Source organism: Mobula birostris, chromosome 8 (genome assembly GCF_030028105.1).
Source record: "Mobula birostris isolate sMobBir1 chromosome 8, sMobBir1.hap1, whole genome shotgun sequence".
Lineage (NCBI taxonomy): Eukaryota > Metazoa > Chordata > Chondrichthyes > Myliobatiformes > Myliobatidae > Mobula > Mobula birostris.
Window position 1 is genome coordinate 40,982,251 of NC_092377.1, and position 562,395 is coordinate 41,544,645.

General features: G+C 40.4%; 6 protein-coding genes and 1 long non-coding RNA gene across 18 annotated transcripts; 6 read left to right on the top strand and 1 right to left on the bottom strand.

The window, feature by feature from the left end:
- The first annotated feature begins 11,879 nt into the window (after window positions 1-11,879).
- On the top strand, window positions 11,880-19,093 carry tbcc (tubulin folding cofactor C). Its single transcript, XM_072265034.1, has 2 exons — window positions 11,880-14,674; window positions 19,034-19,093. Exon 1 carries the CDS (start codon window positions 11,926-11,928, stop codon window positions 12,967-12,969), a length of 1,044 nt encoding a protein of 347 aa, XP_072121135.1. The 5' UTR covers window positions 11,880-11,925; the 3' UTR covers window positions 12,970-14,674; window positions 19,034-19,093.
- prph2a (peripherin 2a (retinal degeneration, slow)) lies at window positions 18,272-29,022 on the top strand. Its single transcript, XM_072265035.1, has 3 exons — window positions 18,272-18,852; window positions 19,034-19,280; window positions 28,473-29,022. The coding sequence occupies exons 1-3, from the start codon at window positions 18,272-18,274 to the stop codon at window positions 28,698-28,700; spliced, it is 1,056 nt and encodes a 351-aa protein (XP_072121136.1). The 3' UTR covers window positions 28,701-29,022.
- Window positions 29,023-35,327: 6,305 nt separating this feature from the next.
- Window positions 35,328-212,251, bottom strand: ubr2 (ubiquitin protein ligase E3 component n-recognin 2). 8 transcript variants are annotated; one of them, XM_072265038.1, is made up of 47 exons: window positions 212,154-212,251; window positions 202,277-202,536; window positions 200,722-200,800; window positions 199,280-199,390; window positions 196,576-196,706; window positions 194,064-194,202; window positions 193,024-193,086; window positions 192,801-192,921; window positions 188,755-188,862; window positions 184,841-184,929; window positions 174,955-175,053; window positions 169,156-169,322; window positions 167,849-167,948; window positions 144,647-144,775; window positions 143,600-143,783; window positions 127,868-127,929; window positions 123,246-123,356; window positions 113,660-113,725; window positions 112,918-113,040; window positions 112,671-112,734; window positions 112,243-112,367; window positions 111,310-111,362; window positions 111,119-111,221; window positions 110,672-110,720; window positions 103,469-103,623; window positions 99,916-100,018; window positions 99,083-99,192; window positions 98,116-98,196; window positions 97,136-97,317; window positions 83,795-83,994; window positions 83,391-83,484; window positions 82,389-82,550; window positions 76,616-76,725; window positions 74,905-74,974; window positions 70,060-70,208; window positions 69,616-69,671; window positions 67,876-67,972; window positions 65,543-65,616; window positions 64,598-64,733; window positions 64,283-64,373; window positions 52,882-53,012; window positions 43,959-44,067; window positions 43,440-43,496; window positions 43,225-43,302; window positions 40,601-40,771; window positions 40,186-40,287; window positions 35,328-39,748 (listed from the first exon to the last, which is right to left on the bottom strand). In XM_072265038.1, exons 1-47 carry the CDS (start codon window positions 212,229-212,231, stop codon window positions 39,607-39,609), a joined length of 5,274 nt encoding a protein of 1,757 aa, XP_072121139.1. In that variant the 5' UTR covers window positions 212,232-212,251; the 3' UTR covers window positions 35,328-39,606. The 8 variants fall into 8 exon arrangements, with proteins under 8 accessions (XP_072121139.1, XP_072121137.1, XP_072121138.1 ...); XM_072265036.1 differs by having other exon boundaries at window positions 74,905-74,977; XM_072265037.1 differs by lacking the exon at window positions 174,955-175,053 and adding an exon at window positions 175,124-175,222 and having other exon boundaries at window positions 74,905-74,977.
- A 59-nt stretch (window positions 212,252-212,310) lies between these two features.
- Window positions 212,311-226,356, top strand: LOC140202179 (uncharacterized). Its single transcript, XR_011887021.1, has 3 exons — window positions 212,311-212,391; window positions 214,376-214,467; window positions 226,280-226,356. It is a non-coding gene; the product is annotated as an uncharacterized lncRNA (long non-coding RNA).
- Window positions 226,357-232,921: 6,565 nt separating this feature from the next.
- On the top strand, window positions 232,922-474,527 carry LOC140201255 (transcriptional-regulating factor 1-like). 5 transcript variants are annotated; one of them, XM_072265045.1, is made up of 16 exons: window positions 232,922-233,037; window positions 386,852-386,970; window positions 389,465-391,178; window positions 394,486-394,532; window positions 395,562-395,706; window positions 402,360-402,620; window positions 408,103-408,463; window positions 409,708-409,768; window positions 413,154-413,293; window positions 414,822-414,925; window positions 416,214-416,289; window positions 433,735-433,823; window positions 452,288-452,401; window positions 463,972-464,148; window positions 472,779-472,981; window positions 473,157-474,527. In XM_072265045.1, exons 3-16 carry the CDS (start codon window positions 389,760-389,762, stop codon window positions 473,464-473,466), a joined length of 3,507 nt encoding a protein of 1,168 aa, XP_072121146.1. In that variant the 5' UTR covers window positions 232,922-233,037; window positions 386,852-386,970; window positions 389,465-389,759; the 3' UTR covers window positions 473,467-474,527. The 5 variants fall into 5 exon arrangements, with proteins under 5 accessions (XP_072121146.1, XP_072121145.1, XP_072121149.1 ...); XM_072265044.1 differs by lacking the exon at window positions 232,922-233,037 and adding an exon at window positions 260,475-260,635; XM_072265048.1 differs by lacking the exon at window positions 232,922-233,037 and adding an exon at window positions 260,475-260,635 and having other exon boundaries at window positions 402,405-402,620.
- A 10,124-nt stretch (window positions 474,528-484,651) lies between these two features.
- On the top strand, window positions 484,652-499,161 carry mrps10 (mitochondrial ribosomal protein S10). Its single transcript, XM_072267052.1, has 7 exons — window positions 484,652-484,739; window positions 485,530-485,588; window positions 485,966-486,038; window positions 487,490-487,629; window positions 495,229-495,337; window positions 498,109-498,198; window positions 498,289-499,161. The coding sequence occupies exons 1-7, from the start codon at window positions 484,692-484,694 to the stop codon at window positions 498,370-498,372; spliced, it is 603 nt and encodes a 200-aa protein (XP_072123153.1). The 5' UTR covers window positions 484,652-484,691; the 3' UTR covers window positions 498,373-499,161.
- Window positions 499,162-505,932: 6,771 nt separating this feature from the next.
- On the top strand, window positions 505,933-536,100 carry utp25 (UTP25 small subunit processor component). The gene is made up of 12 exons (XM_072265050.1): window positions 505,933-506,105; window positions 507,724-507,763; window positions 508,841-509,078; window positions 509,258-509,452; window positions 517,574-517,659; window positions 519,760-520,164; window positions 524,873-525,086; window positions 527,698-527,900; window positions 528,706-528,888; window positions 529,279-529,391; window positions 531,936-532,181; window positions 534,021-536,100. Exons 1-12 carry the CDS (start codon window positions 505,999-506,001, stop codon window positions 534,265-534,267), a joined length of 2,277 nt encoding a protein of 758 aa, XP_072121151.1. The 5' UTR covers window positions 505,933-505,998; the 3' UTR covers window positions 534,268-536,100.
- Window positions 536,101-562,395: the final 26,295 nt, after the last annotated feature.

The following is a 562,395-nucleotide window of genomic DNA, read 5'->3' on the forward strand; positions in this document are numbered from 1 at the left end:
CCGGAAGGGAGGGGTTCTCGGGGTGGTTGCAGTGAGGAAGTTGAGAGTTTTTCTATGTTAAATTCTGTCTGCGAGTGAGTTCGCCCTTTAATGGACTACTTCTTTAGAGGCTTAACTTTTTATATTGTATCCACTCCTTCAGTAGGAGGAACGTATCTGAGCTTCACGATCTTCACTCTGCGGTGTTGGAATTCTGCTTCGTTACAGTAGAAGTTGGGAGAAGAAGAAAAGTGTTCAACTTTCTGTAACTCATTGAGATTACAATGTGGTGTTATTTTTTGTTGCAGTGCGGACTGCGAATGACCTTTGCTTAATTTTGCATCTTGTTATATTAACGGTAGTACTTTGCCGTTTCGTAAAACGAAATTACACTTTCTAACTAAGATACTGTTGTGAAAAGTCAAAAAACGAGTTTGGGGGATCTCATTCAGTTCGATTTTTATTCGTCATAATTAAATTAAAATGGACTGCAACAGTCTGTGATCTTACTTTACCATTGATATTTTTACATGAATCAAAATAACCACTGGATATCGTATTTAAAGTATGTAATAATTTTATTTATATAGCACCTTTCATACATTAAGGTGAAGACTCAAAGTACTTTACATGGATTGTAAAGATAAATCAATATACTGTAGTCATAAAAATGGGACAAAATAAAAAATCATAAGTAGAGACAAACATATAAAATGTAATCGTATACCATATAATATAAGTAGGCCAATTTTTTTTTTAAAAAGTAGGTTTTAGAAGTGTTTTGAAACCTTCTACAGTGCTGATCTGTTGTAGAGTATTCTGGACTTTTGATACATAAAAGCAGGAGGCCCCCTCACTAGTTAGAGTCATAGAAAAGTACAGCACAGAAACAAACCCTTTTGCCTGTCTGGTTCATGCCAAATCATTTAAGCTGCCTACTCCCAGAGATCTACACCAGGACCATAGCCCTCGGTACCCATAGTGTCCATGGTACTATGTAATACTTCTCTTAAACGTTGAAATCAAGCTTGCAAGCACCACTTGCTCTGCCAGCTCATTCCACACACTTATCGCCCTCAGTTTCCGCTCATATTCCCCTTAAACTTTTCACCTTTCACCCTTAATCCATGACCTCTAGTTGTAGTCTCTCAAAACTTCAGTGGAAAGAGCCAGCTTGCATTTAACCAATCTATACCACTCATAATTTTGTATCCTCTGTCAAATCTTCCTTCAATCTTCTACATTCCAAGGAATAAAGTCTTAACCTGTTTAATCTTTCCTTATAACTCAGGTCCTCCAGACCCAGAAACATCCTTGTTTTTGTAAGCTTGGCTCTTGGAACAATAAGCAAACCAATGTTTCCCGATCTAAGATTACAATTAGGGATGTAAGAGGATAGACACTCCAAAATATATGAAGGAGCTAGATCATTTACAATGGAATGTAAAAAAATGTATGGCTGCTTAAAGTACCGTGCTGATTCTAAACTATTTTCTTCCTGTTGCAAGTGAAAAAGGTACAATAATGGAAGGAATGTCAAGTTCATTATTATCAAATTCTGAAAAAGCACACTTGCTACATTTGCTAAATCAAAGACATATATTTGTAACAAACAGGTCTGTAACAAATCAAAGTAATAAAAAGGTGGGAAATAATGACAGGTAACTGCAATGTTAAACAGTTTGCTCACTGAATACTGTAAAACAAAACAAGTTTGTATTTAATATTAGGAAAATAAATATTGTAAAGACCTTTCAATTTTTAATATTGACTAAGATCCATAGTTTATTTAAAAGTCTAACATTGATACACTATGAAACTTTGTAACAAATAGAACCCTTTGGCTCACCTAGTCTTTGCTGACCGTGATGCCAAATTAAACTAATCCCATCTGCTGCACATGGTAAATATTATTCTGTTCCTGTCTACTCAAATGCCTGTATAAATGCCTCTGAAATATTTGCTATCATGTCTGCTGCCACTACCTCTTTTGGCAGTATATTACAGGCACCTACCACTCTGTTAAAAAAAAGAACTTGCCTTTTAAGCTACCTACCACTTTAAAGATGTGTCTTTTAGTACTTGACATCTTGACTCTGGGAAAGATCCTCCTATCAACCTCATCTATATCTCTCAAAAATTTAAATACTTCTTTCAGTTTGCCCCTCAGCCTCAGGCACTCCAGAGAAAACAATATAAGTTGTCCGGTCTCTTCTTATAACCATAAATTCAGGTCATGTCTAGGTGAACCTCTTTTGCTTTGGCTCCAGAGCTTCAATGTGCTTCCTGGAATACATAAAGTGTGGCCTAACCACAGCTTTATACAATGTAAGGTGGCTTCCTGACTTCTATACTCCGTGACCTGATCAATGAAGAGAAATATGCTGTATGCCTTCTTTACCACCTTATTGAATTGAATTGACTTTATTACGTACATCCTTCACATACATGAGGAGTAAAAATCTTTGTTACATCTCTATCTAAATGTGCAATTTAAAATAATTTGTTATAAATAGTATGTACAACAGGACAGTCAATATAGCATAGAAATACAATTGCATCAGCATGAATTAATCAGTCTGATGGCCTGGTGGAAGAAGCTGTCTGGGATCCTGTTGGTCCTGCCTTTAATGCTGCGGTACCATTTCCTGGATGGTAGCAGCTGAAATGTTTTGTGGTTGGGGTGACTTGGGTCCCCAATGATCCTTCAGGCCCTTTTTACACACCTGTCTCTGTAAATGTCCTGAATAATGGGAAGTTCGCATTTATAGACGCGCTGGGCTGTCTGCACCACTCTCTGCATAGTCCTGCAGTTGAGGGGAGTTCAGTTCCCATACCAGGCAGAGATGCGGCCAGTCAGAATGCTGTCAATCATGCCCCTGTAGAAAGTCCTTAGTATTTGGGGACCCATACCAAACTTCTTCAACCATCTGAGATGAAAAAAGCTATTTTCACCAAACAGCCGGTATGTATAAACCACGTAAGATCCACGGTGATGTGGATGCCGAGGAACTTAAAGCTGTTCACCCTCTCAACCCCAGATCCATTGATGTCAATAGGGGTTAGCCTAACTCCATTATCTACTTCTGTTGCCATTTTCAAGGAGTTTTGCACCCAAAATCCTTCTGTACATTAATGCCGCTAAATGTCCTGCCGATTATCATATATTTAGCCTCTTGCATTTGACCTCACACCTGTCTAGATTATACTCCATCTGCCATTTCTGTGCCCATTTTTCCAACTGATCTATTTTTTCTGTATCCTTTGACGATCCTCACAAGCCATAACTCTGCCAATTTTTGTGACTTTTGCAAATTCACACCTGTTGGAAAGATTTAAATTTGATTCCTCCTTGGTATATGCTCAGATGTGTAAGACAAAATGGTGTCAGCTTGATGTGTGTAATCCTTGAGATTAGATATTAGAGTCATAAAGCACTCCAGCACTGAAATAGGCCCTTCAGCCCATCTAGTCCATGCTGAACTGTTTTGCCTAGTCACATCAACCTGCACCTGGACTGTAGCCCTCCATACCACTCCTGTCTATGTACTTTTCCATAGTTCTCTTAAATGTTGAAATCAAACCGATATCCACCACCTCTTTTGGCAGCCCATTCCGCACTCTCACCATCCTCTGAGTGAAGAACTTTTCTGTCATGTTCGTGTAAACATTTCACCTTTCACTCTGAACCCATGACTCCTTGTTCAAGAGTCACCCAACCTCAGTAGAAATAAAAGCCTTGTCTATACTACTCATAAATTGTATATAGCTCTATTAAATCTTCCCTCAGTATTCCATGTTCTAAGGAAAAAAGTCTCAACATATTCAACCTTTCCTTCTAGTTCAGGGTCCTCAAGTCCTTGTAAATTTTCTGTATGTTCTTTCAATGTTATTTACATCTTTCCTGCAGGCAGGTGACCAAAACTGGGCACGATACTCCAAACTATGCCTCATCAATATCTTATATGACTTTGACATAGCATCCCAACTCTTGTACTCAATACATTGATTTATGAAGGCCAAAATGCCAATAGCTTTCTTTACAACCCTACCTACCTGTGACACCACTTTCAAGGAATTATTGATCTGTATTCCCAGATCCCTCTTCTACCACACTCCTCAGTGGCCTACCATTCCCTGTGTTAAATCCTACCCTGGTTTGTCCTCCCAAAGTGCAACACCTTGTCTGCATTAAATTACATCTGCCATTTTTTCAGCCCATTTTTCCAGCTAGTCCAGATCCTACTGTAAGCTTTGATAGCCTTCCTCACTGTCCACTATGCCCCGAATATTGAAGAATGTTTTCCTCCTTTCAGACCCGTTGTTTCAGTTTCTAAGTTATGGGACTAGGCCAAGGTCATGGTCAGCACAATCCATCACAATGTTTCACCAACAACAGGACATAGAATTCTAGAGGTAACATTTGCAAGTATTCTGAAGGTATTATCAGTCAGCATTTGTGCCCAATGATTGAGTAGCATCAGCTGAGGACGGCCACAGTAAGATCACAGTTCTGTGAGACCATTCCAATGTGAATATTGGTGAATATCGATCAGGGTGGTTACACAAAGTGTTTTCCAAAAATTGCTTCAATCATTATGAACTGACAGAAAATAGGGAAGTACAATGAAAATAGCATTAAAAGACATGGGAAGGAGTTTCTACTAGGGGCTAGAACCCTTCCAGATTTTCAAAACTACTTGAAAACCCATTACTCCATGCCCTCAGGTGACTGAAACCACAGCAGAACCTGAGTGTAGTGAAACCCATCACAATACAAAGGGGGGGTGGGACTAGTGTTGGAAAATATGTAGGAATCTATCACTTTTGTACCAGGATATCAAGATTGATTTATTTAGAAATACAGCGTGGAACAGGCTCTTCTGGCCCAACGGGTTGCACGGCCCAGCAACCTACTTATTTAACCCTACCCTAATCACATCGAGTGTGACAGTGTAATGGGTGGTGCTTGACACTCTTGTGTTCAGCTTCCACCGCTAACTAGCAGTGTCACAAAAAGGAGAGCTGAATGCGTAAGTCTCTCTGGTAGTGCATAGCCTCCCCAACAGCAAGCCTCAGGTAGTGCTTCTTCACTAAAGACAGACAGAAACTGTACTCCTTTCAGACTCAGGTTGAACTACAGAGGACGGGGAGGAGGTTTGGCCCCTGCACACGTAGCAAGCAGGCCCACCGGCATGTGGACACGCCCTGGTGCTCATGAACCAGATCCCCAGCTCTGGGTAAATAGCCCCACTGCCTTGTGGGGGCAGCCTTGGGAGAGATGAAGGCTACAGGAGTAAACCCAGACAGAAAGTCTAGAGTGGAACCCATAAGATGGCTGTGCCTCACTGAACGTTTTTCCAGCAGCTCCTGCAGCTAAGCTGGTGCCAAACATATTCCTTCGCTTTCCTTTGGACTACACCGCCGAAGCCGAGAGGCAGATCTTCACGACTGGGCATCCCAGGATCTCCATACCTTTCACCCAGGCTTGTGCCCTGGAGAGATCAGTCCATTGTCCTTGGAGACAGGTAGATGCCATCATCATCAATCACAGGAGAATTTACAACAACCAATTAACTTACTTCAGCCGGTCGGTGGTGCAGTGGCATCAGTACCGGCCTTCAAGGCAAATGGTCCCGAGTTTGAATCCGGCTGGCTCTTTGCACACTTTCCATTGGCCGCATAAAAAAGTCAAATGCTATGGAAATGGCAAAAATGATGCCCGATGTGCCACAAACCACGAAAAGCAACAACAAATTAACCTACTAACCACCATGTCCTTGGGAGGAAATCAGAATGCCGGGAGAAAACCCACGCGTTCATGGGAAGGACTTATTACAGAGGACGAACTCCGAACTCGGACCCCGAGTCGTAATAGTGTCACACTATCTGCTTGGCCCCAGTGCACATACACTAAGCGAAATAGTGGTGCTTGCCTACAAAGCAGCTATTCACCCATCTCAGAAGGGTGAACAAAACAGGAATGAAACAGGAATCAGTCAAAAACAGAAAGAAGAGAGGACTATTGGAATTGGTAGGAGTAGATTATGCATCGGGGTAGTAACAGTCAGTACCCTAAATATAGCAGAATTAGATAACCTGATAGTCTCTCTCCAACAGAAAATGTGGGATATTATGGGAGAAAGTTGTCAGGATCAGATATGAACTAACTCACTGGGTCAGGATGCATTCTGGGTGCAGTTAAATTTCTGAAGCCCCTTCAAGATACAACAAACTTGATTATTGAACGTTTAGACATCACTTCTAGAACAGCACTTGGTGTTGAGGCATGTGTTACCTGTACTAATTGTCACTGACATGAATCGGCAATTGTGAAGGTGTGTTGCCCTGACTTGCCACCCATTATTCACTGATATAGACTGGATATAAGATGTGGAGGTGGCAAGGAGATAATCTATCAATGGGCCAAACACACTAAGGTAATTTAAACACAAGCTCATAAGGCAATTGAAGTGTTGCATACCCAGATTTTTTGGTTCAGTCTTTGGAATTGGGGAGCATACATCAGATACATCCCTGGCTTGGGATCCTGTCGTACTTATATTAGTTGTACTTTGCAATGCAACTTCCATCTGGAGAGACCATTGAACCTGAAGCTACTGTGGGAAGGTATTTCCAATACTGTATACCACTCTCCCTTGGATCACATAGGCTCTTTTCTGACCAGTGTGCCATGGAAAGACTCGTCAAAAGCTTTGCTAAAATCAGTGTAAAATGTATCAAGAGCACTTTCTTCATTTTACTTCCTTGTTACCTTTACATAATTCAGTTAGGTCAGTCAGACAAAAACTTCCTTTAGCAAACCCCGATGCAGACGCAAATTATTCTATGCTTTACTAAATGAAGATTTAAACTGATGCTGCGATTCGATTTGAATAATTTGTCCATCACCAAGAGTAAACAAGTTGCTAATAATTATTAGTTATTCCCTCTTTTTAAAACAAAACAATAGCAGTCATGTAAATCTCCAGCACCACTTCTGTAACCGTGGAGGACTTTAAAATGATAGTATTCTTTTAACATAGCCTCCAGTGTTATATATTGCATCTGGTGCTTTTCTTGTGCTCCCCGACCCCACTCCCCAGGATTGATGAGACCAGATGCAAACAGAGACCACGTTGTCAAGCACTGCACTCGACCCACCATGCCCATCTACCTCTCCAGGTTGCCAGCCATGTTAACTCTTCTTAACTTTCCCTCAGCAATATGTCTGTCCTTGACCCCTTGACTGCCAAGTTGAAGCTCTATGCAAACAAGTGCCTCATGTTCTTCTTGGACATCCTATTATCTGGCAGAATGGATATTGAGTTCTCCAAGATCTAGTAACTCCTTTCCCTTTGTCCCTTTACTCTCTTCTCCTGATCTATCTGAGCCCATCACTATGTCTCTTACCCCTCCTCCATCACTATCTCTTATCCCTCCTCCATCTCCCATCACTATCTCTTACCCTTCCTCCATCTTCCATCACTATCTCTTACCCCTCCTCCATCTCCCATCACTATCTCTTACCCCTCCTCCATCTCCCATCACTATCTCTTACCCCTCCTCCATCTCCCATCACTATGTCTCTTACCCCTCCTCCATCTCCCATCACTATCTCTTACCCCTCCTCCATCTCCCATCACTATCTCTTACCCCTCCTCCATTTCCCATCACTATCTCTTATCCCTCCTCCATCTCCCATCACTATCTCTTACCTCTCCTCCATCTCCCATCACTATCTCTTACCCCTCCTCCATCTTCCCATCACTGTCTCTTACCCCTCCTCCATCTCCCATCACTAATGAACTCCTTTCACTGGTTCCCTTCACTTTCTATACCCCTCTGACCTCCCCATCTCCCTCCCTCCTATGCTCCATCTTCCTCTCCTATCAGATTCCATGGTATTAAGACCTTTGTCACTTCTACCTGTCACCTCCCAGCTTTCAGTGCCTTTCCTTCTCTCCTCCCCCCTCCCCTATCTGCCAGTCACCCCTTCCTCACTCCTGGAACCACATATCACCTACCAACTCTTGCTTTATCCCTCCTCTCCACCATTTTACACTGGCTATCCACCTCACCTTTCAATCCAGGTGAAGAGCCTCGACCCGAGATGTTGACTGCCCATTTCCCTGTATAGAAGTTGCCACTCACTGAGTTTCCCAAGTGTTTTGTGTGTTGCTCTGGGATTTCTTTTAGTTGGTGTTGACAATCTGTCCATTTTCAAAAATGAAAAGCCCTTAATGCTACTTATTCTAATGTAGTTAGCCCGCCATTCGCTGTGCCCACAACATAGATCCTAGTCACACCTTTGTCCATCTTTTAGTTATCTTACTCCTTGTGTACCAGTAAAATACTTTTGGCGTCCTATTGATATCATACATTCTCTTTTGCCTTTCCAATTTTCCTTTTAATTGAGTTCCGATACCTATACCTTTCCAGACTTTGTACTGTATTAACCTCTTAGTGTCTGGGAAAATATTTCCCTTCTTGTCTGATCCAACCCTCTGCTCATTTTGTCATCTGGTGCTCCAGGTTTAATCATTTTATTTGTGGTAACCTTCATATGCTGAATCCCTTGACTTTCCTGAGAATGAATTACTGTCAAAAAGTTGTTTCTCATCCATTCCTGCCAGATCACTTTAGTCTAGTGAAATTGGCCTTGGTTCAATCTAGAACTTGTGGTACTGTCTTTGTTCTTTTCTAAAACTATACTAAACTTAACTATGTTATGGAAATATCATGAGTTTTATTCTATCTACTCAGCCTCATTTCCTAGAATAAACTAAAATTGCCCCGGCCCCCTCTTTTTGGTTGGGCTTGCAACATATTGGTTAAAAAATACCTGTCAATACAATTTAGGAATTCTTATTCCTCTGAATCTTTTTTACTGATTTATTGGTCATGTATTATTACCGTACACACTGTTTACTCTGTGAGCCTCATGCAAACAAGGAATTTCAATGCACCCTGGTGTAAATGACAATAAACTAAGCCCAGGCCATGACAACAGGAGCCACTGTCAGTCGTATCTGCAGGAGGCGTTGCCTCAAAAAGCAACTGGCGTCATCGAAGATCCCCATCGTCCAGGCCATGCCATCTCTTCAGCTCCCACTGGGCAGGAATTACATGAGCCTGAAGTTCCACACCACCAGGTTCAAGAACAGATAGTTCAATTATTTGGTTATTGAACCAACTCGCACAGGCTTAGTCACTACATATAGCAACACTATGTCCACTTTGCACCAAAATTGACTTTATTTTGTTCTACCTGTGTTTTCTTGTTTTTAAAAAAGGGTATAATTTAGATTTATGTCTTCCTTACGAATGCCACTGCAAATTCTTTTAATTGTACCTAGTGCATACATATACTTGAGCATCTGACAATAAACTCGGCTTTGATGGAATCTGAATCTATTATCTATTATTTCCCCTCCCTCAGCTACTTACTCTGGTTTCTGCTCTCTTCCTTTCCTGTCACAGTGAAGGGTCTCGGCCCAGAACGACTGTTGATTCACCCCCACAGATGTCCCCTGACTTGCTGAGTTCCTCCAGCATTTTTATTTTATTTATATACAGAGCAGAACAGACCCTTTTGGCCCACCAAGGCACCGGCAACCCTCCGATTTAAACCTAGCCAAACCACAGGACAATTTACAATGACCAGTTAATAACTTAACCAATATGTCTTTGGCCTGTGGGAAGAAACCCACACCATTTGCTATTCGACAGCCTTTTCGACCCATGATAATCTTGTGATTTTTTTCATTAATGATTCTATATAAGTGGAATGCTGTCAAAACCTATGTGACCCTGAGGAGGTTTGTGAAAGGAGATATTGCTTCTTCTGGTTGGTATTCCATGAGGGTGGACTGTAATCTACCCTGTAAGTCATGACGTTTCACTGTCCTGTCAAACAACACCCTTATCCCATGCAACACACACACACACACACACACACACACACACAAAATGCTTGGAGGAACTCAACAAGTCAGGCAGCATCTGTGGAAATAAATAAACAGTTTTCTTTCAGGCCCAGACCCTTCCTCAGGGCTGGAGAGGAAGGGAGAAGACTCCGGAATAAATAGGTTGGGGGGGGGTGAAGAGGAGGAGGATAGCTAGAAATGTATCAAGCGAAGCCAGGGGAGTGGGAAAGGTAAAGGGCTGGAGAGGAAGGAATCTAATGGGAGAAGCGTGGACCATAGGAGAAACGGAAGGAGGAGGGGTCCCCAGAGAGAGGTGATAGGCAGATGAGAAGAGGTAAGAGGGTAGAGTGGGGAATAGGAGAAAAAGCGAGAGGAAAATGTCTTTTACCGTAAGGGGAAATCGATATTCATGCCATCAAGTTGGATGCTATCCAGACGGAATATAAGGTGTTTGTTGCTCCTCCACTCTGAGGGTGTCCACATCTGGCACAAGGAGAGGCCATGGACCGATATTTCGGAACGGGAATGGAATTCGGATTTAAATTGTTTGGCCAGCGGGAAGTTAAGCTTTAGCGGTTGCAGCGAAGCTGCTGGACGAAGCAGTCCGCCAATTTACGATGCGTCTCGCTAACATGGAAGAGGCTACATCGGGAGCACCGGATACAGTAGACGACCCCAGCAGATTCGCAGGCGAAGTGTTACCTCACCTGGAAGGACTGTTTGGGGCCCTGATGGAGCTTAGGGAGGAGGTGAATGAGCACTTCGACCGCTTGCGAGGAAGAAGATTAGTGCGAGGTACGAATGTACAAGGGAATCACGGAAGGAGAGATCCATGCGGAAAGCGGAGTATTGGGGGGGGGGTAAAGTTGGTGGTAGGATCCCTTTGGAAATGGCAATGGTTGCGGAGGACAACGTGTTGGATGCGAAAGCTCGTGGGCAGTAAGGACGGGCAAGAGGAACTCTTATATCGCGGTTAAGTGCGGATGTTCGGGAAATTAAGATGACGGGGTAACCCGTTCTTTGAAGTAGAGTGGCACCTCTGATGTCCTGAAAAGGAAAATCGTATCCTGGGAACAGATGCAGCGGTACGAAGGAACTGAGAAAAGGGAATAGCATTTTTACAAGAAACAAGGTGGGAAGAGGTATCGTCAAGGTAACAGTGGGAACCGGTAGGTTTATGAAAGATGTCGGTGGACAGTTTGTCTCCGGAGATGGAGACAGAGAGATCGAGAAAAGGAAAGGGAGATGTCAGAAATTGACCGGTGAATTTAAGGACAGGGTGGAAGTTGATGAAATTGACGAACTCGGCATTGGTGCATGAAGCAGCAGCAATGCAGTCGGCAATTTAGCGAAGGGAGAGCTGGGGAGCGTTAACCGGGAAAGGCTTGGTACATGGTCTGTTCTACACAGCCAATGAAGAGGCAGGCAAAGCTGGGGCTCGTACGGATGCCCATGGCTACCCCTCGAGTTTGGAGAAAGTGTGAGGAGCAGCAGGAAAAATTGTTGAGGGTAAGGCCCAGTTCTACCAGATGGAGAACAGTGGTGGTAGTGGGGGAACTGACTGGTTCTTTTTTTGAGAAAGAAACAGGAAGCTTTAAGGCCTTCATGATGGAGGATAGAAGTGTAGAGAGACTGGACATCCATGGTGAAAATGAGGCGGCCAGGGACAGGGAATTAAAAGTTACCGTGGAGATCGAGTGCATGTGAATTGTCCAGGACGTAGCTGGGATTGGACTGAACGAAACCAAGGGCAATAGAGTGGAGTCGAGGTACGAGGACACAAGTTGAGTGGGGCAGGCGGAGACAACAGACCCACCCGGACAGTCAGGACAGGTTTGTGGATCTTGGGCAGGAGGGAGAAGTAAAGGGCATAGGAATTTGTCGACAGCGGACGGGAGCTCTCCACCCACATCCCTTTGAACCCGAGAGGCAGTCCAATCAGAATTACCAATACGAGGAGGCGCCGGCTGACAATCGGACCAATAAACGTTGCTGCAGCGGGAGTCAAGGAACCGAAATGGCGCTGGTGGGGGAGAGTGAGAAGCCGGAGCAGTTAGCGGAAGAAATCCCCGAGTATGACCGGCGGAAGGAGAGGATGGTGGAGACCCTGCAGCGACGGGACCAGGAGCGGCAGCAGGGCATGGAGCGGAGGAAGCTGGCCAAAGACGTGATGGCGGTGAAGGAGGAGAAGTCCAACTTCTTCAGCGCGGCCTTCTCGGAGGAGAGGTCGTCAATAGAGGCGCTGCTGGCGGGCTGCGAGGGCGCCGACAACGCGGCACTCGCCCACAGCTTCGAGGAAATCGCCCAGAAGATACAGCGGCTGCAGAAGTTCGTCAACGACAGCATGATGTTCCTGTCGGCCTACGAGCTGCGCCAGGCCCAGACCGCCTTGCAGAAGTTGCAGGCGGCGGTGGCGGAGAAGCGGGAGGAGTGCCTGCCCAAGAAGAAGTTCGCATTCAAATCGCGCAAAAAAGAAAACATCGGCCCCAGGGAGGCCAAACCCTCCTCCCCTTGTGACGGGAGCACCAGCCAGCCCAGGTTGATCGAGCAAAACCTCTGCGGCTTCTCGGACGCTGACTCGCAGGTACTGGTCCGCTTGGCAGACGAGATCAGCGGCAAGGACGTGCTTTTAACCAGGCTGTCCAACTGCGTAGTTAAGCTCCTCGGCTCGCCCAACACCCTGCACATCAAGAATGTCACCAATTCCAAGGTGTTGTGCGGACCTGTCTCGACCTCTGTGTTTATTGACCAATCTGCCGGCTGTACATTCGCTTTCGCATGCCAGCAACTGCGAACCCACAACACTAAGGATGCAAAGGTGTATCTGCATGTAACCAGCAGAGCCATCGTAGAAGATTGCACTGGAGTTTCTTTTGCACCGTTTAACTGGACGTATGAAGGCATCGACAGAGATTTTGAACAGGCAGGGTTAGACAGAACAAAAAACAATTGGAACGCTATTGACGATTTCAACTGGCTTGCGTCTGATCATTCTCCTAACTGGAGTATTTTGCCGGAGGAATCTCGAATAACTGATTGGGATGAAATCTTAGCTCCTTGATTGTGCCTATTATGCCCAAAGTTGGTGTTCATTGACCAATCGCAGGAATTGATACTTGATTTCTGCCGTGTACTTGAATAAATGCAAAATAAGCCTTGTGACGGAAAATCCGCTATTTAATTTTTTTGGCCAATTTTATTTAAAAAATGGTGTGGGTTAAATGTGATCTTGAATAGTTGGCATGCTATTTTCTGTATTTGAGGATGTTTCATCCACTGTACCTTTGTCAGTGTTTGCACTTCAATTTGAAAATGTTTTATTGTTGAAGTAGATTTCAATTGAAACCAAGTTAAAACATATTTCAGAATGCATAAGATTAATGGATAAAATAAAAAAAGAACAATCTTGAACTGGCTTGGTTTGTTTTTAAATAACAACTAATAAAATCCATAGGCTTGAAATTGAACTTCCATTGGCCTTTAATTGTAAACAGTATACTACTAATTTTGTGCTTTAACATTGGGAAGACATCCAAAATAATGGTGGTCTACTGCCCTATTAAACTGGGGAATGTTAACAGCATTTGAAATGTATTTTTAAAGTAGTAGTTATCTTTAGCTATGATGGCAGTAATGGTGTGGTAGCTGACAGGCCATGCTCAGTTCAAATTCCCTGCTTTCCAGATAGAATTCATAATGGAATTACAGTTGTCTTAAGTCAATTTATTGTTTGTTTCATTTTCAAGTTTATTGTCACTTAGCCATATACAACCAAATGAAACTGTGTGCCTCCAGACCAAGGTGCACAACACCGTAAATATAACTCAAACACAAGCAATATTGTCACAAATTAGCAAATAACAAGGTGCGTTTATGACGCAAGTTTAAAAAGTTAACAGTACTGGCGCTTCATATGTGATGAGACTTGTATGCTGGCAGGGAGTTCAGTAGTCTCACAGCCTGGGGGAAGAAGCTGTTTCCCAACTTAACAGTCCTTGTTCTAATGCTGCAGTACCTCCTGCCAGATGGATCATTGACAATGCTAAGGGCCCTGCATACGGAGCACTCCTCATAACTAACACTATTTGGTGAAAGAGAGACTGTGATGTTCCCCTCAGCAGTTCTCTCAATCCTTTGTAGGGACTTGCGGTCAGATGCCTTGTAATTCCCATACCGGACAGTGATACAATGGTCAGCACACTTAACGTGCTCTATTGAACAAAGTAAAGTGTGGTCTATATTGAACCTATCTAGCCAGGTTGTAAGCCACAGTAAGTGCAAGTTGGAGGAGAGGAACATTAAACTTAGCCCAAGAAGATTTCTACACTGTCAATGGTATAAATACATAATATAAACCTGAAGCACCAATGTCAAAACAATTTTGCATCAAAATTAATTAGTGGTAATTTAATTGTACAAAATATTATCTTCAATCTTTTATCTGTCTTGGTCTCGTATGCTGACAGGAACATAAATATCCATACAATGCATTTCTTTAAATCAGTCACAGTGGAGGTGTGGATAGTTTAACTTTCTTTAGTGACTTGGGATCAAAACAGGAGCGATGTCCCATCTGGGCAACAGCATCTTTTTTTCCGTTAAAAGTATTTCAGATACTGGTTGGAAGAATTACTTGTTATGAATATGAGTGTAAGGAATGCCTCTTTACTGTCTGTTAAACTCATGCAACTTTGTTGTCTTGATATAGATTTATTCCAAGCTCACAGTCCACAATGCAATGATTGGAGGAGTTGATATGAGTAAATGTAAGTGCTGTAAGTATTTTGGTTTTATATTTCATATAGAAGCTGCTAGATTTTCTATAGACCTTGTAGAGTAAATAAGAACAAGTGAAAGAATTTCTCATGTCATTTGAGCTGGCCTTGAACAAAAATGTTCCTGTCAACACAGTGTTACATGGAGTAAGCCTTGTTTAATAAAAATGCAACATGTACTGTCTGTTTTGAAAATAGCCATTTGCTATGATGGTTAATGAAATAATAAAACATCGTTTCATTCATTTGAAGACCTAGACAGTTCATTTACTTGTCCTCCAGAATAATTTTTAATAGTTGACAATCAAATAAAGGTACTGTAGCCATAAAGAAAGCAATACACTTCCCATTGAATCACATCAAGAATTTCACCACAATCAGTGGTACTTATTTACAAAGTGACATAATGTTCAATCAAATTTGGAACATATTGTTCAGAACTTCAATGATAATTCACAAGTTGACAAAGTTGGTCTGCCAGACTGAGAAGTAGTTGATTTATTCAATGTGTATATTACAGGCAAGAGCAGCACTTAACACCTATCCATAATTACTCTTGACAAGTTGATCTGAACTGCCTTCTGGAACCAGGTTGTATCTTCACTGTGCCGTCTCTGAGGTGAAGTTGTTCCCACATGTTGTTAAATATGGGTTCCATAAATTTTACTCATTAATGAGTTTTGAGGTTATTTCAAGGTGGCTTATTAATATGAAGGGTCTCCAGCTGAATATGGGCCCCACTGTGGAGTAGTTTTATGTGATTGTAAATCTTCCGTAGGTTAATTTCAACATCTCAGTGCTAATAGTTGGAGAGTATTATGCAGAAGGGGTGCACGTTTTTAGCACAAATAACCTGTGTAATTCCTTGTGGTCTGGATTCACAGAGCGGCTGCAACAACACAGGGTTACGTTCTACCTCGGTAGCCCACAACAGTCCCACAAAAATAATTCAGCCAGTTCTAATTTCCAGGTATCTCCCTGCAGATTCTTTCAGTCTGAGCTAGAGCACGTTAAAACAAATTTCTGGGGAAATTAAAATCAGGCAGCATCTACAGAGGCAAAAGGATTATCAACATTTTGAGTTGAAACCCAACATTTGAATCACCACCTTTGAAAGAAAACAAGTTGGAAATAATTTCAGATGAAGTCTCTGAGAATTTAGAATCTGCCCAATGTACAATTTCTGTAAATAAAACATGCAATTAAATACATTTTAAATCACATTCGACAGAGTTCAAGCACTTTTTCCTCCCTCTATAAATACTCCTCAGATCTATAAAATGATCACATTGTCATCATTCCTTCCATCCCAATTACAGCTAGGATGATTTCTGATCTCTTGATTGCCAGCGCCTTTCCTTCCCACCCAAATCTTTCCTGTGTCAACCTGTGGGACAAGCTTCATCTCAAGTTACTTGCATTTGCAAGTTTTAAGCTATCCAGTCTTTCCTCTCCAAATACTGTGCCTCAAACTTTGCTAATACAGTTCTCACTCAGAGCTGCTGTTTCATGACAGCAATTGACGCAATCGGAAATTAATACAATAACATTTTAATGGGAAGTGAATGCAGAGTGTTAAAAAATATCTATTTGTAGGCGAGTCGGGTTGCGAACTCTCCTTAGCCAACAGCCTGTAAAATAAATAAAAGCTCCAGACACAGCAATGAAACCAACTGTTACCTCCCTGTCCTGCAAGTACCAGCGCTTGCGATCCACCGGGAAGCTGAAGAGAGTGGAAGAGGACAGGAAACGGGAAGGGTAGCATGAAATTTGAAGATGTATTCAGGAGGTGCAATAATTAACTGTAGCTGTTTTTTTTAATCGACTAACAGTCCGATCTGTTTCCAGTACCGGCCTCATCTCTATACGTTTACATCCAAGGGGCTGAGACTTGAACATCATCTGGTTTAACCACTGACTGTCATTTGTTTAGTGAATCTTCCTCTCCTCCTACCGAATCTACTCACCGTCCAAAATCAATACCTGGCTCCTCTTTCTGATGTGTAACATATCTTTATGGTTTTACTCTCACACCTGTTCTGTTCTCGAGTGTTCTCCAGTGGTCTATCCATTCCTGGCCCATGGGAAGATTTATTTCCAAGCAACATCAATGTCCTCAAGTACACTGACAATATCCGGTGCACCTTTCTCTTTTCCTCTCTGCTCTCTAGTATAGTTCTTCCAAGTAACCATTAAGCTGGCTAAAATGGTTTCAAGTATCCCCACAGATTATGTTCTGTGGACTGCTGATGACCTATTCCATATCTTAACGTGCACTGAACAGTACATAACCTTAGGATCACCCTCGACCACAACTTGAGCTTTGGACCATTTATAAAAATAAGATAGGGTCACAACTGCTTATTTCCACCCCCCCCCCCCCGTGACATTGTTAATTTATTTTCCAGATCGTCCCTCCTAGTTCTGAAATCCTAATCTGTGCTTGTTTTCACCCCTAGATGTGATTATTCTAACACATTTTCTGATGACTTTGTCCACTCAAGATCAGCCCAAAATCCAGTGCTCTTGTCCCAGTTCACTACCCATTTCCGTATGGTTGTTTTCCTACGTTGATGTCCCACTTAGCAATTTCTTTAAAATGTGTGCCTTAATATTCAAATCTTCCCATGCTCCTGCCCTTCCCTTTCCGTGGCATATTTTCCAGACCTGAAGCCTTCTGCATCAGTATTTTTGGATTTACGAGCACCAGCAAAATTTGTAATCCCACTATTGACATCGTTTCTAGTTGCCAAGGTCCCAAACACCAGAACTTACAGCAGTTCTTCATTTAAAATGCCCACCTCCATGGCCAAACCTTTGGCATTGCCCTACTCTCTGCGTGACTCGGTTTTGCAGTATATTGTATTTCCTTACGCAGCTCCTTTTATCCCAATGCTCGTTCCAGGCTTTGACCTACATTGAAGCTTACTTAGTTTATTAAGTCGAACCTGCTTTGTGTTCGTGCTATTTTACCAGTAAACATGCTGCAGAAAACACGGCACAGCGCGGCGGTGATTAGATACAGATTTGGCAAAGAGATAACGGCAAACAAATCAAATACAGCCATCGCCTCCTTGAGTGAAGTTTTACTGAATACTCTTACTCGACTTTTTAAATGCACGGAAACTTTCCGAGGTAAGGTGCAATCGCTGACAACTTGAGGGCAAAGTAATTACTCCCTAAAAGGGCGGATTACTCTCGTAGCTGATCTGGGGCAAGGCTTTCTCTAAATGATTAGTGATAATACCTATTACTGGCATTAAGGTGACGTCTTGCAGCTTCAGATTTTCTCAGATAGATTCTGGAAGAACCACCTCCTTTGCTGGGGGAAGCTCTGGCAACGTTAGCTGCAGTCGCGGACAATTACTTATTTTCAAAAAAAATCTGGCTTGGTAAATTGGAAAACCCTTCGACTTCAGAGTGTCCTGGAATCAGCTGCAGCTTTGCTTTTCGGCTGGTCGGGATGGAGGGACCTACAGCAGAGTCAATTTCAGTCGCACTGTTTCCCGCTCTTTCTGTACCCGTGCGCAAATCTTTCTAATTCGTTGAAAGCTCAACCTTAACATTGGAACTCAGCGGAAAAGAAAAATGGCCATTCTGAAAATCAAGTTCAACGTGCAGAAAAGGGTGAAATTGGCCCAGGGTCTGTGGCTGCTGAACTGGTTCTGTGTCATAGTGGGAATCGTCATCTTTGGAATGGGCTTGTTCCTCAAGATCGAGCTCAGGAAACGGAGCGAGCTAATGGACAACGAGGAGAGCCATTTGGTGCCCAACTCCCTGATACTGGTGGGTCTTACGGCCTGCGCCATCAACTGCTTTGGCGGCAAGTTTTGCTACGACTCACTCGATCCGGCTAAATACGCCCGATGGAAATCGGTGCTCAAGTTCTACCTGGCGTTCTTTTTGTTTTTCGCTTTTTTGACCTTCATCACCGTGTTGTTGTGCTTCCTGATGAGGATTTACCTGGAAGACACTCTAGCCAAAGGGCTGAAGAACGGCATGAAATTCTACAGGGATACCGACACCCCGGGCAGGTGCTTCATGAAGAAAACCATCGACCAGCTGCAGATAGATTTCCGCTGCTGCGGAAGCAACGGCTTCCGTGACTGGTTTGAAATCCAGTGGATCAGCAACAGATACCTGGACTTCAGCTCCAAGGAGGTGAAAGAGTAAGTAAAAGTAGCGCATACATAGGAAATTGGGACGAGCGCATTTGAACCTTGCACAGTAGCTATGTTAGATCTAACTCCAAACCCTGGCCCGTGGTCCATCACTTACGAGGAATGCCTCACCGCGTAATTTGAGCTTTCAGCCCCAAAATCCTCAATTACTTGCCTTCTCTTCCTGCAGCCGTATAAAGAGCAACGTTGAAGGGAAGTATCTGGTGGACGGGGTCCCATTCAGTTGCTGCAATCCGGCTTCCCCTCGACCCTGTATCCAGCAGCAGATCACCAATAATTCAGCCCATTACAGCTACGAATTCCGGTCAGAAGAGCTGAACTTGTGGACACGAGGATGCAAGCAAGCACTGCTCAATTACTATGCCAATATGATGCACTCAGTTGGAGCTCTCGTCGTATTTGGTTGGGTACTGGAGGTAAGAGGGCTATAGGAGTTTACTTATTGTAAATCTGGAGGAAAATTCTTTATCAAAGGAACTTTTCATTAAGCTTGGTTGCTACAGTGGCTATTTGTTTTACACCAAAGTGAGTTTCCACCAAGAGGGGCAAACATGTTAGAATTTAGAGTATACTTGTTACACTCTAAATGTTGGTATCTTCAGGAAATCAATTGACTTTGGGTCTGTGTAAAATATAATACACAAGGACACTGACTGCATGAATACAGTACTTAAATATTTATCGCAGCACTACAATCTTCTGCCGGTCAGATCTTGAGTATACCCTAGAGATTCGTCGTGAATGAAAATATTTTACGCTCTGTACTTTCACTCTCCACATAAACGACGACCTTAACCACCCCTTCGTGAAGTTTAATAATCACTTCCTCGGCAAGATGTCTAAAAGAGACAGGGAAAACATATTTGCTGAAAGGTCGAGTCGGACAACTTGGGGTGGGGAGGGGGGAAGAGAAAGAACTACAGAGTTGATATTTCAGGCTAATAACCTCTCACTAGTAAATTGAGTTTTACTTTAGACTAGGTAGTGATTTTGCAACATATAGTACATTTCTACTGTCACACCGGAGAAAGAAATTTGCTTTCCTAAATAAATATTCCATCTTAAAGCCTGATCAATTTTAAACCATAAAGTAATACAAACGTTTAATGAATTAACACATCGTCATTAATCCAAAACACTTAATTCAGATTTTCTCTCCACCTGTTTTCTAGCTTGCTGGGTACTTCCAGCATTTTCAATTTTTATGAAGTTTTACAGGTTAATTTAAATGAATAGGACAGACAGAATCTCTTTAGTAATAACCAAAGGATAACAGGGCGCTGCAGATTTGAAGAGAGATCACTTGGGTCTCGTACCTGTGATGATGGCTGTTGTTGTGACAATGAAGTTACCAGAGAAAATTACTGGTAGATACAAAACACCTTCTTTATTCGACAAAACAAGGCACAGCAGGCATCATATGGAGATGCTTTCCGTGGAAAGGTCTGCTGGCCCAACATTTTATCAAAGGACATCTCCATAGTAACCATGTATGGATAATGCTTTCTTTGAAACCACATACAACCTTCACACCTCCTGATTCACATCCACACAACAGACATCCAAATGAATTTTAATCAGCATTGTCTGGACTGGGATTCACAGCTATTAGGAGCCCAAATTAAATGCAATAACTATGAAGTTATTGTTGGACCCCTTTTCATCAATTTCTGACCTAATTTTGGCCTCTCATGTAGCTTTAGATTTTATGGCAAAAATGCATCCCAAGTATTAATTTGATAAATCTGCAACATCACCAATTAAAGTCTTATAGACATCTATCTCTAATGAAATTATTGATCTTCTCGTTTAATGATGGGTTGGAGCACTTGCTAAATTGTCCATAATCATGAGTGTTTTAGTAAACATGAAACCATTTGCAGTGATAAGACCCGGGTACTAGATTAGGAAATCGGCAGAAAACTAGAAACAATGGGAATTTCTTTTTGCAGTAAGTTCTTATCCAGAATGTATTTGTAAATATCGCATCCCTAGACCTATACTAGATATCCACAAATAAGACTGGTTTTAGTGTAATGCAGACTGAGGGCCATGCAGTATCTTTTTACAAGTTCAGATTCACGCTTATTTGCAGTAAAACACAAACTAGTCTTTTATGTAAAATTGTTGTTTTTTTTTCAGCTTTTGTTTCACACCAAAGTGTATTTCCACTTGAGGGGCAAACAAGTTAGAAGTTAAACCTGTGTACTAATGCAGTGGTGATGTGTGGTGGAGAGAGTTGTGAAGGTTATGCTCATCTGTCTCCTTAACTATGAAATTTAATTACATGTGTTGTAGAATTTCAGATCTTCCCAAAGTCCCCAGGCATTCTTTATTTTAGTGACCCCTTATCTGGGCGACCCAGCTGGTGGTGTAGTGGCATCAGCATCGGACTTCGGGATGAAAGGTCCCGAGTTCCAGCCGGCTCCCCTGTACGCTTTCCATCTGTGCTGGGTTACAAACTGGTGATCTCTTTGGAAACTCACCCAGCAGAAGGCAATGGCAAACCACTGCTGTAACTTGCCTCGTACGCAGTTCCCCACTACGTCAGAGAGGTGCGGAGGGAAATTGTCAGCTAACCGGAGAAAATCCGGGTGCAACGTACCTTTCCTTTCCTTATCCAGGCAAAATCTAAAACAATGACTTATTTTTAATTTAATCAAAAATGTTATGAATATATCCCCTACTATTTAAGAACACACAAGTTCACAAGTTGACAGAGGTATCTTAAAACAGGGAGATTATTCTACTATACTTAATATGAGCAAGTGGTATGAGGCAGCACTAAAATAAATAGCGATCCACCATTTTTTGGCCTACATTTGTGGGCTTAGATGGATCACTTAATTTACAGTTGCTTTAAAGATTCAGGCTGTGGTAAAATGTTTGCAGTGCTTTCTGTTCAAGTGTTGCCTCAGAGTAAGATTAGATTGATTTCTATATTAAAGCATATAATCTAGCAATACTTCAATGCAGCATTAAGAAAGCTTCACTGGTACAGAGGAGATGTCAGGGGTAGGTTTTTTTTACGCAGAGAGTGGTGAGTGCATGGAATGGGCTGCTGGGGGCAGTGGTGGAGGCAGAAACGATAGGGTCTTTGAAGAGACTCCTGGATGGGTACATGGAGCTTAGAAAAATAGAGGGCAATGGGTAAGCTTAGGTAGTTCTAAGGTAAGGATGTGTTCAGCAGAGCTTTGTGGGCCAAAGGGCCTGTATTATGCTGTTGGTTTTCTGTGTTTGTATGTTTCTAATGGTAACCCAAAAATACTAACTCAGCCACAGATGTCTGCGGGTCCTCTTTTGGAGCTGTTCTGAGCCCCAGCAGGATCCATGGGAGATGATCATGCCAACACTCATCCATCAGGGAAGCCCTCAGAGCAGCTCAGAGGTCTGATATTAATTGGGGGTTGCGGTCAGAGAAAATATCAGATGGGGTGCCAAACTGAGTAACCCAGCTGAGCCATGTCTGTGGCTGTTGTCGATGCTAGAGGGACAACCTTTGGACATCGTGGTGGCACGGTCCACCGTGGTAAGGAGATGCGTGAAACTGTGGGAGGGGGGGAAGAGGACCAACCAGATCTACATTGACATGGTCAAACTGTCGCTCAGAGATCTCAAAAAGGCGCCAATGGCGGCCAAACATGAGAGTTAATTTTCACCCACGGGCACTCAGCAAAGACTGCACTCCAATTATGCACGTCCATTCTCAGGCTATGCCACACAAACTCAAAGCTGCATAGCTCAAAGCTGCTACACAGGCTGAGAGTGTTGTTAAGAAGGCATATGCTGTGTTGGTCTTCATCAGCCATGGGACTGAGTACAAGGGCCGTGAGGTAATGTTACAGCTATATAAGACCTTAGTTCAGAGAAGCACTTGGAGTACTGTGTTCAGTTCTGGTCACCTCATTACAGGAAGGATGTGGATGCTATAGAGAGAGTGCTGAGGAGATTTACAAGAATGTTGTCTGGATTGGAAAGCATGCCTTATGAGAATAGGTTGAGTGAATTTCGCTTTCTCTCCTTGGAGCAATGGAGGATGAGAGATGACCTGATAGAGGCGTCCAAGATTATGAGAGGCATGGATCGTGTGGATAGCTGGAGGGTTTTTCCAAGGGCTGAAATGGCTAACATGAGGTGGCATAGTTTTAAGGTGCTTGGAAGTAGGTAAAAGGGAAACGTCAGAGGTAAGTTTTTCCACACAGAGAGTGGTGGGTGCGTGGAATGCACTGCCAGTGAAGGTGGTAGAGGCGGATACAATAGGGTCTTTTAAGAGACTCTTAGATAGGTACATGGAGCTTAGAAAAATATATGGCTATGCGGTAGGGAAATTCTAGGCAGCTTCTAGAGTAGGTTACATGGTCAGCACAACATTGTGGGCCCAAGGGCCTGTAATGAGCAACAGAGTTTCTATGTTCTAATTGTCAGTCCACAAAATTGAGCATAAAACAGAGACTGGTAAAATCCAGAAGAATTGAGAAAATATTGCACATTTGGCAATGCCTACATTTAGATGTGCGGTTTGACTAAATCTTCTCCTTCCCCATCGCCTTCACAAATCCAATGCCATGTGAATATTTTCACTCAGGTCCTAGTTAAAATCTGGCCCTCAACTTGAACTACTGAAGGAGATTTGGCTAGATTGTCCAACATATTGTCTGGTTGTAATAGCCGTAATAACTTACCATAATCATTCTGGTTTCCATTTGGAAGGTGGCAGAGCAAAGGTGGTCTCCCAGTTACAGAGCTACCCACCTTCACCCATGAAACCCATGCTTCACCATGCTGCCCCTCTCACTTGAAACCTAGTTTGATTAAGATTTTTCTGCAGTACTGGACAGCTGAGTGGTAAGAGGTCTCTATCTGTTTAGGGTCAGGACCTCTGTCTCCATCTACGATCATGGGTTGGGTGCCCATTATGGCAGTGATGAGGCCAGTTCTCTTCAATAAAGGAATGAGCCACAAATTGTCACCTGATCTGTGAAACACCATTACCCACAGTTTCATGACCTCCCCAATCTCAAATGATTAAATAACATAGAACCAGCTATGGGATTAGCCTGTTGAGCTCAGGGGAAGTCGCGGGGGCGGGGGGGAGGGAGGGGTTGCACTCAGGTGTCGCCATTTTTTGGTAACTCATCTCATGGCAGAACTAAACAGTGACCAGTGGGTGGTGGTTGGGTTGTCAGCCTAGTTCATTACCTGGCCATTAAATCAATGCTGTTTCTGGGACTTTGTTGGGAGCAAAACAGGCTACCAAGCTTCTAACAATACCAGAGGGTTTGCATAGGTCAGCAAAAGGACTTATATAATTGTATGCTGCAGACATATCCACTCAGGGGCCATATTATTGGGAACCACCTGTACCTAATAAAGTGGCCACCATCATGGTCTTCTGCTGCTGTACCCCATCCATAAGTGTTAGGAGCAGTATTAGGCCTTTTGACCCATCTAGTCTGCTCCACCATTTCATCATGGCCGATTTATTATCCCTTTCAACCCATTCTCTTGCTTTCTCCCCATAACTTTTCATGACTTGATTAATCAAGAACTTAACCACCGCTTTAAATATACCCAATGGCTTGGCCTGCACAGACATCTGTGGCAATGGATGCCCTTTTATTCTATTCTGAGGCTGTGCCCTCTGGTACTAGACTCCCCCACTACAGGAAGCATCCTCTCCATATCCACTCTATCTAGGCCTTTCCATATTCAATAGGTTTCAATGAGATCCCTGTTCATTCTTTTAAACTCCAGCGGGTACAGGCCCAGAGCCATCAAATGCTTATCATATGTTAACCCTTTCATTTCTGGGATCATTTTTGTGAACCATTCCAGAAACTAGTGATTCTTGAAAGATCATTACTAATGCTTCCACATTCTCTTCCGCTAGGTTTTTCAGAATCCTGGGGTGCTGTCCATCTGATGCAGGTGACTTACCTATTTCAGACTTTTCATCTTCCAAAGCACCTTATCCTTAGTAAGAGCAGTAAAACTCACTTCTTTCCCCCGATACTCAAGCATTTCTGGCATACTGCTACTGTCTTCCTCAGTGAAGACTGATGCAAAATACTTATTACATTTGTTTGCCATTTCTTTGTCCCCATTACTACATCTCCAGAGTCATTTTCCAGTGGTCCTATATCCACTCTTACCACTTTTACCCTTTATATATCTGAAAATATTTTTTGTATCCTCATTTATATTATTGGCTAGCTTACCTGCATATTTCATCTTTTCGTTCCTTATAGATTATTTTAGTTGGTTTTTTAAAACTTCCCAATCCTCTACCTTCCCATTTAGCTTTACTGTATTATATGCCCTCTGTGTTGCATTTATACCGTCTTTGACTTCACTTGTCAGTCATGGTTGCCTCATCCTCCCTTTAGAATACTTCTTCATCTTTGGGATATACCTTTCCTGCACCTTCCAAATTGCACACTGAAAATCCAGCCATTCCTCTTAGTATCCCCTTCCAATCAACTTTGGACATCTCCTCTCTCATGCCTGCAGTTCTATTTTCTGCACTGTTATACTGATACATCCGATTTTAGTTTCTACTTCTCAAACTGCAGTGTGAATTCTATCACATTAAAGGGTTCCTTTACCTTAAGCTCTCTAATCAAATCTGGGTCATTACATAACACCCAACCCAGATTTGCCATTCTTCTACTGGACTCAACCACAAGCTGCTCTAAAAAGCTTTATCTCAGGCATTCTATGAATTCCCTCTCTTAGAATCCAGCAACAACCTAATTTTCGCAATCTACCTGCATGTTGAAACTCCCCCATAATTATCACAACATTGCCCTTTTTACCTGTCTTTTCTATATCCTGTAGTAACTTGTAGCCCATACTTTGGCTACTGTTCAGAGGCCTGTATATAACTTCCATCAGGAAGTTTTATGCTTGCAGTTTCTTAACTCTACCCACAAGGATTCTACATTTTCTGATTTTAAATCACTACTTTCTAAGGATTTGATTTCACTTTTTTTTAAACCATCAGAGGCACCCCGCCCCTCTGCCTACTTGGCTTTTGTATATCACTGTAATAATGCATGATTATTGGAGTTATTGTTACCTTCCTGTCACTTAAACCAGTTTGGCCTTTCTCCTCTGACCGCTCTCATTAACAAGGCATTTTTGCCCACAGAACTGCCATTTGCTGGATGCTTTTTTTTTGTTGTTGGTTTTTGCATTGTTCCCTAGAGACTGCTTGCTGTGTATGAAAATCCCAGAAGGTCAGCACTTTCTGAGATACTCCAACTGTCTGGCAGCAATGATCATTCCATGGTCGAAGTCACTTAGATCACATTCCTTCCCCATTCTGATGTTTGGTCTGAACAACAACTGAACCTCTTGACCATGTCTGCACGCTTTTCTGCATTGAGTTGCTGTCACAGGATGGCTGATTATATAATTGTATTAACAAACAGGTGTACCCGATAAAGTGGCCATTGAGTGTAACACTTGGATAGTCCACTATAGTGGTTGTCCCAAAATACGGACGCCTGCATTTAAAAGAGTTTCTGTTTTGCAGTCCAATGGCAGATTTTGTTGTTCTGATATGCGGGTAGCTCATAATAAAACAGGTCTATGTGACCATGTAAAAGTCGGATTGAAACTGCAATCAATACAAATAACAGTTAGTGAACAGTACAAGTTAAAGTCTCAAATTCAGTTAGTTAAAAAAATTCTTGGTCAGCTGAGATATCAACAAAGAGAAAACCATTAATCTTAAAATCCTAAATATGGCAAAGGAGTCAACCATTTTGCCCGTCAACCTTGCTAATTCATATAGCCATTTAGATGGAACCTATGTTACGTTTCTCAGTCCACACCCAAATCAAGAGCACACCCAGATACTTTTAGAATGGGCAAAGAATTGAATTACAACTGTGAATTTCAGATCACCACCATCATTTTAAAAATATTTTCTTAAAACATCTCCACTGCTATTATCTCAGACCAATAGGAAGAATCCACCTCAGTTTCTTAGTTTTAATTCCTTTGATTAAATTTCACCTCCATCTATCACAATTTCCTCCTTTTTCTCCCCCTGAAGAAGGATTTGTTTTCTTGCAGGCAGACTCAGCAAATCCAAAAAAACATAATAGAAATAATGAAAGGTCACACCCAATAGTACAAACAACCAATATGCAAAGGACAAAAAACTGTGCAAATACAAAAGAAAATTAATAATAATGAATAAGCAATAAATATCAAGAACATGAGATGAAGTGTCCTTGAGACCGAGTCCAAAGGTTGTGAGAGCAGTTCATTGTTGGGTCAAGTGAAGTTATGCACCCTGGTTCAAGAGCCTGATGGTTGAGGAGTAATATATATTCCTGAACCTGCTGGTGTGGGTCCTGAGGCTTCTGCACCTTCTTCCTGATGGCAGTAGTGTGAAGGGAACATGGCCTGGGTTATGGGGGTCCCTAATGATGGATGCTGCATCAAGAAGGCTAGAACCCAGTCAGTGAGAAAATCATTAGGGCATGCTTCTTTTGTACACCAAGAATAAACATTTCCACATTTAGTTTAATCCAGAGTAGAGAGACTCGCTTGTGCTCAGGACATCTGTTGGTGAGATTGGCACTAGCATAGAGTATTTGTATGTTTGTCATTATTTGTCCAGCCAAAACTGAAAATTTAGAGTAAAGGTTTAAAGAGCCAGGTGAGCCTTCCAACATCATGTAAATGTTCACCTAATAAGCTGTCCTATTAATCATAATAATGTCCAGAATAACTAGAGGCTTGGCTGACTCGATATGAGGTTGTCGTATTCTGCTAACACACCAGCTAGCAAGTCTTCTTGACCGAACAGAGCCATTCAATCCATGAGGGTGGTCTTACCCAAGGAAAATAATCTCTCATAAGAATGGTATATCTGTGAAGTTTTGAACCCTGGAGAGTTGTGGAGATTGGATTACTGCAGCTACTTAAACAGGGATATTTTTGAAAGATCATAGAACTGAAGGTTTATGGGAACTACTAGTGCAGTCTTGGGGCAGATCATCTTGAATGGTGGGATAGGCTTGGACATCAGGTAGCTTATTTCTGCTCCTACTTTCTTGTGATTTGCCATTGTATAACCAATGATGAGGCAAGAGGATCATCAGGTCATTCAGTTTTCTCCACCTGATGATCAGATCTTGACCTCCACTTCCTTGCTTCTTCTCATCATCCTCAACAGCCCTAGTCTATCCGTTCAACACCTTAGCCTCCACAGCTTTCTAGAAAGGAGGATTCAAGAAGTTCACAATCCTCAAGAAATTCTGCCCCATCTCCACTTGCAATAGCCAATCATTTAATTGTTAAAGTTATGCCCTCAAGTTCCAGATTTTCCCCCTCATCTTACAATGAGGAAAAAAAATCCTCACAGTAGCTACCATCTCAGAGCCAGCTCAGAATACCTCTGTAAGATCACACTCTCGATTTCGGATAAGGTGGTCAGTTTCAGTTTGCAATGATCACTATTTGGAGTCTGCTGTGGCAGTTCATTTCCTATTGTTAAACATTTACATGCTTGAGTAATATCTTCATTTTGAATGACTGTAAAGGGATTGAGTTTATTTACAGGTGAACCTATTCTATATTCTTTACTTTAGGTAACAGGGATGGTTGGGATGCAGTATTTGCACACAGCCCTAGACAGCATTGCAAACCCTGAAGATCCTGACTGTGAAAGTGAGGGTTGGTTAATGGAGAAAGGCCTGAAGGAAACAATTAAATCTATGCTGGAAAGCATTAAAGAGCTGGGTAAGTTTAATCAAGTAGCCACAACAGCTGAAGAGGAGAAAAAGCAAGAGGATACGACTGTCGCCACAGTCAGCTGAAGAGATGGCAAAACAATATGTTCGGGAGAAGGCATGGGTATAGAAACAAGCTGGAATGAGAAGTAAATGAAAATTGAATAAAGGTATAATACAAGATCAGATAAATAATTCCCTTCACTGTATAAAATGTAAAGCATTGTGTTAACAACTTATTCTTCTGTATTTTGCATTGAAAGATAAACCAGACCTGTCAAATTGTGTTAAACTCTTTTTTCACAATTGATTATACTATGCAGTCAGCAGGAATCTTTTTCAATGCTTTACACTATATTAAATGTTAACTACAAACAGTGTATTGCCTCTGAATCTGGAAATAAGGATGTGATAAAGGCATGTTTTAAATATCCCAGACATCTTTAATATTGCTCATTTGCTGTGTGAAATTATATAGAATATAAACTGCTATAAAATAGGGCTAAACATTAAAAAGCATATTTGAAAAAAAGATTAACTTATTAGAGTCATGAAGTAATACAGCATGGACACAGGCCTTTGGCCCAACTGGCTCATGCTAACCACAGCATCCTCCTTGCTAGTCCGGGCTGCCTGTGTTCAGCCCATTACTACCCTTCCCTTCCAAGTACCTATCCAAATGCCTCTAAAAATGTTGCAATTGTACCCACTTCCACCACTTCTTCTGGCAGCTCATTCCAGAAACTTGCTATGCTCTTTCAGTTACAGAATATTGTCCATTAATGTAATTTCAACAACCATTCTTTAGAAACTTAGAACAAAATCAAATGAGAAAAGTGAATGTATGGATGGCACTGCAATGTTGCTTCAAGCAGAACGGTTATCAAGGGCCAGAAACTCTCAAAGATACTGGCTGCAATTTCAGAAGACACAACTAAAGCCAATTCAAAATGCCTTCTGCTAAAACATTCAAGACACTCCCATTTTCAGATCCTCAATGGGTTTGGCCAGTCAATTTGAAACAAAAGTAAAGTCTTTTGTGATTTTGTACAAGAAATAGTAGTCATAGTCATACTTTATTGATCCCGGGGGAAATTGGATAAATATACATATTCACATCCAGCTAAGTCTAAACCATGGTATGGTTTGCGAATTAGATATGAGATTATGATAGCTATAAGTATTGCTGCCAACATTAGGGTTGTATTTAGGTCAGAGTCCAAATGTAGTTAAATTTTCTACAAGATACAAGTTTAAATATTTCTGCGAAGTATTTCCATACAGACAATGTAACAACTCTTAGCAGAGATACAGAAATTTGGAATGTCTTCTAAAGGAAGTTTCATTAAGCAAACTTTCATGATCACTTTAAATATATGTTAGCAGTTTTAGATGTAACTGTCTACAGTGGCTTCAAGGATAAAATCCTAAGTACGTTTAATGCCAGTTTATAGGATTAACTTTTGTAATTCTTTTCCAAAGGAGACGAACTAATTCATCATGACATCTAAATTGTCACGCAAATCTGTGATAAATATAAGAGGAAAGAAAGGATTTTATCCTTTCATTGTCCCATATTCTACCAGATTAAATGCCCTCAAATATTCTGTAGAATTGTTATGGATACAAGTATATTAAAAATATAAATTGTCTATTTTTCATTTTACCATTTTCTACAATTCACTTCTGAACTAACCAATTCCACTTCAAACTGTTTGAAGATAATAAATCTTAAAAAATATGATGTAAGAATTGACTCGTACCTTATAAAGAAATATATCAAAGTTGGCGTCCAAAGCAAAATAGTGAAGCAAATAGGCAAAGCAACAGAGTTGGAGTTGGGCACCAAGATGCCGGAAAGTTCTATCATCAACTGACAAATATTAGGCAGGAAAGAAATATGTGCACATTAAATTAGAAAGACTGTTAAGCTGAAAATTGTTGTAGAATAATGTAGGTCTAGCTGATCATGTGATTAATAATTGGAATAATGAAATCACATTCGATGGTTTTGTATCTCTAGGAATATAGTTTTCTTCACATTTCATGGGATAATTCTCCATTCCAGGAAACAGTCCATGATCCTCCTTTACACATTGCTCAGGTTATGGTTTCCATAAACCTCTACCTAAGTGCAGTAAAGCTGCATTATTTTTGTACTCCAATTACTTTGTAATAAAGGCTAACACTATTTTTTTTTTGGACCTGCATGTTAATTTCTGCATTTAGTATGCAAGGAAACACAGGTACCACTGGAGTACCAACCCCTTTCACAATTTAAAAACTGTTGTCCTTTTCTGTTTGTCAACACAAAGTGGCTAACTTCACATTTCCTCACATTCTGTCCCATTTGCTATGTCTTAGCCACTCACCTTACTACACATATCCCTATTCTCTATCTCACTCTCATGACTCATTTTACCAGTAACCTGAGGCACAGTACAATTTTTCTCTCCCTCAACCAAATCATAAATAGGAAAATCTAGTGGCACGTTATCAAAAGCATTTTGAAAATCTGATTTAGTTACCTTGTCCATTTACCTTGTTATTTACACTCTCAGGAAATCATGAACTTCCTTTGAATTTGTGTATGTTCTGCCCGGTCCTATAATAATATAAAGTGCTTCAGAAAATAGCAAATTACAGGGAGATAGGCTCACAGAGTTCAGTGTTAAAATAGAATTCTTTATTGATAAAATTGCTAATGTCTCATTTTTAATTGAACAATCCTTGTGCACTACAATAACTTAAAATCCATCAACTGGCTGTTCTCTAAATTAGATGTATTCATTAGAGAAGCTTAATCTTTGTTCTTTAACACAACACTATAAATGTTTGTTTCTTGTTAAACTTAAGTACTGCTTTGTTATGAGCTGTTAATATAAGCCATTGATATGACAGCAAAGTGAGTTGGGCATCATTGAACAAAGCTGTGGGGATAAAAGACAAGAAAGTTCCATGGTTCTATTTGGTCAGTGGATCTTTTTATGTAGTATCTAATAATATTATCAAACATCTCAAAAAACTAATGCAAAGAATTACATTTTTAAAATACATTAAGTGGGAAAACATGTTTCGTACCACAAAAATATGAATTAAATGAATAAACAGGATTAAATGAGAAAGGTTTAGGTATAAGTATGGCATAAGCACCTCCTGTTTTTCCGGATTAAAAACTGCTGCCTAATACATTTGAAAACTTCATTAAATGTAGAGGAGCAGATTAATTTGCGCATCCAATTTGCAGCAAACATTTTAAAAATTGAATCAGTATACGTTTATGTGTATACTTGCAGCTTACAAAATACTCTTGTAGGGTAATTTTTAATCTGTATCATGATAGTCCAGCCATTGTATTTCTGGATGAGCAGGCAAAGTTCTGGACTAATGATCCAGAGAAATGTTCAAATTCCACCATGGCATCAGGAACAGTCACCTTAAGCTACCAGTTGTTATGTGAACCCACCTGGTTTACTTACATCCTTTAAGGAATAATTCTTCCATCTCCAGCCTAGCAGACCTCACAATATTGTTGACTTTTAACTGCCAATTTAATTTAGGAACCATTAAAAATGGGCAATGCTGGAATTGTGAGCAACAGTAACATGGAAAAATAACAGTTAATGGTACCACATTTCATTGTTTGTCAATTTTTCCATATAGCTTTTTATTAAAAAATACATAAATGACATTTTTTGTATCTATGAGCAGCAAACAAATGGCTTGGCATTTTGTACATTGAGATATCCAACATTAATTCTTTGTTTCAAGGTGGCTAGGTTTTTTCACAGAACTATGCTGTATCTGAAAGAATATAAAGGTTGGCATTCATCCATGATCAACCTTCAAAATAGTAACTGGTTATTAAACTTTATATTCCATGCTAACCCTATACGTTATGTTTAACTCAGAAAAAAAATCACTCATCTTAAATCAGCTCTCTTTTCCACATATGTATTTTTATTCTGAAACTAGTAGCCAAAGAATAATGTATTTGAGTACTGTACTATAAGTGAATAGAAGATATGATGAATCTAATAAAAACTTGTGGTTATTTCATCGCTTAAAAGGAACACGCAAGAAAAATGCACAGAAAAGGAGGGAACAGGGAAGTTTTGCAAAAAAAAACCTGTTAATTATTTAAAAATTTGCTTCATGAATTTTCCTCTTCTTAGGGGAACTCATAGAAGAAATTCCATGGAAGCTGTGCTGTTTGAGGTTGCCTAAATGGAGCTATTTTTAATATGAGCCCGATCCTGAGCATTTGTAGGTTAACTAATCTGTGGCAAAACCAGAGTCAAACTTTATCCCCTCACAACTGGAAACCCCACACACATCCAGCAGATATAGATCACAAAAAAATGCCCTGATTACTTTTCCCCTCTAACCTTCCCCAGAAAAGTTAATTGCAGCACTCATCTAGCTTCAGTTAAGGTCACTTATATTATCATAACCTCTCAAAACAAATGTGTGAAGAAAAATTCAATGCCATACACAACTCTTATATAGTTAAGGGACTGTTCAAAATTATAGTGGATAAACTTGTAAAATTGTTATAAAAAGTGCAAATTTGTGTTCAGTTGAAGAAAAAACACATTTGGAAAGATGGTTATATGGTTATATCTAAAAAAATCAAAATACAATGTCAAAATGGAGATCATTACCAGTAAAAGTTAATCCAGAGGATAGAGGAAATGGTCTTCTGATTTTTATCGATGCTGGGTGATAAACTTCGCGTTCTCACAAGACGTTTCATGAATAACAAAGTACAACATCAGTTTTAATGGCTGAAATTAATGGACTCGAAAATATCTATAATGACTGATTAATGTTACTGTGTTAATTTCCTGTTTGCAATGTCCTCAAATGTTACTTCAAGGATGAGTACAGAAGATTAAGGCTAATATAATAATCATCTTAAATTTCAATACTCTATTAAAAACTGCAGATGCACACTAGGCAGGAATAATAGAAGTGCTATAGTTCATTTTGACATATCTGGGCCATTAAGACTGTATTCCTGTCAGACATATTCACAATTATGCAAATAACAAGCTGTTTTCTTTAGGAGGATTGGGACAGATTTAAACTAATTGTTAAAAGTTAGTTAAAGTCTGTCCCGAGCCATCAGGCCGGTGCTTATGCCAGTTTCTGTGGCGTGAAGTGACTGAAAGTATGAGACTCCCCCCCAGATAGGACACCAGTCTATCGCGAGACTGACGCCCCAGCATTTTTGCCAGTACCCATTTTTAGCTGGGTGGACTGGAGCAGTGTGTGGTTAAGTGCCTTGCTCAAAGACACAACACACTGCCTTGGCTGAGACTCGAACCCACAACCTTCAGATCGTGAGCCCAACGCCCTAACCACTTGGCCATGCGCCACACAATTGTTAAAAGGACCAGCCCAATAAAGAGACTAAGCGGTAACTATCAAAAGGTATTTAGATATAGACTCAAAATTGCATCATTTGCAGTACAACATCCAAGTTCTATCAAAGAACTGTCACAAAAACAAATAATGTCATATTTCTATTTCAAGTTTTATTCAAAAGATAATTCAGAAAGTTATAAACCAGAAATGTATTGTTAATTGATACCACTACATGAAGTTAATTTAAGATAGTAATTAACTTATTAATGAGTCTTTATTCAAAGTTGATGATGTCCATTAACCTCAGTGGCCATATAATTGGACAGGGAAAAACAGGAACCACCTTCACATAGTTGTGCAGTGTGCCTCTGATGTGACAGAGTCAGGTTCTGTTCCTATTTCCTCTCACCCCCGACATTTGCACACCAATGTGCAAAATGTTTGGACAGTTTCAGTCAGTGCCTCTCAAAAGTAAAATAATAGAATCTGATGTTTGTGGAGATGTGTTGTTGAAACTAAGATGAATAAATTAATTTGGGAAATTTTGCAAATAAAGCTCCTTAGAAAGAAACATTTCAAACCATTCAAATAAGAAGGAGAATCACATTTTAAAGATTCCATTTTAAGAATATTTGAAGCAAATGCTATTCAAATACATGATAATGTGATTTGCAGATCAGGTACTTCACTGCCAGTTTTAGATCCCCTGCTTTCAAAGAACTTGTTTACTTGAAACAACTAAGTATATCATGTTAATATGATATTCTTTCTGAAGTATATTTCTGTATATTTAACAGTTGGCACATAGACTTTATTTTCATAATATTTGAAAACATATATTATGAGTTAAATGATCAAATGCCCTGCAATTAAATATTATAGAACCAATGTCAAGGAGTGAAGAGAAAATGAGGCCAATCTGGCTTCTAACTTAATAACTGTCCCTTGGAAAAAAAAACATCAAGCCATGGCAAATGACTTGAAAATTTACTTAGATAGGAAAACAGATACAAACCACACTAGTTTGCCATCTTAACACCATTCTCTTCCCTAAAATTGTTGGTTGACTCATGTTCACATTTCCATGGATACCAGCCAGTGTTTGTTTAAATTGCCATTGCAAACACTTTACATTAAAGGAAGCCTAACTTTAATTCATTTTTTAAAATTCAATTTCATGGGTTATCAAAATTGGTCTGATTTTTCTTTACTGCTAAAGTTATAACCCAGTAGAGAATAGCTTTACCTGAATAAAGTCTATGAAGATAAAAATGATCAAAAATGTGAGACAAATACTCATTTGGAAGGTTTATCCATTATGAAGAGAGACGAAGATTTTCAACACCTAAAGCATTTATTTGAATCTTCAGCTTTTTACATATAGTACATAGTACCAATTATACATGAATTCAACATATATTAACAGCCCATTTATTACAAGAATTCTCCCAAATATCTAAAGTATTTGTTTTTATAAACATTTCTACAGTGAATGTAAATGCATGCTAAATGTTTCCATGAGCAAAAATTGCACAATACGTGAGAATGTGGTCAATTTAAGGTATTAACAGGACAAGTGAAAGGGAGAAATGGGTGTGCTTTCTGTTTCAGCAAATTATGTACATTACTTTAAAATTAAAACATTTAAATTTACTATATCAGGCTTTTGTTAGGCTTTTTGTCTACAGTATATCCACATCAGCATCAGCCAAGATTATGCAAACGAAAATGATCTCACTTTCACAGTAAACTGCATTTAAGTCAAATGAAGACAAATTTTCTGGAAGACCAGGTACATCCTTTCAGGAGTGGTGAACCTTTTTGAGAACGTGTGCCCAAATTGGTGATAATCTTCTAAAAACTTCATGTGATATAGTAATTTGGAGCAGAGATTATCATTGATTAATGAATTAGGAACAATAATTATGGACTTAAAGGGAAAAAACGATGATTCAGGTTACCTATTTACATGTATTCATTGTTCTACTGTTAATAAAATTATAACAGAGACAGATTGAAATAAATGAAGCATTTTAGAAAACCTGTTAAAATTATTAGTATTTTAAAAAGACAATTGAAAAATAACAATTTTAAATAGTTGAAATCATTTACTATTCAAATACTGATGCATACTGAGTTCAAAACGTATCATCCAATGTCACGTGTCTTCACAACTGTCTAGCTGGCACTCAGCTGGTGGGAGACATTTCCTGTGAAAACATCTCACTACTCTCAGACCGTAAAAAAAATTGTTGCTTCATACAGCAGTAAAGATAATTATTATGTATCCTTTTATTATGGGTGGGCTTTAAAGAATTAAGGGCTGGCACTGCATGCGGAGTGCCAAAAAAATTTTATTTGCGTGCTATCTCAGGCACACCTGTCATAGGTTCGTCACCCTGTATGTTATATTCAAATTGCAGCACCTGTGAAATTTCATGTTTATTCAGAAACTAAAATTTTTATTCTTTGATGCCATTCAAAATAGGAATATGTCCATTTGCAAAAGATATAATATTGCAAGTTAGATTGCATTTACTGCTTCATACACAGAGTTTGTTTACTTCACATACTAATGAAGTCACTGTTAAATCTTTTTTCTGCACCCTGTAACTGACTACATGGAATCAAATATTTTTCCAGTCGGTATAGACTTAGCGAAGCTGGAATACTTAGCAGCATGAGATCAACTTCAACAAGAGAAAAAGCATTACTTGAAGGGCAATCAGCTCTGGATGAAGCAATGATGATACAAGAAGAAAAAAGGCCAAAATATCCTCAAAGCTTAATACAGTAAATCTCAAAATGCACCAAATTAATGTGGCATTCCTCAGGTTTAAGGAGTTTAATATTTTAAATCACATTTTCATTTCAAGCACTGTAAAATATTCCAACTTCATCAACGCAGCCATAAAAACCCTTGCCTGATAAATGCCTCCATTTTCCGGTAGGCAATAATCAAAACAATAAATGAAAAAAGGTTCCTTCTTTAAAATTATACGGTAAGGCAAAAAAAAAATAATGGCAACAACACTTTAGAAATTGACCCTTCTTCAGGACTTAAAAACAAGGGGGAAGACTGAAAATTAAAAGGAAGGAAGCACTCATAGACTGATTTCTCAGCAATGACTGGAGATACTTGAGATCTTCAAGCTTGAATAAGATTGACAATGTATATTAGATGATTGGTATTAATAAATGAGAAAACCAAACTGCAAATCCAGGACTTTAGATTACATGATCAAACCAACAGGAAATACATCCGATGTCAGAGCAACAAGAAATTAAATGGAGTCTTAGGAAGAAAATGGAAAAAAAATCTTCAGAAGCAATTGCTGTTATTCTAACAGTATCTTTTGAGGTGCAGGAACTAAATGGATTTTCTCATCCATTTCCATCTGCTGAAAGAATGATAGCCAGGATGGAAAGATCAAGGATAATGAAAGGTACACAATCAAGGCATCATGCCTGAAGTTTACTGCATTAAATAAATAAGAACTTACTTGAGATATGATGGAAAACAAATTATCTTTCTGGAACGAATTTTCTGAATTTTGGCAAACCTTAGTTTGGGTGCCACGGTAGTGTAGCAGTTAGCCATTACAGCTTGGGGCGTTCCAGAGTTAGGAGTTCGATTTCACTGCCATTCTGTAAGGAGTCTCTGTATTTTCTCCCAAGGAATGCTTGGGCTTTCTCTGGGTCTCCCAGTTTCCTCCCACAGACCAAAGACGTATCGGGGAGGTTAAATTGCCATTGTAAATTATCCCATGATGAGGTTAGGGTTAATTGGGGATTGCTGGGACGATGTGGCCCAAAGGGCTAGGAGGACTTACTCTGCACTGCATCACGAAATAAATCAAATAGTTGAGATTCTATGTTTCTGTAACCTTTCTGAATCTCTATTCATTAAAACAAAATTACTTATTATTGCACTGTATTTCAGTCAAGAATGGATTTTTGTCTTCTTTATTTTAAGATGGTTCAAAGCAGTGTTGTTGAAGAGTAATCACATATTTTGTGCTGAAACATGATCATCAGGCATTACCTATTAAAAGACAATACTGATTTTTCCTCCTTCCCATTTTACTACATCTCAGGAATTCCACTTAATTCAGCAAAATTATGAAATATCACTCTGGGTTAGACAAATTTGTCAGGTTCCTCATCACCTTAAGTACTGATAAACACTTAAGATGTGGTTATGAACATGAAGGTTTTCCTCTGTTTGATAATGGCTTATCTTTTAACCATTTAACTCTACAATTATGAAGTTAGATTAAAATGTCACATGGCATATTTGCATGCTAAATCATTTATCCTAGTATACAAAGGCATAGAAGTGCAAATTAGAAGTTAAATTTTTTATCACATGCATGGTCTGCTGTAGTCTGCTTGAATGAGTATTTAAAAAAGGTATAACACAATCCATTTCCTCATTTTACTAAACCATCTTAACAGGTAATAAAATCTTGTACTCGTGATACCGATGGGATAAAATGCTTAAAGGTATGCTGAATGTTCCGCCACTTTCCACCCGCACCCCCCCCCGGCCAGGAAAATACCATTTATATGACCCATTTTCAGTTTATTTCATTCTGATAGTTTTCTAGAAAGCAATACCTGAAATAATTCATTATCTTCTCCAACAAAAGAACAAAGGAATTAGAGTCTTACATGGTAGTTGTTGCTAGTTGTCTCTAACTGGTAAACCAGACTTCATCCATTCCTTATAAGCAAATACTCATTAATGGAATGCTTTACATACACAAAGTTAAAAAGAATTAAAAATGGAACCATTTTCTCTTCACCTACCATCATTCCTAATAATTGTATCTTAAGATGATTAATTGTTAATTTTCTATCAACTACCCTGATTTCAGTGACCTCTTCAATAATGAGGCTATTTTTAAAATAATTATAAAATGCAAGTTATAAAATAGCTCTATAGATCCTTCAAATGCATTTAGAACATTTTCCATAAACTATTAAATAGTAAGATTCTTAAACTGAAGTGACAACTAACTTTTTTCCAATGGAGGGAACTTTTACATATACTCAATTTTAGATAAGTTGACTGAAAGCAGATGCACACCTTAAAATGCATATTCACAAATTGGTGCAAATTGATTTATCCTACTAAAGAAAACAGGATAAAGAGGGAAAGAAAGAACTAAAAAAAAAGTTCCATTTGAAGTCCAGCAACCTATTTCTCACTTGACCCGACATTGTTCATTAAACATCACTGACTATATAGAGCACAGAAACACACTTTGGATGTCAATATTGTATTAGTCCAAAACCTGATAAATAATTTGGATTCAAAAAAAATTCAGCTATTTTGAAAATGTGGGCTTTATTACCCAAAAACGCTTCACTGTTGAGGAGACTTTAAGTGCAAATAAAGCAAATGACATCTAAAATAATGCACTTCACATGCGATCCACATTTTCTTAATGACAGGTGAAAAATTACGCAACATTTGAAGTTACTGTAATTCAGGAACAAGTATTCCAAAAAAGGGTAGCCTGAGGTGTATTTCATCTAACCTGATCCTCCGACTTCCCTCAAAAGTTTTTTTTTTGCTTCAGATGTGCCAAGTGTCTACAGTTCTATTGAAAACAAATCACAAGTGCTGCCAGTCAATGCCAACTAGTGTTTGATTTGCTTCCTGTGCACGACCAATCTCTTCTGTAATGCTATGCTGTTGCCATAGTTTTTGTAGTTTTCTGTATCGTTCTTTGCACAGATGAAGGGGGTTTCCTCGTCTGTAAAATATAGTTCATATAAGTATTCACTTTCAACATCAACTTTTCCTACAACACTAGTCTACCAAGAACCTGTCTACGGAACAAACAATTGTATTGTGTGGAACGTTCATTCACATTGAAGCTGGTGTGGAAAATATATATAAATTATTCTAAATAATGCTTTCTCATTCTGTATATGTTCACCATATTCAAAAAAACTCAAATTTCATCAACCATTACAAATACATCTTTGCACTAATTAGTAAGAACAAGCACCCCAAAAATTCAGATAGGTTTAGAATCTGATATTTTTCTGCCATTACAATAAAAGCAAACAACATGGAATTAACATTTCTATATGTCACTGGATTGAATATAAAATCTCAACTAATTTGTACTCTTTCACTGAAATGCATTTCCTGTTTTTGGAAGAATAAATATTTTATACTTTTTACCTCAGTCCTTGATCTGTCTCTCCATAATCATCAAGGTAGGGTGGTGGATAAAAGCATCCTTTTGTTTTTCCAGCTAGAAAGAGGACCTGACTTTCTCGAACTCTGTAAATACACAAGAGTACATTTTGTCTTGACTCAGGGAAAAAGAAATCAGGTGACCATTTTAATCTAGTTTCTTGATCAAGAATCAAATGATCTTACTCAGGATAAGTGCTGAAAGTCAGCTAAGGATGAAAATCCAATGCAACAGGAAATATTTCCAGAACTCATTCTCTATCGTCACTCAGGCATGTTCAGTTTCGGGTTTACTGATGAACACATCAACTATGATTTATATAATGGTCACAAGTGCCATTTGTGGACCTAGCTAAGACTCTAGTTCTAAAGGTTTATGGCAATAAGATTTCAAACTCACCGCAAAAAAATTCCAACTCCACAACCGCAAGTATAGGTGTGAGCAGTGCAAGCACCAACATCTTCACCTTCTAGCTCCGTCTGACAGCAATAGCTCTGAGAACAAAGCATTCCTCCACACACCAAGCAAAGAGTTGGGGCACGACTTTTATCGCCACCAGATTTTGGACATCTGTTTATTATCGCAAAGAAAAAAGAAAACCTTGCATTGTAATCATGAGCAAAACAAAATTCTCACAATATAACAATTCTGATTAGGGTGAATAACTATTTGTTTTTGGTGAAGGAAAATGTCAATATTTTAGTGTCATCTTACAATTCTTCATGACATCACCTCTGTTCACAGTTGATGAGTGCAACTAAATCTGCTCAAAGCTTTGAATGGTCTTTCAAAGAGAGGAAGGGAGAAAAAAGCTCACAAAATGCAAATCAGTACCAGAGCAATGAAATTTGATATTGCGTAACATTTTAATGAAGACATTCAAACAGGAAACTATTTTCAAACAACAAATTCACCCAAATAAAAAAAAGCATTCCGTTAGTCTTGTGAGACCATGGATCTGCACCTGGAAAATCTTCACTCTCCAGGGCGCAGGCCTGGGCAAGATTGTATGGAAGACCGGCAGTTGCCCATGCTGCAAGTCTCCCCTCTCCACGACACCGATGTGTCCAAGGGAAGGGCATTAGGACCGATACAGCTTGGCACCAGTGTCGTCGCAGAGCACTGTGTGATTAAGTGCCTCGCTCAAGGACACAACACGCTGCCTCGGCTGCGGCTCCAACTCACGACCTTCAGATCGCTAGTCAAATGCCTTAACCACTTGGCCACGTGCCCACTCACCCAAATATTTAAAAGCAAATATATTAGTTAGGAAATATAGCACCCCTCCAAAATCAACAGGCTTGTAAATCCAGATACACTGGAAAGACAAGGTGTCGGGATCGGAGGTGAGAGCCGATTTTGCTCACTCTCCCACGAAGTTCATTCCTCTCTCCATGGCGCTGGGGCAATGAAGACTGCCCCCAGTTAATGTGCTCCGCGTCCACTTTGATGGACTGATACCGAGGCTTTGTGTCTACTCCAGGGTTCGGAACTCAGGACTCTTTGAGGTTCAGAATGTTGTTGCTCGCTTTTACTGTTTGCACGATGTGTTTTTTTTACCCCCTTCTCTCTGAGGATTGGGTGTTGGTTTTTTTAAAAATTATAATCTTTCGGGTTTCTTGCTTTGTGGCTGCCTGTAGCAAACAACCCTCAAGGTCGTACAATTTAAACATTCTTTGATAGTAAATCTATTTTAAAATTTCAGTAAGATGGATAATTCAGCAGTAAAGCACAGCTGGGAAACAGCCTGCAGTCCTTAATATGTGTGGTTATCCTGAAAAATGTGTGGTTTTCTAAAAGGAGCTGGTGACATTCCCTATGAAATTGGTGTTTCACTTTTCTTCATCACCACTGCCCCCCCCCCCCCCCCCGCTTCCTTTCTGTTCAACATTAGGAACTATTTTCAAGTTCACATATATTGGGAAGGTTCTTTCAAGTTGTCATAGTCAGGGAGAGAGAAGGGGCTTAGCTACTAAGTGTGGTAGAACCATTAGAAGCAGCAAAGGTGGGTTACTAACACCTTAAAACCAGCCACTTTGGGCAGATGGAGCTCATCAGCCGTGGTTGACAGCTTATTTAGGGGAAGGAAAACTCTGATCTCAAACCATCACCGTCTTGTGGCTGTACCCACTCATGGGGAAGGCTTCAGGACTAACCCCTGCGATGCCACTGGTGTCAAATGGTATTGCTGTTACTTTGGATTCATCAGCTGCACAGAGAGATGGAATTTGCCACACGGGCGACAGCTTGCTCTCCAGATCGTACTGCCCGAGAGCTAGCACATAATATCCATGGTTGTCCCTAACTAACAGAGGGACTCAACCCTCATATATTGGAAAATTTCAAGCGTTGGCTAACTTTTCACATTGTTTACTTCTGGCACGTTATACAACTCCATGAATTCTACCCCCCCCCCCCCCCACCACGTCTTTGGGATGCAGGAGCAAAACAGAGCACCCCAACAAAATCCCCGTGGTTACAGCAAGAATGTGCAAACTCCATACAGACAGGACCAGAAGCAATGATTCACCCTGGTCGCTGGTACTGTAAGGCAGCAGTTCTATGAGCTACACCAGAGTTATTGCAATCAGTGGATTTAGCACATGATACCTTTCTACCATTTTTATCACCTTTTCAGTGACAACTGAAAATGAGGATGTGAATACCAGCACTTATTGGCGACCCTTAAATCACTGGTATTGTACATGCATTAGAACTACAAAAATAAGCAATGGATTAGCATTCTAAAGAAGAAAGACAAATCATGGCTGAAAATAGTTTTGAGAAACTACATGGAGTCAATAACATCCTTTTGTCATACATTCCCCTGATCACAAGTGTTCACCCAATTGATTATAAGATTTAAAAATTGAAATATGTACACAATTCTTGTCCTTTAATCTTTGCAAGCATTAAATCAAAGATGGATGTTTTTACGTTGAATAAACTGCTATTCATTAATTAAAAATTAGATCAATGTTAAATGCAAATAATAGAATTTGGAAAATATTTTATTTACTCACATAAAACAAGAGGCCTGGTTTATAAGGCAGCTGTAATCATCAGGAAGGTCTATCAATTTATTTGACTCTCTAGGATAACTAGAAATAGGAGAGTGGAAGGGATGGCGTAGTGGAGAAGGGAATTGAAACTGTTAATATTTTGCAAAGTAAATTTGAAGAATTAATAAGTCAATGTAGAAAATGAATTATCACGAAATCACAAAGTATGCACCTACCTAACAGCTGTTCTCTCCCCTTTCACAAAGCTCTGCACTTCTGCAGCTCCACACCACCTACAAATTCAAAGTTATATTGAGATGTTAGCCTCCAACAAGATATTAATGGAATCAATGGAACCCCACTAAATATTTGCAATTAGGCTAATGAATGAGCTAAACAGCCCCTAGGCCTGTTCCACTATTTAATAATAGCAAAGCGGACCTGATTGCAACGTCAGCTCCTTTCTCTTGTTTACCATGGTAACTACTCACTCTTTTGCATGAAGTTACTTATTTTATTAAATTTCATAACTGTTGATATCAAGAGACAGCTGATCAAATCATCCTTTGAAAAAATGAATTGATCAGTTCATTAAAAACAGCAGACTTCAGAAGTAATACACCGTATAGAGAATGTGTTTCCTTAATCAAAGCATTTGCAATGGCAACACCAGCACCATTTGATTTATGCAATGCAGAAGCAAATATTTCTTGCATATCCTCACAGTATGGAAAGTTCAGGTTTTTGAACCTTACCTTTGCATCAATGGCTCAATAGTATCACTGTTTGTCTGGAAAAGACTCATTAGGTTTATTGGCAGAGAAAGATAACGACATAATAGTTCAAAGTGGTGTGGTCCATTCTCTGTTAATTAAGAGAGATTGTATTAATTTAGCTAGTAGACATTACAAAATTTCAATTATTTCAAAATATTTTTCCACTCAGATTCAAACGTCAAACATTTTTTTTGTTCTACGAAATGCTATACCTAACAGTATTGGTAAAGTAGTTGAAATAAAATAAATGCAATGAAAAAGAAAAACTACCAAGAATTAAACAACATATACAAAGTAAGAGAAAATTTAAGTTAATCTGAATTTGGTATGGATGCAATTGTAGGATTTTTTGAAAAGAAGCTCATTCGAGATTTATTGCTGGAAAAGATTTTTCAAAATATCATGCATAAGCAAGGAGAACCAACCCACAAGCACTAAAATATGCAAATCTATATAGGTGCTTCAGAGATGTCTTCCTTGGTCCTTAGCCCTAGTTTCCTCTCCAACATAGTGGATAGAGGCCTTGACTGCAGCTCATTTATTTTCTGCACCTCTGCTTTCAGCCTTTCCTGGATAGAAAAAGGAGAGAGCTCAATTATACTTACCTTCCAGACCACCAGTACCTGGATGCAATGGATCAATTATCCCTTGCAACTTCTGACAGCTCCAGGAAGAACCCACCACCAGACACATACTCCAGTGGCTTCACTGATTTTGTGGACATACAGATCTTCTGACTGTATAACAGGACTGAAGTTTCAGAATGTATAATGCCTTGAAAATGTATTCATCGCCCACAAATATTTGCACATCTTACTGTCTTATTTTCTAATTTAAAATATATTTAAGTAGGATATTTGAGCTAATCTACAAAACATGTCTTTTATATGTCAAATCAAAAGAAAAATTTCAAAACCTGGCATCAATTTACAAAACATTAAAAATCAAAATTGTGAGGCTGAAAAAGTATTCATCCCCCTTTGCTTACCTTCCTCAGGTACAATACTGTACATTACCTTACCAACTCACCCAATTTGTTGATGTGGAGAATTGGAGATAGCCTGTTTCCAATTAATTCATAAGAATAAATACACCCTCTCTCGAAGGTCCAACAGTATGGCAGACTTTCAACAGACCAAACCAAGATGAAGACAAAAGAACATTCAAGACAAGTCAGGGAAATGATAATAGAGAAGCACAGATCTGGGGAAAGGTACAAGACTATCTCAAAGGCACTGAACATACTTCGGAGGTCAGTACAGTACTTCATGTGGAAAAAAGTGGAAACAACAGCCACACTGCCTAGGTCAACCCACCCCTCTAAACTTAGTCACCGGAGAAGAATGGCACTTATAAGAGGCTACTGTGATGCCAACAGTTACTCACAGTGAGCTGCAGAAGTCAGTGGCTGCAACTGGAGATGAAGTTCATAGCTCGACAATATTTAAGGCCTTGCACAAAATGGGTATTATGCAAGAGTGGCAAAGAAACAGCCTGGCTTTAAAAAAAAAGCATACCTTTGCCCGCAAAAACGTTGCAAAGTGACACGAAGAAGATATTGTAGATATGTGACAGCAAGTGAAAAGCTGTAGGTATATTTTTAACCCACAGTTTATTGTATTTTTCTTCTTTATATTTGCTCAGAACAGTAGGGAGGGCAGTCAGGATAGTTGAATGCTCCTCTTGCAGAACGTAGGAAGGCAGGGAGACCTCCAGTGTCCCTGACAACCTCACCTGCAAGAAGTGCATCCAGCTGCAGCTTCTGACACTCCACTTTAAGGAGTTGGAGCTGGAGCTGGATGAACTCCCAATCATCTGAGAGGCGAGGAGATGATAAATAGGATGTACAGAGAGGTTGTTACATGCAAGGTGCAGGACACAGGATACTGGGTGACAGTCAGGAAGAGGAAAGGGATTAAACAGCCATTGCAGAGTACTCTGTGGTCATTTCTCTCAACAATAGGTATACTACTATTGGTGGATGACAGAGCAGAGGAAGGTCACAGCAGTTAGGTCACAGGCACTGGGTCTGGCTCTGTGACTCAGAAGGGAAGGGGGGGGAAGAGGCGAGCTGTGGTGGTAGGGGATTCATTAGTTAGGGGAACAGAAAAAAGGTTCTGTGTCCGAGAATGAGATTCCTGGATGGTATTTTGCCAGGGTCCAGACATCCTGGATTGAGTCCTCAGCATTCTTAAGAGGGAAGGTGAGCATTCTTAAGTGGGTCATGGTCCATGTAGGTACCAATGACATGGGAAGGAAGAGTGACGAGGTTCTACGAAGTGATTCAGGTAATTAGATGCTAAGTTAAAGGACAAGATGTCCAGGCTTGTGATCTCAGGATTGCTACTCATGCCATGTGAAAGTGAGGCCAGAACTAGGATGATTATACAGTTTAACACTTGGCTAAGGAGTTGGAGTTGGAGTAGGAGGGAGGGCATAAGATTTTTGGATCATTAGGCTCTCTTCCAGGGAAGGTGGGATATGTACAGAAGGGACAGCTTGCACCTGAACTGGAAGGAGAGTAATATCCTAGCAAGAAGGTTTGCTAGTACTGCATGGGGAGGGGTTAAAATTAGAGTTGCAGGGGGATGGGAACCACGATGTCAGAACAGACAGTGGAGAGGTTGTGGAGACAGATGTTGTTAAGACCTCAGACAAAGTCAGGAGTCAAAAGGTTGAGCATGTTGCAACTAATGCCCGGAGCTGCATATATTTCAATGCAAGTAGTACTGTAGGAAAGGCAGATGAGTTCATGGAACTATGATATTGTAGCCATTAGTGAAACTTGGTGGCTGGAGTGGCAGAACTGGCAGGCAGCTCAGTATTCTGGGGTTTTGTTGTTTTACACGTGACAGAGTGGGAGGGATTAAAGGAGGAGGGGTGGTGTTACGAATCAGGGAAAATGTCACAGTAGTGCTGAGTCAGTACAGACAGGAGAACTTGTTTAGTAAAGTGTTATGGGTGGAACTGTGGAATAAGAAAGGCACATACACGCTAATGGGGCTATATTACGGACCACCCAACAATCTGAGGGATTGGGATGAACACATTTGTGCAGAGAAAGCAGACAGTTGCAAGAAACAAAGTTATTATAGTAGGTGATTTTAACTTCCCACCTATTGACCAGGACTCCCATACTATAAAAGAACTAGATGCGGTACAGTTTGTCAAATGTGTTCAGGAGAGTTTACTTAATCGGTACATTGAAGTCCCAACAAGAAAATGTATTACACTTGATCTGCTATTAGGGAATGAGGCAGGGCAGGTAACAGATGTTTGTGTAGAACACTTTGCATCTAGTGATCATAATGCCATTAATTTCAAAGTAAATATGCAAAAAATAGGGAGAAAAGCCAATTTTGATAGTATCAGAAAGGATTTGGCAAGTGTGGATTGGGACAGGCTGTTTTCTGGAAAAGGTGTACTTGAAAAGTGGGAGGCCTTCAAAAGTGAAATTTTGAGCGAACAAGGTTTGTATGTGCCTGTCAGAGTAAAAGGTGAAGATAACAGGTTTAGGGAACCTTGGTTTTCAAGTTTATTGAGGCCCAGGTTAAGAAAGAAAAAGGAGGTATATTGCAGGTACAGACAAGTAGGAATAAATAAGGTGCTAATGGAGTAAAAAAAAATGTAAGAGAAAGAAATGAGGAAGGCTTAAAGAAGGCATGAGGTTGCCCCAGCAGACAAGGTGAAGGGGAATCCTAATGGATTCTACAGATATGTTAAGACCAAAAGGACGACAAGGATAAAATTGGTCCTCTGGAAGATCAGAATGGTAATCCACACATGGGAGATCTTCAGTGAAATTTTTGCATCTGTATTTACTCAGGAGAGGGACACAAAGTCTACAGAAGTGAGGTAAAGTGGCATCAATTTCATGGACTCTGTACAGATTACACAGGAGGAGGTGTTTGCTGTCCTGAGGCAAAATAGGTGGATAAATCCCCAGGGCCTGACAAGGTGTTCTCTCAGACCCTGTGGTAGGCAAGTGCAGAAATTGCCTGGGCTCTGGCTGAGATTGTTAAATCATCCTCAGTGACAGGTGAGGTTCCGGAGGATTGGAGGATAGCCAATGTTGTCCTGTTCACGAAAGGTTCTAAAAATAAACTAGGTAATTATAGGCCAGTGAGCATGATATCAGTTGTGGGAAAATTATTGTGAGTTATTCAAAGGGACCAAATATATGAATAGTCATGGACTGATTAAGGATAGTCAGTATGGCTTCGTGCATGGTAGGTTGTGTCTAACCAATCTTATAGAGTTTTTCAAGGAAGTTACCAGGAAAGTTGATGGATGCAAGGTAGTGAATGTTGTCTACATGAACTTTAGGAAGGCAGTGACAAGGTCCCACATAGGAGATTGGTCAATGAGGCTCAGTTGCTCAGCATTCAAGATGAGGTAGTAAATTGGATTAGACATTGACTTTGTGGGAGAAGCCAGAGAGTGGCAGTAGATGGTTATCTCTCTGAGTAGTGGAATGCTGCAGAGATCGGTGCTGGATCTGTTGTGTTTGTCATCTATATTGACATCTTGATGATAATGTGGTTAACTAGATCAGCTAATTTGCAGACGACACCAAGACCGGGGGTGTAGCACACAATAAGGAAGACTACTCATATCATGGCTTGCAGCAGAATCTGGACTAGCTAGAAAAATGGGATTTAAAAAAAAAGGGCAGATGGAATTTAATGCAGACAAGTGCGAGGTGTAAGAGTAAGTCTTACACAGGGAACGGCAGGACATTGAGGAATGCTGTAGAACAAAGTGATCTGAGAATAGAGGTCCAGAATTCACTGAAAGTGGAGTCACAAGAAGATTAGGTTGTAAAGAAAGCTTTTGGTAAGTTGGTCTTCATAAATTAAAGTATTGAGTACAGGATGTTATGTTGAAGTTGTACAAGACGTTGGTGAGGACTAATTTGGAGTATTGAATGCAGGTTTGGTCACCTACCTACTGAAAAGATGTAAATAAGGTTGAAAGGGTACAGAGAAAGTTTACAAGGATGTTGTCGGGACTGGAGGACCAGAATTATCAGGAAAGACTGAATCGGTTGGACTTTATCCTTGGAACGTAGAAGATTGAAGGGAGAATTGACTGAGGTGTACAAAATATTATGAGGGATATAGGTAGGGTAAATGAAAGCAAGGGGTATATGGGGTGTCAGGGAGGGGTAGCACCTCTGGTGGGGGAACATGTCGCGTCCTTTTTAGGGCGGTTAGTCCACCTTTGGTCCCCACCTGGCACTCAGCTCTCACCTGTGGCTCCCCGTAGCTGTTTGCGTGCGACAGCGGCCACACCCCGGGTAATGGCTTTGACAAGCCGGCTAAACCAGGTGAGGGTAGCCGACGGGTCTCAAACCCTCGGTGAGATAGGGAGTTGTCTATCCCAGCATGTGAAGACAGACGCCGGCGGATTGAGCAGACAAAACCAATGGAAGGTCCAACGGTCAAGGAGGTGGTCTCTGCAAGCGTCGTGGAACGTGTAGAGCAGGACAAGACACAGAAGACGTCCTGGTCATCCACTGCGCCTAGTCTCATCTCCAGCTGTCTAGACTCTGTCTTGCCATTGGACCCAGATGGGAATTGGGAAGACAGAGTGAGGCTGACGCTGCGCAACTCTCCCTCACTTAAATCCAAATCATGCGCAAGTCTCGACATCATCATTATGGTGTCGAGGTCCTCATCGACGTCAACGATGGACGAACAACAACAACAAATGAAAGCAAGCTTTTCCCACTGAGGTTGGGTGGGACTACAAATAAACATCATGGGTTAAGAGTGAAAGGTGTAAGGTTTAAAGGGAACCTTCTTCACTCAGAGGGCCATGAGTGTGTGGAACGAGATGCCAGTGTAATTGGTGCATGCAAGCTCTATTTCAAAGTTTAAGAGGAGGTTACATAAGTACGTGGATAGCAGGGGTATGGAGGGCTATGATCCTGGTGCAGTTCGATGGGAGTAGGCAGTTTAATTGGTTTGGCATGGACTAGATGGGCCAAAGTGCCTGCTTCTGTGCTGTACTATTCTTAAACTCTATGCAGAAGAAGGTCTAGTGGTTGGACAACTAACGTAAAACTTTTTGGCCTGAATACTAGACAGTACATGTGGCGTAAAAATATAATACTGTGCATCAGCCAGGTAACACCATCCCTACTATAAAGTATGCTATGGGGATGCTTTTCAGCAGCAGGGACTGGAATTCTGGTCAGAATTGATGAGAGAAAGAATGCTGTCAAGTACAGAGAGATCCTGGATAAAAACCTGTTAAGACTGCCAGACAGCTTAAACTGGAGAGGAAGTTAGTCTTTACTCAGGACAACAACCCAAAGCACACTTCCAGAGCAACCTTGAAGTGGCTTCAAGTGAAGAAAACTGATGGCATTGAGTAGCCCGGTTAGGGTCCTGTCCTTAACCCAATCGACCATCTCTGGCAAGTGCTCAAAGCTGCTGCCCACTGCCACTCCCCAAGTAATTTGGCACAGCTTGAGCAATTTTGCAAGGAGAAATGGGCAAATCCTGCTCCATCACATTGTGCAAAGCTAATAGAACCTCATCCAAAAAGACTACTGACTGTAATAGCTGTGAGAGGTAGTTTAACTAAGTACTGAGCAAAGGGGGAATGAATATATTTGAACTACTGACATTTCAGTTTCTAAATTTTTAATTTTTTATCCTTTACAACCATCCCTGTTCTTGGGCTCTATTGTGACAGAAGGAGTATGTGATTCACAAACAAAAGTTGTCAGTTAAATTGATCAAAATCCCTGGTTGTAATACTCATTTAAGGGAACAAAGCGGTGGGGACTGAATACATTTACAAGGCACTGTAACAAGTAATAGGTTGCACTCAAGACAGCTATCCCATTGGGCTAAAAAGACCAGAAGACGATAAAACAAAGGAGTAGAATTAGGCCATTTGGCCCACAGATTCTGCTCCGCCATTCCATCACGGCTGATTTATTATTCCTCTGAACCCTATTCTCTTGCTTTCTCCCTGCAACCTTGATGTGTCAACTAATCAAGAACATATCAACCTCTGCTTTAAATATACTCAGTGACTTGGCCTCTACAGCTATTCGTGGCAATGAATTCCTCAGATTCACCATCCTCTGGCTACAGAAATTCCTCTCTTCTCCGTTTAAATGGTTGTCCCTCTATTCTGAGGCTATGCCCTCTGGTCATTAGACTCACCCACTATAGGAAACAGCCTCTCCACAACCATTCTATCTAGACCTATCAATATTCAATAGGTTTCAATGAGATTCCCTGTCATTCTTCTAAACTCCATCGAGTCCAGGCCCAGAGCCATCAAATGATCATGGAATCATTTTCATGAACATCCTTTGGATCCTTTCAAATGCCAGCACAACTTTTCTTAGATAAGGGACCAAAAATAGTTCATAATACTTGAAGTACAGTCTGACCAATACCTTATATCCTTGCTCCTATATTCTAGTCCTCTTGAAATAAAATGCAAACATTGCATCTGTCTTCCTTATCACCGACTGAACCTGCAATGTTAACCTTTATGGAATCCTGCACAAGAACTCCCAAGACCCTTTGTACCTCTAACTTTTGAATTTTCTCCCTGTTTAGAAAATAGTTTATTCCTTTATTCCTTCTACCAAAGTGCATGACCACACACTACCCTGAACCATATTCCATCTAGCACTTCTTTTCCCATTCTCTTAATGTGTCTAAGTCCTCCTGCACTTCCACATTTCTTCATATCATCTGCAAACTTGGCCAAAAAGCCATCAATTCTGTCATCCAGGTCACTTTGGCTTTCTTTATTCTCACATCTTTGCCTCCTGCCATTCCTGTAATACCATGGCACTTATCTTGTTAAGCAGCTTAATGTACAGCACCTTGTTAAGGGCCTTCTGAAAATCCAAACAACATCCACTGACTCTCCTTTGACCATTCTGCTTGTTCCAACAGATTTCACAGGCAAGATTTCCACTTAAGGAAACTATGCTGACTTTGGTCTATTTTATCATGTGTTTTCAAGTACCCTGAAACCTTATCCTAAATAATGGGCTCCAAAATCTTCCCAAACACTGAAGACAGGCTAACTGGCCTATAATTTCATTTCTTATGCATACTTCTCGCCTTAAAGAGTGGAGTAACATTTGCAATTTTCCAGTCCTCCAGAACCATTCCAGAATCTAGTGATTTTTGAAAGATCATTACTAATCTCCACAATCTCTTCAGCTAGCTCTTTCAGAAGCCTGATGTGTAGTCTATCTCGGTCAGGAGACATGTACCTTCAGAACTTTCAACTTCCCCCTAATAATTGCAACTACACTCACTTCTGCTCTCTGATACTCTCACATTTCTGGCATACTGCTAGTGTCTTCCACAATGAAGACTGATGCAAAGTACTTAGTAAGATCGTCTGCCATTTCTTTGTCCTCCGTTACTACCTCTCCAGCATAATTTCCCAAAGGTCTGATATCCACTCTTGCCTCGTTTCATCTCCATATATCTGAAAAAACTTTTGATATCCTCTTTTATATTACTGGCTAGCTTACCTTCATATTTCATCTCTCTCCTTATGGCTTTTTTAATTGCTTGTGCTGGTTTTAAAAAAACTTCCCAATCCTCTAACTTCCCATTAATTTATGTTAAATTTTATGCCCTATCTTGCTTTTATGCTGTTTTTGACTTCCCCTGTCAGCTACGATTGCCTCATCTTCCCTTTAAATATGAATACCAATAAATCCACATTTGTCTTTTTGGTTAAATCTACTTCATTCAGAGCACAAAACCGAAAGCTTGGAGAAAATGTTAATAGTACATACTTCAGCTTAATATGCAAAATAATTTAGTAATGTTTATCCATAATAACCAAGTGAAAAACTTGGTTTTCAAACCTAACACCAACAAAATAAAACTCCAAAAATTACCTTGCAATTCAACTGGTACTGGGACACCATTAAGATAGTGAAAGAACAAAGCAGAACATCGTAGATAGGGCATAATTCCAGTCTTGATATATTGCCAAAGGTGCCAACCCGAGGCCAAGAAATTCAAGGCACTATTGGAAATAAAACGCAAAAGCAATGATTCTTTAAGATGATGATGCGCACTTAAAAAAACAATATAGTAATCTGTAGCATTTCATCATGTACCAACAGCGCAGAATTTGAAATCTTATTTTATATCAATGTTCTCACAGCCATTCTGCTGTTGTCTTAAACTAATTTCACTATCAGACAGCTTCTCCCAGGCTACCTTATACTGATTCTTTGTAAGAACATCTGTTCCCCAAGTGTTTAAAGATCAACTTAATTTCAAGCCACTGAAGGCAGATTTCTGTTTATCAACTTTATGATGCCAATTGTCATGACTTGGATGAAAGACTGGATTAATTTATTGCCAGGATCTCACCATAAAGTCTTCTCCCATTTCATGTTATATTCCACAGAAAATATAATCCCTCAAGTAACTAGTCCAAGTGATGAGTCTTCAAGAGTCTAGATGGCGAATAATAGTACAATACTGGAATGGCCTTGAGGAGGATAACAAGGGGTCACCTAGTCATGAGAACCTATGTCGGGTGGTTTCCTTCTTTTCACCCCAGAAAAAATCTGCAGGACAATTTTAGCCAATTAGGTTAACACAGTATTCGGAACACTGAGCTGTCAAGGATCTTCCCTGAAACTACAGTCTTAATTGTAATGAAATTAAAAACCAATGAACAGCCAATAAATAACTTGCAATTGACTTTGTGATGACATTGAATAGATGTTGTACCTGGCTGAATACTAAAGATCTGTGTAAACCAACTGTCCGGAGTACTTATGAGCATATTTAAGCTCTTGTTTCTGCAGTTTGAGGTTCTGTTTGCTTCAAAAATGCACATAATGTTTTGGCACCGAAGAAGAGCTGGATGATCTGGCTCAATGTCTACCGTTTGGTAGTATTTACATCAACTGTAATGAAGTGCTTCAAAAGGTAGGTTATGGGACGAATCAACTCTTGTCTCAGAAATAGCCTGGATCTGCTCCAATTTGCCTACTGCCACAACAGGTGAACAGCAGATGTGATTTCTATGGCTCTTTACTCCGCTCTAGACCATCTGGAAACCAGGAACTTGTACATCAGGCTGCTGTTCACCGATGATGCTTGGTGTACAACACAATCAGCCCACCCAAATTCATCATCAAGCTTCAGGCTTCCATATTTCCTTCTGCAACTATACACTCAACTTTGTTACTGGCAAGTCTCAGTTACTGAGGATTTGTAACAACGACTCACCTTCACTGATCATCAACATAATTTATCCCCCTGTTCACATCTCTATACATGGATCTGTGTGGCTAAGCACAGCACTAATGCCACCTTCAAATTTGTCAACACACAGATGACAATGAATCACCTTACTGGAGCAAGATCCACTAATGGTGGAATGGTGGCACAACAACATCTTGCTCAACATCAGCAAAACTGAAGAGTTGATTGTTGACTTCAGGAAGGCGAAGAAGGGCCAACATGCACCAGTCTACATTGGGGGATTTGCAGGGGAGAGTCGGCAGCTTTACATTTCTGGGCATTAACCAATTGGATGACCTGTCCTGGGTCCAGCATATAGATACAATGATAAGGAAAGTGTGCCAGCATCTTTACTTTCTCACGAGGATAAGTAGGTTTGGCTTGTCACTGAACCCTAACAAACTTCTACAATGGTCAGGAATGTAATAAGTTACATGACTTAACTTAATGCATCATGAGCACATCCCATTCTACAATCAATATTATCTACAGAAGGCACTGCTTCAAGGCATCATCATCCAAAAGTCCCTACCATCTGGGCCATGCCATCTTTTTGAAGCTACCAATGAGAAAGAGTGACAGAAGCTCCATGCTATCAGGTTCAAGAACAGTTATTTCCCTTCAATCATTTGGTCTTCGAACCAACCAGAAAAACCATAATCGCCATTGCAGTCTAGCAACACTAAGACAACACTTATCGCTTTGTATGACAATGGACTTTGATTTTTGTTGTTTTTTTTTCTTGTGAAGTTGTGAAAACTTAAGTTTATTTTTTTCTTGTGAATGCTGCTTATATAGTGCTATGTTCCTGTGATGCTGCTGCAAGTTTTTCACTGCACTGGTACATACAGTGCCTTGTGAAAGTATTCAGCCTCAACCCTTTTTTCACATAAATAAGTATTACAACCAGGGATTTTGATTAATTTAACTGACAATTTTTATTTCTGACTCACATTATCCTTTTTTCACAGTAGAGCCCAAAAAACAGGGTAAATTGCAAAACATGAAAAACTAAGAACTCAAAACCTGAAGTGCCAGCAATTCAGAAGTATTTATTCCCGCTATGCTCAGTAATTCAGAAGTATTTATTCCCACTATGCTCAGTAATTCAGAAGTATTTATTCCCGCTATGCTCAGTACTTAGTCGAACCACCTCTCACAGTTATTACAGACAGTGGTCTTTATCAATGTCTCTATTAACTTTGCACAATGTGATGGAGCGAGATTTGCCAATTTCTTCTTGCAAAATTGCCCAAGCTGTGCCAGGTTATTTGGGGAGTGGCGGTGGACAGCAATTTTGAGGTCTGCCCAGGGATGTTTGATCAGGTTAAGGTCAGGACTCCGACTTGCCAATAAAGGACATCAATTTTCTTCATTTGAAGGCACCAAGGTTGCTACGGCAGTGTGCTTTGGGTCGATGTCCTACTGAAAGACAAATTTCCTCCCCAGTTTAAGCTTTCTGGCAGAGGCTAGCAGGTTTTTATCCCTGTATTTAGCAGTATTCATGATCCTATCAACCCTGACCAGATTTCCAGTCCCTATTGCTGAAAAGCATTACTGTAGCATGATGCTACCTCCACATGCTTTAATAGTAGGGATGGTATTACCTGGCTGATGCGCAGTATTACATTTATGCCACATGTGCCGTTTAGTGTTGAGACCAAAAAGTTCCACTTATAACACCTTCTTCCACATCTTTACAGTATCTTTGCTTTGCAAAGTCTTTACAAGCAAGGATATGCTATTCATTAGCCAGGGCTTCTTCCTTGCCACTTTTCCATAAATAACCTTTTTTGTGCAAGGCCTTTGAGATTGTGGAGCCATGAACTTCATTTCCAGTTGCAGCCACTGACTTCTGCAGCTCACTCTGAGTAAGTGTTGGCATCACAGTAGCCTCTCTTACAAGTGCCGTTCTTCTCCAGTGACTAAGTTTAGACGGGTGGCCTGATCAAAGCAGTGTGGCTGTTGTTTCATATTTCTCCATTTTGACACGATGGACTTCACCGAGCTCTGAGGTATGTTCAGTGCCTTTGAGATGGTCTTGTACCATTCCCAGATTTGTGCTTCTCTATTATCATTTCCCTAACTTGTCTTGAATGCTCTTCTGTCTTCAATTTGGTTTGGTCTGTTGAAAATCTATCATACTAAAGGACCTTACAGAGAAAGAATGTATTTATTCTTACGAGTTCATTGAAAGCAGTTTATCCTCCAATTTTCTACATGAACAATTTGGGTGAGATGGTAAGGTGATATGCAGTATTGCACCTGAGGATAGTTAGCATAGTAATTACAAAGGAATGAATACTTTATCCAGAATCAGATTTAATATCACCTGTATATGTCGGGAAATTTGTTATCTTTATGGTAGCAGTACAATGAAATACATGACAAGGAAATATAGAGAAAAAAAACTCAGTTACATTAAGTATATGTATGTCTATTAAATACTTAATTTAAAATAAATAGTGCAAAATAACAGAAATAAAAACATAACGAGGTAGTGTTCACGGGTTCAATGCCCATTTCAAAAAACGGATGGCAGAGGTGAAGAAGCTGTTCCTGAGTTGCTGAGTGTGTGCCTTCAGGCTTCTGTACCTCCTTCCCAACAGTAAAAGTTTGAAGAGGGCATGTCCTGGGTGGTGGGGATCTTTAATGATGGATAAGGCACCGCTCCTTAAAGATGTTTTAGCTACTACGCTGCCTTCCTAAGGCACCGCTCCTTAAAGATGTCTTGGCTACTACAGAGGCTGGACCCATGATAGAGCTGACTAATTTTACAATTTTCTGCAACTTATTTCGATCTTGTGCAGTAGCCCCCACGTACCAAATGGTGATGCAGCCAGTCAAAATGCTCTGGTCATAATTTTGGTTTTTAATTTTTAGTAAATTGATGGCAAGTTTTTCTTTTGATTTGACACGATGCACAATGTTTAGTAGATTAGCTCAAAAAATCTTATTTAATATATTTTAAAATTAGAAAAATGAAATAGTAAAAAGTGAAAATAGTTATGGGAGCTGAATACTTTTTCAAAGCAATACACATGCACTTGTGCATAGGACAATAAAAGACTTGAATGCACAACATTGTATTCAAACAAAAGACTTTAATTCAAACCTTATAATCGCTTATTTTTGTATTTCAAATTTGCTGACCTAAATTAACATACATATTTTCACGTCTGCCTCCAATCACTAATTGTATTATGCTTCCACATGAAATATATGTTACGTTATCTTAACCTTCAGACCTCTCAGCAAGCAAGCAACATTACTTCTTACTTCAATATTATTATAGTAGGGAGCGGAAGTTAATTGAATGAAACAGAAAGTGCAAATGGGAAATACAATTAGGATGTCACAAAGTTTTAAAACCTACATTTTCAGCATGATGAACCCTGGTTTTACAGAAAGCATTGCATTTGGTTTGGAGATGCAAACTTTAGAGATCTGTTAATAAGTATGGGATCCAAGGGGAAATTGCTTTGTGGATCCAGAACTAGCTTGCTCACAGAAGGCAAAGAGTGGTTGTAGACGGGTCATATTCTGCATGGACGTCAGTGACCAGTGGTGTGCCTCAGGGATCCGTTCTGGGACCCTTACTCTTCGTGCTTTTTATAAGTGACCTGGTTGAAGAAGTGGAGGGATGGGTTAGTAAATTTGTTGATGACACAAAGGTTGGAGGTGTGGTGGATAGTGTAGAGGGCTGTTAAAGGTTACAGTGGGATATTGATAGGATGCAAAATTGGGCCGAGAAGTGGTAGATGGAGTTTAACAGATAAGTGTGAGGTGGTTCATTTTGGTAGGTCAAATATGATGACAGAATATAGTATTAATGGTAAGACTCTTGGCAGAGTGGAGGATCAGAAGGATCTTGAAGTCCGAGTCCATAGGACACTCAAGGCTGCTGCGCAGGTTGACTCTGTGGTTAAGAAAGCATACTGTGCATTATCCTTCATTAATTGTGGGATTGAGTTTAGGAGCCAAGAGGTAATGTTGCAGCTATACAGGACCCTGGTCAGACCCCACTTGAAGTACTGTGCTCAGTTCTAGTTGCCTCACTACAGGAAGGATATGGAAACCATAGAAAAGGTGCAGAGGAGATTTACAAGGATGTTGCCTGGACTGGGGAGCATGCTTTATGAGAATAGTTGAGTGAACTCGGCCTTTTTTCCTTGGAGCGACGGAAGATGAGAGGTGACCTGACAGAGGTGTATAAGATGATAAGAGGCACTGATCGTGTGGATAGTCAGAGGCTTTTTCCCAGGATGGAAATGGCTAGCACAAGAGGGCACAGTTAAGGTGCTCGGAAGTAGGTACAGAGGAGATATTAGGGGTAATTTTTTATACGCAGAGAGTGGAGAGTGTGTGGAATGGGCTGCTGGCGGCGGTGGTGGAGGCGGATACGATAGGGTCTTTTAAGAGACTCCTGGACAGGTACATGGAGCTTAGAAAAATAGAGGGCTATGGGTAACCCTTGGTAATTTCTCAGGCAGGTGTTGCTTTACCAGAGACCATACCCTGAGCATGTGTATACATGTTCAAAGACAAGTCTAACACTACCCAAACGGCAGAGCCTGATCTCTTTATCCCCCCTTGTCACTGGATCAAGATTTTCCATTCCACAATATGAAGTTCTGGACTTAAAATATCAAGATCCTCATGGACTATTCCAAAAGTGGAAGACCACAATGCTGCACTGCCTTGAATATGTTGAGAGGATGGCCGATTAAAATAACAATGTGGTGGATACACCTTCCTCTGGAGGAGCGTACAGGAAGGGAAACACTCACTTTATTGAGTGGGCCATCCAGAATGATCTAGTCCGGCATCTTAGAGACGCCCTTCCAACAGCCCCCCCCCCACCGGTAGGGGGACTCCAATGCAATATGCTAGTGGACACAGGGGCCTTGCTATCAATAACAGACCTACCGTTGCCAACAAACGGACAGGCTATTTATATTCGGGGTGTAGGAGGGAAAATAGTGAAGGCAGAAAGAAGTGAGTCGCCAATACTCAAAGTCCAGGGAGTGCAGCTTTCAGTGTATTTCTGGGTATGTCCAAATAATGAGGGCACTATCCTTGGAATAGACATCCTAAGGGAAGCAGGGGCCGTTATAGATTCGGGAAAGGGAGAAATAATATGGACAAGCCAGGGGTAGTGAACATGTATAACCAGTAGAATACACAACCTGGCTAGCATTGTCGCCGCTGCCCCAATCATTAAAAACTGGAGCCAGCAGTTCCCAGCAGTGTGGGGTAGACACAAGCAAAATTGTGGTCAAGTAAAGATAAACCCAGTTAAAATAGAGGAGGGTCTGTATAAACCCCATAAGCAGTACCCTATTAAAACTGATGCACTGACCGCTGTTCAGGGTAAAGTTGAAGAACTAAAACACCCAGGGATACCCAGGGAGAGTCTGTGGCAACTACTAACTTGGCTATAAAGAAGCCCAGTGGATCATATAGTCATAGTCATACTTTATTGATCCCAGGGGGAAATTGGTTTTTGTTATAGTTGCACCATAATAATAAATAGTAATAGAACCATAAATAGTTAAATAGTAATAGGTAAATTATGAAATAAGTCCAAGACCAGCCTATTGGCTCAGGGTGTCTGACCCTCCAAGGGAGTTGTAGTAAAGTTTGATAGCCACAGGCAGGAATGACTTCCTATGACGCTCTGCGCTGCATCTTGGAAGAATGAGTCTTAGGCTATACCGCCCTTAAGACCATGCCGAGATTGCATTTCATAGTGGTGGGGCCCTGCAACAATCATGAATGGCCTGTCCCTAGAACATAAAGTTTTTCCAGTCCCTCCGAGGGCAGACATTACTGCGAATAAGGTAGCAGAGGGATAAGAGACAATTGAAATTGCAAGTGTGCAGGAAAAATGACGGAAGCCAGTTTAGTAAAATTATATGAAGAGGTGGAGGCAGAAGAGAAGGAGAAATGGCGAAGAAAAGAGGGACCAGATGGGAGCTAGACACTTGGGGTGGAAGGAATTGTGGCACCACTTTGTATTAGGCTGATACTGCTGAAGTTATATCATGGGTGATGTATCAGGGAGGGCAGAATATATTCATGATCCTCCAGCAGGACTGGTGGTGGCCAGGGATGGGTGGGGAAGTTGAGAAATTCTGCTGCTGTTGTATCATTTGTGCCCAGCATAACCCTGGTAAGGGCAGAAAGTTACAGCTGACAGATCAACCACAGTCAAGGGGACCCTGGGAAGATATCCAGATGGATTTCACAGGGCCCCTACCTAAAGTTGAGGGGGGGGGGGGAGCTATTGTCAAGTAATTATGGATCACTTCACTGGGTGGGTAGAGGCTTTCTCAGCAAGGGACTACACCGACAGCGCTGCTGAACGGATTCTAGTTCAGGAATTCCTCCCAAGGTGGGGAACCATGGTTCAGGTGGACTCAGATCAGGGAGCATGTTTCACAGGGGAAGTAATGAAGGAAATGTGCCGACTGTTAGGGATTCAACAACTGTATCAAGTATCCTACCACCCTCAGAGTTCAGGAATGGTAGAAAGGATCAACCGAACAAAAAAGAACACCTTAGGCAAAACTATAGCTGAGACGGGAAAGACATGGGTTGATGTATTACCAGGAATCCTGATGAGATTATGAGCAACCCCAAACTGCATACTGGGTTTCAGCCCCTACGAATTATTGATGGGATGAGCAATGCGACTCCCTTATGGGGTAATTATGGGTTGTTGTGAGTCCAGGGCTTACAGGGATAGAATGACACAGTATGTGAAAGACCTTTGCAACCAACTTAAAGTATTGAAGGACCGAGCAAAACAACAGCAGCGAATCACTGATCAGAGAGAGCCAGAGGCCAAGTCATGATAAGGGTGCTGCTGGAAAGGCCAGGGTTTGCCCCCAGGTGGATAGGACCACAGATGGAACTCTTAACCAGTGAGACTTGTGTCTGTGTGCAGACTTGGCGAGGCAGCCAGTAGAAACACTGGACTCAGATTAAAGCATAGGACTCACCCTCTTGTTGCTCCCACAGACAGAGCAGGGGATCAAGTGTACCCAGTAACCATGTAATTACAGAGAACCTACGAGAGGAACACCAGCCGGCCAAGCCAGACCTGACCACAGCTGATGAAAACATACCCGGAGGAAATGCAAAGGCAGAAAACCCCGAGAGTGTGGCAAAAGACACAGAGAGCGTGACAGAAAACCGTGGATAGCATGCTAAAATGTGATGATGATGGTACTCTGTAATGAAGGCTGGTTGCTGAAGGTAGATGATGAATTTAATAGCATAGAATAAAAAAGATATTAGAAAATAGATGGGGAGGGATTTTAAATTAAAGCAGAGACAACAAGTTCCACAACTTCGATGGCATCTCAGACAGCACATGGCATCTGAAGGCAGTCAGCCGCAGTCTGAATGAGGAGCTGGGCCCTTTCAGCTGTCGGGCTAGTGTTCAACTGGACAATTCAGAAGGGGGTGCCACTGGGGAGAGGTCTTTGCAGACATTGACATAGAGATCACCACAACCCCTTCCTGTACATTGATGAGAGGGCCTGTGGGTGCTCCTGGAAAGAAAGAGTTTCAGCAATCAGAGAATGAAGGGGTAAAGGCAAGGAATGTGATAAAGCTGCAATCGGTCTGCAGGGAAAGAGCTGACAGCCACACAAAAGAAGCCGCATTTCTAAGACTTGTTCAAACTTCTGGAACAACCTCTCTGCTTAACATTTGGTAGGCAGTGATTAGGGAATGCTAGGGTAGATACTGGCACACAAAATTGGGGGGGGGGGGAATTTCGAGGCAGGTGTTTTTGCTGCCATATTTGAGTAGATCCTCTTAGGCTGGCCTTTCCTGATACAAATTTATTTTTGTCCAAGAGGACCAAGAGGAGGAACTGTTAAGAGTGATTTTTGGGTTTAGGTCATTTACATTTAGCAAATGACTTTGGCTACCAGTCTTCTGTTTCTTGATAATGTACCATGGATTCAGTTTGGGACAATGCATTCCTGAAAGCTGTGGATCCCAGTCCAGACGCTGCTGGCGTCTGTGGGATGGATGCGAATCAGAAGGTGTGAAGTTTGCATGTAGTTTCAAAAGGAAGCATTTTCTATACTTTGTAAATATGGAATTGTCCTTTGTGTTTAGCAAATAAATATCAAGCCTCACGTTGGGCCAGCAGATCTTTCCACCGAAAGAGTCTCCACATGACGCCTGCTGTACCTTGTTTTGTCGAATAAAGAAGCTGCTTTGTACCTACCAGTAATTCTCTTTGGCAATTTCATTCACGCAACAACACTCCCCACCACTTCCAAGAATTAGCAAAACCCTTATGCTAATGCTTCATGTTGAAGTGACTCATTTCAACATGGAACCAAAATGCTATGATCATCAGTGCATATGCCCCAACACTAATAGTTTTGGTGAACCCGAAGAGGATTTCTACTCCAACCTTGAAAAACATTGCTTTGCATCCCAAAATGAGACAAACTATTCTCCTGGGTAATTTCAATGCCAAGGCGAGCAGAGACCCAATTCTCTGACACAATTGGTAGGGGAAGAATATGGAAAACCAATTATACTAAGGATCCTTTCACAAGATGAGCATGGTCATTCTGATGAAACAGTGCTCATCATGAAATGACAAGCACAAGATGTCATGGCATCACTCCAGCCCGAACACAGACATCTGTTAGATTATAGCAAAGACAGACAATCTGTACATCACCTACACAGACAGGTAACAATGACCATTTCCAAGCATCCAATCCATTCTAAAACACCACCAAGCTGGCCCTAAAACATCAATATCAACAGGAGTGCTGCTGTAAAATTCAACATCAAAGTTTTTAAGGACCTGTAGACCCCACAAGAACAAGTCCTCTTATACAGAGCCTGCCTCACCATTTAAAAGTTATGGGCTACCCTGACAAGTGGTTTGTGGGAATGATAGGGAGATCATCTATAGGGATAAGGCATTCTAGATTGGAAGTCCGACTTTTACTCAAGTGAAAAGAAGCAGACCTACAAACACCTAAACACTGACACCCAGCTAAAAGATCTGTGACCTCATGATGGGAAAGTAAGCATGCAGCAGGCTCAGCAACTTGCTGACAATCATAACTGAAGGTTGAATCTGACCAGCGTTATTAAATAGGCATTGCTTGCAGCAAAAACATCATCTGCAACACTCAATCACTTTTAACAATGGAAAAACTCCTTTCATACAAATGCTTAACTTCCATCAACCTTTCATTGCTCGATGTAGAATGACTTCAGAACTCTAATATGATATGCTAGGTTGGAAGATTGCTGAGATATACAACATGCTACTTTTGACAATTAATATGAAGATACCTTAGCCAGCATGAACAAGTTGAGCTGAAGGACCTGCTTCTATGCTGTACAACTCTATGTCTAGTTGACCTCAAATGTTTTCATGTTACTGTTCTTGACATGCTCTTCAACATTCTTTATTGAGGAGAAGTGAGGGCATTCCTAGTCCATAAGGTTTACAAATTATACTGGCAAACTATTCTTCTGTGATATTTGATACAATTGCTAGTCACTTAAAAGAGAACTATATTGACTGTGATTGATATTAGTTGTAGACCAGATAGATGACTGCCTTCCACATTGGATATTAATAAGCCAGCTGGATGTTTACAACAGCTGCCAAGACCTCATGATAAACTTTCAATGATAAGATTTTGTTTTAGAAATTATTTTTAAAATTGATTGCAAATCTTTGAACTACCATGATGGAATTTTAAGTAGTTCTCTGGATCATCAACAGTCCAAGAAAATATTAGCAGGTACGAAGTTCAAGAAAAATAAATACAGAAAATTAACATAAAACATGAATTAACATTTAAAATTAAAATTAACATAAACATAAATATTAACACGTTGAACAAAGCAAATAACACCGAAAGTCCCTTTATTTACCAAAATCCAATACCTCCTCATGCATTTCAAATTTCAGTTTTTCCAGATGATTTTAACCCCAAAAGAATACTTATTGTATCAATTGCATCTTACCTTCCTGAGTATTGCCTGAGTTTGTCATACAAAGTAACGGCAGCAGCTTCTTCTTCCCCATCAGTACTTTCTTGGTCCATATTATTTTCCTCTAATGCAGTGAATAATGAAGTTAATACTTTTATTTCAGCATACCAAAGGGAAGCTTTTCAAGTACAGTCAATGTAACTCATTTATTAAACTAGACATAAGTTGCTCCCAAAGATATATAATACTAAAATGTGATACCCCCATGTTAGATATAACCATCATGCATACAACATTTTCCCAGTGTTATTCATTCTTTTAAAAAAATTGGAATATTTCATAAAGTACCTGTTGAAGATGTAAGCAGAATCTGTACAATATGTGCCATGGTAACTAAATGAAAAAGATGAAGAACACCAACAGCTAAGCTGACTCCTGTGAAATCATGACAGTGCACAGTTGGGAATGAAAGCACCAAGCTCACCTGCAGGCAGAATGAAAGAACTGTCACTCAGATAAGGCCATTTAGAAAAGCAGTGGAAATACTCTATTTAATATGCAAACTTGAAAAATTGCAGACAGAAATTTAACCGATCAAGTAATATGGTGTATTGGATAAATATTAGGATGTTATCAATCAATACTTGAACTTGCCACACTAGTAAAAAAATTAAACGCTTGAGTAAACAATCAAAATAAAGCTAATTTATTAATTCAATGGAGATCTGAAGTCCTTTATACTTATTGCCAATAGTCTGTCATTTTAAACATAAAGTGGATAACAAAGCCAATGTTCATGACAAGGGTTAACTAGATTTGCAGTAGAATAACATTGCAAAGGGGATACATTCAACAACTGCAAACCCTGGCAATGGTTAATTTTGTTACGTTATTCTACTTTCTGGGTATATAAAAGGTCTGCCATTTATAATTTAGGATATGATTTTACTTGAACATATATTAATATTACAGTGATATTCCACAAGCTTTAATATTTTTCTGAATTCACAATATCAAAGCATTTTCTGTCAAAGGGAAAAATTTAAATGAGCTGTATTTTTAAGTTGAAATGATCCCTGAAATATAATGCAATCACTCAAATTATAGCTTATTATCTTTAATTAAAGACTCTCTTGGAGACATGGAAGCAAATTAAAGTGGCAGCTCAACATTCATTTTTACTAACTTCAAATCCAACATTCTTCACTTACCTAGACTTATCTCAGTGAACAAATAGAAACTATGTGAAAAATAAGAGAATGTTAGAAGAATAAAAATAGATTGGTCACGTACCAACAAATGGAACATATCAACATCAAGAATAGAAGGAGGAACCTGCGTCTTATCATCATCATCAGGTATCAGAACTGAGAAGAGTAAAGGAGAAAAATGATAGGTTTCATTACATATCTAAATGAAAGTGGGACAGGAGAGTGAGACCTTCTAACAAAAATCTGAGTTTTGATTTTACAACCTTTTATTGATGTCATTATTTTAATGATGCTCTTACTATGCACAAGTTGATGTTTACTTTATCTGAAATGTCATTATCTATTGTACTATCTGGAACTGAAAATGTCATAGAAAAGTACAATTGTTGCAGTAGAAGGTTACTTGGCTCTCCATCAGAACTATTCTTTAGTACTACACACACTACCTTGCTCTCAACCCTTCCATTACATTTCCCTCTTCAAGGTTACAATGAAATCTGCCTCCACCATATCCTCAGGCAATGCATTCCAAATTCCATACACATGCTGTGTATAAATGTTTTTAAATCATATCACCTTTAATTCCTTGTGCCTTTATTCTATACCTGTCGCCTCATCCACCAACGGGAATAGCCTCCCACTGTACTATGTCTAGATATTATGCTGTATTGAATCTTCCCTTCTAATCTATCCTTGTAACTCTAATCTCTCAAGAGCTGTTCTTGGAAATTTTTTCTGGACCCTCTGTAACACCTTTTCATCCTTCCTGTAATGTGGCAACCACAAGTGAACACACTATACCAGCTGAGGCCAGACCAGTATGTTACACAGTTCCTACATTAACTCCTTGCTTTTATATTCTATGCCTTCTACTGAATTATTTAAGTTTTTGCACTCTTTTTAATCTATTCAATATACATATATATACTTACTGATTTACTCATTTTTTTTTTCTTTCTATATTATCACATATTTCATGGAACTGCTGCTGCTAAGTTAACAAATTGCATGACACATGCTGGTGATAATAAATCTGATTCTGATAAAAGCCAAACATGTGCATTCCGTATTAACAACTTTTTCAGTCTGCCTTGTCACTTTCGATAATTTGTGCACACATGCCTCTAAGGTCCTGTTCTTGCATCCTTTTAAAAATATATCTTTTAAAGCAAGGAAATTTCAAAGTGGACTACCTAATTGCATTGAAATGCATCTGCCAATCTCCTGCCCATACCACCAGCCTTATTATATCTACCTCCAATCTAATAGCATCTTTGTAGTTTACAAAAGTGCCAAGTTTTGTGTCATCTGCAATTTTAGAAATTGTGACTAGTATGTTACGGTTATTAGATTAACTTATTGTCACTGAAAGCAGCCAGAAGGCAGGAGGGACTCCCAAAAAAATTAACTACCTTTCATTCATTTGTTCTCTAAGGTAAATATGACAGAATAAATTATCCATATTACAATTTTGGTCTACAGTAGTGTATCTAATATAAAACCTGAATTAAAAATGTAAAATAAAATTTACAACAAAGAAGTCTCAAATAATTATAAACAGTCTCTTGGTGAGACTGCACCAGAAATGTAGCATACAGCTGATCATAGTGGGATTGAGAATGTAAATGAAGCTCAGAAACACATTAGCAAATGAAACAGAGGTGTGATGCAAATATTGGATGACTGTTTCGTATACCACTCTCATCATTCTGACTTTGGCCTCCAGCACTGTTCCAGTGAAGCCCAACATAAGCTCACACAACAGCATCTCATCTTCTGGCTATGCATGTTGCATCTCTTATTGAATTTAACAACTTCAGATAATCAGCCTTTCTGATTTATGTCAGGACGATCAGTTCTGCGGCAAGTCATCCAGCTGTAACATTTATTCAGTTTTTCTCTCTCCACAAATGCCACCTGATCTGCTAAGTATTTCCAGTATCTGTTTTGCATTTTAGTACCCAACTTTTTGTGTGAGTGCCTTTAGTTATTTCTTTCTGTTTGCACTCCTGAAGACTAATCAACTTTAATAAACAACCATTCATCTTTGGAGAGTAGGTCCAGAAATATTAGCTGTTCATCTTTCCTTACTCACTTCTGCACCTGCTGAGTGTATCCAGCATTTTCTGGTTTTATTTCAAATTGCCAACTTGGATTTCTACCCGATCACAGACATTCCCTTTGTTCTTTCACCTATCTTTTCCATGTTCCAATTCTGATGTAAGGTCATCAATCCAAAACATTAATCAGTCATCAACTTGAAATATTTGTTTCCCTCTCTACAGTTGGTGCTTGGCCTGCTGAATATCTCCAGCATTTTTTGTTTATTTTTCGGCAGCATCTGAAAAATTTTTGCTTCTTCAACAAGAGTTTCTCCAGTTAAAATTAAGTACTCAACAACTATAATATACAAACCTGCTAACAGTCGGGCATAGTGTTGCTGAACCACAGACAGAAAACTCACAGTCCAGTGTGATGCAGCAAATCGGGTTAATGCCTTCAGACAGTCATCCTACAATAAAGTATAGCTAGTTAAAACAAGTGAAAATAAATGCCAACAAGAGTGAAATAACTTGTATCTGATTAGAGCCTTTCAAAGACATAGAATTTTATGACACTAGAGGCCATATGGCCTGCTGTGCTCATGTCAGCCAAACAACTTGATCCCACTTTGTTGCTGAGTCAACAGCCTTGCAGGTTGGAGCATATAAATAGCTTATTCAAGAAATTAAACACATTTTTCTCAATTCTAGCACCTTTCAGAATCACTTTTTTGACACCCAGTATTTTGTGGCTGAAAGATCTTATGTGCCTTTTATTTTTCTTTTAAACATAACTCAATTCATAATCCCCTGTTCTACAACAAACCCAGCATGGTCTTTCCAACATTCTCCGCTCCATTATTTCTCAAGTACTAACACTTTGCTGAAATAATATATCCGCTATGGGATAGCTACTGTTTTTATAACATTCGAGCTTGGCCTCTCTGCTTTTACATCCTCTACTTTGGTGAGTAAAGTGCCCAGCTAACTTGCTTAATCACTTAGTCCAATAGTCCTATTACTTCAGGCATCAACAGACCTGTGCCAAATTCCCTTTCATTGAAGTACATCAGTCACATAAAACTGCTTTTCCTCAGTTGAGAACCCCTCCCATTGCTTTTAAAGAATTCTATTTAAATAAAACCTTTTAGTCCAGTTGAAATATGCAACTGCAATCTGAACATGCCATTTCTAGAAATGCAGGCAAACCCAGCATTATTGGCGTGGCGGGCTGCATTCCTAGGAAATGAGCAAAAGTCATAAAGAGTTTTACAGTACAGATGAAACAATATTAGCCACTCTCCAGATTTCTGGAACTTCACCAGTGGCTAACAACAAAGCAAATATCTCTACATTGCCTCTGCGTTTTCTTCCCTAACCTCCAATCTGGTTCGGTCTGCACGTGGTCATGCTCTGGGGATCTGCCCCATTAATGAGCTTCAAGACTCCAAATACCTCCTTCCTTGTAATACGTATAGAATCCAAGACCTCACCACTTATCACTCTCATGCCTCCTTAGTAAACACTAAGGAGAAATAAACATTAAGAATCTCAGCCATTTCCTGTAGCTCCACACATAGGCAGCCCTGATGGTCTCTCCCTAGTCACCCTTTTAAAGAGCTCTTTGGGTTATCTTAAAACAGGCTTGCCAAATCAATCCTGTACCATTTTTCTGTATTGCAATTACCATAACACAAAGGCACATCACCTACAGCAAGTTGAAAGACAACTTGCACTGATTTATTTTTAATCCCCCACAGAAACAACAAGAGTACAAATTTTATTTCATATCTCAAATTTTTATCAACTTCTGAATTCTGTAAAGGAAAATGTCAATATCCCAAATGGTCACAATGTGAAGGTGACCAACAGTAAGAAAAAAAATGCCATAAATACTCAGCAGGTCAGCCAGAGAGGAAGAATTTTAGAATTTTAGATCAATGACCATTCAACCCATTAACTGTTTTTCTCTCCACAGAAATTGCTTGAATTGCTAAACATCGAGTATTTTCTACTACTAGCATCTAGCTTTTGACTTTTCAAATACCATTTTCAGATTCATATTTTTACTTTGTAATTGTGCATAGAGTCTGTACATTTTTACAATACCTACCTGCCTACATGGCAGATGACCAAACAGTGGCTTTTCTTCATCTGCCAGGAAACGCTCTGGAAATAAATGGAAGTTTACACGTTACTATGGTCTTAAAGTGAATTTCAGTTGTCTAAGTAATACTAACATTATCAAATAAATTTAACCATGTTTTAAGACTACTACCCAGACAATGATTTATTCAGCAAATACAATTTCACAGACTGTGCTTCTAGTTCTTTCAATTACCTTTTGTCTTTTTAGGTAACATAACCTTTTTCCTATCTAATTCTTCCCGATTCTAATGAAATGTACCTTGTTCCTCTCTCAAAAGAAGTTGCCTGGAATGCTGTCTATTTTCAGCACTTTCTGCTCTGAACACATGTTCAAAAACATTTTATTTCACTTCCTGCAAAATCTGCATATAAGTAATAAGTCTCTCTGCTGGCATTCACCATGACTAACCTGTTGCTTGAATCGTGTATGCACAGCTTCCCCAGCACATTATAGGGACGCGTGGGTCCTGATCATTAGGATGAACCTTCAGTCCCACTTTGTATGCTGCTGTAGCCAAGGTTGTCAGCATCTCCTTGATGCTATCTGAATAAGGATTCCTAACAAAAATAAGGCACCATTGCAAGAAATATCTAAACAACAAGTACGTATCAACCAGCTACCACAGGTTACAGGTAATATAAGGAAACAACAAACTAGGATATAAATCTGGCTAAGTGAGTTTTAACCTAGCACTAATCTTAATAAACATTGCAGTAAGTGGTGAAATTAAAGGGAGGATTGCATGCAATACTTTATTTATACATTTCTTCAGTATTCAAGTTCTTCTTGCCTTCAGCACCTTACTAGGAGATGTTGCATTGTGTGTAATTAGGCACTTGACATGGGCCAATAAAAAGAATTCAGGTTTAAGTGGAATGTCCATTGTGTGAGTAGGCCAGTGTTTTAGAGTGGGGTGTTGATCTTTGGCTCATAGAGGCATTGGTGAGGAGAGCAAAGGCAGTAGAGAGACTTTTTGTTTAATATCCTTTCTTTCTTGTTGCACAGTTGAAGCTGTGGGGACCAGACAGGATACTGAAATGCTCCTCTTGCGGGATGTGGGAAAGCAAGGAGGAGCTTCAGTGTTCCTGATGATCACATCTGCAAAAAGTGCAACCAGCTTCAGCATCTTATAGACCGTGTTAAGGAATTGGAGCTGGAGCAACTCTGGATCATTTAGGAGGCTGAGGGATTGATAGATACGTGATACAGAGAGGTAGTTATACCCAAGGTGCAGGACACAGATAACTGGACGACTGTCAGGAGGAGGAAAGGAGATGGGCAGGCAGTGCAGAATACCCCCGTGGCTATTTGTATCACATGATAGTATGGCTGGGAATAGGAAGATAATATAGTGTAACACATGGCAAGGGAGGTGGTGCAGGAGGGACCCGTAGAGGCAGATGGTTTGCACCTGAACTGGAGGGGGACTAATACCCTTGCAGGAACATTTGCTAGGGTTGCATAAAATTGAATTGCAGAGGATGTAAACAAGAGCGCCAGAGCAGATACTAGAGTGATTCTGGGAAAAGTTGATGTTAAGCATACATACAAAGTCAGGAACTGGAAGGCTGAGCATGGTGGGATGAATGTTCTGCATTGTGTATATTTCAATGCGAGGAATATTGTAGGAAAGGTAGATCAGCTTAGGCCATGGATCAGCACATGGTGTTATGACATTGTAGTCATGGGTGACAGATGTGATAGAGCAGGAGGGGTTAAAGGGGGAGGGGTGGCATTGAGGAATGAGAAACGTATGGCTATGTCCTTGGGTTGAGATTCTAAATTGGAGAAAGGCCAATTTTGATAGTAATCCAAAGATTTGGCAAGTGTGGTTGGAACACATTATTTTCTGGCAAATATATGGTTGGTAAGTGGGAAGCCTACAAAAGTGAAATTTTGAGAGTACTGTTGCTGTCATAAAAAGACAAGGATAAAAGGCTTAGGGAACTTTGGCTTTTGAGAGATGTTGAGGCACTGATTAAGGAGGTGATGCATAGTAGGTGTAAGGCAGGTAAAACAAATGAGGTACTTGAGTATAAGAAATGCAAGAGACCACTTAACAAGGAATCAGATGGGATAAAATAGGGCATGAGGTAAGTTGAAGGAGAATTCCAAGGGCATTTACAGATATATTAAGGCAAGAGTATAGGAAGGGACAAAATTGGTTCTCTTGAAGATCAGAGTGGTTATCTATGCATAGAGCCAAAAGCAATGGGGGAGATCTTAAATGGATTTTTTACATCTGTATTTACCCTGGAGCTAGACAAAGTCTATAGAAATGAGGCAAAACAGCAGTTAGGTCATGGACCATATAAAGATTAGAGGAGGATGTTTTGCTCTGTTGAGGCAAATTAGAGTAGATAAATACACAAGGTCCGACAAGGTGTTCACTTTGACCCTATGGGAGGCTAGTGCAGAGATATTTAAATCATCCTTAGCAACAGGTGAGGTGCCAAAGGATTGAAGGATAGCTAATGTTGTTCCGTTGTTTAAGAAAGGCTCTAAAAATAAGCAGGGAAATTATAGCCAGGTGAGCCTGATATCAGTAGCGGTAAAGTAATTGGAAGATATTCTAAGGGGCTGAATGTATAAGTACTTGGATAGACAAGAATTGATTAGGGATAGCCAAGATGATTTTCTGTGTGGTAGGTCATGTCTAACCAATCATAAACAAGAGAAAAATCTGCAGATGCTGGAAATCCAAGCAACATACACAAAATGCTGGAGGGACTCAGCAGCCAAGGCAGCATCTAAGGAGAAAACAGTCGACATTTCAAACCGGGACCCCTCATCAGGAAGTCAGTGTAAGAAGGTGGGGGAAGAGGTGGAAGAAATACAAGGTAGCAGGTGATAGGTGAAACCAGCAGGAGGGAGGGGTGAAGTCGATTGCTGAAAGAGATAAAGGGCTGGAGAAGGAGGCATCTGTTAGGAGAGGACAGAAGGCCATGGAAGAAAGGGAAGGGGGAGGAGCACCAGAGGGAGGTGATGGGCAGGTAAGGAGATAAGGCACGAGAGACAAATGGGAATAGGAAATGGGGAAGGGCAGGGGGTAGCCTTTACAGTAAGTTTGAGAAATCTATGTTCTTGCCATTAGGTTGGAGGCTACCCAGGCGGAATATAAAGTATTGCTCCTCCACCCATAGTGTGGCTTCATCACGGCAGTAGAGGAGGCTATGGACTGACACGTAGGAATTGAAATGGGTGGCCACTGGGAGATCCCCCTTCTCTGGTGGACAAGAGCGTAGGTGCGCAGCAAAGCTGTCTCCCAATCTAGGTCGAGTCTCATCAATATACAGGAGGCCTCATCAGAAGCACTGAATACTCTGTTGGGGGGGTCATCTACCCCCAACAGATTCACTGTTTTGGGTCCTGAATGGTGGTGAGGGAGGAGGTGTAGGGGCAGGTGTAGCACTTGTTCCACTTGCAAGGGTAAGTACCAGGAGGGAGAACTATGGGGAGAGACGAATGGGCAAGGGAATCGGATAGGGAGCGATCCTTGCAGAAAGTAGAAAGCGTAAGGGGCAGGGAAAGATGTGCTTGGTAGTGGGATACATTGGAGATAGAGGAAATTGCAGAGAATTATCTGCTGGACTCAGAGGACAGTGGGGTGGTAGGTGAGGACAAGAGGAACCCTATCCCTGGTGGGGTGGCAGGAGGACACGGTGACTGCAGATGTGTGTGAAATGGAAGAGATGGGGGTGAGGTCAGCATTGATGGTGGAGAAAGGGAAGTCCCTTTCTTTGAATGATTAGGACGTCTCATTAGTTCTGGAATAAAAAGCTTCATTCTGAGAGCAAATGTGGCAGATACGGAGGAATTGAGAGAAGGAGATGGCATTTTTACAAGTGACGAGTGAGGTGAGGTATCGTCCATGTAGCTGTGAGAATCAGTAGGCTTATATGATATATCAGTAGATAAACTGTCTCTATCCAGAGATAGAGACCGAGAGATTACGAAAGGCGGGGGAAGGTGTCAGAAATGGACCAGATAAATTTGACGGCAGGGTGATTCCTGTGCTCCTGGTTTGGCCTCCTGTATATCACTGAGACCCAAAGTAGATTGGGAGACCGCTTCGCCAAGCAACTATGCTCCGTCTGCCAGAAAAAGTGGGAAACCCACTGGCCGCCCATTTTAATTCTACTTCCCATTCCCACATGCGAGTCCACGCCTCCTCTACTGCCACGATGAGGCCACTCCCATATTAGAGGAGCAACACCTTATATTCCATCTGGGTTGCTTCCAACCTGGTGATATGCACATCAATTTCTCCAACTTCTGGTGACGGACCCATCCTCTCACCATTCCCCATTCCGGTTTCCCTCTCTCACATTTTTCCTTAGCTGCCCGTCACCTCCTTTTGGTGCTCCTCCTCCATCCCTTTCTTCCATGTCCTTCTGTCTTCTCCTATCAGATTCACCCTTCTCCAGTCCTTTATCCCTTTCACCAATCGACCTCCCAGCTCTTTACTTCACCCCTCCCCCTCTCCTGGTCTTACCTATCACCCACTACCTTGTATTGCTTCCTCTCCCCTCCCTCCCACTATCTTCTTACACTGACTTCTCAAATTTTTTCTCCAGTCTTGATGAGAAGTCTCAGCCCAAAATGCCAACTGTTTATTCTTTTCCATAGATGCTACCTGGCCTGCCGAATCCCTCCAGTATTTTGCCATGTCTTACCAATCTTACAGTTTTTCTTACCAGGGAAGTTAATGAAGGCAAGGCTGTGTATGTTGGCTACATGGACTTTAGCAAGGCCTTTGACAAGGTCCTGAATGGGAGGTTGGTTAAGAAGATTTAGTAGCTTGGCATTCAGGTTGAGGTGTTAATTGGATTACGCATTGGCTTCATGGGAGAAGCTAGAGAGTGAAGTAGATGGTTGACTGGAGGCCTCTGACAATTAGTGTGCCACAGGATCTGCTGTTCTTTGTCATCTATATCAATGATCTGGATAATAATGTAAACTGGATCAGCAAATTTACTGATGACACCAACATTGGGGGGGGGGGGGCAGGGGCTGTGGTGGACAGTGAAGAAGTTCTCACAGGATCTGGACCAGCTGGAAAAATGGGCTGAAAAATGTCAGACGGAATTTAATGCAGACAAGTGTAACTGCCATTCCCAATAAATGCTGTCAATTAATTTCAATTTACATTTTCATTTATCTAAACTGTTTATTGTGGAATAAATCTTCTACAAGAGCACCGAAGAAAAATAATGATATTTTTGAGAAAACCATAATTCTCGAAATACATACTTCGGCTTTATGTCAGGTCTAAATCCCTCAGGGGCTTCAATTCCTTCTAGACTGGCACTGGAGGGGTTATCTGCTAAATCAGGAAATGATACATGGTTGTCATACTTTTAACTTAATTTCATACATCTATTTTTTTAAACTTTAAACAAAGGCATCCATGAATGTGCAGAGAGCTGCCAGCAATATACATTCAAAATGCCACTTAGCTAGAAAGATGGAGCAGACTTTTTAAGTCATATTTATGGCAATCACCTTGACTATATCCCTTGATTTGGTTTTAATATATTTACTCCTTAAAAGCAGTATTCAAAGTTATTTATCATGTAACAATTGCTAACTGTTCAGATTTGAGAATTAAGGTGAACATGCATGAATCAGCCCAGATTTTTCTCATTCAGGGAACAAATTTTTATTGTATATATTTTGTCCCACTCATGATAATCAAGAAAAACTAATTTAACCTGGATGTGGATATAATGTGGTACAAGTTTTAACAACTAGTAAAAAAGCAACATCAGTATAGAAACCAATGAATCAATGATTGTTTGAAAAAGAGACTTAACATGTATCTCACCCAATTAGTATTTCTAACATGCCCTGTTATTAGTTTTTGGAGAGATTTATATAATGTAACTGGACAGATATTACATCTTGCAAATGCTATGGGTTGAAGTCAACCGAAATAAAATTGGAATAATGCATTATAAATAAAAAATAACAATAAGGGTCCCCACTTTGATTTTTATTTTATTCAATCACAAGTTGTGGTTATTGTGTACCAGCATTTATTTCCCATTCCTGTTTGCTCTCCAGAGGTAAGTTATGAGCTTCCTCACATTGCTGCTGGCTTTCAGTTGAAGGTGCAATCAAAATATTATTAGGTTGCAAATTTCAAGATTCAGTCTCAAAGACAATGGAACATGAGGATATTTTGGGAGTTGCTATCAGAATAAAACAGGCAAGTAAATACAGTGAACTTTGCAGATGGATCATGCTGTAGTGTCAGAGAGCAAATGCTTGGGAAAACAGAGAACCAATCAAATGGGCTGTTTTCTCCTGCCTGGTTTTGCACTGCAAGTGCTCCTTGACATCACGACTTATATAAAATTACTTTGGAGCATAGTATTTTAAAATACACCATTCAACTTAAAGTTGCTTGCATTTATGGGACAAAACTAAACAATGTGCTCATGCATCATACAAACTCGCTTGATATACTTTATCTGAATATTAAACACATAGCTTAACTGAAAATTATTGGATTAAAGAGAGATTGGATAAACATCCTATAATTCTAACTGTAACTCAGCAGTAAAAGGATAAATAATGGTTCCTTTCAAAAGCAGTGCAAGATTGCATTTGCAAGCTGCCTCTTATGCTGAATATGGGGTAGTTAAGAAGAGCTTTTTAAGTTTGCTTCCGTTAAATATATTCGATAACAATGCCATTATATGGCCATTAATAGTTAGTCTAACTAAATAGAACAGAACAATAATAATTAGTCTGTATGGATTGAATACTTTTTACTCTCAGTAAATTTCAGTAACCTTTGCCTGTAATCTTGGCCTGTATCGTATCATAGACATACAAATTATCTTGATCATGAAAGATTTGAAAAAATAAATCACAGGTAGGCAATTTTCATTTCCATTATCATAATTCTGTTTATCCAAAAAATACATGCATTAATTAAAATTCTTTAAGAGCTTACCAGATACTGGCTGCTTATCCTGGATTTTTCTCAGTACATTCAAATGTTGCAAAGTACACTTCAGCCATTGAGATAAAACAGGAATGCCCGAAAAGCTTTTTGAATTGTTACTGAAAACACAAAAATACAGGTCTGTTTGCTTCAGTAATGCTATTCCAATGGATTCATTATGTAGAATTCCATAATGCTTTCAGTGAAACTAACATTTTTATCACTTTTCCTGGTCCTTAATAGATTTAGTATAGAATACTAAATCAAACAAATTTTAACAGGATGGCATAATTCTAAACTTTTCTTCTTGACTAAGAACCTTGGGATTTCCCACCTGAAAAACTCAACAGCTGCTTTAAAACAAATTTGTAGTACTATGTCTTCCTTAATATAATTGTGCTGAAAGAGACGACAATTATATCCAGGAGGACCACAACCTTATTGTGGTTTGGAGGTTTGCAGGCCTCAGTGACCCGGGGAGCTGTGCTTGCTGGAGTCAGGGCCTTGTGCTTTGGCACCTAGTGTGGTAACCCCATGCCAAACAGGTTAAAGGATAGCGGCCAGACTGAGAGTGGTCCAGTAGCTCTCCAGATTCAGATTCAGAGTAGGGCTAACAACTCTGACTGGTCAAACAAAACTGTTACAGAAACACGATGAAGAATCCTTCTACATCTGTGTGTGATGGCACTCCTGAGTCTTCAAATAGGCTCTGCATAGCTGAGAGTAGTGAAAATCAAGAGGGCACTACTGGCATGATTAAGCAAGCTCTGAACACCATCACAACCAAATAGCCAAGGACAGACAGAGATGAAGGAACTTCACTGCTGCCCTAAACGCCTTTCATTTAGAAAGGTTCAAAGTTCAAAGTAAATTTATTATCAATGTATGTATATAATACCATATACATCCTTGAGATTCATTTTCTTGCAGGCATTCACAGTAGGATAAAGAAATAAAATAGAATCAATGAGGAATTATACACAAACAAAAATTGACAAATAACCAATGTGTAAAAGGAGACAAACCAAATACAAAAAAGACAAATAAATAAGACAGACAAATAAGTAAATAAATAAATATTGAGAACATGAATTGTAGAGTCATTGAAACAGTCCATAATTTGTGGAATCAGTTCAAATTAAAGTGAATGAAGTTAGACACTCTGGTTCAGGAGTCTGATGGTTGAAGAGTTAATACTATTCCTGAACTTTGTCAAATTTAGTGTCATTTACAAGCATATCGTCAAACAAGACAACATTTCTCCAGACCAGGGTATAAAGCACAGTCGTACACAACACATTTACAGCACACAATAACTTGGGAAAGTAAGAATTAAATCTACAAATGAATTACACATAAACAAAGTAAAGTGCATAAATTAAATATTGCAGGGTACAAAATAAATTAACCAAAGACACTTAGCGGTGTGCAACTTATAGCTCCTGCATCTTCTTCCAAACAGCAGCAGCAAGAAGAGAGCACGGCCTGAATGGTGCAGGTCCTTGATGATGGATGCTGCTTTCATGTGCCAGCACTCCTTGCGCTCGATGGTGGTGAGGGCTTTGCCTGTGATGGATTGGGCTGTATCCACCACTTTTCGAAGGAAAAACTGAGGGGAGTTCCAAACAATTGGAAGATTATATTGTATTAGGTAGGGCAAAGAAAGTGACCACAAAAAGCCAGTGTCAGAAGATTCATGTATTGAATACAGCGGCAAGAGAAAGTTTCAACTCCCTGCAATTACCTAGTTATCTGCATTAATTACTCGTAAAATGTGATCTGATCTTCATTCAAGTCACAATAATATACAAACACAATCTCCCTAAAATGACACACAAACAGTTGTACTTTTCATGTGTTTATTGAACACAGTTTAATCTTTCACACCCCAGGCTGGAAAAAGTATGTGAGCTATTGTATGGAATAACTGGTAAAAAATCCTTTAGCAACAATAACCTCCACCAAACATTTCCTGTAGTTGCTGATCAGACTTGCACAATGGCAAAGAGGAACTTTAGACCATTCCTCCATACAAAACTGTTTTAGTTCATCAATATTTCTGGGATACCTTGCATGAGCAGTTCTCTTCAGGTCATGCCACAGCACCTCAATTGAGTTAAGGTCAGGACTCTGACTTGGCCATTCCAAAACATGAATGTTCTTTTTAAACCATTCTGTTGATTTACTCTTGGGTTTTGGATCACTGTCTTGTTGCATTATCCAACTCCTATTAAGCTTCAGGTGATGGACAACTACCCTGATATTCTCCTGTAAAATATCTTGGTACAATCTTCAATTCATGGTTCCCTCAAAAATTGCAAGCTGTCCAAACCCTGATGTGGCAAAGCAGCTCCAAACCATGATGCTCCTTCCACCATGCTTCACAGTTGGGATGAGGTTTTGGTGTTGGTGTGTAGTGCCCTTTTTCCTCCAGAAATAGTGATATGCATTTCTGCCAAAAAGTTCAACTTTTGTCTCATCTGTCCATAGAACTTTGTTCCAGAAGCATTGTGGAACATCCAGGTGGTCTTTTGCAAACTTAAGATGTGCAGCAATGCTATTTCTGGAGATAAATGGTTTCCTCCATGATGCCCATCCATGAACACCATTCTTGTTCAGTACATATCTTATAGTGGACATATGAACAGAGACCTTAGCAAGTTCTAGAGATTTCGGCAGGTCTTTTGCATTTACCTTTGAGTTCTTTTTCACTTTCAGCATTGATGAAAGTGAAAAAGAACTTGGTATGATCTTTGCAGGACATCTACGAGAGTAGCAAAAGTATCGAATCTATTTGAAGACAATTTCTCTTACTGTGGACTGAGAACACTAGTGTTTAAAAGTGCTTTTGTAGCCTTTTCCAGCTTCATGCATCTCTACAATTCTTCCTCTAAGGTCCTCTGAAAGATGTTTTGATTGAAGCATGTTGCACATAAACAGATATCTCTTGAGAAGAACAGGATCTGATTTTGTGTGTCTTTTTTTATAGGGCAGGGCACCTCTACAACCTGCACCTCCATTTTCATCTCACTGATTTGAACACCTGACTCCAAATAGCTTTTGCAGAAGGCATCGCATCGAAGGTCCTATATGAATTACATAGGACCATAAGTTTAGTGAGTCATATCACCAAGCTACTTCTAACAATTTTGATGACAAGAGCTAAAAGTAAGATACAAGTTGAAATAGGTAAGGAACAATGTGGTTTTGTGAAAGACAAAGGTAAAAGAAACATGATATTGGTGTTAAAGATACTATCAGAACGAGCTATTCAGGTGTAAAAAGATTTGTTTGTTCGTTTTATCCACTACACAAAAACATTTGATAAAGTGAAGCACAATAAGTTATTTGAAATATTACAGGAAACTCTAGATCTAGTTTTGAAGGACCTCCGCCTAATCAGAAATCTGTACTGGGAACAAACTGCCGCTGTAAGAATAGATGGAGAAGTGATTCAGTTTACGAAAATCAAGAGAGGTGTTAGACAAGGGTGTGCTTTCTCTTCTGATTTGTTTAGTGTGTATAGTGAAACAATATTACGAAAAATAAGAGACATCTTGGAATCAAAGTTGGCGGTGAAAACATCAATAATTTCAGATGTGCGGATGACACCATGTTAATTTGCAAGTACGGAGGAAGAACTACAAAACTTAATTGATATGGTTGTCGAAGAAAGTGCAAAAATGGGTCTAACTTTCAATTGCAAAAAGACAGAATGTATGGTGATATCCAAAAGAAAGAGAATCCTATCTGCAGGCTGAGAATAAATAGGGAAGACATAAAACAAGTACAGAACTTTTGCTACTTAGGAAGCTGGGTGACATCAGATGGCAGCTGTGACTTGGACATCAAAAGAAGAATAGGGATGGCAAAAGACACCTTTACGAGAATGAGGAGTATACTGACCAACACTAAACTAGGCATAACAAGCCGCCTCAGAGTACTGAAATGTTACGTTTATCCAGTTATGTTATATGGCTCAGAATGTTGGACAATATCTGGTAATATGAGGAAACAAATTGAAGCAGCAGAGATGTGGTTTTTGAGGAGGATGCAAAGAATATCATGGACGAAACGAATATCTAACGAGGATGTCATGAACAGAACAAATAAAAAAAGACAATTAATGTATGAGATCATGAAAAGGCAACGTAACTTCATTGGACATGTGATTAGGAAAGAGGAGTTAGAATGCATGGTAATTATGGGAAAGATTGAAGGGAAGAAAGCAAGAGGAAGACAAAGACAAATGATGATGGAGACAGCAGCCAGAGAACTGGAAATGAATACCAATGAATTGATCCACTTGACCCAAAACAGGAGTGTGTGGGCCATGGCAGTCAAAGCTCATACTGGGCACGGCACCTGATGATGATGAGAAGGCATCACCCCAGAGGTTCACATACTTTTTTTGAACTTAGACTGTGATTGTTTAAATAGCCTACTCAGAATTGACGAGAAGTACAATTGTTAGTGTTCTTAGTTTAGGCAGATTGTGTTTGTCTATTATTGTGACTTAGATGAAGATTCCATCACATTTTATGAGTAATTAATGCAGAAAACCAAGTAATTGCGAAGGTTTCACGAACTTTTTCTTGCAACTGTATATATGGCAAAGCTGGTGATTATTTCAGAAAATCATCTACAGCTTTGAGAGTTTGTGGAGGAATCTGCAAAAGTAGCATATTTTCGTGCTGCATTACAGGAGTCAACTTTTGTTTGCGAGGAAATGTAGTGAATGAGATAAAAGTACATGACAAACAGATTTTAGAAACAAAATAGGTGTTGCATAGGCAAGGAGGGGACTGGTACGTAATTGCTAGACTGAATGGGCACCTTCTGTTGTCAATGCTACATGTGTGGAATAAAATAGGCCAGCTGTTGCTTATAGATAAGTGACTATCAGCCACAAGTAACTGTTCAAAATAACAGGAAAGATCAATGCTGGAGATATATTAACAATATTCACCCAGTAGGTATGGAACCACAAATATGTCAATTTCAAACAACAGAGAGGCAGTAGCAAAGATCAGTGTAGCTGACTGAATTTATTAGCATACATCAATGGCCCAATGTGCTACTGTTAAAAGACAGGATGTCATTCATATTATTGTTACAGTTAAAATTATCAAACCTCAAGCACACTTGAAAGTTTCTATTCCACTTATTTAAAATAATCTGGAAATAAGAGGCAGAATTGTTACTAGATGCTGCTGTTTGCAGGAATTTTAAGTTCAACAACTCACGATAAGTAAATGGCAGAGGCACAAGAGACTGCAGATGCTGGAACTCGAGCAAAAGATAAACTGCTGGAAGAAGTAGTGGGTCAAGCTACATTTTCGAAGGCAAAGGGATGGTCATAGTTTTGGGTCAAGACCTATAACCATGGTAGAAAATCGCTGCACTTGGCCCAACGTACCAATATTCTGAAATTACTGTGGAGCATATCACTTCAGGATTCACATCATTAGTTGCACTGTACTACTTTTTGAAAACATTTGGTCAAGGAATAAGATAAAAGATAGTGGTGTGCCAAGTGCAATAATACCAGAGTGGACCCTTCAAATTTGCCCATCAACAATAAGGCTCTTGGAATCTAAGATTTTGCACAAGACATCAAAGTTTTCAAAAGGCATATGAATTTATTTGCTCATATTCAGACTTCAAAGTATACTTGCAACTGCTGTTCATTGTCTGTGCTTGCTAATTAGTGGTATAATTGCTATATGGGGAATAGAGTTACTCAACACGCATAATACTGGACACAATAATACAATCTAACCTGTTCTGTGGGCTCCAAGATGAAGGAAGCAAAGGAATTACTGTATTGCTCAAACATTCACAGAGAGGACAAAGAAACTCTCCATTCTCCACATCATAGCTAGTGTGCACCCTTAATCTCTGTTGTCTACGCTGTTCTTTTGCTTGAACTGCATCAAAGTAGCTGCAAAAAGAATATTTAATTAGATTTTTTTAAACTTACTTAAAAATAATTGTTAGCTCAAGAGAAATAATAATTGTATTTTTAGCTCAATGCGTGCATCCGTGTATATAAAAATACTACTTTAAGAATTAAAAATTCAATTTGGTCTATCATTTGAAGAGCTGAGTAGAATATAGGATAGAATTGTAAAGGCACTTAATCTTTGACCCGAGATCCTGCTGGGCACACAAAGAGCTAAAGGGTTCCCAACCCGGGGTCCGTGGACCCCTCAGTTAATGGTAAGAATCTATGGCATGGAAAAGGTTGAACACCACTGAGTTAAAGGGACAGTAGATATAACTAAATAGAATGCTATTAGTCCTGAGTATTTAAATATCTTGACAAAATAGGAGGAATATTTGTTTCTAATTGGTAGTAACGTGGCTTAAAATTACAGTAAACTAAGCTACAGGACAGAAAATTAAATAGCCTACAGTGAAATGTTACATAATCACATGGCTTTAGCAGATTATGTGAAATACGTCATAACTAATCACTAGCTAATTAATTTATACAGCTAAAGTATTTTTCTGGGCAACAATAATAGATAGTGACCAGTGATAACAAGAGGACCTGCTCGAAATACTCAATAGGCCACATTGCATTTGTGAAAAGAGAAGCAGATCCAATTTTTCAGGATGATAACTCATCAGATTTTAGCCGTGGGGGAAAAGAACTTGTTTCAGAATTGAAAAATTCACTGATCACCATTTGTGAAGATCAGTGGAATGTTTCAGACACCAGCCTAAACTCTTTGAATGGTGAAGGGAACTACATTTGTTATGAAGATTTTGTACTAACCTCTGCCAGCAGTGGGCATGCATGATGTGTCCACAGCTACCTATATGGGTGCCACAGGTCAAATCTGGCTGCATGATCAATGGGTCATAGTTTTCTAATGAAGAGAAATAAAAGCACATTGAAAATGAACCTAACACTTAATAAATGGTGAATTTGAAAAAGCATGTTTCCCGATAAACATGATTTTAAAATGATGCTGACTTCAAGAAAACAAAATACACCCATATTAAATATTTTAGGCCAACAAGGTATATTTTGCAATCAAATTTAAAGACTCTCCTAATACAGCTAAAATCTGCCATTTTCCTGACTACACATTGGAGTGAAAACAAATAAAACTGTTGAAATCCCAGTAAAGAATTTTTTCCTTTGATGATAACTCAGTTTCAAAAATGTGAAATCACCTGGATCCTGAATGGTTCTTGTCCTGTTCTTTGATAAGACAGTTGACCTTTGAACAAATGATGCCAAAACCATTGCTTTGTTATTAACTTTGATCTCTTGTTCCTCCTGACACAAGATGCATGTCACAACTTGCTTCTTTTCAAAAACCTTTGTTTGTCTGGGACCCAAAGCAATCAATGCAGCATCAGGAACTATTGGGCTACAGGGAAAAACAAAATGACAGTATTAGTTTACTTGGGTTTAAAGAAAATTCATTCAATTAGGTGCCACATGAGAGATTATTGCACGTTTAGAGTCATATGATTGTGGTTAAGGTGTCAGCAGAAATTAATTAAAAGAAATAAAATGGAATAAGCAAAACATTTTTATTTTGGTGTCACTGGTAGGAGCATTTATAAACCATACTGAAATGTCCTAAGGATCTGATAATGAACCAACCTCTTGAACTGCTGCAATCATCCAGAAGGTGAAGACACTTCTACAGAAATGTTGTGTTGTGAAGTTGGAAAGTAGATAGTAATTTTTGTGCTGCTGAAGGATCAGTGCTTGGTCCTCAACTAGTAGGAATCCATATCAATTTATGGGAGGAGGCTGAGAGCAACAAGTTCACTGACAGGATAGGGAAATGGGATCATAAACTGAGAAGAAGGCACAAAGAGACTGCAAGTGGAGAAAGAAGTCAAATAAATGGACAAGATGGTGGCAGATTAAAATCTTCTTCTTCACGTGCCTTGCACATTACACGTGGGCGATCATGGCTCTCCACATTGAATGATCCCTCACAGCGTCATTGATATCTCACACACTTCGATCTGTTAGTTCTTTCACAGTGTCCATATATTTTGTTCTTTGCCTTCCTCTTCCGCGTTTCCCAGGCATACGGCCTTGTAATGTAAGGCATTCTATTTCTCTCTTTCTGATGACATGGCCCAGGAATTTAAGTTTCCTCTCATTTAATGTTCTCATTAAAGATCTTTTTGTATGGGCATGTTGGAGTACTGTCTCATTAGATACCCTATCTCAATATGATATTTTCAGCATTCTTCTGAGAAACCACATTTCTGTTGCTTCTAAGTTTCTTTGGAGTTCTGGTGTTATAGTCCGTGTTTCAGAAGCATACAGCAGGATTGACCAGATATAACATTTTAGTAGCCTAAGCCTTGTTGTCATAGAAATGTGTCTGTTGGTAAAAATGGGTATCATTTTTTGCAAGTTGGTTTCCGCAATGGCAATTCTTCTTTTTATTTCTACTTTACTTCTAGCATCTTGTGATATAAAGCTACCAAGGTAATTAAAGCTGGTCTTTTGTTCAATTTCTTTGGTTACCAATGTACAATTGGCAGTTGGGAGTATCCTGTTGTTTTGATATTACCATACATTTGCTTTTTTTACAGTTGATGGTTAGACCAAAATCTGCACTCATTTGTAGTACTTTGTCTAGGAGGATTTGTAGGTCTTCTGCAGCACTTGCTATTAGGGTGGTATCCACTGCATATCTTATATTGTTGATGTTAACACTTCCAATTTTTATCCCATCTAGGTCTTCTATTTCTCTGAGAATCATTTTACTACAGATATTAAATAATTCCGGTGAGGCAACACATCCCTGTCTAACTCCTCTTAGAATTTTAGTCCAACTGCTTATATTATCATCAATTTTTACCGCCGCCGTTTGATTCCAATATAAATTTTGAAGCAGTTGTTGGTCCCTTCCGTCAATGTTTAGTTTAGCGAGAATTTGAAATAATTTTTCATGTTGCACTTTGTCGAATGCGTTAGTGAAATCAATAAAACATAAAAAGACGCAAAAAACAGGAATTCTGCAGGTGCTGGAAATTCAAGCAACACACATCAAAGTTGCTGGTGAACGCAGCAGGCCAGGCAGCATCTCTGGGAAGAGGTACAGTCGACGTTTCAGGCCGAGACCCTAAAAAGACATCATTTTGATATTCAATTGCCCTTTCTGAAAACATTCATAGCATGAAAATTGTGTTCCTAGTTCCTCTATCCTCAATAAACCCATATTGCAGTTGAGAAGTTTCTGGTCTTAACTTGTTTTTAATTTGACTCAGAACAATTCTCAACAAAATCTTTATTATGTGACTCATAAGACTGATTGTTCTATAATTTTTGCAGTCAATAGTTCCAGGAATTTTTGGCAGAGTTATAAACACTGATTTCAAGAGATTGACAGGAAAATAATGAAAATAATGTAGGGAAATATAAAATTAGCCATATTAGGAAAAATGGCAAGCCAAATTTTATTTTTAAAAGGAGAGATGCAAGTAAATGTAGAGTTTAATGTCTTTACACAGAAGTCACAGTAACAATAATGTAGAAGTAAATGGTACATTAACCTTTATTACACAAGGATTAGAGTGCAAGAGTAAATAATTCTTGCTACAATCACATAAACCACTGATAATTGATATTTAGAGCTTTGATTTTGTCATCTATTAAGGGATACATTTAACTGAGCAAGGGTTAAAATGTAGTGGATTTCTTTTCTGGGAAGAGAGACAAATCCCTATTAAGTTATGTTCCCTAAACTGAGAGGTGTAAGAATGATCAAATCTTTGAAGGATTTGACAAGACAGATATTGAGAAACTTTTTTCTTTAATCTGTATTTCTAATATCTGCAAAATTACACAACATTGGGCTGGTTATTTACTACTGAAATGGGCTGTCGAGCCACTCTTATTGTACAGTCTTAACAGTAGAGACTTTACAGTCACTTAGTATTTCTATTCCTCAAGCTCTTAAAACATAACATAATGAAAGGCAGGAGGAGGCAACTTGTTCCCTTGCTTTCACTTCACCATTAAGGTCATTGTCAGTTGAGGATGACACTCTACCGCCAGCATATTTGCAAAGAACCTTCCTGAGACAGAGTGGGATTTGTCAAGTTACACTACCATCAGTATGATCTTCTGAGTTTGTCAGATTCAGAAAAGTGTATTGCTCATAACCTACACCTGAACACTGCCTTCGTAGGTCTAACTAAGGCACTTGATACTGTGAACAGAAGGGTGCTCTGGACAATCCTGTCAAAATTGGCTGTCCAAGCAAATTTGTCAATCTCATCCACCTTTTTCAGAACAACGTGTAATGCCCTGGTTCATATTTTCACTATTATGCTGTATGTATTTCACTTAGCAGTTCTGTAAGAGCAATCTGTTCTGCTGTCAGCTGTTTGGGTTATTGTTGAAGATAAGGGACGATGAGGAATTAGGATGGTAGAATTAGAGGGAGGCTTTCTTGGTGAGGGACACTAAAGTTGGACTTGGGGTTTATTTTGGTTCAGCAGGAGATGAAGAGAAGATGCCGGGGAGAACCAGTCATAGCATACAATTTGGCGGGAGACCCGTTTGATTGCGAGTGACGTTCAGAAGGTGGGGTGTGCTTTCTGCCAACCGAGGGTCCAGCGCGTGAGTGACAGAAGTTCAAGATGAGCTCCAACTTGTGCACATCTGACTGTTTAATTAAAATAGGCCCTTTTCTTTTTGTTTGCTAATCCTTTAGTTAAGATTCCTTTAAACATATGCAGAGTACTGTCTGTTATTTCATGGCACTAATTAGTAACAGCATAGCAAATTACACAGAATCCACACAAACCAAGGTTTGGGGTGGGAAAGCCTTCTCAGTCTCAGGAGTTTGGCAGGACCAGAGAGTATTTTCCCTAGACTTACACAGCCAAGGAAACCAGGGGGTTTCAAATGTGACTGGCAAAGTCCTCTCAAACAGAGATACCTCAGAATTATTCAGTATTTCAAATGGAGAGTGGCAAGGGTTTGTGCTGGCTTCTGTGCAGTTTAACCTGTTCTTCAAATATGTGCTGAACCACGCAGTCAGAGATTTTGAATGTGGTGTCTATCTGAAGTTCAGGTTTGATGGATCACTCTTTGACCTGAGTTGTCTGAATGCCAGAACAAAGATAGTTAAGAAACTCATTGATGGCTCACATTGAGTTTGAACTTCAGCTAACTGTCGACAACATTGCCAAAGCTTCGCGCTTCTTTAGTCTTACCATCGGCCTTGGCAAGACAACCTGCTCCTGGATATACTGCTGTTGCCTCCTCTATCACTATTCAAAGGGACAAGCTCGAAGATGGTGGAAGAATGCAAGTACCTCAGTAGCGTCATTTATAGGGATAGCTCATTAGACAGAGATATCAGTGCCAGGATTTAAGACCAGCCAGAACTTTGGTCAATACAACGTCAACATGTCTACAAAACTAAAGGCATACAAAGCTTTTGTCCTCAGCAATCTCCTGTGTGGATGTGAAACCTGAACCGCTTACAGAAGACACCTCAAAATGCCGGAGGGCTTTCACATGCATAGTCTGAGGTCAATTCTTGGCATCCTATAGCAGGACCGAGTTACAAACATGGAGGTCCTCAACAGGGCAGGGATCACAAGATTCGAGGCCAGGATTGCAAAGCACAACTTTGGTAGATAGGGAATGTCACATGTATGAAGAATTCCCAAATCCCCAAACAGCTACAGTATGGTGAGTGTTCACTGAGCAAGAGAAATTGGGGTAGGTCTTGTAAAAGGTTCAAAGACTGCGTGTAGAGTAATACTGCACATGTTAAACTTGCTCCCTGACAGCTGGAGCAGAGACCAGGGTGGTTGGTAAGCCTTGGCTGGAATTGCTCACAACCACCTAGAGAGGCACCAAGCAGAACAAGTCACTGCACGACAAAGGAGCAAAGCAAATGTAGTTGCTCCACTACCAGAACTAGTACAGTTTCCACGTCCTTATTGTGGACATACATGTCACTTACAACTTGGATTCAACAGCCACCTTTGACTGCACAACAGAAGAACTGCACAAATCAGTCATCGTCGAATCAATCAAGATCATAGCTTCTCTTTTACAAGCAAAATTGTTCAGCACGAATCCATATTCTTGATGTTTTTAATATACAGGTACCTATCCATAAATCATAGGAGAAGATTTAGGCTATTCGGCCCATTGCTCGCTCCACCATTCAAGTGTAATTGATTTCCCTCCCGATCACATTCACTTGCCTTCTCCCCATAACCTACACCCTTACTAATCAATAATCTATCAACCTCCAATCTAAAAACCTCCAACCCAATGACTTGACCTTCACAGCTGTCAGTGTGAATTCTAGAAATTCACCACCCTCTGGCTAAAGAAATTCCTCCCCATCTTTGTTCTAAGGGATGTCCTTCTATTCAGAGAATATGCCCTCTGGTCCCAGACTCCCAAACTAGAGGAAACATCCTCTCACACTTTTCAATATTCAGTAGAGTTCAATGAGATTCTAGGCTCTAAACTTATTCTAGAGCTTCTCCACTCTAAATATACCCAGCAAATCCTTTCTAACATAATGGGATCCAAATATTCTAAATGTTGTCTGACCAGTGCCTTATAAGGCCTTAGCATTACATCTTTGCTTTTATATTCTAGCCCTCTTGAAATGAATACTAACATTATACTTGCCTTCCTTTCTATCAACTCAACCTGCAGGCTAACCTTCAGGGAATTCTGCACATGGACTTACAAATCCCTTTACACCTCTGATTCTGAAGTTGCTCCCTGCTTAGAAAGTAGTTGAGACCTTTATTCCTTCTACCAAAGTGCTTGGCAATACACTTCTCTACACTGCATTCTATCTGCCACTTTTTTGCCCATTCTCCAAATCTGTTTAAGATTTTGCAAACACCCTGCTCCTACACCTACCTTTTCATCATCTGCAAACCTGGCCACAAAGGCATTGATTCTGTCCTGACGAAGGGTCTCGGCCTGAAACGTCGACTGCACCTCTTCCTACAGATGCTGCCTGGCCTGCTGCGTTCACCAGCAACTTTGATGCGTGTTCATTGATTCTGTCATCCACATTATTAACATATGAAAAATAGTAGACCCAACACTGACCCCTCTGGAACACCATTAGCCACCGGCAGCAAACAAGAAAAGCCCTCCCTTTATTCCCACTTTTTGCCTTCTGTCAGTCAGCCAATCTTCTGTCCATGTTAGTATATTTCCTGTAATACAACAGGGTTTTATTTTGTTTAGCAGCCCTCATCAAAGGCTTTCTGAAAATTCCAAGTAAAAAGCAAGATAGCACAGCAGCTAGCATAATGCGATGGGTTCAGTTCCACTGCTGTCTGCAAGGTGTTTGTACATTCCCCCTATGACTGTGTGGGTTTCTCCTGAGTGCTCTGGTTTCCTTCCTCATGCCAAAGACGTACCGTAATTGGTCACATTGGTTGGCACAGGCGCTTTGAGCCAGAAGGGCCTGTTACTGTGCTGAATTGCTCAATAAAAACATCCACGGACTCTCTTTCGTCTATCCCACCTGTTATTACCTCAAGAAGTGCAATAGACTGTCAGGGTAGATTTCTGCTTAAGGAAGCGACAATCATTTCTGCCTATTTTATCGTGTGCCTCCACATACTTCAAAATCTCATCCTTAAGAGTAGACTTTTGCCAACCATTGAAGTCGGGCAAACCTCCCTGTAATTTTCTGTCTTGCCTCTCCCTGTTGAATTGAATTGACTTTATTACTTACATCTTTCAAATACAGGAGTAAAAATCTTTACGCTACGTCTCCATTCAAATGTGCCATGTGCAATTATTGTAATTTTATAATTCAATATAACATAGAAATACAGTAGCGTCAGCATGAATTAAGCAGTCTGATGGACTGGTGGAAGACGCTGTCCCAGAGCCTGTTGGTCCTGGCTTTTATGCTGCGGTACCATTTCCCGGATGGTAGCAGCTGGAACAGTTTGTGGTTGGGGTGACTTGCTTCTTCAGGCCCTTTTTACACAGTTGTCTTTGTAAATATCCTGAATAGTGGTAAGTTCACATCTACAGATGTGCTGGTCTGTCCGCACCACCTTCTGCAGAGTCCTGCAATTGAGGGATGTACAGTTCCCATACCAGGCAGTGATGCAGTCAGTCAGGACACTGTTAAACCCATATGGATTTCAGCAGAGTGAAGTTTATACAAGTTGATCAGCAATGATGAACGGAAGTCAATTGTTTAAATCCATGTGAGCTTTGAGAAATAAATCAGGCTTAGCAAAAATCCAAAGTAACACTGAACCTTTTTGCAATCATTTTTTTAAAGAAATTACAGAAGTGCTCAGAGCTGTTCATTTACTTTGGATGAAGAAGTTAATTCAATTCTGTTCATCTTCCAATTTTTACCTAGAATGAACTCATATTACTTGAAAAAAGTTGTCCAATTTTCTTTTAGTTCTATATTTATCATCATTTAGTTATCTGCTCATTCCAAACAGGGTTGGGGGCTGGCCTTGCCCATCGGTGCTGCCATCCAGTGTTCGCACAGTGGAAGATAAGCTGTATAGTGCTCATCTGCCTTCCGGTGTCTGCACTGTGGACGATAAGCTGTATAGTGCTCATCTGCCTTCTAGTGTTCACACAGTGGACGATAAGCTGTATAGTGCTCATCTGCCTTCTAGTGTTCACACAGTGGACGATAAGCTATATAGTATTCATCTGCCTTCCGGTGTTCGTACAGTGGACGATAAGCTGTATAGTGCTCATCTGCCTTCCAGTGTTCGCACAGTGGACGATAAGTTGTATAGTGCTCATCTGCCTTCTGGTGTCCGCACTGTGGATGATAAGTTGTATAGTATTCATCTGCCTTCTGGTGTCCGCACAGTGGACGATAAGCTGCATTGTGTTCATCTGCCTTCCGGTGATCACACAGTGGACGATAAGCTGTATAGTGCTCATCTGCCTTCTGGTGTTCGCACAGTGGAAGATAAGCTGTATAGTGCTCATCTGCCTTCCAGTGTTGGCACTGTGGACGATAAGCTATATAGTATTCATCTGCCTTCCGGTGTTCGCACAGTGGACGATAAGTTGTATAGTATTCATCTGCCTTCCGGTGTTCGCACAATGGACGATAAGCTGTATAGTGCTCATCTGCCTTCTAGTGTTCACACAGTGGACGATAAGCTATATAGTATTCATCTGCCTTCCGGTGTTCGCACAGTGGACGATAAGCTGTATAGTGCTCATCTGCCTTCCAGTGTTCGCACTGTGGACGATAAGTTGTATAGTATTCATCTGCCTTCCGGTGTTCGCACAGTGGACGATAAGCTGTATAGTGCTCATCTGCCTTCTGGTGTTCGCACTGTGGACGATAAGTTGTATAGTATTCATCTGCCTTCCAGTGTTCGCACAGTGGAAGATAAGCTGTATAGTATTCATCCGCCTTCCGGTGTCCGCACAGTGGAAGATAAGCTGTATAGTATTCATCTGCCTTCCGGTGTCCGCACTGTGGACAATAAGCTGTATAGTATTCATCTGCCTTCCGGTGTTCGCACAGTGGACGATAAGCTGTATAGTGCTCATCTGCCTTCTGGTGTTCGCACTGTGGACGATAAGGTGTATAGTATTCATCTGCCTTCCGGTGTTCGCACAGTGGACGATAAGCTGTATAGTGCTCATCTGCCTTCCGGTGTTCGCACAGTGGAAGATAAGCTGTAAAGTATTCATCCGCCTTCCGGTGTCCGCACTGTGGACGATAAGCTGTATAGTGCTCATCTGCCTTCCGGTGTTCGCACAGTGGACGATAAGCTGTATAGTGCTCATCTGCCTTCCGGTGTTCGCACAGTGGAAGATAAGCTGTAAAGTATTCATCCGCCTTCCGGTGTCCGCACTGTGGACGATAAGCTGTATAGTGCTCATCTGCCTTCTGGTGTTCGCACTGTGGACGATAAGTTGTATAGTATTCATCTGCCTTCCAGTGTTCGCACAGTGGAAGATAAGCTGTATAGTATTCATCCGCCTTCCGGTGTCCGCACAGTGGAAGATAAGCTGTATAGTATTCATCCGCCTTCCGGTGTCCGCACTGTGGACGATAAGCTGTATAGTATTCATCTGCCTTCCGGTGTCCACACAGTGGAAGATAAGCTGTATAGTATTCATCTGCCTTCCGGTGTTTGCACAGTGGACGATAAGCTGTATAGTATTCATCTGCCTTCCGGTGTCCGCACAGTGGAAGATAAGCTGTATAGTATTCATCTGCCTTCTAGTGTTCGCACTGTGGACGATAAGTTGTATAGTATTCATCTGCCTTCCAGTGTTCGCACTGTGGACGATAAGCTGTATAGTATTCATCTGCCTTCCGGTGTTCACACTGTGGACGATAAGCTGTATAGTGTTTATCTGCCTTCCGGTGTTCACACTGTGGAAAATAAGCTGCATAGTGTTCATCTGCCTTCCGGTGTTCACACTGTGGACGATAAGTTGTATAGTATTCATCTGCCTTCCGGTGTTCACACAGTGGAAGATAAGCTGTATAGTATTCATCTGCCTTCCGGTGTCCGCACAGTGGAAGATAAGCTGTATAGTGCTCATCTGCCTTCCGGTGTCCGCACTGTGGACGATAAGCTGTATAGTGTTTATCTGCCTTCCGGTGTCCGCACAGTGGAAGATAAGCTGTATAGTGTTCATCTGCCTTCCGGTGTCCGCACTGTGGACGATAAGCTGTATAGTATTCATCTGCCTTCCGGTGTCCGCACTGTGGAAAATAAGCTGTATAGTATTCATCTGCCTTCCGGTGTTTGTAATGTGGACGATAAACTGTATTATGTTCATCTGCCGCTGCACCTGCACGAGATGAATACTGCTGCAGGCAGGCTTGTTCTTGCAGAAACATGGCTCCAGGACAACATCCATGCACACCATTAATAAAGAGGCCATGATACTCAAGGATTTGGCCTATGTTAGTATTTTTTAAATATTATTTTTCAAAGTTCAAGATCAATTTATTATCGATGTATACTACAGACAACCATGAGATGTGACTCCTTATCATCATCATCATCATCATCAGGTACCATGCCCAGTTTGAGCCATGGCCCACACACTCCTGTTTTGGGTCAAGTGGATCAATTCATTGGTATTCATTTCCAGTTCTCTGGCTGCTGTCTCCATCATCATTTCTCTTTGTCTTCCTCTTGCTTTCTTCCCTTCAATCTTTCCCATAATTACCGTGCATTCTAACTCCTCTTTTCTAATCACATGTCCAATGAATTTACGTTGCCTTTTCATGATCTCATACATTATTTCTCTTTTTGTGTTTGCTCTGCTCATGACATTAGACTATGAGGACACGCAGTCCTCTTTTACTGTCATTTAGAAATGCATGCATTAAGAAATGACACAATATTCCTCCGGTGTGATATCACAAAAACACAGGACAGACCAAAACTGAAAAACTAACAAAAACCACATAATTATAACATAGTTACAACAGTGCAACAATACCATAACTTGATGAAAAACAGGCCACGGCACAGTAAAAAAGTTCAAAGTCTCTCGAATGTCCCACACCTCACGCAGACGGGAGAAGGAAGCAAACTCTCCCTGCCATGCCCGACCACAGTCCAACTCTGAGTCGTCCGAAAACTTTGAGCCTTCGATCAGCCCTCCGACACCAAGTACCGAGCACCATCTCTATCCTAACGATTCGACCTCAGCCTCGGTTGCCAGCAACAGGCAAAGCCAGGGATTTTGGGGCCTTCCCTCTGGAAGATTCTCGATCGCCCAGTAACAGCGGCAACGAACCGACGTTTCAGAAATTTCTCCAGATGTTCCTCTGTGCTTTCACGTCTGTCTCCATCAAATCAGAATTGTCCACAGCCCCAGAGACGATATAATTTCACCGGACAGCTGCGCGCGCTGCGTCACGCCACTATCTTCTCCTCCCGCCTAGACATCCTCGTTAGATATTCGTTTCGTCCATGGTATTCTTTGCATCCTCCTCAAAAACCACATCTCTGCTGCTTCAATTCATTTCCTCATGTTACTAGATATTGTCCAACATTCTGAGCCATATAACATAACTGGATAAACGTAACATTTCAGTACTCTGTGGCGGGTTGTCATGCCTAGTTTAGTATTTGTCAGTATACTCTTCACTCTCGTAAAGGTGCCTTTTGCCATCCCTATTCTTCTTTTGATGTCCAAGTCGCACCTGCCACCTGATGTCACCCAGCTTCGTAAGTAGCAAAAGTTCTGTACTTGTTCTATGTCTTCCCTATTTATTCTCAGCCTACAGATAGGATTCTCCTTCTTTCTGGATATCACCATACATTCTGTCTTTATACTCCTTATACCAGTACAAGAAAAAGAAATCCAATAGAACCAATTAAAAAAGACACCTAAAATGACAAAAAGTTATGCAAACAATAGAAATAAGTAAATACAATCAGAACTAAAGTTCACAAAAGTGAGTCCACAGCCACAAAGTCAGTCACAGTCAGTCCAGGAGCCCTTTAGATGCCTCATGTCAGTGCACAGATGAGTAAACCTCACGAGAAGCGAGCCGAACACTAGTCATCCCTCTCTTCTGGCCCCGACACCCTTACCTTTTCAATCTGGCCTGGTGCTTAAATCAGCCAAACAGCAGGTCATTCCTCACTCTTGGACCCACCCAGGCCCTGCCGCTTTAATACACCCTTGGGTCCAGGACCCGTCATCTCGATTCAGCCCATACCTGACTTTTCCAATTCAGCCTGGCACTTAATTCAGTCAAACCTTGGCTTATTCCTTGCTTTGGGCTCGGGCCCCACTGCCTCGATTTGGCCCATGCATATTACGCTGCAACTCCCCTGCATCTTTGAGACTTCAATTCATACCATAAAAATGCCAGGTTGTACAGGCAGTTCAAAAGCTTGACTCTGACAAGAAAGTTAACCCTTTTTAAGAAAAAGTATGATTAATAAAGTAGTTCACAGTTATTTTTGCGAACAAGGTTGTCGCTGTGCTTCATCAATGCCATCTTAGTCCTTTGTAAGTGTTTTTCTATCATAATTATATGCGCTATATGTGCTGTGTGTGAGGCTGTTGGTATTGGGCTTTGCACTTTGGCCCCAAAGGAAGGCTGTTTCATTTGGCTGTATTCATGTACATGGCTGAATGACAATTAAATCTGAACTTGAATTCATGGCTCCTCAAGATTTCCTTTGGCTTAAGCACTTCACAAATCAATTGTAAAGTATGGGAGATTTCCCACTTACTTGGAGAAATAAATTTTGCCTCAAATTGTTAATTCAAGGATACTGCTACATCAGAAAACAATTCCTTTGAACATGCACAATAACCTTTCAAAACAGACCCTCTTAAAACAGTATCAGCAATAAATGAAGACAAAATAAATCCAAAAAGTCAATAACCAAAGTAATGCTGGTCTCTTACCTCCTAATTTAGAACAGCAATATTTAAAGATTGGGACAGAGGTTTAACATTGATAATATTGAAAATCTGAAAAATTCCCTAAGATGCCTTTATGATGCAAACTTAAAACTTTTGCAAAAAAATCAAAACATAATCCATTTGTACAATCAACTTCATAGGAGCATACTTAAGCAAGACTCGACACCAAGACCTTTGAAAACTTTTAAGATATGAAAACATTGGCATGCTATTCCAGAAACAAAACTGAGTGAAAGGAAGAGCAATGACTACAGTTTAATGTACAAAGAAGGAACCATATAAGGGGAATCCCTTTCAGCTTTGGATGAGGATAATATAGTCATCTGAAGTTGGTCATGTCAAAAAAACAAATAGGTAGAACAGGATATCGGGTAAACATAGAAAATAGGTGCAGGAGTAAGCCATTTGGCCCTTCGAGCCTGCACCGCCATTCAGTATGATCATGGCTGATCATCCAACTCAGAACCCTGTACCAGCCTTCCCTCCATACCCCCGATCCCTTTAGCCACAAGGGCCATATCTAACTCCCTCACAGTTTACACTGATCACAGATGCAGAGTTTTCAGTGTTTCATCATGGCCCAAACCACAATGGAAAGCATTAAATAAAGAGTTGCTTTAAAGATGTAAACTGATTTGGAAATTTGCAAGAAATTCAAGATGCATGGAGTTCTATGTTTAAATGTTCAAATCCACGTTCCAGCAATGTGATGAATGATGATTTGAAGTACCCTTCACAAACATTTATTTTTTATATCTTGGACATGAGACTGGCCTGGGAACTACTTGAGTGATTTGAAGTGAACATAGGTAAAATACAAGGGAATAATCAAGTTGATAGTGACTACTGTATCGAAAGGGGTGATGAAAGCATTACGATATCGCAGTAATGACATTGTGAAATGGAAAATGTTGAAAATTGTTCATGATGCATCAGTAGAAGCAACTATATCAGACTAGCAAATTGTTTACAGCTGAGCAAGGTTAATGTGGTTTACTTCAGATCATTCCAAAATAATTCTAATGCATTAACTGATAAACAGGACGTTTTGCTTCAAATACAAAATTTACCCAGCCAAACATGATAAAAATCTGTCTTTTTACCTATTGTCGGGTGTAGTAGAAGATGAAGCTTCTAGTTCTTCTAGAGTCTGTTGAAATAATTCCCTATTTTCATTTATAAAATGCCTCTGCATTTCTGACATCTGGGCCATTATCTTCTCTCTACGCAGACGAGCAATTTCAGCTTTCCGCTTTCGATCTGCTTTGTCTTTATCTCGTAAACACTATGAAAAGGACAGTTGAATTATTAACTTTTTCACTTAATTCGTTATCTTACACAGCAACAACCTTATTTCCAATCTTTTTAAAAATATTAATGCAAGTTGAAAATTTATAATTTTAACCTTTAAACTACATGAAAAATATTTATCAATAATTTTTATATTATTATATAATAATAACTTATTCAACTATTCTAAAAAAAAGGTTAACAATGTTAGTCCACTAACACTAGTCAAGTCTGTCATTTTCAGGGCTTTTACTCAATTAGCTACAATCAATGATGAAATATTATTTTCATAATCTTGGATTCCAGAGGAAGGACGTCCAGAGGGCTGTCCCTGAAAGATGTCTGTGAATGGAGCTCTAGGACATTATATAAATGCCACAAATTCAATTCAGTTGACACTGCTCACAAGGTTTTCCATAAAATTTAATGAATATTAAGATTTTGAGGAGGTGGAGAGGGAAAAGGTGGCTAGAGGAAGTGAAAAAACTACTGAAATAGATTCAACTGAGTAGTTGAAAATGAAGAGAACAAAAAGTGAAGTCATTTTAAACAAATAAAGATATATATTTACTGTTTGGACAAATGGACAACTTGAACAAGAATGACTAAAACATTACTGTGAAACATCTAAAATCTCAATTATTTAAATAAAGTTGAAAAGCGAGAATATTTTGATAAAATGCACTTATTTTAGAAACGTTATCCATGTTCCTAAAAGTTAACTATATTATATTGTGCAATCACATTTTGTATCAGGAAGCTAGATCTTAAAATGACTGGCATTCATTCTTACCTCCTCCACACTGTGCCCTTCCATCTCTACGACAGGGTTTGAATTGCTCCGTTCTCTCATCTTTTGAATAACTCCAAAAAGCTTCAGAAGAAAATTCATTAGAAGTTAAATTTTAATCACTAATGAATTATGTTATTACACTAATAAATTTACTTATGGATTTCATAAAGATGTGCAAGAAAACATGACCATCAGATTCAGCTTTGGAAGCTCAATAAACAGGCATGATTTATAAAATTTAAAAAGGATATAGTTTTCGAGAGTATATAATACCATTCACGAATTAAATTAATCTTTTCATGCCAGTGTCACCAGCAATTTAACAGAAGTGATTTATGATGCTCAAGTCTGAAAGATGGCAAAATGAGCAGCTTCAAAGTCTTTGTAATATAATACTTCAGACACATGGTTTACAGCATCACTTGTTGGTGCGCAATTGGCAACATCATTAAAATCACTTATACAGCTCCAGTAAATATTCAGGGAAGATCTTCTAGTCACATTATGCCAATTTGATTACCTGGCAAAACTGATAAATACTGATAACAAAGTTACGGCAGTATGTAATTGTGAGACAGCAGAACAATGATCACCGGCTTCTTTCACAATTGCTGCTGTCAGCAGTATCAGGACAGAGCAAACAAGTTAATATGGGGCTATAAATCCACAGACACAGAGAAAACTTTCATCCTACTATCCTAGGTTAATCTGAATAAAAACTTCCAAGGGTGAATGACCACTATCTAACCCATTGGCAGCAATATTTGAAATACCACTTTACTACTTCATAATGAATTGATTTTACATTATAAGCAGCAGGGCAGAAACCGCATTTCAGGCAATAGTACAGTTTACTTAACTGTTAACACATCATCTGCTAAAGTAGTTGTGTTCAAATATGCTTTCGATTAACTGTAAACAAATCACCATGAAACAAATTGAATAGATTAATGTCACTAGAACATACCTTAAGTACCCACTTGATCATGTCCTTATAAACCTCTAAATGGGGAGCATTTTGCAAGGTTTCCAGCATTGCCAAAATACTAGGTGAGTTGTCTGGAGCCTCCCCAGGACCTGCCAAATATTGCCAAAGTAAGCTATATGATAATATGCAAATTTCATAAGTTTAGGCAATACTTAGTCATAGCTAGAATCTCTTAAAATATTGATAAATTTACTGATAAGTCCAAGTCCAGCCACTTTAGAAACATTTAGTTAGCTAGCATCTCCTTAGGCTACTACAAATCATACCTGGACAAAAAAGTTATGTAAAAGGAACAGAAAAGGACAAAATGGTGGACTTGGACGTATGCATGAATGTGCTCTGGTGGATGGAGGCAGGCATGTTGCATCACATAGTGTAGGGAAAATCAAGTTTGCATGATTTGTGAACAAAAAGTAGGAAAATGTATTACTGCATTCACAACACAACATACATAGAACATAGAATAGTACAGCACAGTACAGGCCCCCACAAGGTGCAAAGATTATAATCCAGGTTTTGAAAATAACAATATGATGCAAGCAAATGCAGAAAAAGGGACAACTAAAAGTACATGTAATTTTTGGAATAAAGACCAAAAGTTTTAGTCCTGGACAAATCCATTTACACAAGTGGACAATCAAACAATTTACACAGGAACAAAGTAAAACCTGAGGTTACTTTTTTTTATTATCTGCAACAGAAAGGTGAAAAAACTTGAATGAGAGGATAAATGAGTAAAATGGTACCTTTCCTCCATCAATAGTTAAATCCTCACAAAGCTGCACAAATTTTACCACACAGTGGATACATACGTGAGACTTTTGAAGTGAAGTTAAAAGTAAAATCGCTGTCTTCACTCGCACTTTCTAATTGTTGTTTCTCTTCAAGTAAAGCCATTCCAATCAGGTGCAAAACCTACATGAACAGGTTATGACACAATGATAAAACATCTGTGCAAACACAATCTAAATTAATTGTAAGTCATAGAAAACTACAGCACAGAAACAAGCCCTTGGGCCCATCTAGTTTGTGCTGAACCATAAATCCGCCTACTCCCATCGACCTGCACCTGGACCACATCTCTCTGCACCTCTCATCCATGTACAAATCCAAATTTCTCTTGAATGCTGAAACTGAACCTATTTCCATCACTTGCATTGTCAGCTCATTCCACACTCTCACCAGCTGGGAATGAGAAAGTTTCTCCCTTATGTCTCCCTTAAATATTTAACCTTTCGTCCTCAATCCATGACCTCTAGTTGTAGTCTCACCCAACTTCAGTGGCAAAGGCCAGCTTGCATTTACCTCATCTACTCCCTTCATAATTTTGTATACCTTTATTACACCCCTCTCAATCTTCCACATTGCAAGGAATAAAGTCCTGAACTATTCAATCTTTCTGTATAATTCCCGGCAACATCCTTAAAAATATACCCTGCACGCTTTCAATCTTAATTACATCTTTCCTGTAGATAGGTGACCAAAACTGGACATAATACTCCAAATTAGGACTCACAACATCTTATACAATTGCAACATAACATCCCAACTCAATTGATCTACAAACGCCAATGTGCCAAAAGCTCTCTTTATTAACCTATCCACCTGTGACACCACTTTCAAGGAATTATGGATCTATATTCCCAGATCCCTCTGTTCTACCACATTCTTGTGCCTTACAGCTCATCATGTAAGACCTACCCTAGCTGGTCCTCTCGAAGTGCAAAGCCTCACACTTGTTTGCATTAAATTCTACCTGCAATTTTTCAGCCCATTTTTCCAGTTCATCGAGATCCCACTGCAAACTTTGAGTCTTTCTCACTGTACGGTATACCCCCAGTCCTGGTGTCATCCGTAAATTTGCTGATCCAGTTTACCATATTATCATACAGATCATTGCTATAGATGACAAACACAAATGGACCCGGCATCGATTCCTGTGGCACACCACTAGCCACAGGCCTGCAGTAAGAGACAGCCACTTACAACCACTCTCTGGCTTCTTCCACAAAGCCAATGTCTAATCCAATTTACTACCTCAAATTGAATGCTAAACTACTGAACTTTGTTGACCAATCTTGTAACGCGGGGGGCTATTTTAATTGTTGCTCAAAAGCTGATCCTACTGTGTCGGTATCGATTGGCCTGCTTTAAGTATGCAGCAGCTCTTTCCCATTGGTTGCCTTCTGTGTTACGGCACTGGTGCCTGATTTCAAGCACCTAAGGGGTATAAGAATAGCACATGCAGGAGGCCTCTTTCCTTTTGTCCCCAGGCTCAGTTTCACACAGAGGTCCCAACTAGTGCCGAAGAACCATTGGGAAAGTATGCTCCAGATTTAAGGAACCCACGCATACTCTTAACTAAGTGTCCGTTTGCTGAATTTTAGTTTTGTAGATGTTTAACTTGGGGGACTTGGATGTTTGGCTGAATATTTTACTGTTTGTTAACGAATGATTAATGTGCTTATTTGCAATCAGTGTCTTCTATCGCACTCACCAGGCCCGTGAACTTGCTTCCATGTCACAAACTTCCAATGCAGGACCTTGTCAAGGGCCTCTTGCTAAAATCCACGTAGACAACATCCACTGCCTTGCCCTCATCAACCTTCCTGCTAACTTCCTTGAAAAACTCTATTCGATTAGAATGACTTAACATGCACAAAGCCACGTTGACTAATCACTCCATGTCTGTCCAAATACTTCCCATTACTGATGTCAGGCTCACCTTTTTACAGTATGGGAGTCCCAGTCATTTTTAAAACTTACTGAAGAACCATCTGTCTAGTGCTAGTGTGATCTATGTGCCAGACCTAATGGATATCCTTTCATGCACAAACTTATCCATAGGTCAAACAGTGATACCAAGTGGCAAACACTTTTCCACAGGACTGGAAGAATGCACTTTCAGGTACCTACAAATAGCAGACAGCCGGTAGCATTAACTGAATTCCATAACAAATTACCTGCTGAATTCCTGAAAAAAATAAACAATTATAAATATACTTTTAAGAAATTCTGAAACAATTATATCACAAATAATCTGGTACAACATTTAAAACTATCCTGTAAACCAAGAGTGTCAAGTATTACCTTTCTTTTCAGTCTACCTTGTATTTTGTCCCTATATGTATGTTGAAAATTTAATTCAACATACTTTGCTATCTTTTGCAGATTCTCAAGAGACTTGGTGTGAACAAAGTTTTATTTTCCTCTTAAAACCTTCTACCAAATTTCAATGAAATCTAGTTGTTGGCTTTAAAAGTATACCCTTAGCCATGCATTTGTTATTTTGAGGCTTGACTGGTCTGAACCACTCCAGCTTGGCTCAGTCTACCCTACAGAAATTTCAGATCATCCAATATCTTGCTGCTGCACTCAAGACCTGCCCACCTATCACCCAGTGCATCAGAACAACTTACTAGAAAAATTCTCACCCCATTTTCAAGTCTGTCCATGATAGGGGGAAATGAAGTTGCAAGTGTCTATGAGCTGAAATGAATGTTAAAGGATGAAATTATATTTCCAACTAAAAGTTCTAAAGATCAAATCTAAGTCTGAATAATAATAAATCGGTGCAGTCTAATATGGAGAAGTTTGCCAAGCAAAATTAAGAGAGAATATTAATAATTTAACATATTATCCTTTTCCATAATTTTCATTGCTTCAAAAAGGTCCAAACCTTCTGTTTCCCAATTTCTGGATTGTCAATGATTTTTTTGAATTTGATTGTTCAACCACTGGCATCCATATCTTGTGCAACTGAGATCCTAAGCTATAGAATTTCCTCCTTTCCTCTTTCAAATGTTCCTTAAAATCTCCCATTGATAAAACTTTGAATTTATCTGAGTATTTCCTGAATTGCAGTGACCTCCAAAAACACACTTAATGAACTAAATTTAAATACATACACAAGGTCTTGCTTCAAAGATGCAGTAGACAGATTTGTCCTTAGGTGGCAAAATTCCTTCAAGGTTTTTAGTAACATCAATTGCCTAACTTTGCCCCCACTTTAAATAGGCAGAGTAAATGGATTCTAGAAAAAGCAAAAAACTGCTGCACTGAAAAACAGGTAATAAGTTGTTATACAACAAAACCTTTCAGAGACGTGCAGAGGCAGACAAAAATAAAAATTTCAAGAACTAATTTTTCATAATGGTATCAGTGATTTAAAAGGAATGTCCTTAATTATGATCATATTATGCAGCTGCACATATATGCCTGCCTACATATCTATTTCAAAGTGCCAGGTGGAAAAATACCAAAGATTTTCTGACTTTGAGGCAGGAAAACAAAGGTGTAGTGATCATATGATAACAATTCAAAAATAAATGCATGTAATTTCAGAAAAAAATTTGCAGAGCTTACCCTCTGTAACATGCTCTCAGTCCAAGCATATCCATTTGGCTCCACGACCCACTGCAACACTGTTCTCAGAATGTGTAGGTACACATCTGATTGAAGGATATTTACCAGACTGGCAAACAGAGGGCAGAAATGTGGAAATACAGGAGGTGGAAGAGCTAAAATAAAGAACAATTTCATGAATTATTTTATCATTTGAACTACCACTCAAATTAGCATAGGCCATTGAAGTGATGTAGCAATTATTCTTTTAGAAACATAATTCACGATTTCCATAATTATGCCGCAAAGGTTCACATATCAATCAAATGACTCCTTGATGCTTCACCTGGAGTGAGCACCTGGACCGTTAGCCAACAGGAAGACAGCTGGTAAAAGAGCACACGTTATATCTCATGAAGTTGCATTTCTCAGTTAGCATAAGGGGAACCCATCACAGAATTCAGTTGTTCAATGCTGAGGCCTGAGGTTGAATTCATTCTGGTACACCTAATTGTGTTATAGAATAATACACTACAGAAACAGACCCTTCACCTTAACTCATCCACACTGACCAACGTGCCCAGCTGATGATATTGGCCTGAAGAAACTAAAAATATACAAAACAGCAAGCAGGAGCAAGGACAGAAGACAAGTAAACAAAACAAATAACTATGTTCTTGCCATATGGTGGAGAGAATGGAAGATGCCGTTTTATGAAACTTCTTGTGAACAATATTTTGTGAATTGGTTTTCTGAACTATGTCTAACTGGATTAAAGTAATTGAAATTGGACATAACAAAGGCCCTACTGATAAACTGCTAGATCAGAAATAATTTACAAATAGCAATTTATTTGTCAGATACTCTCTATTAAGGTAGAAGAGTCAATGGAGGCTTATAAGAGGAATAAATTTGTGTCTGCTAACTGACAAAACCAGTGTCTGATTGAACTGGCTGTAAGTGGTCTGATATTGCTTGATTCAGGGGTGAAATCAAAGGCAAATTTTTATGCAGGAGAAGAGCAATAAACTAATGCTACCTACAGCCTCGGGCCACAGTAAATGAAAAGTAGACACAGGGTAGCTTACGAAGTCAGAACCAACCTATCCCCACTATTTTTTAATTCATTTTTCCTAGGGAACAGAGAAGCATACAGTGTCTATAAAAAATATTCACCCCCCCCCCACCCCGGAAGTTTTCATTTTTTGTTGCTTTACAACATTGAATCACAGTGAATGTAATTTGGCTTTTTTGACACTGATCAATAGAAAAAGACCCTTTTGTGTCAAAGTGAAAATAGATCCCTAGAAAAATGATCTAAATTAATTACAAATATAAAGCACAAAATAATTGATTGCATAAGTATTCACCTCCCTTTAATAAGACTCACCAAATCATCACTGGTGAAGCCAATTGGTTTTAGAAGTTACATAATTAGTTCAAAGGAGATCCATATTTGGAGACGAGTGCAGTCAGGTGTTTCAACTGACTGTAGTAAAAATACACCTGTATCTGGAAGGTCCAGCTGCTGGTGAGTCAGTATCTTGGCCTCCAACTTGATGGCATGAACATCGATTTCTCAAACTTCTGGTAAACCCCACCCACTCTTCTCCATTCCACATCTCTTTCCCCTCTCTTACCTCATCGTCTTGCCTGCCCGTCTCTGGTGCTCCTCCTCCTTTTTCTTTCTTCAGGGCCTTCTGTCCTCGATTAGATTCCCCCTTCTCCAGTTCTGTATCTCTTTCACCAATTAACTTCTCAGTTCTTTACTTCTCCCCTCCCACTCCCGGTTTCACCTATCGCCTTGTATTTCTCCCTCTCCTCCCCCCCGCCCACCTTTTTAACTGTACTCATCTTTTTTTTTTTCTCCAGTCCTGCTGAGTTCCTCCAGTATTTTGTGTGTTGCCCAAATTAAACCCACTGTGATTCAACGTTGTGAAACAATAAAACATGAAAACTTCTGGGGGTAGGGGGCAGAATTCACTCTATGCTTGAGAGTTGGCATGGACCTAACAGGCCTCTACTGTGTAATAATTAAGTAATTTCAGAGTACTTGAAATCCTCATGAATAGGTTTCAATATTTTTACTTATTTCCTTAGGTTTTCCTGTTTCTTCTTCTACTCCCTTTCTGAAATTAAGCAATTTTCAGACTACTTTTATTGGTCTGATAGATCAAGTGTGCTTACTTCTATCAAAAAAGGTAGTAGGGATAGTCCGGGTAATTATAGACCAGTGAGCCTTACGTCTGTGGTGGGAAAGCTGTTGGAAAAGATTCTTAGTGATAAGATCTATAGGCATTTAGAGAATCATGGTCTGATCAGGGACAGTCAGCATGGCTTTGTGAAGGGCAGATCGTGTCTAACAAGCCTGATAGAGTTCTTTGAGGAGGTGACCAGGCATATAGATGAGGGTAGTGCAGTGGATGTGACCTATATGGATTTTAGTAAGGCATTTGACAAGGTTCCACACGGTAGACTTATTCAGAAAGTTAGAAGGCATGGGATCCAGGGAAGTTTGGCCAGGTGGATTCAGAATTGGCTTGCCTGCAGAAGGCAGAGGGTGGTGGTGGAGGGAGTACATTCAGATTGGAGGATTGTGACTAGTGGTGTCCCACAAGGATCTGTTCTGGGGCCTCTACTTTTCGTGATTTTTACTAACGACCTGGATGTGGGGGTAGAAGGGTGGGTTGGCAAGTTTGCAGACAACACAAACGTTGGTGGTGTTGTAGATAGTGTAGAGGATTGTCAAAGATTGCAGAGAGACATTGATAGGATGCAGAAGTGGGCTGAGAAGTGGCAGATGGAGTTCAACCCAGAGAAGTGTGAGGTGGTACACTTTGGAAGGACAAACTCCAAGGCAGAGTACAAAGTAAATGGCAGGATACTTGGTAGTGTGGAGGAGCAAAGGGATCTCGGGGTACATGTCCACAGATCCCTGAAAGTTGCCTCACAGGTGGATAGGGTAGTTAAGAAAGCTTATGGGGTGTTAGCTTTCATAAGTCGAGGGATAGAGTTTAAGAGTCGCGATGTAATGATACAGCTCTGTAAAACTCTGGTTAGGCCACACTTGGGAGTATTGTGTCCAGTTCTGGTCACCTCACTATAGGAAGGATGTGGAAGCATTGGAAAGGGTACAGAGGAGATTTACCAGGATGCTGCCTGGTTTAGATAGTGTGCATTATGATCAGAGATTAAGGGAGCTAGGGCTTTACTCTTTGGAGAGAAGAAGGATGAGAGGAGACATGATAGAGGTGTACAAGATAATAACAGGAATAGATAGAGTGGATAGCCAGCGCCTCTTCCCCAGGGCACCACTGCTCAATACAAGAGGACATGGCTTTAAGGTAAGGGGTGGGAAGTTCAAGGGGGATATTAGAGAAAGGTTTTTTACTCAGAGAGTGGTTGGTGCGTGGAATGCACTGCCTGAGTCAGTGGTGGAGGCAGATACACTAGTGAAGTTTAAGAGACTACTAGACAGGTACATGGAGGAATCTAAGGTGGGGGCTTATATGGGAGGCAGGGTTTGAGGGTCGGCACAACATTGTGGGCCAAAGGGCCTGTACTGTGCTGCACTATTCTATGTTCTATGTTCATACAGATTCTTTCCTTGCCAGTGTTATCCCGAATGGGTATCATGACTTAATACACTCTTTTCTCCTCTATCTTTCTAGGTACATTTAAAATTTTGTCCTGGGTATGACTCTAAACTGCAACCGGTGATGAGGCTGACTGGGGACTTTCAGGGCTTTGGGGAAAGTAGAGTTACCCTTTAGTCATTCATTGCTCCCAGGGCCGCTCTGACCCGGAACAGTAGCACCTGCAAGGGTTCCTGCTCAGGATATGAGCGAAGGCCAACGGCAAATCCGGCAGGTTCAGTAACTGAACTTATGACGGAGAATGCAGATGAGCTACGACCTCAAGTGACAATGGCTATAATACAGGCAGATGAACAATTGGGAAGAGAAATGGCGATTTCTTCAGTTCGCCCAATGGAAGGCAATAGTAAACTAAAAATAGAATCTGTTGAAGATGATAGCAATCATGTAGAAATGAAGTTTAACTCTCTGAAGGATGTCTTGGTAGAATCAGCAAAGTTAGTGATTCCTAAAAAAGAAAGAATAAATGGATGACAGATGAAATCAAAAATCTAATGGAAGAAAGGATACTGAAGAAAGCAAATCCTATGGAATATAAGTCCTGAGATAGAAAAGTTAAAAGCTTATGTCAAAAAGCCAAAGAAGAATGGTTAAACCAGGAATGTGAGCAAATAGAAAAAATTCCTATTATTGATCTAAAAAGGGTACATCAACAAATCAAGAATATCACTGGTAAAAAGCTCCTCAGTTCTTCAGGTGGATGTTTGAAAGCAAAGGACGGTACCATTATCATGGAAAAAGATGAGATTATGAACAGATGGACTGAGTATATTCAAGCACGAGGAATTCTGCAGATGCTGGAAGTTCAAGCAACACACACCAAAGTTGCTGGTGATGTGTGTTGAGTATATTCAGGAATTGTTTGAAGACGATCGAGGTGAAAAACCAGAAATTAAGAACATTGAAGGTCCAAGTATTTTAAAATCTGAAGTTCGTAATGCAATAAATAAGATGAAGAAAGGAAAGGCAGCAGGTCCTGATGAATTAGTAATAGAACAAATTATCACCCTTGAAAATTATGGAATTGAAAAACTTACTGATTTAATCAATGACATTTATGAGACTGGAATAATACCAGAAGAAATGAAAAAAATCAGTATTTATCACTCTTCCTCAGAGACCTGGAGCAATAGAATGTGAGTTACATAGGACCATAAGCTTAATGAGTCATATCACCAAGATACTTCTAAAAACTTTGATGACAAGAGCTAAAAGTAAGATACAAGCTGAAATAGGTAAAGAACAATGTGGTTTTGTGAAAGACAAAGGTACAAGAATCATGATATTGATGTTACGGATACTATCAGAATGAGCTATTCAAATGCAAAACGATTTGTTTGTATGTTTTATCGACTACATAAAAGCATTTGATAAAGTGAAGCACAATAAGTTATTTGAAATATTACAGAAAACTATAGATCTAGATTCGAAAGACGTCCGCCTAATCAGAAATCTGTACTGGGAACAAACTGCCACTGTAAGAAAAGATGGAGAAGAGAGTCAGTTTACAAAAATCAACAGAGGCGTTAGACAAGGGTGTGTTTTCTCCCGATTTGTTTAATGTGTACAGTGAAACAATATTACAAAAAATAAGAGACATCTTGGGAATCAAAGTTGGCGGTGAAAACATCAATAATTTCAGATATGCGGATGACACTGTGTTAATTTGCAAGTACGGAGGAAGAACTACAAAACTTAATTGACATAGTTATTGAAGAAAGTGCAAAATCTATCAATTGCAAAAAGACAGAATGCATGGTGATATCCAAAAGAAAAAGAATCCTATCTGCAGGCTGAAAATAAATGAAGACATAAAACAAGTACAGAACTTTTGCTACTTACAAAGCTGGGTGACATCAGATGGCAGGTGCGACTTGGACATCAAAAGAAGAATAGGGATGGCAAAAGACACCTTCACGAGAATGAAGAGTATACGGACCAACACTAAACTAGGCATAACAAGCCGCCTCAGAGTACTGAAATGTTACGTTTATCCAGTTATGTTATATGGCTCAGAATGTTGGACAATATCTAGTAATATGAGGAAATGAATTGAAGCAGCAGAGATGTAGTTTTTGAGGAGGATGCAAAGAATATCATGGACGAAACGAATATCTAACAAGGATGTCATGAACAGAGCAAGCACAAAAAGAGAAATAATGTATGAGATCATGAAAAGGCAACATGACTTCATTGGACATGTGATTAGGAAAGAGGAGTTAGAATGCACGGTAATTATGGGAAAGATTGAAGGGAAGAAAGCAAGAGGAAGACAAAGACAAATGATGATGGAGACAGCAGCCAGAGAACTGGAAATGAATACCAATGAATTGATCCACCTGACCCGAAACAGGAGTGTGTGGGCCATGGCAGTCAGAGCTCAAACTGGGCACGGTACCTGATGACGATGACATTTAGCATCATTGATTTTCATGTTTGGGTCTTAATTCTTTTATTAATGTCTTAGTAAACTCTTCTATTGTTTAGTGAGGAAATAATATGATTGATTATGTTGTGTTTTATTGCAGACATGGTGGAATTGGTGGACAGAAGTTTAACTCTTTCTTGACTGAATTTCTTTCAATTAAATATCAACCATTTGTTTGACTCCTGTTTTCAGGGCCATTTCTTTCTTCTGTCAGAGAAACTCTTAGGTTTCTCTGCCCTTCAATTCCTGTTTTGTTTCTATTCAAGTTGTTCCATGCTCCTTAGTCTATCACAATCCAACCATTACTTCCTTGCTGCTTTATAAAAATTTTTTTTCGGTTAAATATGAACCTTGAAAAGTTCTTGACTCTTCCATCTGCTACCTCCTAACTCCAAAAAACAAGCAACAGAACCCTCTATGGCCAAAGTACCTTCTGTATCCAAAGCAAAAAGATTTGCAACATTTGACTGGGCCAACAGAACAAAAACAAATGTCCAACGTTATCTGGTAAAGATACCCCTGAAATAAGCAATGGTACTTCAGCAAGCTCATGCCTGCCAAAGTAACAAAAAATATTCCGTCCTCCACATGAACACTGCAATGCAAACTGCTACTGCATAAATTGCAGTATGAAATTAATTCAGAAGATGAACAAATATACCAATCTACATTTCTCTTGATCCTAATATGATCCTCATGATTATTATTTAATTTGGCAATGCATCTAAAGCTCTTACTATTTATCTGTAACATTAAAATAAAACGCAGGAGAAAAATTTATTGCAAAGAGCTTCTTTTAAAGCCTCACAAAATATATTCTTATAAATCTGACACGGATACAAAACCTCAACATTCATATGGATATCAAAAAATTATCCTAACCAGCTTTGAGAAAGAAATTTTCAGTTAAAACATAATGTCATTACACATAGGGAATGTATGAGTTATTTATTTAAGCCATACACATCATATTAAAAAATGTGATTATTAGGTACCTAGTTTGGAAGCTTAGGCAGAATCAAAGCAGAATACATGATAAAATCATGGTCATTTCAGCACTAGTGAAGCCATCTCCAGACTGAAGATTTGATTCAAAATAGGAGAAACGCTTTGCAGGAATGGAAAATATCTTTACTATACCTGTGTCTTCTCCATTCAGCTTCTTTAACTTTCTCTGAGCTTCTTCAGCCTAATCAAAGTGAAACATTAAAATAAAATGCAGGAGAAAAATTTATTGCAAAGAGCTTCTTTTAAAGCCTCACAAAATATATTCTTATTAATCTGACAGAGATACAAAACCTCAACATTCACATGGATATCAAAAAATTATCCTAACCAGCTTTGAGAAAGAAATTTTTAGTTAAAACATAATGTCATTACATATAGGGAATGTATGAGTTATTTATTTAAGCCATACACATCATATTTAAAAAATGTGATTATTAGGTACAGAGCACAAGATAGAAAAATATAGGAAAAAGAAAAAAGGGAGAAGACACAACTCGCAAAAGATTATACTTAGGCCTGACGCATCAATGTTGAAACTCAGATCCAAATAGACTCTGTATTCATCTAATTAAGGCTTACCTTAGATTGATCAGCCCTTGAATAATGGTAAAAGAAAACGTTAAATTCCTTGGCGCATTCACGTTTTAGCTCATAAAGGCCTCTTCCTGTTAAACCTGGCTTCCTATGATGGAAAAAGAAATTAATTTACATGCTAGAAATCCAAACTCCATGTAACTATTGCAATCTTTCACATTAAGATCAATGCTTACTTGAAATAAGCTACAGATTCAATAACTTTTTCCATTCCAGTTTCTCTGTTCTCCTAAGAGGAAAATAAAACAATTAAGGTAAAATCCATTTAGGAACTGGAATTAACAAAAATAAGTTGAATAAAAATGGTCAAAAATAGGCAGGAAATTTAAGAGCGTTGGTTTAGGCTGCAAGAAGTACTGCAGTTCTGCTCGCACATTATAGGAAGGACAGAGGCTTTGGAGATGGTGCAGAACAGGTTTACCAGAATGCTGTCTGGATCAGACCATATTAACTACTAGGAGAGGTTGGACATACTTGGAGGGTTGGAGGCTGAGGGACAACTGATAGTTTATAAGATTATGAAAGAAATAGATTGGGTAAACTAATTTTTGCCCTAGCATATAAATGTCAAATATAAGAGGGAATTTGAGACAGTAAAAGTTTAAAGGAGATATATGAGGCAAGTTTTTGTTTTTTTTATATATACACACACACACACACACACACACACACACACACACACACACACACATATACAGAATGGTTGGTATCTAGAATGAACTTCCAGGGATGGTGGTGAAAGCTGATAGAAATAGTGGTATTTAGGAGGTTTTTAGATAGGTGTATGAATCTGTAGAGAATGAAGGGATATGAATCATGTGCAGGTTAAGTTAACATCAACTTCAACCAGACATTGGGGATGAAGGGGCTATTCCTGCATTTTCTGCGATAGGAGGCAGAAAAGGTAGATGATGCTGCCAGGAAAGAACACTATTTCTAGTTCATCAAGGTTATATTGAGCTTAACTTGAGGTGTGCAAAAGAGCTGAAAGGATAGACAGCTCCATCTCTGCATTCCACTTCCACATTAACTGACAATGAAAATACAATTGCAGTATCTTGCTATATTCATGGGCCATATTTTAACTTCTGTATCCATAGTGCACTCACGTCTTCAGGCAGAGCTTTGACCAGCTCACTATGTGACATTGGTCTTATACATAGTTGATGTATAATTTCACGTTTGATTTCATCGTCAGGTGACACTTGGCCAACTCCTGCAGTATATCGCTCTCCTGCGTCCAAAAAACATGTACATTAAAATGGCAAAATACCAAATAAGCAGATAGAATTCAAAACAGTACTCCACATAATCTTACAATTTCAAGCTAAATACTATTATTCCCCAAAAGAGAAAGCATGCAGGCATTCTGTTCTGCTTCTACAATTGCTATTTTATCTAACAGTATATACACAGTGAATGGTCATTTCCACATTATTCCTCCTGCCACTGACATTGTAACATTAATTCGTAAATGATAAATTGATAGACTATCTGGAGAAGTAATTCAAAAACTTAACAATTGACAATGGCTTACCAACTACCATCATGATCAGGTGAAGCATTTCCTCTATTAGAATGTTGTTTTGCTGCAAGATATCCTGAAAAAGTAACATTATTACAGGAACAATTAAGAGCCTCATTTATAAATTTACATAATTAAATTTAATATAAGATCTGAAAGAGAAATTGCATTTTTACAGTTTGCACTATATGAACAATTTTACAACAAAAGTGGAAAAAAATAGACAATTCTTTCCAAAAACATGCATTTCCTACTTCACCTTGTTGGTGTGTTCAGAGCTAAATCTTTTTCCATAGTCAGGATTACTAAATATGTGGAAGAGCTCAAATCGACAAAGCATGATCATTAGAAAATGATTGGGATCCATCATGGATGCTCCTGCCTGCAAAATACAAGATGATTAAACAGTTGTTTTACATTATTTCTGCTCTCAGGCAACAGTTATTCATGAAAAGTAATAATGACATGTATAAATATGATCAGTACCACTGAAAAAATGTGAAATTATACTGCATTAGTATTGTTAATTTAGCTATTGCCAACCTCTTGCAACAGTTGCAGCACGTTTTGGCTAAATTTTTCAGAGGGGAGTTAACAGGTGGAGGGAGAGAACAACCTCTGGTTGGTGTGTCCAGGACTTGGAACATAACAAGGTTTCTCAGGAGTGAAATTAGGAAGCCCTTCAACAGGAAAAAATATGATAGAAACTTGAATTGCTGTTCTAAAAATCAACATACATTTTAAATGAGATGATTTTTGTTTTTATTAATCAATGGTTCTTCAGATTTCTGAAAAGTTATCATCAGATATGTGAAAGACAATTCAGACATGACATCAATAAGTAGCAGTAAGGCACAAAGAGCCAATTAGAACAACTCTTCTGCAGTTTATTAATTTAAAATTATATTCTATTTCAAGCTACAAGAAACAGAAAACTTAACAAAAATTTTGCAATACCTTTCTGTGATGTATGTAGATATTCAGGCAAAATGGACACTTACCTGAAGCATTATTAAATCTTTATCATACATTTCAACTCTGCATTTTACATTGTGATAATAGTAGATCTGAGGAGTAAAGAAAATTAAATATTGTGAAATTCACTAAACTTTGAGAACAACCACCATACATTTATATCTACATCAAAATTAAACTTACTAGGAAAAAATATATTTTACTTCATACAATAATATTGATAATTTTCCTTAAGAAATATTGCCAACTTTTTCTGTTACATACTTCATATATTGTCATGTCCATATTATAGTTCAATTACAAATTAATGTCACCACATTGTAATAGCACTATCCAATTAGACACATTACAGAAAATGAAAATGAGAAAACCTAGAGAAAGAATAAGATACAATGGGAAGACTACAAGGTTCAGTGGAGTAAGATTACTGCAGTGCAAGGAATACTAATGGCTGAAGTAGCAAGTCTAAGCAAGTATTTAATCTTTAAAGTTCAAAGTAGATTTAGGATCACTGTACATACAGTATACGTCACCATATACAAGCCTGAGATTCATTTTTTTGCGGACGTTCAGTGTAAATACAAGAAACACAACAGATCAGTAAAAGACCACACCCTACAGGGTGGACAGGCAACTAATGTGCAAAAGACAACAAAAATAAATAAATAAGCTACTAATGCCAAGACATGAGATGAAGAGTCCTTGAAAGTGAGGTTGTGGGTACAGTTCAGTGATAGGCTAAGTGAAGTTGAGTAAAGTTATTCCCTCTGGTTCAAGAGACTGATGACCAAGGGGTAATAAATATTCCTGAACCTGGTGTTGTGAGTCCTGAGGCTCCAGTACCTTCTTTCCAACGGCAGCAGTGAGAAGACAGCATGGTGTGGATAGTGGGGGTCCTTGATGGTGGATGCTGCTTTCCTGCGACAGAACTCTATGTAGATATGCTCAATGATGGGGAGGACTTTATCATGGATGGACGAGGCTGTATCTACTAATTTTTGTCGGTTTTTCTGCTTAAGGGCTCAGGTGTTTCCATACCAGGCTGTGATGCAACCAGCGAATACACTTTTCATCACACATCGATAGAAGTTTGTCAAAATTTTAGTCGACATGCCGAATCTTCGAAAACTTCTAAGAAAGAAGAGACACTGCCATGCTTTCTTTGTAATGGCACTTATGTGCTAAACAGATCCTCTGAAATAACTACACTTAAGAATTTAAAGTTGCTAACCCTCTTCACCTCTGATCGCCCAAGACTGGCTCATGGATCTCCAGTTTACTCCTCCTGAAGTCAATAATCACCTCCTTGGTCTTGCTGACATCGAGTGAGAGGTTGTTGCTGTGGCACCACCTAGCCAGGTGTTTGATTTTTTTCCTATCTGCTGATTCATCATCACCTTTGATTCCGTCAATGACAGTGGTGTCATCAGCAAACTTAAATAGGGCATCAGAGCTGCGCTCAGTCTCACAGTCATAAATATAAAGAGAATAGAGCATTAGGGATAAGAATACAGCCTTGTGGTGCACATGTGCTGATGGTGATTGTGGAGGAGATGTTGTTGCCAATCCGAAATGACTTGGGTCTGCAAATGAGGAAATCGAGGATTCAATTCCACAAGGAGGTACTGAAGCCAAGGTCTTGAAGCTTAGTGATTAGTTTTGAGGGGATAATTGTACGGAATGTAGTAATGAAGAACATACGGATGCATATATCTTCACTGTCCAGATGTTCCAGGATTGAGTGAAGAGTCAATGAAATGGCATATACTGTTTACCTGTTATGGTGGTAGGCAAATTGGAGCGAATCCAAATTGCTTCTCAGGCAGGACTTAGTATGCTTCATCACCAACCTCCTACAGCACTTCATCATAGTGGATGTACAGTGCCTATAAAAGGTATTCACCCTCGCTCACCCCCCACCCCCCCACAAAACAATAATGTCTTATTGTTTTACAACATTGAATCACAGTGGATTTCACTTGGCATTTTTTTTGACACTGATCAACAGAAAAAAGACTCTTTCATGTCAAACAACAGGAATTCTGCAGATGCTGGAAATTCAAGTAACACACATAAACGTTGCTGGTGAACGCAGCAGGCCAGGCAGCATCTCTAGGAAGAGGTGCAGTCGACGTTTCAGGCCGAGACCCTTCGTCAGGTCAGACCTTTACAAAGTGAGCTAAATTAATTACAAATATAATACACAAAATAATTGATTTTTTGGTATTCACCTCCTTTAATATGACACATCAAATCATCACTGGTGCAGCCAACTGATTTTAAAAGTCACATAATTAGTTAAAAGGAGATCTGTATTCGGAGACCTGTGTGCAGTCAAGGTGTTTCAATTGATGTTAATAAAAATACACCTGTACTTGGAGGGCCCAATTGCTGGCGAGACAGTACCCTGGCAAAAACTACACCATGAAGACAAAAGAACACTCCAAACAACTCCTTGAAAAGGTTATTGAAAAGCTTAAGTCAGGACATGGATACAAAAAAATTTCCAAGTCACTGAACATCCCTTGGAGGATAGTTAAGTCAATCATGAAGAAATGGAAAGAATATGGCACAGCTGTAAATCTGCCTAGAGCAGACTGCCTTCAAAAACTGACTGACTGTGCAAGAAGGGGACTAGCGAGGAAGGCCACCAAGATTCCTATGAGAACTCTGGAGGAGCTATAAGCTTCAGTTGTTGAGATGGGAAAGAACACGCAGGCAACTGTTGCCCAGGTGCTTCACCAGTCACAGCTTTATGGGAGAGTGGCACAGAGAATGCCACTGTTGAAAAAAACTCACAAGAAATCTCGGCGAGAGTTTGCCAGAAGACATGTGGGAGACTCTGAAGTCAGCTGGAAGAAGGTTCTATGGTTTGATGAAACCCAAATTGAGCTTTTTGGCTATTAGACTAAACACTATATTTGGTGTAAGGCAAACAACACATCAAAAATACACCATCCCAACCATGAAGCATGGTGGTGGCTTCATCATGCTATGGGGATGCTTCACTGCAGCAGGCCCTGGAAGGCTGGTGAAGGTAGAAGGTAAAATGAATGCAACAAAATACAGGGAAAACCTGATGCTGTCTGCAAGAGAAATGCAACTTGGGAGATGATTTGTTTTCCAGCAAGACAACGACTTCAAGCATAAAGCCAAAGCTACACGGGAATGGCTTAAAAACAACAATGTTCATGTTCTGGAGAGGCCAAGTCAGAGACCAGACCTCAATCCAACTGAGGATTTGTGGCTGCACTTGAAAAGGGCTATTCACTCACGATCGCCATGCAATCTGACATAGCTTGAGCAGTTTTGTAAAAAACAATGGAGAAAAATTGCAGTGTCCAGATGTGGAAACCTGATAAGAGAACTATACACACAGACTCAAGGCTGTAATTGCTGCCAAAGATGCATCTACTAAATACTGACTTGAAGGGGGTGAGCAATTATGCAATCAATTATTTTATGTTTAATATTTGTAATAAATTAGACCAACTTGTAGAAATTTGGTTTCATCTTGATACCAAAGATGTTAATCAGCGTCAAAAAGGCAAATTAAACTCACTGTGATTCAATATTGTAAAACAATAAAACATGAAAACTTCCGGGTTGGGAGGGGTGGGGGGAGAGAGAATAACTTTTCAGGTTACCGCAGTCTTCTTAGGTACGGGTATACAGACAGACCCCGCTTAACACTGAGGATGCGTTCCTCGGACATGGAGCGCTATGTAAATCAGTGCCACGCGGGGTCATAATAACATTATGTAAATAGACATGTGCCTGATAAAAAAAATCAAACCAAAGATATAGGATGCTATGTTATGTAAACACAGTAATTTGTGAAGTCACAAACACGCAAATAGGCCTAACCTGTACATCCGTGGACCAACACCAGTGGAGGGAAGCGAGTGCTGGTTTACATCATAGAGGAGGGACCAGGCTGTGGGTCCTCCAGTAGGCTTCTTCTTCAAGTAGGCATCGAGATTTGACTGCGTTTTCTTAAGTTTCCTCTCATGAAGCAGGTCTCAGTAGCAGGAAATCATGTAAAGAACACCTCTCTTTGCCTTATTGCTTTGCTCCCAGTCACGGTCATGACTGATGAACATTCAAGTCAAGTCAAGTTTATTGTCATTTCGACCATAAGCTGCTGGTACAGCACACAGTAAAAACGAAACAATGTTCCTCCAAGACCCTGGTGCTACATGAAACAACACAAAACTACACTAGACTATGTGAGATAGCACAAGGATACACTAGACTACGTAAAACAACACAAAAACTGCACAGGACTATATAAAATGCACAAAGTGCAGGGCAGTACAATAATTAATAAACAAGACTATAGGCACAGTAGAGGCCAAATTACAATATAATAATAAATGATGTAGATGTCAGTCTCGACTCTGAGTATTGAGAAATCTGATGGCTTGGGGGAAGAACCTGTTGCAGAGTCTGGTCATGACAGCCTGAATGCTTTGGTACCTTTTGCCAGATGGCAGGAGGGGGAAGAGTTTGTGTGAGAGGTGCGTGGGGTGCTTCACAATACTGTTAGCTTTGCGGGTGCAACGTGTGCTGTAAATGTCTGTAATAGCGGGAAGAGAGACCGCGATGATCTTCTCAGCTGACCTCACTATCCGCTGCAGGGTCTTGCAATCCGAGATGGTGCAATTCTCGAACCAAGCAGTGATGCAGCTGCTCAGGATGCTCTTGATACATCCTCTGTAGAATATGGTGAGGATGGGGGGTGGGAGATGGACTTTTCTCAGCCTTCACAGAAAGTAGAGATGCTGCTGGGCTTTCTTAGCTATGGAGCTGGTGTTGACGGACCAAGTGAGATTCTCCGCCAGCTGAACACCAAGAAATTTGGTGCTCTTAACGATCTCAACGGAGGAGCCGTCAATGTTTAGTGGGTAGGGGTCGCTCCGTGTCCTCCTGAAGACAACAACTATCTCTTTTGTTCACACTCAGAGACAGATTGTTGGCTCTGCACCAGTCTGTTAGCTGCTGCACCTCCTCTCTGTATGCTGACTCGTTGTTCTTGCTGATGAGACCCACCACGGTCGTGTCATCGGCAAACTTGATGATGTGATTCGAGCTGTGTATTTCTGCACAGTTGTGGGTCAGCAGAGTGAACAGCAGTGGACTGAGCATACAGCCCTGGGGGGGCCCCGTGCTCAGTGTGATGGTGTTGGAGATGCTGCTTCCAATCCGGACTGACTGAGGTCTCCCAGTCAGGAAGTCTAGGATCCAGTTGCAGAGGGAGGTGTTCAGGCCCAGCAGTTTCAGCTTTCCAATCAGGTGCTGAGGAATGATTGTGTTGAATGCTGAACTGAAGTCTATGAACAGCATTCGAACATATGTGTCTTTTTTGTCCAGGTGGGTGAGGGCCAGGTAGAGGGTGGTGGCGATGGCGTCGTCTGTTGAACGGTTGGGATGGTACACGAACTGCAGGGGGCCCAGTGAGGGGGGCAGCAGGGTCTTGATGTGCCTCACGACGAGCCTCTTGAAACATTTCATGATGATGGATGTGAGAGCAACGGGACTGTAGTCGTTCAGGCAGGACACTGAAGACTTCTTTGGCACGGGGACGATGGCGGCAGCCTTGAAGCATGTAGGAACGACGGTGCTGCTCAGGGAGATGTTGAAGATGTCAGTGAGAATCTCTGCTAGCTGGTCTGCACATCCTCTGAGGACTCTGCCAGGAATATTATCTAGTCCACCAGCCTTCTGTGGGTTGACCCCGCATAGAGTTTTCCTCACATCCGACATGGTAAGACACAGCACCTGGTCATTGGGAGCAGGAGTCACCACATCATTCACTGCCTTGAAACGAGCGTAGAGGTTGTTCAACGCATCTGGGAGGGAGGCATCACCAGCACAGGCAGGTGACATTGTCCTATAGTTGGTGATGTCCTGAATGCCCTTCCACATGCACCGTGTGTCGCCCCTGTCCTGGAAGTGGCTGTGGATTCGCTGGGCGTGTGCATGCTTTGCCTCTCTGATGGCCCGGGACAGCTTGGTCCTCGCTGTTGTTAGGGCTGCCTTGTCGCCTGCTCTCATTGCAAAGTCCACATACTGATGGAATTTGGGGGGGCACTGACTTGAGGTTCGCATGGTTACAATCTCCAGCGACAATAAACAGTCCATCAGGGTGTGTGTTCTGCAGTTCGCTAACAGCCCCATACAGTTCATAGAGCGCCTCCTTAGCATTAGCCTGGGGGGAATGTACACACTGACGATAAAGGCAGTGGTGAATTCCCGTGGTAAATAAAATGGTTTGCAGCTAACAGTCACAAACTCCACTATCGATGAACAATAACTAGAGAAAAGCATAGAGGTCTTGCACCATTCCGTGTTGATGTAAATACACACGCCCCCATCGCGAGTCTTACTGCACAGAATTGCATCTCTGTCAGCCCGAAACAAAGTGAGCCTGTCTAGCTGAATGGCGGCATCCGGAACTCTGTCGCTAAGCCATGTTTCTGTGAAAACGAAAGTGCAGCAGATTCTGTAATCCCACCGAGTAGTCTGCTGGAGTCGGATGTAGTCCAATTTGCTGTCCAGGGAGCGGACATTGGCAAGCATAATGGACAGGAGAGCCAGCTGGCTAGGGTTTGTTTTTAGCCTAGCACGAACCCCTGCCCGCTTGCCACGCTTCCACTTCCTCACACACCGCTTCCGACATCCCCACTTCCGGCCACCGGCATCAGGCGACACCGAGGACTGTAGGCTTGGTCCCCGAAGCAGGCCGAGGTCACGTAGCTTCTCCAGCAGATCCTCGTGAAGGTTTGTTATCGGGCAATTTCTGTACTGTTGCAATGTTGGCACCTCTTTGAAATTACAAATTTCAAAGAGGTGCCAACATCAAACTGACGCTCACCAGCTTCCAAAAGCTGTATCGCTTGCAGTTTCACATCCATGCTAATGCTTTTCCCAGACATCATAGTTATACTACCCTCACTGGAAGTTGCAGGCCGTTTTAAAGACATTATGGGTGGAAAAAAATGCAATGTATTAGCGAGGGAGTAAGAATGTTTAAACAAGCCAGGGAGGCAGAGCATGAACTAAAACGTGATTAGCCGTGAGTGGCTTGGAGCGTATGTAAAGCACTCTCATTGGCTGATTGAATGTTTACTATAATGGCGACTGCTCGAGTGTTGTTTAAGTTTTAAGTGTTGTTTAGAATGAATTTTTGCCATTTAAAAAAATTTCAATAAAGTATTGAATAACCGCGTTGTAACGAATCAGTGCCATGCGGGGTAGCATTATGTGGAGTCTGACCGTATTTGAAACTTGCTTGAAGCAGGTGGGTACCTCAGACTGCTGAAGCGAGAGGTTAGACGTATCGGTGAATACTCCAACCAGTTCATCAGCACAGTCAGGTACCCTCTCTGTGCCAGAACCTTTCTGTGGATTCTCTCACTTCAGCCTCAGAGGCTGAAATCACAGGGTCATTGAGAGCTGTGGGAATTTGTGAAGGTACCTCCACGTTTTGAGCTCACCTAGGAGCAAAACCTTGTTGTCACCAATGTCACTTGGTTACTCTTTGTAGGAGGTGATAGGATTCAAGCCCCCGCCCCCCCGCCCCCCACAGCTGTTGAGTATCCTTCAGTAAAGTCAAGTTTGGTCCAGAAGTGCCACATCGCATGGGAAAGGGTCACATGTGAGATGCTTTCTGGAGATTGTACCCAGGTCTCTTATATTTTACTTGGGTGCTAGACCTGAATGCCACTGATCTAGCCCTCAGCAAATTGCGGATCTCTTAGCTCATCCAGAGCTTCTAGTTGGGGAAAACTCTGAATGATTTTGTGGAGACACTCGCCTATGACTGTTTTTATGAAGTCCAAGACAACTGCGTTCTATTTGATCAGATCTTCTCATGAGTCCTTGAACACAGACCAATCCACTGATTCGAAGCAATCTCGCAGCTGCTCCTCTGCCTCCTACGATGACCTCTTTGTAGTCCTGACTTCCTGACCCTTGCTCTTTAGTCTCCGACTAAATGTAGGTAGGAGGAGGACAGCAAATGATCAAATTTCCCAAAATATAATCTACGGATTGAACGGTAGGCATTCCTTATGGAAGTACAGCAATAGTTGAGTGTGTTGGGACGCTTGGTGCTGCAGTTGATATATAAATAATAATTGGGCAGAGATTTATTCAAACAAGCCTTATTATAAGTCCCCAAAAATGAGTTGAAAGGTGTCAATATTTATGAGGGCAACGCAGTAAATCTATTCTACTACGACTTGGAAGTTGCCTTTCCGGAGGTCCAATATAGGACACTGGTCCAAAGTACAGTACTGTGCAAAAGTCTTATGCGCATATATACAGAAAGACTTTTGGAATTCCAGCTTAAGACTTTCGTACAGTATTGCAATGACAATACACAGTAAGAATAGTATTGAGAGCAAGTTTGTAAACCTGGCGGGAGCAAAGAATGTTTAGAATGATGAGGTTGGAGCGCCAAGGGACTGGTGCGGGACAGGTGGCAGAGAAGGAGTGCCGGGGTGGGGGTGGTGCGCGTGCAGACACACCCAGCCCTGATACTCCAGGCAAGGTTATTTGATTCCAAACAATTGGTTTATTGAGCATTACAGAATGTCTTTCTGGTGCTTCCCACTTCCTCCCTGCTCCCTTCCCCGTTTCCCAACCGTGACTTCCCTCTCCCTGTCCCCTTCCCACACTCAGGTCACAATAGAGACCCATATCAGAATCAGGTTTATCATCCCTTACTTATATCATGAAAATTGTTTTTTTTTGCAGCAGCTGTAAAGTGCACAAAATTACTACAGTACTGTACCCATGCAATTCAGGGCAATTTTGCTTGATGACAGAAAGCAGAGCATGGTAATTTTACAACTGGAAGTCTGTGACTAATAGGGCTCTTGCTGCTTGTATATATACAACAATGATCTGCAAGTGAATGTAGGAGGGATAATTAGCAAGTTCATCAACAATATGTAAACTGGAAATGTTGTTGATATTGAGGAGAGCAGACCTTGTACTAAGGAAAAGAAGAACATCTGTGTTCAAGTCAAAAATCTCTGAAGGGAGCACCAGGATTAATTACATCAGGCCATCGAACACTAGGGGCGATGGTACAATTACAGAAAACATCAGGCTACAGCTAGAGTACCAAATGCATTGCAGGGCGGCAGTTAATAGGAAGTATATGATTGCATAGGAGAGTTTGTAGAGGGGAATCACCAGAACACTGCCTGGACTGGAATGTTTCAGCCATGTTGAAAGAGATTGTCTTTGCAATGGTCACACAGCCAAATGTGAAAGAATGGTTAACAAATACAATACTTCAGATTATACAAATTTCTTTCCTCCTAAAGAAAGAGTGTGGTTTATTAAACATCTCAGAAAAATTGGTTCCTATGCAAGCCCTGGAATGAATCTGAAATATTAAACAAAACTTCATCCACAATGGCCAGTCTAAAGTGATATTCATACTTGCAACCCAAGTATAAATGCATCTGAACAGGTGACTAAGATACTGGTGTTGGCTTAAGTATGAACAAGATAATCACAAGTTTTCATAACGGCTTTGTTGTTAAATATTATATATGTTGTTAACTAAAATAATATTGTAGTACTAATATTTACCTGATTGACTAAGGAAAATCCATTTCTCCTCCACATTCCAGCATGAACTTGCGCACAAAGCACCATACAGTGAAGTGGATGTTCTATCAATATTGGTGGGCTCAACTCACTCTGTGGACAATTCATTAAAAAAAAAATATATACATCAGCGCTGAAGTATACATAACTGACAGTTGTAAAGAGTGCCTTTATAACTTTTTGCTGATTAAAATGAACTAAAACAAATAGAATAACCACAGACATTAGGAGAAAAAGTTGAGTAAGAGGGGGCAGGGGTAGGAGAGAAACAGAGAGAATCAGTTTTTAGTTTCAAGCAAGATCTATGCATCTGTGAACGAAGGAAAAGCATGCAAAATGAACAAAAAAAACTCAGCTCGAAGGTAGCAAAGCTACGTGGAAGTCCATGCAATTCTCTGCCACTAAAAGTAAGCATTTTAAACATGTTATCATCTGTGTAATAGGACTAAGGGCATCGCTTCTTAAGCGAAGAACCTGAAGTAGATGGGAGGGAAATTGTGTTCATTGACAGGTGGTAAAATACACAAACAAAATCTGTAATGAAGCTTCTCCAAGAGACTTTGAGCAGGTACTGTTGGTGTCAAAATGCAGAATGTCACAGATAATAACAATCCGAGTCTAATGTATTCAAGTTCATTGGCAATATCAGGCTGAGTGGAAAACCAAGCTCCAAGATGTCAGAAATAAAGTGAAAAGGAACACTGCTGGTTTCAGAAGGTGAGTAATCAATTGAAGAGAACAAAATGCATATTATTGAAAAAATGACATCTAATTTGGTAGTAAAATGAGTATGTGAATGTTATTTATTAATAGTGAGAACTGACAAAGACTCATTCAGTGGGTCTTGCATTCTTATATACAAATAATAGATACAGTGGATTCTGGTTAATTGGTCCATTGGTTAATTTGGGCATCTGCTTATTTGGGACAACTCTTAAAGAACAAAAACAAATTGAAAAAATACCTGAGATTCCCTTCATGTATTTGGATACCCTGCTGCTTAAATGGGACAAGAGACCATTGAGGAACAGTTTCTAACTAGTGTCAAACCACAAACAAGAGAAAATCTGCAGATAATGGAAACCCGAGAAACACACACAAAATGCTGGAGAAAGTCAGCAGGCCAGGCAGCATTTATGGAAAAAAGTACAGTTGATGTTTTGGGCCGAAACTCTTCTGCAGAACTGGAGAAAAATTGCTGAGGGGTAGATTTTCTCTTCTATTTCATGTACATCTGTTCTTCCCTCCTCCTCCCACCACCCTACCAGGGATAGGATTCCTCTTGGCCTCACTGACCCCACCCCACCAGCCTCCTCATCCAGCACATTTCTCTGAACCTTCTGCCACCTCCAATGGAATCTCACCACTAAGCCTCCCCCCCCCTTCTGCTTTTTCAAGAATCACTCCTTTGCAACTCCCTTGTCCATTCATCCCTCCCCACATCTCCCTCCTGGCACTTAGCCTTGCAAACAGAACAAGTGCCACACCTGCTCCCTCACTACCATCCAGAGCCCTAAACAGTCACTTCACCTGTGAGCCTGTTAGGGCCATTTACTGTGTTCAGTGCTCCCGGTGGGACATCCTGTACATCAGTGAGACCCGACGTAGACTGGGAGACTGCTTCACTAAGCATCTACACTCCGTCTGCCAGAATAAGTGGGGTCTCCCAGTGGCCACCCATTTTAATTCCACTTCCCATTCCGATATGTCCATCGATGGCTTCCTCCGCTGTTGTGATGAGGCCACACTTGGGTTGGAGCAACAACACCTTATATTCTACTTGGATAGCCTCCAACTTGATGGCATGAACATCGATTTCTCAAACTTCTGGTAATGCCCCCAATCCTCCCCCACTGTTCCCTCTCTCACCTCATCTCACCAATCAACTTCCCAGCTCTTTACTTCATCCATCCCCCTCCAGGTTTCACCTATCACCTGGTGGCTCTCCCCTCCTCCCTCCACCTTTTAAATCTACTCCTCAGCTTTTTTTTCTCCAGTCCTGCCGAAGAGTTTCGGCCCAAAACGTCGACTGTACTCCTTTTCCATAGACGCTGCCTGGCCTGCTGAGCTTGCCAGGCATTTTGTATGTGTTGTTCCAACTAGTGTCAGTTGGGTTGAACTCCATCTGCCACTTCTCAGCCCAGTTTTGCATCCTATCAATGTCCCACTGCAACCTCTGAAAGCGTCCACGACACCCTCAACCTTTGTGACATCAGCAAATTTACTAACTCATCCCTCCACTTCCTCATCCAGGTCATTTATAAAAATTACGAAGAGAAGGGGTCTCAGAACAGATCCCTGAGGTACACCACTGGTCACCAACCTCCATGCAGAATATCACCAGTCTACAACCACTCTTTGCCTTCTGTGAGCAAGCCAGTAATTCATTACTCAGTTAAATGGTAGATTGCCCTTTTTATACCTTTTTAACTATTTCCATGAAACTTTGGTAATTAGGATAGCTGCTGAATTGGGCCAAAATAAACTGGTTCCCATGTGTTCTAATTAACTGGAATGCACTGTATTTAACATTGAGATTCAATGACTAATCTGGAAAGTAAATGGCATACCTTTATTATAAAGCAATTGGGGAGTTTAAGAATAATGAAGTCTTATGGCACTTATGAACAGCCTTTGAGAAAGCACATTTGTAGAACAATGCACTTTTAGTCTCCTTATCCAAAGATTTTGCATTTGACAGAGTGCAAAGAAACAGATTATTTTTCAGATTGGTGGGGTTGATGGGAAGAGAGTGGAGATTAAATCAGGAGGAATTATTGACGGTTCAAATTCATAGCTGAGGAAATGGAATATTTCACAGTTCTTAAAATGGTGGAGTTATCTCACCAAAAGTTAAATTATTTACAGTTTGAAAGAACTGATGCAGTGATGATGTTTCCCTTGTGGTGAAGCCTAGAATGACAGATTATGGCCAGGAAATAAAGGGTCATTCATGTAATGCACCTGCAAAAAGAAATTCAAAAATTCAAGGTGGTGTGAACTTTTGGAATTCACAGTTGTACAGTCACAAAGTTTAGAAAAGAATCATATCAACAGACTTTTGGATACTGAGCACATCCTGAAAAATAAGGATGATACCAAAGATGGAATGATGTTGAGAAACAGTTGATGCAAAATTTAGTAAAGATCTTATTGGACGGTAAGGTGACTAACTCTTCTTGCCATTTCTCTACTTGGAAGAATTTTATTTTGTTTCTGAATTATCTACTGAACTTCTACACAATTCACTTGCAAGTCAAACTTGCAAGTTGTTAATGAATACAGGCAGTTTCACAATTCAATACCCAGTTTGGGAAAAAAATGCTTAATCTCAACAACAGCAGTAACATAACATTACGAATGGCCTGGCACACTTGCATATTGAAGTGGAGGCCGAGAAAGGAAAAGGTTTGATGTCCTGGTCTTGACTGCTTTTCAAAAAAAGTAAACAAAAATATTCAGTAGGTGAGACAGCCTCTATAGAAAGAGAAGCAGAATTAATATTTATTGAGTTGTGACCTTTTAAGAGCACTTAAGATCAATTGCCAAAAACCAGTCCTGATCAACAAATTTGTTTGCAGTAGTAGGTTAATCCCACAGATTAACCACCCTCTGGTTGAAGAAATCCCTCCTCCTCTGGGTTTGAAAAGGACGTCCCTTCATTCGGAGGAGAATGTAACAATCCCAGCTTCTTGCCCATCCTGGGATGACCGTTCCCAGTGAACAGCAATCAGTGTGCGAGGAAATATGTCCAACTGTACTTCTGACTCAGGAATTATTCCCCCCCAAAAAATCCTTTTTGAGTGGAATTCTGATAGTTCAGCAGGAAGTAGTTTTGAATGTGAAAAAGTTAAGATGGGCAATGCCAGAGCAATAATTTGCTATGACACTGCACGAAAGGACAAGAGGGCAGAGAAAGGGATTCAAGTGCATTAAGGATTTTGAAAGAAAGAGAAAACAAAATACTGTTTGGGATTAGGAAAGCTAGCCAAAGAAATAACACACAGGCAAAACTAGTGGAAAAGATCTTAACAAAAGATCAAAATCAGAATTAATTGTGATGGGAGGGTTTGCCAAAAACGAATAGTTTGGGATCAGAGTGGAAGGTCATTAAAAGACACTTTTGGCAAGTCTCACCCCAAAATAATGAACTTCTCTTTCAACAAGTGCTGCCTGGCTTGCTGAGTATTATCAACATTTTCTGCTTTAACTCTCCCAATGAATTTTTTGCACAATATTTAACAGAAAAACATTAAATAATTATACATTATCTACTCAGTTTCAAACCTCTCTCTCTGGTGACATGGCAAAATATAGAAGGGTCACTTAAGAATTGAAATTTAATCAAACTCTACACACTTATTTTTAATGTTGAAGAATCTGAAATTATTACATTAAGTATCCATTTCATTTTAACCCAAGTGAAATGTTATATTTGAAAGAACTTCATGTCCAAACATTATACTCTTGCACTGAAATACACACAACATGGAACATCAGTCCCAGAATGCTTAACCTTTGGGTGCTGATTAAGTACTTAAGTCTTTAACCCGGTAATTTAAAATATGTTTAATGTAAGAAAATATTAAAATAATTGTACTCACCAGAGGCAACAATTCTGGAAACCTGTATGCTACTTCTGTTTTGCTTAAGAGCACGTGCAAACCTGAAATGAAAAATTGAAACAAGCTTGAAGCATTGTATTCTTAAAAATGACATGTTCTCTTTGCTCGGAATGAAATCCAGTCTTTCTAAATTCACTAAGTGATTTAAAAACCTTATCCCAATTTTCTTAACCATATTAATTCGCTACACAAATTCCCTCTCACAAATATTTCAAATACAGGTGTCCCTTGCTTTCCAAACGTTTGCTTTATGACATTTCGCTTTTATGAAAGACTTACATTAGTACCTGTTTTCGCTAACCGAAAGAGGATTTTTGCTTTTATGAAAAAGACGCCAGCTTTAAACTTGTGTTTACCCTGAGAAAGACTACCATGATCATGAAGCCTTGCATGGGCAGGTGTGTGTGCATGCGTGTACGTGCTGATTTTTTTCTACAAATCGGTTTTGGTTCAATCTTCCCGATTGTGGTAAGTGAAACTACACTGTACATACATTATTTCTACTTTATAGGCTGTGTATTTATCATATCATTCCTGCTTTTACTATATGTTAGTGTTATTTTAGGTTTTATGTGCAATTTGGTATGATTTGATATGTTATTTTTTGGGGCTGGGAACGCTCAAAAATTTTTCCCATATAAATTAATAGTAATTGCTTCTTCACTTTACGCCATTTCGGCTTACGAACAGTTTCATAGGAATGCTCTACCTTCGGATAGCGGGGGAAACCTGTACAGCAATGGTCATGTATCATTCTACCACAAATCAACAAATCTGAAGACTTTTTCTACCACTCAGTTTTCTTTTTCCCACCTGAAGCTGCTCACTCTTTCCACTGTTGACTCCTTTGCAAAGTCCACAATCAATTCCTTGGTCTCACTGACATTGATTCTAAGGTTGCTGTTGCAACATCACTCAAGCAGTCTAGGAGGAGAAGATGGCAGCGTGTGCGGCCTCTCCGGTGAATGATATCTGTAATCTGTCAAGTAGGGGACCGTGCATAATTCTGATTTAATGGAGATGGACGTGAGAGCACGGAGGAACATCTGGTGAAACTTCTGAAATGCCTGCTTCACTGCTGCTGCTACTGTGTGGTCCAGAATCTCCGGAGGGGAAAGCCCCGAGTGCTCGGCTCTGCTTGTTGCTCGGCAGCCGGGGTGCGATCGAAGCATTCGGCAGAGGATGGTGCTCAGAGAGGCTGCGTCGGAGGGACTGGTCGGAGGCTCGAAGTTTTTGGACGGATTCAGAGTCTGCTGCGGTCGGATGCTTCCAATGGTGCTGCATCAGCAAGTTTACAGCGCTTGGAGGTTCATGGCAGGGAGAGTTTCTCCCTTCTGCCGCCGGTGTAAGATGATGAGGCTATCGGGACCTTGAGACTTTCTTTTTACCGTGCCCATGGTCTGCTCTTTATCAAATTATGGTATTGCCTTGCACTGTTGTAACTATATGTTATAATTATGAGGTTTTGTAAGTTTTCGTCTTGGTTTCTCCTTTTTTTTTGTGATATCATTTTGGAGGAACGTTGTATCATTTTTTAATGCATGCATTTCTAAACGACAATAAACAAGGACTGAGTGTCCTCATAATCTAAACTAACCTAAATCTTGTACCCCACAATCAGGTCACCTCTCATCCTCCGTTGCTGTAAGGAGAAAAGGCCGAGTTCACTCAGCCTATTCTCATAAGGCATGCTCCCCAATCCAGGCAACATCCTTGTAAATCTCCTCTGCACCCTTTCTATGGTTAATGCCAGGGGCTGTTCACCTTGGATACCTGCTGCGGATATGGGTACGGCCCGGCGCAAGACTTACACCATCTCCCCCAGATTTTCAAGGGCCAGCAAGAGTTCACTGGACACCGCTGGAACCGCGATGCTTTCCCAAATATTGACTAGCCTCTCCCTAGAGTGAGGGGTTTAGATGGGGTGGTATTTTTTTAGGTGTGTTCAGGAAGGTTTCCTGACACAATATGTAAATAAGCCTAGAAGAGGAGAGGCTGCACTTTGATCTGGTACTGGGAAATGAATCTGGTCAGCTGTCAGGTCTCTCAGTGGGAGTGCATTTTGGAGATAGTGATCACAGTTCCATCTCCTTTACCACAACATTGAAGAGGGATAGGTACAGACAAGTTAGGAAAGTGTTTAATTGGGGTAAAGGGAAATATCAAGCGATCAGGCAGGAACTTGGAAGCATAAATTGGGAGCAAATGTTCTCAGGGAAATGTACAGCAGAAATGTGGCAAACGTTCAGGGGATAATTGCATGGCATTTGCATAGGTAAGTTTCAATGAGACAGGGAAAGGATGGTAGGGTACAGGAACCGTGGTGTACAAAGACTGTTGTAAATCTAGTCAAGAAGAAAAGAAAAGCTTATGAAAGGTTCAAAAAACTAGGTAATGATAGAGATCTAGAAGATTATAAGGCTAGCAGGAAGGAGCTTAAGAATGAAATTAGGGGAGCCAGAAGGGGCCATGAGAAGGCACTGGCAAGCAGGAATAAGGAAAACCTCATGGCATTCTATAAGTATGTGAAGAGCAAGAGGATAAGACATGAGAAAATAGGACCAAAAAAGTGTGACAGTGCAAAAGTGTGTATGGAACCGGAGGAGATAGCAGAGATACTTAATGAATACTTTGCTTCAGTATTCACTACGGAAAAGGATCTTGGCGATTGTAGGGATGACTTGCAGTGTATTGAAAAGCTTTAGCATATTGACATTAAGAAAGAGGATGTGCTGGAGCTTCTGGAAAGCATCAAGTTGGATAAGTCTCCGGGGCCAGATGAGATGTACCCCTGACTACTGTGGGAGGTGAGGGAGGAGATTGCTGAGCCTCTGGCAATGATCTTTGCATCATCAATGGAGACGGGACAAGTTCCAGAGGATTGGAGGGTTGCAGATGTTGTTCCCTTATTTAAGAAAGGGAGTAGAGATAGCCCAGGAAATTATCAACCAGTGAGTCTTACTTCAGTGGTTGGTAACTTGATGGAAAAGATCCTGAGAGGCAGAATTTATGAACATTTGGAGAGGCATAATACGATTAGGAATAGTCAGCATGGCTTTGTCAAAGGCAGGTCTTGCCTTATGAGCCTGATTGAATTTTTTGAGGATGTGACTAAACACATTGATGAAGGTAGAGTGGTAGATGCAAGTGTATATGGATTTCAGCAAGGCATTTGATAAGGTACCCCATGCAAGGCTTATTGAGAAAGTAAGGATGCATGGATTCCAAGGGGACCTTGCTTTGTGGATCCAGAATTGGCTTGCTCACAGAAGGCAAAGAGTGGTTGTAGACGGGTCATATTTTGCATGGCAGTCAGTGACCAGTGGTGTGCCTCAGGGATCTGTTCTGCAACCCCTTCTCTTTGTGATTTTCACAAATGACCTGGATGAGGAAGTGCAGAGATGGGTCAGTAAATTTGTTGATGACATAAAGGTTGGGGGTGTTGTGGATGGTGTGGAGGGCTGTCAGAGGTTACAGAGGGACATTGATAGGATGCAACTGGGCTGAGAATTGGCAGATGGAGTTCAACCCAGATAAGTGTGAGGTGGTTCATTTTGGTTGGTCAAATATGATGGCAGAATATAGTATTAGTGGTAGGACTCTTGGGCAGAGTGGAGGATCAGAGGGATCTTGGGGACCGAGTCCATAGGACGCTCAAAGCTGCTGTGCAGGTTGACTCTGTGGTTAAAATGGCATACGGTGCACTGGCCTTCATCAACTATGAGATTGAGATCAAGAGCCAAGAGGTAATGTTACAGCTATACAGGACTCTGATTAGACCCCACAGAGTACTGTGCTCAGTTCTGGTCACCTCACTACAGGAAGGATGTAGAAACTATAGAAAGGGTGTAGAGGAGATTTATAAGGATGTTGCCTGGTTTGGGGAGCATGCCTTACGAGAATAGGTTGTGAACTCGGCCTTTTCTCCTTGGAGTGTCGGAGGATGAGAGGTGACCTGATGCAGGTGGATAAGATGATGAGAGGCATTGATTGTGTGGATCGTCAGAAGCTTTTTTCCCCAGTCTGAAATGGCTAACACGAGAGGGCACAGTTTTAAGGTGCTTCGAAGTAGGTATAGATTTTTTTTATACAGAGTGATGAGTGCATGGAATGGGGTTCCGGCAATGGTGGTGGAGGTAGATACAATCAGGTCTTTTAAGAGGCTTCTGGATAGGTACATGGAGCTTAGAAAAATAGTGGGCTATGGGTAACCCCAGGTAATTTCTAAAGTAAGTACATGTTCGGCACAGAATTGTGGGCCAAAAGGCCTATATTCTGCTGCAGGTTTTGTATGCTAGCTGTCTCAAAATGACACCATTATTAGAAAGGATTATAAAGAATGTGTAGGGATGCTTGGCTTCCATCCTTTGGGATATTCAGAATAAAAGTTGACAAGTCATCTTGCAGCTGTATTCAACTTTGGTTTGGTTGCATTTGGAGTATTATATGCCACTTTGGTCACAATACTACAGGAAGTATGTGGAGGCTTTGGAGAGTATGCAGAAGAGAATGCCTGTATTAGACCACAAGATCGTAGGAAAAAGGAATAGAATTAGGCCCATTGAGTCTGCTCCGCCACTTGATCATGTCTGATCCATTTCCCTCTCAAGTTCATTCTCTGCCTTCTCTCTGTAACCTTTCATGTCCTGTCTAATCAAGAACCTATCAACTTCTGCCTTAAATACACCCAATGACCTGGCCTCCCGAGCCATCAATGGCAATAAATTCTACAGATTCACCACCCTCTGGCTAAAGAAATTCCTCATCTCTATTTTAAATGGGCGTCCTTCTAAGCAGAGCTTGTGCCCACTAGTCCAAGACTCCCCCACTATGGGAAACATTCTCTCCACTTCCATTCTATCTAGGCCTAGAGCCATCAAATGGTCCTCATACATTCATGCATTCATTCCCAAAATCTTTCTCATGAACCTGCTCTGGACCCTCTACAATGGCAGCACTTGTCTCTTTGATGAGGGGCCCAAAACTGCTCATAATACTCCAAGTGCAGTTTGACCACTGCCTTATAAAGCCTCATATCTTTGCTCTTATATTTTATTCCTTTCAAAATGAATGCTAGCACTACAATTATCTTCCTTACCACCGACTCAACCTGCAAGTTAACCTTGAGGGAATCCTGCACGAGAAGTCCCAAGACTCTTCGCAACTTGGATTTTTAAATTTTCTCTCCATTTAGAAAATAGTCTTCAGCTTTATTCCATCTACCAAAGTGCATGACCATACGCTTCCCTACACTCTAAGAGGGGTGATTGATAAGTTCATGGCTTAAGGTAGTAGGAGCCAATTTTAGAAAACCTAGCACATTTATTTTTCAACATGGTCCCCTCCTACATATACACACTTAGTCCAGTGGTCGTGAAGCATACGGATCCCTTCTTTGGAGAAGTGGTCCACAGCAGGGGTGATTGATAAGTTCGTGGCCTAAGGTAGAAGGAGGTGAGTTATTCAGCTCTCATTACATGCATGTGCAGTGCAATTGAGTGAAAATGCAGAAAGTTTGAAAATAACTCATCTCGTTCTATCTTAGGCCACAAACTTATCAATCACCCATGCTGTGGACCGCCTCTGGAGGTCCAAGACACCGACTTCTACAAAGAAGGGATCTGTATGCTCCACAACCACTGGACTAAGTGTGTAAACGCAGGAAAAATAAATGTGCTAGGATTTCTAAAATTGACTCCTTCTACTTTAGGCCACGAACTTATCAATCACCCCTCGTATTTTATCTGCTACTTTTTTGCCTATTCTCTCAATCTGTCTAAGTCCTTCTGCAGAATCCCTGCTTCCTCAACACTAACTACTCGTCCATCTATTTTTATAACATCTGCAAACTTGACCATAAAGCTATCAATTCCATCAACCAAATCATTGACATACTATATAATGTGAAAAGAAACAGTCCCAATACTGATCCCTGCAGAACACCACTAGTCACCGGCAGAACCATGATCATCTTTCAGCCACGACTCACTGATGCCCACAATGTCATACCTGCCAATTCCTAACTGCACTACAGGATCATCTACCTTATTCTGTATACTGCATGTATTCAAATATAACACCTTCAGTTCTTTATCCATCACCTTTTTCAATTTTGTTCCATGTTACACTTCAACTCATTCTACTGCCTGCAATTTTGCCCTATCATCTGTCTGTACTCCTTCAGTATCACTACACAATGCATCAACTTGTATATGGAAAATGTGTAAGTAATGGAATAGTTTGGAAAATTTGCCAGTCCAACATCACCAAAGTCAAGGGGAGCCAGACTATTTGGGTTTTATTCTAACTTGTTTCCTCTCTTTTCCAGTTCTGGGGAGACCTTTGGCATGACACATGAACAATATTTTTTTCTATTGATGCTGCTTTGCCTGCCTGGTGGCTACAGCATCTCAGGTTTTCATCATATCATCCTTGATTTTATAAGGTACCAGAGATCACTGGTTATGGACAACTCTTGGCATTGGAAGACTAAGAAAGTGCACAGGTTCCAACTCTGCTCTAAATGAACTGAAAACAAAAAGTGTTGCACAAATTTTGAATGTTTTCTCTGAAATGTCAGACGCTGAGGAAGACTTGATAGATGTATATAAAATTCTAAGAGGAATGGACAAAGACAATAGTTAGAATCTTTTTACTAGGGTGCAAATGTCATTAGAGCACATAGGTTTAAGGCAAGGGAGGGGCAATGTTCAAAGGAGATGCGTAAGGTAAGTTTTTGTTTAAACACAAATTAGTAGATGCCTGTTTAAATCTAGATCAAGGAGGATCAAAGATCAGCTAAGGAATTTGCTGTGGTATGTTGGTGCTATGCAACAAAAAATAATATCCAACAATTATAATTTAAAAATTATATAAAATGTTATCAGTACATATATGGAATAAAATATGCATTATTACTAGCATGTATTTGCAATGTACACAACGTTATAAAAAGTCGTTTAAAGTGTTAACAGTGCAGTGACTGAGGTAACAGATAGAGGCGGGTGGGTGAGGGCAAACAAGAATGTCTGATCCAATTCACAAGAGAAAATCTGCAGATGCTGGAAAACAAAGTAATACACACAAAATACAACTCAGCAGGGCAGGTAAGTATCAATGGAAAAGAGTGAAGGTTGATGTTTCAGGCCAAGACCCTTCATCAGGGCACCTGATCAGGACATCCTGATGAAGGGTCTCGGCCAGAAATGTCGACTGTTTACCCTTTTCTATAGATGCTGCCTGGCCTGCTGAGTTCCTCTAGCATTTTGTGTGCATTGGCTGATCAGACTAACTGCCTGAGTGAAGAAACTTTAGAGATGGCATAAAGTTTTGTTTTAATAGCCCCATAGCACTTACCAGAAGAAAGCTTTTGGAAAAGGCAGTTTGCTGGATGGGTGGTGCCTACAATGATTTTTTTTCTGCCTGCTTCTTTGTCATAGAAACATAGAAAATAGGTGCAGGAGTAGGCCATTCGGCCCTTTGAGCCTGCACCGCCATTTATTATGATCATGGCTGATCATCCAACTCAGAACCCCGCCCCAGCCTTCCCTCCATACCCCCTGACCCCCGTAGCCACAAGGGCCATATCTAACTCCCTCTTAAATATAGCCAATGAACTGGCCTCAACTGTTTCCTGTGGCAGAGAATTCTACAGATTCACCACTCTCTGTGTGAAGAAGTTTTTCCTAATCTCGGTCCTAAAAGGCTTCCCCTCTATCCTCAAACTGTGACCCCTCGTTCTGGACTTCCCCAACATCGGAAACAATCTTCCTGCATCTAGCCTGTCCAATCCCTTTAGGATCTTATACGTTTCAATCAGATCCCCCCTCAATCTTCTAAATTCCAACGAGTACAAACCCAGTTCATCCAGTCTTTCTTCATATGAAAGTCCTGCCATCCCAGGAATCAATCTGGTGAACCTTCTTTGTACTCCCTCTATGGCAAGGATGTCTTTCCTCAGATTAGGGGACCAAAACTGCACACAATACTCCAGGTGTGGTCTCACCAAGGCCTTGTACAACCGCAGTAGTACCTCCCTGCTCCTGTACTCCAATCCTCTTGCTATAAATGCCAGCATACCATTCGCCTTTTTCACCGCCTGCTGTACCTGCATGCCCACTTTCAATGACTGGTGTATAATGACACCCAGGTCTCGTTGCACCTCCCCTTTTCCTAATCGGCCACCATTCAGATAATAATCTGTTTTCCTATTTTTGCCACCAAAGTCGATAACTTCACATTTATCCACATTAAATTGCATCTGCCATGAATTTGCCCACTCACCCAACCTATCCAAGTCACCCTGCATCCTCTTAGCATCCTCCTCACAGCTAACACTGCCACCCAGCTTCGTTTCATCCGCAAACTTGGAGATGCTGCATTTAATTCCCTCATCCAAGTCATTAATATATATTGTAAACAACTGGGGTCCCAGCACTGAGCCTTGCAGTACCCCACTAGTCACCGCCTGCCATTCTGAAAAGGTCCCGTTTATTCCCACTCTTTGCTTCCTGTCTGCTAACCAACTCTCCACCCACACCAATACCTTACCCCCAATACCGTGTGCTTTAAGTTTGCACACTAATCTCCTGTGTGGGACCTTGTCAAAAGCCTTCTGAAAATCCAAATATACCACATCCACTGGTTCTCCCCTATCCACTCCACTAGTTACATCCTCAAAAAATTCGATGAGATTCGTCAGACATGATTTTCCTTTCACAAATCCATGCTGACTTTGTCCGATCATTTCACCGCTTTCCAAATGTGCTGTTATCACATCCTTGATAATTGACTCCAGCAGTTTCCCCACCACCGACGTTAGGCTAACCGGTCTATAATTCCCCGGTTTCTCTCTCCCACCTTTTTTAAAAAGTGGAGTTACTAGCCATCCTCCAATCCTCAGGAACTAGTCCAGAATCTAACGAGTTTTGAAAAATTATCACTAATGCATCCACTATTTCTTGGGCTACTTCCTTAAGCACCCTGGGATGCAGACCATCTGGCCCTGGGGATTTATCTGCCTTCAATCCCTTCAATTTACCTAACACCACTTCCCTACTAACATGTATTTCGCTCAGTTCCTCCATCTCACTGGACCCTCTGTCCCCTACTATTTCTGGAAGATTATTTATGTCCTCCTTAGTGAAGACAGAACCAAAGTAATTATTCAATTAACTGCTGGACACATACAAGTCATGCAGTGACAGTAGACTGCAAATAATGACCTTTTCTACTGTGCTGACAGTTCACTGTACCTTTTGTTTATTGTGAGAGGATGCTGCACCAAACCAGACAGTAATGGCTGATACGAGGATACTCACTATGGTGCCAGTGTAGAATTGCCCAGTATGTTCTGGGGAAGATGGAATTTTACCAACTGCACAAATACACCCTCTGTCGAGTCTGTGTAGTAACGAAGGAGATAGGGTTCTCCTCTGTGAGGTCCTGGAAATAATGATGGCCAAGAACATGAATGTTGAAATAGTGCTAACTGGAGAGCTGTTGATGATGAGGTGGAGCGGAGACACATTTCCCCTGAATTCGACTTCCATCTCCACAACATCTGTCTCTCACTGATAAACAACATGTGTACCCCAAGGGTGTGTGCTTAGCTCACTGATCCACTCTCATGGCTGTATTGCTAGGCACAGCTCAAATGTCATTTACAAATTCACCGATGACACATCTGTTGTTAGCAGAATCTCAGATAGTGACAAAGTTATACAGGAATGAGATAGATTGACTGGTTGAGTAGTGTCACATTAACAACCTTGCACCCAACATCAGTAAAACAAAGGAAGTGACAGTGGACTTTAGGAAGGGGAAGTCAGGAGAACACACACCTGCCCTCAGTGAGGGGTCAGCAGTGGAAAAGGTGAGCAGTTTTAAGTTCCTGAGTGTCAACATCTCAGAGGATCTATTCTGGGCCCAACACACTGACGTGACTATACTTCATTAGGAGCTTGAGGAGATTTGGTATGTCACCAAAGACTAGCAAATTTCCACGACGTGATGTGGAGAGCATTCCAACTAGTTGCATCACCACCTGGTATGGACGTTACCACGCACAGAATAGAGAAAAGCTAGCGAGGGTTGCAGACTCAGCCAGTTCCATTATAGGCATTAGTCTCCCCACCATTGAGGACATATTCAAAAGCTGTAGACTCAAGACAGGCAGCATCCACCATCAAACATCACCATCGAGGACATGACCTCTTCTTCTTATCACCATTGGAGAGGAGGAACAGGAGTGTGAAGATGCACGCTCAACATTTAGAAACAGCTTCTTCCCCTCTGTCTTCAGATTTCTCAATGGTCCACGAACCCATGAATATTGTTGTTCCTCTCCGTACAACAAGCAAGGCGCATTAAGTGGCAACCTTGCCATTTCTTTAGCATTTGTCTGTTATATACAAAGCTGAGTTGCTTGCTCGACACTCAACCCAGCACGATGGTAAGTGTGGAAGGAGCCAGCCTGATTCAAACCGGGGACCACTTGCTTCGAAGTCCGGTGCAAATGCTGTTACACCACCAGCCATGCCCATGAATATTACCTCCATATTTTGCTCATTTTTTTGAACTACTTATTTTTAAATTTCCTAATGTAAATTATAGTAATTTTTAATATTTTGCACTGCACTGCAAAGCAACAAATTTTATGACATATGTCAGTGATAATAAACCCGATTCTGATTCTGAAGAAAAAAACCAATTTGGCAGTTTCAAGGCTTTCAAAAGAGTGTGCTAATTTATCAAAAGGAAGGAGAAGGGGCAGAAGTTTGGACTGTAGTGTGTTTGGCTAGCTGTTATTAAATTTAATTGGCTCCAGAATTAACAACTGAAGACTTCCTGGACCACCCTACCACAATGCTTTCAACTCCAATCTGCTGGCCTTTTGAAAGTCAAAGAAGGTATTCAAGGAAAATGATGGCTATTGTGTATGTGGCTGTTTACACAACAATATCATTAATAAAAACGCTAGAGACTGGAGCTAAGTTAACGGGGCTTTTACTTACAGAACTTGAACTGAACACATATATATAGATCAATACGTGCCTGATAGCGCATGCTCAAAAACGTGTTACTACGACATAAAATAGTCCCATATTATACAGTAGGCTATATGGTACACTCTTCCCCCTTTTTTTTAAAGCATATCACCTGTTTTTCTTTTGCAGCACTACGCTAAATGAATACTGTATGTGTAACCTTAATATATAAACGCCTACCAACTGTTTAATTAGTAATTTAATAATATGAAATTATAACAAAGTAACGTAATAATAATAATAATAATTATTATTATTATAACAGGTCTCTGGGGGGGGAGGGGGTCTTCTCTGCCTCTCCAGGTAACGTCTGCCCTGCAACGTTTGATTTGGGGAATTAGTCTCCACAGGTACATCAAGCAGGTCCTCAGCACTGATAACAGGCTTATCTGTGGGCGAGGCTGATGTGGTCACATCAGGAGTGTTTGCTTCTATGTCTGGGGAGTCAGGGCAAGATGTTGTTGTGTTTTGCACTTGAGCATTCAGGATTTGATCCACATGTTTTGCACTTGAGCATTCAGGATTTGATCCACATTCGGAACAGCCACGCGCGCTGCATTGCGCTGCCATCTTCTCATCCCTCCTAGGGGCATTTGTGGGTGAATGGTAAGGAGCCGATGTAAAGTGCTTCGTTCCATTGTTCTTCACAAAACTTTGGAATTCTTCAGAGACAAATTGTCGTCCATTGTCTGTGCAGATTTGTTCTGGTATACCATTCCTGGCGAACATGGTCCTCAGCACTGTAATGATCTTTTCCAATATGGTTGTCTTCATTTTGATGACCTCTGGCCATTTGGAATGTGCATCAACTGTGATTAAAAAGACAGAATCCATGAATGGCCCAGCAAAGTCGATGTGCACTCGCTGCCATGGTGATGAGGGCCATTCCCACAGATGGAGAGGGGCTTGTGGTGGTGTGTTCTGGATCTTTTGACATCCAGAGCAGTTCTTGGTCACGTCCTCAATCTGTTCATCGATTCCTGGCCACCACACATAAGCATGGGCAAGACCTTTCATCTTCAGGGTACCCAGGTGCTCCTCGTGCAGTTCCTCCAGCACTCTGGTACGTAACTTCGGAGGAATCACAACTCCTGAGCCACACATTAGTGTTCCCCGACACACTGACAACTGCTCCTTCCTCGCTGAGAAAGCTACAAACAGTGTGTTACCCCACAGTGGCCATCCCTTTACTGTGATGTCATACTCTTTTGACAACATAGGGTCATTGTGTGTTTCCCTTTCAATGAGGCTGTTTGTTACTGGTAATAGTTCAACTATTGTTCTGTGAAAGATCTCTGCTGAATCCGTTTGCGTAGTTACCTCGGAAGTGGGCAGTGGCAAGCGTCACAAACCATCTGCGTTGCCATGTTGCCTGGTCCCCTTGTGTTTGATGTTGTACCTGTGACCTCCTAAGAAAAGGGATCATCGCTGTAGCCTTGTGCTGTCATCACTGGAACGCTTTTTCTTGGATTGAAGATTGACACGAGTGGCTGATGGTCAGTCAACAGAGTAAACTTCTGGCCATACAGGTAGTAACTAGGTTTCTTGACTCCCTACACGAGGCTTAGGGTCTCTCTGTCAATCTGTGCGTAGTTGCACTCAGCTGAAGTTAGCATATTTGAGGAAAAAGGCTATTGGTCTTTCGGAGCCATCTGGAAACTTGTGCGATAACACAGCTCCTATCCCATGGGGCAAGGCATCACAAGCTCGTCGGATTGGAAAGGAGGGGTCAAAGTGCATGAGCACCCCGCCTGAGGTTATGGGTCTTTTAGTTTCTTGAAACGCCTTCTCACAGCTCTCAGTCCACTTCCATTGTGTCCCTGCCTGTAACAGTGCATTTAGTGGGTGTAGGACTGTGGATAGGTTAGGCAAGAACTTGTGGTAGTAGTTCACTAGTCCAAGATATGCTCTCAGCTGAGACATATTTTCAGGTGGTGATGCTTTAAGCACCGCTTCTGTCTTGTCTTGAGACATGTGTAAGCCATCCTTGTTGATCACATGCCCACAGCATGAAATTTCCTTTCTGAAAAACTCACATTTCTGTCGATTAGCTCTGAGCCTATATTCTCGTAACCTGGTGAGCACTTGTTTTAGGTGAGAAAGATGTTCATCGTCATCTTTGCTAGTGACAAGGATGTCATCCAGGTAACACTGAGTCCCTGGAATTCCCTGCAGGACCTGGTCCATTGCCCTTTACCAGATTGCAGGCACTGATGCTATCCCAAACACCAACCTGTTGTACTGATAAAGTCCTTTGTGTGTATTTATTATCAGGTATTTCTTGGATGCTTCCTCAACTTCCATTTAGAGGTAAGCCTGGCTCAAATCAATTTTTGTGAAATGTTCCCCTCCTGACAGGGAAGCAAAGATGTCCTCAATACAAGGTAGAGGATACTGTACTGCATGGAGAACTGGGTTAACAGTCACTTTAAAGTCACCACATATGCGCACCTTGTTTGGTTTTCCTGGTTTTGTGCTGGAGGTCTTCTTCATCACTGGAACAATAGGCGTGGCCCATTCACTCCAATCCACCTTTGACAGGACCCCAGTCTGCCCAGAATTTTCAGCTCTGCCTCTACTGTAGGATGGATTGCATATGGCACTGGCCTGGCTTTGTGAAATTTTGGACATGCATTTTCCTCAATCTCAATCTTTGCTTTCATGCCCTGAAGCGTTCCTATTCCTTTCATGAACACTTCCTCAGAGTCAGCAAGTATTTGCGACAGTCTCTTAGATGTAGCCTTGCTGCCCTCCTTTGCTGACACATTTAGTGCCTTGATGGTGTGCCAATCCAACTGAATTTTCCTGAGCCATTCACGTCCCAGCAACGGTGGTCCTCCATTTTTCAAGACATAGAGGTTCAGTTGCTGCGTTTTACCTCCGTGGGTCACTGTCACTTTAATTTTGCCTTCAGGATGCACTTTCAGTCCTGTGTTATCCTTTAGCAGTAGTTTAGTTCGTTTCAAAGGTATGTGTGAAAGCAGTTGTTTGTAGTCGCGTACAGAGATCACTGTTAAGGCTGAGCCTGTATCCAACTCCATTTTCAGTATCACACCTGCCACCTGTGGAGTGATCGATATTACTCTTCGATCATCTGCCTCTTCCATGCTGTGAAGTGGCAGACAAGACAATTCACTGTCGTCTGAGTCATTTTCATCAGAATTGCTTTTTTTTATTTTGTGCACGTTGTTATATTTTCCTTTCTGGGGTTTCTTGTTTCTCTGTATTTTGCCCTTTTCCTGCTTTTACTAGCTTTGCATACTCTGCCAGTGTAGCCCTGTTTGCCACAGTTTCGGCATTCTTTATCTTTAAACCAATAACCATCAGGGTCATGTGACCTGATCCCACAAAGGTAACATTTTTTTCCTTCATTTCCGCGTAGTGTAATTTTATTCTTAACATATTCCAGAGATTTTTGTTGTATCTCTGAAGCACCTCATGCAGCTGCTTCTAATGATATTGAGATGTTTAGCGCTTTCTCGAATGTAAGGTCTTTTTCACACAGGAGCTTCTTCTGTGTGGTTTCACAGTACATGCCACACACTAACCTATCCCTCAATGCGTCTGATAGCCCAGCTCCAAATTGACAACGTTCTGATAATTTGCACAATTCAGCACAATATTCACAGAAATGCTTTCATTTTTGCTCTGATTCCATTTATGGAATTTAAATCTTTCAGCAATGACCAGCAGTTTGGGGTTTAAATGCTGTTGGAGAGTATTCTACTATTTGCTTGAAAGTTTTATCAGCTGGCTTTTCAGGGGTTAACAAGCTCCGTAGTAGGCTATATGTTTTCGCGCCCATTACAGTAAGTAAGACACTGGCTTTAATATCGTTAGTATCACAATATAACTCTATTCTTTCAATATAAGTTGCCCAGTCTTCAATGCCACTGTAATGGTTCCAATTAATGCCATCCTTGTTGTGTTAATTTATTGTTGTTATGTAAATTTAGCCTCGGTCCCTTGTTTTCTTTTTGACACTCGTGACCTTTTTTTTGCTAGCATCGTGAGCGTACTCTGGCTGGATGCATGTGTCGCTCCTTTTTTTTTTATCTCCCTTCTGAGGCAAGCAGACCTTCAGCCCTGGGGTTCAGCGCCGGCTGTGGTCTCACCTGGACTTGCTGCGGCCCTGACTGTGTCCTTCAGTCTCCCGACGTTCCCGACTCCGGCTGAACTCCCGCTTCTTTTCAGACTCGCGGCCTCATTATGCCTCTTCTGAGTGCCGTTATCAATTAAAGCACGTCATTCTGATACGATGCAGTTTCATTAACCTCGTTGCCAATTAGTTGTGTATGTGGCCGTTTACACAACAATATCATTAATAAAAACGCTAGAGACTGGAGCTAAGTTAACAGGGGCTTTTACTTAAGGAACCCGAACTGAACACATATATACAGATCAATACGTGCCTAATAGTGCATGCTCAATAATGTGTTATGACGACATAAAAATAGTCCCATATTATACAGGAGGCTACATGGTACAATGGCTTTAATTTTTGAACAGGATATTGTCACCAGATTTTTTTTTCTAATTTCTTTCCCAACAGTTCTGTTCTCATTCTGCCCCGTCTTCATCAAATATGCTAAGCAGTAATAAAACAGCCAACAGTCAGCAGTAACTACCTTCCCAAAGATGCTGTGTGAAAATGCATTATTACCTGAAAACAAACGTGAAACTGGTAAATGGATGCTGACTTGATGCTGAGACACACGATACTGTATCGTATCCACAGAATGCCCACACATATTCAATGTGATAGGCTGTTCACCATCACAAGGCCCATTCTGACACTGCAATAAAACAATCAAACACTTCCTGTATGCTTCAATGAGGACCCTTTCCTGGAAAAATAGAAGTAGAAGTTACTTTTAGTGGAACAAAGACCAAAGGCAGACTGATGAAACAAATCATAATGTTCTAGTTTCATTAGTACAGTAAATAACAATCCCAAGCAGAAACAAAAATAATTTGGCAAGGAATATTTTAAAAAATCTAATCAAAAATTAACTTCAAGAATGATAAACCAGAAAAATCAAATAGATTACAAAATGGTTGTGAACCTGCAGCCAAGAAACTCCAAGATGTTGAAGAACACTATACGTTAACCTTGAGCAGACTAGCAATAATTACAAGAAGTCATTTATGCAGATGCACTCCATCCTAATTTGGGACAAAGATTCATGAGATTGTTTACTAACACCAAAAATTCCAGCTTCTAAAACTTCCAGAAACAAAAAATAGCAAATATTTTCTGGGAGAGAGCATGTTTCAGAGGAAGGATTTCCTTAATTGCAGCATCAGCTTTGTGAGATTTGAAACCTGGGACATTAATTTAGACAGAATAATATATCTGATAGCTAGCCTGAAGAAAACAAGAGACACAGAGGAAACTAATCAGTTCACGTGGAGTAATGAATCAATGCTTCCACAGCTGAATATTGCATATTGCTTTTGAGTTAAATATTTACAAGATGTACATTGGACTAATTAAGACTAACAAAAAATCCACAGTAATCTAAACTGGTGAGATTAAGCTGATTGAACTAGTTAGTTGCCCAATAGAAACTTTAAAGCAAATTTTAGTTTGAACAAGTTGACTAATTTTTTCTGTTGCATAACTTATAGTAAAAAGCAAAGTACTTATTTTCTACCTCAATATAAGCACTGCTCACATGCTAAAAAGTGAATAAAAATGTATTCTTACGTCTGAGGCGCACCAATCCTGAATCATAGAAATAATGTGTGTGAGTTTCATCTGTAAGGTAAATGCTGCCTCCCACTCGGGTTCCATCTCTATGTGTTGACCAACTTGCCTTGTTACTGGATCCATTCCCTGTAAAGGAAGTGCAAATGTTCAAATCAGCTAAATATTATATTTAAAAAATTATTCAACACTAGACTATAAGACATAGAAGCAGAATTAGGCCATTCAGCCCATTGAGTCTGCTCCGCCACTCCATCATGGCTGATCCCAAATTCCACTCAACCTCATACACCTGCCTTCTTGCCATATCCTTTGATGTCCTGACCAATCAGGAAATCATTAACTTCTGCCTTAAATATACCCACTAATTTGGCCTCCATCCCAGTCTGTGACAGAGCATTCCATAGATTTTCTACTCTCTGGCACAGATTTACCACTCTCTGGCTATAAAAAGAACTCTTTCTTACCTCTGTTCTAAAGGGTCACCACTTGATTTTAAGGCTATGCCCTCTGGTTCTGGATACCCCTACCAGAGGAAACATCCTCTCCACAGCCATCCTATGTAGTCCTTTCAACATTCGGTACGTTTAAATGAGATCCCCCCCACATTATTCTAAATTCCAGTGAGTACAGGCTCAAAGCTGCCAAATGCTCCTCACATGTTAATCCCTTCATTCACTGAATCATCCTCATGAACCTCCTCTGGACTGTTTCCATTGACAACACATCCTTTCTGAGGTATGGGGCCCAAAACTGTTGACAACACTCCAAGTGCGGCCTGACTAGTGTCTTATAAAGGCTCAGCATTATCTCCTAGCTTTTACCTTCTATTCGCCTTGAAATACATACAGACAGACATACATACTTTATTGATCCAGAGGGAAATTGAGTTTCGCTACAGCTGCACCAACCAAGAATAGAGCATAAATATAGCAATACAAAAAGCACAAACAATCGAACAACAATATGCAAACTATGCCAGATGAAAATAAGTCCAGGACCAGCCTATTGGCTCAGGGTGTCTGACCCTCCATGGGAGGAGCTGCAAAGTTGGATGGCCACAGGCAGGAACAACCTCCCATGACGCCCAGTGCTGTATCTTGGTGGAATATGGCCAGAGTCCAACAGCAAAAAGTTCAATATCCGGGCTACAAACACGTCCCTCCATCGTAATATGCCCAGGATTGCACCATCCGTTGTTAACCAGAACAGCAAGCTCCCAACTCCTTCACGCTTACCGCTCTCAGTGCACTTCCGGACAGTCCGAACAGTCTGAAAGCCCTCCATGGAAATGTTTTGGTCGGGTATGTCCTCGTGCAGCCACGTTTCAGTAAAGCGCATAACACTGCTCTCCCGAAATGTTCTCTGACTCCTGGCTAGCGCCGTCAACTCGTCCATTTTATTACCCACCAAACTCCTCTTCTCCATAAGTCTCTGTTGTCTCGACCCGGTACTCCTTCCTCGCCTTTGTGATTCCCTTCTGCATCCTCTATGTGTTTTCCTACAGATTTCAGCCAGGGTGTCCGCCGCTCTGTTCGCTAAACAGGCCAGCATAAATGCAATCAGTTGGTCCCTGGAATAAACAATACGACCATACTGCTGCCCCGCTAATGAGATGTGTCCGAGTGTAACTATTTCCAGCGCTAAAAACCCAAATAAAACTCTCTCCACCAGCATGTTACAGAGGGTGCAGCTTCAACGTGTTACCATGAAAAAAAAACAACAAATAACGTTAAGTTAAAAAAGCAAGAAAACTAGTCGTAACGGTTGTAACAGGCTGCATGCACAACCAGTGCATGCGCACTGAATGTGCACAAATGAATGCTAACACTGCATTTGCCTTCTTTACTACAGACTCAACCTGTAAATTAACCTTCTGGGAGTTTTGCACAAGGACTCCTAAGTCCCCCTACACCTCTGATATTTGAACCTACTCCCCACTTAGATAATAGTCTGTACTATTGCTCCTTTACCAAAATGCATTATCATACATTTCTCAACACTGTATTCCATCTACCATTTTTTACCTATTCTTCCAATTTGTCCAAGTTCTACTGCAATCACATTGCTTCCTCAGCACTACCTACCCCTCCACCCACCTTTGTATCATCTGCAAACTTTGCCACAAAGCCTTCAATTCCAGTATCAAAATCATTGACAAACAATGTGAAAAATAGTGGTCCCAATACTGACCCCTGAAGCACACCACTAGTCTCCGGTAGCCAACCAGAAAATGTTCCTTTTATTCCCACTCACTGTCTCCTGCCTGTAAGCCATTCCACTATCCATGCCAGTATCTTTCCTGGAACACCACAGAATTTTATATTGTTAAGCAGCCTTATAGAAACACTGAAAAACTACAGCACAATACAATTTGACCCACAATGCTGTGCCGAACATGTACTTACTTTAGAAATTACCTAGGGTTACCCAAAGCCGTCTATTTTTCTCAGCTGATGTAACTATCCAGGAGTCTCTTAAGAGACCCTATTGTATCGGCCTCCACCACCATCGCCGCAGTCCATTCCACACACTCACCACTCTCTGTGTAAAAAACCTACCCGTGACATCTCCTCTGTACCTACTTCCAAGCACCTTAAAACTGTGCTCTCTCATGATAGCTATTTCAGCCCTGGGAAAAAGCCTCTGACTAACCACACGACCAATGCCTCTCGTCATCTTCTCCACCTCTATCAGGTTACGTCTCATTCTCCATCGCACCAAGGAAAAAAGGACCAGTTCACTCAACCTATTCTCATAAGGCATGCTCCCCAAGCCAGGCAACATCCTTGTAAATCTCCTCTGCACCCTTTCTATAGTTTCCACATTCTTCCTGTAGTGAGGTGACCAGAACTGAGCATAGTACTCCAGGTCGGGGTCTGACCAGGGTCCTATATAGTTGAAACATTACCTCTCAGCTCTTAAACTCAATCACACAGTTGATGATGGCCAATGCACCGTAGGCCTTCTTAACCACAGAGTCAACCTGTGCAGCAGCTTTGAGTGTCCTATGGACTCGGTCCCCAAGATCCCGCTGATCTTCCACACTGTCAAGAGTCTTACGATTAATAATATATATCATATTTGACCTACCAAAATGAACCACCTCACACTTACCTGGGTTGAACTCCATCTGCCACTTCCCATCCCAGTTTTGCATCCTATCAATGTCCCGCTGTAAACTCAGACAGTCCTCCACACCATCCACAACACCCCCAACCTTCATGTCATCAGCAAATTTACTGACCCGTCCCTCCGCTTCCTCATCCAGGTCATTTATCAAAATCATGAAGGGGTCCCAGAACAGATCCCTGAGGCACACCACTGGTCACTGACTGCCATGCAAAATATGATCCGTCTACAACCACTCTTTGCCTTCTGTGAGCAAGCCAATTCTGGATCCACAAAGCAAGGTCTCTTTGGATCCCATACCTCCTTACTTTCTCAATAAGCCTTGCATGGGGTACCTTATCAAATGTCTTGCTGAAATCTATATACACTTGCATCTACTGCTCTACCTTCATCAATGTGTTTAGTCACATCCTCAAAAAAATTCAATCAGGCTCGTAAGGCACGACCTACCTTTAACAAAGCCATGCTGACTATTCCTAATCATATTATGCCTCTCCAAATATTCATAAATCCTGCATCTCAGGACCTTTTCCATCAATTTACCAGCCACTGAAGCAAGAGTCACTGGTCGATAATTTCCTGGGCTACCTCTATTTCCTTTCTTGAATAAGGGAACAACATCTGCAACCCTCCAATCCTCTGGAACTTCTCCTGTCTCCATTGATGATGTAAAGATCATCGCCAGAGGCTCAGCAATCTCCTCCTTCGCCTCCCACAGTGGTCTGGGGTACATCTCATCTGGTCCCGTAGACTTATCCAACTTGATGCTTTCCAAAAGCTCCACCACATCCTCTTTCTTAATGTCAATATGCTCAAGCTTTTCAATGCACTACAAGTGATTGCTACAATTGCCAAGATCCTTTTCCGTAGTGAATACTAAAGCAAAGTATTCATTAAGTACTTCAGCTATCTCCATACACACTTTTCCACTGTCAAACTTGATTGGTCTTATTATCTCACGTCTTATCCTCTTGCTCTTCACATACTTGTAGAATGCCTTGGGATTTTCCTTTAATCCTGCTCACCAAGGCCTACTCATGGCCCCTTCTGGCTCTCCTTATTTCATTCTTAGGCTCCTTACTGCTAGCCTTATAATCTTCTAGTTCTCTATCATTACATAGTTTTTTGAACCTTTCGTAAGCTTTTCTTTTTTTCTTGACTAGATTTTCAATAGCCTTTGTACACCACGGTTCCTGTACCCGACCATCCTTTCCCCATCTCATTGGAACATACCTATGCAGAACACCATCCAAATATCCCCTGAACATCTGACACTTTCTGCCATACACTTCCCCGAGAACACCTGTTCCCAATTTATTCTTCCAAGTTCCTGCCTGATAGCTTCATATTTCCCCTTACTCAAATTAAATGCTTTCCTAACTTGCCTGTTCCTATCCCTCTCCAATGCTATGGTAAAGGAGATGGAATTGTGATCACTATCTCCAAAATGCTCTCTCACTGAGAGACTTGACACCTGACCAGGTTCATTTCCCAATACCAGATCAAGTACAACCTCTCCTCTTGTAGGCTTATATACATACTGTGTCAGGAAACCTTCCTGAACACACCTAACAAACTCCACCCCATCTAAACCCCTCGCTTGTGGGAGATGCCAATCAATATTTGGGAAATTAAAATCTCCCATCACGACAACCCTGTTATTATTACCTTCCAGAATCTGTCTCTCTATCAGCTCCTCGATGTCCCTGTTACTTTTGGGTGGTCTATTAAAAACAAACCAGTAGAGTTATTGACTCCTTCCTGTTTCTAATTTCCACCCACAGAGGCTCCGTAGACAATCCCTCCATGACTTCCTCCTTTTCTGAAGCTGTGACACTATCTCTGATCAGCAATGCCACATCCCACCTCTTTTGCCTCCCTCCCTGTCCTTTCTGAAACATTTGAAGCCTGGCACTCATTCCAGGAAAGTAACCATTCCTGCCCCTGAACCATGCAGGCTTCTGTAATAGCCACAACATCATAGCTCCAAGTACTGATCCATGCTTTAAACTCATCCGCTTTGTTCATGATGCTTCTTACATTAAAATAGACACATCTCAAAATATCAGTCTGAGCGTATCCCTTCTCTATCACCTGCCTATCCTCCCCCTCACACTGTCTCCTAGCTTTCTCTTTATGTGAGCCAACACCCCTTCCTCTGTCTCTTCACTTCCGTTCCCACCCCCCAGCAATTCTGGTCTCGGATGCAGCCTCCTGTGGCACCTTATCAAACTCCTGATGAAAATCCAAGTAAATGACATCCACTGCCTCCTTTGTCCACCCTGCTTGTTACTTCCTCAAAAGAACTCTAACATATTTGTAGGCACGATTTCACTTTACAGAAACCATGCTGACTTTGACTTATTTCCTCCTTAGTCTCCAAGAACCTTGAAACATCATCCTGAATAATAGATTCCACCACTTTCCCAACCACTGAGGTTAGGCTAACTGGCTGATAATCTCCTTTCTTTTGTCTTCCTCCTTTCTTAAAGAGTGGAGTGACATTTGCAATCTTCCAGTCCTCAGGGACCATGCCAGAATCAAGTGATTCTTGAAAGTTCATGACCAATGAATTTGTTATCTCTTCAGCAACCTCTCTCAGGACTCTGGGATGTAGTCCACCTGGTCCAAGTGACTTATCCATCTTAAGATCTTTGAATTTGGCTAGTACTTTTTCCTTTGTAATAGCAATGGCACTCACTCCTGCTCCCTGACACTCATGGACCTCTGGCACACTGCTCATGCCTTCGACAGTGAAGACAGATGGAAAGCACCCTTTAAGGTCATCTGCCATTTCTTTGTCCCCCATTATTAACTCACCAGCATTATTTTCCAGTGGTCCAATATCAACTCTCACTTCCCTTTTACTCTTTATATAACTGAACAAAAATCTTTTGGCATCTCGCTTTACAATATTGGCCTTTCTTTCAGCTTTTTAGTTGTCTATTGTTAGATTTTAAACGCTTCCCAATCATTCAATTTCCTACTAACTTTTGCCACCTTTTATGCCCTTTCCTTGGCTTTTATGCAGTCCTTAGCTTCCTTTGTCAGCCACGGTTGCCTACATCTGCCATTTAACACTTCTTCCTCCGTAGGATATATCTATCCTGCACCTTGTGAACTATTCCCAGAAATTTCAGCCATCTGTACTCTGCCATCATCCCCGCCAGTATCCTCCTCCATCTGGGCAGGCTCCTCCCTCAGGCCTCTGTCATTCCCTTCATTTGCGATACTGATATATGTGACTTATGCTTCTCCCTCTCAATTTGCAGAATGAACTCAATCATATTATGATCACTGCCTCCTAAGGAATCCTTTATGTTAGCTCCTTAATAAGACACACGTTATTACACAACACCCAACCTAAGGTAGCCCTTCCCCAAGTAGGCTCAAGAACAAGCTGCTCTAAAAAGATATCTTGTAGGCATTCAACAAAGTCCCTCCCTTGCCATCCAACACCAACCTGATTTTCCCAATCCCCTTGTATATTGAAGTCCCCATTATAATTGTGATGTTACCCTTATTACATGCCTTTTCCAGCTGCCTTTCCAATCTCAACCCCCCCATCTTGGTTACTATTTGGAGGCCTGTCTAATGGTCATTTTCACCTTTGTAATTTTTTAATTCCACCCACAAAGATGCAACATTCTCTGACCCTATGTCACCTTTCTAAAGATGTAATTCCTACTCTTAACAACAGAGCCACACCACTGCCTATGCCTTCCTGCCTGTTCTTTCAATACAAAGTATATTCTTTTGATGTTAAGCTGCCAACTATGGCCTTCTTTCAGCCATGACTCAGTGATGCCCACAATGTCATACCAACCAATCTCCAATTGCATCATGAGTTCATCCACCTTATTCTGAACGTTACGTGCATTTAAATACAACACCTTCAGTCCTTCATTTCTCGCCTTTTTGAATTTTGCCTGTGTGGTACAATTTAACTCTTTGCTCTGTCTGTATTTGTACCCAATCATTGTCTTGTCCTTCCTTACATTCATGTTATACCTATCATCTACTTGTAAATTATCATCTACTTGTAAACCTGCTGGCTCATCCTCAGCTCTATCATTCTCCTGTCACATTAGTTTAAACCACAAAAATAGGTAAAATCTTGTTTTTCAAAAATATTTTTAAAAAAACATGAAATGGGTTTAGAAGTTGAAGTTCACTTATTATTTAAGTAGATGGTGTAGGAGTGTCGACAAAAACCCATACGAGAGTTCTACTTCTAACGTACACTTTATTTGCCCCGCAACATACAGCAACGTTGTATATATACACCAGAAAAAAAACGCCCCAAAATGTAATCATGTACAACGTAACACATAACATACATAGTTAACTTAACCCTTAACAGTCTGGGTGAATTCTGCCTTATGAAATTAACAAGTCCCTGCAATGGAAGCTTTCTTTAAAATCTTAAGTAAAAATCTTAAACAATAAACTTCCCAATTTTACTGCTATAATTACAGAATATTGGTTAAATTCACCACACACACACAGTACATTTTTGAAATATCAGTCGTAACTGACATCAGGATTTGTCTCTTTATTACAAAAACAGCAATTCCTTTTATCCATATGCTCTACAAAATTCATCGTTTACATGAAACCAATGCAAAGACAGTGACAGTGTTGCAACATTTCATAAGTTATAACCTGAAGCACTACAAGGATTCACATTTATGAAATCAAGAGCAAGTTTACTTTCATGGTTCCAACAGAATTGGCCTCCTCCAATGATCGAAGCCAGTTTTCAATGAAAAATTAGCTTTGTTCAGCAGCCAATCCAACATTGGAAGTTTCGAGAAAAGGGGACTTCAATCAGGTCCAATGCCCGAGGATATAAGGCAACAGTGGGTTACTATAGCGAAAAACAGCTTTGACCAATGACCAACTGGCGTTTGGGATTGATTGGCAAGAGCAAATCAAAGGAAGGCAGGGGCAAGCACAGCAGCCATTGTCTGAGTGGGCATCATCAGTGTGGTGATCTTGAGGCTTTAGCTCTTTGAGGTTTCAATGAAGAGACATTTCAGTCACAGGAAGTAAAGGAAGAAAAGCTCAACCTTTTCCCTTCTCTTCTTTATAACTGCTCAGCTAGGACAGTAGAGATATGAGGCAAGACAGTGAAATGCTCCTTTTATGGGATGTGGGAAGGCAGGGACACCTCCTTTGTCCCTGATGACTTCAACTTTGGGAGGTGCATCCAGCTGCAGTTTCTAAGAAACTGCGTCAAGGATTTGGAGCTGGAACTGGTAAATACCAGATCATTCAGGAAGCTGAGGAGATGATAGATAGGACATATAGAGAAGCTGTGACACCCAAGCTGCAGGTTACAGGAAACTGGGTGAGTTAGGAAGGGGAAAAGGGTTAAGGAGCCAGTGCAGAGTACCCCTGCGGCCATCCCTCTCAACAACAGGTATATCACTTTGGATACTGTCAGGTGGTGGGAGGCAGGGGTGACTGAACAGAGGAAAGTTACAGTGGTCGGGTTTCTGGCACTGAGTCTCCCTCTGTGACTCAGAAGGGAAGTGGGGGAGAGAAGAAGCACATTGTGGTGAGAGGAGATTCGTTAGATAGGGGAATGAACAGGAGGTTCTGTGGGAGAGAATGAGATTCACAATGGTATGTTGTTGCCTGGATGCCAGGGTCTGGAATATCTTGGATTGAGTCCTCAGCGTTCTTAAGTGGGAGGGTGGACAGCTAGAAGTCATGGTCCATGTTGATACCAATGACATGGGTAGGATGAGTGACAAGGTTCTGCATAGGGAGTTAGGTGCTAAGTTAAAGGGCAGGACCTCCAGGGTTGTACAAGTAAGGCCAGAACTAGGAAGATTATAGAGTTTAATATGTGGCTATGGTGTTAGTGTAGGAGGGAGAGCATCAGATTTTTGGATATTTGGGCTCTCTTCCAGAGAAGGTGGGACCTGTACAGAAGGGATGGTTTGCACCTGAACTGGAGGGGGACTGATATCCTAGTAGGAAGGTTTGTCAATACTGCACAGTGAGGTTTAACTGGAGTTGCAGGAGGATGGGAACCAGAGTGCCAGAACAGTTAGTGATGAGGCTGTGGAGGCAGATGTTGGTAAGACCTCAGACAAAATTAGGAATCAGAAGGTTGACCATGGTGCGACTAGCGTCCTGAGCTGCAAATGTTTCAATGCAACAAGCATCATAGAAAAGGTGGATAATAGTGCTGAAGATAAGGTAGCTTGTTTACAAACAGAGGCAATGTGTAGTGAGGAGAGGCTGCTGACAGGGCAAAATTGCAATCAACAGGAAGAGTTGCAAAGTAAAAGGCGGACAAAATCAAAAAAAGGTGAATACAGCTATATTTGAATTCGCGCAGTAAACAGAATAAGGTAGATGAACTTGTAGCCCAGTTGCAGTTTGGCAGGTCTGATGTTGTAGGCATTACTGAATCATAGCTGAAAGATTATAGCTGGGAACTTAATTTCCAAGGATACACGTTATATCGAAGGACAGGCAAAAAGGCAGAGGGGGCGGCATTGCTCTGTTGATAAAAATGAAATCAAATCATTAGAAAAAGATGACACAGACTCAGAAGCTGTGGAATTGTTGTTTGTAGAACTAAGGAACTGGAAGGGTCAAAAGACCCTGATGAGAATTGTACACAGACCCCCAAACAGTAGTAAGAATGTGGCCTGCAAATTACAATGGGAGATAGAAAATACATGCCAAAAGTGCAATGTTACAATAGTCATGGGGGACTTCAATGTGCAGGTAGATTAGGAAAATCAGATTGATGCTGGATTCCAGGAGGGGAAATTCCTAGATTTCCGACGAGATAGCTTTTTAGAGCAGCTTATGGTGAGCCCACTAGAGGATCAGAATTCTGGATTGGGTGTTATGCAATGAAGCAGAACTGATTAGAGATTAGGGTAAAAGAACCCTAAGGGCAAAGTGATCACAATCTGATATTCAACCTGAAATTTGACAAGAAGTTAAAGGCAGATGTATCAGTATTATAGTGGGGTAAAGGAAATTACCCCAGGCATGAGAGAGGAGTTAGCCAGACTTTATTCGAAAAGAACACTGGTAAGGATGACAGCAGAGTAGCAACGGCTAGAATTTCTAGAAGCAAATTGGAAGGCACAGAATATATACAACCCAAAGGGAAGAAGTATTCAAAATGAAAGATGACACAACCGTGGCTAACAAGAAGTCAAAGCCAACATAAAGGACAAATAAAGGACTTATCATGGAGGAAAAATTAGTGGGAGTTAGAGGATTCAGAGCTTTTAAAAACCACCAGAAGGCAACTAAAAAGGTCATTAAGAAAAAGATAGAACATGAAAGTAAGCTAGCCAATAATATTAAAGGATACCAAAAGTTTCTTCAAATACATTAAGTGTAAAGAGAGGTGCGAGTGGACATTGGACAACTGAAAAACGATGCTGGAGAGGTTGCAATGGGGGACAAGAACATGGTGGACGAACTAAATAAGTATTTTGCATTAATCTTCACTGTGGAAGACACTAGCAGAATGCTGGAAGTTCCAGGTGTTAGAGGTCATGAAGTGTGTGAAGTTACCAAAACTAGAGAAAAGGTGCTTGGGAAACTGAAAGGTCTGAGGGATATAAATTACCTGGACCAGATGGCGACAACTCAGAGTCATGAAAGAGGTGGCTGATGAGATTGTGGAGGGATTAGTAATGATCTTTCAAGAATACCTATATTCTGGAATGGTTCCGGAAGACCCGAAAATTGCAAATGTCACTCCACTCTTCAAGAAGAGAGGGAGGCAAAAGAAAGGAAATTATAGGCCAGTTAGTCTGACCTCAGTGGTTGGGAAGATGTTGGAGTCGATCATTAAGAATGCGGTCTCTGAGTACTTGGAAACACATGATAAAATAGGTCATAGTCAGCATTGTTTCCTCAAGGGAAAATCTTGCCTGAGAAATCTGTTGGAATTCTTTGAAGAAATAACAAGCAGGATAGACATAGGAGAATCAGTGGCTTGGAATTTCAGAAGGCCTTTGGCAAGATGCCATGTATGAGGCTGCTTAACAAGCTACAAGCCCATGGCATTGCAGGAAAGATTTCTTTAGCATAGAAAAAGCAGTGGCTGAATGGCAGGAGGGAAAGAATGGGAAAACAAGGGAGTCTTTTCTGGCTGGCACCTGATGACAAGTGGTATTCCACAGAAGTCTGTGTTGGGACCAATTCTTTTTTATTTCGTATGTTAGTGATTTAGATGATGGAATTGATTGATGGCTTTGTTGCAAAGTTTGCAGACGATATGAAGATAGGTGGAGGGGCAGGTAGTTTTGAGGAAGTAGAGAGGCTACAGAAGGACTTAGACAGATTGGGAGAATGGGCTGATTGAATACAGTGTCAAGAAGTGTATGGTCATGCACTTTGGCTGAAGAAGTGAAAGGGTTGACTATTTTCTAAATGAAGTGAAAATACAAAAAACTGAGGTGCAAAGGGACTTGGGAGTCCTTGTGCAGGATTTCCTCAAGGTTAATTTGCAGGTTGAGGCTGTGCTGAGGAAGGCAAATGCAATGTTAGCATTCATTTTGAGTGGACTAGAATATAAAAGCAAGGATGTAATGTTCAGGCTTTATAAGGACTGGTGAGGCCTCACTTGGAGTATTGTGAGCAGTTTTAGGCCCCTTATCTTAAAAAGGATGTGCTAAAACTGGAGAGGATTCAAAAAAGGTTCACAAAAATGATTCCAGGATTGAATGGCTTGTCATTTGAAGAGTATTTGATGACTCTGGGCCTGGATTCACTAGAATTCAGAAGAAAGAGGTGTGATCTCTTTGAAACCGATAAATGGTGAAAAGCCTTGATAGAGTGGAGGTGGGGAAGATGTTACCTGTGGTGCAAGAGTCTAAGACCAGAGGACACAGCCTTAGAATAGAGAGGCGTCCTTTTAGAACAGAGATGAGGAGGGATTTCTTTAGCCAGAGGGTGGTGAATCTGTGGAATTCTTTGCCACAGGCATCTGAGGAGGCCAAGTCCTTATGTATAGTTAAGACAGAAGTTGATTGATTCTTGATTGGTCAGGGTATGAAGGGGTATGGGGAGAAGGCATGAAACTGGGGCTGAGAGGAAAAATGGATCAACCATGATGAAATGGCAAAGCAGACATGATGGGCAAAATGGCCTGATTCTGCTCCTATATCTTATGGTCTTATGTTGGATACAGCAAAATCGATGAACCCTGAAGGCTTGTGCTCCAGAACCTGCTGCCTTCTTATCCTAACTATTCTGGTACAACTACAACACTAGCATTGAGCCAAAAATTGCACAAAACTATGCAGGTATGTCCTGTCTATGTGAAGCAGAACTTATCCAACACAATCAATTACTAGTCCAAAAGTTTACTCCCAATGAGTAGCAAAGTAATAGAAAGAATAACCAACAGTGCTTGCTTACTAACGACTGGCTTGCTGAAGTTCAATTTGTATTTTGCCAGAGTCACTTGGCTGTTAACCGCTTTACAAATTTAGCCCAAGTATAGACAAAGAACCTTCAAAGGTGAAGTGAGTTTTACTGTCCTTGGCAGCAAGAGAACACTTGATTGAGTATGGCATCAAAGAACCCAAGCTGAACAAGCCAAATGGCAATTAGCTAGCACAGAGGAAGATGGATGTGGTCGGAGGAGGTCAATTATCTCAGCTATAAAAATTTTATGCTCAATTTCTTCAGAGGAATCTCCTCAGCCCACCTTCAACTGCTTCATAATTATCCTTTCTTCAATTGTAAGGTGAGAAGTAGGGATGTCCACTGATGATTACAAAATGTTCAACACGATTTGTGACTCAAAAAAGCAGACCACAAACAAATTTAACAAAACCTGGTCAATATCCAGGTAGGATAGGATACATTTGACAAGTGTCAAGCAATGATGAAGAACCAGAAAATCCAGCTATCACACCCTGACATTCAATGGCATTAACATTTCTGAAGACCCCCACTATCAACATCCTGGAGAAACTAAACTAGAGTAGCCATATACACAATATGACTACAAAAGCAGGTCAGGTGCAAGGAATCCTGCAGCAAGTAACTCGCCTTCAAATGCCCAAAGCCTTTCCACCATCTACAAATCCCAACTCAAGAGAGCACATCAGCAATGATAGGTACTACAGCAACTGACCAAGATTCCTTAGACAGCACCATTTAAACATACAATTTCCCTAAGCTTTAAGGATGAAGACAATAAAAGCATGGGGATATCACCACCAATAAGTTTCCCCCCAAGCCACATTCTATTTTGAGATACATTGCTGTTCGTTATTCATCGCTGGGTCACCATCCTTCAAGTCTCTCCTAAACACTGCTGTGAGTATACTCACATCTGAAGGAATGCAGTATTTCAAAGACAGCTGACCACCACCTAATCAGGGTAATTAGGGATGGGCAATTAAATGCTGAATCAGCCTGCAAAACCTGCATCCCTTCAATGAATAACACAAACTTCCACAGGATTGGAATAAAGCAATGCACCAAAGATTTAAAAACAAAACACCTTTTACAAAATTTTGGATTTTATCAGGTAAAAATGAAAAAGCCACCTTTCCCATGAATCAACCATTGTATCAACCACAGAGCACCCTTGTGGCCATTCCCATCAACAATAAGTATACTGTTTTGGATACTGTTGGTGGGGACGACCTACCAGGGACAAGCTTTAGTGGTTGCGTCTCTGGCACCAAGACTGGACCCTCAGCTCAGAAAGGAAGGAATGAAACGAGGAGAGCAGTAGTAATAGGGGATTCGATAGTTAGGGGGACAGATAAGAGGTTCTGTGGGAAAGATGGTCTGTTGCCTCCCTGGTGCCAGGGTCCGCGATATCTCGGATCGAGTTCTCGGTATTCTCAGGAGAGAGGGTGAGCAGCCAGATGTCGTGGTCCACGTGAGGACCAATGACACAGATAGGACTAGGGATGAGGTCCTTAAGAAGGAATATAGGGAGTTAGGAAAGAAGTTAAAAAGCAGGACCTCAAGGGTGGTAATCTCGGGATTGCTGCCTATGCCATGAGACAGAGAGGGTAGGAACAGGAAGTTATGGCAGATGAATGCATGGCTGAAGAGTTGGTGCAGGGGGCAGGGGTTCAGATTTCTGGATCATTGGGATCTCTTCTGGGGAAGGTCTGACCTGTACAAAAGGACAGGCTGCACCTGAACTGGAAAGGGACTAATATCCTGGCGGGCAGGTTTGCTAGAGCTGTTGGGGAGGGTTTAAACTAGTTTGGCGGGGGGGGGGGTGGGAATCAGAATGTGAGTGCAGAGGATTAGGGTAGAAGGACAAAGGCATGATGCTATGTGTTCTGAGTTGGTGAGGAAGGACAGGCAGGGGACAAGACATAAATGTAGCCAGTTAGAAGGGTTGAAATGTGTCTATTTCAACACTAGGAGTATTAGAAATAAAGGGGATGAACTCAGAGCGTGGATCAGTACGTGGAACTACGACGTTGTGGCCGTTACTGAAACTTCGCTGGAGGAAGAGCAGAATTGGCTGATGCAGGTACCGGGGTTTAGGTGTTTTAAAAGGAATAGGATGGGAGGTAGAAAAGGCAGGGGGGAGTCGCATTACTGGTCAGGGATAGTATCACAGCTATAGCAAGGGAGGACGCTGCAGAGGGATTGTCCACTGAGTCGGTGTGGTGAAAGTCAGAAATAGGAAGGGATCAATCACTGTGCTCGAAGTAGTCTACAGGCCCCCAAGTAGCCCTTGGGACACCGAGGAGCAGATAAGCAGGCAGATTTTAGAATGGTGCAGAAAATACAGGGTTGTAGTTATGGATGATTTCAACTTCCCTCATATTGACTGGCACCTCCTGACTGCAAGGGGGATAGATGGGGCTGAATTTGTCAGGTGTGTTCAAGGATTCCTGACACAGTATGTGGACCAGCCAATGAGAGGAGAGGCCATACTGGATCTAGTTCTGGGTAATGAACCTGGTCAGGTGTCAGATCTCTTGGTGGGGGAGCATTTTGGTGAGAGTGACCACAACTCCCTTAGCTTCAGCATAGCTATGGAAAAGAATAAAAACAGACAAAATGAGAAAGTGCTTAACTGGGGAAGGGCTAACTATGAAGGGATGAGGCAGGAACTAGTGAGAGTAAATCAGAAACAGATGTTCAAGGGTGAAAGCACAGAAATAATGTGGAGGAAGTTTAGGGACCACTTGTACGAGGTTCAGGATAGGTTTGTCCCACTGAGACAAGGAAAAAATGGTAGGAAAAGGGAACAGTGGCTGACGAAACATGTGAGGCAACTCGTCAAGAAGAAGGAAGCATATGTTAGATATAAGAAGCAGGAAGCAGGAGGGGCTCATGAGAAATATAGGGTAGCCAAGAAGGAGCTTAAGAAAGGACTTAGGAGAACTCGAAAGGGGCATGTAGGATTAAGGAAAACCCCAAGGCGTTCTATGTGTATGTGAAGAACAGAAGGATGACAAGAATGAAGGTGGGGCTGCTAAAGAATAAAGAGGGCAACATGAGCCTGGAGGCGGAGGAGGTTGGGGAGATACTAAATGAATACTTTGCTTCAGTATTCCTAAGTGAAAAGGATCTTGAAAAGGGTGAAGTCAAAATAGAACAGGACTGTGTGCTGGACAATGTGGAGATTAAGGAAGAAGTAGTGTTGGATCTTCCTAAATACATCAAGATTGATAAATCCCCAGGGCCGGATATGATATACCCCAGGTTGCTGTGGGAAGTGAGAGAAGAGATCACCGGAGCAGCAGCTATGATCTTTGAATCCTCTTTCGCTGCAGGGGAGGTGCCGGAGGATTGGAGAATGGCAAATGTAGTTCCCTTGTTTAAAAAAGGTAATAGGGAGAAACCTGGGAACTATAGACCAGTGAGTCTTATGTTGGTGGTCTGCAAACTATTGGAAAGGATTCTTAAGCATAGGATCTACGAGCATTTGGAGAAGTACAGCCTACTCAAGGATAGCCAACATGGCTTTGTGAAGGGAAGATCGTGCCTCACGAGCCTGATTGAGTTTTTTGAAGAGGTAACAAAAGAAATTGATGAGAGTAGGGCGGTAGATGTGGTCTACATGGATTTTAGCAAAGCATTTGACAAGGTCCCTCACGTGAGACTCATCCAGAAAGTCATGAGGCATGGGATCAGTGAAACTTTGGCTGTTTGGATAAAAAATTGACTTAAAGGAAGAAAGCAGAGGGTCGTTGTGGAAGGAAAGTATTCTGCCTGGAGGTCGATGACTAGTACTAGTGGAGTGCCACAGGGATCTGTCCTGGGATCCCTGCTTTTCGTGATATTTATAAATGACCTGGATGAAGAGGCGGAAGGATGGGTGAGTTAGTTTGCATATGACATGAAGACTGGAAGAGTTGTGGATGGAGCTGTAGGTTGTTGAAGGTTACAAGAAGATATAGACAGGATGCAGAGTTGGGCAGAAAAGTAGCAGGTGGAGTTCAATCCAGATAATTGTGAGGTGATGCATTTTGGAAGGACAAACCAAAAGGCTGAGTACAGGGTTAATGGTCAGTTACTTAAGAGTGTGGATGAACAAAGGGACCTTGGGGTTCAAATCCATACATCCCTCAAGGTCGCTGCACAGGTTGATAGGGTAGCTAAGAAGGCTTATAGGATGCTAGGCTTCATTAATAGGAGGATTGAGTTCAAGAGTAGAGAGGTCATGTTGCAACTCTACAAATCTCTGGTGAGACCACACTTAGGGAGTATTCAATTCTGGTCACCTCATTATAGAAAGGATGTGGAAGCTATGGAGAGGGTGCAGAGGATATTTACCAGGATGTTGCCTGGATTGGAAAACAAGTCTTATGAGGCAAGGTTAGCAGAGCTGGGACTTTTCTCTTTGGAGCACAGAAGAATGAGAGGGGATTTGATGGAGGTCTATAAGATTATGAGAGGCATAGATAAGGTGGATAGCCAGTACCTATTTCCCAGGGCATGAATAGCAAATACCAGAAGGCATATGTACAAAGTTAAGGGAGGGAAGTTTAGGGGAGACATCAGGGGTAAGTTTTTTTACACAGAGGGCTGTGGGTGCCTGGAATGACTTGCCAGGGATGGTGGTGGAGGCTAAAACATTAGGGGTATTTAAGAGCCTCTTGGACAGGTACATGGATGAAAGAAAAATAGAGGGTTACTGGGTAGTGTGGGTTTAGTACATTTTTTTAAGGATTATATGGGTCGGCACAACATTGAGGGCCGAAGAGCCTGTACTGTGCTGTGGTGTTCTATAGTTCTGTGGTATGTAGAATAAAAAGGGATCAACCAATTAATGCATGTGTTACAGAAAATATTTTTTCTATCTTTCTTCATTTGCAACATCCATAAAAAAATTACCATTGCTTAAACTGAAACTAGAGAGAAAATGATCAGTTCTCCTGAGACAGCAAATCCAAAATGGACATGAAATGTCACCACACACTACAATTTACTTGACAAACAGAGTTTGAAAAAGGCTTTGCTCCAGAGAAGGTGGTGAATTCATGTGCTAACCCTTAGTACTGAGTACAACATAGCAACTGATATTCAGAAGCATATTGTGGGAGAACTGTATAGTTAGAAATATCTTCCTCTGTGTAAAAAAAGACTGGAAACTAAATAAAACAGCAGATGCAGGAATCTTAACTTGAAGGCCTGTATGACTGTCTTTCAACAGATGCAGCTTAACTAGTTGACTTCTTTCAGAATTTCTGTTTTTGTTGCACCAAAAAAGATTAAACTATATTTTATGGAATTTGATTGGAAATTGGATTGGCTTATTATTTTCACAAGGGAGAACAGGAGGATGAATACAGGGCTCTAGTGAAGGATTTTGTCAAATGGTGCAAGCTGAATCATCTGCAGTTCAATAATAGTAAGACAAAGAAAATGGTGATGGACTTTAGGAAGACTAAAAGCCGATTTATACTTCTGTGCCAAATGGATGCCGTAACTTACGCAAGTAGCCGGCGCGCGTCATAAGCATTTATGCTTGTGCGTTGGTGTGTCTGCATTGCTCTGCAATTCGGGCACGTTGCGCATGCGCACACACCTGCTCGTGCAAGGCTTCATGGTCATGGTAGTCTTTCTCAGGGTAAACAAGTTTAAAGCGAGCACCTTTTCTCGTAAAAGCGAAATGTGTCCTCCATAATTTCGGAGGTCTGTAAAGCTTTATGGAAAGCTTTGCAGCCAGAGTTCCTGCAGGCTACGGCGTAGGGATCCGCGTAGGGTTCGTGGTGACACCATGCCTACGGCGTTGATTTGATGCAGAAGTATAAATCAGCCTTAAGCCTGCATTACACCCTGTTACTATTGGTGGTGAGGACATGGATATGGATGTGGTGTGGACCAACAAGTACCTAGGGGTGAACCTAGATGACAGACTTGAGTGGAGCATCAACAAAGACACTGAATGGCCAGAGTCGCTACTTCTTGAGGAGACTGAGGGTTTTGGAGTAAGCAAGCCTCTCCTTCACATGTTCTATCAGTCTGTTGTCGCCAGTACAATCTTCTATGCGGTGGTGTGCTAGGGCAATGGCATCAAATCGGGTGATGCCAACAGGCTCAATAAACTGATTGGAAGGCTGGCTCTGGTATAGGAGTTAAACTAGACACACTGGAGGCTATGGACGAACAAAGGACCCTAAGGGAAATCCTAGAAATTTTGGCCAATGTTTCTCACTCTCTGTTTGCTACCTTGGCTGAACAGAGGAACATTTTTTGTATTAGACTCAGACAATTGTGCTTCTCCAAAGAGCACAATACAAGGTCAGTCTTACCCTCAGCCATTTGGCTCTAAAATAAGTCAAACTATAGCTGGGGAAGTGATGACCCCCTCCTATTAGACTATTTGAGGTAACTTTTTTTTATTCTTTCTTACTTCTCTTCTAATATTTTTATATCTGTGCACTTGTAATGCTACTGTGACACTGTAATTTCCTTTGGGATCCATAAAGTATCTATCTATACAGTGAAAAGCTCATCTTGCATACAGTTCACACAAGTCAAATCATTATACTTTAAGGGTGAAGAAAGTAAAACAGTAACAAAACAAAATGAGGTGGAACAACTACAGAGAAAGTTCAGTCTAGGTAAACAGTAAGATGTAATTTCATATCGAGGGAGATTATGAGGTTAAGAGTCTACTTTATCACACCAGGGAACCATTACATAGTTTTATATTTAACAGTGAGTTGAGGGCGTGGATTGACACGTGGAATTATGACGTTATAGCAATTAGTGAAACTTGGCAACAGGAGGGGCAGGACTGGCAGCTTAATATTTCAGGGTTTCAATGTTTCAGATGTGATTGAGGCAGAGGAATGAAAGGTGGGGGAGTAGCATTGCTTGTTAGGGAAAATATTACAGCAGTGCTCAGGCAGAACAGATTAGAGGGCTTGTCTACTGAGTCCTTATGGGTGGAGCTGAGAAACAGGAAAGGTATGGCCACATTAGTGGGATTGTATTACAGACCACCCAATAGTCAACGAGACTTGGAAGAGCAAATCTGCAGAGAGATAGCAGGCAACTGCAGGAAACAAAGTTGTGGTGGTAGGGGATTTTAATTTTCCATACATTGATTGGGGCTCCCATACTGTTAGGGGTCTAGATGGTTTAGAGTTTGTAAAATGTGTTCAGAAAAGTTTCCTAAATCAATATATAGCGGGACCAACTAGAGGGGATGCAATATTGGATCTCCTGTTAGGAAACGAATTAGGACAAGTGACGTAAGTCTGTGTAGGGGTGCACTTTGGTTCCAGTGATCATAACACCATTAGTTTCAATTTGATCATGGACAAGGATAGATCTGGTCCTAGGGTTGAGGTTCTGAACTGGAAGAAGGCCAAATTTGAAGAAATGAGAAAGGATCTAAAAAAACAACAGGAATTCTGCAGATGCTGGAAATTCAAGCAACACACACAAAAGTTGCTGGTCCTGACGAAGGGTCTCGGCCTGAAACATCGACTGCACCTCTTCCTAGAGATGCTGCCTGGCCTGCTGCATTCACCAGCAACTTTTGTGTGTGTTGCAAGGATCTAAAAAGCGTGGATCGGGACAGGTTGTTCTCTGGCAAAGATGTGATTGGTAGGTAGGAAGCCTTCAAAGGGGAAATTTTGAGAGTGCAGAGTTTGTAGGTTCCCGTCAGGATTAAAGACAAATTGAATAGGAATAAGGAACCTTGGTTCTCAAGGGATATTGCAAATCTGATAAAGAAGAAGAGGGAGTTGTATGAAATGTATAGGAAACAGGGAGTAAATAAGGTGCTTGAGGAGTATAAGAAGTGCAAGAAAATACTTAAGAAAGTAATCAGGAAGGCTAAAAGAAGACATGAGGTTGCCTTGGCAGTCAAAGTGAAGGATAATGCAAAGAGCTTTTACAGGTATATTAAGAGCAAAAGGAGTGTAAGGGATAAAATTGGTCCTCTTGAAGATCAGAGTGGTCGGCTATGTGCGGAACCAAACGAAATGGGGGAGATCTTAAATAGGTTTTTTGCGTCTGTATTTACTAAGGAAACTGGCATGAAGTCTTTGGAGTTGAGGGAAGCAAGTAGTGAGATCATGGAAACTGTACAGATTGAAAAGGAGGAGGTGCTTGCTGTCTTGAGGAAAATTAAAGTGGATAAATCCCCGGGACCTGACAGAGCGTTCCCTCGGACCTTGAAGGAGACTAGTGTTGAAATTGCGGGGGCCCTGGCAGAAATATTTAAAATGTCGCTGTCTACAGGTGAGGTGCCGGAGGATTGGAGAGTGGCTCATGTTGTTCCGTTGTTTAAAAAAGGATCGAAAAGTAATCCGGGAAATTATAGGCCGGTGAGTTTAACGTCAGTAGTAGGTAAGTTATTGGAGGGAGTACTAAGAGATAGAATCTACAAGCATTTGGATAGACAGGGACTTATTAGGCAGAGTCAACATGGCTTTGTGCGTGGTAGGTCATGTTTGACCAATCTATTGGAGTTTTTCGAGGAGGTTACCAAGAAAATGGATGAAGGGAAGGCAGTGGATATTGTCTACACGGATTTCAGTAAGGCCTTTGACAAGGTCCCGCATGGGAGGTTAGTTAGGAAAATTCAGTCACTAGGTATACATGGAGAGCTGGTAAATTGGATTAGACATTGGCTCAATGGAAGAAGCCAAAGAGTGGTGGTAGAGAATTGCTTCTCTGAGTGGAGGCCTGTGACTAGTGGTGTGCCACAGGGATCAGTGCTGGGTCCATTGTTATTTGTCATCTATATCAATGATCTGGATGATGATGTGGTAAATTGGATCAGCAAATTTGCTGATGATACAAAGATTGGAGGTGTAGTAGACAGTGAGGAAGGTTTTCAGAGCCTGCAGAGGGACTTGGATCAGCTGGAAAAATGGGCTGAAAAATGGCAGATGGAGCTTAATACAGACAAGTGTGAGGTATTGCACGTTGGAAGGACAAACCAAGGTAGAACATACAGGGTTAATGGTAAGGCACTGAGGAGTGCAGTAGAACAGAGGGATCTGGGAATACAGATACAAAATACCCTAAAAGTGGCGTCACAAGTAGATAGGGTCGTAAAGAGAGCTTTTGGTACATTGGCCTTTATTAATCAAAGTATTGAGTATAAGAGCTGGAATGTTATGATGAGGTTGTGTAAGGCATTGGTGAGGCCGAATCTGGAGTATTGTGTTCAGTTTTGGTCACCAAATTACAGGAAGGATATAAGTAAGGTTGAAAGAATGCAGAGAAGGTTTACAAGGATGTTGTCGGGACTTGAGAAACTCAGTTACAGAGAAAGGTTGAATAGGTTAGGACTTTATTCCCTGGAGTGTAGAAGAATGAGGGGAGATTTGATAGAGGTATATAAAATTATGATGGGTATAGATAGAGTGAATGCAAGCAGGCTTTTTCCACTGAGGCAAGGAGAGAAAAAAACCAAAGGACATGGGTTAAGGATGAGGGGGGAAAAGTTTAAAAGGAACATTAGGGGGGGGCTTCTTCACACAGAGAGTGGTGGGAGTATGGAATGAGCTGCCAGATGAGGTGGTAAATGCGGGTTCTTTATTAACATTTAAGAATAAATTGGACAGATACATGGATGAGAGGTGTATGGAAGGATATGGTCCGTGTGCAGGTCAGTGGGACTAGGCAGAAAATGGTTCGGCACAGCCAAGAAGGGCCAAAAGGCCTGTTTCTATGCTGTGGTTTCTATGGTTTAGTAGGGTAGAAGCTGTCCTTAAGCCTGATGGTACATACTTTCAGTCTTTTGTATCTTCTGCCTGATGGAAGAAGGGAGAAGAATAAATGTGCAGAATGGGCGTGGTTTTGGAATGGCTGTCCTCCAGAAAGTGAGTGGTAAGCAAGCACAGACCGAGTACATTGAGGGGAGACTGTGCTCAAAATTCTCTGCAGTGTTGTGCAGTTACATCTGCAGAGCAGTGTCAAACCAAGCCACAATGCATCAAAAAGGATGCTTTGTATGGTGCATCAATAAAAATTAGTAAGGGTTGACAAAACATGGCAAATTGTTCACAAATCAACTGACATTTTCTAAAGACATCATCATCATTTGTCATGTCATATGATGTAGGTGATCATTGTCTTGACCCTGATTGTTCTTGGCAAATTTTTCTATTGAAATGATTTGCCATTGCCTTCCTTTCGGCAATATCTTTACAAGAATGGTGACACCAGTCATTATCAATACACTTCAGAGATGGTTGCATAACCAGGATTTGTGATATACACCAGCTGCTCATACGACCATCCACCACTTGCTCCCATGGCTTCATGTGACCCTGATCGAGGGACGAATCAGGTGCAACATATTGCCCAAGTGACCTCAAGGTAGCAGAGGGAAAAAGTGCCTTATACCTCCTTTGGTGGAGACACATGTCCAGCCCACCACCTTTATATTACATTTAAATGGTTACTAAATCCTGTGCAATATCATGCAGTTATGACAGGTGTTGCTTATATCACAGCACTTCCCCAAACAATGTGCTGATTGATGAGTTCCATGACAACCAAATATCTGCTTTCTCCCTACCCTATGTTTGCAAATAATGTGAACAATTTTACATTTTTATATTCAAATCTATAATTATATGGATGTAACAACTCTAAACCAACCTGCATGCTTTTTAAAAGCTGCAAAAAGACCTCAAAGCCTTCCAGAAATTTTTCTCTTAGTTTGTCTGTCCACTCTGTTGGTTTGCTAACCAGTACATACCTGTGAAGAGGAGAGAACTGCATTTTACATTTGTAAATAAAAACTGACCTTAGAATATTTCAAAAGGACCTATATTACATTACAATGCTAACTATACAAACAAGATTTTTCAAGTATCAGCACACAATTTAGCATTGCTATCTTTAGCAAAAATAGCACTTTTTAAACATTTCAAATGAAAAAACTGACAAACATTTCTGTGAATTCAAAAGTAAAATAGAGTTGAGTGGAAATTTGAATAGGATGCTGCAAACAGATCAGGGAGCAGTTGTGGAAAGAGTTCAAGTGTTGGATTAATGTCTAATTCCACAGATAATGCCTGATATTGTGAGTGCTTTTAACATTTTGTCTTGACAGATAAAATCTGAAAAAATGTTTTTAAAGTCACAAATTAAATACTTCTATCAATTTGACCACAGATTATTGTTTGTTCAGAGGATTATTTAAAGTTCCTCTACTTAACCAAATTTAGGCAAAGGAAAATACTAGGTAAATTAAGGTTAACCAATTAAATAAATGGTGAATTTGAGAAATGGAGCTAAAATCAGTCCACCTCTGTGTAACAAAAGGTGGAGAATTCCTCAACAATCATGTACTGAAAAGTAACAATTGCATTTATATGGTAATTTATAAAGAAATATCAAAAGAAACATCAATCAACTATTAAATGCTCTAGGTCCAATTGCCAAGAGGGAGACAGACATGGAGATGAACTGATGTAAAATTGGATCTTAAAAGCTCAAGTTACACAGTGCAACAAGAAAAGTAAATTAACATTACGACAAAAAGCCGTACCATTCTAGGACAATCAGATATTAATTCCTAAGATGCAAAGTTGGTATTGATAATTACTTTGCATTAATGCAGCATTAATGGCATCAATAACTTTAGTAGAAAAATCTGAGCAAAATCAGTGCATTGTTTTTCATTATACTTGTCCCTTTTTTAATTCTATTCAAACAGCAGAAATTTATCAATGAAATTATAATTAAAGCATCAAAATTTTATGCAGGCATTTTTATTGAAATATCTTCTGACAAATCAAAAAAGATCTAGTGCTTTCTTCGCATATATAACGAATAAATTTTTCTTGGGCTTTCAGCCGGGTATAGGTATCGATTTTAACTGACATTTTGATACTTGTACCTGGCTGGAAGCCTGAGGAGAGCTTATTCATTTTCTGGTAAGATTACATTGCCATACTTACTTCAAATCACCAATGAGGCTTTGCACCCTCTTGAATTTGAAGGCTTGCATGGTTGTATATCTTTCAAACTGAAATCTACCATGAGAATCTCGCTGTCTCATCAAGTGGTCCATGAAGGTTTGAATTATGGTTGTCATAAGGTTTTCTTCTGTTATCAGCATGCGAGCCTGAAATGCAACAGACTTATTAATTATAATGGTAAAGTTTTATAATAGCAATGATAAACCATGACAAAAGCACAGCAAACTAGGGGAACTTGTACATCAAAATGTGATGTGAAATGGAAATGCTATGGTAACTCCTGACATTTTTCAGTTTCTACTTACTTCAATACACTGTCTAAAAGAATGATAATTTCAGATTCCTCAATTAAAAGAAATGAAATGCTTAGGGTAAATGCTGAGGAAAGAACAATACTTAGGGTATGATGAATTTGAAGATTTGTTGTGCATTGATGTAAATGGTCAAGATTTGGAAACAATCTCGATTACATGACATTACTGAGAATCATTGAGAAAGCAAGATGCAAGGCAAAGGCCTCCCATCACACCAACCAGACCTAAACACACACATCACTTCAGGACATCTACTGCTGATTTTGTGCGTTTTGTAACTGAAAGTTCAACCTAACTTACGTCACGACAGTGAAACATTTTTTGAAATTTAAGACTGATAATTCAAAATTAAGGATCAAGGAAATTACAAGTTGGAAGAAAATATTCAGACAAGAAAGTGCACGTGCTGGAAATTTGAAGCAACTCTCAAAATCTGGGAGAACTTAGACCAGGTAGTATCTATGTGGGGAAATGAACAGTCAAAGTTTTGGGTCAACACCCTTCATGAGAAGTGGAAAGAAAGAGGGCAGAAGCCAGAATTTCTTTCCACTCATTTCCCTAATGCGTGGGTGATAGTTGACGTGCTTAGTTCCTCCAGCATTTTGTGAGTGTTACTCCAAATTTTAAAGAAACTCTGTTGATGGCCAAAATGAGGAATTCAGTTATTTAAGTAACTGTAATGAAAATACAAACATGGGCATAAAAATGTGGCAATAAAATTCTCAATTTTCCAAATTCCCCAAATTATTACAAAGTAATCTACTCAAAAAAATGAAAGTTCTTTGTACATATGTAAACAAAGATTTAAAAATAAATATTAGATTAGCATCTACAGCTCTCATTTTTAATTCAGAATCAGAATCAGATTTGATATCACCGGCATGTGGCGTGAAATTTGTTAACTTAGCAGCAGCAGTTCAATGCAATACATAATCTAGTAGAGAAAAATGAATAATAATAATAATAAATAAAATTTAAAAAATAATAAATACACAAGTAAATCAATTACGTAAACTGAAATATTGAACAGATTAAAATAAACGTGCAAAAACAGAAATATTGTATATTTTTTAAGAAGTGAGATAGTCTCCAAAGCTTCAATGTCCATTTAGGAATCGGATGGCTGAGTGTGTGCCTTCAGGCTTCTGTACCTCCTACCTGATGGTAACAGTGAGGAAAGGGCATGCCCTGGGTGCTGGAGCTCTTTCTGAGACACCGCTCCCTAAAGATGTCCTGGGTACTTTGTAGGCTAGTGCCCAAGACGGAGCTGACTAGATTTACAACCTTCTGCAACTTCTTTAGGTCCTGTGCAGTAGCCCCTCCATACCAGACAGTGATGCAGCCTGTCAGAATGCTCTCCACGGTACAACTATAGAGGTTTCTGAGTGTATTTCTTGACATGCCAAATCTCTTCAAACTCCTAATAAAGTATACTCACTGTCATGCCTTCTTTATGACTACATGGATATGTTGGGACCAGGTTAGATGCTCAGAGACCTTGACACCCAGGAAATTCCTTTTTGAGGATAAGGGCATTGTTGACATGACCAACATTTATTGCAAAATCCTAACTGCCAAGCTGCAGTGCTTTGCCAGGTTATGAACTGCTACAGCCTTTTTGATGAAGGCACTCCTACAATGCAGTCGGGCAAGTAGTTCCAGGACTTAGAACCAGAAGTGATTAAGAAATACAAACGTTGTAGATATATTTTACCAAGTCAGATGTTGTGCAACACAGAGAACATGAAGGTGATATTGCTTTATGCCAAAATCCTTTTTTCATATTTGTTGACAGAGGACACAGCTTTGGTGAGCTATTGAAATTTGTCCAGTGAGTAACAGCAGTGCATCTTGCAGATGATACACAATGCTGGTGGTGGTGAAAAATAACATGCAAGATGACAGGTGTTTTGTCTGAATTGGTTTCAGCTCCTTGAGCATTATTGAAGCGGCACTAATCCAGGCAAGTGGAAAACATTCCATTGGATTCCAGATTTATAACTTGTAAATGGTGAAAAAGCTTTGGGATGTCTGGAGGCAAGTCACTCTTAATAAGATAACCAGATTCCAACCTCCTTCTGTAGTGTCTGTTTTACACAGTTGGTACAGCTGGGCTTCTGGTCAATGATGAATACCAGGATATTGATGGTGGTGAATTTGACCACATTATTGCCACTGAATATCAAGGATAGATGGTTCAACTCTTTACAGTGGGGAGCATAATAACTGGAATTAGTGCAACAAGGTGTTTGACAATCAGCGTGGGCTTGATGGGCCAAAAAACTTGTTCCTGTGTTGCAGGACTCTTGAACATTGCTATGGATGGTCACCGGCTCACACTCTAGTTACATGAATGTTAATTACCACTTATCAAATCATTCTGGAACATTATTCTAATCTTGAATGCAGGCCTGGACTACTTTATTTGAACGGAATGGACATTGTGCAAACTTTAGCAAACATTCCTATTTCTGGACTTGTGATGGAAGGAAGGACGTTGGTTTAGAAATTAAAGATAATTCTGCCTTGTACAGTGCTCTTGATTTCAAGAACTTTCTTACATCAGTAGAAACCACCTAACCATAAAACAAGTAGAAGAATACTCTCAAAGATTTGGCATTAAGGTCCACAGCAAGTAAACTGCTTTACTAGAATTGCACAAGCCAAGTACACCCACTCATATCATTACTCCAAATAAAGTGAATAATCCAGAGATCTATTCAGCAGGGTCAGGCAGCATCTGAGAAAAGATTATCTTTCATAAGCAGTTCTGAATAAATGTCAGAAAAAATAAAATGCTAATTCTGTTCTTTCTCCAATAGATAATTCATTTTTCAGGACATGAGCTTCATCAGCAAAGTCTGTATTTATTATCTGTGACCTATATCTGGGAAGGTGACAGCATGTCACATTTTCAACTTTTGCAGTTCTTCTAGGATTTGGACCCAGTGGCAATAATAGATGGATATATTCCTTAAGTTAGGGAAGTATGCAACCTAGGAAGGAATCTGCAGTTGATGGCAGCCCCATGTAAACAACAGCCCTTTGTTGGGATGTAATATTGGAATAACTTGTCTAAGCAAGTGAAGTGAATTTTGCTGCAGGCAAACACACTGCAGCTATGTTGCAACAGTGGGAATAAATGTTTAAGGTAGTGAACATGATGTCAATCAAGGTTGCTTTCCTGGGCATTGCTGGAATTGCATTCATTCAGAAAACTGAAGTTTGTTGTTGGAAATGGAGAAGACATTGGGAGGGCAACAATTTCTATTTAAAGTAATTGAGCATGCATTCATGTTAAATTGATTCTGCCTTTAGTTTTCTATGCTCTGCTCAATGATTTGCAATAGTTGCAATAATTTGCAATAGTTCTTAAGTATCTCTGTATGCCAAAGGCAAAGTCGGAGCAACACCAGAAACTAAAGGCTTGTAAACCATTTCTTGGAAGTAGACTCAGTGCAGACCTCCCACATAAGAGCAACACTACACAAAACCTTGGCACTATGCAACAAATTAACATTCTGAATCACGGTGATTTTATGCAGCAAATCAAAACATGATCGAATTAGAAAAAAGCTTCATTTTAAATGTACACTGATGATAAGAGTAAGGTATTCACCATTATTAATGCATTATGTTTTTCAGTTTCTTTTTTTTAAATTCCCAATTGAACTTTTTGATAAATAAAATACTTAAATAGCCTGGTAATGACACTGCCTTTACAAGTCCATATTCAACTATAATATTGTTAACTTTCCATGTTTTCATCCCTTTTTGTCAGACAGCCAAATTCATAAAATAACTGCAAAGTTCTAGAATATGGACTGCGGAGAACTTCTGGAAGACCATCCCAATGGAAGCATCTTTACATATTGCCCTGTAGTTCTCTTCAGTGATTCTGGCTGTTACAAGCAAGGAGACTTTAAAAGTCTTGAGGTATAAAATATATTTTTTGAGAGGAAACACAAGTTAGTCTCACTAAAAGCTTTCGATACTATCAAGGTACCATCAATACATTACAACCCTCACAAGGTAAAGAAGCAGCGATAAATCAGGGGATCAGATGCACAGCCTACCTTTGGCGAAAAGCATATTTTTAAAAGATATGCTATCAAGAAATCAGAGATAAAAGTGCAAGATGCCATTTATTTGCAATTTGTTATTATTCCTATGGCAGAAGATTCTTTATCACATGACTGAATATTCTTCCACTTCCTACATTATTGCCATTAAGAAGATCCAGAACTAAATCCATAACAAGGCAGTTTTGTGCAGTGAGACAATCTTTAAAAAAATCTTGGTCAACTTTATTTTCAAAGTACACTCACAGGCAACATTGATTTGCCTGTTTCAATATTCCAGTGCACATAGTACAATTAACCCACCGCTACAGCATCCAGTTGAGAAAGGTCAAGTAATCCACCTGCTGCAGCATTCAGACTTCCTAAATCATCTTCTTCAACAATTTTGTATCACTGATTTTCAAATCTTCTGTGGATCTACAAAAAGAATGCATTTTCTCCTCCCACCATATGCAAAATAGTCATGGATAAGTAATGCACAATGTACATTTCAAGAAAAGCACAAGACACCATTGAAGAATAGAACAAGAAGCTTACACAAACATCCTCAAGAAAACAGATGGGTTGAGAAGAATAAAGAGCTGTCAGAAAATGAGTGTACTGATGGATCTTTCTCATTCTGTGCACTCTGTTACATTTATAGTTGGCCTGACATTACAATGGATCAATAATTATAAAACACACCACAACGTAACAATTACTATTCAGTCCATGATAAACTAATACCAAGCTCCTGTTCATTAAGGCATTGTTTTCCAGCCCTCAGAGTACCGGTGCATTGCACTTGGTTCATAAATAGCATACATGCTGCAAAACACTGCATCGTGAAAATGTCTCCAATATAAAAAAAGTCCTTTAATATTTCAGAGGAAGAAGATGGTTGTAAATCTTACCAGTGTTTGGCAAAATTTGATAGAGCTTGTTGTAGCTATATTAAGTGAACAACATACAAGGCAACTTGTTTTCTCTTCCACATTTCTTCTTCTTGAAGTATTGAAATGCAAGTGAACGGCTTGACACCTACTACTACTTGTTTTATTTTAAAAAGAGGTGTGAACACAATGACTAGAAAACTGTAGTTGTATAATAAATGACATTGATCCTCTCCTCACTCAAAAACTCAACATGCAGATCGCCATGCATAACTATCAAGACATCCTCATCACTTTCCATCCATCACCATCCACTTCCACCCATCAAACCCTTCAAGCTGCAGTTTCCTGACTAGTCTGCCACATCAAATGGTAGAACTGTAAAAAAATAAATATTCTGATCTATAAAGTCAGAACTTAAACGACAACCACAAACATAAACAAAGTTTTACGTACAAAGAGCCACAAATACATCTTTATTTGCTTAATCAGACTGGAATTATTACTTACCAAAGAAGGCACTGTGAAAATTTGCACTGAAAGATCGGTAACCGAGAACTCTCTCTCGTGGTCATCATTCACATAGTCAGTCTGCAACCTCTCATAGTTCTAATGAAAAGGCAGAGAAGAGGCAAGGAGGGGGACAAAAATGAGTCGAATGAAAATACATGGTACTCACCAATGTTGGGACAGTGAAGAGCTGGACAGACAGAGCGGTCACTGACATTACCCGCTCATGATCATCTTCCATAAAATCTCTCTGCAACTGTTGGTAATTCTAAACAACAAGATAAATTCACGTCCAGGTCACGTCCAAACTGGCCTCTAAATTAAATGCTGATTTCATTTCTATTTATTAAGATTCAAATGGCAACAGGTGTGGATAACAAACATTTACAGATTTAATGAGAAATGGCTGAAATAAATTTTCAATGCAAGAACAAATTTCAGTGGAAGGTCAAACATGGTAAACTTGAAAAAATACTTCCTTGTATTAATTTCACACAGTGTTTTAATGCCACAGGTACTCCTTTTCAAATGTCTTAATTTCAACTTTAAAATATCAATTTAACGCATTGCCATCCAGGATACATGTTACAGTATTGGATGGGTTTGAAGGCACAGGACAAATATTGCATGTTCAATTATCAGGGCTGAATGATATCCTTGCCATCTTTTAAACCACCTGCTTCCAGCTAATCTCCTTGAATGTTTAAAAAAAAATCTTTGATCAAACCTGCTGACCTAGCTAAGAGCATCTGTAGGAAAGCCACATTTAAAACAGTATGACCCAAAAACCAAATCACATATTACGTTACACAAGCCTAACTGTGTGTACCACAAAAAATGAGGTTCTTTACTCCTTACTCAACATATTTCCATATAACAATGATCTAGTGACGTCAAAGTGCATTTGTAATCGTAGTCGACAATGATCAAACTTTGTACTACAAAATGAAGAATTAATGAGACTGCAAGTTTGAGTATAACAATTATTTCATTCTGTCTCACTGTCTAGTATCAATCTTAAATTGTAAAGATCATTGAGCAGGGTGTTATACTACTGCAACATGTAGTTTTTCTACAGATTAATTCTGAGATATTTCTAAGTACAAGTCAAAAGCAAACTACATCAATGTTTTCTCAAATCAATTCCATATAAAAACTGTAATCATCAAGTTTAGTATCCATAAAGCAAATGAGGCAGTTCTAAATCAGCAATTCACAACACATTTGAACCATCAGCTTTTATGCATCCTCGTACAAAACTATTCTTCACGTGGAATAACATACAGAGTAAATAACAAAGCAATATATTTTTCTCACTACATTCCTTAAAATGTCTGTAATTTCAGAGTAAAGGGATCATGCAAATAATTCACATTACAAATACTATATGACATATAGTTGCAAGAAAAAGTTAGTGAGTCCTTTGCAATTACCTGATTTTCTGCATTAGGCACAATCTGCCGAATAACACAAACTATTGTACTTCTTCTCATCAACACTGAGTACACCATTTAAACAATCACAGTCTAGGTTCAACGAAATATCTGAAACTCTGGGGTAATGCCTTCTACAAAAGCTATTTGGAGTCAGATGTTCCAATCATTGAGATGAGGTTGGAGGTGTGGGTTATAAAGACGCCCTTTTGGATCAGGGCTACAGAGTGTTGTGGGAACTGAATTCTGAAGGAAGGTAGTTTTTTTAAAAGCTTCTTTGAGTACAAGAAGGATGAGACTGCGCAGGTGCATGACGTCAACAGGACAGCGCAGATAGTTTAAAAAGGAGACCACCTTATACAGTGGGCAGTTGTCGGAGCAGGCAGTGGAGTGAGTGGGAGCAGAGTGTAGGGCTTTGGCTTCAATGGGCTTCAGCGGTAAACGGGAAGAGGCGAGAGCGAAGCACCAACTCTTTTTTTCTCCCCCTTTCGTGAATCGCTCCGGACAGACAAGAACAGCAGGGCTATCACAGCTAACAGTACGAGCTAACGGTTTAAAGTTCCTCTGTTTGGCGAGGTAAGTGGGTGAGTAGACTTATTTTTCCTGTTTCATTCCTGTAGAATTAGAAAGCATGCCTGCAGGGTTAGTGCTTTGTTCAGGGTGTCAGATGTGGGAATCCTGGGAAACCTCCAGCCTCCCTGATGGCCACATCTGCGCCAGGTGCACTGAGATGCAACTCCTCAGAGACCGTGTTAGGGATCTGGAGCTGCAGCTTGATGACCTACTGCTTATCAGAGAAAGTGAAAAGGTGATAGACAGGAGCTACAGGGAGGTAGTTATCCCTAGGCTACAAGGGTCAGAAAACTGGGTGACTATCAGGAGAGGGAAGGGAAATGCCCGGATAGTGGAGAGCACACCTGTGGCTGTCCCCCTCAGCAACAAATATCTTGTTCTGGATGCTGTTGAGGGGGATGACCTGACAGGGGATGCCAACGGTGACCGGGTCTCTGGCACTGAGCCTGGCGCTGTTGTGCAGGAGAGAAGGAGGGAGAAGAGGAATGCGGTAGTCGTAGGGGATTCCATAGTCAGGGGAACGGACAGGAGATTCTGTGAACCTGATAGAGATACCCGCATGGTGTGTTGCCTCCCAGGTGCCAGGGTACGGGATGTCTCGGATCGGGTCCTGAATATTCTGAAGGGGGAGGGTGAGCAGCCAGTTGCTTTGGTACATGTTGGTACCAATGACATAGATAGGACAAAGGAGGTCCTGAAGAGAGATTTCCAGGAGTTAGGAAGGAAGCTGAGAAGCAGGACCTCCAGGATTGCTACCTGTGCCACATGCTAGCGAGGACAAGAATAGTAGGATCAGGCAGATGAATGCTTGGCTGAGAGACTGGTGCAGGGGGCAGGGCTTCAGATTCTTGGATAATTGGGATCTCTTCTGGGGGAAGTATGACCTTTTCAAAAAGGACAGGTTATACCTGAACCCGAAGGGGACCAATATCCTGGCGGGAAAGTTTAATAGAGCTGTTAGGGAGGGTTTAAATTAATTTGGCAGGGGGATGGGAACCAGAATGACAGAGTGGAGGAAAGGGAAAACAGAAATAAATCTAAGATAGTGAGCAGTAAAGATGTCAGGAAAGACAGGCAGGTGATAGGGCAAATTTGTAGCCATTGGGATGAGTTGCAGTGTAATCAAAGTGAAAAGTACCAAATACTGGTCTTAAGGTGTTATACTTAAATGCATGCAGCATAAGGAATAAGGTGGATGGTCTTGTCGTACAGCTACAGATTGGCAGGTATGATATCGTGGCCATCACTGAGACGTGGCTAAAGGATGCATGTCTCTGGGAGCTGAACGTCCAAGGATACATGGTGTATTGGAAGGAAGGTAGGCAGAGGGGGAGGCATGGCTTTATTGGTAAGAAATGATATTAAATCATTAGAAAGAGGTGATATAGGATCGGAAGGTGCAGAATCTTTATGGGTTGAGCTAAGAAATTGCAGGGGTAAAAGAACCCTGATGGCAGTTATTTATAGGCCTCCAAACAGCTGCAGGGATGTGGACTACAAATTACAACAGGAAATAGAAAAGGCTTGTCAGAAGGGCAGTGTTATGATAATTGTGGGGGATTTTAACATGCGAGTGGGTTGGGAAAATCAGGTCGGCACTGGATCTCAAGAGAGAGAATTTGTAGAATGTCTGCGAGATGGCTTTTTAGAACAGCTTTTTGTTGAGCCCACTAGAGGATCGGCTGTACTGGATTGGGTATTGTGTAATGAACCGGAGGTGATTAGGGAGATTGAGGCGAAGGAACCCTTAAGAGGCAGTGATCATAACATGATTGAGTTCACTGTGAAATTTGAAAAAGAGAAGCCGAAATCTGATGTGTCGGTATTTCAGTAGAGTAAAGGAAATTACAGTGGCATGAAAGAGGAACTGGCCAAAGTTGACTGGAAAGGGTAACTGGCGGGAAAGACGGCAGAGCAGCAGTGGCTGGAGTTTATGCGAGAAGTGAGGAAGGTGCAAGACAGGTATATTCCAAAAAAGAAGAAATTTTCGAATGGAAAAAGGATGCAACCGTGGTTGACAAGAGAAGTCAAAGCCAAAGTTAAAGCAAAGGAGAGGGTATACAAGGAAGCAAAAATTAGTGGGAAGACAGAGGATTGGGAAGTTTTTAAAACCTTACGAAAAGAAACTAAGAAGATCATTAAGAGGGAAAAGATTAACTATGAAAGGAAGCTAGCAAATAATATCAAAGAGGATACTAAAAGCTTTTTCAAGTATATAAAGAGTAAAAGACAGGTGAGAGTAGATATAGGACCGATAGAAAATGATGCTAGAGAAATTGTAATGGGAGATAAGGAGATGGCGGAGGAACTGAATGAGTATTTTAGAAACATACATAGAAACATACATAGAAAATAGGTGCAGGAGTAGGCCATTCGGCCCTTCGAGCCTGCACCGCCATTTATTATGATCATGGCTGATCATCCAACTCAGAACCCCGCCCCAGCCTTCCCTCCATACCCCCTGACCCCCGTAGCCACAAGGGCCATATCTAACTCCCTCTTAAATATAGCCAATGAACTGGCCTCAACTGTTTCCTGTGGCAGAGAATTCCACAGATTCACCACTCTCTGTGTGAAGAAGTTTTTCCTAATCTCGGTCCTAAAAGGCTTCCCCCCTATCCTCAAACTGTGCCCCCTCATTCTGGACTTCCTCAACATCGGGAACAATCTTCCTGCATCTAGCCTGTCCAATCCCTTTAAGATCTTATACGTTTCAATCAGATCCCCCCTCAATCTTCTAAATTCCAACGAGTACAAGCCCAGTTCATCCAGCCTTTCTTCATGTGAAAGTCCTGCCATCCCAGGAATCAATCTGGTGAACCTTCTTTGTACTCCCTCTATGGCAAGGATGTCTTTCCTCAGATTAGGGGACCAAAACTGCACACAATACTCCAGGTGTGGTCTCACCAAGGCCTTGTACAACTGCAGTAGTACCTCCCTGCTCCTGTACTCGAATCCTCTTGCTATAAATGCCAGCATACCATTCGCCTTTTTCACCGACTGCTGTACTTGCATGCTCACTTTCAATGACTGGTGTATAATGACACCCAGGTCTCGTTGCACCTCCCCTTTTCCTAATCAGCCACCATTCAGATAATAATCTGTTTTCCTATTTTTGCCACCAAAGTCGATAACTTCACATTTATCCACATTAAATTGCATCTGCCATGAATTTGCCCACTCACCCAACCTATCCAAGTCACCCTGCATCCTCTTAGCATCCTCCTCACAGCTAACACTGCCACCCAGCTTCGTGTCATCCGCAAACTTGGAGATGCTGCATTTAATTCCCTCATCCAAGTCATTAATATATATTGTAAACAACTGGGGTCCCAGCACTGAGCCTCCCCACTAGTCACCGCCTGCCATTCTGAAAAGGTCCCGTTTATTCCCACTCTTTGCTTCCTGCCTGCTAACCAACTCTCCACCCACACCAATACCTTACCCGCAATACCGTGTGCTTTAAGTTTGCACACTAATCTCCTGTGTGGGACCTTATCAAAAGCCTTCTGAAAATCCAAATATACCACATCCACTGGTTCTCCCCTATCCACTCTACTAGTTACATCCTCAAAAAATTCTATGAGATTCGTCAGACATGATTTTCCTTTCACAAATCCATGCTGACTTTGTCCGATCATTTCACCGCTTTCCAAATGTGCTGTTATCACATCCTTGATAACTGACTCCAGCAGTTTCCCCACCACCGACGTTAGGCTAACCGGTCTATAATTCCCCGGTTTCTCTCTCCCTCCTTTTTCAAAAAGTGGAGTTACATTAGCCACCCTCCAATCCTCAGGAACTAGTCCAGAATCTAACGAGTTTTGAAAAATTATCACTAATGCATCCACTATTTCTTGGGCTACTTCCTTAAGCACCCTGGGATGCAGACCATCTGGCCCTGGGGATTTATCTGCCTTCAATCCCTTCAATTTACCTAACACCACTTCCCTACTAACATGTATTTCGCTCAGTTCCTCCATCTCACTGGACCCTCTGTCCCCTACTATTTCTGGAAGATTATTTATGTCCTCCTTAGTGAAGACAGAACCAAAGTAATTATTCAATTGGTCTGCCATGTCCTTGCTCCCCATAATCAATTCACCTGTTTCTGTCTGCAGGGGACCTACATTTGTCTTTATCAGTCTTTTCCTTTTCACATATCTATAAAAGCTTTTACAGTCCGTTTTTATGTTTCTTGCCAGTTTTCTCTCATAATCTTTTTTCCCCTTCCTAATTAAGCCCTTTGTCCTCCTCTGCTGAACTCTGAATTTCTCCCAGTCCTCAGGTGAGCCACTTTCTCTGGCTAATTTGTATGCTTCTTCTTTGGAATTGATACTATCCCTAATTTCTCTTGTCAGCCACGGGTGCACTACCTTCCTTGATTTATTCTTTTGCCAAACTGGGATGAACAATTGTTGTAGTTCATCCATGCAACCTTTAAATGCTTGCCATTGCATATCCACCATCAATTCTTTAAGTGTCATTTGCCAGTCTATCTTAGCTAATTCACGTCTCATACCTTCAAAGTTACCCCTCTTTAAGTTCAGAACCTTTGTTTCTGAATTAACTATGTCACTCTCCATCTTAATGAAGAATTCCACCATATTATGGTCACTCTTACCCAAGGGGCCTCTCACGACAAGATCGCTAATTAACCCTTCCTCATTGCTCAAAACCCAGTCCAGAATAGCCTGCTCTCTAGTTGGTTCCTCGACATGTTGGTTCAAAAAACCATCCCGCATACATTCCAAGAAATCCTCTTCCTCAGCACCTTTACCAATTTGGTTCACCCAATCTACATGTATCAGTCTTCACTGAGGAAGACATCAGCAGTATACCGGACACTCAAAGGTGTCAGGGAAGAGAAGTGTGTGCAGTCACAATTACGACAGAGAAAGTACTCAGGAAGCTGAATAGTAGATAAATCTCCCGGACCAGATGGAATGCCCCCATGTGTTCTGAAGGAAGTAGCTGTGGAGATTGCGGAGGCATTAGCCATGATCTTTCAAAAGTCAACAGATTCTGGCATGGTTCCGGAGGACTGGAAGGTTGCAAATGTCACTCCGCTATTTAAGAAGGGGGCAAGGAAGCAAAAAGGAAATTATAGACCTGTTAGCTTGACATCGGTGGTTGGGAAGTTGTTGGAGTCGATTGTCAAGGATGAGGTTACAGAGTACCTGGAGGCATATGACAAGCTAGGCAGAACTCAGCATGGATTCCTTAAAGGAAAATCCTGCCTGACAAACCTATTACAATTTTTTGAGGAAATTACAAGTAGGCTGGACAAGGGAGATGCAGTGGATGTTGTATATTTGGATTTTCAGAAGGCCTTTGACAAGGTGCCACACATGAGACAAGATAAGAGCCCATGGAATTACGGGAAAGTTACATACGTGGATAGAGTGATGGCTGATTGGCAGGAAACAGAGTGTGAATAAAGGGATCCTATTCTGACTGGCTGCTGGTTATCAGTGGTGTTCCACAGGGGTCCGTGTTGGGGCCGCTTATTTTTACATTGTACATCAAAGATTTGGATTGTGGAATAGATGGCTTTGTGGCTAAGTTTGCTGACGATACAAAGATAGGCGGAGGGGCCGGTAGTGCTGAGGAAACAGAGAGTCTGCAGAGAGACTTGGATAGATTGGAAGAATGGGCAAGGAAGTGGCAAATGAAGTACAATGTTGGAAAGTGTATGGTTAAGCACTTTGGCAGAAGGAATAAACGGGCAGACTATTATTTAAATAGGGAAAAAATTCAAAGTTCTGAGATGCAATGGGACTTGGGAGTCCTCGTATGGAATACCCTTAAGGTTCACCGCCAGGTTGAGTCGGTGGTGAAGAAGGTGAATGCAATGTTGGCATTCATCTCTAGAGGAATAGAGTATAGGAGCAGGGATGTGATGTTGAGGCTCTATAAGGCGCTGGTGAGACCTCACTTGGAGTACTGTGGGCAGTTTTGGTCTCCTTATTTAAGAAAGGATGTGCTGACGTTGGAGAGGGTACAGAGAAGATTCACTAGAATGATTCCAGGAATAAGAGGGTTAACATATGAGGAACGTTTCTCCGCTCTTGGACTGTATTGCTTGGAGTTTAGGAGAATGATGGGAGGCCTTATAGAAACATTTCGAATGTTGAAAGGCATGGACAGAGTGGATGTGGCAAAGTTGTTACCCATGATGGGGGAGTCTAGTACGAGAGGGCATGACTTAAGGATTGAAGGGCGCCCATTCAGAACAGAAATGCGAAGAAATTTTTTAGCCAAAGGGTGGTGAATCTATGGAATTTGTTGTCATGGGCAGCAGTGGAGGCCAAGTCATTGGGTGTATTTAAGGCAGAGATTGATAGGTACCTGAGTAGCCAGGGCATCAAAGGTTATGGTGAGAAGGCAGGGGAGTGGGACTAAATGGGAGAATGGATCAGCTCATGATAATATGGCGGAGCAGACTCGATGGGCCGAATGGCCGACTTCTGCTCCTTTGTCTTATGGTCTTATAAAAAAAGACACACAATGTCAGGTTACTGACAGAGCCTGCCCTTCTCAAGAAAGATCTGTTTATGTGCACCATGCCTCGATCAAAACAACGTTCAGGGACCACAGAAGAAAAATTGTAGAGATGAAGATGGAAAAGGCTACAAAAGCATTTCTAAAGAGTGGAGTGTTCATCTTTCCACAGGAGGAGAAAATTTCTACAAATGGAGGAAATCCAGTATGTTACTACTCTCCCAAAGAATGGATGCCCTGCACAGATCACACCAAGTTCTTATTCACTTTCACCAATGATGGAAGTGAAAAAGAATCCAAGGGTAACAGCAGAAGACCTGTAGAAATCTCTAGAACTTGCTAAAATCTCTGTTCATGAGTCCACTATAAGAAAAATACTGAACAACAATGGTATTTATGGAAGGACACCACGGAGGAAACCACTACTCTCCAAAAATAACATTGCTGCATTTCTCAAGTTTGCAAAAGACCACCTGGGTATTTCACAATGCTTCTGGGACAATGTTCTGTGGACAGATGAGACAAAAGTTGAACTTTCTGGCAGAAGTGCATACCACTGTGCTTGGAGAAAAAAAGGGCACTGCACTGCACACCAACACCAAAACCTCATCCCAACTCTGAATGAAGCATGGTAGAAGGAGCATCATGGATTGGGGCTGCTTTGCTGCCTTAGGGTCTGGACAGCTTGAAGGAACAATGAATTCAAAACTGTATCAAGACATTTTCAGGAGAATGTCAGGGTAGTGGCCCATCACCTGAAGCTTAATAGAAGCTGGAGACAAGACAATGATCCAAAACACAAAGAGTAATTCAACAACAGAATGGTTTAAAAAGAAGAAAATTTGTGTTTTGGGATAGCCAAGTTGGAAGCCTAACCATATCCTAATGGAGATGCTGTGGCGTGACTTGAAGAGGGCTGTTCATGTAAGCTATCCCAGAAATTTTGATGAACCAAAACAGTTTTGTACGGAGGAACGGTCTAAAATTCTTCCTCGCCGTTGTGCAAGTCCGATCAGCAGCTACAGGAAACGACTGGTTACTATTGCTAAAGGAGGTTCTACCAGCTATTACATAGAAGGGTTCATATACTTTTTCCAGCTGGACTGTGAATGATTAAGTGTGTTCAATAAAGACATGAAAAGTGCAATTGTTTGTGTGTCATTAGTTTAGGCAGATTGTGTTTGTCTATTATTATGACTTAGATGAGGTTCAGACCATACTTTATGAGTAATTAATGCAGAAAACCTGCAAAGAGTTCACAAAATTTTTCATGCAACTGTACTAAATTTTCAAATTGGAAACTATTTAGCCTTGTCAGAGAACAAATGAAAATGGATAACTTGTTCAATATTTAAGACATTCCATATTTCACTTACTTTTGCAAATCGAACTGCAAATAGCTTCTTGTACTTCAGATCCATTAGAAGACTGCTCATAAATAACTGGTGATAAATATTTCGTGCTCCTGTTGAATAAAATTAAATAGTTATTAAGGAACGAGCATCCAGAGGAAAGGGTGAAACAGAATAAAAACAGGGAAACGTATTCACCTAAAATAGCAGACACATGACGACAACTACTTTGACCAAAGTTACTGATGCAACTTCAAAGAATTCAAAGTACATTTATTATCAAAGTATGTAAGTTTGCAGTACACAATCCTCAGATTCGTCTTCTCCACAGACAGCAACAAAACAAAGAAAACCATGAAACCCATTCAAAGAAAAATAGTATCAACCTCCCTCACCCACACGCAAATGGCAACAAGATCAACCCTTCCCTCACCCAAAAAAATCATGCAAATGGCAATGAGAACATCAACCCCCCTCCCACTGAAAAAACAAACTGCACAAATGGCAACAAGAAAGAATGAGCAAGAACACAGACAATAAAACATAAAATCGAAAGTGTACATATTCAGTTCAGCCCTGTGTTCATTATCTGCAGGTAGCCCTGATTCAAAGTCAACCAAAACAGCAACGGAAAAAGGAGCAACAGGAACTACAAGCCAATCTACAAACTGCAGACCAGAATTAGGGTACCATCCTCCGACAGCAATGAGTGAGATAGAGACCATTTGAAAGCAGGCGCCTGCCCTCGGGATCAGCTAGCGAGATGGGAAAAGGGAGAGTCTGGCAGAAGCCAGTGATAGGCTGGTAACGGCGCTGAACACTCGCTCGCCTTCCGCTCTTGCCTCGATGTTTTCAATCTTCCATGACACTTTATAATCTGTGAGATCTAATGTTGATAATGGGCTAGCGCCCTGTCTCCAAGCTTCTTGATCTAAAGGTCACTCGCCTCCTAGAGCCTTCTTGGAGACAGCAAAGCACCAGATTGCTCAATCAGCTCAAAAACACACTATCAAACTGTAGATCACAGGCTCCAACAGTACCAGAACCACATTGAAAAGAAAAAGTAGTAAAAGAAACAGTTTTGCGGATCATCTGGAGAATGTCACCGTGGTAGCATTGTTTGCTGGTGCCATCTTCTTATACCAACACTGAGAATTAATTAGATCCATTCATCCTTTTCATACCTCCCACAGATAAAAATAGAATCAATGGGTACAGTCTTTCATTGATTCTATTATGGTTCTTGGATGTATTTAGTATGCCCACAAGAAAACAGGATGGCAAATGGTGACATATATATACTTTGATAATATCTTTACCTTAAACTTTGAAAATACATTCTTTTCATATCTCCTACAAATAATAATGTTCAGTGAGAAGTCTGTCTTTGCTGGGCTAAGCTTCTAAGAGCATAATTCCAACTGTATTTCAACCTTCAGCTATATGTAAAGAATAAAATTTGACATGGAATGTTTGCAAATAAGAGCTGAGGATTCATTGACAAGAAAAATCCCGTCTTTCATTCATGTACACACATTCTTAATTAGATCATGGTTCAGTAGATGAACATCAGAATTCTGAATTATGTCCACTGTCTCTAAAAGCAGTGCCCTCAGTTGGTCCACAAGATTTTATTTTTGAGGATTCAGATTGGTCAAATTAATTCAAACTGGGAATTAAGTGCAGAACTTGTTGGATTCGTGGCTTAGATATCCCACAAGTAAACAATTATCTAACCTAAGTACAAAAATATCTTTGAGATCGCGGAACTTGTATAGAAATAAAAGCTGAGAATATCATTGCTTTGAGAAATTTATAGTTGTATACTTACTGTGAAATATTTGGAAAGGATTTTTATAAAAGGTATTGTCATCAATGCTGTAACCAATCACAGTAAATCTTAGTACCAATTTTAGTAAATTAAATTACAGGATATTAATGGTGATCCTGTTGATTACATAGCTGTGCACTAATTGGCATAAGCACATCAGGAAAAGTAACTGTGTGGTTTTAATACTGTTGTGTGAAGTAGGAATTACTACTTTGCGATATTAGCAAGAGTACTGGGAAAGGAAACAGCAATATTATTAGATAGTTGCACCTAAACTTAGGATGGAACGAAGATTCCAAGAAAAACGACAAAATGACTGCCACAAAGTCATTGAACTCACAAACAAGGAAGCAGAATGAACAGACACAAGACTGATAAAGGGTAAAGTTCAGAAAACATAAAACAATAAAGATAATTTTAATATTCCAGGGACAAAAAAAACCTTATAAAATAGACAACAATAAAATTCTAATAATAAGTGATGAAAAGGGAGGAAGTATTACATTTGGATATTTAGCAATTTACAGGCAACAGATGCACAAAATCCTTTCGTCAAAGGTAACAGAATATTGGACAGATGGATAAGACCACCCATATATCATTTTCATAGACCAATGCCCGTAATGTAAGCAATTTGTTTTTTTTAAAAATTCAGCTTAAAAGCCATAACAGCATAAAAGACCTTTATAGTGGACATCACTGGGAATAAAATATTCAAAGCTATAATACCTTCATGTTGGACCAGGAACTGAGAAAAGGGAATCAATATACTTACAATGGGTATATTCACTGCAATTGAAAGAAAGGATTTGAGGATGGTGTCATCAGGCAATGAATACAACAAGATGTGGAAGAACAACAAATGATGGAAGATTCCAAGCTCATAAGGCAGACAGAAGTGATTCTAAAATTTAATTTTAAGAAGAATGGAGGTAATGAAAAAAAGGTAAAAAGAAAAGCTGCAATGGGAGCTTTTGCTTTTGGAACCAGATCAGCTCGAATGGTATAGGCAATGAATTTCTAAAAAAGTACTCAGCAAATTATTTCAGAACCTCCACGAGACCACACAACAGATTTATTTAATAATGAACAAAGATTCATTAATGTCACAGAAAAGGTATATCCTGAAAACTGGGATCTTCCTCTGGGCACATTGTAGCCTTTGCTACTCAATATTGAATGTAACAATATTAGGTAGCTTGTTTTCTGTCTGTATGTTCTGTAGTTAGTTATCCATATGTAATATTAGCTTCATTTGCCTCACTCCTTATACCGCTTGAGCTGCTGGACATTTCTTACAGCTCTGACCTGCATTTCCCAACTTCTAAGAGGGGTGATTGATAAGTTCATGGCCCAAGGTAGAAGGAGATGAGTTATACAGCTCTTGTTACATGCACGTGCAGTTCAACTCTTTGAGTGATTATGCAGAAAGTTTGAAGTTAATAACTCATCTCCGTCTACCTTAGGCCACAAACTTATCAATTACCCCTGCTGTGGCCCACTCTCTGGAGGTCCAAGACACTGACTTCTACGAAGAAGGGGATCCGTATGCTCCACGACCGCTGGACTAAGTGTGTAAATGTAGGAGGGGACTATGTTGAAAAATAAATGTGCTGGGTTTTCTAAACTTGACTCCTTCTACCTTAGGCCACGAACTTATCAATCACCCCTCCTACATGCCTATGTTTTCTGTACAACTGCTCTCATTAATTTATTAACTCAATGGCTTTATCAACAGCTTATCACCATAGTAATCTTAGCCTGAAATCTCTCCTACGTCCCATCAGATGCTCCTCAATCCTCTCTGCTACATTAAACTAATTAGAAAACAGAGAAACGAAGTTAACTGTTTCTATTTCTGCAAATTTTGCTTGATCTGCTGGGCATATACAGCAACACATTAATTCCGGTTTTTCAGTAACTCGCATTACATTAGAAAGCATCTGATACAAATTACAGGAATAGAGCATCATATGATTAAGGGATAAACCAGTTTGCCATTCAAGAAGTCATGGTTACCTTATACTCAGAAACATCTTCCTGGACAAACCCCATATTTCTTGATTTAACATTGGAAAAAAATTGTTAATGACATAAGTAGTATTACCTTTCCATAGTTTTGAGTCACACAGCATCAATTTATCAATGAGAGAAGAGTGATCATCATCTGGTCTTTGCTGTAGTCCCACTTGGCACAATATTCGCCTTAATCCACCTTCATTAGACAGTAATATTTTTTAAATAAATGAACCATTTCTATAAAGAACCTACTGTGCTATCTATTGTGATAGAGATCAATACATATTAATCAATAACTTCATTGAAAGTATTTCCCCTGAATAATTTTGCCATTCAAATTCAATGCACAAATTCAAACTAATGAATTTAAATAAAAAACCCAGTTAAATACAAAAGTAAATTTCCTGATAGCTTGGATAAAACAAATGAACAATTGATTAACAGTTTACAGTGGTCTTCTAAGAGCTTTCATGACCAAAGGAAAAAATTCTAAAGCATACACAATTCAGCATTTTTACACATCACCCAAAATTTTAACTTGGTGGGATAAGCATACCCTCTTAATAAATTGTTTAAACATGTATTGTCCATCTAGAATTTTAAAAACTCCCCTTATCCTACAGAATAAGAACAACCTTTAAGATAATTTTATTTGTATTTCTTCCTCTGAATGAGTCAAGTTTTACTGGGAGCATTGTTTACCTCCTTGCCAAAAGAGTGGCCTGAAGCCTGAATGAGCTAAGACAATGAGCATTAGCTGGTTATTACACAACAGAAAAAAAGATGCAACTAATCCTAGCATTAGCATTCTCAAATATCCAGCCATATTGCTCTTTCATCAGGAGACAGCTTTGAATAATAATTTGCAATGGATTTATACAAACCCCATTTCCAGAAAAGTTGGGATATTTTCCAAAATGCAATAAAAACAAAAATCTGTGATATGTTAATTCATGTGAACCTTTATTTAACTGACAAAAGTACAAAGAAAAGATTTTCAATAGTTTTACTGACCAACTTAATTGTATTTTGTAAACATACACAAATTTAGAATTTGATGGCTGCAACACACTCAACAAAAGTTGGGACAGAGGCATGTTTATCATTGTATTACATCACCTTTCCTTTTAATAACACTTTTTAATCGTTTTGGAACTGAGGATACTAATTGTAGTAGATTTGCAATTGGAAATTTTGTCCATTCTTGCTTAAGACTTCAGCTGCTCAACAGTCCGTGGTCTCTGTCATCTGATTTTCCTCTTCATGATGCGCCATACATTTTCAATAGGGGATAGATCTGGACTGGCAGCAGGCCAGTCAAGCACATGCACTCTGTGTCTACAAAGCCACACTGTTGTAGCCCGTGCAGAATGTAGTCTGGCATTGTCCTACTGAAATAAGCATGGACGTCCCAGGAAGAGACGTCACCTTGATGGCAACATATGTCTCTCTAAAATCCTAGTATACACCTCAGAGTCAATGGTACCTTCACATACATGCAACTCACCAATGCTGTGGGCACTGATGCACCCCCATACCATCACAGATGCTGGCTTTTGCACCTTTCGCTGATAACAATCTGGATGGTCTTCATCTTTGGCACGGAGAACTCGACGCCCATTTTTTCCGAAAACTAGCTGAAATGTGGACTCATCTGACCACAGCACACGGTTCCACAATCTTTTGGTCCATCTGAGATGAGCTTGGGCCCAGGGAACTTGCCGGCATTTCTACATAGAGTTGATGTATGGCTTCCTCCTTGCATAATAGTTTCAAGTTGCATTTCTGGATGCAGCCACGGACTGTGTTGAGTGACAATGGTTTTCCGAAGTACTCCCGAGCCCAGGTGGCTATAATTGTCACAGTAGCATGACGGTTTCTTAGGCAGTGCCACCTGAGGGCTCCAAGATCACGCACATTCAACAGTGGTTTCTGACCTTGCCCTTTATGCACTGTCTCTGAATTCTCTGAATCTTTTCACGATATTATGTACTGTAGATGTTGAAAGAACTAAATTCCATATAACATATAACCATATAACAACTTCAGCATGGAAACAGGCCGTCTCAGCCCTTCCAGCCCGTGCCGAACTCTTACTCTCACCTAGTCCCACCGACCTGCACCGAACTGCACTTGGTCCATAACCCTCCATTCCCTTCCTGTCCACATATATCTACCCAATTTAACTTTAAACGACAACATCGAACCTGCCTCAACCACTTCTGCTGGAAGCTCGTTCCACACAGCTACCACCCTCTGAGTAAAAAAGTTCCCCCTCATGTTACTCCTCAACTTTTGCCCTTTAACTCTCAACTCATGTCCTCTTGTTTGAATCTCCCCCACTCTCAACGGAAAAAGCCTATCCATATCAACTCTATCAATCCCCCTTCATAATCTTAAACACCTCTATCAAGTCCCCTCTCGACCTTCTACGCTCCAAAGAATAAAGACCTAACTTGTTCAACCTTTCTCTGTAACGTAGGAGATGAAACCCAGGCAACATTTTAGTAACCTCTTTTGTACTCTCTCAATTTTATTGACATCTTTCCTATAATTCGGCGACCAGAACTGTACACAATACTCCAAATTTGCCCTTACCAATGCCTTATACAATTTCAACATTACATCCCAACTCTTATACTCAATGCTCTGATTAATAATGGCCAGCATAACAAAAGCTTCTTCACCACCCTATCCACATGAGACTCCACCTTCAGGGAACTATGCACCATTATTCCTAGATCCCTCTGTTCTACAGCATTCTTCACTGCCCTACCATTTACCATGTATGTCCTATTTTGATTAGTCCTACCAAAATGTAGCATCTCACATTTTTCAGCATTAAACTCCATCTGCCATCTTTCAGCCCACTCTTCTAACTGGCCTAAATCTCTCTGCAAGCCTTGAAAACCTACTTTGTTATCCACAACGCCACCTATCTTAGTATCATCAGCATACTTACTAATCCAATTTACCACCCCATCATCCAGATCATTAATATATATGAGAAACAACACTGGACCCAGTACAGATCCCTGAGGCACACCGCTACACACTGTCCTCCAATCTGACACACAGTTATCCACCACTACTCTCTGGAATCTCCCATCTAGCCACTGCTGAATCCATTTTACTACTTCAATATTAATGCCTAATGATTGAACCTTCCTAACTAACCTTCCGTGTGGAACCTTGTCAAAGGCCTTACTGAAGTCCATATAGACAACATCCACCGCTTTACCCTTGTCAACTTTCCTAGTAACCTCATCAAAAAATTCAATAAGATTTGTCAAACAGGACCTTCTCCGCAATCTTGCGTTGAGAAATGTTCCTTTCGAACTAACAATTCTCTCACGAATTTTGGCACAAAGGGGTGAGCCACAACCCATCCTTGCTTGCAAAGACTGAGCCTTTGATGGACACTACTTTTATACCCAGTCATGATACTTCACCTGCTACCAATTAGCCTGCTTAATGTGGAGTCTTCCAAACCGGTGTTACTTGAATATTCTGTGCACTTTTCAATCTTATTTTAACTCTGTCCCAACTTTTGTTAAGTGTGTTGCAGCCATCAAATTCTAAATTTGTGTATATTTACAAAATATAATTAAGTTGGTCAGTAAAACTATTGAAAATCTTCTCTTTGTACTTTTGTCAGCTAAATAAAGGTTCACGTGAATTAACATTATCACAGATTTTTGTTTTTATTGCATTTTGGAAAATATCCCAACTTTTCTGGAAATGGGGTTTGTAAAATAAACTAGTTGGATCTTATTTACGAATATGGTGCTTCACAACTAAAATCCAAATAGTTTGTAATTTTCCATAACTAACACCTTGTGGATTTCAGTAGTAAAGATCAAGCCAAATCTTAGCATTCTTCGTTTATGAGTTGAAATATTTTTAAAACAGTCCACGAACATAAGAACCAGTCTTTCCTTCCATGTGAAAGAATTACGAACTTTGGTAAGTACATTGTAGAAAAAGGCATTGCCAACAGATGTAATACTTGTAATACTTTTAGCAAATTACACAGTAATCTTATTAATGTTCAGAAATTTCAGTGTGAGAAATGTCTTCTCAGGAAGAAATGTATTCCAGTGTCAAAAATAACAATTCGGTTATAATTCCTACCTGAGTAGCCAATCACCTGACTCAGCCAAAGTAACAACTTTATGGCAAATGCCTGATGTGCAACAACAGATGAATGCATTACTTGCACCTTTAGTGGCTTGGTTTGTCGACTTGTATTCCTCTAAAGTAGATTAAACATTGGAAGTATGTCAGTCAGAAGAATTTATATGTGATACTTCAATATATACGGATATTTTGTAAGGAAAGATATATTCTTACTCACCACTATTACTGTTTTAGCTTGCTCACAATATTGGAAGTCACCATATCGAACCGATCTACGACCCTGAAAACACCAAAAAAAAAATTCCAATTACTTGTGAAACTTTCACAACTAGAACTCCAAAAGAATCACTGGAATAAACAAAGATTTTAACTTAGATTTTATTTTGGATTTATCAAGAAATTGAACTTCCAATAGACATTAAAACTTTAGTGCCTTTCTAGAGAGTATTGGATTCTGTAGTACTGCACCTGAAGATATAAATGGTGTACTGCTATCTAATGTTAGAATGTCGCTTGTATTTGAAATTTCCCATTTGATGAGCTGCAAACTTCAATTAAAATATCAAGACTGTTGGACAGACAGAAAAAAAGATAACATGTATCTTGGACTTATAAGTACTTTCTGTTGATTTGGTATTTTGAAAAGTCCATGATAAAAGTACATATAGAGTAGGAAGTAAAAGGTAGATAAAATAAACTCCAGTGGAGCTCATCATTCCCTCCGAATAAGGTCCCATGAGTGAACACAAGACAGTCAACTAGATCAAATTAATCTGGAACTTTGGTAGTGCTGGATTGCACATTTGAGATTCTAAGATGTAATTTCCATTAGTAAGTCAATACTTTTAAATTTACTTTCTCTTTAAATTGCACAGCAGTGCAAAAACTTTCTAATAAATCCAATGAGTTTAAAGATATTGGGGAAAACAAGAACCAGATGAATTTAAAGAGAGCACAGGGAATAGCCACCAGTGAGCCATACTAAACTATGAGGATGCCAAGCAATGGGAGAATGGATTATTGCTATTTTACTACACCTCATTGAATCACAGTAGTCATTTTAATTTATTCTATCATCTGTGGAAGCATTCCATGCTTTGGCTCCAAAAGATTTAACACATAATATTTATTTTGAATGCTCAGCTTTATTATTGAACCTTCTGCATCGAATTGCAGTTCAACATTTTTAACACTTTCCAATTGCAACTGCTTACATGCAACTCAGAGATAACAAATAGCACCAAAACCTAAACTCACATCTCTATCCACGGTGGTGGCAAAACTGACAGCTTCTTTCTGTGTACAGTTCACAGCCTTCTGCAGGGTGTAAATCACTTGTTCGTAAGTATGAACTTCATCATTAAATAACATGCAATAATAAGTATCTTCCTTTTCCCTAAAGAGAAGATAATATTTGTGTTTAAAGTTGTCTTTTGGCCTATTTGATGAAAACAAACAAGTATTTCAAAATTTACACAAAAAGCAAACTACTCACTAAGCAAAAACAATCCTCCGTAAGGAAAATACAGTGGATTCCAGTTAACTGGGACACATTGGGACCAGTCCATTTTGGCCCAACTAAGGGACTGCCCCAATTATCCAAAGTTAATTAAAAAGGTATAGAAAGGACAAACTACCATTTGAGTAACAAATTATGTATTTACAGAACAAATTAGAACACTGACAATATGACAACAGTGCTATAAAGTGAGTATTAGTTAGTTACAGTTATTGATGGAGGATTTCATTCAGTGAACACTGCTGTGTTCTTCAGATTGACTGTAAATGAACAGAATCAGTGCAGGCACTTAGGGTAACTTTTTTCAGCTAGTGTCAAATCTTTTTGTAGCATCCTGATAAGGGCCTGAAAATTTTTGAAAGTCAAAAATTAAAAACATCACAGCTTTTTGAATCAGTGTCCATTGGCCCAAATAGATAATATAACACAAGCACACACAACTGACGCTATTTAAAACTTCGATCTAAGCATGGCATAGTGTCTAACAGCCACACAAGTACACATGACTGACACTAGTCAGAAACTGTTCTGCAACAGTCTCCTGCCCCAATTAAGCGATGCAGCGTCCCAAATAAACAAAGGAAATCCAGGCTATTTTCTTGATTAGTTTTTGTTCTTTAAGAATTGTCCCAAATAAGTGGCTGCCCCGATTAACTGATGGCCCAATTAACCGGAATCATTTACAGATTTACTATTTTCTTCTCTGTTCCAGCAACTTTTGAGAGGTTCTATTTAGTCTTTAAAGGGATTCTCTATAGTTGAATTGCCCAGTTTTAAACCATATATCCATGAACAAAAATACAGAGCAATCAAAAAGTGATTCTTCCTGTGCCTTTTGTGGTAAGAATACAAGATTTCACATAGTGGTTCATCTTGAAAACCTGTGCTGGAATTCAGTCGATCAATCATTTGAAGAACATTTGAAGCACCATTGTCATAAACCCACAGCTACTCTGAATGCATAAGCAATAACTAATCAGGCACAAAAGCAAATACACAATACATTGATGATTTACCTAAAGATTACTAAAGCTGCCAATGGTCCAGCTAAGTTCATAACTTCAGTAAACATCTGGAGTGAAATTAAGAAAGAAGGGCATGGAGAGTGTGGGCTGCAAAGAAACTGAGTGAGTCACATTTTCAGCCCTCACTCATGAGCATTGAGGAAGGAAAAAAAATCAGCAGAGTTGCAATGCTGTTTTCAACTCAGCTAACTTGTGTTTGGTATGGTGCTTAGCAAACTGTTGGTAACAGTAAAGAAACCAGACACAGTAACTGATGTCATGAATTTTCTGAAGATGGTAAGGTGAAAAAAACGAGATGAGATGTTTGCATTATTAGCCCACCAGCAGATTTCAATTACAATATGGTGCCCATTAAAAACTGAAATTTAGTTTTAATCAGCATTCAAACAGATGAATTGTAACTTGCTTCAGTCCAATTGTCTTACAAGGATAAATAACTAGTCAAGAGTAGAGGGTCTGGATGTTTGTTGCAGTTGGGCAAATACCTTTCAGTCCTGTGACAACATGTGAGCCAGCAGCACTGAAATACATAAAGGTTGGCTTATAATGGGTAAATTAGTCAAATAGCTCATTATTCTCACGTACATGATATCCGTAGCAGTCATCAATTACAGGTCACTACAACCGTACACTGTGGTAGTATAACAACAGAGTGCAAACCTGAAGTGTTACAGTGCAGTGCAGGTAAACAGTAAGGTGCAAGGTCACAATGAGGTAAACTGGGAGATCAAGAATTCATCTTTTCATACGAGGAAAACATGCAATATTCCTCTGACATCAGGAATGAACCTTCCTCGAGATTGGTGGTATGTGTTTTCAGGCTTTTTTATCTTCTGCCCGATTGGAGGGGATGGAAGAGAGGATGTTCAGGGTGGCTGGATTTTGTAATATGCTGAGCTCTGTCCATAACTTGCAGTCACCTGCAGTGCAGTGACCATGATGCACTCAGAAAGGATGCTTTCCGTGGTGTATTGCTAGAAATTGGTGAGGGTTAAAGGGAACATGCCAAATTGCTTCTCGCCTTCTAAGGAAGGAGAAGTGCTGTTGAGCTTTCTTGGCTGCATCAAACAAAATAGGGGAATACAGGCAAATAGAAGAAAGTAATCTTAAGGTGGCACACAGAAGAAAAGCAAAAATACAAAAAGCAATAATTTTCAAACCAGCTTTTCACTACAATTCTACATCAACTCATCTTAACGCATTTACATTTATTATTAATACTTACAGGGGTTCTAATCCAGAAGGCAGACTATCTTCCTCTACCCATGTTAGCATATCTACTGCATATTTGAATACAATTGCAAAAATATTATAGGCACGTCCAATCATGTCCTCAGATAAATGTGCCAGAGGATCCTAAGAACAGAAGAGTGAATTAAAGTTTAACTCAATCCAAATGCATTATCAAAGCATAAGAATTACGAGGAAAACAAAAATGTATTCTAAGTGTTAAGAATTTTAACAGGGGATGAAAAAGTTGTTTTACGACTGGTTTTTGATTCCAAGAAAAACCCTTCTATTTGTCACATAAGCTTGCAAGTGAAAACATAGAGACCAACAGATGCTGGATGGTTTAGGCGACAGAGGACGAAGTTAGGAGTCAGCTTGGGGTTTAGAGATAGGGATGTGGAGGAGTTAGAGGTCAGGCTACACCACCACTCCGCACTCTAAGGCCAGTGACATGGACGTGTGAATGTTGGGTTGACCCAGGTTGGTGGGTAATGGGATCAGATGTCTGTGTGCACAGGTGGTACATGGCCTGTGAGTCAGTGAGCTTGGAGTTAAAGGCCTGGAGTCCCAACATTGGCCTGTCTGGGAGAAAAGACCAAAGGACAAAGGTTGATCACAAGTCTGAAAGTCAAATCCTGATGGCCAAAGCCTGGTATCTGCAGACTGGAGGATCGGAGAATTATCCCAGCACTGAAGGACTAGGTGTGTGCGTGTCTGTAGGTTTCTTGCTTGTGCCCTGTGTTGTTCAGCCAAGCAGTATGAGCACACTACTTTGGCACCGGAATGTGCCAACATTTACAGGCAGTCCCAGCACATCCTTAGGTTGTGTTGGTTGTTACTTCAAATAACACATTTCACTGTATGTTTCAATGTTTAAATAAAAGTGAATCCGAAATCTGGAGTAAATACTAACTCAGTGGGGCCCTGTAGCACCTAATGAGAGAAAACTGACGCTGCATCGGGACAGAGTGGAATGGGAAGGAAGCCACTAAAAAAATGAAATTAGGAGGGATTGACTGAGAAGAGGTTGAGGACAATAGACAGAGGACCCATGTGGAGAAAGTGGAGGATGAAGATGGCCAAAATTGACAGCAGTCAAGGAAAAAAAAATCAGACAGGACCACGCTAGAGGAAGGGAGAGTGTAACGTGGAGACAGCTACTGAATAGTGATAAGCTGGGACACAAAAACCACAGGTATGGTATCTGAAAAATAAGAAAGTTGCTAATGGAAACAACCATACTAGGAGAGAAGGAGTTAAAGATAGATAGAACCAAATGGGGGAAAGAGGAGTTAGATGTGCCTATGAAAAAAAGAACAAAACTGAGGACTAAAGGTGAATTGTAAGGCAAGGGTGACCTGAAATTGGAAATCTCAACCTTCAGGACAGGTGGTTTGAAACAGGGGTTAAAGAAGCCATCTTTGTCAAACTGGAAAACCCATCCCTGAACAAAGGGTGTGGGGTATGACACCACCTACCAGCGACTTACAATGCAGTCCTAACATCTCCACCACAGCATCTCCATGCAAAGATAAGACTAATGACCCTCTCATTACCTCTACTACTCTTAACGACCCTCATGTGATTGCTGTACCTTTAAACAACTCAGAGTTTATAAACTGGAGAACACCCATCATGGATCAGAACTAAAGGAGCCTCTCGGATGAGTGGCAAAACATCTTCTAGACAACACAGCAAGTCCAATTGCCTTGATTTACTACTGCTCGATATTCAACCTTCATACCAATGGATTACAAATTACTTAGTTGGAAGGTGTTCTTCAAACAACAGCTTACTAGCTTAGTTGGTAACCACACCATCTTTTCAAGTCCTTTTCAGCATCAGAGCAATGGCATCAGTTAATGGCAGAGCTGAAGGGAAAAGCCCTTTGATTGTTTCTTCATTGATTTCCCTTAAATTGCAAATCTCTAATCCCACATCCATTTATAATAAAACCTTTAAAATACTGAAAATATGGCTTTGTTAAGTCATACAATCAGAGCACGGAAATGGGCTCTTTGGGCCACTAAGTCTGTGGAAACTAGGAACCACCCATCTTCATTGAAGTGCACCAATAGCAAGATCTAGTTATGTGATAGCTAATATTTTCGAAGAAGTCTGTTTACACTTGAATTTCAAATAACATCTGGAAAGATATTTTACAGGATCTTAATTGAAACAACCCAATCAAATAGAATGGTCTTGGTAGAGAAGAAAGAACCCAGATTATCTGTTGTAAGTAGTTCCTTATTGCATTCAGTGAAACTTATTGTAACTAAAAAAGGGCAATTTGCAAGAAGAAAGCTGAAGAAAGATACAGATCAGTTAATAAGTAGACAGGTGCGAGGTGCATGCAAATGTAAATAAACCTGAGTAAGTGACTTTTGGGAAAAGTGACAGAATTAAATAATAAATACATCACTAAGACTGCAGGACTGCACAATTTGATCTTCTGAGTTGTCAATGTCAGTTGTAAACAACAAACATAACTACTTTTAAAAACACACAAAACTTCTGAATTTAAACAAGAACTTGATTCAGCAACAACTGGGAGTATAATATACAATTTAGTTGTAAATAAAATAGGTTGCAAAAATGGGATACTTGCACAGAATGAACCAAGAATGATTTAACAAAACATGAGAATGATGATCTAACAGGTTGCAAATTTATGAAAGGTTCTGAGGCAAAACATATACCTCCTCCAGTGCCTCAGAGCCAGAAGGTTCATGGTTTCGACAATATGGACCTTGCTTCCAAGCTTCAGTGTCTCCGCAGTCACAGAAACCTCCTCCACCTGATGTTGTCATCTAGATCAAATAGTTAGGAAACAGGAAAACTAATTCAAGGAAATGGAAGGCAAATAGAAATTCCTACCACCACTTCTGACCAATTTTAAATAGCTCAATTGTTTTTCTGATCTCATTAACATCATCAATTATAAGCCCTCAATTTGGCAGAAAAAAGAAATACAATCTAACTTCATACCGTACTTTGTAAAAATATTTATGTTGCCACTTTTAACAAAATCTCCCAAATTCCTTGATTATTTTGATTAATCTACCTCTCTATAAACCTCACGAGAGAAAATTCGAAGGGAAAGCAAAAAAACCTACATCTCTAAAACGATCTTCAGGGCTTTTAAAGGTGGTGAGAAAAGCAACAAACCTTGAGCAGTTAATGGGGGAAATGAAAGCCAAACATGGAGAAAACAGATACAGATGGATTTGTGGAGAGAGAATGTCTCTATGTTTCAGGTCATTAAAATCCCATTTTATAAATGCTGACAAAATGATTTTTTAAATTATCATTACAAAATATGTTTATGATGATTCAAGGTCATCTTGAAACATCATGAACATATATTGGTACATCATTATTAATAATTAATTCTGAGAAAGGTTCATGGCATGAAATATTAGCTCAGTTGTCTTGCTGCAGCTGCTGCCTGATTTGCTTAAAATTTTCAGCAATTTCTGTTGTAATGATATATTTCAACTGTAGTTTTCAACTTATAAAAAAAGTCAAAACTTGGATTACTGGTAACAAAGCTTGGGAACTCCAAGCAAACCACCAGAGCAGATGAGTCACAGAAGAATGTACACAAGGAGAACATAAGGAATTGGAACACATGCACTGAGCCGTGGCTTCAACATAAACAATGTGTTAACAGTTTGCAGAGTTCTGGATTTTCTGGGAATTATAAAATGAAGACTGTGAGGGAAAATAGCAGTGGGATAGAAATATGGGGAAAGCAATAAAGAGAACAGCAATGAGATATGCTCTTGAAATCATAACCCTTTCAATACTTAATCCCAAATTCAATCTTTGCAATCTACCTAGCTGTTCAATACCTGATCATGAAGAAATGGAACTCCAGCATCTCTCTCTGTGATCCATTCCAAAAAACACATTGGCTGCATTACATAAGCTACTATGAGGTCACACAATTCAGTAATCAAATGCAAATTTTTTTCAATTAACACATCCACATTGTGGAATAGTTCAACAGATTTTCAATGCATTAAATAGCTGATATACAATGTCTATATGTTGTCAAGCAAACCTGAAGCTTCATGTTATGCTTCAATTAAGGTTACAATTGTACAAAATATAGTGAAATGAAAATAGAACAGCCTACCCTATATCTATGTTCTCTATGCACGCTGTTCAAGAAGCATTCCATGCACAGCACACAGGTTGGGTCTACTGCACAGTCCCTTCAATAATAAGATAATAACAGTTGAGTTAGGCTTGGACATCATGGACTTTTTATAAAAAAATATCTTCTTCCAGAATAAGGCTCAGAATAATGTTAACAGGAGGAGGATTATCAAGTCCTTACCACTATTTAACACCTCGTTTTGAAATAAATTACAGATCACATACAATTGAATATATCATTCTCCTAATTAAGTGGAAAACCATATCTTAAAAAATTCCAAAAGGTTCCAATGTTTGCAACATGAAAATCAATTTTCTTGCAGCCACACCACATAGATTCTTACTGAGTATATTTTGCATCTTCTTGACTCTCTCTCTTAGAGGCCATTAACCACCCGAATGTTGTGCAGTTTCAATGTGAATTGCCCCTTTTTTATTTTGTTGTAATTGACACTTCAATATCAAGCAAAATTTATTCAATCGTGCTCTGGCAGAACCAATTTAACAAATCCTCCAGAAGACTGCATGACCTTGGACGGCATAAGAGCAGCATACTATGACATACAAGCCATTGTGGCTATATGGACTACGGTGGCTAGACAGACTAACTGTCAAACTGCAATTAGTTGAAGCCCTCTGGAAAAATGCTCCTTACATGTTGATCCAAGGATATGAACCCTTGATACCAATTCATCAGTTGGAAAATTGAATAGGTCAAAAGTCAAATTGCAGAGCGTCTTAAGATCTTTCACGCAAGCAGAGAATGATTTGAATGCAATAAAAATGCGTCTCTCAAGCCCCGCTTGAGTTCAGATCGACTGAATTTTTGCATTGTTGTTGACACAGTATATTAACATTTATTAAGTGAGACTTGACTAGTTCTCATTTCACAAAAAAATTGTAATTGTCAGGAAGGTCAGAAAAAGATCACAGAAAATTTACATGAAATGGCTCCTCAGCAATACCCATCCCCCCACTTTTCTACTCTATAGAATGCAAGTCAAATGTGTTTCAAAAAGATAAAGACAATTTTTCTTCAGTAATGCTTTTATTTTTTCTCTTCAATTCATAACATGTACTGTAGGTTGCAGAAAACTTAAGGAAAAACTTAGCGTTGTTTATCAGAACTTGCATATCTTTGGAATTAGGATAACTACATTTGAGCATACTTTTCATTGCAGATTTAGCCTCAGCATACCAGGTAAGGGAACTATGCAGCAAAACAAAATTGTCCATAAAGGGAAAAAGCATACACAAAAATGCTAAAAGTATCACAGCAAATAACGAAATATGCTTCAACAAAAAAAAAACTCTGAAAATATTCAGGTTCCCATTCCTTCTCAGTTGACTTAAAGTACAGAAAAAAAATTAATGAAATTAAACATTCCTGAGAGTGTGATTCCTGTTCAAACAATTCCCATAACACCACATGGTAGCACATACTAAATAGATCAAAAGGTATAATTCTACTCATGTCTTATGGTCCAAGTGGGTATAAGATATTTAGAATTTAATTGTTGCAATTTTGATACCTGCAAGAATAGGTAGGCTCCCCGATTTTGAAAACACGTCCACAAAGCTGTAATGACTTATTTGCCTTTTCAAGTTTAATCATTCCCACAGCTGGATCCTCTCCACACAGGTACCATTCCATTGGTCCCAAAAGAATATGCTGAGCTAACATTTCTTCATTCAGTGGATTAGGGTTAGAGTCTCTACAATAAATCTTTGGTACGAAATAGGCAAGATGATGGTACACATCCTTAGTCAAATCTGTTGCTTGAAGCCAGTTCTAAGAAGAAAAATATCAAATATATTTGATTTTTGCAAAAAAACATTTAAAACTATTTAACTACAATATCATTTTGTAAAATAATACTATCAATAATGAAAAAGCATACATTTATAATTTTCAGTACAAATGCACTAACTATACACCCTCAATAAATTTGAGATCAGCTCTGGTGAAAAGGTTATTGTTTGCCTGCAATAAGAATAACTGCCCAATCCTCAAACCAATTTATCTAATTACACCTTTATGAATAAATTTCTCTGAGGTGAAGGCATTCAGTTAAATCATAGAATTGCTGAACATTTATCATACAAGTCTATTTAGCCACTGAGCATGTATTACTACTTCTGGATAACAATCCAGATTACTCCACTACCCTGCTCACTTCTCCAAATCCCTGCAACTTTTCTACTTCAATTATTTGGCCAATTACCTTTTTAAAACTATTTTGCATGTATCTGTCTTACTAAGGAAGTACATTTCAAATTGTAGCTCTTTTCTCACGTCCAGCATAAACTCTGACAATGAAAAATCTCTTCCAAATGTCATGTCACACTCAGGCTCGGCCAATTATCAAATCTGTGAAGAACTAAATGCTTTTGTCATCAATGCTCAAATATTATAAGAAATGAATTATTAAACAAAAATAACAAAAATGTAACCATGATTGAACAATTTAAAATATTTAAACAAGCTTACCTAGTCTATCTGCTCAAGGAGTGAATGGGAACAATTGGAGAGTGAAAACAGGCAAAAATAACAAAAAAAGACTCAATTCTATAACTTCAGGTAAAGTGATTCATTTGTCTGTATCAGTCATCCATTTTTGATATTAGCTCAGTTTTTGTTAGCTTCCTTCCTCTTTTATCATCTTTGGGAGTGTAGGATATACCTAGCCAACCAACTGGGCATATCCTTTAGCTCTGCATTTTCCAGTTCCCATATTGTATGTTTTTTCTAGATTCTTTTGACTATTATCTCACTCGCTTACTGCTCCCATTCATATCATCCGCATAATCTTTACAGCTTAGCTCCATGACACTCCTGTTTGACCCAGACATCTCCATCCCCAAATCCCTGCAGCTTAACAAGCTTCTCTATCACCCTTTCAATTCTGAAATGTTACCTAAAACATTGATAATGTCTCTCTTCCCACAGCTGTTACCATGATCTGCTGAGTATACATGGTATGCTTCGTTCTTGTTTAAAACTTCCAGCTTCTGCAGTTTTGTTTTTAAAATGTTTACTCTCTGGCATTCAATGCCTTATAAACACAAATATATTATCCAGGATGAAAACAAGACCATGGGTATCAGAAGAATAAACATAAATTATTAAATTCTGATTTTATGGCAACAGATATGTGCATCACTTGTACACTGACTAATAATGAGACCCCTAATTAAATGTTCCCTTCTCTCAAGCTTAGGAAGTCATCCAAACACAAAAAACCTTCTGTAAGTATGCTTACTACTGCAACCAAAGGACCAACCTGGAAATGTCATTCCCTTACTATTACATAAAAGTGTAAAAGATGAGAATAGATATTGGACTGCTGGAAAACTCTGCTGGAGTAGTAGTAGTGGAAGATAAGGAAATGATGGATGAACTGAATAAGTATCTTGCATCAATCTTCACTATGGAAGACACTAACAGTATGCTGGAAGTTCAAGAGTGTCAGAGGGCAGAAGTATGTGAAATTACCATTACAAGGGAGAAAGTTTTTGGGAAACTGAAATGTCTGAATATAGATAAGTCACTTGGATTAATTGGTATACAATCCACGGTTCTGAAAGAGGTGGCTGAAAAGATTGTGGAAGCATTGGTAATGATCTTTCAGTGATTCTGGCATGGCTCCAGAGGAATGAAAAATTGCAAATGTCACTCCACTCTTCAAGAAGCGAGAGAGGCATCAGAAAGAAAATTATAGCCTTGTAGTCTATCTCAGTGGTTGGGATGATGTTGAAGTCAATTGTTAAGGATGTGGTTTCAGGGCACTTGGAGGTACATGATTAAATAGACCATAGTCAGCATGGTTTAACTTGAGGGAAAATCTTGCCTGACAAATCCGTTAAATTCTTTGAAGAAATAACAAGCAGGATAGACAAAGGAGAATCACTGGATTCTCAGAAGGCCTTTGGCAAGGTGTCACAAGATAAGAGCCCATGGATAGATACTAGCATGGATAAAGCAATGGCTTACTGGCAAGAGGCAAAGAATGGGAATAAAGGGAGCCTTTTCTAGTTGGTTGCCAGTGACTTGTGGTGTTCCACAAGGTTCTGTGTTAGGACCATTTCTTCTTCTGTTATATGTCAATGACTTGGATGATGGAATTGATGGCTTTGTGGAAAAGTTTGCAGATGATACAAAGAGATGCAGAGGGGCAGGTAATTTTGAGGAAGTAGAGGGGCTACAGGATTTAGACAGATTAGGAGAATGGGCAAAGAAGTGGCAGATGGAATACACTGTCCGGAAGTGTATAGTCATGCACTTTGATAAAAGAAAGAAAAAATGTACACTCTTTTCTAAATGGAGAGAAAATTCAAAAATCTGTGGTGCAAAGGGACTTGGGAGTCCTTGAGTATGATTCGCTAAAGATTAATTTGCAGGTTGAGTTGGTGGTGAGAAAGGCTAATGTAATGTTAGCATTCATTTCAAGAGGACTAGAAAACAAAAGCAAGGTTGAGGGATTGAAGCTGGGGCAGGGATTCAGATTTCTGGATCATTGGGACCTCTTATGGGGTAGGTGTGACCTGTACAAAAAGGACGGTTTGCACTTGAGTCCGAGGGGGACTAATGTCCTGGCGGGAAAGTTTGCTAAAGCTATTGGGGAGAGTTTAAACGAGAATTGCTGGGGGGGTGGGAACCAAACTGAAGTGACAGAGGAAAGGGAGGTTGGCTCACAAATAGAGAAATGTTGGAGACAGTGCGAAAGGGAGGATAGGCAGGTGATAGAGAAGGAACACGCTCCGTCCAATGGTTTGAGATGTGTCTATTTTAATGCGAGGAGTATCATGAATAAAGCAGATGAGCTTACAGCGTGGATCAGCACTTGGAGCCATGATGTTGTGGCCATCACAGAGACTTGGATAGTACAGTGGCAGGAATGGCTACATCAAGTGCCAGGCTTTAGATGTTTCAGAAAGGATAGGAAGGGAGGCAAAAGAGGTGGGGGCGTGGCACTGTTGATCAGAGATAGTGTCACGGCTGCAGAAAAGGAGGAAGTCATGGATGGGTTGTCTACGGAGTCTCTGTGGGTGCAAGTTAGGAATAGGAAGGGGTCAATAACTCTACTGGGTGTTTTTTATAGACCACCCAATAGTAACAGGGACATCAAGGAGCAGATAGGGAGACAGATTCTGAAAAGAAGTAATAATAATAGGGTTGTTGTGGTGGGAGATTTTAATTTCCCAAATATTGATTGGCTCCTCCCTGGAGTGAGGGGTTTTGATGGGGTGGAGTTTGTTAGGTGTGTTCAGGAAGGTTTCTTGACACAATATGTAGATAAGCCTACAAGAGGAGAGGCTGCACTTGATCTGGTATTGGGAAATTGACCTGGTCTGGTGTCAGGTCTCTCAGTGGGAGAGAATTCTGGAGATAGTGATCACAATTCTACCTCCTTTACCATAGCACTGGATAGGGATAGGAACAGACAAGTTAGGGAAACGTTTAATTGGAGTAAGGGGAACTATGAGACTATCAGGCAGGAACTTGAAAGCATAAATTGGAAACAGATGTCCTCAGGGAAACGTTCTGAAGAAATGTGGCAAATGTTCAGGGGATATTTGTGTGGGGTTCTGAGTAGGTACGTTCCAATGAGACATGGAAAGGATGGTAGGGTACAAGATCCATGGTGCACAAAGGCTGTTGTAAATCTAGTCAAGAAAAGAAGAGCTTACAAAAAGTTCAAAATACTAGGTAATGATAGAGATCTAGAAGATTATAAGGAAGGAGCTTAACAATGAAATTAGGAGAGCCAGAAGGGGCAACGAGAAGACCTTGGTAGACAGGATTACTGAAAACCCCTAAAGCATTCTACAAATATGTGAAGAGCAAGAGGATAAGACATGAGCGGATAGGACCAATCAAGTGTGACAATGGTATGGAATGGTGTGTATAGAACCGGAGGAAATAGCAGAGGTACTTTATGAATAACTTTTTTTTGGGTTACCAATGAGAGAGTCAAGTCATTTAACCTCTTCAGCTCGTCAGATGATTGCATTTCTTACATTAATGGCTAGAAGATCCATTTTGCTGAATTGGAAAGAGATTAATCCTCCCACCACATTTCATTGGTTCGCTCAAACTATGTTGTGTTTAAACTTAGAAAAAATTAGAAGTGTTATTTTTGATACCTCTGTTAAATTCGGAAACACTTGGAGGCCATTTATTCAACATTTTCATATGATGTAATTTGACCTTTTCCAAACTTATTCTATTCCATTTTAATATACGTTGAGAGGAGCGGAGTCGACGACACTAATGGTTCCTTTTTCTTTGATGTTATATAACAGCCCATGTCTTTTTTTTCTCTTAGTTTAGTTGATTAACACTGTTTAGGTTAGTTTTTCTTTTGGGGTATATTTTTATTTTCTTCCCTTTTTCATGATTTTTTTCCTATATTTTTTTTGTTTATTACATTTGCATCCTGTATGATTGGGAGATTTAATACCCATTTGTTAACTGAGTTTATATTTAACTATGTTAATCATAACAATGTAATCCCAACAACTTTGTATCAATATTATGGTATGTTTATCATTATGAAACTAATAAAAAGATTGAAAAGAAAAGAAGAAATGAATAACCAGCTGGTGACGTAGTGGCATCAGCACTGGACTTCGGGGCAAGAGGTCCCGAGTTCGAATCCAGCCCGCCCCCTTGCATGCTCTCCATCCGTGCCTGGGTTGAGTGTCGAGCTAACAACTCAACCTCGTAAAAAAAAATCCTGGAGAGGGATGGGCTCCGCCAGGTTTCAGATGCCCAAGACACGCCGTACGATGAGCATACAAAAAAAAAACTTGTCATGACAGCGCCCCAACAACTCCATTAGGAGTTAAGGGCGCGCACGCATACACACAAACAAACACACAAACAAACACACACACTTAATGAATACTTTGCTTCAGTATTCACTACAGAAAAGGACCTTGGTGATTATAGGGATGACTTGAAGTGGACAGAAAAGCTTGAATGTAGATACTAAGAAAGAGGATGTGCTGGAGCTTTTGGAAAGCATCAATTTGGATAAGTCACCGGGACCGGACGGAATGTACACCAGGCTACTGAGGGAAGCGAGGGAGGAGATTGCTGAGCCTCTGGCGATGATCTTTACATCATCAATGACAACGGGAGAGGTTCCGGAGGATTGGAGGGTTGCGGATGTTGTTCCCTTATTCAAGAAAGGGAGTAGGGATAGCCCAGGAAATTATACACCAGTGAGTCTAACCTCAGTGGTTGGTAAGTTGATGGAGAAGATCCTGAGTGGCAGGATTTATGAACATTTGGAGAGGCATAATGTGATTAGGAATAGTTAGCAGAGCTTTATCAAAGGCAGGTCGTGCCTTACGAGCCTGATTGAATTTTTTGAGGATGTGATTAAGCACATTGATGAAGTGTCATATGGATTTTAGCAAGGCATTTGATAAGGTACACCATGCAAGGCTTATTGAGAAAGTAAGGAGGCATGAGATTCAAGGGGCATTGCTTTGTGGATCCAGAACTGGTTTGCCCACAAAAGGCAAAGAGTGGTTGTCGACGGGTCATATTCTGCATGGAAGCTGGTGACCAGTGGTGTGCCTCAGGGATCTGTTCTGGGACCCCAACTCTTTGTGATTTTTATAAATGACCTGGATGAGGAAGTGGAGGGATGGGTTAGTAAATTTGCTGATGACACAAAGGTTGGGTGTGTTGTGGATAGTGTGGAGGGCTGTCAGAGGTTACAACGGGACATTGATAGGATGGAAAACTGGCTGAGAAGTGGCAGATGGAGTTCAACGCAGATAAGCGTGAGGTGGTTCGTTTTGGTTGGTCAAATATGAAATATAGTATTAATCGTAAGACTCTTGACAGTGTGGAGGATCAGAGGGATCTTGGGGACCGAGTCCATAGGATACTCAAAGCTGCTACGCAGGTTGACTCTGTGGTTAAGAAGGCATAACTCTGTGGTTAATTGGCCTTCATCAATCGTGGGATTGAGTTTAAGAGCTGAGAGGTAATGTTGCAGCTATATAGGACCCTGGTCAGACCCCACTTGGAGTACTGTGCTCAGTTCTGGTCGCCTCACTATAGGAAGGACGTGGAATCCATAGAAAGGGTGCAGAGGAGATTTACAAGGATGTTGCATGAATTGGGGATCATGCCTTATGCGAAAAGGTTGACTGAACTCGGCCTTTTCTCCTTGGAGCGACGGAGTATGAGAGGTGACTTGATAGAGGTGAACAAGATACTGAGAGGCACTGATCGTGCAGATAGAGGCTTTTCCCCAGGGCTGAAATATCTAGCAAGAGAGGGCACAGTTTTAAAGTACTTGGAAGCAGGTACAGAGGAGATATCAGGAGTAAAGTTTTTCTGCAGTGGTAAGTGCATGGAATGGGCTGCCAGCAGAGGTGGTGGAGGTGGAAATGATAAGGTCTTTTAAGAGACTTCTGGATGGCTACATGGAGCTTAGAAAAATAGAGGGCTATGGGTAAAGCCTAGGAAGTTCTAAGGTAGGGACATGTTCGGCACAGCTTTGTGGGCTGGAGGGCCTGTATTGTGTTGTATGTTTTCTATGTTTCTATGATGTAATGTTCAGATTTTATAAAACACTAGTGAGCCTCACTGAGTACTGAGAGGAGTTTTGGGCTCCTTATCTAAGAAAGGATGTGCTGACATTGGAGAGGGTTCAAATGAGGTTTATGAAAATGATTCTGGGATTCAAAGGCTTGTCATATGAAGAACGTTTGATGGGTCTGGGCCTGTACTCACTGGAATTCAGAAGAATGAGGGGTGACCTCATTAAAACCTATTGATGCTGAAAAGCTTCGAAGGAGTGGATATGGAAAGGATGTTTGCTGCAGTGGAGGAGTCTAAGATCAGAGGGCACAGCCTCAGAATAGAGGGATGTCCTTTTATAATGGGGATGAGGAAGAGTTTCCTTTGCCAGAGGTGGCTGTGGAAGCCAAATCATTTGGTATATTCAAGGCAGAGGCTAATACATTCTCGATTAGTCAATGCATGAAGGGATATGGGGTGAAGGCAGAAGATTGAGGCTGTGAGGGAAAATGGATCAGCCATGATGAAATTGCGGAACAAACTCGACAGCCCAAATGGGACTAATTCTTCTCCTATATCTAATTATCTTATGATAGAAATCCAAAAGCATTTTTCTGCAACAATTTCCAGGAGATTGTTTATTACATCTGATTGGCTTGTTGCTCAGAGAACAAATTTAATGGCCATTAATAAAATCAGATAGCTTTGACTAACACAGTTTCAAAGGAACCATATTCTATAAGGTAGCTTTTAAGACAATAATTGATCTGTCTTACAATATCCTGGCTATTGACCACTGATACAGGAAATTCGCCTTAAATTCTGACTGGAATCATAATAGAACAAACACATCAATCATGCCAATCCTGTACACATTCACTATAAATCTCAAGATCAAATGTTTTCTCCTCCAAGCACAACTGGTAGTCTATCACCTCACCACAAATCCCATCTCACTTGCTTAACATTTCCAACATTTTCTAATTTTATTCAGGGATAGTCACGTAGCATTTTTCAAGTCTCAGTAATCCTTAGCATAACAAGTGACAGTTCAAAAGTAATTGTTCCAGTAATGAAACTTCTGACAAGTTTGACTGTCAGAACTATTCTCAAGGAATCATTTCGAGTAATCAGAGTTATGTTTTGAGTGAGTACACAAACCCAGTCCATTCACCCTGCTTCAGAAACAGTTTTACATCTGAACATGCAAGATACAAATCCCATCATCAAGGACACTTTCAAAAGTCAGTTCCTCAAGAAGTTGGGCTCTATTTTGAAGGATCCTCACCATCCAAGACATGCCCTCCTCATTACTACCAACAGAAAGGTGGTACAGAAGCCTGATGATGAACAATCAACATTTTAGGACAGCTTCTTCCCTTCAGTCATCAGATTTCCGAAAGGTCCATGAACTGATGAACAGCACCTTACTACTTTTAAAATATATTTCTTATTCTAACTTGCTGTATTTTTTTTATGTACTGCATTGTACTACTGCAGCAAAACAAGAAATTTCACAACATATATCAATGATAATAAACCTGATTCTGATTCACACCAAAGCTAAGCACTAAACCACTATCAGAGTCATGAGGCATCAGGGACTAAACCATAAACTCCTTTGGGCAATTCACTGCAATATTTTCTGTTTTGGAAAGTATATCATTAACCTTCTTACAGCACCAGTGACCTGGGTTCAATCCTGACCTCGGATGCTGAATGAGTGGAGTTAACACATCTCCTGTGGCCATATGGGTTTCACTGGATCCTTCAGTTTTCTCCCATATCCCAAAGATGTGCATGTTGATAGGCAAATGGTCTCCTAGCGTGTAAATGTATGGTTGAATCTAGGGGGAGTCGATGGACAAGTGGGGAGAATAGTTTGGAGAGGTAATGAGAGCACTGCAAGTCACCACCAGGTTAAAGGACCAAATGGCCTTCTTAAAGGACACAAAGAAAATATAGAAAGTGACATATAGAAAATTAACACTTGCTTTAAACATATAGTTTTTGTCCAACACTTATCCATCAGTCAACTACAGTAAACTATATTTTTTCCTTTAGAGTGAAAATTTAGGAAATAAATAAAATGAAATTAATTAATCCATCAAATTCCCTCTCCCTTCCCACCCATTTCCTTTTAAATATTTTTATGTGATTTAGATATCTGACAAAATTTTACAGCAGGCCTGAGATATTAAATCTATTTTAATCTTAATAATATGCTGTGCCCCAAAAATAAACTTCATCACTGAAGCTTATAGTTATCAGAAAGGGGAAAAGATTCATGTTGTACACCAGCAAGCTACCATAACTTATGTCACCCTCAATCCCAAGTAACTGTCTTAAAACGATCACAACTTAAGGATATTTGGAGTGCAGCCAACTGACACAAAATGTGTAGGATGATAGCTCTTCCTTGACATTTTGACCTCAAGCTAAGTAACCTCTTCTCTACCAGCAAGATTCGTAAACTAATTATATTTAATAAGACTGGTATTATAAATTAATTGTAACTTGATGTCAACAGCAGGAAGTGTTATTCCGACAATTTAACGTGAAAACTCTTCCGTTAAAAAAAAAGTTAAAATTAGTAATGATCATCCTTGGTTTTATACGGGTACACGCACGAAAGCGATGAAGTGTTCCCCATATTTTCACCACCCGGTGAGTTGGCCCGCAGCGGACAGCATCTCCCAGCAAATCCGAGAACAAGGCTGCAGGCCTGGGAACGGTCTGAACTTAGCAACCTTACCCAGTCTGACGAATACCGCTGACGAGGATTTTTTAAAAAGAGAGAACACTGCATTCAGGGATATCGGAGAGAGACAGATAAATAGATGGCATATTATGTTTCGTACCAAGGCGATGTCCTTCGGCGAACAGTCCATTAAAAACTTCGAGATAGACGGAACCTCTTCTGACTCAGTAGCGGCCATCTTCACTCGTAGGCCCAAGGCCGGCAGCACCGGAAATGATCATCACCAAGGCCAAACATCCGCTCCAGCGGCCCCGGCACGTTACTCAGCGTTTGCTCCACGCTCAATGTCAAGAGCACACTCATGCTATCGCCCTGCAAGGATCTTTCATGCTTTGCACGTAATTTACTTACTAAACTTTTTTGTTCGATGATATGTTTTGTTGAATTTATCAGATTGCTTTTTCAGTTGATCGCACAGTTAGAAATAGATCAATCTCCAAATTAGTGAGTTCTTGTTTATTTGAGGAGTGAATTTTGCTTTCATCTCCACAGACGCTGCCTGGCATGCTGAATGGTCTTAAAACTTTTACTTTTGGCTAAATATTCCTTATATGATATCATCTCAGTTATTAGCACAGTGATGGAAAGTGTCATCAACGGTGCAGTTGTGGCATTTCCTCACCAATAAACGCTAAATTTATGAGATCTCAAATCTCAATCTCATTATAGCGTTTGTATAAGCACAGGCAAGAGGGTAATCTGCATGTGTGAAGCAAGAGTGTCTATTCATATCATTAAAGAAACATGCTTCATTTAGGGGGACTAACAAAATTAAATTTATGGGAAACAAGAGGGAGACTGATGAAATAATTCTCTAAATGGGTACCTGACACAGAAGAAACCATGGAGAGATCAAAAAACAAACTTCAACAAACTTTATTGAGTTCAGCTGCTGCATCAGTCACAGATTCCATATCAATTGGGCCTCAGCTCGAATATTTCATTCAATTTTTGACACAATACTTTCAGAGGCCTGTGGGTGTTCCAAAGAAAGTGCAAAGAAATTTACTTGAATGTTCCCAGAGATGAAGAATTTCATAAAAAGATAAGGTTGGGGAAGATCAGGTTAGGTCGTTGTCTAAAAAAAGAAATTTGAGATAAGATTTCACAGGGTCATAATAGATTGAATCATGATAGACAGAACAAAACTCTTCCTATTAGCAGGGACCAGTGGCAAGAATTAATATTTTTTGCAAAGTGTAAAAGAGAGTTGTGAATTATCATTTGGAATTTAACTTCTGCCCAGATAGTATAAATATAATTATCAATACTTTCAAAAGTGATTTGGATAGGCCCCTGAATAATTTGCAGGGCTATGGGGAAAGCAGAGAAATGAGTCCTATGGGAGCAGACATCAACTCCATGGGCTAAATCATAACAATTTATTGATTTTATTATCCGCACAGTAGAGACTAGGGAACTATATTACCTACATCCCCTCTAAGTTACAAAACAGCCTCACTAGGAAATATGTTTCTATTAGAATGTAGGATATTTTGGCCCCAAAATGTATGTACTGAATATGTCAAATTAAACTAATCCCATCCCATCATGATCATAACTCTCCATATTCATGAGCCTGTCTAAATGTCTCATAAGCACCAGTACATTCCAAGCACCTACCATGCTCTGTGTTTAAAAAAAACTAGCCCACTCTTCTTCTTTAAACTTACCCTCCTCTGCTTAAAGTTATGTCATCTAGTATTTGATATTTCTAACTGGAGAAAAAGAACTCTGACTATTTACCTATCTATGCTTCTTATAATTTTATATAATTTGATGAGATGTCTTGTGATCTTGTGATTTCCCCGTCTCTACTTATCAGGACATTCTTATCAACAGTGCTATTTTAATATCTTGATCACAAGAATAACAGCAGCTCAATAAAGTGGCTCAACATGACTGTCTCTCCACTAGAACCGGCAATAAATCTAGCCTTGCCAATAAAACCTACATTCTATAAATGAATTTAAGTCTCACTACCAAAACAAATGTCATTGTTAAAACCAGAAACCATTCATCCTGAAACCCTTCATTGCTGTTGTAAATGCCAGCGGCCTAACGGGCAGTAATTAACTGATACTAGTCAGGTATTTTCTCAGTTGGACTTACACTGCTTAGACAGGCATTTCAAGCTCATTCCGATTTAAATTGTTGAAAAGCTGCTTATTTGGTTATGATCTTTTGTTCTTACATTCTTTTATGCATTTTCCATTGATGTGTTCAGAACAAAACTTTAGGGGCAAATTATTCAGCTAAGCTAGAAATCTTAAAATGATGAAATAATTTACAGCTTATAGCTCCTTTATCTTAATTTAATAGGATAGAAACAATGTTTTTATACAGAAAGACTGTATGGACTGTAGTTAATTAAATTGGACACGCTCCATAAACCACGAAGAACTTCAGCAAAGGTGAGTAACATTCATAATTATGTATTAATATTCATTATATAAGGTGATTAAATGTTTCAGCACACCGCCCTGCACCTGGGACAGTCTCCCTTTAATTTTTTTTTTAAAAGGCATTGCAGGATTGTGGGTGTAGTTGCATATCATATGTTAACCGAGTAACGCCAGTACAGTATATGAAAAAAGGTAAGAAGTGTTTGGCGCACAGAATGACCTCATGTAATCTTTCGCAAAATTATGCATGCATAATTTTTCCGAAAAATCGCGCAGATTGGAGGGCGTTGCAAAAGAGTGTTTCGGCAACAAAGCCCAGTCATTGTCTGATTTATTATTCTTTTATGCGTGCCGGTCTTGGAATGGATTTGTAGGCCTGCAGCGTGGATGGAAGTGCCAGGAACTGCGGCATTGCCGAAAAGAGCTAGTTGCAGAGTTTGTGATCCGCTAGAGCCGCCTTTTTATTTACAGCGTGGATGTTTAGAATCATACTTTGTGTTGAGGACTGTTGGAGGAATAATAATCTTTCCCCAGTAGTAGCAGCAACTGTGTCGCGGGCAGTCTGTAAAAATGCAACGTTTGCATTCATTTGGGGAGTTGCCGGGACGTAACCTCTAATTATTTTAACTTCGTTTATCCTTGGTAGAGTTTTCAGAGCAGATAAATTGCAGGATGGTCCACACGACAGATTGACGGTGCATGTGCAGGTAGAATTGCCTGCTTAGTTATTTTTGCCGAAGGCGGTGGGGGGGGGGGCGTTGCGTGGGAATAATTCTCGAAGGAATTTTCGTTCTGTTCGCAGTCTGTTAAATTTTGCAGTGCCCGACACTGGTTTCACGCTCCTAATCCTTACAAAATATAACTGATAATTGCTAACCTTTTCACTCCATTTCCAGCTATTGTAAAGAAGCCCAGTATATAGTGTGGAATGAGAGGAAGTATGTTACCAAAGTTTAGGCAGCCTCGTTACCTTGTTTTACGGACTTCTGGTCACTAATAGCTACCAGTTGTGTTTGAATTGTTCTTTCAAAGAAGGCAATGAATTCGTTGCTCTTGTCATTTTCCTTTCTTTATCGTGGATTATATATTCCGCAAATGCCGACCTGACCATATTTAGGAAAACTGTTTATTGCTGAGTTAGAATAATGTCCGAAGTGAAAGTTGAAAACCAGTTTGTATTGGTTCTGTTTCAAATTGGCTCTCCGGAAGATTTGGATACAAAACAACCATTGTTTGTTGAATTTTGCGTTGTCAAAGTTCATCCAGATTTAATGCTCCCTCCAACAACTTCAATCTATTTGGCTCTGAAAGTTTCCCTATGTCTAATTTGAAACACACATATTTTTGAGATCCACACTACCTTAAGCAAAGAACAGAGGAAAAGATTTGAGAATGTTTTCAAATTTTTCTTGAAATATAGCAGTATCCAAAAATCCAAGTATCATTGGCCAATGATAATACAAGTCGAACATTGTCATTCTGGATGGTATTGCACACAAAAGCCTTGTGAAAATTGCAGACCTACATCACCTGACAGAGTATGCAGTCACTTGATTTCCATTTCAGCTCCATCAGATACCCTTGAGCCCACAAAATATCAATGGAAGCATCATCTTCTGTCCTGTTTCAAGTATATCCCCTTCATAGCTAGTAGGTCATAACCAACATTCCATTGCATGTGGTAGAATTTATTCTATCTCAAGCAGTCAAGGCATATGTTAAATTAAAAGTGAATTTTATTTGCCTCATAGTGTTTGAATTTGGATTACCTTGTTTATTGGCATTTGGTTTAAAATATTACATTCTATAATATGAAATTAATATGCAATATGTTCACAAAAATACAGAATGATCAGTGTAGGAGAAGGCCATTTTCTAGGTGGAGCTCATTTCTGCATTCTACTTCCTTTCCCTCGCTCACAGTCCTTGTACACGTTTTTCTAGTTCCTTTTTTAAAGTTATAGGTGAATGCGGTTCCACTGCACTGCCTAGAACTAAATTCCAATCGTAACCTTGCAGTGTAAATGTCAGTTCTATTTTTCTTTTGTCAATCATCTTTATTTTGTGTCCCTTTTTTGATTCCTCTGATAATGGGAACAGATTTCTTCTGAAATTCCCTTTGCCTTGAAACGTGTTTTCCCCCTTCATTCTGTTCTCTACACGCATTATCCCTGGAACCATGCTCGTGATTCTCTTCTGTACTTTGTCAGAACCTTTTGCATCTTTCAAATGGTGTCCATGACTGGACAAGATTTTCCATGTCTGGCAGACACAAAGTTTGGTAAAGGTTGCTCTTCCATTTATGCCTTTTTCTAAACTCTAGGAACCTACAGCCTTTTTTATTTAACTGTTTATTTAACAAGCTATGCACAAATAGTCCATTCTATTCTTGTATCCCTTTTAGAATTTATAGAACATTAAAAATCCACAGCACATTACAGGCCCTTTGGCCCACAATGTTCTGCCGACCATGTAACCTACTCTAGAAACTGTCTAGGATTTCCCTACTGCATAACCATCTATTTTTCTAAGCTCCATGTACCTATCCAAGGGTCTCTTAAAAGACCCTAACGTATCCACCTCCACCACCATCACCTGCAGTGCATTCCACCCACTCACCACTCTCTGTGTGGAAAAACTTACCTTGTACCTACTTCCAAGCACCTTAAAACTATGCACCCTCGTGATAGCCATTTCAACCCTGGGAAGAAGCCTCTGGCTATCCACACATTCAATGCCTCTCATCATTCATGCACTCTTATCAGGTCACCTCTCATCCTCCATCCCTCCAAGGAGAAAGGGCCAAGTTCACTCAACCTATTCTTATAAGGTATGCTCTCCAATCCAGGCAACATTCTTGTAAATCTCCTCTGCATTCTCTCTTGCATCCACATCCTTCCTGTAATGAGGTGACCAGAACTGAACACAGCACTCCAAATGGGGTATAACTAAGGTCTTGTATAGCTGTGATATTACCTCAAGGCTCTTGAGCTCAGTCCCATGGTTGATGAAAACCAACAGACCATACGCCTTCTTAACAACATTCTCAACCTATGCAGAGCAGCTTTGAGCTATGGACGTGGACCCCAAGATCTTCCTGATTCTCCACACTGCCAAGAGTCTTCCCATTAATATTCTGTCTTCAAATTTGACCTACCTAAATGAACCACTTCACGCTTTTCTGGGTTGAACTCCATTTGCTGCTTCTCAGCCCAGTTCTGCATCCTGTCATTGTCCCGCCGTAACCTCTGAAACCCTCCAGACTATCTACAACACCCCCAACCGTTATGTCATCAGCAAACTTACTAACCCACCCTTCTGCTTCCTCATCCAGGTCAATTATAAAAATCGCAAAGAGGAGGGGTCCCAGAACAGATCCCTGAGGCACACCACTGATCACCGACCTTCATGCAGAATATGGCCCATCTACAGCCACTCTTTGCCTTCTGTGGGCAAGCCAGTTCTGGGTCCACAAAGCAATGTCCCCTTGGATCCCATACCTCCTTACTTTCTCAATAAGCCTTGCATGGGGTACCTTATCAAACGCTTTGCTGAAATCCATATACACTACATCTACTGCTCTTCCTTCATCAATGTGTTTAGTCACATCCTCAAAAATTCAATCAGGCTCGTAAGACATGACCTACCCTTGACAAAACCATGCTGACTATTCCTAATCATATTATCCCTCTCCAAATGTTCATAAATCCTGCCTCTCAGGATCTTCACCATCAACTTACCAACTACTGAAGTAAGACTCACTTGTCTATAATTTCCTGGGCTATCTCTACTCCCTTTCTTGAATAAGGGAACAACATCCGCAACCCTCCAATCCTCGAACCTCTCCCGTCCCCATTGATGATGCAAAGATCGTCACCAGAGGCTCAGCAATCTCCCTCGCCTCCCACAGTAGTCTGGGGTACATCCCATCTGGTCCCGGCGACTTATCCAACTTGATGCTTTCCAAAAGCTCCAGCACATCCTCTTTCTTAATATCTACATGCTCAAGCTTTTCAGTCTGCTGCAAATCATTACAACAATCACCAAGATCCTTTTCCATAGTGAATACTGAAGCAAAGTATTCATTAAGTACTCCTGCTGGTTCCTCCAGTTCCATAAACATTTTCCCACTGTCACACTTGATAGGTCCTATTCTTTCATGTCTTATCCTCCTGCTCTATCCTCTTTTAGTCCGATGTATGCCATCTCCACAATTGCCAAGGTCCTTTTTACTGGTGAATACTGAAGCAAAATATTCATTAAGTACCTCCGCTACCTCCTCCAGCTTAGCTCCATGCACATATTTCCACTCTCACTCCTGATTGGTCTTAATCTCATACGGCTCATCCTCCTGCTCTTCACATATTTGTCGAATGCCTTGGGGTTTTACTTAATCCGCTCGCCAAGGCTTCTCTTTCCATAGATCATCCCTGGCCTGTGTTGGCAAAATGTTATACCGGTACTTTTATTTCACTGGCATTTCTTTGGCATTAATACAGGGATGACTACTTTCCATAACACATTTAATGCATTTTCATTTGTGTGTACAAAGCTTAATTTCCAAATATTGCATTGTGAAATGTTTTGCAAGTGTCCCTGACCACAGCGCAGTGCAGGTTGGTCAGTGGGGCAAAAGTGGCATTTTGTACCTTCGATATGTATGATATAAAAATACTGGTTGACGCTAAAAACAGTTTCAAATATGATGAGCAGAGAAGAATGAGGATGTCAGATAGTCTGTGCAACATCTGAATGTCTGATTGCAGAACTTGGCATGATGGCTTAAAACTTGTGTTAAGTTAACAAAGGCAGTAAGTTATTTATATCATGAAGTGTGAAAATGTGTGGCTGCCAGACTTATACAACTGACACCAAGAAAATGTCATAAGCACTGAGGTGAATTGTAGCTGGAATTTCTGAGGTCAATTTCCTAATGGATGCAATTTTACCCAGGAATGATCACTGACATGACTGAAGCAAATTAAATTTTCTTCCTGTACATTTTTTAAGAAAGACTCTAATGGATCCATTTTAGGACCTTGTCTTTCAGAATATAATATGAAACCATTAAGAAGATAATTAGAGTCATCCTCAATCTGCAAACACTGGTGCAGGTGGATATTTGGCTACGTGTGAAAGCTATCAAGTGAAAGATTATTTAAAGTTCAAAGTACATTTATTATCAAAGTATGTATACATTATACAATGTTCAGCTTCATCTCTTTACAAGGCATCTATAAAACAAGAAACCGAAAAAAAGAGCAAACACCCAATACACGGTGGAGGGGGGGAACACAAGTTGTGCAAACATTAAAAACAAGCAACAGCATTTAGACTGAAAGTGAAGTCCACTGACAAGAAGCCTGGAGCAGCTGGAGCAGGCTCTTAGCCTCAGTCTAACAAAGATTGGAGCAGTGAACAGAACCGGCCCCACCCACACCTCCGCTCCTGACACCCTGCCATTTCAATCCATCTGGCCAGGTGTTTCTATCATCCAAATATCGGGTCATTCCTCACTCTTAAGTCCTGGGCCCTATCACATTGATACAAGTTGGGCCTAGACCCTGCCACCATGTTTAATACTGGATTTAAATACTTTAAAGCACTTACTTCAAGAAATAGTGTGCTGAGCTCCTCATTATTTGAGTATTTAATTAAAAGCAGATTTTGCAGCGCTTAATGGAAATATTCTTTGATTTAAGATGGTGCAAAGCAGTAACGCTGAATAATTTTAATACAGGTGACCCTGCTTCATGGGCAGCTGGGGTTAGGTTCCTAGAAAACTGGCCATATCACAATTTCCTAAAATGCTAAATTTTCTCATTCATACATGTTAAGAAACACATGTTGGGAAAATAATTTAAGTACTCTTCCATCACAAATTCCATGAGATTGAGCTTTATTGATTACATATCTTTAGTTTTGGGTTGTAATTCGTAAATTCTATAAAGATAAATTTCCATTATCTGAAAAAGCTGTGATGTACAGGGTCACCTGAATTAATAAACTAATTAATGAGCTCCAAGACTTCGGCATCAATACCTCCCTGTGCAATTGGATCCTCAGTTTTCTCACTTGCAGACCCGTCAGTTTGGATTGACAACATCTCCTCCATAATCTCCATCAGCATAGGTGCACCATAAGGCTGTGTACTGAACCCCCTGCTCTAATTGCTTTACACTTATGACTGTGTAGCTAAGCACAGCTCCAATGCTACATTCAGGCTTGATGATGACACCACAATTGAAGGGCGAATCAAATGAATCAGCATATTGGAGGGAGATTGAGTGGTCCCACAACAACATTTTAATTCAACAAGACTAAGGTGCTGATTATTAAGGTGCATCAGGAGGAGGAAACCAGAGGTCCATAGGCCAGTCCATATTAGAGGATCCGAGATAGAGAGGAACAGCAATTTTAAACTTCCAATTGCCCAGCATGAAAGTACAATTATGAGGAAAGCACAGCAGTGTCTCTACATAGGAGTTTGCTAATATTTGGCATGACATCTAAAACTTGGACAGACTTATGTAGGTGTGTAGTGGAGGGTATGTTAACTGGCTGCATCACAGCGTGATACAGAAACATCAATACCCTTGAAAGGAAAATCCTACAAAAAGTAGTGGATATGGCACAGTCCATAATGGGTAAAGCTCTCCCCACCATTGAGCATATCTGCACAGAGCATTATCTCAGGAAAGCAGCACCTAGCACCACCCAGGCCATGCTCTCTTCTCACTGTTGTCGTTAGGAAGAAAGTATAAGAGCCTCAGGACTCTCACTACCAGGTTCAGGAACAGTTATTGCTCCACAACCTGTAGGCTGTTAAACCATAGAGAATAACTTCTTTCAACTTCACTTGAAATTTTACCACAACCTATGGACTCACTTTCAAGGACTCTTCATCTCATGTTCTCAATACTTAGTGTCTGATTATTATATATTTATTTATTTTTGTATTTTCACAGTTTGTTGTCTTTTGCCCACTGAATGCCCAAGTTGGTGCGGTCTTTCATTGATTCTATTATGGCTATTACTCTATTACAGATTTATTGAATATGCCCACAAGAAAATGAATCACAGGGTTGTATATGATGTCAGTTATGTACTTTGATAACAAACTTACTTTGAACATTGAATTAAACATCTGAAGATATTCTTGCTGAAATTAATAACCTTTTAAAACTCGTTAATGTCAAATTTAAATCAAATTGATATGGCACAACTGCAACTGATCTATTCTTTGCAAGCAGTTGTATTATAGCCTGTATTAAAGTTATTTAGATTTTAAGTTCGGCATTGAAATCATGTTGAATTGGCTTTCTTCTAGGGTGGATATCGCAATATTAGGAATGCCTAATGTTATAGAGATGTGCAATTTGAATCTGGAAATGTACTAATTTTTCCAATGTATGATTTTCAAGGAGCTTTGTTTTTATCAAACTGACCTTTGGGAAAATTTATTTGTTTCACTTCATAAATCTGAATGTTTGTTTTTGAAAACAAAGCTGCCCAGTTTAGTTCAATTTTTGTATTTGTTCAGTTTTATGTTTGATAGCACATGGACATAGATAAATATTGATTCCAAAGGAAATTACAGTGTCACAGTACCATTACAAATGCATAGAGACACAGAAATTAGAAGATAAGTTAGAATAAGAAGTTAGAATAGAATTAAATAAGTTTTTTTTATAGGCATCTATTAGTCTCATGAGACCATGTTGTATGGAAGACCAGCAGTTGCCCATGCTGCAAGTCTCCCCTCTCTGTGCTGCCGATGTGTTCTAAGGGAAGGGCATTAGGACCCATACAGCTTGGCACCGGTGTTGTCACAGAGCAATGTGTGGCCTTGCTGAAGGACACACACGCTCCCTCAGCCAAGGCTCGAACTAGCAACCTTCAAATCACTAGACGAATGCTTTAACCACTTGGCCATGCACCAACACAAAAAAGAAGTTAGAAGAAAGAATAGAAAATAAGTTGCTTCAAAACGTCTAACAGGAGGAGATCATCACTTCCACGACTATAGGTGACTCATTATTGAGCCTAATGGCCGAGGGTAAGAAGGACCTCTTTGGAGCAGGGCAATTGTCTTAGTCAATTACTAAAAGTGCTCGTCTGTTCAGCCAAGGTGGCATGCAGAGGGTGAGAAACGTTGGCCAGAATTGCCAGGATTTTCCGTAGGGGTTCTTTGTTCTACCACAGCCCCCAGTGTGTCCAGTTTGACTCCTATAACAGAATCAGCCTTTCTAATCAGTTTATTGAGCCTGTTGGCATCATCCGTGTTGATGCCATTACCCCAGCACATCACCATATAGAAGATTGTACTGGCAACAACTGACTGGTAGAACATGTGAAGGAGAGGCCTGCATGCTCTAAAGAACCTCAGTCTCCTCAAGAAATAGAGGTGACTCTGGCCCTTCTTGTACACAGCCTCTGTGTTGGTGCTCCACTCAAGTCTGCCATCCAGGTGCTCCCCCAGGTACTTGTAGGTCCTCACCATATCCCTGTCCTCACCATCAATAGTAATAGGGAGCAATGCAGGCTTAGTCTTCCTGAAGTCCATCACCATCTCCCTTGTCTGACTGATGTTGAGCTGCAGATGATTCAGCTTGCATCATTTGACAAAGCCCTGCATTCATCCTCCTGTCCTCTCTTTATACATCCAACTCTCTGATGAGTCATCAGAGAATTTCTGCAGATGACATGACTCAGTGTTTTATCTAAAGTCCGAGGTATACGGGGTAAACAGGAAGGGAGCCAGTGCCCCCTGGGTGGCCCCTGTGCTGCTTACAGTCATGTCTGACACACAGCTCTAAAGCTGCACAAACTGTGTTCTGCCAGTCAGGTTACATTGGTAGTGCCAACCTGCACTGAACGGAGCTTTTCTCCCAGCAATGCAGGCTGTATATTATTGAAGGCTGTTGAGAAATCAAAAAACACAGTGCTGTCCTACTTATCCAAATGGGAGTAGGCTACATTCAGCAGGTAGCTGACAGCATAGTTGACTCCTTGTACGTAAACTGCAGGGGATTGAGGGCTGATCTGACCAGGGGTCAGAGGTGAGCCAGGACCGGCCTCTCTAGGGTCTTCATGATGTGTGAGGTCAGGGCCACTGGATGGTGGTCATTCAAGACTTCCGGTTGGCCCTTCTTGGGTACTAGGACCACACATGATGTTTTCCACAAAGGACCCTTTCCAGGCTGAGACTGAGACTGAAAATGCACTGGAGAACTCCACACAGCTGTTCAGCACACTCCTTCAGGACCTTGGGGTTCACGCCATCTGGTCCCAAAGCTTTCCCGTGTCTGAGTTTCCTCCTTCCACAACGATTACCTCTCTCCCGACTAACGCCTGGTGCTCCCATTCCCAAATGCAGCTGTTGATGCTGAAAAATGTTCAAGAACATTTATCTATCCAGTACAGGCACTGATTATTTTAATAAAAATATTGTTGGATATGGATGATACTAGCAAAGCAGTAAATATTTGCTATCTCAGTTTTTTGGTGACAATAACTATCAGACATACAGCATGAGACTGGACTCAGAAATGTTAAACAGAAACTTTTAAATCTCAGCTAAGTATTACTTTTTTTTTCACAACTTAACATCGTGAATAGCTGTGATGCTTCACTCCCAGATGAGCTCAATGCCTTTTATGCATGCATTGAAAAGGAGAATAAAACTACACCTGTGCGGATCCTTGCAGCCTCTGGTGATCCAGTGATCTCTGTATCAGAGGCCAATATCAGAACATTTTTCAAGAGGGTGAACCCTTGCAAAGCGTCAGACCTGATGTGTAGCTGGTAGGGTACTGAAAACCTGTGCCAACCAACTGGTGGGAGTGTTCAAGGACATCTTCAATCCCTCACAGCTGCAGTCAGAAGGGTGGCAATCACACCAGTGCCCAAGAAGAGCAAAGTGAACTGTGTCAACAATTCTCACCCAGTGACCCTCACATTCACTGTTATGAATGCTTTGAGAGGTTGGCTATGGCTAAAATGAACTCCTGCCTAATCAAGGACCTGGACCCCCTGCATTGAGCTTTTTGCCACAATAGCTCTCCAGCAGATGCATTCTCACTGGCTGTCCACTTGGTTTGAATCACCTGGACAGTAGCAATATCTATGTCTATTGACTACAGCTCAGCATTCAACACAATCATACCCTCAGTTCTAATCAACAAGTTCCAAAACCTGGGCCACTGTACCTCAGTCTGCAACTGAATCCTTGACTTCTTCATCAGGAGACCATAGTCTGTGCAGATTGGAAGTAATATCTCCTCTTTACAGACAATCAATACGGGCACACCTCAAGGATGCATACTTAGCCCACTGCTCTACTTTCTCTACACCCATGATTTCGTGGCTAGGCAGAGCTCAAAAACGATCTATAAATTTGCTGATGACACAAATATTGTTGGCAGAATTTCAGATGGTGATGAGAGGCATTCAAGAGTGAGGTAGATCAGCTAGTTTAGTGGTATTGCATCAACAACCTTACACTCGGCATCAGAAAGACCAAGGAATTCAGGAAGGGAAAATTGAGAAAACACACACCAGTTCTCTTCGAGGGATTCGAAGTGAAAAGGGTGAGCAGTTTCAAATTCCTGAGTGTCAACGTCTCTGAGGATCTATCCTGGGCCCTACATATTGATATAATTTCAAAGAAGGCATGGCAGTGGCTTTATTTAATTGAGAGTTAGGGGAGAACTGGTATGTCACAAAAGACATTTGCAAATTTCTACTTGTGTACCATAGAGAGCATTCCAACTCGTTGCATCAGCAGATTGTGTGGAGGCACCACTGCACAGGATTGAAAAAAGCTGCAGGAAGTGCAAACTCAGCCAGCTCCCTCATGGGCTGTAGCCTCCCCAGCATCATGGACACCTTCAAAAGGTGATGCCTGAATTAGACAGCATCCATTGTTAAGGACTTCCATCACCCAGGACGTGTTCTCTCCTCATTGCTATCATCAAGGAAGTACAGGAGCCTGAAAATACACACTTAACCTTTCAGAAACAGCTTCATCACCTCTGCTATCAGATTTCTGAATGGGCAATGAAGCCATGAACACAACCTTAGTATTTTTTCCTCTCTTTTTGCATACCTACTTAATTAATTTTTAAAAATATTACTGTAATAGATTTTATTATTATGTATTGCTGATGCAAAATAACACATTTCTCGACATCTGCTAGTGATATTAAACCTGATTCTGATTTACTGAATTATTTCTGGGGGAAAAAGTGCCATTGTAGAAAATGTAAGTAATTGGACCAGTCAACTACAAAGGCTCTAATTTTGGGTGCTTGAACTTTCTATGGAGGTGGGGATGTGGATATTATCACAACGGATCTGAGACATTTCAATACAGTTGATGTAATTAGTAAGTTTATAAAAATGCTGAAGTTGAAAAGAAATGTTATTCACTGCTGCAACATGAAGTTTCAAACAATCTCTTAGGAAGTCCAAGGACAATGCCAGTTCTGTAAGTCTAGTAGCTTGTGTCATCATTAAGGAGGAATGGTGGGAAGCAGCATGCATACTTTGCAGGTATGAGAACGTAGATCTCTATTTTAAAAAAGCTGAGAAGGACCACTGAAGTGAGTACAAAACTAGTCTGTGTTTATAGCAGTTAGTTCTGTTGGCTTGGCTCAAAGGACCTTGATTCAATCCTGGCCTCGGTTTTTGGCTGTGTAGACTTTACACAGTATCACTGTACACATGTGGTTCCCACTGGGTGCTCCAGTTTTCTTTCTCATCTCAAGAATGCTTGGATTGGTAGGTTAATGTTTACTGTAATTACCTTTCGTTGCAGATAAATGGCAAAACACTTGAATTAAAGAAGAGTTGTGTATATCACAGAGAATGGGTAGAAAGCCCACAGGAAGCAGTGAATGGTGGAATGGACTGATGAGATTGCTGAGAACTGGCATAGTCCCTGAGAGACTGTCCTCTTTCTTTACCAAAATAAGTAATTAATCATTTAATTACGATCTAAAAATGGAACTTTGCAAGCAAGAACTGTTTTGTTTAATAATGTTGACAAGAAAATTCAGTTCTGTAATGATAGTGCCATTCTGATTGTCGTTGAACTGAGAAACAACACTATATATTTGTTGCAGCACACACAAAATGCTGGAGGAACAATGCAGGTCAGGCAGCAGTTATGGAAATGAATAAACGTATCTCACGTTTCTGGTGAGACACTTCATCAGTTTTGTTTCCAGATAATGTTCTTGCTATTCCAGCAATATGACTAATGTGTATTAGCCTAATAATCAAACAATTACAAAGATGAGCAATTTGGTACCTTAGAGTATAATGCAATCCTAATGAAGGCTAAACCAGTCTTGCCCTTGATATACATTCATGCTCTATCACTGTGGTATGTGCAACTTTTTTATTTGTCTACAGAACGAATCTATAATTTTCTTGAGATTATGCTTGTATGATTACATCACCTTTAATGTAGTGAATCATACGTATAACATGCTTAGTTATGATCAATTGCTACTTGCCCAAGTGGTGGTTTTTAATTTGTGAGAATGGTTCATAACTGACTCTACCGTAGGGCTATCAGGATTAGGGATGATTTACTGCCCATCTCCCGCAGGTGTTTCAGGACCATTTAATGAGAACCTTGCCATTATCTCAGTTTGAGAATATTCCAGATTATTGTAACATCAAAACCCAATCTCGTCAGGCTTTCTTGTTTTAGCAAGGAGCAGCCATGGAGGAAGTTAAAATTAATTTGCTGAAATAGTTCCTTGTAAGTAAATAGATAAGAGTAAAAACAACAAATCTTCTTCATTTCATATAACCATTATAGTAGTAGATTAATCATGGCATTAATTCAATACTTCCAAATTCAGTTCTCAAATGCAGCCTCGGGCCATTGTTTTGGGCAAGATGAAAGTTATTGTCATAGTCTAAGTCACCTAGAACCTAGAAAGAAAAGTAATCTTATCACCTTAAGCAACAAACTGACGAACTGAGCTGGTCGGACAGCATCTGTGGGGTAGAGGAAAAATTTGTTGGCATTGTTAGTTGACCTGAAATATCAACAACTCCAGCATCTATGGTCTTGTGTTGACCCTATTATTTTAATTCCTTTTCAATTTCCAGTCAGAGCATGCTCATTCCTGACAATTCAGTCTTCCCATTCTGGTCGCTATGTTTACAGTTGCAACACTGTGTCTACACTGAAGTGGTTGTAGCAATGTAGCACTCTTTAAGTATGGTTGCACGCAAAATTTTAAAAGAAGCTGTATTATCCCAGTATTTCAGATGAACATTGCTATTTTAATATATTTCAACACGTAAATTCCGATTAAAGGATCAGTAGTCCAAAGTATGACGTAGACGCTGCCTGGCCTGCCATGTATTTATGTCTTCTTCTCAATTCAAATGTATTATATCTGCAGTATTTTTATTTTGTTCCAACATATGGTTCTGATTATCTCCCATTCATGGCCTGAAGTTTTCCAATTCCTTTGAACTTGGGATGAATGAGAAAAAAAGTTGTCATCAAATGTTCCTTAAATTTTGCACTATCTGCATCAATGTCCCCCACCCCCTGGCAAACCCACCACCACCAGCCCTATTTTCCTTGCAGTGATATTTCATTTTTCAGGAAATATTTACAATAAAAGGGCTAACTATTAAGTGATTTTTTTAGTTACTGAAGTTATACATACAATTTGTTGGAGCATGCCACAGGGATTGTGGGTGTTGATGCAGAATTTTCAGGTATGCGTTTACTGCTTGATAAAGTATGACAGAATAGCGAAGGAGTAAAACAGTAGGTGTAATTTTATGCAATGTTTTACTGGAGGAACTTTGCAGGTCGAGCAGCATTTGAGGAGAGGGAAGACAATTTAGGGGTGGAATTATTGACGTTTCAGGTCAAAACTCTGCATCAGGACAAAGAACAGAGAGAGGAGATAGCCAGTAGAAAGAGGAGAGGGAGTGGCATGTCAGGCAGGGGGGTGACTGGTGGAACAAGGTGGGGTGAAATATGATGGGCAGATTGAGCCAGGTGTGGGAAGGTTTGAGTTAGGAGATGGAAGCAGGAGGATGCTAGGTGAAGGCAGATGGAGCCAAGAGTGAGGAGGGTAAAGTTGGAGACAACTGGGAGGGTGATAAGTAAGAATACAAAGGCAACTAATACTGAAATCGAAAAAGAAAGGTGATGATGGGAACCACTGAGGCACAGGTCAAGGGCAGATGGAACCAGAGATAGATGGGGGGAGGTGTAAACTTGTGTTGCTCTTGCAAAACCTTGGTACAGATACAAAATAAGCTGAATGTCCCTGGTCTCTACTGTAGCTTTTGACCAGACTACATCAACTTCATTCAAGCCAATGGATTATCTTTTACTTTTTGAGGCACGTGTTTGCTCATTGTACACAACACTTAAGCTAGAAAGCATTGTGAAGTCACAATATACTTTCAGATATTTAACTAAATAAATCTACCTTTTTTCCTCTCAGAAAAAGTAGTTATACTTGGAAGCAACAAGCAGAAAAACATTGCTTTGCAGTTTAACACTGGATCTCAGACGGTCCAAAATTGAACAGGAGGACCGGATGTGGTGTACTCTAAGCCCCTATGTCGCCTTTCATTTTATGTATGAGGTTTCAAATGAATGATTCTGTTTCCTCCAAGTTCTTTGAGATGGTTCAGCTGAAGTTTAACAGACACAATCAGAATAACAATGCAGAATTAGTCAGTCTTTCATGTTCTGGGAAATATGAAGTGAAGCTGCTCTAGCCCACTATAGACAATAGTTATCAATGTTACCTTCTAGCTACAGTCTGTTCAGATTGCCTCACAAACATGTTAATTACGATTGAGAATAGTGCCCATCCTTCTGGGTTAAAAATAAGTCCATCACCACTGCCTTTCTATGCTGTATACTTCATCTTTAAGCTCAAGTAACAGACCACATCACAGCTCATCCTGCCTGTTCTCGCTGTCCATTCTCAACTCAAAATAACAACCCAACAGGGTCACTGAAGCATTTATTTTTAGTCCTTCCTTCCTCTTATCTGAATTGTGAAATCACAAGATAATTATTGATCTTCAAGAGCTCTCTGGTCTTGCTGCAATAGTTAATTTTTTTAAGTGCCTATGATTTTTGCGTTTGGTATTTATATCTGGAAACTAGTTCAAAGTGTTGAATATTACTGCATGCAGAAGATCAACCCAGTCTCAGTCTAAAATACCTTTTATTGGAATCTACAGTATATCCTCTTTGCTCATGAAATTTAAGTTCAAAGTAAATTTATTATCAAATACATATATGTCACCAGATACAACTCTGAGATTCATTTTCTTGCGGGCATACTCAATGAACCTATAATAGAATAGTAACGGTAAGAGATTAAATGAAAGACGCACCAACTTGAACATTCAACCAATGTGCAGAAGACAACAAACTCTGCAAATACAAAAAGAAAGAAATAACGATTAAATAAATAAACAATAAATATACAAAAACATGGGATGAAGAATCCTTGAAAGTCAGTCCATAGGTTGCAGGAACATTTCAATGATGTGGCAAGTGAATTAAGAGACGTTATCCCCTTTGGTTCAAGAGCCTGATGGTTGAGTGGTAATAACAGTGTCTGACAGTATTGACCTCCAATGCATCATGGGGGAGGGTGGACCTCTTTTAATGATGAGATGGCAAATCTGACTAGAGCTGATTCAGTAGAGGAAGTTTTCAAAGAATGACCAGCTTCAAATTAAGATGGATCTTCTGAGCAGACAGCCCTTGGTAGGAAGCTGCTTGCAGAACATTTGGGTTTATGTATTATTTAAATATATCCAAAAGGATTTAAAATTAAGACAGTCATGTCAGGACTGGAATAGAACAAGTTTTTAAAAAAATACAGATGTGAAATTTCATGAGCACTAACTATGTTTAAGGCTATGTTGGGAATTAAATGGTTTACTTAAATATGACACAAGGAAGAATTAAGCATGCCAGTGCCCCATCCAAAGAGACACACTGGATATCTCCACATTGCTGAGTTTCCATTTTTAAATTGCTGATCCATTCTGGAATGGAAGAAAATGATAAGAGTTGGCTCAGACAGTTGCAGGGAGCTGAGCAGCCAAAAGCTTGCTTGCTCTCTCTGCATGCTAAGTACAACCAAAAAGATAGATAACTTATCTCATTGTCAATATGTTGTATGTTACATCAATTTAAGTTAACATGCCATTATTTTCATATAACAAAACATTCAAGATGTTTCACTTAAAAAAAATTGACAAGGCACACATCGACATGTTTGGCTAATGATTAAAAAGTTTGATCATAAACGTATATGGAAAGAATTTGAGTTTATGGGAATGCCAATTGAAAGGGCATAATGATGGCTTTATTAAATCTAGAATGCTTAGTAGACCAGAAGAGATTAGAGGCTTTGGAAAGTTTGAATGAATAGGCTGGATTTTAAACTCATGTTGAGAACTTTAAAAAGATGTTACTTGGTCACCATTAATGGTCAATGAGCGCGAGGCAGGATAAGTGAAGGGAACAGCTAGCTTGAGCAAGGAAGAGGATTTTTCCAAATTTGTCCAGTTTATAGAATTTAGCAAGGAGCATTTCAGCACCGGGCAACATGATACTGGTTAATGTTGAGCAAAGTTATAGAGATGAAAATAGTGACCATACAGATATGTGGTCGGAAGTTCATTCTGTGAAGCACTCTATCTTATTCAGTCAATCAGCAGGTTATAATTCTGCACTTTACTCATTGTCTATACTTTGGCTTCTGCATTTACTTGGTTCCTTGGTGGTAAAGCGTGATTATATTACATTAGGTGAAATTTCTTATTATTTTGTGAGTGTTTGTTAAAAAAAAATTCTGCAACTATGCTAGCTCGATGAATATGCCAGTAAAATTTATGGGAAATGAGCAACAGAACTTTCTTTTTCAGTGCATTGAAGCCGGGTGAACTTATCTCTTACTGTCACTACAAATTGATGCTAATATACCATTTATGTCCAAAATGTAAGTTATATAACTGAGAAATTAAGAATATGGTACATGTGGATGTTATATTGACAGAACTGGGTTACTGCAAAGTTAATGGTTCTTTCAAGTTAAAAATTCATAGATTAATTGCTTTGCCTTGTAAGCTAAAATCACCAAAGACATGGAAACATAGATCTTTGTAGTACTAAATTCTATAAACTGTTCATTTTATTCATGAGATCATAAGGTGTAGGAGCAGAGTAGAATAACTGTCACCTTTGAGTGGGGGGGGTGAAAATTTGTCAATTCCTGTTTATTTCAAGTTACTGGCTTTTTTTTAACAAGGGGAATGTATATCTTTTCGATTTAGCTTAACCTTGCGTAATTCTGTTTCAAAGGAAATGGCAGAGGACCATAAGTCATAGGAACAGAATTAGACCATTTGGCCCATCGAGTCTGCTCTGCCATTCAATCATAGCTGATCCTTTTCTCGCCTCCTCAGCCCCACTCCCTGGCCTTCTTCCCATAATCTTTGATGCTTTGTCCAATCAAGAATCTATGAAGCTCTGCCTTAAATACACCCAACAACTTGGTTTTCACAGCTGCCTATAATAACAAATTCACCACCCTCTGACTAAAGAAATTTCTCAGCATCCCTGTTTTAAATAGATGCCCCTCTATCCTGAGGCTGTGCCCTCTCGTCCTGGACTCCCCCACCATGGGAAACATCCTTTCCACATCTACTCTGAATAGGTTTTTCAACATTCAAAAGGTTTCAATGAGATCCTCCCTCATCCTTCTAAATTCCAGCGAGTACAGACCCAGGACCATCAAATGTTCATCGTGACAACCCTTTCATTCTCAGAATCATCCTTGTGAACCTCCTCTGAAACGAGAAAATCTGCAGATGCTGGAAATCCAAGCAACACACACATTTGATTTGAAAGTGTGTGGGGGGGGGGGGCGCGATAGCGTTACTGGAAGTTTGAGAAATCGATGTTCATGCCATCAGGTTGGAGGCTACCCAAATGGAATACAGTATAAGGTATCATGATAAGGCTACACTTAGGTTGGAAGAACAATACCTTGTATTCTGTTTCAGTAGCCTCCAACTTGATGGCATGAACATTGATTTCTCAAACTTCCAGTAATACCTTCCTCGCCCGCCCCCCCTTCACCATTTCCCATCCCCTTTTCCCTCTCTCGTGTTATCTCCTTGCCTGCCCAACACCTCCCTCTGGTGCTCCTCCCCCTTTTTTTCATTCTTCCATGGCCTTCTGTCTCTTTCACCAATCAACTTCCTAGCTCTTTGCATCATCTCTCCCCCTCCAAGTTTCACTTATTACCTGGTGTTTCTTCTCCCCTTCTCCCACTTTTCAAATCTACTCCTCAGTGCTTTTTATCTCCAGTCCTGCCGAAGGGTTTTGGTTTGAAACGTCGACTGTGCTTTTTTTCCATAGATGCTGCCTGGCCTGCTGAGTTCCTCCTGCATTTTGTCTCTGTTGCACGACCTCTTCTGAACTCTCTCCAATGCCAGATCATCTTTTCTTGGATGTGGAGCCCAAAACTGTTCACAATACTCAAGGTGAGCCCTCAACAACGCTTAATAAAGCCTCAGCATTACATTGGTGCTCTTGTATTCTAGACCTCTTGAAATGAATGCTAATATTGCACTTTCCTTCTTCACCACCGACTCAACCTGCAAGTTAACCTTTAGGGTGTTCTGCACAAGGACTCCCAAGTCCCTTTGCTTCTCAGATTTTTGGATTTTCTCCCTGTTTAGAAAATAGTCCGCACATTTATTTCTACTACCAAAGTGCATGACCATGCATTTTCCAACACTGTATTTCATTTGCCACTCTCTTGCCCATTTTCCTCATCTCTCTAAGTCCTTCTGCAGCCTACCTATTTCTTCAACGCTACCTGCACCTCCACCAATCTTTGTATCATCTGCAAACTTGGCAACAACTCCATCTATTCCATTATCTAAGTCATTGATATATAGCAGTCCCAACACCGAACCCTTCGGAACACTACGAGTCACTGGACAGAAAAAGATCCTTTTATTGCCACTCACTGCCTCCTACCAATCTGCCAATGCTCTAACCATGCCAGTAACTTTCCTGTAATACCATAGGCTTTTAACTTGGTAATCAGCCTCATGTATGGAACCTTGTCAAAGGTTTTCTGATAGTCCAAGTATACAACACCTACTGCATCCACTTTATCTATCCTACTTGTAATCTCCTCAAAGGATTCCAACAGGTTTGTCAGGCAAGATTTTCCCTTAAGGAAACCATGCTGACTTTGTCCTATCTTGTCCTGTGTCACGAAGAACTCCATTACCTCATCCTTATTAATTGACTCCAACATCTTCCCAACCACTGAGGTCAGGCTAACTGGTTAATAATTTCCTTTCTGCTGCCTTCCTCCTTTCTTAAAGAGTGGAGTGACATTTGCAATTTTCCAGTCCTCTGACACCATGTCTTGAGTCCAATAATTTTTGAAAGATCATTACTAATGCCTCCACCATTTCTACCACTACTTCTTTCAGAACCCTGGGGTGCAATTTATCTGGTCTAGAGTCTTCCACAGAGAAGACTGATGCAAAATACTCATTTCGTTCATCTGCCATCTCCTTTACCCCCATTATTATTTCTCTGGCCTTATTTTCTAGTGGTTCTACATCCACTCCCATATTCTTTTATTTTTTACAGACTTGAAAAAGCTTTTGCTATCCACTTTGATATTGTTTGCTAGCTTGCTTTCATATTTCATCTTTTCTCACATAATGATTCTTTTCATTGCTCTTTGTAGGTTTTTAAAAATTTCCTAATCTGCTATCTTCCCACTAATTTTTGCTTTGTTGTATGTTTTCTCTTTTGCTGTTACATTGTCTTAGACTTCCTTTGTCAGTCACAGTTGCACTATTGTGCTATTTGAGTATTTCATTTTTAGAATACATTGATCCCACACCCTCTTCATTTTTCCCAGAAATTGATGCCATTGCTGCTCTGCTGTCATCTCCTTCCAATTTACTTTGGCCAATTCCTCTCTCATGCCAATGTAATTTCCTTTACTCAACTGAAATATTGCTACATCAGACTTTACTTTCTCCCTATCAAATTTCAAGTTGAACTTGAATCCAAGAAAAGATGTGCTGGCATATTGTGATCACTGCCTCCTAAGTGTTCTTTTACCTTTAAGCTCCTTAATTACCTCTGGTTCATTGCATAACATCCAATCCAGTGTAGCTGATCCCCTACTTGGCTCAACGACAAACTGCTTTAATAGGCATCGATCTCTCTTTCCTCAATTAAACTTCTCAGTCCTACCAATGACCTCAAAATTTTCTAGCATCAACCCTAGTGCTGTGACATCTTTCTGGTTGTGTGGTGACCAGAAATGTATATATATACCTTAAATATTTTATTGGATTCAACTATGAATGCCCTGCTCTTTGTGTCTAAGATATATTATTTGGCCCGTGTATCTTGTGTCTTTCCATAAATCTGGCTTTCGGCAATTAATTGCTATTCCCTTTCTTTGCTTGCCCTTTACAAAGTGCAGTATTATGACATTTAACTTTAAGTTTGCAACTTTTCTTCCCAACTGGCCAGTCCATTGATACCTCTCTAAAGTGAACAAGTTACTTCCTCCCACTCAGCCGGGCCAACTTCTTGAGAATGGAAAACTGCTTAAATATGTTTCAAACTAAATTATTGATTTAAAAAAAAATGTGAAAAGTAAGCGTTCAAGCACTGAGACCAACAGAGTACCTGCCCCTCCTGGAAATAGTCTTACATTCACAAATTATCTCAAAACCATTAATCTGTTTCCTGCCATTGATCTAACCATGGATGCAACTTATCATTCTCACTTGAAACATCTGTTGTTACTACGTTTCTAATTTTGGTCTGCAACTGAAGTTTTGTCAAATGCTTAGGTGAAGTCCTTGTACCAACCACCCATGTCAACAGTACCATCCTGTTTTGTTACCACCCTGAAATATTCACTCTGGCATTAACAAATTAGTTTTGATTTTCCTTGTCAGACTTGTGTCTTTTTAAATGATTTTGAACCTCAGGACATCTTTCTGTAGTAGTTGTCCCCATTGATGAAAGACTGAATGGCCAATAAATACCTTTTTAAATCAACAGTAGCACCACATCTATAATCAAAAAGAATTAGAAAATGTTGAAAATTGTGATTGTTTTTCCTTTCTTGAATCATTTCATTCACAAATGCTAAATTATCTACTTTGAAAGACAATAAAGCCTCTTAATATTTCCCCTCTCTATTATGATATGTAGTTTTCCCTCTTCTTTCTCAACTGAAATATCTGTGCTGTTCACAGATGTGCATTCTATTCAAATTGTTTCCAACTTCAAATTTAGTTAACAGTTTGAGTCTCCATACGGTTTTCTTCCTTCCTTTGTAGCATTAACAATTAGCTTTTTAAAAAATTTGATCAATGATGAATTTAACTCAATTATGATTACAACAGTTAAAGGGGTCTTCCATCTACATTCCATTTAAAAAAAAGAGAAACTAGAGTCATAGTACAGCACAGAAACAAACCCTTTGTACTACCATGCTAACTAAGTACCCATCTATACTGGAACAGACAGTCCACAGGAGGAACTTGGCAAGTCAAGCAGAGTTTGTCTGAGGTGTGCGAGGGGCGGGAGGGGGATGACGGGGATAATTGTCAAAGTTTCAGGTGAAAAAATTTCCATCTTCTGTTATTTTATTCTTGTCTGCTTCCATTTGTTGTTCACCTGTTTCTGTCTCCCAACACCAGTCCACATCCTTTCCCATTTAGCTCTATCTACCTACTATCCTTTGCCCCTTCCTCAGTTCAACTATCACTCACTGAATCCAGTTTCACCTCTCCACGTCTCTGCTTTATACTGACTACCTTTCCTCTCCATTCTCCATCATAATCTAGGATCTCAACCAAATATGTCACCAATTCCATTACCCCACAGATGTTGATTGAACACTAATTTCCTCCAGCAGACTGTTTGTTGCTCCTGATTCCAGCATCTGTGCTCTCTTGTGTACCAATTTATACTAACTCCATTTATCAGCATTTGATCTGGAGCCTGGCAATTCAAGTACTTGTCTGGAAACTTCTTGAATGTTCTGAGAGCACCCACTTCCAACATCCACTCAGGCCGTACTTTGAAGATTCTACGGGATGAAAATGAATTCTTCCTCCTATTCCATCTGGACAGCTTAAGCCTATGCTTCCAGTTTTGAATACTAAGGGTGAAAGTTCCCTACTGTCTGTTTTATCTTTGCCCCTCAAAATTCTGGATACCTTTTTTCAACTCCTTCCCTCATCCTCTTGCCACTCCAAGGAAAACAAACCCAGCCTAACCAGTCTCTTCTTATAACTGGAACTGTCCATCCCAGGCAACATTCTGGTGAATCTTCTCTGAGCTCTTCAGTGCAATTACATCCTTCCAGTAGTGTGATCATCAGAAATGCATGGCCCCTGCTGTGGCCACACCATTGTTTTATAAAGTTGTCCTGTACCCTCCACGCTCATACGTTCTGTGCTGTGGTGAAAGAAAGCAAGCATTCAGTATGTATTTTATTAAATCACCATTCTACCTATGCTGCCACCTTCAGGAATCCTTGGATGTGCACACAAAGTCTGACTGTTTTTCTATACTCCCGAGGGCCCTAACATTTATGGTGTATACTCTCCTCTTAGTAATTGTTCCAGGGTGTATCACCTTGCATTTATCAAGATTAAATTCAATTTGCCATTTCCTTGCTCATCTCACCAGCTGATTAATAAAATTCTGAAGCTGATACCGACCTACCTCACTATCAGCATCACAAGTTTTTCTTGCAAAAAATTACTAGTTTTTTAAAAATAAATATGTAACATAAAGACTTCTCTGCACACAGACAAACATTGGTGACTGCCAGGGACAATTAACAAGGATCGTCAATGATAGGATAATTTTTCATAAATGCTTGCACTGCTGCCTTTTACATTTGAATTTATTGAGTAAGAAATTAAATAAAAGTAGATGGGCCCTAAGAAAAGGTAAAACATACCCATTTTATTCCATTGTATGTTGGCAAGAAATCTTTGTTCCAAACTGAGCAAATATCATTTTTATCACTACAGATATATCAAAACTCTTTTTGGCTGCAATGTGCTGTCAAAACTCAGTGCAGTTGATTCTGGTAGGCCCCAGTGAGCATGTGATATAGGCAAACCTTGGAATTTGTTTTTACTTTCACTTTATTAGTTCTTATCTTAGTGAGTGTGCAGCTAAACATTTCAGAGTAGCTCAACTCGAGTAACACTTAAATATAGTGGCTTAGAAAGGACAATAGCTTACATTTATTTTGTATGTTTTGCATAAATTAAGAGATGGGGATGCAGTTCATATTTTGACTATTTTAAGTAGAAGATAAGGTTATTAGTTTCTGTAATGGTTTTCCATGTCTTTTAGTTTAATTGTACACTTGCTATTGTTCTAAGCCATTAAGTCCAGCTGTTAAGTTCCAGTTTTTATGCTTCACATAAGCCTCCTCAAATCTTACTTGAGGAGGGGCCTTCTATTCTTTTCACACTTGTGTTGATCTGCTTCTCCACAATGCCAAGCAATTCATTGTATGGAAACTGTCTCTTCAGTTAACCACGATTCATTTGTACTAATGCTATATTAACCCCATTTTATCCCAACACTATCACCAGTAGAGTGTGCAAATTCTATACAGAAGCAACTGAAGATCATCAGGGGTATCAATATATTTCTTATAAATCTTATTGAGAAAGATTTTATTCATGTATTTATAAATAAATAATGATGGAGCAATAAATAACAGAACCCAATAATTCCCTGTTGATGTCCCTTTCCTCCTTTATGATGTTCTTTTTTTAACTAAAAAAAATTGGATCTGCCCTGATATTAAGAAGTTACTTCTGAAATGCCATCTCATGTTTCACTGCATGAGGAAACTACTGTATATAAATGTTTAATGCGGTCCTCCTGCTGAGGGATTTACTGCTAGTCTCAGTACTTGGAAGTTTAGATTTGAAATGGTTGTCTGGTATGGAAAATGAGAATCACATTGAATCCAAGTTGGGTTGGCCCATTGGATACTAAATTAGAGGGTGGTAGTGGAGGGTTATTTTTCATATTGGAGGCCTGTGACTAGTGTAGGGGATTGGTGCTAGATTTCTTGTTGATTATCATATGTATTAATGATTTAGATGACAGTGTACACGACAAGATTACTAAGTTTGCAGGTGGTGTGTTGAAAGGTTTTCTAAGATTGCAATAAGATCTAAATCAATTGGAATGGCAGATGGAACTTAGATAAATGTGAAGTGATGCATTTTAGGAGGTTAAAAATAAGACAGGACTAAGACACTGAATGACAGAGCCCTGTGGAGTGTTGTAGAACAGCATATTGTGAGCAGTTTTGGTGATCGTATCTAAGGTGCTGTTATCGGAAGGAGTCCAGAGGAGGTTTACGAGAATTGTCCCAGGGATGAAAGGGTTAATGCATGAAGATTGTTTAATGGTTCTGGGCCTGTACTCAATGGAGATCAGAAGAATGAAGGAGATCTCATTGAAACCTACCAAGTATTGAAAGGCCTAGATAGAATGGTTGTTCAAAGTAAATTTATTATCAATGTACATACTGTATATGTCACCATATACAACCCTGAGATCCATTTTCTTGCAGGTATACACAGTAAATCAAAGAAACACAACATAATCAATGATAGACTGCACCACCAGGATGAACAAACAATCAATGTGCAAAAGACAACAAACTGCAAATACAAAAGTAAAAGAAACAATAAATATTGAGAACATGTGATGAAGAGTCCTAGGTTGTAGGACAACTTCAGTGATGGGGCGAGTGAAGTTATCCCCTCTGGTTCAACAGCCCACTGGTTGAGGGGTAATAACTGTTCCTGAACCTGATGGTGTGGGTCCTGAGACTCCTGTACCTTCTTCCTAATGGCAGCAGCAAGAAGAGATCTTGGCCTGGGCGCAGGGGTCCTTGATGATGGATGCTGCTTTCTTGTGACAGTGTTCCATTTAGATGTGCTCAATGGTGGAGGAGGGCTTTATCCACGATGGACTGGGCCACATCCACTACTTTTTGTAGGATTTTCTGTTCAAAAGCATTGGTGCTTCCATACCAGGCAGTAATGCAACCAATTAATTTACTCTCCACCAGACTTCTATAGAAGTTTGTCAACATTTTAAAGGTGCTGCCATGCTTTCTTTATAATTTCACTTATGTGTTGGGCCCAGGACAGGTCTTCTGAAATGGTAACACCAAGGAATTTAAAGTTGCTCACCCTCTCCACCTCTGATTCCTCCGATGAGGACTGGCTGTCGGACACCTGCTTTCCTCCTATCATCAGCTCCTTGGTCTTGCTGTCATTGTGTGAGAGGTTGTTGTTGTGACAGCACTCAGCCAGATTTTCAATCTACCTATTTCCTCACCACCTTTGATTTGGCCAACAGTGGTGGCATCTGCAAACTTAAATATGGCATTGGAACTGTTCCTAGCCTTGCAGTCATAAGTATAAAGTGAGTGGAGCAAGGGGCTAAGCACCCAGTCTGGTGGTGCACCTGTGCTGATGATAGAGTTTGTGGAGAAGATGTTGTTGCCAATCCAAAATTGACTGTCTGCAAGTGAGGAAATTGAGGATCCAATTGCACAAAGAGGTATTGAGGCCAAGGTCTTGAAGCCTATTGATTAGTCATCAGGAGTTGATAGTATTGAATGCTGAGCTATAGCTGATAAAGAGCATCCTCATGTATGCATCTTTGCTGTTCGTACGTTCCAGGATTGAGTGAAGAGCCAATGCAATGGCATCTGCTGTGTACCTATTGTGCTAGCAGACAAATTGGAACGGATCCAAATCGCTTCTCAGGCAGAAGTTGGTATGTTTCATCATCTGTCTCTCAAAGCACTTCATCACTGTGGATGTAAGTGCTATTGGATAATAGACATTGAGGCAGGTCACCTTGTTCTTCTTGGATACCAGTATAATTGAAGCCTTCTTGAAGCAGAGGGGTACCTCAGACTGCCAAAGTGAGTGATTAAGTACATCAATGAACACTCCAGCCAGATGATCATTACAGGTCTTTAGTACTCAACCAGGTATCCCATCTGGGCCAGATGCTTTCCCTGTGTTCATCCCCTTGAAGGAAGCTCTCACATTGGCCTCAGAGATGGAAACCATAGGATTATTGGGGGATGTGGGAGTTCATGAAGTTTCCTCCATGTTTTGATGGATGTGGAGAGGATGTTTCCAGTAGTGGGAGAGTCCAGGAATAGAAGGCACAACCCTTATTTGGGCTTCTACAAATAAAAGGATCGGGCTTGGAGATAATATTTCAGAGTTGATAGTTGATTTGTTAAGGGATGGAAAACTGTTGGAATGAATAGATTATTTTAAGGTTAGCATGTTATTATGAGTGGGGTGCCTTAGGCCTGGAATTTTGTGTATTATCCATTGTACTGGCTTGGCTTCAGCATTGTAACGATAATAAAACTCAGCTTTCATGGAATGAATAACATCAAATTTTGACATTTCTATGAATATATAGTTTTGAAGAAAAAGACAAAGTTATGCTTAGTGATTCAGCACTCTGCTACAGGCTTTGCTGCTTTGTAGCCTTTCCTGTAATTTAGGGAAATCAGTGATCTGTTGAGTATTGAGGAATATCTTCGACATTAAACAATGTGAAAATAATATGCATTATTGCCAATGAGTAGTTTTTTTGGTGGCAAACTAAGTCACGATAACTATTTCACAAACTCTCTGAGATTTGGGAAAACCCTTTTTTTATTTGTGTGGATGAATCATATTTCCTTTGGATAAATAATTCAAGATGTAATATTTCTTTTAACTATTGTCAAGTGAAGTTTTAGCTGAATTTCAGGAAGTTTCAGCTTCTGCTTTGATGTTATCTTTTTTGAGGGACAATGTGTTTGAAAGATTGTGTAAAATTTTGTTAGTCCTGCCCTGCCTCCAGTTAGCTGTTTGACAAAATTCCTCAAGGCGATATGCTGGTTCAGCAGTTTGATGATATAACTTGACAAGATGCTAGGAATCTTCTTCCTAAAATTATGCTTAAACTCAACTGACATTTGGAAAGGAATGCTCACCATGGAGATCGTAAGATCCTTGTTAGTACTGGAAGTCACACAGTGCTTACCTTATTTTAAGCCCACTTCCTTTGACAACTGATAGTTTTAAAGTTGCTTCTGCTGCTGTCAGATTTTAACTTCTGTCTATTTAAAAATTGACTTCAATTGCTATATATGTTCATGCAGGATCTAGCCCTTAGTTCCAGGAGTCATTAATCGAGGCTTCTAGATTACAAGTCGAACATTATAATCACTACACATTCACAATTACTGGCATGTAATATTTTTCTGTGACAAATACCATTATCCCCAACAGCAGTAGACAAATTGCAATGGCTCTACATCCAATTTGTTAAACCAGATGTCTTGGGGAAATGCTGGTCTTGCCAGAAAGTCACATTTGAAAATTTAATTCAAAGTAGATGAGGTTTTAAAAATGGAAACTGTTTGCCTGTCACCACAGTCCTCATGGCAAATCTAAGCACTGATTTAGAGATTAGTTTGATGATGTTGATTAACTGGCTGTGAAACCCAGGTTTACTGCTGTATTGTGCATTCTCCCCTGCTCCTTCTCCCAATTTATATTGAATTATTGGATGGAATTTGAGTTGAGAACCTTGGGAACATTGACTTATTAGACCATGTTACACAGACCAATGTTTAAGATAAGGCAGAATGTGTACCATCCCCAGATTAGGTTCTTAAACAGAACATCCTTAACAGTTACATTGAAGCAAGCACTAGATTCCTTGCTTGTGCAAGTAAATGCCTTAATTTCTGTGTCAGGTTGGTGTCCTCCTCCAAACTGTTTTGACTTTGAGTGTGGTTGTGATTTGCAGGTTCTCACCCCAGTGATCTCTAACTTCTCTTCAACTCAAGTACTGCCTCCCACTTATTGCTGGTACCCCAAACCCAATTTGATAGGTATATCACCCTGCCTCTAGCTCAACCCCGGTGTCAACCTTTACCATCTCCAACTCGGAGCTGCAACTCTACTGTCAACATTACATAAGAGACTAGGTATACCTGGCTCAATGTTACCACGCTGAATGCTCTATCCCATTCTTGATCCTCAGATTGCATCACTGGAATCCAGGAGTGACCTTGATTAGTGACTTAGCTGGTTGGGTACTATGCCCACTAACACCCCTATCCCCCCATCTCTGATATCAGTGGAACTGTGGGCTTTGTTTACTTGTAATTCTTCAAAACTATGTCTGAATCTGTAGGTCTGCGAGGGTCACTGAAGGACTCCTATTTCAAGGCACATGATTAAATTTGATTTCTTTCTGATATAAAGAGTGTTTTTTTGAAATTAAGATAACATTACAGATTGTTCTTGTTTATTTCACTCTAAGCTAAGTATTTGGAGTGGATTACTGACATTTGCTAATAAAATAATGAAAGGCATGTTTTTATTTAATACCGTTAATGACCCTGGAGTTCCGCAAGTGCTGTACAGGCAGTGATATGTTCTTGACATGTGGTCACAGTAACCATCATTCTTTTCTTTTTCTTGTATAGTCTCTCAGTATCGAAGATTCTGCTTTAGTGCTGTGGGCCCTGTGGTGGTCCATGAGTAACCGGATGGGATCTGTTGACTCTGCCATGTCTGCTCTGTGAGGAGGGTTGGTAGATATCTTAGGCATTGGCAGGACCCTTCAGCTGTTGATCCTGGCCTTTTGCATGATCCTGACTTGAGGTTCTCAGTGTCATTCTTATAATTCTGTATGTTGATCAGTCTTGGGTTAGGGACTTCCCAAGACAGGTGAAGATGCTGCATGTTGTATAGTAGTGGTCACCAACCTTTTTTAAGCCCAAAATCCCCTACCTTGACCTTAGTGAAAGGCAGGATCTACCTACTAAATCATTTAGAGAAAAAACAGCTCAGATTGTACTTCTAATTTGAGGCCTTTTATTTGGGCTAATTGTATTTGAATTACACAAAATACTTCTGTCACACTTTCAAATTAATTCAAACAAGAAAACACTGTAACTAGCATATCAAACAGGACATAGCTGTCCTTCTTTAAGAATATTACCATACTTCACACCTTTAATTCTAAGTTTCACTATTTAATTTTATTTCAACATGAAAAATAAATGAATAAAAATTGACTGTTGCACTCAGTGTGATGACTGGGGCTGAATACTTTCTGCTAGTTCCCTGAAATTTGGCTCATAACTACAGAGAGCCAGTCTGAGACAGTCTGTGAGGTGTCTGTCAGTAAGACAGCTCCTGTACTTAGAATTAATAATTTTCATCTGTGAAAATGCAATTTCACTTAGATAAGTTGACCCGAAGTAGGCACTGACTTTTAGTGCTATAAAACCAACGTGCACACCACCCATTGCTGGGGCCCCATCAGTAGTAATTGCCACCAGTTTATGAATAGGGATGTCATTTTCACAGACATTTTTTAAACTCATTGTAAATATCTTCACCTCTCATTCTCTCCTTTTATTGCAAAAGAGTGAGGAAGCCCTCCTTTGTTGTAAAATCTTGAAAAGCCATTCTGTCAAATACAACAAACTGAGCTGTTTGCATTACATCCAGGGATTCATCAAACTGTAGTGAAAAATATTCACAGAGTGACAAGTCCTTTAACACTTGTCGATTCACATCCTCTGACAGTGACTCTGCCCTCCTTGTCACTTTTGCAGGGCCAAGCGGTATATTATGTATTGCAGTTGTGATGTCATTTTTGTTTTTAAAGTCATTAGAAAGAGTCTGTGTGGTAATGGCCATTGCTTCCTTGAATAAATCGCCATCTGTAAAAGGCTTCTTGTGTTTAGCCAAAAGGTGACTTACACGGAATGATGCTTCAATAGCAGCCTTACTTTGAGCGGCATGTTTTGTCGAAAACAACAGAAATTCCTCTTCCCATTCTGGATGGAATTTGTACATTTTCGGCTTCTTTCGTGGAGCCTCCACCATGCTAGCGAGCTACCTTGCAGGATATCACCAGCGAGTACCATATATTGATGTTTGCGACAATCTGTACTCTTATCTAATCTAATTGGTCACTTTGATGCAGCACAAGCTACGCTGAAAAAAATACAACAGCTAAATCAAAACCTCCGGGCCACAGACCAATACATTGCCGTGAAGAATGCAGGGGTACAGTGGTAGTTGGAACGGACCCAGCACATCTTTAAGAAAAAAGTCAAAATAAACAAGCTAATTAATTAGGTGCCGCCCGACACGTAAACGTCAGCCCAGATCTTCGTGGTAATGTATCGGTCCGCGGCCCGGAGGTTGGAGACCACTGGTTTAGCCAAAAAGTAACACACGAAATGATGCTTCAATAGCAGCCTTATTTTGAGCAGCATGTTTTGTGAAAAACGATTGCTGGGCCTTCAACACCGATTTCAGCTCTTCAACTTTCCTGGTATGAATTGCGCTCTTTGTGGGGTAGGTGTCTTTAAATTTCTGATGGTTGGTGTTGTGGTGCCACTCCAGATTCCCTCTTTTAGTCAGTGTTTGTGTTTGGTGGCACAACATACATACACACTTGTCTTTCACCAAGGTAAATAGAAATTCCTCTTCCCATTCTGGATGGAATTTGTACGATTTCGCCTTCTTTCATGGAGCCTCCGCCTTGCTATCAGGATATCACAAGCGAGTGCCGTATATCAGTGGTTCCCAACCTCCGGGCCGCGGACCGATACATTACCGCGAAGAATGCAGTGGTGCAGTGGTAGTCGGAACACACCCAGCACATCTTTAAGAAAAAAACCCAAAATAAACAAGCTAATTAATTAGGTGCTGCCCGGCACGTAAGTGTCGGCCCAGATCAGAGGCGACACAATCGGCAATCGCCACTGATCTGGGCCAACATTTACGTGTCGGGCGGCACCTAATTAATTAGCTTGTTTATTTCAGCTTTTTTTCTTAAAGATGTGCTGGGTGTGTTCCGACTACCACTGCACCGCTGCATTCTTCGCGGTAATGTATCGGTCCGTGGCCCGGAGGTTGGGAACCACTGCTGTATACTGATGTTTGTGACAGTCTGTACTCTTATCTAATCTAATTGGTCACTTTGATGCAGCACAAGCTACGCTGAAAACGCAGTGCATGGCGGGGGAGCTACACACATGCGCACTGGGCAGAAAGAACGGAACTAAAACCCCGCAACTCGGAAACAATCCCTTTTTACAAAGTTTCCAGTAGCAAAAGTATTACTATATTACCATTATCCTAATTAGTATTACTTATTTTTATAACGCTCACATTACAACAGTATTTGTGTATTTATTTTTGATTTTTTTCGGGAAAGTCTCAAAGATCGACGGGTTGACGACCACTATTGTATAGAATTGGATTGTAAACAATCACCAAGCGGAGTACGAGAAGAGAGCTACCTTTTCAGTTAGGTTCGCACTCAAGATTTACAAGACAGAACTTTGCAGCAGTTCTTCGGAGTTGGGCTGTGACCAATCACTGAACGGGATTCATTAGAATGGGTGAATAAAAATTACACAAGCACAAGGGCCTTTCTTGGAGTGGGCACTGTTGTGAGTGGGTCAGTTTTGGAGTGACTTTGGCTCATTAGGCTTTGGTGAGATCAGGCGATGGCAAAGTAAGTATCTGGTAAGTTTTTCTTTTTCTTCTTAATTTTTCATTCCTTGTCTGTAAGGGCATGATAGTGCAGTGAGAATGGCTCCAGGGGCAGTGTTTTGTACCATGTGTAAGATGTGGGAATTAGACCATAAGGATGTAAAATAATAAGATATAGGAGCAGAATTAGGCCATTGGGCCCCATGAGTCTGCTGTGCCATTTTATCAAGGCTCATCAAATTTTCCTCTCAGCCCTAATCTCCTGCCTTCTCCCTTTATCCCTTCATGCCCTGATTAATCAAGAACCTATCAAACTCTGCCTTAAATATACATTTAAGACTTGGCCTCCACAGCTGCCTGTGTCAAAGAATTCCACAGATTCACCACTCTCTGGCTAAAGAAATTCCTCCTCATCTCCTTTCTAAAAGGACACCCCTCTATTCTGAGGCTGTGTCCTCTGGTCTTAGACTCTCCCATAATAGGAAACATCAACTCTATCAAGGCCTTTCACCATTTGAAAGGTTTCAATGAGATCACCTCTCATTCTTCTGAATTCTAGTGAATATAACCCCACAGCCATCAAATGCTCTTCTTGTGACAAGCTATTCAATGCTGGAATCATTTTCGTGAACTTCCTTTGAACTCATTCCAGTTTCAGCACATCCCTTCTAAGATAAATGGCCCAAAACTGCTCACAGTACTCCAAGTGAGGCCTCACCAGTCCTTTGTAAAGTTTCAACATTACACCCTTGATTTTATATTCTAGTCCTCTTGAAATGAATGCTAACATTGCATTTGCCTTCATCACCACTGACTCAGCCTGCAAATTAACATTTAGGGAATCTGCATAAAGATTCCCAAGTCCCTTTGCACCTCAGTATTTTGTATTTTCTCTCCACTTAGGAAAGTAATCAACCCTTTCATCTCTTCTACCAAAGTGCATAACCATACACTTCCCAACTCTATATTCCACATGCCATTTCTTTGCCATTCCCCTAATTTTTCTAAATCCTTTTGTAGCCTACTTCCTCAAAATTACCTACACCCCACTTACCTTCGTATCATCTGCAAACTTTGCAACAAAGCCATCAATTCCACCATCCAAATCACTGACATATCACATAAAAAGAATCTATCCCAAAACAAACCCCTGTGGAACACCAACAAGACAAAATCTGCAGATGCTGGAACTCAGCAGGCTAGGCAGTATCTCTGGAAATGAGTATGGTTGATGTTTTGGGCCAAGTCCCTTCATTAGGACTGGAGAAAAAAATGAGAAGTCAGAGTAAGAAGATGGGAGGATGGGAGGAAGAAACACAAGGTGATAGATGAAACTGGGAATGGGGGAATAGGAGGGGTGAAGTAAAGAACTGTGAAGTTGGTTGGTGAAAGAGATACAGGGATGGAGGAGGGGGACTGATTGGAGTGGACAGAAGGCCATGGAAGAAAGAAAAGGGGGAGGAACACCAGAGGGAGGTGATGGGCAGGTAAGGAGATGGGTGGGAGAGGGAAAAGGGCATAGTGAAAGGTGGGGTCATTACTGAAAATTTGAGAAATCTATGTTTGTGCCATCAGGTTGGAGGCTACCCAGACAGAATATAAGGTGTTGCTCCTCCAACCTGAGTGTGGCCTCATCAAGATTGTAGAGGAGGCTAAGGACTGACATGTCGGAATAGGAATGGGAAGTTGAGTTAAAATGGGTGGCCACTGGGAGATCCTTGAGGAACACAACTAGTTACTGGCATCCAGCCAGAAAAGGCTCCCTTTATTCCCACTCTTTGCTGCCTGCCAATCAGCAACTGCTTTATCCATGCTAGAATCTTTCCTGTAATACCGTGGACTTGTAGCTTTTTGAACAGCCTCATGTATGCACCTTGTCAAAGGCCTTCTGAAAATCCAAGTACACAACATCAATCAATTGTCCTTTGTCTATCCTGCTTGTTATTTCTTCAAAGGATTCCAAAAGATTTATCAGGCAAGATTCTCTCTTGAGGAAACAATGCTGACTACGACCTACTTTACTTTGTGCTTCCAAGTACCCTGAGACCTTATCCTTAGCAATCATCTTCAAATTCTTCCCAACCACTGAGGTCAGACTATGGTTTCCTTTCTTCTCCCTCTCTCTCTCTTCTTGGAGGTTAAAATGACATTTGCAATTTTCCAGCCTTCTGGAACCATTCCAGAATATTGAATTCTTGAATCAATACCTCCACAATCTCTTCAGCCACCTCTTTCAGAACTTTGGGGTGCACACCATCTGGTCCAGGTGGCTTATCTACCTTAAGACCTTTCAGTTTCTCAGGAACCTTCTCTCTAGTAATGGTAACTTAACACACTTCATGACCCCTGACACCTGGAACTTCCAACGTACTGCTAGTGTCTTCCACAGTGAAGACTGATGCATCATACTTAAATTTTTGTCTGCCATTTTATTGTCCCCCATTTCTACTTCTCCAGCATTGTTTTCCAGCAGTCCGATATCCACTCTCGCCTCTCTTTTTCATTTTGTGTATCTGAATTCTGGGAGAACTTCATTCTCCCAGTTAACCACATCTGCACCAGGTGCACTGAGCTGAAGTTCCTTAGAGAACATGTTAGGGAACTGGAGCTGTAGCTCAATGACTTTCTGCTCTTACGGGCAAATGAGGTTATGACAGCTAGGAGCTACAGAGAGGTAGTTACCCTGAGGTTGCAGGAGGCAGGTTAACTGGGTGACTGTCAGCAGAAGGAAGAGAAATGCGCAGCTAGTGCAGAGTACCCCTGTGGCCGTTCCCCTCCGTAATAAGTGGACCATTTCAGATACTGTTGAGGGGGACAAGTTACCAAGGGGGAGCTGCAGTGACTGGGTGCCATGGCAGAGAAGAAGACAGTAGTGGTATTGGGAGATTCTCGGGTCAGTGGAACAGAGACGAGATTCTGTGTGCGTGATAAAGACACCCAGATAGTATGTTGCCTCCCAGGTGCCAGGGTCAGGGCTGTCTCAGATTGGTCCACAGCATTTTAAAGGGGGAAGGTGAGCAGCCGGAAGTCTTATATATTGGTACCAATGACATAGGTAAGAAAGGTGAGGAGGTCCTGAAGGAAGATTTTAGGGAGCTAGGTAGAAAGCTGAAAATCAGGACCCTTAGGGTAATAATCTCTGGTTTGCTGCCCATGCCCTGCACCAGTGGGGGTAAGAATAGGATGATTTGGCAGGTGAATGCATGGCTAAGGAGCTGGTGTAGGGGGCAAGGGCTCATATTTATCAATCATTGGTATCTCCTCTGGGGAAGGTACGACCTGTACAAAAGGAATTGGTTACACCTGAACCCAAGGGAGACTAATATCCTTATGGTAAGGTTTTCTGGCGCTGTTTGGGAGGGTTTAAACTAATTTGACTGGGGGATGGGAATTGGAGTGATAGTGCAGAGGATGAGGTAGTTGGTTTACAAACAGAGGCAGTGTGTAGTGAGACTGCTAGTAGGGAGAGCCTGATGACAAGGCAAAATTGCAGTGAACAGGATGAGTTGCAATGTAAAAGGTCAACAAAAGGGTGAATACAGGTCTGGAGATGTATTTGAATGCGTGCAGTATATGGGATAAGGGAGATGAACTTGTAGCATCATTACAGTTTGGCATTTATGATGTTGTTAGCATCACTGAGTCATGGCTGGAATAAGATTAAAGCTGGAAACTTAATGTCCATAGGCAGGTAGGCTCAGTTGGTAAAAAATGAAATCAAATCAAAAGAAAGGTGACATCGAGTTGGAAGGTGTTGAATTGTTGTTAGTAGAGCTAAGGATCTGCAAGGGTAAAAAAGCCCTGAAGGGAATCATATACAACCCCCCCCCCCCCCAAACAGTAGTAACTATGTGGTCGACAAATTAAAATGGAAGAAAGAAAATGCATGCCAAAAGAGTAATGTTACAATAGTCATGGGGGAATTTCAATATGGAGGTAGATTGGGAAAAGCTGGTTTGTGCTCAATCCTAAGAGGGGAAATTTCTAGAATGCTTATTAGGTGACTTTCTAGAGCAGCTTATGGTTGAGCCCACTAGGGGATCAGCTATTCTGGATTGGGTGTTGTCCAATGAACTGGAATTGATTAGAGAGCTTAAGGTAAAGTAATGCTTATTGGAAAATGATCAAAATATGATAGAATTTATCCTGCAACTCGAAAAGAAGAAACTAAAGTCAGATGTATCAGTATTACAGTGGAGTAAAGGGAGTTGCAGAGACGAGAGAGGAGCTGGCCAAAATTGGGGGGAAAAATATCTGTGTTGGGACAGATTCTTTTTACATTACTGTATATGTTAATGATTTGGATGATGGAATTGATGACTTTGTTGCAAAGTTTGCAGACGATATGAAGATAGGTGGAGGAGCAGGTAGTTTTGAGGAAGTAGAGAAGCTACATTAGGTTTGGGACAGATTGGGAGAATGGGCAAAGAAATGGCAAAGGGAGTGTTTGGTTATGCATCTTTGGTAGAAGAAATGAAAGACTTGACTTTTCTAAATGGAGAGAAAATATAAAAACCAGAAGTGCAAAGGGACTTTGGAGTCCTTTTGCAGGATTCCCTAAAGGTTATTTTGCAGGTTGAGTCTGTGGCAAGGAAGGCAAATGCAATGTTAGTACTTATTTCAAGAAGACTAGAATATAAAAGCAAGGATGTAATGTTGACAATTTATAAAGCACTGGTGAGGCCTCACTTGGGGTATTGTGAGCAGTTTTGAGCTCCTTATCTTAGAAAGGATGTGCTGAAACTGGAGAGGGTTCAAAGGAGCTTCACGAAAATGATTCCAGCACTGAATGGCTTGTCATATGAAGAGCATTTGATGGCTTTGGACCTGCATTCACTGGAATTCAGAAGAATCAGGAGTGACTCATTGAAAACTATTGAATGGTGAAAGGCCTAGGTAGAGTGGATGTTTCCTTTCATGGGAGAGTCTAAGACACAGCCTCAGAATAGAGGAGCAGCCTTTTAGAATGCAGGTGAGGAATAGTTTCTTTAGCCAGAGAGTGGTGAATCTGTGGAATTCTTTGCCACAGGCAGCTATGGAGGTCAATCTAGATGTATATTTAAGGCAGAGGTTGATACAGTGGTTTCTTGATTAGTCAGGGCATGAAGGGTTACAGGGAGAAGGCAGGCGATTAGGGCTGAGAAGAAAAATTGGATGAGCCATGATGAAATGGCAGAACAGACTAGATGGGCCAAATAGCCTAATTCTGCTTCTGTATGTTATGTTTTTGTGGTTATATGACAATGACTTGGATGATGGAATTGTTGGCTTTGTGATCAAGTTCACGGACGATCCTAAGATGGGTGGAGGGGCAGGTTGTTTTGAGGAAATGGAGAATTTACAGAAGGACTTACACAGATCAGAAGAATGGGCAAAGAAGTGGCAGGTGCAATACATTGTCAGAAAGGGTACTTTTGTAGAAAAAATAAAAGGATAGACTATTTTCTATATGGAGGGAAAAATCAAAATTCTGAGGTGCAACGGAACTTGGGAGTGTTCTTACAGGATTCCCTAAAGGCTAATTTGCAGGTTGAGTTTGTGGTGAGGAAAGCAAATGCGATCTTAGCATTCATTTCAAGAGGTTTAGAATATAAAAGCAAGGATGTAATTTTGAGGCTTGAGAAGGCACTGGTGAAGCCTTACTTGGAGTATTGTGAGCAGGTTTGGGTCTCTTGATTCCGAGATTGAAAGGCTTGTCATATGAAAAGCGTTTGATGGTTCTAGGCCTCTACTCACTGGAGTTCAGAAGGAAGTGTGTGACCTTTCAAATGTTGAAAGGCCTCGATAGAGTGGATGTGGAGAAGATGTTTCCTATGGTGGTGGTGGTGGGGGGGGGGGGGGGTTCTAAGACCAGAGGATACAGCCTCAGAATAGAGGGGCATCCTTTTAGAATGGAGATGAAGAGGAATTCCTTAAGCCAGAGAGTTGTGAATCTGTGGAATTTGTTGCTATAGGCAGCTGTGGAGGCAGAGATGTTTGGTATATTTAAGGCAGAGGTTGGTGGATTCTTGATTAGCAGACATGAAGAGATATGAGGAGAAGGCAGGAGATTGTGGCTCAGTGGGAAAATGGATCAGCCATGATGAAATGGCAGAGCAGACTCAATGGGCCATATGGCCTAATTCTGCTCCTATGTCTTATGGTCTTGTCTTTCAATCTGCTTTGAGTACATGCTTGAATCATTTCCTCTGTTCATGTAATCTCTGAAAGTGGTGTAGCTCCAAAATTGAGTCCATGTGTTAGCAGTCTGGTTTCACGGATGTGAACAATTTGCATTCCCATACTAACTATAACTAAAATTTAATTACTGAAGAGAGCAGCCTCAGAGATGATACTGTCAGGGGATTTGGAGGAATTTAACGGAGGAAGAAATGGTGGTACTTCTCCAGTGGCTTGAAGACCTGCTCTAGATAGTTTGTTTCTCAAATGTAGGAAATTTGGCAGCCAATTTATATGTGGCAAGTTCCTTTGGGCAACAATGTCATTAAAAATCATATAGTATGTTTCTCAGAAGTGATTTAACATTATTGTGCTTTATCTGCAATAGCTCAGTTATTTGGTTAGTGTGTTGACAGTATAGAAAATTAAGAAATGAACTTTTGGCATTAGTGGCTCCTCTTGGTCACTTTGGTCTTGCATTTTTCTAAAAGGGAAAAGACCCAGGGTTAACATTTTAGCTTTGTAATGTACAGACTACCTGATTTACCTTTTCCATTGACCATGATGGAAGGGAAATCAGAGACTGAATTAAAATATTTATTGATTTAGAAGCCCATTTTACAGCCTTGCTGAATTTAATGTTTAACTTCCTCTTTTTAATTAAATGTTTACTCTATTATTTTCCCTCCACTTCATTCCTCTGCTAATGGAGTTTATTTCATTGCAGAGTACATTTCCATAAATAGTTTCCAAATTATTTTACTAATCCATATGCTATAGATCAGACTAATCACTCATATGGTCATCACGGCGAGGTCTGCATTTGGCCTGATCTAATGTATGACAAGTAGTTACTTCCAGAAAAGATTGTTAGCTGGTATATGGCAAATACAAACAAAATCACAAGAGATTAAGTTCTGTTTTACACTAATATTGACAAGTTGATTTTTATAAAAGCAACATTTTAAATTGTTTTAAGCATTTCGGGATTAGTTTTAGTAAGTTGTTTGTACCTATTTAGTTGAAATTATTGTTTCCCTGTAGCTTTCCATTTGGAGACTTCATAGATTCTGGGTGTGATGGGGACTAAGGGAGTATAAGATGATGAGAGGAATTGATTGTGTGGATAGCCAGAAGCTTTTTCCCAGGGCTGAAATGGCTAACACGAGGGGCATAGTTTTAAGGTGCTTGGAAGTAGGTACAGAGGGGATGTCAGGAGTAAGTTTTTCACACAGAGAGTGGTGGGTGCGTAGAATGCACTGCCTGCGACAGTGGTGAAGGCAGATACGATATGGTCTTTTAAGAGACTCTTAGACAGATACATGGAGCTTAGAAAAATAGAGGGCTATGCAGTATGGAAATTCTAGGCAGTTTCTAGGGTAGGTTACATGGTCGGCACAACATTGTGGGGTGAAGGGCCTGGAATGTGCTCTAGATTTTCTATGTTCAATGTTCTATGATATATCTTTGTTACCTCAGGCAACCCCCACAGGCCATGGATGACTACTCTGGTCACAAACATTGGAAAATATCTTATTTCTTAAATATGTAGTGGCTATTGCACATCAGGACTTTATGAAGGGAGGGCCTGTTCCAATGGCAGAAGCCTAGATGAATGGAAATCAAATTCTCCTATGCAGACTCAGTGTTGCATGTGCACAGCCACCTACAAAGATGTGCCAATGCACACCCATGCTGCCCACATTATTTTCCTTTGGTCTCTTCCTCTATGCTGCATCCCAAGCTCTTCTCTCTCCCTCAATTTCTTTACTTCAGTCACTCATTGGCCTCTTGAGGATAGTGATGTATGCAACATTTCTTGCTCAGTATTTTTTAAAATGTGTTTGTATTCACAATGGATTACCTTACCTGCCAGTTCGAATTTTGGTCTTTCTGACTTATGCGAATAGGGGATTCTGTGGATAAACTGTTACTACGATTAAAAAAGCTTTTAAAATAAAATTTGAAGGTTCATTTATTATCAAATTATGTAACCATATACAGCTCTGAGATTCGTCTTCTCCAGGTAGCCATGAAAAAAACAAAAACCATGGGAGGTGTATGGAGGGATATGGTCCGTGTGCAGGTCAGTGGGACTAGGCAGAAAATGGTTTGGCACAGCCAAGAAGGGCCAAAAGGCCTGTTTCTGTGCTGTAGTTTCTATGGTTTTCTAAGTCATTTGGAGAGAAACATCAAACACAACCCCCACACAAAAAAAGTATGGGAACCTGATCATCAATTCCCCAAACCCTCCTCCCTTGCACAAAAAAACTAACCAAATGGAACAAGAGCATCAACCCCCAAACTCCGTCCACTCGTACAAGAGAAAGGAAAATAACAGGCAAAAACACAGAATTTAAAAATCAAGGTCTGAAAAAGTCCACAATCCATAAATGCATTCTTCCAATCTATAAATACGGAACCATGGTGACATCCTCTGACATCATCAAAAGGGAGAGACACCACTCAAATCTAGAGGCCTACCTACCTGCCTCTGTGTCAAAAATTGTCAACTTCATTACCAGTGTTGTAAATATATTTATCTTTTAATAAAGTGGAAGTTAAAAATATATGGGTTCACAGCAAACAATACTCACTGAAGGAAAATAAACTTAATTCACAAAATAGGATCTGTTTTAAGAGCAGGAAACAAAGTGATAGAAATAACATGACTGGAACTAGCATAGTTACTTTGACAGGAAAATATTTAAATTCGATGATCATTAGAGATAAATGATGTGCATTCAATCGCTTGGCATAATTCGGTTACCATGCCCGATTGATGAACCTTGAGATTCATTTTCTTGCAGGCATTTACAGGAAAATAATGAAATACAATAGAATTTACAAAATTATACATCAACAAATTGACATGTAACAAATGTGTAAAAGAAGACATTTTATGGCAAAAAAGAAGTCTTGAAAGTGAGTCTGTAGGTTGTGGAATCAGTAGAGTTGTGCTGAGTGAAGTTATGCACAACGGTTCAGGAACCTTATGGTTGTCGGGTAATAACTGTTCCTTCCCTTTTATTCCATGGTCTATGTCCTAACAGATTCCTCCTTCAGCTCAGTACCTCTTCCACCTATCACATCCTAGTTTCTCATCATTCCCTTTTATCTCACCTCTCACCTGACTTCACCAATTGTTTTCCTCCCCGTCCATCCTCCCCCTTAACCTTTTTTATTCTGCCTTTTACCCTTTTTCTTTCTGCTCCTTTATGAAGGGTCTTGCCTAAAATAGTTATTGTTCATTGCCCTCTATAGATGCCGCCTGACCTGCTGAGTTCCTCCAGTATTTTGTGTGTGTGTTGTTTATGACAATGAATATTTCAGAATTCTAATTCACTCAGGACTGAAAAATTTGTGAAAATGTACCTAGCAGGCAATTACTTCTAAGTGCCATAATTAACATTAAAGTCTCAGGCATATATGAATATTACATACAATGCAAATCAGTGGATCTTACAAAAACAATTAATTTGTGGCTGGAGAGCCCCAAGATCAGAGTTAATAATTCATATTTTAAATACACAGTCAGTATGCTTAAGGGAAATATTAAAACAATTGCCAGAAATACTTTTTTAAAAAAGCTAAAGGATGTGATTAAGTTCGAGAGGGTGCAGAAAAAGACTCACAAGGATGTTGCCAAGACTGGATGGGTTTGGACTGCTTTCTGTGGAGTGAAGGAAGCTGAAGAGTGACCTTGTCGAGGTTTATAAAATCTTGAGAGGCACATACAAGGTGAAAGGTCAGTCTTTTCCCCAGGGTAGGGGGAGTCTAAAGCTAGAGGGCATAGGTTTAAGAGGTGAGGGTAAAAATTTAAAGAAAGCCTAAGATGTGCATTTTTCAGACTGGTGGAACAAGCTGACAGAATAAGTAGCTGAGGCAGGTAAAATTTCAATGTTTGCAGACAGGTGATGTACATAAATAGGAAAGATTTAGAGGAATATAGGCCAAATGTAAGCAGATGGACTGGCTCAGGAAGACACTTTAGTTGCTAGTTGGGCCAAAGGATGCATTTCTGTTCAAGGATATAATTTTTTGACTCTGTAACCTTTAATAAAAAAAACCTGATAGGTCTTTGCATTTATTTACCACAATTATTACATAGAACATAAAACAGTACAGCACAGGAACAGGCCCTTCAGCCCACAATGCTGTGCTGAACCAATTCAATTAGCCAATTAAACTAATTACTTCTGCTTACACAAAGTCCATATCTTTCCATTTCTCTCACTTTCATGTGCCTATCAAAATGTTTCTTGAAACATTCCTAATGTATCTGCCTGTACCAGCATCCCAAGGAGTGCATTCCAGGCACCCACCATCCTCAGTATATAAAAAAAGACCAAAAAAATTTACCCCTCACATCTCCTTTTGAAACTACCTCCTCTCACCTTAAATGCATGTATTATACATTTCAACCCTGGGAGAAAGATACTGTCTGTCTACCTATGCCTCTCATAATCTTAGAAACCTCAATTAGTTCTCCCCTCAGCCTCTGCTGTTCCAGAGAAAACAACCTAAGTGTTTCCAACCTCTTGTTATAGCACATTCCTTCTAATCCAGGCAGCATCCTGGTAAACCTCCTCTACACCCTCAAAATCTCAGCATCCTTCCTATAATGGAGTGACCAGAATTGTATTCAGTACTCCAGATGCAGCCCAACTAGAATTTTATAAAGCTGCAATATAACTTCCTGACTTTTGAACTCAATGCCTCAATTAATAAAGATAAGCATGGCAAATGCCTTCTTTATCACCCTATCAAACTGTGTAGCCAGTTTCAGGGAGCTATGAACTTGGACCCCAAGATCCCTCTGCTCATCAACACTGTCAAGGGTCTTGCCCTTAACAGTATACTGTCTCTTTATATTTGACCTACCAAGGTGCATCATTTCACACTTGGCCAGGTTAAACTCCATCTGGTATCTCTCTGCCCATATTTGCAACTGATCACTGTATTTTTGCCAGTCTTCTATCCTACCTACAATACCACTAATCTTCATATCATCTACAAACATTAACCCATCCATCTCTTTTTTCATCCAGATTATTTATATGCATAACAAAGAGCAGAGGTCCCAGTACCAATCCTGCAGACACCACTAATCACAGATCTCCCATCTAGAATAAGTCCCATCAACCACTATGCTCTATCTTTGTGTGGGTGAGCCAGTTCTGAATCCAAACGGCCAATCGACCATGGATCCTATACATCTTAGTCTTCTGGATGAGCCTCCCATGAGGGACCTTGTCAAATGCCTTACTAAAATCCACGTAGATAACAACACAGCTCTATCTTCATCACCTCTTCAAAAAACTCAACCAGGTTCAAGAAAATCTGCAGATGCTGGAAATCCAAGCAACACACAAAATGCTGGAGGAATTCATTAGGGCAGGCAGCATATATGGAAAGAGTAAACAGTGGACGTTTCGGACTGAGTCCCTTTGTCAGGACTGGAAATAAAGATAAGAAGTCAGAGCAAGAGGTGGGGAGTGGGTTTCCTCCAGGTACTTTGGTTGTTCCCATAGTCCAAAGATGTACTGGTTAGTAGGTTAATTGGTCATTGTAAATTTTCTGATGATTAGGCTAGGGTTAAATAGCTGTGTTGCTAGTTGGCGCAACAATTCAGGCTGGAAGGGCATGCTTTATGCTGTAATATCCCATCAACCCCTGGGAACTTAACCACCACCATGCTCTTCAGGAGACCCGACATTACCTCCTCCTTTACCTCAATGCCCTAGCTTATTAATAATCTCATCACTGATCTTCCTATCCTTCACGTTCTTCTCTTTGGTAAATACTGAGGTAAGGTACTCATTAATGACCTCATCCACATTTTCTGCTTCCAAGCAAATGTTCCCCCATTTATCCTTGAGTGATCGCACCCTCTCCCTAGTTATCCTCTTGCTCCTGATGTATGTATAGAATGCCTTGGGATTCTCTTTAATCCTTATTGCAAAGGACTTTTCATGGTCCCGCCAGGCTTTCCTATTTCCCTTCCTGAGTTCCTTGCTAGCTTTTTTGTAATCCTCAAGGGCTCTGTTTGATTCTAGCTTTCTAAACTTTACTTACTTTTTCTTTTTCTTCTTGACTAAATTAATCACATCTCTTGACGTTCAAGGTTCTCTTATCTTGCCATCCTTGTCCTTCCTTCTGACTGGAACACACCTGTCTATACTATGTGCAGTTGGTCTTTAATCATTCGTCCATTCTTAATCACTACTTTACAAAATCAATTGAGGTCATATATTGTAGCACCTTTTTTATATATCAACATCTAAAGCTGGAGATGGACCAGGCCTTAGACCAAAAACTATAAAATATAGGAGCAGAATTAGGCTATTCAGCCCATCGAGTCTCTTCCGCTATTTCATCATGGCTGATCCTGGATCCCACACAACCCCATATACCTACCTTCTTGCCATATCTTTTGGTGCCCTGACTGAACAGGAAACAGTCAACTTCTGCCTTAAATATACCCACAGACTTGGCCTCCACGGCAGTCTGTGGCAGAGTATTAAAAAGTCCTCCTTAACTCTGTTCTAAAAGGTCACCCCTCAATTTTGAGGCTGTGCCCCCTAGTTCTGGATACCCCCACCTTAAGAAACATCCTCTCCACATCCACCCGATCTAGTCCTTTCAACATTCGGTAGGTTTCAATGAGATCCCCACGCATTCTTCTAAATTCCAAAGAGTACAGGCCCAAAGCTGCCAAACGCTCCTCATATGTTAACCCTTTCATTCCCAGAATCATCATCGTGAACCTCCTCTGGACTCTCTCCAATGACAACACAGCCTTTCTGAGATATGGAGCACAAAATTGTTGTCAGTACTCCAAGTGTGGCTTGCCTAGTGTCTTATAAAGGCTCAGCATTATCTCCTAAGTCTTTCTGTACCTCTGATGTTTTAATTTTCTCCCCATTTAGATAATAGTCCACACTATTGTTCCTTTTACCAAAATGCATTATCATACATTTCCCAACACTGTACTCCATCTGCCACTTTTTTGCCCATTCTTCCAATTTGTCTAAGTCCTACTGCAATTGCATTGCTTCCTCAGCACTACCTACCCCTCCACCTATCTTTGTATCAACTGCAAACTTTGCCACAAAACCATCAATTCCATATTGTTCCATCAAAGCCCGGCAAGGATCTGCTCTGAACCCTAATTCTGGATCCCAAGCATGGATGGGTTATGCTTTACCTTGATTGTCTAACCTCCACATTACTCTTCCCGCTTGTACTTCTGCTAGATTGCTGGCCACATCTTTTAAGTAGCTGGTATTGACCTGGGAGTTTCAATCCCATTGAGCCCAACAGAAAGGTTTCTCACCTGAAATGGGTGCCAGGTTCTGGGTATCCCATGCTTTCTAAAGCACAAATAAATACAGGAATGTGTAAGAGTGATTGAGGTCAGACAAGAACTGCAGATTTCCTTCATTCTGTGGATCTGTGTGAACAAAATATTCACCTGAAAATACATCTCGCTTGATAGTGATTTCAACTATTAGAGTCGCAGAAAACACTTTGTTCACAATTATCCTCAGAGTGAAGGAAATCTGCAGTCCTTGTTTGATCTGACAATATTTAACTTTGAAAAAGACGGTTGACTCCAAATTACCCTCTGAAATTTAACAAGTGACTCAGTTCAAGAGCAATTGGGAACTGACAATAAATGCCAGACTTTGCTGGAGACGCCACAGTCCATAAAATATATCCACTATATTAAACAGTATCAATGCAGATATTCGATCATATAATTGTGAGTTATTTTTGTGTCCGGGACCCGCAGGGGTGAATATGCTTGGGCAGTGTGGAGATGTTGCAATGTATTGAGACGAGGCAAGCCTGGCCACCTTACTTCCTGCTTTGCATGCGAAGTCCTGACCCCGACATCCCGGCGGAGGTTTTTTCCCCCTCATCTTTATGCAGCTAACTGTCAGTGAGACAAGTACCCCGGGAACTTTCTTGCTCAATTGGCAGAAACTTTGAATCGGAATAGCTAACCTCGAACGCCAGTCACTCCAATTTAGCGACTGAAAGGCAAACTTTGCGACGGGGCACTACATTCTGCTGAACATGGCGCGTAGTGTTATCTGTTTACAGGATGCAACGCGTCCTACTGTAAAAGGCTAAAGTGTCGCGGCTGAGACAGGGGAGTCATCGAAGGGGAAACTTTTTGCAGAAAATCAAATAATTTGCACTACGCAGAAATAAACTAGCAGCTCTCAGATTGGCTCTTGTCACCTTTTCTTTGCATTCACGAGCGGGGCAAAGGGATTGCATGCGAGTGCAAAAGGTAGGTGAGAATTCGAGGCTATTTTTGGGTGATGGTAAAAGATGACTTTTTATATGGCATTTTCTTTCCCTGTACGGCGGTATGCAACAGCGAGGAGAGTCCGTGCATGCACTTTGTTTGGAGTTGCAGTATACGAAGGGGTGGTGCACTTACCTGGCTGGTGTGTGAGGTTGTCCCAACTCCTCTGACATTAGCACACGCATCGCGGGGCTGTGCGCCGCGCTGCGGAGCCGGACGCCAGGGGCTTGGCCAAGAAGCTGTTGCAACCACAGGCACCCGTGCTGCCGCTCCTTTGCTCACAGTTTTTGATTGTGTGTAGGCGCTTGGTGCATGTTTGCAAAGGTTAGAAAGTTAGATGACCCACGCGTGTTGGCACAGAAGAAAGTCATTTTGAAGGATAGTTGTAGGAAGTTCATTGCCGTTCCTCCGCCCCCCCCCCGCAATAATCTGCCTTTGCTGTGTTTGTTGCAACACTGCAAGGAAGGGGCGGGGAGTGAGAGCTCTTTGGAGTTGAAAGCAGAAGTCGTCAGTCTTGTCCAAAAACATTTTTGTTGGGCTGTGTTCTGGGTCGGGACAAATTCTTTAAGGTGAAATACGAATAGCAGGTTCCTTAAATCTTGAGCAAAACGCACATTCCAAGGGGAAGACGGTCAGGTGAATTTGTTACTGTTTATGTGAATTTGGTTTGATTCAGTTGATTTTTCCTGCATTTACATACGTCTGGCAAAAGTTGTGCACATCTGGCCGAAGGCATCCTGTCCTTTCGTGGAACCTTTGTGTGGGGATTAACCTATGGGCAATGCAAAGAATTTAAAAAAAAAAGGAAACCATATTTTTTTAATACATGATTGCATTTTGAGATTTCAGACTCGACTAGATTTTGATAAATGTACTGCCGATATTTTTGCAGGATTATATGCTTTGACGCAGTTGTCAAGGCAACCATCAAAAATTCAAATTGGAATAGTCAAATATTTTGCGCAAGTTTTGTAATGTTGTGAAGAAATACAGTGTGGAAGCAGGCTGTTTGGCCCAGTAAATGCATGCTGACTATCACCTTTTCACACTAATCCTTCATTATTCCCATTTTCATTCACCCCACATTGTCAATAATTTCCTCCCGGTTTGACAACTGAACTACACAGGGCAATTTAACAGTGGCCAATTAACTTCCCAACCTCTCATCTTCGGCAGGAAACCAGTGCAGTCACAGGGAGTGTGTGCAACCTCCACTGAGGTCAAGATTGAACTTGGCTCTAAAGTTCAAAGTAAATTTATTACCAAAGTACATATATGCCACCATATACAACACAGAGATTTATTTTCTTGTGGGCAATCACTGTAAGTACAAGAAACACAATAGGATCAACAAAGGATCATACCCAACAGGATGGACAACAACCAGTGTGCAAAAAAATTGTGCAAATGCAAAAAGAAAGAGGGAAAAAATAATAAAGAACTAAGCAATAAATACTGAGAACATGGCACGAGTCCTTGAAAGTGAGTCACAAAGGAGAAAATCTGCAGATGGTGGAAATCCAAGCAACATTCACAAAATGTTGGAACTCAGCAGATCAGGCAACATCTACTGAAGAGTACAGTCGACATTTCGGGCTGAGTCCTCCTGAAGGGTCTCGGCCTGAAACATCGATTGAAAGTGAGTCCATTGGTTGTGAGAACAGTTAAGTGATGGGGCGAGTAAAGTTATCTCCTTTGGTTCACGAGCCTGATGCTTGAGGGGTAATAACTGTACCTGAACCTGGTGATGCAGGTCTTGAGGCAGCAGTGAGAAAAGAGCATGCCCTGGGTGGGTCCTTGATGGATGCTGCTTTCCTACAACAGTGCACCGGATGTGCTTAGTGGTGGGTGGGGAGGGCGTTAACCCATGATGGACTGGGCCGTATCCAGTACTTTTTGTAGTGTTTTGTGTTCCAGGACATTGGGGTTTCTATACCAGGATGTGATGCATCCAGTCGAATATACTCTCCACCACACATCTTTCGAAGTTTGTCCAAGTTTTAGTTGGCATGCCGAATCTTCACAAACATCTAAGAAAGTAGAGGTGCTGCCATGCTGGACCCAAGATAGATCCTCTGAAATGATAATACAGGAATTTAAAGTTGCTGTCCCTCTCCACTCCTGATCCTCTAATGAAGACTGGCTCATGGACCTCTGGTTTCTTCCTCCTGAAGTTAATAATCATCTCCTTGGTTTTGCTGACGTTGAGTGAGAGGTTGTTGTTGTGGCACCACTTATCTAGATTTTCAATCTCCCTCCTGTGTGCTGTTTTGTCACCACCCTTGATTTGGCCAACGTCAGTGGTGTCATTGACAAATAGAGCGTTGGAGCTGTGCTTAGTCTCACAGTCATAAGTATAAAGTGAATGGAGCAGGGGGTAAGCACTCAGCCTTGTGGTGTGCCTGTGCTGACAGAGATCGTGGAGGAGATGGCGTTGCCAATCCAAACTGACTGAGGTCTGCAAGTGAGGAAATTGAGGATCCAATTGCACAAGAGGTTATTGAGGCCTACCTAGGACTTAGATTAGATTATGAAGACACGTAGTCCTCTTTTATTGTCATTTAGTAATGCATGCATTAAGAAATGATACATTATTTCCTCTGGTGTGATATCACAAAACACAGGACAAATCAAGACTGAAAAAACTGACAAAACCACATAATTATAACATATAGTTAGAACAGTGCAACAATACCATAACTTGATGAAGAAGTCCATGAGCACAGTAAAGTTCAAAGTTTCTCAAATGTCCCACATCTCACACAGACGGGAGAAGGAAGAAAAACTCTCCCTGCCATGCCAACCACAATCCGACTCCGAGTCATCCGAAAACTTGGAGCTCTGATCAGCTCTCTGACACCCGAGTATTGAGCGCCATCTCTGTCCGAACAATTCGACCGCCTTCTTGGTCGCCAAAAGCAGGCAAGGCCGGGGATTTTGAGGCCTACCCTCTGAAAGATTCCCGACCACACAGTAACGACAGCAGCGAACGGGTGTTTCAGAAATTTCTCCAGATGTTCCTCTGTGCTTTCACGTCCATTCTCCATCAAATCAGAATTGTCCATGGTCCCAATTTAACAGATACAGTATCATTTTTCACCGGAGGGCTGCGCACATGCAGGCGTGCTGCCATCTTCTCCTCCCGCCTTATTGCAGCTTATTGATTGGCTTTGAGGAGATGATATTATTGAATGCCAAGCTGTAGTCAATGAGGAGCATCCTGATGCATCCTCACTGTCCAGATGTTTCAGGATTAAGTGAAGAGCCAATGAAATGGCTTCCACTGTTGACCTGTTGTGACATTAGGCAAATCAGAATGGATCTAAGTCACTTCTAAGGCAGGAGTTGGTATGTTTCAAAACCAATCTCTCAAAGCACTTCATCACAGTGGATGTAATTCCTACCGGATGATGGTCATTGAGGCAGTTCACCACGTTTTTCCAAGGCACTGATATGGCAAGTCATGCGTCTGTGTTGTGCCATCCTCAATCTAAAGATGTTTCCCTGTTGCACTTCATGGCGGATATTTGATTGTAAATTAATTTTGTTTTGGGTCTTATTTGCACAACCCCATGATAAGAAAATTTCTCCTTGTCCTGCCCATGAAATCCTTTCCACCATTACTTAGAACATTCTAATCTCTAACTGTATCCAAGTTCTGTATTTAAGGAGACATGGACCGCAGATGCTGTTTGAGTCCTGGTACATTGTTTTGATCTGAACCATCAGCAGTTACTTTCCCCTCATAAATGCTGCTTTACCTCATTTCCCCTACCCTTTCTCCAGCAAATTGCTATTCTTTTATGAAGTATTTTGTTTATGTATCACCACATGTCCTCCAATACATAGGGAGCCTGAACCTGAACATGCTTTTTTTTCAGCTGCAACTCGAGTGGATATTCACACAACTGTAAATGGCTTACTGTACATTCCTTTGTATTGGTGTAGGCAAATTAGTTTGTGCTTTTTGCTGTTTGCACTGCAGTTATGTTAACCACAGACTGGCAAAGGACTTTGGTGTAGACAGCTCATGTGGAGAAGGGTCATGTGGAAGATTTTGAGCACATCATTGCCCAATTGCCTGTGCAACTGTTGTTGACTTGAGATCATGAATATGTTACCCTATAGCTGTTGTGAATGCTGTTTCATTTATCCAGTGACTGTGTAAATAGCATGACATTTACACACCACGAGGGTGTGTGACTTTGGAGGGGATTTTGTTTATGTATGCATACTGTTCTTGCCCTTCAGGGTAATTGTTATGGGTTTGAGAAGTTTTACTTATAGTCTTTGTGGCATCCTGGATTGCTCTCCATGATTATAATAGGTTACAGATTTTTTTAAAGCAGCTATTTGACTTGTGGGACTGATTACTGTAGTTATAGTCCTGGGGAGATCTCTGAAGGGGTTGCCTATTGGTGGGTTCTCAGGTGGCTGGACCTGCAATCCACATATTCTGATGATGTTAGGATGCATTCTCTTCACGGAGATGGCATATGCGTGACTTTGTTTAACATGAGGGTGAAGCACAGGCAGCCACCGTCCAACCCTTGACAGATTAGGGTCTAGTGGCATGAAATGGAAAACAACTCGGGATCCTTCTCTGTGGCAGCCTTCCTCCACCTTTACTGCCATTGTAATGAGTCATCATCTTTTGCCAGGTCCACCGTTCAGGTCTTGGTTGGGTTGCTTTTTGTCTGGAAAGTCCCTGTACTGGGTGACCCTTCCAGGAGCTAACACCAGATGGCTAAACTCCGTACACCATCAGCATCACTCTCAGGGTTTCAGAAACTCACCAGCCTATCCACCACGACAACGTCAGAGAAAGGGACTGCTGATATTTACAATGGCACAGAAGGAGGCCATTTGGCACAATAGGTTCGGGGAGGGGGGCATCTTTAAGGGATGCAACCTCATCATGCCATTCTTTATCTCCTTATTGCCTTACCATTCTTTCCCTACAGTGCAGCAGCATAAATCCCTGTTGGTGCCACCACCCCACCCTCTCATCCTCTGAGCTAATTTTCTTTTTGCTGTTAACTTGCACCAAAGAGGAATCTAAAGTTGCCAATTCATCAGTGGGAAACTTGTTTCACTTTGGGAGTATCTTGAGCACCTGGAGCAAACCCAGATGCTCATGGACAGAATTTGCAAACTCTGCAAGGAAAACACCAGGGACCAAGGTTCAGACTTGGTCCCCAGAGCTGTGAGCTGCGGGCTGCCGCATGGACCATAAGACCACCTTTTTAGTTAAGTGATAACAACTGACTTTAATACCTAACTACTTTTTGATGTGTTTAATAAGAAAATATGAATGCTTTTCTGAATTTTGCATAGTCTGTTATGTCTTGAATTGATCTATTCTTGTCACTAACCCAGAAAATGTGGGGTCACAGCAAATTTCTTGGGCACACGGGAATTCTGTGGTTTCTGAAAACACTGCTTCTTTTCACCACTATTACATTAGGGCACACAGTGCCAATAAAGAACCTGCATTTATATTGTCCCTGTCAGGCTCTCAATGTTTTGAAGCACTTTGCAGATGGTTAATTACTTTGTATTAATATTAGACATTAGTGTGCAATTTAAAGACATCATTGCAGTATTAGTAATCAGGGGCAATGTGTTGTACACTGTTCTTTATTAACACTCTTCCCAGTTTGTGTTGAAATATGAGAACCAGGATTGGAAATATTCATTGTGCTAATTGTCATCCTATTTATTTTGAAATCTCATTGATTTGTAATTGCACTTCAACCTTTTTCTGCTTTTTGTCAAGTTGGGCCTGTACTTAATACTCATTCTTCTGTTTGAATTGATAGTTTACAGTAAATTGGCTGTGTTAATTATATATTCATTTTTATTAGTTTTGGCATTACAGTTGAAATGGATTGTTGAGGGGGCTGTGGGTTTATTGCAGAAATCTTTTTATTTTAAGTTTAACTTTCTTGTCATTGAGTTAGCATAAGTATTAGCTTACAGATGTTGCCGAAAGCAACAAATGGGTTATGCCCGACTCTGACCACTACATGACAGAATTTTCTCTTTCAGTTTGCTTGTTTTTTCATCTATTCTAATGGCAGTATTGTCACTGTTATTTTTCATTCTGTTGTATATTTTTAGCTATATGTTACTGGGACACATGATCTCGTTGAAGAACGTGAATTTTCACAAAAGGACAATGTAATATCAGTTTTGGCATTTCATTCATTTTTAAAGATTGTAATGGGACCATGAATGTTGTTTGTTAATATTTAAGCATCACATTTATTTATTTACTTAGCGATACAGCACGAAGTTGGCCCTTTGAGCTATGCCGCTCTAGCAACCCCACAACACTGATTAACCCTAACCTAATCACAGGACAATTTACAATGATCAGTTAACCTACTCGGTATGTCTTTGGACTGTGGGAGGAAACCTGAGTGCCCGGGGAAATGCCATGCATTCCACGGCGAGGATGTAGAGAGACTGCTTACAGAACGGCACCCACCAGAACTGAACTCTGAAATCCAGAATGCCCGAGCTGTAATAGTGTCGTACTAACCGCGATGCCAATGCACTTTACATTGATTCAGCTGAGTGTTAGATAACTTGTGGCTTTGTATGCTTAGAAGTAACGTCTATTGTTCACACGTGTTTAAAATCCAAATGGTAGTTCAAGGTGCAGCACGTTCTCAACTTGACAGTTGCGTTAGGCCTGATTTATACTTCTGCGTCAAATGTACGCCGTAGGTGACGTGCGCCTTCCCAAAAAAGTAACTCGCGCGTCGCGGCGACGCAGACCGCAACAACTGTGATTGGTCAGCTTGGTAGCATCGCATTTCCTCCTACGCATTTCAGGTTGCTTTTCTCTGCCATGTCTGTACACTGATGCGAAATAAATGGTTGGAGTTGATGAACCAAATCGTCAAATCTACCTGCTAACATCCGAAAATATTTGAAATGCATTTCCTCGTCCATGTCTGTCACGAAGAAACTCAACACAGTGGCATAGAAACCCCGCTGCCAACTAGCGTTTTGGCGGTGAATTGCAGAACGATGCAGACACAACAACGTATGCTCGCTACGGCGTAGGGCTATGCAGAAGTATAAATCAGGCCTATGGCGTAGCCCGTACACACAAGTATAAATCAGGCTTTAGACTTGTGAACCTAACTGCAACAAAACTCAAAACCTGAGAATGACTTTAAGGACCCAGCTTGTAGAATCTATGGGGAAATTGCATTATTTTTCAAATACACGCTTCAGCAAATTTATTCTGAATGATTCATCTGTGTTCCTTCAACTCAAGGTGACCGAAAGCAAAATTGGTTGCTGCCATGCACTTTGTTTTCCTGCTTTCCAACATTTTGCCATCCATTTGTTAAAGTCAATTGTGTTCAGTTTTTGCATTTTAAGTCTTGTTCAACCAGAAATGAACTTCAAATCCGACTTCCTGCTCCTCCCTACTTCAGATCCTGTAATCTTTATCTATGCTTTCAAAAACTCAGACTTGAATTTTTTAAAGGTTGTCTTTACTAATTTCAAATTGTTCATCTCCAACTTGTCATCAGCTGTAATCTATCCTGCACAAAACAGAATATATCCGTTACCCTTTGTCTTCAGGCACCTCACTGTGTACCTGCGTACAGGAAAATATTCACTCACCTCTGCTTTTTTTTGTGTGTTCTATAGGCATTGCTTTCTCCAAGCAAATTAATTATCCTCAAACCATAAGCTTTTATGTAAAAACTTTAAATGTAACTCTTGCTCTTAAATGTGCCTTACTGAATCAATTCTTGAAGAGTTCCAGGATATTGTTACTTTTGTAGAACTCCAATATTAAAGCCATCCTTGCCTGGTTCCATGAAACTGCATTATATTTTTTTGTGCCTGCTGTCTGTCATAGTGTGCATCATCTTATGCTAATAGTTGTGAATAATTGCTGGATGGGTGTAGGCAGCAGTCTTAAGGAAAGATTGCACTTTTTTTTTGACTACGCAACCAAAGTTCTTCAAGCTATTTGACTGAGAAAGTCTTGTTGAAAATCTGATTTGGAAAAAAAAATCTTGAAGGCTACCAAATAATAAATCAACCTACTTTTGGGATTTGGGCTCAAAGCCCTTTGGGTGAAGACCAGTTTCTATGTAATAGCTATGATCTAGTTTTGGCAGAGTTTCTTGCAGTGTAGCCTCTTAACAGGCAGGTCCTCATAACTTGATATCCAGTGATGTTTGTTGATAATGTTATATTGATACAGTCATGGTTTATTGTGAAGTTGAAGGTTAAGGCACTTTACTGGCACTCAGCAGGAAGTGCATAATATTGACATCTCACTACTTGATGCTGACACGGGTATAAGCAGCGGAGGCATTACATTTTCCAGTGTTAGAGTATTTTTACTAGCTTTTACTGTTTGCTTTTAAGATTATTTCTGGTAGTTTATATGTTAAGATTACTGGAAGTTGAGAATGAAATGGTTGGTTTGACTGAAGGCTGTAAATGTTTGTGTAATGTAAATTTGCAGTCCATGGGTTTAAAGAGCTGTTGGTTGTGTATAGTCTCAGCTGTCTATATTTGAAGGTAGTACAGGATCTCATGTTTGGTTACTGGGCCTCAATATTTCAGTTACTGTCTCATTTCATGTTTTGAAATAAATGCACTGATAAAGAAGTCACAGAACAATTTTTCCTCGGGGGGGTGGAAATTGATGCAAGTTCCCATTGGGGTTCTTCTTCATTGTTTATTATTTTAATTTACATGTATAATTTCATACCCACACTACATTTCTATCTCTTTCAAGATTGTACATACAAATTAATCCCTGATATCACTCTTTGGGAATTTTGCTATTAAAGAACATCACTGCATTTTCAACAGCAAACAGTTTAAAACACAATGAGTTTGAATAATATACAACTTCTGTGGATCAGAAAAATGCTCAGAATCAATGCCAGTGTCATTGGTGTTAGTTTGTAAATATAACTAGCTACTCAAAGTACGTTTATCATCAATGTATACATTATACAACCTTGAAATTCATCTCCTAATAACCACAAAGAAACCCAAAAGAACCCATTTTTTAAGAAAAGACCATCAAACACCCAAAGTGCAGAGAGGGAGAAAAAAAACACATCAAACATTAAACACAAGCAAATAGCGTTCTGAATTGAAGTCCACAAAGAGAGTCTGTCCACAGACCCTTAATTCAGCGCAGAGTGGAGCAGTGAGCGGGAACCGGTCCATGTATCGCCTCGGGCCTTGACACCCTGACCTTTTCAATCTGGCCCGCTGCCTAAGTTATTGTTCAAGCATCAAATTCAGTTGCTTTGATACACTCTGGGGCCTGGACCCTGCTGCCTCGATTTGGCCTGTACCTGACCTTTTGGATACGGCTTGGCGCTTAAATTGATCAAACCTTGGGTCTTTCTCGCTCTTCGCCAAAGGTCCGTTGCCTTGCCTAGCCTCACCTTGCCTTAGTTCTGCCTTATCGAATTGCCTCCAAGTCCAAAGAGAGGTTGCAGGCTATTGTTTGCGAAGATCGTTTACCAAAAAATGAGTGAATAACAAAGTATTTAGTTGTTTTCTGTGTTTCATTGACCACCAACCCAGAAGTCACTGAGATTCACCAACACCATCCTAAACCGGACTTAATCCTACTGTGGGTAAAATTAGGTGTGAGAGCTTTTTTGGTTAAGGTACAGAAGATGCAGCAGGTAAATTATGCTGAAAAGTAAAGCTATCTTTCAAGCTGTGTTTTGGTATTTATTGTGTTAGAAATTTGGTCAATTCATAGACCATACATGATTTTTATTTTTACTTTTCAGTGATTCCAGCAAAGATTTCTTGCACTGTTGCCTGATTGGGGTCAATGAAATTACATGTTACCATACGTGTTTTAAAATGTGGGGTAATATGCAGCATTTATAATACTTAAGAATTTATAGCAGGATTGTATTTCATCAGTCAGTACAAGTATGATTAAACTAATGAGTAAAATAATTTGTTTACCTCCAGAGAGTTTTGGAACTGGTTCATTCGAATTAAATTTTGAACCTTCTATCCTGGAAGTTGGCCAGGATGCCCAAAGCACCCACTCTGCTTCTCTGAAAGAGTTAACAGAGTTGAATTCCTTATCCCATTCCCCACACTTCTCCATTTCCCTTCTGTAAGCTATTTATGGATTCTGATCCAACCCCTATAACCGTGTGTGGTGGCAGATGTGTGGAGCCTTCATTCTTTCTTGTTGTTCTTTTGCTAAAAATTATAAATTTCTGTCTTTTCATTGCACACTGATCAGCAAATTACTTCAATCAAGCTCTTTTTTTTCAGAGATTGATTAGTTGTTCTTTACACCACTTTTCATGAAAGGAGTTTGTATTGTGTTAATTTAAGAATTATTGTAGTGTTCTCTCACTTCACAAAATATCTCATAATTAGATCAGTTAAACATTTTTATAGCCTTAAACAAATCTTTGTTTTTGTTTAGTTTTTTTCATCTATAGTTAGAACCTGATGCATATGCAATTTTTATTGGCAGGAAAAGAATCTTAGAGTTGTATGTGGTGACATGTATGTACTCTGATAATAAATATTACTTTGAACTTTATTGTGCCACCATCCAGGTAGAAGTAGAAAAAAATAAAAACAAATGTCTGAGCAGTGTCAAATTCTGTTTGCTATTTCTGGTTTGAGAAGAGAAATGTTGAATTGGGCATCTGCTCCTGGTGGTTGTCCTCTCAACCCAGCAGTAACTCTGCATGTGATGGCCATTTGGTGAGAACAAGATAATGCTTGCCTGTGATTCCCCCCCCCCCAATAGTTATATAGCTTGCAGTTTATCACTGTAAAAGCTCCCATGAGCAAGTGGCATGTGAATGAGGCCATTGTGGCCATGGAATCCTGCCCAGCAGAAGGCCAGTGACTTCAGAAAAGGAAGGAAGGAAGAAATTAAGTTTGGTTTGCAGAGTCACTGTGTTGTTTCTAAATCAATACTAGTAGTCTTGGGATTTTTTTTTACATCAAAGCCAATGTATAGTTTGTATTCAGTCATGAAAATGAAGGCTTTTGTAACAGTAAACTATTTAAGTTAAGAAGTCATGATTGCATCCTCTCCACACATATTTTATCTTTTTTTAAATCTATCTTGGATCGGTGTGCTTGTAAACTCAAGGGAAATGTCTGAGTAATGGATTCTTTCATATTGCTCAGGGAATTGTGCAAATGCCATTAGATTGCAAGTGTGGAGCTGTAGTTTCTTTTCAGTTCAGAGAATCTTTTTACGTAGTTGAATTTTGAAAGATCCTTTGTCTTGGGCAAACGCGGCCCGGCCACCCACTTCAGAGCTGCGTGAGTACTGTAGAGAACTTCTGAGGTGCTGACTAGAGGGTTGTTTTTAACCTTGCTTGTAGATGTATATGCGCAGAGGGCAAAATTAAAACTTTCAGAGGCCTTTATGGTTTCCTGACGTTGATTTGTTAAGCCTTAATTAATTTTGTATGAACATCCAGTTTTGGTCAACAATTGTTGTCTCTATTGTTCTTACATAAGACCAGATTGTTACTGAGGTCATAATCATAGAATCATGCATAACTGAAACAGTTTCTTCAGCCCACTGAGGCTACGTCCTCACTACGCTGGATAATTTTGAAAACGAAGCTTTTTCTCTTCGTTTTGACCCTCCATCCATATTGAAACGGCGTTTTCATCCCCCGAAAATGGAGCTTTTCTAAAACACTCTCCAGAGTGTGTAAATTTGAAAACGATAGTTGCGCATTGTAGTGTGGACGGGGTAAACGGAGATATTTAAAAACGCTGTCATGACAACACCACAGCAACAATGCTTTCTCTGCTTCTGCTTGGTACTGCGCAAGCACTGCTGAATGGCTGTTATAATGTGCAGTTGGTGTGAACGGCGTGAGAGTTAAATTGTAAAGTGAGCTTTTTTGACTATTTAAAAACGCTGTCATGACATGCCAGAACAGATGGCAGCAGCGCGGCATTTCATTGTTTTCTTGTACGCAACCCCCCACACAACCTAACAACTTCAGAACAGACGGCAACGAGACTGAAGCCAGAAGAGTTAGAAATGTACCCACCAAATATTTTGACCCATGACTTACTAAATAAATAAGTATACTCACTTTGCCCTGTTTTCTGTCCTTGCTTGTATGAAGGTGGTTTACCTATTTATGCAAGTACTTCTCTGACAATAGATGTGTAACAGCCTAATGTAACATTGTGTGGAAATACAAGATAACACTAATGCAGACATGCTTTATATATTTAACAAGGTGCTTTATTAATGCAACAGAGTTAGTCAGTTTTTCAATGATCGTCGTCAGCCGGGTCATACTGTCCGTGAACTCCCTGTCGGTTGCCAGCTATGCCACCGTACCATTAGGCTGAATGGGATATTAAGAGTGGGCCTTTGAATGTGGTTTGTGACTGAGGGGGACAGGCAATAAATGATGATTGCCAATGTTTGCTGCCATGTCTCTCCCCCTCTCTCCCCCTCTCTCCCCCTCTTTATTGACAGTTTGAGAATAGTCACAGTGGAATCTCTGTACAATGTGAACTATTTGTTAGATCATAGTAACAAAAGTAGAAGACGGAATCAAGATTCAGACAATTTCTGATCTATTGATTCATGGATAAGCTTGAGGGGCCGACACCTATTCCTGTATAAACTTGGTTTTCTCTATGCAGCTTAGTACTATATTTTGAATTTTGGCCAATGTATTTGTGTTCACATCACGGTTCAGCTGTTTTGACATTTGTTGAATATTATTTTTGTTCTTGCTGCACTTAAAGCTAGTATTAGCATGGTAGTTATTAACCTGCACTTCAAAGTTAAATCCTGTGCATTTCCTCCTGAAGTCTTTTTGGATGGGGCTGAATTCTCAAATCTTGCTTCAAACTTTTAAGATTGTTTGTATTTTCTGTTAGGAATTAAGTTTCTAAGTTTTCTTTAAATTCTAAACTATTACTTGATCATAATTTCAAAATATGAATAAGTACTAACATTAATTGAATGCTGTTTTAGTTCAGTCTGCCTCTGAGACGAATGATTGACATAGTTCTGGTGAGAGAATTGTACTGTACTTTGATTGGGAGATGTACAGTGCACAGTTCCATTCTGATTATAGAAGCAATCTGAGTTCATTGGTAAGGGTGCAAATATGATTTACTGTAACGATAATAAAAATATTCTTTTCAGCAAGAAGTGATTGGGCAAGGGACCCATGCTCTAGCAAAGAAGGGTAGATTAGATGATGTATTTCCATAGATTTGCATTGAGTTATGCCTGTCTCTGAGCTATGTAAATCTATGTAAACTATTAGGATGAGAATTCAGCAAAGGGTTGAAAATGTGTACAATTTAAGCACTAACCAGGGAGGAAGGCAAGAAGAGGGCTCTGGAAAGGCTTTGGAAGTTTTAGCAAAATGATCAATTTTGACCTGGACTAAACTCCATAGGGGAGTCAGTGCTATTTATATCACTGTTCTGCTAGCATTAAAACATTTTTATAACAGTAATCATGAGCTTGCACCCTGATGTCCCTGACAAAGCTCATCCAACACTGCAGGATTTGTGTCTTGATTATTGATATTGAGATTAAGATATTGATTCATCTGTTCCCTTGGCAGCTGTTGCCTTTGAAGAAGGGAGTGCAGTGAAGGTGCATACCAGAATGAATCCAGAAATAGACATGAGGATGGGGCAGATTGTCACAGGAGAAAAAAAAATTAAGCAAAACTAGTCCTGGAGAAGAATATGCGAAGTTGAAGTTTCCTTGGTTGGAGTGCATGTCTCAAATAGAGGAGTCATTGATCAGGACTGAAATAGGAAGAACTGTCTTCAACCAGCCAGTAGTGAACTTTTGGAATTCTTTCATTAGGAGGCATAGTCAGTGAGTATATTGAAGGTGGAGATCAATATACTTTGAGATATGAACAGGATTCGTGGAGGAAGTATTGCTGTAGTAAAGAATCAGCTGCAATCCCATTGAGTTGCTGTTCAAGTACGATGGGTTTTTTTTCTTGCTCTTTTTATCATTTGTCAAACTTCTCAGTTAGTCGGTAAGTTGGTATATTAAACTGGTATGAGAATATCAAACTGGTATTTGATATTGATTAAGAAACTGAGGAAAGTGGAACAGGAAGGCAAAAAATGTCATGATCTTTGCTAGAGTTTTTTTTCATATGGCTTTACAAATGTAAAGGTGCTAGTAGTTGTTAACTCAACTTCATTCATGTGCGAGGGTCACATATGAAATGTAGTATGTGTTTTTAAAAAAAAAAGTTAAGATTTGTGATACATTGTGATGATGGTGGCTGGTGCAAATTATGATGAAACCAGCCTAGATGATTGATAATGATACAAAATAATCACAAATTAGAGCATTCTCTCTCTCAATTTCCCTTAAAGGTGATAGAGATTTGACTTAAATTGCTATTGTCTGTGTGTTGAAAACATACTGCTGTGAAGAATTGGACAGATTTAATCCAGTAGTGATGAAGGAGTTTACCTGTAACTTCAAGTATGACCCGAGCAGGGTGGTATTTTCATTGACTTGCTTCTCTTGGAGAACTAGGTGGTGGAGGTGGAAGGTGCAGGTTGTGCTTGGTTATTGTAGATGCATAACACTGTAGACTAACCCAATGTGGAGGCAGTGAGTTATTAGGATGGTGAATAGGCTGTTGATTGAGGACAACCAGGTATTGTATAATATAAAGCTATTTTAAGAACTCTTTTGAACTGCATTTGATCAAGTAGACAGCCAGAGACTTTCTTCCTTGGGCACAAATGGCTTCTGTGAAAGGGTATAACTTTAAGGTGATTGGAGGAAAGTACGAAGGGAATGTCAGAGGAAGGGTTATGCAGTACTCAGAAAGTGACAGGTGCCTGAAATATGCTGCCGGGGTGGTGGTCGAGGCAGATACATTATGGACATTGAAGAGACTCTTAGATTGATCTCCATTTTTGTGTCATCTGTGTGCCTATATGGGAGGAAAGAATAGATTGCTCTGAGAGTAGGTTAAAAAGTTGACACAACTTTGTGGGCTGACAGGTCTGTACTGTGCTGTAATGTTCTCTGTTCTATGAAATAATTGAATAAGTGCAAACGATTCACTTCAAGTTAATTCATGGTTGGACATTTGCAATGAATGGTGGGGTGCTGGAGAGCATTGCAGAACAGAGAGACAAGTAGATGCGTGTACAGTTTCCTGAAAGTGATGACACAGGTAGACAGGACAATAAAGAAGTTTCTTGGCATGCTGGTCCATTGATTGCAGCATTGAGTATAAGTGTTCAGGCATAAGAGCATTAGGGAGACTGCACCCTGGATGCTATAAGAAGGATGTGACTAAGCTAAAGGGGATGAAAAAAAATACTCACAAGGATGTTGCTAGGACTTCAATTATAAGGAGAGACTGAACAGACTGGAGCTAAAAGAGGCTGAGGATTGACCTTGTAGAGGTTTATTGGGTTGATATAAGGGGCATGGATTGAGGTAGATAGTCTCTTCCCCAGAATAGGGAAGTTGAAAAACAAATCCCAAGGGTTTCTACAAATATGTTAAGAGCAAAAGGATAGCAAGGGACAAAATTGGTCTTCTGGACGATCAGAGTGGTCATCAATGCCTGGAGCTGAATGAGATATGAAAGATCTTAAATAGTATCTTTTTACATCTGTATTTACTAGGAAGATGGACACAGAAGTGAGGCAAAGCAACAGCTAGGTCTTACTAGCTCTTCCTTCAGTTAGTCCTGACGAAGGGTCTCAGCCCGAAACGTCGGCTGTACCTCTTCTTAGAGATGCTGCCTGGCCTGCTGCATTCACCAGCAACTTTGATGTGTGTAGCTAGGTCATGTACCTGATAAAAGTCATAAAGGAGGAGGTGTTTGCTGTCAAATTCCACAGCCTGATAAGGTGTTCCCTTGGATCCTGTGGGAGGCTAGTGCAGAAATTTCAAGGGTCCTAATTGAGATATTTAAAACATCTTTAGCCATGAGTGAGGTGCCAGAAGATTGGAGGATAGCTAATATTATTCCATTGTTTAAGAAAGGCTCTAAGAATATGCCAGGAAATTATATGTCACAGAGCCTGATATCAGTAGTGGGAAAGTTATTAGAAGGTAATCAAAGGAATTGATTATACAAATTTTTGGATAGGCAGGAACTGATTGGGGATAGTCAGCGTGGCCTTGTGTGTGGTAGGTTGTGTCTAACCAATCTTATGGTTTTTCAAGAAGGATATCACGAAAGTTGATGAAAGAAAGTCAGTGGATGTTATGTCTTTAGCAAGGCCTTTGACAAGGTCCTGCATGGGAGGTTGGTCAAGAAGGTTCAGTTGCTCAGAATTCAGGAGAAGATTGTAAGTTGGATTAGACACTGGCTTTGCAGGAGAAGCCAGAGATGGTTGCTTCTCTGACTGGAGGCTTGTGACTAGTGATGTGCTGCAGAGATTGGTGCTGGTTCCATTGTTGTTTGTCATCTATATCAATGATCTGGATGATAATGTGCTAAGATAGATCCACAAATTTGCGGATAACATCAAGACTGGGGGTGAGGAATGCTACCAAAGCTTGTAGTGGAATCTGGACCATCTGGAAAAATGGGATGAAAAATGGCAGATGGAATTCATTGCAGACAAATGTGAGATGTTGTACTTTGAGAGGGCAAACCAGGGTACAACATACGCATTGAGGAGTGTCATAGAACAGAGGGATTGAGAATACAGATCCGTAATTCGTTGAATATGTTGTCACAGGTAGATAGTATTGTAAAGAAAGCATGTGCTACATTGACCTTCATAACGATTGAGTACAGAAGTTGGTATGTTATGTTGAAGTTATATATGACATTTGTGAGTCTAATTTGGAGTATTGTGTGGAGTTTGGTTACCTACCTACAGAAAAAAAAATATCAATAAGATTGGAAAAAGTGCAGAGAAAATTTACAAAGATGTTGCTAGGACTTGAGGGCCTGAGTTATAAGGAAAGATTGAATAAGTTAGGACTTTATTCCATTGAATGTAGAAGAATGAGGGGAGATTTGATAATGGTAAAGGGATATAGATAGGGTAAATGCAAGCAGGCTTTTTCCACTGAGCTTGAGTGAGACATGAACTGGAGGTCATGGGTTAAGGGTGAAAGATGAAATACCTAAGGGGAATATGAGGAGGAATTTCGTCTCTCGGAGGGTGGTGAGAGTGCAGAATGAGCCGCCAATGGAAGTGGTAGATTCCAGTGAGATTTCAACATTCAAGAGAAATTTGGATAGGTATGTGGTTGTGAGGGTTTTAGAGGACTATAGTCCAGGTGCAGGTCAATTGGACTTGATGGGCCAAAAGGCCTGTTTCTGAGAAGGGAAATAAATGCACGGGGCAGGAGGAGTAAGCTTTTCACAAGAGGGTGGTTAGTGCATGGAATAAACTGCCAGAAGAAGTGATAGAGGTAGATACAATAACAAGATTTGGTACTTATTTTGGTTGATTCATGAATAGTAAAGGTTTTGATGTACAGTAGATTCTGGTTATTTGGGCCATTATTTAATCAGGGCAGCCACTTATTTGGGAACACACTTAAAGGACAAAAACTAATCAAGAAAATTGCCAGAATTGCCTTAGTTTATTTTGAACACTGTCACTTAATTGAGGCAGGAGGCTTGTCAAACAGATTCTAACTAGCATTAGTTGCATGCGCTTGTATGGCAGTTGAAGCTACACCATGCTAAGAGCGAACAGTTTTTAAATAGCATCAGTTGTGTGCGTGTGTGTGTGTGTGTGTGTTCAAAAAACAGTAATTTTTGTCACTGATAGTTGGCGAGAAATAAGCAGTGAGACAATTCAGAACTGTTTTGCTTAATGTGGTTTCAAGCATTCAGGTTTGGAAATGCCAGAAACAGCCAAGAGTGAAAATGAAACAATTTCACTACCTCAATGATTTAGGAACTACAAAGAGTTTGAAGGTAATGGCAATCATCTTGATTGGTACAATGAAAATGAAGATTTTGAGGATGCTATTATCGATAGCATTGTATGAAGGCAGTCCATGATCTGCGCTAGATGTCTGCACTAATTTTTTGTTCATTGTGTACACTGCAGAAATTCCTCCATCAATAACTGTTAGGAACTAATACAGACTTATAGTACTGTAGAACTATTGGTATTTCATTTAAATATGTGAACTGTTACTCAGTTTGCCTTTTTTATATTTCTTTAACTATTTCCATGAAACTTTGGCTAATTGGGGTAGCTGCTTAATTGGGCCAGGTACAGGCAAATAGGACTAGCTCAGAAAGACACTTTAATTGGCATGGATGAGCTGGGCCATCTTCTGTGCCATATAGCACCATAATACTCTATGGTGCTACTTTAGAGCATGCCGAAAACATGTTGTATGTGGTTTTTCCTTGGAGCCTTTAAAATGTACTGAGTGAGTTCCAGTCATAGCAACTGATAAGGCAATTGTTTTTCTTCCCCCATCATTTCTGCAAAACAAGATTTTTTTTTGCTGTGATCCTCATTTGTTATTACTGTGCTCCTTGGCTTCTTGATTTGTATCCCAATTCTGCTGTTTGTTTTCTGTGGTATTTTAAAATATTCTCTTTAATTTCTTTAATGTCTTCTGCTGTAGGTACTAATGAGAAAGAAAGAGCCTGCATTTTTTTACAACACCAACTTTCAAAATGTGAATTGTATGCAATATACATGTGGATTTCTATGATGGTTGTTTTGCAAAGCACCCAACAAGAGCACTGAATGGTTCTACAAACAAATAAGAACAAGCTATTCGCTTTTGTTGAGAGTATGAATTTAGTAAGTGTATCATAAGTAATGCAAGAAATCTTTTATGCTAATAAAAGAGACATTCTAGCATGTAAGCTAAGAGATCAAACCTCTGCCAGTTTTCTTGAAACGCTGGTCTAAAAAAATCTGCCCAAGTTGGTCTCAGTGTCTCCAGCACATATAGTGACTTGAGTGTGCATTAACTGGGTGCAGTTCGTTACCTGGTTCCATAGAATCGTACAATTGTTACAGCATAGGCGGCCGCTGGGCCCCATTGACTCGGCAATTCCCTGTAGAGTAGCTTCTAGTTACCTGCACATCATAAACACGAGATTTCCGCAAATGCTGGAAATCCAGAGTAATACGTACAAAATACTGGAGAAACTCAGCAGGTTGGAGACCCATTTATGGAAATGAATAAACAGTTGACGTTTCAGTTTAAGGCCATGCATCTGGACTGAGTCCTAATGCATTGTATGTGTTTTACTCTAGTTACTGGCATTCACTTCAATGTGAGAAGCCTCACTGCTCAGTCAGATGAGCTGAGGGCATGGATTGACACATGGGATTATAATATCTCAGTAAAGGAAATAGAGGGAAGGGCAGGGCAGGACTGTCAGCTCTCGTCCTGGTATATAGAATTTTCAGGTGTGACAGATAAGGGTCCAAAATTGAGAGGATGTTGCACTGCTGATCTCAGGAAGAGCATGATAGCAATATTCTGACAGGGAGAAAGGATCTCCTATGGCATTCAGTGGTGCACCGCAGTGGAATCAGCCTGTTGTTAAAACAGACTGCAGCGTAGAATAGAATGCTGACCACCACTGAGTCATAGAGTATTTGCAGCATAGTACTACAGACGTTGAATGACTGTAGCCTCAGGAAGTACAGTCGGCTCTGTCCCTTCTTGTACGGATCCTCTTTATTTTAAGTCCAGTCCAGTTTATTGTCCAGGTGAGTTCCTAGGTATTTGTAGTCCTGGGAGACTTCCACATCCATTCCCTTGATGGAGATGGGAATGCAGGGTGTTTTCACCTTCCTGAAATCCACCACCAACTCCTTTGTCTTAGTGATGTTGAGCTGCAGGTAATTCAGCCCACACCACTCAACAAAGTTGTCCACCATTCTTTACTCAGCCTCTTGACCCCAGCTGATACAGCCCACAACTGCCAAATCGTATGAAGCTTCTGCAGGTGGCGGGACTCCCGAGTTCATCTGAAGTCTTAAAGCATCTGAATACTTGCATTCCATCATGAAGGTGCAAGATGATTGACTCCTCTTGTGAGTAACCACTCCTGAGAAGAATACAAAGCATTTCCTCTTAATTGAAAATCAAAGATTCTTTTGAGTCAAAGTGCTGAACTGGAGTTGTTGGTGCTCCCAGTGCTTCTTTTGGAGTTGGCACATGTCATGACTATTGTTCTTTCAGGTAGATGAGAACTGGGAGGTAATTGGAGGACCCCAATGAAGCCCATAGAGTTATGGGGTGAACATGCAAAATCCATACGGATAGCACCGGCAGTCAGGTTACTTGGGTTGCGAGACAGCTGTCTTTTACAGACACCAGAGAGCCAGATCAGATTTGTCTCCTATTTTGAACATGTTATGATTTGACATCTCTGAATTTGTATGACCTGTCATTCACTTTCCAAGACTGTGGGTTGTGGTGTGCTTTCTGTTAAAGTTTCTCATTTTTTGAGCTTCAGGAGGGATTACCACTTGATTGTAATGCCTTGCTGTTTTGAATTTTGTATATGGTCAGAGATGGCATGCGAGCTAAACCAGATGATTTGCTGTGGATGGAGTGAAAGGTACTTGCATTAATAAGTCATGATTCAAAAGACCTTGTAATGTTCCTTCCATTAGTTATTGACACTATTGAGAATTTCAGTGGATTGAACCCCTGGGTATTTGTGATATGGAAGGTCTTTATAACGTTGAGCAATCTGTGTATTTCTTAGTCATCAGTGATTTGCTGAAACCTCTGCACTTTTTATACCTAGTGTCTGCTTTTTTGGTCAGGGGTTTTCTGTTGAACATTGCCTGGCACGTGCCTGGGAAGCTATTTCTTTCCCAGGAGATATGGTGGAATTCATGAACTATTTGAGATTGTTATTTAATTAGCTACTAAATCTGGTCATTTAGCTGTAATGAAACCAAGAGTTTCTTTGCAGGTGCTCAATATGGTGGACCTCACCAGCAGTTCTGATGTTATGGATATTTTATGTCTAAGGTTAGTTAGGTTTGGCCAGTTTTTTTTTCTAAGATGCTCTCCGGGAATGCAATCTTTTAGATTGTTCAAGACCTTTGAAATTGATTTTCTTGGGATAGCATTTCTGTTGCCCCTTTTGTTTGGGGCCAGGCTGATGGGGATAACAAAGCAGATTAAGCAGTGGTCATTCCAGAGGTCATCATTGTCTATCATGGTGTAGGATGCCTGTATTACCTGGCCATCCTTTGCATAGAGAATGGCATAATCAGTGCCGGGATTAGGAGTGCTCATCTCTTGCCAAAAATGAGTTTTCTGCTGATGCGAATTCCACCTCTGCCTTTGTCTCTATCCCCACTGAGTCAGGGGCTCCCATAATCCCTTTGGGTGAGGGGCACTGCTTCTCTACTTCCTCTAACTTCAGTGGTGGGTGCGAAGAGCTCTGCTTCTGCCTTTGACTCTGCCCTTAAGTTTTATATGATACGAATGATTCACTGGATAATCTTTTGCTTGTTATATAAACAGTAATCAGGAAGTTAGCAACCAGAGCTCACACAGTTCTGTTGTATTGATTCAAGGCATTAGTTTTCTTTGTTGCAGTTTAACCATTTGAGTTTTAACCTTCAGTTTAACCACTAAATGGTTGTGTTACTGAATTAGCAGTCAGTTGGTTTGGAAGCATTTTGTCTCATTTCTCCCTTGGTCTTTTTACCTGTCAGTTCAAATGTGTATCCACTGGTTATTGGCAACTTTGAAAAAGAAGAATGGTTCTATCCATGCTGCCAGTCACTACTGCTGGCACCATGACCAGGTGCTGAAGGCAGTGGCTGAAAATATCTTCACAACCCTTAACAACAGTAAGCACCTCCACCAACCCGGAAAGCCCATAGCTGTTGTCAAAGCTGGTGACCAACCACAACCTCAGTACAAATCACATGCACGCTTTCTCACCACAGCATTTGACTGGCAACTGGAAGTCGATCATGGCAAGCAATTAAAGTTCCCTGACTTCATCGCATCATCATAGCTAAGGCCTGACATAATCATTGTGTCAGAAACCTCGAAGTAGGTGGTCGTGGTAGTACTGAGTCCCTTGGGCGAGAATGTCTGAAGTTGTGATGATGTGTCCCAGCGCATCCGAGGCTCTGTGTCAGCATCATACCATGTTGAATCCCTGTGCAAGTTGGGTGCACATCTTATAAACAAACTTGAAAAGAAAAACCCCTACAGTTTTACACATCAATATGAGTTTTCCTTTCCTTTCCAAAGGAAATATCTGAAGTTCCCAGTCTTTCATCCTAGCTAAAATTCAAATGAACTGCAATAAAAGTTTTCATAGTGGCACCATGTTTTGGCAATTTGAAAGTTTTGAATTTGGCTTTTTGTTATTAAAATAAAAATCTGTTTTCCATAAAAGTAATGACAGACTGCCAAGCTGTCGTCAAATTGTAACCTGGCCGTTGGTGCACTCTATGGAAGGGAAACCGTGGTATTTGAGCAGTATAGCAACATGTCATCCCATTCTACACTTATGTCCTTAACTCTTAACTGCCCTCTGAGAAGTGGTTTGCCAAGCCTTTCTGTTGCTTCAATGCATTACAGCAAAAAATCTAGGTGTGCACTAGTTTATGAATTTAGCCCCCTGCTACTTTTGCTTTGCTCTTTGGCAGTGTTGTTTGATTATTCATTTAAGGGAGTATCACAATCAAAGCTTGGTTTTATCTGTGGGATTTGAGCACACAAGTCATATTTCCTGTCGAAGCCATTTGTTGAATGATTCTAGCTGCATCTTGTCTCTAATCCAGAGTAGCTGAAGCCAGTTGTAACTCTCTAGTCAGCATTCCTATGCTGAGATTGGCTCCCTTGGCCCAAAGGAACTTCCTCATCAGTAATTTGTGAATAAACTGCCAGAAATATCCCATTTGAGTCAAAAGTATGATTATCCTAGCAGAAGATGCAATCTTTATTTATTGGCCAAATTTGGGCCAAGTAGCTGACCTTTGTCTGAAGACTGAAACTAAGCTACCAAAGTCAAAGTACATTTATTATCAAAGTACTGTATGTATACCTAAAACTCATCTCCTTACAGGCAGTCACAAAATAGGGAAACCCAATAGAAAACAATAAAAAAGAGGCCTAACACTCGAAATGTGCAGAGAAAAAAAACACCCATTGTGCGAATAACAAAAGCTAGCAAACAAATAAGGTTCACCAAAGTGAGTCCATAGCCATGAAACCAGTCATCACTGTAGCAGATCCAGTAGTTTGTTACTTACAAGTCACAGCCTCGATTCAGCACAGAGACATGTAAACCTCGTGGAGCAGAGAGCTCAACTGGTCTGTCCCTCACGTTTGGCACTGCCACCCTGACCTTTGCGATCTGGTTCGATGCTTAAATGGATCAAACCTCAGGTCTTCCTTTGCTCTCGGATCTAGGCCCTGCCGTTTTGTTACAGTTTTGGGCCTGGGCCCTGACACCTTGATTCGGCCCATATCCGGCCTTTCCAGTTTGGCCATCTGTTTAAATCAGTCAAACCTCGAGTCGTTCCTAGCCAGTTAGATACACTCTCAGGCCTTGGCCTCACTGCCTCAACTCCACCTTGCCTTGGTTCTGCCACATCAAATCGCCTCCAAGTCTGCTCCAGCAATGTTGTAGCATTGACTCATTACCCGCTCTCTGGCCCGGGCCCCGCTGCCTTGATTTGGCCTGTACACACCATGCCACAACCATCCTGCACTTTCAAGACTTCAGTTCACAACGTAAAAATACCAGGTCGTGCAGGCAGTTAAAAGCTCAAAGGGAAGTTACAGGCTATTGATTGCAGTGATCATTTACCAGAAAGAATGTGATTTAATAAAGTAGTTAGTAGTTTTCTTTGTTTTGTTTGCTCCAACAAGTAGTCACTTTGCTTTACCAGCTCCATCTTAAGTCAAGCACATCATAATTTGAAGGCAGAATCTAAGACATGCAACAGAGTATATTAAAATGCGTGTTTAAATACAGACAGGCAACTGCTGTGATTTTTGGGAGTTGCATTCTTAGAAAACAGTTACTATCACATTCTTTTTTTAGGATGAAAGCCTTGCCATCTGCACATGTGCTTGGGAATACAAGTTTAAAAAAAATGTTTGTTTATTTTTCATAAATTCCTTGAGAGCAAATTTTGTTCTGTATATTATTTATATAGTGATTTGTGAATTATGTAAGGGTGTATTTCAGTTACTCAAAGGGCTGTAATGCAAGGCTTGTCTGTATATAACTGGAAATGGGAAACTTTGACTGCTGATCACTTTACAAAGTGCACAAGCATTTGACTCCATTTAGGCTTTCTGTTACTGTTCCCGTTAACTATTTTGAACTTCCTTCAGAATAATCTTGTGAATTTGAGTATGCTTGTGATTTTTGGTTTACGCATTATGATTTATTGTTGACCACACAGCAGTTAACTCCCAAAGTAAATAAGTTTTCCAGAATTTGGTAATGCAGTAAATGAATGTGTATGCTGATCAATAAGAGATTTTGTCTCTCAGTTATTTTACACTTTTTACTTAATAGGCTTTTTATCCCAATGTTAAAAAATGCTATAATTTTTTATTCCCTTAAAACAACGTGAATGCTTTTATTGCTCATTTATTTTGTATCCATAAGGAAGTGCTGAATTTAATGAGATAACTTTGAATTAAAATAATCTCTTTAAAAGTAAATTCTATTAATATACAAAAATGAATACCGTAAGTAAATATTACATGATATGTGTGGCCTGGTTTTGCTTTCAAATTTGTACAAGGAAGACTCTTAATTAAGTATTTTCTGCTGGTTAGTGGTGTTTCTATGTTGAAAAACGGTGGTAACCATCCTGAAGAAGGGTTTTGGCCCAAAACGTACACTTTCTATTATATCCATAGATGCTGCTTGATCTGCTGTGTTCCTCCAGCATCTTGTGTGTGTTGCTTTGGATTTCCAGCATCTGCAGACATTTTCGTGTTTGTAATAATGACTTTTTTTTATACAGCAATGATTTAGAAACATAGAAACATAGAAAATAGGTGCAGGAGTAGGCCATTCGGCCCTTCGAGCCTGCACCGCCATTCAGTATGATCATGGCTGATCATCCAACTCAGAACCCTGTACCAGCCTTCCCTCCATACCCCTTGATCCCTTTAGCCACAAGGGCCATATCTAACTCCCTCTTAAATACAGCCAATGAACTGGGCTCAACCGTTTCCTGTGGCAGAGAATTCCACAGATTCACCACTCTCTGTGTGAAGAAGTTTTTCCTCATCTCGGTCCTGAAAGGCTTCCCCTTTATCCTCAAACTGTGACCCCTCATTCTGGACTTCCCCAACATCGGGACCAATTTAATGTATTAAAGCAAGTTGTGAGTGTTATAAATGAAGATTAGATATTAAGCCATAAAGAAAGGCAGCAGATTGCAAATTGCTTGGTCAGAGTGAGAATTTTTAAGGAGCTTCCCAATGGAGTTGGTGGTAAAAGGTCTTGAAAGAAATTCCCAGAGCTTAGAACCTTCATTCAAAAGTTCAGAGTTCTAGAGAGAAGAGAGACCAAGGAGAAATTTGAAAACTTCTGGTGAGGTCTTTAAAACTACAGCATTGCATAACTGAGTCAGTGTAGGCCAGCAATTACTGGACGGTGGAGGTGGTGATAACTTTAGCAGTTTGAGAATTCGAAGATAATGGTGTTTGTGTAGAGATAGTGCTGGGTGTTTAGTGCTAAAGGGTAAATTGATGTTATGTTTTTGGATGATGTTGAGTCATTTCTCTGGTATTTCAAAAAGAACCTGATAAATTTGAAAGATAAGGAGTCAAATAGTATTCATTTTGTTCCAGGTACTTTTAGTGTAACATGTCAGCACTTGTATTTATTTTTAATTCCTGTAGTTCTTATTTAAACACTTAGTTCTATAACTTGTGTTTCCTATTTACCGCAGTGCCAGTAACACTACAAAGTGCTCCATTAGCTGTAAAATGCTTTTGGACACCCGGAAAGGGAGGTGAGGGAGATCTTATCATTGCGCGTCTTTCTTTCAGGCTGAGTAGGTTTTTAATTAATGAAAAATTGTACAACTTCAGTTTTCAATTATTAATTAATTCAGCTGCTTCAAAACTCGATTTGTCCTATATATACTTCTAATTCTAGCAGATGAGAACAACACTTGACATCCTTTATTGGGTTGCTTTTCTTGAGTGTTTCCATGCCTCCCCTCAATACTAACTACTTGGCCTTAATTAAGATTTCTTTTCAGGCAGCAGTTTGGAAATATAATCATCTTTCCCTATGTGGGAAAAGCAGTTAGTTGGTCAGGACATTTTTTTTTAAAAACCTCCATTATGTCCTTGGAATCTACAAGTTGTTCAACTGAAGGCAACATGTTTTTAATGTTTTCTTTCATCATGCCTATTCATGATTATTAAACATGTATCAAGGTACAGGTCCTGATGAAGGGTCTTGGCTGAAGCATTGACTGTTTAATCACTTCCATAGATTTTGCCTGAACTGCTGAGTTCATGCAGCATTTTGTATCTGTTACTCTGGATCTCCAGCATTTGCAGAATCTTGTGTGTTTACAGCTTGAACTGTGCTGTATTTTCAAAGGTACATGGATTTGGGAGTCATTGTGCAGGAATCCCTTAAGGTTAATTTGCAGGTCGAGTTGGTGGTAAGGTAGGCAAATGCAATGTTAGCGTTCATTCCGAGAGTGCTAGAAAATGAGAGCTAGTCGGGCCGCGCTTAGAATATTGTGAGCAGATTTAGGCCCCTTATTTAAGGATAGATGTGCTAGCATTGGAGAGGGTCCAGAGAAGGTTTGAGAGAATTATTCCAGGAATAAAAGGGTTAATATATGAGCAGTGTTTGATGGCTCTGGGCCTGTACTTGCTGGTACATTCTCTCTTTTTTTCCCTCAAAATAAATCTGTCATTAATGAGAAAGAAAGAAAGCCTGCATTTTGTCAAACACCAGTAAGTAAGTTCATGTGAAAGTGGTGAGTTGGAAAGCCAGTAAGTTCGTGCGCTGGCGTTTTGAAAGAAGTGGTACAGAGAAATTTGTCCCCTCTCATCTTAAACCGTGTCCTCTAATTTTAGACTTTTCCATCCAGGAATAAGAGGCACTTTGACTATCCTATCTGAAGATGTCAAGGAGGTGACCTGAACTGCAAACACTACCCCTAATGTGGTCTAACTGAAGTTTTATACTCTGGCCTGACTGCTGTACACTATTTTTACCATTCTATCTGCTTGTGTTGCCAAATGGTAAGGAAAAATACTGCAGCTACATTGTAGGTTGTAATCACGGAATAGAATAAGAGGGTTGAGCAGAGACAACATGGGTTTATAAGCGAAAATTCATGTTTTGCTAATCTTGTAGAGTTCTTTATTGGCATAGCCAATGGAAAAGGTAAGGGGGATGCAGTGAATATTGTGTTTTTTTTGGGAAACCTTTTATGATAAAGTTCCATTTGGGAAGTTGGTCAAGAAGGTCAGAGCAAATGTAATTTGGGGATAAGGGATATAGATTGAGAACAGTTATCAGAAAGAAAGCAAAAATTAGACTGTTGCCAAACAGTTTTTAACTAGTGTCAGTTGTGTGCACTTGCGGCACCATTAGACACTAAACATGGTTAGAGTTTTGAAGTGGCGTCAGTTATGTATGTTTGTGTTCAAAACAGTGATTTTGCTCACCGTGGTTTTAAGCATTCAGTCTTGGAGATGCTAGAAAATGGCAGGAGTGAAAATTAAATAATTTCACTATTTCAACAAGCTAGCAACTGTTAAATAATTTGAATGTATCAACAGTCATTTTAAATGTTACAATGAAAATGAAGAATCAGAATCAGGTTTATTTTCACTGGCATGTGACGTGAAATTTGTTAACTTAGCAGCAATAGTTCAATGCAATACATAATCTTGAAGAGAGAGAGAAAAAAATAATAAAAAACAAAACATAATAAATCAATTATGTATAGAATTACATATCAATTAAGATTAAAAATGTGCAAAAACAGAAATGCTGTATAGTTTAAAAATAAGTGAGGTGGTGTCCAAAGCTTCAATGTCCATTTAGGAATAGGATGGCAGAGGGGAAGAAGCTGTTCCTGAATCGCTGAGTGTGTGCCTTCAAGCTTCTGTACCTCCTACCTGATGGTAACAGTGAGAAAAGGACATGCCCTGGGTGCTGGAGGTCCTTAATAATAGACGCTGCCTTTCTGAGAAACCGCTCCCTAAAGATGTCCTGACTACTTTGTAGGCTAGTGCCCAAGATGGCGCTGACTAGACTTAGAACTTTCTGCAGCTTCTTTCGGCCGCTCTATACCAGACAGTGATGCAGCCTGTCAGAATGCTCTCCACGGTACAACTATAGAAGTTTTGGAGTGTATTTGTTGACATGCCAAATCTCTTCAAACTCCTAATAAAGTATAGCCACTGTCTTGCCTTCTTTATAACTACTTCGATATGTTGGGACCAAGTTAGATCCGCAAATATCTTGACACCCAGGAACTTGAAGCTGCTCACTTCTGATCCCTCTATGAGGATTGGTATGTGTTCCTTTGTCTTGCCCTTCCTGAAGTCCACAATCAGCTCTTTTGTCTTGCTCCTGTATGACAATTGAGAGGGTGCAATCATTGAAGGACTTTATTAAGGCAATCCATTAGGTGTCTGCACTGATTTTGTTTACAGCCAATCAAAAGAACAAGGTGGTGTACAACTGAATGAACTCCATTGGTGACTGTTAGGCAGTAATACACAGTTTTATAGTACTGTAGTAGTATTGATGGTGCTCTAATTTGTTTTGTATTTCATTTAAATGCATAATTTGTTTCTCAGTTAAACAGTAGTTTGCCTTTTTTTAAATACCTTTTTAACTATTTCTATGCAGCTTCAGCTAATTGGGGCATCTGCTTAATTGGGTCAAAATGTACCGGTCCTGATGTGTCCCAGTTAAACGGAATCCACTGTGTCAGCGACTATTAAAGATTTTGTTGCAGAATAAGAGTCAATATTTTGCTGTAGTATACTTTGCCTTTGTCTTTAATTTTGAGACCAGTATATGTGTTTACTGTGGGATGAGATCATGCATATCTATAAACAGTGGAATAGTTATCTGTATGGACTTAAGGAAATGTCTGAAAAAGGAAGAGCTGATGTCAACAATTCTCACATCTGCTTTCTCTGAAGTATTTAGTGTTCTGGGAAATATTGAAGCATAAAATCAGCTTTTAAAATTAGGTTGATTACTAATTTTCCTTTTAATATTTTCTGTTTTTACTTGGAATAAATTTATGTGCTGACAGAATTATGATGGACCAAATGATATGTGGCTTATGGTTAGTGGCATTTTTGCATTTTTGCTTTTAGTAATTACACACTTGGTTCCGCACATTTGGCTACTCCCTGATTTCTTTAGTTGAATAATTGTAGATCTGCTTGGTTATCAAGTACGATCTTTAACTGCAGCTCCTGTCCTAAGTGTAATATCAGTGTTCTCTTTTTGACTACAGTGTGAAGCATAGAACAAATTTGCCAAGATTCTAGTGCTCCAATGTATGTGACTTGCTCAAATTGCTCCTGATACAACAATTACCATGCTGTGTACACTGCTCCCTTTTACTATGTAATAATTGTTTTATGTGTTTGTGTGTGCGTGTCAGCAAAGATAGACGCACACATACACACAAACTCATGGAAATTTACCAATTGAGCTACTGTATAGTCTTTTTCACTCTTGAGATCTCCTCAGCAGTGCCAGTGTGACTGATGTCTCTCTAACTTCCCTACAGATGCTGAATGACCATACGATAACCTCAGTTGCGTTGTCAATCCCCTTGTTGTGTTTTGTTGTGTGAAATTTTCTCCCAAGCATGTATTGTGACTCACAATTTGATAGGTTATTAATCCTTTCATCTTGATAGTCATGTACAAGCAAAAATAATCCATTTGAACTTTCCTGAACTTCATATTGGCCTTTTAAATCAGTAATTATTGGCTCTCTATATTTTAGACTTCTGCAACCCTTTTGAAAGATGGTGACGAGACAAGAGGTCTAAGTACTTACTGTGAACTCTCCTCTGACCCCACAACTCCAGCCTTTGCCATGTCTTCACCATACCCCCTGACCTTTCCCTTGCTGAGGCAGAATGTCCTGCCTTCAGCAAGGGTTCTTTGTTTCCTTGACTTCTGCTCTCGCCTTAATACTGAGCTCTTCTTCTGTTGCCTCTGCTTCTAGGCCTACTTCTTTGACAAAGATTCCCCACCCGCCACAGATGACTCCTTCTGCCTTCAACCCTCCTCCTCTTGGACACCCTGCCTTGGCCTTCTGCATGTCTAGATAGTTTCACCTCTTAACTACTAATGAGACATCAACTGTCTCAACTTTACCTCTCCTCTCCTCCTATTCCAACCTCAAACCTTTGAAACTCATTAGCATCCACTATCTGCACCAATCCCAACCTCACCATCAAACCCAAAGACAAAAGCTGTGTTGTTATAATCTGGCAGACTGGTCTCTATCTTGCTAATGCCAGACAGCAACTGCCTGAAACTTACTACTTGTGTCTTCCACTAAGAAGCATCAGGCCATTGTCTCTCACACCATCACCAGTCTCAATGGGTTCTGGAATAATTGTATTGTACTGGAAATCTCCCACTGCCACCAACCGCATAATTCTTGTATCCAGCACCACTTGTTTCGATCGTCTACACTGAACTCATGTCTGCATTGTTGGACTCCGTTTTATCCCCTTAGCTCATCCCCTCATCTGTGACACTTCACATGCAACAACTTCAAGTTCCCTGGCTCTGACCAATTTTTTTTCACTGTGAATGCCTGATCCCTGCAACTTCCGTTCCTTATCAAGGAAGTCTTAAAGCTCTCTACTTCTTTCTGGACAACGGATGTAACCAGTTCCCCTCCACCACCACCACCCTCCATTGTTTGGCAGAACTGCTCCTGGCCCTCAACAATTTCTCTTTTTAGATTCCTGTCACTTTCCCTAAACTAAAGATGTAGCAAAGGGCACTTGTATTGACCCTAGCTATGCCTACATTCATCAGCAAATTGGAACAGTCCATATTCCAAGCCCATATTGGCAATACTCCTGAACTCTTTCTCTACTACACGTATGATTGCCTAGGTGCTGCTTCCTGTATCAAAGCCGAACTCATCAATTTCATCCAACTTCCACCCTGACCTCAAATTTACTTGATCAGTCTCTGACACTTCTCTCCCTTTTTTTGTTCTCTCTCTCCATCTCTGAAGTCAGACTATCTACTGACATCTTTTATAAACATATTGACTCTTACAATAATCTTGACGATACCCCTTCCCACCCTGTCACTTGGAAAAATAATATTTCCTTTTCTCACTTCCTCCGCTTCTGCCACATCAGTTCTCAGGATGAGACTTTCCATTCTAGAACATCCGAAATGTTCTGTTTTCCCCCCTGGAAACAGGACTTTCCAACACTATCATTGCTGCGCTCACCCACATCTCCATTTCCTACACATCTGTCCTCACTCACCTGCAGGCTTACACTCCTCCCCTCCTCCACCTTCTTATTTTGGCTTCTGCCGTCTTTTCCTTTCCTGATGAAGAGTCTTGGACTGAAATGACAACTGTTTACTTCCTTCCATGGATGCTGCCTGACCTGTTGAGTTCCTGTTGCATTTTGTGTGGGGGGGGGGCTAAGTACTTGTCCCTTGGCATTCACAAGAAAATTGTTGCTTAGTTATGGCTGCATATGCTGCCTTTAGTTCCCTAACTTCTCTCTCCTCCTAGTGCTGCTTCATTAGGTGTAATCTTGTCCTGAATGGGTGGATGGTCAGCATCTCAGCCAGAGCATGTGCAGTGGTAAAGTGTGTTTTATCCTTTGTCAGTTGAAAGGTTGCAGCCCTTGTTATGTAGATTGCCCAGTCTGTCGTCCTCTAGCAGTTACTTTAAAATCTCCTTTAGATTTGATCAGAATATTCTTACTTTTCACTTGAATTGGCAGAAATGAGGACGGGAGAATATACTCTGCTGTTCATAAACTTCCCAAATTGTGTAGAACAGAACAATGAAAAGTTGACTGAAACTAGTTCCAATGGCAACCCTTAAGGTAAGACCATAAGATAAAGGGGTGGAATTAGGTCATTTGGCCCATCAATTCTGCTCTGCCATTTCGTCGTGGTTGATCCATTTTTCCTCTCAACCCCAATCTTCTGCCTTGCTTATGTATCCCTTCATGCAATGACTAATCAAGAATCTAGAAACCTCTGCCTTAAGTATACATAAAGACGGTGTCCACAGCTACCTGTGCCAAAGAATTTCACAGATTCACCACTCCCAGGCTAAAGAAATTCCTCCTCATATCCGTTCTAAAAGGAAGCTCCTCTACTTTAGACACTCCCACCATAGAAAACATCCTTCCCTCATTCAATACGTTTCAATTGGGTCACTTCTCATTCTTCTAAATTCCAGTGACTACAGGCCTAGAACCATAGAGCTTTTCATATGACAAGCTGTTTAATCCTAGAATCATTTTTCTGAACCGCCTTTGAAGTCTCTCGGGTTGCAGCACATCCTTCCTAAGATGAATGGCGCAAAACTGTTCACTGAATAATCCAATTGAGGCTTCACCAATGCTTTCTCAAGTCTCAACATTACATCCTTGCTTTTATATTCTAGTTCTCTTGAAATGAATGCTAACATTGCATTTGCCTTCCTCAACTTGCAAGTTAACCTTTTGGGAATCCTGCACAAGACTTCCCAAATAGTTTGTGCCTCTGAGTTTTGTATTTGCTCTCCATTTAGAAAATAGTGAACCATTTCATTTCTTCTATCAGAATACATGACCATACACTGACCAACATTCTGTTCCATCTGTCACTTCTTTGTCCATTCTCCTAATCTGTCTTAAGTCCTTCTGTAGCCTCTTCAAAACTACCTGCCCCTCCACATATCTTTGTGTTATCTGTGAAGTTTGCAACAGTGCCATCAATTTTATCATCCAAATCATTGACATATGATGTAGAAAGAATCAGTCCCAACATGGACCCCTGTGGAACACCACTGGTCACCAACAACCAACCAGAAAAGACTCCTTTATTCCCACTCTTTCCCTCCTGCCTCCTGCTAATTACTTTCCTGTTATAGCATGGACTGACTCATAGCTTATGAAGTGGCCTCAGATGCGGCACATTATCAAAGGCCTTCAAAAATCCAAGTACTCAACATCAACCTATTCTTCTTTTGTCTTATCTCCCTTGTTATTTCTTCAAGGAATTCCAACAGATTGGTCAGGCAAGATTTTCACTTGAGGAAACCATGGTGACTACAGCCAATTTTAACATGTGCCTCCAATTACCCCAAAACCACATCCTTAATAAGCATCTCCAACACCTTCCCACCACTGAGATCAAACTAACTGGCCTATAATTTCCTTTCTTCTGCCTCTCTCCCTTCTTGAAGAGTGGAGTGACATTTGCAATTTTCTAGTCTCCTGGAACCATTGCGGAATATAGTGATTCCTGAAAGATCATTTTTAATGCCTCCATGATCTCTTCAGCCACCTCTTTCAGAACCCTGGGGTGTACACCATCTAGTCGAGATGACTTATCTACCTTAATACCTTTCAGTTTCCCAAGAACTTTCTCCCTAGTAATGGTAACTTCACATAGTTCATGACTCCTTACACCTGAAACTTACACCATACTTCTGGTGCCTTCCACAGTGAAGACTGATGTCAAATATGTATTCAGTTCATGCACCATTTCCTTTACCCCCATTTTTACCTCTCTCCAGTATCGTTTTCCAGCGGTCCAATATCCACTCTTGCCTTTCTTTCACACTTGAGGTAAGTGAAGAAATTTTTGATATCCTCTTGAATATTATTAGCTATTAACGATGTATTATAATCTGATAATGGTCCTTTTGCTCATTGTAATCCACTTGGAATGGCTGCGTACAGTTGTGAGGAACTTATCCAATCACGCTGGATGCTAGGTCAAAATGGACCTTTAAAGGCCACCGCCATATCTAAATTAATGACTTGGAGGTTGAATACAAAGACAAAACGAACATGCTTCTACCTAGGTGCTGTTGTAGTGTGGCAGACTAACCTCAGAGTGGGGCCAGGTGGTAACTCAGACACCTCCTCTTATTTACCCCTTGAAAAAGACCCCACTCTGGACCATCATGACATTGTCTCTGACACCATCACGAACCTCATCAACTCTGGAGATCTCCCATCCACAGCCACCAACTTCATAGTTCCTTTACCCTGCACTGCTTGTTTCTTCTTCCTACCCAAGATCCACAAACCTAACTGTCCAGGTAGGCCAGTTGTTTCTACCTGTTCCTGCACCACTGAACTTGTGTTTGCATACCTTGACTGTATTCTATCCCCCTTGGTTCAGTCCCTTCCGACCTACATCTGTGAAACTTCACACGTTCTTGATCTCCTCAACAGCTTTCACTACCCTAGCCCTAATCCCCTTATTTTCACCTTGGATGTCCAGTCCCTTTTTTAAAAAAAAACTTCTATCCACCATCAAGAAGGCCTTAAGGTTCTCCTTTTCTTTCTTGATAATGGACTTAATCAGTTCCCCTCCACCACTAACTCCTCTAACTGACAGAAGTGGTCCTCACCCTGAACAGTTTCTCTTTTGGCTCCTTCCACTTTCTTTAATCTCAAGTCAAGTCAAGTCACTTTTTATTGTCATTTCAACCATTACTGCTGGTACAGAACATAGTAAAAATGAGATAACGTTTTCCAGGACCATGGTGCAACAGGAAACAATACAAAAACTATATTGAACTACGTAAGAAAAAGAACACAAAACTACACCGGACTACAGACCTATCCAGGATGGCATAAAGTGCACAAAACAGTGCAGGCACTACAATAAATAATGAACAAGACAATATGCACAGTAGAGGGTATCGCAAACATGAGAAAATCTACAGATGCTGGAATTTCAAGCAACACACAGAAGTTACTGGTGAACGCAGCAGGCCAGACAGCATCTCTAGGAAGAGGTACAGTCGACGTTTTGGGACCTAGACCCTTTGTCAGGACTAACTAACGAAGTCCTGACGAAAGGTCTTGGCCCGAAACGTCAACTTTACCTCTTCCTAGAGATGTTGCTTGGCCTGCTGCGTTCACCAGCAACTTTTATGTGTGTTACAGTAGAGGGTATAGTAGGTTAGTGTAAAGCCAGGCTCTGGCTATTGAGGAGTCTGATGGCTTGGGGAAGAAACTGTTACATAGTCTGGTCATGAGAGCCCGAATGCTTTGGTGCCTTTTTCAGATGGCAGGAGGGAGAAAAGTTTGTATGAGGGGTGCGTGGGGTCCTTCATAATGATGTTTGCTTTGTGGATGCAGCATGTGGCGTAAATGTCTGTGATGGCGGGAAGAGAGACCCTGATGATCTTCTCAGCTGACCTCACTATCCGTTGCAGGATCTTGTAATCTGAGATGGTACAATTTCCGAACTAGGCAGCTGCTCAGGATGCTCTCAATACAACCTCTGTAGAATGTGGTGAGGATGGAGGGTGGGAGATGGACTTTTCTCAGCCTTCGCAGAAAGTAGAGACGCTGCTGGGCTTTCTTTGCTATGGAGTTGGTGTTGAGGGACCAGGTGAGATTCTCCGCCAGGTGAACACCAAGAAATTTGGTGCTCTTTACTATCTCTACGGAGGAGTCGTCGATGTTCAGTGGTCGTTCCGTGTCCTCCTGAAGTCAACAACCATCTCTTTTGTTTTGTTCACATTGAGACAGGTTGTTGGCCCTGCACCAGTCTGTTAGCCGCTGCACTTCCTCTCTATGCTGACTCGTCGTTCTTGCTGATGAGACCCTCCACGGTTGTGTCATCGGCGAACTTGATGATGTGGTTTGAGCTGTGTGTTGCAGCACAGTCGTGGGTCAGCAGAGTGAACAGCAGTGGACTGAGCACACAACCCTGGGGGGCCCTGTGCTCAGTGTAATGGTGTTGGAGATGCTGCTTCTGATCTGGACTGACTGAGGTCTCCCAGTCAGGAAGTCTAGGATCCAGTTGCGGAGGGAGGTGTTCAGGGCCAGTAGGCTCAGCTTTTCAATCAGTTTCTGAGGAATGATTGTGTTGAATGCTGAACTGAAGTCTTTGAACAGCAATCGAACATAGTGTCTTCTTTGTCCAGGTGGGTTAAGGCCAGGTGGAGGGTGATGGCAATGGCATCATCTGTTAAGGTGTTACTATGGGCACCTGCATGGGTCCCAGTTATGCTGGCTGTTTTGTTGACTATGTAGAGCAGTGGTCCCTAACCACCGGGCCGCGAGGAAACGATATGATTTGGCGATATGAGTCAGCTGCACCTTTCCTCATTCCCTGTCACACCCTGTTGAGCTCAAATGCACGCGAGGTCATTACGCACATGTCATCCATGTCAGCGCGGGATGGAGATCAATTCCTTCAGCTTGCAAATGACGGCGGTGTGAAAAGTATATTTGACATAACATCTCTGCCAGCATTCTGGATCAAAGTCAAGGCTAAATATTCTGAGATAGCCACGAAAGCACTGAAAACGTTGCTTCCATTTCCAACATATCTCTGCAATGAATGCAACGAAAACTAAATTGCAGAATAGACTGGACATCAGGAACCCCCTTTGAGTATCACTGCCTCCCATCACCCCTCGATAGGACTGTCTTGTTGCAGGGAAACAAACCCAGAGCTCCCACTGATTCAGCGATATTGGTGTGTTGCAATGATTTTATATATTCATACGAGGAAAATATGTGCTGTGTGTTTAATATCCAAACATTACTTAAAATGTTATGATGCTATTGACTTATAAGTGACTTATATAACCATATAACAATCACAGCATGGAAACAGGCCACCTCTGCCCTTCTAGTTCATGCCGAACGCTATTCTCACCTAGTCCCACAGACCTGCACTCAGCCCATAACCCTCCATTCCTTTCCTGTCCATATACCTGTCGAATTTTTCTTTAAATGATAGTATCGAACCTGCCTCTACCACTTCTACTGGAAGTTCATTCAACACTTACTTCAAGCTCCCCTGTCCTCCCCGATCATTGACTTATCACTATATTCATGCGAGGAAAATATGCAGTGTGTTTAATATTAAATTCGTTAGATAAACTCTTTTAGAAATGAAATTGAGTGTATTAGCCACTTATCACATATTCCGGTCGTGATTCCCCCCCCCCACCCCCCCGAACAGAATCACCAAGGAGGATTTGCAGGAAAAAGAGTTGGCACGTACACGCATGTGCACTGGTGCACGCACAAGGCTTCATGGTCATTGTAGTCTTTCTCGGGGTAAACACAACGTATTTGACTGCTACTCTTGTCCGCTGGCAACTCTACCACCCCCCCCCCCCCCCCCACCTCCCGGGTCAGGGGGTCCGCAAGAATATTGTCAATATTAAACCGGTCCGCAGTGCAAAAAAAGTTGGGGACCCCTGTGCTAGAGCGCTGCATTTTCCAGGCTTGCCTGAGACTGCTCCCCAGCTCTTTCTGTGCTACATTGATGACTGCATTGGTGCTGTTTTATGAACCTATGGTGAGCTTGCCAATGTCATCCTTTGCCTCCTACTTCCACCCTGCCCTTATATTCACTTGGTTCTTTTCTGGCACCTCTGTCTCCTTTCTCGATCTCTCTTTCTCCATCTCTGGAGGTAAACTGTCTACCAATATCTTTTATAACCCTACTGAACTCTACAGCTATCTTGACTGTCTTCCCACCCTATCTCCTGTAAAAATGCTGTTCCCTCTTCTCAGTTCCTTCAAACTGCCTTATCTATTCTCAGGGTGAGGCTTTCCAGGACATCAGCGATGTCGTCTCCCATCAAATAATTGGATTTCCTTTTCTCTACCAATGATGTTACCCTCACTACATCTTCCAGATATCTGTGCTCACCCCATCTTCCCGTTGCCGTAACAGGGATACAGTTGCTCTTATCCTCACTGATCACTCCATGAACCGCTGCATCCAACACATCATTCTCTGAAACTTCTGCCACCTGCAATGGGACCCTGCCATCAAACACATCTTTACCTACCCCCCGCCCAACTCTCTCTGTCATTCCCTTATCCATTTGTCTGTCCCCACTAATCTCCCTCTGGGCACTTATCTCTGCAGGCAGAAGAAGTGCTACACCTAGCCATTCACCTCCATTCAGAGCCCCAAACAGTCTTGTGAGGTGGACTACACCTGTGAATCTGTTGGGGTTTTCTGCTGTATCCGGTGTTCCTGATGCTGCTTCCTCTACATTAGCAAGATTAGGGGATGTAGTTTAGGGGACTAAGTCGTCAAGCACTTCTGCTCTGTCCACAAAAGCAGAATTTCCCAGTGGCCAACCACGTCAATTCCTGTCCCCAGTCCTGTTCCACCGTGTGTGTCTGTAGCCTCCTCTTCTACCACAATAAGGCCACTCTCAGGTTGGAAAGCAATACCTCATATTCCTGCTAAGTAGCCTCCATGAATGTTCATTTCTCCAACTTGCAGTATTTTTTCCTTCTCTGTCTTCCCTATTCTTCATTTCCCCACTCTGGCCTCTTATCTCATCTCCTCATCTGCCTACCACCTGAGCCTCGTGTTCCTTCCCTTTCTCCTATGATCCATTCCCCTCTTCTATCAGTTTTCTTCTTTGCCTGCTCTTTATCTTTTCCATTTTTCACCTCCCAGCTCTTATTTCATCTCCTTCCCCCACCCACCTGGCATCACCTATCACCTTCCAGGCTTGTCCTCCTTACCCTCCTCCTACCTTGTTCTGGCATCTTCTGCCTTCCTTTCCAGTCCTGATCAAGGGTCTCGGCCCAAAACATCGACTGTTTATTCATTTTCATAGATGAGTTATATGCAGTGTGGTTCTATGTTCAGACATGTTTTTCCAATGACATAAGCGCAGACTGTACACTTGGACCTCTCTCAACAGATTACACAGAAACTAAATAGATTCTATCTGCAGAAGTCAATGATGGAGAAGTTCTATGATGTTGACAAAAACAAAACCGGGAGCTGACTGTGGCTCAGACCACCAACTACTATGCAACCTCAAAGTAAGGTCGAGGAAGCACAAGCCTTTCACCAGAGTACCAAAATATGATCTTCAAAGTATTCCACCAGAATTCAAAGATGGCCTGAACAATTGTTTTGCTATTGTAGGCACAACCGAGAGGATGCCAGAGGACTTGTGGGAAAGTATCAAAAATGTTGTACATGAAGAATGTGAAAAGACTCTGCCTAAGTTGAAAATGCAGAAGAGACCAAAATGGATGCAGGAAGAAACTGAAAATCACACAGGAAAGATGAAAAGCCAAAGCTAAGGGAAAAAAGGTAGCAGTTGCAGTTCGCAGTCGAGCTTTCCAACGTTATATGAGGTAAGACAAAGAAAACTACTACAATGACGTGTTAAGAAGTAGAAATGGAAAATTTTTAAAAAAGACGGATCAGTCTTAAAGCTACAAGACTGAAGAGTCAATTCCAGCCTCGCATGGGAATGCTGAAAGATGCACAAGGTGCCATGCTCAATAAATCTGAGAAGATGAAACGATAATGGAAGGAATACTGTCAGTCATTATACCAGAAAGACCAACTAGATCAGGAGTATCATCCTATATTTTACAATCAGGAGCTGACAGTGATGAAGGAAGAAGCTGAAGCAGCATTAAAAGCCCCACCAAAGAACAAAGTATCTGGCATTGATGGAATTTCAATTGAAATTCTACAGCAATCAGACCCAGCTATTGCAAAATAGATGCCACTCTATTAGCTGATCTGGAAGACAACATTATGGCCAAGAGAATGGAGAAAATCCATGTTTTTACCAATATTGAAGAAAGGTGATCTGACAGAGTGCGAAGATCATTGTACAATTGCCCTCATTCCTCACTCAGCAAGGTTTTACTAAAGATCATTCAGAAAAGCTTCAACTTTTATTTAGAGTGGGAGCTTCCTGAGGTGCAGGCAGGTTTCAGGGAAGGAAGGGGAGCAACAGATATCATTAAAGATATCAGATGGATTCTCAAGAAGAAAAAGAATACCAAAAGGACATCTATTTGTGGTTTATTTGCTATAGCAAGGCCTTCAAGTGCATCAGCCTTGACAAACTATGGATCACATTAAGACACGTGGCTGTCTTAACGATCGTCCTTATGCACAATCTTTACATTAATCAAGAAACAGCAGTTTGAATGAAAGAAGGAGAAACAGAATGGTTCGGCATTCATAAAAGGGTATGACAAGGCTGTATTCTCACCCCCTGCCTGTTTAATTTGTACGCCGAACAAATCTTCAGAGAAGCTTACGAGGAGTTCCTGGCTGTCAAGATCTCGGAAGACCTAATCTGGTCCCAACATATCTTCTTTATAACTGCATCGATATCAGTTATACTTCATAAGGAGTTTGAAGAGATTTGGTATGTCAACAAATACATGCAAAAATTTCTATAGGTGTACAGTGGAAAGCATTCTGACAGGCTGCTGTCTGGTATAGTGGGGCGGGGTGGTGAGTGCTACTGCATGGGACCGAAAGAAGCTTCAGAGGGTTCTAAATTTAGTCAGCTCCATCTTGGGTACAAGCCTACGAAGTACCCAGAATATCTTCAAGGAGCAGTGTCTCAGTGAGAAAAGGGCATGCCCTGGGTGCTGGAGGTCCTTAATAATGGATGCCTTTCTGTTACCATCAGGTAGGAGGTATAGAAGCCTGAAGGCACACACACAGCAATTCAGGAACAGCTTCTTCCCCTCTGCCATCTGATTCCTAAATGGTCATTGAACCCTTGAACGTTACCTCACTTTTTTAATGTAGATTTCTGTTTTTGCATGATTTTTAATCTATTTAATATACATATGCTGTAATTGATTTACTTATTATTTTTCTTCCGTATTATGTATTGCATTGAACTGCTCTGGGTAAATTAACAAATTTCACGACGTGCTGGTGATAGTAAACCTGATTCTGAGAATTGAGGGGTGAGATTTGGTGGCAGAATCATCAATAACCTTCATTATACTGATGTCAGGATAACACTGGCTGGAAATGAGGAACACCTGAAGCAACTGCTAACCAACATCAAGGACATGGCCTCAAGATGGTCTGCACCTTAACCTGAAGAAGACTAAAATTATGACTACTGGCACCACAGCGAATTTCAGTCTATTTGGAGAAGAAATAGAGGTGATTGACAGTTTCAACTTACTTGGCTCAATGATTAACTCCGAAGCGGTAAGCAGTTGCAAATTCCAATGAAGAATCACCATTGGCAGAGCAGCCATGAAGGATTAAAGAAGATCTTCTCTCTACATACAAAGATTCGATGTGCAAGTGATGATGTTTCTGAATGACATTATATGGATGCAAAAGTTGGATGGTAAAGAAGGAGGATAGGAAGCATATGGACACCTTTGGACTGTGGTGCAGGAGAAAAATACTACACGTTCTGTGGACTTCTCACAGAACAAACAAATCAATCCTCAATGAGATCAAGCCAAGTCTCTCTCTGATTGCTGTGTTTTGGAGGGAAAGGAGAAAATTGGCCAAACAGTCATTGTGGAAGATTCTTTTTTGGACTGTGGAGAAATATAGACTGGAGTTCCCCAAGCATTAGGCTGCTTTGTTTCTTTATCTGAATGACATCAACTGTACAATTTCCAAAGCTGCAGATGTTATAAATCCTGAAGCATAAAGAATTGTGAGGAGGATAGAAATGGATTTCATTTGGCATGGAAGGGTTGTGAGGGAAGCTGGTGGATATGTGCCAGACAAAATTTTGTGGTGAGAATGAGTGGTGTGGTGTTCTAGTAGGAAAAAAAATAGCAGAGGCAACTATAGAACACACAATTCTCAAAAATAGTGTTCAAGTTAAAAACCTCAAAGTCTAGGGGTATTTGTACTGTTCATTCAAGGTATCAGGCACCTTGAGATACTAAATATTTACAGGATTCTGGGCTTTTTAAATAGGGGCATAGAGAAAGACAAAGAGCCATGCCTGTGGTTCTTCTGTCCATTTCTGTGAAGGTTTTGATGAGAGTGCCAAAGAAATTGTTCAATTTCTCTTTATTTGCTACTTAGTTTGTACTGAGATGGAAAATTCCTTTAAAATGCATGGGTACTTACCTTTGGAATTCTTAAGTTCCAGCAGACTTAGATGCTCAGTTTTTGAATTAACTGAAGGCAGGAATGAATAAGCCTTGGAGTAGTCTCTGGGTTTTGGGTGTAAAATGGTCGAGACTTCTGTGATATTTCTGGAAGAACTAGCTCAATGGCCAACTCCTGCTTTTGTTTCTAATGTTCTATTAAGAATCTTTATTGTACAAACGTGAGTTGTAAGCAGAACTAACCCCCAAACATCTGCTCCAGTTCTGTTCCATTTGTGAATGAGATCATGCTACATGTATTGGATGCAACTTCTGTGTATGAAGTAACATTTTTCGTGGCTGGCTCTGGGTGCTTTTTGACATCATGGGGATGTGAAAGACAGTGTAATATACTGAACATCTTTCATTTTCTTGTATATGAATGGGCTTTTGGATCATTTCCTTTTATTGAGGTGTACATTGAAGTCATGCTCTGCAAATGACTGTTCAAATTCCCAAATACCATAATTTCAGGGATAATTTATGCTGCTCCTCAAACACAGTTAGCAAAGCTAATTGCAGTGTTTTCACACTGACAATGTATTGATGTGATGAAATTAATCCAGAATTATGGAAGTATCAGAAGCAGAATATTACCTTGTTTAACGAGTTGTTTAATGCCAATTGTGGTTTTTTTTTTGTTGTAGCTGCCAAGAATACGTACAAGAAAAATTTGCCATTGTTTGCATTGAATGTTGTTGTCAGTGGTTAGATTCTGTACTGGAATGTCCTTTTGGATCTGTGTGTGTATCAAGTAAAGTCACTTTTTATTGTCACTTCGACCATAACTGCTGGTACAGTGCACAGTAAAAACGAGACAATGTTTTTCAGGACCATGGTGCTACATGAACAATGCAAAATCTACACTGAACTACGTAAAACAACACAAAACTACACCAGACTACAGACCGACCCAGGGCTGCATAAAGTGCACAAAACAGTGCAGGCATTACAGTAAATAATAAACAAGAAAATATGCACAGTAGAGGGCAATAGGTTGGTATTAGTCCAGGCTCTGGGTATTGAGGAGTCTGATAGCTAGGGGAAAGAAACTGTTACATAGTCTGGATGTGAGAGCCCAAATACTTTGTTGCCTTTTGCCAGATGGCAAGAAGGAGAGAGTTTGTATGAGGGGTGTGTGCGGTCCTTCATAATGCTGTTTGCTTTATGGATGCAGCGTGTGATGTAAATGTCTGTAATGGCGGGAAGAGAGACCCCGATGATCTTCTCAGCTGACCTCACTAACCGCTACAGGGTCTTGTGATCTGAGATGGTGCAATTTCCAAACCAGGCAGTGGTGCAGCTGCTCAGGATGCTGTCAATAAAACCTCTGTAGAATGTGGTGAGGATGGGGGGTGGGAGATGGACTTTTCTCAGCCTTCATAGAAAGTAGAGATGCTGCTGGGCTTTCTTTGCTTTGGAGCTGGTGTTGAGGGACTAGGTGAGATTCTCCGCCAGGTGAACACCAAGAAATTTGGTGCTCTTAATGATCTCTATGGAAGAGTTGTCAGTGTTCAGCAGAGAGTGGTCGTTCTGTGTCCTCCTGAAGTCAACAACCATCTATTTTGTTTTGTTCACATTGAGACAGGTTGTTGGCCCTGCACCAGTCTGTTAGCCACTGCACCTCCTCTCTGTATGCTGGCTCATCGTTCTTGCTGATGAGACCCACCACGGTCGTGTCATCAGCAAACTTGATGATGTGGTTTGAGCTGTGTGTTGCAGCACAGTCGTGGGTCAGCAGAGTGAACAGCAGTGGACTGAGCACATAGCCCTGGGGGGCCCCTGTGCTCAGTATGTTGGTGTTGAAGATGCTGCTTCCAATCCGGACTGACTGAGGTCTCCCAGTCAGGAAGTCTAGGATCCAGTTGCAAAGGGAGGTGTTCAGGCCCAGTAGGCTCAGCTTTCCAGTCAGTTTCTGAGGAATGCTTGTGTTGAATACTGAACTGAAGTCTATGAACAGCATTCGAACGTATGTGTCTTTTTTGTTCAGGTGGGTTAGGGCCAGGTGGAGGGTGATGGCAATGGCGTCGTCTGTTGAAGGGTTGGGATGGCACGCGAACTGCAGGGGGTCCAGTGAGGGGGGCAGCAGGGTCTTAATCTGTCTCATGACGAGCCTCTCAAAACACCTCATGATGATGGATGTGAGTGTGACGGAACGGTAGGCGTTGAGGCAGGACACCAAAGACGACTTCGGCACGGGGATGATGGTGGCAGCCTTGAAGCACGTAGGAACGACGGTGCTGCTCAGGGAGATGTTGAAGATGTCAGTGAGAATCTCAGCTAGCTGGTCTGCGCATCCTCTAAGCACTCTGCCAGGAATATTGTCTGGTCCAGCAGCCTTCCGTAGGTTGACCCTGCACAGGGTTCTCCTCACATCGGTCATGGTAAGACACAGCACCTGGTCGTTTTGCGGGGGGGGGGGTCTTCCTCGCTGCCACATCACTTTCTGCCTCAAAATGAGCGTAGAAGTTATTCAACGCATCTGGGAGGGAGGCATCACCAGCACAGGCAGGTGGTGTTGTTTTGTAGTTGATGATGTCCTGAATGCCCTTCCATATGCGCCGCGTGTCACTGCTGTCCTGGAAGTGGCTGTGGATTCGCTGGGCTTGTGCATGCTTTGCCTCTCTGATGGCCCGGGACAGTTTGGCCCTCGCTGTTGGTAGGGCTGCCTTGTCGCCTGCTCTGAAGGCGGAGTCACGGGTCCTCAGCAGCGCACGGTCATCCATGGCTTCTGGTTAGCGCGTGTAGTGATAGTCTTAGCCACAGTGACGTCATCGATGCGCTTGCTGATGTAGCTAGTCACTGATGCCGTGTACTCCTCTAAGTTGGTAGAGTCGCCATCGGTTGCAGCCTCCCTGAACATGTGCCAGTCAGTGTGCACAAAGCAGTCTTGAAGAGCAGGGACGGCTGCTGCTGGCCAGGTTTTCACCTGCTTCTGAACTGGTCTGGAGTGCCTGACGAGTGGTCTGTATGCTGGGATTAGCATAACAGAGATATGGTCTGAGTAACTGAGGTGGGGGCGGGGCTCTGCCGGTATGCATCGAGAATGTTTGTGTAAACAAGGTCCAACGCGTTCTTCCCTCTCGTTGCAAAGTCCACATAATGATGGAATTTGTGGAGCACTGACTTAAGGTTCGCATGGTTAAAATCTCCAGCGACAATAAACAGTCCATCAGGTTGTGTGTTCTGCAGTTTGCTAATAGCCCCATACAGTTCACAGAGCACCTCCTTAGCATTAGTGCCGGGGGAATGTAGACACCAACTATAAGGACAGTGGTGAAATCCTGTGGCAAATAAAATGGCCTGCACCTAACAGTCACAAACTCCATCAGCGATGAGCAGTATCTGGAAACCAGCACAGAGTTCTTGCACCATTCTGTATTGATGTGAACACGCAAGCCGCCTCCACGAGTCTTACCGGAAAGAGCTGCATCTCTGTCCGCTCGAAACAAGATGAGACTGTCCAGCTGAATGGCGGCGTCTGGGATTCCATTGGTGAGCCACGTTTCTGTGGAAACATATGCACAGCAGACTCTGTACTCCTGCCGAGTATTTTGTTGGAGTCGGATGTAGTTCAATTTGTTGTCCAGGGAGTGGACATTGGAGAGCAGAATGGACGGGAGAGCCGGCCAGCTAGGGTTTGCTTTTTGCCTGGCACGGACCCCTGCCCGCTTGCCTCGCTTCCGCTTCCTCTTAAAACATTTCATAGAGGCTTAATTTTTATTTTCACCCTAGATTTTTGAGCAGATGCTATTTGGAAGTATGGTGGATTCTATCTTACTTTGTTTATCTTGGCCTGAAGGAAAAATGGATCAGCCATGATAAAATGGCAGAGCAGACTCAATGGGCTAAATGACCTAATTCTGCTCCTGTATCTTATGGTCTTATATTTAGTAGTTATCTTGATCATAGTTACTTACTTTTTAATTGTGTGGAAATGAGCTTTTACTTTTACACTTGATACCTCCTGATAATGATTTTAATTGGACAGTTCAGAGGAAAGATAAACCAAATACCTCTTTGTTTTTATTCCCCGGTGATGGTGATTCTTAACTATAAAGGAGTAAGGTTGAAATGCAACCAATTCTGACTACGTGAAAGATAACAATAGGGTCTGTTGGCATTACACAGCATGACAAGCAACATCTATGGGAAGAGAAACAGTTTAAATTTTCAGGTTGAAACCCCTTCATTAGATAAAGGGTCATGGACCTGAAATATTAACTCTTTCTCTTCCCACAAATCCTGCTAACCCAAATTTTTCCAGAACTTTCTTTTATTACTTCTGATTTGCAAGAGTTGCAGCCTTTTTTAAAAATTTGATTCACACAAGAAAGCTACTTAAGTTGTACCCTGGTGTTACTTCTTCAAAGATTAGCTCAGTCAGCATAAAATGGAAAGCAAATGTTGGGCCACTTTCATCCACATGCACTGAAGAGTCTCAACGTGGATTTCAAAAGTAGTTTTGTTGTTTTTAAACATAAACCGTACAGCATTTAGCATTCAGTTGGCTCTGATTAACTGATAAAACTATAGTAAAATGATTGGGGGGGAGGAGAAAGAAAATTGGTCCTGCAAGGGAAATCAACTGTGGTTAATAATGTTTACAGATTTTTTTGGGTAGATTTTTGTGCTTTGTCTGTATTGAAGAAAACTAGATTCAAGGCTGAGACAGATTGAGAGGAAAGAAGCTGTAGAAAAGATACTCAATCTTTTAAGGTTTTCTCTTAGTTTTCTTATTCAAAATTGCTTAACTTCTCTGATTCCTTTATTAAATTTAATTGTAATGTTAATCTTCAAAGGATATAATAGGTAAAAATATCAATGTTGTTGTGATCATTCTTGTTGTTCCACTAGTCTCTGTATTTTAGGCGACTGTAGTGTTTGTGGAAATCACCGAGGAATCTCCCTTCTGTCCACAGCTGGCAAGATTATGGCGAAGATACTGCTCAACTGGCTCAAGATCATCTCAGAAGATGTGCTTCCTGAAAGCTCATGTGGCTTTAGGGCTGGAGGGGCAACTACTGACATGATTTTTACTTTGAGGCAACTCCAGGAGAAGGTGGTAGAACAGCAGCAACCGTTGTACATTGTCTTTGCTGATTTCTCACAAGCATTTGATACGGTGGACAGAGAAACACTCTGGGAAGTGCTCAAAACTTATGGCTGTCCAGATAGGCTGGTTAAGATGATCAAGTTGTTTCTTGAGAACATGTCTGGCAAAGTATCTATTGGAGGAGACGTCAGCTAATCCTTCACCGTCAACCACGGGGTAAAACAGGGATGCATTTCTTGCTCCAACTTTGTTCACACTGTATCTTGCTGCAGTTTTGGAAATAATGGACCATAATTTGGACAAAGGTGTGTACATCAGGACTTGCTCAGGTGGAAAATTGTTCAACCTGTCAAGACTCAAAGCAACCAACCAAATCAAGAGAGATATGTGTCAGAGAGCTTCTGTATGCAGACGACTCAGCCCTGGTTGTTACTGATGTTAATGTGATTCAAGAAATTGTAGATCGCTTCTCGTTTGCTGCCACTCTTTTTGGCCTAAGAATCAATGTCTCCAAAACCGAACTTCTGTACCAGCCTCCTCCTTTGTGTAGACCCAGTGAGACCCAACCACCAGTCATATCGGTCAGTGGGGTAGCGCTGAAATGTTCTGACTCTTTCACATAGGAAGCGCTGTGACCAACACCAACTCATCAGATCTGGAAGTTGAGAAGAGAATTCAATCAGATACAGAATTCAATCAGATACAGTGCTTTGCAGAAGCGACTTTGGTCTTACCACGATATTAAAATGGCAACCAAGGTCAAAGTGTATAACACAGCTGTTGTACCGTCTCTGCTTTATTCAACTGAAAAGATGATATTGTATCAGAAGCACATCAAGAAATTGACCAAGACACAACACAGGCATTTACGCCAAATATTACAGATCAATTGGCAAGAGAGGGTACCTGATGTGGAGGTGCTCAAACGTGCTGGGACAGTCAGCGTAGAATCGCTCATCACAGCTTCTCAGCTGCGTTGGACTGGTCATGTCACAAGAATGAGTGATGATTGTTTACCCAAAGCTGTTTTCTATGGTGATCTACATGAAGGAAAGAGGAAGCACGGTGGTCAGAAGCTGCTCTACAAAGATGTGCTCAAGCGCCACATGAAGAACACTGACGTGAATGTCAACACCTGGGAGAAAGATGCTTTGGACAGAAGTTGGCACTGCATTGTCAAGAAGTCAATCCCAGCCATCGAGGAGAAAAGGCAGAAGAAATATGAAGCAGGTCATGAATGCAGACATTCGGTGCTAGACCAGTCAAAACATAAATGCAACTGATGTGGGAGACAGTGCCAATCCAGTGCTGGTCTTGTGGCCCATAAACGTGCCTGCAGAGACTAAACTCTCGGCACAGTCAACATCGAAATCGATAGACAACCGAAGAAGAAGAAGAAGTACTTTAGTTGACTCAGCATATGGGGGTGATAGTTAATTTTAATGATCAAAAGCTTTTTCTTGTTTATCTTGTATACAAAATAGGGTTCAGTTAATGTTTCAGTAGCATTTTCACATTGGCTTCACTTGAAGATCAGACTTTTCAAAATGTGGATTACTCTAATTGCTTACTTGCATTGTGGTACTATTTGAATTGCAGTGCTATTTTTAAATGCCTCTGAATTCCTCCATTGCAAGACTAAAATCAAAAGGGGACTATTGTGTAGAAGTAGATGATACATACTTACCAGTGTCATCAGCAAATTGTTTATGCTTTCAAGTAGGACTTTAATTTTAATGTTTTGAAACAATAGTGCTTTTCCTGTAATCTCCCATGGAGTGAGTTTTTAATCTCCAAAGCAAGCTTGTCAAGCAATTACATGTGTTGTCTCTTGAACTTTCTACCTATCATTGTACAGTTCAGACAAGAGTTAGTGACGTGATAAAATGGTTTAAGGGGTTATGATCTAAAAGCAATAATCATTGTGAACAATCAATAATAATGTAATTTACAGAAAACAGGAAGTTCTGTATGGAGTTTAAAAATGTTTCAATAAATGAGGTTAGAGTTCAATAATAGTTAATTAAATAAACCAGTTTGGCTGTTCATTGCTTAACCAGGTGTTGATCTGAGAACGTAATTGGATCTTTAGTTCTTTTGCTGATGAATAAAAGCATGCAGGCTTTCTTGGTCTTAGTATTGTACGTCCTGTGCCATGTGGCATGGTTACAGGTTCAGAAAATATCCTTTTAGACTTTCAGATATTAAGCAGCAGGTGGGGTTCACTCACAAACAGGCTGAGCAATACGGCAAAATAAGTTTGAAGGGATGGTCTCCCCATAGCTTGCCTATGGGCAGGAGAGGGAAGAGAGAATTGCAAGGCAGATCACGGCCTAACAAATAATGCAGAATCCCCTGGGTGCATTCTGGATTCAAGGATTTTCACCTCTCAGTAGTGGAGAAGGTGATGGTTCCTCAGGATGAATCTGATCCATAGCTTCATGGTTGACTCAACTATCAGTAGTGAGGGTACACAGGATAAGAGAGCCTTGACATTGGGCATTCAAGGTTTAGGGGTGAAGAGGGAGTATGTGTGATTATACATTTAATTTCAAGATTGGATATTGCTTCCAGTGGGGCCAATGTTAGGGATTTCACTGGCTGCATAGCATGGTGTAGGAAAGAGGATGAAAAGCTAGATATTGTCATTATATGTGCCAGTGATAGCTTGAAAAAGAGGTCCTGTGGTTAGATTTCAGAGAGTAAGGGTGGAGATTAAAGAGCTTTACCACAAACTGCCATAAGTACAGAAATAGCAGTTTAGTGTGAATGAATGTGTGGCTGATGAAATTGAGGGAGGGAAGCTTTTGGGTTCTTCAGACATTGTCATCTGCTCTGAGGAAGATGTGGATCTGTGGAGATTGGATGGGCCAAAGATCTTGTAGGGTGATTTGTTGGTTTTGTTGGGAGGATCTTCGCAAAGTTGACAGATGTGGAAAACTGATAGCATTTTTGGAAGGGAGAAGAGCATTTTAAGAAACCGAACTGTAAAGAAGTTCATTATGCTCCAAAGACCTAAAAAATTGAACTATCTGAGTTGAATTTGGCAGAAAATGGCATGGGGTGCAGCAATTAGTGTATCTCTATTACAGTGCCAGCCACCCTGGTTCAGTTCCCGTTGCAAGGAAACATTCCGTACGTGAAGTTTCTCCGGGTGCTCCAGTTTCCTCCCACGTTCCAAAGACATGCAGGTTAGCAGGTTAATTGGTCACATGGTGTAATTGAGCATCACAGGCTCATTGAGCCAGAAGGGCCTACTACCATGCTGTATTTCTAAGACTGAACCTTAAGGATTGTGAAGTTAGTTATAGACTGTTATTGTGAAAGGATGTTTATTTGGAATATGGGTTTATGAAAGGGAAATTGAATGTTTTGTGCATATACAGTTTTATGTTGCATTCATCTAAAGGGGGTGAAAGTGTAATGTATGGATCTATTTCTCTTAGAGCATTGACCACCCCCACCACTTTTAGCACTACGTAGTGATCTGTTGTCAGCGCATTTGCTGTTGTCTAGACATGCACGTTGTTCTCTCTCCCTCTCCCCCCCCTAATGTGAATGCACTAGTTAAAGCCATCTGCCACATTTGTGCTTTATTAAATCGATGTGTAGTTGTGCACAGACACAAGGGGAATCTTTCAAGCTGCTAAGTGGCTAGTTCACTGAGGGAAGCTTGAAGAAAGAAACTTGGGCATGTGTGAACAATGGTTACAGGAGAGTAGTTTGGAAGCTGTGGCCCTGCTTCAGTTAGATTGGATATGTTTTTAGAAGAAAGTAAATCCAGAGTAGAAGTTTTAAACCTGTAAATAGCTGGTGTCATCAGTCTAATATAGAATTTGGCTACTTGGGCTTGAATAGCCACATGAAACTAAACCAGTGAGGGAGCTTGGGGGGGAAATCTGCGGAGGTGAATATGGAAATTCAGGCCAATTATGCTTACAGAAGACACACAAAATGAGAGCTTTGCATATGCTGAGTAATATTCAGAGTAGGATACGGTGAGATAGGGAAGTTGACATGAAACGTTGAGAATAACACTGCAAAAAGTCAAGAATAACGTAAAACCCACAGGGTTAAAATTAAGAAAAGCATTATGGAAGCAAACAGGGCGAATGAGGAAAATACTGGTAGACAAGTCAAAAACACTTCTTTAATTGTTAAACGGGATGAGGATTAGAAAGTTAAGTGAAACTAAAATGGAAGAGGGTGTTTGGAGGCAGAAGCTTGGTGTATAATTCAAACACATCCCTTGCCTTCTCAGAATTCAAGGATAATGCAGAATTGGCATCAAGGAGGAAGAATGTAACATACCTCCAGTGACACAAGAGTGGACATTGAAGGAATCCAGCATTACTTAACAGAGCTTAATTACCAGATTTATCCCAGAGAGGAAAGACAAGTTCAGGTTATTTTTTTCAGTGGTTCCAGCAAACTGAAAGATAACAGGATGGCACCGTCCTTTGGGGAAAAAAGAGGGATAGACTGTGCCTTTTGACTAATCAGACCAACATTAAGCAAAATATTTAAAAATGCTGAAGGATGGTATTAAGTTGTGCCCCTCACTATATGTTTGTTTATTGAGTGCAGTGTACTAGTCGAGCCTGACAATTTTTTGCGGAGGTGACAGTCGCCTTTATGCATTTGATATGATATTCATGGAATGTAACAATGTGCAAAATGAACCTCACAGCACATTAGTCCTTTGTTCTAAGAGAAAGTGGGAGAACAATTTTGAGGTGATTTTAAAGAAGCAAATAAGGCAATAAATATATGATAAATTCTAGGACACCAAGTGTTAAGGGAAAAAGAGATCTTGTTAGTACGTGCCCTGAGATTTCTGAAGATATTGGGCAGGTAAATTCAGTGTTTATGAAGTTATTTAGGATGTTGGCTATTTTCCTTCAGTTTGGTATGTAAATTAACCATGAAATAATTTTGTTTCTGCTTGAATTGTGTTTGTATGTTAATGTATTTGCCTTATGTTTTTACCTTGGAGTTTAGTGCCACTGTAGAGATAGTCGTAGAAATGATTCCAGCTTCCTTCATAGGTAATAAGGGACAAGAGGCCATAGTACAAAACAAATTGCCATTCAATAACAAAACAAAACAAAGTTATATACAAGAAAACAGACATGCTTGGGTCTTTAATAAAAAGCTACTTTCCCCTGACAGTTTAGCAGTTGAGTATTCAAATGGATCAGGAAACTGCATGTAAGCTGTTAATATTTGTTGAATTATCTTCCTGACAAATAAATCTCCATTGAAATAATGCCATAGTGCTTGTTTTAGTCAACATTTAGATTCCATTCACCTGAGAGTGAAACCTTTAAATCTTTTCAGTTTTCTTTATACTTTGAACTACGTTACTATATTAACATTAAAGCGAGCAAAAGAAATTTGCACACAAATTCTGTCAGCAAATAAGCAAAACTTGTTCTTGGACAAAAATAGAGAAGGAAAAGAAAATGAGTGTTCTATGTTCCTGATCTGATGAAAGGTGTTGGTCTGTTTACTCTTTTCCATAGATGCTGTACCTGACTTGCTGAGTTTGTGCAGCATTTTTTGAGTGTTCTCTATGGATCAGTTCTGGAATCTCTGCTGCTTATTATGATTGTGTACAAATGACTATTTTCACATGAAGAAAATACATTTGTCCATTTGTATCCCTGGTGTAATGTTGTGTTTCTCACAACAGGCTATTCAGAGGGCCATTTGTAGAAGTTCAAGTTATTTTTGCTTCAGAGAATTGGGATATTTGAAGCTGGATATGGATGTAACTTCAAATTTAATTCAGCTCCATCAGTGACATCTTAAGACACTAAGAATCTGAAAAGAACTTGCATTAATACAGTGTTTGCAATGTGAATTTTAGGATGTCTTGGAGTACTTTGTAGTCAAGGAATTACTTTTGAAAAGCATTGCATTGTGAATCAGGAATCAAGTAGTTGTACACACCAAATTCCTAGAAACAGCTAAATGATTATAAAGATAATCTGCTTGGTTTTGACTGAAAGGCAAATAATAGCCAAGCTATCAGGGATACCTCTCCTGCATTATTTTCAAGCTATAACCATGGATTGTTGATGCCCACTTGAGAGAGCAGAGGAGGCCACAGCTTGTGTCTCACCCATGTTTTTTTACCTCTAACAGCGTAGCACCAATTGAGGATCTACTGGAGTGTCATGTCAGATTTAATGCTGTAGAGTGAGATTTAAAGTGGGAACCTTCTGACATGATCCTCCAGTGAATAATTTCCACCATTTCTTTGTCAGTATTGACTTGTCATATTCACACTACAGTGCAGAATAATTAATTTTAGACCAAAGCTGTTTTGTCACAGAATGGTGCAAGGGTGTTGACTGTCAGATCAGTTAATTAAATTCTTGCTGCTGATAAAGAGACAAGAAAGAATGCCACTTTTATTTCAGACCGTATCACCATGTTGGTATCTATAATTGTCTGTATCACTTTAATAACATCTTCTGTTTCATCAGGTACTGAGTTTAATTCCCATGGGACATAGGGTGAGAAATTAGTTCTCATTTTTTAATAAAATAAGTTATCATTGTACTCTTGAAAATTGCTATGTTGGATTAAGTTTGCAGGTGACACAAAAATTGGTGGAGTTGGGGATCATGAGGAAGATTGTTAAAATATATATGTAACACACTGTAAGGTTTCATTGCTAATGTAATGGCCTCTGTGTAATATTTCACTGCTCAGGCTAAGGTAATGGTTTCTCTGTTTTTGGTTATGATTAGAAATAATGGGGCATTTTAGCCAATGAGCAGGATGTTGTTCTTTCTTGTGTGTCTGAGAGAGGGATTTTGCGGTCTCTTGTCGGGGAGCAATGAAGAGAGTGGACGTGAATGGGAAGAGTTGGTAGACCACTGGACGGAGTGGACTGAGGAACAAGGGTCCGAGGGTCAGCTACGCTCAGAGGAGGACGACAGGAACAGATGGACAACACTGTAAGCTCCAATGTTTGCGCATTAAACTGTTTCATGAGAATGGGCCCTTTTTTTTTTGTTTTGTTTTTTTTTACTAACCATATAGTCAAATTAAGAATTATAAAGCTCAGTTGTTTAATCGCGTATTGTGTGCTGTTTGTTATTTCATGATACTGATTTGAAACAGAGGACACATCGCACAGCATCCACCCAAACAAGATTTCTTAAGTTTGGTCAGGCCGGGGGCTATCATTCCCTAGATTAGGCTGCCAGCTGAACCAAGGGTTACATGTAGTTGGATACAGATCAGTTGGAAGTGTGGATGTAGAACTGGCAAGTGGATTTTAATCCCGACAAGTGAGGTGTTGCAATTAGGGAGGGCAAGTGCAAGAGGAATGTGGACGGTAAATGGTAGGACCCTTAGCAGGAGTGATATAAACGGGAGTTTTGGCAAGAGGCAATATGCTTAGAAAGCATGATAAGGAAGGGGTGTGGCATGCTCTCCTTCATCATTTGGGGTACTGAGTAAGCAATTGCAAGTCACATTGCAGCTGTGCAACACTTTAGTGAGGCTCCAGTTTGTGTAGTTCTGGTCACTGTGTTACAAGAAGGATGTGGAGACTTGAGAGGGTGTAAAAGAGGTTCACCAGGATGTTGCCCAGATCAGAGTATTAGCTATAAAGAGGTTGGACAAACTTTTAAATTGTGTCCTCTGGGGTGTCAGTGATTGAAGGATGACCTGATAGAGGTATATAAAATTAGAAGAGGTAGATATAAAGTCAAAGTCGGTGTTCCCAGGTTGGATTTAAGGTGAGTAGGAAAAGTTTAAAGGAGACGTGCGAGTCAAGTTTTATTACACAGAGCATGGTAGGTATGACTGAAACAAGGGTAAAGTCAGGCAAAGCCACAGTGATAGGATTCTTGATAGGGGAATGGACAGGAGATTCTGTGGTTGTGAAATAGAAGCCAGGATGGTATGTTGCCTCACGGGTACTAGGGTCCAGGATCTCTCCGAGCGGTCGCAGAATATTCTCAAGAGGGAGGGTGAGCAGCCAGAGATTGTAGTACACATTGGCATTAATGACATACTGTAGGTAGAAAGAGGGGAAGGGGTCCTGCACAGTCAATATATGGAGCTAGGGAAAAGGCTACAGAACAGGACCTCCAAAGCAGTAAATCTTGGATTAATCCAAGTGCCACATGCTAATCAGGACAGGAGTAGGATAATGGTACAGATGAACGGAGATGGTGCGGGGGTAAGGTTTCAGATTTCTAGATTATTGGGATCTCTTCTGGGTAAGGTATTATACAAAAAGGATGGGTTACACTTGAACCTGAAGGGGGCGAATTTCCTTGTGGGCAGGTTTGCTAGAGCTGTTGAGGGTTTAAATAAGTTAGCAGGGGCATGGGATCTAATGTGAAAGGGCTGAGGTTGGGGCAGTTGATATACAAGTTGATGCAGGGTGTTGTGACACTGAGAAAGGACAGGTACAAGTAATAGAGAAAATTGCATTCGGTGGAATGAGGTGAACTGAAGGTATTATATTTGAATACAAGCAGTACAGGAATGAGGTAGCACAGTTCAAGGTTGGAAGGTATGACGTTGTGGGCATCACTGAGACATGGCTGAAAGAAGATGATAATTGGGAGCTTAACATCCAAGGATACACCTTGTATTGAAAGGGCAAGCAGATCAGCAGAAGGGTGGGGTGGTTCTGTTGGTTAAAAAAAAATGAGATCAAGTCCTTAGAAAGAGGTGATACAGGATCGGAAGATGTAGAATTCTTCAGGGTTATAAAACCTTGATGGGAGTTAACATAAGAAATAGGAGAAGGAGTAGGCCAGAAGGGCTGTAAAGCCTGCTCCACCATTCAATAATATCATGGCTGATCTGGCCATGGACTCATCTCCATCTACCTGCCTTTCTCCCATAACCTGTAATTCCCCTACTATGCAAAAATCTATTTAACCTTGTCTTAAGTATGTTTACTGAGGTAGCCTCCACTGCTTCACTGGGCAAAGAATTCCACAGATTCACCATTCTGTAGGAAAAACAGTTCCTCCTCATCTCCATCCTAAACCAACTCCTCAAATCTTGAGTCTATGCCCCATAGTTCTAGTCCCATCTACCAGTGGAAACCAGTTTCCTGCCTCTTGACAGTAGTCAGGACATGGGCTACAAATTACAATGGGAGATAGAAAAAGCATGTAAAAAGGACAATGTTGTGTTAATCATAAGGGATTTCAATATGCAGGTAGATTGAGAAAATCAGCTTGGTGCTGATCCAATGAAAGGAAAATTGTAGAATGTCTACAAGATGGATTTTTAGAGGTTAAGCCCATGAAGGGAAAAGGCAGTTTTGGATTAGGTGTTGTATAATGAACCAGATTTGATTAGGGAGCTTAAGCTAAAGGAGCCCTTGGGAAATGGATAATAATATTATGGAATTCACTCTGCAGTTTGAGTGGGAGAAGATGACGCCAGAAGATAAAGTCAGATGTGTCAGTATTATAGTAGAGTAAAGGGAATTACAGAAGTGTGAGAGAGGAGCTGGCCAAAGTTGATTTGAAGAGGACATTAGCAGGCATAATGGTAGAACAGCAATGGCTGGAGTTTCTGGGAGCAATTCAGAAGGTATAGGATAGATACAGTCCAAAGATGAGCAAGTATTCTGTAGGGAGAATGAGGCAACCATGGGTGACAGGGGAAGTCAAAGACAGCATAAAAGCAAAAGGGAGGGCTTATACAGTACAGTATCGTTGCAAGAATTAGTGGGACATTAGAAGATTAGGAAGTTTTTAAAAACCAACAAAAGAAAACTTTAAAAAAGACATAGAGAAAAGATAGAATATGAAGATAAGCTAGCCAAACATACCAATGAGGATAACAAAGGTTTTTCAGATATACAAAGAGTAAAAGACAGGCAAGAGTGGATATTGGACTGCTGGAAAATGACGCAGGAGAGGTAATAATGGAGGACAAAGAAATGGCGAGCAAACTTGACAATACTTTTGCATCATTCTTCACTGTGGAAGACACGAGCAGTATGCCAGAAATTTGAGAGTGTCATGGGGTAGAAGCGAGTATAGTTCCTGTTACTAAGGAGAAGGAGCTTGGGAAGCTGAAAGGACTGAAAGTAGATAAGTCACCTGGACCAGATGGACTGCAAAAAGTAGTGGATACAAATAGTGCAACACAGGTAAAGGCCTCTTCACCACTGAGCATATTTACAACGAGCGCTGTCGCAGGACAGCAACATCCGTTGTCAGGGGCCCTCGCCATCTTAGTCTGCTCTCTTCTAGCTGCTGCCATCAGGAAGGTGGTACAGGAGCCTCAAGTCCCAACAGTTCAGGAACAATTATTACCTCTCAACTATCAGGCTCTTGAACCAGAGGGGAGTTACTTCACTCACTCCAATACAAAACTGATTCTTCACCAACAGATTCAACTCTAAGGACTCTACAATTTGTGTTCTTGATATTAATTGCTTATTCATTTATTATTCTTGATTTTTTTCTTTTTGTATTTGTGCAGTTTGTAGTCTTTTGCATATTCGTTTTTTGTCTACCTCTATCATGTGCGGTTTTGTGTTGATTCTATTGTTTCTTTCTGTTTACTATGAATGCTTGCAAGGAAGTGAATCTCAGGATTGTATGTGGTGACATATATGTACTTGGATAATAAACCAACTCTGAACTTCCACTCTGATCTGCCTTTCAATTTGATTGTAGGTTACCAATCCATATATTGCGTTCTGTTCCTGCTTCTTCTCCATATAACGAGAAACCAAGAATTGAATTGACTTTATTACTTACATCATTCATATACGTGAAGAGTAAAAATCTGTTACATTTCTGTCTGAACATGCAATTTATAGTAATTTAGAATAAATAGTATGTACAATAGGACAGTGCATATAACACAAATACAGTTGATTCAGCATGAACTAATCAGTCTGATGGCCTGGTGAGAGAAGCTGTCCCGGAGCCTGTTGGTCCTGGCTTTTATGCTGCGGTACCGTTTCCTGGATGGTAGCAGCTGGAACAGTTTGTGGTTGGGGTGACTCAGGTCCCTAATGATCCTTCGGGTCCTTTTTACCCACCTGTCTTTGTAAGTGTCCTGAATAGTGGGAAGTTCACATCTACAGATGCGCTGAGCTGTCCGCACCACTCACTGCAGAGTCCTGCGATTGAGGGAAGTACAGTTCCCATACCAGGCAGTGATGCAGCCAGTCAGGATACTCTCACTTGTGCCCCTGTAGAAAGTTCTTAGGATTTGGGGAGCCATACCAAACTTCCTCAACCATCTGAGGTGAAAGCGCTGTTGTGCTTTTTTTCATCACACAGCCGGTATGTACAGACCACGTGAGATCCTTGGTAATGTGTATGCCGAGGAACTTAAGCTGTTCACCCTCTCAACCCCAGATCCATTGGTGTCAATAGGGGCCAGCCTGTCTCCATTCCTCCTGTAGTCCACAACCATCTCCTTTGTTTTTTTGACATTGAGGGAGAGGTTGTTTTCTTGACACCACTGTGTTAGGGTGATGACTTCCCTGTAGGCTGCCAAATTATTATTTAAGATTAGGCCAATCAGTGTAGTGTCATCAGCAAATTTAATTAGCAGATTAGAAGAAGCGCCTAAGGAAGAAAATTTCCTGATTTGGCCTCAATTGCTTTCTATGGTAGAGAATTCACCACTCACTGGAAGAAAAATTGTTTTCTTATCTCAGTCTTAAATGACATAACTATTTTCCTTCGTGAATTTTATTTTGTTCCTTGACTTCCTGATATCAGGAACATCCTGCCTGCTTCTGCTCAGTTCAGTCCTATTGTAATTTTGAGGCCTTCTGCATTATTCTTTGTCATATTTCTAAACTCTAGCGCAAATAAACCTATTCAACCCAGTCTATCATACAGTATAGTTAGTTCTAGCCATAGGATGCCGCTGGAAGACTCAAGTGAAGAAACCAATTGCTCAGTGCCTGAGGATCATATTCTTACTCACTTTTTCTCATAAGTTCATTAAACACTGACTTTTTTTGTTTCAATCAGGCTTACTCTGAAAGCCTGTTTTATATTTATTTATTTATTTGTTTGGTTGGTTGTTGAGATACAGCCCTTTGAGCATGTCGCCCAGCAATCTCTCATTTTAATCCGAGCCTAATCTTGAGACGATTTACAATGACTGATTAACTTACCAACTGGTACATTTTTGGACTGAAGGAGGAAATGAGAACACCCAGAGGAAACTCACGCAGTTACAAGGAGAGTGTACACACTCCTGCAGTGGCAGGAATTGAAGCTGGGTCACCCATACTGTAAACCCCGTACTTAATGCTGATTTATATTGTGATTCTTTGGTTTCAACATGAAGTAATTAATCAATATAAGTCTAGCTCTGTATTATGTTCTGTGCACACGGTATCAGATGAGAGAATGTTAGATAACTTGTTCTGTTTTGTGTGGGCACCTGATAGTTATATTGCTTCTGATTAGTGATTTGAATGCAATAAATGATAACTTATCAGTTGGGGATCAAAGGAGCTTGAATGCATGGCCGGCAGCTCAGCCTCCAGTTTCTACTCCGCTGCTGTGAATCTTCTGAATTCCTTACTAGGTTGGGGTGTGGCCCCTCCCATTGGTGCTGCTCTCCAGTGTTTGCTCCTGGGAAGACGAGCTGAATTGTGTTCATCTGCGGCTACACTTGCGCTAAATGAGGGACTGTTGCAGCTTGTTATTACAGAAATGTGCCGCTGGGACATCATCAATGTACCTTAAATCTACAGGCCATGACACTCAGAGACTTGATTATTATTTTTAAGTTTTTTTGTAACTATATATTTCTGTTATCATAATTATGTGCTGTGTTCTATGTGTGACTGTTGGTACTGTGGTTTGCACCTTGGCCTTGGAGGAACCCTGGTTTTTTTGGTTGTGTTCCTGTGTATGGTTGAGTGACAATTACAATTGAACTTTAACTTGAATCCCTGTGTTTTCATAGTCATAGTCATACTTTATTGATCCTGGGGGAAATTGGTTTTCGTTACAGTTGCACCATAAATAATAAATAGTAATAACACCATAAATAGTTAAATAGTAATATGTAAATTATGCCAGGAAATAAGTCCAGGATCAGCCTATTGGCTCAGGGTGTCTGACCTTCCAAGGGAGGAGTTGTAAAGTTTGATGGCCACAGGCAGGAATGACTTCCTATGACGCTTTGTGTTGCATCTCAGTGGAATGAGTCTCTGGCTGAATGTACTCCTGTGCCCAACCAGTACATTATGTAGTGGATGGGAGACATTGTCCAAGATGGCATGCAACTTGGCAGCATCTTCACTGATTCATTACAATGACAATGAAAGAAGTAAGTTTGCTCTTGGAAAGGATGCAAAGATATGTGAAGTCATGACCCTTTGTGCAAAGGGGATGATCTTTAGGGAAGGTAATTGCTGAACGCTGAAGATTATGATCTTGTCTGCAGAGCTTGAGACCCTGGAATCAACTGTGTCAGAGCAACAATACAGTGCAGGTGTAACACATTATTAGAAGTTACAATAAAACAAATAGTACAAATGAAGGAGAGCGAAGTAGTGTTCGTGGAGTGTGCAGAAATCTCATGGCAGATGGTAGGAAGTTGCTCCTAAAACATGAGTGCATGTCTTCAGATTTCTCTACTTCCTTGATGGCAGTAATGAGAAGAAGGCATGTCCTGGATGGTGAGGATCGGTAATGATAGATACTGCCTCCTTGAGGCATGGCCTTTGGAAGATGTCCTTGAAAATAGGGGGTGGGGGGCGGTGCTTGTGCCAGTGATGATGCTGACTGAGTTTGCAACCCTCTGAAGCCTCCTACGATCTTGTGCATTGGTCCCTCCATACCAGCTTGTGGTGCAACCAGTCAGAATGCTCTCCATGGTATATCTGTAGAAATTTGCTAGAGTCCTTCAAATCTCTTCAAATTCCAAATGAAGTATAGCTGCTAGTGTGTCTTTGTCATAATTGTACCAATGTGATGGGGCCATGATTGAAGCTGCTCACTCTTTCCACCGCTGCCTCCTCAGTGAGATTTGCCATGTGTATCAATTCCTTCGTCTTGCTGATAGTGAGCGCAAAGTTGTTGTTTGTGACGCTCCTCAATCAGCTGATCTATTTCCTTTATTGGAGCCCATTTTTGGAGCTGCTTTGCTAGTTTTGATATAATTAGTCATATTTTTCTATATATTGTGAGGGGTGTTATTGCAGTCATTACTATGTAATGAGCTATGTAAGGATTGTTTAAAACATAGAAAACCTGCAGCACAATACAGACCCTTCGACCCACAATGCTGTGCCAAACATGTACTTATTTTAGAAGTTATCTAGGATTACCCATAGCCCCCTATTTTTCTAAGCTCCATGTACTTATCCAGGAATCTCTTAAAAGACCCTATTGTATCCGCCTCCACCACCATCGCCAGCAGTCCATTCCATGCACTCACCACTCTCTGTGTGTAAAAAAAAACACTTACCCTTGATATCTCCTTTGTACCTTCTTCCAAGCACCTTAAAACTGTGCCCTCTCGTGTTAGCCATTTCAGCCCTGGGTAAAAGCCTCTGACTATCCACACAGTCTATGCCTCTCATCATCTTATACACCTCTGTTAGGTCACCTGTCATCCTCCGTTTATACTCTTGAATCTGACATTAAAATATTCTAGATTACCTCTCAGTAAATTCTAAATGTATGTAGAAAAGACTGGTATAACAGTTTGTTGTCTCAGTATATTGATGTTCTGGCTGATTTAGTTAATTTTCATCCATTATTCTTAACTTCATTTTTCCAGGAAGGTTTTTTATCAATATAACCTCAAAAGCAACACACACAAATTGCTGGTGAAACTCAGTAAGTCATGTGGTATCAATGGAGCTGAATAAACAGTCAACATTTTGGGCTGAGACCCTTCATCAGAACTGGAAAGGAAAGGGGGCAGAAGCTAGAATAAGGTGATGGTTGGGGGAGGGATAAGCTAGCAAGAACAAGCTAGCAGGTGATAAGTGAGCAACAGGCACTGCAGGCCAGGCAGGATCTGTGGAAAAGAGCACAGTCAACGTTTTGGGCCGAGACCCTTCAGCAGTACTGCAGAAAGAAAGATGAGGGGGGGGGGGAGAAACACAAGGTGATGTGAAATTGGGAGGGAGGGGTGAAGTAAAGAGCTGGGAAGTTGATTGCTGAAAGATACAGGACTGGAGAAGGGGGGAAATCTAATAGGAGAGGACAGAAGGCCATGGAAGAAAGAAAAGGGGGGAGGAGCACCAGAGGGAGGAGATGGGGAATGGTGAAGGGGGGGGCATTACTGGAAGTTCGAGAAATCGATGTTCATGCCATCAGGTTGGAGGCTACCCAGATGGAATATAAGGTGTTGTTCCTCCAACCTGAGTGTGACCTCAGCACAACAGTAGAGGAGGTCATGGATAGATATATCGGAATAGGAATGGGAAGTAGAATTAAAATTGGTGGCTACTGGGATATCCTGCCTTTCCATCATACATTAATTCAATTTTGCCTTTGCTTTTCAAAGTTCCTTGAATGTAGAGATTGTACTTATTTTAGGTATGTCAGTTGATAGAGCGCTATTGGTATCACATGATTACATTTCATGAGAGTCCAGTTGTACGATTTGGGCCTTGGAGATGGGTACTTTCTGGCTATTCTTGGATCAGTTCCAAGTGTGCAATTAAACACTGAGCCTTCAAAACAGTTCAAATCTGTATAGTTTTCCACTTTATCTCACAGTGGTTCTATCAGGCCTACGTCTAGTTTAGTCATGTCATTTATTTACAGTTATTTATCTTGTCCCTACATTAAATCCAATTTTGAAGCACAGTAGCATAGCGGTTAGCACAACGCTTTACAGTACAAGTGACCGACGTTCAATTCCCACCGCTGATTGGAAGGAATTTGTACATTCTCCCCATGGCCATGTGGGTTTCCTCCCAGTCCAAACATGTACCAGTTGGTAGGTTAATTGGTCATAGAAAATAGGTGCAGGAGTAGGCCATTTGGCCCTTCGAGCCTGCACCGCCATTCAGTATGATCATGGCTGATCATCCAACTCAGAGCCCTGTACCAGTCTTCCCTTCATACCCCCTGATCCCTTTAGCCAATGATCCCTTTGGTCATTATAACTTGTCCTGTGATTAGCTTTTATAGATATGTAAAAAGGAAAAGACTGGTAAAGACAAATGTAGGTCCCCTGCAGACAGAAACAGGTGAATTGATTATGAGGAGCAAGGACATGGCAGACCAATTGAATAATTACTTTGGTTCTGTCTTCACTAAGGAGGACATAAATAATCTTCCAGAAATAGTAGGGGACAGAGGGTCCAGTGAGATGGAGGAACTGAGCGAAATACATGTTAGTAGGGAAGTGGTGTTAGGTAAATTGAAGGGATTGAAGGCAGATAAATCCCCAGGGCCAGATGGTCTGCATCCTAGAGTGCTTAAGGAAGTAGCCCAAGAAATAGTGGATGCATTAGTGATAATTTTTCAAAACTCGTTAGATTCTGGACTAGTTCCTGAGGATTGGAGGGTGGCTAATGTAACTCCACTTTTTAAAAAAGGAGGGAGAGAGAAACCGGGGAATTATAGACCGGTTAGCCTAATGTCGGTGGTGGGGAAACTGCTGGAGTCAGTTATCAAGGATGTGATAACAGCACATTTGGAAAGCGGTGAAATGATCGGACAAAGTCAGCATGGATTTGTGAAAGGAAAATCATGTCTGACGAATCTCATAGAATTTTTTGAGGATGTAACTGGTAGAGTGGATAGGGGAGAACCAGTGGATGTGGTATATTTGGATTTTCAGAAGGCTTTTGACAAGGTCCCACACAGGAGATTAGTGTGCAAACTTAAAGCACACGGTATTGCGGGTAAGGTATTGGTGTGGGTGGAGAATTGGTTAGCAGACAGGAAGCAAAGAGTGGGAATAAACGGGACCTTTTCAGAATGGCAGGCGGTGACTAGTGGGGTACCACAAGGCTCAGTGCTGGGACCCCAGGTGTTTACAATATATATTAATGACTTGGATGAGGGAATTAAATGCAGCATCTCCAAGTTTGCGGATGACACGAAGCTGGGCGGCAGTGTTAGCTGTGAGGAGGATGCTAAGAGGATGTAGGGTGACTTGGATAGGTTGGGTGAGTGGGCAAATTCATGGCAGATGCAATTTAATGTGGATAAATGTGAAGTTATCCACTTTGGTGGCAAAAATAGGAAAACAGATTATTATCTGAATGGTGGCCGATTAGGAAGAGGGGAGGTACAACGAGACCTGGGTGTCATTATACACCAGTCATTGAAAGTGGGCATGCAGGTACAGCAGGTGGTGAAAAAGGCGAATGGTATGCTGGCATTTATAGCGAGAGGATTCGAGTACAGGAGCAGGGAGGTACTACTGCAGTTGTACAAGGCCTTGGTGAGACCACACCTGGAGTATTGTGTGCAGTTTTGGTCCCCTAATCTGAGGAAAGACACCCTTGCCATAGAGGGAGTACAAAGAAGGTTCACCAGATTGATTCCTGGGATGGCAGGACTTTCATATGAAGAAAGACTGGATGAACTGGGCTTGTACTCGTTGGAATTTAGAAGATTGAGGGGGGATCTGATTGAAACGTATAAGATCTTAAAGGGATTGGACAGGCTAGATGCAGGAAGATTGTTCCCAATGTTGGGGAAGTCCAGAACGAGGGGTCACAGTTTGAGGATACAGGGGAAGCCTTTTAGGACCGAGATTAGGAAAAACTTCTTCACACAGAGAGTGGTGAATCTGTGGAATTCTCTGCCACAGGAAACAGTTGAGGCCAGTTCATTGGCTATATTTAAGAGGGAGTTAGATATGGCTCTTGTGGCTACGGGGGTCGGGGGTATGGAGGGAAGGCTGGGGCGGCGTTCTGAGTTGGATGATCAGCCATGATCATAATAAATGGCAGTGCAGGCTCGAAGGGCTGAATGGCCTACTCCTGCACCTATTTTCTATGATTAGGCTCAGATTAAATTGGGGGGGTTGCTGGGAAGCACAGCACAAAGGGCTGAAAGGACATATTCTGCACTGTTTCTCAATTTTAAAAAAAGTTGTTTTGTGACTTGGTTTACCTAGAAAATGATCTGCAACAGCTACCAATGTTAAATTGATCAGACAGCTCCAAGGAAGTCACCTTTTCGTATTGAGCAGCTTCTCCTTTCTCTCTACTCACTTCCGCTAAATTGAAGACTGTTTTGGCATCTGTGTGAGTCTCTGGTATGTTGGACCCTTTGAGGAATATGCGGAATGGAGTTTCTTTCATTTTCATTTAGGCCCTCTGCTTTTCTGATGTTGGTGCTGCTGCTTCCGCTCATCCAGAATGCTAACATTTTATCATCACCTCTGCTAATTTCCACGTTACTGTCATTTTAACTTGATCTAATTTGATTTTTCTTCTCAGCTCCTTTATTTCTATCACTGGGTAGAGGCTAGCAGTTACTATCTATAGATCCCCAGTACTACCTTAAACCCATCTCCTTCCATCCTATTTCCCATATGGTACATTTCAATCCCATTCTATTCTGTCTGCCTTTGTCCTCCAACTGAAGTTTGGGGCATAACATCTCACCTTCCCACTGGGCATATTACAGCATTCACGACAGCACTGACAGTAAAGATTGGATCACCAGTCTTTTTGTGTCTAAATCGGCAAGTTCTGATGAAAAATCATCTTTACTCCATTTTCTCTACGTGCGAATGCTGTATGACCTGCTGGGATTTACCATCATTGATATTATTCCAGAGAATGGTGACTTGGAAGAGGGTTGCTGTTTGTTGAATTGTTTGTAGCTTAAATTGAAGCTTAATCACATTTGAGGAAGCAAATTATTTTTCTCCAAACGTGCTGGTCACTGGTGGTAATTAGTGGGTGTAGAATCACCCACAGTATAGCTTCCTGGATTTACTAATTGTTTCCCTAAGAGTGTTGGTTCACAGATTCTAAGGTACTGCTTTTTATTGCAAACACAAGAAAATCTCAAAAGAGTAAACAGTCAACATTTCAGGCCTAGACCGTTTTGAGGCATCCTAAAGAAGGGTCTCAGCTCGAAACGTCAGCTGTTTACTCTTTTCCATAAATGCTGAGATCCTCCAGCATTTTGTGTGTATTGCTCTTTATATTGGCCTTTATTGCACTGTCCCATTAGAACTTTGAAGATTGAAACTAATGCGTGAATTTTAGTATACTTGCTTTGAACTTTGATGTAGAAAGCTTCCTTTTAACCGCAGTCATCCTCCACAGATATGCAGAGTAACTGCAATACTTTTTGAGTTGATGTTGGTGAAGTATTTTATTAATTTAGTTGGGTTGCCACATACAACTTCAGTTTTGTTTTACAGTGTTTTGTGATAGTTTGAATTTCGTTCTGCTAGAGACCAGACAGAGACTTGCTGAGTTTAATAAGGGAAAGGTTTCCGTTCCCTAAAAATGTAGGTTGGAAATGAGGATATGTATACTGTTGTAGGATAAGGGATGTTCCTTAATTAGCTTTATGCTACTGGGGAGCGCTCAACAACTTCCATTCTGCAGGAGAGAAAACTGAAATCCTGCAGATTTGTTCCATGCTCTCCTCTTCTGGGTCTGAGGATGTTTAGAGTATAAGGAGGAAAAATCTTTTCCACTGAAGGTCTTGTCTTGAGATCCATGTTATTAGTTACTGTTGAGCCACAATATATTTTGCTGTAGCAGTACATTATGTAACTAAATGAAATGTGGTATATAGATGATTTATTAATGCTGTTTAAACTGTATCTTGACTAATGCCCTAAACTTTTTTTTAAAGGAGTACAGCTTCATTTCTTTTTAAATGTAAGAAGCAAAATTGAGAAGTACAAAGGGTTTATTTCAAAGAAAAGGCCACTTTTCAAAATTATATTCAGATTTAAGTTTGAAAACTAAATTCATTGTATTAAATTTTCTACCCGTGTCAAATAATGCAGGCAAGAAATGGCCTTCTATCAGCAATGTTGAAAAAGCAGGAAGCCAGTAATATTTGTTTATCGTACACAGCAGAGTTATTTCATTGCAAAGAGAATTGATTCCAATTGTACATTGCTTGGAAAATTGTTGAGGATATTGTGTTGAACTCATTGTTAAAAATGAAAGAATTTAGTTGTCTTAGTAATACTAAAAGTACAGAATTTAACATGTTGCTCCCCAGCTCAAAACAATGGTGCAAACTTTTGAAGGTTCCTCTGAGCAATAAAATGTTTGTCAGTGGCACTGGATGTTGTTCGTTTACTGCTCAAATCTGCAAGATACTCTGACCACACGCATTAATGTCTCACCATTGTCTGTAAGTAAACACTAAGTAGTTCAACTTCAGCAAAGTGATTGTTACTGAAGATGTTGCTAAGTATTCAGTACTTGAGCTGAGATTGGAAATGCCTGTTGGCACATTTGCTAATTGGAAGAGACAAAGAATGCAGTGAGCCTTTCTGTAAATTATGTAGCAAAGAGATTAACCTCTTATTGAGATCTGGTACATCCACTCATGTTTTAATATTTGATACGTATCTGCAAATAAATCTATTTTGTTGAACCATTTTATTGAAGAAAAAGCTGACTGTTCCTTTTTCCTTGATGGAGGCCTGTAATTAAGTTACAAATGGCTTTCATTGTGCTTGCAGGTTTTCCATAACTACAACACAAATGTAAACATTACTAAATTGGATAAAGTATGAAATCTGCTTTCATTATGCTCATAGATGGTCTTCTTGTTAAGCTGTTTCCGTGGCTGTGCTTAGCACGTACATTGACCTGTTCAACATTTTCCTTTTAAGTTATTGTTCAGCCTTGGGTCTCATTTTATTACTTGTGCTGTTCTTACAATTTATTATTTCTCTTCCTTGCCTGCTTTCCTCTGCTCTTCCAGGGATGCACAGGGTCAACCATTTACTATTCTGATTTTTTTTTTACCTTCAGTTACCTCTGTACTACATCTTTCCTTGCACGACAACATATTGAACACTGGAAGGATGGTGTTTATCATCTGCTGGCCAAATGAGATTGCTTCATGTCTGTATTAAACCTCAACAAACAAATGTTTAAAATTTCCTTTTTAGTGCAAACCTTTTTTTGTCCATTCCTAACTTGTTCAATCTCTTGCAGAAAATTTTACATTGATCCTTATTATGACCCAACTGTTGTGGGTAGGAGTGTACTGCTGCTTCTCTTCTTTCTAAGAATGAAGGAATCACTGGCAATAAAGTAGTTTAACACCCACTCCCATTTTGCTCATGAGGATGTGACCTCGTACATTCAAATGATGACAAAGGTATTCTCTCAGTGCTATCGTGTTCCTGGACTTTTACCATATGTTGCTCGGTCAGGCCATGGCACTTCTGTACTCTGTCTTTGTTTCGTTAGTAGACATTACTGATTTTTGGAGAGTGTTGATAAAACCTTGGTGAGTTCCTGTTTTAATTCTGTAGATGGTTGCATTTTATATGAAGATGTAACGTTGTGGAAGGAGTGAATGTGGTGCCACAAACAGAATAGAGGGATGTGGATCATGGGCAGGCAGGTAAAATTAGTTTGATTTGATATTGCGGTCAGTGCAAATACAGTGGGCAAAAGGACCTGTTCTTGTTTAGGCTTAAGTAAACGAATGGTTTTGTGTTGTGCTCATGACTTGCACTTAGCAGATGGTTGAAAGGTTTTGTGGGACTGGGGTGAATTAAATGTCATTTCATATAGAGTGGCTGATATTTCTTTGCAGCTGCAACTAATTAACCTCAAACCCCCCACTATCCAGGCCATGCTCTCTTCTCGCTACTACCAGTGGGCAAGAGGAGCCTTAGTTCCCACATCACCAGTTTCAGGAACAGTAATTACCCTACAATCAACACTCTGAACTGATTCTACAACCTACTGATTCACTATCAAGGACTCTATACAACTCATGTTCTCAGTGTTAATTTTTATTTGCACAGTTTGCCATCTTTAACACATTAATTGTCATTTTTTGTTTATATATAGCTTTTCATAAGTTCTATTGTATTTTTTAATTTTCCTGTAAATTCCTACAAGAAAATGAATCTCAAGGCAGTATCAAGTAGAATATGTACACTTTTCACTTTTTGTCAAACTTAGCTCCGTTTCCAAGATTTGGACTAAAGTTATAATGGTTTCTGGAGCCAATTCATTCTTGTTGAGTCTAAGCTCAGTGAGCAGATTGGTACAATTCATGAAGCTATCTATTACTTTACTGTTTGAGATTAGAAAAGGTAGAATTTTATCTGCTTAGGTTGGTTGTCCAGTATTTTGTTCAGAAACTTAACCTACGTATTTACTCACATGTAAAGACTATGATGGAACAGCTTGGCTAGAGGAGCAGCTGGCTTTCAGTATCTGGATTTCACTGCAGCTAAGATGGTCACGGATCTCAAAGCCTTTGTGTAGTCCAGTGCACTCTGCTGCGTCAGGATACTGTGTGGACTCTGAATCAAATCAGTTGCTTTTTATTGATTATAATTGGAGGAAAGATTAAGGTAAATCATCCATTTAAGCAGGAGTGAATGTAAAATCTTTAGCAGAATACTTGCTATTATTGAAGATGGCAAAATCTGTGGAGCCTCCTTCATCTGATGGTATTTAAATGTATTCCCCCCCCCCCCCCCCCATCACCACCAGCTTGTTTGTAAGTAGAACAGGAAGGATTGCAGGCCCGATTGCAGATTACAAATGTTTCAGTTCTAAGTTTATCTAATGCTTCAGATATGGACAAACCAGGAAAGATATAATTTATGGTCTGTGTAAGCTACTAGTATGTCTAATAATTAGGCAGCCTACAGCGAGGAAGTCATCACCCTGACACAGTGATGTCAAGAAAACAACCTCTCCCTCAATGTCGCAAAAACAAAGGAGCTGGTTGTGGACTACAGGAGGAATGGAGACAGGCTAACCCCTATAGACATCAGTGGATCTGGAGTTGAGAGGGTGAACAGCTTTAAGTTCCACGGCATCCACATCACTGAGGATCTCATGTGGTCTGTATGTACTGGCTGTGTGGTGAAAAAAGCACAACAGCACTTCTTTCACCTCAGATGGTTGAAGAAGTTTGGTATGGGCTCCCAAATCCTAAGAACTTTCTACAGGGGCACAATTAGGAGCATCCTAACTGGCTGCATCACTGCCTGGTATGGGAACTGTACTTCCCTCAATCGCAGTACTCTGCAGAGGGTGATGGAGACAGCCCAGTACATCTGTAGATGTGATTTTCCCACTATTCAGGACATTTTAAAGACAGGTGTGTAAAAAGGACCCGAAGGTTCATTAGGGACCCGAGTCACTCCAACCACAAACTGTTCCAGCAGCTACCATCTGGGAAACGGTACCGCAGCATAAAAGCATGAACCAACAGGCTCCGGGATAGCTTCTTTCACCAGGCCATCAGACTGATTAATTCATGCGGATAGAACTGTACTCCTATGTTATATTTATTGTCCTGTTGTACATACTATTAATTATAAATGACTATAAATTGCACATTTAGACAGAGACGTAAAGATTTTTACTCCTCATGTATATGAAGGACGTAAGTAAATAAAGTCAATTTAGTTCAATAGTACATATACTTGAGGGCCACCAGACTCAAAAGCAGTTACTTTCCCCAAGCAATCAGGCTGATCAACACCTCCACCCACTAACCCACCCCACCACAATCCCCCACTACTTCTACTTCTATCATTTCCTGTCAGTCACCTTATTTACGGACAAGCCTCTGTCTTAACTTCAGTTTATGGATATACATTCAATCTAAATATATAAGCTATTGATGTGTTTATATTGACTCTTTTTTTATTCTTGTGTTCTCTATCATTTGTATGTTTTTTGTGCTGCATTGGATCCAGAATACCAATTATTCCATTCTGCTTTACACTTGTGTACTAGAAATGACATTAGACAATCTTGAATATAGAGTTTCAAAAGCTGGGAGGCAAGTCTCACTCCAGAGGCTAGAGAATAAAAATCTAGCCTAACGGGTGCTCCATTGCCAGAGGTACTGTGTTATATTTGCGACGTTGGAGTACAACCCCATCAACTTTTTGAAGTACAGTTAAAAGTTTTCGTACAGTTTTGAAAAGCAGGGACGTTTTCACTGGTGCCTGGGCTAGTACTTACTTCTGCTTATCTCGCATTTCCCGGTTGTGATATTGCTTTTATAGTCAGTATCATTATTGTTATACCGCTGTTCTTTTTCACATTGTAGCTGTGGTTTACATTACAAAGAGACTTAATTGGCTGCTGAACGCTAGAAGACTACGGAAAATTTGAAAGAAATTGGGAGGAAGGGATAAAGAGAGAAAAAAATGAGATGGGCATATTTATGCGGCACACAGAAAGTGCTGGAGGAACTCAGCAGGCCAGGCAGCACCTATAGAAAAGCGTGAACAGTGAATGTCTTGGCCTGAAACATCGACGAGTTACTCTTTTCCATAGGTGCTGCCTGGCCTGCTGAGTTCCTCCAGCATTTTGTGTGTGTTGCAGCATTACATATAAACAGTCTGTCCATTGCATTCTGCCTGTATTCAGCACACCTTTATAGTTGCTTATTGTGCCATATTTTGCTACGGTATGGATCAGCATCCTGCACTGGAGTCAAAGGTTTTGCATTTTGACTTGTTTCTTACATCCTTTTACCCCAGTCTTTTAAAATCTGTACACCTTCAATGAGATTCCTTTCTCATCTACTTTAAATAAAATCTATGCCAACTTTCACTGATTTGATGTTTTCACATTGTTCGTTTCTGTCATGTCCACAACCTATCTCTTTTTGGTCCTCTTTCAAAATAAATGATTATGTTCCTTCTCTGGTACTTCCTCATCAGTATTTCACATTGTATTTTCACTGAAAAATTCGCTCTTTTTGTTCACCCAATTTGAGTTGAATTTTATTGAATTGATACAGAGTAATTGTACACTCTATCTGGCTTTATAATGTGTAATGGTTGTTTGTTTGTAGTGGGTTAAGAGAGAATTGCTGGTGAGAACAAAAAGAACCCCAGTCTTCAGAGTTAAGTTTATGTTTTTGAGTCTTAAGCATCTATAAGATTTACCTTACGATATTTTTTCATCAAATCAAAATTGACATGTCTATACGAATCTCATTAAGAATCAAGTTTTTTGCTTTAAGTGAGCTTTTCTGTCCACAATATGTATTTATTTCTAATAGAAATGTGTCGCTTTAAACACTTTATACCACTGTGAGATATATTTAAAGCACCTTGGGTCATTAATAACATTCAAACAGTCTGAAAATCTGCCCAGCATCATCAAATTTGCAGCTGTACCAGGTTATGTGATTTGATTGTCCCTGTAAATTTTGTGTATGTTTTCTGAAAAGTTTTGAATTCTACTTTGTCTTAGCAACAGAAATTCCTTTTTGTTCATCATAACATGTGAAACAATATGAATACCAAGTTGATTATATTATTTTCTATATTTGGTTTCACTTATAAGATGCATAACGGTATCAAACTGAGAAGCAGATAAATCATTATTCAACAAATGGATGGGTATATTTAGTCTGAGTTACTTTTTGATTTATTTATTGAGATACAGCGCAGAGGCCCTTTTGGCACTTTGAGCTGAGCTGCATTGCACAATGATCCCCCTACCCCCCGATTTAATCCTAGTCTAATCACAAGACAATTTACAATGATCAATTAACCTATCAATCAGTACGTCTTTGGACTATAGGAGGAAACTGGAACACCTGGAGGCAACCAATGCGATCACAGGGAGAATGTACACATTCTTATAGACAGCAGTGGGAATTGAACTCTAGTTACCTGCTGTTACGTACCCCGTAACTGGGTTGCCAAACCAGCAGAAATGGATCACTCAGTTGGAGTCTGGATTACTAGAACTAAGAATGTTTTATTAAAGAAACAAGCAACACAGTACTCTAATCAAAAGGATAATAAATGCAACAGTTCAGCAATGATAAACATACATGTACACAGAATTAAGATAATAGGATCAATCAAGCTCTATCGTTGTCTAGGGGTAAATGACCAGTTTCAAAGTGACGCAAAGTTCAGTTCAATTTAGTTCAGTTCAGTTCGCAGTAATCGCTGCCGTGGGAGATGGACAGTGGGGGGAAGGAGAGAGAGAGCAAAACGAATGAATATTCAAAGGGCTTCCACACAGACCTTCGATATTCTTCGCAGTCAGCTTTCGTGCGAGCCCTTTGTGATGTCATCTGAGGTCACCGACCGTGACCCCTCCGTTTCCAGATACGATCGTTTCTCTGTGGTGAACCTGGCACCCAGGCAAGGGTGGACACACACCAGGTTCCCGCCGATCGTGCCTTTCCACCCTGTGCGTCTATGGCTTGATCCCGCGACCAGCAGTCCAAAACTTCCCACTGACTTGTGGGAGACGCACCGCTTCCAGGGTCTCGTTACCTCGGGGTGTCATGTGTGTCTTGCCTTAGCGAACCTGTCCCTTTTTATCCCCCTGCTGGGGTATCGCCTGTCCATCACTTCAAACAGTTCAGGGTTCAAAGGGGGAGCCGATCTTGACAGCTCTCCTTCCGTTAAACTCTCCCGTCCCTTCCTTAACATCTCCAAATGCTGCTCCATTGTTTTCCTTATCTCCCTTTCTCCTGAAGACAGGTGGCAGACCAACTGCTGATCCCACTGGTGCCAGCCCAGGCCAGCTAACATCTTAATCTATGTGTATTCTCGTCACACTGCTCTGTAAAGTGTCGTGCTCACCACTATGCAAACGGGCCATCTCTTGCAAATTTCTACAGATGTACCGTGGAGAGCATTCTGACTGACTGCATCACCGTCTGGTATGGAGGGGCTACTGCAGAGGGTCAGGAAAAGCTTCAGAAAGTTGTAAACTCAGCCAGTGTTGTCATGGGTATCAGCCTCCCCAGATTCGAGGGTACCTTCAAAGGCAATGCCTCAAGAAAGGTAGCATCCATCATTAAGGACCTCCATCACCCTGAGCATACCCTCTTCTAATTGCTGCCATCAAGGAGGAGGTACAGAGTACAAAGACACACACTCAACATTTCAGGAACAGCTTCTTCCCCTCTGCCATCAGATTTCTGAATGGACAATGAATCCATGAACACTACCGGACTTTTCCCCCTCTTCTTTTGCGCTACGTATTTAATTTAATTTTTTTAAATATATATTTTAAATTATAGTTTTTTATTATTATGTTGTATTGTACTGCTGAAGCAAAACAATAAATTTCATAAATCAATGATATTAATTCTTGATTTGTGATTACAGGCAGGTAGTGCCAGGGGAGGTGAGTGGGTGTTGAAGTTGGTAGATAGGCAGATGAATGATAGATGGAAACAGGCAAAGAGAGAAGAGGAACAATACATGGAGTGAGGAAGGGGGAATTGGTGTGTGAAGATGGGGGACATCCGCTGGAGGGAGATTGACAGGAAAACAATGAGCTATTGAATCTGGACCACCAACGAGAGGCCACATCAGGAACTCAGAATGTAGTAGACAGGATTGGAGAAGATGCATGTGAACTTTTGCCTTACCTGAAAGGACTATCTCGGTCCGTGGATGGTGGTGAGGGAGGAAGTGTAAGAACAAGTGTAAAATCGACTGAAATCAGGGAAGAGTTTCAGAGGTGCAGCCATGTTACTAAATGTGTTATCTATTCAATGCAGAAAAGTAGTTGTTTGGGAACAAATATCACAATTTTGTAATTTTTAAAATTTGTACCTTGTATCCATGGCTAAGTAGCCTGTCGAGATGTAGAATTAATCTGATAAGCTGTCCTTAATGGAAGGAGAATTAACTCAACAGCATTCATTAATGCACTGTAAAATGACCTTTGCTGATGTTACTTGATATTGATCTGTTTTTGCCTAAGTGATAAATGAGTTAATAGTTGAGAGTAGGCAAAAATTACTCTGGTTTAAGTCAAATCTGGGGTTCAAGACAAAATTATAATTTGTAATGGAGATGTTTTACTTCCCCAGACAACTTGGTTCTTTTCGACAATTGTGCAGTACATACATGAACTTTGAGTTGGGTTACTAGATAGTTCATGAAAATAGAAAAAGTGCTGAAAATCTGTCAAAAACATCAGAATGCACTGGAAGCACTCAGCAGATTAGACACCATCTGCAGCAAGAGAAAGAGGAGTTAACGTTATAGGTTGAAGACCCCTTGACAGGAGATTGGACAAAAACAGTTACTTGCTTACCTTTCCCACACTTGCTGCCTGACTTGCTGAACATTTCCTGCATTTTATGAGGTCGTTCAGTATTTTTTCTTTCTTTGTGATTGATGCCTTTCATCAAACCTGCATCAAAGCCAAATAATCTCTGACTGTGGTTTCTGCCAGTGACTATCAAGCCTGGTCGCTTGAATTTTCACACAGTTCTCATGGTGAGTTGTCCTACATAGTTTAGTTGACTTTTTTACCATGAGGAGAATTAGGGCATTCAACCCATTGAGTCTGCTCCGCCATTCCATCATGGCTGATCCATCATCCTTCTCAACCCGTTCTCTTGCTTTCTCCCTATAACCTTTGCTAGCCTGATCAATCAAGATCCCATCAACCAATCTACCCAATGACTAGGCCTTGCACAGCCGTCTGTGGCAATAATTTCCACAGATTCACCACCCTCTAGCTAAATAAATTTTTCCACACCTCTGTTCTAAATGGACATCTCTCAATTTTGAGGTTGTGCACTCTGATCCTAGACTCATCCACTATAGAAAACATCCTTTCTGCATCCACTCTATCCAGATCTTAAAATATTTGATAGCTTTCAATGATATCACCACTCTCACCACCATTCTTCTAAACTCCAGCAAGTACAGGCACAGAGCCATCAAACGCTTCTCATATGTTGATCCTTTCAGTCCTGGGATCTTTCTCATGAACCTCCTCTGGACCATCTCCAACACCAGCACATTTTTTCTTAAATAAGGGGCCCAAAATTGCTCACAATATCCCAAGTGCAGTCTGACTAATGCCTCATAAAGCCTCAGCATTACATCCTTGCTTTTGTATCAGGTCCCCTCGGATTGAATGCTAACATTGCATTTGCCTTCCCAACTTAATCTGCAAGTTAACCTTTAGAGAATCCTGCAGGAGGACCCCACGTGTTTTTGAATTTTGAAAATAGTCCACATCTTTATTCATTATACCAAAGTGTATAACCATACATTTCCCTACATTTTATTCTACCTGCTACTCCTCTGTCCATCCCCCAATCTATCCAAGTCTTTCTGCAGACACCCTGCTTCCTCAACACAGCTGAGTCCTCCACCTATCTTCAACTTGTCCGCAAACTAGCTACAAAGCCATCAATTCTTTCATCAAAATCATTGACATACAACATGACATGAAGCAGTCTCAACACAGACCCCTGCGGCACACCACTAGTTAACAGGAAAAACCAGAAAGGACCCCCTTTATTAACACTTTTTTGTCTCTGCCAGTCAGCCAGTGCTCTGTCCATGTTAGTGTCTTTCCTGTAGTACCATGGGTTCTTATCTTGTTCAGCTGCCTCATCTGCGGCACCTTTCCAAATGCCTTCTGAAAGTCCAAATAAACAACATTTACTGACAACACACATCAAAGTTGCTGATGAACGCAGCAGGCCAGGCAGCATCTCTAGGAAGAGGTACAATCGACGTTTCGGGCCAAGACCAGGGTTGCTGCCTGGCCTGCTGCGTTCACCAGCAACTTTGATGTGTGTTCCTTGAATTTCCAGCATCTGCAGAATTCCTCGTGTGAACATTTACTGGCTCTCCTTTGTCTCTCCTGCTTGGTATTTCCTCAAAGAATTCCAACAGATTTGTCAGGCAAGAATTCCCCTTTAGAAAACTGTGGCCTATTTTATCATGTGCTCCGAAACCTCATCCTTAATAATAGACTCCAGCATCTTTCCAACCACTGAAGTCAAGCTATAAGATGGCTATACAGGTGTCCCCCGCTTTTCGAAGTTTGCTTTACAAAAGACCTACATTAGTACCCTGTTTTCGCTTTCAGAAGGTGTTTTCACTGTTACGAAAAAAAAGCAGCGCACGATAAAAGGCAGTGCGCCCCAAGCAGCCGCTGTCCCCCGGATTCGGAACGGCATTGCTTAAACACGAGCCTCTGAGCAGTCATTTGCAAGATGAGTTCTATGGTATCAGAAAAGCCTAAAAGACTAGACATAATTGTTTTGATCGTGGTGAACGAAGTAAGGACAACGTGAGTTTGGCTTGTGGAAGTTGACGAACATGATGTTGAAGAGGTTTTGGCATCCCATGACCAAGAACTGACAGATGAAGAGCTGATGCAATTGGAAGAAAAAAGGATAACAATCGAAACCGAATGAGTAATGATAAAGTACGACTTTAATTTTGAATGGGTACGTCGGTTTAGGGGATATTTGCAGGATGGTTTGAGTCCTTACAAAGAACTGTGTGATAGAAAAATGCGCGAGGCTCAGCAGTCAAGCAAGCCTTCCACATCAGCCACAGCAGGTAACGAACCTCAACCTTCGACATCGAGGCGGGCAGAGATAGAAGAAGATGAGCTGCCTGCTCTAATGGAAACAGACGATGACGAGATGACACCCCAGTGTCCCACCACCCCAACCCCCAGGCCACGGACAGATACCGATTCGCGGAGAATGCAACGATAGCCGGGAGGCACACAGCACATCTTTAAGAAAAAAGCTGAAGTAAACACGCTAATAAATTAGGTGTCGCTGACACATATTTGTCAGCCCAGATCAGAGACCATGCAATCGGAAATTGGCACTGATCTGGGCCGACAATTACGTGTCGGGCGGCACCTAATTAATTAGCTTGTTTATTTCGGCTTTTTTCTTAAAGATGTGCTGTGTGCCTCCCGGCTACCGCTGCATTCCTGCATGCTTCGCGGCAATGTATCGCTCGGCGGCCTGGAGGGTGGGGGCCACTGCACCATTCCAACCTGCGACGACTCAGTCTAACACACCAACATCAGTGTGCTCGGCGCTGTCTTCCCGATTCCTGTAAGTGATACTACACTGTACATACATTATTTCTACTTTATATTGGCTGTGTATTTTTACGTGTAATTTGGTATGATTTGGCAGCTTCATAGCTTAAAGGTTACTGGAGAGAGTGTTCTTGTCAATAGCGCTTGCGTGAGATTTTCTGCCAACGGCGCTTGCGTGAGATTTTCGCTACGGAGAACAGTTCAGTAATGATTGTGGAAAAGTATTTCTACTTTATATAGGCTGTGTATTTATCATATCATTCCTGCTTTTACTATATGTTACTGTTATTTTAGGTTTTATGTGTTATTTGGCATGATTTGGTAGGTTATTTTTGGGTCTGCGAATGCTCACAAAATTTTCCCATATAAATAAATGGTAATTGCTTCTTCGCTTTACAACATTTCGGCTTACAACCCGTTTCATAGGAACGCTCTACCTTTGGATGGCGGGGGAAACCTGTAATTTCTTTCCCTCCTAACCACCCCTCCCCTTTGGTAGAGTGCAGTGACATTTGCAATTTTCCGGTCCTCCGGAACCATGTCAGAATCTAGTGATTCTTGAAAGATCGTTACTGATGTCTCCACTATTTCTTCAGCTACTTCTTTCAGGACCCTGTGGTGTAGTCCATCAGGTCCAGGTGACTTATCTACCTCCACAAACAAGAGAAAATCTGCATATACTGGAAATCCAAGCAACACACACAAAATGCTGGAGGAACTCAGCAGACCAGGCAGCATCTATGGAAAAAAAGTAGTCAGCATTTCGGGCCAAGACCTTTGGCCCGAAACATTGACTGTACTTTTTTCCATAGATGCCGCCTGGCCTGCTGAGTTCCTCCAGCGGTTTGTGTTGTTTGACTTATCTACCTTCAGGCTTTTCAGCTTCTCAAGCACCTTCTCCGTTCTATTAGCAATGATCCTCACTTCTGTTACTTGACACTCTTGCATTTCTGGTATTCTGCTAGTGACTTCCACAGTGAAGACTGACATAAAATAATTAAGTTCATCTGCTTTTCCTTTGTCCCCCATTACTATTCTCCAGCTCATTTTCCAGCAGTCAGCTATCCACTCTCATCCCTCATTTACTCTTTACAGATCTGTTTTAAAAAAACCTCCTTGTTTTCTCATTTTTTGGCTAGCTTCCCTTCATATTTCATCTTTTCTATCTTCTTGGCTTTAGAGTTGCCTTCTGTTTAGTTTTTTAAAAGATTCTCAGTCTTCCCACTAATAGTATGGTGATTGATAAGTTCATGGCCTTGGGTAGAAGGAGTCAATTTTAGAAAACCTAGCACATTTATTTTTCAACGTAGTCCCCTCCTACATTTACACACTTAGTCCAGTGGTCGCGGAGCATATGGATCCCTTCTTTGTAGAAATCGGTGTCTTGGACCTCCAGAAAGTGGGCCACAGCAGGGGTGACTGATAAGTTTGTGGCCTAAGGTAGAAGGAGATGAGTTTATTAACTTCAAACTTTCTGCATAATCACTCAAAGAGTTGAACTGCATGTAGATGTAACAAGAGCTGTATAACTTTTACCTTTGGCCACAAACTTATCAATCATCCCTGCTGTGGCCCACTTTCTGGAGGTCCAAGATGCTGATTTCTACAAAGAAGGGATCCATATGTTCCACGACTGCTGGATTAAGTGTGTAAATGTAGGAGGGGACTATGTTGAAAAATAAATGTGCTAGGTTTTCTAAAATTGACACCTTCTACCTTAGGCCACAAACTTATCAATTACCCCTTGTATTTGCTATGTTGTATGCCCTCTCTTTAACTTTTATGTTGTCTTTGACTTCATTTGTCAGCCAATGGTGAAACAGAGTAAATATTTTCCATCGCTAACTAATGACACATCTGAGGTCAGGTCACCCAGTGCTTCAAATCTCAAACTCAAAGTACGGTTTCCTGTTGAATAGTATTTCCTTTTTATTTAGATGTTTGGTAGGTGTGTTGAACCTGCGTGCAACAGTTTTTTTTAATGTGGCATATTCATTCAACACTCCTGTTACTTTTACTTTGAATGATCTGTATGTGATAACCATGGTGATTTCCAGAAGCCAGATATACTTGACAGATTTGCTTGGTGATAAAGATAGTTCATAAGGATCAAGACCTCGTTCTCTTGGGTACAGTCATACTTTCCTATAGCGGTTTAAGGCACATAGGTATAAGTTAGATTTGAGTTTTATGCTGTGCCTGATTCAGGGCTTTGCTTAATATTGAAATTAGGTGTTCAAAACTGTCTGTGGAAGAGGGTTTGGAGAGGAAGGGGAACGTGGCTTTTTCAAATTATGTGCATTATTTTCAAAGTTGAAAGCTTCTTCTAAAAACTCACTGAAGGCATTGAGATTTTTAAGTGGATGTTTACATATTTCTGCCCTTGTGTCAATTTTTGATATAAATTTCCTGCCAGCGTCTCCAAAGTTTATGCATTAAATGCAGCATGCATTTTGAGGTATGTTCTAGTAAAGTGGATCTAAAATTTAATTTGACAGTGCTTCCACTTAAACTTTACACCAGGAATGGTTGAACTCTGTACATTTTTAGGCTCCCTGGACATTTGGGGTGGATGCACATAGAGTATCACAGTTAAGAAGGAGGAAGTCAGCCATCTAAGTGATATGTCTGGCCATTGTATGTGTTTCATACTATCGTTGCTGGTGGTGAAACTTTGGCTTAAGAATTGTTTAATCCATTTTATCCCGGAAGTCTAGTAAGCCTGTCAAACTCCATCTGGGCTGGAGTGTGTGTAAAGACAACTGTAGCAACTTTGGTGTGGGACTGCAAACTGGCAAATAGCAGCTTTTTGAAAAATGTAATAGAAAAAAATTGGTGAAAGAAAAATGCCTTTTATTCATGTACATTTTGCAGAAAGGAAGTACAGAAAGTTTGACGATAAAAGGATGTAGCTTTTTTTGCGCCTTTTAATTCACTTTGTATGACACCATTGGATTATAATTAAATTCTTCACCACCATGATCATTAAGAAATATTTAAAAGACTTGTTTATCATCCTGCCACAACATTTCAATTAATATGAGATGACTGTTAGCAGATTTAAGGTATTTAGCTCTGTGCATGTCGATATGAAATGATGTTCAGAATGAAACTGCATCACCTTTGACCAAGAATAGAATGTTTGAATGAAATAAGAGTTAATCCTATTATGGATGGTGTTTGCTTTCATATAACTTTACTACTACCTTGACTGAATTAAGAGAAACTTTCAACATCTATGTTTGGACTGTACAATGAATTGAATTCTGATTAACATGACATGTTTGCAATTACGTAACCAGCTGTTCAGCATATGTCGATGATGAGTCAAAATTTGTCTCATAATTTATATCCAGTGCAGGTGCATCTTAGTTCTATTTAGAGCAAATAATGGAATGTAAGTAAGCTGCGTATTTTTATGTAAACTATGTACTTAGGGTTTTTTTTCTTTCCAATGACTGAATGAGATGCTTGTGAATTCACATTCAAGGCAGTAGTGGAAATTTTACAAGGCCCCTATTGTAAGTGAAACCCAAGAACATAAATGTAACTTGATTCTGTTCTGTGGTTAGTAGGTTTCCTCTACACTGTACAGTAATGTTAGAGAATTTACAGAAATTGTGGTTGAAACTTCTTTTTACAAAAATATTATTTCTTGCAATGAATCCAATAGTGGTACACACTAATCTGAACCTGTTCAGCGTTGTTTTTATTTTGCAAATAGTATTAACTTAAAAAAATTTGAACGGTATAAGATCCCAAAATGTATTGAGTTTGAATTGTTGTTGCATTAATAAGTGTTTTTTTTGTCCTGCATGTAATATTTCATATCTGGAATTCTAGTATTTAAATATTTACCAATAAACCAATTTTTTTAATACAGTAGTATTTTATAGAGTCTGACAGTAATTTGCCTGGGAAAATTGGTCAGTTACCACAAAAAGTGTATTTCAAATGTATTGGTCATTGGACTTTGAAATAGATTAGTGATCTACTTGTAGGAGATTCTTTCAAGAAAGAAGAATTCAGTAATGTATGATCTGAAATGCATTTATTGGGGAATGTTATCTGTATGTTTCATGGTGCATGGTGCTAAGTTCTTTACGACACTGGTTGATCATGGGCATCTTGGGACTTAAGTTTTTCATTGTTGAAACTGTGGGAGAATGATGCAGTTCTACAAGTTCTGTGCTGTGGTTCATTTGTAATTTTCTGTGATTTTTCCATTGGAAGATAAAATCAGGCCAAACAGTTGCTTTCATTGGTGCCAAAGTAAGGTGGGAAACACCTAATATTAGAAACGATATTGAAAAGAAAAGGTGTTAAAAGATCTGTAGTTGGGGTTTTAAGTTTTATAGGCAGGGGATTGCTTTAGCATCGCCAACTGCTGATGAGACAAAGTCACCATCAACAGTGACAGACTGAATTAAAGTCTTTCTGTCAGCCACATGGAATCAAAATGGTGTGATTGCATTTATTTAATTTGAAGTAATGCATTATTCCAAAGTTTGATTCTGTCCTAAATGTTATGTGCCTTGAACACCAGTTGATTCTCTGAACATTGGGACATGTTCCTACAGATGTATTATTTGAAGGTGTTGAGACCTTTGCATTCAGCGTTGAGATTAAATTCCTTCCTTGAAATAGCTTCCTTTTTATTTTGCATTTGCATTTGGGCAAACCAAAACACTGGTAACAGTCAATTAGCATCTGTGGAGAGAAAAACAGAGTTGGCAATTCGGGTAAAGGACCCTACACCTTAACTGGTGAAATGAGGAAACCAAAGATGAGTAAATCTGCAGATGCTGGAAATCTATGCAACACGCACAAAATGCTGGAGAAACTCAACAAGCCAGGCAGCATCAATGAAAAAGAGTAAACAGTCAACGTTTTGGGACAAGACTATTCATCAGGAGAAAATAGTTGTTTTAAGTTGCAGAGAAGACCAATGCTGGGGGAAAAAACAAATGTCTCTGATAAGATGTCGATGATCAAAGTTAGGTACAGAAAGAGGGAGAAAAGAACAAATTGAAACAGAAAGATACAACTACATCTGTGGAGAAAGGGATTTTAAAAAATGGATAGTTACCTGATAGTGTTCTAAAATATTGAGTTCCAATGATTATAATAACATGCCTGTTAAGCACAGGCTTAAGTTAAGCATAGCTTTATAACGTCAAAAGTTGAGGCAGAAAGATCCAGTAGCCCGTTGGGGAAAATAAAAGTAAGAGGCTATTGGAAGCCCAGCGCCATCCTTGAGGACTGAAGTTGAGATGTTTGCAAATTGGCATCCAACCTGCATTTGGCTTCTCCATTGCAAAGAGATCACATTGTGTGTGCAAGAAGAAAAACAAGTGAATCACATCATCTGTAATTTTTACTTAAATTGATTTTTGGGCAGTTTATAGAAACTCAAAATTGGCTTCTTACTGGAACCATTCATACACCTTCAGGTATTCACTATTGTAATGTAGGTTGCCGCAAAATACACAAAAAATAGTTGTATAAAATTATAACCTTCATATTGGTGTTAAATTATCTTCATCATAAAAGTTATGTACAGGGACATGTTAGGCCGAAGGGTGCTACGCAACTTGTTTTAGGAGTAGGGCGAGCAGTAGTTCAAAACTACTGTCATTTGTAAAGATCTTTACAAATGATCTAATTATAGCCCTCAACCCCACCTTCCTACCCAGTCATCTGGAAATCTTGTAGTCTTTGTGGTCCAAAGGTCTATCTGGTTCATTCTTCAATGTACTTTCTGACATGGTAGCAAAAGCCCTCTGAGGTAGAAAAGTCACAATTGTCTGAGAGAAGAAATCCCTCCCATGGCTGATTTTCCAAGGATCTTTCTTCTCCTTTTCACCCCAACCTCATGAGGAAGAAAAGTCAATTTCTGATCACGCATGGTGTATGACATCAACTTCCATTCCTCTGAACTCTGGGAAGAATACACCCAATCAGCTTAGTCTTATTCATGGAATCAACCTAGAGAGCAATACCTGCACAATCTCATAGATTCATCGCATTGTAAAGCATGGAAGCAAGCGCTTCAACTCAACATGGCAATGCTGAGCAGGATGTTACCTGCATTTGGTCCATATCTCTTTCAGCTATAAATGATCCACGCACCTGTCCTTAATGGTTTTTATGTGTTGCAAATGGAACTGCCTCTGCTACTTTTTTTTTTGGTAGCTCATTCCATAAACTTAAGCACACTCTGTGTGGAAAATCTTGCCCCTCAGATCCCCTTTTATATCTTTCCCCTCTCATTTTAAACCTATTCCCTCTAGCTTTAAATTTACCTGTCTTAAGAAAGACTGTGACCCACTACCTTAACTATCTGTAATTTTATACTTCTCCATCATGTCTCTCGAGGCTTCATTTGCTCCAAGGAAAACAACCTATCTGATATCCTGATATCTCAAGCCCTAATCTGGGTAACATCCTTGAGAATCATTTCTGCTTCCTCTCTTGATCAATAATGTGACCAGAACTGTATTCAGTCATCCAACTACTGTCAAGGCAGTGTTTAGTACATCTGTAACCTGACACCCCAGTTCTTATCTTTAAGGTAAGTATATCCACCCTTAAATATTGTGGTCTCATCAATCAATTTTAATGGCAACAGGGCATCCAAATCCTTGCACTCTCACACTTGGCTTTTGATAAAAGGAGACCAAAGTTTAGAAGTTTTACACCATGTGGATAACAAACTTTTCTTTTATTCAAATAATAACCATGTATTTCCCTTGTAATGTACCATCTGCCATTGTTTTGCCCAGTTGGTCTGGTGCCATTCGTTGAAAATTAATTTTTTTAAAAAAGACTGTTACCTGTGGAACATGGTGGCAGAGGATCGAGTGCTGCTCCTTCACAGCGCAAGGGATCTGGGTTCAGTCCTGATGAGTTTGGAGAGTTTTACTCATTCTGTCCGTGTGGTTCCTATGCATGCTGTAGTTTCAGTCCACATCTCAGAAGACATGGTGACAAATTAATTGGTAACACCTTCATGTCGGTTAGTGGCAGAGTGGGAATCACACTAATAGGGTTGCTCGCTGGGATGGACCCAGCAGGCTGAATATTCTTCTGTGTTGTTTTAGATATAAGATACAAAAAAAAAATATGACCATGCAAAGACAGCCTGGCTTTATCAAAGGGAAAGTGCACTCTGCAGATCTAACTGATTTGGTCCAATATGAACAAAATGGAAATATCTGAAGCTGTGAGGTACAGTTCTTTTTAATATTAGAATTTTTATGAATGTTTTCAGAACGTAATTTTCAGGTTACTGTGAGTAATTTTTAAACAAAGCAATTGATGTTTGACGAATGTGAATTTCCTTCCAAGGTAATAGCATGAGAAGAGTTGGCCTTCCTTCACAGAAAATACTTATAGTCATTCTTGAATTAATGAGCCTGATCTCAAATGAAAGTTATTTTAACAGTTTTTATTTTGCTAACTGGTTTGTTGATAATGGAGCTAATCTTTTTCAAGTACCAAAAGATAACATAAATTTCAAGTAGCCCCTTAGAGTTTCAGCATATCAACATTGCCCGATGCCAGCCCCCTAGGCCTGAGTCGACATAGCAGCATATCAACATTATGTTTGAATTCTGTGACAAAAAGAACCGTTTCATTGAAGAATTTTGTTCGAGATAGAGAAATGAAACTTAGAAACTTTAGTTAGAAAAGTTTTCTTGATGAGATACCTGTATAGATGCAGGGTGAGCAACCCATTTGGATACAAAATTAGCTTGGTGAAAGGAATCGTAGGGTTGTAATGGACTGTTGCTTTTCCAATTGGAAACCTGTGACCAACCAGTGGGGTGCAGCAGCTGTCAGTACTGGGACCATTCTTGTTTGTCATCCACGTTAAAATTATGGATGTGAATATAGCTGGCATAGTTTGTGGAGTTTGGGAATTGGTACGATAGTGAACAGTAACGATGGATATCTTGTGTTAGAAATAATTAACTGGAAAAATGGACCAACAAATGGCAGCTTGGAATTTAGCTCTTGTCAAGCGTAAAGTTGTTTTGTTATGGAAACTATAGCCTGTGGAGGCAAGAGCTAATTGAAGCAATGGGCCTAGAATGGTAGTGCTGATTTTGAAACTTGGTAGAATTGGGGTTATTGGTCTACAAGTGTGGAGGCTGTGGAGGGAATATCTCCCAAGGTATTGAGGCAAATGACGGTATGGAAGACTATAGCCTGATGATTTGAGGTGTGGTCATGGTCCATTGGATGATATAAGAAGGTGCCTGCAAGGCGGTGGTTGGCTTCTGCATGGTCGTCATTAGTTAGCCAAGCCCTAGCAACAGTAGTCTTGTCATAGGGTTTGCTGGCAGTGTCTAACCTGATCGAGTGAGCAAAGTGCTCCAAAAATAATGGGGGGGGGGGTGGAGGTTAGAGTCAGTAAGAGGAGTGCAAAAATTGCCAATGTCATATCTCTAGTTAATAAAGAATAGATCTAGAGAGGGTGAAAGGTTGGAAGGAGTCCAATTGGATGTGAAATTCTGGAAATGAAAGAAATAGGGTGGGAGTGAAAAGTGTATATGAAGGCCAGTTTTCTGTAGCCATAGGGTGAAGTTTTAGGAGCTTTATTTGCCATCATGGTGCAGTGCTGTGCCTTATGTCCAGGTATGAAATTCGGTTTCAATCCAGGATCAGTCAGAAATGGAGTATTTCTCACAATTTTATTGGTCTCCTTCTCTGGTGTCAGCCACCAAAGCCAATCACACAGGCTTACTGTGATGAATGAACTTGCAAAAATGTTGGAAACATGACTTAAAATTTCTCAACAAGGTAATTATTGTGTATAAATTTTGGATAATTGCTACCCACCCAATCAGTGAGTGGGTTTGCAATGCAATAATTGGAGCAGTACTTGCATTCTTTGTTTTGGAGGTTGTCAATGTATTGTGAAAGCAGTGAAGATACTGATCCACGTTCTCATTCCTTTTGTCCTATGTAACAGTGGAAAACACTGGAAAGTCAGTTAAAATCAAAAGTGATGGTACCTCACAAATATTTAATTGGTTGTGAAGCCCTTTGCTATGTTTATACATGATTTATAAATAACAGCATAACAAAATTTGGGCCATGGTCTCTATTTGGCAAGATACAACGCCAGTCAAATTTACCAGAAGAACATGAGACATAGGAGCAGAATCAGGTCATTCGGCCCATGGAATCTGCCCTGCCATTCCATTAAGCCTGATTTATTACACCTCTCAACCCCATTCTCCTGCCTTCTCCCAATAATCTTTGACACCCTGACTGGTTAAGAAGCAGCCAACCTTCATCTTTAAGTATACCTCTGGCTAAAGTAATTCTTCCCATCTCAGTTCAATTCTATTGATGTACCCTCCAGGTCTAGACTCACCCACTATAGGAAGCATTCTCTTCACATCCACTCTGTCCAGGTCTTTCAGTATTCAATAGATTTCAATGACATTCCCACTCATTCTCCTAAACTTCAGCAAATACAGGCCCAGAGCTGTCAAGTGCTCCTTATATGCTAATCCTTTAATTCTCATGAAACTCCTCTGGGTCCTCTCCAATGACAGCACATCTTAGATATGGGGCCTAAAACTGCTCACAACTCTACAAATGTGATCTGACCAATGCCCAGCATTACATCTTTGCTTTTATATTCTAGTCCTCTTGAAATTAATGTTAACATACACATTAACCCTTAGGGAATCCTGCACAAGCACTCCCAAGTCCCTTGCTGCTCTGATTTTTGAACTTTCTCCCCATTTAGTAGTTAGTCTATGCCTTCTGCCAAGTGCATGACCATACATTTCCCTACACTTTATTTCATTTGTCACATCTTTGCCCATTCTCCAAATCTGTCTAAGTGCTTCTGCAGACTCCCTGCTTCCTCAACACTACTTGTCTCTCCACCTATTTTTGCATTATTTGCGAACTTGGCCACAAAGCCATCAATTCTGTCATCCAAATCATTAACATATAACATGAAAAGAAGTGGTCCTATTACTGACCCCTGTAGAACACTACAACTTACCAGCAGCCAACCAGAAAAGGCTTCCTTTATTCCCACTCTTTGTTTCCTGCTAGTCAGCCAATCTTCTGACCATGCTAGTATTTTTACTGTAATTCTGTGAGCAGTTATCTTATTAAGCAGCCTCGTGTGGCACCTTGTCAAAGGTCTTCTGAAAATCCAAGCAAACAACATCCACTGACTCTGCTTGATATTTCCTCAAAGAATTCCAACAGATTTGTCAGGCAAGGTTTTCCCTTAAGGAAACCATGCTGACTTTGGCCTATTTTACCATGTGCCTCCAAGTACCCCAAAATCTCAAACTTATTAATGGGCTCCAACATCTTCCCAACCTTTGAGGGCAGGCTAACAGGCCTATAACTTCCTTTCTTCTGCTTGAGTCCCTTCTGAAAGAGTGGAGTGATATTTGCAATTTTCCATTCCTCCAGAACCATTCCAAAATCTAGTAATTCCTGAAAGATCATTATTAATGCCTCCACAATCTTTTCAGCTGCCTATTTCAAAACCCTGTGGTGTAGTCCATCTGTTCTAGGTGACTTATCTAGATTAAAACCTTTCAGTTTTCCAAGCACCTTTTTCCTTAGTAATAGCGACAGCACTTTCTTCTGCTCCTAACAGTCTTGAATTTCTGGCAAACTGCTAGTGTCACAGTGAAGACTGACACAAAATACTTATTAAGTTCGCCTGCCATTTCTTTGTCCTGTATTACTATCTTTCCAACGTCATTTTCCAACAGTCCCATATCCACTTTTTCCTTTCTTTTACCATATCTGAAAATATTTATTTACTGCCCGATCACTGTGTTCTTTAATTCCTTTATTATGCAGAAATCCATCATTGTTGTCCTTGAATTAACCAAGCCACAGTCCTGTGGGTTAAAGGATACCAAAGATTTACAGTCCTCTGAGTAAAGAAATTTCTCCGAATCTCAGCCCACACGCCTTTCACCTTCTGCTGGAGCTCTGCCCCCTAATGCTAGGATGCAGTTTATCAGCAAAGCATATCAAAATGTTAATGTTTCAGTTGTATTTCCTGTTCTAAAGACATCTGCTTACACTCCTTCAAGCCAGTTGTTCCTGTGAATCCAGTGCACTGGTTGTACCAGTTTTTTTTAAAGGTGGGGAGTGGGTAGAGTAAAAAAAAACTATACTTCAAGTGTGTATTAAGTCTATATGATCTTGCATTGCCCACCTCCTTGTAGTAAAGCACATGCTACAATTTACCTTCCTAATAGCTTGTTCCAGTAAAAAAAATCTCTTGCTCTCAGATCGGATCAAATTACGTTGCAGTCACTCACAATATCTTGTCTCTCCCTACCTTCATAAAGTCTTAGTAATAGCATCTCAAAATTGTACAGCAGTGTAAACATTTCCAAGGACTGTATTTTACTTGGAAATATTATCAAAACTTTCTAAAAGAGAATTAAAGATATATCAAAACTTAAAGAGCCGAAAACATTTGGGGGAAATTCCACCAATCGGAATAGGCTAGTGAAGACAAGGTTACAAGGAGCAGAGGAATGAAAAGGAGAAAATATGCTGGATGATAAAGTATGATTTCTCCCTGTTAAAGCAGCTGCTGTCCCAATTCTTTGGAAGGAGAGATTGCTCCTTGAACGTGTATTGACGTTTTCCATTGACTGTTGGTAATCCTGGAAGTGACAAATGGGAGTGAGAGAAGAAAATTGGAGGATGGTACAGAATAATAAAATTTACTGGAGTTAAATGGAAACACAGTGGAGCACATTTCCAAGGATCGATATTACCGAAGTATTGACAGAATTGTGCAAAGTTATGCTATGGGTGGAATTGATAGCTTTATGGCCAGGTTTGTGAACAATATAAAATAGATGGAAGGGCAGGTAGTGTTGAAGAAGCAGGGAGTCTGCAGAGCTTGGACAGATTAGGAGAATGGGCAAAGAAGAGACAGATGGAATGCAGTGTTGGGAAGTGTATAGTCAGGTTCTTTGGTAGAAGGAATAAAGGCATAGGCTATTTTTTCAACAGGGAGCTAATTCAGAAATTGGAGGTGGAAAGGAACTTGGGAGTTCTAGTGCAGAATTCCCTAAAGATTAGCGCAGGTTGAGTTGGTAGTAAGGAAGGGAAAATGCAATGTTAGCATTCATTTTGAGAGAACTAGAATATAAAATCAAGGATGTAATGCTGAAGCTTTATAAGACATTATCCAAACTGCACCTGGAGTATTGTGAGCAGTTTGGGCCCCTTTATCTGAGAAAGGATATGCTGGTATTGGAGAGAGTCCAAGGGCGGTCATGGAGAATGAACCTGGGGTGAAAGGGTTAATTTATAAGACTCATTCGATGGCTCTGGGACTGTACATGCTGGTGTTTAGAAGAATGAGTAAGGATCTGATTGAAACCTGTAGAATATTGGAAGGCCTAAATAGAGTGGACATAGGATGTTTCCAGTAGTGGGGGAGTCGAGGATCGGGGGCGCAGCCTCAGAATACAAGGGCATCCCATTAGAGCAAAGATGAGGAGAACCTTCTTTAGTCAGAGGGTGGTGAATCTGTGTAGAATTCATTGCCAGTGAAGGCCAAGTTATTGGGTACATTTAAAGCCGAAGTGATAGATTCTTAATTAGTAAGGGCGTCAAAGGTCACAGGGAGAAGGCAGGAGAATGGGTTTGATAGGGAAAATAAATCAACCACGATTGAATGGCCAAGCAGACTCATTAGGCCGAATGGCAGAATTAGGCCATTTAGCCTGTTGAGTCTACTCCACCATTTCATCATGGCTGATCCAATTTTCCTCTCAGCCCCAATTTTCCACCTTCTCCCTGTATCCCTTCATACTTTGACCAATCAAGAATCTATTAATGTCTGCCTTAAATATATCTTTTGGTCTTATAGTTTATTTTGCATCCATTGGAACTTTACTAATATTTGTGTTTCATTGCCTCAGTTAGGTCTACTATGTCAGTAGATACACTTCAACTAGGCTGCTGGTTTGTTTGACACCAAAGAATTGCCATTGACTAAAGTCGTGCATCATAAGTCAAACCTGTTATGTCAGTTCTTGATTGAAGTCAGCTACAGGCTGAACTGTATTAAAATTTCTTCCAACTCTTCTCTTTATTTTCTGGCCAACAATTTTGAATTGCTGCCTCGATGTAATTCTGACAGAGGAATTCAAATTTTGCAGACTGGAATGAAAGCACAAGCAAAGGTGGCCACATGTGAGGCTGCCTTTGCTTGTGCTTTCAGTTCAGTCACCCACCATATCATGTTGTGTTTTTTTTGTGACCCAACTCCGAGTGAGGATATTCCTGAATTACAGACAGTACTTTGTCAATGTTCTTCATGGCAATTTTTATTTAAACTCTTCCACTGTCTTTGCTCTGATAAAAGCAATTTTAACCTTAAAGAAAAGTCAGGTAATGATATTTACATGCATACACTGTCAGCTTTTCCTGATTGTCTTGGGTTCACTTCAGCACAGCACTGAGGAAATGCTTTATTTTCTTAATGTTTGTACAGGAAATCTGTCATACCTATGAGCCGCAGTATCAGTTTCAGATATTGGAAGTTATATAAAAGTGACTATTGGCATAATGCTATGTGTTGCATTTGACTCTTTTATTATCTATTTTTTAAATAGAAAATCAGAATCAGGTTTATTATCACTACATGTTGTGAAATTTGTTGTTTTGCGTCATCAATACAATGCAAGACATAAAAATTATTACAAGTTAGAAATAAATGAATCGTGCAAAAGTGAGTGAGGTAGTGTTTGTGGGTTCATGGACTGTTCAAAAATCAGATGATGGTGGGAAATAAATTGTTCCTAAAACATTGCATATGGGCCTTCAGGTTCCTGTATCTCCTCCCTGGTGGTAGATATGAAAGGAGGATATGCCCTGGATGGTGAGGATCGTTAATGATGGATGCCACCTTCTTGAACTACCACCTTTTGAAGATGTGTGCCTGTGATGGAGGAACAGCCCGTGATCGATAAAACATAAAACCTAGTGATACTTCGTTTCATTTTTATGGATCCGAGTCAAAATGCGGATTGTAAGATCTTAGGGCCATTAAACTTACTTTTAGTCCTCTGATGATCATCCGATATCATTAATATACTAAGGAAGCCCCAAGTGGAGTTTTGTTATCAAAGCTACTGTGCCCTAAAAAAAGGAATTCAAGGTGACAGTAAAATTGCACTGTGAGTTCAACATAGACTCTCTCATGTTTTGAGATTAGAGTGTTCACCCCACGACCAAATAAACATCATAAAATTATTTTTGCAATCTAGTACTGAAGTTGGTGGGTATGAGTATTCTGTACACAAGTAGTCTGAGGAATCCATAAAAGCATTGCTATCACAGGGTTAAAAACCAGCAAATGCAGAGATTTGTAGAAAAGCTTTCATTATTTGAAAAGAGAAATCTTAAGCTATTATTTCTAATGTACATTCAGATCTTCTGACTTTATCACCTGAAAATGAAATTCACCTTTCCAATACTACAGCTGCAGTGTATTCTGTGCATTTTTTTGGTCATTTTTTTATTCCAGAATTCCAGTGGTTGAATTAGCATCGAAACAAAATGCTTGGTTTGCTTAGTTTGCACCAGTTATTGCTATACTCTTAATATCATTCTGCTGGCACAACGTGAAGGATAGATGAACATTCCAGAAATCTGACAAAAAAAACCGTAAACATACTGTAGGTCTTGCAGCATCTGAAGGATTCCTATCCAAGAACACTCATTTTCCAGAGGTGCTAGATGAGCTACAATGTGTTTCTGGCATTTTCAGTTTTTTGCTCTACTGGAGTAGCTGATGGATTTTTAAAATGGGGAGTAACTGTTCATTTTTGATGCTGTAAACATTTGCATGGATAGGGAAATTGCAACTGTGACTGTGCCTTATTTAAATGTTTTCTGGACTTCTGAATTCTTAAGCATAATGTGACATCTATACTTCCATTCAGTGTGGTCATGACTTTAGTATTTTGAAACCCAGTTTATTTAAGATCACCTTGCTATCTACGCTAATGCTTTTATGTTAGTTTTACTCACTTGATAGCACTAAACTCATGGCCCTAACGAACAGTAAAGCTAATGCGTCTATGTTGCATTGCACTGCCTCAAACTGTTGCTTTTCAAGATCTCCCAGATGATGTACCTGAATACTGAAGCCCTGTGCTTGTCAAAAGCCTTCTAAAAATCCAAGTAAACAACATTCACTGAGTCTTTGTCTACCCTGCTTGTTATTTTTTCCAAGAATTCCAACAGATATATTGTTTGCATGGTGAAAACATTATTGTTGACCAGCGTAAAGCTCTAATTTTAAAGAGAAATCCCTGGTCAATTGTTGAGATCTGAACCATGTGGTAATAGAAAATGGATGAATTTTCTGAAAGCAAGTGTTACATTTTGGTTCAGGGAACTTGATTGTGGAACTTTGGCTGGCGGGGATGAGGTGAAGGGGATAGCAAAGTTGAGCTGAAGAATTTTGATAACTGTATGAGAGCCTCAAACATGATAACAGATCAATGGCAAAGCATGCAGTAATGTTTTCTGGAAATAAAACTCAAGATGGTTATGGTAAATACCACTGTACATTGGTTATTTTTGTCAGTCTTTGTTTACGTATAGGTTTTCACATGTTGGCCACAAATAAAAACAGACTAAGAATGGAATTTTGCAACTGATGTCCATAGGTATATAGGACCCCGATCAGATCCCACTTGGAGTACAGGTGTCTCCCGCTTTTCGAACGTTCGCTTTACAAAACCTCAACTGTTACGAAAGACTTACATTAGTACCCTGTTTTCGCTTTCAGAAGGTGTTTTCACTGTTACGAAAAAAATCAGCGCGCGATAAAAAGCCGCGCGCGCCCCGAGCAGCCGCTCTCCCCCAGATTCGGAACGGCATTGCTTTAGCACGTTGCATTGAGCAGCCGTTTGCAAGATGAGTTCTAAGGTATTGGAAAAGCCTGAAAGAGCTCGTAAGGATGTTACATTTAGCGTAAAACTGGACATAATTAAGCATTTTGATCGTGGTGAACGAAATAAGGACAAAGTGAGTTTGACTTGTGGAAGCTGATGAAGATGATGTTGAAGAGGTTTTGGCATCCCATGACCAAGAACTGATAGATGAAGAGCTGATGCAATTGGAAGAAGAAAGGATAACAATCGAAACCGAATGCAGTAGCGAAATGAACGTGAAGCCACTGCGTGAAATTTTCGCTGCAATGATAAAGTACGACTTTAATTTTGAAAGGGTACGTCGGTTTAGGGGATATTTGCAAGATGGTTTAAGTCCTTACAAAGAACTGTATGATAGAAAAATGCGCGAAGCTCAGCAGTCAAGCAAGCCTTCCATATCAGCCACAGCAGACGACGAACCTCGACCTTCCGACATCGAGGCAGGCAGTCATAGGAGAAGATGAGCTGCCTGCTGTAATGGAAACAGACGACAAGATGACACCCCAGTGTCCCACCACCCCAACACCCAGGCCACGGACAGATACAGTACCGATTCGCAGAGAATGCAGCGGTAGCCGGGAGACACACAGCACATCTTTAAGAAAATAGCCGAAATAAACATTCTAATTAATTAGGTGCCGCCCCACATGTAAATGTCGGCCCAGATCAGAGGTGATGCAATCGGCAATCGGCACTGATCTGAGCCGACAATTACGTGTCGGGCGGCACCTAATTAATTAGCATGTTTATTTCGGCTTTTTTCTTAAATATGTGCTGTGTGCCTTCCAGCTACCCCTGTGTGCCTCGCGGCAATGTACCGGTCGGTGGCCTGGAGGGTGGGGGCCACTGCACCACTCCAGCCTGCAACGACTCAGTCTAACACACCATCATCAGTGTGCTTTGCAAGCTGTCTTCCCGATTACGGTAAGTGATACTACACTGTACATACATTATTTCTACTTTATATCAGCTGTGTATTTTTACATGTTATTTGGTATGATTTGGCAGCTTCATAGCTTAAAGGTTACTGGAGAGCGCTTGCGCCATGTTTTTGCCAACAGCGCTTGTGTGAGATTTTCGCTTCGGCGAACAGTGCCGGCAATGATTGTGGAAAAGTATTTTTACTTTATATAGGCTGTGTATTAATCATATCATTCCTGCTTTTACTGTATGTTACACGCATCAAAGTTGCTGGTGAACGCAGCAGGCCAGGCAGCATCTCTAGGAAGAGGTACAGTCGACGTTTCAGGCCGAGACCCTTCATCAGGACTACGAAGGGTCTCGGCCTGAAACGTCGACTGTACCTCTTCCTAGAGATGCTGCCTGGCCTGCTGCGTTCACCAGCAACTTTGATGTCTGTTGCTTAAATTTCCAGCATCTGCAGAATTCCTGTTGTTTACTATATGTTACTGTTATTTTAGGTTTCATGTGTTATTTGGCATGATTTAGTAGGTTATTCTGGGGTCTGCGAACGCTCACAAAATTTTCCCATATAAATGGTAATTGCTTCTTCGCTTTACGACATTTCGGCTTACGAACCGTTTCATAGGAATGCTCTACCTTCGGATGGCGGGGGAAACCTCACTCTCACCTCACCTCTCACCTCTCTGCTCACCTCACTACAGGAAGGATGTGGAAACTGTAGAAAGGGTGCGGAGGAGATTTACAAGGATGTTGCCTGGATTGGGGAGCATGCCTTATGAGAATAGGTTGAGTGAACTTGGCCTTTTCTCCTTGGAGTGGCAGAGGATGAGAAGTAACCTGATAGAGGTGTATAAGATAATGAGAGGCATTGATCGTGTGGATAGTCAGAGGCTTTTTCCTAGGGCTGAAATGGCTAACACAAGAGGGCAAAGTTTTAAGGTGCTTGGAAGTAGGTACAGAGGAAACGTCAGGGGTAAGTTTTTATGCAGCGAGTGGTGACTGCGTGGAATGGGCTGCCGGCGACGATGGTGGAAGCGGATACGATAGGGTCCTGATAGGTACATGGAGCTTAGAAAAACAGAGGACTATGGGTAACTCTAGGCAATTTCTAAAGTAAGTACACGTTCGACACAACATTGTGGGGCAAAGGGCCTGGTACTGTAGGTTTTCTATGTTCTTTGTTCTAAAATTCAATTGTATTTTTTTCTTGTAAATGCTTTAAGAAAATGAATCTCAGGGTATATATGGTAATATATATGTATGTACTTTAATAAAATGATATATAGATAAATAAATCCTTGTTTAGGCAGATAAAAACAGACTAAGAATGGAATTTTGAAGCTGATGTTCATAAAAATGAATACACAGAGTTGCTGGTAGGCGGGGCCAAAGATTAGACCTAACACCCATGCTGGTAAGAACAGTGCTCGCAAAGTTATTAGTCACTGAAGTTAAAGTGATAATGTATAGTACAGGTTGTCAGTTAATGTGCCAGATTTGGATGGGTGGAGAGTCCATGCACAATTTTTTGCTTATCAGTTGATTCTGGCTCTCCTGTGAGCAAAAAGAAAGAGTTTTGGTTCAAAATCCTTCCAAATCCATTTATCAACCAAAAAAGGCTGCATTTTTATTGCATATTTGGTCCAAAAAATCCCTGAATTGAGCTAAATAATGGAAAAATTGTATGTTTCCCTCAGATTGATGAAATCAAATTGGTTTTGTCTACAGTTTTGCTCATGTTTGTACTATCAATATGTTATATTGTGCAGAAAGCCTTTAATGCCTATGAAATATTTCACTGTATCAGATGGAAATGAAGTTCAGCATTTACATTCTTGACCTCTGCTACCTTTTTTTAATCACTTCTTTCAGATTTCTGTTATTTTATGGCTGTAAGGCATTATATCGCATGCATATTCTGACAAATAAGAAATATGCAACATTTTTCGGGCTTTTTAGGCTCTTTCCAATATGAGGTGAATAAGAATAAACCCTGAAGTAAAGATGTTGCCAGGGATACAGGATTTGAATTACAGAAAATGGTAAATCCATTTGTACTGTATTATTGTAAACTGAGACATTAATGAGACTTTGACAGAGATGTCAAAAGCAGCATATATTCACAGGTACATATCTTAGTACTATTTATTTCTGACAACTTGAAAGCGAAGTTCACTACTTCATGACACACATGTATAATGAGTATTGTAACAGACATGTACACACGAAGAGTCCTTGTTCAGTGAAATATTTTGCTGTAAGAGTTGTTATCTTAAGTGAGATGTGTAACTGTTTAGAATACAAATGGCTATGAACTGGAAGAAAATATAAATTATAAAATCAGCTTGTGAGAGTTGTTAATATAACCACAAAGGATCATTTACTGTTTTTGTATTTCTATATCAGTTGTTAATCTATGAGAATGTCTATACTCGTGCTCACAGTCAGCCTATGTAATCCTTTTCTAAATCATTGACAGGATGTGGGCACTGCTGATAACCTCTGTGTTTAATGCCCATTCCTAATTCTACTAAACTTAATGCTGTCTTTGCCACTTAATCGATCAGCTAGAGTCCTGAAATAAGTATTTGGTGTTTTTAACAACAATAGTGATTTCCATTGCTCATCCTAGTTCTGTTACTGCAGAAGTAATTAAATTAACTGAATTTAAAAGTCGTCTTGCTGTCAAGATGGGGTTTGAACTCTGACCCCATTTATTCGATATGCATGTCACCTGCCCATCAAACCATGTCCTAAATTTAATGTAATTTGTCAAATCATATTATCATTTGCAATATATAGTCTAAAAATAAAATACAACTATATAAATTACAAATACAGTCTTTTATTTCAGTGAGTGTTATAAATCCTTGGAAAACACTCTTTATAGCCTTTATGTTTTTGTCTGAAACCCTGAACTACAGTGTTTATCCCCCCCATGTTCCCCCTTTCCTCCTCTTTTGTTTCTGTGTCAGTGTCATTGAGTGGTTTGTTGGATCCCGACAGTTCCTGTACAGCATTCATTCTGACACACTACAGTTCGCTCAAAGCCTCTATTGTGTTGAAATAAGTATTTGCTGTCATGCTGTTCCTCTAACTGTTGGTGAACCTGAAACCACTTGTCTCTTGAGTCTCAGGTCATTTCTTTTTCTCCCAGACCCTATTTTTATTGAAAAAATACACTATTTATATATTGAACTTGTAACTACTGTGGCGATCAAAATACAATTTTACTCTGCAGGAACCACAGTCTAGTTCATTTGAGTTCTCTGAGATAGTTTGAATTATCAACTTGGAGTACGCACTGCTTATGCCACCAAAGTCGAAGTTAATGGCTTCTGTGTAATTGCTTACCACCTCCGAACAAATGGATAGATAGAATTGTTTCCGTTTTCCTGAAAGCACCATCAATTCAATTATCTTTGTTCAATGACTCCCAATGCAGTGTTACGAAACAACCTATCTGGAAGTAATCATCGATGCATGGAAAACAAATGCTAAGCCAAATGCACAATATACAGACAACCCACATCCTCTGTACAAAAATGGCAAAGCCATAAAATAAAAAAAACAATTCAACCAGAAATATTCAGAACTGTGTTTTATGGTTCTGCCACATGTCCTCAAGTGAACTTATTTCAGTCCTTTCATTTGAATTTTGCGTTCTCCTATACTGCTACAGCACAAGATGATCTGGCTTACTGTGAATGGAATGAGATAAATTAAATATGTATAATTTCAACATCAACTAGTGGAGAAGAAAATGCTGAAAGCACTCTGCAACAGATCTAGCAGCTACCATAGGAGTTAAATGTCTCATGGTTTATCTTTCTCAAGTGAAGCCAATAATGAGTCCACCCATGTCTGTGTCTGTATGTGCGAGGGGTGGGTAGTGGGGAACAGAAGAGTGGCTGTTACACTTCATGAAAGTTTCTTTGAAAAAAAAATGTTACTCATTGTTCATTACTTTGGAATTTCACTTTGAAGTTTGCAAATACTTTTTACTGTATAAAATGTATGGATCAAATAAAATTGCAAATTAATTGTGTCAGTGCTTACTGAACTCCAGGTACAAAAAACTTAAAGGGTACAGCTCCATCTTATCCACATAACACTGATATCCTATAGTTCATTATTATTATTACTGTATTTACCATTCAGATTTGAATTTTTGGATTTTAATATTGGTTTATTTATTGGAGTTCATCAAAATTAGTTATTGAAAATTATTAGTAAGATGATTTTATTTTCCCATCAAGCTAAAATAGCAAGTGTCGTACATCTTTATATTGAGTGCTCATGCCCTGGTATCTTTATCTGACAAACATGCTTAATTAAAATACATGCATGATAATTGCTTGAAAGTAGTGGCATGAATGGTGAAATCCACTGCCTCCTTAAAAGAAACAGAGTCAAGGCAACCTTTATCACTGTCTATAACAAATTGCATAGGCTTTGGATGTGAATTCTTCTTCAATGAAACAGGTGGGTCTCACATTTCAGTAGAGTTTCATGGCATGGTGGTATAGCAGTTATCATAACACAATTACTAGCGAGCCAATTCAATTCCACTGCTGTCTGTAAGGTGTTCGTGCGTTCTCCCCGTGACCATGTGAGTTTCCTCCAGGGGCTTTGGTTTCCCCCACATTCCAAAGAAGTACAGGGTAGTAGGTGAATTAGTCACAATTAGAAAGTGTGAGCTCATTGGGTCGGAGGGGTCTGTACCATGCTGTATCTTTAAATTAATAAAATAAAGAATCGAGTCAGAATTATTTTGCATCAGTTCATAGTATTTTGGGATCTATTGACACTTTCCCAGCAGATTAGGGAGAGTGAGTGACACTGAAAATGTGCACAGTTTCCATATTGACCATGCACACAAGGTAATTTCAAGGATTATCTGGCATCTTATTTACAGATACCAGACTCTCAATGTGTTGCAGATCTTCTTCAAACTCTTTCAAGGTACTTTCTGCGGAGCTGGTGTTTCCGTGGCAGAGTTCATGCAGCAGGGCCTCTTGCAAAACAGCTCACTGAGGGAATAATTCTCTTTGACTATGTGTTAACAGGGCATAGACACTCATTGTCCATCCTTGATTTCCCCTGAAATGAGGAGGCTGACCACAAATGTGACATGTAGTTGGATATAGGCCGAACTAAGTAAGGATAACACACTGCAGAAAATACTGGACCACATTCTATGCACGTTGTTCAAGATTTCTAGCACAGACCCTGTATTAACGATAACATAATTCCTTTTTAAAGGACATCAGTGATTAATTTTTTAAAATCAGTGATGATTAATTTTTCCAACAATGTCATTGTTTCATACTGATCATTACTGAGACCAGTGTTACCCATCCCCCTCACCCAAAAAAATCCTTAATTAAATGAACAATAAGCTTATTTTCATCTGAATTTAAATTTCAGCTGTGGTCCTAGCCCAGCAGCATAACCATGTTACCATTAAACAGTGTTCATTTCACTGTTGTCTGAGCAAAATCATATTTATTGACAAATTGGAATGTGCAATGTTTCTGTTAAGTAATGTGCAATTGTATGAAATCGGTAAATAATGACTTTTCATAATTGATCATCAAATCTCTCTCCATCTCCATGAATGAAAGCAAATAGACATACTGTTGTTGATTTCCAAAACAACAGTTATAAATTCTTCCCATGACAGTAAATAAATGGACTGCTTACATTTTACCAGCTGTTTGAATGTGGTTGTTTATGCTGATTTTGTAAGTTAATATCAGGTCAACTAACTGTTGATCCATTTGAATTTACCATGCAAGAAAACAGATTGATTTGTTTAAGTGATCATGATGAAGAGTTGTCAATAAAGTGATAAATAAGTTTTTTGGCCATATTTTTGGAATTTTGTTCGTAATAACAAAACTTCTTATACCAGGAATTAATAATTAGCTGTATTTTCAATTTATCTAACAAAGGAGTATAGTTAATACTTGACAAAAGGATTAAAGATTTGTCTTAGATTCTGATGGATACTGATATTAAGCAAGTCATGTAACTTGAATGCACTGATTCTAGGTAATTCCAAGCACTCAGCTGCTGATTTCTTAAGTAATAGAGGAGCCTTGCAGATTATCATTTGACAGTAGGTTCTTTTTTAATCTGGCAAAGTTAGATAAGGAGATGTACTTGTCTAAGTGGATGGGAAGGTATGTAATTCTTGTCTCTCTAGTCGTCATGATCCTTTTGATTATCATGCAAGCAAAATAGTCTTTCTACTTGCAAACCAAGGTTTGATTGTTACATTATCATAAAATTTTCATTGTGTAAAGAAGTGTTGTAGCAAAATCCATTTATTCTCACTTCCGTGATTTATGCACGTGTAGCGAGAAAATTACACTTGACTGGAACATACTTGGGTTGGTGTAACATTCATTCTCCCCCCCCCTGCCCTCCCCATCCCCCTCTCCCAGTCCAACTACTGATGGCTTTTTACTCTGTTATCCTGAGAAAGTTGATGCAGCCTTTCCCTCTGAATCACCACAGGCTTTTATTTGATTTCATCTTCCCCGCAATGTAGTTTAAATAAAATTTAAATAAAGTTTACTATCACCTGAAATCCAAATTCTAGTTTGAAGAATGAGGCTGTGTGATCAAAAACTCAAAGAAAATTATTTTTGGTTGAAATGCTGCTCTTTAATTAAATTTGGTGCCAGTAAAATATTGTGATAATGCTGCACCTCACAAATAATATCACAAGTGTATTTGCACTTCTGTATTTAAGTGCAAATCCAATTTGGGTGCAAAGTGTTTGTAATGTTGTGGTCATTGCAATGGAAGTATTAGTAATAATATTCCATAGCCAAAATAAAAATTTTTTCTTCATTTTCCTTTGTAAATATGTGTAGGTATATCGCAAAACAGTATATTGCTACAGGTCGACCTTCACTATTCTAGCACCATTGGGACCTGAGGAGTGCCGGATTAGTGAAAATGCTGAATTACAGAAGGATCACATTAAGCATAATCAGTGCCGGATTATCGAAGGAACCGGGTTACAGGTAGTCGGATTAGTGAAGGTCAACCTGTATTAATATTTGTACCTTTGGCAAATTTTCCTAATTCTTAACTGCATTATTTCTGTCATTGTGCTTTACTGTTTCTGGCACTGGGATGTAAGTGATGCCCTAGCCAGATCGTCTCTTGTATTACTGAGATGCTAATCTATATTTTGGGTGGTGTGGTAGAGATATGCCTTAACTAAAGGAGGTGTAAGGCGTGCCTTCTCTCGGTCACCCTTGGCCAAGGTGTAGCACCTGCTTAGCCCCCCCACCCTCATGAAGCCGTAGGAGCAGGTGGTGGATGGTTGTATGAGCAGCTGGTACATATCACATGCCCTGGTTATGTGACCACTGACCACCAGGCAGACAATGTCTGAAGAGTATTGATAATGGCTGGGGTCACCCGTCTTTTTCTAGAAATCTACAGAACATTACAAACATTTTGGCCCACAATGTTGTACCAACCATGTAACCTACTCTAGAAACTGCCCAGAATTTCCCCACTGCATAGCCCTCTATTTTTCTAAGCTCCATATACCTACCTAAGAGTCTCTTTTTAAAAAAAACCCTATAGTAACTGCCTCTATCACTGTCGCTGGCAGTGCATTCCATACGCCCACTACTCTCTGTGTGAAGAACGTACCTCTGACATCTCCCTACTTCCAAGTACCTTGAAATGATGGCCCCTCATGATCGCCATTTCAGCCCTAGGAAAAAGCCTCTGGCTATCCACACGATTAATGATTCTCATCACCTTATACACCTCTATCAGGTCGCCTCTCATCCTCCATCACTCCAAGGAGGAAAGGCCAAGTTCACTCAACCTATTTTCATAAGGCATGCTCTCCAATCCAGGCAACATCCTTGTAAATCTCCTTTGCACTCTCTGTATAGTATCCACATCCTTCCTGTAATGAGGTAACCAGAACTGAACTCAGTATTCCAAGTGGGATCTAATTAAGGTCTTATATAGCTGTAACATTACCTCACGGCTCTTGAACTCAGTCCCTCACACCATATGCCTTCTTAACAACACTCTCAACCTTCGCAGCAGCTTTTGAGTGTCCTATGGACACAGGTTTCAAGATCTCACTGATCTTCCACACTGCCAAGAAAGAGTCTTAGCACTAATATTATATTCTGACTTCAAATTTGATCTTCCGAAATGAACTGTTTCACATTTATCTGTGTTGAAGTCCGTCTGCTGCTTCTCAGCCCAATTTGGCATCCTATTGATGTCACTGTGTAACCTCTGAAACCCTCCAGACTATCCACAACACCCCCAACTTTTGTGTCACCAGCAAACTTACTAATTCACCCTTCTACTTCTTTATCCAGGTCATTTATAAAAATCACAAAGAGGAGGGGTCCCAGGGCAGATCCCTGCAGGACACCACTGGTCACCGACTCCATGCAGAATACAAACCATCCACAACCACCTGCTTTCTGTGGGCAAGCCATTTCTGGATCCACAAAGCAAGGTTTCCGTGGATCCCTTGCCTCATTACTTTCTGAATGAGCCTTGCATGGGGAACCTTGTATAAACCCTTACTGAAATCCATATACACTACATCCACTGCTTTACCTTCATCAATGTGTTTTGTTTCATCCTCAAAGAATTCAATCAAGTTCGTAAGGCATGGCCTGCTCTTGACAAAGCCATGCTAACTATCCCTAATCAGATTATGTCTCTCCAAATGCTCATAATTCCTACCTGTCAGGATCTCCAACAACTTGCCCACCACTGAAGTAAAACTCACTGGTCTTTAATTTCCTGTGTTATCTCTACTCCCTTTCTTGAACAAGGGAACAACATTTGCAGCCTTCCAATCCTCTGGTACTTCTGCTGTCCCTATTGATGATGCAATGATCATCGCCAGAGGCTCAGCAACCTCCTCCGTTGTTTCCCACGGTAGCTTGGGGTATATCTCGTCCAGTCCCGGCGACTTATCTAACTTAATACCTTTCAACAGCTACAGCACATCCTCTTTCTTAATGTCTATACACTCAAGCATTTCAGTCCACTGTAAGTCATCCTCACAATTGCCAAAGTCCTTTTGACTGGTGAATACTGAAGCAAAGTATTCATTAGGTATCTCTGCTACCTCCTGCAGCTCCATGCACGTTTCCACTATCGCACTTGATTGGTCCTATTCTCAATTGATTTATCCTCTTGCTTTTCACATACTTGTAGAATGCCTTGGGGTTTTCTTTAATCCTGCTTGCCAAGGGCTTCTCATGGCCCTTTCTAGCTCTCCTAATTTCATTCTCAAGCTCCTTCCTGACTCCCTTGTAATTTTCTATAGCTCTAACAGTATCTACTTTCTTGAACCTTATTGTAAGCTTTTCTTCTTAACTAGATTTTCTACATCCTTTGTACACCATGCTCTTTTACTTCACCATCCTTTCCCGGCCTCAATGGAACATATCTATGCAGAATGCCATGCAAATGTTCCCTGAACATTTGCCACATTTCTGCTGTGCATTCCCTTGAGAACATCTGCTCCCAATTTTGTATTTCCAAGTTCTTGCCTAATAGCATCATATTTCCCCCTACCCCAATTAAATGTTTTCCCAGATTGTCTGCCCAATCCTTCTCTAGCGCTATGGTAAAGATAGAGTTGTGATCACTACCTCCAAAATGCACTCCCACCGAGAGATCTGACACCTGACCAGATTCATTTCCCAATACCAGATTAAGTACAGCCTCTCCTCCAGTTAGCTTATCTACATATTGCATCAGGCAACCTTCCTGAATATATCTAACAAACTCCACCCTATCTAAACCCTTTGCTCTAAGGAGATGCCAGTCAATATTAAGAAAGTTAAATCACCCGTCACAACAACCCTATTATTATTGCACTGTTCCAGAATCTGCCTCCCTATCTGCTCCTCGATGTCTCTGTTACTACTGGGCGGTCTATTAAAGCACCCAGTAGAATTATTTCCCTCTTCCTGTTTCTGACTTCCACCCATGATGACTCAGTAGACATTCCCTCCATGACTTCCTCCTTTGCTGCAGCTGTGATACTATTCCTGATTAGCAATGCCACTCCTTCACCTTTTTTGCCTCCCTCCCTGTCCTTTTAAAACATCTAAAGCTCGGCACACTCAGCAGCCATTTCTGCCCCTGAGGCATCAAAGTCTGTGTAATGGTCACAACATCATAGTTCCATGTATTGATCTGTGCTCTAAGTTCATCTGCCTTGTTTATGATACTCCTTGCATTAAAATAGACACATCTCAAGCCATCTAGCTGAGTGCATCTTTGCTCTATCATCTGCTTATCCTCCTCACAAACTCACTACAAGCTGTCTCTACTTGTGCACCAACCACCCCATCCTCTGCCCCTTCATTTTGGTTCCCACCCCCTACAAATCTAGTTTAAATCCTCTCCAAAGCATTAGCTCATCTCCCTCCCACAATATTGGCTCCCCTCCAGTTCAGGTGCAACCTGTCCCACTTGTATAGGTCACTTCTTCCCCAGAAGAAGTTCCATTGATCCAAGAACTTCAAACCCTACCCCCTGCACCATCCACTCATTCATCTGTGCTATCTTCCTGTTCTGACCTCCCCTAGCTCGTGGCATTGGGTGTAATCTGGAGATTACCACCTTGTAAAGATGTGGCCCAGAGGAAGGCAATGGCAAACCACTTCTGTTGCTAAAATTTGCCAGGAGCAGTCATGGTCATAGAAGGGCCATGATCGCCCACATCATACGCCACGACACTTAACGTCAGCGATGATTAATCTTTCATTTAGATTTGTGCTGAGGGAGAGAAAAAATGTCATTCATTTAGGGCATCGTAAAGTGCAATTTGAAGTGTAGTCATTCTTAGCGTGCACATATGTTCCCAACCTTAGCAATGGACTTCCAATCTACAATCAGGTCACTAAATAACTCCTCAATTAACATCTTTGTTTTTACCTGTTCATGTGTGTCTGCAGGTTAAGACTTTTTATATCAATCTTGCAGTCTATTTTCACTGGTGGTACAGCTTTTTTTCCAGTTTCTATTGGATCTGTTGTGCCAATATCAGATTCTTTCTGAAATATTGGTAACTTGATGTTTTAATCTTTCCCTGTGTGATCTAATTATGTTAATCAACATTAAGCTGCCTCAAATCCCTTTTCCCTTGCTTCTGTAGTATAGGAAAGGAAACCTTTATTATAAGATTTTAGCTGTTCAACCTCTGGGTTTTTGTAGCTCCCTTCTTGACCTTTGCAAACCCATTAAGCGATGATGAGAAATTTAAGTGGTTCTCTTCATAGTCTTAGTGGTGCTTTTGGGGAACTTGAACAATGGCTTGTTACTGGATGATAAGAATTTCTGTAACTACTTGAAAAAAGAGGTAGCCAAGCATGACTTTGTTCTTTAGAAACTGAGTCTGAAGAATTGATCATAGATGGCAGATTAATTAAGCAGGTATTTTACTTCAGTCTTCACTAGAGAGGATGCAAATAATGTCGCAATGATATATGTAAACTGGTAATTTGAAGAGAAGGAAGAAGTTGGGAAAATTACATTCAGCAGTGCCGTCATACTGAGCAAATTGTGGGAGTTATAGGCTGTTGAGTTCCAGATGTAGACAATCAACATCTTAGTTTCTTTAGTAGCTAAGGAAATGGATTTAATTTCCTAAAATCCCTTAAATTTTGCGTTGTTTCTGTAAGATTCGAAAAGAGCTATTGTAGTTTGTTTATTGAAAAAGAGAGAGGAAGCTGCAAACCAGCTAACTTTAACATATGCTGTAGGGAAAATGTTTCTAACTTTTATTAGAGACGTTATGGCAAAGAAATTGGCAAACATTTGATTGGTTTTGTTGAAGAGAAATTACGTTGAACTTATTTATTAGAATTTTTTTTTAAAAACTAACCCGCTGCAAATAAAGAGAATTTATATCAATTTTCACAATAGATTTTCACAAAGCATTTGATAAAGCTGCTGAAGTCCCAAAAGTAATTACAGAAGATCATAGTGTAAGAGCTAACACATCAGAGTGGATGGAAGATCATCCAGTAAAATGCTGAAAGTTGGGATTAATTAACTTTTCTCAGTTGACAGAATGTAAGGTAGTGGTCCCCAAAGACATGCTGAGGCATCAAACTTTTATAATTTTGTAAGTGACTTGAATGAAGGATCTGAAGGCATCATTGCTGTTATAAACCTAGCCTATGAATAGGATACAAGGGTTTTGCAGATGGAGCATAATAGAACCAGGAAAATATATTCATTTTGGCAGGAATATATTCATTTTGGCAGGAAGAAGCATATTACATGGTAAAAGATTGTAGAGCTTTAAGTTGCAGAGGTCTATAGATGTTCTAGTGACAAGATATACACAAGATACAGCAAGAAATTCAGAAAACCTTAGGATATTACTGTTTATTATGAGGGCAGTGTATTGCAAAGTAATTTAACTTGTTATTTTGGGTGTTGGTGAAGCAGCATGTGGAGTCTTGTGTTTGCTGTTGGCCTCCTTATGATAGTAAGGATGTTAATATATTGGAAGTAGATAAGAGAAGGTTTACTTGGGCTTGTACTTGAAAGGGGCAAGTTGTTTTATGAGGAAGAGTTGGGCTTTTATCTACTTGTGTTCAGAAAAGTCCAGGGAACTTGAGTGAAATATTCACGGTTCTAAGGGGTCATGACATGGATCTGAAGAGGATTTTCATCATGTGGGAGAATCTAGAACCAGCACTTATTGTTCAGAAGTAAGCAGTTGTCCCGTTAAGACAAAATTGAGTGTATGAAACGCTCTTCCAGACAGAGTACTGTAGGCAGAGTCTTTGAATTTCTTTATTGGACGAAATAGGTACAGTAAGTAAAGAGGCATAAGGAGGGAATGAGGAGTTGAAGTTGCAGTCAGATCATTAATAATCTTACTGAATGTGGATTAGGCTTGTGGGTCCAGGTGGCTCATTTCTGTTCCTAAATTGTGTCTTTGTATGCACTTCCTGAGAATATTTTGCCTAACTAAAGAATTGAATTTGGTTTTGGACAAGAAGGCCTGAAGTTATACAGGTATGCACATTTGATAGGAAAATATTAAAACAGCAAATTTTTATGTGGGTGTCGAAGTGAGGGAATCTCTTGAGTTTATGGAGTGATGAAGCTCTTTGACATTTTATCTGGAGTTTATTTGAACTGTAGAATGACCTTTTCCTCTTCTACCTTCAATCTTTTTAGTTTACAGTTGAATCTACAAGATCACATTTTAAGATCTTCATAGATTCCATGGAAAAATCTCATCATTCTATTTTAGTTGAAATTAGTATTAATAAAAGCAAACATTTTGAAGGGAAAATGAGAAGCAACTAAGAATGAGGAAAATTAATTTCACATGGTTAGTACAACCTTCTCCAAATGCTTTAAAAAGAGATCATCAGAAAACCCTAAAAACAAAATATGTTATTGAATAATAAAATTATTTGGTAGAATTAGCTTATTGAATGGTTTAATTGTTTAATTAAATGGGTTAGTAGGTTTATGATTTGTGTTTTATAACAGTTATTTACCCCATTTTTTGCATTGTCATGGGAACCATTTGTCACTAAGCAACTACCTTCAGTCAGCAGAGAGGTAGCCTGATTACTCAAAACAATAATACTCCAAAGCCAGTTGATGCCAAGTGTATGGCAGGGCAAGCTGCATTTGGATTCTTCCTTTGATTGAATCTTCAATCCTCAAGTTGGGAGACTGGTGCGCTACAGCATATTCTTTCAGGTTGTTCACAGCAGAAATAATTCTACCCGTCTCACATGAGAAAGGTGCATAAAACCAGAATGCATGGTGATTTCACAAATGTGAAGATTTTACACAGGTAAACTTTGAGAATCAATGTATTATAAAGCGTGGGAATTTATTGGACTGTCTGTGGAGTATGGCATGAAGAATAAAACCGTTGCTAATATCTGAGCTGCGTTTTTACTTTGCTAATTGTAGCAGGGCAGCAGAGTGGAATGTATACTCCACTTGTTTACTCTCAGGTTGCACAGGATTTTCATAATTAGGTTGGAGATTTACAACCTGAAATTTAATTGGCAGAAGCATCTTGAATATGAATGTAACTTGGTGATGAGCAGTTTTGGGGCTGCATGTTCAGTTGAGGTTTTAGTTGAATTATCAAGGTCGATCCACTTAGTGTTTGGGTTGAAAGAGGAATTCTTGCTCACTCGTTGCCTGAAATTGGATGGGATAACAGCATTGATTAGATTTGTGCTGGAGAGGTAATGAGAAGGTTTTCTCCATAGACATGAAAGTTTGAAATAAATAATGTGTATTTTATAAACAGCTTTCAAAATATGAAGTTGAGTTTATTGTCATATGCACAAGTGTATACTCTGTGCACTCTGTATCCATGGGTCATCTCATATTAGTGTATAGCTGAAGAAATTTGGCTCATTTGCCACCTTTGCAATGAGTTTTTGAGACACTTAACTCAGTGTATTTTGCTGGCTTTGGCATGAGTCACTTTCTAAATTAAAATAATAGTGGAAATAAACCTTGAGGTACTCAAGCTGATCATGTAGAAATTTGGAAAAAATGCTATAAATCCACACTGCTGAGCAAAAGAAAAAAATACCTATTGACAATTTAAATAGCCAGTAAATGAATTTCGCCAAGGATGGAGAATTGCTTCAACTTGGAGTACTTTTTGCTTGACGCGGCATATAGCATTTCTGTTATGAGTCAACCTACTTGCTAGATTGTGAGAAGTCAAACACTATCCAACAAAGAGCAATGGATAAGCATCAAAAATGACACAAATTTGCTTTTGTGACATAGTTTGCACTGTCATAAAAAGACCAGAAGACAGCCATAAGGAGCAGAATTTGGCCATTTGGCCCATCATGTCTGCTCCACCATTCACTCATGAATGATTTATTTTTCCATTCTTCCGCCTTCTCCCTGTAACTTTTGATGCCCTTATTGGTCTAAAACCTATCAACCTCTGCTTTAAGAATACCCAATAACTTGGTTTCCACAGTTGTCTGATGAAGAGCATTAAGTACATCCTATTCTAAAGCAATGTGAGTTATATAATTGATTTTCTCTGTGAATATGGATGAATCTCATTGCACCAAATGTTTAAAAATACTGTTGAAGGATTTTGGCATGGTAGATTGTGGATTTCTCCTGTAGTTTTCAACCATGTAAATTCCATATTGATCGTGTGATCTGGGAACGCTTGCATCACATTGAAGTATTTTCCTATTAGCTGATGGACAATATATCACCCAACGTTTGTATTTGCTTATTTCCTCAAATATGGCTGGAGGAATGTTTCCTCAGTAGACATTTTACTTGAGTCCCCTTTTGGAGAATTATTTGTCTCAATGAAATAAGAGAAAGTTGGTGGGAATAGAAGTAGGTAAGATATGCTTTCACCCCTTCCCCTTTAGACACTAGGTAGATTGAAGGTTTCTGAAAAATGATCGAATTTTAAGCCGTAGCTCTGTGCATCATGAGCCCAGGAACTGCCAAAGAAAGAGCATTTAGAAACAGGCTGTGTTTCTTTAATTGAACAGTTGTGATAGTTCCAATTAATTAATTTTCCATTGAAAACATGGCGGCTGATTAGAAGGAATCCTGCCTGATAAAGTATAATTCTTACTTTCTCTAACTTTCAGTGCCAGTTGTGGTTATTAAAAACTTCATGTGCTAAGGCTAATGTTGAATTTTGTGCTTTATCATTGCAGTTAGTTATGTATGATTATGCAGCATTGCAAATTAGCCATGTTTTATTTCCAATTCACCTCCTTCCTCACATCTATTCAGGGCTCCTAACAGTCCTTCCAGATGAGGCAGCACTTCACCTGTGAATATGCTGGGGTTGTCTATCGTGTGCGGTACTCTCAATGCAGCCTCCTCTATATTGATGAGACCTATTGTAAATTGATGAATTGCTTCGTCGAGCATCTCCACCCCATCTGCCAAAAGCGGAACTTCCTGGTGGCTAAATGTTTTAATTCCCATTCCCATTCCTGTTCCGACTTTTAAGTCCTTGGTCTCCTTTTGTGCCACGATGAGGCCATCCTCAGGATGGAGGAGCAACACATCGTATTCCGTCTGGGTAACCTCCAACTTGATGACATGGATATTGATTTCTCCTTGTGCTCTTCTCGTTTTCTCTTTTTTTATTCCCTTCCCCAGATTCTAATATTCTCCACTGTAGCCTCTTGCCTTTTTGCACCTGCCTATCAGCTCCCCTGGTTCCTCCAACCCGCTCCTTCCTTTTCTTCTGTGGTCCGCTCTCCTTTCCTATCAGATTCCTTCCTCTCCAGCTCTTTATCTTTCCTGCCTACACAGCTTCACCTAGCCCCTTCCAGCTATCCTTCTTCCCCAACCTTTTTGTTCTGGCATCTTCCTCCTTTCTATTCAGTGCTGAAGAAGGGTCTCAGCCCGAAACGTTGACTGATTGTAGATCGCCATGCATGCTGCCTGACTTGCTGATTTCCTCTAGCGTTTTGTGTGTGTTGTTTCAGATTTCAATCATCTGCAGAATTTCTCGTGCTTTTTCTCCCCCCAAATGGCAATTGGCTGCTCATCAAAGCTCTTGCGCGGCCTTCTATCCTCTAGTGGTGAACCTGATTGAAGTCCTCTCCTCTCCAAACTTCTGATGTTTCGATTGGCTGCTGGTCCAAGATGGTGCCTAGCCACACCATCATGGGTGTAGAGAGAGTAGTGCATTGGGCTAATGATGTATCCTTGAGGTGCACCAGTGTTGATTGTCAGTGAGGAGGAGATGGTATTTCTGATTGGCACTGACTGTGGTCTCCCGGTGAGGAAGTCAAGGGTCCAGTTTCAGAGAGAGGTACAGAGGCTCGGGTTTTGGAGCTGGCTGATTAGTATGATGGTGTTGCATGCTGAGCTGTAATCAATAAACTAATGACTTAGGTGTTACTATTGTTGAAATAATCTATGGCCATCTAATGTAAACCTGCTGTGGCAATCGGCAAATTGCAGAGAGTCCAGGTCCTTGCTCAGGCTGGAGGACTTATTGTATCAATGGTACCCGCAGCCCAGCACACCTTCCCTGCTTCCATTTTCTTAAAGGAGCTGCATTCACGACCTGAGTCTGCCGACCAGGTCCATTGATTTTGAGGATCAATAGATTTTTTCAAATGTCTTAAAACAAAGTTGCTTACTGAAGTATACATGGCTGTGATGGTGCATTTCAGCTGTAGTGTTCATCCATCATCGACGTCAATGAGGACCTTGACACCATTTGATGGTGTCGAGACTAGCGCGTGGTTTGGATTTAAGTGAGGGAGAGTTGTGCAGCATCAGCCTCACTCTCTCTTCCCAATTCCCATCTGGATCCAGTGGCAAGACAGAGTCGAAACGGCTGGAGATGGGAATAGGCGCAGTGGATGACCAGGACGTCTCTTGTGTCTTGTCGTGCTCTACACGTTCCACGACGCTTGCAGAGACCGCCGCCTTGACCGTTGGACCTTCCATTGGTCTCGTCTGCTCAATCCACTGGAGTCTGTCTTCACATGCTGGGAATGATAACTCCCTATCTCACCGAGGGTTTGAGACCTGTCGGCTATCCTCACCTGGTTTAGCTGGCTTGTCGAAGCCATTGCCCAGGGTGTGACCGCTGTCGCATGCAAACAGCTACAGGGGGCCACAGGTGAGAGCTGTGTACCAGGTGGGGACCAAAGGTGGACTAACCACCTTGAAAAGGATGCGACATGTTCCCCCACCAGAGGTGCTACTCCTCCCTGACACCCCATACACCCCATACTGTAGTAGTCCTAAATGGAAATATTTGATGATTCGTGTCAAAGCTGCATGCAGAGTTGCTGCTTATCTCTGCCATCTTTGCTCTTATGATGCTCATAATCATAGTAATAGACTGATGGTTGGATGAGACCTTACTGCTATCAGTCATTGTAATTTTATTTGTCCTATTATTTAAGTGGACTCAAAGGCAAAGGAAGATTTATTTTGCAAAGCTGACATTAGAACTATGTAATTCAGACTCTGCATTTAACCTTGCATATCCCCTTCACATTGCTGTGATGTTTGGGAATGAATGTGGCAAGTGGCATTACTTTGATTGTCAGCTTAACTGAATAACTAATCTTGGGTTTGGCAAATCCAGTGCCCCATTTAGTTTTGATGGATTCCAGTGATTTTCAGTCACCCTTCCTGGAGGATTCACGTGTGTAGGCGTTGTGGGCCTTGGTTTAAAGGGAATGGCCACCAAGGTTCAAGGAACATTTAGAGAGCTTTCGTGAAAAATTTTGTATGTAGCCATAATAATGGTGAAGATCAATCATGTGTTTCTTCATGTGCGAAACATAATTTTGAGTTCAAACATCCTATTGATGGAAATAGTGCCTATTACTATGTTACTTTAGATAATAGGCAACACTAAAGTGAAAGTTTAGTATGCATTTACTAAATTAATTTTTTCAGCCATTTTTTTAAAAAAGCAGCTTGAAACTTTGATTTCCATCGTTCTTTTAACTCTTCATGGTTCCAAAAACATTTCCAACTGGTGTACTTTCTGCCTTGTGTGTGCAATGTGTACTTTTCAAATGTCCAAATAAAAATTTTGCGTTGTGTGTACATAATTACGCATTGATTATTCTTTCACCTGAGCTTGCAGTTACTCTTCCCTTTTCCCACTTTCTCCCGTTTCTCACTCTTTCCTGAAGATGGTAGCTGTAAGTGGAGTCCAATTTCACTGCTGTGGGAGCTTGTCATCTTTCTCAAATAGATATTCTTACTGTTTGGGCCCAGGCTAGAGCATCTTGCACTTGCTGCAGACTGTCACTGTTGTGCCTTCAGTGAGCATCTTACGGATATCCCACCTCTCCCGGAAGTTCCGGGAGTCTCCCGCATATGAATAGTGGCTTGCTGATGCCCGCAAATTATATACAATATCACGGAAATCAATTTTTTTGAGAGTGAGTGAGAGAAAGCGCGCGAGAGAGAAAGCAAGCGAGAGCGCGCGAGAGAGAAAGCAAGCGAGAGCGCGCGAGAGAGAAAGCAAGCGAGAGCGCGCGAGAGCACGCGACCGAGAGAGCAAGAGAGAGCGAGAGAGAAAGCGAGAGAGAGAGAGCACGAGAGAGCAAGAGAGAAAGCTAGTGAGAGAGAGAGAGAGCAAGAGAGAAAGCAAGCCAGAGCGCGAGCGAGAGAAAGAGCGCAAGAGAGCAAGAGAGAAAGCAAGCGACCACGAGAGAGAGAGAGAGAGAGCGAGAGTGCGCCATGGCAGAGTGTGCCAAAAAAATATATAAAACGTACGTCACCCCAGACTACACTAAAGTGTACCCCTGCCTAATAGGGGTCAAAAATAATGACAGTGTTGCTCACTGCACTGTTTGCAACAGTGACTTTTCTATTGCCCATGGTGGGTTAAGACTGTAAAAGACATGTTGAGGTGAGTTTAACAGGTATCATTCGTTCATTAGCATAGCTAATGTTATTTAAACTAGCTGGCTAGCTGCTAAGGAGCTACTCTATTGCAGACATTCCACCTCTCCTGGAAGTCTTTCGCAAATTGATGGTGCTACCTCCCTGAAATGAGTTCTTGCAGGCCAGTTTTTAAATTCGCAGTGTCTTTTCATGATAAACAAAGCTTCTCAAAATTACAAACTATTGTGAAGCTTGTGCTGTTAAATTGAGTTTATTCAGGCCCATGAAATAGAATTCCTATTGAAGTCTTTCTGGCAAATGTGATTTTGAGACAAGAAATCAAGTCTGAGGTTTGCAATCAATTCTGTTTTCCTCTTTTCCATAGTATGACTTTCAAGCTCCAACTGTTTGTCACATAACTCCTGTTGTTGCCCCTCTGAAGTTGAGTGATGCTGTGACAAAGGTGCATGAGCCTACTTGGGGAAAGGCTATCTTTGATTGGGTGTTGTGTAATAACCCAGATCTTATTAGGGAGCTTAATGTAAAGGAACCCTTAGGAGACAGTTATAATATGATTGAATTCATACTGCAGTTTGAGAGGGAGAAGCATAAGTCATATGTATCTGTATCGCAGTGGAATAAAGAGAATACAGAGGCATGAGAGAGGAACTCGCCCAGGTGATTTGGAGGAGGATACTGGCGGGAATGACAGCAGAGCAGAGATGATTGAAGTTTCTGGGAATAATTCATAAAGTGCAGGATAGATAAGTCCCACAGAGGAAGAAGTTTTCAAATGGCTGACAAAGGGAGTTAAGGACTGCATAAAAGCAAAAGAAAGGGTATATAAGGTAGCAAAACTGAGTGGGAAGTCGAATGATTGGAAAGCTTTTAAAATCCAACAAAAGGCAACTTAAAAAAGTTATAAGAAGGGAAAAGATGAAATATCAGGGCAGACTAGCCAATAATATAAAGCAGGATACTAAGTTTTTTCAGTTATATAAGGAATAAAAGGGAGGTGAGGGTTGTTATTGGACCACTGGAAAATGATGCTGGTGAGATAGTAATGGGGGGGGGGGGGCGGGAACAAAGAAATGACAGATGATTTTCAATGGTACTTTACATCTGTCTTCACCGTGAAAGACACAAGCAGTTCGTCAGAGGTCTGTGAGTATCAGGGAGCAGGAGTGAGTGCCATTGCTATTACAAAAGGAAAAAGTGCAAGACATACTCAAAGGTCTTAAGGTGGATTAGTCACCTGGGCCAGATGGACTACATCTCAGAGTCCTGAGAGAGGTTGCTGAAGAGATAACAAATACATTGGTCATGATCTTTCAAGAATTACTTGATTCTGGCATGGTCCCAAAGGACTGGAAGATTGCAAATGTCACTCCACTCTTTAAGAAGGGAGGAAGCAAAAGAAAGGAAATTATAGACCAGTTAGCCTAACCTCAGTGGTTGGGAAAGTGTTGGAGTCTATTCTTAAAGATGATGTTTCGAGATACTTGGAGACTAATGATAAAATAAGTCAAAGTCAGCTTAGTTTCTGTAAAGGGAAATCTTCCCTGGCAGATCTGTTACTCAAGGAAGTAACAAGCAGGGTGGACAAAGGAGAGGAAGTGGATGTCATTTACTCAGATTTTCAGAAGGCTTTTGATAAGGTACCACTCATGAGGCTGCTTAAAATATAAAATCATATGTCATTACATAAGAGACACTGGCATGGATAGCGGAATGGCTGATAGGTAGGAGGCAGCGAGTGGGAATAAAAGGGGCCTTTTCTGGTTGGCTGTTGGTGACTAGTGGTGTTCCTCAGGGGTCAATATTAGGACTGCTGCTTTTCACATTGTTTGTCAATGATTTAGATAATGGAATTGATGGCCTTTTGCCAAAGTTTGCAGATGATACACGGATAGGTGGAGGGGTAGGTAGTGCTGAGAAAGCAATGCGATTGCAGCAGGACTTAGACAGATTGGAAGAATGGGCAAAAAAGTGGCAGATGGAATACGGTGTTGGGAAATGTGTAATAGTGCATTTTGGTAAAAGGAACAATGGCGTGAACTATTATCTAATTGGAGAGAAGGTTCAAACATCAGAGCTGCAGAGTCGTAGGAGTCCTCGTGCAAGACTCCCAGAAGGTTAATTTACAGGTTGGGTTTGTGGTAATAAAGGCAAATGCAATGTTGGCATTTATTTCAAAGGCAATAGAGTATAAAAGCAAGGAAATAATGTTGAGTTTTTTTAAGACAATAGTTAGGCCACACTTTTTTGAGTATTATCAACAGTTTTGGGCCCTATATCTCAGAAAGGATATGTTGTCATTGGGGAGAGTCCAGAGGAGGTTCATGAGGATGATCCCGAGAATGAAGGGGTTAACATATGAGGAGAATTTGACAGTTTTGGGCCTGTACTCGAATTTAGAAGAATGCTTGGGGATCTCATTGAAACTTACCAAAGTGTTGAAAGGACCAGATAGGGTGGATGTGGAGAGGACATTTCTTATTATGAGCGTATCCAGAACTAGAGGGCGCAGCCTCAACTTTGAGGGGCAGTCCTTTAGAACAGGTGTAAGGAGGATTTTTTTAGCTAGAGAGTTGTAAATTTGTGGAATGCTCTGCCACAGCCTGTGGTGGAGGCCAAATTCGTGCGTATATTTAAGGTGAAAGTTGATCATTTTCTGATTGCTCAGGGCATCAAAAGATATGGCGAGAAGGCAGGTGTATGGAGTTGAGTGGGATCTGGGATCATCCATGATGGAGTGGCGCAGCAGACTGGATGGGCTGAATGGTTTAATCCTGCTCCTATCCTAATTATGGTCTTATGGAGTCTGCTCCACTGTTTAACCTTGGCTGATCCATTTTCCCTCTCAGCCCCAATCACCTGCCTTTTTCCTGTATAACCTTCATGTCCTGACTAATCAAGAATCTATCAACCTGTGCATCTGGAGTTTCGCCGGTTAGCGGACGATTTCCCTCCGCGACTCTGATGTAGTGGGGAACCGCGTACGAGGCAAGTTACAGCAGTGGTTTGCCAGTGCCTTCTGCTGGGTGAGTTTCCAAAGAGACCAGCTCGTAACCCAGCACAGATGGAAAATGTGCAGGGGAGCCGGCTGGATTCGAACTCGGGACCTTTCGTCCCAAAGTCCGGCACTGATGCCACTACGCCACCAGCTGGGTCAGTGCTTACAATTGAATGTATTGCTTACAAATTCTAAATATTGGTAAGTAAACCATACAGGATATAAGTGGAAAGTCAGTAGTGTGAATGCTGCTTCTAACTTGTGTTTAGTGCCTGTGGTGCATAGAAATAAATTTTTGAAAACGCTCAGGTTAGAAATGTATACATTGGTTTATGTATTAAGAACAAAACCATACAAAAAAGAAATTAATATGTCACAGTTCACTACTTTTGGTTTTTTTTTGATGTGAAGCATTTCTGCTCAAGAGGTTACAGGTTCTTCTGAATGAAAGGTGTGATTTTATGGTCAAACCACAGGAGTGTCCCTGGTATTGTGTTCATTCTCATGGGTAGGTGAACCACATGCTGGGAATCAGCAAGATGTAGATAACTTTTTGAATCAGTGAATGAGGTTTAAAAAGATCAAGAAGCTGGATGGTGATGGTTTAGCATAATAGCTTGAATTCCTAATTGTGATTTATTAATGTAATTCTTCACCCACAAACCACAGACAAATGATGCAGGATGAATATTTCTGTTGGTACTGTGTTGCCCTATTGTTCTTACTGTCTTTGGGCTGTGAGGATATTGATAATAATACCAGTTTCAGGGTCTTTTTGCAGTTAAATATGAATTCCTAACCTGGTGCTGCAGTGTGGAGTCCAGTGTAATACCCATCTTTTTTGATAATCAGGTTTTATATCCTTACTTTACAAAGCATAGGTAACAAATGGTCTCTGTTTTTATAGGTATTCATAAGTTGATTTTGTCCATAAATCATAAAATACACAAATATCAAATATTAAATAGTAATTGTGCCTCCTCAGTATTGTAATGAATGACATCAAATGCACATAAGTTGGTCAGCTACTAAAAGTGGAAATTTTCTAGTTACCTAGGCTGATAATTTTAAGGCGAAGACTTAACTAGTAATTTATTAATTTATAAGGATTTAGCATTAATTTCCTGATTTTTGTACAGCATGCCAATAGCCAAGCATCCCATATGAATCAACAGCTTTAAGATCACATCAGCACATTTGAAAACCCCTGTGCCCTCTTTCGAATTGTGCAATTTAGTTCTTCCTGTGAAATGCTTCATTTAATAAGGTGCCATGAGGACAATCTCCAAATTCTCACCTATATAATGTTGGGCCCATTCCTCTGTCAAAAGAGTCAACAATTTCAAGGTGATTGGAAGTTGTAATAAAGTAATGAATGTTATGGTATCATCTTGCGTTTTATGCTTGACATTGAACCACAATCAATTCTGTTATGTTTCACATTCTGGCAATAAAGTGCTTTTGATTCTGAAAGGGCATGCACATCCATAGAATACCTGCTCACAGGATGTTCTGTGACCTTTGGTGCTTGTAAAAAGCATTTTCTGAAAGATGATTTGGATTCTGTCCATTGAGATTCTTTTCATTTACTATTTTGAATTATACCAATTGTATATTCACCTGACCTTGCTGTGGAGGGAGGTGGATATATAAGGTACAAGGACATCATTATTCAAGATTGTTCATTCCCATTCTTCAGTACACAAGTGTAAACGAGATCAAAATGATAGTTCCTCAGGATCCAATGCAGCAATAAAAACACAATAAGTATAAAGAACGTAATGAAAAGACAAATAAATATAAATACAGTACAGAAGATTTGTGTATGTGCACGATTGTGTGTAAATAAAAAAATTACATGAAGTACAGATTACCCGTACATAAGGTGCTGACACGATGATGGAGTATTATTGGGGATGGTGTGGTGTGATGGGGTTGGCTATTGGGTGGAGGTGTTGATCAGACTGATGGCTTGGGAGAAATAACTGTTTTTGAGTCTGATGGCCCAAGTATTGATGTTGCATAGCCTCTTCCTTGATGGGAGTGGGGCAAGCAGTCCATGAGCAGGTTGGTTGGATCCTTAGTGATATTGCTGGCCTTTTCTGGCACCTCTCTTGTATGTATGTCCTTGATGCTGGGTAGCTTCTGCCAGTGATGCATTGGATAGTTTTAATACCCGTTGTCCTCTTGTCTGCCACTTGCTCCAGAGCGAAGGAGGCAATCAAGACTTAGCCACAGACTGATGTTACATACAGATAATGGTCAGCAGATTTATTTACCCCAGGACATTAGTGAAGCCAGTGGTTTTTACAACATCTGTGATTTCATGGTTATCTTTTATGACTTTAGCTTTATCTTAAATTTCATATCTTTAAGTTACTTGAATTTATCTAATTGTTGATTACAGACTTCACGTGAACATTATTAGTAACTCTGCTTAAATAGAGCTAGGTGACTAGTGTCATTCTTGGACTACTGAGATTATGGAAGGTGCAATGCTAATTAAGGTTCTTAATGTTTTCATTTCTCTTTACTGGGTCTTGTATTATTTTTTGCTGGATGGATTATGTTGTGTGTAATTGGCAGTCTGTGTATTAACCCATGTAAATTAGTTCTGATCATTATCTACCTCCAGCGTTATGGCTCTGCACTGCAGTAGGGTGTTTGAGGTTCTGCATTCAAAATACGTTCAGCATCTATGATCTTCACAGCCAAACCCAAGTATGTAGGTCATCAGATCAGTGGGATTTATCCACTTTTATGTTAGGGTTTTGCATGTGAAAGTGGTGGATGCTAAGAATATTCAAAGCTGAGCAACAAACAATCCACCAGAGGAACTCAGCAGGTCCAGCAGCATCTGTGGAAATGCAGGAATTGTCAACATTTTGAGTTAAAATGCTTCATCAACATGAAGACCAGAGAAGGCGAGATGAATGGTATGAAGAGGAGGGAGTGGTGAAGAGTGTCCTGGAGGTGATTGGGGAGTGGTGAAGAATGGTGGGCAGATTGAGCCGGATAGGAAAGGGGAAGTGGTGGAGTTGGGAGAAGGGGCACATCAATGATAGATGGAGCCATACATAAAATGGAGGAAGCAGAGCCAGGTTATGGGGAGGGGAGGGTGAAGATGAGATAAGCAGGAACGCAAAGGGCTTGTTGAAACAGTGCTAAAATCTGATAGGTTGGGAAGGATATAAAGAGAGCCATTGGGGAGATGTGAAAGGCAGGTGGGGTGGGTGAAATGTGTGGGTGGTAGATAGTTTCTTTTGACAGGATATTTCCCCTCTCCTCTCTCAGTCCTGAAATAAAGTTTTGACCTGAAAAGGTGACAAATCCTTTCTCCTCACAGATGTACCAGCAGATGGTTTGTTGCTCCAGATTCCAGCATCTGAGACTCTTGTATCTCCAGATTGAAAACTGAGATAGATTGTTTAGAACAGCTATTGGAACTGCTGTTTTGCAATTCCAGTGACCCATATTCAATCCTGACCTTTGGTGCTGCTGGTATGGACTTTGATCTCTCCCTGTAGCTGGATGGATTTCTTCTGTGTATTCTAATTGTGTTACACATCCAAAAGACACTGATGTTGTTAGATAAATTGTTTTGTATAAATTACCCCTAGAGCTTAGGTGAGTGATGGAATTTGAGGAGAAATTGATGGGAAATCAGATTCAGGTTGAATATCATTGGTATATGTCATGAAAATTGTTTTGTGCCAACAATTAAATTAAATAAGTAGTGTAAAAAGAGAGCAAAAATAGTGAGGTAGTGTAAATGACGAGAGAATAAAAATGGAATGAATATAAATTGGTACTCAATGCTTGGTGTGGACTCAGTGGGCCACAGATTTATTTTGGTGCTGTATGACTGACACTGAGGCAAAAAAGCAGCTGTGATCGTACAGAGTGACAGGGGTTGAGTGGTCTCTTACTGCTTCTACTTGTAGTCTATTAAATCTTTTTGAAAAACACTCTCATTTGTTGACTATTTTGGAATTCCATGCCAGGTCCACCCATCATATTGGGAACATATAATTAGGTTCCTGCAGATTGGCAAAAATCCCTGATCAATTTAGGCATTAATCATTTGCATACCTACAGATAAAACTTTTCTTGAGAATATTTTACTGTAAGGAATTGCCATTAAATAAAAAAATTATGGGAAAAGTAGCAGATAATTTATAAACTGTAAGTTCCCAGAAACAACAGGGTGACAGTAGAAAACCTGCTTCCTGGAGTGTTAGATAAGGAATGCATATTCCTGGGACACCAGGGATGAATTGGAAACAGGTGAAAAGGAGTAGGAGTAGGTCAGCAAGTCCTCAAAGCTTAAAGTAAATTTATTATCAGTGTCGATATGTCACCATATACAACACAGAGTTTATTTTCTGTGGGCATACTCAATAAATCCAGAATAGAATAATAATAATCAATGAAAGAGCACTCCACCTAGGACGTTCAACCAGTGTGCAAAAGGCAACAAACTGTAATTACAAAAAGAAAGAAAGTAATAATTAATTAATTAATAAGCAAGCCATAAAATTTCAGGACATAAAATGAAGAGTCCTTTACAGTGAGTCCATAGATTGTGGGACATTTCAGTGCTGGGGCAAGAGAAGTTAAGTGAAGTTATTTCCTTTGTTTCAAATGCCTGATGGTTGAGGGGTAATAACTGTTCCTGAACCTGGTGGTGAGAATCCTGAGGCTCCTGTACTTTCTTCCTGATGGCAGATGCAGGAAGAGAGCATGGCCTGGGTGGTGCGGGGTCCCTGATGATGGATGCTGCTTTCCTGTGACATCACTCACGTAGGTGTGCTCATTGGTGATGAGGGCTTTACCTGTGATAGACTGGGCTATATCCACTACTTATTGTAGAATTTTCCATTAAGGGCATTTGTATTTGTCAAAGTTTTAGATGTCACGCTGAATCTTTGCACACTCCTAAGGAAGTAGGCACTGCCATGCTTGCAATGTAATTGCATGCTGGTCCTAGAACAGGTCCTTCGAAATGGTAACACCAAGAGGACTGGCTCATAGACCTTCAGATTCCTCCTGCTGAAGTCAATAATCAGCTCCTTCGTCTTACTGACATTATTGTTATGGCACCACTCAGCTAGATTTTCAAACTCCCTCCTCTGTGCTGATTCATCATCACCTTTGATTCAGCCTATGACAGTAGTGTCATCAGCAAACTTGAATATGGCATTGGAGCTGTGCTTAGCCACACAGTCATAAGTGCAAAGTTGTAGATCAGGTGGCTAAGCTCATAGTCTTGTGGTGCACCTGTGCTGATGGAGACTGGAGGAGATGTTGTTGCCAATCTGAACTGACTGGGGTCTGCAAGTGAAGAAAGTGAGGATCTTGCTGTACAAGGAGATATTAAAGCCAAGGTCTTAACGCTTATTAATTAGTTTTGAGGGGATGATGTTATTGAACGCCAGGCTGCAGTCGATAAAGAGTGTCCTCATTTATGTAGCTTTGCTGTCCAGATGTCCTTGGGTTGAGTGAAGAGCCAATGAAATAATATCTGCTCTGGACCTGTTGAGCCAGTAGGCAAATTGGAGTGGATCTCAGTTGATTCTCAGGCAGAAATTGAGATCATCAACCTCTCAAAGCACTTCATCGCTGTGGATGTAAATGCTACTGGGCAATAGTCATTGAGGCAGGTTACCATGTTCTTCTTGGGCACCAGTATAGGTGAAGTCTGCTTGAAGCAGATGGGTACCTCAGACTATCGAAGCAGGAGGTTAAAGATCTCGCTTAACACTCTAGACAGTTGATTGACACAGGTTTTTAGTACAGCTTGATCTCAAAGTAGGCATTTCTGATGATACAGCTGCCCGTTGGTGCTACATTGTGTGGCAGCATAAACCTTTGCACTTGTCTTTATCCTGAAATGAAGCTGGGAATGTCTTTAGCATCAGTTGTGCTGCTGGCTGAGCCACAACTACTGTTACAGAATTACAAAGTTAGAGAAGCTGAACCAATAATGGAAAATGCTATAAATACTCTGCAGACCAGGCAGCATCTGTGGAAAAAGAAAGTTACCATTTTAGAGTTCTGTGTACATGCATTTAATAAAATTGGGAGGAAACTCTACTGTAATCTCTGGTTGAGGATCACAAACTTGGGTGTCTGTTACATGGTTTAGATAAATTTTACGATATTAAACGTGACCAAGTGGTTAAGGCATTCATTTAGTGATTTGAAGGTCACTAGTTTGAGCCTTGGCTGAGGCAGCGTGTGTGTCCTTGAGCAAGGCACTTAACCACACATTGCTCTGTGACAACACCAGTGCCAAGCTGTATGGGTCCTAATGCCCTTCCCTTGGACAACATCGGTGGCATAGAGAGGGGAGACTTGCAGCATGGGCAATTGCTGGTCTTCCATACAACCTTGCCCAGGCCTGCGCCCTGGAAACCTTCAAGGTGCAAATCCATAGTCTCATGAGACTAACGGATGCCTATTAGAGAGAAGATAATATGGGTCTAAATATAGACCTTACATTTTGTGCCTCCATCATAGGCATTTCTCCCCACCATTGAGGATACTTTCAAAAAGTGGTGTTGTCAGTTTGACCCTCACCATCTGGGATATGTCCTCTTCTCATTATTACCATCAGGGAGAATGTACAAGAGCCTGAATATACACACAATCGTTTAGGAACAGCCTCTTCCTCTCTTCAGTAAGTTTTCCAAGTGGTCCATGAACCCTTGAATACTACCTCATGATGCCACACACACAAAATGTTAAAGGAACTCAGCAGGTCAGGCAGCATCCATAGAAATTAATAAACAGTTGACGTTTCGGGCTGAGACCCTTGTTCAAGACTGGAAGGAAGGGGGAAGAGCAGTGTAGTAACGTGGGGGGAGGGCAATAGCTCAAAGGCAATAGGTGAAGCCAATTGGGTGGGAAAAATAAAGGGTTGGAGAAGAAGGATTCTTATAGAAGAGGAAAGTGGAATATGGGAGAAAGGGAAGAAGGAAGAGCACCAGGGATAGGCAGGTGAGGAAAACAGGTAAGAGGCCAGAGTGGAGGAATAGAATAAGAGGAAAGGGGAAGGGAAATTTTACTGGAAGGAGAAATTGATGTCCATGCCATCAGTTTGGAGGCAACCCAAATGGAATATGAGGCATTGCTTCTCCACCCTGAGAATGGGTTCATCATTGCAGAAGAGGAGGCTATGGAGTGATGTGTTGGAATGGGGATAGGAATTAAAACGATTGGCCACTGGGAAACTCCACAGTTGGCAGATGGAGCAGAGTGGTTGACAAAGTCACCGCCCCCCCCCCCCCCCCCAAATTACATACATCCTGTTCCAGTAGTATAGAGGAGGTTTCATCAGGAGCACCAGATACAGTAGATAACCCCAATAGATATGCAGGTGAAGTGTTACCTCACCTGGCAGGACTGTTTGGTGCCCTGAATGGAGGTAAGAGAGGAGGTAAATGAGCAGGTGTTGCATTTTGGTCACTTGCAGGGGTATGTGCCAGGAGGGAGGTTTAGTGGGAGGGGACGAATGGACAAAGAATCACGGAGGGAGTGATCCCTATGGAAAGCAGAGAGTGTGGGGGGCAGAGTAAAGATGTGTTTGGTGGCAGGATCCCTTTGAAGATGGTGGAAGAGGCACCAATACAGTCATAAATATAGCACAGGAAGAGCATTACGATGTAAGGCTAGGAATATGGACTATTCTACCTAGCCAGTGTAAAGTCGGGCATAGCTGGGGCCACCCCTTAAGTCTGGAGAAAGCAGGAGGAGTGAAAGGAGAAATTGTTGAGGGTGAAGACTAGCTGCCAGATGGAGAACGGTGTGGGTGGAGGGCACTGGTTGGGTCTTCTGTTGGGGAAAAAGAAGCAGAGAGCTTTAAGACCTTCTTGATGGAGGGTAGATGTGTATAGGTATCGGACATCCATGGTGAAGATGAGGCGGTCAGGGGCAGGGAATTTAAAGTTGTTGAGGAGATCAAGGGCATGTGAAGTGTAACAGATGTAGGTGGAAGAAACTGAACCAAGAAGGATAAAATGGAGTTGAGGTATGCAGACATGGGTTCAGTGGGGCAGGAGCAGGCAGAGACAATGGGCCTACTAAGTCGGTCACGTTTGTACCTCATGATTCCTCCTTTGCACTATTCATTTATTTTGTTATTGTAACAAAGTATTTTTTTACATCTTACACTGTACTGCCAGAAAACAACGAATTTCATGATACTGTATGTGATACTGGTAATAAATGTGTTTCTGATTCTGATACTGACTAAGGGGTAAATTTATGCAGATATGACAATAACCTGAACTGTTCATAAGTTGGAAATGAACACATACAATGTCTAGTGTCCAAAGTGCTTGTTGGATGTACGGGCTCTGAGTTGATTGTATGTTCATAACCTGGGGATGGCCCATATTATACAGTACTTTAATTTGGTAAAATGATCCACTCGTATATACAATACATGTGAATTGCATAGAACTCTATCTAGTTTTAAGTGTAGTAAGGTATAAGGTTAATTTTAATCATGTTTTCTTTTCTTGTTACTACCTGTGTGTTAATTATTTAAATGTCCAGAATTTTGAATTGGTCTATATGCAATTTATAGTTTTTGCCTCTTAATGACTGCTGGGTTGCCTTTGTCCATTTTGTGTTCTGGAATGTATATCCATAGCCTACCAATTTAAATAATCTTCTAATTTTATTGCAGGCAATGTTAGCTCTTCAATGTGAACTAAATGCCAAGCAACATCCTCACATCACTGGAGGACATCCATCTATTTTTCATCAACTTTGCCAACAAAGTCAGCATGAAAGGCACTCCAGTTAGTAAGTAATTTGATTAATACCATTGAATAATATTCTGCAAGATTTCTCAGTTAAAGTAATATGCTGCCTCACTTTGTGTGGGAAAAGCCTATCCTTTCAAGGAGAAAAGAATCCAATATAATGCAATTTTCTGTTTGACTCCAACTATACTCCCCTGTTTTCAATTGAATAAATAGGATATTCATCAGTTATACAAATAGACTGGAAGATTTAAAATATGCCAAAGAAGTGCATTTATACATTTGTGGAACAATTCATACCTTTTCAGAATGTTCCAAAGTACTTCATAGCCAATGAACTGCGTTCTGAAGTGTCAGTACAGCAGCAGTATTAAAAATGCAGAAGCCATTTCTATGTGGCAATCTGTCACAAACAGCAGCCCTGACTTGATGACTAGTTTTACAAGAGTTGTTTGTGGGATTAATTTTCTCCAGGATTCTGGACAAATTGCCTTTATTCTTTGCATTATTTTCATGGGACACTCCAATCCACCTGAGAGACAGTCAACAGTGCTATTTAACATCTCATTCAGAAGGTAGCTCATGCTGGTGCCTCAGTAGTGCTTTTGATGATCAGTCTAGATCTTAATGCCCAAGCCATTAGACCTGCTACATGAACGTAGAACCTTTTGATTAAGAAGCAAAAGTGCAACCAACTGAGTCATGGTTAACATCAGTGAAAATATTGAATGGTGCATTGTACCCATTAATTTTTTTCAGGTGAGTTTGGTACCTGGTAGAAGAAAATATGAGCAACTAGTGAACAGTTTTATCAGCTTCAGTAGAGTAGATTTCAAACCTTATTTTAGTCTGTTTAAAGGAATGCTTCTTTCATGACATGAACATCTTTGCTAAGTTTGAACTTGAAGGAGAAAATGTTTGATTTTAGTTGTTGCATAGGAAAAGAACTTAATCTGGAATATGATCTGTGATTTGATGTGTCTTTCAGTTACAAAATTATACTTCAGTAACAGGTAGCTAATAACCATGCCCTAATTTGAGCTAATCAGAGAACAATGAAGTTAGTCATTCGTTGCTCTTTTGTTCTGTGGGGTTTTGTACTAAAAGATATGGTGGGACTAGTGTGAACAGTTCAAACAACTGTGTTATCTCCTTCACTATTCAGAGTGAAGTATCCTTATTGCAGATTTATAAAGTTTAAACCAGAATTCATCAATTTGAACAAATAATTTGATGTCAAATTTTGTACAAAATGTTAAATTAATAGAGAAAAAATAAAAATGTCATTAAGGATGCTTATTTTTAGAAACTAACATGTACAAATTAATTAATTTAAAATAGAATACCCCAAGAATAATGTAGTCTGAAGAAGAGTTCCCTTTTGATGTCAGATGTTGTTTGGCATAATTATAGATTACTGTGTCATTAGAATTTCACTTGCACTTGATTGAACAAGTCCAAACCTCCAACCACATCCAGGACCAGATTGTAATCTCCCCACCTCATGTTCTACATTTTTCACAGCACCTCATCCTCAACCAGATATCTGCTTGTTACCTCCTCTTGCTATGTAATGTGATTGAGGGAAGAAAACATGCAAGGCCACTCTTTATGTTCAATACTTTCGCCCTCATTTGCAATTGAATGTTCCGATAGAAGAGCATGAGTTGACATCTGTTATCCTAATGTGCACCTTTCCCAGTGCTAAGGAAATTCTAGACCCTGAAATCTCAGTGAGCTATCAGCTACTATGTGAACAAGGCAATTTGACCACAACTTCCTATGTATTTGGTTGTGCTTTTACATACAGTATATCAAATACTGTACTCTGAACTCCATAATTACAGTGAGTGCTGATGGTTTCTTAATTATTTCTGCTCCAAAATCAGCCCGTAGTTCCTCTGGACAGCTGGACTTCAACTGTATGGTTAATTAAATAAGAATTGAAGTGCTTTAGAAATTGATTATGGCATCAAAAACATTCAGTTCTCTTCCTGTAATAACACACATTATTGGCCTGGAAGATTTTTTTTATTCAAGTTTGCCAGCGTTAGTAGTTTAATTGATAAGGCATCAACCTTCATCTGTAAAACCTTGGTTTGAACTGAGCTCCGACTAAAGAGAGGCAAGTGTTCTCTGTTACTTTCCCTCCTGCCCTCTACCCCCCCCCCCCCCCAAAAAGTATTCCCATCATCCTGGAGCACATTGCTCAGGCCCTCCCTATATGAAGTAAATTTAGGAAGTCTTATTCCAGTGAATGATATTTTTGGACCAACAGCAAAAATGCTAACATGAATTATAGCGTCACTCGTTCTTGTTTGCAAGATTTAGAAGTATTTCTCACTGGTCCGCAACAGCTTATTCTTCAAACCTGCAGTAAATGCAGAGAGACTAAAAGGAAGCCCTGCCTTGTGTCTCGGCTAGACTTTAAATAAGTTTTCTTACCAGCCCAAATAGCCTTCATTTTATTGAGTTCCAACATATCTTATGAGAAAAAGCGTTTTGCTATTGACTTCCTTTTACTTTTTTTGCAGGAATGTTGAAGTTTCGCTTTCAATGGATGACTTTGAGATATGCCACAGACAACTTAATCAAGATATGATGCATCATTACAGGTTCTACTTGACCTGATGACAAGACTCAGAATTGCAGACGTGAAATGAGAGAAAAATTGTGCTAACAGTTTGAAATCCATGTATTTTTTTAAAAACACCTACATTTCTCAGGGAACTTGAGGATTCTAAGCCTTTATTTTGACTTGTTTTCATAATCTTGCAAGGAATTTGGCAATCCATTTGTGGTTTATCCATTGAATTGCCTTACGAACATATGATGGGAGACCAACCCCCTTTTAAATCTAATCACTCCGTGAACAATACAGAAAATAGGTACTATTCACAACAACCACAATCCAGCCCATTGAGTGGAAATATGAATCATAACTATGGACCTACAGGCATGGAAACATCTCAGTCTTCTCCAGCTTCACCTCATTTTCCTTCAGATTCAAGGGAAGCTGCAGTAGCGGGGAGCATGCCAGCTGTTACCAAGAGCCTTATGATAGAACCACGAAGGCCAAGTAATTGGCCTCATTCCAGTGCTGGCAATCATATTCAAATGCAGAATGACCTTAGCAATTCTTCCATGATGTGGACCTCTACTGCTCAAGCCAATGCTCCTGATGGATACTCATATGCATTTTCTTCTCCGGCAACTGACACATCATCCCAGAAATTGACCAGTGATGTATTGCACAAGTTGGACTCCTTCACACAGGTTTTTACCAATCGCAACCTCAGGATGCAACAGGCAAACAGCATTGCCTCAACCCTGCCGAGCCAGGCGACAGTGGTTGAGGGTGTTCGGGACAGTGCTCTCCGGCAGCTGCTGTCACAGAAAATTCCAGCTGAGCAACAGGCTGCCATGCATCCAATTCAGCGATTTCAGCATGCTCCAACACAGCAAATGCATCAGGGCTTTCCAACTGCGCAATCGAAGCAACAGTTGCAAGCCATCCATCATCATCAGCAGCAGCAGCAGCAACAACAGCAGATGTATTTTGAGTTCCAGCAATTGGCCCAAATGCAGTCACAACCACAGCCAATGCTACAACATACTCAGTCGCATGTTCAGCAGCTGCAGGCTCAGCAAGTGCTGCCTCAACAAATTCAGCAACTCCCACAGCAACAGTACTTTGTACGCCAGCAGCAGTCCCAGCAGCACATGACGGTGCCTGACCTGCAGCAGCAGCAGTGTCACATGCATTCAGTGCAATTCTATCAGCCGCAGCAGCTCCTGTGCCAGTTACAGCAACCTGTGCAGCCGCAGATGCAGCCTCCACCTCCCTATCACAGAAACCAAAACCCCAAGTCCATGCAGCAGCCTCAGTACTCCCAGGAACAATCCCACCCTTCTCAACACATCCAGATGGATGTTCCCACTCAGTACTTCTATCAAGATCAGGCACACTATCGTCACATGTACCAACAAAATCAGTTGCATCAGCAACAAGAGGAAACTATGCAACAGAAACAGCTCCATGTTGATAATCGCATTCAGACATCACTCGTTCCCCTTACAAGTACCTCTTCCTTGGTCATAGACGAGGCGACGAGGAAGGAATTAAGTAACATGAGCCATCCTGGGACTCCTATGGTTCCTCAAAGACATCTTGTAGCACCGCCTAATCTTCCTCAAGCACCTGCCAAGGCATCTCAACAGCAATCTCATAATCAAACATGGTCCCAGGTAAAATGCCAGATGGTTTTGAATTTAAAATTTTGAACTAAAAGATTGGAAAAAATATATTTTTGTTGTGTTTTAGTTGTCCTGAAAATGGGTTAGCAAGTTATCTTTTAGCATTCTGTTCAGTAAAAGGATAATTATAATAATTTGGTATATTTTATATGTGTTTAAACAATAATTGATTTATTTGGAAACTTTAGTGCTCTGGACTGTAAATGAATAGTATAAGATATTCTATATCTTCTTTACAAATACATTAGCATTATGTTAAATTATAATAGGTCTCCAAAGTTTGATAAGGCAACTGTCATGGTCCGGTCCGTAAAGTCCGTATTCCGTGGACTCAGGACTCCGGGTCTTCCAGCTGTCCCTTGTTTGAATTAATCATAGGCACCTGATCCCCATCTTTGGGCTTGCAATATAAGTAGCCTTGGGACTGAGTGTGGGTTGCTGGTTTGTCTTGTCAGTCCCCCTTGGAGCAACTTGCTAATGGAAGGCTAGTGAAACCATTCGTGATCTCTAGATGTGGTTGTAGGACCACCGCTTCATGGAGCCTTGTTGCCACTTGTTGGAGTAGTCTTTGCGGTATGGATTCGGCTGTTTCCCGGGCCAGCTGAGTGGCTCAGCCATTCCAAGCTAGGTGGGGATCCGGCTGTTTCAGTAGCCAGCGGAGGTTGCTGGCTGTAACTGTGACCCGGAGCAGCCCTGAAGCAGAAATGGATCTGTCTGTCATTCTTTGGTGTTTGTTTCTTCCTGTCCTTGCCTCCCTGGGGTAAGTCAGGCTGTTTTGCCATTGCCCTGCGAGGGGATCTGTCTTGTCTTGTCCTTGTCTCCATGGGGTAAGTCAGGCCGTCTTGCCATTGCCCCGCGGGGGGGGGTCATGTCTTGTCTTGTCTTGTCCTCGCCTCTGTGGGGTAAGTCAGGCTAACCATTTGAGCTCATCCTTTACACAACTTCTGTACAAGTATCCAAATCACAGATTCTGTTCCATTTATTTTGTCTTGTGATGAAAGATTGCAAATGATTTTCTTCCCCTATTCCTTTTTCTTTTACCTTTAATTTCCAGATGTGGGAAGTAATTTGACATTACATTACCGAAAATTCCTCTCATCCTCACCTTTATTGCTTAGCACTCACGTGTTTTCCATCTGTGGCAGTTTAAGGTTGGCCTTATACTGACTTATCTCTGTATTGGTTGTTCATTTCAGTTCTCAGTATTAGTTCATAATCATTGTATTATTATAGTTAAAACACCACATACTATCAAATGCTTTCAAAGCAGAGAGAGCATGAGTCAAATCTGTTTTTCTTAATTATACTGTCTGTTGCTCAAATGGTCTAAGATAATCTGTTTCAACCTGCAGTAATTATTGCTCTTGTATTTTGAAAACCCAGATTGTGTTCTAGTCTTCCACATGGAAATTCATTTAGCCCTGAACTGTTCTGTGAATTGACTCATACTTGCTAGACCTATCAGTAAGTTTTTAGGATGGTTCAGCTTTAATTCTTTGACAATTCATAACAAACTACTTCATATGTCCTTATTTCAGGAAATGGAAAGCAATAAAGAGTCATTTTTTGACCACCTACCATGGTCTCCACAGCCACATTCCGTGGCCTTCAGTTTACAGTTCGACTCGATGTTTTTTTTTAATAAGCTTGCTTCAACTTATATTTCTTTTGGCCTTTGTTAAAGCCACTTTCACTGGCCTGTTAGCAAGAAAAGGAAAAGAGGAGTTACCTGACTGGATCTGTTTTCTTCTGTCCCAAGTTTATAAGTTTATAAAATACCTTTTACTAAAAAAAATACTGTTAACTCCCTATACAATTAAGGTCAATTAAGATTAGAATCTTTTTGTTAATTGGTGCTGTCTATCCTTTTCATTGCTCCCTGTTTTACAGAAATACTTGAATTATAAAGTTTGGTAGTGTATTATTCCTTTTATTACTCAGTTGATCTTTTGAAGTTATCTCTTTTTATTTTGACCCTGACCAAAAAAGTATTGGGAACTTAAAGACACTTATAAAATATAATTATCGCCGTACCATGGTGTTGATAACGGAAGTCAAAATGTTTTGGATGTAATGTTAATCAGTAGGGCTATACTGAATATGTGTAGAATTAAATTTGCTGCACAGTGTTTCTTCAGGGGATTTGTTTATAACTATTGAGCAGATCATTTGAGTAGAAGAGTTCTAGCCCTTATTTCCAGTTTGATAACTGGATGAATTATATTTGGGTATTGTTATTTCATTATCCAATATGCAGTGACTTGGTACACTCCCTACAGTAGACCTGGTTAATACTCATGCCATGTCTGATCGTCTTGCCAGGACTCCTTTTGCTGAGATGCAGAGGGACTTGGAAGACCTCATAAAGCGCTGGTGAGGCCTCACTTGGAATATTGTGAGCATTTTAGGGCTCCTTATCTAAGAAAGGATGTGCTGACATTGGATAGGGTTCAGAGGAGGTTCACAAAAATTATTCCAGGATTGAAAGGCTTGTCATATGAGGAGCGTTTGATGTCTTTGGATCTCTACTCACTGGAATTCAGAAGAATGAGGGGTGACCTCATTGAAACCTATGAAATGGTAAAAGAACTTGATAGAGTGAATGTAGACAGTGTCTTTCTATGTTGGGGGAATCGAAGACCAGAGGACACAGCCTCAGAATAGAGGGATATCCTTTTAGAACAGAGATGAGGAGGAATTTCTCTAACCAGATAGTGGTGAATCTATGGAATTCATTGCCATGGGTCGTCATTGGGTATATTTAAGGCAGAGGTTGATAGATTCTTGATTAGTTAGGGTATGAAAGGATAGAGGGAGAAAGCAGGAGATGAGCGCTGAGGGGGGAAATAGATCAGCCATGAAATAAAGAGCAGACTAGATGGGTTAAATGGCCTAATTCTGTTCCTATATCTTAAAGTCTTTTCATCTTATGGTTTGTTGAAGAAGAGATCATAACCAGAATTATGAAAGAGGGATCATGTTTTATGTGTTTATTGGCACTTTTTGAGATTCTAATGCAGAATATATGAGGATGAACCAATTGATGTGGGATGTTTGGTTTTCCAGAAGGCCTTCAACCTCACCTTCCTAACACTGGGGGTGGGGGAGAGGAAGGGAGGCAGATTGTGTTATGAAATGTATCTACCTATAGAAAAATTGTTTAAAATAAATTATTGCTTTGATTTTTTTGTAAGATAATATATTTGACTTTATAAATCACTTGGTTGAGGATATTGCATTGTTTAGGAAATGATTTGCTAAAAATATGGGAAAGACATGATGTTCATTTATTTTATAGATTTCTCTGACCAACATAAAGCAAGGGGACTTGACCATTGAACACAGGTATGAAGTCATTTTATTTCATTATGGAGCATCTAGTGTAACCCTCTCACCAGGGCTCATATGCAAACTTGGCTCGTTAGCTGATTCTGCTAACAGCCATGTGACTCGGCGATGAGAAGGCCATCTTCCATAAGCAATATATGTCTAGGGTCGGTATGATTTGGGTTTAACCAAACAGAAAAGTTGGGATGTTCTGATAAAGGAACATTAATTGTTGCAATTGCTGTGTAAATACTGCTCCGTGCAAAGTTGTCATTCACCAGAAAATTAACAGATCATACACTAACATAAAAAATAAAGAAATATATTTACCAAAGTTAGGGCTGCAGAAAAAAAATATAAAAAGGCCGGTTACAGTTAAACCAGTCCAATGTGCACATAAACATGGAACTCATCTCTGGAATAGTTGGGGGTGTATTGCTTTATACACACGTTGGACCCACAGTCTGTGTGAAAGCACCTGCCACAGCTCGAACCTCCCTTGAAGACCATCTCAAACAAACTGGCTCTTTCAGGAGTATTGGTCCTTCACGCTTGGAGCCATTCATCTGCATAAAGCTCTTCTTACAATGGGGACCCTCCTTCAAATGGCATTGACATAAATCCCAGCTGTGAAAAGAGAAACAGTTAAAACTTCAGGACATTGTCAGAACAGGGAAAGAGAGAAAACTTCTTTCCCATTTCAACGTTTATCTTCATATCTCCTTCCATGCACTACCAGTATTTTTTTTGTTCTATTGTGTTCTTGTGATGACAGTTTTCAGAACATTAAAGGGTGCAGTATAAATGATCTTTGTTGTCATAAGTTTTCATTACAAGGAAACAAACTTGAAGCAGCCCCTAATTGTTTAAATTGAATTATGATTTCACTTTAAAAATATGCATTTTTGTTGTATAGATGATTAATTGTAAGCATGCTTCTTGAATATTATTATCTGTTCAAATTTAGTAACACTATATATAAATTTTAACTCTCAGTAGATGGCCAGGTAGTGTTGTTCATCAGTACTGCTTTCTATTTCTGAACAGTGGCCAAAGCCGAGTTTCTTTCCAAGAAAGGATAGATGAAAAAAGCAGGCTGATATGTTCAATATGCCACAAGGAATTCAAGAGCCTACCTGCTCTGAATGGCCATATGAGGTCTCATGGTGGTCAAAGGGCATCTCCTAAACAGGTCAGTAAAGTGCTGCTATTTCATGTATATGAATTTATATCCAAATACTTTTATTGCTTATATGTGCAAATCATTGCTTCCTGTCTGCTCAGCTATAGTATATATTAGGACTAATTATCTCTGTGATGAACCATCTGTAAGATGAGCAGATTGTAATAAATTCAGGTGCAGGTTTATTTTAAGCTCTTGAGAATTTTTTCCTCTTGGATCTGTTTGATTGAAATTGTTTTTGTTTACTGCCATCTAAGAATCAAATGAATTTTTGCTGAATTGAATCCTGTTTTCAGCAGCTCTCAATGTGCAAGTCACCAGAAAGCAGATAAGACTACTAAACCTTACTGTAGTCAGGCATTTTGTCCCACTTATTGCATGCTAAGACTTGCTAAGTTAGATGGAGTTAAAGACTAAACCTGTGATAGAAATGAATTTCGCTGAAAATATTCATTGGTTAGAGGTACAGCTACAGGTCTTGTGTGAATATGGGGAATTCTGTCTGCACTGAGCTCGGATTTAAAGAGTGGCTTTACCTTGTGTGGGAATTACAGGCAAAGAGACCATCAAAGAAGGGAGAGAATTTCCCAAAGAGGTTCCAAGTGAAAACTCATCCGGTAAAATAATTTACTGTATATACTTCAAGTCAGTTGTCTCCACACAAAATTAGGACAGTGGACTCTCCATGAAAAACCATACAGGTTGCAGTTTTTGACCAGAAAGTAAATATTTATAATTTCAAGGCTTAAAAATATCACATTGATTTTTACATCACTACCTTCAGATATAAAGGTATTGAAATCTATTCTATGAATAAACCCCAGCTCAACCTTTTTCTAATCATGGTTAATTTATGCAATAGAATATTTTAGTGTTTTGTAAAGTATTAGGACTGTACAGATTGTTTACTTATAGAGTTTTCTCCCTAGGATATGGGGTACCTAAAACTAGAGAATGTGGATTTGAGGTGAAAGATTTAAAGGGTATCTGAGGGGCCAATTTTTTCACATGTAGGATGGCGGGTATGTATGTGGAACAAGCTTGCAGTGGAAATGGTATTTGTAGGTACAATTACAACATTTCACAATTTGACATTATTGTCTTGTATAATGTTAAGACTCCAAACAAAACCTTTCACAATACTTTTTCCAGAACAACCCATTGCAATATATTGTCTGTTAAGATATTGACCAGCTATTGACAACACTATCAGGCAAGGAGGTTAGTGACTTGATTGAAATTAGTAATGATGTTACCTCAGATAGCTTCTGTTTTCTAGCAGTCTGTTCTTTCAAACTGGTCACTCAAGCTACAACAAAGTCTCCCAAAAAAAAAAGAATTATTCATTTGTCGAAAGGTGTGAATGATAAATGGTTACATGAGACGATTTCTGCATGTAATATCCTGGTTATAGCTCGGGTACCCAACACCTTTGCACTGTACTGCATTTGTCAATGTGGAGCAGAGAGCGCATTTGTAAATCTTGTGGGTGCAAAGGATGTTGGGAATAGTGAGGGTGGAGAGCCACAGGAGGGGTGTGGGACAGGTGGCAGAGAAGGAGTACCGAGGCGGGGGTGGTTTATTAATCATCACAGAATATCACTTTGATACTTCCCGCTCCCTCCCCCTCCCCCTCTCCCTTTTTTCCAACCATAATTCCCCTCACCCTGTCCCTTTCCCACTCTTCAGTCCACAATACCATAAGGTTTAGAAGCAGAATTAGGCCAATTTTCCCAACAGGTCTGCTCTGCCATTTCATCATCGCTGATCCAATTTTCGTCTTCACTCCAATCTCATGCCTTCCCCGCCATATCCCTTCATGACCTGACCTATCAAACTCTGCCTTAAATATACAGGCGGCCTCCACAGCTGCCTGTGGCAATGTATTCCACAGGTTCGCCACCTACTGGCTAAAGAAATTCCTCCTCATTTTTGTTCTAAGAGGGGGCTTCTTTATTTTGAGGCTGTGTCCTCTGGTCTTAAATTCTCCCACAATAGTGACCCATATCAGAATCAGGTTTATCATCACTCACATGTCATGAACTTAGTTTTTTTTTCGCGTCAGCAATACAGTGCAATAAATAAAATTGCCACGGTACTGTGCAAAAGTTTTAGGGGTGTGCGTGTATGTGATTTCTAAATTTACTGAGATACAGCGCAGAATAGGCTGCACCGCCCAGCAATCCCTCAATTTAATCCTAACCTGGTCACGGGACAATGTACAATGACCAGTTAACATACCAAACAGTACGTCTTTGGACTGTGGGAGGAAACTGGAGCATCGATGGAAACGTACGCGGTTACAGCAAGAATGTACAAACTACTTGCAGGCAGTGGCAGGAATTGAACCCAGGTTGCTGGTACTGTAAAGAATTGTGCTAACCACTACAGTACTGTACCACCCTATTACCTCTATAAGCAGGTTCATCATTAACTTTTTCAGTATAATTGTTTACAGTAAGGCAATTTATAGAATAAATCAGCTATTGAAAAAGCTGCCAAATGGCAGAGTCAGGTATAGTACAGTGTCCACCATGTAATATGCCCATTATTTCAATGGACTGCGAAAGCCACATGCACTTCTATTATGGTAGCAATAAAATGATCTCATAGTTAGAAAATGTAAATACCTCATGATGAAGCTAATTGCATTTCTGACAAAACTCAGCAGGACTGTGCTATTTTTCAATGACCATCTTGCAGGCAGAAATCATCCTGCAAAGGCATCTGCAAGTGGGAATTGTTTTGAGCACAGAATTTACCTGTTCTTATTAAATATATTTAAATAAGTGTTCATTTTCTCTTCAGCTATTCTGCTGAGGCTTGTGTAGAATTATGCTGATAGTTGTAAGTAGGGATGAGAAATGGAACACAGTGAACTGGAGGAGGAATGATAAGAGAACCTTTTGACAGAAGAGGACTGAGATTAGGTGAGAAAGTGGGAGGGAAGAGTGTCAGGGTGAACTGAGAATACTGAAGTGAAGGAAAGACAAAACACATCAAACCAAAATCTGCAGATTTTGGAAAACAGATATAAAGCAGAAAAGATTAGAAAAACACAGCTGGTCAGATAGCACCTGTGAACAGAGAAAAAGTTAGTGTTTCACATTAACAGTCTTTTATCTGAGATGTTTGATGCATCTGTGGAGATTGTGAAAAAATGTGGTTCTGTTGAAGATGCTGGAAGTGAGAAGAGCTGTAGTTTGAAGTTAGGATAGGAGAATACTATATGCAGATCAAGTATTCACTAGACCACCTCCATCATCTCTTCAAAGTTCAGTCACTTGCTCAAATATTCATCTCCGAATGCATAAACGCTTTGAAAAGATAAGGTTGAACATTGATAAAAATTTCCAGTTTGGACTTAGAAATTCTAATGCGGAAATTATTTTTAACTGTAAATCATTGCCTATTGCAGAAATGAGTCTGGGAAGGAATAGATATAGTACTTGTGTGCATTTCTGCAGTCACCTTGGAGGAATGATTTTTTTTTTTCCCCCCAGTGAAATTTAAAATGTTCAATAGAAGTAACTGAGAATATTCTTTCCAAACTTTCTCGGTACCTTGGAGGGTTCAGTAGTCATGGCTGGTTAAACATGTAATTAAAATTTTGCAAGAAGTCAGATCCTTTCATTAAGCAGATCAGATTGAATCCTGTTTTCAGCTTCGTAACAACTGATAGTAAATAATATAACCCAGAATTGGCAGTTGTGATGATGACAAAACAGTCGTTAATTGCTATTGTTGCTGCATAGCTCTGACTGCATCTTCTAACATCCACACCATACAGAATGAAATCCAGAATCTGTAAGTCTCCGTCAATACAATTTTGTTCCTCAGTGGGCACTATGCTTGTCTAGAATTCGTAATTTGCTTTTGAAGTACAACTTTTTCCACTATTTACAGTATATACATATATATCATTTAAAATGTTATAGCCTGTGGAAGGAAACACGGTTGCATTTTTAAGTTCTGTCATTTCAACCACTGAGCAACCTCACTAGCCCTGAGGAACTACTCTTATAAGTAGTGTGTGTAATTCTTTTCACATCCTGATTCAAAGAATGTAAGTTTTTAAAAATTATCTTTTAATGATAATTTATTCTTGACCTTAATCCTATGTGTGTACACAATCTTCATTTCACTTTATCTAAAATAATTTAAAACGTAACTTTAACTGCTATTTATTCCCTAACTTCTTGTCCTGAAAGCCACTCATCCATTGCAAATAGTGCTGCAATAAAACGCATAAATAACAGCAGTGGAAGTCAGTCCCACATCTCACAAGATCTTTAACGGACAACGTTGTGAAAAAGTCATCAGTCTCTGGCATCTTTTTCTCTCGTCTCAAAATTGAATGAATAAGATATAATAATTTTGTAAACTAATCACACTCTCGATGCATCATAATTTTTCTGTTTTCCTTTTCCATTTTTGCCTTTACATTATGCATAGATTAGAGGGAAAGGACGCCCATTGGATTTGGTGAGAACTGTGGGATTGAATTCCACTACCTATCAAATATCAAAAATCCTAAAAAGAGAAGACATGGAGAGGATGTTTCCTATAACCAGAGGGCACAGTCTCAGAATAGAATGACATTCCTTTAAAACAAACATGAGGAACTTCTTTAGTCAGAGAGTGGTGAATCTGTGGAATTCATTGCCAGAGATGGCTCTGAAGGTCAAGTCATAGGGAATATTTAAAGTGGAAGTTGATAGGTTCTCAATTAATAAGGATGTCAAAGGCTGTGGGGAGAAGGCAGGAGAATGAGGTTGAGTGGGGAAAATAAATCAACCATGATAGAATTGTGGAGCAGATTCAATGGGCCAAATGGTCTAATTCTGCTCCTGTGTCTTACAGTCTTATTCCAGCATCACTTTTACTGTGGCACCATCAACAGGGAATTTTTAGGATAAATGCAGTCTTCGGAACTAATCAGAATGAAGTATTCTTACAGCCAACAAATCGTCAAGTAAAGTGCAAAATGATATTTAAAGTAATGATTTTACAGAAAGTCAAGTTCAAATTGTGAGATCGTTGACTTGAGCCTCTTTCTACGACGTGTATGTATGTGTAAAAGTGAGAATTGCAGCTGTGGAGAGAAGAACAAAATTACTCTTTTAAGAATCTGGCCCTTACCATGCTTGGTGATTAACTTCAAGTAAATGTGTATACTCTGCTATCAAGTGTACTGGAATGTGAAAAAGAAAATGAGAGTTTTATTTTGTTAGAAAGATATTTTTGATATTATTTCAACGGTCCTAAATCTAGACTTACAACCTCATCCAATTACTGCTATCTTTGGATTACCAATGATAGACTCAAATAATTTAACCTCTTCATCACGAAGGATGATTGCATTTCTTACTTTAATAGCTAGAAGGTCCATCTTGTTGAATTGGAAAGAGATCAACCCTCCTACAGTATTTCATTGGTTTTCACAAACTATGGTGTGTCTGAATTTGGAGAAAATTAGAAGTGCAGTTTATGACCCTTCTATTAAGTTTGAAAAAATTTGGAGGCCATTTATTCAGCATTTTCATTTGATGTAATTTGATCATTTCCAAACTGGTTTTATTTTTCTGTACTGTTGTTGGAGGGGAGTGGAGGCGTCGACGCTGAGGTTTTCTTCTTTTCCATTTTTAAGTTGTTAGTTTTGCCCAAGTCTTTTAGTTTAGTTTAGGTTTTTTTTTTCTTTTGGGATGGGTTTTTTTTTCTTTTTTTTGTCTTTTTCCTTTTTTTTTGCTTTATATTATCCGTGATCAGTTCTACATGTATGGGAGTTTTGGTAATTTCCACTATTTGGTTTTGCAATTACTCTTTTTTTTAAATGTAACAATACATCGCATATTATCTGTATTATTGCTATGTTTTGTTTCTATATTTTGAAATTAATAAAAAGATTGAAAAAGAAAGAAATAATAGGACAATCCTGCCACCATCATACCCAACTGAACCCTAACCCCTGCTGCCATCTAATTCAAAAGAACAACAAATTTCATGGCTTAAATTCTGTGACAAATTTTAAGCAAAGAAATGCCGACGACAAACGGATTTCAAATGAACCACCAAAAAAAATTGATTTCTGAGCATGACACTTGCATCCTATAAAGGAATAACAGAATTGCTGCTTGAATTACTGTCTTTTGTGTTCAGGGCTAGGCTAAAATGTTGTAAGTTCTAAAGCACTCAAATAAATCTTGCACAAACAGGTAGGTTGTACCCTATTATGTCTGCTATTCTGTTTTGATATAATTAGAATCTGGATTATCTACAAATGATGTGAATCCATTGATGATTGAAACTTACAGTATTTTAATATAGTACAGTACTAGAACAAATCATCATGTGTTTGGATAATATATTCAAATAATTTATACCACCTGTCCTTATGAATGCAATTTATATAACACATTATTTATGTGGGTTTTTCATTGGAAAGAGAAAGAAGACTGCAATACCTAAACCAATATTAAAGGTCCTGTTAATCATTAAATGTCTCATAGGTCTTTTATTTTTATGTACATTTGGAACCAACATATTGAAAATAAGTTTTTAAAGATTCACTTCACGTAGTAGAGCTGCGTTTATAAGCTTAGGGTATATTAATGAATATGCTCGATCCTGTCTGATCTGTCTCAGGTGTATTGCTTTGGTAGGACCCCTCTATATCTGAGGCTGAAAGCCTTTGGTTGTCTGTACAGGATGAAGGAGAGAAGCAGCCTAAAGAGGTGGATCACCTCATGCCTATCATCATGCCTGTCTCTGTACCTGTAAAGCCTCTGCCTGCTGAAGCCAGCAAGCAGGCCACCAAGGACAAGCCTACCAACTCTGTTTCAGATGACGAGATGCCAGTCCTCATGAAGATGACTGATTCTCCACCAAACGCTTCCACAGTGGCCCAATCCTGCTCGTCCTCTGTGAGTGCTGCCATTCTTGCTACTGACCCAGCCAGTGTTGCTTTGTTTGAAACCCTTTGCTTGCTGATGGAAAACTATGGTGGCATGTGCTGCAGAGTTTTGGATCACCCCAGACTACTGCAAAAATGCCAATTGAAAAGGACCAGTGAATTGAATTGAATTGTCAACTCAATTTAGAGTTATAAAGTGTAAAATTAATGGATCTTTCCAGTAAAGGAACATCTTTTTAAACTGAGAGTTTATTAAAATTTATACACTGGTATTTCGCCTGATGCTCAGTGTGTTCCAATGGAATCAGTGCTAATAGGGGTGATTATAATGTTAGATATTATTAAAAGTGTGTTAATAGCAGTGCTGCTCTCCAGGGAATCTGGCAAGAGCCGCTGCTGTCTGATGGTGCTCGCATAGCAACAAATCAGTGCGGAGATGCACTGGTGTTGGCTGGGCCAGCTGATTGGTACTAAGATGTACGGCTCGCCCAGGTGGGCAACTGCTGGGGACAAGCGGCACCAGCACCATGTGTTGATATGCTTCCCAGATCTGGTGGTCACTCTGATCAGCATTTGTCTGGCTGCACTGCACTCACCAGTAAGCTTCTGGTTTATGGAGAAACCTTGGGGCTGGGGAGAGGTGTGTAGCCAAACAAGGGTTAGTAGCAGCCTCACATCCAACAGGTGCTGATGAGATAAACACTTGGATTTGGCTGGTCCAGTCACACATTGTCCCAAGCAAAGGCCCAGGGTCACCTTGTCATGTCTATGTACTGAGCAGCCACGAGCTCATTCCAGCCCTCAGGGAAGAATACCTCTCCGTACTCAAACATGGGTAATTTTTATTTGCTATGGAGGGCAGGTGTTTATGCCTGGTTCCTGGCATAGCAGCATACACTGCAGGTGGGTGTTTTTTCTAAAACATGGGGAAAGAGGACTTACCACCTATGTATGTTTGGACTTGAGAACCAACAGCAGGATAATAAATGGGGACTTTTGCAGGGTAGCTCTGGCCAGATACCAGTGTATAGACCCACTACTCCTGAAGTTGCAAACATGCTCTTGAGGTTCTAAATTGTTTTTTTTCCCCTGGAATGCAAAGGGATTCATGTGCAAATCAATTTTTGCCGTGTTTGCTTTTCTCTGCGTGCTGTTGTCTTTCTGACCTAAATGTGACTTTGAAAAGTGCGCCTCCTGTACGCTTAGATTTGCAATTCAATTGCTTCTTCCTTTGTTGGCAGGAAGTTCTTTTGTCTGTTACTTTTCCAGAGAGCTCACAGAAAGTACTGAATTCTGTTTACTTCAGCAACTCCAACAACAAAATATTCATTGTATTATCAGTGTCAGTCTGATAGCAGCTGAGCAATATATTGAGCAGTGAAGTTCAGTAGTACTTTCATTCTGCCTTTAAGCAATGCTTAAATCTGCCCTTTATAGAACCAGTGTTAAAAGATTTTAAAAACTAGTTTTATCTGTCATACGTACATCAACACATACAGTGAAACATACTTTTTGAATGTTCTTTTTATTCATGAAGTTGTTTGCTGGTTCTCGAAATCATTATCTATCTTCATTTTTGGTTGACTGCTCTCTTACCTAGAAACAGTATAAACAAAGCCAGCCTTATAAAGCGGAAGCAACATTTTAAGAGGTGATTGATTTCAGTTGGAGCAAACCTGGTGTAACTATCTATATTTTTAACTGCATGTTTATTAGTTCTGTAGAGATGAAGTTGGCAGCAATGCAATCAGTTCTCCAATGTTTTGACATTATTTGTTCATTTCCTTATTTTACCTAATAACACAATAATCATATAGTAATAACATAGTCATCTTACTGGTACTCCCAAATACAAATTTCTTACTGGTATTGTGCTGTGTATAAATTTTCCTGCTATGTGTTTGCCTACCAAAAGCTCTTTCCAATATGGACTCAGAATATGGAGATGCCAGCTTTTATTGTTTTGCATAATTTGTGTTTCTTTTTCTCTCCATGCGCACTGGGTTCTTTCGGGTTTCTTGCTTTGCGGCTGCCTGTAAGCAGACAAATCTCAAGGTTATATAATTTATACATACTTTGATAATAAATGTTTGTAGCCTTTGAATTTGATTGTGGAAGGTTAAATAATGAGTGGCACAGAAGTGAAACTGACGGAATGGCTGCCTTGATTCAAATCTGACTTCTGTAGTTGCCTACACATTCTTGATTTGTCTGTGTCTATTTCAACTGGGTGCCCCCCCCCAAAAAAAAGGGCATACTGCTTTAAGTTGCTCCGACTGTGCACCTGACTGGTGGAACATGGCAAACGTCAAAAGAAAAAGTTGGGAGAACAAAGTGGGTTTGGAGTAGGACTGGTAGTAAATGGACATCAAGGGTTTGGTGGGTTAAATGGCCTATTTCTATGCTTTATCTCCCTATGATTTAAAAAGAAGCACAAAATAACAGTGAATTCCTTCATGTCAAATTAGATCCTGTGAATGAGCTTTATTTTGAGGATTATTGCAATAATCTGTTGCATTAGCCATTATGTTATTCAGTTTTTTTTCCTGGTAGCAGTCTTTGTGCAGAAATATGGTGTAGTGGGCACCAAATGCTCTCATGCATCTGCCTAATAGATTTGTGAATCTATTAAGTTTGCTGGTTATGAGGCATCACCTCAATTCTGTCATTCACTGGTACCTTTTCATATGTTCCACAGAGAGAGATTGCCTATTGCCCTCTTCAGATCAAATCAACACAAACCCAGTATCAAGAATGAATATCAGTCAGTGCACTGAATCTAGAAGTTAGGACATTATGTTTCGGTTTCATAAGACATTAATGAGGCCATATTTGCAGTACAGAGTACTGTTTTGGTCACCTTGTTTTTGGAAGGATATACTTAAACTGAAATAGTGCAGAAAAAGATTTACAAGGATGTAGGCAAGGCAAGACAAGAAGTCCTGAGTTATAGGGGGAGATTGGTTAGGCTAGGACTTTATTCCTTGTAACATCGGAGAATGAGAGGCAACATTGTTGAAGAGTTTAAAATTATGTGGCACGCATAAAATGGATTGAGGTCTTTTCCCCAGGGTAGGGGAGTCCAAAACCAGGGAGCATAGATTTCAGGTGATAGGGGAAAGATTTAAAAAGGTTCCAAGCGGCAACTACTTTATGCAGATGGTGGAGAGTACATGGAACTATTGTACTTGGTTGAGTCAGGTCCAATGGTTTCATTTAAGAAGCACTAGGATAGGCTAAATGCAGGAAATTGGGACTCAGTTGGGTGGGTACCGTGGCGGGCATGGACTTGACAGGCCAAAAGGCCTGTTTGTGCTGTATTTAATGTTATGGATAGATTCCATTATTCCCTCTAACCCTTTAAATAAGTGAAATCACACAAATTAAAAAGAAACATCGAGGGATTGAAACATTCCGTTGCACCCTGCCTTGATAGAAACTGGAAGAATAGGTTTGACAATATTTTGTTCTACTGGAAATCATGGTGGATTCTACAGGCAAAACTGCCTTCTCCTATGATACGTAGAAACAGAAAACCTACAGCACAATACAGGCCTTCAGCCCAAAAAGCTGTGCCGAACATGTCCTTAACCTGAGAAATTACCTAGCGTTACCCATAGGCCTCTATTTTTCTGAGCTCCATGTACTGGTCCAGGAGTCTCTTAAAAGACCCTATCGTATCTGCCTCCTCCATCGTCAGCAGCAGCCCATTCCACGTACTCACCACTCTCTGCATTTTTTTAAAAAAAAAACAACAACTTACCCCTGACATCTCCTCTGTACCTACTTCCAAGCATCTTAAAACTGTGCCTTCTCATGCTAGCCATTCCAGCCCTGGGAAAAAGCCTCTGACTATCCACGATCAATGCCTCTCATCATCTTGTACACCCCTATCAGGTCACCTGTCATCCTCCATCACTCCAAGGAAAAAAGGCCGAGTTCACTCAACCTATTCTCATAAAGGCATGCTCCCCAATCCAGGCAACATCCTTGTAAATCTCCTGTGCACCTTTTCTACGGTTTCCACATCCTTCCTATAGTGAGGCGACCAGAACTGAGCACAGTACTCCAAGTGGGGTCTGAACATGGTCCTATATAGCTGCAACATTACCTCTCGGCTCCTAAACTCAATCCCACGACTGATGAAGGCCAACGCACAGTATGCCTTTTTAATCACAGAGTCAACCTGTGCAGCAGCTTTGAGTGTCCTATGGACTTGGACCCCAAAATCCCTCTGATCCTCCACACTGCCACTACCATTAATACTATATTCTGCCATCATATTTGACTTACCATAATGAACCACCTCACACTTATCTGGGTTGAACTCCATCTGCCACTTCTCAGCCCAGTTTTGCATGTTATCAATGTCCTGCTGTAACCTCTGACAGCCCTCCACACTATCAGAAAATTTACTAACCCATCCCTCCACTTCTTCATCCAAGCCATTTATAAAAATCACGAAGAGTAGGGGTCCCAGAACAGATCCCTGAGGCACACCACTGGTGACCGACCTCCATGCAGAATATGACCCGTCTACAACCACTCTGTGCCTTCTGTGGGCAAGCCAGTTCTGGATCCACAAAGCAATGTCCCCTTGGATCCCATGCCTCCTTACTTTCTCAATAAGCCTTGCATGGTGTACCTTTTCAAATGTCTTGCTGAAATCCATGTACACTACATCTACTGCTCTACCTTCATCAACGTGTTTAGTCGAGCTCTCTGTCATGTCCATCTCTCTATTGCATGTAGGAGATGAGTTGATTGACCTCAAATTTAATTCTTACAGTTGGAGGAAGGCCTTGCAAGCCATGTGGTAGAAACTGTTGTAAACCAATACGTGTGTTTTGAAGTCCACAGCCGAACCATTCTTGAGTTGGTGACTTTGTTAAAGCAGCTATTATTGGTAGAGTAAATATGGAAGGGAGGCTTGTGTTTGTATCTCTGTAACATTGTCATGTTCTCAGGTCATTGAAGTCCATGGACTTTGCTCTTGTGTTGATGCCTTCTTTTGTGTTTGGGTAAAATAAGATTGCTGTTAATCCTGCATGTTATAATGAACATGGCAAAAATTCTTCTTTGCTCCCATTAATAAAGCTTTGGAAGAGATGTGTTTTGATTTCATTGACAAGTTTTGTTTTCTGCACTAATACATATCAAAGGATGTAGATAATGAAATGTTGTTTTGGTTTGTCATTAATCTTCTCGTGATCAGCAATGCTTGAGGTTTGTAATTTCCATGGGTTTGTGTGTTTTGTCCTGCCATTTTTTTTCAAACCTCAATAACTGATTGCAGATCTGTTTTTAATGTTGGGACTTTGAGGAATTATTCATTTGGTAAAGAATGGACATTACCTTTATTTAAAAGGGAATTTATACAGTAATGCTTTCTGGTAATTTGCTGTGTTTATGCAATTACAATTAGATGTATAAATATGACCAATTTAAAATAATCTGGAAAAACAGTAAAATTCTAATTATGAACATTTTAGGAGATTGTTCGAAAGTGTCAACCCATCGATACACAATCAGAAGATAACTTGAAACCACGTCAAGACAAGAAGAAATATCGACATAGGCCAGAGCCTCTCTACATCCCTCCACCTTTAGTCAACCTCTCTGCTTCGTATCCAGGCGCAACGCTGTACCAAAGTCAGCTCCGTTCACCAAGAATCATGGGTGACCACCTGCTGGACAGGACCCAAGAGCTCCCTCCCTACACACCACCCCCAATGCTGAGCCCAGTGAGACAGGGCTCTGGCCTTTTCAGCAGCGTCATTTCTTCACACGGTGGCACTTATCCAACACTGCCTATCACCCCTTTAACTCCACGAATACTGCTTGGTCGCACTAGTGAGTATTTTATATTTAACTACATCGGCGAATCCTTGAATTATCCGCTTTGTAAAAGTAGGTTTTAATTTGGCTATTTTCTAACATCAGCTTTTTCATTCTGATTTAGTTTTGCCAGATAACAGTATTCTCCAACTCCAGCAGTTTAGCCAGCTCCAAATTTATCTCTTTTACATTGGATAAATGTTAGTCTCTACAGCAAAGTATCTTCATGTATTTCATAGGTGCTGGTGAGCTTGACCATGTTTTACTTTCTGTCCACGGAGTAAGAGATGCAGCACAGCTTGACTGAATGCATTTTGATATGTTTTGCATCTATCAGCTACTTGGGATAAAATCATAACTTTAGTAGAAATCCAAATTCAGATTAAACTCTACAATTAACTAGAGTTATTTATATTATTCTGATACATTTAGACTCAATGGGTAATGGAATTTAGGAATCCATGTACATTTTTTAAAAAACCTTGGCATATATGTAAATAAAAAGACTAAGAAAAATATGGACAGATTAATGTCATCAATACTCATAGCTCACACCTTTAAGCCCTACTCTCCTAGTTAATTGGTGCAGGGCACCAACCAAAGTGTATATAGTTTTCCTGATGTGCTGCGAACAAAACTAAACAAAGTGCTCCAGTTGGATTCTGTGCTACTAAAATTAAAATCAGAAGTATCTTTCAGTTTTGAAGACTATATGCTAAGTATAAGAATTTCTTCAGTTTTGAAGTAAAAGGAGTTGATGGAATGGGTAGGATTGGACTGTTCTTTCTCTTGATCAAAACAAGCAGGGAAAATACTAAAATTGGAGCTAACCCATTCAAAGTTAGATTAGCAAGTGCCATTTCACACATAGCAGAAGTTTTCCACACTAGATGTGAGGAATAGTGCGTTGATTAAAATTTTAAAGTCTGGTAAAGTAAATTTTATTAAGGAAAAAATTACCGAGAGATATGGAACAAAGATGGATAAATGGAGTTTAGGTATTCATCAGCTCTGATAAAATTATATCTGATATAAGAGGCTCAGATGCCTAAATTATTTACTCCAGATTCTATGTTGATGAATGTCTTCAAATAAAATAAAATATTCCCAGAAATGACTAGGCTGAAGGTTAAAAACTTCTACTTACTTAGCTAGGACCAACTAGTGACATCTATTTTACTTTTAGAAATAAAAGGTTGTATATTAAATTTCACACGTGCTGAGCATCTTCTCTTATTACTGTTTTGCTCTGGTTTCAGATAGCGTTGATGCAACGACAATAACCCCTGGACCTGGGGAACAGACTGTTGACATTGAACCGTAAGTGGTTACTTTTACATATAACAATGTAGTTGAGAAATCTGTGACAATGAATTCCACAGGTTCCTCTGGCTGAACAAATTACTCTTCATCTGTGTTTAGAATGGATACCATTCTATTCTGGGGCTGTGCACTCTGGTCCTAGTATCACCTACTATAGGAAACATCCTGTCCATATCCACCCTATCTAGGCCTTTCAATATTCGATAGGTTTCAATAAGATTTCTCTCCCTCACCACCCCCCATTCTAAACTCCAGCAAGTGCAGGCCCAGAGCCATCAAATGCTTCTCATATGTTAACCCTTTCATTCCCTGAATAATTCTCATGAATTTCCTCTGGTTCTCCGATCCCAGTAAGTCTTCTCTTAGATAAGGGTCCCAAAACTGCTCTCAATACTCAGTTCCGTCTGACCAATGCCATATAAAGCCTCAGTATCACATCCTTGCTCTTATATTCTAGTCCTCTCAAAATGAATGCTAACATTGCATTTGCCTTCCTTACCACTGACTCAACCTGCAAATAATCTTTAGGGAATCCTGCACAAGAACTCTCAAATCCCTTTGTGGCTCTGATTTTTGAATTTTCTCCCCATTTAAAAGTTGGTCTATGCTGTTATTCCTTCTACCAAAGTGCATGACCATACACTTCCCTACACTATATTCCATCTGCCACTTTATTGCCCATTCTTCCAATCTAAGTCCTTCTGCAGGCTCCATGCTTCCTCGACACTAACTGCTCCTCCACCTATCTTTGTACTGTCTGCAAACTTGGCCACAAAACCATCAATTTCATCATCCATACCATTAATATGTAACATGAAAAGAAATGGTCCCAATATCAACCCCAGTGGGGCATCACTAGTCACTGGCAGCCAACTAGAATAGATACCCTTTATTTCCATTCTTTAGCTCCTACTGAGTCAGCCACTCTTCTATCCATTCTCGTATCCTTCCTGTAATGCCATGAGCTTTTACCTTACTAAACATTTTCATGTGCGGCACCTTGTTAATGGCCTTCTGAAATCTAAGTAAGCAAACTCTACTGACTGTCTTTTGTTTGCCCTGCCTGCTAGTTCCTTTATCAGGCAAGATTTCTCTTTGCCATATTTTATCATGTGCCTCCAAGTACCCCAAAACCTCATCCTTAATAATGGACTCCAACATCTTCCCAACCACTGTCGTCAGGTTAACAGGGCTATAATTTCCTTTTTTCGGTCTCCACTCTTAAAGATTGGAGTGACATTTGCAAATTTCCTTTCCTCTGGAACCATTCCAGAATCTAGTGATTCTTGAATGATCTTTACTAATGTTTCCACAGTCTCTCAAGCTACCTCTTTCAGAACCCTGGATTGTAGACCATCTGGTCCAGGTGACTTACTTACCTTCAGACCTTTTCAGCTTTGCAAACACCTTCTCTTTAGTAATAGCACCTTCACTCACTTCAGTCCCCTGACATCCTTGAATTTCTTGCATACTGCTAGTTTCTTCCAGAGTGAAGCATGACGCAGAATACTTATGATCATATGGCATTTCTTTGTCCCCATTACTACCTCTCTAGCGATCCAATATCCACTGTTTCCGCTCTTTTACCATACATATAGATAGATAGATAGATAGATATATATAGAGAGAGAGAGAGATAGATATATACACACACACACACACACACACACACACACACACACACATATATATATATATATATATATATATATATATGTATTTTATAAATCTTTTGGTATCCTCTCTGATATTACTGGCTAGTTCACCTTCATATTTCATCTTTTTTTTTTAGTTGCCTTCTGTTTATTGAAAATGTCCCAATTCTCTTACTTCTCACAAATTTTTGCTATATTATATGCCTAATTTTTGCTTTTATGTTGGCTTTGATTTCCTTGTCAGCTACAGTTGCCTCATCCTCCCTTTAGAATATTAGTTAATCTTCAGGATGTATCTAGCCTGCACTTTCCAAACTGCCCCCAGAAATTCCTGTCATTGATGCTCTGCCATCATCCCTGCTAGTATCCCCTTCCAATCAAGTTTGGTCAGCTCCTCTTTCATGCCTCTGTAATTCCCTTTACTCTGATATACCTGACTTTAGCTTCTTCCTCTCAAACTGCAGGGTGAATTCTATCATATTATGATCACTGTCTTCTTAGGGGTCCTTTACCTTAAGCTCCCTAATCAAATCTTTTATTTACACAACATCTAATCCAGAATTCCCTTTTGAGTGTACTCAACCACAAGCTGCCCTAAAAAGCCATCTCGTAGGCATTCTACAAATCCACTCTTTTGGGATCCACCACCAACCTGATTTTCCCAATCTACCTGCAAATTGAAATCACCCATGACAATCGTAAGATTGCCCTTTTTACATTCCTTTTCTATCTCCCGTTGTAATTTCTAACTCACATCCTGGCTACTGTTTGAAGGCCTGTATATAATTCCCATTAGGGTCCTTTTACACTTGCAGTTTCTTAACTCTACTCACAAGGATTCTACATATTCTGATCCTATCTCACCTCTTCCTAAGGACTTGCTTTCATTTTTGACCAACAGATCCAACCATCCCCTGTGCCCACTTGCCTATTCTTTCAGTACAATGTGTATCCTCTGATGTTAAGCTCCCAACTATGATCTTCTTTCACTCACAACTGTGATGCCCACAATGTGTATGGGGATAGTTGCATCCTAATTGAGTTACTGGAGGAGAAGCACTCTAGAGGCCTGGACTGCGGATCCAGTGACACAAGTTCAAATCCCACCATAGTAGCTGGGGAATTTAAATTCTGTTAATTACCTAAATACTGGAATTAAAAGGAGGAAGTCATTAAATTTTTCAGTGGTAACCATGAAAATTTCAGCTTGCAAAAAACATAATTGGCTTTTTAATTTCTTAAGAGGAAATCATGTATTGTCCTTTAACAAGATTGGGCAATATGGAGAACTGTTTACTACCAAAGACCTGCCAACCTGTTGAGTTCCAAGGAATCTGGAATGACCATTAGATGTTGATCTCCCTAATAACACGTGTCGTTGAGTAAATCAGTTTGTTAATTTACCTTTCCATATTCATAACAATTTTGAAATGACTATAAAATACATTATCTAGCATGTTTTGTGAAAGACAAGCATTAGCAGAAATTTTAACACTTTAAAATTAATGATTTAACTTTTCTTAGATCAATGATGAAGATTACTTTTTTAATAAGAGGAATGTATCTCATGAATTAGCAATGATTGTTGATTTATTAACAGGCTAATTTTTTTTTTTAGTAGAAGTTTGTAAAATGTGACTCCTGCTACAAAATCTGAAGTCACTTCACTAACTTTGTTACTATTTCATATCTGCTTACATGTTCACACTCTTAAAAAATTTTGTTAGGCGAATCAACATGGGGTTGCGGTTTCAAGCAGCAATCCCAACTTTGCAAGACAGGTCACTGGCTGAAAAAGATGTTTGTAAAGCAGACTTGGTGTGGAAGCCTTGGTGTGAGTTGGAAAACCCAGAAGTACAACAAAAAGGTATTAATTGATAACAGTTTATATTGTACATTGTTAAATACATTATATTGAATGGCTTCAATGGAAAATATTTTTAAGTAAAAATTTGTTTGAATCGCTCATGAAGTATAAGTTCTAAACCTTTCTATTGCTGCCTGGTGAGGCTTAATAACATATATGTTGATTTTGATTCGATTTTGAAATGTGCTTCAGAAGACTCTAGGATTATTTTAGTGATTGCTCTTTCAAATTTGGTTACAAATTAGTATTAGGCTGTTTTCACTCTGCACTGAATTAAAGTTTTCATTGACTCTCATGGTGAGTTTCTTTAAAGGGTGCTCATTTTCCTATTCAGTTGCTCATCATTTTACCTGTTAGTAAGAAGTAAATATAATGTAGCTCCAAATAGCTGAGGTAGGATTGCGTTGTCCTGCACTGCAGAACAGAAAACTCCCAGTTTTCACCTCTGTTCCCTGAGTTAGCTAATTTCAAATGGAATGACAGTAAGATGCTATACCAAGACAACTGTAGACTGGATGGAGAAACATTTTTTTTGTTTCTCTTGGTAAAACAAACCTAAGACCATGAGATACAAAAAGACTAGTTCTACACTAACTGTACATGTTTGTATGATGAATAATAGGCACTTAAATATTCTATTGTTGAACCTTGTATTGGGATAACCATGATTAAGATTGATTTGCTAATGGGAAGATGTGATGGACGATGGTATAAAACCATTGTTAACCTGTGTCTTGGATGTTCTGTTCTGAGAAGAATGGATGCTACCTTCATAAGCTCCAGTGCCAGAATCGGTGTATGAGAGAATGGTGAGAGTTTCATTTTAAATTCCCACCATTCATCATCCCTTTAAAGTATTGTATATTCCTTGTTTGTGGTCTCAGTGCATCTCTGTTCAGGAATACTTCCAGAATCTGAAATTCTACCTTTCTTTAAATACAGTATCCAGTACTGATTTGTCAACCCAGTTTTATTTTTAACTTTTTTGCTAATGAGGCATTATCCAATAAAACCAACCAATTTTTACTGAAAATGCATTTTTGCCCAAAATTCAACATTGTGCAGCTAGAATTGAGCACAATATGTTGAAATCAGTGCACGCAAGACACTTGAGATGTTATTACCTACTTAGTTAATTGGACCTCTGTATTCTTTTTAATTGCAAACTCATTTTAGGAATTTATTTCGCTGGAATTCTCCTTCAAGGGCAACTCTATGGTTATGTTTTTTCTAGAACGGAAATAAATTTTACCTTTCCGCAATGTCAAATTATCACAAAAAAGTTTTTTTTCTTAAGTTGTTGTGCTGGTGAAATGCAGACATTTCTTTTCCATTGCAGATCACCAATGGTCACCATTTACTGATCAATTGATCTGTCAAATTGTACTGATGAAGCAATAACTGTCAACTAAGAGAATTCATCTCTTTGAATTGAGTCATGTAATTTTGTTGTATTTAATATTCCTTATGAAGTCGGTGCTTTTGTTTAAGTTTATAAATTATGAACACTTCACTTTCTTTAATGTAGTGGAAGATATGCTGAACATGGCTTGCTCTAGTGTGCTGCCAGGTGGTGGGACAAATAGAGAACTTGCCCTACATTGTCTTTTTGAGGCAGGGGGGAACATTTTGGTGAGTGCTAAATTAAAACTTGGATTACTTGCAATTAACGAGACTGTATAGAGTTTGTATAACTTACTTTTCAAACTTTAACAGTGATTATTGATATTTACGAGGGAAAATTAAAATACTTGTCAAATCTCTGTCTCTCTCTCTGTCATATATAATATTAAAAAAAATTGTTTATAAGTAAAGCTAGTGTCTTCAGTTTGATGTTATAACCGGCTCATTTTATTCTATTTAACTTGCCCTTCAGAATCATTGTGACTTATTTCTATATATAAAAAAACACTAAGTTGTTTAGTATCTAATAAAATTCCGGTAATACTGTTTCTTTGTAGATGTAAATGGTAGCTATGGAGAAACCATGATATATTTAAGAAAAACCATCCATACTTCATCCATTCATTCATGTTAATTTTTTGCATACTTTGCATGGCTAAATGGATTAGAAAAAATGTCAAGAAAGTTAAGAAATGTTGGCAATTTACAAATAGTTTACCATCGGATAAACAGTTAACATTTAGGGTGTGGTCATTTATTTCAAATTTTGGGGTTAATTTATAAAGCCAGGAGGATAATTGGGTCTGACTTTATAATTTCTTTGCACAAGCAGTCAGATACTACAAAATTTTTAAAATGGCAATTTAAATGGAATAGCAGATTATTCTGAAAGCAAATTGCTTTCCACAATTAAACACATCTTTGTTTTACAGTTTGTTGAGTAAGAACAGCACATTTGCTGTTAAATTTGAAAGTGTTTTGTAATGCAACGTCTCTGCAATATAGCAATGTAGTGTTCTAATGCTGTTAATGACTTTCCAAAAGGAAGGACTGATGAGCATTGGTTGTACTTTCAGGTTGGAATTTAAGGTTTACACTCCTTAATTTACACAATTTAATTCAAGTAATACTTGGTTTCAAATTTTTATTGATCTATATGTGATACAAAGCAGGCAAAGTGGTGATTTGTTAGCATGATGGGCAAATTCATTACATAGCGTCACACAGCTGAAACTACTTCAACTGTTTTTTTGTTTTGGAGGTTTCATAGTCTGTCATCAGGAAACACTCATTTTTCAGTGTTACAGTTTAACGTAGCACAAAAGAGTATAGATAAGCTGAATTGTTCAAAAATCTTGCCTGAAGTAATAGACTTGAGTAGAAACAGGGTCAAGGGATTAAAATAAAACATGATTCGTGACTTTTTTGGTTCACACATTTATTGTCACTTAGTCACATCAAAACTTTGAATAGATACATTCTATTTTAATCTTATTGTTGTTTCCTGTTGTACTAGATGGCCGTGGAGGTTTTGTTGATGAAGATGCCAATTAAAGACAAATCCCATCCATTGGCAGACTATCACTATGCTGGTACGTAACTTTTTCCACAATTTCTTGCTGGTCAAAATGTCCTTGTGTCGCAGGGTTTTACAGCAATCTGTCATGTATTTTCAAAGTTCTTGTTACTTATTTGACGGTAAGAACATTCTAGGTAATAAGGATCAACAAAAATTCCTGTGAACACTCAGCAGCTCAAGCAACCTGAGAGGGGAGAGGAGCAATAGATGTACTGAGTCAAGGACCTTCCATCAGAATTAGGACTTCAGTTGAAAGTCTCCGGCACTTTTTTTTGCATTTCCAGTATCTGCAATTTTTGTATTACACCTGATTAGTTGTATTAGTTATCAATTTATGTTGATCAGAATCAGGTTTATTATCACTGGCATGTGTCGTGAAACTTGTTAACTTAGCAGCAGCAGTTCAATGCAATACATAATATAGAAGAATAAATAAATAAATCAATTACAGTATATGTATATTGAATAGATTTAAAATAATGCAAAAAACAGAAATATATTAAAAAGTGAGGTAGTGTTCAAGGGTTCAATGTCCATTTAGGAATCGGATGGCAGAGGGGAAGAAGCTGTTCCTAAGTCACTGAGTGTGCGCCTTCAGGCTTCTGTACCTCCTACCTGATGGTAACAGTGAGAAAAGGGCATGCCCTGGGTGCTGGAGGTCCTTAACAAGACGCTGCCTTTCTGAGACACTGCTCCTTGAAGATGTCCTGGGTACTTTGTAGGCTAGTACCCAAGATGGAGCCGACTAAATTTACAACCCTCTGCTGCTGCTTTCGGTCCTGTGCAGACCAGACAGTGATGCAGCCTGTCAGAATGCTCTCCACAGTACATCTTGTTACGTACCCCGTAACTGGGTTGCCAAACCAGCAGAAATGGATCACTCAGTTGGAGTCTGGATTACTAGAACTAAGAAAGTTTTATTAAAGAAACAAGCAACACAGTAATCGAAAGGATAATAAATGCAACAGTTCAGCAATGATAAACACATGTGCACAGAATTAAGATAACAGCATCAGTGAAGCTCTATCGTTGTCTAGGGGTAAATGACCAATTTCAAAGTGACGCAAAGTTCAGTCCAATTTAGTTCAGTTCGCAGTAATCGTTGCCGTGGCGATGGACAATGTGGGGGGAAGGAGAGAGAGAACAAGAACGAATGATCATTCAAAACGGCTTCCACACACAGACCTGCGATATTGCTCACAAGCAGCTTTCGGGCGAGTCCTTTGTGATGTCACCTGAGGTCACCGACTGTGACCCCTCCTCCAGATGCGGTCAATCCTCTGCAGTGAACCTGGCACCCAAGCAAGGGTGGACACACACCGGGTTCCCGCTGATCGTACCTTTCCACCCTGTGCGTCTATGGCTTGGTTCCGCAACCAGCCTTCCAAACGACTCCCGCTGACTTGTGGTGGGGCCCCGCTTCCAGGGTCTCGTTACCTCGTGGTGTCGTGTGTGTCTTGCCTTAGCGAACCTGTCCCTTTTTTATCCCCCTGCTGGGGTATCCCCTGTCCATCACACTTCAAACAGTTCAGGGTTCAAAGGGGGAGCAGATCTTGACAATACCCAGACTGATAGCTCCTTCATTAACATCTCCAAATGCTGCTTCATTGTTCCTTATCTCTCCCTCCCCTGAGGACAGGTGGCAGACCAACTGCTGATGCCACTGGTGCAAGCCCAGGCCAGCAAACATCTTAATTTATGTGTATTCTCGTCACAATATATAGAAGTTTTTGAGTGTATTTGTACATGTGTATCTACTAGAACAACACAAGTAAACAGAAGTAACAAATGTATTTGGTTAGGTGAGACGGACTTTGTGGAAACTGCTATTCTGTTTAAAATGGCATTCCTTTTATTGGAAGAACATATCTGGATCAGGCAAGCTCTTCTTTCATTGCATTTACTTTATTCATTGATTTTTGATCTACATGTTACACCAAAGGCGCATCCCCTCATCTCCCTTCTACCTCATGACTGTGCCAGTGGTCCTGACTTAACATGCTGCTTGTGCATTACCAGTGCTCTGTAATTAGAAATCCAATTCAAACATATATAGGGAGCCATTGTTTGTAATAGCACCATGGAACATTACAGCACAGAAACAGGCCTTGTGGCCGTTAGGCCCTTCTTGGCTGTGCCGCACCATTTTTCTGCCTAGTCCCACTGACCTGCACCTGGACCATATCCCTCCATACACCTCTCATCCATGTACCTGTCCAAGTTTTTCTTAAATGTTAAAAGTGAACCCGCATTTACCACTTCATCTGGCAGCTCATTCCACACTCCCACCACTCTCTATGAGAAGCCCGTCCCTAATGTTCCCTTTAAACTTTTCTCCCTTCACCTTTAACCCATGTCCTCTGGTTTATTTTCTCCCCTAGCCTCAGTGGAAAAGGCCTGCTTGCATTCACTCTGTCTAAGCCCATCATAATTGTATATACCTCTATCAAATCTCCCCTCATTCTTCTACGCTCCAGGGAATGGTCCTAACCTATTCAACCCTTCTCTGTAACTCAGTTTCTCAAGTCCCGGCAACATCCTTGTAAACCTTCTCTGCACTCTTTCAACCTTATTAATATCCTTCCTGTAATTTGGTGACCAAAGCTGCACACAGTACTCCAAATTCGACTTCACCAATGCCTTATACAGCCTCACCATAACATTCCAACTCTTATACTGAATACTTTGATTAATAGAGGCCAATGTACCAAAAGCTCTTTTTACGACCCTATCTACCTGTGATGCCACTTCTAGGGAATTTTGTATCTGTGTTCCCAGATCCCTCTGTTCTACTGCACTCCTCAGTGCCCTACCATTTGCCTTGTTTGTCCTTCCAAAGTGCAATACCTCACACTTGTCAGTATTAAACTCCATCTGCCATTTTTCAGCCCATTTTTCCAGCTGGTCCAAATCCCTCTGCAAGCTTTGAAAACCTTCCTCATTGTCCACTACACCTCCAATCTTTGTATCATCAGCAAATTTGCTGATCCAGTTTACGACATTATCAAACAGATCATTGATATAGATGACAAATAACAATGAACCCAGCACTGACCCCTGTGGCACACCACTAGTCACAGGCCTCCATTCAGAAGCAATCCTCCGCTACCACTCTCTGGCTTCTTCCATTGAGCCAATGTCTAATCCAATTTACTACCTCTCCATGTATACCAGCGACTGAATCTTCCTAACTAATCTCCCATGCGGAACCTTGTCAAAGGCCTTACTGAAGTCCATGTAGACAACATCCATTGCCTTCCCTTCATCCACTTCCCTGGTAACCTCCTCGAAATTGCTTAAGCATGACCTCCCACGCACAAAGCCATGTTGACTCTACCTAATAAGTCCCTGTCTATCCAAATACTTGTAGATCCTATCTCTTAGTACAGGTCTCCCCCACTTTTTGAACGTTCGCTTTATGAAACCTCACTGTTAGGAAAGACCTACATTAGTACCCTATTTTCGCTTTCAGAAGGTGTTTTCACTGTTACGAAAAAAAAAAATCAGCGCGCGATAAAAGGCAGCGTGCCCCGAGCAGCCGCTTTCCCCTGGATTCTCGACAGCATTGCTTAAACACGAGCCTGTGAGCAGCGGTTTGTGAGATGAGTTCTATGGTATCGGAAAAGCCTGAAAGAGCTCGTAAAGGTGTTATACTTCGGTAAAACTAGACATAATTAAGCGTTTTGATCGTGGAACGAAGTAAGGACAACGTGAGTTTGGCTTGTGGAAGCTGACGAAGATGATGTTGAAGAGATTTTGGCATCCCATCACCAAGAGCTGACAGATGAAGAGCTGATGCAATTGGAAGAAAAAAGGATAACAATCGAAACCGAATGAGTAATGATGAAGTACAACTTTAATTTTGAAAGGGTACATCGGTTTAGGGGATATTTGCAAGATGGTTTGAGTCCTTATTAAAGAACTGTGTGATAGAAAATTACTCGCGGCTCAGTAGTCAAGCAAGCCTTCCACATCAGTCACAGCAGACGACGAACCTCGACCTTCGACATCGAGGCTGGCAGTCATAGGAGAAGATGAACTGCCTGCTCTAATGGAAACAGGCGATGAGATGACACCCCAGTGTCCCACCACCCCAACCCCCAGGCCACAGACAGATACCGATTCGCGGAGAATGCAAAGGTAGCCGGGAGGCACACAGCACATCTTTAAGAAAGAAGCCGAATGTATCGCTCAGCGGCCTGGAGGGTGGGGGGCCACTGCACCACCCAAACTCCGACTCAGTCTAACACACCATCAGTGTGCTCGGTGCGGTCCCGATTCCGGTAAGTGATACTACACTGTACATACATTATTTCTACTTTATATCGGCTGTGTATTTTTGTGTCATTTGGTATGATTTGGCAGCTTCATAGCTTAAAGGTTACTGGAGAGTGCTTGCGCGTGTTTTTGCCAACAGCGCTTGCATGAGATTTTCACTCCGGAGAACAGTTCAGTAACGATTGTGGAAAAGTATTTCTACTTTATATAGGCTGTGTATTTATCATATCATTCCTGCTTTTACTATATGTTACTGTCATTTTAGGTTTTATGTGTTATTCATGATTTGGTAGGTTATTTTTGGGTCTGCGAACGCTCTCAAAATTGTCCCATAGAAATAAATGGTAATTGCTTCTTCGCTTTACGACATTTCGGCTTGCGAACCGTTTCATAGGAACGCACTACCTTCGGATGGTGGGGGAAACCTGTACTCGTTCCAATAATTTACCTACTACTGACGCAAAACTTACCGGCCTATAATTTCCCAGGTTACTTTTAGAGCCTTTTTTAAACAATGGAACAACATGAGCTATCCTCGAATCCTCCGGCACCTCACCCATAGATACCGACATTTTAAATATATCTGCCAGGGCCCCTGCAATTTCAACACTAGTCTTCTTCAAGGTTGGAGGGAATACCATGTCAGGTCCTGGGGATTTATCTACTCTGATTTGCCTCAAGATAGCAAGCACCTCCTCCTCTTCAATCTGTATAGGTTCCATGACCTCACTACTTGATTGCCTTATTTCCATAGACTCCATGCCAGTTTCCTTAGTAAATACAAACACAAAAAAAAGTTTAAGATCTCCCCCCATTTCTTTAGGTTCCATACGTAGCTGACCAGTCTGATCTTCAAGAGGACCAATTTTATCCCTTACTATCCTTTTGCTCTTAATATACCTGTAGAAGCTCTTTGGATTATCCTTCACCTTGACTGCCAAAGCACCCTCGTGTCTTTTAGCCCTCCTGATTTCTTTCTTAAATTTTATTTTGCACTTCTTGTACTCCTCAAGCACTTTATTTGCTCCCTGTTTCCTATACATGTCATACATCTCTCTATTCTTTATCAGAGTTCCAAAATCCCTTGAGAACCAAGGTTCCTTATTCTTATTCACTTTGCCTTTAATCCTGACAGGAGCATACAAGCTCTGCACTCTCAAAATTTCTCCTTTGAGGACCTCCCACTTACCGATCACATCCTTGCCGGAGAACAACCTGTCCCAATCCACGCTTTTTAGATCCTTTCTCATTTCTTCAAATTTGGCTGCCTTCCAGTTTAGATCCTCAACCTGAGGACCAGATCTGTCTTTATCCATGATCAAGTTGAAACTATTGGTGTTATGATCACTGGAACCAAAGTGCTCCCCTACAGACACTTCCGTCAGCTGTCCTAACTCGTTTCCTGATAGGAGATCTGATATTGCATCCTCTCTAGTTTGTACCTTTTTTTATATATATGTGTGTGTGTGTGTGTATATATATATATATATATATATATATATATATATATATATATATATATATATAGATTTAGAAAACTTTTCTGAACATATTTTACAAACTCGAACCCCTCTAGACCTTTAACAGTATGGGAGTCCTAATCAATATGTGGGAGGAAATGGCAGTAGCCAGAGGAAATCCATATGGTCACAGGGAGAACTTGTAGAATTGATCTAGACATCAACCAAGGTCAGGATTCAACCCAGATATCTGGCAATGTAAGGTAGCAGATCTGCAAGCTGGATGACTGTGATGCCCTATTTTCTGAAGGTAAGTAATCTAACATAGAAATGTAGCTAATCCCTCCCAAACACATAAACAAAATCAGGTGGATAAAATTTCTTTGTATCATATCTGAAATAGGTTAAATGGGATTTTGTATTAAAATATAATTCAGATGATGGTTGGGGCTTGTGCTTATGTCTGCTTGTGAGATTTTTCCAAAGCTTGGCATTTTTACAGTCAACCTTCATTACATTAGTGTTACTGAATGGTCAGCTCACTCATCTGAAAATGATGGACTGCAGGTTGGACATCGCAGAGAGAGAATCTGCCAGGTGCTCTCTACAGTCAGGCCACCAGTGGAGCAAAACTTTTATGTGACTTAGCAGTATTTTGAACTGCGACGTTTTGAATAAAGCTTTAATTTTTTAAACTAGGTGAAATAGTTTTTGCTGTACTCCTCCAGTCGCTTCAAGATTTTATATTTGCTTGTTGCTAATAAGGGATCAAATGCAGTTCTTTGACTCTTGGAACAATCATTATTAAATGATTGGAGGGCTCATCATACAAGTGTAACAAATTCATGCATGTCGCCAGCAGCGGCAGTTGGTTTTTCTTTAGTCAGAATTGACCGCTAAATTCTGTCAACAAAATAAGTTTTGACACTTATACTAAACAAACATCAGCATTCGGACGTGGCTGTGAAACTAGAAGCACCACAGCCTGAAGAAGCTTGTGGCAAGAATGACCTTTTGTGGATTCATGCTTTGTGTTTGGGTTTAGAACACAGTTTGAAATGGTTGTCACTGACGATAAGCTGCATAGCCTTAGAGTTCGACACTTGGTTCTGTTGAACTGCTGAAGTACTTCCATTGCCAGTATTTGAAGTGATTGCCGTTGTTTTGTCTGATTTGCCCACTTGGAAGACAACGAGTCAAGCTGGAAGTCAAAACTAGAGGAGAAATTAAACTTACTGGGAAAACATCGACAACTTTAAAAGGACTATAATAAAATTGTTAAAAGGATTAAAGATTTAATATTAATTAGAAACTTTTTATAAAAAGTGCAGTATGTCTGGCAGGTGCAGTCTCATTTGGATGACTTAAAAAATCTTCTTCATGAAGACGTTGCTAGACAGTGTAACTTGCTGTTGTCTTTAATGCCTATCTCTGAAGAAAATAAACTGAAAACTATGCAAGTATTGATACTCTCATTAATATGATCACAACAGAGGCTGAATAATGGTCGAAACAACTATGTTGAAGGTCAAATTGCTGAAGGAAATGAAAATATTTATAAAGCCACAGGGCAAACTTTGACTAAGTATAAAAATGTTTTCAGGATGACATGCACCCTGAAGACATTGTGTCCAATGTGTGTTGGAAGAACATGCAGAACATATTTGGAGAAATCAAACATATTTGGAGAAACCAAACATATTTGGAGCAGCTTAAGTTGCAGGAAGAAATTGCAGCCAAGGCCAGAGATAAAGTGCTAAGGCTTCAAGTGCTGTGAGTGCTAAATGTGCTCCAGCAGGACAGTTGTATGCTATGAGTTCCTATGTTGACATGGCACAGAGAAAATCCAGCAAACTCAATGTCTATTTGGATGCACTTAGTCATCAAATGTCTATGAACCATGAGTTCGGGCCCCAAGGACTCATTCGGGATGTTCACCCTCAGCTTGCACCAAGGAGGCACTCTGAACCTATGCCATAATCCAATCGCACAAGGTACTTTTGAGGACATTAATTTACAGTTTGATGACATTTGTGTTTCAGATGATAAAAATCTAACTAGTGCACTGGAAGCCATAAGGACACAAAAGGAAATAACGTGTTTAGTAATGAAACAACAATGCATTGCACCTCTGCCTAAAAGACAGATTCAAATCTTTGATGGCGATCCATTGCAGTGTCATTCATTTATGAGGGCTTTCGAGAAGAGCATTGAAGGCAAGACTGATGATTCTGGTGACTGTCTCTAACAATTCACTGGATATGTTAGAAAGCTTGTCAAAAGCTGCCAGCAGGCCAGCCCGGAGCAAAGATTTCTCAAGGCCCAAGCCTCACTGCGGGAGCATTTTGGTGATGAGCAAAAAATTGCTGTGGCCAACATGGGAAAGATTCTTTCTTGGCCACATATCAAATCAGAATACATGTAAGCTCTTCAAGATGACAGTATTTTCCTTAGAGGCTGTTGCAATGCCATGGAAGAAGTGCAGGACATGTAAGAAGTACTGAGCCTATGGCAAAACGTGAAGTTAAAACTGACCCTGGAACTGATGAAAAAGGTGCATATTTAAAGCAAGCCATGAAACAATCAAACACAGCAGCAAATAATGCCCTGCTATCAAATGGCCTTACAAATAACATCCTGGTATGAAATGGTAGTGATCATGATTGATAGTTCCTACAACTCCAGTTTGGGTGCAGGCTAAGAAGAGTAACAAGACAGTGGTTACTTATGCTTTCCAAGGTCAAGAAAGTACAGTGAGCCTCATGAACAAGCTCAGCCTGACAAGAAAAGAAACGCGCATTCTCTTAGACATTGTGAGTCAAGAGAAGGTCGTGAGTAGCTAGGTCTTTTCAGGATTTGAATTGGCTGGCTGAGATAGTGTGAACTGCCTAACATCTATGCGCAGGAAAGTATGCCTGCTTCAGAGAAAACATTCTTTGTCAGAAGGATCTTCAGGAATAGTCTCATCTGAAGCATATTCATTTGCTGGAAATTGTGTCAGAAATTGAGCTGCTTATAGGGGTGACTGTGCGTAAAGCATTGGAGTCATTGCAAATGATTCACATTGTTAATGATGACCCTATGCAATCAGAGCAATGCTGGGTTGGACTGCTAATGGACCATTGAAAGGAGACTAAGATGGTAGAAAAGACAACACTAACAGGATTTCAGCTTTGCACTTGAATGAGCATTGGCAGCAGCAATTCAAGAGAGATTTTTGTGAATGCAGTCAAGAGGAGCAACCTGGTTTATCAGGAGAAGGTCACAATCCAGGATAGACTGCTTACCAGAAAGAGGACATTTGTGTGAATGTTGAGATTTCGTGTCTCCTGAGTCTTGGTAATATGTAGTTGTAATTATTTTAATATAATTAGGATGCTGGAATGTTGGAGCCATATGTCTGTTCTCTATCTGAATTGTAGTCTGTGTTGCACATTTATTATGTTTATTTTGGTAACTAGTCACATGAGTAGGGGTGTGATAAAAGCAAAGGGAATAAGTTACTTAATCGTGTTCTGTTTGGTGCTGGAGGCCAATGGACATCATATCTTTTGTTAACCACTTAATTATACTTATTTACACAAGTTTGCTGAGCTTGCATTACTTCAAGATTGTATGTTTGCTAGTTGTTAATAAAGGATCCAATACAGTTCTTCGACTCTTGGAACAATCTTTATTGAAGTGATTGGAGGGCACATCGTACAAGTATGACAAATTTGCGTGGGTTGCCAACAGTGGCAATTGGGTTAGCCAGAATTAGCTGCTGTAGTTACAATTTCATGCAGCTGTACCATGTCCCCCCACCAGTCTTCTCTTCCCACAAACAGTCACCAGACAACCTGTTTATCCTCCCTTTGTTCACCTTTCCCATTCCCTAAAACCTTTCTGTCCCACACCACTTCCAGTCACCCATTGTTCAGCTTATTCCTCCCTGACCCACTCCACCTCCCACAAGATGCTGGATATCTGGAGTAACACAAGCAGCATTGATGGAGGGAACTAAATAGTCAACATTTCATGCCGAGACCCTTCATGTGGCTCTGGGTCTGTACCTCGGCCTGAAACATCAGTTGTTTATTGTTCCATAGATACTGCCTGACCTGCTGAGTTCCTCCAGCATTTTGTGTGCGTTAACCTCCCTGGTGCTAATGTATGCCAGCAACCTTTCCTCTTCCCCTTTCAGACCTGATGTAGGACCTTAATCCAAAATGTCAACTCGTACCTTCTGTTTCCACAGATGCTGTTTGATTTGCTGACTTTTCCAGCAACCTGTTTTGGTGCCAGGTTCCAGCACCTGCCATCATTCAGTCTTCATTAAGAAGAACATATGTGTTTGGTGGACTACACTTAATGTCCAGGCCCAATTTGTTGTGGGTTTATGGTTACTATTATTTTTTATGTTCACATGTGTTGAGATACGATGAAAAATCTGTCCTCCATATCATCCATTCAAACTAATTCATTAGCACTGTTCATTGAGGTAGCACAGAGTAAAACAATAACAGTGTGCAGAATAAAGTGCTAAATACAGAGAAAGTATGGTGCAGGCGGACAGTAGGATCCAAGGTCACAACAAGGTAGATTATGGGGTCAAGAGTCCATCTTACCGTACTAGCGAAACATTCAATCCTCTTATAACGGGGGGCGGGGGTAGAAGCTCTCCTTGAACCTAGTGGTACATGCTATCAGGCTTTTGTATCTTCTACCTGATGGGGTGGAAAAGAGAACTGTCCCTTTCTTCGATTATGCTGGCTGTTTTTACTGATGATAGCAAGAAGTCCTTGGAGGGAAGGCCGGTTTCCCTGATGTGTTGAGCTGTGTCCACAGCTCTCTGCAGTTTCTTGTAGTCGTCAGCAGAACAGTTGCTGTACCAAGCTGTGATGCATCTAGATAGGATGCTTTCTATGGGGTATCAATAAAAAGAAATGGTAAGGTGAATGGGAATGCCAAATTTCTTTAGTCTCCTGTGGAAATAGAGATGCGGGAGAGCTTTCTTGGCTGTAGCATCAGCATAGTTGGATCATGATGGGCTCTGGGTGATGTTCATTCCTAGGAACCTGAAGCTCAACCCTCTTGACTTCAGCACCATTGATGTCACAGAAGTGTGTACACTACCCCACTTCTTGAAGTCAGTGACCAGCTCCTTTCTTTTGCTGACATTGAGGAAAAGGTTGTTGTTATGACACCATGTCACTAAGTTCCCTATCGCTTTCTTGTACTCCAGCTCATCATTATTGGAAATATGGCCTACTATGGTGTTATCATCTGCATATTTGTAGATAGAGCCTACTCTGCCCACACGGTCGTGAGTGTACGGGGAGTTTTATTAGGGTTTGAGGACATAGCCTTGTGCAGCACCAGTGTTGAGACTCATCATGGTAGAGGTGTTGCTGCCTATTATTGATTAGTCTGTTGGTCAGGAATTCAAGGATCCAATTGCAAAGGGAGGTGTAGAGTGTCAGATTTAGGAGTTTGGAAATGAGTTTGTATGGAATTATAGTATTGAAGCTGTAGTCAACAATAGTTGAACATAGATGTCTTTACTGAACAAATGCTCCAGAAATGAGTGTGGAGTTTGGGTGGTGGTTGTCAGCTGTAGACCTGTTTCAGCAGTAGGTCCATTGCAGTGGGTCAAGGTTGTTTGAGAGGCTGGAGTTAATGCATGCCACTACCAGTCCCTCAAAGCACTTCCATATTGTTGGTGGATGTCAGAGCAACCAGACTTTGGTCATTTCCTCTCAGTAGTATTTCCCTAGGAAGTGATTTAATTGCTTTGATTTCATTTGCTTTTTAATTCTTAAATGAGTTATTAGTTTCTAGAGTTAACTGTGTCCATTTTTTCTCTCTCTAGTATTTGACTTTTAAACTTAGAAAAAATGGAAGGTACTGGAAATAACTCATAAGGTTGATGAAATATTAACTTTGTTTCTTTCCCCATGGGTGCTTCTGATCTGACAAGCATTTCTGACATTTTTCATTTATTTTGAGAATTTCCTCATATACAGTATTCTGCTGCTACAGAACTTCATTTTGCTTTTAAAGAAACATTCAGTGTTGGTATGCAGATGTACTGAAAGTAACAGTGTCCGCTCTGCCTTTGTTAGAATTATTTCCGTCCTGACTGGCCGTGTACAATAAATGGACATACTTGAAAAATATACCTAATTAGGGATGACTGAAGATTGTACTTCTAGTTAAGTAAAAAATTTTGAAATCTAGGTCCTTTCCTCATTTCTACTACTTTCTCTTTATGTCAGCCTCTGAACTTGTACCTTTCATATATGGCTTGCTATATGCCTCATGCAGTCTCTGGAGTATAGAGTTTGTTAGTGGTACAGCAGTTAATATATTTATTTTCACTGATTACAGAAATATAGAGTTCATTGTGGTAGTACCTGAGGAAGAACTAATTGAGTAATGGCTTCCTTACTAACTTCGATTTTAAAAACTAGATGATTGGACAATGTGTTAATCATATTGAAAACATCCAGAAAGTAAGTGGAGGTCAATTACAGCAGCAACAGAAGGCCAGCCAGTAAAGTAAATGAGGTGGAAATAAGTCCTTTTCTGTCATGGAGCCAAATTAGAGAATTCAGATGAAAGGTCATCAGCCTGAAACATCAATTCTACTTTTGCCTTTGTATATGCTTGATTTCCTGAGTTTTTCTGCTCCTGAGTAGGCAGCTTTTCCTTGCTTCCCACTTCCTGCAGTAATGTAAACCATTTTAAGAAAACTAACATATTCAAAACACAAAAATATCTGCAGATGCTGGAAATCCAAAGCAATACACACAATACTGCAGGAATTCACCAGGTTTCGCAGTATCTATGGAAAAGAATAAACAGTTGACTTTTTGGGCCAAGACTCTTCTTCAGGACTGGAAAGGAAAGGGGAAGAAGGCAGATTAAAAAGGTGGTGGGGAAGGAGAAAAGCTAGAAGGTGATAGGTGAGTGGGAAAGGTAAAGTGCTGGAGATGAAGGAATCTGATAGAGAGGATAATGGACCATAAGGGAAAGGAAAGGAGGAGGAGACCCAGGGGAGGTGATAGGCAGGTGAGAAGAGGTAAGAGACCAGAGTGGGGAATAGAAGAAAGGAGAAGGGGAGGGAAAAAGAAGAGGAAAGAAGAAGGAGAAATCGATTTTCATGCCATCAGGTTGGAGGCTACACAGGTGGAATATAAGATGTTGCTCCTTCATCCTAAGGGTATCCTCATTGTGGCACAAGAGGGGCCATGGACTGACTGACTGACTGATTTATTTATTTATTTATTTTCCCCCTGAATGGGGAATCAGAATTAAAATGTTTGGCCACAAAAGGCTGAAATTTGGGCCACAAAGAGATAAGTGCCTGGAGGAAGATCAGTGGGGAGGTACTGTTTTCCCTCCCCACTAATCCCCCTCTGAGCACTTATTCCTGCAAGGGGTCAAAATGCTATCCCTGCCCATTCACCTTCATTCAGAGCCCCAAACAATCCTTCTGGGTGAGGCAACAAAATCTACATATCTGCTGGGGTTGTCTTTTGTATCCAGTGCTCCGATATGGCCTTCCCTACATTGGTGAGACCCATTGTAAATTGAGAGACTGCTTCTTTGAGCACCTCTGCTCCATCAGCCAAAAGCAGAACTTACTGGTGGCCAAGCATTTCAATTCTGATTCCTGCCTATCACCTTCCCCTGCAACCCCTGCTCCTTCCCTTCCTCCTATGGTCTCTCCTCTGCTGTCAGATTCCTTCCTCTTCTGCCTTTTACGTTTCCTACCCACCTGGCTTTATCTAACTATCCTCCTGTCCCTCCCCGCACCTTTTTACTCTGGTGTCTTTCCCTTTCCAGTCCTGAAACATCAATTGTTTATTCATTTCCACAGATGCTGCCTGACCTGCTGAGTTCCTCCAGCATTTTGTGTGTGTGACTTATTAAACCAAGTTGCAGTTCAGTGGTGCAAATTGTATTAAATTCAATTTGCAATAACATAACACCACATAAAACTTAAATGTCTTGATTTAATTCCTGTCAAATAAACAATTACTGGCAGTAACAAGTTGGTCTCCATAAATAGTACCACAAATTTATTTGTGACATTTAAAATTACCAATTGACATGAAATTGATTGCATAAAATATTTTCAAAAGGTAGTGTAATTTTTTGTATTGAGGTTGTGTACAACACAGCCTTATTTATGTTTTAGTGAATCTCATATTTTACTTTCTATTTTACAGTGTGCTATTTTATAAAATTATATCAATCAAATGTATTAGGCCATGGTTTGGTAGAACGGGTAGAAAAGTTGTGATCAGAAAGTAATGAAGAGAAGTATGAAGTGATCCATTTCAGTAGAAGGAGGTTCAATGAGGCAATGTAGATTGAAGGGCACATTCCAAATCATGTAAGCATGGAGTAGCCTGGGGGTTTATCTTTGAAGGTACCATGAAATAATTTGTAAAGGATATGGATTTTGGGCTTAAATGCAAGTATTGAATAAAAAATGAAAATGTTATTCTGAACCTTTATAAAGCTATGCTTGGGCTTGGCATTCAATACCATCATCCCCTCCTCAGTTTTAATCAGGAAGCTTCTGAACCTGGGCCTATTTACTTCCCTTTGCAATTGGACCCTCAACTTCCTCATCAGGAGCCCACATTGAGTACAGGTCAGTGATAAAATCTGTCCACTGACATACAGCACAGGTGCACCTTAAGGATGTGTGCTTAGCCTACTGCTCTACTATACGGATAGACACAGCTCAAACACCATTTGTAAATTCACAGATGAGAGCACTCATTGGTAAAATATCAGATGCGACAAGAAGGTGTACAGGAGTGAGATGGATTGGCTGGTTGAGTCGTGTCACAATAACCTCACACTCGGCATCAGCAAGACAAAGGAATTATTTGTCGATCACAGGAAAGGGAAGTTGAGAGCTCATGCACCAGCTGTTATTGATGGGTCAGCAGTGGCGAGGGAGAGCAGCTGAAAGTTCCTGGGTGTCAGCGATTTGGAGGCTCTGTCCTTGGTCTAAAACATGCAATCACAAAGCAGGCACAGCAATGGCTTTACTTTGCTTGGAGTTTGAGGAGCTTTGGTATGTCACCAAAGACTTACAGATTTCTACAAATGTACGGTGGCGAGCTTCCTGAATGGTTACATCCTGGTATGGAGGTTCCAGTACACAGGATCAGAAGAGGCTGCAGAGGATTTCATACTCAGCCAGGTCCATCACAGGCACAACCCTCTCCACTGCTGAGGGCATCTTCAAGTGTCAGTGACACATCCATCATTCACAACCCTCACCAGCTAAAACTTGCCTACCGTCAGAGAGGAGGTAGAGGACCAGGAAAACTCACACTTGATGATTCTGAAATAGTGTCTTCCCCTCTGCCATTAGATTTCTGAACACAACCTTGTATCCCTTTTATGTACTAAATATTTATTTTGTAATTAATAATATTTTGTCTTTGTACTATACTGCTGCTACAAAACAACAAATTTCATGTCATATAAGCCAGTGATAATAAACCTGATTCTGATTCTTGTAGTCACCACACTTTTGTACAGATCTAAAAGAACTGTACAAGATTGTGACAGGTTTTCACAACATAGCCAATGTTGCAAGATCTAGGGGACACAGATTTAAAGCTTTGTGAAGGAGATACAGAGGGAACGTGAGAAACAACTTTTTTCTGACATTAATTGCTATTAACCTGGATTTCATAGAAGGATTGTGCACTCAGAGGAGATGTATGATTTCAAAGGGAAATTGGGTTGGAACTTGAAGAGAAAATAAATCTACAGAATGATGAGAATAGAGCAGAGAAATGGGAGTGACTGGATTGCACTACAGAGAGCTGCTGTGGTCGACAGGCTGAATAAGCTTCTGTTGTGTAGCATTCATAAATAGAAATTGTAATAACTTATTGAGGATTACAGAAGGTTTATCTGTAGGGGTTAGAACTGCTTTCTTTTTTTATTATTACCATATGTAAGAAAGTAACATCAAGACAAATCATCTGCTATTATCTTCTTGGATTTGCACAGAGATAGGCCCATAACTGGGGGCCGCCGGCTCTAGGACAGTCATGCTATGAAGAAGCTCCGACTTCAGCAGCTCTCAGGCTGGGAAATCTGCCACTAAACTGTCAGGTTAAAGTTGGTATAAATACAGTGACCCCATAAATTGAATAAGAAACGTCCACTGCCAGCAGAAGGTGGAGCTTTTTAGTTCCATTTAATTTTGTTAGTTTAAATGAATTTAAGTATGTGTATGTGTATTTTTTTAAATTTTTATTTCTAATGGGCTTTGAGTGACTTTGAATGTGACTCTCAAATTCATCTACAAATATTCAATAACTTTGACAGTTTTGGTAGTTAATTAGCCTAGGGGTGGGATTTCATCAGCTGTCAAAGCCATTCTGTATTACAGCTCACCACTTACACTGAGGGACCTTGGCTTTGCTGTGATGAGCGGGGCAATATCAGTGAACTGAGAGACAGCCTCTCACCAGATGGGATTGCTTTAGATCACAGGTATAGGTACTCCAAGGGACTAGTAGACAGTGACTTTAAGACAGCAGATGATCTGCCCTGTTTTTGATTAATTGAGCTGTAGTGTTTCTACTTCCTAATTCTTTTGCTTTCCTTGATCCAGTTATTGTTGAGGAAATTACAACTTACTCAGTTTAGATTTCTTCCTCCTCTTCAATATTTGCTGAACCCTTTTGATCTGCATTAGTAAACAATGGGTGAAATAGGTTTTGGTTCAGGTTTCAACCTTTGGTTGAAAGTCGACTGACTCAACACAGTACAAGGCTCTGTTGTGAATAACAGGCTGTCAGACACTTCATCAAATGCTAACCTCTTCAGAAGAGCCGGGGAGTTAAGGAGGGATATAAATAGAATTTGTGCAGACACTGTTGCGTCAGTTGACTAAACATTTAAAATTACATTAGGAATCAGAAATTCAACCAAAATGAAGTATATTTAATAAAGAACTTGGCTTTACCATTCCGTAGACCAATGAATTGAATGGGATCCTGTAGTTAACAATAGAAAAGGTTGGAAACATCCATTTTCTGTTTTTATTTCAATTTTCCCACATCCTCCAATTTTTTTTTTTGATTTTCATTTCTGATTTTTGTGCCAGATCTGACCTGATATATTGTAGGATCGGAGAGGATGATGTAATAAATATCCCAAGATCTCATACTTAATATCACCCTCATATTATCATTCATTCATTATTTTTTTGGTAAATTCTCAGTTCCGTAAAATAAGAAACTCCTCTCATTCATGAAGCCACTAATCAGATCTAGAAATTTATTTCCTGAGATTCAAATAATGTGAACATGATCACTCATTCACTCTGTGTCAATCCTTCTTGGATGAGAGCACAATGAAATATATCATGCAGGTTTAATTTGTTTTTATATTTTATTTATTATGCAGGCAGAACATAAAATTTAGTTGTCATTGATAAGTAATTTTATGTGTTGTACTGTGTATAGCTAAATATGAAGCTTTAAACACCGGGTCTGGAGTTTAAATACTTCCAGACAACAGGGCATTTAATAAGATTATGAACTTAGTGCCAGTCTGGCAAATCTCAATTTCAGGACAGAAGCAGTGACTATTTCCTTGAATTTGGGAAAGTACTATTAAGTGGAAAATGCAGAGATTGTTTGTTTGAACTGTTCCATATATAATAAACCCCATCCTTTTATTCATAGGCTCTGACAAATGGACAACAATGGAAAGGAAACTGTTCAACAAAGCCCTGACTATACATAACAAGGACTTCTTCCTGGTTCAAAAAATGGTAAGAGAATTGTTGTAGGGCTCGTGCAATGATAAGTCAAAAAATACTGCTTTGCTAGAGCAGGGGCTCTTCGCATATGAAATTAGTTTGACTTACTTCCTTCAGCTTCTTTTGGTTGGAAGGGCAAGCTGATACTTTGTTGGCAGTCCCTCTGGGTCCTCACTGACACGCTTCTGCTCCATTTCTATAGGTTTAAATGTGGCTAGTGGGGGCAATCCTCTCAACATTTTATTTCGGCTACTGCATACTCCTTAATGGAGCTTCTTGTTTTTAATGATCCTTCTGCACTTTTAAGCAGTAATGGGCCAGGGATTGGCCCAAGCGAGTCAAATAGTTTTTTTTTTTGTCCCTCAAGAGGTATCAAGATAATCCTTGAATCTTTTCCTCTATTCACCTTGCTGTCTGTTGCAATGACTGGCTGTTTTGGGCGTGTGATATTGAACATGTTGATAGGTGTGATTAGAGCTTGCATGCTGTGGGTGTTGGTCTAGGACAGAACACCAAGCTTGAATCATTGAATCGTGAAGTTCCTCGTCAGATTCTGCCTTTCGTGAGGGGTAGCTCCAGAGGTGTGAAAAGTTGTTTTATTTTTCCCAAGATCTTGTAGACATTTTTTTTTTGCATTGGGATCAGAATTGTTCTCCTGAAGCTGGTGGGTAGAGAATCTTGTTTGGTGTGAGGCTCATTCTGCCACCTGCTTCATTAAGCAATGTCAGTAATATCTTACAATTTGTCCTTTAAGTGTTTGCAGGTTTAAATGTCAGATTGGAGTGGTCTTGGTTTTGGAAGTACAAGTGATGTACATTGAAAAGTTTCCCCACTTCTCATATAGATTACCTTCAGCCCAACAGGAAACTGGTTGGTGTGGTGTAGCATTGCTTCAGAGAAGGTTTAGTCTGATGAGGCAGCCTTGTTTGACAACATTCTACGATGAGATAGCTGGTAATGGATTGTGACAAGAGGATATTGGAGTAGCGTCACAGTATGGCATATAGTTGAGCAGATTGCGAAGCCCATGCCTGGAACTGTTAAAAGCCTGCAGAGAAGTGAAAGAATCAAATAAAGTTGGAGAACTCATGTTTTTTTTTTAAAAAAAAGAAAAGAACTTCATGAATGGTGTCAGTGTTACAGGCATTCTGAGGAAAGATGGTATAGGGAAGAAGAAATTGGGAAAAGGAAAATAGTGCACGTACAGACAGGGATATATAGGAAAAGATTAGGTGGTAGAGTATGTAGAATGCACTGTCAGATATGGAAAAAGAAATGGCTCAAATGAATTTGGCTGAATTACAGATTTAAAACAGCCTGGCACAGAATGCGGAGAAGGGCCAAATGTGGAAGGCAGTTGATTACTCAATCGAGTAAGAATCAATAAATGTGATGAACGTTCCATGCTGCAACTAGAATTGTCAAAAAGCTTAAATTCAATTGATCAATGAATGTTACGTTAGATAATGCACAACGCTATTCACTTTCCACAAGTGCATTACTATTAGAAATTAAAGACCATTTGTAATACAGTGCATTCTGGTTAATTGGGTCTTCAGTTAAACAAGGCAGATGCTTATTTGGGACAACTCTTAAAAATCAAACCTAATCAAGAAAATTGCCAAGATTCCCTTCATTTATTTGGGACACTATACCGCTTAATCGGGGCAGGTGACTGTTGCCGAGTAAGTTCTAACTAGTGTCAGTCGCGCACACTTGTGTGGCCATTAGACTTTACGTCATGCTTAAATGAACAGTTTTTTAAAATAGTGTCAGTTGCATGTGTTTGTGTTTAAAAAGCAGTGATTTTTGTCTCTGATAGTTTGCGAGAAATAAGCAGTAAGACAATTCCAAACTGTTTTGCTCACCATGGTTTCAAGCATTCAGGCTTGGAGATGCCAGAAGCAACCAGGAATGACATTGAAACGATTTCACTACTTTAACAAGTTAGGAACTACAAAAAATTTGAAGATATTGACAATCATCTTGAATGTTACAATGAAAATGAAGATATGGAGGATGCAATTGTTGATGGCATTGTATGAACCAGTCCATTGTCTGCACTGATTTTGGTGTTTGCATGTGCTAGATGGATTCCTCTAATAATTAGGAACAAATACAGTTTTATAACCTGTAGTAGTATTAGTAGTGTTTTTTTTTTCTTGCCCTTAACTCTGAGTGGAGTCATTGGGACGCCGTCATGACGGCGTTTTTTTTTAGCAGGCTTTCTTATTCTTACGAGGCCAAGTTGCTAGCTCGACGCTTAACCCAGCACGGATGGAAAGCGTGCAAGGGAGCCAGCTGGATTTGAACTCAGGAGCCTTCGCTCCGAACTCCGGCGCTGATGCCACTATGCCACCAGCCGGCCCAGAAGCGTTCTAATTTGTTCTGTATTTCATTTAAATACATAACTTGCTACTCAGCTTGTCTTTTTATGCCTTTTTTTAAAAACTATTTCCCTAAAACTTTTTCTAATTAGGGCAGTCTCTTCATTGGGCCAAAATGTACAAGTGCTGATGTGTCCCAATTAACTGTATATTAGATGAATTTGCAAATGGGATAGAAAAGGCATGTAAAAGGGGAATGTTACGATAGTCATGGGAGATTTTAATATGCAGGTAAATTCGGAAAATCAGTTTGGTTTTGGATCTCGAGAGAGAATTTGTAGAATGCCTACAAGGTGGCACTTTAGCGCAACGAGCGGTTTAGCCCATTTGGGGGAAAAGGCAAGCCTGGATAGAGTGTTGTGTAATAAACCAGATTTAATTAGGAAGTTTAAGTCAAAGGAACCATTAGGAGGCAGTGATCATAAAACGATAGAATTCACTCTGCAGCTTGAGAGGAGGAAGTTGGTCAGATCTGTCAGTATTACATTGGAGTAAAGGGAATTTAGAAGCATGAGAGAGGAACTGGCCAAAGTTGATTGGAAGGGGATACTAGCAGGGATGATGACAAAACAGCAATGGCAGGAGTTTCTGGGGGCAATTTAGAAAGCTCAGGATAGATACATTCTAAAGATCAAGTCATATTCCAAAGGGAGGATGAAGCAACCCATGTCTGACAAGTGAGCTTAAAGGCAGCAAAAAGCAAAAGATAGAGTATATAATTCAGCAAAAAATTGTGGGAAGTTAGTGGATTGGAAAGCTTTTAAAAATCAATAGAAAATAATTTTAAAAACCACAAAGAGAGGAAAAAAAAAAATCTGAGGTTAAGCTAGCCAATAATATCAAAGAGGATACCAAACATTTATTTAGATATATAAAGAGTGAAAGAGAGGCGAAAGTAGATATTGGACCGCTGGAAAATGATACCGAAGAGATAGTAATGGGGGACAAAGAAATGGCAGAGGAACCTAATACATATTTTGCGTCAGTCTTCCCTGTAGAAGACTCTAGCAGTATGCCAGAAATTAGGAAGTGTCGGGGCATGTGTGAGTGCAGTTGCTTGATAAGCTGAATGGTCTAAAAGTAGATAAGTCACATGGACCAGATAGACTGCACCCCAGAGTTCTGAAAGAGTTAACTGAAAAGATTGGGGCAGTTCCCCTCCAGCTACATATTCATTTGGGTAAATCTCTCCTTCAACTCCATGTTGAAGGTGTGACTATGGGAATTCACATGGGTCCCAACTACCTCCATCTTTTTTGTAGGTTATTTGAAATAGTCTTTGTTTCAGTCTTTCTCAAGTCCCCTCCCTCAGCTCTTTTTTTTTGGATTTATTGATTGCATTGGTGGTGCTTCCTGCATTCAAACACGGAACTCCAAAAATTCATTACTTTTGTTGCCAGATCCACTCTACTCTCAACTTCATGGTCCATCTCTGATTCTTTCCTTCATCATCTCAGACATTAGGTTAGCAGCAAGCACAGATAATAGCCCACAGATTCCCACAGCTTTCTTGGCAGTCCTTCCACCCACCCTGTCTCTTTGGGAATGCCTTTCTATTCTAGTTTCACGGTCTCTCCATGCCATCTGCTCTGATGACAAAACTTTGCACACAGGTACCTTTTGAGATGTCTTTCATTTTCCTAAACCTTGACTGCCCATGCACTGTTGTCAGCAGAGCCCTTTACTACAGCTCATCAACTTCCTGCATCGCAGCGTTCATCCCATCTTTTTGAAGACAAAAAGAGGGTTCCCTTACTCCTCATTTTTCATCCCACTGGTTTATTACGCAACAGATCTTTTTTGCAAGTTCTGTTGCCTTCAGTGAGATTCCCTCTTCTCCCTTTTCAATATTATGAATGATAATTTCCTTTCAATTTCCTCTACAACTGCAGGAGATGCATCATTAGTTCTCTTTTCTGAAACCCAAACAATTCTCCCTTTCAATTACGCACTTCCTTCAATCTACTGTTCACAATATGGTCTCCTTTACACTGGAGAAACCAAATGCAAATTGGATGGCTACTTTATGAAGCCCTTATGTTCAAGGTTTATATACAGTGGCATGCAAAAGTTTGGGCACCCCGGGTCAAAATTTCTGTTACAGTGAATAGTTAAGTGAATAGAAAATGAACTGATCTCCAAAAGTCATAAAGTTAAAGATGAAACATTCTTTTCAACATTTTAAGCAAGATTAGTGTATTTTTGTTTTGTACAATTTTAGAGTGGGAAAAAAAGGAAAGGAGCACCATGCGAAAGTTTGGGCACCCCAAGAGATTTGAGCTCTCAGATAACTTTTACCAAGGTCTTAGACCTTAATTAGCTTGTTAAGGCTATGGCTTGTTCACAGTCGTCTTTAGGAAAGGCCAGGTGTCACGCAGGTGAGAAACTGCTAGAAAGTTCAGCAGTCTAATGAACAAGGAGGCAATTAAAAGAGACAGAGAGTATGGCACGAGCTGAGACGCGAGCTGGGAAGTCACCATGGTAATAGCTCAGAGCAGTTGAGCTAACGGATGCTGGAATTTTGGATGGATTATAAAAAGTTGATCCTTCGGTCTGATAACAGCAGTGGAGACACGACACGAGAACTGGGGAAGCTACCGGAGAAACCACTGGTGGAGCTTAAGACCACCACGAGGGTGGAGTCGACGGACCGATTAATTTCGACCCGTGATTACCAGTGCGGGTAAGAGCTTGCCTGTGGGGGTCTGCTGGTGGTGAACCCGTGCCGTGGGTTAGTAAACCGTTCCCTAGAAGGGGCTCTGTCCATCTTGGGGATCACACGAAGTGAATCTGAAGACTTCGGAAGCAAGAACAACTAAAGCTGCCAATTTGAACATCAACTCAATTCTTTTTCTCTCTCTCTCTGTCTCTCCATCAATTCAACTCAACGCAACACAAAGTGAACTGAACTGCTTAAACTTATCTGACACCGTAAGACTGATATCTACCTCCTGGACTATTATTTTTTTACATCCACACACACATTTATGGAGATATATATTAGTTTATAACCTGTATTGTATTATTAGGTTTAATGATATTAATTCATAGTAGTAATAAATATAGTCTTAATTTATAGTAAACCAGACTCCAGGTGTGTTCCATTTCTGCTGGACCTTTTCAACCCGTCACAGGGTTCGTGACACCAGGTGATGCAAATTTCAAAGCTTTATAAATACCCTGACTCCTCAAACCTTGTCCCAACAATCAGCAGCCATGGGCTGCTCTAAGCAGCTGCCTAGCACTCTGAAAATTAAAATAAATGATGCCCACAAAGCAGGAGAAGGCTATAAGAAGATAGCAAAGCGTTTTCAGGTAGCCATTTCCTCAGTTCGTAATGTAATTAAGAAATGGCAGTTAACAGGAATAGTAGAGGTCAAGTTGAGGTCTGGAAGACCAAGAAAACTTTCAGAGAGAACTGCTCGTAGGATTGCTAAAAAGGCAAATCAAAACCCCCGTTTGACTGCAAAAGACCTTCAGGAAGATTTAGCAGACCCTGGAGTGGTGGTGCACTGTTCTACTCTGCAGTGACACCTGCAGAAATATGATCTTCATGGAAAAGTCATCAGAAGAAAGCCTTTCTTGCGTCCTCACCATAAAATTCAGCATCAGAAGTTTGCAAAGGAATATCTAAACATGCCTGATGCATTTTGGAAACAAGTCCTGTGGACTGATGAAGTTAAAATAGAACTTTTTGGCTGCAATGAGCAAAAGTATGTTTGGAGGAAAAAGGGTGCAGAATTTCATGAAAAGAACACCTCTCCAACTGTTAAGCACGGGGGTGGATCGATCATGCTTTGGGCTTGTGTTGCAGCCAGTGGCACTGGGAACATTTCACTGGTAGAGGGAAGAATAAATGCAATTAAATACCAGCAATTCTGGAAGCAAACATCACACCATCTGTAAAAAAGCTGAAGATGAAAAGAGGATGGTTTCTACAACAGGAGAATGATCCTAAACACACTTCAAAATCCACAATGGACTACCTCAAGAGGCGCAAGCTCAAGGTTTTGCCATGGCCCTCACAGCCCCTGACCTAAGCATAATTGAAAATCTGTGGATAGACCTCAAAAGAGCAGTGCATGCAAGACAGCCCAAGAATCTCACAGAACTAGAAGCCTTTTGCAAGGAAGAATGGGTGAAAATCCCCCAAACAAGAATTGAAAGACTCTTAGCTGGCTACGGAAAGTGTTTACGAGCTGTGATACTTCCAAAGGGGGTATTACGAGGTACTGACCATGCAGGGTGCCCAAACTTTTGCTTCAGGCCTTTTTTTTTTGTTATTTTGAAACTATAAAAGATGGAAATAAAAAAGTAATCTTGCTTAAAATATTAAAGAGATGTGTCATCTTTAACTTTATGGCTTTTGGAAATCGGGTCATCTTTTACTCGCTTAGCTATTCACAGTAACAGAAATTTTGACCGGGGTGCCCAAACTTTTGCATGCCACTGTACATTAGAAACAAGATGGTACCTAGGGAGAGGATAGGGCCAATCAAGGACAAAGGGAATTTATCCATTGCACCACTGGAAATGGGTCAATTAACAAATGAATACATAACATTCGTATTCATCAAGATGAAGCAAATGGAGGATAACGCGATTAGTGATGGGTAATGCTGATATTCTATGACATGTTGGTAGCAAGAAGGAAGACTCATCGTTTCCACTGATGCTGCCCGACCTGCTGAGTTCATCCAACGTACTGTAAGTGTAGCAAGAAGGAAGAGGTGTTTGCATCCTTGAAGATGGATGAGTTGGATGAGCTTTATAAGACCATAAGATATAGGAACAGGAGTAGGTCATTTGGCCCATCAAGTCTGCTGCACCATTCAATGATGGGCTGATCCAATTCTCCCATTCATCCCAACTCCCCTGCTTTCAGTCCATACCCTTTGATGCCCTGGCTAATCAAGAACCTATCTATCTCTGCCTTAAATACACTCAATGACTTGCCCTCCATAGCCACTCGCAACAAATTCCACAGATTTACCCCCCTCTGACTAAAGTAATTTCTCCACATGTCTGTTCTAAATGGACATCCTTCAATCCTGCCCTGTTGTTCTATACTCCCCTGCCATGGGAAATAACTTTGCCATATCTAATCTGTTCAGCCCTTCTGACATTCACAATGTTTCTATGCGATCCCCTCTCTTTCTCCTGAACTCCAGGGAATACAGCCCAAGAGTGGTTTTCCACAAAGTCAGACTGAGACCTGTATATAAATGTTTTGGATGAAAATGCAGGTGGGTTGTTTAGTAAGTTTTGAGATGACAGTAAAACTAGTGGAGCTTAACTGACAACTGTTGATACTTAATTTGGATTGTGAAGTAAATAATGCATTCATGAAGTTCTGTGGTGCGGTGCCAGCTGGAGCACGTCTGGCACATATTTCAGAAAAAAAGCTGAAATAAATAAGCTAATTAATTAGGTGCTGCTCAGAGTGATTTCAGTATCTCAGAAATTGCTGATCTCCTGGGATTTTTACACACGACAGACTCTGGAGTTTACAAAAATCATCCAGCGAGTGGATTTAACAAGATGTTTTCACTCACAGAACAGCCACTCGCTGGATGTTTTTTTGTTTTTGGCACCATTCTTTGTAAACTCCAGAGTCTGTTGTGTGTAAAAATCCCAGGAGATCAGCAGTTTCTGAGATACTCAAATCACCCTGGGCGGCACCTAATTAATTAGTTTGTTTATTTCAGCTTTTTTCTTAAAGATGTGCTGGACGCGCGCTGGTGCTCCCTGGCTAGCACTGCACCACTGATGAAGTTACTGAACTCCAGCATTCATTTGCAATATTAGAGATGCTAGCAATGATCAGCATGCCACTTAAAGATCCATGAGATAAAACTACTGTTTTGATCTCTGTATATGTGTTGCAACTTGATGTGTATTTCTACCATTTCCTATTTTAGATTAGCACATGCATTTTTTTTGCTTTTCGATGCAAATGTTTACCTGATTACATGGATCAAATTCCTAGATAAAGCATTTAAAACTGTCAGCTGACTGATTCCATTGAGAGATAGTAAAACATTTGATTACGAAATTAAAGCAGGAAAATACAGGAATTGTGATCAAGCAAACTGCAACTGTGGAGTGCTTTCCAGTTGATTATCTTTCTGATAATTCATCTGAAATTCTAATCACTAATTCCTTAATATCTTAGTAATCTGGTGTAAATATGAACATCCAATTTACAATTTTGATTACCTTCTCATTCAATCATTTTTATGCCTACAATCTATTGATTGTTTTCTTCGGATGTGGGTTAATTTTGTTGTCCCAAAATATCAACTTACTTTAACTTTGCAAACACGAGGAAATCTGCAGATGCTGGAAATCCAAGCAACACACACAAAATGCTGGTTGAACGCAGCAGACCAGGTAGCATCTATAGGAAGAAGTACAGTGGACGTTTCGGGCCAAGACCCTTCATCAGGACTAACTGAAAGAAGAAATAGTAAGAGATTTGAAAGTGGGAGGGGGAGCAGGAGATCCAAAATGATAGAAGACAGGAGAGGGAGGGATGGAGCTAAGAGCTGGACAGGTGATTGGCAAAAGGGATACAAGGCTGGAGAAGGGAGAGGACCTTTAACTTTGTTTTGCTTTTGTCCCTGAAAGTGAGATGTGTGGCATGTTGGAAGAATGACATAAACATAAAATAGAGTCAATGATGCTGTGGATTTAAGTTAATACAGATTGAGTACCCCTTATCTGAAATTCCAAAATCTGAATTGTTTTTGAGTGCTAACATGATTTCACAAATGGAAAATTCCACAAGGTGCTGGAAAGGTTTCCAAGTGATGCGCAGGTCTGCACACCACAGTTAGTACTGAGAAGTGACTTCACATATGTAATGAACAGAAGTTAATAGAACAATACTGCATAAAGCAAAATATGAAGATCTTGACTGAGTGAATATATGCCACTTAACGGTATGCTGATCATGAAACAAGCAAAGATCTATGATGACAAACTAAAAATTAAAGGTAATTATGAATCTTCAGCATGCTGATTGCAGAAAGTGAAGAAAAGGCACGTGTTAAGTTTTTAAAACGTCACTGATGAAAATCTAACACCAGAACAAGTCAATGATGCTGATTGTTTTTATGTAAAACCCCCAAAAAAGTAAAATATAAATACAGTGTACTGTAATCTTTTAATCAAAACATGGGATCGTGGTTGGAGACTGAAAGCTTGCCATTGTTTGCTGCTGTTCAGCAGCTGATTCCGGTATCCTCACAATGCTGCTTTTGTTACCCTACTCACATTATATTTTCATTATATTAATGGTGTATGATGATTTTTACTGTTAAGCACATGTGTGATGAACAAGTGTAAAACAAAGACTGCTTACCAGTAGCATATAAATTCAGAGTCATTAAAAATGACAATCTCAAGCTATCTCATCAGCCTAACTGTAGGGCTTTGGAATGCAGCCATGAATGGAGTTATGAGTTAAACCAATTCTTCAATAGGTTTGACAATTGCTAGTCACACCCCCCTCGCCCAATGCTCCCTCAGTACCAACGTCTCTCTACCTCCCTCCTCCCCCCTCCAATTCAACATGTGGATGAGCAACATAGGCTACCACTGTCTTCATCCCCTCCTTGCCCTGCACCTACCATCCACACCTCCACATACCAGCTGCTGTCATCCTGATCTTCTCCTCCTGCCCCCACCTTCCAGCAACTCCCCAATCATCATGGACTCACCTTCACTACTAAGCAGGTGAGAAAGGCTGTGGCCAGCAAAGCATTGGGACTGGATGGTGTGAACCCAAAGGTCCTGAAGGAGTGTGCTGAGCAGCTGTGTGGAGTTCTCCAGTGCATTTTCAATCTGAGTCTCAGCCTGAAGAGGGTTCCAACTGTGTGGAAAATATCATGGGCTGTCCCAGTACCCAAGAAAGGCCAACAGAAAGTCTTGGATGACTACTGTCCAGTGGCCCTGACCTCACATCTCATGAAGACGCTAGAGAGGCTGGTTCTGGCTCACCTCCAACCCTGGTCAGATCAGTCCTTGATCTCCTGCAGTTTGCCTACCAGGAGGATATTGAAGTTGATAATGCTGTCATCTGCCTGCTGAACAGAGCCTTTCCCATTTGGATAAGCAAGGCAGCCCCGTGAGGATCATGTTTTTCGATTTCTCAAGTGCCTTCAATACCACCCAGCCCTCATTGCTGGGGGAAAGCTCCATTCACTGGATTGTATCCTGGATAATGGACTATATGACTGGCAGACCACAGTTTGTGCGGCTTCAGAGCTGTGTGTCAGACATAGCTATAAGCAGCACGGGACCGTATTGGCTCCCTTCCTGTTTACCCTATGTACCTCGGACTTTAAATAAAACACTGAGTCATGTCATCTGCAGAAATTCGCTGATGACTCAACAATAGTTGGATGTATAAAGAGAGGACAAGAGGATGAATATAGGCCTGATGGAGGACTTTGTCAAATAGTGCAAGCTGAATCATTTGCAGCTCAACATCAGTAAGACAAAGGAGATGGTAATGGATTTCAGGAAAACTAAGCCTGTAGTGCGCCTTGTTACTGTTGATGGTGAGGACCTACAAGTATCTGGGGGTGTTCCTGGATGGCAGACTTGAATGGAGCACTAACACTGGCTGTATACGAGGGCCAGAGTCACCTCTACTTACAGAGGAGACTGAGGTCCTTTGGAGTATGCAGGCCTCTCCTTCACATGTTCTACTAGTCTGTTGTTGCCATTACAGTCTTCTATGTGGTGGTGTGCTGGGGCAATGGCATCGACACGGATGATGCCAACAGGCTCAATAAACTGATTAGAAAGGCTGGTTCTGTTATAGAAGTCAGACTGGACACACTGGAGGCTGTGGTAGAGCAAAGGACCCCACAGAAAATCCTGGCACTTCTGGACAATGTTTCTCACCCTCTGCATGCCACTTTGGCTGAACAGAGGAACACGTTTAGTAATAGACTAAGACAACTGCGCTGTTCCAAAGAGTACTAAATGAGGTCATTCTTACCCTCGGCTATTTGGCTTTAGCCAGGGAAGTGATGACCCCCCCCCCCCTCCCCCCCCGTTAGACAGTTTGAGGTTACTTATTATTTTGCTACTTTTCTAATATTTTTATATTTCTGCACTTGTAATGCAACTGTGACACTGTAATTTCTTTGGGATCTATAAAGTATCAATCCATTTATCTGGAAATTCCAAAATCTGAAAATTTCTAAAACACTTGCAGCCCCAAGCATTTCGGAAAGGGGGAACTCAATCTGTGTAAAGAATGTGACCTGAGCCTTTGTTGGATCAAGCGGTAAGCATCTGTAAAAGCATTTCACACAGAAAATGGAGGCTGTTAAAATACAGATGAAACAGCTGTAAATGTCTGTGATGAAACATCTTTGGTGGAAGAAATAAACGGGCAGACTATTATTTAGACAGGGAGCAAATTCAAAATGCAGAAATGCAAAGGGCCTTGGGAGTCCTTATGCAGGATACCCTTAAAGGTTAACCTCCAGGTTGAGTCGGTGGTGAAGAAGGCAAATGCAATGCTGGCATTCATTTCTAGAAGTATAGAACATAAGAGCAAGGACGTGATTTTGAGGCTCTATAAGACACTCGTGAGACCACACTTGGAGTATTGTGTGCAGTTTTGGGCTCCTTACTTTAGAAAGGATATACTGACATTGGAGAGGGTTCAGAAAAGATTCACGAGAATGATTCCAGGAATGAATGGGTTACCGTATGAGGAATGTCTGGCAGCTCTTGGGCTGTAATCCCTGGAATTCAGGAGAATGAGGGGGGATCTCATAGAAACATTCCAAATGTTAAAAGGCCTGAACAGATTAGATATGGCAAAGTTATTTCTCATGGTAGGGGATTCTAGGACAAGAGGGCACGACTTCAGGATTGAAGGACGTCCATTTAGAACAGAGATGCGGAGAAATTACTTTAGTCAGAGGGTGGTAAATCTGTGGAATTTGTTGCCATGAGGGGCTGTGGAGGCCAAGTCATTTGGTGTTTTTAAGGCAGAGATAGATAGGTTCTTGATTAGCCAGGGCATCAGAGAGTATTGGGGAGAAGTCAGGGGAGTGGGGATGACTGGAAGAATTGGATCAGCCCATGATTGAATGGCAGAGCAGACTCGATGAGCCAAATGGTCTACCTCTGCTCCTATACCTTATGGTCTTAAATTATTGTTTGTAAGTGTGGCTCACTCAGGAATATGTTTTTCCCTCATCCTTATTTAATCCTTTCATGGATTAAACCCAGACCTAATAATTTACATCAATTGCCTTCAAACTTGCGCTTCAGACAGAAATTTTCTGCTGATTTTTTTTGTTAAATAAAGATTTTGATCACTTCAATATTTCAAATTTAAGATACAAATCAGTCTCTCTGTTGCAGTTAAGTCAGTAGTTCTTTTCCCATTCCCTTTTAGGCTAACATTGCTAAGACTGGTAGGCAACCTGCTGTCAAGGTTTTGCTTAAGCCACTGTGTAGCTGGCCATTAGGAGGTATGAAACCATCTTCAGATAACATGGCAATCAGCTTTTTGTCCTTCCTGCTTTCCTGAAAGGGAAGTTTGACTCTATCTGATTGTCAGCCACAAACAGAAACTGTCTGTATGAGAAACAAATTAGCATTCATATATTACCTGGCACAGCGTATTGGTGCAGCAGGAAAAAAGCTCATTTGTAAATCCTCAGTGGTGAAGTAGAAGATCTTTGCATTACCCAGACTATGAGGTCCCAGTTTTAACTCCTAGCTTTATTTGAGTTAGCTGACCAATAGCGGAAAGAAGAGTCCTAATTCAACTTGAGCAACTTTACCTGATAGACCTTTATAATTTGAATACCCAAGTCTCCAGTCTTTTGAAACATAACTGACACGGATAAGAAAATCAACACTCATGCATCATGCGTTCATTTTTTTGCTGGTGTAATGGTGTGGACCAGGTTCCAGTTATTTTAGCTTGGGGACCCTACCGGCCTAAGTTTTACTTAAGTCTGACTTAAGTATCTTAGAGAAACTCAGTCCTCTAGGATTTCTGCAGTAAATCATCTTTTTGAGGTTCTAAAAAATTAAATGCACTTGTTTTTAACTTGAGGTCTAAACAAAGGAGAACAAAGGAAATATCTCTGCTTTGAGGGAGTGTGATAATTTAAGAACAACAACTGTAAATACGAAATTGAAAAAGAATTGTTTAGTTTAAAGATTAGTAGATAAGTATAACATTTTAGTAGTGTGGGTAGTTTAACAAGGAGTCACTTTTTCCCTTCCCGTTTAGAACTTCTCTGAATGATGCAAGCATGGTCAAAATGTGAATGCAATGTGATTTTCAATCTTGCTTGTTTTAGAGCAGCAGTTTGTATTTACTCAGATAACAAACATGCTTTACTAACCTAATTTCTACTGGATTTTTGCTACTTAAAGGACCAATGCTCAAACTGGCCTTTGATTTCACTAAGATCTGTGTCTTTTTGCAGGCTTCATTACTGACTCGCACGTATAATTGACAACTTTGCCCGTGGAGATCATGATTGCTCTCAGGTTCCTGATCTCAGAATCACTTTAGTTTGCTTATTTCTGATGTATCCCACTGCTGATTCCTATTCCTCCATTGGGGAGGTCACCTAAATTCCACACTCATCAGAGACTTGATCTACTTTCTCATCAGTGCACTGGAACAGTCAGAGTACACACGGGTGTTCGAGTGCAGGCACTATGTAGTATTGTACTTAGTGGTTACCATCAAAATTCTACACCACGTAACTTCCAGCACCCACCAGAACTCTGATTATAATGTCATTTCTCCCACTTATTTTCAGCAGTGTATTCCACTCCACTCATTGTCTGTTTGTCGATGGTTGTGATACTTAAAATAGAAACCCTATTTCTTCTCTACAAACTGCAGTGCAGTAGCTTACCAAAGTGACTTAATAATAAATGTAGAGTTTGATTTCATGGAATGCATAAGATATTACTTTGCTAGTGTTTTTCCCAGTGTATTGAGGAACAAAAGGACAGGTTATTTTGTCCTAGCAATCAATCTCATTATGATCTTTCATCTTGTTGTCTCCCTGCTCTGGCATTTTCTCTGTAGCTGTTGCACTTTATTCTGCAGTGTGTTATTGTTTCACATACAGTAGTACTACCTTAATTACAGTGTGTAATGATTTGATCTGTATGAACAGTATGCAAGACAAGCCTTTCACTGCGTCTCAGTACGTGTGACAATGATATTCCAATTCCAATACATTTCTTATTGTTTGTGCATTGTGCAGTGAGAAGGTTCAAGTGTGAGTTAAAGGCTCTAAAATTTCGGATTTAAATCTCAACTAAATTATACAAAGGGATGAATTATGGTACAATGAGATACTTCATTAAAAGACTCTAAGTGCGTTTATTTTCAACGAATGTTTAAATTATGCATCCTTGAGATTTGTTTGCTGAGCAGGCAATCGCAAAGCAAGGAACCCAAAAGAACCAATTAAAAAACTAAGACCAACCTGCCCCCCCCCCGTGCCCACAGCGAAAGAGTTCGCTTTGCCCTCAGTCGCCTCCTCATTGTTTATGGTGATAGTTTATCACAATTTATTTCAAAAAAAAGTATTATTAATAATGTTAATCAAATTCCTTTGCTTTCGAACCAAAGTAAGCTGTTGTACGTCTTCGATAGTGCCATCTTAAACAGGAAGGGAAGATGGTTAATGACTAACATTTAATGTTTATACAGTCCACAGCAAAACACATATCACTTTTAAAGCACAAAAGTCCAACAGGAAAAGTGGCCTACTAAGACTAACAAGTGAAGTTAAAGATAGTACAAGATCAAAGGAATAAATATTTAACATTATCATAAGCATGACGATTAGTAGAATTTGAGGTGTTAAGAAAATGGGGTTGAAGAAATGGAGGAGGAAAGGGAAATTAGAATACCTGGATGATCTAGCAAGAAGCCTCAATACAAATGGATAATGAAAAAGCAATACCTTGTTAAAATCTTATGTGGGTCCCATACAAACTGGGGCAGGAAAAATAATATCGCAGGGTGAAGGAATTATGATATTAAAACAAATATTTTGCTTTTCACACAATGTAGAAAACCTGCTGGAAATAGTAGAGAACCAAGTGAATGGAGAACTGAAAGAAGTTATGATTAGCAGAGGGAATATTTGAGAAATTAATGGGACTGAAGGCTGACAAAATGTCCAGCACCTAATGATTTGCATTCCAAGTTTCTGGAAAAGGTATTTATGGAGATACTGGATGTGCAAGTTGTCCCTTTCCAGAAATTTATTGAATGTAGCATTGTTGCATATGTTGGAAATTTGCTCCTTATTTAAGAAAAGAGGGATATTGCCTTATGAGTGGAAATTAAGTTGATAGGGCCTGAACTGTCATGAATTTAGCAAAATGAGAGCTGATTTCATTCTTCTGGGGATTGATGGGTTAGGCGCACAGAACTAAACAACTACTGCCACTGACACCATCATCATGAAGTGATTTGAACAGCTGATAATGGCACGTCAAAAACACCATTCCTGCCCCATTGGACACTCATCAATACGCTTGCTGGCAGAACTCCTGCATGGCAAATGCCATAGCATCTGGATTCAGTACTATTATCCCACAGATCTTGGTGAACAAACTCCTCCTCCTGGGTCGATGCATCACTATGTGTTAGGTATTTATACATCACTATGTGTTAGACTTCCTATTGAACAGATCTTAGATAGTCAGGATGCACAGCTGCACCTCCCTCCTGATCATTCTCAAGACAAGTACCCCAGGGCTGTGTGCTCAGCCTGTTGGTGTGCACTCTGCTCACAGGTGATTGCACAATCAAGCACTGACAATGTGGGGCTCACCACCAACAACAATGAGATGACCTACAGAGAGGAGGTAGAGGAGCTCAAAGCCTGGTGCCAGGAAAATAACATCTTCCTTAATATTATCAAGACAATGAAGATGGTTCTCAAATTCAGGAGAACTCACACCACTCAACCCCCTTTACATCAGTAACTCAGCAGTGGAAGCTGAAAGTAGTATTCAGATTCCTAGAAGTGCATATCTTGCATGACCTCTCACTGTCCCAAAACACATCCTACACGGTCAAGAAATTTCATCAACACCTCTACTTTCTGAGGAGGTTGAAGAGAACTGGACTTTGCACATTCACACTCAAGTCATTCTACAGATGTGCAGAAGAGAGCATTTTGACAAGCTATATCACTTCTTGGTATGGAAACTGCATGGCAGTGGACAGAAATGTTTACAGTGGGAAGTCAAAACAGCCCAACACATCACCGGCGCTAACCTACCCACCATGAAGAACATACATACAGAAAGGTGTCAGTACATACATACAGAAGAGGAGCAGTAAGATCATGAAAGATCCCACCACTCTGGTCATGGGTTGTCTGTCTACAACTCCCATCAGGGAGGAGGCTATGTAGCATCCACACCAGGAACATTAGACTCAAAGCAGTTACATTCCCCAAGCAGTAAGGCTGATCAACACCTCCACTCAATAACTCCACCACTATATTATGTCAGTCATCTTATGTGCAACCTAATGTGACTTTGTGGACGTAGAATCAATCTATTTTTATAAGCTATCTTATGTATTTATATGGGTTTTTATAATTATTGTGTTCTTTATGAATTTTTTTGTGCTGCTTCGAATTCGGAATAAAAATTACTTTGTTCTTCTTTACACTTGTATACAGGAAATGACACTAATCAATCTAGAATCATTGAAAATTGAACGTTGAAATCTACAGCATATTACAGGCCCTTCAGCCCCCAATGTTGTGCCGACCATGAAACTGGCTATAATTTCCCTACTGCATAGCCCTCTATTTTTCAGAGCTCCGTGTATCTAAGAATCTCTTAGAAGACCCTACCATGGCCTTTTCCATGGTCTCTGGCAGTGCATTACAAGCACCCACCACTGTCAGTGTGAAAAACTTACCTCTGACATCCCCCTTGTACCTACTTCCCAGCACCTTAAAACTATGCCCCCTTGTGTTAGCCGTTTCAGCCCTGGGGAAAAAGCCTTTGGCTATCCACACGATCAATGGCCTCTCATCATCTTATACACCTCTATCAGGTCACCTCTCATGCTCTGTCGCTCCAGGGAGAAAAGTCCAGTTTCACTCAACCTGATCATGTTTTTTCTGACTTGAGTATCTAAAACCTGGTGGTCACTGTCTTACCTGAAGGATGGGCCATTCAGGACAAAGATGATGAGCCTAGTGAATCTTTGGAAGTTTCTCCCCAAGGGATGTGTGGAGGCTAAGTTAAATTTATTCAAGACAGAGATTGATAGATTTTTGAATGTTGTAGAAATCAAAGGATATTGAAGGACTGCTGAAAGTGATGCTGAAGTGGTATCTTGGCAGATATCTGTAGCTGATTTTGTGTGAACCTATATGCAGCAAGCCGAACAACTTACTTGATTTAAATCAGTAATTGGAGTTTGCAGTGAAAGTTAGAGAAAGTAGTAACAACAATTATTGCATGCTTTTATCAAAATAAATTATGTTGGTTTATCATGCAACTACATTTTAAAAAATAGCTGCATAGCTTGATGATTTGGAGAACAAATATAGATTCCAGAATATAAGATGATTTTCCTACTCTACTCTTCAAGTAGTGCAAATTTCAACTTTTGTTTCAGAGTACTTATTTATTGAGATGCAGTATGGAGTAGTCCCTTCTGGTCCTTCAAGCCATGCCACCCAGCAATCCCCCAACTTAATGCTAGCCTAATCATGGGATATTTTACAATGATCAATATACCTACCAGCTGGTACACCTTTGGATTGTGGGAGGAAACCTGAGCACCCGGAGGAAACCCACGTGGAGACTGCACAAACTCCTTCCAGGCAGGAATTGAAACCTGGTGGATTTTACTGTAAAGTGTTGTGCTAAACCACTACGCTACCATGCCACCTTAAGTGCAATGTGGACTTGTAACTTGTTCCTTAAATAATAAAGAATTTTATTTTAATGTCTAATTTCTGTTCTCAATAAATATTTGATGGCTTATTATAATGCAGCTCCTATAACTTTGTCACCTTACTACAGATAAAGACAAAGACAGTGGCACAGTGTGTGGAATACTACTACACTTGGAAAAAGCTCTTGCGATTAGGTCGAAAACACCGAACACGCCTTGCAGAAATGGAAGCTGAGGGAATGGTAAGTCATTAACATGGTGTGAAGAAGATAATGGTGGATCATCTTACATGGCTTTAAAACTAATTGAAAAACAGCACATTTTCAAACTGGACATTTCATAATTAGCTGCTGAACACGAAGCAACAGTTGAAATGTGGTTGATGTATAGCCAGAGTACTGAATATGTACGAAAATCATAAATTCCTAATGGTGGAAATCTAATACGTCAATAGACAATGCTGGGAAAGAGAGCAGCAGGCTTGGCAGCATCAGGCCACAGAGCAGTTTCTGTTTATCTGAATGAAAATGTCTAGTCTGTTGGTCTTCTGAGCATTGACAGTCCTTCAGATATTAATGCTGTTTCAAAGAGCAATCTGATCCTGTTGGTTTGTGAATTGGTATATGAGGGAGTGGCACTTCTAATTCACGTTAATATTTTAATGATAAGAATTGGTTAATAGGCATTCTTGTTCATTTGATCTTTTCAGCGAGGAAATTCAATAACTCTTAACTAGTTACTAAAATCAGCTGAACTTTCTATTCATCTAAAATTCCCAGCACAACAGCTAAGAAATTTAAATTCAGTCAATGAATTAATCTGACATCAATGAGAGAAAATCTAATACCATAAAACTACTGGCTTGCCATGAATCAAACTGATGGAAATAACAACTGTGGAGGGAGAAAGGAGTTGACGTTTCAAGTCACTAAATTTCTATCAGAACTGGAGATACTAAAGATAAACAAGTTTTAAGAAATAGTAAAGGGAGCTGGTGGTAGAGAAGGTCTAGACAGAATGGAGGATGTTCAATAGGGTGATAAAAAAAGATTAAATGACTGAAGGAGAAAAAAGTGGCAAATCACAAGTGTTTGGGAGATGTAACTGTGGAATAATTATAAAGTTGAATAATCACCATGTGGAAACAGAAACTAGTGAAGTCAATAAGATAAGAATTACAAACAAATCATAAGGAGGGAAGACCAATACAATGTTTTGGTGAGGATTCCCGGAAGGAATCTGGCAGTGCAACTGGGCAAATGTCAAATTCCATTTAGGAGTCAACCACAGAACATAACTCCAGCTTGGAGCTAGCAGTGAATGTAGGGAGGGGAGTCCAGGAGCCAGGAAAGCATACTTGTTCAGAAGTCAGACAAGAGGGAGTCTGATCTGGGAGCTGTTGGGTTTGTGGAAAATCCATGACAACGTAATGAGAAATACTCATTCACAAAATCCGTAACCTTCATCCATTTCAGGAAATGGCTGTTTCTGCTCTAAATTGACTCGGTATATGTGCTGTTGATTTTTTTTTGTTACTCTAAGCAATGACCTAAATTTAGTTTAAATTTAAATAGCAATTTGGAACAGCTTTGAAGCCAACTAATGTTCATGTTTCTGAGCAGCATACAGCTGTAGAGGAACAGGAAATACAATGTCTGGATTTGTCATTGTGGTTTTTAGTTGTTCCACTGTATAGCCTGATTGATGAAGTGGCACATCACACTCTGACAACTGCACAGACCAGCAACATGAAAGGCTGCTGTGCAAGTAGGGAATTCCACCCCCCTCAATCCCTCCATACAGTAATCTGCCTCGATTAAGATCTGTGCCACAGGTGGACTCAGATCACAGTGAGGTTCCAGATTTCCAGTGATGCAGAGCCAGCAGAAAGTATCTATGATGTGTATTATTCTAAAAGGGCCCTAGTTAGTGCTGGTCCATTTGTGCACATTTGGATATCCTGAGTAATGAAAACTGGCAACACACACAAAATGCTGGAGGAACTCAGCAGGCCGGGCAGCATCTATGGAAAAAAGTACAGTTGACATTTCAGGCCGAGACCCTTCGGCAGAACTGGAGAAAAAAAAGATGAGGAGTAGATTTAAAGGGTGGGGGAGGGGAGAGAGAAACACAAGGTGACAGGTGAAACTGGGAGGGGGAGGGATGAAGTAAAGAGCTGCATACTCATTTGGTGAAAGAGATACAGGGCTGGAGAAGGGGGTATTCAATAGGAGGGAACAGAAGGCCATGGAAGAAGGAAAAGGGGAGGAGCAACAGGGAGGTGAGAGAGGGAAAAGGGGACGTGGTGAAGTGGAGGAACGTTACCGGAAGTTCGAGAAATCTATGTTCATGCCGTCAGATCCCACTTCTCTTCCAGTTCATGCATATCTGCTCTTATCCCAACCTCCCACCGCCCTACCAGGAATAGGGTTCCTCTTGACTTCACCTACCACCCCACCAGCCTCTGCATCCAGCACATAATTCTCCGGAACTTCCACCATCTCCAACGGGATCCCACCACCAAGCACATCTTTCCCTCCCTCCCCACTTACTGCTTTCCGCAGGGATCGCTCCCTACATGTCTCCCTTGTCCATTTGTCTCTCCCCACTGATCTTTCTCCTGGCACTTACCCTTGCAAGTGGAACAAGTGCTACACCTGCCACTACACCACCTCCCTCACTACCATCCAGGGCCCCAAACAGTCCTTCCAGGTGAGATAGCGCTTCATCTGTGAGTCTGTTGGGGTCATATACTGTGTCCAGTACTCTCATTGTGGCCTTCTTTATATTGGTGAGACCCAACGTAGATTGGGAGAGCATTTCACCAAACACCTATGCTCCGTCTGCCAGAAAAAGCAGGATCTCCCAATGGCCACCCATTTTAATTCCACTTTCCATTCCCATTCTGATATGTCAATGCATGGCCTCCTCTACTGTCGTGATGAGGCCACACTCAGGTTGGAGGAACAACACCTTATATTTCGTCTGGGTAGCCTCCAACCTGATGGCATGAACATCAATTTCTCAAACTTCCGGTCATACCCTCCCCTTCCCCACCCCTCTTTTTCACCATTCCCCATCCCCTTTTGCCTCTCTCACCCTATCTCCTAGCCTGCCCATTGCCTTCCTCTGGTGTTCCTCCTCCTTCCCCCCCCCCCCCCACCCTTTTCTGTCTTCCATGGCCTTCTGTTTCCTTCTATCGGACTTTCCCTTTTCCAGCCCTGTATCACTTTCACCAATCAACTTCCCAGCTCTTTACTTCATCATTCTCCCTCCCAGTTTCACCTATCACCTTGTGTTTCTCTCCCTTTCCCCCTCCTTTTAAATCTACTCATCTTTTTTTCTCCAGTCCTGCCGAAGGGTCTCGGCCCAAAACGTTGACTGTACTTTTTTCCATAGACGCTGTCTGGCCTGCAGAGTTCCTCCAGCATTTTGTGTGTGTGGCTGGGATTGCAGACTTTCTCTTGTTTGTAATGAAAACTGGGGCTGGCTGATACTGGTTTTTGAATGGCGGGAGGGCTTTTAACTCGTATCTAATTAATTATCTTAGACAATTAGTTTCTAGTATTTCTGTGAAAATCCAACAAAGATTGCAGGTTGTACCCAAAAGATCAATTGTGTGTGGTAAAGGAGGAAGCTGCAGTGTTTCACTAGTGACACTGTAAGATGTATAACAGCTGCTGATTTGATTTAAAAAGTCAGGTGGCTAAGATGAATTATGTACAGAAGTACCTATGTTAATTTCCTGTTGAGCATCATGTCAACTGGAAATGATGGATTAAATTATTTTACTCATGATTGTACATGTAAGTTGTGAACAAATGGATTCAAGGCAAGGAATTTGTTTCAAGGTGACTGATCTTCACACTGTTCACTTTTAATTAATTATATGCCAGTTGAGAATATTGATAATCTTTCATGTTATTTCTAGAACAACAATAGGCCAAGTGAAAGAGAGAATACTATCTAAATAGGCAAATTTCTATGAATTACAATGATGTTCATGCAAATATGTATTTCCATTCATTGAGTTATACTTTATTCCCACAGAAATACATTACTTTTTCCCTCCATTAGTTGGAAACATTCTCTCCAAACCGTTCTAGCTGATTTAAGATTTTCTGCAGAAATAATTTCAATAAATAGTCAACATGAGTCATGTTTCTGTACAATCACATTCCCAGAACCTCTTCCTGTTTTTAAGAAGGGAACATTTTGAAGTGAACTTTTATTTAAATTTCATGATCTTTGTGAAATTTCTTCTGTATTAGTTATGTTTTTCTCATTTAATGTTTTTTCATGTAATGTTTTGTACATTTAATGTGAGAAAGAGATAAATGTTGGAAAATTCAAATTTTGAATGCCAGTTTTACACAAGAACACGAGGAGGAGGAGGAGCAGCATTTGAGCCTGCTGTACCATTCAATAAGATCATGGCTGATCTGGCCATGGACTCAGGTCCACTTACCTGCCTTTTCCCCATTACCATTAATTCCCCTGATACACAAAAGTCTTAAGGGTAAAGTGATGGCAAGCAATAAGTTAAATGTTAAATATCTATCTTAACTGTATCTTAAACTCAAGACGTTCTGCAGATGCTGAAAATCCAGAGCAGCCTACAGAATTCTGGGGAACTCAGCAGATTAGTCAGCATCTATGAGGAGGAATAAACAGTTGACGTCTCAGGCTGAGATTCTTCATCAGAACTGCAAAGAGGAAGAAATAAAAAGAGAAGGTGGGGAGATGGGGAGGCATACAACCTGGCTGATGTGATGGTTGAGACCAGATAAGAGGGAAGGTGGGTGAGTGTGCGAGAAGTTGGGAGGTGAAAGGTGGAAGAGTTAAAGGGCTGAAGAAGAAGGAACCTGATAGGAGAAGACAGTGGAATAAAGGGAAGGACATGGAGAACTGAAGAGTGATGATGGGCAATTCATAAGCGCAGGGAAGAAGAGGTGAAGGGCCACTAGAATAGGGGGAAAACAAAAAAAAGGGGGAAGGTGAAGGCAAGCAGAGAAGAGTTGTTACTAGAAATTGATGTTCATGCCATCAGGTTGGAGGCTACCTAAACAGAATATAGGTGTTGCTTCTCCAAACCTGCATTTGGCCTCATTGTGGCAGTCATGGATAGACATGTCAGAATGGGAACGGGAAATCGAAATGAGATGGGCAGCCACCGAGTGACCTGACCTTTTGCAGCAGACAAAGCAAAAGTGCTCAATGAAGCAGTACTCCATTGTAGAGGAGGCACACTGGGGCACTGGATACAGTAAGTGACCCCAACAAACTCATAGGTAAAGGACTGTTCAGAGCCTTGAATAGTGGTGAGGGAGAAGGTGTAGGGACAAGTGCAGCACTTGTCACGGTTGCAGGGAGATATGTGGGGATGGATGAGTTGATAAAGGAGTCAATAGAGAGTGAGCCTGTGGAATGACAGATAGTATAAATGTTATTGCACAAACAGAGAATTTATTTTATTATAAGGAGTTTACTGGAGACCATTGGGACTTAAAGATAGGGTTAAAATGAGTAAGTTATTTTTCAGTTTGCTCTCTTTTCAAATCTTTCATTTTACTTTTAATGCATTTGCCCTGAAAAGCATAGAAAGGTTGCTTTGAAATGGATCACACTGCCCCACTATCTGAAAATTATTATAATTTGTAGTCATCACTTTAAATAACTCAACAGATTTCATGTAATTTTGCAAAAGCTGCTTCATAAGTCATAGAGATGCCCTTTTAAAGAAAATTGGAATTGGAATTGGTAGCAAACGTAAGTCATTGCAAATCTGGCCACCTACCTGCACGAGGAAATCAATAACGAGAATCAGAATCAGATTTACTATCACTAGTGTATGTCATGAAATTTTATGTTTTGTGGAAGCAGTAAATTGCCAATATACAACAAAAAAGACTTTAAATTAAAGGAATATATATAAATTAAATATGTAGTGCTAAAAGAGCAGAAAAGAAAAAGAATAGTAAGGTAGTGTACTTGGTTTTATTGTCCATTGGGAAGTCTGATGGTGGAGGGGAAGAAGCTGTTCCTGAACCATTGAGTGTGTGTCTTCAGACTTCTGTACCTCCTCCTCAATGGTAGCAATCAGAAGAGATAGAATTTATTTAAAACTTGTATCCATCCCACGATGTGAGGGACTAAAAATCTTTGCGTTATGACTCTGTTGCAGTGTGAATTTAAAAGTCTAATGGCTTGTAGAAAGAAGCTGTTCTGTAGCCTGTTGGTCCTGACTTTAATGCTGTGGTACCATTTGCCAGATGGAAGCAGCTGAAGCAGTTAATTGTTGGGGTGGCTGGTGTCCCTGATGATCTTCCAGGCCTTCTTTCTGCACCTGCTGCTGTAAATGTCCACAATGGAGGGAAGTTCACATCCACTGATGTGCTGGGCTGTCTGTACCACTCTTTGTTGTGCCTAGCAATCAAGTGGTGCAGTTCCCATACCAGGTGGTGATACTGCCGGTCAGTATGCTCTCAATGGTGCCTCTGTAGAAGGTCTTGAGTATTTGGGGAACCATGCTGAACAACATCAGCCACCTGAGGTGGAAGAGATGCTGTTGTGCTTTTTTTTTTAAACCACAAAGCCGGTGTGAACAGTCCAGTGAGATCATTAGTGATGTGTATACCGAGGAAATTGGCAGTACAGTCATGGGTGTAAAGGGTGTAGAGAAGGGGACTCAGACTACAACCCTGGGGGGCACCTGTGTTGAGTATCAGAGGGGCAGAGGTGAGGGAGCCCATCTTTACCACCTGTTGGCAATCCGATAGGAAGTCTAGGATCCAGCTGCACTTGGTGGGGTGCAGGCCGAGGTCTCTCAGCTTCCTGTCAAATCTGGAAGGAATTATGATGTTGAATGCTGAACTGTAGTCCAGGAATGTATGCATCCCTCTTCTCCTGGTGAGTGAGGATGATGTGTAGTGCTATGGCTATGGTGTCATTGGTAGAGCGGTTCCATTGGTAGGCAAATTGTAGGGGGTCCAGTTTGGGTGGTAGCATGCTGCAGATGGAGACCTTAACCAGCCTCTCAAAGCATTTGCTTATAATTGAGGTGAGTGCAACAGGGCGCCAATTGTTCAGGCATGCTACCTTGGTTTTCTTAGTTACAGGGACAATCCTGGATGATTTGAAACAGAAGGGTACTACACACTGGGAGAGGGAGAGATTAAGAATGTCCATAAACACACCAGCCAGCTGTTCCGCACACACTTTGAGGACAGGCCCTGGGATGCTGTCCAGCCCTGCTGCCTTGTGGTTGTTGACACATTGAAATGTTCTACGTACCTCAGCCTCGGAGACCAAGATGACAAGAGTGCCTGTTCTGGGTGATGGTAGTCCTTAATGATGGATGTCACTTTTTTGGGGCATCGCCGTTTGAAGATGGCCTTGTTGCTGGGGAGGCTGGTGTCCATGGTGGAGCTGGCTGAGTTGACAACTTTCTGCAGCTTTTTTCCGATCCTGAGCAGTGGGCCCCTCCATACCGCATGGTGATGCAACCAGTTAGAATGCTGTCCCTACAGTAGATCTGTTGAACTTTGGATTACATACCAAGTCTCCTTCGAACTCCTAATGAAATATAGCAGCTGCTGCGCCTTCTTTGTAATTGTATCATTATGTTGGGCCGAGGATATCTTCAGAGATGTCGACACCCAGGAACTTGAAACTGCGCACTATTTTTACCGTTGAGCCCTCAATGAGGTTTGTGTTCTCTTGACTTCCCCTTTCTGAAGTCCAGTAAAGATCCTTGGTCTTAGTGATATAGAGTGCAAGGTTGTCTTTGCAACACCAGTCACACTTGCACACTTTCTCGTCATCATTTGAAATTCGGCCAACAATAGTTGTGTCATCAGCAAATTTATAGATAGCATTTGAGCTGTGCCAAGCCACACAGTCATGGATGTAGAGAGAGCAGAGCAGTGGGCTAAGCATACATCCTTGAGGTGCACCAGTGTTGATCGTCAGTGAGGTGGAGATGCTATTTTCGATCCACACAGATTGTGGTCTCCTGGTGAGGAAGTCAAGGATCCAATTCAGAAGGAGATACCAACTCTGAAGTTTTGGAGCTTGTTGATTAGGACTGAGGGAGTGCAGGGAAAATTGATGTGGATGTTGCTGGTCCTCAGGAATTCGTTCAGAGTCTTCCCCAACCAGAAGCCTTGGTGAACCATGTGATCCACGATGAGCTGAAGTCTGCGTAGAGGTATTGAAGTCTTGTGACTAAGAAAGTTACAAGAGGTCCAGGTACAATCTCTGGAAAACCATCTCATGAATGAAGTGGAACCAATGAAGGATGTCCAACAGTTGTAGCAGGGCTTGAAGGCTATCGCTTTTTATAAGGTAAAATTAAGTGCAGGACTTTGCTTCGATGCCTTCTATACTTGCTTTGACTGTCAAAACATGAAAGAACCATCACAAACTCCCACAGCCCTCGATGATCCTGTGATTTCAATCTCTTAGGCCAACATGTGAGCATCCCTCAGGAGGGTGGGTGAACCTATGAAAAGCATCCAGCCCAGACAGGGTACCTGGCTGAGTACTAAACACCTCAGCGGAGCAACTGGCTGGAGTGTTGGGATATCCTTAATCTCTTGCTTCGCCAGTTTGAGGTACCCACCTGCTTTAAGCAGGCTTTACTTATGCCAGTGCCTAAGAAGAACGTGGTAGCCTGCCCCAAGGACTGTTGTCCGGTAGCACCTACATCCAGAAGTTGACAATAAAACAAATAACTCCTGCCTGAGAAGTGACTTAAATCCACTCCAATTTGCCTACCGGAGCAACAGGTCCACAGTAGATGTCATCTCAGTGGCCCTTCATTCAACCCTGGAACATCTGGACAACAAAGATACAAACATCAGGATGCTCTTTATTGACTACAGGTCGCCATTCAATACCATCATCCCCTCAAAACTAATCAATAAGTTTCAAGACCTTGGCCTCAATGCCTCCTTGTGCAATTGGATCCTTGATTTCCTTAATTGCAGACCCCAGTTAGTTTGGATTGTCAATAACACCTCCACAATCTGTATCACACAGGCGCACCACCAGGCTGCGTGCTTAGCCCCCTTCTCTATTTGCTTTACCCTTATGACTGTGTGGCTACATGCAGCTCAAATGCTGTATTCAAGTTTGCTGATGACACCATTGTCGTAGGCCGAATCAAAGGTGATGATGAATCAGCATTTAGGAGGGAGATTGAAAATCTGGCTGGGTGGTGCCACAACAGCAGGTGGCACAATGTTTTAGGATCTGTCAGCATAATATAAGAATAGGGGTAGTGAAGAGAACAGAAAAAAAGAAAAGAACATGCTGGAACAGAGAGACAGAAAACAGCTGGAAATCAAACTAAACTTTAAAACAAAAAAATGTGGTCAATTGTGGAATGAATAATTGCATAAACACTGTTGCTGCCACCATAAATATTTAAATAATTTAAATATTACAAAATTTTTTTAGCGACTTGGAGGTCAGTAGCAAAGCCTGGTTACAGAATCCAGCCACCTTAAGGAGAAAAAAGTGCTGAAGATTGAACCTTTGCTCAAGCAGCCTTTGTGTTCTGCGTTGCATCAAAGCGCAGTGCTGTTGTGTTCAGCCTTGCCCATTTCTTACAGGAGTTACAGTGTAACAGTCGGGAGTAAAAACATAGGCTCCTGTGTTTATTTCTACTTTTTATCCCTGTCCAGCCAAGTCATACCAAAGCACTTCCCAGATTGAAAAGAGTACTGCATAGATTTAACAGATAAATAAAAAGGGCAGTTGGGTTATCCCAGACATCCATTAACAAATCCAGCACACACAGCTATGGTAAAACTACATACCTGTGCTTGCTACTGAGCTGTAGCTCCAATGGGTTTCAATGTCTCAATCAAAACATATATTTATGTTTGAAAAATTGTCATATTTGTCAATTTGCATTTTTAAAGATATTGAAGAATATAAACTGTTCTTGCTGAAATTTCATGGGTCCAGTGACCAGGATTTGATCTTGACCACAAAGTGTTGTCTGTGAGGAGCTTGGACAATTTTTCTGTAACCACACAGTTTTCCTCCAGGTGTCCCAGTTACCTCCTCACCCCAAGGATGTGTACGTTAGTAGGTTACATGGCCGCTGTAAATGACCCCTAACACCTAGGCCTCCTCACCCCAAAGATAGAAACATAGAAAATAGATGCAGGAGTAGGCCATTCGGCCAGTCGAGCTCGCACCGCCATTCAGTACGATCATGGCTGATCATCCAACTCAGAACCCTGTACCTGCCTTCTCTCCATACCCCCTGATCCCTGTAGCCACAAGGGCCATATCTAACTCCCTCTTAAATATAACCAATGAACTGGCCTCAACTGTTTCCTGTGGCAGAGGATTCCACAGATTCACCACTCTGTGTGTGAAGAAGTTTTTCCTCATCTCGGTCCTAAAAGGCTTCCCCTTTATCCTCAAACTGTGACCCCTTGTTCTGGACTTCCCCAACATCGGGAACAATCTTCCTGCATCTAGCCTGTCCAATCCCTTTAGGATTTTATGCCTTTCAATAAGATCCCCCCTCAATTTTCTAAATTCCAGAGAATATAAGCCTAGCTGATCCAGTCTTTCATCATATGAAAGTCTGTGTACGTTAGTAGGTTAAGTGGCCACTGTAGGTGACCCCTAACATCTAGGTGGTTGAATTCTATGATTCGTAGAACATCTATGTTCTATGAATCTGCAGGTTGGTAGAAATGGGGGAGAGTAAGTCACAGGGAAAACTAATGGGTTTGTTGAGTGAGCCAGCATAGACTCAATGGGCTAATATAGACTCTTTCCATGTCAGAAGTGAATATGAAGGTAAGCACAGCATTTTGCTGGCAGTTTCAAAATGCTCTGATTTGTTCACAGAATTTACCCCTTTCTGAAATTGTGTATACCTGTCAAGTTTATAAATCGTATTAAGTAACATCTTTGAAATAATTCCAGGAAACTTCAGTCATAAAATGTACCTCACAGAGTTAATTAAATTTCCTTTGTCTATGATGAGTTGTGGACTCACATTTATGTCATGGCCAAGAAAGATCTACTTCCTCAGGAGACTAAAGAGATTCAGCATGCTCCCCTCAAATTATACCAATTTTTATCAATACACCATAGAAAGCAAACAACAGGAATTCTGCAGATGCTGGAAATTCAAGCAACACACATCAAAGTTGCTGGTGAACGCAGCAGGCCAGGCAGCATCTGTAGGAAGAGGTGCAGTCGACGTTTCAGGCCGAGACCCTTCGTCAGAAGACAGAAAGCATTCTGTCTGGATGCATATTGACTTGATATAGCAACTGCTCTGTGCATGACTGCAAGAAGCTTCAGTTATAAAAACAGTTCAGCACATCACAGGAGCCAACCTCCCCTCTGCCGAATCTGTCTATACTTCTTGCTGCCTCAGTAATCAGCCAGCGTGATCAATAACACTCTGTGGCCTGGCATTCTCTCCCCGCCTCACCTCCCACCCATCAGGTAGAAGATACTAAAGCCTGAAAGCGCGTACCACCAGGCTCAAGGACAGTCTCTGCAACGGACTTCATGCACTCTAAGATGTACTTTTGACCTCGCAATCTATCCTGTTACATTCTTGCATTTTATTGTATACCTGCATTGCTGTTTATTTTTGGTAGCTTTTACCTTTATTCTGCATTGTTATTGTTTTACCTTGTTCGACCCTGATGATTTGATCTGTATGAACAGTATGCAAGACAGGTTCTTCCACTGTATTTTGGTACATGTGATAATACATAAACACCATTATCAATGATAAATTGTAATGTCTGCTTCCTCTCTTTAGTTTAGTGATGAAGATGAAGAAGTGGAGGATGAAGATGATGACGATGACAAAAAATCAGATAGAGATGAGGAGAAAACAGAAGCACCGAAGTCCCCTTTACAAGTGCCAGTAGTTCCTATGGAGCAGCTGGTCGTTCAAGGGCCTACCTTCATGTGCGAAGTGCCGAATTGTGGTGCAGTAAGTTTGAGTTTTGACTTCAATGTTGAGTAATCCTGTATATAAAAAAAAAGCTATAGTTTTTTGGAGTTTCCAGATGTTTTCTGCTTTAGAGGTTTGTATTAACTACTCCCCCTTCTCAGTACTTATATTCCCGTACAAAGTTAAGTATTACAGTCCCCAAGGAGATGGTTGGAGACAGTCCGTTGATCTCTGAAATAGGAGTGAAACTCCTGGAAAAGCATAGATCCTCAATCCATCCCTTTTTTTTGATGAACTTCTATACACATGTGGTCAAGAGTATATTGACTGGTTGCATCATGGCAACACGATGGAAACACGAACTCCCTTGAACGGAAATCCCTCCAAAAAGTAGTGGGTATGGCTCACTCCATCATGAGTTAAACCCTCCTCTCCATTGAGCACAACTACACGGAGCACTCTCACAGGAAAGCAGCATCCATCAGCAAGGATCCCCACCACCCAGGTCATACTCTCTTCGCGCTGCTGCCATCAGGAGGAAGGTACAGGAGCTTCAGGACCCACACCACCAGATTCAGGAACAATTACTATCCTCCAGCCATCAGGCTCTCGAACCAGAGAGGTAAACTTCACTTGGGATGCTCTGCTCTTTATCGACTACAGCTCAGCATTCAATACCGTCATCCCTCAAAACTAATCAGTATCTCCTAGTGCATTTGGATCTTCAATTTTCTCACTTGCGGACCCCAGTCAGTTTGGATTGACAACAACATTTCCTCCACAATCTCCATCAGCACAGGTGCACCACAGGGCTGTGTGCTTAGCCCCCTGCTCTACTTGCTTTACACTTACGACTGTGTGGCTAAGCACAGCTCCAGTGACACATTCAAATTTGCTGTCATAGGCCAAATCAAAGGTGGTGACAAATCAGCAGATAAAAGGGAGACTGAAAATCTGGCTGAATGGTGCCGTAGCAATAACCTCTTACAGCAAGATCAAGGACCTGATTATTGATTTCAAGAGGAAGAAACCAGAGATCAATGAACCTGATCTCATTGGAGGACCAGAGATGGAGAGGGTCAGCAACTTTAAATTGCTCGGTGTGATCATTTCGGAGCACCTGTCCTGGGCCTAGCATGTAAGTACGATTACAAAGAAAGCACAGCAGTGGCTCTACTCCCTTAGGTGTTTGCAAAGATTCGGTATGGCACTTGACAGACTTTTATATTGACTAGCTGCATCACAGCCTGGTATGGAAACAAAAATGCCCTTGAGTGGAAAATTCTATAAAAGGTAGTGGATACAGCCCGGTCTATCACGGGTAAAGCCCTCCCCACCATTGAGCGTATCTCCACAAAATGTCGCAAGAAAGCAGCATCCATCATCAGGTACCCCACCACCCAGGCCGTGCTCTCTTCTCGCTGCTACCATCAGAAAGAAGGTTTAGAAAGGTTCTAAGAATAAACCAGGAAATTATTGGCCAGTGAGCCTGACATCAGTAGTGAGAAAGTTACTGGAAAGTTATCTAAGGGACTGGATATATAAGTAATTTGGATTGAAAGGGACTGATTAGGGATATTCAACATGGCTTTGTGCATGGTAAGTCGTGTCTAACCAATCTTACAGAGTTTTTGGTGGAAATTACTAGGAAAGTTGATGAAGGCAAGGCAGTGGATGTTGTCTACATGGACTTTTGCAAGTCATTGGACAAGGTCCCACATGAGAGGTTGGTTAAGAAGGTTCAGTCGCTTGGTATTCAAGATGAGGAATGTAGTAAATTGGATTAAACATTAGCTTCATGGAAGAAGCAAGAGATAGTAGAGATGGCTGTCTCTCTGACTGGAGGCCTGTAACTAGTGGTGTGCCACAGTGTAGGCGCTGTGTCCATTGTTGTTTGTCATCTATATCAACAGTCTGGATGATAATGTGGTAACCTAGATCAGTAAATTGGCAGATGACACCAAGATTGGGGGTGTGGTAGACAGCAAGGAAGACTATCAAAGCTTGTAGCGGTATCTGGACCAGTTGTAAAAAAACGGGCTGGAAAATGACAGATGGAATTTAATGCAGAGGAGTGTGTGGTGTTGCAATTTGGGAGGACCAACTGGGGAATGTCTTACACAGTGAGTGGTAGGTTACTGAGGAGTGCAGTAGAACAGAGGGATCTGGCTAAGCATCCAAAAATTCCTTGAAAGTGGCATGACGGGTAGATAGGGTTGTAAGCAACACAGAGAAAATGCTGGAGGAACTCATCCAGCCAAGCAGTATCTATGGAAAAGAGTACAGTCGATTTCAGGCTGAGACCCTTCTTCAGCAGGGCTTCACTCTAAGAGTGTTGAGTGAGCTTCAAGTGGTGGGTGCGGATTCGATTTCAACATTTAAGAGAAGTTTGGATAGGTTACATGAATGGGAGGGGTTTGGAGGGCGATGGTCCGAGTGTAGGTCGATGGGACTAGGCAGATTAGTGATTCAGCAGAGACTAGATGGCTGAAGGACCTGTTTCTGTGCTGTAGCATTCTGTGACTTGAAGTTCTTGATCAGTCAGGTTTACGGGGAGAAGATAAAAGAATGGGGATGAAAAGCTCAGCCATGATGGAATGGTAGAGCAGACGTGATTGGCCAAATCTCCTGATTCTGCTCCCATCTCTTATGGACATGAATTCTTATTGCATAGAGCTGTCTTTCTTGCCTTTGGCCACACAATCAGTTTTGGTATTGTTAGCAAACTTCTTAATTTAAGTCCAAGTCATTTACATACAGCTTACCAAAAAAGCTAATAGTTTTGTGGTGGTGGAATTGGGCTGATGTTTTATGCAGATTGAGAACAATTTCCTCATTTAGTATAAGTTTTGTGTATCTACACATTGTAAGTGTGTTAATATAGGGAGTGCAGCAAGTGGAAAGATGATACCACATGCTGGTCTGTCCTTTAGTTCGCAGGTCCAGTATATAAGCTTGATATGAAATCTCTGGTACTACACTTCCATAACTGCGGTCAATTTGAATGTTTAACGTCAATACATCTGACAGTGCTGCCTGAGTACCAGGCCACTAACTTTCATTCAGAAATCCCTTGTTCTGCTCTGATCCGCACCATTCTCCTTCAACGCACAGGTACCATTTGTTTTTCGCACAAATTAACTGTTCCTGGAGATGAATAAACAGACAACATTTCAGCTCAAGACCCTTCATTAGGACTGGAAAGGAAAGAAGAAGAAACCCAAATAAGAAGGTGGGGAGGGGGGAAAAGGAGGACAGGCTAGGAGGTGATCGATGAAGCCCGGTGGGGAGGGGAAAGTTCCCAGGAAGGACACATAGCTGTGGTAACCTATCTGAGTAAGCACATGAGGGGTCAGAGAGTTGCAGAGATCACACAGGGGGAGCAGAGAGAGGGGTCCCACTTTACTCCCAAAGAGAAGATTTAAACTTCTTCAACGTGGGCATACTTTAAAGAAACTTCACAGTATAGCAGCAAATCATAAACAGAAGAGATTCTGCAGATTCTGGAACACACCCAGCCACGTGCCCTTGTACTTCTGTCCCACTCCCACCTTCTTATTCTGGCTACACACACAAAATGCTGGAGAAACTGAGCAGATCAGGCAGCAGCTATGGAAATTCATAAACTCTCGAATTTTCGAGCTGAAACTCATTCTAAGTCCAGCTTCTACTCCTTTCCCTACACCTCCCCCCCCCCCCCACCCCCACCTTCCATTCTGGCATCTTCCCTCTCCCTTTCCAGTCCTGATGATGAATCTCAGGTTACGTCCACTGGATAATTTTGAAAACACAGGTTTCAAGTAAAAACAACAGGCGTCCACACTACACGTTTTTCAAAATATCTCTGTCCATACTAAAACGGATATTTGGGCGAATCTACTCCTACTGGGCATGCGCAGACACATCTACAGAAAGCAAGCGAAAGAGGAAATAGTATAATATTTACGTTTCCGCAGCAGCATTGTGCTATTTCCATTGGTCAAAAACTAGAGTACCAACAACAACAGCGAAAGAAAGTCTTCAACAGTATTCGAGGAATACAAAGAAAACCTCCGCTGGGAAAATCAGACTGGACTTCTTCGTTTAGACAGACAATGAAGTTGAGTTGTTTCTGCGAGTTACAAACGACTACAAAGTCAGCAGAGCAGTGGAAACGTGGAGATGTTTAATTCCAGACAAACTATAATGTAGACAACAAAGTAAACAACACACGCATGAAGCCGTCCTCTACCCAAGATCAACAAGAGAGTGGAATCTTCTGCCGCCAGACCTGCGTAGTATTTCTGACATTCGTATTTTTAAAGATAGACTCAATCAAATCAATTTAGGGGATCTAGTCAAAAAAGCTCACTTTACAATTTAACTCTCACGCTGTTCACACCGACTGCGCGTTATAATAGCCGTCTGGCAGTGCTTGCGCAGTACCAAGCAGAAGCAGAAAAAGCATTGTTGTTATGGTGTTGTCATGACAGCATTTTCAGATAATCTCCATTTACCCCGTCCTCACTGCAGTGCGGAACAATCGTTTTCAAATTTACACACTCTGGAGAGTGTTTTAGAAAAACTCCATTTTCGAGGGATGAAAATGCTGTTTCAGTGTGGACGGAGGGTCAAAACGAAGAGAAAAAGTTTCATGCAACACACATCAAAGTTGCTGGTGAACGCAGCAGGCCAGGCAGCATCTCTAGGAAGAGGTACAGTCAACGTTTCAGGCCGAGACCCTTCATCAGGACTAACTGAAGGAAGAGTTAGTAAGAGATTTGAAAGTTGGAGGGGGAGGGGGAGATCCAAAATGATAGGAGAAGACAGGAGGGGGAGGGATGGAGCCAAGAGCTGTAAAATGGTAGGAGAAAAAGTTTTGTTTTCAAAATTATCCAGCGTAGTGTGGACATAGCCTCAGCACGAAATGTCAACTGTTTATTCATTTCCATGGATGCTGCCTGACCTACTGAGTTCTTCCAGCATTTTCTGTGTGTTGCTCTGGATTTTCTGAATCTCGTGTTTTTTTTATGTTCACTACTATATATTGACAATTCTTTGGAATGTTTCAACTGGTGGTCAGAAAATCTTGCGAATGTTACACCAGCAGCAGCCAGCTGCGTGTGGCCAGGGACAGTGACCACTGATGTTTATAGCTACAGAAGTTCTAACATCGTTTCACTTCAACAAAGTGATTATTTGATAGTACCTCTGCCCAATTTACAATCCAAGTTCCTTGTCTCTTATACAGTATTTGTGAAATGAGTGCCTCATGACCAAATTATAAGACCTTCATTGAAGAACCATATTTTAACTGGATATATTTTTACCTGTATAATAGGTCAAGTAGTTCTGTGAACCATTGATATATCACAAGCGCAATATAAATGTTACAGTTGCTCTCTTTTACTGTAATGTCATCTTTTTTGGGAAAACCTGGTGCATATTGCACAAGATATAACCACTTTCAGCGTCTTCCCTGAGGGCCAGGTTTATAAGCATTCAGGTCTGGTGACCAAGTAAGATACAAGAGGTCCAGGTGTGATCTCTGGAAAGCTTAAATCACTGAAGGATGCTCAACAGCTGTCACAGGGCTTGAATACTATTTCTTCTTGCAAAGTAAAATCAAGCAACATAGTTGACAGCAAGGCTTTGCTCCCAGATGTGCTCAATGCCTTCCTTGTTCACTTTGACCGTCAAAACATGGAAGAACCTTTACAAACTCCCAGATTCCCCAATAACCCTGTGATTTCGGTCTCTGGGGCAAATGAGAGAGCATCCTTCACGGGGGTGAATGCACAGAAAGCATTCAACCCAGATGGGATACCTGGCCGAGTACTAAAGACCTGTGCTGATTAACTGGCTGGAGAATTCACCGAAACCTTTAACCTCTTGCCTCAGCATATACCCACCAGCTTCAAGTAGGCTTCAATTACACTGGTGCCTATGAAGAATGTGGTAACCTGCATCAATGACTTATCATCCAGTAACACTTCCCATTCGCTGTGATATGAAGTTCTTTGGGAGGTTGGTGACAAAACATATCAACTCCTGCCTGAGAAGCAACTTGGATCACTCCAATTTGCCTACAGATCCACAGCAGATGCCATTTCATTGGCTCTTCACTCAACCTTGGAATATCTGGACAGTGAAGATGTGTACATCAGGATGTTTTTCATCAACTACAGCTCAGCATTCAATACCATCATCCTCCCCAAATTAATCAATAAGCTTCAAGACTTTGGCCTCAATACCTCCTTGTGCAATTGGTTCCTCTATTTCCTCACTTGTAGACCAGTCACTTCAGATTGGTGAAAATATCTCCACCTCATTTAACACAGGTCCACCATAAGGCTCTGTGCCTAGCCCCCTGCTCTGCTCACTTTATACATGACTGTGAGGCTAAGCATAGCTCCAATACCATATTTAAGTTTGCTCACGACACCATGTTGTTGGCTGAATCTAAGGTGGTGATAAATCAGCATACAGGAGGGAGATTGAAATCAGGCTGAGTGGTGCCACAACAACAATCTCTTATTCAAGGGCAAGAAGCTGATTATTGATTTCAGGAGGAGGAAACTGGTGGTCCCTTGACCAGTCCTCATCAGTGGTGATCAGTGATCGGAGGGGGAGAGGCTCAGCAACTTTAAATTCCTCGTGTTATCATTTCAGAGGATCTGTTCTGGGTCCAGCCCATAAATGCCATTACGAACAAAGCACAGCAGTGCCTCTGCTTCCTTAGAAGATTGCAAAGATTCGATATGAGATCTAAAACTTTTGACGAACTTCTATAGACGCGCGGTGGAGACTTAGCATGGCTGCATCAAGGCTTGCTACGGAAGTACAGATGCCCTTGAACAGAAAATCCTACAAAAAGTAGCGGATATGGCCCAATCCATCACAGGTAAGGCCCATCTAGCATTGAGTACATCCATACAGAGCGCTTTCACAGGAAAGCAGCATCAATCATCGAGGACCCACAACATCCAGGCCATGATCTCTTCTCGCTGCTGCCTTCAGGAAGAAGGTACAGGAGCCTCAGGACTCGCACTACCGGGTTCAGGAACAGTTATTACTTCTCAACCATTTGGCTGTTAAACCAGAGGGATAACTTGGCTGCCCTATCAGTGAACTGTTCCCACAACCTGTGGACTCACCTTCAAGAACTATTCATCTCATGTTCTTGATATTTATCGCTTTTTTTTTCTTTAGTATTTGCACAGTTTGTTATATTTTGCATATTGATTGTTTATCTGTCCTGTTGGGTACACTCTTTCACTGATTCCAGCAATGCTTCTTGGATTTACTGTGTATGTCCACAAGAAAATGAATCTTAGGGTTGTTTATGGTGACATATGTATTTTGATAATAAACTTACTTTGAACTTGAATTTGCACTTTATGCCTCCAATTTTCTGAAAGTGGCTTTGAATCTAATCCCTGATTGGTGAGGACCAGCATAGTGCAGGGTGTTACTGCTAAATATAGTAGGCTTCATCACATACCTGCTTTGACAACAGGCTGAGCTACACTCATAGACTTATGGGCTGTTGTACATGGCAAAGGGCTCTGAATATTTCAGGCTTTGATAAACATCTAGAAATGTACAATTTTAAAAAAAACACTACTTAAAAAGTGGAGATTTTAAAAAGTTGTAAAAAACTAATCAATTACAAAAAAAGTTAGACTAAGCACCAAATAACACGAGTACATTTTAGTATATTATATTTATGCAGACTCATTTACCTGAAACTATTTTCATCAGAATGGTTTCTTTCCGCCAAATCATTGCCAGCTCCTTCTTGGCTCAGGTTCAGTGGTGAAATTTTCTGAAGTACCCATAGGAAAACCTGAAATTGGTGCTCCATTGCTGATCTTTGTGAACAGCTAAGTGTCAGAACATAGTGGGAATGATATCGACACAATCATTTTAGGAAGTTCAGAACACCACAGTTGCATCAATAAGTCTCAGATGTTTTTCTGATTGTCAGGCGAGGCCTGCTCACAAAGTTATGCACCACTGCTTTCAGTATATAAATGCTTTCTTCGACATCTTAAATATTCAATTGACTTGATTGACCTGGATATAGTGCACTGCCCAAACTCATCAGCAGCGTCTGCCTGCCCACACTGGTTTGATCCATGTACAGAGGGCCATACATTGGAAAATCATTGAGCAAAGTGGAGTTCACTACATTTGGCAGCTGAGCTTTGGGTGGCATGTGACAACTTTGTTCATTTAGAAACTGTTTAATATTTTAAAAAGTAAAATAAGCATAATTAATAAAATCTTAAAATAATGTAAACTAATCAGCATTAAAGTAGAATAGGTAATCCACTTTACATGCATTTACTTTTTTACTCAAATGAATAGTGTCATTCTTCTTACACCACTTATCCTTGCCTTAAAGTTGCGGAGTTGCATGTTAAGTTTATCTGTGCTTGCCTGCTGAACTTAAAACACTGATAGGCTGAACAGCAAGGGGTAAGTTTTTGAAATATCCATGCAAAGTTGATGGCTGGAAGTAAATATGGTCTGGACCACTGAAAATCATTTATTTAATTTTCTGCATTAAGTGGTACTGTATTTCAAACAGAATCCCCCTCAGTGATTTTTTTAACTTGTAAAATATTTTATTGTGGATCTGACTTCAAGTTCCAACACTTTAGATTATCTTCTTCTCCTCTCAGATATTCAGCTCCAGGCAGGCTTTAAATGGCCATGCACGGATTCACGGTGGTTCAAACCAGGTGCCAAAGCAGACATCTGCAGCTAAACTTAAAACAGGAGGATCTCAGCCAGGCTTTGCATCTGTCAAGAATTCTCCAGCACACAGCACAACTAGTGGTGAAACAGATGGTACTACAATTTTCCCTTGCAAGGAATGTGGAAAGTAAGTTAGATGGTTACTTATTTTATAGATATAACAAGTGTTTTAACAATGAGAATTTTGAATAATTTCATTCTATTTTGTTAGTTTCAACGTCAATTAAGTGGGAAAAGTATTAAGTGCCTTTTTCTATTTTACTGTCTATACATGTTTTTATGTGTGGTTTCTTTGTTTCCAGGATGTTCTATAAGATTAAAAGTAGAAATGCTCACATGAAAACCCATAGACAGCAGGAGGAACAGCAGCGCCAGAAGACCCAGAAAGCCCTTGCAGCTGCTGAAGCAGCGACAGTAGTCAGACCTCCTTCACCAATAGCACCAATGTTACTTCACCCAGATCACATGAGTATGGTAAAGCGGCACTTAGAAGTAGAAGATCATGATATCATTCAGGAGTTAGAAGATGTAATGGATGAATCAAATGTCATGGATACAGACCTACTTTTAGATGGAGAAGATGGAGAATTCCTCCAAGATGATGAATTGTAAATGTCTTTAAAACAATTTTCAAAATGACACAGAATAATCTTCAAATACAATAAATTGTGTTTATAAGTCATCACAAAGTACCAAGGTTAGTTCAAATGCAGAAGAATCGCAGGAGGATTGCACATAGACGGAGATGCTCGACTTGCTTTTTGCCATTAATACCATTTAAAGAGGCTAAGCAAAGCCTTATGGACAATAATTTTCCCTTTTAGCTGCTTGTTAAAAGTTGCTTCGAAGCATTGAAGCCAAACGGGTTTTTTGCTAAAATGGTTTTTTGTCGAGTGAAAGTTTCAGAAATTAAATTGTTCTACTTTTCTATAAATGAAGCAAAAAAAACTGTAAATAAGGTTCAAAATTATATATATTTTAAATTGTTAAATCTGATTTGTTTACGCATTTATTTAACTGCTGTTCCTTGGTGTTATCTAGCAGGTATGGTGTAAATACTTTATATCCCAAAATTCTATTGCAAAAGCAAAATATTTTTGAAAGTAAAAGTGTCAAAATGACAAGGAGATTGCAGATCTTTCACTGGGGCTGTTTTCTGTTATTACAATGTTGTACAGAATTATTAAAGCTTTATTTTATTAATTTGGGGATACAGATTGTGGTCAGATTGCATGCCTTTTACTCCATAATGTAATTTATTTTTTTTATATTTGCACTGTAAATGTTTTTTTCAAGTATGTGAGGAGAGTCTTCCATACATTTGTAGTCATCTTTCGTTTAAATATATAATGAGATGTATTTGTCATGTTATGAATGAAGCACTATGTATAGTTCAGTGAATGAATTCACTTTATAACATGCTTTAGTTGTATAGCCAAAAAAAAAAATCTGGAAGATTTTTGTGCCATTTCCTTGGGAAGGTTGCATAAATTTAAAAAACAGAGATGGTATCTTTAAAATAGGCAGTATTTTCTTGTGGATTTAGTATTCACTTTTGCAAGTTGTGTTTGAATAATGTACTCAAGATTTTTTTAAAAAGGAATGTGATGGGATTAACTGATTTTTTTTTTCCTATTAAAATGATCAAAGAAAGTGATTTTTTGCCTTCCAAAGCACCTGAAATAAAAGTTGTTTTCAAAGAGAATTCCATGAAGAAAGGTGTTTTAACCTATAAACTAAATTCCTCAAACTAGTCTGATTTGGCCATATAACACTCAATGTATGCATTACATTAACATTCTTGCAATCTAACTTATCTTGTACTATACAGTAATCAACTGACATTGATACCAGGCAATTGTACATCCTCTGAGATTCTGCAAATGTATCCCAAACTGCATATCTTTAGTGAGAATTGCTCAACCTTCCTTGCTGATTTAGTCTGCTGTATGGCAGATCTTGAGTTAATTTGCTTGGATCAGATTATGTCTTTGACGTAGGAATGTAAAAAAAAAAAGCTGGAATTCCACTCATCGGCTCCTTCTGGAACTTCTGTTTATGAGGACACAATGAACACAGGCAAGAGAAAATCTGTGGATGCTGGAAATCCGAGCAACACACTCAAAATGCTGGTGGAACTCAGCAGGCCTGGAGAGGAAAAACTGAGAAGTAGATTTGAAAAGTGAGGGGAGGGGAGAGAGAAACGCCAGCCGATAGGTGAAACTTGGAGGGGGAGGGATGAAGCAAGGAGCTAGGAAGTTGGTTGGTGAAAGAGAGAGAAGGCCATAGAAGTAGCAGGGGAGCACCAGAGGGAGACGATGGGCAGACAAGGAAATAACATGAGAGAGGGACAAGGGGTGGGAAATGGTGAGGGGGGGAGGTAGAGGCATTACTAGAAGTTTGAGAAATCGATGTTCATGCTACAGGGTTAACTTCTGGTGTACCCACCCCTTACATCTGAATTACTTGTCAAATAGATCTGTATGTGAAGGACAGTCATAATTGGGCAAGGTATTGATCCCACAAAGGAGCCAGAAAATTGATGGAACATTTACAGATACTTGTAATATTTGAAGAAAGGTTTTATTAACTCTTAACTACTTCTATGGAATTTGTATCAATATTGTTGAAACACTTTGAATGAAATATTTCATTTGTAGGAACCAAGTAATAGAAAACGTATTTTCTACCCTAAATGAGCCAGTTTCTCATTTCTTGATTGGGTGCCAGTCAGAGAAGGAGAATGTTTCCTGATTTTCAAGAGAGAAAATCATTGAGTTGTTACAAGTCACTTGCAACAGTTAAAAACACCTCAGACAATGATGAGGTGTTCCTTCATGATTTTGCTCAGGTATTTGTTTTGTCATCATGAGTCACTTTGGAAAAGTGGAGGTACATTCACGTGAATTATCTTCTCCAATTCTTCTTGTATTCAGAATTGAAGCAGGTTGTCTATTTCCTATCTTGCTACTTCCTTCATCCTTGGCACAAAACCATCTTTCCTCACTTTGTAATACACTAGCCACTGACAACAGGGGATCTACTTTGTATTGTTAAGATAATATCCATGTCAAAATAGAAGAGCAGAGTATTAATCTCATTAATGAACATGAAAACTTAAATATACTATTTCAATTTACAGCTTTAATGCATTGCATTGATATTTGGCAAAATTAATTCTAATGACAAATTATTGGTTTTTTTTCAGTTTATGCAAAATTTGTTGTATTCTCTTTGCTTCTGGTTGTAGCAGATTTCAACCTGTCTGATGTTTCCTGTTACAGTGCTGCTGTAAAATCACCATTTAAGACTGAAATTATCTTTGCTTGCCACAAATGTTACCTGATCTGCTGATTGTTCCCAGAATTTTCTGTTCTTATTTCAGATTCCCAGCACCTGCAAGTTTTTTTGCTTTTTAATTTTGCACTAAATAAGTGGTTTGAAACTTTTTAACATGAGACAGTAGGAACAGAATTAGGCCATTTGACCTATCAGGTCTGATTGCATTTGATCATGGCTGATTTATTTTCCCTGTCAACCCTATTCTCCTGCATTTTCCCCATAACTTTGGACAATCTTACTAATCAAGAACCTATTAACCTCCTCTTTAAATATACCCAATAACTTGGTCTCTATGGAAATGAATTCCACAGAATAACTACCCTGAAGAAATTCCTCTTCATTTCTGTTCTGAAGGATCGTCCTTCTGTCGTGGCCCTGGACTCTTCCATGTCATTTCTACCTAGGCCTTTCAATGTTCAGTAGGTTTCATTGAGATCCCTCCTCATTCTTCTAAACTCCAGCAAATACAGGCATAGACTGATCAGACACTCCTGATACGTTAACCTCTTCTGGACTCTCTCCAGGCCAGCACATTTTTTTCTTTAACATGGTGCCCAAAACTGTTCACAGTATTCCAACCATGATATGACCAATGCCTTATAAACTCAGCATTACGTCCATGCTTTTATGTCTATTTATTTAGCAATACAGCATGGAGTAGACCCAGCTGTTTGAGCCATGCCACACCACCCCAGTAACCCTCGACTAACCTGATTAACCCTCATTTTGGGACAATTTACAGTGACCAACTCATTACATCTTTGAAAACTGGAGGATCTGGAGAAAACCTAAGCACGGGTTGACGTACGGAGACTCCTTACGGAACAGTGCTGGAATTGAACTCCAAACTCGAAAACGGCCCAAGTTGTAATAGTGTTGCACTAACCACTACGCTACCCTATTCTAGTCCTCTTCAAATAAATGTTAACATTGCACTGGATTAACTGGTTATTTAATTTATGAAATGATTGCATGGCAAAACTATTTCTGTAGTTCTGAACAACAGTGTTAATAACTTAGATTTAAATATGTGCTTTATTAGTTTAAAATGCTCAAAGTATTTTGTAGGAGGTTAACAGAACAAAATTTGACCCTGGCCATGTCAGATATTAGGACAGGTACAAAAGCACAAGAGGGGATTCTAAACAATGCTATAAAGGATTTATTGATGAACAGTTCAGGGAAGGGATTGGGGCTGAGCAAGCTGGGTGTACACCCGTCTACAGTGAAGTGATTAAACAGGACATTGTGCAAGAGTTTAAAACTGGAGGAGCGAAGAAGCATCTGAGATGATGTAGTGTTAGGGAAAGAAGAATAAAAATCTTAAAGTTGTGTTACCAGATCAGGAGCCAATGTGGACCAGCAAGCAAAACCATGATGGGAGAACAGGATGGTGCAGTATTGACCTCTGGCAGATTGTTGGGAGAGTTCAAGTTTATGTCTGAAGATAGGACAAGCCTTCTGAGAGAGTATCAGAAGAGTCAAGTTCAATTTTTTGTGACAAATTGGAGACGGTAAAGAGGTTGAGATAGATGGTGGCTAGTTCTTCATCAGCAGACACATGGAACCAACAGAGTTTTTGGATATTGAAATGCAGCTTGGTTCATGAAAAATTTGGAGTCATTTTTATATTCCAGTGGTTAAGATGGTATGTAAATGCAGACTTTACATTATTTCTGAAGTACTATGAATAGTGGGTGCATTTTATGTCTTTTTTTTACACTTAGCCAAATAATCTTTTTCGTGTCAATGAACAAGTTTAGACCTAATGTAATTTACAGGTACCTAGTTTGCAAGCAAAAAGCATCAGAATTTTTCCTACACTCTTGTAACAAGTGTGGACAAATGAGTTTATTGCCTTCAATAATTGAACATAAGTAATGACCTCATATTAGTACTTTGTTCAAAATTATGCATGAGGTATCAAGAATTAAATGCATCAACAAAATTAAAGAGGCTCAAATAACTTTAACAGTTTTTGTAATTTAGGAAAAGCATTAGTATTAATTTGCAATTAAGCATCTTGAAATTGAACTATACCGTAAGTGATAGGAACTGTGAATATTTAGTGACTCTGTGTTTCATTATCTTCATTGTCTGTTTGTTATAGACTGCTGTTTATTAATTGTAAGAATTGACAGTACATATATGCTTTAAGCAGTAACAAAATGGCGGAATGTAGAGTTTAAACTAATCCTACTGGAGGTAAGTAAATTTCATTGCAACATTACCAATCTTTCATAAACGGCATTGATAACGTGGATGTCTAGGGTACTTAATGGAATCAGCCCTTGGACACAGGTTCTGAACTTGGAGTTGTTCAAGGAATCAGAATTGATTTACTATTGTCACATGTGCACATAGTGAAAAGTTTGTCCTGTGTACTATTCATACAGATCAAATCAAGGAGTGTTGCAGTGAGCATCAACCTTGAGACTGACCTTGACGCTTGATGCCGATTAACATCGGTGAAAAATTTTACCTCCCTCATTCTAAATACACCAAGCAGTTAAAGAATTTACATTGTATCATAATTAATTTGAATGGTTAGTAACTTTGTTAGTAAGCATAGTATTCCCCATGTGGAATGTCCTGTGTGTTCCAGTTCAGCTTTTAAGGTCAATGAAAATGCAGCATCAGTGGGGAAATAGTAAACACCTGAAGCTCATTACAACTAAGAACTTGATCCAATTATGTGTTCTGTAATATGTTCAGTCAGGGTCACATTGCCCATAGTTGTTTTTTCATTTTGTCACTTGTATCTGTTTTCCTGTGTCCATGGTCAGAAATACAACTGTGCTTCAACAAAGAGGGAAAAGAATGTTTTCACTAAATCATCATAGTAAATGGGAAAATAATAATCTCTAACGAACTACAATTACAGGGCTTCATTACTGTATCCTAAATGCTATAAAGTGAAAATGAAGCACAAAGTAATTATGTAATGTGGGGAAGGCACAGATAAAAAGTACAAGAAGCTGGAGTTTCTCCAAAGTGTGACCAAGCAAAAGTTACTAAGGCTGAAAGTGGAGCAGGGAAAAGAAATGAAAAGAGCCCAGAGTCTGAAATTCAATGTTTATCTCAGAGAAAGGTGTGCAAGTTGATAGGGTGGTAAAGGACGCATATTAGAACATTAGAAAGTTTTTGACAAGAACAAGTCATTTGGTCCAACAAAACTTGCCAAGTTCCTATTCATGTAGTGTGTAGAAATAACTGTTGAGTTTAGATTTGAACGTCTCTAAGGTACTACTCTCAAGTACGAAAGTAGGTAGTTTATTCCATGTGTCCACAACTTGCTGTCTAAAGAAATGCTTCCTGATGTTGGTCTTAAATCTCCCTTTAACCAGTCTCCACCTATGGGCCTCGTGTGATTAATTTTGAAGTAGCTGCCAATATTCACTTTATTTTTACCCAAGATGATTTTGAACACTTCTCTCATGTCTCCTCTCATTCTATGTCTACTTAGACTAAAAAGATTTAATTCTTTAAATCTTTCTTCATAGCTTATACCACACAGACCTGGAATGAGTCTCATCGTCCTCTGCACTCTCATCCCTCACACAATATGGAGATCAAAATTGTACACAGTATTCAAGGTGTGGCCTCACAAGCACATTATACAGCTTAAGGAGAACATCTCTATACCTGAACTCCACTGAGTGCATTATATAGCCCAATATTCTATTTGCCTTTCTAATTGCTTCTGCGCATTGTCTTGATGTTGATAGTGATGAGGCTACCAGGACACCTAAATTCCTCTCACACAGAGCATTTTCTAACTCAAGACCCCATTGTGTATTTGAATCTAATATTTCTACTTCCTACATGTAATAGTTTACATTTACTTATGTTAAATTTTATCTGCCCACATCTGGATTTTGTTTATATCTAACTGTATTGATGGGGAGGGAGGGGAGGGAACATCGACTCAGACCATGAGAGGCCTGTGTCGGGCATTTTAATGCCTTACAAGGCGCAGACTGGAAGTCTGTGTGGGGCGCCACTCCTTGCACAAACTAGAGCAATGTGTGATTAAGTGCCTTGCTCAAGGGCACAAGCACGCTGCCACAGCTGAGGCTCGAACTAGTGACCTTGAGATCACTGGATGAATGCCTTAACCACTTGGCCACATGCCCAACACAACTCTATTGATTCTGCTACCTAAATGTTACCAGCCGGTCCCACTAATTTTGTGTCACCTGCAAACTTTACTAGTTTATTTGTTGTGTGCTTATACAAATCATTAATGTAAATTAAAAACAGTAACAGCCCCCAAAACTGATCCCTGTGGAACCCCACTTTTAACATCTAGGTGTAAACATGGTCCTCTCACCATAACTCATTTTCTGTTTTTGAGCCAATTCTGCACCCATTCGCACATCTTACCCTGAATCCCTACCTCTCATAATTTAATTATTAACCTCTCGTAGGGTAACTTGTCAAAAGCCTTCTGAAAGTCCAAGTAATTGATATCAACAGCTCTATTGTATCATAAATTTTAGTTGCCTCTTCATAGAACTCCAGCATATTAGTAACACATAATTTCTGCTTTCTGAACCCATGCTAGATTTCTGTTTTTATCAGCTGTTTTCCTATCTCATTCTTTATTAATGTTTCTATGATGCACGTTAAGCTTACTGGTCTATAATTACCAGCGTCAGTGCAGTCACCCTTCTTATATACTGGGACAATGTTGGCCCATTTCCAGTCCTTAGGGATTTCACCAGTCTTAACTTTTGAAAAATATATGATAGGGGTTTGTATATATAATCACAGACCGGATATATACCCTGGAGATTTATTAACTTTCAGCCTTTTCAGCTGAAGCAGAACCTCACTTTCTAGGATCTCTAAGTGACTTTAAACACACTTATTTTTCTCTACACATACTGGCATATTGCTAACATCACAGGTGAATACTTAAGCAAATTATGAGCTAAGTGTATCTTTTATTTCCTTCTCTGCATAATTTATCACCCCACTATTATTCCTAATACATTTAACTTCCTCCTTGATTTTTTTTTTACCACTAAAGTATTGAAAAAAAAACTTGTGGTCAATCTTAGCATTATCAGTAATATCCTTCTCAACCTGCCTTTTGTCAATCCGAATTTCCCTCTTGGCACAACTCTCATATTTTCATATGCCCTATGGTTAACATCATTACTATTTCTTCTGCATTCCTTATATTGCTATCTTTTCATCAATAACTGTTATGTATTCATCAGTGTAGTTGATCTCTTGTTTTTATTGCTTCTCCCAGCCTTGGGTATGAACATTTCTTACAGTGTGTGTATTACCTCCTTAAATCAACCACACTGTTCCTCAACTGACTCAACGTCAAGCAGTTCCTTCCAGTTTACCTCCTGAAGTCTTTGCCGCATCTGCACAAATTTTGCCTTTCTGAAATTCAATTTAATGGCTTTGGTTTTTATTGATGTACTCTCCCAAAAAAAAACTTCGAGACCAACAATGCTCGGCACATTGAGCCAAGAGGTAATGTTCCAGCTATATAGGACCCTGGTCAGGCTCCACTTGGAGTACTGTGCTCAGTTCTGGTCACCTCACTACAGACAGGATGTGGAAACTATAGAAAGGATGCAGAGGACATTTTCAAGGATGTTGCCTGGATTGTGGAGCATGCCTTATGACAATGGGTTGAGTGAACTCGGCCTTTTCTCTTTGGAGTGGTGGAGGATGAGAGGTAACCTGATAGAGGTGTATAAGATGATGAGAGGCATTGATCATGTAGATAATCAGAGGCTTTTTCCCAGGGCTGAAATGGCTAACACGAGAGGGCAAAGTTTTAAGGTGCTTGGAAGAAGGTACAAAGGAAATGTCAGGGGTAAGTTTTTATGCAGAGAGTGGTGACTGCGTGGAATGGGCTGCCGGCGACATTGGTGGAAGTGGATACGATAGGGTCTTTTAAGACTCCTGGATAGGTACATGGAGCTTAGAAAAACAGAGGGCTATGGGTAAGCTTATGTAATTTCTAAAGTAAGAACATGTTCGACACATCATTGTGGGCCAAAGGGCCTGCATTGTGCTGTAGGTTTTCTATGTTATGATCACCTGTTCCTAAAGGCTCAACAACTTCCATACTCAAAATTATATCCTGATTTTTACAGAATATCAAATCTAGACCTCTTGTTAGTGTATTTACATAAAGGGTCAAAAAACAATAATTCAATAACTCAATGAATTCATTTTACTGTGTGACAAGAATACACATAGATTAAGATGTAGCTGTCCTGTGCTGGCACCGGTGGGATCAGCAGTTGGTCTGCCACCTATCTTCGGGAGAGAGAGAGATAAGGAAAACAATGGAGCAGTATTTGGAGATGTTCATGAAGGAAGGAGAGCTGGCAAGAGCGGCTCCCCCTTTGAACCCTGAACTGTTTGAAATGATGGACAGGCGATACCCCAGCAGGGGGATAAAAAGGGACAGGTTCGCTAAGGCAGGACACACACAAGACCCTGGAAGCGGTGCGCCTCTCACAAGTCGGTGGGAAGTACCGGGCCATAAACACACAGGGTGGAAAGGCACGATCGGCGGGAACCTGGTGTGTATCCGCCCTTGCCTGGGTCCCAGGTTCAGCGCAGGGAAACGATCGTATCTGGAAACGGAGGGGTCACGGTCGGTGACCTCAGATGACGTCACAAAGGACTCGCCCGACAGCTGACTGCGAAGGTCTGTGTGTGGAAGCCGTTTGAATATTCATTCGTTTTTGCCCTCTCTCTCCTTCCCCCCAACTGTCCATCTCCCACGGCAGCGATTACTGCGAACTGAACTGAACTTTGCATCACTTTGAAACTGGTCATTTGCCCCTAGACAACGATAGAGCTTGATTGATCCAGTTATCTGAATTCTGTGTACATGTATGTTTACCATTGCTGAACTGTTGCATTCGTTATCCTTTTGATTAGAGTACTGTGTTGCTTGTTTCTTTAATAAAACTTCCTTAGTTCTAGTAATCCAGACTCCAACTGAGTGATCCATTTCTGCTGGTTTGGCAACCCAGTTACAGGGTACGTAACAACTGTAATCCATTAGTCACTGGGTTCTCCCACTCAATATTTGGGAAATCAAAGTCTCCCATAACTATAACATCACCCTTACAGCTTGCTTTTCTAATATTCTGATAGTTATTTATTAACATCAATATAAGCATTAGTGGGTCTATAACATACACCCAATATTAGTCCTTTATCCCTATAGCTTTCAATTCTCACCCAGATATCTTCACTAAGGCTCCATTCATCTTCTATCATATGCAGCCTCGTGTTTAAATTCTCTCCTAGGTATGTAGCTATTCCTCCACCTTTATGATCTTGCCTATGTTCCTTAAGTATACCCTTTAATACTATATTCATCAGCATCCTTTGAGGTCAGCCAGGTTTCTGTTATTGCTATTATATCATACTAATACGTACTTGCATACAATTCCAGCTCGTTTATTTTATTCTTAATTCTTCTTGCATTTATACAGACCATCCTTAGTCTATTACTGACTTTTTTCCATCCTACCCTGACCCATTTTTATATCTTTGAAGCCTATAATCGATTTATACCCTAATATGCTATTCTTCACCATGGTGTTTAAACAGTTCAGCCAGGCCTCCCCCCTCCCCCACCGTTCCCTAGTTTAAACAGCCCTCAACTAACTGAATGTTGCCCAATACGAGTACTCCTCTGGTTCAAATGCAACCAGTCCCTGAGGTACAGGTTAGATCTGCACTAAAAGGCTCCCCTATGTCCCTCACCATGATTTGAGCCACACGGTAAATCTTCCTATCTCCTCCATTTTACCTGGACTAGTGCGTGGCACGGGCAGAACTTCCGAGAAAACCACCTTGTCAGTTCTGTCCCTAAGCTTCCCACTCAACTCTTTAAATTAGCCTTGCAGAACTGCCCTTACCTATGTCATTTGTTCCGATATGGACAATGACGACTGGATCCACCCCCAGCTCTGGCCAGGAGCTTATCCACTCGTCCGGGGAGGTCTCCTACACGTGTTTCAGGTTAGCAACAAACCTGATTCTCAACCCCCTCCCCCGATAACTGAATCCCCCACTATCACTACTTCCTTTTTACGGGATTTAGGTTTAGCATTAGAGAGGGTCCTGTCCTTGGTTGAAAACTTCCAACTCTGGAGTTGATATCCCGGACAGTGTGCACCTCCTGCTCTGCGTTTCCTTCCCTCGGACACCCACCTGTCTCTTTCTTTATAGTCTGGAGCCTTAACCCGTGGCTCTCTTGGGATGCACGCTATCTCCCTAAAAGATATGCTTGAAAATAGAAGGCTGCATATGATATGATATCCTTGTCTTTATTATTACTCCGGATGCAGTCTAACCAGAATCTGATAAAGCTGCAATGAAGGTGTTGTAATTAATGTCTGTGAGATAGATGGGTTCAGTGAAGGAGAACTTGTGCTGATTGGGCACCCTCCATTACCCGGAAGCAGTGCTGCTTTTCCGCACTCCGGCCCGGGATGGCGGTCTACCGGACTACGTGTGGTGTCTTCAGACGCCTTTTCAGGGTAAAGTCTCGTCGTTTTTGTACCCCCGCTCCATGCAGTGCTCGGGTTTGCCGTGGTTCTTCCAAAGTCGGAGACTCAGAGCCCCGACGCTGAGTGCTCATTAGCTGGAGTTGTGTTGAATGAGACAGACCAGTGTGTCCGCTGTGTTGGACCCCTTCGTCCTCGTTAGGGCAGCAAACGCGAAATTTAGCAAGGTCATCACTGCAACTCTGCCCATGCAGACCCTGCTGTAAACAAGTTTCTCCCGGTTTCGATTAAACAACTGCTTTTTCAATATTTTCCCTCATTCCATAACGTCCTCCAGTTGCCAAAAATAGTTTGCACCCTTGCTTCATAATTTTAAATTATTGGTATTAATCAAATTCCTGTGACAAATTCCTCTATTCATTCTTTCTCGTACCCACTGCTGGGCTCTACAAATGGACTTTCTGCGTAAAGCACGAGATATGTGATCTTGCATTTCAATTTTTCCTGTTCTGAGCATCTCGCCATTTCATTTCATTTGCATCTGTCGATTTTTTTAAAAATTGCCTGTAAGTCAATTTTTCTTTAGTGTTTTCGCCAAATGTTCACTTTTTTTCTTTCCTCTCGAATATATTTTCCTCCCTGGAAATGGTATCATTTGAGAGGTGTTTATCTTACCAGGCAGAACTAATACAACATATCTGTAAATGTTTATTTTAAACAGTGGTATGTGTCCAAAAAAACACACCCCTCAATGTTAACTATTTAATTTGAACAGTAAAATTAACTGTGTTTGAATGACAAAATTATTCATATTGGCTTTCAGGTTGATGGTGTTCCACTTTTGAATTATGCTGCCAATGATATGTTAACAGTATGCCTATGGTAAGTTTTAAAGGTTTTAGATAATTAGATGAAATAATTATTAAGGCAGATATAAAGTGACAATATAAAATGTTTAAAGAGAAGATCGTTCCACTGATATCTGGGCCAACAGTTAATCTCAACCAATAGTAACAAAACATTGGTCATTTATCTTGCATAATGTTCCTAGGATTTACTTACCAGTTGTGTGTTATATTTACTATGCAATAACAAACTTCGTAAATAATTTACGATTAAATATTTTGAGATGACTGGGAACATGATGAAAGGTTCTATATAAATAGATGACTTTAAAAGAATTCTTGAAATACAGTTTACCTTTACTGAAATTGTGATGCTGTTTTTTCCAATAAATATTGTATCTATTTTGGTTACAGTAGGAAAAGGTTACTGCCAATTTTTCCATCAAGAATTCATTGGGGATCTTCACACTATTCCATAGCTCCCTCGGTAAGGATTCCCGCACTTTTTGCTAGTGTTTTGGATGCTCTTTTTAAGGATCCATGCGATATATTTTAAGTACTGATCTGCTGTGAAAACTCGAGTTACCTTTCAAATTCAGAGTTAGAATCAGGCTTAATCCCATTGGCATGTATCATGAAATTTACTGTTAGGTAATACATAAAACTGTAAATTACAGTAAATAAGTACAAAGTTTGCAGAATAAACCAGCTGCACTTTTAAAGAATGTTGTATAGTTTATTTTTTGTATTTTGGATCCTCTAGAAAATGCCAAGTTATTTTTGCGTAAGATACTTGAAGTAACATTTCAGCTGATTCCTATCTATATGCAACAAGGAAACAAGCCTCTTAGTTCTATTCTGTGTTTACCATAAATGTGAGCAAATATTCAATTACTTACTGTTCTGATATCCCTAATATACCAATACAAGCTAATCTGAATGCTAGTTCTCAACCCTGAATGAAAATTCCATAATCTCAACTCAATTAAGACTTTATTTTGCTGTGAATTTCTGCCACAGAGTTCTCCTGCTCAAGAAAGAGTATTGATATTAACCTTTTCAGAAAAAATGTATCACTTGAAAGTTATTGCCAGTGAATTTCATGTAATGCTTTTTATGCCACCATCCTATACTTGTAATTTTCCTTTGTAATATCCTAATTTGCTATTCATTGCAAGTGTCAACCACTTCCTCTAAATCAATATACAGTTTACAGGCAGACTGTCATTTAAATGAAAGATTTCAAAAACTTACTGGAAGTCTTAAAAAAAAAGAATGTAATCATATGTAGAAAAAATAACCTTTATTTTCAAATATTATTTAATCAATGTTTCAATACCTGAGTTTACTTAAACTAATTTGAACATTGTTACTTCGAAATAGCATAGAGTTATATAACATTAGGAACAACAGGAATGATTCTACAAGTTAATCTAATTTCCCCAATATTAGGAAAAAAAATCCACAGAATGCTTACTCCAGGGCAGTATATCATTCAGTATTGGATAGTGTATCAGTGGGCTATGTTAACTCTTTAGTTTGGCCTTGGCCTTCTCTTCTGAACTATCTTCACATGTAGTCAATACTGTTTCAAGGTGGTAATCAGAATCATTATTTCCCTATTGAAATTTTTTCCACCATCTACGAATCCACATCACCACCTCAGTTAGTTTGCTGAAACTGACGAGGGATCACAACTTGTATCTTGGTCTGTGCAAAATAAGCGACTTTATAGTAGACAACATAAAATGAGATATTTCATGAGATGCTTTTTGACAGAAATGACAGAGGTACTCTAATATTTTCCCTGCTAAGTCATACGTTAAATAAAAATTGTTAGGTGTTAGTATATTTGCCTGCTTTGGAATTTGACATTTCCTTTTAGAATCAATGTCTGAAATAACTTATTGTAATTTTTCTGATTTAATGTTCATTTAGGTAACAGTAACAGATGACCCTGATACACTTTACAAGAAGATCTCTGTGTTGGTAAAAGGCCACGATAAAATGGTACTGGATAGCTATGAATATTTTGCCACACTTGCAGCTAAAGAGTTGAACATCACTGTTGATAAAGTGTAAGTTTTTAATTGTTCCTTGGAACACCTTTGCTGTGATGTTCTAGACTTATGCTAAGTGTAATTCAAATTCTTTTCCTTCAAATGCAGTTCAATAATGGGACAAGAAAAATGACGTACTCTATCAGCTCTACAAGTTTAATTGTGCAAACTTCCCTCAACATTTCTCAAATGGTTATAGTGTTATACATAAACTATGGTGGGGAGTAAAAACACTTGGTTTTTAGTCAATCCATGTTTGCACTAAAACAAAGCCATATTCCCCGACCATTACTGTGCAATTTTTCATACAGGTTTCCCCTGCCATCTGAAGGTAGAGCGTTCCTATGAAACGGTTCGTAAGCTGAAATGTCATAAAGTGAAGAAGCAATTACCATTTATTTACATGGGAAAATTTTCTGAGCATTCGCAGACCCAAAAATAACCTACCAAATCATGCCAAATAACACATAAAACCTAAAATAACAGTAACGTATAGTAAAAGCAGGAATGATATGATAAATACACAGCCTATATAAAGTAGAAATACTTCTCTACAACGATTGCCTGCACAGATCTCCGTAGCGAACTCACGCAAGCGCTCTCGGCAGAAAATCTGACGCAAGCGCTGTTGGCATAAACGCGCTCTCCAGTAACCTTTAAACTATGAAGCTGCCAAATCTACCAAATAACACGTAAAAATACACAGCCTATATAAAGTAGAAATAATATATGTACAGTGTAGTATCACTTACCGGAATTGGGAAAACAGCGCTGAGCACACTGATGATGGTGTGTTAGACTGAGTCGTCGCAGGCTGGGTGGTGCAGTGGCCCCCACCCTCCGGGCCGCCGACCCGATACATTGCCGCGAAGAACGCAGTGGTTGCCAGGAGGCACACAGCACGTCTTTAAGAAAAAAGCCGAAATAAACATGCTAATTAATTAGGTGCTGCCCGGCACATAAATGTTGGCGCAGATCAGAGGTGATTTCCGATTGCATCGCCTCTGATCTGGGCCGACAATTACGTGCTAGGCAGCACCTAATTAATTAGCATGTTTATTTCGGCTTTTTTCTTAAAGATGTGCTGTGTGCCTCCCAGCTACTGCTGCGTTCTCCGCGAATCGGTACAGTATCTGTCCGGGGCCCGGGTGTTGGGGAGGTGGGACACGGGGCTGTCATCTCATCGTCGATCAGGGCAGGCAGCTCATCTTCTCCTATGACTGCCTGCCTCGATGTCGAAGGTCGAGGTTCATCGTCTGCTGTGGCTGATGTGGAAGGCTTGCTTAACTGCTGAGCCTCGTGCATTTTTCTATCATACAGTTGTTTGTAAGCACTCAAACCATCCTGCAAGTATCCCTTAAACCTATGTACCCTTTCAAAATTAAAGTCGTACTTTATCATTGCAGCGAAAATCTCACGCAGTTGCTTCACTTTCTGCATTTGGTTGCATTCGGTTTTGATTATTATCCTTTCCTCTTCCGATTGCATCAGCTCTTCATCAATCAGTTCTTGGTCATGGGATGCCAAAATCTCTTCAACATCATCTTCGTCAGCTTCCACAAGCCAAACTCACTTTGTCCTTACTTCGTTCACCACGATTGAAACGCTTAATTATGTCTAGTTTTACGCTAAATGTAACACCCTTACTCTTTCAGGCTTTTCTGACACCTTAGAACTCATCTTGCTAACGGCTGCTCAATGCAACGTGTTTAAGCAATGCCGTTCTGAATCCAGGGGAGAGCGGCTGCCTTTTATTGTGTGCTGATTTTTTCGTGCGCTGATTTTTTATCGCGCACTGCCTTTCTTCATAACAGTGAAAACACCTTCTGAAAGCGAAAACAGGGTACCAATGTAGGTCTTCGTAACAGTGAGGTTTCGTAAAGCGAACGTTCGAAAAGCGGGGGACACCTGTACTCGTAAAACTTAATTTATACTTTATACTTTATTGTCGCCATACAATTGGTACTAGAACATACAATCATCACAGCAATATTTGTTTCTGCACTTCACACTCCCTGGATTACAAATATTAAATATTAAAGATATTAAATGTAACGTTCCGTTATATTGGCTCGTGTATGTCTAGGGGAAATCCAGCCCAGCACCCGCCTCAACACTCCCCTCAGGGTTAGTCGCCGCCCGAATCAATCACAAACATCAATCATCAGCCAGCACACCCAGTAAATTTTAACAAATACACTTTATAGATATTAGTAATTCTATGACATTAATATGCATTTGATACAGAGAGGAAAGTAATGGAAAAAAAGGCACCAACACTTATCAAAGTCCAAGTTCTTCGCGCGCTACCGTTGGAGCTCAATTGAATCCGGACGACCACCCGAATTCCGTCGACTCACGGCTCTGGACCACCGGAGTGATCGACCGGAGCCTCTCCGCACGTCCGCCGTCCTCTCCGTCTCTCTTCCGACTCCCCGTCAAAAACCCTGTCCACCGTCCTCCTCTGACTCCCCGTCTCTCCGCCGCCCTCCCCGTCTCTCCGCCGCCCTCCCCGTCTCTCCGCCGCCCTCCCCGTCTCTCCGCCGCCCACCCCGTCTCTCCGCCGCCCTCCCCGTCTCTCCCCCCACCCTCCCCGTCTCTCCCCCCACCCTCCCCATCTCTCCCCCCGCCCTCCCCGTCTCTCCTCTGACTCCCCGCCAAAACTCAGTCCACAGTCATATCATACACCATGGTATCCGAAAACAAAACGATACATAACCACCCATTGGCTAATATAAGGCTGCTATCTCACTTTAAAGTAAAACAAACTGCTAGCGCAAACTCTCTTCAGCGTTAAAGCACAACAAAGCCGCATTCCCCAGATTAACATAACAAAGTCGCCATTTTAAATGTAACAAAAGAAAGACCTCGTACATAAAAATAGTTAAAATTAGTAAATATTAAAAATTTAAATTATAAATCATAAATAGAAAATAGAAAAATGCGAAGTAAGGTAGTGCAAAAAAAACTGAGAGGCAGGTCCGGATATTTGGAGGGTACGGCCCAGATCCAGGTCAGGATCCATTCAGCAGTCTTATCACAGTTGGAAAGAAGCTGTTCCCAAATCTGGCTGTACAAGTCTTCAAGCTCCTGGGCCTTCTCCTGGAGGGAAGAGGGACGAAAAGTCTGTTGGCTGGGTGTGTCGTGTCCTGATTATCCTGGCAGCACTGCTCAGACAGCGTGCGGTGTAAAGTGAGTCCGCAGACGGAAGTTGGTTTGTGTGATGTGCTGCGCCGTGTTCACAATCTTCTGCAGCTTCTTTTGGTCTTGGATAGGACAACTTCCATACCAGGTTGTGATGCACCCTAGAAGAATGCTTTCTATGGTGCATCTATAAAAATTAGTGAGGGTTTTAGGGGACAGGTCAAATTTCCTTAGCTTCCTCAGGAAGTAAAGGCGCTGGTGGGCCCTCTTGGCTGTGAACTCTGCTTGGTTGGACCAAGTCAGGTCATTTGTGATATCAGCCCCGAGGAACTTAAAGCTTTTGACCTGTTCCACTTGCGCACCACCGATGTAAGTTGGGTCGTGCGGTCCGCTACTCCTTCTGAAGTCAACAACCAATTCCTTCGTTTTGCTGACGCTGAGGGATAGGTTATTGTCTTTGCACAATGCCACCAGGTTCTTAATTTCCTCTCTGTACTCAAACTCATCATTACCCGAGATATGGCCTACAGTTGTTGTATCATCAGCAAACTTATATATTGAGTTTGATGGAAACTTGGCTACACAATCATGGGTGTACAGTGAGTACAGCGGGGGGTTGAGTACACAGCCTTGTGGGGCACCGGTGCTCAGAGTGATTGTAGAGGAGAGCTTGTCCCCTATTTTTACAGCCTGGGTCCTGTCTGTGAGGAGGTTGAAGATCCAGCTGAAGATCTGAGTGCTAAGGCCCAGGTTCCAGAGCTTAGGAATCAGTTTATTTGGAACGATGGTATTAAAGGCAGAGCTGTAGTCAATGAAAAGGAGCCTTACGCATGTGTCTTTATTCTCCAGGTGTTCTAAGGAGGAATGTAAGGCCAGAGAGATGGCATCTGCCGTTGACCTGTTGCTCCGGTAGGCGAATTGCAAAGTGTCAAGGTTGACCGGTAGGGTGTGGTTGATGTGTGCCATAACCAATCGCTCAAAGCACTTCATAGCGATTGATGTCAGAGCCACAGGTCGATAGTCATTCAGGCATGCCACCTTGCTCTCCTTCAGCACTGGGATTATCGTTGCCTTCTTAAAACACGAGGGAATCTTAGACTGAAGCAAGGAGCAGTTGAAGATGTCAGCAAACACTCCAGCTAGCTTGCTTGCACAGGCCTGGAGAACCTGTCCCGGGTTGCCATCTAGGCCCGTTGCCTTCCTTGGATTTATCTTCAGGAAGGCCCTTCTAACGTCCTCCTCGGTGATGATGAATATCGATGCCACCAGGTCCGGTTCATCCGGAGGGAGCAGGACGCTCCTCTTCTGTTCAAATCTTGCGTAGAATACGTTAAGTTCGTCAGGAAGAGAAGCGCCACAGTTATTGATATTCCCAGCCTTTTCTTTGCGCCCAGTGATCTCATTTAGACCCTGCCATAGTTTACTGGCATCCCTTTGGTTAGCCTGGGCTTCCAACTTGGCTCGATATTGCCTCTTGGCGCCCTTAATGGCTTTCCAGACTTCACGCCTGGATTCCGTGTAGCGACTGGTATCCCCAGACCTAAAAGCCGCAGCTCTAGCCTTTAAAAGGGACTTGACCTCATAATTCATCCAAGGTTTCCGGTTAGGGAATACCCAGATTGTCTTGCAAGACACACAGTCCTCTGTGCATTTCCACATAAAGTCCATGACAGCTGAGGCATACTCATCGAGGTTAGCTGCCGAGTCCTTGAATACTAACCAGTCCACCGATTCAAAGCAGTCACGGAGGACCTCATCCGTTTCCTCTGTCCAACGTGACACTACTTTTGACACCGTCACCTCCCACTTCAGTTTCTGTTTGTAAGCCGGGAGGAGGAGTACGGCCTGATGGTCCAATTTTCCGAAGTGAGGTCGTGGGACGGAACAGTAGGCATCCTTGACTGCTGTGTAGCAGTGGTCAAGTATATTCGGGCCTCTAGTGGGGCAGGAGACATGTTGGTATAACTTTGGCAGCGTCTTTCTGAGGTTGACCTGGTTAAAGTCCCCGGCTGTAATGAGCAAAGCCTCCGGATACTTGGTCTCAAGTTCACCGATGTTGGCATACAGTATGTTCAGAGCACACTCCACGTCCGCCTGTGGGGGAATGTAGACTGCTGTCAGTATGACCGAGGTGAATTCCCGTGGCAGATAGTAGGAATGACACTTCACCGACAGGTGTTCCAGGTCCGGGCTGCAGGAGCTTGTCAGTGCCACTGTGTCCGAGCACCACCCGGTGTTGATCAGTAGGCAGACACCACCTCCCCTCGTCTTGCCCGAAGACGCCATGTGGTCCATCGGATGGATCAGAAATCCCTCCGGTCGGATGGCACAGTCGGGGGTGGCAGGGGAGAGCCAGGTCTCGGTGAAACAGAATACACAGCAGTTCTGCATCTCCCTGCGGTAGGTGAGTCTCCCTTTAAGATCATCCACCTTGTTCTCTATGGCTTGCACATTAGCTAGTAGGATGGTGGGCATAGGGACCCTGAAGCCCCTCAGCTTCAATCTGACCAGCAGCCCAGCTCTTTTCCCACGTTTCCTCGGTAAGTAGTGCATCTTTCCAGGTTTCCATCGATGCAGTGTGTTGTTGTCAACTCTTTGATGTTGGTCGACGCGTCCCGCGGGAATCGCGTCGTCATGTGCTCCGGGTCGGGCTGAGTAACTGGGGAGACTCTGCTGCCACTTCCAGCTGCCGGGGGCCCGGGCTGTTGATTGGGTCAGGCACCGAAGCCGACACTTAATCCCGGATGGCCGTGCTCCTTGCTGAAGCAAGCCCTTAAGCCGAGTCACAGTTGCGGAGGGCTCTGCTCCAGCCGAGGTCAGAGGCCTCACTTCCGGCAACTGGATGGCCACCAACGGGGCTTTACGGTGGTCGCTCCGGGGAAGCGTCTGGGGCACCTTGAGGTCTCCGCCATCACTTCTGTGTGGTCGTCTGCTCCAGAGAGGTGCTGGTCGGAATGGGCCGTGTCTCCAAGCGCTCCGGCACGGTAGCAGTGTGTAATTTGTTTTTCTTGTGAACGCTGATAAATGATGCTGAGAATCTGCAAAGGACTGCACTTAGCCAGCTCCATCATAGGCACAACCTTCCCCACAATTTAAGATATCGTTAAGAGGCAGTGCCTCAAGAAGGCAGCATCCAGCAGCTGAGGGCCTTCGCCATCCAGGACATGCCCTCTTCTCATTACCAACTTCAGGATGAGCCACGGGAGCCTGGAGACACAAGAGATTCGGCAGCCGCTGAAAATCTTGACCAACAAGCACAAAAAGCTGGAGGAACTGATGGAAGGTCTTAGCCTGAAACACTGCTGTTTCTTCTGCTCCATAGATGCTGCCTGACGTGAGTTCCTCATGACTGTTGTGTCTCTTACTCAGTGATGCAGAAGTAGCTCCTTCCCCTCTGCCACCAGATTTCTGAATGCTTCATGAATCTGTGAACACTGACCAGCTCATTATTTATTTTTTCTTTGCACTATTAATCTGTTTTGTATTTTATCGTAATAGTCTTTGCGTTGTTGCTGCAAAAAGAACAATTATCATATCAGGTAAGATGGTGATAGTAAACGTGAAGCTGCTGCTGCAAGTTGTTTTATTGGAACCTGTGCATATGTACATGTACTTGATGTGGCAATTAACTCGATTTTGAATTCGATATCAGGATGCCCAAGATACTGTACTCTTTGACAAGGCCAACTTTATTTTCTTTCAACCTTAGTAGTCCAGATGCCAAACTTCTAAATTCTATCAAACTGTTCTTTTCCTTCATTCTTTAAGATTCACTTTAACATCTTTATCATTGTCAAAAAGTTTTTAAAAAAAGATAAAATGTGGTTAATATTCTCCTGTGTTACCTTGGGATTTAAGGTCGTTAAACTAATGCAAGCAAAGTGCTTGTTTCCATTGGTAGGAAGGCAACTGATACTTGGATCACTGACAGAAAAAGCAATATTCCCATGACTGCATTACAGAAATATTATCTGCCATATATTTATCCCAAAATATCTAGTTGCTTTTTACTTAGTGCCGGCTAAATTCCATCACTGATGAAGGGTCTCGGCCCAAAATGTCGACTGTTTACTCTCTTACATAAATGCTGCCTCCAGCATTTTGTGTATGTTGCTTTGGATTTCCAGTATCTGCAGATTTTCTCATGTTTGTGAAATTTCATCATGGTAGTGATTCAAACAGACGAAATTCAAGTGTGACTGGTAAGAGAGAACTTCTGTAGGATTGACCAAAACTCTTGAAACACTTTACCAGATTGATGAAAACATTGTAGAAAGTGTATTTGTAACTATGCTTCATGGATTCCATAAATCATGGAACAATGTTTTTATGTACGACTTCTAGTTCTCCTCATCCGCAATACTACAGATCATGATTGTTTGAATATTATAATGTAGCTGATAGAATGCATTTGTAAAGTCAATGGAACTAAATATAATTTAAAATAAAATTTGCATCTCCTTTTATTTAAAGGTATGAGCCTCCAAAGAAAGTTGATAGATTGACACTTCTCAAATCTATTCACATTTTCAAGAAACACAGAGTTCAATATGAGATGAGGACTCACTACAGATGTATAGAGGTAAGTAAAAGGCAAAGCAGCTAGTCAGGACATAGTAAATACTTTAAGGTAAATATTCAGCTGATAGATGAAAATATTTAAATTTAAAATTATTTTTGTTACTACGTTGTGGCTGTTTTTACAATACTCGCTCCGTTATCTAATTGGCACAGATTTTGCTTTACTGTTTCAAAATTTTGAATAATCAGCCATAATTCTATTAAATGGCACAGGTGACACAGAGGGCCAAATGAGCTGCTTTTACTCATTGATGTAACTGATATTATATCTGTTGGGAAAGCTCTTTATTTTTCATTCTTTACCCTCATGTTTGATACTATTTTACTAATGTTCCCATGGTCTCCGGATTATATCAATTCCTGCTATTGTTTGGAAGTATTCTGACCAGAGCATGTTTTTTTTGTTTTATGATGCAGTAGAATTTGGCTATCTCAGGATTTCAGAATCCCTTTTGTTCAGTATCTGGCTCGGGTGATAGTTGCTGTACTCCCTTTAGGCTTATTGGAAAAATTTATTGTTGGAACGTTTATCTGATAAATATTGTGTACTGTCTTTAAAAAAGGAGGAATCTTGCACTCTCTGCCTATCCTTTCTAATCACCTGCCCATTAGGTATGATACTTCACTAAAGCCCTGCCTGTGATACTCAGTAGCACAGAGACTCCTCAGTTCAACTACAGCTCTAGCCACTCAATGAGATCAGTCATGAGCTGCAATTTGACACACTTCCTACAAGTATGGTCACCACGGACTTGAAGTTTCTTAACCTCCCACATCCTACCAAAAGAGCATATGATTATCCTAACTGCCATCTCAACATCACCAAAACTGCCAATGAAAGCATTAGAATTTGTACCTAAAACAGAGCATTTCTTCCTCATCAACAGTCACTTTCACATGGGCTGCTCTGTTCAAATGTTCTTCTCCACTTGCTAGGAATGTCAGGATCAAAATACAGATAAGGCCTGATCTGAGTTCTTTTAAATTTCCTTCCAGGATTGCTTGCTAGGACAGTTAGGGACAAAAAGCAAATGTAATGTAGGAAAAAAGCCCTGGCACCCTATGTTAAATGACTCTGGACAACAAAGTTTTAAAAAAAATGTTGCTTCCTCAATTTTTTTTTGTTAATGATAGACCACTAGACCACTTGAACACAAATATAGTTTCAAACTACTTGTATCATGTAGGAATTTGGAGAAACAAGGTATCAACTTTTCTGAACATACTGCATTTAATTGCATAGTGCTGCTGATGCTTTGCAGTAGTTCAACAAGCTACAAATGTTTTGTTGATGATTTCTGTTTGTACTCAGTATCTGACGCTTCTCGGGTAAGTGCCCAACAATAAACAGCCACAAAGTCCTGTTGAAATCTTTCACCATGCTTGTCACTGACAGCATCAAGATTTGCAGGGAAGCTGTCTAAATGGGAATGCAGAAAATGAATCCTTAGTGACACGTTCCACTTCATGGTGTTGTATGCTTGAAGCATGTTGATGCTCTGCAGTTGCCAAAAAAAAATTCAAGAACATCCTTGAACGCCTTCCATGTGATTTTTCTCCAGTCCCACTAGAAGTTATTTGAAATGCCTGTCACTGATGACCTGTTTGATTTGTGGACAAACAAAACTGCCTTCCTTAATCTTGGTATCAGTTATTTTGACTTGAATTATGATTTGAAATAAGAAATATAGGCGATTTTAAAAAATGGTGCATGATATGGAAATTTCATGGTTATTTTCATGATCAGCCGCCCAAAATCTAGAAGATACACCCAAAAGTGTTGAGGAAGCAAATACTTAGGAATCCAATGTGATCAGAATTTACTATTATTTGTTAATGAACCTAATAAATATTGTGAATAATATTTCCTTCTTGCAAGTAGTCTTTGATTAATGGACAAAAACACTGGCAAACATAAAAGCCTTGTTCAAAAATGGGTGTAAGTATTTCCCCAGCAGTTATTTGTCAGTTACTTTAACATAAGACATGAGAAAGTTTTTAGAATTAACTTGGGGTAAAGAAATAATTGAGTACTTTGAAAGTTGACATTTGTGAGTCTATTCCTGTCTCTTTATTCACTATTCTAGAAATCCGGTGAAATGTTTTGATAACATAGATTGATGAAGGAGAAATTGAGGTTGCACGTGGCACATCTTGGGTTCAATCCTGACTTTCAGTTATGCAGTCTTTGTGGATTTTGTGTGTAACCACAAGGGTTTCCTCCTGTATTCCAAAGACATACAGACATAATTGGTGGCTGTAAATTGCTGCTGTTTTGTCGGCAGCTATGGTGGACGATGAAGAGAAGGTGGGGTATAAGTGTGAATAGGAGCTTGATGGTCGGCATGGACTCAGTCAGCCAAAGTGCATGTTTACGTGCAGTATGACTGAGTGAGTAGGTGTTTGTAAGGATCTTTGAGGATAAACTTTACATAAGAAAATAATACTTCGAAAAATAGAGGAACCTGCAATAAAAGGCCTGGAGAATACTATAGAACAATTGTCTTTCATTTGGGTATATTGTATAAAAATGGTGGGATTAAAATATCTAAAGTGTATCAAATTTAGAAGTGAAGAGAATAGTAAGACTCCTGGCAGCTGAAATTTAAAACAAGTTGTAGAAGTTCATTTTGGGAGGAAAGAAGCAACAATGTGTACAGGTAGATGGAACCTATCCACGTCCAGAAATATTTGAAAGTAGTTCAGTAACTGGTTAGCAAAGAGCATGATTGACTAGATTCTGGATTATTTTTTATTCTTCATCTTTGCCAGCTCAAACATTTGACTGGAAGCACTGCTGATGTATATTTGGAATATATCCAGCGCAATCTTCCTGAAGGAGTCGCAATGGAGGTGACCAAGGTCAGTCTTGTATTGATAATGGGGTTTCTACTATTTTTCTCATTTGTCTCTCAGAAGTCTGTAAATCTTTAAATATTTTTGCTTTTTCAGACAATGTTAGAAAAGGTACCTCACCATCTTAAAGAACCTGTTTGGAAGACAGACCCTCCAGAAGATGAAGGAAAATCAGTTTGATATAACCAATGGACAATATGTATGACACTTTATTTAATGAGCTATTACAATACAAAATATTAAAGTTCATTTGTCAAAGTGATATCTTCAAGTTGTATTATCTAGGCTGCAATGTTAAATAATAAAGGTAATATTCTTGAATTTGCCAAGACTACAAAACAGAAGAAAAGGATTTAGCAGCTAAACAAAGATGTTTACCCATATGTAATTTCCACAATGGCAAGCCATTTGAAGCTATGTTACATCCAATTAAGTAAATTTCCATACAATCACTGTTCCACTCAGGGAAACATGGCAGAAATTAGAATCTAACAAAACAAAGCCAGTATAAAATGATAATCTCTACCCACCATTAAGAGAAGGGGGTTTAGAGTAACATTTCAGATGAAATACAGTACAGCACTACCACTACTTAAAGTAATCACAGTTCCCAAGCTGGAAATGGCACATAAAAATATTTTCAAACTGCATAAAAGTAGAGTTCATGATTCTTTACGATAGAGATCTTCAACCTCACGAGATGTCTAGACATAATGCACAAGTAATAGTTCATTCAAGATTTAAATGTGCATGAAGCAATGAAAAGTAATATAAATAATTTGGGAGTCCAAGGAGTTACAGGAATATACAGTAATGGCTTGAAACATCTGTTCCAAGTATTGTTGGCAGTCTAATCTAAATTTCTTTGTCAGTTTTATTATTTGCTGCCCTTCTTTTTATCATCTCATTATTTTTTATCTGTATCCCACAATAAAAAATTTTAATAATAAATGATTTTATATGCACCCATATGTGGAGTGTTTGATGGTTCTGGGCCTTTGCTCACTGGAATTTAGCAGAATAAGGTGGGTGGAGGATCTCACTGAAACCTACCGAATGTTAAAAGGCCTAGACCGTGTGGACGTGGAGACGATGGGGAGTTCCAGGACCAGATGGCATAGCCTCAGAGTAGAGGGATGTGACAGTATATTTATTATCAAAGTATACTATATACAACCTTGAGACTTGTCTGCTTACAGGCTCCCAAAAAAAAAGAATCCCAATAGAACCCATTAAAAAAGAAAGACCTGTCGAAAACCCAATGTTCAGGAAAAACAAGCATGCAAATAATAACATTTAGAACTGAAGTTCACGAAGGTGAGTCCACAGCCACGAAGCCAGTCACAACTGACGCAGGAGCCCGCTAATTGCAGGCCACAGCCTCAGTTCAGTGCAAAGACAAAAACCTTGTCAATTTGGAACGGAGATGAGGAATTTTTTTTAGCTAGAGGGTGGTGAATCTGGAATTCTTTGCCACAGACAGCTGTAGAGGCCAGGTCATTGGATGTATTTAAGGTGGAAGTGAACAGGTTCTTGATTAGTCAGGGCATGAAAGGTCATGGGGAGAAGGCAATAGAATGGGATTGAGAGGGAAATGGATCAACTATGATGAAATGGCTGAGCAGACTTGATGGGCCAAATGGCCTAATTCTGTTCCTTTGTCTCATGGAAAAATATACCAATGGCTAAATACCAGATCAGCTCCAATAGTGAAAACTAACATACAGTACTAAAAAAAATGAATCTCATTCAATTACCTTTCGCTTGCCCTCTATGAGATTACATCAGATAAAGGAGCATCTTCCTCTTAAGTGCATTGACCTAAGGAGAGGTGATGATGGAGGTGATAATGTCAATGAGACTGAACACCCATTACCCCAAATTGGTGAGACCAAACAAAGAAATCTCAACAGATGTTATTCAAACTAGAAGTGAGGAGAAGATGAAGTTTTAAACAGCAGAATGCAGTTACAAAGGACCAAAGCAATAGGAATAAGGCATGAAGATTGACTGGATCTCATTTCAGGTCTTGGAATAAAGGCACAAATTTTTTTATTGCTAAGTAAATGAAGAGATCAAGTATTTTTGCAGCTGAAATTCTCTGGGAGGACTCATCTCATCACCAGGAAGTTCAACATCTTTGGTATTATGAAGTCTACAATCTAAGCTCTCAATCACTATTACATTAAAATGATAAATACAACTAAAATGTCTGTGTTTATGCCAATCCCTACTTAACTTTCAGGTCCTTCTAAAACAGTAAATGGTGGACATCATTTAGAGAGTTAAGTCACCCTTCCAGCAATTCTGTTTCATAACTATGAATGTACATATCACAATCAGCAAGTTTGCTGGTGAGGCTAATTCAGAAGATCTTGTCAATGGAAGAATTACAAAGAGATCCTGTTCAGTTTGTGAGATGGGCTGAAGAATGGCAGAAATATTTCAACTCAGATAAATACAAGATGTATTTTACACATTCAGACCAGGGTAGAACCTATACAGTAAAATGGCAGGGCACTGACAAATGTGTGGAACTGAGGGACCTGGGAGAAATACACATTTCACTGAAAGCAGCTGCACAAGTAGACAGAGCAGTGGAGTTTAGCAAATGTTCAACAGTCAGGGCATCAAGGGCAGTAAGGGACATTATGTTGCAGTTATGTTCTAAGTTGGTGAGACCAAACTTGGAGTATTATGTGCAGTATTGGTCACACTGTTAGAGATAATACATTGTCAAGCTGGAGAGGGTGCAGAAGAGATTTATGAAGGTGCTGCCTAGACTAGAGGGCTCAGGTTATATGCAAAGGTTAACCACACTGGAACTTTATTCTTTGGAGCGTAGGAGAATGAGAAGTGATCTCTCAGAAGTTTATAAAATCATGAGGGGCATGGATAAGGCAGTTGGTCATTACCTTTTCCCCATGACTGGGGAGTCCAAAATTAGAGGGCACACATACAAGATAGATTTAAAAGCAACATGAAAGGTAATTTCTCGTCGCTTCTCTCGTCAAGCTCTGAAGGCGATCCTCTCTGCCATGAGGTGTCCCTATCCCAGACCCTTCCACACCTTCGGGACACTTTCTTTGCCGTCTGTAATAGACCTGCTCAATATTTCATCCTCCGTCGGATCCACGGCTGCAATCACCGTTTTTTGACTTTGTCATGTTAGTCAAGGATCGCAAGATCTTACATCTGCAGACCCCAGAGCCTGCCGGCCCGAACGCTAGCAGGCATGAACTTCAGATTGCGGCCCCTGCCACTGATCTCGGCGGCTCCAACACCTCAGGGCATATTCAAAACCCGGACTCCAGCAACAACCATGGACACCTTCACAGCGATTGCGCAACCACCAACTGCGACGCCAGCCTTGAACTCCAGGCCGGGTCTTTATGTGCCGCTATTGTGACTCCCGTCTCCCCTCCCCCCAACACCACTCTGCAACCCCGTCTCCCTCAGATCTTACCGTCAGCTCCTGGGCCCTCAGAGGCTCCATCTTCCTCTCACCCCAACCCTCCCCTCTCACTGACACCCCCAGCCTCCCCCCTCTGATCCCAGCTCTCAAAACTCCAGCCTTCAACTTCAGGCCAGGCCTTCACATGCTGCTATTGGGACCCCCGTCTCCCCTTCCCCCACCACCACTCTGCAACCCCCGTCTCCCTCACATCCCATCATCTGCTCCTGGGCCTTCAGAGGCTCCTTCCTCCTCTTACCCTGACCCTCCCCTCTCCACTGACACCACCAGCCTCCCTCCCCCCTCTGATCCCAGCTCTCATCCCTGCCGGGTCTTTACCATCTCCTCCGACCTTCAGCTCTCTGTCCTCAGTAAGGGCCTTACCTTTGTTCCCCTCCGCCCACACCTCAGCGAGTTCCGCGTTTGCCATGATGCTGAACTCTTCTTCCGCCGGCTCCGTCTCCGAGCCTACTTCTTCGGCAAGGACTCTTCCAACCCCACCGATGACCCCTTCTCCCGTCTTCAACCCTCCTCCTCTTCATGGACACCCCGCTCTGGTCTTCTGCCTGCTCTGGATCTCTTTATCGCTAATTGCCGACGGGACATCAACCGTCTCCACTTCACCGCACCTTGTCCCCATTCCAACCTCACTCCTTACGAACGCTCTGCTCTCCACTCCCTACGCACTAATCCTAACCTTATTATTAAACCCGCCGATAATGGGGGTGCTGTTGTAGTCTGGCATACTGACCTCTACCTTGCCGAGGCACAGCGACAACTCGCGGATACCTCCTCTTATTTACCTCTCGATCGTGACCCCACTGAGCACCAGGCCATTGTCTCCCACACCATCACCGACTTTATCCGCTCAGGGGATCTCCCATCCACTGCTACCAACCTTATAGTTCCCACACCCCACACTTCCTGTTTCTAACTTCCTACCCAAGATCCACAAACCTGCCTGTCCAGGTAGACCCATTGTCTCAGATCCTGCCCCACCGAACTCATTTCTGCATACCTCGACACTGTTTTATCCCCCCTTGTTCAATCCCTGCCTACCTATGTTTGTGACACTTCTCACGCTCTGAAACTTTTCAATGATTTTAAGTTCCCTGGCCCCCACCACTTTATTTTCACCATGGATGTCCAGTCCCTATATACTTCTATCCCCCACTAGGAAGGTCTCAAAGCTCTCCGCTTCTTTTTGGACTCCAGACCTAACCAGTTCTCCTCTACCACCACTCTGCTCCGTCTAGCGGAATTAGTCCTTACTCTTAATAATTTCTCCTTTGGCTCCTCCCACTTCCTCCAAACTAAAGGTGTAGCCATGGGCACCCGTATGGGTCCCAGCTATGCCTGCCTTTTTGTTGGCTTTGTGGAACAATCCATGTTCCAAACCTATACTGGTACCTGTCCCCCACTTTTCCTTCGCTACATCGACGACTGCATTGGCGCTGCTTCCTGCATGCATGCTGAGTTCGTTGACTTCATTAACTTTGCCTCCAACTTTCACCCAGCCCTCAAGTTTACCTGGTCCATTTCTGACACCTCCCTCCCCCTTCTAGATCTTTCTGTCTCTGTCTCTGGAGACAGCTTATCTACTGATGTCTACTATAGGCCTACTGACTCTTACAGCTATCTGGTCTATTCCCCTTCTCACCATCTCTTGCAAAAATGCTATCCCCTTCTCGCAATTCCTCCATCTCCACCGCATCTGCTCTCAGGATGAGGCTTGTCCTCCTTTTTTAAAGAAAGGGGCTTCCCTTCTTCCACCATCAACTCTGCTCTCAAACGCATCTCTCCCATTTCACGCACATCTGCTCTCACTCCATCCTCCCACCACCCCACTAGGAATAGGGTTCCCCTGGTCCTCACCTACCACCCCACCAGCCTCCGGGTCCAACATATAATTCTCCGTAACTTCCGCCACCTCCACGGGATCCCACCACTAAGCACATCTTTCCCACCCTGCCCCCGCTTTCTGCAGGGATCGCTCCCTACACAACTTCCTTGTCCATTCGTTCGCCCCCCCATCCCTCCCCACCGATCTCCCTCCTGGCACTTATCCCTGTAAGCGGAACAAGTGCTACACATGCCCTTACACTTCCTCCCTCACCACCATTCAGGGCTCCAGACAGTCCTTCCAGGTGAGGCGTCACCTCACCTGTGAGTCGACTGGGGTGATATACTGCATCCGGTGCTCCCAATGTGGCCTTCTATATATTGGCGAGACCCGACGCAGACTGGGAGATTGTTTCACTGAACACCTACGCTCTGTCTGCCAGAGAAAGCAGGATCTCCCAGTGGCCACACATTTTAATTCGACGTCCCATTCCCATTCTGATATGTCTATCCATGGCCTCCTCTACTGTAAAGATGAAGCCACACTCAATTTGGAGGAACAACACCTTATATTCCGTCTGGGTAGCCTCCAACCTGATGGCATGAACATTGACCTCTCAAACTTTCGCTAATGCCCCACCTCCCCCTTGTACCCCATCCGTTATTTATTTATTTATATACACACATCCTTTTTTTCGCCCTCTGTCCCTATCACTATACCCCCTTGCCCATCCTCTGGGCTTCCCCCCTCCCCCTTTCTTTCTCCCTAGGCCTCCTGTCCCATGATCCTCTCATATCCCGTTTGCCAATCACCTGTCCAGCTCTTGGCTCCATCCCTCCCCCTCCTGTCTTCTCCTATCATTTTGGATCTCCCCCTCCCCCTCCCATTCCCATTTTCAAATCTCTTACTAGCCCTTTCTTCAGTTAGTCCTGATGAAGGGACTCGGCCTGAAACGTCGACTGTACCTCTTCCTAGAGATGCTGCCTGGCCTGCTGCGTTCCACCAGCAACTTTGATGTGTGTTGCTTGAAATTCCAGCATCTGCAGAGTTCCTCGTGTTGGCTCTCTTTGATATCATTTTTGAAAGTGACAACATGCTTCTCAAATTGCCAACTGTTGTCTGTCTTCCTTTGGTGTGAGTGCAATATATCAATCAAATTGAAATATACATTTTTTACCGCAGGCAGCGGGTCCCAAGGTAAACAGTAGTGTCTGATACAATATACCTTATTAGGCTCGGACTACATTTAAAGGGAAATCATTGCCACAACAATATAAAAACACTACCAAAAAGGCTTTGGTAGTCAAGAACTTCCCAGTGGCCAAACGTTTAAATTCAGATTCCCATTCTGACATGTTGGTCCATGACTTCCTTCTGTGCCAAGATGAGGCCACCCTTATATTCTGTCTGGATAGCCTTCAACCTGATGACATTAATATCAATTTCTCCTTGCAGTAATTTTTTCTCCTCTCCTCTTCTTCTATTCCCCACTCCAGCCTTTTTCCCTCTTTTCACTTTCTCCTGGATCCCTTTCCCCTTTCCTTTTTCCCATGATCCATTCTCCTCTGCTATCAGATTCCTCCTCCAGCCTTTCATCCCCCCCCCCCACCCTTTCTTAGTCTGGAGGAGCATCATGAGTAGTATTCCCCTGGGCTTGGTGCTTGGCCCATCGCTATTTGTCATTTGTATGAAGGTGATGATTTTAGCTAGCCTCCTTCCCCTCCCCCACCTTTTTATTCTGGCACCTTCTCCCTCCCTTTTCAGTCCTGAAGACGGGTCTCGGCTCGAAAAGGTCTGTTTACTCATTTCCATATTGCAACCTGAACTGCTGAGTTGCTCCAGGGTGTGCGTGTGTCTATTGTAAGAGATTCTCAGTCCCCAATCTAACTCAGAAAACAGTTAATGCAAATCCGAACGGTTTTTAAACATTCACTTTTTTCTGCTGAAGACTTCATGGAGCGTATTATTTCAAATACAACAATTACTATTACAGGCACTTACAAACATCGCAGTATTTTTGAATGTCGGAGAGGGGCGATACTGTAACACACAGGCCTGAAAACACACGCACCACTGGGGCGTTCTAGGTCATTTACACTCGCCTCTACAGTGCCAGTGCAACTAAACCTTTTCTTTAAAGACCTGCACTGTTTATTTCCTTGGACTGAGAAGGCCTTCAGTTTCATAAAGTCTCAATGATAACCACTTCTTTGTTAATGGTAACATTAACAAAGGAATCTTGCAGCTCAAACAAACCGGAGTCCCGCCCTTCTCAGTACTTCCAGCAATCTGATTGATCGTTCTTTCCCCCCGTTAACACGCCTTCTCTGAAACCCTGGATGATGATTGGGTAATACTAAAGTCAAACACACTACATTGGCCATATTTTTCAGCAAATGGGATACATGAAGAGGCCAATCAGCCAATCGCGTGGTGTCATATTGGGAGGTGATTTAGCTTGGGCAAAAGCTGCAGGAAACGCGCGGCCCTCTGTTTTGGAAGTAAGGCCATGGGGAAAAGGAAAGGTAGTAAAAGGTCGGAGATCATTAGTACTTTGACCAAGAAACAGAAAAAGCACCTGAGGGACTTTGGGGAGGAACATCCCTTTCACGATAAGTAAGTTAACTATGCTCTATTTAATCCAGATGAAGGATCTCAACCCGGAAGATCCACTGCCTATTTCCCTCTACAGATGTTGCGTGATCCGCTGAGCTTTTCCAGCGTCTTGTTGGTTACTGTCTCCTATTTGTATGCTGGGGAACAATCTACTTTTGAAATTGGATTTTATCACTTTCTGCATACTACGTAATACTAGTGATTTTCTACCGGCATATTTAAGTGCTGTAAGAATAAGAAGTACAAGGTTTGTTGCGATTTTCTGACAGGCATGGTTGTCACGTCAACAATTGGTCGCTGGTCCAATGTTATCAAATGTTTAAATTTCTCTTTTAAGGCTTTGGACTTGTTGGCAACCGTGGGATCGATTGTCCATTCCTAGTTTTCCTTAGAAATCTGGTGCTGAGCCAATTATTTTCTAAGATGCTCTTATAATATTACAAACACGAGAAAGCCTGCATATGTTTCTAATAATATTGGTGGCCTTTCCATAGTTTGGCTCAGTATTATATAACAAAATAGTGCAAAATGACTCAGTTGGGATGGTATGAAACTTGTAGTCCATTGATTATTGGTGTTTAATCTGCCATGATTGTGTTGATCATTTTGTGTTGTTGGAGCTGTACACATCTAGAGAAGTTAGGGCACATCAGACACAAGGAAATCTGCAGATGCTGGAAATTCAAGCAACACACACAAAATGCCTGGTGGAACACAGCAGGCCAGGCAGCATCTATAGGAAGAGGTACAGTCGACGTTTCAGGCCGAGACCCTTCGTCCTGACGTCCTGACAAAGGGTCTTGGCTGGAAACGTCGACTATACCTCTTCCTATAGGTGCTGCCTGGCCTGCTGCGTTCCACCAGCATTTTATGTGTGTTGCTTGACGGCGTATCAGAATCAGGTCTGTTATCACTGGCACCTGTCGTGAAATTTGTTAACTTAGCAGCAGCAGCAGTTCAATGCAATACATGATAATATAGAAAGGAAAAATAGTAAATCAATTACAGTAAGTGTATTAAATAGTTAGATTTAAAATAGTGCAAAACAGTAATAATATATAAAAAATGAGGTAGTGTCCAAAGATTCAATGTTCATTTAGGAATCAGATGGCAGAGGGGAAGAAGCTGTTCCTGAATTGCTGAGTGTGTGCCTTCAGGCTTCTGTACCTCCTCCCAGACAGTAACCATGAGAAGAGAGCATGTCCTGGATGATGGGAGTCATTAGTAATGGACGTCACCTTTCTGAGACACCGCTCCTTGAAGATGTCTTGGGTACTGTGGAGTCTGGTACTCAAGATGGAGCTGGCTAAATGTACAACCTTCTGTAGTGTCATATTTCATTATACTTTTAATTTATACTTAGAGAAATAGGAGAAAGTTCTCTAACTTGTAAATTGCCAGTCCCTTGTACGCTTTAAATTTGAATTGCTGTTGTGTTTTTTTAAGTGTTTTTTAAATTTCCGTGGGGAAAATGTTTTATTTATTCCAAGAGCCACAATTTGCCTGTACAACTGTTGGACTCATCAGCGTGGAACTTGGAATAATCCATTGAATTGCTGGGAGGAGAGCCTAAGTGATGCCTTTGGCTAGCTTTAACTTGTTGGGTATTATTTTACAGGGTGTCTGACAAAGTCGAGCCAACTCAGATTGTTGAATTGGTGAGTTTTGATTAACTTGTGTACCTGCCATTTCTTATCAAAGACGATGCAAAATACATGTTGAACTTAATTCGATCTCGTATGCAGTTACAAAGTCACAAGTTACCAGATCCTACTACAATTTTGATAGAAGGAAGGCTACTGCACATTCCAGTAGGACCTGAGTTCAAGTCACCAGATGCTTTTGAATCGTTCTTGCATGCTTCCCTTCATCTGTTGTTCCTTAATGGCTGGAGAGAGCAGTTTTGACGTAGATTGGTGTCCCAACTTGTGATGAAGCAGTTCATTGAATGTTTACTGGACCAATGCTTGATATGGGTGGGTTGTTTTATGAGGAAGGGTGGGACAGGCCAATGAATCAAGATGAGTTTATGTCATATGCACAGGTTCAGTGAGGTACAGAAACCAGTGGAAAAATAAAACTTGCTTTTAGCAGCATCCCAAGCAAGTAGATTTGGAAAACACATAACATAAATTGTATGTAAGTTATATATGATAGTGACACTGAGTCAAAAAAAGACATTTGTACAAAAGTTTAATTTGATACAAATGTACAGTAATGCAAAAGGTGATCCATTGTGTTCACTGCTGAGGTAGGATTGCCGATGTGCAGATCAGTTCAAGAGCTGATTGTAGGAACATAGCTGCTCCTGGACCTGGTGTTGTGGGACTTCAGGCTTTTGTATCTCTTGCCCTAATGTGATAGTGAGACAGATCTGACCTAATTTCCTGGGCAACATTCTTAAAGGAACATTGTGCAGAAAACGACAGCATTGAAATGCATCACCGGCATAACTGTCATCTGCACCTGAAAGTAACTAGTTGAAAGTGTGATTCATCCCAGAAGTTTCTACGATTGCAATTTGCTCAAGAAATTCAGTGTTATTCTGTAAAGAAATAATTGATCAACATATTCTAGGCTTTGTTATGGATTTGTGTGAGAAGGTTACTCATATTTTTGTGCAGTATGTTCCTCAGAAATGATTCCAGACATATTTTCTTTCCAATATTGGGAAATTGTTGTTGATGAACAGAGTTTTCTTTTGTTAAGTGACTTCATGTGAAATATATTTTCAGTCTGATAGCTCAGAACAGTCTGATTCAGAAAGTGATGCAGAATCTGGCCTGGAACAAGTGACTGCCTACCAAAACCTGTGTTCCACTTTAAAAAATACTGCTTCAGATGAAAGTGACTGTGACAGTGAAAGTGAACTTGAAGGAAAGACAGAGGATGAAGATGATGAGAGGGAAGACTTGGAAGAGGACATAGATGAAGATGTTGCTAGTGGAGTTGAAGATGGCCAAGGAGAGGGAGGTATTTACTAGTAATTTATACATAGCTTTGCTTAATAAATGTCTGAATATGAGGAGAACCCAATATGAAATTTTATTAGAAAAATCAATATAAAGATTTTATTTTCTGATGTTAATTCATAGCCTACTACAATACTAATTTCATTTATTTCTTATACGGTTTTTAAAACATATTAACAGGCGCATTGAGTGATGCTGAAAATAAAGACAGTACTGCCGAGAAAGAGCTTGAAAATGATGCAGTGATACAGGATAGAAAAAACACTGATGACCTGGAAGCTGATTTCACTGATGTAAAGAACGAAGCCAAATTCTGTCTTGAAAGTAACTACAATGGAGATGAAAATGAAGTTTCTTACACAAACAGTTCAGAAGGTGGGATCTTCGTTTATATTTCTTTCTGTGCTTGCTGCTGCCATCAGATAGAAGGTACAGGTGCTTCAGGATTTGCACCAGCAGGGTTCAAAAACAGTTACTATCCCTCAGCCATCAGGCTCTTGAAGAAAAGGAGGTAAGATAGATAGATAGATAGATATACTTTATTAATCCCGAGGGAAATTTGGTTTCGTTACAGCCGCACCAACCAAGAATAGAGCGTAAATATAGCAATACAAAAACCCCAACAATCAAACAACAAACTGCAAACTATGCCAGATGGAAAAATAAGTCCAGGACCAGTCTATTGGCTCAGGGTGTCTGACCCTCCACGGGAGGAGCTGCACATTCAATGGCCACAGGCAGGAACGACCTCCCGTGCCGCCGAGTGTTGTATCACGGTAGAATGTAGAAAGAAACTACATAGAAAAACTACAGCACAGAAACGGGCCTTTTGGCCCTTCTTGGCTGTGCCGAACCATTTTCTGCCTAGTCCCACTGACCTGCACACGGACCATATCCCTCCATACACCTCCCATCCATGTATCTGTCCAATTTATTCTTAAATGTTAAAAAAGAACCCGCATTTACCACCTCGTCTGGCAGCTCATTCCATACTCCCACCACTCTCTGTGTGAAGAAGCCCCCCCTAATGTTCCCTTTAAACTTTTCCCCGCTCACCCTTAACCCATGTCCTCTGGTTTTTTTCTCCCTTTGCCTCAGTGGAAAAAGCCTGCTTGCATTCACTCTATCTATACCCATCATAATTTTATATACCTCTATCAAATCTCCCCTCATTCTTCTATGCTCTAGGGAGTAAAGTCCTAACTTATTCAACCTTTCTCTGTAACTGAGTTTCTCAAGTCCCGGCAACATCCTTGTAAACCTTCTCTGCACTCTTTCAACCTTATTTATATCCTTCCTGTAATTTGGTGATCAAAACTGAACACAATACTCCAGATTCGGCCTCCCCAATGCCTTGTACAACCTCATCATAACATTCCAGCTCTTATACTCAATACTTTGATTAATAAAGGCCAATGTACCAAAAGCTGTCTTTATGACCCTATCTACCTGTGACGCCACTTTTAGGGAATTTTGTATCTGTATTCCCAGATCCCTCTGTTCTACTGCACTCCACAGTGCCTTACCATTAACCCAGTATGTTCTACCTTGGTTTGTCCTCCCAACATGCAATACCTCACACTTGTCTGTATTAAACTCCATCTGCCATTTTTCAGCCCATTTTTCCGCCCATTTTTCCAGCTGGTCCAAGTCCCTCAGCAGGCTCTGAAAACCTTCCTCACTGTCTACTACACCTCCAATCTTTGTATTATCAGCAAATTTGCTGATCCAATTTACCACATCATCATCCAGATCATTGATATAGATGACAAATAACAATGGACCCAGCACTGATCCCTGTGGCACACCACTAGTCCAGGCCTCCACTCGGAGAAGCAATTCTCTACTACCACTCTTTGGTTTCTTCCATCGAGCCATTGTCTAATCCAATTTACCACCTCTCTATATATACCTAGCGACTGAATTTTCCTAACTAACCTCCCATGCGGGACCTTGTCAAAGGCCTGACTGAAGTCCATGTAGACAATCCTGCCTTCCCTTCATTCACCTTCCTGGTAACCTCCTCGAAAAACTTCAATAGATTGGTCAAACATGACCTACCACGCACAAAGCCATGTTGACTCTCCCTAATAAGTCCCTGTCTATCCAAATGCTTGTAGATTCTGTCTCTTAGTACTCCCTCCAATAACTTACCTACTACCGACGTTAAACTTACCGGCCTATAATTTCCCGGATTACTTTTCGATTCTTTTTTAAACAACAGAACAACATGAGCCACTCTCTAATCCTCTGGCACCTCACCTGTAGACAGCGACATTTTAAAAATTTCTGCCAGGGCCTCTGCAATTTCAACACTGGTCTCCTTCAAGGTCCGAGGGAACACCCTGTCGGGTCCCGGGGATTTATCCACTTTAATTTTCCTCAAGACAGCAAGCACCTCCTCCTTTTCAATCTGTACAGTTTCCATGATCTCACTACTTGTTTCCCTTAATTCCATAGACTTCATGCCAGTTTCCTTAGTAAATACAGACGCAAAAAACCTATTTAAGATCTCCCCCATTTCCTTTGGTTCCGCACATAGCCGACCACTCTGATCTTCAAGAGGACCAATTTTATCCCTTACAATCCTTTTGCTCTTAATATACTTGTAAAAGCTCTTTGGATTATCCTTCACTTTGACTGCCAATGCAACCTCATGTCTTCTTTTAGCACTCCTGATTTCTTTCTTAAGTATTTTCTTGCACTTCTTATACTCCTCAAGCACCTTATTTACTCCCTGCTTCCTATACATGTCATACAACTCCCTCTTCTTCTTTATCAGAGTTGCAATATCCCTTGAGAACCAAGGTTCCTTATTCCTATTCACGTTGCCTTTAATCCTGACAGGAACATACAAATTCTGCACTCTCAAAATTTCTCCTTTGAAGGCTTCCCACCTACTGATCACATCCTTGCCAGAGAACAACCTGTCCCAATCTGTGCTTTTTAGATCCTTTCTCATTTCTTCAAATTTGGCCTTCCTCCAGTTAAGAACCGCAACCCTAGGACCAGATCTATCCTTGTCCATGATCAAGTTGAAACTAATGGTGTTATGATCACTGGAACCAAAGTGCTCCCCTACACAGACTTCTGTCACTTGTCCTAACTCGTTTCCTAACAGGAGATGCAATATTGCATCCCCTCTAGTTGGTCCCTCTATCTATTGATTTAGAAAACTTTCCTGAACACATTTTACAAACTCTAAACCATCTAGACCCCTAACAGTATGGGAGTCCCAATCAATATATGGAAAATTAAAATCCCCTACCACCACAACTTTATGTTTCCTGCAGTTGCTTGCTATTTCCCTGCAGATTTGCTCTTCCAAGGACCTCCTCACTCTTCCTTGCTATGTCATTGGTACCGATGTGCACCACGGCATCTGGCTGATCTCCCTCCCACTTCAGAATGTAATGCAAGCGATCAGAGACATCCTTGACCCTGGCACCCGGGAGGCAACAAACCATCCTGGATTCTCTGTCACGACCACAGAACCTCCTATCTGCACCTCTAACTATCGAGTCCCCTATCACTACCGCTCTCCTCTTTTTCCACCCTCCCTTCTGCACTTCAGAGCCAGACTCAGTGCCAGAGATCCGGCTACTGCAGCTTGTCCCAGGTAAGTCATCCCCCCCAACAGTATCCAATACAGTACACTTATTGTTGAGCGGAATGGCCACAGGGGAACCCTGCTCTGCCTGCCCTTTCCTCTTTCCTCGCCTGACAGTGACCCAATTTCCTGTCCTCTGCTCCTTCGGCGTAACTACCTCCCTGTAGCTACGATCTATAATCTCCTCATTCTCCCGAATGATCCGCAGGTCATCCAGCTCCTGCTCGTTCCCTAACGTGGTTTGTTAGGTGCTGCAGCTGGATGCACTTCTTGCAGATGTCATTGTCAGGGACACTGGAGGGCTCCCTGACTTCCCACATCCTGCAAGAGGAGCATTCCAACATCCTGCCTGGCATTCTTTCAGCTCTAAACAATCTGAACAAAATACTTAACCGGAACCAACCCTGGCCTCTGCCTGTTCTCGCCGAAGCCTGTTGAGCCAAAGCTGTCCCACTCTGACTCAGTCCACTCCGACGATGGCCGCTGTATATGGTGGTCTGCTTTTAAACCTTGGTGCACTACGTCACGCGCCTGCGCAGTGCAGACCCTTCTCCCTGAGCAGTGTTTAAAAAAAAACGACTTTTTCTACCCGATTTTTTCACTCCCGAAGTGGCCGAAGTCCAACAGTAAGAAATTCAATATCCAGTTTGCAAACACGTTCCTCCATTGTAATATGCCCTGGATTGCACCATCTGTTGTTAACCAGATCAGTAAGCACCCAACTCCTTTACGCTTACCGCTCTCAGTGCACGTCCGGTCAGGCAGAACGGTATTACCCACCGAACTCCTCTTCTCCAAAAGTCTCTGTTGTCTCGACCCGGTCCTCTTTCCTTGACTTTGTGATAACTACACTCATTTAGGGACTCTTTTATTTTGTTATTTTATGCTGTTTATTTATTGCTATTATATCTGTATTTGCATAGTTTGTTGTCCGTTGAGCCTGTTTACAGTTCCTGTTCTATAGATTTGCCAAGTATGCCCGCAGAAAAAGAATCTCAGGGTTGTATGTGGTGATGTGTATGTACTCTGATAATTTTTGTTTACTTTACTTTTACTTTACTCTTACTCTGCATTCCATTGTTCTTTGTTTTAGTCTTTGTCTCAAGTACATCTTGTTCTACACTAGCAATGCAAATTGTATGTTGTGAATAAATATTAAGTTAATGAAATACCTGTTTTGTATTTTAGAAATAGAAAAGGAACTTCTTTCATTTACATTTTTGAAGTGTGGTATGTGCTTCCAGAAACAATGACACTGGCGCTTTCTGTCAGATCCATCCAATGTGTGTTATTATATTTTTTGTTTAATAACAAGCGTGGGTCTTAAGCCTATAAATCCACAACTAGAGATACTTCCTCACAGCTGTGCATGGAATTTGCCTGCTCTGCTTGGGTTTCTTTCATGTGCTCTGGTTTCCTCCTACCTTTGGGGCGCCGTGGTAGCGTAGCAGTTAACGTGACGCTACTACAGTTCAGGGTGTCGGAGTTCAAAGTTAAATTCAGTCACAGAAGTTTGTACGTCTTTCCTGTGAGTTAGTGACTTTCCTCCAGCGCTCTGGTTCCCTCCCACATTTTAAAGATATACCCATTAGTCATTGTAAATTGTCCTGTGATGGGGCGAGGATTGTGGGTGAGTTGTGGGCGGTGCGGTCATCAGGCCAGAAGGGCCTGTTCGGTGCTGTATCTCTAAATAAAAAGTAAATTCCCAAAGACAAACAGGTTAGAAGGTTAATTGACCACTGTAAATTGCCCCAGGTTGTAAGGGATGCTAGAACCTGAGGAGGCATTGAAAATTGGGCGAGAATAAAATAGGACTTTTGTAAGGTTAATGTAAGTGTTTGCTTAATAATGGGCAGAGACTTATTTTGGTCCTGTTTTGGTGTCATATGATCCTAACTCGATGACTATGTGTTGGAAAGGTAAATGGGTTACATTTCACATAAACGGTTTTGTCAGAATTGAAAATTTCAGTGAGATTCAGATTCGGGTTTATTTATTACGTATACACTACATGAAAACATACAGTGAAAAGCATCATTTGCATTAACAACCAACAAGGTTGTGCTGAAGGCAACCCACAAGTGTCATGTCATATTCTGTTGTCAACATGGCATGCCCACAGTGCTCGGCAAAACAACAGAATACAACAAAACGACAAGAAGCAACAAAGCAGCAGAAGCAAACGAGCCCCTTTCCTCCCTCCCACCCACCCACACTCATGGGCAGTCCTCCAACTCCAGGATTCATTCTCCAGGCTTCAGCCATCGGGCTTTGACTTCTGGTCTTCTGATGACCTAATTTAAAAATGTGGAAGGATCTATTTTATGTGGGAGGGAACAGTGTATCCATTTATGAGAATGTGCAAAATATAAGTTACCAAGAAACAAAAGTGGCGTTTAGTAATGTGGAACTTGCTAAAATACAGTAAAATAGCATGAATGCACTGAAGTAAGTTAGGCATCAGGGATAAGGAATTTGAGGGTTGTGTCATGGATTTAGTTAAGGGAGGAGGCACAGGTTAAATAAACTCCAGCATTAACTGGTAAAGGACTTTTGCTGTGCAATATATATTTATACTTCAGTCTAAAACGCCAGATGTTTCTAGGTTTGTACATATAAGACCATAAGATATAGGAGCAGAATTAGGCCATTTGGCCCATCGAGTCTGCTCCTCTATTTCATCATGGCTGATCCAATTTTCCTTTCAACCCCAATCACCTGCCCTCTCCCCGTATCCCGTCATGCCCTGACCAATCAAAAATCTGAAAGTGTATATTGGCATGGGTTGCTAATCTTTTTCCATGGAGAACAGAATATTTAGAAATAGGGGCCTGAAAGAATTCTACCTTTTTATTTAAATAAACTTGTAACCAAATGGTTCTTTCTGTCTTTAAAAGAAAATCTATTGCCATAAATACCTTCTTTTAGTGCTTCAATGCATATTTTTGGTGACTTAACTCAATTTGTTAATTTATATTATAAAACTATTCATGCAGAATTTGTAAATGAAATACAGTTGTAAGAAAAAGATTGCAAACCCTTTGCAATTACCTGTTTTTCTGCATTAATTACTCATAAAATGTGGTCTGATCTTCATCAAAATCACAATAATAAAATCTGCCTAAACTAATAACACAGAAACAATTGTACTTCTTCTCGTCAATACTGAGTACACCATTTAAACAATCACAGTCTAAGTTCAAAAAAGCATTTGAATCTCTGGGTTAATGCCTTCTACAAAAGCTATTTGGAGTCAGGTGTTCCAATCATTGAGATGAGATTGGTTGTGTGGGTTGTAGAGGTGCCCTGCCTGAATAAAAAAAGACACAAAGTCAGGTTACTGACACAGCCTGCTCTTCTCAAGAAAGATCTGTTTATGTGCACCATGCATCAATCAAAACTTTCAGAGGACCTTAGAAGAAGAATTGTAGAGATGCATGAAGCTGGAAAAGGCAACAAAAGCATCTCTAAAGACCTGAGTGTTCTTCAGTCCACAATAGGAAAAATTGTCTACAAATGGAGGAAACTAAGTACTGTTGCTACTCTCCCTAGGAGATCACACCAAGAGCACAACGTGCAATGCTGAGGGAGGTGAAGAAGAACCCAAGACAGCAATCTCTAGAACTTGCTAAAGTCTCTGTTCGTGTGTCCACTATAAGAAAACCACTGAACAAGATGGTATTTACAAGATGGTCAATATGGAGGAAACCACTACTCTCCCAAAAAAAAAAGCATTGCTGCACATCTCAAGTTTGCAAAAGACTACCTGGATGTTCTGCAATGCTTCTGGAACAATGTTCTGTGAACGGATGAAACAAAAGTTGAACTTTCTGGTAGAAATCCAGACTGCTGTGTTTGGAGGAAAAAGGGCACTGTACACCAACACCAACACCAAAACCTCATCCCAGCTGTGAACTGTGTATGGTGGAAGCAGCATCATGGTTTGTGGCTGCTTTCCTGCCTCAGGACCTGGACAGCCTGCAGTAGTTGAGGGAAAAATGAATTCAAAATTGTATCAAAGCATTTTACAGGAGAATATCAGCGTAGCAGTCTGTCACCTGAAGTTTCATGATGATGCAACAAGATAATGAACCGAAACACGAGTAAATCGACAACTGAAAGGTTTAAAAAAAAAAGAAAATTCATGTTTTAGAATGGCTAAGTCAAGAGTCCAGACCGTAACGTAATTGAGATGCTGTGGCATGACCTGAAGAGGCTGTTCATGCAAGGTATTCTAGAAATACTGATGAACTGAAACAATTTTGTATGGAGGAATGGTCTAAAATTCCTCCTCGCTGTTGTGCAAGTCTGATCAACGTCTACAGGAAACATTTGGTGGAGGTTATTGCTGCTAAAGGACGTTCTACCAGCTATTAAATACAATGGTTCACATACTTTTTCCACCCTGGGGTGTGAATGATTAAACAATGTGTTGAATAAAGACGTGAAAAGTACAATTGTTTGTGTGTCATTAGTTTAGGCAGACCATGTTTGTCTATTATTGTGACTTCGATGAAGATCAGACCACATTTTATGAGTAACTAATACAGAAAAGCAGGCAATTGCAAAGGGTTCACAAACTTTTTCTTGCAATTGTAGTTAATTTATGATGGAGTACAGATGGTATCCATTGCAGTTGTTCATTTTGAGGTTTGATGTATGGAACTGGGTCATTTTGAGCTGTGTGCATCAATCATTAATGATGACGGATTAATAATGCATTTTGCATCTGGAGAACAGCCACAGTAAATTAATGATCTTTAAATACCAGCCTCAGTGTATGAGCTGGATAGCACAAAATTGATTGCTGAATTGTGGATTTTTTTTGTCTGTAATTAGTTTTTTTTTGTAACTTTGTTTACAAAGACTACACTTTTCCTTTTCAGATCCCTTTAAGCAGCATGTGGACACAGAACTAGACAGCAATGATATGAAAACCATAACCCAGATTAAAAGTACAATGCAGTGTAAGGTAATTGCAAACAAGCTATTCAGGTTTTGACTTTAAAAAAAAATTGTTTCTGATCCTTGAGTTTATTTTTGAATAATATTTTATTAATACTAGGGTCAAATGGCTACAGATGTTTGCTACCTGTTGCCCTAGTGAATTATGGGTTAGGATGAACAATAGATTATTTCATCCTGATGTCAAAGAGGAATGACTTGGCTTTGGTAATTAATATTATACCATTCTCTACAAATAATTTTACTGATAATTATATTAGATGGTAAAAACAGATTTGACAGTTGTTAATAAATACACAATATTGGTCTGACATACAAAAGTGAATGACACTCCCTTTACCAGCTATAGGTGATCAGTTGTCATCCTTTTTCCATAATGAGGAAATATTTATAATACTGTGCAAAGGTGTTTGGCACCTTAGATTTTTTAATATAAATTTTATTTAATTTTTTTTTGTCTTCTGCATCATTGTGTCAGTATAAAAGAGCAGGTTTTAGATTTCCAATCATTCATTTTCCAAAAAATTAAATGTTACAGAGACTTTTAAAAAATATTTTGTTAAAGTAACATTTTATGTAATAGCCCACTTTTCAAATTAAAACTTGATTACTTTGTAAGTATATAGCCAGTGCATGATTAAACAAAGATAACAACAGGTGCTAATGATCAATGACATAATGAGTTGAATGAACTAAACTGATAACTGAAACAAGTGTAGAAGGAATCAAACTGGGCAAAGGACAACCAAACTACAATGTGAGGATGTGGCAGATGTGACAGTTTAACCTTCAAATAATCAATTCTTACACCATGACAAGAGTAATAGCAGCAAGACACAAAATGGTCATCATGCATCAGAAATGTTTCTCCCAAGCAGAAATTTTGCAGCAGACAGGAGTTTCAAGATATACTGCTTAAGCTCTTAGAAGAAGCACAAGGAAACAGGCACGATTGAGGACTAGAAACGCAGTTGTCGGCCACAGAAACTGAGTGTAACAGGCAAGAGATACATCAAACTGACATCTCTTCTAAATCTAAAGAAGTCCAGCACTGCTTTGAACTCGCAGAAACCATTGGAGCCCAAGTATACCCCTCTACGTTCCAGAGAAGTCTCGTCAGTAGTGGTCTTCATGGAAGTTCCTGGCAAAAAGCCATTCTTCCAAAGTAGAAACAAAACCAAGGGACTCACCTATGCACAAAAACACAAGGACTGGGCTGCTGAATAATGTGGCAGCAAGTGCTCTGGACTGATGGGTCAAAATTTGAAATTTCTGGCTCAAGCAGGAGGCATTTTGTCTGTGGAATTGCTGAAGAGCGCTACATGGATGAGTGTCTGCAGCCAACAGTGAAACACAGCAGAGGTTCCCTGCAGGTTTGAAGATGTATTTCTGCAAATGGAGTAGGTGATCTGGTCGGAACTAATAGAATCCTCAGGCTGAGAAGTACAAGCAGATTCTCATCCATCACACAATATCATCAGGGAAGGTGCGTGACTGGTCCCAACTTCATTCTTCAGCAGGACAATGACCCCATACAAGATCATAAAGAACTATCTCAGCAAAAGAAGAACGGAGTTCTGCAACAGATGGTTGACCTCAACATCATCGAGGCTCTCTGGGATTACCTGAAGAGACAGAAGCAAGCGAGACTTCTGCAAGTCTGCAGAAGAACTGCGGGAAGTACTCCAAGATGCTTGGGATAACCTACCAACCGATCTTCCTATTAAACTGCATAATAGTGTACCTAAGAGAATTTAATGCAGTTTTAAAGGCAAAGGGTTGTCACAGCAGATAGTGAATTGATTTTGTTTTCTACTGTTTACTCCTGTTTATAATTTTTTTTGATATTTAGTAGCTTTACATTTCATTATTTTTGAAAGCACCTTTGCTTTATATTTTTTCTTTCATATGCCTAAGACTTTTGCACAGTACTGTATGTATTTAATTAGTTAAATCATTTTGAATTATAATTCTGTTACAAGATTTAATTGAATTTCTTTTGAAAACTAAACTTTTGATAGATGTCCAAATATACTTAGAAAGTTTGTTTTATATGTTTCAAAAGATGAATACAATTGCTATCACATTAATATTTTACTTTTGCAAGTGGACTACTCTTGGACGCCTTGTATGGTCCAGCCCTCTGTTAAAGGAGACTTCAATCAAAGAGTTATCATGTGAATCTTTGGAAAATCTTCATCTCCAAAAACCTCTTGAAGCAACATGGCCTAAATTGAACAGTCAGACCCTTGCAAAAGCCAATCAGCAAGAATTCTTCACACCATTACAGCAAGGACTATTCTCCGTAATGAATGCTTACAAGGACTTGTATTATCCAGAAAGGACAACTACTCAAAATGGAGAAGAAGTTCGCCGCACCTATTGTTTACACGTGATAAATCACGTATTGAAAGCAAATACACAGGTGCTAAGTAACAACACAAAGAAAAGAGACAGGAAAGCAGATGTTGATGATGATGATTTGAGGGATCAAGGACTTACAAGACCCAAGGTAAGGAGTATTTCAACATGACGACAACAACACCTGTGTTCCTGCACATAAATTTGGTATTTTATTATGTATATATGATAGAACTCATGGCCGCATAGTAAATTATTAGAAGATATCAGTAACACATTTCTGCGGAACTATAAGTGAGTCTGCTTTGAATGTCTGATGAATTTATTGTGCTGTATATGGTCAATGATCGCAATGTCGTCAGGAAGGGACGAACTTGCTACAAGTCTGTTTTCAGAGTAAGGGCCTCTGGAGAGGCTAGAGGTAAGTGGAGATTCTGATGAACACACTCGACGACGAGGGATTCAGGTATTGGTATCATTAAAAATTGGGCCATTGGTATCATGTCCATTGACTGGCTAAAAAGAAACCTTGTGTCTCAGAAAGAAAAGTAACATTGCAGTGGCTACTATTGAGTCTTTAATTATTGCTGCTAGCTAACAGTCTGTTTTGCCATAATGAAGGTCTTGGCAAAGCTACAAAGAAATTATAAGTGAGACTTTTTCATTATGTGTGTGCTTATTAGGTTATCTTATGATTAACAGCATCTCCACAACAAAAGACTACATGATCAACCTAGTCCTTCAATAGCTGTGAGTGCTTGGATGTGAGCTTTTCCATAGTATCTATTCAAGTACATATTCTATTGTTTTGAAAGCCAGAAGTTCAAAAGAGATGTGGAGAAATGGGTTGTCTGCTAAGTATTAGAGAGGGCTGAACCAACCATGGTTAATCAAGGAGATTAGGAGGATATTAAAGTTGAATTTTTAAAAAAATGTAAGGATGTTTAAAAGTTGGTGATAGATCTGAAGATATTGATAAATTTAGAACCCAGCAAAGAAGGACAAAAAAAGAGAAAAAGATAATGGCAAAGTAGTAAGGAATACAGTAATCTGTTTCTTTTAACAGATGGAAAGGAAGGAAGAGATCTGAGAAAACATTACGTCCATTGAGAATGAGGCGGGAGAAATAGTTAGAATAAGAAAAGGGCAAGGAAAAACATATTTTGCATTAGTCAAGTTTATTGTAATTTAACTATATACATGTGTACCATTAAATGGGACAATGTTTTTCCAAACTAGGGTGTAAAGCACAGTAGTACACATAACACACATTAACTTATGAAAGTAAGGATAAAATCTACAGATGAATTATGCCTAAATAAACAGAAGTAAAGTGCATAAATTCGATATTGTAAGGTACAGAACAGATTAACCGTTAACACCTTGAAAGCAATGCGGCAGGGAGTTCAGAAACCATGCCAAATAGTGATGCAGCTTGTCAGGACGTTCTCAATGGTGCTCCTATAAAATTCAGTTAAGATGGGGCAGAGGGAGCCTTGTTTGCCTCATTCTCCTTAGGAAGTGGAGGTGCTGCTGTGCCTTCTTGTTCAGGGAGGTAATTTTAAGGGACCAGGTGAGGTCATATAGTAAAAGGTGCTACAGAATTTCCATTAATATTGGATGATGCTTCGAAGGAATTAAATACCTACAGCAGTACTAGAAAATTTATATGAAGCAATGAATTGGGCAAAAGCCAAATAATCTCTTAATATGGTTGTTTGCAATCAACAATCAAAATAGAAAAACGAGTGGCTACTGAGATTATGGATGAATTGGCTATAGGTTTATAAAAATCCTAAGGTTCTGGAGAAGTGCCAGAGGGTTGGAAAGCTGCTAGTATAACATTTCTATTCAAAACAAAAGAGAGGAGGGAGCCAAAATGTGGGTAACTATAGGTTGATTAGACTAATATCTATCGTTAGAAATAGGTTAGACTCAATTATTAAGAAATAGTAACAGCACATTTGGAAAACTGGGATCTAATCAAGCAGAGTTAACATGACTGTGAACAGGATTTTGTGTCTGAGAAGGAAGTCTAGAGAGGACCAGTAGCTGTTCAATGGGGGTCTAAGTACAAGATACTTCATAAGTTAGGGTGGAGGAGCAACACTTTGTATTCTGTCTGGGTAGCCTCCAACCTGGTGGCATGAACATTGATTCCTCCTGCTAAAAATTTGACCCCCAGCCCCCCCCCATCCTCTATTCCCCACTCTGATCTTTTACCTCTTCTCACCTGCTTATCACTTCCCCTGGGTTCCCTCCTCCTTTCCTTTCTCCTATGGTCCACTCTCCTCTCCTATCAGATTCCTTCTCCAGCCCTTGACCTTTTCCACCCACCTGGCTTCACCCATCACCTTCCTGGTAGCCACCTTCCCCTGCCACCCCCACCTTTTCCTTCTGGTGTCTTTGCCTGTCCTTTCCAGTCCTGAAGAAGGTCTCAGCCCAGAACATTTCTACAGATGCTGCCTGACCTGCTGAGTTCCTCTAGCATCTTGTGTGTTTTAGATTTTCTGCAAACTTTCTTGTGTTTATATTTAAAATATTTTGCTGGCTATACATGACTTTTTCTCTCTGCAGTACAATCCTAACCATCAGATGTGCATTTCCAGTGGACAGTGACCATGCCAGAGGCTTGGATTAAAGAACTAGATCTTTTATTTAACTTTACAATTTTAGAATCATAATAAGGTTTAATATCACTGGGATATGTCGTGAAATTTGTTGTTTTGCAGCAGCAGTACATTGCAATAGATAATAATTAGAAGACTATAAATTACAATAAGAAATGTGTTTTTAAAAATTAAATAAATAGTGTAAAACACAAAAAATATTGAGGTAGTGTCATAGTCCATTCAGAAATCTGATGGCAGAGGGGTAGAAGCTGTTCATGAAGTGTTGAGTGTGTGATTTTTAAGGCTCCTGTACTTCCTCCTTGATGGTAGCAATGAAAAGAGTGCATGTCCTGGGTGATAGGGGTCCTTAATGGTCTCACCATTTCTGAGGCATCATCTTTGACGGTGTCCTCCATGCTTAGAAGGCTAGTGCCCATGATGGAGCTGACTGAATTCGAAACTTTGCAGCTTTTTCAATGCCTGTGCAGTCATCCCTCCATACTAGACAGTGATGCAACCAGTTACAATGTTCTCCACAATACATCTGTAGAAATTTGTGAGAGTCTTCAGGGTCATACCAAGTCTCCTCAAACTCTTGATGAAATATAGCCAGTGTTGTGCTTTCTTTGTAATTGCATCAATATGTTGGGCCCAGGATAGATCTTCAGAGATGTTGACACCCAGGAACTTGAAACTGCTCATCCTTTCCACTTCAGATCCCTTGATGAGAACTGGTGTGTGCTCCCTCAGCTTCCCCTTCCTGAAGTCCACAGTCAGTTCCTTGGTGTTACATTGTGTGCAAGGTTGTTTTATGACACCACTCAACCAGCTTATCTATCTCACTCCTGTTGGCTTCCTCATCACTATCTGAAATTCTGCCAACAGTACTTGTGTCATCAGCAAATTTACAGATGGAGTTTGAGCTGTGCCTAGCCACACAGTCGTGTGTGTAAAGAGTGTAGAACAAGCACACATGCTTGACGTGAGCTAGTATTCATTGTCAGCGAGGAGGACGTGTTATTTCTGATCCGCACTGACTGTTGTCTCCCAGCGAGGAAGTCAAGAATCCAATTGCAGGAGGAGGTACAGAGGCCCAGGTTTTGGAGCTTATTGATTAGTACTGGGGCTATGATGGTGCTGACTGCTGAGGTGTAAACGACAGCAGCCTGATGTAGTATTGCTATTGTTCAGGTGATCCAAGGCCGAGTGGAGAGCCAGTGAGATTGTATCTGCTGTAGATGTATTGTGGCGATAGGTAAACTGCAGCAAGTCCAGGTCCTTGCTTAGGTAGGAGTTGATTCTGGCTATGACTGACCTCTCAAAGCATTTAAGCATAGTAGATGTGAGTGCTACCAGGTTATTGAGGCTGCTCCTCTTGGGCACTGGTATGATTGCAGTATGATTAGTAAGCATGCATTTATGGAAATTTCAGACATGTCTTGGAGTATGAAAGACATTCATAAATTATTCCAGAAGCTGAGACTGTGATAGAAAGGAAGACTCTACTCCCAGTTTTGCCCCCTATCATTCATTGGCTGTCAGGGCCTTAGTGATATGCAGCTACAGCTTTTCACTGCTAAAATCTCACTGCTCGACTGGCAGGGTGAAGAGCTGTCTCAATTTGACCCAGTTGAGTATGGAGAACCACAACCACTATTCCAAATCCAGTCAGTTTGGTCCATTTTCATGTTTAAAAACGCCATCTGTTAGAGCAGCAATGGCAACATACGAAAACAGATACAGTAGTTTTAATGTGGTAAATGGAGGAGACTGAGAGGAATGATGCCTTGGCAGAAATGGCATTGTAGGATATGATGAATTACAAAATTATTGTGGAATAGATGCACATCATAAAGTGTAAATATATTCTAAGATAATACTTAAAATATTCCTGTTACTTCAGTGCGATTGTCTCTACTGATAAAGATGGTGATGGCTTGTAAACTAATGTGCAACATTTTTTTACATTTGGTAGAACATTTTTGTGCCAATCCCCCCTCAAATTTAATACATTCATAATAAATAAATAATGATTTCCACTTCATGTAATGAAGAATTTCAGATAAATGTGTTGAATGCTTTTAGATATGTGTCATTGTAAATGTCAGGCCTTGGACTTTTTTCAATAGGGAAGGTAGTGACCATCCTTGTTTCTTCCATCTAGCTATTGAAGCTGTTGGGGAGAATATTGCCTTATCCATAAATGTATTGATCACCACTAATATTCTTTAAAAAATTCATTTTCAGGTTCTTATTGTGGTGCCATTTAGAGATTCTGCTTTAAGAGTGATACAGACTTTGATTAGTCTTCTTGATGCAAAAGATAAGCTGGAAATAAGCAATAAAAAGAGATTTAAGGATGAATATGGTTCTGATTCAAATGACAAACCACCAAATCTAAAACGACCTGAAGATTATGAAGCTATCTTTTCTGGCAATATTGATGATCATTTCCGAATAGGTAACTTTATTGTGTTTGTTAATAGATGAGAAATTATTGAAGACTGTTATCCTATCTTCAGTACATAACTATTTTGGAAGTTCATGAGATTTCTTTTGAATTCTCAGTTGACTCTTTGCTGTTTTCAATAATTGCTCTAAAGCACTGTCACTAAAAAAGTAAAGTTTAAATTCCTATCACCTGAAGCAAGGACAAATCTGCCAATACAATTTTTTTCATCTTAATTTTCTAAACTTGGATCAAGTTCTTTCAGCTACTGTATATAATATCTAAATCAAAGTAATAGTGTAAGTGAACATGCCAACTGGTTACAATAGCCTTTTAAGGTGTTTCAGCTTTTAATTGTAAACTTTCTACATCCATATTCTAAACATAACTGATAACAATGTTTTTCCAGCTGGATTAAAATAGGAATTGTTTGTAGAACAGTAGTAGGTACTGGAGTAAATTGTGCTTAGAGCAAACAAGAATAGAGAAATCAATTCCAAATATAGATTTTATAGCAGTAATTTTTTCTTGAGTCTGCTCTTAAAGTATATTCCCTGATCTCTGAATCCCTTTCGTTTCTTCCATAAGGAAGATAAACTCATTTCTAGCATTATACTTTCTCTTCCTCCTTCCCACCACCCCACCCACAACTGCTTTACTTTTCTGCCTGTTCATCTCCCATTTCCCTCTGAACAAAATTGAGAAGGTGTCAGTACAAGGAAGCTTAGTTCTTTCCTGCAATCTCTTATTTCTATAGTGTTCAGTCTGTATTAATTTTGTAGAACGGTACGGAATAAACGTTCAGTTGTTTTGTGTAGTTTGGGAGGGAATTTTGTGGGCTGTTCCTAACAACATTATGTGTTGCTTTGTATCTCTCAAGCATTCACCTGGTAGAAGTTTGGAAATGCTTGCCTCCCCTGTCTTTCTTGCCTGGAGAACAAAGAACACAGCTTTGTTACAGTGAATGGATATTAGAAATGGGGCAAATAAAAAGTAAATTGAATATCCAGTTAATTTAACAGAATTGGAGTAGGACTCTGGCATTTCAGTTTGATATTCTGTAAATATTATTTAATATTTTAATGCAAGATATCTTAATTTCCTGGAGTCATATAGCAAGTATGTCCACTAAGCCTATTCATTTATACCACTTCTGGCCTAACCCTAGTTTGTTCTTGCTGCAATTCCGTTAACTTCCCTTCCCTGTATTACCTAGACCAACACCCACACCCAGTTCAGCCACTAACCTGCAATTTACAGTCAACAAGTAACTTCTTAATCAATGTATCTTTGGAGGAAACCAAAGCGCTCAGAGTGGAGATACATATGGTCACAGGGAAAATGTGCAAACTCCATACTCATGAAAGTGGAGGCCAGGAGTGATTCTGCCTCACTGGAGTTGTGAGGCAGCAGCCCTGTTACTGTGCTACTTTGTCTCTTAATATTTGATTCTTTCCAGTGTGACAAGAATACACATAGATAAGATGTTAGCTGTCCTGTGTGATCAGCAGTTGGTCTGCCACCTGTCTTCAAGAGAGAGATAAGGAACACAATGAAACAGCATCTGGAGATGTGTAATGAAGGGACGGGAGAGAGAGCTGTCTAGAGCGGCTCCCCCTTTGAACCCTGAACTGTTTGAAGTGATGGACAGGCGATACCCCAGCAGGGGGATAAAAAGGGACAGGTTCGCTGAGGCAGGACACACGACACCCGAGGTAACGAGACCCTGGAAGCGGTGCGCCTCTCACGAGTCGGTGGGAAGTACCGGACCTTAAACGCACAGGGTGGAAAGGTACGATCAGCGGGAACCCGGTGTGTGTCCACCCTCGCTTCGGTGCCGGGTTCACTGCAGAGGATCGACCGCATCTGGAGGAGGGGTCACAGTCGGTGACCTCAGGTGACATCACCGAGGACCTGCCCGAAAGCTGCTTGTGAGCAATGTCGCCGGTCTGTGAGTGGAAGCCGTGTCTGAATGATCAGTCGTTCCTGTTCTCTCTCTCCCTCCCCCCACGTTGTCCATCGCCATGGCAACGATTACTGCGAACAGAACTAAATTGGACTGAACTTTTGTGTCACTTTGAAATTTGGTCATTTACCCCTAGACAACGATAGAGCTTGACTGATGCTGTTATCTTAATTCTGTGCACATGTGTGTTTATCATTGCTGAACTGTTGCATTTATTATCCTTTCGATTACTGTGTTGCTTGTTTCTTTAATAAAACTTTCTTAGTTCTAGTAATCCAGACTCCAACTGAGTGATCCATTTCTGCTGGTTTGGCAACCCAGTTACGGGGTATGTAACACCAGTTAGATGTTCAAGACATTTCTTGTTTGTGTTTTAATAATTTGGTTTCTTGCCTTTTTGACTGCAGTTACATAGGTTGTCTCTTCTGCCTTGCCAATATCACCTCTCACTTTTCTAGATAACCAGACTAAAGGTTTTTGGGTTCACAGTGCTGTGATTGACTGAACCAAATTCACACCAACTAGGTGTCCCAAGGACTGTAAGGCCAGCTGCTATACCACAGAATAAATATATTTGTAATGGCATTGAGGGGTGAAAGTGGAGAGCTTCTTCAATATTTATAAATTAATTTATGCCTGTTTGTTTCTATTATGTAGGGGTGGCCATCCTTCGTAGGAGTATAAGATTGTATGCACCATTTTATTCTAGCGACATCATCATTGCTTCTCCACTGGGCATGCGAACAATTGTCAAAACTGAAGACGAAAAGACAGGGGACTTTGATTTCCTTTCCTCCATTGAAATCTTAATTATTGACCAAGCTGATATCTATCTTATGCAAAACTGGGAACATGTTGTGGTGAGAAGTTCTATTCAACATTCCTGTTCAGGAGATTGTCTGAAAAAAATCATTTCACAGTATAATTTATCCCAAATATGCATTTTCTTCAGGGCAAACTAATAATTCTGAAGACATTTTAAGAGTTGGCATGACAGCTGCCAAAGTTATAAAGGGTGATGTGTTAGGTAACTTGAAGTTTGTTTATTGACTGTTACTCTTCAAATATTAACATTTCATAAAAAGCACGATTCCTGATTTCAAAATGTATGCTACTTTCCATTTGGTATTTTATGTGAAGGTGCTCTGTTTAGGATTTTGCCAAATGGAAATAAAACAAATTTATAATCTCTGGTTTGTGCAAAGAGTTGGCATTTTAATGGAATTATGTTAAATCTAAATAAATTAGAGAAGCTTTGCTTGTCTTTATGGAAAAACTACCAAAACATTAATCACCTGATTTTTGAAAAATTAGTAGTTCAGAATAGCAACTACTCTCTAGTGTGTAGGTAAAGGTGACCTTTATCTGACATGAATAGGTATAGTAATCTACTACATTTGGTGTAATAATCTACTGTTTTTGGATTTCTATGGGCAAAAAAAACATGCAAAGCTTCTGGATTTTTGTAAAAACCAGCTTCTTCAGTCATATAATTCTGAAAGCATTTGAATCACTTGTGATTCCAATACAGTTCATTCTTAATGCCCCAACAAATTTGTGTTTACGTCAGAACACTAAATTCAGTGGAGTTCATAACATTTTATTTTGCAGATGATGTCTTGTGTAGGTTTATTTATTTCAGAATTTTATTCTCACTTCTTACAGCACCTATTGAAAAATCTCAACCAACAACCTCGTGAACCACATGGAGTAGATTTCTCTCGTGTGCGTATGTGGAGTCTGAACAGTTGGTCCAAGTATTACAGACAAACTTTGATCTTCAGCGCACTTCAGAATCCACAGATTAATTCTATTTATAGTAAACACTGCTTCAATTATAAAGGACAGGTTTGTTTATCATGAACATTTAAAAAAATTGATTTACTGTGAAGTTGAGGTTTTTTCACAGTTTGAGTTTAATGCAAGTTTCAGTTAATTGAAGTCATTCATAACTCATTATCACCTCAAGGTTAATTCAGTTATGCATATATAATAGTTTACATTGATTGTCTAGTTTTGCTTAGTGGCTTATCATGGCTTTTCACATTGTATCGTGTATTATTTATGTGTTGCTATATTTGCGTCACTGTAAATGTGTGCTTTGCATTATCTTAAGGCTGCACAGGTTTTCATACCTTTCCCTTAAAACCCAACAAAAGTTTTTATTACACAATATTGCTAAATTAAGTTTTAGTTGGTCAGCAGGATAAAGGTCATAATTCTTTTCCTGTCTTTTAGGTGGCTGTGAGGAACATGCCTCAAGCTGGTTCCATTTGCCATGTTGTTGTGCAGTTGCCACATGTATTCCAGCGAGTCGATGTCTCCAGTTTCACAGGTTTACCTGATGCAAGGTATTGTGTTATGCTGGAATTCCAATGTGTAAATTTTTTGAAAAAAAAAGCTGGATCAAATCTGAATTGTCTTTAATGTCACACTTACTTGGGGGAAAAGTCTGAGCGAAGAGGATTATTATTGCCAAGAAGTAACAATCGGAGATCAGTTGAATGCTATTTCCAATTCATGTACAGAAGATCAATGCTACCAATATGTGGTTGCAAATAAAATACTCTCTACTTCACCATAAAGTAACAACACAATACCATTCTACTTGTAACAACAGGTGGACTTGTCTTAGAGTAGATGGTGCTTTTTTGGAAAATCAATAAACAATTTGTAACAATTTTAAGTCTCAGCCTGCACAAACTTATTTCACTTAGGGGGAGAATGGTTCTTTACTTGGATGTTTTCTGGGGTTGGTGGCATTCTGTCTTTATCAAACAATGATTCAAGATCCACAGCTCGTTTGAGGCCTAGCTAGTGTGAAATCCAAGGAACACTGGAGATTTTTCAGGTTACCTTAACCTGCAGTATTGTTAAACACTGGGAAGAAATTCTCTGAAGTCAGAATCCTATTTATCACTGACCTGTATGATGTGAAATTTCTTTTCTTTTCAAATCTTTTTATTGTTATACAGGAAAAATAACATGAGTACATAGAAGTAACAACACTTACAATGCCTCAAAAAAAACATTATCTTAAAGACTGAAAAAAAAAATTTGTGATAACTGAAAAAACCTACTAAGCAGAAAAGTGAGAGAGAAAGAAAGAACCCATTAGGTGTACAACCCTGGAGTCATGCGTCATACAAAAAGCTTCTAAAAATAAACATCAAACCGCCAGCAAGAAAAGAAAACATACTAAAAAATTTACATTTAGATAATGGAAAAATTATATCAATTAACTCAAATGATTACAACAAGCAAATGAGCCCCATCTTTTCTCAAAGTCAAATAAAGGTTCAAAGGTTCGACTTCTAATTTTCTCCAAACTAAGACATAGCGTCACTTGGGAGAACCATTGTGACAAAGTGGGAGCTGATGTATCCTTCCACAAATGGCCCTCCTAGCTATCAATGTAACAAATGCAATAACATGTTGGTCAGACACAGAAATACCATGAATATTTTGAGGAATTATTCCTAAACTAATTTTAAGTGCTTTAGAAATTGTTGAAAAAACCGACTTCCAGAACTGTTCCAATATGGAACAAGACCAAAACATATGTGTCAGTGTAGCTATCTCAGTTTTACATCTATCACAATGACGATCAACATTAGGAAAGATTTTAGAAAGTCTCTCCTTTGTCAAATGATAACGATGTACAATTTTAAATTGAATCAATGAATGGCTAGCACAAATTGAAGAAGAGTTAACCAATTTCAATACCCACATCCAATCCTCTGTCATAAAAGTCAAAATATGATGTGAAATTTATTTTGGTGTGAATACATGAACTGCAGGTGCAATATTTATCTCTCAGAAGATTAATAACAAGCTGAGATTTTTTTTTGACCGAATCAAACATAATTTTTTTTCTGCGTTGCCAACATCTCTTTTGTAATTATTTGACTCCTAGTTAAATGTACAGCATTTGTCACTGAAGTGCTGTACAAATGAACTTCCCTTAACAGGTTGTATTCTAATGTACAATAAATGAATTTATGTTGACCAGATAGCTGGCTGGATTTGAAAAATTACTGTGAAGTAACACTGATAACCACAGAAGGTTCTTCACATTTGAAGATGAGTATCAAAAGATTTGAAAGAATAAGAAAGCTTTGACACACTCAGATAAACCCTAAATTGTCCCATAAAGCATGTAATTCTTTTTATATAGATCCAAAAAGTTCATCTTCATTACATTATTGACAAAAATGGAGAAAATCTTGGGGAAGTTTTTAATTGAAGCATGTTGTACAAATAAGTGACCATTTATAAAGTATAGACAGAGCATTTTCTATGATACAATTAAAGTAAGTGTGATGGACAGCAGTAAATTCTATAGAGTAGTTTTTATAGGGCAATGTATTGAGTTTACTGCATCAGCTTTGTTATGAGGATATCAGTTAATGTAATTTTGCAACAAACTGTTAAGTGAAATAGTCTGTAACATAAATGTAACTTTGATCAAAGTTCTCTGTAAAAGCAATTGATGTGCTGTTAGTGGAAGTTATAAAGACCTGACTTTAATTAAGGAAAAAGCAGTGGATGCAAAAACATCATGATATAATTCCACTAGTTGAATCTGAAATCCATTATATAGAAACATGAAGCCAATTTAGTGAGATTCCCAAAAAGTATTGTTGCTGGCACTTAGAATGCATAATTTTAATTTAACCTCCTGGATAGGAAAGATTGAGAGGGACATGAACCAAATACAGCTGGTAAGACTTGCTCAGAAAGGCACCTTAGTCATCATGGTTGAGTTGAGCCAAGCAAGGGCCTGTAACCATGTTGTGTAACTCTTCGGATGTTCTCTAATAAAGTTAAAATTGTAATGTTTGATATGAAGTCTTGAAATACTTGAGTAAATTTGATTTCTTTTACCCCTCAAGGTTTGAATTTTTCACCAAGAAGATTTTACCTCAATATAGAGAAGCTGTTATGTCCCACACGTTAATTTACATACCAGTCTACTTTGATTACGTGCGGCTCAGGAATTACTTCAATCGTGAAGAATTGAGCTTTTCACATATTTGTGAATACAGCAAAAAATCCACTGTTAACCGAGCAAGACATTATTTCCTGCAGGGAGAAAAATCTTTCCTCCTATTCACGGAGCGGTTCCATTTTTACAAACGGTGAGATTCCTGTAAGAGTATTATGTCAACTATGTAACTAGATTACTAATCCGGAATGCAGTATTAAAATCTTCCATTGAAAACCTATTGCAATTAGTTGGAAATTTAAATTTATTTTAATTAAATCAGAATTACAAAGGAAGATTCATTCCTGGTGGCTGAGATTATTTTCACGTCACTAAAGGTGAGGAAACACAAGCTTAGTTGGAATATAAGCACATTATCATAGTTTACAAGCTTTTCCATGTCAAGAATTGCTCTGGGAATATCTTGACTGCTTCAGCCATAGTAGTTCAGAAAGAAAAGATAACCATCATTTTCCTGAGAGCATTGTTAGAGGGCAGTATATTCTTATCTAAAGAGTATCTTAAGTTGCAAGATTTCAGGGCTTTCACAGATGATTTTTAATTATCAGCATTTTTTTGCTGGCCTTTTGAGGGCTCTAAATCTGGACTTTTGGTATCCATCCTTCCAATAAGCTCATTGTATCTAAATCATTTGTCAAGAATATTTTCTTAGATTACATTTTTCTCAATCAATTTCAGTATTTGATTTTTTTTTTATTGAGTCAGAGCATTGAAACAGGACCTTTTATTTACCAAGTCCTTGCTGACCATTCCTTTCCACCAATCTGACTCTAATCACATTTTATTCTCCTTATACAAATGCTAGAGGAACAGAATATAAGATCATCCATCTGCCAAAAATGGTATTTCGCAGTGTGAGGCCGCACTTCACCTGTGAATCTTTTGGTGTTGTCTATTGTATCCAGTGCTCCTGATGCTTTGTCGAACACCTCTGCTCCATCCACCAAAAGTGGAATTTCCCAGTGGCCAACATTCTAATTCCCATAACCATTCTTGTTCCACTGTGTCGGTCCATGGCCTTGTCTTTTGCAATGATTTGGCCACTCTCAGGGTGGAGGAGCAACACCTCATATTCCATCTAGGTAGCTTCCATTCTGATGGTATGAACATTGATTTTTGCTTCTGGTAATTTTCCCCTCCCCCTTCCATCCTTCTATTCCCCATTCTGTCCTCCTGCATCTATTCTCTACCTGCCTATCACCTCCTCTTTGTGCCCCTCCTTATTCCCTTTCTGCCATGGTCAATTTTCCTCTTCTATCAGATTCTCCTTGCTCAAGCCCTTTACTTTTCCCACCCACCTGGCTTCACTAATCACCTTCCCCTCAGGAAGTCCTCCTTCCCCTCCCACCCCCCCCACCTTTTTATTCTGGTATCTTCCCCCTGCTTTTCCAGCCCCAAAGAAGGGTCTCAGCCTGAAATATCAACGATTTATTGATTTCCACAGATGCTGTCTGACTCGCTGAGTTCTTCCAGCATTTGTGCGCGTTAGTCTGGATTTCCAGTATCTGCAGAATCTCGTTTATTATTCTCCTTACATTCCCATCAATTTCTTCCAGAATTTACCATTCACCTACACACTAGGCACAACTTTCATCAACTACCCTAATGCATATCTTTATGCGGTGTGAATAAACTGTATCACCTAGAGGGAAATCGTGTGGTCAAAGAAAGAACATGCATAGTCCACACAGCCAGCATTTGAGTCATAGGAGCTGTGAGGTAGCAGCTCTGCTAACTAGATCACTAGGCTTCTTTCAAGTGTAACTTTAATTTGGGGATGAATTCATTTTGAATTGTTTATACCAGGTTTGCAGTCTTGTACATTTTTAAAACCAAGTTTCTACGATTCTCCCAAATTGCAAAAGATAATGGCAGAATTTGTATTATAATTCAGTGGAAATATACATATTATGTTTTTATCACAAATGTGGTCATTAAACATTGTCACTAATTAATTTGAATTTTATTGTAGGTACACCATCAAAGGCATCAGGCATCTTATTTTCTATGAACTTCCTACATATCCACATTTCTACAGTGATATATGCAACATGCTGAAAGCAGAAAATAGGGGTGATGAAGCATCTTGGACTTGCACTGTTCTGTATTCCAAGTATGATGCTCAAAAGCTGACTTGTGTGGTAGGAGCAGAACGGGCTGCCCAGATGATACAGTCCAATAAACCTGTCCATTTGTTTGTGACAGGAGATGACATGTAGGATAAACTTGACTGATAAAAAATTTAACTGTTTGTCATGGCTAGAGTCTAGAGTAATGTCAGAGATTTAATTTTATAACAAAATGATTAGCCTGCCGTTCTATTGCTGATTATTTATAAATCTTTTTTTATTTTATCAGGAATGCACATATGAGTATTGTATCTTCCAATTTGTAAGTAATATTTTAATGTAAAGTACAAAACATTGTGATTTTGCTAGATTCCTAACATTAGGCAAGAAAAAACAAATAAGCAGAAAAAAACTGTTGAAATAACTGCTGTTACCTTTTTATAATTTTCTGCTGTGCTTTTCTTTTGCAAATATACACTTTCATTCTCATTTTCATTGGCTATGAAGAGGTTAAGACTGTGAAAGCTGCAATATAAATAAATACAAGACTTTACTTATATAGCTGTTAATCTTTTGATTTCAGGATGTAAATCTTCTGTTGTTCATCCTATTTTTGTCAAACTTGCTAGTTAGATTTTACCATGCTTTTAACGCTAGTCAAAATTGTTCGGTTTTTGTGAAAGCAATCTCTGGAACTAAACTTTTTTTTCTCTATGTGCTATGTTACTATAATTGGGACCAACTGTTGTCTAAAGTTTATTTATTATCAAAGTATGTATACAATATACAACTCTGAGATTCTTCATCTCCAGCTAACCACAAAACAAAGAAAAACCATAAAAGGTCAGTTCAAAGAGGACCAGCAAACCCAGCCCTCCCCTCGCTCCCGTACAAAAAAAAATGACACCATGAACATCAACCCTGCACAGAACGCAATGAAAACATCGGCCTCCAAATCCCCCTCACCCTGCAAAAAAAACTAATTAAAATGCAACAAGAACATCAATCCCCAAACCCCCTCCCACCCCTGAACAAAAAAAAATGAACGAGTGAAAAGACAGAATACAAGAACTATAAGACTGAGAAGTCCATAGTCCAAATCCATAAACACAGAACTTCTGTAATATCCTCCAACATCAGGGAAAGATAGAGACACTGCTTGAATGCAGAAGCCTACCCTATGTGCACAGCAATAGGCCACACTGACTCCTTCCTGCCAGCAGAGTGATCTCATCAGCAAATGAAAGGCAGGTAGTCGGTGCTCACCTTCCACATTTGTCTAGTTTCAACCTTCCCCATCGCTTTAATCAGCAAATAATGGAAACATTAATTGGTGAAATGGAGTCAAACATTGGCTCGCGCTCGCTGCGTCCCGGAATATTTTTGGAGCCAGCAAAGAGCTCTTTTTAAGAAGATAAATTTGCATCCAAGAGGCTGAAGTAAGTATAAGAGTGTTTTATGGTTCAGTGCAATTTTTATTGATTTCAGCTGCTCTTGTATTGTTAAGGAATAGCTCCTAACCATAAAACACATTCGCTGTCAATAACACACTGTGTGATTATTTGATTGACTTAATCTGAGTCATTCAGTAATACTTTGCTCAGACTTGATCTACGTGTAAGGAAATGGTGCCCTGCCTCTGATAGATATTTCATTTTTTGTGTAAGCAGTTCTTTGAGACTACTGATAGGTTAAAGTAGTCACAAGTCTTACGATCTTTGATACCAGACTTTTTGAGAAATGATCACACTGCGAAGAATGAATTGGAAGCAATGGTGCAATAAGCTTTAACCAAAGCTCTAAATTTGAGGTAAACTTATTCTTCACTTTAATTTGGAAACATTATTGATGACCAAAGCGTAGTGGTTAGAATTAAAATAACTAACAAAGTGTTATGTTTGATAACGAAGTAATGAGATTATCAACAGCGACTTGCAGGTATTGGTGAGCAGCTTGGAAAACAATACCTAGGAAAGGAACGTAACTGATACATTGGCATTGCACAAGGTATTTAGGGAATAATGAACCAGAGCATCGGCAGGAGGGGTGGGGGGGGGGGAATAATCTTTCAGAGGATTGAGAGGGGCCAATGACTTGTGATGGAATGTCCAACTGGTGCATGCTGTGAACTACATCATTATGTTTAAAGACGAGAACTGGAGGAGGGTGTGGGATAGTGGTGGAGCACAGTACAGGTGCAGTGGAATGGAAGAGGCAAATTATTCTCCAACCATTGCTGAAGGATTGATTGCATGAGGAATTAAAAGGAATAGGCAAATTAAGATAGATTTTTTTAAAGTAGGGAATGAGACAGGCTTGTGGGAATCAGCGAGCTTGTGATGCATTGCATGGAAAATACTTAGACTGAATTAAGAGAAGTTCTGGAAGGGACATGTCAGAAATAAGCCAAGTTATTGTTGCTGAAGAAGAAGAAATTACTAAAAGAATAGAACAACAATAGGCCTCAATGCAATGTGAAAGGTCAAGCAGGGGATCAGTATTCAATGTATTTATTGAAAGATGGTTGGGTATGGAAGCTGTCCAGGTTAGTTTGATGATATGTATTAAAATGTTTCAGCTATTCAAGGTTGGGCAAATTCTGCTAAATTAAAGACCTTGAAGATGCTTGGGGATTTGCCGAGTTGCATTTCAAAGCTTAATTAGTAAAAGATGTTGCCAGGAAAAACTCAAGTAACAGAATATGATGCTCGGGTTAAATCATTGGGCTGCTGCGTGGCATGGCTCAAATGGCTGTAAGGGTCTACTACATGCTGTATCTCAATAATTAAAAATCATTTGGCCTTTGAGTTTTCTCTACTATTTATCAAGACCAAAGAAGGCACCGCTCCCCTAATCCATCTCAGCATCATTTTCCTGCACTATCCCATATTCTTTGATTCTCTTAAAAGTCCAGAAATCTACTGATCTATCTAGAATGAACTCAGTGACTGAACATTCCTGGATCGAAGGGTTCACAACAGACAGCATGAAAACAAAATGTCCTCATCTGATCTTAAACGAACTACCCAATTTGATACTGGGAGTCTTGGAACTCTTGCTTCCAGATGTAAGGGAAACCCAAATGTTCAGCTGCCCTGATTAACCAGAATCCAGTGTACTTTTATTCCCCTTATCTCAATGTTTGTAGTTTAATGAAGATTTGCCTAATTCCTGGGATGAGGGTTGTCCTACCAAGAGAGGCTAGATAGTTGGGTGTCTACTCCTTGTACTACGGAATTTTTTCCAGGACTTGACTGGGTTGATGCAAGGTAAGTCCTATAAAAATTCTGCCATTTAATCAATGGTTCCATTTACTATCAGAAATGTATCCAGTACACATGAAATTCTTGCTCTTTACAGACACCTATGAAAACAGATGAGAACCCCAAAGAATAATGACAGTAAAATGTTAGAACCCCAAAGCCCCTGAACCCTCTCCCATGCACAAGCAACAGCAAAGTATCAACCCTCCTCCCCCCACCCACCTTTTTCAGCAGGAAGCATCGGTATCCACTACCCACCGAGCAGGCAATAGCAAAGCCCCCAAGGACAGACTGATCTGCAGTCCAAAAACATTTATTGCTCACCCAACAATTGGACATGCCACAGGTCGCTCTCTTAACGTGGGACAGAGAAGTGTCGCCCCTTTTCCACAGCGAGAGGGGAGACCAATGAAACAACTCACTGATTATGATGTTATAGTCTGCTGTGTCACTTTTATTCTCCAACTCAAGAATTTTCAGCAAACTCTCCCCCACCATCGAGAGGGAGAGAGAGAGAGAGAGAGAGAGAGAGAGATCTCCTGAGTACAGAGTCCTCTGACAGCCAATCCACTGTTCGTAATGTTTCATTTCTCCTGCAACAGCTCAGACAGTGACACCATCATGGAATCGGTTTGTTCAGAGGGTGGCAGGGCCTCACCCAAAGGCATGCATCTTCCAGGCCGCATCCTGGGGTTATCAAGAAATGGCTGATTGGTAAGCTCTGAAGCAGGAACCGCTGTAGATCATGGACTCCAACAGAATATTCACCTTGAAAAGGAAAAAAAAAGAGACATTAACCTGTTTTGCAGATGAGCTTGAAGAAGCCACCCTCTGACGACATCTCAGCTCTACCTTTGCCTAGTAGGGTAAAATCAGGGCTGATTTATTATCCCTCTCAACCCCAATCCCCTGCCTCTCCGCATAATCTATGCACCCTTTCTAATTAAGAACCTATCAACCTCTGCTTTAAATATACCCAATGACTTGGCCTCCACAGCTGTCTGAGGCAATGAATTCCATTGATTCACCAGCCTCCTGGCTAAAGAAATCTCTTGTCATCTCTGTTCTGAAGGAACGTCCTGTAATCTGAGGCTGTGCTCTCTGGTCCTAGACTTCCTCACAATAGGAAACATTCTCTCCACGTCCACATGTCTAGGTCATTCAGTTTTTGATAGGTTTCAATGAAATCCCCGGTGTCGGCCCAGAGCCTTCAAAGCTCCTCATACATTAACCCTTTCATTTCTGGGATCATTCTCATGCCCCTCCTCTGTACCGTGCAGTTTGACAAATGCCTTATAAGGCCTCAGCATTATATTCTTGCTTCTACAGAGGTTCTAGAAAGTTTGTGAACTCTGTAGAATTGTCTCTATTTCTGCATAAATATGACCTAAAATATGATCATATCTTCACAAGAGTCTAAATAAAGAGAACCCATTTTCAGCATGACATGTAAAATTTTGACAAACTTCTATAGATGTGTGGTGGAGAGTATATTGACTGGTTGCATCAGTCAATATACTCTCAGTGTGGAAATACCAATGCTTTTGAATGGAAAATCCAACAAAAACAGGAAAATGGCTAAAGTCTTCCCCACCATTGAGCAAATCTCTGTGGATTATTGAAGGTACTACCTAATCTACTGAGTTTCTCTCGTGTTTTCTGTGTTGCTCCATATTCCAGCATCTGTAGTCTTTTGTGTCTTCAAAGATGAGGCAGTATTTTGTTGACTATAGGGAGAGTTTCATGGTAGGGTTTATTTTAGCCTGTGTGCTTCTAACCATTATGCTATTTGAGATTCTGATGCTGCTGCTTAGGACAACTACACTAAATTCTAGCACTGTCTGGGCCAACAAAAATCAGCCCTTCTGATTTTTAGAGAAGATAATTTGAGGGAATTGGGAGCAGTTAAAAAATAATACAGGGCCTCATCTGTTAGTGATACTTCCACAATGCTATTAGTTAAAGGAATCTAGGATTTGACCCAATGATAATGAAGACATGAAAACAAAATTCTAAATTAGATATTCTGGAGAGCAGATTGCAGTTAGTGATTGTGGTTCCATGCATCTGTTGCTTTTTGCCATTTTTGGAGAGTATGACCTGAATACTTTGGAATCAATTTAAATGTACTGGCAATTCTCAGTAATGTGTCTGATGTTGATGGGCATTACAGCTGCAGGGCTCTAATTGAAGGTGGAAGCTGAGATGACCAAAAAATGCTGCATTCCGCTTGATTAAAGAAAAATGTATTATCAGATCATTAAAAACATTTGAAAAAAAGCACAGCAAGCTATTTTACTATAATCTTAATATCGGTAGGTTCAACATGGTTGTAATTGCCTAAATACATAAAGGCTTAAAACAAAACTTTCCTACATCAGACAAACAGAACTGGGTTAGCATAAGTTATGATTTGCAACACAATCAGATGACTCAAATGACATTCCACTTGTGGTTTTGTTGTTGCATTATTCAGACCACCTGATTGGTGATCTGAATAATGTAACTACAAACTACAAGTAGAATTGGTGATTGCAAGAGAACTGTGGGAAGCCTTTCAATCCAGCTGATGCCTGAATACCCAGGGGAATATTTTTATAATGGATCCAAATCAAACATTGAAAATAAACGTCCTGATATCAAATGGTTTTGATATTCCTTTTCAACACATTCTATAAAATTAATGTCACTGTAGCCTGCAGCAAAGAGAATGATTATGTTGAATGATTCTGTATGTTCATTAAAACAATATCATGTTCACATCTTACACTGGAAAAAACAAGGATTAATCTAAATACAACAGACGAAAGACAGCCATCTGCACTTATCTGCAAATTATTGCAAACTTGAGTGATTAATTTTGAGTTGTAAAAATTAATGCATAACTGACTTTTTCTCCAGAAAGAGTGATTTATAAAATAGTTTTCTGAATTTATGGTGTAGCAACGATCAATCGTTTTGATTTGTAGTCTAATTTACATTTTGGACAAACCATTTGTTTTATAGTATTCTGCCAATATTGCAATGCAAAAGACAGCATGCAAAATTACAAGCTCTCAATGTTGGAAATATAAAATAAAAATTCTATCTTTGGCAACGTTCGGTCAGTCCATCAATATCAGTAAAGAAAAATTATCTTCCTATCTTTGGATGTCCACAATATTTCAACTGCATCCTAAATAATTTCCTTGTATAAAGTCAAAATTTCTTTCTGTCTTAAAGTTTTGTACACTATTTAATTTAATAGGTTTATCTTCTTGTGTCATTGTAATAACTTGTAATAATGATTGAAAATAAAAGAGAATTGAATTTATCACGTGACTTGGAATAATGCATATTGTTCTTAATGAATTCAACTTTGAGATCTCTGATTTGAGTCCTGATACTGGGTCTTGACCTGAAATATCAACTCTTAGAACAGAGAACAGTACAGCACATGACAGACCCTTCGGCCCACAATGTTGTGCCGACCCTCAAACCCTGCCTCCCATATAACCCCCCACCTTAAATTCCTCCATATACCCGTCTAGTAGTCTCTTAAACTTCACGAGTGTATCTGCCTCCACCACTGACTCAGGCAGTGCATTCCATGCACCAACCACTCTCTGAGTAAAAAACCTTCCTCTAATATCCCCCTTGAACTTCCCACCCCTTACCTTAAAGCCATGTCCTCTTGGTATTGAGCAGCGGTGCCCTGGGGAAGAGGTGCTGGCTATCCACTCTATCTATTCCTCTTATTATCTTGTACACCTCTATCATGTCTCCTCTCATCCTCCTTCTCTCCAAAGAGTAAAGCCCTAGCTCCCTTAATCTCTGATCATAATGCATACTCTCTAAACCAGGCAGCATCCTGGTAAATCTCCTCTGTACACTTTCCAATGCTTCCACATCCTTCCTCTTGACCTGCTGAATTCCTCAAGCAGTTTGTTTTTTCGTCCTAGTAGTCTTATTTGTCAAACAAAGTTCATGTTTCAGGATGGAAGTTTCCCTCTCATTTTCTCTCTTGTTCAAAATATCTGAAATATGAGCAAAAATTATGTTTCTTATAGTCAACTTTATGCGCTCCAAAACTGTTTTCATAATGCCATTGTATTTTACAGATTGACACTCTGGCTTGTCACTTATCCTCGAACCAATCACCTTTTACTGAGTAAGTTGCATTTTCTTTTGATTTTTTAAGCTCAGTATAAATTCTCACAATTAGTGGGTGTCTTCTTCAGTATGTGGTCTGAATCTTTTATGTAATCTTTGCAACAATTTAAATGAAATCTTCCAGTCAGATTTTGAGCTTTGATTCAAGGCAGAAGTTCATAACTTGACACCTGAAATAACGTGAAAATTGTTGCAGATTTTATCCTGAGATGTGTTTGGAATAACCTAAATTTGTTTGCAGATGTTTATTATAATGCTACCTTTGTTTAATGAAAATGTGATTTTTCAGAAGAAAGTGTTAGGTTTAATATTTATTAGAGCTACTAACTGATTATAAGTTAGAGACAGACTATAAATTTGGGAGAAAAAGAGAAAGTAGAAATAGTTAGAATTAACTAGTTTAATAAACTGATTGATACGAGTGTGATACCTGGGCAATGCTCTGTAACTTTTTCAGTAAAGCTATTTAGCTCCCCCTGAAACCTTGAGCAGTACTAAATATGCTTATACATGCTCTGGTGCCTCATCTGTTGTTGGAATTTAAATGGATATCATATTATTGTCATATTCATAGATGTTTTGTCAGTTGCAGTACTTTACAGCCAATGACATCCCAAACCAAGAACTTGAGAAAATTTTCTGAAGTCATACTAGATCAGATTTGTTCCTCTTTCTTGAATTCCATGTAAAATTTATATGGCCAGAAGAATAGTTAGCATTAGATCAGTAGTACAGCAAGGCAATAAGCTAATTCAAAAGAAGTGCACACAAGAAGAAAGGAGAACTGAAACAAGATGTCATTTTTCATAAATTTAATAATGAAAATATAAAAATTATTAAACAAGACTTAAGACAGTGACTTAGAGCAAATATATAAAAGTTGAAACTGATCAGAAATATTAACTTCCAAGAAAAAATATTAATATTACTTGTACCATTATAACTTAAGCAGTGCTTTGCAGTTCAGTAATTGACAAGCACTATATATGTCATACATAAAATATATTTAATTATGGAAATTCTAACTGATCCCAGTTTTTAATCACATTATGGTTTCTGGCTTTTGGTACCTCATTACCATTTGTAAAGTATTATCTAGGATAATATTTTTAAAGTTACAACATGTAATAATTTAGCTGCAAGACCAGAAATCACTGTTCCCTCTAAACTGCGTGGGTGCATGCTTGTGTAGTAACTGAAATGCTCCTGGGCACATAACCTTTGCAGCTGCACAGCTGGAATTATCTTTTATGTAATGTCTGTATGATGTGTATAAAGAAATGTGTGTAAAAATTTCCTGCTCAGTGCAATAGCTGGTCCATGCAGTTGTGAAAAAAATAAAGGGAGCGTTTCCAGAAATTATTCCAATTTTCCAAATTTTGGAAAATCTCATAAAATAATAAACAATGCAACAGTGAAACCTGAGTCTTAAAAAAACAGGATCACAAGATCTTTGATTTTAGCTCTATTGTGGCCAGCTATTAGCAAATCATTACTTCAGTAATTTAGAAACATAGAAAACCCACAGCACAATACAGGCCCTGTGGCCCACAAAACTGTGCCAAACATGTCCCTACCTTAGAACTGCCTAGGCTTTACCCATAGCCCTCTATTTTTCTAAGTTCCATGTAGCCATCCAGGAGTCTCTTAAAAGACCCTAATTTGGTATGATTTTATAAATAAGGGGTGTGTAACCCCATTTTCTTCTATGTACGGTTGTTTGGCAGCCAGGTGATAGACTTTGCGGATGTGCTGGCGAGCCTGACAGAAGCTTTTTCTCTGTTTTGCGGTTGCCTTTGTGTATTGTTTATAGATGCAAAGGCAAATAACTAAGCTTCGTTTGTAATGAATGTAAGTATTATTTGGATGCAAGTGAATAAATAATATACCAACAATGATATCTAATCTGTATTACAATATAATGTAAATAATGAGGAAGTGCACTATAAATTCACTAGTAAAATACTAATACACATTTTTCAATGATTTATTAATACTGTGCATTTCATTATGAATGGATACTAATGTCGGTTAGAGTATGAGAGAGATGTGAAATACAACTGTTCAAATTATGATCAAAATCTAGCTTTCTCACTGGTTTTGCATAATAAACTACTTATTGATGAGGGCTGCCATTTAATACAATTTAAGCTGGTGTGCAACTTGAATAATGCATGGTCTGGATAAATACAGACTGTTACCATAGCAATGGCAATGTTGATTTAATTCAATGAAATAGAAACATTATTATAAAGAGGCTTTAATAAGTGTCTACTTGCATATTTTAATTCTTACACAGCCTCAGTATCTTAGGGAAAAATATCAATTGGAATTTCGTGAATGAAAATGTACTTATGTTTACATATGTACACTTCAGAGTCCTTAAAATAATTGTAGAAGCTGTAGCTTAGTAGATATTTGTAAAGTGGTATCTATGCTCATGGTTTTAAAGTTACAACCTGTAATAATTTGACACCATGTTATCACTTTGCACACTAGAAGATCCTGCAAACAAAAATTATATAGAAACATTGAAACAAAGAAAACCTACAGCACAATACAGGCTCTTCGGCCCACAAAGTTGTGCTGAACATGTCCCTACCTTAGAAATTACTAGGCTTACCCATAGCCCTCTATTTTTCTAAGCTCCATGTACTTATCTAAAAGTCTCTTAAAAGACCCTATCATATCCGCCTCCACCAGCATTGCCGGCAGCCCATTCCACACACTCACCACCCTCTGCGTAAAAAACTTACTCCTGACATCTCCTCTGTACCTACTCCCAAGCACCTTAAACCCGTGTCCTCTTGTGGCAACCATTTCAGCCCTGGGAAAAAGCCTCTGATTATCCACACAATCAATGCCTCTCATCATCTTATACACCTCTATCAGGTCACCTCTCATCCTTCGTCGCTCCAAGGAGAAAAGGTCGAGTTCACTCAACCTATTCTCATAAGGCATGCTCCCCAATCCAGGCAACATCCTTGTAAATCTCCTCTGCACCCTTTCTATGGTTTCCACATATAGTCAAACAGTTAATGTGTTTTGGCAATTTTGGTTGAGGGGTCAGTAATTAGTCAGAATTTTGCACTTTCAAGTGGTACTTCTGAATTGGAAAGTTGAGTTTTGGTGTAAAATGTTAGTTTTACTGCACTAAAGTGTAATGATCAAATCACAAGAATAGTTTATCCCTTCCTCCCTTTTTAAATAACATCAGTATTTATCTAGTTATCTGGACAACATACCAATCTCATGATGTCAAAAGTAACCAAGTACAATAATGGCAAGTGGGTTGCCGTGAGTTTTGGGAGCTATAAATGTTTCTTATTAATCCTCGTCAGTCAGTCAGCTGAGTTCTTGGGGGCATTTTTTTTTTAAAGAGGATACATGAGGGGAATTGCATCATTAATAAAAATCCACTATTCAAATGAAGACAGCATTTTTATCTTGAATAATTCTGTGGTTTGTTTAGAAGTGCTGTGCCATCGTTAGAACAAACATTTCCAAATTGCTTCTCCGCTTGAATCTGGACAATATCCTGGGATGTAAATTACAACAATATTTGCAGCAGATAATTGCCAGGCAATAATTATTTTCATGAGACGTAAGAGACTGCAGATGCTTGAATATGGAGTAAAAAAAAAATCTGTTGGAGGAACTTAGCAGACCAAACAGCATCTGCAGGAGAGAAGGAGTTATTGATACTTTGGGCCAAGGTCTTGTATCATAAGGATCACAAAAATTGTCTATATTTATGAGAATGCATAACTACCTCTTCAAAACGTTCATTTGCAATATTATCGCTGAGTGCCTACTGTCAACATCCTGAAGGAGTCATTCTCGACCAGATTTTCAGTTGGTTTAGTCTCAGCAATGTTGCAGTGATTGGAATGATTTGGAGGTCAGCGTTCTCTATATTCTTTGACTCCCCAAAGATTTTACATGTCCTACAGATGTAAGGGGTGTGAGAGATTACTCTTTTTTTTTTCTTAAAATGTATAACATACATGAAGCTCAAAGTACAAAGGATCTATGAACAGTCTGAAGCAAAAAATCTGTTGTTTGTATATATCTATATTGAAAATATAGATTGTCGGTTGGTGGCGCAGTGACATCAGCGCTGGACTCCGGAACGGAGGTTCCCGGGTTCGAATCCAGTTGGGCCGTTCCCGAGTACACTTTCCATCCGTGCCGGGTTGACTGTTGAGTTCACAACTTGACCTCGTAAAATACAGAAAAATACTGCGAAATGTCTGTGCAAGGAGTGGTGCCCCACACAGCCTTCCAATCCGCGCCTTGTAAGGCATGAAAATGCCCAACACTGGCCTCTCAGGCCTGAGTCGACATCATCATCATCATCATCATCATCATATATTGAAAAAGATAGCTGGAAAGTGGACTGAAAATGGCAGATGGCATTTAATGCAAACAAGTGCAAGGTTTTGCGCTTTAGTAGGACCAACCAGGGTAGATCTTACACAGTGAATGGTAGGGCACTGAGGAGTACGGTAGAACAAAGAGATATGGGAATACAGGTACGTAGTTCATTGAAAGTGTTGTTACAGGTATATAGGGTGGTAAAGAAAGCATTTGGCACATTGGCCTTCATAAATCAATGTAGTGAGTGCAAATGGTGAAATGTTACACTGAAGTTGTATAAGATGTTGGTGAGGCCTAATTTGAAGTATTGTGTGAAGCTTTGGTCACCTACCTACAGGAAAGATGTAGACAATGTTGAAAGAGTGCAAAGAAAATTTACGAGTATATTCCCGGGTTTGGAGGACCTGTGTTAAAGGGAAAGATTGAATAGGTTAGGACTATATTCTTTAGAACATAGAAGATTGAGAGGGGATTTGATAGAAGTATACAAAGTTATGAGGGGTATAGATAGGGTAAATGCAAGCAGGCTCTTTCCACTGATGTTGGGTGGGATTCCAACCAGAGGTCATGACTTAAGGATGAAAGGTGAAAAGTTTAAGGAGAACATGAGGGGAAACTTCTTCACTCAGAGGTTGTGAGAGTGTGGAATGAGCTGCCAGCACAAGTGGTTCATGCGAGCTTGATTTCAATGTTGAAGAGAAGTTTGGATAGGTACATGGATAGTAGGGATGTGGAAAGCTTTGATCCAGGAGCAGGTCATTAGGAGTAGGCAGTTGATATGGTTTTGGCATGAACTAGATGGGCTGAATGGCTTGTTTGTGTGCGGTACTTCTCTATGACTCCATCTAGGGTCAATCTTATACAGTCAAAGGCTATCAAGGAAATTAGCAGCGATTGTTGGATAAAATGACAAATCTGAGTTAAGTTTCGAAAACTAAACGAGAAAATAGTTTCATACCCCAAGTAAATGCTTCAAATGTTACTGCCTCAGATTGATTCACACGACCTGTGGAAACATTTTGACAAGTTTACAACCTTTAATGCTACACCTGAGGTTCCTTCTACACTGAAATTCTGGCCTGAAAGGTAGTTGAGGAGGACCTTGTAATGACTTTCCCTGTGTAACTATTGTATTTCAATTGGATTTTTCTTCAGAATGATCATTATCATGGCACTTCTAGGGTGTCTGGCATAATTTTCCTCTTCCCAGAAAGAATTTGTGGCAGAGGTTGTTTCCCACCGGGTTTCTGAACTTCAGCTGGGATACCGTTTGTTTCCCTGAGGCAACACAGTTTTTTCTATTGGATAGATAACCTTTGCAATCTTTTTGCTGGGGTGATGGTGTGACAAGATTGTTACTGTGTAGTAGGATAGAATCAAAGATACATCTCGGTGGCCAAACATTTTAATTCTGATTCCCATTCCAACATTTCAATCCTTGGCATCCTCTTTTGCTAAGATGAGGCTAAATTCAGAGTGGAGGAGCAACACCTTATATTCAGTCTGTGTACCCTCCAACCTGATGGCATGAATATTGATTTTGCCTTCCGGTAACAAACTTTCTCTTCCACCCTCCTCTATTCCCCACTCTGACCTTTCAGTTCTTCTCATCTGTCTATTATTTGCCCCTGGGTCCCCTCTTCCTTCCCTTTTTCCTGTTGTCTATTCTCCTCACCTATCAGATTCTTTCTTCTCCAGCCCTCGACTGATCCCACCCACCTGGCTTCTCCTATCACCTTCCAGCTCACCTATTTCCCTCCCCCCCCACCTTTTTATTCCGGTGTCTTTCCCCTTCCTTCTCAGTCCTGAAGAAGGGTCTCTGCCCAATGCATCGACCGTTTATTCTTTTCCATAGATGCTGCCTGGCCTGCTGAGTGTATTTTGCTTTGGATTTCCAGCATCTTGTGTTGTCATAAACCGAGTTTTAGTCGAGGACTTCTTACTGATTCACCATTATGAAGTGTATTATACTGTACTTGCCTTTCCAGGAACCTTTTTAATAGGTTTACAAATACAATCATAATGATGTACATTATGGTAGAACTAACAGATTGTTGCAGAATATCCCATTTTTGTTAATGTTGAGCTAGGTGTGGACCACAAATAATAAGAGAAAGAGAATTATTTAATGATAGCCTACTTAGGTATTTTTAGTAAATTTGCTACATCATTGATATTTACTTTCATTCACATTTCAGTGCCTTCCCTATTTTAATTCTGAGCACCTTAATTAAAGTTTTATACCACCTTTTAATATTTTACCAACTTTGAACTAACATTCTGTGCAGTTTAAAATATTGTACATCATTTTGTCAGCACTCCAATAGAGAATCCATCTTGTTGAGGACATGACATTAGGCATGACATTATTGCAATTGATTATGACCATATTAGCTTCACCTACAAGAATTGGTATGGCTTATATCAGAGCAAATATGTAGCTCTATTATTCACAGAGGCAAACTTATTCCAATAATTTCTAGTGTTGGAAACAATTATTCATCCACTTGAAATGGTTAGCACGGCCCAATAATAAACGATGCAATATATTATTTAAATATACTGAATAAAATATATATGCAAGAAAACCTTTATATTGTGTGCAGCCAATAAGCCAATGACTTGTTTAAATATTGTTGGCCATCTGACACCAAGTCTGGCTCTGTGGCTCAGACGGGAAGCGGGGATGAAAAGCAGTGCAGTAGTAACAGGGGATTCCATAATTGAAGCAGCAGACAGCAGATTATGTGGACGTGAAAGAGACAGCCAGATGGTACGTTGCCTCCTAGGTGCCAGGGTCAGGGATGTCTCTGATTGGGTCCACAGCATTCTGAAGGGGGAGGGTGAACAGCAGGAAGTTGTGGTACATATTGGTACCATCAACATAGGTAGGAAAAGTGAGGAGGTCCTGAAATGAGGGTAAGAGTAGGGTGATTTTGCAGATGAATGCATGGGTGAGGAACTGGTGCAGGGGACAGGATATCAGATTTCTGGGCCATTGTGATCTCCTCTGAGGAAGGTATGACCTGTATAAAAATGAAGGCTTATACCTGAACCCGAGTTGGCAAATTTGCTAGAGCTGTTGCGGAGGGTTTAAACTAATATGGCATGGGGATGGGAACTGGTGTGATAGGGATGAGGATGGGGTAGCTGTTATTTGAGTCAATGCATTGTGTAGTGGAGACTTTGGAAGGACAGGCAGATGACAGGGCAAAATTTCAGTCAGTAGGATGAGTTAAAGTGTAACATGGGGAAAATCAGAAAGGTTGATGATGAAAACAGTACTGAAAGTGTTATATTTGAATGCATGCAGTATGCCGAATAAGGTAGATATCTTGTAGTGCAGTTAGTGATTGGCAGGTATGATGTTACGACATCACTGAGTCATGGCTGAAAGAAGATCACAGTTGGGAGCTTAACATTCAAGGATACTCATTATATCAAAGGACAGGCAGGTAGGCAGATGGCATCGGGTAGCTTTGATGGTAGGAAATTAATTCAAATCCTTCGAGAGAGGTGACATAGGATTGGAAGAAGTAGAATCCTTATGGACAGAGCTAAGAAACTGCAAGGGTAAAAAGACACTGATGGGAATTACATACAGGCCCCCAGACAGTAGCCAGTTTATGTGGTAGAAATTACAAAGGGAGATAGAAAAGGCAAATAAAAAGGACTATATTATGATAATCATGGGAGATTTCAATATGCAGGTAGATTGAGAAATTCAGGTTGGTGCTGGATCCCAAGAGAGGGAATTCATAGAATTCCTACAAGATGACTTTTTAGAGCAGCTTGTGGTTGAGCCAACTAGGGAAAAGGCAATTTTGGATTGGGATTTGTGTAATGAACCAGATTGATTAGGGAGCTTAAGTTAAAGGAATCCTTAGGAGGTGTGGCCATAATATAATAGAATTCACTTTGCAGTTTGAGAGGGAGAAAATTAAGTCAGATGTATCAGTATTACAGTGAAGTAAAGGGAATTACAGAGGCCTGAGAGAGGAGCTGGCCAAACTTGATTGGAAGGGACACTAGCAGGCATGATGGCAAAGCAGTAGTGGCTGAAATTTCTGGGGCAATTTGGGAGGCACAGGATAAATACACCCCAAAGATGAAGTATTCATTGCAAAGGATAGAATATAAGAGCAAGGATGTCATGCTGACGCTTTATAAGGTCAGACTACACTTGGAGTATATGAGCAGTTTTGGACCCTTCATCTAAGAAAAGATGTGCTGGCATCGGAGAGGGTCCAGAGGATGTTCCCGAGAATGATGCCAGGAAGGAAGCGTTAATGTAAGAGGAGTGTTTGATGGCTCTGGGCCTGTACTCTCTGGTGTTTAGAATAATGGGGGGGGGGGGGTTAGAATTTCATTGAAACCTATCAAATATTCAAAGGCCAAGATACAGTCATGTGGAGAAGATGTTTCCTATGGTGGAGGTGTCCAGGACAAGAGGGGAATATCCTTTGAATAGAGGGATATCCATTCAGAACTGCTATAAGGAGGAATTTCTTTAGCTAGAAGGTGGAGAATCTGAGGAATTGGTGCCACAGACAGCTGTGGAGTTGAAGTCATTGGATATGTCTAAAGTGGAGGTTGATATTTTCTTGATAATTCATGACATCAAAGGTTACAGGGAAAAAGCAGAAAAATGGGGTTGTGAAGGATAATAAATCAGTCAGTATGGAATGGATGAGTGAACTCAATGGGCCGAATGGCATAATTCTGCTCCTTTGTCCTATGGACTTACAGAAAATATATTGGTGTGGCAAAGGAGGAACAAGTCTTTTGGTTCATGATGTTGAGTTGAACTAATTAAATTAGTAATCAAATGTCCAACTAAACTGGGATGTCACTTCCACTGGAGTGTTGGAGGCGAAGGACATATACTGAAAGAAGTATATAAAATTATGAATGGCATTAGGGGAATGGCAAGGGGAGATAATCAGAATCTTTTTCCTGGGTTAGTAAGGTTACTAGAGGGCTTGATCCTGAAGAAGGGTCATGGCCCGAAACATCGACTGTTTACTCGTTTTCCATGGATGCTATCTGACCTGCTGAGTTCCTCCAGCATTTTGTGTGTGTTGCTAGAGGGCATAGGTTAAAACCAGAAAGGGAAAATTTGCAAAACTACTAACTCACCAATCTATGTTTTCGTCCAGGTGGCATACATACATATATCTATCACAAACAGCGGAGATCCCAGCATGGATCCCTGTGGAACACCACTAGTCACAGGCCTCCTGTCAGAGTAAGAGCCACAGTCCACTACCCTCTCTCTTCTATGGGCAAGCCAATTCTGAACACAAAGGGCCGGTTCACTATGGATCCCATGCATCTTAATTTTTGGATGATTTCCAATCAATTTCCAGTGGCATCGATAGTACTGCTAAAGCTAATTAAAACTTAGTATGTATTTGCCATTTTTTAAAAACAGGAAATGAAGGAACAGAAAAATTGGTTAATTAAAACAATTGTTTATCCTCTAACATTTTTCACAAAAATTCTTGTTTAAGCTAAACTTTTAAAAAATCATGTGGATTGGGTACATTTTGGGACAGCTCCAATTGTAGCAAGGAGTGTAGTTCTGGTTTGTATATTCGAAGTATGAATTTCATATATGTTGTGGTTTCTTGGTTGGAATTTGCTCCCCCTACAGAAACTGAAGGTTAAACGCAGTCCATGTTGGGTCACTGCCCAGCTTCGTTTGCCCCTCAGTGAGGACGTAAAGAGTCAAAGCTTGAGGGAACAGATGCTAAGCAAAGTATCATAATTGCAAAACCAGTAAAAATACAGATAAGAATTAGCTCTAATATGGCATATTCCATTAATACTTTCCATTAAAATTAAATAGTTTTCAAAAAGATCACACAAATCACCAATTTCTCAATCCTACTACACTGTGTAGCGATAGGATGTTGCTCTTCAATTCCCATGATTTCAAACCAGAAATCATGCATTTTCTTAAAAAAACAATTTAGAAGAACCAGTGCTGAATCTCTTTGTACACTTCAGCAAATTCAGTTACAGAATCCACAAAGATATCAGGGTAGTCAGGATATGTACCATTTAACAATAATAAAGAATATTAAAATACTTTTCAAAAAATATAAGCTGCAACAAAAGTACAACTTTATGTAACAATGGCATACCATTGATGTAAAACAACACAAGTTACAAAGAACAGAGGTTTGTTTAATATAGAATTGGCTGGGGATGTGAAAAATAATGTGCACATAATGCAATAGTTCAGATGTATTTCAAATACAGAGCATCAGTTAATTGAATATTGGATTTATTTTCAATTTTTTAATAAATAGAAATGACATGAAACCCGGGAAAAGACTCTATCTCCCCTATCAATGCCGTTCACAATTTACTATATTTTATCAGGTCGCCGTTGGCCTGGACACAGCAGTGAAGACAATCTATGTTTTTCCAACCTTCCATTTAGCTAATACTCCAGGCAACATCCTGGTGAACCAGTTCTACACTCTCTCCAAATGCAGCTTATCCTTCCCATCGCATAGCAACCAAAACTACAAACTATACTCCAAATATGGCCTAACCAAAGTAACCAACCTGGGAATTTCAATGCTTTTATTGTAATCTAAACAAGTCCAAGCCCTGTAGATTTTAGAAAGAGGTGTACTCAGCTTCACAAATAACCTCTGTAGCAGGTTGATGAGGATCAAAGATCTATTGCTCTAGATATCCAAATTAAATTCTAATTTGGCAACTTCAAGGTCAAAAATAAAAAAAAACAAAACTTACAAATACAGAACTTAATTCTTCAGCTACCAAGCTTTCCTAGTCTGATTGCCAATATTTACTTATATCAAGGAATAAATATATGGACATCAACGTAGCAAATGTCAAGACTTCTGGATTGCCCAATGCATATTGCAGCTAATGTAGTATTTTTTAAGTATATTAAGTATAAGGTAGAAAATTTAATTAACAAGTTGAGTACATCAAGCCCTTGAAAACAATAATACAATAATGACTGATTAGTTATGTTGATTGAGGGATAAATGTTGCCCAGAGCACCAAGTATAAGTTTCCTGTCTTTCTACAAAATGGTGTTAAGTGATCAGTTACATCTAACTACCTAACTGACAGAGTAGTGTGGCCTCAGTTTATGCAGCATACACTGGGAGAGTATTACACATGAGTGTCAGTTTCCCTTTCTGTTTTTTTTGATCCAAGCTTTCTAATTTACAGGCTAGTGTGTTACAAAGTAAGGAATGCTGCAGAATTGTTCTGTACTGTTGATCCATTCTAATTGCTGATTAAGCAAAGTCTCAATGTTAAAGTTCTCATCCTTTTTCTCAACTATATCTGGTGGCTTAGCCCCAGTCTAGGAACTATTAAGGATGTGTGAGTTTTGCCTCTTCCTTCATCCCCGAATTGAATCTTTGCACCATTATTGCCTTGCCCCTTTAACTGCCAAAACTCCAGGTCTGTAATTCCATTACCTATTTATCCACCTCTCTTTTATTCTTCCTTTAAACTAATCTTTCTGACTAAGCTGTTTGTCAGCTGCCATAATATCCTAATATGTTTTCTGTGGCTCAGTGTCAGACTTCATTGCATAATGCACCTAGAAAGTGCCTTGGGACAATTTTGCTACATTAAATACACTACTTAAATGGAAACAAAACTCAAAAAACTGGATATATTCCAACAGATGGGAACGTCACTATATGATTAAGTAACAATCAAGCTTTATATTTATCATTGCCATGCATTTGATAAAACAGCTCATTCGTGATATGTCTCTGGAGCTAAAGTGAATTCACGTAATGGATTCTAATATATCCTCCTCCACCTTCAAGGCTATTATATGAGAAATAGGTGCAAGCCCTTTCAGCCTCTTGCACCATTCATCAAGATCATGGCTGATTTTCTACCTCACTGCCATTTTTCAGCACCATCCCAATATCCCTTGATTTCCATAGGATCTAGAAATTTATCATTCTCCCTTTTGATTGAACCAATTCACGATGCTTAAAAAAAACAAATATAGACAATTCAACCCATCAAACCTGCTCAACTATTTTCACACTCAGTTTTGATATAACCAAGGATTCAATCCACACAGCTTTCTGGGCAAGGAATTCAAAGACTTAACTCTTTGAGAGAAGAAATTTCTCTTCATCTCAGTCTGAATCAGGCATCCCCTTATTCTGAGAATAAGTTCTCTGGCCCAAACATTTTCAAACCCTCCCAGCATTTACCCCTTGTTTTCAAATATATAAAGAGTAAAAGAGAGGCAAGAGTAAATATCAGACCACTGGAAAATAACACCGGAGAGGTAGCAATGGGGGACAAGGAAAAGGCGGTAGAACTAAATAAGTATTTTGCATCAGTCTTTACTGTGGAAGACACTAGCATGTGCCAGAAGTTTGAGAGTGTTAGGTAGTAAAAATGAGTGTAGTTGCTATTACTAACGAGAAGGTGCTGGTAAGCTGAAAGGTCTGAAGGTAGATAAGTCACCTGAACCAGATGGACTATACCTCAGGGTTCTGAAAGAGAGAGCTAAAGAGATTGTGGAGACATTAGTAACAATCTTTCAAGAATCACTAAATCTAGGCATGGTTTTGGTACACAGGAAAATTGCAAATATCACTCCACTCTTGAGGAAGGGAGGGAGGCAGAAGAAGGGAAATTGTAGGCCAGTTAGACCTCAGTGGGTGGAGGCATGTTGGAGTTGATCATTAAGGATAAAGTTTTGGGGTACTTGGAGACACATGATAAAGTAGGCCAAATTCAGCATGGTTTCCGTAAGGGGAAATCTTACCTGACAACTCTGTTGCAATTCTTTGAGGAAATAGTAAGTAAGATAGACAAAGGAAAATCTGTGGATGTTGTGTACTTAGCTTCTCAGAAGGCCTGTAACAAGGTGCCACACATGAGGCTGCTTAACAAGATAAGAGTACATAGTATCACAGGAAAGATACTAGCATGGATAGAGCATTGGCTGACTGGCAGGAGGCAAAAAGTGGAAATAAAGGAAGCCTTTTTCTGATTGGCTGCTGGTGACTAGTGGTGTTCCACAGGGGTCGGTGTTGGGACTGATTCCTTTTACATTACATATCAATGATTTGGATGATGGAATTGATGACTTTATGGTGAACAAAATGAGGATAGGTGGAGGGGGCTGTTAATGTTGAGGAAGCAGGGAAGCTGCAGAAGGACTTAGATTAGGAGAATGGGCAAAGAGGTGGCAAATAGAATAGCGTCAGGAAGTGTATAGTCATGCACTTTGGTAGAAGGAATGAAAGGGTTGACTATTTTCTAAATGGGAAGAAACTTCAAAAATACAGGGTGCAAAGGGACTTGGGAGTCCTTTTGCAGGATTTCTTACAGGTTAACTTACAGACTGAGTCGGTGGTGAGGAAGGCAAATGCAAAGTTAATATTCATTTCAAGAGGATTAGAATATAAAAGCAAGGATGTAATGCTGAGGTTTTATAAAGCACTGGCAAGGTCTTACTTGAAGCATTGGGAGCAGTTCTGGGCCCCTTATCTCAGAAAGGATGTGCTGACATTGGAAAGGGTTCAAAGGAGGTTCATGAAAATGATTCCAGGCATGAAAGACTTATGAGGAGCATTTGATGGCTCTGGGCGTGTACGCACTGGAATTTAAAGAATGAGGGGAGGTTCTCATTGAAACCTATCAAACGTTGAAAGGCTGAGTTGGAGTGGATGTGGCAAGAATATCCCCTATGGTGGGGGAGACGAGGATCAGCGGGCATCAGAATAGAGGTACATCCATTTAGAATGGGCCAGGTCATTGGATGTATTTAAGGTGGAGGTTTATAGGTTCTTGATTAATCAGAGTGTGAAAGATTAATGTGGAGGCCAGGTCATTGGATGTATTTAAGGCAGAGATTGATAGGTTCTTGATTAATCAGTGTGAAAGCTTATGAGGAGAAGACAGAAATATGGAGTTGAGAGGAAAAATAGATCAGCCATGATGAAATAGCTGAGCACACTGGCCAAAGTCTGCTCCCATCACTCATGGTCTTATGGTCTGTCAAGCCCACTGCAAATCTAATACTTCAGTAGGATTGTTTGTTATTCTTCTGAACTTGAATGAGTACAAATCCAACCTTTTCAACATTTCCTTTCAAGACGTTCCCACTATTCTGCACCTCCTCTAGACTCTATCCAATGACAACACATCCTTTCTAAGGTAAGGGGCCTAAAACTGTTGACAATACTCCAAGTGCAACCTGACTAGTGTCTTATAAAACTTCATCATTAGCTCCTTGTTTTCATATTCTATTCCCCTTGAAATAAATGCTAACCTTGCATTTACCTTCTTTACAAGGGACTCAACCCGTGAATTAACCTTCTGGGAGTCTTGCACGAGGACTCCTATGTCCCTCTGTACCTCTGATGTTTGAATTTTCTCCCTGTTTAGATAAGTCTGCACTTTTGTTCCTTTTACCAAAATGCATTATCATACATTTCCCAACACTGTATTCCACCTTTTTGGCCCATTCTTCCAATTTGTCCAAGTCCTGCTGCAATCACATTGCTTTATCAGTGCTACCTACCCCTCCAGTTAGATTTTTAGATTTAGATTTTTAGATTTAGTTATCTTTGAATCATCCACAAACTTTGCTACAAAGCCTTCAATTCCACTATCTAAATCACTGACAATGTGAAAATTGTGTGGGGCCTATCAGCGGCATGAACAGAGATCTACGAAGAGGTATTTCTTGCAGGTCAGTGGCGGTTATTTAAAAAGAGAGCTTCACGGGCATTTGTCCATTGTACAGGGCCTATCAGCAGTGTCAACAGAGCTCTATGAACTAAATAAAGGTAGAGAAGGGATAAGCAGAGCGGCCATTGTCGGGGGTAGGCCAGTGGCGAAGGTAGAAGCGACAGGCTTTGGCTCAAAAAAGGCTTCCGCTCTAAAGAGGCATCGGCCCTGTGGAAAGCATCTGTTAAAGTTTCCTTTTTGGTTTTTTTTCCCTCTCTTCTGTACCATTTAAATGGCTACGGTGTGCTCTTCATGCCGGATGTTGGAGAACTAGGAGACACAGTCTCCTGGGGAACTACATCTGTGTGAAGTGCATCCAGCTGCAGCTCCTTGAAGACCATATTAGGGATCCAGAGCAGCAACCAGATGACCTTAGGCTTGTACGGGAGAGCAAGGATATAATTGATCAAAGTTACAGGGAAGTAGACATCTCGAATTTGCAGGAGGTGAGTAGCTGGGTGACCATCAGGAGAAATGGAAATAGGCAGTTAGAGCAGAGCATCCCTTGGTCGTTCCCTTCAAAAACAAGTATACCCCTTTGAATACTTTTGTGGGGGATGGCCTCCTGGGAGAATGCCACAGCAACCAGGTTACAGGCACTGACCATGCGTCCATGGTGCAGAAGGAAACGAGGGAGAAGAAGGGAGTGGTTTTGATAGGGGACTTGATAGTGAGGGGGAACAGACAGGAGATTCTGTGGGCGTGAACGGGATACCCGGATGGTATGTTGCCTCCCAGGTGCCAGGGTCAGGGATGTCTCAGATCGTGTTCACAACATCTTGGAGAGGGAGGGGGGGCAGCTAGATGTCTTGGTACATATTGGTACCAAAGCTGAGAAGGAGGACCTCCAGGGTAGTAATTTCTGGATTGCTGCCTGTGCCACACACCAGTGAGGATATAAACAGGACGATTTGGCAGATAAATGCGTGGCTGAAAAGCTGGTGCAGGGGGCAGGGCTTCAGGTCCTTATATCATTGGGATCTCTTCTGGGGGAGGTATGACTTGTACAAAAGTGATGGGTTGCACCTGAACACAAGGAGGACCAATATTCTCACAAGCAGGATTGTTAGAGCTATTGGGGAGGGTTTAAACTAATTTGGCAGGGGGGGGTGGGAACCAGAGTGAAGGGACTCTGTGTAGGATGGATGGTAAAAAGGTAAAGATAGCGTGCAGTCAGACTGTCAGGAAGGGCACGCAGGTGATGGGACTTAGTTGCCGCCAGCAGGCTGAGTATCAAATCATTAGGGATGCAGAATCAGAAAGGATCAGAATCAGGTTTATTGTCACCAGCATGTGACATGAAATTTGTTAACTGAGCAGCAGCAGTTCAATGCAATACACAATCTAGCAGAGAGAGAGAAAAAAAAACATAATAATAAACAAACAAGTAAATCAATTATGTATATTGAATAAATTATTTAAAAATGTGCAAGAACAGAAATACTGTATATTAAAAAAAGTGAGGTACTGTCCAAAGCTTCAAAGTCCATTCAGGAATCGGATGGCAAAGGGGAAGAAGCTGTTCCTCAATAGCAAATAAGGTACTCAAGGTGTTGTATCTAAAAGCGCATAGTATAAGAAATAAGGTGGATGATCTTGTTGCAATGTTACAGATTGCCAGGAATGATGTTGTGGCCATCACCGAATCGTGGCTGAAGGATGGTTGTAGTTGGGAGCTGAATGTCCAAGGTTACACGTTATACCAGAGGGATAGGAAGGTAGGCAGAAGGGGTGGTTTGGCTCTACTGGTAAAGAATGGTATCAAATCAGTAGAAAGATGTGACATAGGATTAGAAGATGTGGAATCCTTGTGAGTTGAGTTAAGAAACTGCAAGGGTAACAGGACATTGATGGCAGTTATATACAGGCCCCCCAAAGTGGTTGGGAGGCAGACTACAGGTTACTACAGGAAATAGAAAAGGCAGGTCAAAAGAGCGATGTTATGGTAGTCATCAGAGATTTTAACATGCAGGTCGATTGGGAAAATCAGGTTGGTAATGGATCTCAAGAGAGTTAGTTTGTTGAATGCCTAAGAGAAAGCTTTTAGAGCAGTTTGCCTGTTGAGCTTACTAGGGGATCAGCTATATTGGATTGGGTGTTATGTAATGAACTAGAGGCGATTAGGGAGCTTAAGGTAAAATAACCCTTAGGAACTAGTGATTACAATATGATTGAGTTCAACTTGAAATTTGATAGGGAAAAGTAAAGTCGGATGTAGCAGTATTTCAGTGGAGTAAGGGAAACTACAGTGGGATGAGAGAGGAGTTGGCCAAAGTACATTGGAAGGAGCTACTGGCAGGGATGTCAGCAGAGCAGCAAAGGTGTGCATTTCTGGGAAAAATGAGGAAACTGCAGGACATATGTATTCCAAAAATGAAGAAATACTCAAATGGTAAAATAGTACAACTAAGGCTTACAAGGGAAGACAAAGCCATTGTAAAAGCAAAAGAAAGGGCAAACAACAAAGCAAAAATTAGTGGGAAGATAGAGAATTGGGAAGTTTTTAAAAACCTACAGATAGCCACTAAAAATCATTAGAAGGGAAAAGATGAAATATGAAAGAAAGATGGCAAATAACATCAAAGTGGATAGTAAAAGTTGTTTCAAGTTTGTTAAAAATAAAAAAGAAATGAGAATGGATATAGGACCACTAGAAAATGAGGCAGGAGAAGTAATAACGGGGAACAAGGAGATGGCTGATGAACTAAATGAGTATTTTGGGTCAGTCTTCACTGTGGAGGACATTAGCAGTATGCCTAATGTTGTAGTGTGTGAAGGAACAGAAATGGGTGCAGTTACTATTACAAGAGAGAAGGTGCTCAAAAAGCTGAAAGACCTAAAGGTACGTAAGTCACCCGGACCAGAGGAACTGCACCCTAGGGTTCTGAAAGAGGTAGCATTAGAGATTGTGATGGCATGAGAAATGACCTTTCAGAAATCACTGGACTCTGGCATTGTGCCCCAGGACTGGAAAACTGCAAACGTCATGCCACGCTTTAAGAGGAAGGCAGCAGAGGTCCCAGTTAGCCTGACCTCAATGGCTGGGAAGATATTAGAGTTAATTGTTAAGGACGAGATGATGGGGTACTTGGTGACACAGGACAAGATAGTACAAAGTTAGCATGGTTTCTTCAGGGAAGATTCTGCCTGATGATCCTGTTGGAATTCTTTGAGGATAGATAAAGGGGATGTAGTGGATGTTATATATTTGGACTTTCAGAAGGCCTTTGACAAGGTGCCACACATGAGACTGCTTACCAAGTTAAGAGCCCATGGTATTACAGGTTACTAACATGGTTAGAGTATTGGCTGATTGGTAGGAGGCAGTGAGTGGGAATGAAAAGATCCTTTTCTGGTTGGCTACCATTGACTCCCAGTGTCCCGCAGGGGTCGGTGTTGGGACCACTTCTTTTTATGCTGTACAGAAATGATTTAGATGATGGAGAAATCTGCAGATGCTGGAAATTCAAGCAACACACACAAAATGCTGGTGAAACGCAGCAGGCCAGACAGCATCCATAGGAAGAAGTACAGTCGACGCTTCGGGCCGAGGTCTCGGCTTGAAACATTGACTGTGCTTCTTCCTATGGATGCTGTTTGGCCTGCTGCATTCCACCAGCATTTTGTGTGTGTTGTTAGATAATGGAGTAGATGGCTTTGTCGCCAAGTTTGGAGATGATATGAAGATTGGTGAGGGGTAGGTAGTGTTGAGGAAACAGGTATGATGCAGAAGGACTTAGACAGATTAGAAGAATGGGCAAGAAAGTGGCAAATGAAATACAATGTTGGAAAATGCATGGTCATGCACTTTGGTAGTAGAAATAAATGTGTAGACTATTTTATAAATGGGGAGAAAATCCAGGAAACTGAGATGCAGAGGGACTTGGGAGTCCTTGTGCAGAACACCCTGAAGGTTAACTTGCAGGTTGAGTTGGTGGTGAGGAAGGCAAAAGCCATGTTAGCATTCATTTCAAGAGGTCTAGAATACAAGAACAAGGATGTGATGCTGAGGCCCTGGTGAGACCTCACCTTGAGTACTGTGAACAATTTTGGGCCCCTCATCTTTGAAAAGATGTGGTGGCATTGGAGAGGGTCCAGAGGAGGTTCACACAGATGATTCCAGGAATGAAAGAGTTATCTTACGAGGAATGTTTTATGTCTCTGTGTCTGTACTTCCTGGAATTCAGAAGGATGAGGTGGATCTCACTGAATCCTTTCAAATGTTGAAAGGGCTAGACAAAGTAGATGTGGAAAGGATGTTTCCCATGGTGGGAGAGACTAAGAGAAGAGGGCACAGCCTCAGGATAGTGGGGTGTCCCTTCAAACAGAGATGCAAAGAAATATCTTTAGCCAAAGGGTGGTGAATTTGTGGAATCTGTGGAATTTGTTGCTACATGCAGCTGTGGAGGCCAGGTCGTTGGGTGTATTTAAGGCAGAGACTGATAGGTTCTTAATTGGACATGGCATTAAAGGTTACAGGTTGAAGGTCAGGAACTGGGGTTGAGGAGGAAAAAAAATAGGTTCAGCCAAGATTGAATGGCCAAGCTGTAGGATGGGAGTGAGATGCTCCTACATCTTATGGTCGAAAAGTAGCAGTTCCAATACTGAGCCCTGAGAAACACCACTAGTCACTGGCAGCCAGCCAGAAAAGGCCCCCTTTATTCCCACTTGCTGCCTCTATCCAGACCAGTATATTTCTTGTAACACCATAGGATTTTATCTTGTTAAGCAGCCTCATGTGAGGAACTTCATCAAATGCCTTCTGAAAATCTAAGTAAATTACATTTACTACCTCTCCTCTGTCCACACTGCTTGTTACTTCCTTGAAGACCTCTAACAAATTTGTCAGGCAAGATTTCCCTTTACAGAAACCATGCTGACTTTGAATTATTTTATGATTAGTCTCAAAGTTCCCCAAAAGTTCATCCTTAATAATAGACTCTAACACTTTCCCATCTACTGAGGTTAGGCTAACAGGCCTATAATTTCCTCTCTTTCTTCTTTCTCCCTTCTTAAAGAGTGGCATAACATTTGCAGTTTTCCAGGTCTCCAGGACCATGCCTGAATCAAGTGATTGTTGAAAGATCATGACCAATGCATCATTTATCTCTTCAGCAATCTTTGTCAGGACTCTGGAATGTAGTCCATCTGGTCCAGGTGACTTATCCACCTTAAGACCTTTCAGTTTGCCTAGCAGTTTTTCCTTTGTAATAGCAATGACACTCACTCTTGCTCCCTGACATACATGGACCTCCGGCATATAGCTAGTATCTTCCACAGTAAAGACTGAAGCAAAGTACTTATTACATTCATCCACCATTTCTTTCTCCCCATTATTTCTTCACCAACATCATTTTCCAGCGCTCCAATATCAACGCTCACCTCCCTTTTATTCTTTATATAACTGAAAAAAATTTAGTATCGTGCTTTATATTATTAGCTAGTTTACCCTCATGTTTCATAATATATGTAAAATAATTCTCTGCAATCCTTGCTCTTTCTTCAGATTGAGATCAGACACTCGATACGCTGACTTCCACTGGCCTTTTATTATGTTCCATTTTAGGGCCATACTTTATTACTTTTCCATCAAATTGCCAAACTTTTCATCAGTTTGGCAATTAAAATCTGTGTGGACCTTGAACACATTTTTAACTCAAGGGAAGCAACCCAGAGGGGGAGCTATTAATGGATCAAGGATATTTGTGGC

Excerpts from the sequence above, each read along its gene's own strand:
- tbcc (XM_072265034.1), top strand. The coding sequence starts at position 11,926 with ATGGCGCTGGTGGGGGAGAGTGAGAAGCCGGAGCAGTTAGCGGAAGAA.
- prph2a (XM_072265035.1), top strand. The coding sequence starts at position 18,272 with ATGGCCATTCTGAAAATCAAGTTCAACGTGCAGAAAAGGGTGAAATTG. Across the intron at positions 18,853-19,033 it reads AGCTCCAAGGAGGTGAAAGA|CCGTATAAAGAGCAACGTTG; the intron begins GTAAGTAAAAGT and ends CTCTTCCTGCAG. Across the intron at positions 19,281-28,472 it reads TATTTGGTTGGGTACTGGAG|GTAACAGGGATGGTTGGGAT; the intron begins GTAAGAGGGCTA and ends TCTTTACTTTAG.
- ubr2 (XM_072265036.1), bottom strand. The coding sequence starts at position 212,231 with ATGGCCGCTACTGAGTCAGAAGAGGTTCCGTCTATCTCGAAGTTTTTA. Across the intron at positions 69,672-70,059 it reads ATACACGATTCAAGCAACAG|AGCGTTTCCTGGCAGATGAA; the intron begins GTTAGTCATGGT and ends ATTTATTTCCAG. Across the intron at positions 53,013-64,282 it reads CTCAGGCAATACTCAGGAAG|TGCCTTGAATTTCTTGGCCT; the intron begins GTAAGATGCAAT and ends TATTTCCAATAG.
- LOC140201255 (XM_072265045.1), top strand. The coding sequence starts at position 389,760 with ATGATGGGAGACCAACCCCCTTTTAAATCTAATCACTCCGTGAACAAT. Across the intron at positions 413,294-414,821 it reads CCCAGAAGTACAACAAAAAG|TGGAAGATATGCTGAACATG; the intron begins GTATTAATTGAT and ends TCTTTAATGTAG. Across the intron at positions 472,982-473,156 it reads CCTTGCAAGGAATGTGGAAA|GATGTTCTATAAGATTAAAA; the intron begins GTAAGTTAGATG and ends CTTTGTTTCCAG.
- mrps10 (XM_072267052.1), top strand. The coding sequence starts at position 484,692 with ATGGCGGTCTACCGGACTACGTGTGGTGTCTTCAGACGCCTTTTCAGG. Across the intron at positions 486,039-487,489 it reads ACTATTCCATAGCTCCCTCG|GTAACAGTAACAGATGACCC; the intron begins GTAAGGATTCCC and ends ATGTTCATTTAG. Across the intron at positions 495,338-498,108 it reads CTCACTACAGATGTATAGAG|CTCAAACATTTGACTGGAAG; the intron begins GTAAGTAAAAGG and ends CATCTTTGCCAG.
- utp25 (XM_072265050.1), top strand. The coding sequence starts at position 505,999 with ATGGGGAAAAGGAAAGGTAGTAAAAGGTCGGAGATCATTAGTACTTTG. Across the intron at positions 517,660-519,759 it reads AAAGTACAATGCAGTGTAAG|TGGACTACTCTTGGACGCCT; the intron begins GTAATTGCAAAC and ends TACTTTTGCAAG. Across the intron at positions 525,087-527,697 it reads TGATGATCATTTCCGAATAG|GGGTGGCCATCCTTCGTAGG; the intron begins GTAACTTTATTG and ends TCTATTATGTAG.